Source organism: Stenella coeruleoalba (assembly GCF_951394435.1).
Source record: "Stenella coeruleoalba genome assembly, chromosome: 6".
NCBI lineage: Eukaryota > Metazoa > Chordata > Mammalia > Artiodactyla > Delphinidae > Stenella > Stenella coeruleoalba.
In genome coordinates this window covers 101,699,600-102,276,315 of record NC_137151.1, presented here as the reverse complement: position 1 = coordinate 102,276,315, position 576,716 = coordinate 101,699,600, and the positions used below count along the sequence as shown (strand labels likewise).

The window sequence follows — 576,716 nt, the reverse complement described above, 5'->3', positions numbered from 1 at the left end:
ATTGTGATTATTGATAAGATTAAAATCTACAACCTTGTCATATCTTTTCATTATTTCATCTATTCTTTGTTTCTTTAACCTCTTTATCTGCTGCCTTTCTTAAATGGATTGAGCATTTCCATTTTACCTCTTCTATAGACTTAATATATATACCTCTTTTCAAAAAATTTAAGAGGATACACCAGGATTTCAATGTACATCTTTAATTAATCAGAATCTACCTATAAATTATATTGTACTACTTTTTGCATAGCATAAGAATCATACAGCAGTATATTTCCAATGCCTTCCTGGCATCATTGTGCTGTTTTTGCAATGTATCTAACTTTACATATGCTATAATCACATAATTAATTCCAACTATTTTTTATTTATTTTTGAGCAATCAAAAATAGGAAAAAATGACTTTTTTTACCCCATTTATTCTATTTACAGCACTCTTTTATTTCTTTGTATATATATATATAAGATTCTGGTAACATATTTCACTTTCTAAATAATCCCTTTAACACTTCTTATAGAGTAGATCTGCTGGCTTTAAAATACCACAACTTTTGTTTGTCTGAAATTATTTCTACTTTATTTTGGAAAGAAAATTTTACTGGGTATAAAATACTGAATTGACTTTTTTTTTTCCTTTCTTTAGCACTTTAAAGACCTCACTCCATTGTCTTCCAACTTACATGTTTTCTAAAGAGAAATAGTTGTTATAATTCTCATCTGTGTTCCTCTGCATGTAATGTTCTTTTTTCTCTGGCTGCTTTTAAGATTTTCCCTGTGTTCTTTGTTTCCAGGTGTGGTTTCTTTTATCTTCTATTTATTTTATTTTACTTTACCTTTTAATTTAATTTAATTTTATTTTATTTTATTTTAGTTCAGTGGTTATCCTGAGTGGCATTCTTTTATCAATGCTTTGGGGTTTATTCATAATCTTGGAAAATTCTTAACCAATAATTATTCAACTATTTCCTCTGTCTCATTCTCTTATAACATTCTAGAATTCTATTTACATGAATTACTGATCATTTGATACTGTTCCAGAGCTCTTGGAGGCTCTGGTTTTGTTTTGTTGTGGTTTGTTTTGTCTTTCCTACTCTTTTTTCTCTCTGTTTCAGTTTGTGTAATTCCTATAGATTTGTCTTCCTATTCACTGATTTGTTCCTCAGCTGTGTGGAATCTGTTGATGAGCTCTTCAAAGGCACTGTTCACCATTGTTGATATATTTCTCATTTCTAGAACTTTCCTTTGATTTTTTTTTCTCATAGTTTTTTATCTCTCTTCTGATTTTGCTTATTACCACCAGGGACTTTACCATATTATTCATAGTGAATCATAATTACCTTATATGACTTTTGAGATAGTTCCAATATCTTTCATATCTGGGCTTAGTGCCAATGGATGCTTTGTGTCTTGAATTGTGTTGTTTTCTTATTGCCATGTTGTGTGTCATATTTTTTATTGATAGCTAGACATCTGTGAGGGGCAATAAAGACCAAGACTATTTTTTTTTTCTGAAGAATGGGTTTACCTTTATTTCAGATAGGCCTTCAATGCAGGAATTTCAGTTAATTGAATTAGAAGGTAGGCTGCCTATGTTTACATTCAGCACTTTACAGATTTCAAATAATCTTAGCAATACTTTATTTTAAGGCTGGTGACTTATTTGTTTTGTTTTGTTTTCATTTGTTTTTTACGTATCTGCTCCACAGTCAGCTTTAATCTATCCTTTGCACTGTACTTCAGGGAGGGTCTGTTTCATCCAAGTCACTTGTTACTTGATGTTATCCTGGCAGAAGGGAATGGGAGAGAATTCTATGTTGTTCTGATAAAACCTCAGGAAGCTATCATGTCCTATGTATCTTGAGAGTTTAGTTTCCTCAGTGTTCCTTTCCTCCACTGACCTAGCAGATATTCCTATCTGTCTTCCAGTGATAGGGTGTTTTTCTATTCTCTTTTCCTAGTTGCAACAGATTTTCTCCAGTGCTCTTAGGACAACAGCATTTGTTTACCCCTCTCTGAACAGATTAAGAATTTTATTCCTTAGGGAAATAAAATTGAAAGTGTTTCAGTGTGGTTCTGTGCCTTTTTCACAACTGATCCCTTTTCTCAACTTTTCACTATAAGGGAAGCTTTCTTAGAACACTTTTCTTTTGTATGTGTGGTTGTGATCATCTGATGGATTTCATGCAAGAAAAGTCTGTAACAGGGTGTAAACAATTCCTTTTTTTGCAGCTATATTTGCAGTGCATGTTTGACTGTTCTCCATCAATTTGTCAGTCATCCTAGCTGATCTCTGCATACCAGTGTCTGACTGTGCCTTGCCCAGGTAAGCAAGAATTTATGCTTCACCTCTCCCTGCGAGTGGTTGTCTCTCTTTATATTTTGAACCAGTTGATTATGTTGTAACTTCAAATTTCATGGGTTCAAGAAAAGTCATGAACATGATATTTGTCAGGTTATTTTTTTTCTTGTATGGTTTGGAACCGTGCCCTTTCTAACCCTCAACCTCCCTAAATGGAAACCAGAAGTCCAATATCTATCATTTTTAGTTGTAACATCAAACTCTATAAAGAAAAGATTACAAAACAGTACACACCAATAGCTTTTGTTATTATAAGATTATTGTTTACAAAATATTTGTTTAGTGCCTGTTCTGAGCAAGGTTTGTCCTCAGCAAATCACTAGGCTATATAAGTAACTTCCTGTAAATCTGAGATGATGAGTATGAAAGTATTTTAAGAGTTATAACAAGAAGAGGAAAATAAGAACTTCAACAGTATTTCTATTATTAAAATATGGACTTATGTGACAAAATGATTCATTTGATTCAAATCCATGTTTGATAAACAAAATTGTTGGAATTAAGTATGCATTAAGTTTTACATATTCATTTATTATGAGGTGTGAAGAAGCAAGGACTTTGAGTTTTATTAATCTATTGTCTAAATGATACTTTGAGGAAAAGGACCATAAAAACTCTGGATAACTTGAGAGTTGTTAAAATAATAGTTCACCTTTACATTTGTAAATAGATTTGATCCTGGATAATAAAAGAAAAAGTTGCCTGAAGTCATTTGCTAAATGAAAATTATTTTCCCATTCCAATCATCAAAGGTCATTGATCTGCCATTATCACTGGACAAAATTAAACATTCAGTGGGTCAGGACATGAAGTCAAATGTCACAGAAGAGTGTTGTTTAGTTCATGGAAGAAGAAAAAAATGGAGAGAAAAACACAAGTCATCAGTCATATTTAATCCAAGGAAATTATCTGAGTAAACTGGAAGTGTCTACCAAAAACACCAAACATACTTGTGTATTTTATCTTAAGTTTGGTGGAAAGCAAAAAGCTTTCCAAAAGCTCCTAGGGCACTTCAAAAGAAGGCAACTTTATCAAAAACAAACTAAATCCTGAGAAAAAGCAGACATGAGTAATTTTCTCATGCTATTTTTTCCTAAATAAATGTCTAACCTTATTGCTTAAAGGTGACCAAATATTCTTTACTTTATAAGCAAAACTAGGTCAGGGCTCAGCCTGTAAAACTCTCATTTGGTCAAACCAAGAACAGAATGTGGCTTTATGTCTGAGAAGTGTATTTAATTTTGACAGCCCAACCTCTTAGGGCTTCACTAATCAAAAGCTCAGCACATAAACACACTGCCTGCAGCCTTGCATTGATTGTCAGTGCACTTAATAGCCAGGAAAACTGCAGCTTTATTAAGTGTGCAGTACTAACAATAAAAACATTACTATTTATAGCACAGAGTATGGTGGGATATCTATACAAATAAAATATAATAATAATAAACAAAAGGCCAGCCTGTAGTCCTACAGAAGAACATCAGTGAATTTGTTTTAATGCCAAGCCACAACAGGATACTCAAGTGTCCCTAGGCATAAGATACTGCAACCTCTACTAAAAGACAGGAGACTTTTGTGATCTCTGCAGTGTGAAAATGAATGTCAACCAGTTTCTTCAGAATTGTTTCTTATAATTTTAAATCTCCATTGCCTCTATGCCCAATGAGAGAAATGCTTTCTGGGGAGGAGAGAGAAGAGAGACATCATAGAGTCCAGTTACAGTCAGTATTGAAGAATATCCTAGAAATTAATCAGTGATGGCATTTTAAAAGCAGATACAACTTGATGCATTTGGGGGGATATAAAGAGCATATTGGTAACACTGAGGAAACTTCATTCTGGTCATAAAGACTGAATACTCTGCATTACAACTTCAGGTTAGGGTTTTGAAATGAAGGGGAAAGAGCTTTTTTTCTATATATTTTCATTTATATAGACATTCATTACTGCAACCTTGCAGTGCAAGTGGCATACATTTTAGAGAGGCTAACACATTTGAGGAAGGAAAGGACAAGGAAGGAGAGTGTAGAGACTAGCATGTACTGAACATTGTATGAAACATTTGAGGACCAGTGGTTACCTCCAACACAACATTGGTTTGTTCCATCACACAAAAAATGGTAATCACTGTGTCCAAAAAGTCCATGCAATAAAGTGTATATGCACTAGGAAGCCTTTAAAAATAATATGTTCAGAGCTTTAAGTAAGAAGAAAAATACAATTAGTTTTATTATAAACACCCATATTTTTATCATCATTCTTCAGATAGGTAGTATGAGGCTCATAGAAGTAATATGAGCAAAGTCATTGATCTTGGCAGTAGTGATGCTAAGAATCAAACACCGTTCTGATATATTGGATCCAGTATCCCACAGTACCTTGTGTAACACACAGAGACAGATAAATCGCTTAAGACCACTTAATTAACTGAGTTAACTGACTTGAAATATAAGTCCTTTATTACATACGTAACAGGTACTTAGCTAAGTGCATCATGTACATTATACATTTAATTGCAGACCTCTGGTTCATGCACAGAAACAATTTAACATGAGAAACCTGAGACTCAGTAAAGTTAAAATGACCTGTGCAGGTCCCTTTGCTGATTGGTGACAGAAGCAGAGTAGATCTATCCTTATCCTTTTCTTCCTTAAGCTATATAGCATACAAGCCATTATTGAACAAGTAACTGTTGTATCTGATTCCCCTACAAACTGTAACAGTAGAGATATTTTAGACAGAGAAAAATAAAGGATTTCTAAAATGCAGAAATGAACTGAGGTTCAAAATTTTAAAAATTGCTTTACCTGGTCACATCACAATAACACAAAACTCCTTAAGTATGGAAAGCCATATCTTACTCATCTTTGTAGTCTTAGCACATGATAACATATGCAAGCACCACATACTGACAGTTCTTTCTGGTAACATAGATCATTCGTTCATATTTGGCCTTTCAAATTGAGAAATTTTCAGTCTCTCGCCTCAAAATAAATCTTCTGGATGATGGATTTCCTTTAAAATAATTTGGAATGTAATTTTGTGGTTATCATTCTGTTTGTTGGGAAAGTGGAGGAGGTGAGAAGCAGAAGTTACCCTTAGTGTCTATGATAAAATGTTCATAACTCATTTTGGCAATCCTAAACTACTCTGTGTTCTACAAAATAAACAAACAAAACAAAATAAAATAAAATATTACTTTGACAAAAGAGAAGAAAGGCTGAGACAAAGTAACACACACACACACACACACACAAACCCTGATATTTGAGATATAGTTTATTAAGTCATCTCAACTCTGGGCACCTGATCTATTTTCCATTTTGGACAACAGCAAACTCCTGTGACAGAAGTGAGAACACAGTCGGTACTGATAGAGCCAAACTCTGAATATATTCATATTTTTTTCTTGGAAGACCATGTCTAAATTGATGTAGAGACCATATGAGATACGTCTCAAAATGTTGAGCCACTAGCAAGTTTTAACACAACTGCCTCCTCTGGTTGAACATCAGGAAAATGTTAATCAATGAGAAACTCAATTTCTAAGCATTTTCCACTCAGTCAGACAATGATTGCCAATTGCGGGTTCACTTCTGGGCACTGGGCTGGGTGGAAAAGTACAAGGCATGGCTCATGCCCTAAGAAATTTAGACCTTCCAGCTAAAACACTTCTAATTTGGGCTAAATTTGAATGCTAGATTAGTCTATTACTTTAAATCAAATATATATATTTATTATACATATTATACATACACATATATTTACATGTATATATGTTATATGTAATAGGTAAATTATATATATTTAAAGATGTATATATAACCTGTGTATATATGTTCATATGTACATATTTATTCTTGGCTTTGGAGTCAAGTTCAGGCATGAAACCATATCTTCACAGCTCTGTGATCTTGAGAACATGTTAATTACTCTTGACCTCCATTTTCTCATTTGTAAATTGTAACTAAGACTTTTCAGAAAGTGTTTGTGAGAACTCAGTGAAACAGCACTCTTAAAGTGCTAGTCACATAGAGAATACTCAATAAATTCTGGTACTTTTCTTGAGAATCATAATTCTGCAAGAGTTAAGCTTTCCAGAAGCAGTAAGACCTCCTCAAATTGTTGATTTCAATTGGTGAAATTTAAAACCCTTTTGGAAATGACTCTGCTGACGTTAAAAAAGTTACTTCAATTAATTTCACAACTTAAAAGAAATTTCTGCTGATAAAGAAAATATTGTAGTACATTTTGGAGTTCCAAAAAACTGTTGAAAGACCAACATATTTTATGGCTCATTTTATTTGTTTTATTTTGTTTTTTCCTTAAGACAGAACAAAAAATTCACAGTAAATGAATCCTAGGAAGCAATATGCCTCCAGTAGACGTTTTAACAAAAAGCTACTCAATTTCTATGTACAAGACCGTATCCAACAACTTGTAGGAAGTGATTTTTCTCCAACTACTGAGTCCAGCTCTTCCAACAACCATACTCTTGTTGCTGGAAGGGTCTTATACTGAGAAACAAGAAGCAAGCAGTGTAGTAACCTTACACAAGGTGGCCTTTATTGCTGCAACATTACACCACTAACCTCCTTCCTCTTTTCAATCATTATGGCAAGCAACTATGGAAACAAAACAGAATAAAATGCTGTAATTATGAAACGATAACATCGGGCAGAAACTCATCATCACATCTCTTTAAAAAACAGATAAACGTTCGTTTTGTGGGTGCTATTTTCTTATTTCTGAAAAAGAAAATAACACTTTTTAAATTCAAAACCTCATCTGTAGCCTCCTGTAATGGATTCTCCATACTAATTTATAAGACCTGTGAAGTTCAAAATATACACAACAGACAGATGACTCATATTATGATCTCACTAAAGAAAGACAGAACTTATCTGTAATTACACTAGCCTACAAAAGGTGAATTTTTCATTCCCTTGGTTTGAGCGTTGCAATGGCTTTCTTTTATCTTATATCGCCTTTTTGGTTGTGTGTGCTGAAACGATCTTCTCATTTTTGGACTGTCCCTGGTGGACATTTTTGGCAGACCGGAGGAACTGCTGTCTGGAATCTTTGTTGAGCACCACACTCTCTTTAATGCTGGAAGATATCCGAGTCACACATCTGTTACTCATTTACACCCTTGAACCAGAAGCTGGGCCAGAAGAATGGGATTATGAAAACCAGATCGCTAAGCCTTTTTTCCTTCTCTTTTCTCCTCACTTCTTGCATCTTCCCAACAAGCAGATTTTTAACTACCAAATGACAGAAGACTTGTAAGCTGTAATCACTGTTGAAATTATGTTTGTCAAACATTTTCTCTTAATCTTTAAGTAGCATTTGTCTTTCTTTTTAACTTTGTTTTTTAAAATAAAATTTTAATTTTTCTTTTTTTTTTTTTTTTTTTGCGGTACGCGGGCCTCTCACTGCTGTGGCCTCTCCCGTTGCGGAGCACAGGCTCCGGACGCGCAGGCTCAGCGGCCATGGCTCACGGGCCCAGCCGCTCCGCGGCATGTGGGATCTTCCCAGACCGGGCACGAACCCGTGTCCCCTGCATCGGCAGGTGGACTCTCAACCACTGTGCCACCAGGGAAGCCCTAAAATTTTAATTTTATAACAGTTTTAGATATACAGAAAAGTTATGAAGTTAGTATGAAGAGTTCCCATATGTCCATACCCAGTTTCCACTTTCATTAACATCTTCTGTTAGTATGGCATATCTCTTACAATTAAGGAACCGATATTGATAGATTATTTTAATTCAAGTCCATACTTATTCAAATTTCCTTAGTTTTCTGTTCCAGGATCCCAACCAGGGTACCACATTATATTAAGTAATCATACCTCCTTAGGCTTTCTTGATTTTCTCAATTTGTTTTGTTTTTTGTTCTTTGATAGTCCTAACAGTTTTGAGTACTGGTCAGGTTTTATACAGAATGTCCCTCAAAATTGGAACTCGTCTGACGTATTTCTCATGATTAGGCTGAGGTTTTTCATTTTTGTGAGAAAAACCTCAACGGTAAAGTACTGTTTTCCTCACATTTTATCAAGAGCACATACTATAATATGACTTTCAACCATTAGTCAACTTTGAGCCTCTGGCTGATGTAGTCTTTGTGCAGTTTCTCCATTGTCAGGTAACCCATTTACTCCTTTCCACACAGTTCCCCTCAGAAAGAAGTTGCTGTACAAAACCTGTATTTAAAAAGTTCCTCCATGAGAGAGGAATACCTCATAAATATTTTGGAATTCTTCTGCACAAGATATTTTTCAGTTCCCCTCCATTTATTTAATTACTCAATCATTTATATCAGCATGGGCTCATGGATATTTATTTTACAGTTTGGGGTATAACCTAATACAATTTCATTCACTTTGTTATTCATTTTGTTCCACCTTTTGTCGTTGGGAGCTTTCTCCTTTGACATGTCCCACTGTTGTTTGTCTTATTTACTTTTTAGCACTTTCTTACTTTCTGCCACTACAAGATACTTCAGGCTCATGTTGTATATTTTCTATCCCCAGCCCTACTATCAGTTCCTTTTTCCAAGGAGCCCTGGTCCGTTTTTTTTGTTTGTTTGTTTTTTGCGATACGCGGACCTCTCACTGTTGTGGCCTCTCCCATTGCGGAGCACAGGCTCCGGACACGCAGGCTCAGCGGCCATGGCTCACGGGCCCAGCCGCTCCGCGGCATGTGGGATCTTGCCGGACCTGGGCACGACCCTGCATCAGCAGGCGGACTCTCAACCACTGCGCCACCAGGGAAGCCCCCGGTCCCTTTTACTGGAGAATGATATTAGAAAATAAGATATGGATGGTACTAAGGAGCCATTGTTTCTAGATCCTCCCACACAGAGCAAGGATGTATTTGTACGTACTAACCAGTGTATATACACATATCTATAAATATTTCTATCTGTAACTATCTATCTATTGTAAACTAACTATGAATGCATACTAATCTGTTGCCACATGGATCATTCTAGCCTCTTCCCCTAGTTTATCTGTAACTAACAGTGAAAAACCTGACTCCCACCATCTGCCAGCATATGTGAGTAGTGGTATCAGAATTGCTAACCAATTCCAGTGTGGGAATAATAGTGTATGCAAAATTTTTGGACTGGTTTCTTTCACTTAGCAACATGCATTTAAGGTTCATCCATGTTTTGTGTGGCTTGAGACTTCACTTCTTATCATTGAATAATAATCCATTGTATGGAATCTGAATATGTGGGAGTTTGTGGTATAATTACCTCTTTGACAAAGGTCCAGTGTTCTTGTGAAGGCTGTTGACTGGGCATAAGATGAAGACATGGTTTAACACACCACAGTGAAAATGGCTGTCTTCCCAGACACGTGGTTTATTTCCACTCATGTTGACTTTTGAAATAAAGTTTTCCTGAAAACCAGGAAATATTTTTAACTTCCTCTTGTATATCTATAATTTGGTCCCCTCTCCTCCCTTTGTCTTTTCTCTTCTTTCTCTTCACTCTCCACTTTCCTCCAAACAGACTTCAGAAATGTAAACGTAAGAGGAATTATGCTGCAAGCTTGTTCTTCATAAAAGAACATCTTTTAATTAAATTAGAAAAAAAATACCGCCACAGGCAACACTTAAACTGACAAGGTATGCATTCTGTTAATCTTTGCAGAGAGGCACTGTACACTGCAGTTAATTTAATTAGGTAGAGAAAAGGCCTGTTTAGTCCTAGGGGTTTACCAGTGTCCTTTTAAACTGAGGACACAGCATTTATATAAAGTCATTTTGATATCAGGCAATACATTTCTAAACAGTAATTTTAAAATACTACTTGCTATTATTAAATGATACCCTGTTGTAACTTCTCACTTCATGAGACAACTTTCATATCACAGAGAAATTTCACCCGCCAACCGGCTTTTTGCTTCCCTCCAATAATTTATTGACTTTGAAAGTGTTAAATAATTAGGATTAGGTTCCCTGGAAAACAACTGCACTCGGGAAATACACGTCAAAGCTATATTACAATGGATAATGTATTTGGATTATGTTTCTCTTCTGGGCCACGGTAGTGAATGATAACAAATAACTTTTATATTAAAAACTATATAACAGTTGAGAAGTAGGTTATGTTCTGATGACACTCCTGGTACTACAGACACAGAAAAGAAATCTTTAGGATGTTTTAATCATCTTTTTATCTCAAGTCATACTTTCCAACACTTCAAAATCTTCACTGAATATTTCTACCTCTTTCGACCACCCTAAGAAGCTAGATGGGTTATCACTTTGTCACGCTCAATTATAATAGAAAATCATCCAGGGATCATATTAACTAAATACAAGCAACTACAGTTCAAAAAGCAAGTTATATACTAAGAAATGTTCCATTTCATGAAGATTTTTTTACCCAGAATGACAGAGAACACTGTTGCAGTCTCCCCAAGGTAGCATTATGAATCAAAGCAAAGATATACATTTTTTTTTTTTAGTTCCTTGGATTTCATTTGTTAATTTATCTACTCATGTGAGTAGTTGAGAGTAGGCACTAGCCTAAGTGATAGCGGTCTGAACTAGTCAAACCTAGCCTGTGACAGCATAAAGCTTAGACTCCAACAGTCTGGGGGGTTGTTTCTGTCTGTGGTTTCAGGTTTAGGTGAAGGTTGGAGCAGTTTTTGAGCAATAAGGGAACTACTGAATAAGAGATTGATTGGAGGTATGTTAATCTCTCTTTTTTGTTATCTATCTGTACAACACAACATCCTTTGCAATCACAAGGATGATATATGTTGATGTAATTAGTCCACAACAAGCGGGACAAATTCACTTTTGGTAATACCTCGTCAGCATCTAATTTGCAGTTCTGATCTGGAAACCTAGCAGACCTCTGATTTAAAATTACTGTTTGGGGACAAATTAAAAAGTTCGTTTTCAGGCAGAATGATTCCTGGCATTTATTTGCACAGAGACTTATATAACTGGTCCAAATTCATGCCCCATTTATGTAAGAAGAATTCATTGTTAAATGCTTAACATAAAAGTCAGGACCAAAGGAACAAATGATGAGTATCCTAACAATTTGGGAAACACAGTATCAGGGTTAGGAACACAGGCTTTGTTACCAGGTGGACCTGGATTTGAATCTCAGTTCTGTCACCTATTATCTGAATTATCTCAGGTTTATTCCTGAGACTCTGGAGGCTCAGATTCTCTGTGTTTAAAATAATAATAACAACCATGCAGGGTCGTTACTTAAGGATTAAATTTTTAAATGTACCCAAAATATTTATTACTAAGCTTGCATATATGTACTAAATAAATGTTGGGTGTTATTGTGTTTGTTGGCAGTAAACAGGCCTTTAAAACTGTTCTGCATTCCTTGATGATTTAGAATAAATGCTTTTGCCAACAGTTAACAGAAAATCAGACTCAAATGATTTTAAAAATAGGCAAACTGTATCATTTCAACTAAAATGAACCTAGAAGTAGAATAATTCCAAAAGTTATCATAGACTTATCTTCAATAACCCAGGTTCTCTCCATATATGTTTTTTTGCTCTGCCCACACATAGTGTTGACTTTTGTCCTCAGATTTTAATCCTCATGATCATAAAGTGACTGCCACAACCCTGCTCTCACAATTTCACAGGACACTGTGCAATGGCCAGTAGTGAGAAGGAGAATGCAGGCTAACAAATTAGTTTGTCACAGTTCCATAGATGTTGACAAAAGAGTGAGACTCCTTGGTGAGTCAGAGATGGAGAGTTTATTACTCATAATAAAAGCAATGGCCATAGCATCATCAATTTTTTGAACTATTTCCCAAAGTCACCTTTCCCACAGGGCAATGTAACAAGGGCCTGGTGATGCCTGCATATACTGTGGATTGTTTAATAGGAGAGGAACCCTGATAGGAGGAAATTCTAATCTTTTATATGGGCTTTAATCAAACCTGCTTGACTTTTGTGCTGGAAGGCGATATTATCTTTTTTATTCTGGACAGTAAGCAAACCTGTCCTTTACTCCAAACTATTTCTATTTTTGAAGGCTGTTTACTATTCAAATTTATTAAAATATACTTTGGAATAAAAGAGCAGTGAGTAGAGAAACACAAGAACTCCCATGCAGAGTGTACCCCATTCTCATGCCCCTTGTTAAAGTAACAAAATCTGGACTTCCCTGGCGGTCCAGTGGTTAAGACTCCACGCTTCCACTACAGGAGGCCCATCCCTGGTCTGGAAACTAAGATCCCACATGCTTCAATGTGCGGTCCCAAAAAAGAAAAACATAACAAAATCTTTCTCAGAAGTTTTCTGGGAGTCTTTATTTCACTCAGTATATTTGAGCCTCATTTGCATTCTTAGTTCCAACTCTAGGAAAGGATACAGGAGTGCCATAATTGACTCATTAATCAAGATTTAATTCCAGGACTAAGGAGGCTTCCAGCCTCCCCTACAGCATGCAGCTCCCCCACGTTACAAAAAAATGGAGATTTCTTGAAAAGCGAAAATCGAGGATTATTATTAAGCAGGTGACCAACCAATGGGAACTGCCAAACCTGGTGTGTGTGTGTGTGTGTGTGTGTGTGTGTGTGTGTGTGTGTGTGTGTGTGTGTGTGTGTGTGTGTATCCACATCAGCCAGGATAAATTGTCCTTTAAACAAATTAAGAAAACTCTCTTAAATATAAGTGTAGCTTGCCTTATGGCAATTGCAACATGTGGACAAATAGGCTCTCTTTATTTTGGGGTGTTGAGAAACACACGTGTGTATGTGAGAAAGAGAGACAGACAGATAATTTTAACAGTGTTATCTATGAATAATGATATAGTTTTGCTGTTGTAATGTTACCTGCATTCTCCAAAATTTCCACATTGAATATATATTGCACGATCTGATTCACAATAGGTGCTCATTAAAAAGTTATTAAAATAATTAATTTTTAGCTTTATAATAAAAGTTATCTATATTATGATACTCTCCCAAGAAAAATCTTAGAGTCTTAATTACAGTGACACTTTATTTTGCTTTGTTTCTTTGTTCAACATTAATCATTTTTCTAAAAGCTTACATTGATGTTAAAAGTCTAAGAAAACAATACCTGATATAGCTACCCTATGTCATATGGTACTTTCATCTTATACTTTGGTGCTTTATTCATCCTCTCAAGTTTTTTTTGTGTGTGTTTTGTTTTTAATCAAGATCAAATGGATAGCACCTCGGATAAGCCAGTGTCTCAGTGTGGGTGTCAGTAAGAAAACTGTCTAAGGAGCTCTAGGGTTCCATCTACAAGCCAGAAATCTATGTTACCTGTGTAATTTTTAGATACTTTTTAAGTGAAATATTTCTCTTATTACAGAAAGTGTTTAACACATTATCTTGGCTATTTTATATGCAAAAAATAAAGAATGATTCACGTGAAAGAATCAGCTGGAAATCTACCCTTATGGCCTGGACAACTATGCTGTTGAGAAGCTGGGCAAGAATTATATAGTATATGCCAAGTTAATAGTCTCAGATATTTTTATTTCTCTGTGAACTCACAAGATTCATGGTCAAGAAGTCATTCTGATTTGGGAAATGTTACTTCTAGTTGTGGAGACCCCTCAAAATGGTTTAAACCATAGTTTAACATCAACATCCTGCTACAAGTATCGTAGGCTTGTGCAGATTCTTTACTGCTATTTCTCCTCACAATGCACGTGATCATTAGTTCCACAAACATACAAGGAGTGCTTATTATGTACTGTGTATACAAAGATGAGTAAGACATAGTTTCTGACCTCAAGGGCATTCACACAGAAAACTGCAATTACATGGGATCCTTCCTACAATAAAAGTATATGTAGGATGTGAAAAATAAAAGAGGGATTTAACTGCCTGATGGTCATGGAAAGTTCCCCAAAGTTGCCTCCACCCTATGAGTCTAAGTCAGCACGATGGCAGGTTAATGAAGAACCTCTAGTAAGGAACATCATGAGCAAAAGCATGAAGGCTGGAGAATATGTGGTGGAGAATAATTAGTAAATACTTAAGAGACCGCTACACTGGTACCCTGTAGGAATTAAGAAAGAGAGGAAATAAGTGTGTTCTTTAAGAGTCAAACTATAAAATTAAAACTTAAAGAGTTATATAAAGGTAAAGTAGTCAAGGAAAAACAGGATGATTCTCAAGAAAAACTGCCTGTGTTTTCCTTGAAATTACTAGCATCCATAAAGAAAGAAGGAAGGTTTTAGTTTTCCCTGGAAACATGGGGCAAAGAAGCAGAGAAGAAACAGTGGACAGATACAATCCTTCTTAGTACACAAAATCAGAATTCTATGCTTAAAAGGCTAAGGAGGGCTTCCGTGGTGGCGCAGTGGTTGAGAGTCCACCTGCCGATGCAGGGGACACGGGTTCGAGCCCCGGTCCGGGAGGATCCCACATGTCGCGGAGCGGCTGGGCCCGTGAGCCATGGCCGCTGAGCCTGCGCGTCCGGAGCCTGTGCTCAGCAACGGGAGAGGCCACAACAGTGAGAGGCCCGCGTACCGCAAAAAAAAAAAAAAGGCTAAGGAACAGAATTTTTACCATAGGAAACTCATCAGAGTAATAACTATCTCTCCCTGTGAGTTCTCTTAATAGAAAGCCCAAGAATCTTTTACTCTGTAGTCACACTTAACCCCTTCCCAACAAGCATGTGAACATTTTAAATATGAAGCTGATGTGTTTAAGGAATAGAGAGAGCTTCACTGCCTTAGTTTGGGTCCCCCCCAAATCGGACCCTGAAGCAAGAATTTGGGAAGCACAAATGAGCAATGGGGAAGATGGGATGGAAAAGGGAGAGAAACCAAAAAAAAACAAACCAAAAAATAAAATGGATGTGTTCATGAACAATTTGCTATTTAGGTGACCACTATTAAGTGCTATAGGGACCAGGTATAACAGGTCTGAGGATTCTCACTGAATGGTGGGAGACAGGGTCATTTATCCAGGACCCTCATCTCCCATCACTGAGGGTTGCCTCCTGTGTGGTTATAACTCTTCCCATGCCATACATCCACACACTTCTGGGTTCCCTAAGTGCAGAGAACCACGCTCCTGATGAGTTTGAGAAAGCCCTGGAGCAAAGAAGCGAGAGTCAAGTACTTAGAGCAGGAAGCTATTGGCTTGACGGCCCCTGAGTCTGACAACTAGTTCAGGTCTGGAAACTCATGCAGCAGGGACTACAAGCTCCTGCTTGTGCTATACTGAGATCTTACCCTAGCTATCAAGGCAATGAGGCCAGGCAGGTAACTCCTCTAGCTACACGACATAAGAGTCTTTTTAAATGATGGCATCAAGGCCTTCTGGTTTTCACAACATGCTCTGAAAAGATAGTTTGCTAATCTAAGCTTTATATTCTCCTCCTTCAAGGATTCCAGAGCACTTAATACATGTCAGCCACTATCCTTTTCATCATACTTGATTTCGTATGTTCCCAGTGCTGGCACTCTTGCATAAGCCAGTGCTTGCCCTTCCATCTCCACATGCTCCCACTTTACTCCAGCAGCACACGTCATCACCATCCCACTCACCACTGGCCAAGTGATCCCTGTTTCCGTCTCACTGGAAGGTGATCCCATTTCAGAATCCAGTGCTGAGAGTCTGCTTTCAAGGGTCACATTCAGTACTAACTGCCTTCACTTCAGTTCCCCCAGAAAGCAGACCCTGAGTGAAGCACTTGGGTTCAAGGAGTTTCACAAGGTGATTCCAAGAAACAAGTGAGAGGAGTGGGAAATTGAAAAGAGAGAGAAGCCAAAACAAAGCATGTTATTAAGCCAACTGTTTGAGCAACTGGAACTCAATTCCACTGGAGAAGCTTGGAGAAACCATTAGAAAACAATCTAAGGATTTTCCCATAAGAGAATAGTGAGACTGAAATATTTATCTCGAGCTCTGACCCCCAGTTGTTTAAGGGTTGCCCAGGGAGCCTAACTCTTAGCATTTCCAAGTTGCACCTGGTGAGGCACCTTGAACTCTGGCCTTGAGGAGAAAATCCTCGGGCAGAGAAGAAGAGAGGCCCAGGAGATTGGAAGAGAAAGATTTCAGAGTGCTAAGAGGTGGACTCAGGTGGGCTGAAAGGATATAGGGGAGCATCAGTAGCAGTTCCTATGTTCACTTTGGCTATAACTTATAGGCTAGGGAGGTGATAAAATTCCTTAAATGCTACACCAAGAATTTGTCTTTTCATCCTGAAAGTTACAGAGAGACATTACAGGTTTTCATTATAGATAAGTCTGTCTAGTAGCCATGTGAAAAGTAATCTGAAAAGGCTAACACTGAAAGCACTGAGACTGGATAGGCAGCTGTTATTAGCATGTGTTAGAGATAACAAAGACTTCATACAGAGTAATGAGAATAGGTCTGCCTTCACCTCAAATAAACATAAAGGATCCAGGAACAAGATTATTATCTTTATAGTTAATGGTCAGGCTGAAAAGCCAGTACATATTTCCAGGATTACTGGAAGTATACAGTTGGAAGAAATTGAGAGAGAAAATACATCAAGTTTCTTATTGTTCACGGTATCCTACAATTTTCAGCAGTAGGGAGAATATGATTAAATTACCCCAGCTGTGGTTTTTAAATTGTAATATTCATACACATCACCTGGAGGTCATATTAATATGCCACTTTTCACTCAGTAGATCTGGGGAGGTGTCCACGTTCCTAAGAAGACACTAGATGATGCTAGTCTATTGTTCTTTTTCACATTTTGAGTATCTAGATCACAGACTGTTTTATGATGGCCTCATCTGCTCTTATTCATACCTATGTGAGGACTTCTGTCCTTATCTACGCTCTATGTACTTATACCACAAAGTTATATATTAGTTATGGTATTCACAGCTGAAGCAAGGTGACTTCCTGCCAGTGTGATTGACATCAGGGGCCTTGTATTTATCAAAATTCCAGAAGCCGGAATTGCTCTGAGGCATTGGAACATTCACAGAACAAGATGTCACAAGCTGAATTGACAATAACAGAACTATTTAAAACATCTCCCGCAAGATCACAAAATAAAGTTTTTCTCTGGCCATCTCATTGCTTAAATAAATTTACAGAGTATTTTCCTGTCAAAATACATACATACAAACATACCATATATACAAACTCACTGAATGTTAGGTCTAAAACTGGAGAGATCATATCATCCAATTTCATCAGTGTAGTACACAAAACACAGAAAATGCTTTTTAAAAAAAGACCCCCATCTTCCAGGTTAATTTTCTTTTACAAGGAAGGAAATTATGTGAGCTCTCCTGAGCAGTTATTTTTCAATAGTATATTCTTTACTTTGTTCTTTAGGTTAAATGCCTGTTGGTTTCACTAATGACTGTCAGAATCAAAAAGATTAATCAGATCGAATTGGTTGTACCAAAACACTATTGGGATTCCTAGTTTTCGATTTTTATTTCATTTGATGTATTTAAATCCTTTCCATCATTAAATTCTCCAAGATATATTTAAATAGGAACATCTATACCAACTCTAGAAACTAGAGTTTCAAGGAAGTACAGCAAAATACATTTCAGGTGAAGCAAATTTGGGAAATGGTTGAATGATTCACCACAAGAAAAGGAAAACCAACTGGCAGAACTAATATGAAGGACCTCAGAGAACCCAGTCCCTTGGCTTGGAGTAGCTGTGGCAGAATATACTCAAGTTCATCCCGGGGGTCAGTTGATGAAAGGGCAAACCTTAATCCAAAAGAGCTTTACTTTAAGAAGCATACAAAAAAATAGTCAATTCACAGTGAATGAGAGAAATATGGGGAACTTAACTCATAGCTCATATTTGGTGTCCACAGATTCCCATGTCCACCTTATTTCTGACTCTTAGGAAATAGGGACTCTAGTTTCAAGATGGCAGGCTGAGTACAAACATCACATCTTCCTACCACCAAATATGCACATATACACACACACGCCACACGCACACACACACACGCCACACGCACACACACGATATGCTTAAAAATCAAAGAAACAAAAAGAACTGTTATTGGGTTATAAACTGCAAGTAATCCTTCCAAAAGAACAGACATAGCAGAGGAAAGCAGCGCCTAAGAAACTCACATGAAAGTTTTGCCACAGAAGGTAGGAATAAGAGCCTCAGGATTACTCATGTCAGAGGAGGCAGGAGCTAAGAATAGGAAGAGATGCAGAGTCAACCAACAGAGTAGTTACTGTAGATGGAGTTATCCTGTAGTTCTCGCCATTTCCAGATAATAATGAAGTGGGAATTACAGTACAACTCTACATAGCAAAACCTATGAGATGCAGTTATAGCAAGGGAAATGTACTATGTTAAATGCATTCACTAAAAACAAGGAAAGCTGAAAGTAAATAAATGATGTTTTTAACTGAAAGGCCTAGGAAAAAAACAGCCAAGAGAGAAATTAGCATTAACTATGAAAACAGATTTAAAAATGCAAGAGTAGCCAAGAATATTTTGAAAAAGAACAAAGAGAATGTAATTACCCTACTAGATATTTAAATATACTATAAATCTTAAGTATTTAAAACATTGTATTGTTAGCACAACAGAAGACAAATAGATTATGGAAACAGAATAGCCATAGAACACATACAGGCATAAAAGAAAAGATTAACACATTAGACTATACAAGTAGAACTCCAACATGTTTAAAAGTACCATAAAGATGACTAATAAGTGACTAAGAGAAGAAACTTCAATAAATGCAACAAGGGATTAATATTTCTTATGTATATTAGAAATTCTTACAAACAATCCAATAGAAAAAGCAAGGAAAGGTTATAGACAGGCAATTCCAAAAGAAGAAAATAAGAATGCCTTTTAAACATATGAAAAGTGCTTGATCAAAGAAGAAATCGGCAAATGAAAAATAAAATAATGAGGTATAATTCTTCCTTATAAGCTTAGCCAAAGTTTGAAGGTTTGACAATTTCAAGTTTTGACAACCAGAGAGGGAGAACTTTTAAACCACTGTGGAGGTAATATTGCTGTGTCTATTAAGTTTAAGTATAGTTTCTTTAAGACTATGCAATTGCAATCGTTGATGAGCAACCTAGAGAAACAGTGCTGCAAGTACAAAGAGTCATGTTAAAAATACGTTCATAATAGCACTGTTTTGAAAGCAAAAGTTCAGAGAAAACCTAAAGTCAAATACTAGAGAAAGAGTTAACTTAACTGTGACATTTTAAAAAAATAAGAACTATACTATAGACATTAACAGGGAAATGTCTATAAGACTCCATACTGTTGAGTCAGTTGAAGAGAAAAATTAGTACAATGAGTTTCTCTCTCTCTATATATATATATAAATATATACTTACATATGTTACCTATATGTAACATATGTATATATGTATGTAATAATATACATATACATAATATAATACATACTTACAGATGTTACCTGTTACATATATATGGGTGCATATATATGTATATACATATATTTATGTATAGTGTACACATAATTTATATAAATATTTTAAGCTTAATTGATATATATAATGTTTTATTTATGATTATAATTATATATTAAATAAGTTTAATCTAATATATTATATTATTATTCATATATAATATTTTTATATAATTATACATAAATATATATAAATTTTAAGAAGAAACTTAACTGATAATATTACATAGGATCTCTTAAATGATAACAATTCTTCTGGCTATAATTTAGAGTATCTGAGAAGATAGTGTCAGAAGTCAGGAAAGAAATGTTAGTTTATTTATCTTTCTTTATATTTTTTAGAAAATGTTTTTAAATGTATAATTACCTTGATAATTCTTAGTATCACAATGCTAAAGGGATTGCCGGTCTTAGAAGGTATAGCATATTTCTTTAGTACTTGCACTATTTATTTTGTGTGTGCTTAATTACATAAGTTATAAATAGAGACCATTTGATTAGAAAAATCTTAGAGAACTTTATTGGCTAATGGAGTCACCTCCTCTCCTATGGTATGTTATCTGCCCCACACTCCCAACATACACTCCGTTGCCCTGGACCACTGTTGACTCCAAGCAAATATTTTGTAAATGCAAAGTCCTTTCACACTACATTCACTAATTCTTTAATGTAATTCCATGACTTTCTCACAAACAACTATATGGCAAAAGTAGAAGGTTAAAAGAACTTCATCAGCACCAGGAAGAGGCAATTTGCTACTAAGACTTTTCACTTTGGCTCAAGAGATCCGATCTTCTCCATTACTATATAAAACAGGCTATGACCAAACTCATTGGGGACCTATGGCAAATTTCAAAAATCTTAAATATAGTACAATTTGGAAGAAATACATACCTATCACCATTCCATCCTTAAACTTTCTTTGCAGAGATGCTATAATTAAACACAAGGTTTGAAGGTATGCTTGACTAACACAGTTGTGCTAATTTGCTGGTAAGTCAAAAACATCATGACTTGTCATTTTCCCTAGCAATGAAACAGGAGAATAAGGATTACCTTAGACTTCTTATGAACTAACATTAGAGTTCTGTAAAATTATTAATATTGTTACTCAAAGATACATTGGTGACTATATACAGTGAGTTGAGGAAGGTCTAAGTATTAAGCCAAAGGCTGAAACTAAGTGAATAAATTTGATTGTATAAAAATCAAATATTTCTCTAAGAAAAAATAAAAAAAACATTTCTAAAAATAAAAATCACAAAATATATCCAAATCTTGATTTCTGTACCATTCTATGATAAAAAGAACTGGTGCTCTTTGGAAAAATAGCTGATTCTAGTGCTGGAGCCAGGAGTAGTACAAGGTGAGCCTAGAGCATCTTGTTGTGCCAGGTGACAGGGAAGTTCTCAAAAAGGGGCGGGGCAGGGGGGAGTGGGGGTATGTTGAAAGATCAAAGGAGTCAACTCTAATAGTTACCAATGGCTAAATCTGGAGTAATTTGAACACTTTGATAAATAACCGTATCATTGGATTATAACTGAAAGGATACAATAAATATTCATGAGTCTACTGGCAAAAATAAATGATTGAATAAATAAATAGAAAGTAAAGGGATAAGTCTTCCTTTCAGAAGAACTACAACTAATAACTGTAGAAGAAATGAAGGAATTAGAAAATCACCCTTAGACTGAGACCACACAGTAATAATTTCTGCAAGCAAGATACACCAATGAATACTAAAAATTAGTAGGCAAAACTTTAGGATAATTTGCATTGTTTCAAAATGTCTTTCCCAAAATACATTAATTAGTGTGGTCATTTTAACATATCACCACAAATTCCTTTCTATCTTTCCTTCTGGATGGTGAAGATTAATTCCTTTCCCCTTGAGTGTGAGCTACACTTAGTGATTCCCTTCTAACAAACAGAATACTGAAAAGGAAAAATTATAACTTTGCAATGGAAAATCCTATCAAACATGAAATAATCAAGGTCAACACCACCAGTGATAAGTTGTGTTGACATCATGTGCTCCCCAGCATGTTGTAAAGAGAATGGGTCTTGAAAGTTAGAAATCTGGGTCTTAAGCTACCTCTAAAATGAAGTAATGAGAAGAGTTAAGAGATAACTGCTGTAGTCTATATGAAAAATGATTGACCCTGAACAAGAAATTTAGTGTCTCTATGTGAATCTGTAAAATGTAAATAATGCTCTTTTATTGTTACCAGAACTTTTATATGAATATAGCATTAGGTATTAGAGAGATCAAATAGATAAGTGTTTAATATGCACTTCCTAGTTATCAATAAAAACAAAACAAAGCCAAACACTTAAACTAAGATAACCTATCTGAAGGTCATATGTGTGTAAGTGTGTGTGTGTGTGTGTGTGTGTGTGCACTCATGCATTGAGACTGGTGGAGTAAGAGGTCAGAGGGAGATGCAGAAATTAAATAAGACTAGTACTCCAGGACATCCCCAACTCCATATATACATATGTGCAACATAAGAAATGATGAAATAGAATACTATAGTGTCACATGGCCCCTCTGGTTATGTAGCTGCAATATCTTATACAGGTAAAATTCCTTCATTGGGCTTCCCTGGTGGCACAGTGGTTGAGAGTCCGCCTGCCGATGCAGGGGACGCGGGTTCGTGCCCCGGTCCGGGAAGATCCCACATGCTGCGGAGCGGCTAGGCCTGTGAGCCATGGCCGCTGAGCCTGCGCATCCGGAGCCTGTGCTCCGCAACGGGAGAGGCCACAACAGTGAGAGGCCACAACAGTGAGAGGCCTGCGTACCACAAAAAAAAAAAAACAATCAAAATAATCACTTATCATCCTACCAAAGAAAACCTTTGAATTCTTCTGATTCTCTACTAAACAGTCTTTGCTGTCTTCTTCCATTAAAGGCACATTTACAACAAAATAACGTAAAAACAAAATACTTTAGGGATTCATCATTTTAGGTAGGACAATTTACCTAGGTGTTTATAATATAGCCAGTAATATTTCAGTCAGGAAAGAAACCATTAATAGTATAGGACCTTTTTATTCTACCTAAAGGGTATTTCTGCCTCTGAATATGTTTTGGAAAAGCACTAGAAACAAATTATCACAATGCTACATATTGAGAATCAGGCAACAGGTGTGTATGAGCTCCATCTTTGATGAAAATAACTAGAAAATAATTTCCTCATTTTATTGATAATTTACCAGTAGAGTTTTTAAATTTCAGCAGTTTTTGTTTCCAAGGAAATGAAGAAGAATTGCAGAGAATGATTTCAGGAAACAGAGACAGTAAGCTTTCCCATACTGCTTTTTTATTTATTTTATTTTATTTTATTATTATTATTTTTTTTTTGCGGTACACGGGCCTCTCACTGTTGTGGCCTCTCCCGTTGCGGAGCACAGGCTCCGGACGCGCAGGCTCAGCGGCCATGGCTCACGGGGCCCAGCCGCTCCGCGGCATGTGGGATCTTCCCGGACCGGGGCACGAACCCATGTGCCCTGCATCAGCAGGCAGACTCTCAACCACTGCGCCACCAGGGAAGCCCTCGCATACTGTTTTGATTACACAGTCATAGAAGTATAATTTATGGAGATATTGATTTGTCAGGCATTTCTGCTGTAATCCCTTCTGCTTTCTTTCTCCAGTAAGACAGCTGGGCCTTTCTTGGAGAAGTTTGTGTGCAGTAGCTCATTGAAGAGATTATGCTTGGTTTGTGCCATCAGGGGTAGGTGGGAAGAGCAGAAAGTAGAAAGAAGAAGGAAAGGAAGAGATAATGTGAGAGAACTGAGGAAGATTCCCAAGTCTGAGAAAGAACAGAATTAGATAGAGAGAAAGTATTTTCTTAGCCCATCAGGGACAGCACTAAGGAAGTATCAGGACCAAAGAAGGAGATGGCTATGTGCAGAATCCAGGTAAGCTAGGCTCTAGTCTCAGGGCTCTGGATTTCTGCAAAGATACCCAGGCCAGGATAGAAACAGAGTTGCTGGATTGTGTAGAACCACAAGGGCTTAGAGATATTATCAGTAGGATGCACTGTATGTGAACGAGCTCACATACAATGAGCTCGCTTGTTAGTAGTCATACTACCCTCATGAATTCTTATGCAATCTGAAGGCATGAAACTACCTGAGCCTCCACCCCTGACTAATAAAGGGCTGTGGCATCACTGAAGTACTTCAGTTTGGCAAATAAGACTCATCTTGTCTTCCCATGTTTTTATGATCACAAATGAAGCTTCCAAGTTTTTCCTGTTTCTTATTCCTCATTGATTGGTGTACAAACACCTCAGAGAGTCCCACTCTTTCTGTACATAGACTATTGAATTTATTTTCCTTCCAATTAATGAAAGCTGACAATTATAGGCCAGTTTATGTGTTTGCAATGGTGCTTTCCAATCCACTAACATTTTAATGTTAGTGTTGTGTTTACAAAGGATTCCTTCCTTGTACTGGCACTTCCTGGTTTAAGAAACCAAATCATTTTTGGTAACGTTAACAGTGGTGCTACTTTCAAGAAGAAAGCTCTCAGTAGACGATCTAGTAGATGCACAAAAGACAAAGAGAAGGGAATCAGAGCATACCACTATGGAAAATCGTCACAAAGAAAATCATCAAAAGAGGAAGAAAGAAACAAGGAAACTACAAAAGAGCCAGAAAACAATAAGATGGCACTAGTAAGTCCTCACCTAATTAATTTAAATGCAAATGGATTAAATTATGTAATCAAAAGACATAGAGTGGCTGAATGGATAAAAAAACAAGACCCAACTATTTTCTGCCTACTAGCGATTCACTTCAGCTTTAAGGACACACACAGGCTCAAAGTGAACAGATGGAAGAAGATATTTCACACACATGGAAACCAAAAGAGAGTAGGGGTGCTATACTTATATCACACAAAATAAACTTTGAAACTGAAACAAGAAACAAAGTCATTATATAATGATAAAGGGGCCAATTCATCAAGATGACATAAAAATTGTAAATGCATATGCACCCAGCATCACAGCACCTAAATACATTAAGCAAATACCAACAGATGTAAAGGGAGAAATAGACAACAGTAATAAAAACATACGATTGGGAAATATCAGAGTATAGGTCATATCTAAATCCATTAAGATAAATGCAATCACTAAAGAGTGCCTATAAATAGGCAAAGAAAGGATCTGAGGTCTGAGCTCCAAGAGCTCCAACATATAGAGGCAAGAGACATGAGGAGAAATGAGCAAATGAAACTACCAGAGTAGACAGAGTTAGGAGAAAAATCTAGGGGAGTGTGGTGTTCTATAGGTCACGTACAAGAGAGTGTTTCAAGGAGAAGAATGTACTCATCCATGTGAAATGCTGCAGCTAAGTCAAGTGGGACGAAGACTGAAAGTTGACAACTGAATAAACCTGGAGGTCACACAGATGACTGTGAATAGTGCGGTTTCAGTGGTGTGGTGTTGGCGAAAGCATGATTAGAATGTGCTGAGGAGAGAAGAGGACAGGAGAGACTGGAGTCTTTGCTTAAAGTATTGAGAAGTAAAGTCCAAAATTTAGGATTTTTTCCATTTACTAAAAAACCTGCACACAGGAAAGGGTCAAGGGAACATTCATCATTCAGAAGCTTGTATTCATACATAAATGTGTATATATGTATATATATAGTTTATATATGTAAATATAATGTTCTATATGAAATATATTTAAATGTTTTATATATTATATATCTATGTAATAAATTCTGTTTTATATAATATATTGTATGTTTTATATATTTATATAAATTTATATATTATATTTATATAAATTAATTAATTTGGGAAAATTATTTCCTTAAAATAGAAAATTCATTTAGAGTTGTGCTGTAAAGAGTAGGCAGGGAAATGGGATGGTAACTTGAAGATTACTGAGGGCATGGAGAGTTTCTTGGTAATCTGGAAGAAACTGGATCATATTAACCTGACCATAATTTCTTCTATATTAAAAAATATTGTAAGTAGAGAGTGAAAATCGTTGCTTCAAGGGAGAATTGCAAGCTATTTACAAAATCCCTCCTTAAAATATATGCTTTGAGTAAATGCCTAAAGACTCCTGGATAAGAACAGATCTATTGCTATGTGCTTCAGTACTTCCTGCATTTCCCTTACTGTAGTCATGATCACACTTAGTGGTTAATGTTTGTATAAATGACCTTCACACTAGATTTTAAATTCTGTAAAAGCAGACACAAAATTGATCTTGCTTACCAAACTAGTCTTAGCAACGGTGCATAGTAGGTGCCTAAAAAATACTTTTGAATGAATAAATAAGTGAATGACAATTGCAGAAATATAGTAAGTCTGCATTTTACAAGACTGGAGATAAATATTTTGATAGCTAAAATATTTAATATCTCAAAGTTCCAGAATTTATGTAGAATTAAAAATTATTGCACAAAATAATAGAAAAAAATCATACAATGAATTCAGAGTGTTGATCAATAGTACAAAGTAATAAAATTTAAATTTTACTTAAATTTAATTCACCTTAGAAAAGTGAAATTTATAGATGGAAGATTTATTATATTTTTATAAAAGAAATAAGTGTGCTTTTGCAAATTATTTCTTCATATAATCAAAGAGGTAATTAATCATTTGCCCACTGGCCCATATTCAGTATAGAGAATTTTCCCCTCTAATATATAAATATATAATGAAAAGACAGCATAGAGAAAGAATAAGGACACAGGTTCCAGAGTCACAACACCTGGGGCTAAATTCCGGCATTACCATTTACTAGCTACGTAAATGGCAAGTTGCTCTCTTCTGTAATCCTCTTTCTTCAACTGTAAAGTGGAGTAACAGTAGTTCCTGCCTCATAATGGGAGCAGCAAGTGCCTTAACAACTGTAGCTCACAGAGGAAGACTAGCACATAAGAAAGCCACAGTAAACACTAGCTGTTATTATTTCAAATGATTTCTTCCCTACCTACTTTATCTGCTTTACTTAGGCTGCAAAATAGATGAAACGAATACTAGGCACTATCGCCCCCGTTAGGGAAGACTCCTAGCTGTTTCCCAAAATCTGCCCTGCCCTTCCTCCACAGTAATGGAATTATTTGCTCACATGGCTACCATATACTCTCAATTTCCAGTTTCCAGTTTCCATTCAATTACATTCTCTTCATTCCGTATGAGTGGAAGTGATAGAAGGCATTTCCAGGAAGATACCTTAAAAGAGCAGGGTTCCTGTTCCATTGTCACTTCTTTCCACTACCTGGAATGGCAACAACCAGAGCAACCGTGCAAGTTCTGAATGAACTTATACACTTATACGCTGCTGTAACGGCTTACCACAATTTAGAGGCTTTCAACAGCACAGATTTCTCATCTTACAATTCTTCAGATCAGAAGACTAAAATCAGCCTCATTTAACTAAACCAAGGCCTCCACAGGGCTGGTTCCTTCTAGATGCCCTTGGGGAGTATCCATTTCCTTGTCTTTCCCAGGTTCCAGAGGCAACCAGCTTTCCCTGGTTCATGGTCCCTTGCTCTGTTTTTGAAGTCAGTAGCATATCATCTTCAAACGTCTCTTTCAATCTTTGACCTCTGCCTCCATTTTTCACTTCTTTCAGATTCTGCTTCTGTCGTCACATTGCCTTTTCTGACTTGGACCTTCCCATCTCCCTTTTATAAAGACCCTGGAAATTATACTAGGTTCACCTGGATAAATCAGAATAATCCCCTTTCAGTCACATCTGTGAAGTTCTTTTTGCCATTAAGGCAACATATTCACAGGTTTCAGGGATTAGAATGTGGACATCTTTGGGGATGGACATTATTTGGCCCACCATGGCAACTACCTGCCTAAGTCCCTAAATGTCCTGATGGAGCAGAGCCACTCACCAATCTAAAAACACTCATCAGGTACCATTTCTAAAAGACAAATTTCTTTGTTAGTCACTTTGTCCTGATTGACCACCATCAGTCTAACCTACCCTAATACATCCATTTTGCAGTTCTGTATACATGTCATAGAATATTTAGAACTCTGTTAATGTGATTAACCACAGCAATTCATTATTCTGTAATGCAGCATGTACTCTGTGGTAGTTTGTAACTTATTCTCACTGTTCATTTTCTAATTTTTTTTTTTTGTATAATGAGGACTTTTTTTTTTAAAGAAAGTAACCTTAGAAATTAAATGTAAAGTGAGGCTGTGATCCTGTGTGTGTCAAAATTGATGATATTGACCCTTGTATTCCAGATGGATCATTATAAAAAAAATCTTGCCAGTTATTCTCTCATTTCATACTGTGTACTCCATCTGTCAGCCGACTTGCTCTGGTTAGGGGCTGCTTAACTGGCTTATTCTCTACTGCTCCACAGAGACAAAACTCAATGGACATACATATTATGTGTAAGTACATGTACTTAAATGTATATTGGAAGAATTCAAGGACAGAATATAAACAAGGACAATAAGACATTAAAATCTAGCTTACCAAGTCTGTGGAACATTAGAAAAAATAACTAGACTAACCAACCAGTCCTAAGCTTTGGAGACAGGCACTGAATGCTTGTTTATTCATTTTACATTTAGGTTAGAATTCAGACCCAAAGGATTTATGAACTTTAGCTTGGAATCTACTGAGTTTATAATAAAAGCTCTTAACAAACATATGGTCAAAAGAAATGGCATCTGGAGTTACTAAGCCTGTTCCTCAAAGGCAGTCAGATCTGTGCTTAAAACTATCGAATTTGGTGTGTCAGCTCAGTGTTCCATTCAAAACTGTGAGGTATGTGATGAAATCATTTTCAAGAACTTAAATTTCAAAAAATGCATATGCTTTCATTTTTACTGACAAGGAAAATTATTAAGATGATAAAACAAAGGAAGTAAACTTTCATAATAGACAGTGACCTTTTGAACTGCTGCGTGTTGCCCATTAGCTGGCACACAGGAAGTTCTACATTAATATATGCTGAACTAGTGATCTTAACTAGAAGCTATTTACTCATATCCATGATGTTGACTACGACCATGAATTAATCACAGGGTAGCAGATTAAAGGGTGACGTATTTATTCATGCTCTTAACTACTTATGGGTTGGGCAAAATGTTCGTTCTGGTTTTTCCATAACATCTTATTTTAGCAATGTCTACAGGGTTCTGGACCCATTCTATGTTCTGCTGTTTCATGTCAGATATGTGGTTGAAATACAGATGGCAAGAATTAGAACAGCTAGAATCTGAACGCAATTCAAAAGCAGAATTGAACACAATTCAAAAGTTGTGTATTCTTATGTTACCATTCCAGAGTACGTTTTCTTTTAAGGACTACCCAAAGACAGTACCCATAGGACTGTAGTTTTCTCCCTCCCCCTAAAACATTCCTCCTCCAGTGTCAGTCTTCAGCTTACACATGCTTGGTGAGTCATTTAAAGTAAAAAAATCTATTTTATTGAAGAAAGGAAATCTTTAGGTATAAAATATGTTCAGAAAAGAAATCTTTTCATATAAAATATAACCAGACCAAGAGAGTGACAGGTACAGTGGGGATACAGGGAGTAGCTAGGCTTTGTCCTCTGCTGGAATCCAGCAGTGGCATTTACAACAGGCACAGGTTAATGATGGGAGTAGAAGACAATAAGGAAGATAAAATTTTGACTGGGAGCTAATATGTTGGCTCAGGTCCAAGGATCCCCATTTGAGCTCTGCAGGGCTACAGGCAGAGATCTCTCTTCACCCTGGATACTTTGCTTTGCTGCCCAGGTAAAAATGTGTTGATTAACTACATGGCTTTGGTGCACAGAGGATATATCAGGAGGTAATACTCTCACCAAAAATGTCAGTGACTTCTTAGAGAATACTAGCAGCATCAGTAGTAACCAGTGGACCACAGGTGACTTTGTTAGCTGTGGTCAGGAATTGCAACTAGCATGGAGGAACGTGGTGGGTCCTATGATAATGGAAATACTCTTCATGAACCCAAAAGAGATATGCCTAAGGACACCCAGAAATAACAGAGTTTAAGAAGGACTTTCCATCAAAAGTAGGCATTGAGGTAAGAACTGGTGACACACTGGTTAATGATAAATTAAGTTTAGAGATCAGGGATTCAACATGAGGACAGTCTAGAAAATCTGAGGGAAAATGGTCTTTGCTAAGAACTTTTCAGATTGTGGCTTGAGAAAGAAAATAGACAATGGAAAACCAGAAAACTTTGACATTAGCTAATGGTAATACTCTGTTATAAAAAGATTGGAGAAATTAAGGCACTAAAATACTCAAAACTCAGCAACATATCTGATTCAAATATTATCAGAAAACTTCAAATTGAAAAAAATATAGAAAATAAGAGGCAAAACAATTAAAATTTTCTTAATCCTCATTTAAGTTTCAATCAAGGTAATGGATTTATACTTAGGAAATCCCACCTGTGATTCTAGCATACAATGCAGAAAATAAAGGATTTGAGCCATGAAATGTTTCAGTTTCTTTGAATTATAGCAGGGACTGCCTTCTCTGCTAGAAATCCTATATATTGAGGACATTCTCTGTGCCATTCTATTCAAATAACTGGACTGTGACGAATCATTCTTCCCTGGATAGTCTAGGATCCAGGCATACCCGGCAGCAATGGTTTGTATGGTAATAAAAGAAATGAGCCTCCATATACTGTTACACTATACAGTCAGACTTCTGCCATGACATTCATTTAATCTAATAAAGTGTGGAATCCAGGAGTCTTAATATTCACCATATTTCCTTAAGACTTCAAACAGATTTTAAAACATGTTATCACTGATTCAGTCCCTCCTGGTCACATACTGTGTTATTGAGTGTAACTGTTAGCACCCTTTCCATCAAATAGATATGATATTCCTCAGACCACTTTTTTGAAATAAAAAAGTTATTAAGATAAGACAAAGCTTGTTTTTAGAGTACTTTTAGGTCCACAGCAAAATTAAAAGGAAGGTACAGAGAGTTCCCATATATCCCATGTCCCCACACATGCACAGCTTCCTCCACTACCAACATTTCACTCTGGAATGGTACATTTGTTCCAATCAATGAACGTCCACTGACACATCATTATCACCCAAAGTCTGCAATTTACATTACGATTCACTCTTGGTGTTGTACATTCTATGAGTTTTGAGAAATGAGTTTTGAGAAATGCATCATGACATGTATTCACCATCGTAGTATCATACAGAGCAACTTCCCTGCCCTAAAAATCCTGTGTACTTTGCACATTCATCCCTCCCTCCCTACTAACCTCTGGCAACCACCAATCTTTTTACTATCTCCATATTTTTGCCTTTTTCAGAATCATATAGTATGTAACATCTCCAGATTGGCCTCTTTCACTTAGCGATATCCATTTAAGGTCCCTCCATGTTTTTTCATGGCTTGATAGCTTATTTCTTTGTAATGTTTCAGTGTCTGGAAGTATCAGTTTATTTATCCATTCATCTACTGAAGAACATCTTGGTTGCTTCCAAGTTTGGGCAATTATGAAAAAAATCTGCTATAAACATCCATATGCAGGTTTTTGTGTGACCATAAGTTTTCAATTCCTCAAATCTAGCACAATTGCTAGATCATATGATAAGACTATGTTTAGTTTTGTAAGGAACTGCCAAACTGTCTTCCAGAATGGATGTATGTATCACTTTGCATTCCCACCAGCAATGAATGAGGGTTCCTGTTGCTCCACACCCTCCTCAGTATTTGGTATTGTCAGTATTTTAAATGTTAGCAATTCTAATAGACATGTATTGGCATCGTGTTGTTTTAGTTTGCAATTCCCTATTGACATATAACGTTGAGCACCATTTTTATATGCTTATTTGTCATCTGTATATCTTCTTTGTTGAGGCATCCATTCAGATCTCTTTTCCACCTTTTTATACTGGGTTGTTCATTTCCTTATTGTTGAGTTTTAAGGGTTCTTTGTATATTTTGGATAACAGTTCATTATCCAATAATGTGTTTTACAAATATTTTCTCCCAATCTGTACTTGTTTTCTTATTCTCTCGACTCATCCCACTTTTTGATAATCAAGTTTGTGTTGGAAATAGAGAAAACAAAAAAATAAAAACAAAACACATCTCCTAATGTATCACTTTTCTCATCTTACAGAGATAACGACTTTCCATATTTTCTCAAATATCCCATGCCTGACATCAAATCCCCCAGCTTCTGTAAGGCCACTTATAAAACTGCAAATGTTTTGCATTTTAGGTGATCTTTCATTATTCCACTCAGGAAATTTCAGTTTCTTCAAAACCGTCTTGTCACCAAGAAAGATATGATGCAAATATTATGTGTTTGCTGTTGAACTTAAGTGAGGCCATGCAGATGGGCAGAAAGAACACAGACTGTGCGGTTAGAAGACTTGGGGCTCATTCTCAACTTTGCACTCACTAGTAGCAGCATTCTTGGGCGAATCACTCAGTATCTCCATACCCCTATTTCCTTATTCGAGTAGGAATTCAAATAACTGCTATGCCACTTCAAATTGCACTGCACAAATATGTGCCTATCCTAGAAGCTGTAAAGTGCCATCAAATTTTAAGCACGATTATTACAAAGACATAATAATGTACCCTTGAAACATTCTCTGGTCGGCTGTTTTTGCATTATAACCCCTCCCCCCCCGAATATGTAGGATTTCTTCTGTCATGTTCGTTGGCCTGTGACTGGCAAGCAATTACAGTGAGTAATTCCATTTTAGGAGAAGATAATAAAACGTGATATCATAACTACCCACAGAGCCTCAAAAGTATTTATATTTCCTCTAATAACCTGGTGTGATGCTGTTAATCTTGACAACGGCTGCCTGGCAGGTGCTGGGGAGCTGAATCTTCATATTCTCTCACTGTTTGCTAACTCTTCCACAGGGAAGAATCTAAGCTATTAAAATGCAATAGCCCTGCTCTATTTTTAATTACATTTAGTTTATTAGAGGAACAATCAGATGCATAACAAATACTGGGAACAGACTTTCCTCCATTACCTCAATAAAGGCCTAGAACACTCCATCATTTACAAAATGGGTCAGGGGAGCCATTCCTTCACTTCTCTTCAGCAAGAGAAGTTAAAACACAATTTAAAGAAGAGAAATGTACCACTTCCAAAGGGACCCAATTCTTTCCTGATGATTTCCCCTTTGATCCAGTTAACCTTCTTGTTCTAAAGCTCATCAACATAACCTTTATGTAAATAAGTAGATACTTGCCAGGTAAGTATCAGGATGGAAACTACAAAATTTTTTCTTCCATATCAAGTACAGTCTCTCCATAAAACAAACCATAAATGCATAGTATATAATATTTCCTTTAGAAGAACTCTGCAGGTTGTAAGTTACCAATAAGTATAATTCTCAGTTCTGAAGAAAATAGGCTGTGTTCCTTGGTCGACCAAATCAATCCAGTTCCTTTCAATACACAGCATTATAAAGGCTGTAATTTCATGCATTATTACGTGCAAATAGAATTTAAGAACGCTTTTCATTTTATGTATAAAGAAAGGTATATACCATAGAAGAAGAAGAATATATTTTCCACATTTATCATAAAGTTGTTTTCCAATCCCATTTGTGAACTGAGTCTATATTTTGGGCAAATGGCCATTATCATTAATCACCTAGAAAAGCCAGAACATGGCAGGGCATGAAATGTAGATTGCCTTTTTTTTCTCTCTTCTATTTTGAGGGTGGAATTGTGCTATAATTTTCAAACACTGTATAGGACTATTACAACACAGAGCACAGATGCAAATGGGGCAAATGATTAAAGAAAGTATGAGAGAACAGACCAAGTAGGAGTGCTTGATTTGAAAGTGTCAACCATCGGGGCTATGTGTTTATTTTCGTTTTGTTAATATTAAATGCTACTCTGATAAATATTTTGGTTTCTCCTTAATCCCCATGAATTCCTATTTAAAAAATAGTCAGTGTGGGCTTCCCCGGTGGCGCAGTGGTAGAGGGTCCGCCTGCCGATGCAGGGGACATGGGTTCGTGCCACGGTCCGGGAAGATCCCACATGCCGCGGAGCGGCTGGGCCCGTGAGCCATGGCCTCTGGGCCTGCGCGTCTGGAGCCTGTGCTCTGCAGCAGGAGAGGCCACAGCAGTGAGAGGCCCGCGTACCAAAAAAAAAAAAAAAAAAAAAGTCAGTGACCTCCCTGATAAGTTGAGTTGCACTTGAAAACGGGAAAAAAGAAAAAGATTACTCATGATGGGTTTAATTCTACTTACCAACTTTAGAAAAAGCTAAAAAAATTTACTGCATATACTCAGATTTTTGGTTTACTTAAATATGATTTCTTCTAGAATTTGTAGAAATGTTGTTTTTATTTACTTTATCATCCTCAGTCTTTAAGAATAAAATGACAACAAATGATACGAAATTGAGGTAAGTAGAGAGAAATGTAAAAGAATACATTTTACATATATTTTAATCAGTCAAAATCAATTCATAAACATTTCTTAAGAATCATTTAATACATTCAATGAATATGTATGCAGCACCTACCATGTACAAGATAATATGTTACCCACCAGAGATAAAGTAGGGAAGAAAATAGAGTCTCACTACCTGTGGAGCTTATAGACTCAGGGAAAAGAAACACAACAGAAATTAAGTACATTTTGATGAGTATTACAAAGGATAAATAAAAGGCACTATTGAAATTATAAAAGTTTGAGTGGGATGGGTAGGGAGAGAGTTAAGGAAAGACTCACCAAGAAAATTATGATTAAAATAAGACTTGAAAAATAGGTAGAGATTGCCCATGTGAAGGGAGATGGTGGGAAGTGAGTTCTAGATTAGCCTGTGCAGAAGGTCTGAGGGAATAAAGCACATGGCACCTTGAGGAGCTGAAAGATGGCAATGTGTCTAGGGCTTCAGGGTGGGTGGCATTAGGTGAGGCTGGAGAAGTAGGCAGTGACAGTTCACACAAGGCTTTATGTTAAGTATTTGGGACTTTAATAAGGAAAATGGAAAGACATTAAGGGACTTTAAGCAGGGGGGTAACTAAATTAAATTTTATAAAGATTACTCTGTCTTCATTATAGGATACAGAGGGAGGCCAGAGCTGTTACATAGATTCCTACTAATAAAGAACAGCAAAATTCCCCCACTGTACAAGTATCAGGTGACAACTTCATGAAAATAAACAAGCCTCAACATCATAGTACTCTAAGCCTTATGCTACCTATATAAAGTAACAGTGGCTTTGACAAGGATGTTGAGTGAAAACAGAGATAAGTGCACAGGATGGAAATACCTTAATGAAACTGAAAAATAAGACTTAGTGGCTGTTAGAAGAAGGATGAAAGAGTGAGAAAACCCAAGAAAAGTCCAGATTTCACACTGAGGACCCAAGAGACATTAGATCTTCCATTAGAGTTAGTTTGGGGGAATCAGTGTGTTTAGCTCTGTGATTAACACAAAAGAAAATAAGACATTTCCTGATCCTCAAAAAATTAGTTAATGCCTAAATCCAAATTCCAAAAACAAAATAGAGACTATTTAAGTGGTACATGGTACAATACCGATTTTATGGGTAACATAAACCCTGAATGAACTGAAGCAGTCAGAAAAGAAACACTATGGAAATTATGTCACTTGACCTGTGCTTTGATGAAGTGGCTGTAAAACTGAGTGAAGGGTCAGTGGGTAGTTATAAAGGGTCCTGAGGAAGATACGGAGTTATAAGAATCAGCAGTCTTGGAGAATTCTGATGGCCTTGAAAGCCAAAATAGAGGCTTGGACTTGGAATAGTGTAGATATCATGGAATGACTGTAGCAGGAAATTTGAGGTTCCTGCTGATGGTAGTAAGTGATAGGCGAGAAATGACTGGCAGATCAGATTGAAGACAGAGAATGCAGATAGTATGGCTGTGGCAGAGTTTCAGGCACAAATCAACACAGCTCTGGACCACAGACATGTTAGTGGAAATGGACAGGAAATGTATATTGTAAATTATTTCAAATAAACAGGTAAGAATAAAGAATTGAGATAATAAGCATCTGTGTATCCACTACTCACTTTATCAAATCTTACTAGTAGTTTTTATTTGCTTCTAATTTTTTTCAAAGAATTTTCAAAGAACATACATAACTGACATTCCCTGTTGCATTTCTCAAGAGATAACTACTATTGTAAATTGAGTTTTATCAATTCCATGAATCTATATGTTTACTTCATAGTTAGATGTTATAATTTATGATTCTATTGGTTTTTATTCTTTATATAAATGGCAGGAAACAGTATATACTATTCAGCAACTTATTCTTTTCATGCAACAACGTTTAACCATGTCAACAAATGATGTTTGTTCCTTTTAAAGGCTGTATAATTTTGTGCTACAACTATAACATAATTTAATATTTATATTCTTGATAGGCAGTTAGGATGTTTTTAGTTTGGGCTGTTAAAAACAAAGCCTCAACATTGTTGCATCTCCTTATGCATAAGTTCTTATGCATTTTCTCCCACTTATAAAACTGTCGCTCGGTATCAGCAGGGAATTGGTTCCAGGACCCCTGTGATACCAAAATCCACAGATGCTCAAGTCCCTTATATGAAATAGTATGTGCATATAACCTACACATATCCTCCTGTATACTTTAAATCGCCTCCAGATTACCTAGAAGACCTGGTATAATGTAAATGCTATGTAAATAGCTGCCAAAGCAAGGCAAATTCAAGTTTTGCTTTTTGGAAATTTCTGGAAAAAAATTTGGAAGATTTTCAATCTGCGGTTGGTTAAGTCCTCTGATGCAGAACCTGTGGGTATGGAGGGCTGACTGTACACCATGAAGCAAAATTTGATGGCTGTGTGGTAAAAGCATCTTCACATTTATTAGCTATTGTTAATTTATTCTCCAAAATGGTATTTTCTATTTTCACCAACTGCATTACATACGTGTTAGTGGATTTGCATATCTGTGTCAAAGCTTTGGCAATTTAATAGACACAAAATGGTTTCCAATTTCTTTTTAAGCTTCATTTTCATGGTTACAATGGTATAGGCCTGTTTTCCTTATTGGGCTTCCTCCTTTGGAAATTGTTTATGTATTTCATGTATTTTGTTTTGTGTTCTTATTGATTTATAGGAATCTTTTATAACTAGTATTTTGTTAGTTATTGTATTGCAAAAACTACTTATTCCAAAGTTTTTTCTTTTAGTCTTTATGGTATCTTTTATGGAGTATGTAAAAAAAAAAAAAAAACGTGATCAAATGTATGTGTATTTTCTTCATTGTTTGCTGTTTTCTTTATCTTATTTAAGAAATTCTGTCTTACTTAGAGGTCTTAAATTAATTTTATCTATACATATTTAGGACCTTAATCTATCTGAAAATCATGTTTGTTTGTATGGTGAGGAAGACACCTGATTTTATTTTATTTTTCTATTTCCCTGTCACTATGTATAAAGCAATTTATTATTTCCTCCTTTTTTGTAATGCCAACTGTGTTATACATAAAATCATTCTTATATGTATGGGTCTCTTTGCAGATCCTTATTTTGTGCCAGTGGTATATTTTTGCTAATTCCACCACTCTATAATTCTATAGTAAGTCTATGTATCTGGTAGACCAAGCTCTTCTCATTACTCATCAAAATTTCTGTGCCTGTTCTGCTTATTTCTGCTTACGTGTGAATTTCATGGATGATATTTCTAATTCTACCTAAAACATCTGCTGGCAATTGCAGTTATATTAAATTTATATATTAATTTGAAAAAACAATTATTTTAGTGTTACTGATATTCTCCAACCCATGCATAGGTACTGGTTTCTACATTTATGTACAATCAGGCTTCTGGTTCCACATCAGTGGATTCGACCAAACACAAATCAAAAATATTTGGGAAAAGATATTCCAAAAAATTCCAAAAAGCAAAACTCGAATTTGCTGTGCACTGGCAACTATTTACATAGTATTTACATTGTATTAGGTATTCTAAGTAATCTAGAGATTACTTAAAGTATACGGAAGTATGTGTGTAGGTTATATGCAAATGCTATGCTATTTTATATAAAGGACTTGAGCATCCATGGATTTTGGTATCCATTACTTTGTAATTTTATCCCCAGAGGTTTGAACACTTCTAGTCACAATTATTCCTGGGAAACATTGCTTTTATTGTTATTATAAACTGAAGTTTTATCCCTTATATTTTCTAATTAGCTTTGTCTCTGGCATATAGGATTTTGGTATATTCAATTTGTATATTAAAACCTAAATCCCAAAAACCTTATGAGAGCATCAGCTCTCTAGTAAATTCAGAGCATGAAGATTATTTTGAATATTATATTATCTGCAAATAAAGTTATAATCTGCAATCATATTATCTGCAAATAATATTTATTATGAAAATAATCATATTATCTGCAAATAGTTATAGCTCTTCTTTTCCAGCTCTTTTTCTCCTCATATATGTATTTTATATTTTGAATATGATAATAATTTCTGTATTTAATAGCTCACTTTCATGTTGATTTTCTTGTGGGTACTGATATACCAGACTTACTTCTACTGTCTCACTTTGTGTTTTCTTCTTTTCCTTCACTTTCCTTCTTTTGGATGGGTCAATTTTTTAGTATCATTCTTTTCTCCCTCTGTGGTAGGTGGACTCTAAGATGACCCCCAATGATCCTATCTTTTATATTCATGCCTTTATGTAATCACTTCTCCTTGATTCTCTGCTAATGAATAGAGTACAGAAGAAGTAATGTTTGCCACTTCCAAGAATAGGTTATATTAAGTCTATGGCCTCTGTCTTGGAAGTGCTCTCTCATTTTTTTTTTGAATGCTCACTTTGGGGAAGCCAGCTGTCATGTCATGAAGCAGCTCTGTGGAGAGGCCTGGTGAGTACACTTGAAAGCAGATCTGAGGCCCGCTAACAGCCATGTGAGTGAGCTTAGCAGCAGGTAAGAATCATCAAAGATGTGTACAGACAGACAAAGAAGTGGAGACTACTGCCATAAAAATAGTTGAAATAATAATGATCTTTGGATGTGGACAGGGTAAGAAGGAAAATGATGACAGAATATTTCAGATAGACATGGAACTGGGATCTAAAAGACTCTAAAGAGAATGGGAAGTACAAAGTGAGCAAGAATAATACAGACAATCCACACATGAAAGAAGGTTTAAAGATGGGAAAGCAGATAAGACATAGAAATATAACATAAAGAAGTTTAAGAACTTTCAACCAGGAGACAGTATCTTGCTGCAGAGACAAAGAGAAAAGTTATGTGATATGAAATGCAATACTGGGCACTATGGATCAAAATTGACATAGTCAAAATGATTTAGCTCTTCTGCAAAGGCAGAAGACCTAAAAGGATGTCTGCTCAAGTTTTGAGTTTTATGATAACTGAAAAAGCAACAAAATGCTTTGCTTATTCTTTTTCTTACTTTTTAAGACCAAATCACTTCCACAGATTTTGAAGTAATTTAAGGAAGTTTACTTGTTCTTAATAATTATATTCTTAATTTGTTTTTTTTAGAAAAGAGTCCATACAGAATTAGGAAATATAAAAGGGGTGTGTGTGTGTGTATATATATATATATACATAAAGATTTTGAAGAAAAGATTTGCTCTTTTTGAAAGGAATTATAATAAACCAAATAATTATTTCTTGAAATATAACACTGTGCAATCTAATGAGATGTTTCATTGCTGCTAAAGTCAGCTTATCAAAGAATGGTGGTGACAGTGAAAAACAGTAAATTTTTAAATTAGAATCTTGCATAAACCATTTTAAACCAATCACTTATTTTAATTAAAACATTCAGTTCCCATTTAAATCATAAATTTTCATAAACAAATGCAATGTTTTGCTTTAGTGGTATTCTTTTTTACTTTAGCCCATCCACTGTTTCTCTGTGAGGTTTGAGTTAAGTTAATAGGTTTTTCTGGTTTGTTTTTATTTATTTTTTAAAATAATAGCACAATTTCTCATAGCATAACTCCTTTTTGACTCTGAAAAAAAATCATTATTCTTCAAAATAGAAAAATAACATTTTAGTCCATAAATTTCATTATTATCTTTCATTTTGATTAACCATAACTTGGGTGTGTAGGTATGTGTGTGTTTGAACATTTGGCATTATTTCCTTTGCCCAAGATCATGCTGTACACTCTAAACAAAACAGACTAACACCTGTCACATTAACAGTGATGGTCTTTAGCTTAGTAGCAGAATAAACAATATGATATCATGAAAAATCAGCTGACAACTCCCTTGTAGCAAAAGTAATTGTGTTGACTCTGAACAACCTGGAATGAAATATTCCTGACAAAAAGCTGACATTCTGCATGTCCTTGGGTAAGTCAAATGACCTTCTGTATTTACAGGATATTAGCAATTTCTTAATACAGCATAAAATTCTAACAGTAATAATAGTTTTGCCATTTTTACAATTTCCACTGTATTGTGTAGCTTGGTAGATGATGTGATATGCAGTGCTTTCGTATCTCAAAATATTTCTTTCTCTGTAACTTATTAACTATATAATCTTTATGACAGGGCCCAGCATCATGTGTACAAATAAGGAGTAATAGATAAACTATTCCTTTAGCTGGATAACATTTAGTAAAAATGGTTTTGAATACAATAGGTCCATAAACACAAGAATTTGTGTTTATTTACTGATGTGTCCCAAAAACCTATTGATAAAATAATGACTGGCAAGAGGTAGATGCTTAACAGGTATTTGTTGGATGAATTGCTGAATGGAAGACAGTTGACTAGTTTCTCATGCTAAGTTGTTATTTCTCTGAGATCTACAATCATCACTCAAAGCCTGTACTATTAACTGTGCTTAAACGGTATCTCAAAAATGCATTAAAACTCTATAAAACTCCAGCTATTAACACTAACATGACAGTGTAGTCTATGTGTGTCTAGCACTATGAAAATTTGCCACGTTTATGTTGTGAGGGTGAAACTGCATTGTCATTTGTAATACAGGGAAAACAGTGTCCTCTAATACCCCAAAAGACTATGTCCAGCACCACAGTTAACATAATGGTAAGAATTCTTCACCTCCATCAGGACTCCTTGGGTAGGCAGGGGATATTTTAAATTGTGTATTTATAATCACTTAGCTAAAGGCAAGCACAGAAAATGTGTTAATTTACTGTGAAATTTGACCTAGATGATTTGTGCTTAAATACATAAAATGAAGATACTGACTTACATGGAGTTCTGTAACCTATAAAAATCCTCACTTAACCATTTCAGAGATAAAGCAGTTTTAGGGGTGTTAATTTACATATCTAAACTAAAATGTAAAAATTTGCTTTACTATATTAAAAGGTAAAAATTTTTAAATACAGCAGGAACTCATGTATACTTAGCATTTACCATGTGTATGGCACTCTGTTCTTAATGATATCTATCATCTATCTATCTTTAGAGGGAAAGAGAGAGATAGAGGCCCTAGTTAACTGTGTTTTCCAAAAGTTAAAACACTTTTCTTTGGGTCACTAGCTAATCTACTGAAAGAGTAAGCATTCAGAAAGGAAATGAAAATCTCCCCTGCTCACTTACAAACAATTGTCTGGTGACAGACATAGAATGACTATAGAATTACATGCATTTCTGAATGTTTATTTACTCAATCAAAAGTCCAAACATTTTAGGAAGGGCAAACATAGCAGTACCTTGCAAAAAGAACTCAAAGTAATCAAAATCTTAATGAAACTTTAGAGAAGTCATCAATTTAACTACAGACTAAAATGAAATTCAGTGAAAACAAAGACAGAGAAGATTGAGGAAAGAAAAAGAATGGAAATGGGAAGAAGGGCAAAACTCAGTGAGCTTAATCAAATACGAGTCCCAGATGTGAGTAATCAACACACCCTAATCAGCATGGAAAGACATTACATAAGAAATGTGTTACAACTGCTGGCGCGGTGGGGCTGGATTCTCTCCTCATAGAGCCTAGACCTCGTTTCAGCTGATGCTAATACTCCTTTCAGAGGCAAAAGAAGGTGGTTCCTGGAGGCTTAGTCCTTTCAATAACTATCCATACGTAGTGGGCACAGACCTCTGGCAGAATCTGCTTATACTTTCTGAGACATGTATTTAGTCACAGACAACTACAGGCCACCCTTCTAAGAATTTGATATTTAAAACTTTTCATTATGCTTGAAAATGAGAATTTTCATTGTGATTACACTGAATAAATGTATATGAATAATTAAATGTTAATAAATACCAGTTATTTAAAGTAAATAACTATTTCCTAAAAAGAGACTTCAAGCAAGAAAATTTAAGATATTACTGAGCTGTCCTTAGTGCAACTATGGAAAAGACACAGTAGCCTTGACAAACATTGCTTAGTAACAATGATCATAAGTTATTAGCCTCGGGACTTCCTTGGTGGTCCAGTGGTTAAGACTCTGTGCTCCCAATGCAGGGGACCGGGGTTCAATCCCTGGTCAGGAAATTAGATCCTGCGTGCTTCAACTAAGACCCAGTGCAGCCAGATAAATAAATATTTAAAAAAATAAGTTATTAGCCCCATCAGTTCTGCAGAAAAGGACATATTATTATGTAGCAGGGCCAGCAGGATAGAGCGCCATTTTCCTGAGGTTCTACCATAAGATCCTCCGACACAACGATTTCACTCATAAGAATATATCTTAAGGAAATATCAATGAAGTAAGCAAATGTATATGCGAAAAACATTCCAATGTTGTTTGTAGTAGAAGAAAAATGGAAACTAAATAGATTTCCTCTAAATAAACAAATGTGATAAATAAGTGATTATACATCCACATTATGAATGCAGCCACAAAAAGAGCTTTTCAAAAATTGTTAATGACACGGGAAAACACACATAAGATTAAGTGAAAAGTTCATTATTCAAAATTCAATATAGGGTATAACATTAATGTTGTCAAAAGTATATATGTATACATAATAAAATGTAATATATATATAATAAAAACCTTAATGTTTTTTGAAAATGTGATGTTATTTTTTTCTAGGAAATCCACTTGAGTGAGTTCTTTAGGTTCATAAATGTAAAACAAGTCCCCAGTCATTACCCTGGAGAAACTGTGAAGATAATATTCACCTGACTGAACGGTAATATTTATGCTGAGGACATACTGTAAATTATGTACATTTTTTTAGCAGTTTTGTCTCTAAATGCTTTTTCTTTTTGCCTCCTTGGTAAAAGTGTTCTTTGCTGTTTAAAGATTTAGAATACTCAACGCCTCTGTGTGTGTGTGTGTGTGCGTGTGTGTGTGTGTATGTGTTGTATACGTATGTGGGCATATCTTTGTTTAAACAGTTGCTCACAAAAAATCTGGAATTGAAATTATGAAAACCAGAGGAAGGACATATATAAAGAGATGCAGGAATAACTATGCCATGTAGAAGATAAAACTAACTAAAAAAAAAAAAAAATCACACTAGGTACAAGGCTCTATGAATAGTCAGCTTTTATCTAAGACTAGATATCTCAATATATACTGGTATTAGAATGTTTTGACTGTCCAGTCTGAGCACTGAGATCCAATTATGTGTACAAGAGGAGTTACTCTTAAAGAGGGTTTTTACTTACACTATAGATCATCTTATGATATGGCAAATCCTGGTGTAAGAAATTAAAATTGTGACTTATGGTTACCAGGGTGTAAGGGTGAGAGATGGGATAGTTAGGGAGTGTGGAATTGACATGTACACACTGCTGTATTTAAAATGGATAACCAACAAGGGCCTACTGTATAACATAGAGAACTCTGCTCAATATTATGTAACAACCTAAATAGGAAAAGAATTTGAAAAAGAATAGATATATGTATATGTATAACTGAATCACTTTGCTGTACACCTGAAACTATCACAACATTGTTAATCAACTATACTTCAATATAAAATAAAGAGTTAATAAAATAAAAAAGAAATAAGAATTTGAAGATAAATCTGAGGCAGTGAGAAAGGAATTTCCTCTGCTTTCTGAGAGATTTTCTGGGCTTTGGAAGACATGCACAAGGACAATTTTACTAAAAGAAGGAGACCTGCACTCTGGCATGGAGTAGCGAACAGAAGCTATGCAGAGAGTCATCTGACCAGGGTTTCCTTGGTCTTAAGTCTGTAGACCCCAAGAGAAGCCAAATCTAACTTGGTAGCAGAAGAGCCAGATGAAGAGATGGCATTTTAGGCAGTTGTTCAGGTTTCCAATCTCACAGGGCACCTAAAATATCACATAAAATGTAATGAGAGAGAAAGTAAACTAATCAGAACTCTTTTCAGGTAAAAAGGAATATCTCGACAAGTCACTAGTATTGAGTTTAAAACCCACAAGAAACTTGTGTAACAATGGAATGCTAAGCTCCCTTTTAAAGATGATGCTCTGGGTAACTTCAGAGATTTATCGTACAGAGGAGGGTGTGCAATTCTAGGGCCAAAACTGAAACACCTGGAACAACATGTACAATCACCTTCCCCAGCAGTGCTCAGCCTCTTCTCTACATAATGAAAGATACTTAGAAATGATCACCTGACACCAAATCACTAGCCTTCTCAGAGCGTCCAAGCCCACACTGTCCCAGACAGCTACATGCAGAGTCTGGTTCTGGGAAACCATGATGGGTCCCGAGGACGGATGGGCCCAGCACAGTGTTCATCCCCGAAGTTCAAAATGTGCACTCAAGAGGGTGTGAAGAAGAGACTGGAGTGGAAGAAGTACAGGAGTCATCCACAGCATCCACAGGGGGTGGGCTTCAGGACCCTCCACAGATACCAAAATCTTCAGGTGCTCAAGCCCTTTATGTAAAATGGCATAGTATTTGCATATAACCTATGCATATCTTCCTGTATACTTTAAACCATCTTTGATTACTTAAAATACCTAATACAATGTGAATGCTATGTAAATAGTTGTCAGCAAGCAGCAAATTCAAGTTTTGCTTTTGGGAACTTTCTGGAAATTTTTTTCCAAATATTTTAGATTCCTGGTTGGTTGACTCCATGAATGTGAAACCTGTAGATAGAGAAGGCTGACTATATAGTGATTGCATTCCTGAGCACAGGACAGACTTGAGGAAAAAGTTGTGAGGTCTTTGAAGAAAGAAAAATTAGGGCTTAAACCACTGTAATTCATGGCATTGAAAGTTACTGACTTTCTTTCCAGATGAACTACCTGAGGGAAGAGATTTTCGGGGTTTATTGTTAAGTCCCTAGTGACTGAGACAGTGCTTTGCACATACTAGGTGCTGACTGTTATTTGACTATAGAAAGTGACTTCATTTTTCACTTGTGTTAGGAAAAGCTTAGTCATTTGGGCTTAATATATAAGTGAACATATACATTCTTACATACATATGTGCATATATACTACACATATCTCTACAGTAGTATAAGGAAATTTGCTAAAATATCAACAGTGTTTATCTCTGGTTCAAGTTATTACAAGTTATGATTTTGTTTCCTTTCTTATATTTTTCTATATTTGTAAATTTCCTACCTAGTTAGAATTAAGCAAAGAATGCTACTAAAAGAAAGACAATTCAAAATCCATAGAAATGGGCTTCCCTGGTGGCGCAGTGGTTGAGAGTCTACCTGCCAATGCAGGGGACACGGGTTCGAGCCCTGCTCTGGGAAGATCCCACATGCCGCGGAGCAACTGGGTCCGTGAGCCGCGATTACTGAGCCTGCGCTCTGCAACAAGAGAGGCCGCGATAGAGGCCCGCGCACCGCGATGAAGAATGGCCCCCACCTGCCGCAACTAGAGAGAGCCCTCGCACAGAAACGAAGACCCAACACAGCCATAAATAAATAAATAAATAAAATTTAAAAAAAAAAAGGAGAAAATCCATAGAAATACATCCTAATAATACAAACAAAAATACTTAATAGATAGCAGATTATAATCACAAATGTCTTATTTTTAAAATCACCTGATATCTCAAACTCTGTTCCATATTTCATCAACACAGGTCTTTTACATGTATGACTATCAAGTTCCATATCAGAAAGGAGCATTGCTAAAAGTGGAGATGCAATAGCTGGTGGGGGAAAAGAGCATACATTATCTCCCTTACCCTGCAGAGTGGAAGTTTAAAACAAATAATGGCCAAAGTACCCTAGCTGAGATTTAAGCCCTTGTAAATGATGTATTTTCCCCACACAACATTCGGATGGGCCATGAGATTCTATTCCTTTGTTTTTCCTACGTTCCAAAATAATCAACCACACCACTAATCGACATATTCCTTTTTTGCCTTGCTATATTTTCATCCAGGAATAATTTTAAATTTTGGCTTGAAAATAATTTTATATTCCTATATACAATCTGTGTATTTTTGCTCTGATACTTTATCTATTGACATAAAATTGTCCTAACTTTCTTTCTTCATAAATTCTTTTCTCATGTACTGATCAAAAAGACCTTCCACAGGGAAGAACAAAGAGATCTATGCAGATCAGCCATTTTAATGAAAAGCACTTTTATTCCCTAGTCTGATTCTGATTTGATATCTTTCACAAATGAGTTAAAGGGCAATAAAATGTCAAAAGAAAGGAGGACAAATACCTTCCAGGATTAATGGCTGTTTCACCTCCCTCCAGACGTACATCTATCTTTTTTAGGAAGGCAGGAGGCATACGCTCACTGATGAATTCAGAGAAACAGAGCAAACATCAGGGTTGCTTTCGTGGGTCCTCATTTCAAATTAGTAATTAAAGTACTGGAAAAGGCATTCATCCCAGCAATTTCTACCGCTCTAGAGTCTGAATTCTTTAACTGGAAACACTTGACAGAGATTCCTAAGACTACTACTCTAAGTGACTTCTGAAGGTTACCCCAAAACTTCCCCTAATACTGAAACAAGTTTAACTAACAACATCTTTCTAATTAAGCAAAGGTGAAAGGGGACAGGTAAATCTCCCAATCCTAAATTCTTCCCATAGAGGTCAATTTTTGCGCGTCTATTCACACAACAAATATACACTGATTGCCTACGCTAAGTCAGGCACTGGATCTTCAGTGGTTGACAAGGGAGATGAGGTTTACATTCTAGTGCTGAGTACCTTCCAGCAGGATAAACAAAAAGTAAAAGTAAACAAACAAGTGACAGGTAAAGGCAGACTGGACTTGGGGCCCTGGAGGACATGAGCTAGATGCCATGGCTAGGGTGGAGAAGAGCAGTGCAGATGTGGTTGATCAGCTAAGCTGCTCTAAGGTGATGACCTTCATGATCAAGGGCAGGATGGTGAGGGGTGGAATGTCCAGGAAGAAAGCATTAGGAGTGGGATCATCTGGGGAACGAATAACTTATTCTTTTGAATATTGTACTTTAAAATGTGCTTAAATATCATACATTTAATTCACCTGTGTGTATGGGTTTAATCAGAACATTTTCAGAGCAACTCTCTGTGAGAGAGCTTGCAGGATAACAGGAGCAAAAAGGAGTAATTTAGGATATTTTACAGGTTTGTATACACTTCTAACCTCACAAAAGGTCCAAAATCAATGTGATATGTGTCTTTCTCCAGTCTTCAAAAAGATCACCAGGTCTTTAAAATCAGAGTCAAGCAGATGTTTCCCAAATCAGGTCTGTATCACAGGGACATCCCAGTGTCCCTATAGCAGTAGTTTGTAACATGCATAAGAATGTCCTGATATACCTATAAAAGATTGAGGTCCTCATTCCTACTCCAACAGATATGAGTTCTTGACTTTCAGTGTGGGGTCCTGGAAATTGCCTTCTTGGGTGATTCTGATGCTTCTAGTCTATGAATCATACCTTGAGAAAAACTACTCTCAAAATTTCTTCTCAGCAGTATGGTCCAGACTTTGCCTAAGACTTGACATCATATGTGGTCTAGACTAAAATTGAGATTGGTGGCACAACACACTTGGTCCTGCCTGTCCCAAAGCCACTGCTCATTCACAAATACCTTTGTATGTATTGGAAAAACTTTCTGCCATGTAGGTAGGGGTTCAAAGAAAGGCTCCTTTCCTCCACAGAGATAACTCTGAACCAGGGTGCACGGTTTAGCTAGAGGAAAATGGACTCGATTTCAGCAGCACTGACCCTCTAAACTGTGTTGGGCTTTTTAACAGAGGCTGCCCAGCAGCAGGCTGCAGTCCTGCCATTATCCTAGAGCACATAAATCAAAATCAAAATGTGCATCAGAACCAGGAGTGCCAAATTATTTTACAATTAAGATGGAATTCATCACTCGCACAGATTCTTGTTTTGTTGTCTTTCTCTTATTGTTCAGTACCCACAGCTAGTTTTACTGGTTTTGTGTTGCCAGTTGTGTGTTAGTGTTTCCTTTGGCAGTATAATTTGTAAAATTGGAGAGATACATGTTAGAGATAGTCTATATATTCTAGTTGTTTTACTAACCTGAATCCAGGAAATTATCAGCTCTTTGTTAATATCTTTTGCAGGTTCTTTATCCACTAGCCAACTTCAAATTCTTTAGGGGTGTGCCCAAATCCTCTTTCTCTCATCTCTACATTTTCCCCTGGATAACCTATCCATTCCTATGACTACAAGCACTATCATCTAATGATCTAGAGCTTTACAACTCAGAATCTCGTATGAGCTCTAGACCCCTTAAATGTTTGCATTTGAATGTATCAAGAACAGTGTGTCCAAAATGAATTACTGACCCATCTCTTTCAAAGCTGTACCTGTTCCAATCTATAGGCCCAATCAATCAAAGTCAAAATATGGACAATATTCTTGATTCTTTACCTTCTGTTGCTCTGTGCATCTTTTAAGGTCTAAATGGTAAAGGAGAAATAATTTATGCACTTAACAGCAAAGGAAATCTGATGCAAGGAACTGGTTTCGTAGGTGATAAAAAAGCTAAACAGAAATTGGATGCAACCCAAAGATTAGCAAAAGAGCCAAGAGAGGATATGATGTTACTGGGGACTGGAGGCGAGGAGCATCTGGCAGAAGATGTAACAAAAGCATGCCAACCTGGAGTGAGCTGAAGCCATGGGCAAAATGCTACACCTGCAGAAATGAGCCTCCTCCAAACTCCAACTAGCGTCTTATGTCAGTGGAAGCCACATACAGTAGGGAAACACAGTCTAAACGCAAGAGGGAGGAGATATGGGGATATATGTATAGCTGATTCACTTTGTTATAAAGCAGAAACTAACACACCATTGTAAAGCAATTATACTCCAATAAAGATGTTAAAAAAAAATTTAAAAATAAAAATGCAAAATTGAAAAGGGGAAGGATGAACAATGGATTTGAGGGCACAACTACCAATACAAACAGATATTGCTAAAATCTATCTATCACGTTCCTCCGAGCCATCTATTTTACTCCTGCAGGCTTCTAACATGTCCCTGTCCAATTTGTGCTCTATTCAGGATCCAGAATAATTCTAACTCAAATATAAATTGGCCCTATTTCAAATGTAATTTTTCACCTTCACTCCTTTCTCACCTGCTTAAAGCACATCAACGACTTCCTACTGTATTTCTAGTTACACTTAACCATGGCCTGTAAGACTCCCTATTCTAGGTCCTGCTGATCTTTCCAAACTCATCTCTGGCCACTATCCATCTCACCCAATCCATTCCAGAGATACTAGCCTCCTTTTAGCTTCTGGAACACACCAAGGTTTTTTCATCCTTAAAGCCTTAGAAGTCTTGCTTAGTTATTGAATGGCTGACTCTTCTCATCTTCCAAAGCTGATACAATGCCACTGACTTAGGTGGCCTGCCCAGAAAACTGCATCTAGGTAACATCTGCCCCACCAACCTGTTGCCTTTACAGCTCTTTTCTCAGTTTATACCTTTGTGTTTTTTAATTTGTTCCCATCTTCCACCATTAAACTATAGGTACAATGAGATAACACATACTATGTCAATTTCCATTATATACTCAGAATATAGCAGAGTATTTGGTACCTTATCAACATTCAAAATGATTATTGAGTAAAGGAATGAATGTATGAATCTAGAGAGGACTTGAAGATGAATTGGAAACTAAGTATGTTAAGAGAAAGTGCAAACATAAAACAAAAATCTGCATGTACAGTATTTTTTCTAAATAATTATTATTATAGAACATGGCAATTATAGTACTAAGGATATTGATTAGGTATATCATAAATATGATGGAAGAAAAAGTTTCCTGGTTGTGTTACAGAAATCCAACAATTACATGTACTTTTAGTGGTATAATGAGTCACTGATTTTTTTTTTACTTCCAATAGGGCAGTGTTTCTGAAGATTCTGATTTAATAAGTCCAAGGTGGATCTAAGATTCTGCATTTTTAACAAGCTCTGAGGTGATTCCCAAGCTACTGGTCCAGGGACCACATTTTTTTGTAGCAAGAGAGCCGTCAAGTTGATGAATTAGATTTACATGATGTTTTTCAGTGTCTACACCTTTTAGCTTCTCTGCCTTCTGAGCTGAAAAGTAGACAGAAACTACAAAATCAATAAGACACAATGTTCAATTAGTCTAATCAGTCTCTTGGCCACATTTTGTTCATCTGAAATTATGGCCTCAACCTCTATTTACTTTACAACAGCATTTCCTAACAGATTTTGTAGTTCAGATTTTCATCACTAAAGCATTAACTAACTCATGTTTGAGAACTAACAATTAATGTACAAATCAATAATGGTAACCTTCATTTGTATAGTGCTTTCCAGCTTACACAGAATTTTCAGGTACATTATTGTGTTTAATCCTCACAGCAATCCAAGATGTAGCCAAGACAAGAATCATTAACCTTATACTATAGAAAAGGAAGTTGATGTAGAGAGACATTAACCATGATAATAATCAGTAATATGTTTATAACTTTAAGTTTATAAATGAGTTTAATATGCATTAGCTAATTTGATTTGCATAATGATCCTCAAAATCAGATAAATATCTGCTCTTGGTTATTGGTTATATACAGCTACAGCGTCCCAAAACGCTTTTTTTTTTTTTAACATCAGTTTTATTGTATCTGTCTCCTTGGCTATATTTAAAGAAAATAGTCTATGGGAATCTGAAAATTTGGATTTGAGTCCTTGCTCTATTATTCATTCCCTGTGAGACCTGGTGCAAGTGACTTCACTACTTTGAGGCCCTGTGATCTTATCTGTAAATTGGAGGAAATAATAACTTCCATTAGAGGGAACAACATTCCTCTCTCTTCAGGTTTCCAGAAAGGTGGTATCCATTCTACTCCCTAGAAAGAAACAGTTTTGAAGAAATGCCTTGAAATTATCTCTTCCTATGCCCCTTATGTTATACACACCTCCCTGAAGGATGCAGAAATTGATTTATCTGATTGGAGAGATAGGAAGAATCTGACACCATTGATCACATCCTTCTATTGGGAAGGGTTGTTACTCAAGTGACAATTCCCATTTCTTGTCCATAATATGTGGTGTGCAGAACTAAAGCATTCTCTTCCTGTATTTATGCATTAATGCTGCTGATCAGGTCTGAAGATTTTCTTCTAGAAGCAAGTTTGGAAGCCCAAACCAGTCAAAATTTAGAATCTGAAGGTTATCTGAGTTCTAAGTTACAGGAGAGACTGAGATTATTTCATGCAGCTGGCTAGGTGTCTTTTCTGAGAACTTTATCTACTTGAAGGTGGGGAAGTGGTCTAAAGTCAGGGGGAAAAGCACAATGCCTGGAGGCCCATTTGTAGTTGCATTATCCAACCTGCTTTCCAACCGACAATCTGATATTTTAATCCCCCCTCAGACAACTATGTGTATTCGTCAATCGGTTTAGTGCTTAGAAAGGAGATAGGGTGAGCTCTTTTACCAAGGACCCGCCAATATGGGCCACGTTCGGCCGTCAAGAAGGTGGCCCATATTGAGAATTACTATACACGCTTGGGTACCGACTTCCACGCCAACAAGCACATGTGCGAGGAGATCACCATTATTCCCAGAAAGAAGCTCCACAACAAGATCACAGTCTATGTCACACATCTGATGAAGTGGATTCAGAGAGACCCAGTGAGAGCTATCTCCATCAAGCTGCAAGAGGAGGAGAGAGAATTATGTGCCTGAGATCTCAGCCCTGCAGCAGATCATTGAAGTAGATTCTGACACTAAGGAAACACTGAAGCTCTTGGGCTCTGGCAGTCTGTCCAATCAGCAGGTCACTCAGCCTACAGTTGGGATGAATTTCAAAACACCACTTGGAGCAGTTGAATCTTTCTGCAGTACTGTAATATTTTCAATAAACCTCGGACAACAAAAACAGAAAGAGCTATTATTGTTAATATTCCCATCATTGGCTCACGATAATAGGAATGATAAATCTGCATACCAATACAAACAAATGAGGAGGAACAAAATAAGGGCAAGTGAGACTATATGAGAGGTATTTCATCATTTATGAAGATGTGAGTACTGATTCTTAATTTTAGTTTAACAAATCAACAGAACAAATTCTTGAAGATTATCTTTAGCTCTATTTAAAAGTTTAGGACTGGGAAGCTCAAACAAGTGATTTTTCCAAGGCCATATACTTGATAAGTGTCAGGACTAAGACATAAAGCAATGGTTTTTTTCTTTTATTTATAAGTGTGCTTCTTCCATTTGTGATTCATTGCCTCAATTTCAATAATTTCATTGTTTCCACTGACATGAAAAATAACCAAAGTATAATACACAAAACAAAAAAGTATATACCCCCCAATTATACGCTTTGAGATTTTACTATTCATTAATATCATTTGTGGACACCATGAATTTTTTATTTATTATATATACATTTAATTTTTAAAAATGTCTCTTACCTTATAAATTACAACCAAACTTTACTACTTTCTACAACAATTATTGTCTATATTTGCATTTATAAATTTCATCTTGAGTCACAGATTAAATAAAAGAAAAAATAGCCATAAGGATTATAACTCAGGCCCAGAAAATTCATAGACTTATAAGACATCCTGATGTGAGGGCCATCTGCTTTCAAGGAAAAAAAGCAAAACAAAACAATGGGGATAGATGAATGGATGACCTGCTGCCATTAGCACTGATAAATGTCTCTGAAGAAGTGACCAAACATCCTTCAGGTCCAGATTGGTTGAGGGTCACATTAAGGAAAGAAATGTTCTGCTGAATCAGACATATGATTGATATCACACAACTGAAAAAAATCCTGTTCTTAAATTAAAAAATCTAAACAGATAAAAGAGAAAAAAGACCAAATATCTTTGCTCACTGAAGTCTAGATCAAGAACAAAAGAATTTTGAAAACAGGTCAAGAAGATTCATGAAAAAAATAATTTGGAAAAACACTACCCAGGAACATTTAAGGTCCATATATCAAGTTTACATGTTACCTTTTACTTCATCTGTGAGCATTTATACAAAAAGGTATAACAACTTGGTTAATAATAGCACAAAATATAGATTTTCAACACCCTACCAAGTTGAGAACAGTCTCAAGTACTCAGAAATTAACAGACATGTTAAATTCCTGATGTATCTCTCTGAGATGAGTCCTGGATATGAAAAAATAGGAGGGACAAATAATCCCATGTAGTATTATGATTATTTTCTAAAGCACTCTACTGAACTGCCCCATGATTAGATTAATAAGCATCTCATTTAGTTCCTATTTTAATCAATTTCATGCAATTTTACAAATGTATGTTAAGTCTTTATAGGATAAATAAAAATGAGCAAGACACTACACTGATTCTCAAGGGCACTCACATTTTAAGATGGGAGTTGAACCCTATAGCAATTTACTACAATCTTAATAATGATGGCATAATAGAGGTGTATATAAAGTATAATAGAATCGACCAGGAAGATGTATTATGGAGAAGGGGGCATGGCATGGAAAGAAAGCACAGAAAGATAAAAATAACATAAACATGGTTAAGTGGACACAATTCTCAAATGCTAGACTTTCTCTTGATTACCCATTGAATCACACAGTCTCATTCTCAAGAAATTTCAAATCACAAAATTGAGTGCTATGACCTAACTCTGGCTGGGAGTTGGGATGTTTCCTGGAGATCCTACCACACAATGTGTCACACACTCAGAGGGTACTCAGCGGTTGGCTGTTGCTAATAATGATGTCTCTGATAGGTCATTTATACTTCAAATGCTTATAACTATAGATCACTGATTATCAAAAATGATTAAGTGAATGTTCACAATAATTTACAGAAAAGGTAGCACATAAATAAGAACAGAAAGAAGAGAAACCTGTTAATCACACGGGATGACCTAGGAAATAAAGCAGAAAAGCATCAGTGTCATGAAAGGCATGAAGCAAGGTAACATGCTAGCCTCTGTGCAAGCACTTTCATTAAAATGTGCTAGGTCTGGAAAATAGTGAGGAAATTGTTATTTTTAGCGTGCAGAGAGCATATTCTCAGATCTTAGAAAATGGTGTGAATGCAGTGGGCTTCACTGGAAAAATCCATTATATCACACAGAAAGCAAATGACAAGAGAGATGGAGTAAAAGCTTTCCATATTCAAAAACAAAAATAAGAAAGAAAGAGAGGAAGAAAAAGGAAGAAAGAAATCCTCATTTCCCATGACTTCACCATATTTATTCAATGGAATATAATGCAGACATGAGGAATACTAGAAATTTCCCATATCTTTTTTTTTCCAGGTTAAAAATCAAAATATATCACTTAAGAACTAAATGTAGGAAATGTTATTTTAAAATTCTACACTAAATTAAGAAAAATATACTCCAATAAGAGGTTGAACATGAAAAGAAAAAGTTTTAAAATAAAAAAAGAATATGAATTCAAGGAGATAGTGACTTTGAATTTTCATGTTTCATGATATGCAAAATATATCACATTGTTTGAGGTAGGGTGAGCAGGTATTATTACCTTATTTTACAAAAGGGAAATGATAGAAATAAATTTAAATGTATTGAGCATCTTTTCTTTCTGGTAATATCCCTATGAGAACAAGTTGAGAAGCTGTTCAAAATTAAATTTAAAAGAAAAAAAAAATGTTTGAAGGTATCAGAAAGCTACCAAGGCAGCCAGGACTTTAGGGTCCAGGTTCCCTAAGAAAAAGGAACAGCACTGCGATGAGTCCAGTATTTGGTGGTGTGTTTTACCTCATGGCATTTGCTGATTGGTAAGTAGCATAAGATCAAGAGGCTAAAAAGTGGAGCAGAGATTAGTAGCTGAAAGCCTGGGAACCTGAGCCAAGCTTCCAACATGAAAGGGTTATGGGGGCAAACACTGGAGTTTAGAATTTTCCAAACACCCCAGATTAGAGACCAAGACACTGGGCAAGAGAAAATACAATAAGGCAAGCCCAACATTCTGCAACATTCTCCAACATTCCCCTTGAGGCATTTGATAATTGATAACAACACATAATGAGAAGCTAAGAACTGAGCAGTGATCTAGGAATCTGGGAGGACAGGAGTGGCTTTCTATGATCTCACAGAGCAAGGACACTCAGAAGGAAGTCCAGATCCCACAAAGGAAGAGCATGCCTGAAACATACTCTAGACTTTGAGTTTGAATCATGAAAGAAAGAGAGCATCGATCTGTACCTTGCATTATTTGTACAGTATATAGTGTCTGACATTCAGTAAAATTGCCAGGCATGCCAGAAGACAGGAAGAAAAGACCAAAATCAAGAGAAAAAAGACACTAGAATTGGTGATTCGGATACAGTATTGGAATTATCAGAATTGGACTTTAAAATAACTGTGATTAATAGTTTCAATAAAACAGGTAAAGAGAATTTCACCAGAGAACAGGAATCTATAAAAGACACCAAACAGAAATATGACCACTAAAATATATATATATATATATATATATATATATATATATATATATAAAACAGAAGTTAAGAATTCAGTACATGAATCTAACAGCAGAATATACACAGCAGAAATGATCACTGTACCAACTGCTGAACATATACTCTTTTCAAGGGTCTTTGGTGCATTAAAAAAGACCATATGTTGGGTCTTAAAGCAGATTAAAACAGAATATGCTCTATGACAGTTGTGAAACTAAGCTAAAAATAAACAGCAAAAAAATACAAAGGGAAAATCTCCAATTCTCCAGAAAGTAAGCAATAGACTTCTAAACAACCAAGATCAAACAAGGCATCACAATGGTAATAATAAAGTGTTTTTAATGGAATAATTAACATATAAATATATCATAATTAACATATACAACATATCAACATCTGTGGGATTGAGCTAAAGCAATGTTTAATGGGAAATTCATTGCCCTAAATAAATATATTAGAAATAAAACCTGGAGAATCAATAATTTTATTAACCATCCCAAAACATTTAAAAGAAGAGCAAAATAAGCTTAAAGAAAGTTTAAGAAAGAAAATCAAAAATTTCATAAATTGATAAATGAAAAAAAATGCTAACAAAATTGACCCCAAAATAAGTAAATAGATGATAGATAGATAGATAAAGGAATAGAAAAGTTAAGTAGTCTTATGACTGCTAAGGAAATAAAATACATAATTAGAAATCTTCCCCAAAAGAAAATCTTAGGCCAAGATAGCACAAAGCTCACACAAACTCTTCCAGAGATAGAAAAAGAGGGGATATTTCACAATTCATTTAATGAAATCAGTATAACATTTATTCTTAAAGCCAGACAAGAATATTACAAGATAGGAAAACTATAACCCAAACTTTTTCATGAACACAGATAAAACATTCCTGAACAAAATTTCAGCAAAAATCCACAGATATTTAAAAATGAGAATATATAACAATATATTTCACAAATTTAAGGTTGATTTATCAGTATAAAATCAATCATTTAATATCAAGGCATTAACTGAACAACAGAGAAAAATCGTATGACCATCCTTCTAAATTCAGAAAAAGCATTTGTTAAAATTGAATACCTGTTCAAGAAAAAAAGAAAACTTACTATATTAAGAGTAAAATAGAGCTTCCTTAATCTGACAAAGGGTATCTATTAAATGTCTAGAGCCAATATCATACTTGATAAAATATTGAAAATCTTCCCTCTACTATCAGTAATACAGCATTTCTTTGTCTTCTATTCAATATTTGACTTGAAAGTCTAGCCAGTACAATAAGTCCATGGAAAAAAGGAAAATATGGGATCAGCAAAAACAATACAAAGCAATAAATCTTATCATGTGCAGATTTGCAAAGTAACATGATTTTACACACAATGAGCCCAAAAGAATATTCAGAAACTATTGGAATAAATGAGTGTGTTCACTGAATTATTGCATATGAATGCAACATGAAAATATTAACATATCAATTATAGTTATATATTCTAGAAAAAACTGAAGTTTAATAAATGATACAATGTACAGTAGCATCAAGAAACATCACTCAATAATAACTAACAAATGATATAAATTATATATACAACTGCAAATCATTTTTGAGAAAATTAAAGACCTAATAAAAAGAGAGTAAATAAATGGTAGAGTATATAATGCACATGAGTTGGAAAACTTAACATTGTAAAGATATCAATTTTCCCTAAATGGATCAATTACTCAAGAAACAACAGCAAGTTTTTTGGTGAAAATTGACATGCTGAACCTAAAATTTTGATAGAATAACAGATCGTAAAAATCAAAATTGGATGACTTATACAACCAGCCATCAAGATTTATCATATATGTATAGCAGACAGTTAGGCCAGTGGAATAGAATAGTGAATTCAGAAGCAAACTCACATCTATTTAGGCATTGATTGTATTACAAAAGTAGCCTTGCAGTGCAGTGTGGGTAGGATGCTCTTGTCAACAAATAGTGGTGGGTCAATTGGATATACGTATGGGAATGAATGATCATTATTTGTATGTCATATCATACATAAATTAATCCCTGATGAACTTTTGATCAAAATAAAAACGGATACTATAGAGTTTCTTGAAAATAACAAAAAGGAATATCTTAGTGACCTCAGGCTATCCAAAGTTATCTTAAACAGGACACATACACACATACAAGCAAAAGCACTAAACGATAAAGGAAAAATTGATCAATTGGAATGCATTAAAATTAAGAACATATGTTTATCAAGAAATACCAGCAGAGAATTTGAAAATAAGCCACTGAGTAGGAGAAAATATTTGAACACATGCAAAAGGCAAAGGAACCAATTAAAAAAAAAAAAATGAACAAGAGGCTTAACAAGCACTTTGCAAAGTTACCAGTAAACATATGAAATGTCCTCAGCCACAATAATCATCAGGAAAATGTAAAGTGAAATTACAATGAAATAATACCACATACCCACTAGAAGAACTGACACTATCAAGTGTTTGTAAAAATGTAAAGACACTGGAGTTCTCAAACACTGCTTATGGGAGTATAAATTGATATAATAACTTTTTTCAGTATCTACTAAAGCTAAACATAAACCCTGTCAACCAGCAATTTGAATTTTGACATATATATATATATATATAGTCACTAAAATATAAATACAAGAATGTTCATAACAAAATAGCCCCAAACTGGAAACAGTCTAAAAGCCCGTCAACAGTAGAATGAATAAATAATTTGTACTACTTTTACACAATGCAATACAGTACATGATGGAAATGAATAAATTACATGGATGAACCCCATCGACACTGTGTTGAGTAAAAGAAATCAAGCACAGAAGAGTACATAATCTATAATTCCATTTATATGAAGTTCAAAATCAAGGCAAAACTAATCTCTGTTGTTAAATGTAAAAATAGTGATTACTTTTGAGAAGCAGTGTCTGGGAGTGTGCAAGAGTGGTTGTTCTGGCTGTAATCTTTACCTTTGGATCTGGTTGGTGGTTACATGAATGTGCTCAATAAAAATACATTAAGCTATACAAATACGATATGCACAGTTTGCTAGATGCTTATTATTCATCAAAAATAAGTGTATTTAAAAAATAAATATTAAGCATTTTTATGTGCCAGGTACTATGCACATGTGTCGGAGTGACATTTTTTCAGAATGTTTTTATTCTACCACTAGAACCTGGGAAATACCACACCCCTCTCCCTTGGTCATGGTACAGATTGAAACCTAACTAATGAAAGGAGGCATTTGCAAATGCAGTTTCAGGTGAGGGAAGATATTGAGGATATTTTAGCATAATCAACACTGGAGACATGGAGAGAAACCACTCTAGCATGGAAAAGGTGTGATTGGCTCACAAATATTCCACCTGCTGTGTCTGTGGGCTGTCAGCACCCAGTCCATCTATAATAAAATTAGACAGAATTGGGTGATTGATAACTAATTTGGAGGATGAAAAGAAGAATTCGGCTTTATGGGAAACATATGGGGGACAGGTTAAAAAGCAAAGAAAATGTATCAATTCAAAAAGAGAGGGATTTGTTTACAAGTGACTACAGACTCAGACTCCAAGACCTGAGAGAGAAGGACCGAGGTCAGTTGAGGGTCTTGGTGACATGGTAGAAGACGGCACTTTCTGTGGATGTACATGGGTGGATAGACACAATTTGAACCCTAGGTGGAGGTTATCTTGACCTCTGTGTGGGTACTTGTTTGGCAGGCAAGGGTGTTGGACTTACTAACCTTTCCATCGTGAGGGCATTGTACCAGGGCTGTACCACTGAGGTTGGGGGTACAAAGGTTATTACTATCGTGTACCTTAGGAGGCTGTGCCTGAGTCAAGGAAAGCCACAGAAATGAGCCATAGAACAAGCTGCTTACAGACAAAAGTAAGACACTGAATGAAGAGTGTCTAGAATATCCTTACGGAAGGAGACGGGCATGCTGGAGACAGCCATGTTTTTGGCACTAGAGCTGCTGGGTAAGAATGCCTTATAAGAGATGTTTCCACCATGCTGCTGGGGACATGCCTTTGGATGGAAATGTACAAAGACAGTTTCTGCAGATTTCCCAGAATAGATGCTCAGAGCAGAGGACCTAGAAGGGTGGTATATGTAGCTACATCACTTGTGACAGAATTTTATTTTATTTTTTTAATTTTTGGGGGGCACACCGCACAGCTTGTGGGATCTTAGTTCCCCAACCAGGGATCAAATTGCTGTCCACGACAGTGAAAGCCCGAATCTTAACCACTGGACTGCTAGGGAATTCCCTGTGACAGAATTTTAAACAAAATTATGCTGCTTTCTTAAAGGGAAGGAAGATCCATAATCAAGATAGAAGAGCTGTTAGGAAGACCCAAGGAAACCGTGATCTGCATCATACTCCTGGTCTTAGAGCTTATAACAGAAGGTAGGGAAAAAAATGCAGCCCATGTGGGATGCTATTAGGTACTATAGCTGAGGACTTCTAGAAGGTCCACCGTGAGTGTTGAGGATAGAAAGTCCACTGTGAGTGTAGGGGAGGAGGATACTGAATTGCATATTATACAGGTAAAGAAATGTAGCAAAATACCAACTATCTTAGAAACTGGAAGTGGGTTATGGAACACCTTCAGGGCCCCATCCTAAGTGGCATGAGGGTGAAAGACCCAGGATGCAATCCGCCTTAATTTAGGACTCATTGTATGTTTTAAAAGCAGTTTGGGGAGCATAAAGTGCCAAAGAGGCAAATACTAAATTTGTATACCCCAAGCAAAGAAGGTATACAAATTATTCTAGTTCTCATATGAGATTAGAGAAACTTTTATATAGTGCTGTGGAGAAGAGCCAGGGATTTCACCAGGAAACCAGCATGGATCAAATAAATGTTAGCAGGAACCCATGGGAGTGGCAGATCTAGAAATTTATTTTTAGCTAATTTGGATATTAATGATACCTCAGGATCTAAGCAACAGGAGGGAAAATTAAAGGAAAGCTGTCAGTCAGAAATAACAAGTGTTTTCTTCTTCTTTTTTTTTTAACCATCTATTTTAAATTTATTTATTTATTTTTGGCTGTGTTGGGTCTTCATTTCTGTGCGAGGGCTTTCTCTAGTTGCGGTGAGCGGGGGCCACTCTTCATCACGGTGCGCAGGTCTCTCACTATCGAGGCCTCTCTTGTTGCGGAGCACAGGCTCCAGATGCACAGGCTCAGTAGTTGTGGCTCACGGGCCCAGTTGCTCCGCGGCATGTGGGATCTTCCCAGACCAGGGCTTGAACCCGTGTCCCCTGCACTGGCAGGCAGACTCCCAACCACTGCACCACCAGGGAAGCCCTGTTTTCTTCTTGAAAAGAGCATGGAGTGTACATATAAAAGAGAAGCAGTACCAAGGAGATGTGTCAGGATACTTTATTGTAATAGGAAACAACGTTCTGTTCCTCTGGACTCCCCAGCTGCCTGCCCCATCTATGTTTTCATCTTCAATAGAGTTCCATGTTGTAGGGGAAAAGCAGACTTCCCTGTGACAACTGTTTTTCTACCCTGGGGAAAGCCTAACTCACTGAGATTGTGTTTATTGTTCCAGAGAAGGGGGAGGAAGGCAGAGGGAGAAGAGTAGAGTTTCTACAATCCCAAAAGGAGAAAATATCTACACATTTCTACCCTACTCCTTCTCAGTGCCCTTGGGAGGTGGCTGGATCTCTCCGGGAAATGGCTGCATAGGATACCTAGGAATGTTGGATTCCTGAGCCCTGGTGCACAGAAACAGCAGAGCGATGTGATTTCAGGGGGAATCTTGGGCTATAAATCAATGGCAATATATCAGACTATCGTAGTGTTTATATATTCATAATATTGCATGAATAGTGTCAACTGTGAAAAATGCTGAGCTCACTCAATCACAGGAGAAAAGAAAGGAAGGTTTCACTACCCTTAGGAAATACTTCAGGATGGTATGCCAACTATTTAATATCACAGAGGCACATGCATCTCCATATCAGGCACTGACCTTGACCCTGCATGGATACCAGCTGTAAGTAATCAGTGCAGCCAGAACGGTGTTCCAGCTGAATCTTAACCCTGGGCATGTATCTTACAAATAACCGACTTTTTTTTTTATTCTATGGGGAGATAGAAATGTGTTCCAATAAACATGTTATTCTTTGAAGTAAACTTTAACTCTCATCCATATATATTTTGTGGTTCATTACATAGGTAAGTCCTAGATGCATAATCACCTCTGGTGAAAATACATCTCTGACTTATTTCATTCTGGGAAAAGGCTTCTTCTAAAATAACATTCCATTAAAAAATAGTGTCAGAAATGTTCTGGTTAAGGCACACTAAGTTTCAGAGTCCCCAGCATAGCTTTCATTAATAGATCCTAAGTCAACTTTGTAGCCCTGGGGCCAATATAGTAAGGCTACATGCGACTCATACTGTGGTCCATGGACAAGTTGTGTCATCATGAGAATATTAGCCCTACCCCTCATTTGCTTCCCCCCCCCCCCACACACACACATTGAAGTTTGAGAAGCACTGGCCTAAACGATGCCATGAGCTTGTCTTAGTTAAAGAAGTATATGCTTTAGCCACTATGCTCCCCAACTATACCAGATTTCAATTCATCTTGGGCAGTTTAATTTGGTGCCTTATAAGTGCACTGGAATATCCTCTTTTCACAGAAATAGCTCAAGACAAGGTCTGATTCCCTGGGGTGAAGCACCACCATGACACTTAAGACTCACCAGCACACAGCCTCAGAGGCTGAAAACTTGCATAGGCTTCAAGGACATGGACTGCCAGGGACAAAAGATGGCATATTTGGGGTTTGTATTAATAATACGAAAGTAGTTTTATGTCCCTCAAATTATCATCAATGCTTCCACAGACAGTAACATTTAAGGATCAAGCTAGGTGACTAATACAAAGAATTATTTATCATTGCAAGCATGACCTCCCAGTCTGTGACATACATAGGGCCTTTGTTTCTATGAATTCTACCTTCTAATTCCCACCCCACCCCTGTTTTCAAACTCTCTAGCACTCTTAGAAAAGGAAGAAAAACACATATCCATAAGTGTTGCTGTTAGTGAGAAATTCTGATAAGAGTATTGGCAATTCTAATTTTGGCAAAAGCTAAACAAATTGGCTGATCTAATTCCTGCTGACTAGTTTAATATATTGTTTTGGGCATTTCTGGTATTAGATTAAGAGAAAGTAGGGAATCATTATCCTAATGAAGAAGAAAAAAGTTTAAAAAAGATGAAATCAAATTGAAGAAGTGACTAAATGTATTAATCATTTCAGGCATACAGGGAGAAAATAAGGAAGAAATAGAGTTATTCTTCAATAGACAAGAGGAAATTAATGCAAAATTATTTTAGCTTGATTTCCACATAAATATTCACATATCCAATGTCTAGGAGAATCTCCTGTGGCACATTCCCATTCTATTTTCTGCCATCAAATCCAAATATTATCATAAAATTATTTTGAGATTATAAAAGAAATACTTTGATTTTGCCAGTGACAAAGGTAGATGCCAAACACATATTGAATTTGGGACATCCAGAAGTATAAAAGATCTGAGACTCTCCAAACCTTCAGATAGTAGAATGTATTAGATCTCTCTCCTCTTCTTTTCCACCCTCCTTCTGAGCTCACTAGTTCTTACATACACCATTACAACTAACTTCTAACTGGTTTGTCAGTCTATTATCACCACACCTTTCACAGAACCATCCTACATACATTTGACAAAATAATTTTTATTTCAGTTCTGTCTCATTTTTCTGCTCAAAATAATTAATACATAAAATATTATTTTATGGTTTAAGAAGACTAACATTTCTTTCAATTCCCCTTTCAGCCCCTTGGTTTCTAAGCCAACATTATGACTAACATTAATAGCCATTAATGTCTATTGATTGCTTACTCTGTTTCAGGCACTGGACAACGTACCTAATATGCTCTATACCTATACCATGCAATACTCCCTACAACCCAATGAGGTTTTCAGGAAAAGTATCACAGACATTGTGGAAGGCATATGTCGAAAATGGCAAAGCTGCTTTCAACCTAGGACCCTGTATGACTGCATGGAGCAGAGCAGGCCCACTACTTTGTTATGTGAACAACAACAACAACAAAACTTCTATTTTATTTTAGTTATTACATTTGTGCATCTATTTATTACAGCAGTTTAGCATACCCTACCTAATACAGGTAGGTACCATTGATTATTCCCTTTTATTATAGATGAGGAGATGGAGACTTAGGGAAGCTAGGGAATTTACTCAACGTTTCACAGCTAGTAAGTGGTAGAACTCAGATTGAATCAAGATTGTCTAAGTCTAGAGTAATTGTCCTTAACCACCATATCGTAGGGCCCCAAAGTTATAAGGTTCCCTAAAGAGTTCAAGCTCTTGAGTGACATTCATGATGTTACATTATTTAATCCCAATCTCACCCTCTAGCATTATCATTTTCTGGCTCTTTGCCTTTAGTGTTTTCCACCTAAAATGTCCTGTCTGTCATTGAAATACTACCAGTTGCTTATGGATGTGCTCATATGCTACTGTTCAATGATTTTTTTTCTCTGAAAGGTTCTTTTTTAATATCAGATTTTGTTAAAGGGGCAAAGTGCCAAGCCCCAGAGGAAGAAAGACGGCAAAGCCATGACAATCTTCTAACCACCTACAGTTATTCTTTGCTCCCTTTCAGATACTCCCCTTCCTGGCTATCCTTGTAGCTAAGAGTTGCCAGGTAACATGGTTCTGATTAATAAAAAATAAGGGAAACTCTGATAGGAAAGCTGACCTGTTTCTTCTAGGGAAGATTTTCCTCCTGACTAAAAAGAGACAGAGATCAAGGAAGAAATATGTTCCTTCCTTTCTGATTTGGGAGCAGATGTGTGAGAATGTGATATGTATAGAAGTAGAAGCCTTACTGAAATCAAAGGTGGTCAGGCTAAGGACAAAAATCCATTATTCTGGGTTAGTAGAACAGAAATATGAAAAGGGCCTGATCCTTCACAGCAATCTTGAGCTCCCATGCCAACTCAGAGACTGCCTACCTACTCACTCTAATTATATGGAATAAGTGAATGTCTTTATCAACTTCTCCTAGCCATGGAAAACTGAAATTATTCCTGATACAGAATCACAGCTGAAACAGTGCCTGACAATGGTCACAAGACTGTTCACAAATATTTCAGTCCTCCTTCCAAGTTCACAGTAGAATTATACTTCCTTACCTACTTTGCAGTTAGGCCCATGGCCTTGTAACTTGTGTTGGTTAACAAAACATGAGCAGAAATGGTGTGAGTCACCTCTGGATAGAAGCTTTAAGCAGCAGCATATACAACTCACTGTAAATAATTCTTTCTCCCTGCACAGTGATCATGCACATGCGTGTAAATTGAGTCTCAATTAGCTTGCATTACCGAATAACTACGATGAGCAGGGTTTCCATACTGACCCGTACTAGAAATGTAGACGAGCAAGAAACAAACCCTTGGTTTACTAAGCCACCAAGATTTTGTAGTTGCTTTATGTGTAGCATAACTTAGCCTGCCTTGGCTCATCCTGACATAATAGAATCAATGGTCACAGGAAGATGACACTGACTTCCTTTCTCCAGGATCTGCTCTACTGATCTCATTAAAACATGTTAAATATTAGAATCATTGAAACATAGGAATGAGAAGAACAGTTTAAAAAATCATTCAATAGAATATTCTTGTACAAATTAAGATATATTATTAGTAGCAATTCAATTCTTAAGGAGCTGATATGTATTGCCTACCAGCCAAAAGACAATGAAATATAAAGATTCAAAAATATAATGAATATTGTTCCAAACACAAAAAATGATGGTGACTTCATTAAAATAATCTCTAAATGAGAACACTTTAAATGAAAATTCAGGATAAGACTCCCAGAAATGTTATAAAATATTAAGTAACCCTTAACAAAGACTATTTGTCTTTCTTATCATTGTGGAAGAACGCCAATAGTAAAAGTTAAGAAAAATTCTTGATTATGTTATAGGATCACTAACCCCAAAGAATTCAAGTATAGATTTTACCAATGTAAAAAGAGATTTAGGGACTTCCCTGGCGGTCCAGTGGTTAAGACTTCACCTTCCAGTGCAGGGGGTGCAGGTTCGATCCCTGGTCAGGGAGCTATGATCCCACATGCCTTGTGGCCAGAAAACCAAAACATAATACAAAAGCAATACTGTAACAAATTCAGTAAAGACTTTAAAAATGGTCCACATCAAAAAAATATTTTTAAAAAAAGAAATTTAATTTCAAAATCAAAAGGCTAATTTTATATTAAATTATATTAACTTGTGTATGTATCACAGAAGCCTTTGAAATTGTCATAAGCCAGTATCTTTAGAATTAAATGACACTGATTTTTCAGAGAAAATCAACATAAGAAGTTAGAATCCAGTTGTGATGCTTAATTTTATGTGTCTACTTGGCTAGGCTAGGGTCCCCAGACCTTTAGTCAAACACCAGTCTAAACGTTGCTGTGAAGAAAATGTTTAAATGTGATTAACATTTACATCAGTACACTTCAAGGAAAGATTATCCTCCATAATGTGAGTGGGCCTCATCCAATCAATTGAAGGTCTTAAGAGAAAAAGAGTGGAGTCCTCCAAAGTAAGAAAGTTTCTGCTCCATATTGTTTTTAGGCTGGAGACTACAACCTCAGCTCTTCCCTGAGTCACCAACCTGTGTGCTTGGCCTACAGAGTTTGGGCTTACCAGCCCCACAATCACAGTAGCCAAGTCCTTAAAATCAACCTCTATCTATCTGTCTAGCTACTGATCAACTGATCACTCTCTGTCATTGATTCTATTTCTCTGGATATCCCTGACTAATAGAGCAGTTATTTTAAGCTTACTATCATATGTCTTCAAAAGTCCTCATAGTTAAAAAATATGCCAGCCAAACTTTGTAGGTATATAAAATAGAAGCTTGGCAACAGATGGCCCACAAAGTATGAATTAGCCCTATCTTTGAAATCTCAGTGTTATAAGGCTGCCAGGTTGTAAGGTTTATATATACATAAAGACATTCACAACCAGAACTCTGCAGCATGTAAAACTTGCATAAAACCTTTCAGCAGTCTCCTAGATCATGCTACCCTATTTGATGACTAAGTAAAGCATCACTCGTAATTCTGTTATAGGTAATTTATAAGCACTAAACCAAAGGTTGAAAGAAATGAATAAAAGAGACATCATGATATATTAAAGCATGCACTTTCTCTTCACAGCAGAGAAAGCATCAGACTGAAGAGATTGCTGTTACACCATAGGTTAGTTCCTGGAATGACACTGCTGGAAAATGTTATTCTTAACATTACTATCATTCAGAAACCATATTGTTATGTGTCTGGGCATATAAACAGCATTCTCCCAGGACTCAGTGACAGTGATAGGAGAGGTAGATTTTAATGGAAGTGCATGTTCAAAGTCAACCATTTCCTTTGAGACTTTGTAGACTTTAGTTCTGGCAACACAAATGTCACTTTTATGAGTTTAGTGTTGTCTAGTGGAAAGAGCAAAGTCTTTCCAATCAGTAGCCCTGAGTGTGAATATCTATTCTAAATATTTAGACTAGTCAATCTCAGACCAGAGACTACTGCATTTCTCTGTTCCTCAATTTCTTTATCTATGAAATCAGGGGGGAAAAGTATTTTCCTTGAAAGTTTAAGAGAATTAATTATTTAATATGCAAGAAAGCAGAACCCATGAAAGGTGCAGATATTGAATAGAGTATTGAATAAAATCCCAGGATGCTGTCATTTATAGAGAAGTACCAAATATTGTATTTCTTGAAGCAGTGTTTAAACTTCCTTTAGAAATAATAAAAATGAAATTTTAATAGAAAAATATAGTCCAATTATATCATAAGAAAAAGAGTTTTATATTCCATGGTACAAAGAAAAGAAGAATCAGATGAGATTCAGTAACTGAGTAACTGGAATTTGGAAAATCACTTGAGTTGTCAAGAAAATTATCTTTCAAGCTGAAATTGATAACACTGAACAAGGTGGCAATGTTATAAGAAAGGTATCTGGGGAAATAGCAGAGCAAAGGTAGATAACCTAAAAATAGACACAGAAGCTAATGCCCTACTGGAACAGTTCAGAGAATGTTCTGACCCCCAAAATAAATTTTATGAGAGTAAGAAATATTTTGGTCTTTATTGGCCACGTCACTAAGTTCACACAGGCACACCCCACAGAGGATATTAAGACTTGTGTTTAAAAGGAGGCTTAATTTGGGTACCATCTTTGAATAAAAATTACTTAGAAAATTTAGCCAGGTAACTGAAATATAATTAAGAAAATTGCCACATTATTCTATTCTAGGGGTATTTTTTGGAGGGCTTTGATAAAAACATCAACACACTGGATAATATAGATAACAGTTTATTAAAAAGAAGGAGAAAATATATGCAAGCTTTAATTCATGGCTGTAAGTATAGCAAGAACACAACCATTGAATCATCTGGGTTATCTTATGATTCATCAGCAACCTATGCTGACAAGGATCTCTGGGAATTCGATCCATTTCAAAGAGAACAGCGAAGGAATTAAGGCTCAAGATAAAATATGCCGTGCTAAGCAGGAAACTGTTTTAATTAACAAGCCAAGCAAAGAAGGTAGTTACTAAAATAGTAGACATTGGTGAGAGAGCTCTAACATATAAGACTCCAAAGAGAACAGAAGTATCTGTTTTTAGTCTTTTCTTAGAAACAGGCAAGAAAATGAAGATGTTTGCTCTGAGACGTTTACAGAGGGAGGTTTAGACCATGAGGGTTAACTATCCCTCACACCCAAGAGCTCCATCCTAGGTAGTAGCCCTAGATGAGAACTACCATCTGCACTATATCAGTTAATTTGTAACCACCTGTTATCCCTCCTCACAGGAGTCTATCCTGAGAGTAATAAAAATGTCACAGCAAATAAGTGGTAGACCTCATATTCTACTCTTAGTTTTTAGTTTTTTTTTTCTTAATTCCAAATCCTGAATTCTCAGCACTATGTAATCACTATATCATCTTGGTATAGAGAAATTATACAATCAGTATGATTATAAAGATGATTATTATATATAAAGGGAACTTAACATTACTTCTTATTTTTGTTGATGAAAACCTATCCCAAATTAAAGCAGCATTGTGACATTTCTGTTATGCCATTAAATCACTGCCTGGCAAACAATAGCCTGAGACATTTCAGTTTAATTAGATCATGCCAATCACATGCATATTATCATCCCTCTTATAAGCTGTGGATGTCTTCATCAAACCATTTTTCATAGCACAGTATAATTTGCATAAACTTGAGAGAACTAACCAGAACATTGACTACATTCATACATAAAAACTACAAACATATATGCATATATTCATGTACTAGAAATACATATGCATATACAGATATTCAGAGAAAACAAACCATGAAAATTTAGCAAGCTCAATCTTAGCTCACGAGGACATATAACAACACTATCAGTGTTTGTCTATTGTAATGGAACTGCTTCTTCCTAACCATTTTCACAGAGGCAGGTAGAGGCCCACTTCTTCCCACTTCTCCTGACGCTGATGCTTTGTCTGAACACCGTGTTCTACATTGAAATGATTTAAGAACATAGACAGCAACACTGTGAACTCAAGTTAAAAATATATTGAGCCACACCCTTGCCCTGCTATAGTCAAAATATTGTAGAGCATGTTATAGAGAAGCAAAGCCTTCTGCAAAAATCAATTTTCAGTTGTCAAAGTCTGTATTTTGTGAAAATTCATAAGCAAAATCTAAGACCTGGTAATAAGTCTGTGACGCAAAAAGCTGACCTCCCAGTGAAATAAGATCACATCACAGTAGAATAAAGGATCCCAATTACAGCAAATCCACTCCTTTAGTCACACTGATGAAGGGTTATGATGAGTTCCTTAGAAAACGGGAATAGGAGACTACTTGGGTATCCTTTATAATTTATTATATAGATAAATATGCTTAGTAAATGCAGTACTGTTCTTATTACACACAGTGGGTCCAGTTGTTCTCAACAAATCTTATTGTCTTCCTGATAAAGTCCATAGGTAAAAAACAGTGTCACATAAGATTAAACAGATTGTTAAATCAGGAAGAAAATACTCCTTTGATACAGAATGGGCCAAACTTGGTACATAACATTTCTTGCAGAAGGCAAGCTGGTTGTGTGTCACATGACAAAAGTCACCTGTGAGGTCTGAACATGCCAAACGTTTTTAACCTGGAGTTCAGAAACCTTTATTTTGCCTTTAGGAAATCTGTAAACCTCTTACCATATCCGCAAAATTACTGTATCTGCAAAATGTGTTTGTGTGTGCATTTTTCTGGAAAATGATTCTTCAGCTTCTCATTTTCTCATAGGGACCTATAACCCCCCAAAAAGATTAAGCACTGCTAAACTAGAGTATTATATGTAAGAAAAGCACATACGTATCACTTTAAAAAGCAACATTGAAAGGCAAAGATCCTCTCTCTCACTTACCATCTTGTGTAAAGAAAAAAACATGGTAAAATAGGCATTCATTGAGGGTAGAAAGCAAAAGAGGATAAATATTCCAAGAATAAACAGACATAGAGAAAAGAATCTTTCACTCAACAATGTCCAGAGGCCAGATTATATTATTCTCAGATTTTCTGGATTGTATTTAAAGGAAAATCAGTCACCTAAAACACAAAGGCAAACAAACAAGCAGAAGTAATGGTGGGTAGTATTTGCTGCAACACGTTTTTATTTTTAATTTTTATTATGAATATCTTTTTCTTTAAAAGCATGTGGCTGAATACATTCTCATCTCAATTTTTCAAGATAAATAGAGAAAGGATGTCTGATTAAAACATTTATAAAACATATAGTACAAAGTTGAAAGAATAAAGATGGGCTCACTTCAAAATTTTTTTAAATAAAAGCAAAAAGAGAAAGGAAGAAAAAAGAACTGAGAAACCTTAGGCATGTTAATTGTAGTGTTAAACCAAATATAATTGTACCCAACTTGGCCCTTATCCCAGAGTTCATAAACCCACACCAAGGACTGCCAGGAGCCCTCTAGAGTGTGATATAGTCAAATTGTGTCTTCCTTTAATGACTCATTTAATGACCAGCCCTGTCCTACCTGCTCTCAATTTTTTCTGTTTATACCATTCACCTTTCTTTTTAAGCATCTGTTTGCCTGTGTCTGAAGTGTTTACTAGAGCAACTTGAAACTAAAGCAAAATACATTTTAGAATGTCTCGGGTTTGCAAATAAAAAAACCTTGATGGTGATGTTAAGCTCTGCCACTGTTTGTCCATTTCAGTCCAGTTATAACTAAGACCCCATTTTATTTGATATAACTAAGGATCAACAAAGAGAGAAAAACTATAAATATGAAAAAAAGCTATTTAAAAAATTTAACTGGAAAAATAAGTCATATTAATAGTGAAATTTTTTTCTTTTCAATAAATAAGCAGTGCATAAGGGAAAAATCTGAACTTCCATGGTTTATGTCCCAGCCCTGAATACTGGTTTCAGCTTCCTCATGTAAAGAGCTTGGAAATTGTCACTGTCATCTTTACAAAACAGAAAAAGGAAAAAAAAAGTGAACAAAGTGAAAATCAGTGACTTTCCTTGGACACATCAGAGAACTGAAGTCTCAGGGAAAACTTGAAATCTGGAAAAACATATGAAACCTGCTTACCTGGAGGAAAAGCTTCTGGAGCCTTATACTGTACAACACTTAAATGGCTATGTTGACAAGTCCATGAAGGCTGAGTGAGACTATCTTTAGGCCGACAATGTTAGGAGAGATCCCACACTTTCATATTTTTTTCTTTTTTAACATCTTTATTGGAGTATAATTGCTTTACAATGGTATGTTAGTTTCTGCTGTATAACAAAGTGAATCAGCTATACATAGACATATATCCCCATATATCATCCCTTTTATATCTCCCACCCTCCCTATCTCACCCCTCTAGGTAGACACAAATCACCAAGTGGATCTCCCTGAGCTATGCGGCTGCTTCCCACTAGTTATCTGTTACATTTTGTAGTGTATATATGTCCATGCCACTCTCTCACTTCGTCCCAAATTACCCTTCCCCCTCCCCGTGTCCTCAAATCAATTCTCTACGTCTGTATCTTTATTCCAGTCCAGCCCCTAGGTACTACAGAACCTTTTTTTTTTTTTTAAGATTCCATATATATGTGTTAGCATACAGTATTTTTTTTTTCTCTTTCTGACTTACTTCACTCTGTATGACAGTCTCTAGGTCCATCCACCTCACTACAAATAACTTAGTTTCATTTCTTTTTATGCCTGAGTAATATTCCATTGTATATATATGTCACATCTTCTTTATCTATTCATCTGTTATGGACACTTAGGTTGCTTCCATGTCCTGGCTATTGTAAGTAGAGCTGCAATGAACATTGTGGTACATGACCCTTTTTGAATTATGGTTTTCTCTGGGTATATGCCCAGTACTGGGATTGCTGGGTTGTATGGTAGTTCTATTTTTAGTTTTTTGAGAAACCCCCATACTGTTCTCCATAGTGGCTGTATCAGTTTACATTCCCACCAACAGTGCAAGAGGGTTCCCTTTTCTTCACACCCTCTCCAGTATTTATTGTTTGTAGATTTTTTGATGATGACCATTCTGACAGGTGTGAGAAGATATCTCATTGTAGTTTTGATTTGCATTTCTCTAATGATCAGTGACGTTGAGCATCCTTTCATGTGTTTGTGGGCAATCTGTATATCTTCTTTGGAGAAATGTCTATTTAGGTCGTCTGCCCATTTTTGGATTGGGTTGTTTTTTTTAATATTGAGTTGCTTGCAAATTTTGGAGATTAATCCTTTGTCAGTTGCTTCATTTGCAAATATTTTCTCTCATTCTGAGGGTTGTCTTTTTATCTTATGCTTTCCGTTGCTGTGCAAAAGCTTTTATGTCTTTTTAAGTCCCATTTGTTTATTTTTGTTTTATTTCCATTTCCCTAGGAGGTGGGTCAAAAAGGATCTTGCTGTGAGTTATGTCATAGAGTGTTCTGCCTATCTTTTCCTCTAAGAGTTTTATAATGTCTGACATTACATTTAGATCTTTATCCATTTTGAATTTATTGTTCTGTATGGTATTAGGGAGTGTTCCAATTTCATTCTTTTACACGTAGCTGTCCAGATTTCCCAGGACCACATATTAAAGAGGCTGTCTTTTCTCCATTGTATATTCTTGCCTCCTTTATCAAAATTAAGGTGACCATATGTGTATGGTTTTATCTCTGTGTTTTCTATCCTGTTCCATTGATCTATATTTCTGTTTTTGTGCCAGTTCCATATCATCTTGATTACTGTATTTTTGTAGTATAGTCTGAAGTCAAGTAGCCTGATTCCTCCAGCTCCGTTTTTCTTTCTCAAGATTGCTTTGGCTAGTTGGGGTCTTTTGTGTTTCCATACAAATGGTGAAATTTTTTGTTCCAGTTCTGTGAAAAATGCCATTGGTAGTTTGATAGGGATTACACTGAATCTGTAGATTGCTTTGGGTAGTATAGTCATTTTCACAATGTTAATTGTTCCAATCCAAGAACATGGTATACCTCTCCATCTATTTGTATCATCTGTAATTTCTTTCATCAGTGTCTTATAATTTTCTTCATACAGGCTTTTGTCTCCCTAGGTAGGTTTATTCCTAGGTATTTTATTATTTTTCTTGCAATGGTAAATAGGAGTGTTTCCTTAATTTCTCTTTCAGAATTTTCATCACTGGTGTATAGGAATGCAAGTCATGTCAGTGCATTAATTTTGTATCCTGCTACATTACCAAATTCATTGATTAGCTCTAGTAGTTTTCTGGTAACATCTTTAGGATTATCTATGTATACCATCATGTCATCTGCAAACAGTGACAGTTTTACTTCTTCTTTCCAATTTGGATTCCTTTTATTTCCTTTTCTTCTCTGCTGTGGCTAAAACTTCCAAAACTATGTTGAATACTAGTGGTGAGAGAGGGCAACCTTGTCTTGTTCCTGATTTTAGTGGAAATGCTTTCAGTTTTTCATCACTGAGAATGATGTTGGCTGTGCGTTTGTCATATATGGCCTTTATTATTTTCAGGTAACTTCCCTCTATGCCTACTTTCTGGAGTGTATTTACCATAAATGGGTGTTGAATTTTGTCAAAAGTTTTTCTGCATCTATTGAGATGATATGTTTTTTCTCCTTCAGTTTATTAATATGGTGTATCACATTGATTGATTTGCATATATTGAAGAATCCTTGCATTCCTGGAATAAACCCCATTTGATCATGGTGTATGATCCTTTTAACGTGCTGTGGGATTCTGTTTGCTAGTATTTTGTTGAGGATTTTTGCATCTATGTTCATCAGTGATACTGGCCTGTAGTTTTCTTTCTTTGTGAAATCTTTGTCTGGTTTTGGTATCAGGGTAATTGTGGCCTCGTAGAATGAGTTTGGGAGTTTTCCTCCCTCTGTTATATTTTGGAAGAGTTTGAGAAGGATACCTGTTAACTTTCCTCTAAATGTTTGATAGAATTCGCCTGTGAATCCATCTGGTCCTGGGCTTTTGTTTGTTGGAAGGTTTTTAAGCAGTTTCAATTTCAGTGCTTGTGATTGGTCTGTTTATATTTTCTATTTCTTCCTGCTTCAGTCTCAGAAGGTTGTGCTTTTCTAAGAATTTGTCCATTTCTTCCAGATTGTCCACTTTATTGGCATATAGTTGCTTGTAGTAAACTCTCATGATCCTTTGTATTCTTCAATGTCAGTTGTTACTTCTCCTTTTTCATTTCTTATTGAGTCACCTCCCTTTTTTTCTTGATGTGTCTGGCTAATGGTTTATCAATTTTGTTTATCTTCTCAAAGAACTAGCTTTTTGCTTTATTGATCTTTGCTATCATTTCCTTCATTTCTTTTTCATTTATTTCTGAAATGATCTTTATGATTTCTTTCCTTCTGCTAATTTTGGGGTTTTTTTGTTTTTCTTTCTCTAATTGCTTTAGGTTAAGTTGTTCATTTGCAATGGTTCTTATCTCTTGAGGTAGGATTGTACTGCTATAAACTTCCCTCTTAGAATGACTTTTGCTGCATCCCATAGGTTTTGGATCCTCATGTCTCCATTGTCATTTGTCTCTAGGTATTTTTTGATTTCCTCTTTGATTTCTTCAGTGATCTCTTGGTTATTAAGTAGTGTATTCTTTAGCCTCCATGTGTTTGTATTTTTTACAGACTTTTTCCTGTAATTGATATCTAGTCTCATAGCGTTGTGGTTGGAAAAGATACTTGATATGACTTCAATTTTCTTAAATTCACTGAGGCTTGATTTGTCACCCAAGATATGATCTGTCCTGGAGAATGTTCCATGAGCACCTGAGAAGAAAGTGTATTCTGTTGTTTTTGGATGGAATGTCCTATAAATATCAATTAAGTCCATCTTGTGTAATGTATCATTTAAAGCTTGTGTTTCCTTATTTGTTTTCACTTTGGTTGATCTGTCCATTGGTGAAAGTGTGGTGTTAAAGTCCCCTACTATGACTGTGTTACTGTCAATTTCCCCTTTTATGGCTGTTAGCATTTGCCTTATGTATTGAGGTGCTCTTATTTTGGGTGCATAAATATTTATAATTTTTATATCTTCTTCTGGATTGATCCCTTGATCATTATGCAGTGTCCTTCTTTGTCTCTTGTAATAGTCTTTATTTTAACATTTGTTTTGTCTGATATGAGAATTGCTACTCCAGCTTTCTTTTGATTTCCATTTGCATAGAATATCCTCTTCCATCCCCTCACTTTCAGTCTGTATGTGTCCCTAGGTCTGAAGTGGGTCTCTTGTAGACAGCATATATATGGGTCTTGTTTTGTATTCATTCAGCCAGCCTATGTCTTTTGGTTGTAGCATTTAATCCATTTACATTTAAGGTAATTATCAATATGTATCTTCCTATTACCATTTTCTTAATTGTTTTGGGTTTGTTATTGTAGGTCTTTTCTTGTTTCTTAAGGTAGGACTGCATTTCTATAAACTTCCCTCGTAGAAGTGCTTTTGCTGCATCCCATAGGTTTTGTGTCGTCGTGTCTCCATTGTCATTTGTTTCTAGGTATTTTTTGATTTCCTCTTTGATTTCTTCAGTGATCACTTCATTATTAAGTATTGTTTAGCCTCCATGTGTTTCTATTTTTTACAGATCTTTTCCTGTAATTGATATCTAGTCTCATAGTGTTGTGGTCAGAAAAGATACTTGATACAATTTCAATTTTCTTAAATTTACCAAGGCTTGATTTGTGACCCAAGATATGATTTATCCTGGAGAATGTTCCATGAGCACTTGAGAAAAATGTGTATTCTGTTGTTTTTGGATGGAATGTCCTATAAATATCAATTAAGCCCATCTTGTTTAAAGTGTCATTTAAAGCTTGTGTTTCCTTATTTATTTTCATTTTGGATGATCTGTCCATTGGTGAAAGTGGGGTGTTCAAGTCCCCTACTCTGATTGTGTTACTATCAATTTCCCCTTTTATGGCTGTTAGCATTTGCCTTATGTATTGAGGTCCTCCTATGTTGGGTGCATAAATATTTACAATTGTTATATCTTCTTCTTGGATCGATCCCTTGATCATTATGTAGTGTACTTCTTTGTCTCTTGTAATAGTCTTTATTTTAAAGTCTATTTTGTCTGATATAAGAATTGCTACTCCAGCTTTCTTTTGATTTCCATTTGCATGGATTGTCTTTTTCCATCCCTTCACTTTCAGTCTGTATGTGTCCCTAGGTCTGAAATGGGTCTCTTGTAGACTGCATATATATGGGTCTTGTTTTTGTATCCATTCTATGTCTTTTGGTTGGAGCATTTAATCCATTTACATTTAAAGTAATTATCGATATATATGTTCCCATTCCCATTTTCTTAATTGTTTTGGGTTTGTTATTGTAGGTCTTTTCCTTCTCTTGTGTTTCCTGTCTAGTGAAGTTCCCTTAGAATTTGTTGTAAAGCTGATTCAGTGGTGCTGAATTCTCTTAGCTTTTGCTTGTCTGTAAAGGTATTAATTTCTCCATTGAATCTGAATGAGATCCTTGCTTGATAGAGTAATCTTGGATGTAGGTTTTTCCCTTTCATCACTTTAATTACGTCCTGCCACTCCCTTCTGGCTTGCAGAGTTTCTGCTGAAAGATCAGCTGTTAACCTTATAGGGATTCCCTTGTATGTTATTTGTTGCTTTTCTCTTGCTGCTTTTAATATTTTTTCATTGTATTTAATTTTTGATAGTTTGATTAATATGTTTCTTGACGTGTTTCTCCTTGGATTTATCCTGTATGGGACTCTCTGTGCTTCCTGGACTTGATTGACTATTTCTTTTCCCATATTAGGGAAGTTTTCAACTATAGTCTCTTCAAATATTTTCTCAGTCCCTTTCTTTTTCTCTTCTTCTTCTGGGACCCCTATAGTTCGAATGTTGGTGTATTTAAAGTTGTCCCAGAAGTCTCTGAGACTGTCCTCAATTCTTTTCATTCTTTTTTTCTTTATTCTGCTCTGCGGTAGTTATTTCCACTATGTTATCTTCCAGGTCACTTATCCATTCTTCTGCCTCAGTTATCCTGCTATTGATTTCCTTCTAGAGAATTTTTAATTTCATTTATTGTGTTGTTCATCATTGTTTGTTTGCTCTTTAGTTCCTCTAGGTCCTTGTTAAACATTTCTTCTATTTTCTCCATTCTATTTCCAAGTTTTTGGATCATCTTTACTATCATTACTCTGAATTCCTTTTTAAGATAGACTGCCAATTTTCTCTTCATTTGTTTCGTCAGGTGGGTTTTTACCTTGCTACTTCATCTGCTGAGCATTTCTCTCTGTCTTCTCACTTTGCTTAACTTACTGCATTTGGAGTCTCCTTTTCGCAGGCTGCATGTTCATAGTTCCTGTTGATTTTGGTATCTGTCCCCAGTTGGCAAGGTTGGTTCATTGGGTTGTGTGGGCTCCCTGGTGAAGGGGACTCGTGCCTGTGTTCTGGTGTATGAGGCTCTAACTTGTCTTTCTGTTGGGCAGGACCACGTCTGGTGGTGTGTTTTGGGGTGTCTGTGAACTTATTATAATTTTAGGCAGCCTCTCTGCTAATGGGTGTGGTTGTGTTCCTGTGTTGCTAGTCATTTGGCATCAGGTGTCCAGCACTGTAGCTTTCTTCTCATTGAGTGGAGCTGTGTCTTAGCATTAACATGGAGGTTTCTGGGACAGCTTTTGCCATTTGATATTACCTGGGGCCGGGAGGTCTCTGGTGGACCAGTATCCTGAACTCAGCTCTCCCACCTCAGAGGCTCAGGCCTGACACCCAGCCAGAGCACCAAGACCCTGTCAGCCACATGTCTCAGAAGGAAAGGGAGAAAAAGAAATAAAAATAAATAAATAAATTAAATAACTAAAATTAAAATTTTTAATTAAACATAAAAAAATAAAGTTCTAATAAAAAAAGAAAGAAAGAAGAGAGCAACCAAACCAAAAAACAAATCCACCAGTGATAACAAGCACTAAAAACTATACTAAAAAACAAACAAACAAAAAGAAATGGACAGAGAGAACCCTAGGAGAAATGATAAAAGCAAAGCTATACAGAGAAAATCACACAAAGAAACATACACACTCACTAAAAGAGAAAAAGGAATATATATTTATATATAAAGGAAGAGAGCAACCAAATAAATAAACAAATCTACCACGTCTTACTATCAGTGATAATAAGCTCTAGATACTAAACTAAGATAAACTTAAAACCAGAAACAAATTAGAAGTAGAAAGCAAATCCCAAGTCCACAGTTGCTCCCAAATTCCACCGCCTCAATCTTAGGATGATTCTTTGTGCATTCAGGTATTCCACAAATGCAGGGTACATCAAGTTGATCATGGAAATTTAATCTGCTGCTCCTGAGGCTGCTGAGAGAGATTTCCCTTTCTCTTCTCTGTTTGCACAGCTTCTGGGGTTCAGCTTTGGATTTGGCCCCACCTCTGCTTGTAGGTCACCCTCTGGCATCTCTTCTTCACTCAGACAGGAGGGGGTTAAAAGAGTTGCTGATTAGGGGTCTCTGGCTCACTCAGTCCAGGGGCAGGGAAGGTTATGGAATGATGGGTGAGCCTGCAGTGGCAGAGGCCACCATGACCTTGCAAGAGTCTGAGACACACTCTGTGTTCTCCAGGGGAAGTTTTCCCTGGATCACGGGACCCTGGCAGTGGCAGGCAGCACAGGCTCCCAGGAGGGGAGGTGTGGAAAATGACCTGTGCTTGCATACAGGCTTCTTGGTGGCTGCAGCAGCAGCCTTAGCATTTCATGCCCATCTGTGGTGTCTACGCTGATATCCACGGCTCGTGCCTTTCTCTGGAGCTCATTTAGGCATGCTCTGAATCTCCTCTCCTTGTGCACCCCAAAGCAATCGTCTCTTGCCTCTTAGGCGGTTCCAGACTTTTCCCCAACCCCCTCCCAGGTAGCTGTGACGCACTAGCTCCCTTCAGGCTGTGTTTACACAGCCAACACCTGTCCTCTCCCTGGGATCTGACCTCTGAAGCCTGAGTCTCAGCTCCCAGTCCCCACCTGATCTGGCGGCTGAGCACACAAGCCTCTCAGCCTGGTGAGTGCTGGTTGGCAGTGATCCTCTGTACGGGAATCTCTCTGCTTTGCCCTCTGCACCCCTGTTGCTGCGCTCTCCTCTGTGGCTCTGAAGATTCCCCCCGCCACCTTCTGTCTCTGCCAGTGAAGGGGCTTCCTAATGTGTGGAAACTTTTCCTCCTTCACAGCTCCCTCCCAGAGATGCATGTCCCATCCCTTTTCTTTTGTCTGTTTTTCATTTTTTCTTTTGCCCTGCCCAGGTATGTGGGGAGTTTCTTGCCTTTTGGGAAGTCTGAGGTCTTCTGCCAGCATTCAGTAGGTGTTCTGTAGGAGTTGTTCCACATGTAGATATATTTTTGATGTATCTGTGGGGAGGAAGGTGATCTCCACATCTTACTCCTCTGCCGTCTTGAAGGTCCCCCCAGATCCTACACTTTCATGGGTTTTTCCTCCAAGGACCTCACAAATTTCTCATGATGAAGATTTAAGAAAGATTTCCTTGTGGCTCATTGTGAAATAAGTCCAGAGGATTCTCCATAACATAGGTCTATGCTTCAGGAAAAAATAAAAATAAAAAAAGACTTTACCACAGCCTTATTCTAACTATGAGAAGAGAATTTCTCCCATTCAAGGCCCTCTGGCCTCTCTGTCTCATTTAAGGGGGGTAGGGGAAATCTTTATCACTAAAAACAATTAAAGATCACAGCCCAGAAACACAGACACACTACAGTCATAAGATTAGAGAATATTTTCCCTCCCTGACCCCTACCACCACAGGGTTTGAGTATAACAACAGTAGATTACAACTATTTGAGCAGTGAAACAGAGACTCTCTTTGAGGAGGTGTATTGAAGGAAACCCAAAGTCAAAGAGGAAACAAAAACAAGGATGCTAGAAGCTGATACCTATAGCTACAGAAAACATTTTTTAAAACTCAACTCCTAGCAGATTAACATGAATCTGTTAAATCACTTAAGCCCTTTCTACCTCAGTTCTTATTACCCAATATGTCTTGTTTTCAACAAATAATTACAAGATATTCAAAAAGGCAGGAAAAAACCCCAGTCTGAAGAAACAAAGCAAACATGGAATTAGATTAAGATACAATACAGATGTTGGAAATATCAGACAGGGAAGTTAAAATAACTATGATTAGGGCTAAGGGCTCTAGTGAAAAAAGTAAACAACATGCAAAAAGAGATGGGTAATGTAAGCAGAGAGATGGAAATTCAAAGGAACACTCAAAAGGAAATGCTAGAGATCAAAAACACTAACAGAAATAAATAGTACCTTTGATGGGCTCATTAGTGGACTAGACACAGTTGAGAAAAGACTTGGTGAGCTTGAAGATATATCACAAGAGACTTCTAAAACTGAAATGAAAAGAAGTATGGAAAATCCAAGAATTGCTATGGAAAATGTTCAAAATATATGAGCATAAATGTAATTGGACTATCAGAAAGAAAACAAAGAGAAAATAAAACAGAACAATTATTTAAAGTAATAATAGCTGAGAACTTTCTAAATTTAATGGCACCACACCACAAATTAAGGAAGTCCCAAAAACACCAAGCAAGCAGGATAAATAACAAAAAAACAAAACAAATGAAAACTAAACCTAGACAATTTAAATTCAAACTGCAGAAAACCAATGACAAAGAGAAAATCCTGAAAGAAGCCAAAGGGGGGTGGGGGGAAATACCTTAGCTATATAGGAATAAGAATTACTGTGGACTTCTCATCAGAAACCATGCAAGAAAGAGAGTAGCGTGAACTATTTGAAGTGTTAAGAACACAAAACAAAACTCTACTAACTAAGAATTCTATATCTAGTAAAATTGTCCCTAAAAGGAGAGGAAGAAATAAAGCCTTTCTCAGACAAAAATGAGGGAATTTATTGCCAGCAAAAGTACCCTTCAAGAAATGTTAAACAAAGTTCTTCAAGGGGAAGAAAAATAATAGTCAGAAACTCAGAACTACATGAAGAAAGAATGTCAGAGGAGGAATAAATAAAAGTAAAATAAAGTTGTAGTTTTCTTATTCTTAATTGATCTAAAAGAAGACTTTTAGATTGTTACCTTGTTTAAGGTAAAAATAATGTAATGTATTAGGTGATCATAGCATATGAATAAATAGAATGAATGGCAGCAATGGCATAAGGAAGGGGAGAGGAATACACTATTAAAAGATACCTGTATTACACATCCAGTGGTATGGTGTTATTTAAAGGTGGACTTACTTCCACCTATGAGGGATTCTGGACAACTGCCATGAATTAACACACATGCTGAAGCTGAAACCAAGAGCATCTTCCTATGCCTATTTTCTCCATTTCATCTCCATTCAAAAAATTGTCCACCCATGTCTCCTAAATAACAATAAACTTCCTACTTTGGCCTATGGTAGGAAACAAAATTGTAGACTTCAATTATATGAGACAGGTTCTTGAAACATATTTTTTGCATTAGATAGGGGAATTAGTGCTTGGATTATAAAATGTTATGATTCCCAAGAAATTATATGCATTTTTTCTAAGTGTTATAATTGTGAGTTGTGTTACAGTTGTGCTCTGATATTTTCCTACTGACACATATTTCTTTGGAAAATTGGAGATGTGAGATATTTGAGACTGGATTAATATAACTTTAGGGGTTCTTGTGTATCTCTACCTTTTCCAGAGAAATGACTAGGTTACATTTGCTGGTGGAAAAAAGAGAGCAATCAATCACCTGTGTAGGATTTCTCTGAGAATAAACACAAGAAAATAAGGAAGAAATGATATCTGGATTCTAATTTCTTCAAAAGAGAGAGATTTCATTTTGAAAGATAACATTAGTTGAACAATAAGAGAGAAGACATTTTATGGTTTGGATTTGAATTTCCCTTTTGGGAATTAATCACGTAAAGAGGATTTGCAATCTTTATTCTGCAGTTATGTTTTTTTTTTTTTTTTTTTTTTTTTTGTGGTACGCGGGCCTCTCACTGTTGTGGCCTCTCCCGTTGCAGAGCACAGGCTCCGGACGCGCAGGCTCAGCGGCCATGGCTCACGGGCCCAGCTGCTCCGCGGCATGTGGGATCTTCCCGGACCGGGGCACGAACCCGTGTCCCCTGCATCGGCAGGCGGACTCTCAACCACTGTGCCACCAGGGAAGCCCTGCAGTTATGTTTTTAACACGATACCACATAATGCTTTTTATATAATCCTTTCTGATGATCTTGCTTAGACAACATAATTAACCATAGTTTGACATGAGAAATAAAATAGCGAGTGAATCTTTAACATAACATGTGATACACTTTTAGTTAATGTTAGTTATTACCCGCTGCTAACTCAAGCATTAGGGGACAACATCTGAACTGTTTATTTCTTTAGTATCATTTTTTTTTTTTTTTTTTTTTTTTTTTTTGGCGGTACACGGGCCTCTCACTGTTGTGGCCTCTCCCGTCGCGGAGCACAGGCTCCGGACGCACAGGCTCAGCGGCCATGGCTCACGGGCCCAGCCGCTCCGCGGCACGTGGGATCCTCCCAGACCAGGGCACGAACCCGTGTCCCCTGCATCGGCAGGCAGACTCTCAACCACTGCGCCACCAGGGAAGCCCTCTTTAGTATCATTTAGTAGATTGTAGCTATGGTCTGAATAGCTACATTGAAACCTCAAGTATACTCAGTGACACAGAAAGAAAGAAATATGGATAAATATAACTGATACAACAATATATTCCTTTTAAAGCGATGAGGTAGAGCCTTGAGGGTTGACACATTTTCACCACAACCTAAACTGGTATAAAGGCATTAAATAAAGAGTGTTGGGCTTCTCTGAGCTGGCTGATTCTTCACTTCATTAAAAACTACCATGAGGGTCAAGAAATGAGCTGGGAGTTGTATCTTATTACCTGCACATGTATTACTTGATCTTACATCTGGCATAGGCTACTAGATAAAATGATGGTAAGAATAAAGTAAAATTAACTTCAGCCTGGTTTCAGTTACCATTTTTTACCAGTCCTCAAACCATCCTTTAGGTGAACCTAGTTCATAGATATACAGAAGTATTTGTAAATATAATATCAAGCTTCATAGATGCTGGAATAACACTTTTCTGGAACTCTGTTAATATCAGCTCCCAATGGAGACAGCACATCTTTGAATCTTCAGAGTCTTAGCTATTGGTCCAATAAACCAACAGAAAGCACTAAAACATAAATTGATGTAGGTAGAAGCAAAATCTCTTCTCCCATCACCCCTCCCATGAGGAGTAGACTCTAGTCTGGTTTTACTGTCTTTATTCTTGTTGCAATACACAGAATTTCATATTGTAATGAATTAAGTAAAAAGAAGAAAATTATAGATAGGTAGGTAGGTAGGTAGTAGATAGGTAGAGAGAGATTATGTACTATACTATATAATGGTATATCTATATAAATACACAACACACACACACACACACACACACAGAGTTTATATAACTAGGAAACACAGGGATTGAGTTGAGCAGGGGGGACTCCTGAACCCAAAACAGTGTCATTAGATTTTAGATTTTATTTCTCAATATGTTTTCCTTCTATTGTTATTACAAATAGGAAAGAATAAGATCAAATCACAGAAAAAATAAAAACTCATGCCTACATATGGCTGTGGTAGAGAGAGAAAATCACAGACAAGTCTAGATTTGTATAATTCCAGTTTTGTCATCTCATAAGAAAGCCCTTCTTTCTCCCTCTCCCTCCAAATGGCAATGTGGCAGAGAGGCAAACTAAGCCAGGAATTTTCTGCCAGATTAGCATGGACACTTCATCCTCTGTTCTGTTTCCTGTCAATAAGAGAGCCAGACTCAGCATGAAAGCTGATTTAACCATTTTCCACCCCTCCCCAGTTATGTGCTCTGAGCCTTTTGGGTTGGAAGTCACTGGTGATTTGGAGAACAAAACATACTTTTGCTTGAGTCAAATGTCCCTGTTCAGTTTACCAGAAAGTTCTGTATTTAGTCATGGACACTAATAATAAAATGGTACACCTTCTTTGCCCTAAAGATTAGGCAAAGGACTAATGAATTTACAGTTTATCTTGGGAATAATAGGCTTTTATATTTTGTGTTACATTGTGAATTTTTTTGTTTGTTAGTTAATAACACAGCAAAGAATAACCTACACATTCCATGTGCCTTTGACTATGTTAATATAGCGAAATAAGGTATAGGAATGAACCAATCTACTGTAACATTTCGGCAATTGAAAACATGTTCAAATTTTTCTTTCCCCAGCAGCCAGCAATTTTAGCATGAGCTATACAGAAAATTGATCGTTCTTTATTAGAATATTTTTTAATCTTATTTGGTGTAAATTAGAAAAAGTTAATTACTAATCAGGTAGAAAATATTAAATTTAGATAGCAGCTGTAATCCCAGAGAATTGAAGTGATATGAAAGAGGACTTATGAGAGTAGATTAAATAGTATATTTTATCTGGAAAAGAGACTATTCTCCAAGTAGATTAATAATAATTATTGCATACATGATATATTACGATATGCAAGATGTTGACCAGCTGTGGACTGGGGTAATGGGGATTTCCACTAAGTACTAGGAGGAAATATATTTTAAAGTTCAGCAGAATTTTTAAAAAATAGCAGAATTGTTTTAGGAAACATTTTTTAAGGTGAAGAGTGACTGTTAACATCTAAAATATAATTGTAATGACTAGGAAACTTCCTTTCACAAGAGATGTGTTATAAATCAGAATAGGGACTTAGTCTAATGTTCTTAACACTTGATGGACAGTGTAGTCCTTACCAAGGAGTAACCTCTCACATTAAAGTTTCTCCTATCAGACCAAATACATTGTAGTTTACAATGAAAAAGTAATTGATTTAATATTCAATTTTTTGAGCTGTGCTCTTCTCCTTGAGTGTTTCATTGTTGTTAGCACATTGTCACGTTTCATTTTTTGAGGTTTACCTGTTTTTTTGTAAATAGGTGGGGAAAAGATAAAGTCACACCAAGCCCTCCATTATTAGCTACCTTGCCCAGCTTACCTTTATAATCTCCTACTAGCTACATCCCATTCCCTTTAGTTATAATGACCTTTGCCATGCCAAGAGTATGCTAGCACTGGCTGTTCCTACTATCTGGAACTCTCTTTCCTATATATTTTCGTGGCTAGCCCTCTTTCTTTCAGGAGTTTGCTGAAGTGTCCCCTTCTCATGAGATGATCCCTGACAATCGTATTTTATTTCAAAGTCTGCCCCCTCCATCACAATTCTCTGGGTACCCTGTATTCCTTGCCCTTTGTTCTTACAATATTTATCATCTTCCAACATATTTTATAATATTTTTATCTATCATCTTTATTATCTATTGTCTGCTTTTTCCCCACTAGAATGCAATGCAACTTCCACACATTTAGGAAACTTTACCTGTTTTGTTCATTGAAATGTAGATATACCAAGTGCCTAAAATAGTACGTGGTACTCATTATATATTCATTGAATGAATGAATACATGAATGAGTGAAAAAGATAAGCCCATCTGAGCACTTGTCCAAATTAAGTCACTGAATATCTGATTGTATATAACTCTAAAACGTCTTGACTACTGTTAAGCCACGGGGATTCTGTGGCTCGAGTGCTATGAATTGCAGGCATAAGAAATAGATGGATATACATATAGAAACACACAAAATAGGCATCCAAGGATCAAAAGATAATGGGAGACACTGCTAATATATGTTTTATACAGACTTGTGACCCCAATTACCTTAGAATGTTATGTTAGCCTTGATATACTATGCTATATTTAACTGGTTCCTAATACTATTAATCTCAACTCAGATATTATTATTGTTAATTGGCAAGTCAAGGCAGAAAATTATTTTAAAACTTGGAACTATTGATTCAAAGGGGAAGAAAAAGATTTGTGTGTCACGTAGGCTTGATACTAAATTGGATGAACTTATCCACTGTTTGCCCTTTGTACCCATCCTTAAGACACACTATTTTTTAAGCCACACTATTTACTGATTTTATTTATAAACCAAGAACTAAACTAGGTGCTTTGTGTTTACTATCACTTTTCCTCTGATAATTATTGTAAAACAGATATCATTGTCCTATTTTACAGGAAAAAAAAGATTCAAATAGGTTAGTTAAATTCTCCAAACTCACATAGCTAAAGCAAAAAGAAGCCTAGATTCAAGTCGAGGTTGTCTGAGTTAAGACCCATCTCCTTTCTACTACAGCAGGTTGTTTCTGTCACTGTCTGAGAACAGAAGACTTGCAACAGAGCATCAGTTCAACAGTAATTTGGCTCCATGGCAGCCGCAATGGGCATGTGGGGAAGGAACCTAAAAACGCTCAGACCCTTTTGCCCTTGTCACTTCATGAGTCTTGGCAAGATGCCAGATCATCAAATCAGTGCCTCCTGTTTCCTCTGCACCTTGATCTTTCAGGCAGATTAGTCAGTACTACAAAGAAAAAATCCATAACCAACCTTGAGATGTATTCTGAGCAGATTTGGTGGATCAAGCCTCTGGGCAATAGCTGGGCATAGCTCTGGGGTTTTAGCCTTACCAGGAAAGCATTTTGTTTGTTTTGTTGAAAATTAACAGTAAAGATCTCACTGGATAGAAATTGACATTTCACCTTATAAAAGCTGCCAAAACATCACATATTATCTCCACACATGAGTGTTCATGTGAGCTTTGTGCCTGTCCTTTCACTCTCTTATTCTCTCCTCTTCTTGTCTTTCTTGTACCTAAAACCTCTAACTGAGAATCACTGGGGAAATTCAAGACCCAGGTAACCAAGGCCCCCTAACTAAACATAATCATTCATGAGCTGCTCTTTTCTTACCTTGGAAAAACTGAGACAAAATAAAGTATAAAAGCCAACAACCACTTGAATTTAAAGTAGAATACAGCAAATTAATCATACAATTTATTGAAAAACAACTATCACGTCTACTGGTGAATGAAGACATAAGACATGTGGTATCTACCTTCAAGGAGTTTACAGTCTGTGTATTGTGGGTCCTGCATCTAGTTGGGTGATTATGGAGAGATCACTTCACCCATCCTCATCTATAAATATAATAATAATAGCAGTAATTATAAAATGGTAATAGAATTTAAAATGTACCTCTCAATGTTGTAGGGTTGTATCGATGAGCTCACACATCTGAAAATGTGCAACAGAGACATTTATGGTCTAAACTCTAACCTGCTCCCCACTTTCCCAGCTGCCCTGCAGTTAGGTAGGACCATGTGATTATTTCCTCTTTTATTCCTGGTAATGGATCTATCATTTATTTGAGGGAAAACAGTATTCTGAGCTATAGATGAAAAGGAATAACATTGGGTCATTTGTAGAGACGTGGATGGACCTAGAGTCTGTCATACAGAGTGAAGTCAGAGAAAAACAAATATGGTATATTAATGCATATATGTGGAATCTAGAAAAATGGAACAGATGAACCTATTTTCAGGGCAGGAATAGAGACACAGACATAGAGAACGGACGTGTGCACATGGAGGGTGGGGAAGGCAGGTCGGATGAATTGAGAGATTGGGATTGAGATATATACACTACCATGTGTAAAATAGATAGCTAGTGGGAACCTGCTGTATAGCACATGGAGCTCAGCTTGGTGCTCTGTGATGACCTGGATGGGTGGGGGGGCTGGTGTGGGAGGGAAGTCCAAGAGGGAGAGGATATATGTATAGCTGATTCATTTCATTGTACAGCAGTAACTAATATGTGACTATTTCTTGCCAATGGTTTATCAGAAGTGTCATGATTCATATCCAGACCAAACCATGTAAGAAGTGGAGTTTGACACCCCTAGTGTTTTCCTTTTGGTGAAAGTGGAGGCTTTGCCTTAAGTTGGCAGAGCAATGAGATAGGAGCACCTAAATCACTGAGTCACCGCATGGAAGACTTATAACAAAGTTTTCACGTGTGAGAGATAAACTCTCATTTATTAAGCCATTAAGAATTTCAGTTTGTTTGTCATGAACAAAAGTATGGCCTTTCTAGAAGAACAGAAATGGTCTAATATCAGGAAACACTGTGGACAATGCCTTAAAAAAAGCCATGAATATTCCATTCCAATGGGCAGTTTGAAATTGAGTGCTGGGTTGTAGAGAAAAACTCAAGTGGGATTTTAGCAGAGGGGCACAGAGGAGGTATGACTGATGTTGGATGGGATTTCATGATGTGAAGTAGACAAGAGAGAGCTATATATGAAGGTAAAGAAAATGACAAGAGTAACGGCAAGATGGGCTGGAATAAGCATGGTAAGTTGTTGGTAGTGAGATCTGCATGCCTGGAGCAGATAATGTGAGTTGTAGAATATTACCAAATCATGAGATAATGAACATGCTTGAAGACTGGGCAGAATTTAGACTTCACTCAAAAGCCAATGGAGATTTTTAGGAATGAAGATGGCAGAGTAGAAGGACGTGCTCCCACTCCCTCTTGCAAGAACACCAGAATCACAACTAGCTGCTGGACAATCATCGACAGGAAGACAATGGAACTCACCAAAAGATGCCCCATATCCAAAGACAAAGGAGAAGCCACAATGAGACTGTAGGAAGGGTGCAATCACAGTAAAATCAAATCCCATAACTGCTGGGTGGGTGACTCACAGACTGGAGAACACTTATACCACAGAAGTCCAACCACTGGAGTGAAGGTTCTGAGCCCCAAGTCAGGTTCCCAACCTGGGGGTCCAGCAACAGGAGGAGGAATTCCTAGAGAATCAAACTTTGAAGGCTAGTGGGATTTGATTGCAGGACTTTGACAGGAATGGGGGAAACAGAGACTCCACTCTTGGAGGGCACACACAAAGTAGTGTGCATACTGGGACCCAGGGGAAGGAGCAGTGACCCCAGGCGAGACAGAACCAGACCAACCTACTAGTGTTAGAGGGTCTGCTGCAGAGGCAGGTGGTGGCTGTGGCTCAACGTGGCAACAAGGACACTGGCAGCAGAAGTTCTGGGAAGTACTCCTTGGCATGAGCCCTCCCAGCATCCACCATTAGCCCCATCAAAGAGCCCAGGTAGGCTCCAGTGTTGGGGTGCCTCAGGCCAAACAACCAACAGAGAGGGAACCCAGCCCCATCCATCAGCAGTCAAACGGACTAAAGTTTTACTGAGCTCTGCCGACCAGAGCAACAGTCAGTTCTACCCACCACCAGTCCTTCCCATCAGAAAACGTGTACAAACCTCTTAGATAGCCTCATGCACCAGAGGGCAGACAGCAGAAGCAAGAAGAAGTACAATCCTGCAGCCTGTGGAACAAAATCCACATTCACAGAGAGATAGACAAGATGAAAAGGCAGAGGGTTATGTGCCACATGAATGAACAAGATAAAACCCAAGAAAAACAATTAAATGACACAGAGATAGACAACCTTCCAGAAAAAGAATTCAGAATAATGATAGTAAAGATGATCCAGGACCTCGGAAAAAGAATGGAGGCAAAGATCGAGAAGATGCAAGAAATGTTTAACAAAGACCTAGAAAAATTAAAGAACAAACAAACAGAGATGAACAATACAATAATTGAAATGAAAACTACACTAGAAGGAATCAATAGCAGAATAACTGAGGCAGAAGAATGGATAAGTGACCTGGAAGACAGAATAGTGGAATTCACTGCACTTTGTAGTATAGTACTGTATACTACAAAGCTACAGTAATCAAGACAATATGGTACTGGCACAAAAACAGAACCATAGATCAATGGAACAAGATGGAAAGCCCAAAGATAAACCCACGCACCTACGGTCAACTAATCTATGACAAAGGAGGCAAAGATATACAATGGAGAAAAGACAGTCTCCTCAATAAGTGGTGCTGGGAAAACTGGACAGCTACGTATAAAAGAATGAAATTAGAACACTCCCTTTCACCATACACAAAAATAAACTCAAAATGGATTAGAGACCTAAATGTAAGACCGGACGCTATAAAACTCTTAGAGGAAAACATAGGAACAACACTCTTTGACATAAATCACAGTAAGATCTTTTTTGATCCACCTCCTAGAATAATAGAAATAAAAAAAATAAATAAACAAATGGGACCTAATGAAACTTAAAAGCTTTTGCACAGCAAAGGAAACCATAAACAAGACGAGAAGACAACCCACTGAATGGGAGAAAATATTTGCAAATGAATCAACGGACAAAGGATTAATGTCCAAAATATATAAACAGCTCATGCAGCTCAATATTAAAGAAACAAACAACCCAATCAAAAAATGGGCAGAAGACCTAAATAGACATTTCTCCAAAGAAGACATACAGATGGCCAAGAAGCATATGAAAAGCTGCTCAACATCACTAATTATTAGAGAAATGCAATCAAAACTACAGTGAGGTATCACCTCACTCCAGTTAGAATGGGCATCATCAGAAAATCTACGAACAACAAATGCTGGAGAGGGTGGGGAGAAAAGGGTACCCTCTTGCACTGTTGGTGGGAATGTAAATTGATACGGCCACCATGGAGAACAGTATGGAGGTTCCTTAAAAAAGTAAAAATAGAATTACCATATGATCCAGCAATCCCACTACTGGGCCTATACCCAGAGAAAACCATAATTCAAAAAGACACATGCATCCCAATGTTTATTACAGCACTATTTACAATAGCCATGTCATGGAAGCAACCTGAATGCCCATCGACAGAAAAACGGGTGAAGAAGATGTGGCAAATATATACAATGGAATATTACTCAGCCATAAAAAGGAACGAAATTGGGTCATTTGTAGAGACGTGGATGGATCTAGAGACTGTCATACAGAGTGAAGTAAGTCAAAAAGTGAAAAACAAATATCGTGTACTAATGCATATATGTGGAACCTAGAAAAATGGTACAGATGAACTGGTTTGCAGGGCAGAAATTGAGACGCAGGGCAGAAATTGAGACACAGATGTAGAGAACAAATGTATGGATGCCAAGGGGGAAAGTGATGGGCAGGTGCGGGTGGTGGTATGATGAATTGGGTGATTGGGATTGACACGTATACACTGTTGTGTATAAAATTGATGACTAATAAGGACCTGCCTTATAAATAAATAAATAAATAAAATTCAAAAATGAACAACAACAACCACCAAAAAAGCCAATGGAAAAGCCAGAAAAGATTGGGTCACTGAAAAAAGCATTGTGATTAAGGAGACTGTTTGGCTTTAGCATTTATAAAACATCATGACTGTGGTTCTCAACTGTGGCTGCACATTAGAATCACATCAAGAACTTTTAAATGTTGCAGATGCCTCTCTCCTATCCTGATTCAATTGGTAAATCTGGGCATCAGCAAGATTTCCAAGCTGAGTAGGTAATTCTAATTACTCTAAACTGCAGTAAGCATTGAGCTAACTGGAAATCAGGGGGTCTTACCCTCTAGAAGTTTAGTTAGGAGGACACCATTTCAGGTGTGATGACACCAAGAAAATTCTACTTATTTCACCCAGGGGTTGAGGTGGATGTGGTACAAGGGAAGTGATACTCTGGATCTTGCTTTACTGTTTTTAATTTTTTTCCCAACATTGGAGGAAGAACAAACTCCATTGGGGGCTTCTGTTCTTTTCTCCATTTTTGTTTTCAGAAACCATACACTGACAATTCAGAGTTCCACAGAATAAGGTGAGAGGTAGGACCACAGAAATTTCTCTCTGTGTTCCATCTCACTCACCAACCCCACACTTTAAGCCCTGGATTTTACCATCATCTTAAAGACTGAAAAGTTAAATAATTTGTCTCAGATACTTGTAAAACAGTTATCCAAACCTCGAAGTAGTTTGGCCAAGTTCCTGCTTCCTAAACTTTAATTATTCAACCCTGTAATGTACTAAAAATTAGCTGACTAGCTTCAATTACAGGTTATACATACACAATATAATGTACCAATATGGCAGTGTTTCCAGCCAATTACTACATCCCTTCTGATTCCCAACTCCCTCTCTTACACTCCCAGCAGTCACCCAAAGACATTCCAGAATATGCACACAATATTTGAGGCTGAGTGAACTAAAAAAAAAAAAAAGAATTCCAGTCAGCTTTTCCAAAGCATAGACTTTAGCACAATGGAATATTTCCTCACCAGAGACTTTTCTGTTGGTGACGATCAATTTTTTAAAGGTTAACCGAACTCCCTATAGCTTTTAAACAAAATTATCCCAATCATCAGAAGTTGTGTAGGCCAGAAACTCTGGCATGTTCAGCTTCATAATTTTGAAGAAAATTCCTAGTTTTTAAAAAGAACTGAGTATCTCTTACGTGATGACACTTATTTATTTAGCCCCCACACTAATGTGGTTGTGTGTTTATTGAAGAGAGCTTTTCGTTCTATTCTTTCTGGTTTGTTGGTTTTAAAACACTCTCTGCCCCCATAGGAAGCCATTTCGATCTAGAGAAGCCACTCTCCAAGGAGCAGGAAACTGCTGCAATATTTATGAATTCTAAAACCTCTGCTCTTGATCTTTTTAACAAAGGTCTCAGAGGAAGGTGTTGAGGCTAGTAAAGAGGGAAGGGAGAAGGAAAAGCAGCTTATAAGAGAGTCTAACACTGTGCTCTCAGCAGACGGTAAAAAGTAAACAGAGAGGTGATCAATGACAGACTCTGTTTCTAAATTAAGTCTTAAAATGCATATTAATGACTGCTTCTCGAAAAAGAATATTATATTGAGAATGACACTTAAACAAATGGAAGCTATCTTAATTTTAGATTCATCTTCCACCTAGCTGACTTTCCTGAGAAATACTTGCCTAGTTAGTGGGTGTATGGTCCACTAACTTGCCTAGTTAGTGGGTGTATAGTCCACTTTTAAAGTAATCTGGAAAGAGGATTTGGAAAAACACAAAACAAAACAACTTCCCAAACATAAACAGGTCAAACATGGCTCTCAACTCATCCCTGAAGGGTCTCTTAGAAAGATTCACAGCTGCTCAGTTTTATAGGGCCACCTGCCATACTGATGAAAAGGATGGGATCGCTTTGAATGGCAAGGGAAGAAAGCCAGCCTCCTGGAAATGAGTATGAAAAACTGAAAAGATTAGAATTCAGAAGCTCAATTCTATGAAAAAACTGTGCAACGTAAAGCAGATTCATGAGTTCAAGAAGAAACAAAATTAGAATAGGCCTAATTCAAAGGGAATATTCTTCTCAGGGCAGTAGCACAGTAAAACCCCATCTTTCCTTTAATAAGTAAGTGGCAAGATGAATGTGATGTAGCGTAAATTAAAAGGCAAGAGAGTTTTAAGAGATGAGGCTGGTGAACTGGTCAGAGGCTAGGTCATGCCATGGGTTGTCAACCTTGCATATTATATAGGCTGATAGCTTTCAGACTTTGTAAAGTAGTCAGTTTCCTTCCTTTCTTTCACCTCTTTCATTCTTTTACCTCAAATAAGATGCTATGTGGAACTACAATATACAGAATATATAAAAGTAGAATTACTCTGCTTGCGAAAAGGAAGGTGTAACAGCACAGTGAAGAGGAAGAACTGGACAGTCTCTGTCTGGTCAAATTCCCCCACAAAGCCCCACCATCACCACATGGACCCTGTATACCTTCCAATGAACCTTGAGGCTTTTAGAGAAAACACTTTGAAATTCTCTGATACAGACAATAAAAGACACTTAAAACTTTTAAGCAGAAGATGGCACGTCCAGATTATGATTTAGATGATGAGCATCATTCTGAACTGGGTAAAGAAGATGGATTTCAGCTTGTGACCTTGAGGGAAAGGAAAGAGTTGGAGACTGTTGCAATCGAGTGTAAAAAGAAGGTTAGTAGAATAACTACAATCCTGCAGCCTGTGGAACGAAAACCACGTTCACAGAAAGACAGACAAAATGAAAAGGCAGAGGACTATGTACCACATGAAGGAACAAGATAAAACCCCAGAAAAACAACTAAATGACACGGAGATAGGCAACCTTCCAGAAAAAGAATTCAGAATAATGAAAGTGAAGATGATCCAGGACCACAGAAAAAGAATGGAGACAAAGATCGAGAAGATGCAAGAAATGTTTAACAAAGACCTAGAAGAATTAAAGAACAAACAAACAGAGATTAACAATACAAAAATTAAAATGTAAAATACACTAGAAGGAATCAATAGCAGAATAACTGAGGCAGAAGAACAGATAAATAACCTGGAAGACAGAAAGGTGGAATTAACGGCTGCAGAACAGAATAAAGAGAAAAGAAATGAATAAAGCCTAAGAGATCTCTGGGAAAACATTAAACACACCAACATTCACATTATAGGGGTCTCAGAAGGAGAAGAGAGAGAGAAAGGACCCGAGAAAATATTTGAAGAGATTATAAGTCGAAAACTTCCCTAACACAGGAAAGGAAATAGCCACCCAAGTCCAGGGAGTGCAGAGAGTCCCATACAGGATAAACCAAAGGAGAAACGTGCCAAGACACATAGTAATCAAACTGACAAAAATGAAAGACAAAGAAAATTTATTAAAAGCAATAAGGGAAAAATGATAAATAACATACAAGGGAACTCCCATAAGGTTAACAGCTGATTTCTCAGCAGAAACTCTACAAGCCAGAAGACAGTGGCATGATATATTTAAAGTGATGAAAGGGAAGAACCTATAACCAAGATTACTCTACCCAGCAAGGATCTCATTCAGATTTGAAGGAGAAATTAAAACCTTTACAGACAAGCAAAAGCACCATCAAACCAGCTCTACAACAAATGCTAAAGAAACTTCTCTAAGCGGGAAACACAAGAGAGGAAAATGACCTATAAAAAAAGCTCAGGGCTTCCTTGGTGGTGCAGTGGTTGAGAGTCTGCCTGCCGATGCAGGGGACAAGGGTTCGTGCCTCGGTCCAGGAAGATCCCACATGCTGCGGAGCAGCTGGATCTGTGAGCCATGGCCGCTGAGCCTACGTGTCCGGAGCCTGTGCTCTGCAAGGGGAGAGGCCACAACAGTGAGAGGCCCATGTACTGCAAAAAAAAAAAAAAAAAAGCTCAAACCAACTAAGAAAGTGGTAATAGGGATATACGTATGTACAAATAATTACCTTATATGTCAATGGAATAAATGCTCCAACCAAAAGACACAGGCTCACTGAATGGATACAGAAACAAGACCCATATATATGCTGTCTACAAGAGACCCACTTTAGACCTAGGGACACATACAGGCTGAAAGTGAGGAGATGGAAAATGATATTCCATGCAAATGGAAATCAAAAGAAATCTGGAGTAGCAATAGTCATATCAGATAAAATAGACTTTAAAATAAAAAATGTTATAAGAGACAAGGAAGGACACTACATAATGATCAAGGGATCAATCCAAGAAGAAGATATAACATTATAAATATATATGCACCCGACATAGGAGCATCTCAGTACATAAGGCAAATGCTAACAGCTATAAAAGAGGAAATCGACAGTAACACAGTAATAGTGGGGGACTTTAACACCTCACTTCAACCAAAGGACAGATCATCCAGACAGAAAATTGATAAGGAAACACATGCTTTAAATGACACAAGAGGCCAGACAGATTTGACATTTATAGGACATTCCATTAGAAAACAGCACATAACAGTTTCTTCTCACGTGCACAGGGAACATTCTCCAGGATAAATCATATCTTGGGCCACAAATCAAGCCTCAATAAATTTAAGAAAATTGAAATCATATCAACCATCTATTCTGACCACAACACTATGAGATTAGAAATCAATTACATGGAAAAAAACATAAAAAACACAAACACGTGGAGGCTAAACAATACATTACTAAATGAACAAGAGATCACTGAAGAAATCAAAGAGGAAATCAAAAATACCTAGAGACAAATGACAATGAAAACATGAGGATCAAAAACCTATGGGATGCAGCAAAAGCAGTTCTAAGAGGGAAGTTTATAGCAATACAAGCCTACCTCAAGAAACAAGAAAAATCTCAAATAAACAATCTAACCTTACACCTAAAGGAACTAGAGAAAGAAGAACAAACAAAATCCACAGTTAGTAGAAGGAAAGAAATCATAATGATCAGAGCAGAAATAAATGAAATAGAAACAAAGAAAACAACAGCAAAGATCAATAAAACTAAAAGCTGGTTCTTTGAGAAGATAAACAAAATTGATAAACCCTTAGCAAGAATCATCAAGAAAAAGAGGGGGAGGACTCAAATCATTAAAATTAGAAATGAAAATGGAGACGCTACAACAGATACTGCAGGAATACAAAGCATCCTAAGAGACTATTACAAGCAACTCTATGCCAATAAAATAGACAACCTGGAAGAAATGGAAAAATTCTTAGAAAGGTATAACCTTCCAAGACTGAACCAGGAAGAAATAGACAATATGAACAGACCAATCACAAGTAATGAAATTGTAACTGTGATTAAAAATCTTCCAACAAACAAAAGTTAAGTACCAGATGGCTTCAAAGGGAATTCTATCAAACATTTAGAGAATAGCTAACACCTATCTTTCTCAAATTCTTCCAAAAAATTGCACAGGAAGGAAAACTCTCAAACTCATTCTATGAGGCCACCATCACCCTAATACCAAAACCAGGCAAAGATACTACAAAAAAAAGAATATTACAGAGCAATAACACTGATGAATATAGATGCAAAATCCTCAACAAAATACTAGCAAACAGAATCCGACAACACATTAAAAGGATCATACACCATGATCAAGTGGGGTTTATCCCAGGGATGCAAGGATTCTTCAATTTATGCAAATCAATCAGTGTGATACACCACATTAACAAATTGAAGAATAAAAACCATACGATTCATTCAAAAAGAGTCATGTACCAAAATGTTCATTGCAGCTGTATTTACAATAGTCAGGAAATGGAAGCAACCTAAGTGTCCATTGACAGATGAATGGATAAAGAAGATGTAGCTCATATATACAGTGGAATATTACTCAGCCATAAAAAGGAACGAAACTGAGTTATTTGTAATGAGGTGGATGGACCTAGAGACAAGTCAGAAAGAGAAAAACAAATACCATATGCTAACACATATATATGGAATCTAAAAAAAAGAAGAAAAAAAAAGTGGTCAGAACAACCTAGGGGCAAGACAGGAATAAAGATGCAGACCTACTAGAGAATGGGCTGGGACAAAGTGAGAGAGTGGCATGGACATATATACACTACCAAACATAAAATAGCTAGTGGGAAGCAGCCACATAGCACAAGGAGATCAGCTCAGTGGTTTGTGACCACCTAGAGGGGTGGGATAGGGAGGGAGGGAGGGAGATGCAGGAGGGAAGAGATATGGGGACATATGTATATGTATAACTGATTCACTTTGCTATGAAGCAGAAACTAACACACCATTGTAAAGCAATTATACTCCAGTAAAGATGTTAAAAAAACAACAACATATGATTATCTCAATAGATGCAGAAAAAGATTCTGACAAAATTCAACACACGTTTATGATAAAAACTCTCCAGAAAGTGGGCATAGAGGGAACCTGCCTCAACGTAATAAAGGCCATATACGACAAATGCACAGCAAATGTCATTCTCAATGGTGAAAAACTGAAAGCATTTCCTCTAAGATCAGGAATAAGACAAGGATGTCCACTCTCACCACTATTATTCATCATAGTTTTGGAAGTCCTAGCCATGGGAATCAGAGAAGAAAAAGAAATAAAAGGAATACAAATTGGAAAAGAAGAAGTGAAACTGTCACTGTTTGCAGAAGACATGATACTATACATAGATAATCCTAAAGATGCTACCGGAAAACTGGTAGAGCTAATCAATGTATTTGGTAAAGTTGCAGAATCCAAAATTAATGCACAGAAATCTCTTGCATTCCTATACATTAACAATGAAAGAGCAGACAGAGAAATTAAGGACACAATCCCATTCACCACTGCAACAAAAAGAATAAAATACCTAGGAATAAACCTACCTAAGGAGGTAAAAGACCTGTACTCAGAAAACCGTAAGACACTGATGAAAGAAAACAAAGATGACACAAACTGATGGAGGGATATACCATGTTCTTGGATTGGAAGAATCAATACTGTGAAAAGAACTATGCTACCCAAAGCAATGTACAGATTCAGTGCAGTCCCTGTCATATTACGACAGGCATTTTTTACAAAACTAGAACAAAAAGTCTTAAAATTTGTATGGAGACACAAAAGACCCTGAATAGCCAAAGCAATCTTGAGGAAGAAAAACAGAGCTGGAACAATCAGACTCTCTGACTTCAGACTATACTACAAATGTACCAGTATTCAAGACAATATGGTACTGGCACAAAAACAGAAACATAGATCAATGGAACAGGACAGAAAGCCCAGAGATAAACCCACACACCTATGGTCAACCAAACTATGACAAGGGAGGCAAGGATATACAATGGAGAAAAGACAGCCTGTTCAATAAGTGGTGCTGGGAAAACAGGACAGCTACATGTAAAAGAATGAAATTAGAACACTCCCTAATACCATACACAAAAATAAACTCAAAATGGATTAAAGACCCAAATGTAAGACGGAATACTATAAAACTCTAGGAGAAAAACATAGGCAGAAAACTCTATGACATAAATCACAGCAAGATCTTTTTTGACCCACCTCCTAGAGTAATGGAAATAAAAACAAAAATAAACAAGTGGGACCTAATGAAACTTAAAAGCTGTTGCACAGCAAAGGAAACCATAAACAAGATGAAAAGACAACCCTCAGAATGGGAGAAAATATGTGCAAACGAATCAACAAAGGATTAATCTCCAAAATATAGAAACAGCTCATGAGGCTCAATATTAAAAAAACAAACAACCCAATCAAAAAATGGGCAGAAGACCTAAATAGACATTTCTCCAAAGAAGACATACAGATGGCCAAGAGCACATGAAAACTGTTCAACATCGTTAATTATTAGAGAAATGCAAATCAAAACTACAATGAGGTATCACCTCACACCAGTCAGAATGGCCATGATCAGAAAATCTACAAACAACAAATGCTGGAGAGGGTGAGGAGAATAGGGAATCCTCTTGCACTGTTGGTGGGAATGTAAATTGATACAGCCACTATGGAGAACAGTATGGAGGTTCCTTAAAAAACTAAAAATAGAATTACCATATGACCCAGCAATCCCACTACTGGGCATATACCCAGAGAAAACCATAATTCAAAAAGACACATGCACCCCAGTGTTCATTGCAGCACTATTTACAATAGCCAGGTCATGGAAGCAACCTAAATGCCCAGCGACAGAAAAATGGATGAAGAAGATGTGGAATATTCCTCAGCCATAAAAAGCAATGAAATTGGGTCATTTGTAGAGACGTGGATGGACCTAGAGACTGTCATACAGAGTGAAGTAAGTCAGAAAGAGAAAAACAAATATCGTATATTAACACATATATGTGGAATCTAGAAAAATGGTACAGATGAACCGGTTTGCAGAGCAGAAATAGACACACAGATGTAGAGAACAAATGTATGGACAACAAGCGGGGAAAGTGGGGGTGGGGGTAGAGGAGCGGTGGGATGAATTGGGAGATTGGGATTGACATGTATACACTAATATGTATAAAATAGATAACTAATAAGAACCTGCTGCATAAAAATAAAATAAAATAAAATTCAAATAAATAAAAGTAAGTTCTAACTAGATTGTTAAGAATAATAAAGCAAGTAGCAAAACAGTATAAAAAAAAGGATAGTGACATAAACTAGGATGTAGGTCATCAGAAAGAAGTGGATTATTTGGGAGGCAATATGAAAAGACTTGGTTATTGACTGGACATAGGAAATTCAGGGATAAGGAGGATTCAATAATATATTCTAGGTTGGTTCCAAGCATCATGACTGGGTGAAGGTACAGAGAATGTTAGTGGAACAAATGTTTATTTGTGGAGGGGAATAAATTAACTTTTAGTTATTTTAGGTTGGGGTGATTGAAATGTTTAGTAAGCAATAATATATATGAATTTGAATCTTGAAAGATAATTCTAGCTTGGGCATGTATATTTACTGTCATTAAAATATAGTTAACAAAAATCATAGAAAAGCAATAGACAGGAAAGAAGAATCTATTTAGACTTGAACTCTTTAGGCCAACCATATTTAAGGAATAGATAATGCAAAGAGGGTGTATGATGGAGTCAGAGAAGATACAGTATGAGAAATAAGAACAAGGAGAATGCCTAACCAAAAAACCACCAAAATTCTTTGAAAAGAAAGAAGAGGTCAACACTGTAAAATGCAATAGACAACAAAGAGAAAAAAGGAAAATGCTTCTGTTATGTCTAGCATTAAGAGAGTTATTTGGGGACAATAACAAAAAAGTCAGAAGTCAGGTTACAGATGGTTGACAAGTGAATGAAAGGTTAAAAAGAATGGCTGCCTACTGCAAGGAGGGAGGGAGGAAGAAAGAACAATTGAGCAATAGAAGAAATTTATATGTGGAGCAGACTAGCTTGCAAGACAATGTCTGGCAAACATTACATTAGTAGGTATGCAATCAATATTTCTTCAAGGAATAAATGACTGATCATCAGAATGAATGAATGAAATGAATGGGGAGAATAGTGTAACAGGTAGGATGAAATGAGGGAAGTGTAACAGGTTTACAATAATTATATTACTTTCATGTTCATTGAGCTGCTTCAAATCCTTTTGGGAATTTGATGAGATATTCATTACTTAATCAGGAATCTTCACAGTATTCAAATTTGCCATGAGTCTTGCCACATTTCCTTATCCTGGGACTTGTAAGTAAAATCATGGGAAAGGAAGGAAATTGAGCTAACATTTATTCATTGAGAGTACTTTGCTGGCATTATTGCATTTGATCTTTGAACAATCCTGTGAGGCAAGTATTATTATTTCATCATCTTACAAAAGAGGAAACTGAAGTTCAGAGGGGTTAAGTGATTTGCCTGAGGTCTTACATCATTATTTATAGGGCACTATTCTAAGCTATCAAAATCACCACTATAAATACTGTATGAAAGAATAAAATAGGTCTGTGAGCACAATTTAAAAACTATTCCAACTGGAGACATTGAGTGGCAATAGAATATGTTTAGAAAAACAGCATAGGAAGCAGGAAATTCTTCAAATACTAAAGTATACAGAAGATGAGAGTGTTGGCTTTAGAATCAGATTGTCTGTGTTCTATGACCTTGGGCAAGTTATACGTCCCTCCTTATGCCCCAATGTCCTCACATGATAAATGGGGATTAGAATTTTCCTCCCTGGTGCATTAAAATTTATGCAAAATATTTGACACAGTGCCTGCCACATGGTAAATGCTTAATTCATGACATTTATTTCTATCATTGGTATCACTATTTTTTACTAGAGTGACACAAAAGAGGAAAATCATAACAGTGATATTATCTTTTAAAGGTATTTGGAGACCCTATAATTAAAAAGTACAAAAGTGATATTACAAAACCTTGTCTCAGAGTACTTTCCATCTAAAACAACTCTAGTGGTCTCATGGGTGAAACATATATGTTAGCTGCCAAAGGATATGAGAGTTGGGTCAGATTTCTCCAAGATCTATACCTGAAACTCATGAAAGAACAAAAAATAATTGTTCTGTTTACATTATAGAGATTGTGAAATGAAAATATCCTTGAGCTCTGTAGCTTAATGATAGGGTGACTTGCTTTGGAATGGTGGGTATGCATTATAGACCACAGGTAGCCATGTTGACAGGGCAATGCTAATATGTCCACCCTGCTGTGGAATAAACCAACTTGAAAACTCCAAGAAAGAGAAGACAATTCTATTTCTCTGGCTGTTCTGAAAAATAACTATCCTTAAAATAGTGACATCCCAACACTCTAAAGTAAACCACTGAATCCTCTATCCTGACCTTGATGCCTAGCCTCCTTTGTGCAACCACCCATCTCTGGATGAACTGAGTATTGGAAAGGGAGTTTCAGCAGTGAAGATGATACTTTTTCTTCATGATGGTCATAGCACTGGCTAAATGAATTGAAGGGAGGGTATAATTTAAAAACAAATCCACATGAAAACAAAAATGAGTTTCTGGAAGAAATCAGGATGACAAAGTAAGGTTATTTATCGAGAATGGAAACTTGACCTTTGAGCAGCGAAGTTTGCAGAGACCACATCCTGTAATGGAAACAAATTCCTTATAGGGTGCCTATGGGAGTCCAACAGCGCATAAAAGTAAAATATAGCTGAGGGCTAGAAATGATGAAAAGATGGCCTGTGGTCCCTGGGCATAGCTTCAGCCTAAAGAAACATTTTATTAGCTTGGGATAAAAAGAACAGCAAACTCTTTTCTCTCCCTCATTTCTGTTTTCACTACCTTTGAGTATAAATATCATCTATGGACAGTGAATAGAAATACTACAGAGAAGCATAACTGATTGGAAGAATATGAATGAAGGGCTCAAAGTATATTTCAAGTATTCATCTTTATATATCCAATTCCTAATAGAGTGGTGCATAGTGGGCACTAAAATATTTGTTGAATAAATATGTAATAAATTATTCCTTTGATGCAACCACTGGACTATATAAGAATTTTCCTATAATACACCCAGATTTATGTTTTATTTAATGCCAAACAAGATCAAGGATTGTTTACATGATTCTTAGCATGCATCTCTGAAAGATTATTTAATAAGAAGAATAAACATTGTAATCAAATCTTGGTAAGCCAAAAAATAGAGGGGTAGGAAAGAACTATTTATTAGAAATAGTTTAACATGGAAAAGGCTAATGGACATTCTAAAATCACATTGCTCCTAAGTGCTATTAGCTATATAAAATTAGGCTGTCAGATGCTGCTTTATGAATAGTCAGTAAGGAAGAAAAAGAATCGCAAGGGACAAATCACTGTCATTCACAGAAGACTACCTGGCAGTCTCAGAATTAAGTTCACTCTTCAGGGCACGCTATCCTCAGCTGTTATAAATATGCCGGAATGCCTCTGTCAGCAGGCTCCATAAAGAGGCCACCTCCACCAATATGGTGCTTGTAAGATGCAGTCTGTTGCTCAGAGGGAAAGGGAACAAAGACATTTTGTTTCCAATTATTGTCACTTTGCCTTTTAGCTCAGCCAAGCAATTTCATGACCAGTAAGACAGAAAGGATTCTGAGCAGTAGAGTAACTAAACAAAATCCCTCTAATTAAATGACACTTGGCAAGGGCAGAGGACTCCCAGAGTCTAGTTTAGAGCAGGTTGTCTCTACATGGGATGAGCAGCTATATTTGAGGGTTAGAAAACACTTTTACTTTTGCAGATTACTCCACTGCCTCTCTGTGAGCCACTTATAGACCATACCTATCTATGAATGTTCTCAGGGGTCCACTGATTTGCATTACATGACATAAAATAAATAGAGGTTTTGGAATGACTACAGTCTTTTATAAATGGTATACAATAGTAGTTCCCTAATCTATTTTTCTGCCTGATGCCCTAAGCAGATATCTTATTTACCAGCATATCTGGCATCATTTGAGATTCTAAAGTTTACATATTTAGCCTACAAGTTGTCAGAGGTCAGAAAGTGGTTTACAGACTGTATTCAGGAAAATCCCAGGATTTTCTTTGTCAAGTCATGGCAGTGGCAGACCTGTGTGACTGTAGTAGAGTTGATCTGTTAGTTATCCTTTAAGTCCTAGTTCTGAAATCACAGAACCTCTGGAACTCTGAGATCTAAGAAGCCCCAGGGGCCAGGGCGGGAAGTGAATGCCAATACTTGGCCAAATGCTCTCCATGGCCCACTGAACAAATAGAACGGTGTTCTATAAATCAGAACACAGAAGATCAATGATTATAGTCTTAACAGTCATTTGAGGTCTATATGGCTGTTGTTCTAGAATCTTTTAATGGGAATCACTGAGCTACTTCCTATCCTAGGAACCACGAACCTCTGGGGGCCTCTGTGGAATAACCAAGGGTCTTCAAATCCAAATGCAGAGGAAGCATTGTTAGTAGAATGGAAAAATATTTTTTTTGCACCCAAATGTACTTTCCAAATATATACTGACACTGATAAATACAACAAATTTATTTAAAACATTTCCTGAAAGCATATCTATTGATTGCTACATTTTTTTATTATTATTAAATGATTCTAAAAGTTGAACTGACAGCAAGACATTGTGGGACTGTAAAAAAATGTTGATAATCAAGTGCATTCCTCTCTTTCAAAAGACTCTGGAAGCACCTCCACAGAGAAAATAATAAAGTTGATAAGCATAAAAATGGATAGGGAAAAAAAGGAGAAATGTTTCAGCTACCAAATTTTCAACCCAAAGAAGAGATCTGGAGTGACTGAAGTCACTTATTCCAGGTGCATTAAAACTTATCTATCTACCTCCATACAGGAAAAGCCTTCTGCTGTAAGATACATATTAACTTGGCTCTCTAATTAGTACTTAGATATTTTTCTCCCTATTCTTCCTTTGAATGACAGCAGTATCTAACACTAAATTTGCCAACCTTCTATTGCAGCATAAATTTTATGAGACTTTCAGTAAGCCATTATTCTATCATTTTCTATCTGTAGAGATCTTAGTCATAAATGGGTGGCTTATCCTGACATGCTGGGATTTAAAAAAAAAAAAAAACTTTTATCTTCTGATACGTGAAACAGTCTACACGTTTTAATATAGAATATATCCTCCAAGTCAAACTCAATTCCCCAAGTAGTACAGAAGGTGCAATCTAAACATTTCAGGTAGGAGTGAACCGTTTACATAGAGAAATAGTTCTTGCTAATAGCGTCTAAAATGATTTCTATTTTATTCACCAAGACATGAGATAAAAGGCTTCCCTCTACTGAAGACCTTCACATCATGACAGGTCATATAGAACCCCAAAGTTTAATTATTAACAATAAGTTTTCCAAAGACAGACATTTAGTCCTTGTTTTTTCATATCATGTTGGATCAATACCATCTAGCATAATAACTAGTACACTGTAGATATTTGTTAGTTTTTGAATGAATAAATGAATTAATGAGTAGATGAGTGAATTACATCAGCAATTTAGTGACTCAATGAACTTACTTTAGCCTAAAATAATGAGCTCAGTAGTGGAGACAAGGTGTAGTTTGGGATGGGGGGATGGGGCTTTAGAATCCATAACTCCATAACATTTCCCCAAAGGCACTTCAAATAAATATGAAATCTAAGTTAAAATATTCTTTATATTTCTATGTAAACTTCAATTCAAGAACAGTCAATTGGCACATCCTTCCAAGAAGACTATCCTCGACTCATGCCTGCTTTACAAAGAAATTCTAGAACTGCAATTCAATCAATGATTAAGCCAAATACATATTTTTTTCATTCCATTTTCCTCCCAAATATTTTGTTAAAATTTCCAAAATTCTATACAAGTCTGCCCTGGCATTACCTTTCTCTATTACTCTGAATCATTAGAATATAGGCCCCACAAGGACAGGGATCTTGGCCTATTTTGTTCAATAATGTATGTGAAGCACCCAGAACAGTGCCCTGCAGAAAACAGACACTAAATAAATATCTTGCATTTTTTAACGTTCCACCCACCATAGCCTTTGATGCTTCATATCACTGTGTAACACTCTGCATACATTCATCCCTTGTTATCTGACTCGATACCTTATTTTCCAAATTATTTTTTCCTTAGTCAAAACCAATTTAAAAAAAAAGAACACTATAATCAATATAGTGGAGACATTTAGTCATTAATTGGACTCCTACTTAGACACTGTTTCTTTGGGTGCTTAATAGTGCCTACTGGAAGACCCTTCCACTGAGTGAAAGGACAGGAAGATGCCAAAGCAAGGGGGTGAAATAATTATACTTACCCAGATCAGCAGTTATACTTTGGAAAGCACTGTTATATACACCACCTTATTTAATCTTCACACCTGTTTTGTAGAGTCAGACCTTATTTTCTCAATATTTAGAAGAAGCAGCTGAAGCTGAGAGAGGCAGACTTGCCTGAGGTATACACAGCTAGTAAGTTTGACCCTTTTCCTACCCATTTCCCTTGGAAATTTGCTTTCTATCCAACACATTAGGTCCAAATGCATTCTACAGAGTTAGATACTTAGGAAGTTACAGACAAACCAACAAATAATAAATAGAGGCAAGGATATGTATCATATTCACCATTTGGATTGTTGTGCAATAGCTTAATAAAACTGATGTGTAAAATGAAAAACTGAAGAACAAGCCTTAATCTCCTTGAAACCAGACCTCCAGTGGAACAAATCCATGTGCAATAAAAATTGGAAAACTGTGCAGAAGGCAGAGAAGTACGTAAAGACACAGGTGGACAACCTTTCAAAGTGAAAGAGATCATTGTAATTCTGCAGGGATGCACACCCACCAGACCATGTGGCAGCTGCCTTCTAGACCTCTGTCACACTCTGCTCTGCGTGCCCCTGAAGTCAGTGGGGGAAGGAGGGCTTCCTTCCTTTCTCACTAATCATCCTTGACATCCAGTTGGCACACCCATCAAAGACAGTCTATTTGTGGCTTTCTAGGTCAGCCTGGCACTGTGGGAGGAGAGTGTCCATATTTATAGGTAGCCTAGGGTTGTAATTAGTGTTACTCTGCGTCATTTGGGGGAGCTCTGGGGTACCTGTGCTGTTGCTGGGATTCAATTTGCAGGTGTGTGCCTGTGTCCTTTGAGGGAGGCATATTCAACTTAAAAACGCTTAAGCTGCAGGGCCCCTCACTTGCATGGGCCCCTTCCAAGACCCTGGGAAAAGGTAGTACCTGCACAGAGTCATGTTTTTGTAAAATGTATAAAAACTGCTATATTTTTCTATTCTATCTACTCCTTTGTTATCTTTTCCCTTGTGTCTGGTGGTACTGACATAGCTACTGGTACCTCCTGGAGGTGGCTAAATGTGGATTACATTTGAGATACATTAATTTGGGTTTATAGGATATATTTGCACAGTTTACAGTCACTTCCCTGTATAGTTAAGTTACTAATAACAAGACTGCCCAGCTAGTAAGTGTAAGAGATGTCACTCAAATTGACCTTTGTCTGACTCCAATGCTAATGATCTTAACAGTGAACAATATGGCCCTTCATATGCTTAGTGATCCATCAACAAGCATTTGATTCCTTAACCTAAAGGCAAAAGAAGAGAGTCTCAGCTACTTGCCAACATTTATACCAGATCGTGTTTCTTCACCTGGCCCTGACACACCTGTCTAGCTTTATTGCTGACTGCTCCATCCTTGTACGTACCACAGATATGCTACAATTCCCTGTATCCTATCCATATACATCTTCTCGTACACGTTGTTTCCTTGGCCTGAAATGGCCTGACCCAACAATATGTCTACAGATTCTTATTAAATTCTTGTTGATTTAGTATGAAATACTGACATTCACAAATATAAAATTCATAATATGCTAATACTATGAAGACACCAATGACAATTGCCTAATAAGAGTTGTCAAATCAAACAGTATTTAAGAATGCTCATGGTAAATAAAAATTTGTAATGCCCCAAAATCTTACAGTTCAAATGAGAAAGTTTTTTCATAAATGTAGCACTTCCAAAAATTTACATGACAACACCAATAAAGAGTTGTAAAGATGAACAATACTTTACATGTTTTCAATAATCAAGTATAATTTTTATCAACCCTGGTTAAGAAAGGACTTAATTATGTTTCTCTTTTCTCTGTAGAAAATGATATTGCAGAATTGTTGTCACAAATCATGCAACCAAAATGTAGGTTAAAAGGTATTACAGAGGTGTGTTAAGCATTTAAATAATAAAAAATAGTGTGTTATTTTTCTGGATTTTGGGCTTTGTAATATTTGGTGCCTCTTCAACATGTATACATCATTGTGATTTCTTTTTTTCACTCTACATATTTCTTTTGTTTTGGTAATTTTACATTCTTTTTCCTGAAGAATACCCCCAAATTGTATAAGCTTCAGGCACTGCAACACCTAACTTTGTTGGAGGAGGACTTTAAAAGAAAACACAGATTAATGATGTGTCTACAGATCTGAGTTTAGATGCTCTCAGGAAAGCACAATGGGTCTCCCTGGCAATACAGAGAGGAGACAAGTCACCTGGAGCAAACAAAATATCAATAAACTCCTGCCCTGCTTCAGGACTCAGCAAAGGAAGTCCTGGGGAATCAGGAATGTGACACTCTGTATTGTTTCATGGATTTGTTTCTTCAGGCAATCATAAACCATACAGGGAGGATTCTTAGGAAAGTTGCTCTCAACAGACTTGCATTTTGGTGGTGCTGATGCTGGACAGCTCAGTGGGAAGATGGCTCTGCACGTCCTCTAGTTGGGGGAAGGGCATAGAGGACAGCCTAAGGGAGTTACCGAGAAGGACTGCTGAGACCAGGATATCTGACCAGGTGGCAAAGGGGCCAAAAGCGTTCTATTGAAGCAATTGGTCCATAGGATTCTCAGTACAGGATAAGACCTAATGTAAACAACAGCAATTCTCAGTGGGAGCCATGCCACAAAAAGAGGGCGTTTTGGAAATGTATAGATATATTTTTGGTTGTCACAATGATTGTGGAGCACTGCCAGATTTAGTGGGCAGGGACCCTGAATGGTCTTCAATGCGCAGACAGTCAAGTCTAATAAAGGACTGTTCTACACTCTGCACACATTTCAAGTGTTCTGCTGGATAGTGATGTAGAATGGCTGACCACCCTATTGATAATCATTTGGGTCTTTTATATAAACACAAAATACTTTTGCATGATTGTAATATAAACTGAATTTTATACCATGTAAATAATGGGAATTAGTTTATAACTTCCCCCAGGTTTGTTCATCTTTTCCAAATATCATGACCCTCCTGGCAAAGCAGCGTATTTTATTCCCATTATTAATATACTGTACCTGAGTCATTCTTTATTTGTAGCTGTTGCATTTACAGAAATTGTACACATACATAGAAATGCACTTACGTTTCACTGACTTCAAATTATCGAATGGAAGGAAAAAGTTTTTTAAAAGTATTACAACCTATTCACTATAAGTAGATACAAGAACCTATTTTATTATTTATTCTATTGTGGTGGTTCTTCAATGTGTTTATAGCATCAGCAAATAATTCAGAGATGTTCACAACATTATTTTGCCCACTAAAATTTGGTTTTTCAAATATGAACAGTAAGCCGGTAGGTTGAATCAAGTAATAAAGGCAAAAACAGAATTTACAAGTGAAGGAGGGAGGATGCAGTCTGGAAACAGTGAATAATGTGTACATATTTTTAGCTAAGCCTATTGACTGGAAACTAACATGGAAGCATTCTGACTTTGAATAGGACAAGTAGGATATAAAAGAAGACAATTTCAGTCATTTATGGATTCTCTAGAAAGCCTTGACTGTTTCAGATATAGGCATTCGTGACAGGTTGTGTTATGTTCCCGTAGTTAGACCTGCACCATATCCTTCATTAGAGTTTTTAAATATTGACATACATAATATTTTATTATAAATTACTTTTCTTTACTTCTCTTTTATATTGCTATAAAGATACTATATTGAGCTTTTAGGAGTTAGGTAAATAGATGGGTTACATTATCCATGACTATTATATCAGGTGAATAGATGAATGTTATGAAAATATTGGCTATAAAAAAGGAGTGTTGAGTCTGACAGAGCTTAGGACCAGAAATATTGTGTGAAGCAGTGGAAGAAGCTCATGCTTAGAGGTTGGGATTCTCCCCTTGGTCGTAGGAGTCTGCCAACAGGCAGAAAGGGGTCCCTAGCAGAGTGTCTCCCATATTAGAGGAATTCAATTCATGTTTAACACCTGGATGGATGGATTTAAAATAAAATTAGGTTCCACAACCCTCACGTGCCTCTGGAAAGAGAGTAAAGGTTTTTTGTTTTGTTTTGTTTTTTTGTTTTAAGGAAATGATCCACTGAATAGAAAGGTTATTTAAGTCAGCTGTTTCAGAGGAACTGTAGGTAGAGAAACAAGTAATAGAAACTCAAAATTTCCCCTCACAAACTCTTTCTATTTGGCCTGTGGAAGCTCAACTGAGCATCTGTTAAAAATCAATAATTTTTAATGTTACTAGGCATAAAAACAGAAGCAGATTCATAGGCTATGATTAATAAAGGTAAAAATTTGCTCCTAATAACCAAAAACAGCTAGGCCATGTTAGATATGTTTGCAGCCAAAAAAGTTTATGGTTTTACAAAGTAAATGGCCAAATCAATCTGGATATTGCATTATTTCAGAGAAGGTGTTTCACTTATCAGAGTGCATACATACCAGCATTTCACTCCATTATAAAGTCACATCATGATATTTCTCAAAATGATGGAGGCTGTCATACATATATATATGTGTGCATACATGCATGTGTATAAATGTATACATACACATGCTTATCCATAGACTCTTGTTCCCCCTCCCAAAGCAATAAATTAATATCCATAGTGAGTTTGTCCTAGAACCACAATGCTGTTATCCTTGAAATGCTTCTCAAAAGGCTATTCATTTTGTTGTACTGATTAGGATTTCATCTTGCCAAGACCTATAGTAATCAAGCATTTATAGCTTATAGAAAAATTCCACTCAAATTGAGAATTTTGCTTATTAAAATATATCTTAATAAACGTGACATAACAAGTCACGAATCAGAAAGAGATTTTTGCAAAGTACATAACCACACATTTAAATCCCAAATTTAACTAAATTCAAAATATCAATAAGAAAATGACAGAAAGAAAAAAAAAAAAACCCAGGGAAAAGAAAAATAGCAAATTCCTGAACAGGAATGTCACAGATGAGCAAATATGAAGACTCATTACTTTTAAAAAGTAATGTGAAGTGATGAAAAAGCCAGCAGCATAAAAGGCTCTTGTTTCATTCCTGCAGGTAACTTCCTACAAACCTGAGTAGTATGACAGAAATTGCTTGACCAGAGTTGGGCTTTAAAGCTGACCATGGAGGACAGAGAATCAGAACAGCTGTGATCCCAGCTGTTTCCATCCACTCCTGGAGCATAGCCTTTGTATCCAGCAGCACCTAGAACACATACTATAATAGTCTCCACTAAATACCGGTGAATGAATGAACAGACCCACGTGCGTATCCCCCATGAACACATGATTTGTCAGTAGCCACACCAATGTTGCAGAGAAATCTCTTGGTGGGAAGCTTGAAATCTGTGGTAAAATCTATCTCTTTCAAAAACCTAACCAGGCTATTATATACACTACCAAATGTAAAATAGATAGCTAGTGGGAAGCAGCTGCATAGCACAGGGAGATCAGCTCCGTGCTTTGTGACCACCTAGAGGGGTGGGATAGGGAGGGTGGGAGGGAGACACAAGAGGGGGGGGGGAATATGGGGATATATACATACATATAGCTGATTCACTTTTTTATACAGCAGAAAGTAACACAACATTGTAAAGCAATTATACTCCAATAAAGGTATTAAAAAAAAAAAAAACTAACCAGGAGAGTAAATCAACCTGACACTTAGGAATTCCCAATCCTCAAGTAACATCATATTTTAGATCACCAGCCCCCCCGCATGACTCCTGTCATCTCACAGCTCCTTCACTCCAAGTAGCTCCTGTAGCTCATTCCCACACAAGAAGCACCTGTTAGAAATACACATACAGATTTCTTATTCTCCCTTTCTAATTTGCACAAGATCGAGCTTCTTAAGTAGAGTTTGAGCTCCTTCCCTAAGTTGTAAAATAAGTGTTCATACAAAGCAGCACATATTTTGTACATAACTGGATAGCAAAATAAGTGTTGGTAGAGATTCTGATGTCTTTTCTATATATAGTCATCAATTTGAATGGCACATTAATGGTCAAAATGCCTACTAGTACAACTCAAGAAATTCTCATTTTCCAAGTCACCTGTCCATATCAACACCTGTTAATACCCTCTCTTAATCATTGAAACTGAGCAGGACCCTATTGGACCTTCCCAGGGACAGACCCCCTCTTATGTCTCCCACCTCTTATTTACAGCAAAGATTTAGCCTCCTAGGTCTTCCCCAAGTTACAAAGAGCAATTTAATCAGAGAAGTGAGAAAATGCAAAAACAAAGGAAAACAGTCAAGCAAGACAAAATAATAATAGTTTATCCATAAAACAAAGCCAAGGACCTTTATTTCCTCCTCAAGGGCTATAGATAATATCCTGAGCCATATCCTTGAGTTGTTTGGCAATTACTAAAACCCCCACCAAGTGGAAGAAGTTAACTGCATGCTAACCACCAGCATGCAGACCCCAGACCAGTTGAGCCAGAAAAGTGGTAATTGAGATTCCCTTAAACGTCACCCTGTTACCTCACCATCAAGCAATCAGAGAATTGTGCAGTATGAGCTGATCAGGCAGCCTGCAACTACACCTCTAACCTTGCCTTCAAAACCCCTTCCCTGAAAGCCATCTGGGAGTCTTTTGAACATGAGCTTCCTGTTCACCTTGCTTGGCCTTGCAATAAACACTGTACTTTCCTTCACCACAACCCTGTGTCAGTAAATCGGCTTTACTGTATGTCAGGTGAGCGGACTCAAGTTTGGTTTGGTTTGGTAATAATATTATATGTTCATCTTAAATTTCCTATTGGCATTATAAATGAACCTATATCCTAGGTAACATCTCATCCTAGTTTTTTTCTTTAATCTCAGTTGTACCTCTATTGGAACAAAACTCAAAACCAATTTTCTTTTTCAGAGCTTCTCTTGCCAGTTCTTAGCTTCCTTTTTACTGGTGGTTGACTTCTGTCCATAAATACCAGCAGTTTCAATGATAGGTATGGATAGATGGAAAAGACTTACCAGAAATCATTATATTTCTAGAGATCTCAAAAGTTTCTCAGCATTATTATACTCAGCTATACCTTAGTATGCCATAATAATTACTTCATTCACTCATTCACTTACTCACTGTTGAATTAGTGGTTACCTTGTGTTTTAGGTGTTGAGAGTGATTTGAAGTTCTATACCGTATCAGCTAGTCTCAGAATGAACACAGTCCCATCATGAGGCCAACTATTTTCCATCATTTGGCAGCCTGCTGCCAAGGTGGCAAAAATAACGTTTTATCTCTGACAAAGTTCTTTTGCTGCACAAGCATTTCACATGAAACTCGTCAATAATTAAGAGCCACTAAAAATTCTCTTCAGCTCTTTGGAAGTTAATGAAAACACCTATGATTTAAAAATTGGGCAATTTAAAAAACCTTTTCTGAGTCTCTTCATTAAGACATTGTTAAGGAGAATCCATGACTTAAAATCCTAAACCACCTTTCTGGAATGCAAACTGTAGTGATTAAAGCTTAGAAATGCAACCAACATGAGACAACACCCTTGGCACTGAAGTAAGCAGGGCATGTAAGCAGGGCATGAACAAAATATTCAACTCAGTAAAAAGCAATACCTGATCTCGATGTTGTTTTCTGCTCACATGTTTCCAAGATTTTTTTTCTTTAGTCTAAACATGGTAACCCTGCTTAACAATAACCAGGCAGGATGTTGCTTGCTACTTACAAAATAATTAAAATAAAATATATGAATTAAATTGGATTATTTGACTTAAAGTACTTACACCACTGATCTTTCCTTTCCATCAGCAGCTGGAGAAATGCAGGGAAAACACCACGCTTCAGTTCAGCTATACTTTATAGCCTTACTGACACCAGATGCTAGGATTATTCTGGAAATGTAATTAGTTTCAATTAACTAACATCTGGCCAAACATAAACATCCTATTTGGGATTCAGGTAAAGGAAAACACATTCCTACAGAGCAAGCTGGTTTACTGAACAGTCTGAAAAAGCTTAAGAAATTCTATTTATGTCATTGAGAAAGAACTACTTTATTAGAACTGGCTTTTAAAATGTATTCCTAGAGATTTTCTCCATCTCTATGTTTCTGGATTAACCTCCAACATAACTGCATGAACCAAAATCTGTTTACATAATACCAGGTCAAATCCTATCCCATCAAATACCAAGTCAGCTGAAATCTCTGCGTGTCTCAACCCCAGCCAAGAGCTCATCTATTTCAAGAAAACATTTAAATCTATTTTCAACATGACAAAAGAAACATCCCCTTGGAATTGGCTGTGATAGGATTTGTGTGGCTGTTCCACGGGGATAATATGTTTGAGGGAAGAATTTGGCTTTGTGATAGTTATAAGTGATTCTTTACTTGGGAGCTGTACATAACAATATAGATGATAAATCTGTAAGCTGATGAGCTGAATATAGAGATCAAACTAAATACCACCAGGCTTAGTGGGAATAAAATCACACTTTATTAAAGAGAACTTTTTCTATATATGGGTTTATTGGTCCACCCGCACAATACACTTCTATTCAAATTTGAGACTTTAGAGAATGTAGACCGGCCAATGAGCTGAACACTGTCAACACATAGAGCAGATTTCAATCTGTAACTAGAAAATGGTCAAGAACTCAAGTCCTGTAATATCTAAGTGGGAAAACATTTGGTTTCTTGCTCATTTCCATATTTGTAATATTCAGATAAAATTACCTTTAATCATCATCCATACTAAAGACTCAAATCAAAAAACATGTTCAAATTCAAGGGATTGAAAAAAATTTGATGCTAATGTAGTCTAAAGCCTTCTATCAAATAAAGGTTTGTAAAGCACTTTGGCACTCTACGCTTCTGTAACCATAGAAAGAGACAAATTGCAGAGGTCACATTTGACTTCTGGACAAACTTTTCCTATTTTACCTGTTCTATGTGTAGAAGGAGATTGTCCTTGGTGACAAATTTCATTCTATTAGCACCACTGCCATATTCCTCACAGCCCAGCTCAGATACACAGATCATACACATGGAATAAAGAGCACACAAAACTAAGGCACATATGCAATAGTGACAAGATGTATTTAAGCAACTAAAAAACAACTTCAAATTTATTTCTTACTTTTGCATTCATGCATATTAAATTTTCCCATTTAGAAAGGAAAACTCACACACATGCACACACACACACACTACAAGCACATTTCCTTAATACTATTTACCTCTTTCTAATTTGTGGCCAAAATTCTAGATGGAGTAATTTACATTAACTCTTCCATTTTTTCCTCACTCTCTCCCCCCTGAACCATGCTCTACTTTCATCCTTTTGCTGAAAAACAGGAATTTCTCAATGCTTCTCTTCCATTATCTCTATGTTGAGTTGAACACAATGAACTTTCCCCCTACTTGGAAATACTCTACCATGTTGGCTTTCAACATACTTGCTTCTATCCTCAGCTCCCCACCTATTCCTTTCCTATCTACTGGCTCCCCTTCCTCTGTATTCTCTTTAAATGTTGGTGTTGCCTTGGGTGTCCTCATGCTATGCAGTCTCCATAGCCAATCCCATTTATTACTTCAACCACCACCTCTATGGTGACAACTAATGAATCTATATCTTTACCCCGTATCTTCTTTTCAAGCTCCAGGCCTATATTTCAAACTGCCAACTACTTAATCAGCCTCACATGATTGTCTCTAGATATCTCAAACTCACTGTGTCCAAAATGAACCTTCTCAACCCTACTCTTACTAGTTCCTCCTGCTGAATTCCCAGTGTAATGTCATCATCTACACAATCTCCCAAACCAGAAGCATGAGTATCATCCAACTTCCTCTGTCTTCTGGTACTACTGCTTTAGACATCTTCTCTCATTTGGATAAGTAAGAAGCCTCATATCAGCTCCTTGTTTTGAGACATGATGTCCCCACCTTCAACCCCAGGCCTTGACAATCCATCTTTCACAGTCTAGATGCAAATCTGATGTCACTCTCTTGATAACAAGCTATAAAGGTCTTCAGGATAAAAGTCAAATCCTTTCACTTAGGAAATGCCTTTTTTGATCAGATCTGTATCAACTTTTTCAAAAATTGTATGCCACCAACTCTGATGTGCTAGATGATCATTTGTCAGCTTGGTTACACTGGGAACTGTTTTCTAGAATCCCCTTTCCTATAGAATTCCAGGTTAGAATTAACCAAAAGTAAGATCATGAGAGATTTGGGAAGCAGAAGTGAAGCAACCACCAATACACTATGAAGGTCATTGATGTTTAGAGGCTATGGGAGAGAGATGCAGACATGCCGGAGAGTCTCAGCTTGGTATCTATCCTTCCACTTCCAGGTTTCATTCCTGATTGCTGACCATGCTGAGTGACAGAGGCTTTGGGCTGAAAAGAATGCACTTTACTGCAAGTTCACAGAGGTAGTAGCCACGAAGATTAACAAATGTCCATAACTCTTATACCAGCCTTCCTTTGTATCTCTACTCCGGAAGCAGTTTCTACATCACAGATTTCCTCTCCAGCTCCATACTAGGGCTGGTGAGTGATATATTTTTTGTCCTTTAACTCTCTTTTGGACCTTACTTCTCCAACTCCTATAATTGTGTAACATCTAATTCTTATGATAGATTCCTTATTCCATAACACCACCTGACTAAACCCTGACTGACACATCTGATGCACAATCTTTATGTACCACCTTGATATACTTGAGGTGCTCCATACATGCCCTGCTTTTAAGTGCTTGTGCCCATGCTGTTCCCTTGGCCTGCTATTCATTTGCCTCTACTAGTCTTCTCCCCACATCTTCCTGACTAATTTCTGTCAGTCTCAGCCTTCACTACATTATCACCTCCTGTTGGAAAGATTTCCCTGCTATCCATGCACTGACATTATTATATCAATTACTATAACACATAACAGTTACTAATTTATATAAGTTTTCTAATTACTAAACTATTTATCTCCTGTCACCATCCCTAGATTGTGAGATCCCTGAAGGCAGGCATAATGTTTATCCTGTACCTTCAAAACCTGGCACAAAACTTATAAATGTGATCTGAAGTAGTACCCAGATAAGAAAAAACTCCAGCCAACCAAATCACCTGGCATCCAGATATATGGAACGATACTCTTCTTTATTTTCAAAGACTCTGACCTCAAAAGAACCCACAACAACTGAGTTAAGACCTTTGATAGCAAATAGAGATACTGTTTAGAGTTCAAAACTCAAGTTCAGTGCCCAAAGGGCTGCTATTACTATTTCCATTTCATTCGAGAACCTGCTTAAAACTCTCCAGGTACACCTTATCCTCTGCAGCAGTGGTTTTCAAATAAGGTTCCTGAAATCCTGAGATCTCCTTGGAATTGCTTCAATGGTCCACGTAAAGAAGAACGAGTTGGTATACCATAGATGGGAGAATATGAGCTGTTATTTTACTCTCTATTCTTACTACATGAGACTCCCTTTTAGACATATGTTTGGAAGAAAAAACAAAAACAAAAAAAGATGTCCCTTATTTAAGAAAAGTTGAAAAACACTAGCTTATGGAATAATGTCAAAGTTCCTTAGCAGAGCTGGTCAAGATCCCCGTGAACTATGCCCTGCCTAACTCTACAGATCCTTCTCCTGCCATCCCCTCTGTTTGTATTCTAATAGTTCACGACATAGAGCACTCTGGTTTATTCTGATTCTGCCTTGGTTCACACTATTCCCTCTGCCTGGAATGCCCCTCCTACTTCTTGCCTAAATACACTCGTGTCAAAAGTAAGCTGAGAGATAACCACCTCCAAGGAAGTTTTTTCCTGAAACCACAAGAAAGTTTTCATCCTCTCCGCTTTTGTGGTACCCCAAATACATCTCTACTGTAATGCAGCATTGCACGGACATTATCTTTTCCACTGGCTGTTCCATATTCAACTGTGAATGTTGCAAGATGTGTCTTAATCATCCTTGTGCCTCCAGGGCTTAGCATAGGCACCTACACAATGTTCCATAAATCAGCATTGAATAAAACCCTCCCACATATAAAGATCTTAATTCATCAAACAATTTTAGACTAAAGAAAGAAGAGAAGAAAATGAAATAGAAGGAAACTGTTTATTTAGATCCCAGAATGTGCTAGCTGGCTTCCATATACAGCTTATTTGAGTCTCACAAGAACTCTGACACCGATACCATTGTTCTCATTTTACAGTTAGGAAATTGTGGCTCACAGAAGTTAAGTAAATCCTATGGGATCGAGTATCTAGGAAGAGAGTGAAAAAGATTTGATTTCAGGGTTGCCTGCCTTCAAAATCTAAGTCTTTATGCCAATCTACATGTGTGATGGTTAATTTTCTGGGTCAACTTGACTGGGCTAAAAGGGATGCCCTGATAGCTGATAAAACATTCTTTCTGGGTGTGCCTGTAAGGGTGTCTCCAGAAAAGATTAGTATCTGAATCAGCAGATTGAGTAAGATCTCCCTCACAGATATAGTTGGGCAACATTCAATCCATTAAAGACCTGAATAAAATATAGAGGTTGGCAAATTTGCTCTCTTGTTTGATCTGGGATGTTCAGCTTCTCCTGCCTTGGACACTGGCACTCCTGGTACTTAGGCCTTTAGACTTGGACTGAAACTTCCACCATTAGTTCTACTGGTTCGCAGGCTTTGGAGTTTGAACCAGAACTACACCATCAGGTTTCCGGGGTCTCAAATTTGTGGATGGTGGCAGATTAATACATATTCAAATATGACATCAAAGAAAACTGGCCAAGAGAGTGCACCTCTTCTACAAATGTCTGCATAATATTTCAGCCTGCTTATTTTTTCCAAATTTTCCTGGCAACCAAGATTTTAAAATAAAATATTCCTTTCAAAGAACAGCAGTCTATTTCTAAGTATACGCCACCTACTCAGTCAATTTAATAAACACTTATTTAGCACCAACTAAATGCAAGTCACTGCATACAGCCTTAGGGGAGACATAAAATAAGGAAGGCATGATCCTTACCCTTCAGGAGCGCATAATCTAAAAATACACATTAATGACTCTGAATGGAGGCAGATGGTGATAAGTGCTTGTGGTAGAGGCACTTACAACGTGCTAAGGAAGCATAAAGCAGGGAGAGATTAATTCCAACTGTGGAGTAATAAAACACCTTGGTAAATTTATCTTTTACTGCACACCAAGAAAGTCTTTTATGACCCAAGCCAAAGAATGCATTTTTTTGTAAAATACCAGGGCTTATTCAAGAAACTAATAGACATGGGTTTTGTTAGCAAGAATAGAATTTAACAATAGAAGCAGCCCTACCTATAGGTGTTTTCCATACCAGCTGGAGGAAACCCATGGGTTGATTTATTTAAAGGGCTCTCAGTCTTTTTGGAAGAGACTGTATGTGGTTCTGCCTACAAACCTATGTCCATTCACAGCATTTCTTTTCAGTTCACTTGTGCGCTTAACGTGAAACTGGTCAGTCTTGACACAGGAAACGTAGATTGCAAAGGATATAGCTCAGGCCTAACCAATAAAGGATGAAAACAAATCAGATTTTTTTTCTTTAATTTTAACAGAAAGCAACTACAGCAGCTTAGCTAGTTGAAACCTTGATTTGAAGCTCTTAAATGACTGTGAATGAGGCCAACAGTGCTAAACGACTTCCTCCACGCGCCAAGTGGATTTACTAGGTGCTGGCACCACTGTACCAGACTGAAGTGGTTAGACTGGAATTAAAAGTAAAAACACAGACAATTCCTACAGTTCCATCACTAAAAGATCAACTTACAGAATTTGTTCTGTTTAGAGATTGGCAGTACACTGTAGACACAAAGGAAACAGATCATTCACACTAAACATGTTTTAAAATAAGGAAATCCTGATTTAATGTAAAAATAAATGATATGTGTATTTTTATATGTTTATTTTTTTAATTAACAGTTTTCCTAAAGAAGATACAGCCATAGAAAAAATATAAACTAATAAAAGGCCAATATATTGTTATTTCTAAAAGCTGTCTCCCAGATAGGATGACCATATACTATAGCAGAGAAGAAGTGGGATTTGACAAAAGCCAATGGGCCAATAAAAGGTTCTGTTTCTGTGAAATCTTGAATCTGCTTTAGAAAGAAGAGGAAATTGATGGGGGAGTATCCATGACCTTGTTGCCTTCCTAATCCACTGCTACCAATATATTATTCTATTGATATTATGATAGATACAGTTTTCCTTTCCTTTGATTGGAACAAGCAGTTTATAGTACCCGCTTCTACTTTTTTTTTTACCAGTGTTTTGCTCTGTAATTTATTAAATCTGGCCTTTGTCCCAACTATTGCCATTGTACAAAAATATTCTCAATAGTTATCAATTACATCCTTCACATATGATCTTTATCCTTATGAAGGTGAACTCTCTCTTTTACCTCATACAAGTTGTTAGGTGAGAACACTTCTCACCGTGTTTAGAGTGAATGATCGGTGAGAACATGGTCTCTGTTCTCAAGGAGCTTACATTTGAGAAGAGAAAACAAATATTTAAGCTCCATAATTATAAAATGTGAGAAGTGGTATGGGGAAAGGTGCTATTATAAGAGAAGGAATTGATTTCCATTGGGAGGTGAGGGAATGTCTTGCTGGGGAAATGACATTTGACCTGAACTTGAAGAATGGTTGAGGTCAGATGAGAGTAGGAAGAAATTATAGTTCCTACAATGAGACCAGAGATGTTTATTATACTCCATAAATGACATACATGTAACATAGATTTAAGTTTTAAAGGTTGCAAAGTAGGAAGAAATTAAATATCATTGGAAGATGAGCTTTTTCTAGAATTATATATAGGATAGAACCTATTACAAGTATAAGGTTTTATAGGTACATATACACACACATACACATACATCTTTCTTACAAGAATCAAATGAGCTTAACAAATGGCTAGAACTGAATCAGCCCTTGGGATCTACCTTTAAAAAATCTGAATCCTTCCCACCTAAGACATTTTAAAATGGACTTGCATCAAGAGATATAATATATATGGCTTTCATATCACTCACATTACAGCAACTCCTTTGAAAATGGATTCAAAGTAGGTTGACTCCCAAATTCATTGATTCCAAATCCTATGACCCTCATAGCAAAAATGATGAAGATGAATATGAAAATTACAATTCATAAGGCAGAACATGTGCATTATATTGATAGTCCTAAAATCATATCTCAGATATGATTTCTCTTTCCTCATAAAATTCAACTCTAAGTTTAAAGAAATGTTTATAGTACTCTGGAAGCAGCCGCTAGACAACATTCATATTATATCTCAGAACAGCACATTCCAACTTAATCTTGACATCGTCTGGCAGGTGTACAGCATGGAGTCACAGGGGAATGCTCAGAGTTGTTACACGTAGCATTTTATGTCTTAAAGTAGAAGCTTAATTACTCATATTATTGTCACTGCTTCCCTCCAAGACTTTTTTTTTTTTAATTTATGAAGGCTTTTGACAAATAACAAGATTATTATGTTAAACTAGTTCAAAAACTATAATGATATTTTTTGCAGTTAAAATAAAAATTCAGAGAATGTGTAGTAAACAGACTATTAGATAAATATCAAGTTTCTTTTTTAGCTCAGGATATATTTTATAAAGTTAGCTTTCTAATGAATATGTGCAATTGTTCACAGACATGAAGTAAACACATTCTTCATATTTGTTAAATTGGTATTTCTAAATTTTAAACCAAGTAGTGATTTGGATTAATATTGTTAAGGGATAAACTGAGACATATTATAATTTTAAGAATTTGAGGAAAAATTGATACAACTTGGGCAGCATCCAATCTAGCAGATAAAAAGGAGCTCCGAGTTGCTGCGCAACATGAAAGACTTTCACAGGCAGAAGAAAGTGGAAAAAAAGGAGGTAATACTGGACAAAAAAGTGGACTGGTTATTATAAAGTTACTTCCTTTAGGGGATTACAGGGGTCTATCAAGCAGATGACCTAACTAGTGTTAATCAGGCAATTCCTGATTGACTGGTTTAAGATTCCATTTCTGGAAAAGCTGAAACTGTAATTAAGTCTTGGTTTAGTGATGTGGGGCTTAGCATAAGGAAGTCCATTTGGGGCCTGTTGTCTTGTTTTTAACGGCATTTGGGCAATTTCCATGGTATGTGCTTAGGGACTCTTGTAGCCATTGAAAAGTGCAGCCCAAGGTTTCCATCTAGATTTCACATGCCTTAGTACCCCAGACTAGAGCTGAGTCCTAAAGGGGCTAGTGCTCAGACAGTATGGCTCATTTCCCATAATACAGTTAAGGTTTCAAATACACAGTTAAGAATGAAAAATGAATTAACAAATTGGACTTTCCAGAGCTTCCATCACCAGTCAGAAGCAGAAAAGGATAACAAAGAGAAAAAGCTAATGTGGCTTTTTCCCATTTTAGGCAATGCTGACGCATGCAGTTTAGGAAAAATCTCTTGCCTCCATTTACCCAACATGGAGACTGAAACTGTAGTTCTAAGTAGTGAGGGAAACACACAGTCATACAAGGAATCTGACAATGAAGGACTTCTATGAAAACATCCCTTGCCTCACTCTATTTTCCTCTAATGCAGGATCGCATAGAGATTGCTGACAACGTTACATACTAAATTCATTTTGTGCTTTGGTGGGCATGATTTGTTCTCCTGACAGAGAGAGAAATTCCCTAGGGACACAAATGAGACTGTCACATTCATTCCACTCGTGTGCTACAACAGATTGAAATGCCAGAGGTTGTGGGGTGAGGGTTGCATGAAGTAGACGCTGGACCACTCAGCCTTCTTTCTCCGCTAAATCATGGGAGCATGGCTGACGCAGGCATCTTTCCCAGCTCTTACTAGAGAGGAATCCTCAACAAACACCACCAAATACAAAGCAGAAAAGAAAGAAAACCCAGTACAATCCTTTTAAGTTTAACTTTAAAATGTTTTAGGGGGCTGCAGGTTATCTTTTTTTTTATCTTTTTCCTTCTTTTTTGTGGTACATGGGCCGCTGACTGCTGTGGCCTCTCCAGTTGCGGAGCACAGGCTCCGGACACGCAGGCTCAGTGGCCATGGCTCACGGGCCCAGCCGCTCTGTGGCATGTGGGATCCTCCCGGACCAAGACACGAACCTGCGTCCCCTGCATCGGCAGGCGGATTCTCAACCACTGCGCCACCAGGGAAGCCCGACTGCAGGCTATCTTAAACAGAACCATCCCACTCTGTAAATGAATATACGGTTTGATTCCTCCCCATCCACCCAACACCCCTTCATAAAATACCCTGCCATCCCTTCACCCCCCAAGCATCGCCACAACCTCTCCCCCAAAGAGCAATTAATCCCATTAACCTTCAGCAGGGCAAGTCAGGCAGGACAGTCACTGACAGGCTGTGACATTGTCATCAGATAATCACTCTCAAGGTGGCTCAGAGCTTCTGTCAAGAGCAGCCAGCAGAATTCAGCCTGGAGCTCTGAAAGATGCTGTAGCACTCTCTGGAATCCTACCTACTCTCAGGGAATCTTGACTCCTGACTTTCCTTAATGATCAGTTGTTACTGGAACAAAGTCTTCTGAGACTTCCCGGAAGGGAAGGCAGCTGCCTGCCTAGTCATTTTCCCACAGTATTTAACTGCCCCCGGAATGGGAGTTCTTAATGTGGACGACTCACAGGAACATGGAGGGAATAGGAATGTTACTGTCATTTATGTATCATTAAAGAAAACCCCATGGCAGACTGCAAGATGCTATCCAGTCACCTGAAATGTGAGCCATGAATGTCCTGTGGCAAATCCCAGCCTTGTTAGTCTTTCTGGTTTGGAGACTCCCGTTGTACATACAGTACATTCTGCTCAGCACTCATTTTCCGCCACACTCTGTGAGGGCAAGGGCAGTTTTCATGAGTCATGTCAGTCTATTAATCTTTAAATATCGGTTATTTTCCAGTCTTGCAGGTAAATGAATCTTGTAAGGACTGGTGGTAGGTGACCCCCAGTGTGCAGCACAGAGAGCAGCATTTGAAGGCTCCTGGCCTGACCCAGAAAGGGCAACAGCCTAGAGCTCACCTCAGTAGACCCTTCAACAGGCAGCCGACAGAAAGAAAAGCTGTTTTGCTGTTTCTCCTCATCTCAGAGAAGCACAGGAAGTAGATCAATGGGGTGTAATTAACAAATATTCACTGAAGGCTGGCTGGACGTTAAGTTTTCCATCCAAGAGGGGGAAAAGGGAAGTTTTGAAGCAATCTCTCTTACAAAATTAAAAAGGAGGGAAAAGAAACAGAAGCAAAAACATACTTGTTTGCATATTTAGTGAAGTCCATGGCTTTTATATCAGCAGCAAATTAATTTTACACTCATGGCTTATAAACATTTAGAGAAGAAACGTAAACATTCAGTTCATAGAGTAAAGAGCTGAAATGGACTCTAGAGATTACCCGGATTAATCTTCTCCATTTACTGACAAGGGAAACAAGAGTTTTGGGAAGTAAGTGGCTGAGAGAGTACACTGAGCAACCACTTCTTCAGTAAACAAAGAGATTGTCTCCAAATTAACCAGAAAGTTAGTAGCAGACAAAGAATTAAAACGTCACTGGACTCCCAAACCTGTGTGTTTTCTTTCCCTATTTTTATATATGTTATTCAGACCATTTATGCAGGTGAAATATCAGGGAATCACTATAATAGCAAACCTATTTATTCACAGATGATAAAAGAACAATTAAAGAAAGGGCAGCAATAAACAGATATCATAAAATCTAAGTAATTCAAAATAAAGGGAAGATAGGCAGGGAGAATTGCCCCATTTGGGTGAAAAATTTTATGTATTTTATTTACTTTTAAGTAATGCAGAAGTACAACTAATAAAACATCGCCTTACGGGGCTACTTTCAGATCAACTTTTATGAAAACAAGCATACTTTGCTTTATATGTGGATGTGCTTTCTAGAAAGGTATGTGATGGGGATGATATTCTGAAAATCCTCCAGATACATTTTATCTTTTTTTTTAAATACAGATTTTCCCTTCTCCTTAAACCTTGTACCATTAGTGATGGGCTAAGAGACTTTTTGCCTAAAAGGGGGAAGAAGTAAGATGTAGTATAGAAAGTGATCCACTTCAAAGGAATAAAAAAAGCTTCCTTTGGAGCGAGTGGCTGTATGTGTTTTGGGAGAAGGGATGGTTGAGCCTGGAGAGGAAAAGAATGGACAAATTAAGGGGTGAGATATAGGAGTTTTCACTGTCTTCCTTAAGCTCAAAGCGTGAAGAGAGGGGCTGGTAGAGGACGAAAAGCTAGATGGGTAAATATAGCGTAGATAGTTGTGGGGATATCCAAGATCACAGAAACTGGGTCCCCACTGCTCTGCACACAGACTAGGGGAATCTGTCTTAGGGAAGCCTTGGTTTGGGCACAGTCCTGAATCCAACGTGGTGCGATATTCTCTCCATAAAGTAGCTATAGCTGAACAGGTACCTGAGCGCAGTCTCCTGAGCCATGCCCACTGCAGATGAGTGTGCAGAGAAACAGTGAAGGATCCATGTGTGCATGTTTGGGGGACAAGCATGCACTGGGCTCATATGTACTGAGAGGCCCAATAGACTAGAGTTGGCCTGAAATAAAAACAAGGCATCAGGCATGGGTAGAGGCCTCTAAAACCCATGGCTCTTCATATGCAAATCTCTCATATTCACAGATTTTTCTCTAAATCTCCCGTTAGTTACTTGCTCTGCCCTGAGCACACTACCTCTAAGGGGTGGTGGTTTTTCCTTCCATACTCTTCACATTACTGTCTTTGGACGTGAAGTAGGTGCTCTGCTTGCTCGTCCAATTTTCTTAAAAACCCACTCCATCTCCTGTATCACCTACTTCCACCCCCTTATCACAGTAATCCACAGACTGGTGAAGGTGGGAGAGATGAACATCACTCCTTTTTATTTCACGAAACTTCAGACCCTGGTTCACTGACTCTCCCACAAATACTACTTGCGTCATAACTGGTGTTTCAATTTCCACATAGTTACATAGAGAAGCTTCCAATATACCAGCTTTTTAATTCTTTGACTTGTTCCTTGATCTTCTCTTCACTGTTATCATCCTTCAGTTGCTCCTGCAAATACAACTAGAAGTCATCTTTGACTCTTTTTTTCACTCCCACTATCCTGTCAACTTGTTGGACATCTACTACCTCAAAGTAGCCCACGTGCCTCAGAGGATGCCTTTTGGGGTGGGAAGGCAGGGGAAAGTCTTGATTTACTGAGCCCAATGGCATACCCCTGACCACAGTGATTGGTTCAAAGATGGGGACATGATCCACATGCCTCAACAGAGATGAGGAGATGTGTGTGGGGAAAGCATTTTTCTTGATCACCTGAGAGAACTACCTGAAGAAGTTCTTACTCTTTTTCTGGACAACGTGGTATAAAGATTTGCCATCTGGAACAGCTGTAACTAGTTCTGCTACAATACAGTACACTTCTGGATCAAACCATACCTGAAATTAGATGGGCAAATAAATTCCATTCTCTATTGTACTGATGCACTAAGCTGAGGAATGGACTGGGCAAAGGAGAGGCCAGTATCACTAAAATAAATAAGTAAACATAGCTTTGATTGGCTGAGACACACCAGTAAATTTTTGGAAGAGGCTCATTATTCCTTGGATCAGGGTTGGTAAATTTAGTAAGAAAGAGAGAAATGACAATTTTTTTCAGTGGTACTCCTTTTGAAAACTTATGATCACCTGAACACTTTAACTGTGTTAACCCCTGGGGGGTTGTTTATTATAGCAGCTGATACTATCCTAACTAGCATACCCTTGTAAATGCTGGTAAGCAGTGTGAATTCTATTCTTCATGCAACATGGGAAAGCCATAGTAAGGTTAAAAAAAAAAGCGATATAAGCATTTTTCTAACTTTTCTTAGATATTCTCTAAAAATTTCAAGTCTCAAAAAACAGATTCTTAATGAAAACTGGGCCTTAATACAGAAAAATGCTTCGTAAAAGGCTGGATTCACATAAAATGATCACAGCTCTCACTATGTACTCGGGTTTCCCTCCACTGATTTCTTTTAGTTTTTCCCTGATAATCACTTAAGGCAATAATTGATTCAGAAACACAACTAAGGCAACTTTTAGGTAAAGTATATTTTTATAACTTTATCCAAATAATTGTACTTCTCTGGCTTTTTATTTAAAGTAGGTCTTCGTACGGTCGATTGCTCCTACCTTGGGCCAGCTTTATGGATCACAACCTGTGGAGTCACTCAGGCCACAGGCTTAGCTGGGCCCAGTCTTGGTTTAATGCCATTTTGTTGCTATCTTCAAGTTCATAATAATTTTTGGACAAAAGGATCCATATTTTCCTTTGCCCTGGGACTCACTGCCACTGTACACACACATGCACGCACACACTGACAAAGACTCTTGACCAAACTTTAGTCAGGCTCCTCTAAGCCCTCTTTTTGACTAGATCTTCACTCCCCCACCCCTCCTGTCTTCAGCCAACGCAACAGCCCAGTCTTAGCAAAGAATCCTGAGAAGTCAGTTTACAGAGAATCCTCCATCCCTGATAGTCAGGTTCTTCCTCTCCCACCTTTGATGTCTGAGTCCTTGGCCTGTCTTTAGCAAGACTCCTGTTAGGATAGTTTAGCAAGAATCCCCCTACCCCTAATGTCTCCACATAGTAATTTTTTTTTTTTTTTTTTTTTTTTTTTTTTGGGTTACCGGGGCCTCTCACTGTTGTGGCCTCTCCTGTTGCAGAGCACAGGCTCTGGACACACAGGATCAGCGGCCATGGCTCACGGGCCCAGTCGCTCCGCGGCATGTGGGATCTTCCCGGACCGGGGCACGAACCCATGTCCTCTGCATCGGCAGGCAGACTCTCAACCACTGCGCCACCAGGGAAGCCCTCCACATAGTAATTTTTTATCCACTGAACACCACATTGCTCATTGGCTATCAGTCCCCAGCTACCTTTGCTATATTTGGACTTAAGCCCAATCTCTCCTATTGCAATGCCCTTATTACAGTAGTTTGAATAAAGTCTTCCTTACCATTAACAATGTGAGAATATTTTTCCTTTAACAAAACACACACACACACACACACACACACACACACACACACACACTTCACTGCACGCCTCCTTGAATAATAACAAAAATAGCTAAGGCTCTGGGCTTCCCTGGTGGCGCAGTGATTAAGAGTCTGCCTGCCGATGCAGGAGACATGGGTTCGTATCCCGGTCCGCGAAGATCCCACATGCCGTGGAGCGGCTGGGCCCGTGAGCCATGGCCGCTGAGCCTACGCGTCGGGAGCCTGTGCTCCACAACAGGAGAAGCCACAACGGTGAGAGGCCCGCGTACCGCAAAAAAAAAAAGCTAAGGTTCAATAACTTTATTCATATTACACACTAGATACTGTACTTAACACTTTATAAACAATGTTTCATTTAGTTTTTATAACAACCCTGTGGGGGAAAGATATTTACTTTTTCTATTTACAGTAGAGACAGGGAGAGATTACATACTTTCTTACCCAAATTTTGTCCAACTTTAAATTTAGAGACTGAACTAGGATTTGAATTAAGGGAGTCTCTTTTAACTGCTATATTATACTATAGAAACTTTTTAAGTGGACTTCAGATTCCTTGTTAATAAAAGGGGAGAGGGAGGAATACACACTACTCACCTAGTCTGCTTTCTAGTTCAAATAAGCATTATTGTTTTGCATCAGGACCATATTATGTAGTCCCTATGAGTATTAAAGCCACAGATAACAGTGATCTTTCTTGAGTGAAACACATGGTATGTGGCTTCAGTATGAGAAACAAATTTATTTCAAATTATACTCTCCTAATATTCTACAAGGCAGCTATGGAAACTGAAATATATGCACAATATTCCCCTTAATCTCCTTAAATATCAAATTTTGACTCATCCAGTTGTTTAACATTCAGAACATAATGTTATAGGAGTTGGGATGAATTATTAATCAGAATCTGAAAAAAATTCATAATTACATATTTATAAAAGTAATCCCTATCTTTGGTTCTACACTTACTGAAAAGAAAAGGCAGCTGAATATCTGCTGGAAGGATCCAGCTGCCAGCTCTTTTCACTGCAGCAAGAAACAATTGCAGATGTAATGTCTTTTAAATATGCTTAAGATGCATATTTAAAAAAATACTTTGGTATTTCTGAAAAATAAACTGGGAAGTATTAATACACTATGGTGTTGTTAATATCAATTCATTAGTAAGAAGCAAAGGCCATTTATCCATTTTAAAAAAAAAAACAGGTTAATTTCTGACAGTGTCTCAGGTCCCTTAATATAGTGTGCCTTTTTCTTCTCATTTTGCGTACTTGAGTCAAGACAAACCACTCTACCAATTACAGATGAATGATCCCTGCCTTCTGTTCTGTCATTTACTACTTTAGGATGTTCTTTTCAAATCACCACTTCACCCTCTCCTTACTTGCAGGGGATAAACCATACTTACTCCAGCAATAACTCATTTCTCTTTCCAGCTCAATGATATAAAGGTCCCATTGAGTTTCATTTTCCTACACTATAGGGTAGCAGTGAAAACTGTCACTGCATTTATCTTCAAACTATTTGTGTTTCCTTTCCTTATAACCAGATTTGTCCTCTTTGGGGGTTATTTCTTTTTCATTTTGATTGCATTTTTCCCATTCACAATAAATCACATCAGAATTTTCAATTTTCCTGATATATCCATGTCTCTCATAACCTTGTGCCCTTAACCTTCCCTTATTTAAATTACATGGCAAATGAATCCCATCCTTCCAAAATAATTTCAGAAGCACTTTCATAAGATGTCTTCCCTGTTTCTACCCTTTCCCAACAAACCCAGTGGGGATCAGATGCACCCCAGAAGCTTCCCTTTGTTATAGCTATGATCATACCATATTGTATAACATTCATATGTTTTCCTGACTGGGTCTTTGATCTCAGTTTGGTAGAAGAGGAAAAATTATTTTGCTTCTACCCTTCTGAGTTCTTGGCTGAGATCTTGTAATAAAACACAGATTAACCAAGAGAAAGACAAAAGTTTACTACTATGTATACTTTACGTACACATAGGAGAGACACCCAGAAAAAAAAAAAGTAATCCAACGAAGTGGCTTTAGAACTCAGGCTTAAATACCATCTCACTAGGGAATGAGAAAGAGCCTTAAGAGGAAAATGAAGGCCTTTTAGGGGAAAGTAAATTAATTTTAGGAAAGGTGAGTAGCTCCTTCGAAGGGCAGATGGGAGATGTGATAGTTTGTGACAAAGTTTGTCTGAATGTGGTGTTGATATCTAGTCTCCCCTCCTGTGACAACAGTCTTTCCTGGTTGATGAAGCTCTTGAGGAGGGGCTTGATGACAATTGAGTTCCTTTTGGAGGAGCTGTTTTTAGGCAGGTAAGAGAGGTTCAGAGAAAGCCTCCCTCTGTTTTTGCTGATTTTCAGGTACCTACAGCTCAAAATGATGCGTAAACCAAAGCAGCATATCTTGGGGTGGCATATTCTGCTGTCCTTCAGTTCCTGTCACAATCTAATACAGAATAACAAATGCTTATTTTAAGAGTGTTGAAGAAAATAGAAATTTTAGGAAATTGCTGGGGGTCATATTTGGGTTATTATATGAGGGATCTATCATTCGCACAATGGGCTAAATCACTGCACAGTGTTAGTACACACTGTGTTTGATAAAGGAACTCCTAATGATTATTTGAAGAATCTTATAATCAAATCTTACAATGATTTGAAGAATCAACAATCTCCCCATTCGTGGTTCTGGTTGAAAATTCTATTGTTGTCAGTCAGATGGGGCTGAAACCATTGTGACTCCTGGACAAAGTTTACATTTAACATTTGACAAAACATCCCTAATAACTTATTTTCTGAGTCCTCTCTTCATTTTAGAAAGAAGATATACTGGAAAAATTGCCAAAAAAATTCATTTTCAAATGGGTTGGATTTGTTACATAGTATGATTATTATAGTTTGATTCAAATAGGTCTTGCCCTGGAATAAGTTAAGGTAACTTATGAACTGTTTACTTATAACATCAACCATCAAATAAAAACACTACCTGGTGTTCCTTCAGGAAAGAGAATCATTCCTGAATGCTGGCACTTGTATTTCATCCCTGCAAAATGATCCATGTGATTACTACATGAACCGTATCTCTCGGACTAAGCATGATAAAACTTTTCTCTTCAGAATATCCCTCATATAATGGAATGTGGGTTATTCTCATATTCTAAACTTCATCTGAGCCACCTAGAAATACTGAGTATTTATAGATTCACTAACAAAAACTTTTAAAGAAAAACTTGGGGTAATAAATAATTTTACATAACTTTCAGTGCTCTGAATGTATATGTCCAATAATATAAGGGTCAGATAGATAAATTCTGAGTAAATTAATAATATTTGATAAGAATAGTAAATACCAAGTCTTCCGTTATTTGCTTATATGAAACACATTTTTACAATAACAAAATGACATCTAAGATTTTGTGCATTTTGTCATTCTGCATCTCTAATAAGCAGATTTGTCCACATTCTTCCAGAATTCTTTGCTCATAGTGATTTTTTTTTTTAACTCACTGAGTTTTATAAAAAGCTAAATTTCTGTTGGGCTATTATCACATTATGCAAAAATGACCAAACATATTTACACAGTTTTAGAGAATATGGTGTGGCTGAAAATATTGGATATAAAGCATTCTCAAAGTTCTGTGAGACCTGGAAAGGAGTCTCTTCAAAGATAAAAATAGCGCCCTCAAGAAAAGGTGAAACTCAGGTAACATAAGAGACTCGTGTGAACTTCCAATCAGAAGAATTATGCCATATATATTAAAATTCCAAGAAAGAAAGAAGTGACTCCAAATATAAGCCTCAAAACTAAAGTTTCAAGGACAGATGTTTTAAAGTTTCAAGGACAGGTGCCAATTTTCTATCTAGCTGCTTCTCATATGGGCAACTGTAGGTTCCAAAATGAATATCAATAGGAATTGATTTATTTAACAATAGGTAACGATAATCTGCAGTGCCAAGAGGACAGCTAGTATGGTGTAAGTTTGGAGGAATGTCTAAACTTAAAAGCTAAATATTCAAATGGAGAATTTTACTTTGGAAAATAGATTCAAACAGGCTGAATATTCCACATTAGGGGTGGTGTGAAATTTTATTAGTGAAAGAATTATTTCTCTTTCACATTCATTTAAAATTTAGAACATCATGTATTTATTGTTAAGTATTCTGAGTGGTGAAATGTGTTGACAAATCAGTACCTTTATTTAAATGACCTAATGATCTGTCATTTGTATTTTACAAAACGGAAAGAGAATTTAATGTCTTGCCAGTTTAACCACTGATCTAGATTCTTTCATATGCCAGTAATTTTGATAATATTTGCTTATAGAAAACAAATATAAAGCTTGTCCTTGCAGGATCTATAAACTCATTTATATGAATAATCACCAACAGATTATGACTGTGATATAGCTTCACAAATCCCTGGAGTGTAAAACTGAACAGGGATATTAAATAAATCACAATAGCCCAAATCAAACTAAGCAAATCTCTCTTCTCACTGGATTTTACATTCAATTCCACAAGGTCATTTGATTTACCTGAGGTTGCTGGGATTACCCAAGTAATGACTACTAAATTCCCTGCCCCCCCCCTTTTTTTTTTTTTTTAGCAAAATTAGTTGCTGAAGTTGCCACTCTTGAGACATCCATTTGACTTTGAGTTAAAAGTCCCTGAACAAAATTGCAGAATGATCTGATATACGACACACCCACTGGTGGAGGAAAGACAGCCCACTGACAGTACCTGCTGGAGGAATGGCTTATACTTCATATTTATAACAGCACACAGCCAACCTCCAATATTCTTGCCAGACCCCATGTTTTAAGTTTTTGGATGCAGAAACAGAATTGTTATAGCCCAAAGAATCCCTATGAATATGATCCAATTCTAGGTGCCTGCTATTTTGGACTCTAAGAAAGAGGTGAATGTGTTTTATTTTTTATATACAACATGCTATGGTTCAGAGTTAGAGCTCTGATGCCTTTGGGGCATCTTGCATCACTCACGGCATGCTGTTGTTATGGAAAAGGATTAGCCAAGAGGAATTTGTATAGCAAAGAGGTCTGTTTCTGAAAGCTTGATCATCTCCTGCCTCTTACACTGTTCCAACACCAAACAATTCCTAACGACAAAGCAGAGCCTCTCTTCTCTTCATTGAAGAACTAGCACCCAGAAATCAGAACATATTGTAGCCCTTCCTTATTCAAGTCTTTTGAGAATTTTGTTAAACATGAAATGAATCTTTTAGTTAGTTTTACTTTCTAGCTCATTCACTTACAGTTTGTGCTTTTAATGATTACTAATCAGATCAAAAAAAAAAGAGTAAGCCTATTTTCTTTGCCAAGGTCATTCTCAAACTCTACATTTTATCTTAAGATTCTTAATCACTTCTTCAAATATATTGGTTTCTCTAGGAAGTTTATTCACACTGTTGTGAACAGTGTGGTCATATTGAATTATCTTCTTATTTATAGACAGACAGTAGTTTATAGCAACTATTGTTACCAAATTTCATGAAGCTCCTACTTTAGCCAGAGGAGTTTCAGCCACCACTAAACAAAGCAGTGGTGAATTGGCCAGTGCTAAAAGTGAGGGCACAGATATAGCCCTCAAGAAATAAAATAATCATTTAAAAAATAAAAATTTAACGAACCCAAATTTGTAATTTAATCAGAAAATCCCATTACAACCTTTTCATTCATTTATTCATCCACTGATTATTCACTCCACAAATCCGTACTGAGCACCTACTTTGGATCATCTTATAGGTTCTGGGGACAGATTTAAAAAAAAAAACCAAAAAGAGTTAAACAGTCAAACCTATGCCTTCTTGAAATTTATATCTTGGCTGAAAAAGATGGAATATACTGACCAAATATGTAGTACGTCAGATTGTAATCAGTGCCAGGGCAAAAAAATGAACCAGAAAAGTGGGCTATGGAAAGTAGAATCAAGGAGGGGCAGGGGCTAGAAAGGATATGGAAGGTAACAAGGGAAGGACCCACTGAAAGGGAGTATGTGAACAAATGTTGAAAAGAAATGAAGGAGCAAGCCATGTGAATGTCCAGGGAACATTCCAGGCAGAGACAACAGACATGTCTGGAGCCAAATGAGCCAGAGCAAAAGGATTAGGAGATGGAGATGAAGAAAGAACCATAAGATCGATGTTTGTTGGGGATGGAGGAGCCTGATCGTGCACAGCACTAGGGCCTGACCAGCCCTGGGAGGTGCTCTGGGTTTACTCTCAGTGAGGCCGATGACATTAAAGGGTTTTGAACAAAGGCATGACATGATCTGGCTTAGGTATCACTATGACTATTGCAATGAGAAAAGACAATGACAGAGCAAAGAAGCCTTCTTACTATCCTAGACTGTCAAGCAGAACTTTTCATGCATCCTTCTCTAATGAAAATTCTCAGCATCTGTTTCCTCATGTGGCAAAAAGAAAAGTGTACCCATCATGTCTTCTAATGAGAAACTCCTCAACAACTAACAAGACAACTTCTTGTATGTTAAGAGTCATTCTATCAACACAACCAAGAATACCCTCTGGGCTTAAATGCTTTGAGAGAGCTTCTTAATTGCACCTAATTAAAAAGCATGTAAACAATCTTAATTTGAGATGTCTATGTGAAGAAGTATTTTAATTATTTAATATTAAATTTAAAAACTCTCGTCTATAAGTGGAATTTTTCTCATTGATGTAGCTGCATTCCCTGGACTAGACATATGGTAAGGTAGCCTCATAGCCAAGTAAATATAAGCAATTTAAATCTGACACATGCTTCGAATTCTATAATATTGATATTAAATAAGTTGTAAACCTTAAAATTCAGAATTATAGGAGGAGAAATTTTAAAACATCTTTGTGTTTCAGAAGGATTTCTTTTCTTTTTTCTTTCTTTTTTTTTTTTGCCGTACGCAGACCTCTCAGAATTGCCCAGACCACAAGTGTCAGAAGTATGCCCAGCTGTCATAGGAATCGAGACATTTTCTTTCTCTCCCTCACTCTCTCTTCTACTCTGCAATATATCTGATCCACTCTTCTGTCTGCCAACTATCTCTAACAGGCTCCTAATTTTTGCTCCTCCAAACATTGGGTTATGATTGGCTTTGTAAAGCCATGATGCTCCTGCTGAATTCCCCATTTACCAAGATTCTAGGTATCCAAGTTTAATGAAATCTGATTCAGTCTGTTTCTCTTAAGAACATATTCATTCTTTAGAGAAAGGGAATCTGATATTCTCAGCTTGGATCTGAATCCATCTCAGGACCAATAAGGCATAAATCATCTGACAGAAGCCTGGCCACATGGCCCCTCCTTCAGTAAGGGCAAGTAAGCACATCCAAAAATGGTGACATAGTACAGACTGGTAGCCAAACCCACCTATCTCAGTGGTTTATGACTAATTGCCCAAACCAATCAGTGACAAGTTTTATCTTGAACTTATAAAGCACCGAGGACATCATTGGACTCACTAAACACTAGTGCTTTCACCAAACACTCCATCAGTCTCACACACACTCAACAAACACAACTACTTACAAGGTCTCTCTTTGTACTGAACCACCAAAAGGATAAGGATAAACATAAGCCTCCTTTCTGTCTTCAGGGACCTTAAAATCTAGCGCAATATAAAATAGTAGGTGATAAATACCAAGTGGGTAATTCATACAATAGTACTATATCTAGAATATTTGACACCTGAGGCAGATCATTTTTCAACACACCCTTCCCTCTATACAACAAAATTAATTTCAGTAATAAGTTTCAAATTAGCTGTTGTATAGTAATAAACAACTTTAATAAACACCATATTTTACATAGATGTCAATTTGAATAACTCCTGGTATATTTGTAATGGGTCATTAGTGTACAAGTTCGCACTGGGCACAGTTCTTGTTTTCAACTCACATGGTACCACATATATCTCCACCTAAGCAGTACATTTTAAATAGACCATGAAAGCACAGTGATTGTAATGTTAAAAAAAAAAAAAGAAGAACTTGATTTACTTCAAATCTCTCATTCTGTTATTCTGGAGTTTTTGTGGGATTTCAACCATGATCTAGAAACGAATCTAACAGAATGCCTGATTTAAGAGGTGCTCAATAAATATTTATTGGAAAAAAATGTCCAGGAAGAATCCAAAATACTGTCTAAAACATATATTAAACTTTTTTTCCTATCATAATAATTATAAAATAATATTACTGATAATAGTCTAATAAATAGAAACTAATAAAATCATAGTCTTTAAAGTTGTCAACAAACCTGATTCGATAAACAGTTGGAGGCAGAAGGAGAGAGACAGGAAAATTGCATGATAACCAAAGAAGAATTTTAAGTTTAATGTTCCATGTGGATGTGCGGTGTGAAAGATAAGGCTTGGTTTACCTTACCATTTGCTAAACATGATAAAGGAAAATAGAAAAACAAATCACAATTTTTTAAAAAAAGATCACTTTCTTGTAGTATAGTTTTTCTCCCAACCTGCTGTTCTCACTTTTGATCCATACATTATATTTTGAAGAATATAAAAGTTTCTTGCTTGAAAGTTTAAGAACATAAATCTTCTTTCCTTACTCCAATTACAAATTTTTTGGGAAAAACCCACCATGGACTCTTGACTCTGCCTTTATCTCTGTAAAACTAAGATGTAGGCAGTACCTTTTCTTGACCAGAATTCCATCAAAATATTATATCATTAAATTCTGTTATAACAATGAAAAATAATTGGGCCACATTAAGTTACTGGTGAGCTCTTTATCTCTACCAAGTGAAGATTAAATAGATATGTAATCAATATTTGCCTGACTACAAAAGCAATTATACATTGGCAAACACATAACTGCCAGTATATAAGATACAGCAGTATACCGCAAGTTACCATAATATGGAGACGACGTATATTTAAATTCAAGATAAAAAGAAATAAGTGTGATTGCTTTCCACCCATTCTGAAATTTCATTTCTTTAGTGTTTACTAAATATATATACTACTAAATATTTATGTAACAAAATGAAGAATCTTTCTCATACAGTAATTTTCAGAAAAGTGAATAGAGTTACATGCATGCTTTTTGCCTTCTCATTTCTTCATTGCTTTCTAGTATTTTCCATATATGAACACATATGGCCACTCCTAGTGTCTTGCTAAAACACCCAAATGATTTCTTAAAATTGTACCTGTCCTGGATGGAACATATTTTATGTTATCACTATTACTCATAAATTTGTTGGAAAATGTTCTATACTTGAAAATTTGTTGTATATATGTTCTATAAAATAAAGAAAAGAGAGTTTTAAATTTGGCAGTTTGGGCAGTATTTGATATGTGGGTTTATAAATGCTTTAATATAAGCCAAAATGCCTACAATGAACAGGCAGTGAGGTAGGCAAGTATGAAGAAACACAGAAGGCAGAGACTGTTAAATTGGAAATGTGGTCCATGTGAAGGGGAATGAAGTCTCTGAATTCTAGATGAGACTTGCCATGTGAGAACTTAACCCCAGCACTGCCAACACCTTGAATTTTCAAGAAAGCCAGAAATCCAAATTTCATATTATGTCAGTAAGGAACTTTTTAACATTCAAAACTGCCATGTGGGATGGCAAAATAGGTAAGTGATGGGAACCTGGAAATGCCCCATGGTCAGACCTCTGGCCACTAGCTTGTAATTTCTGATTCAAATGAGACTTAAAATGTTTAAAATAAATTTCATATCATACAGTGTCCCTTAACTAATGGGAACAGAGTCCTCTATATCTCAGATGCTCAGATATAAAATTGTGAGCCATGTTTCACAAAACTAATTCAAAATATAAATCTGATTCCTGTTATAAAATTATGCAAACTAATTGAGCAATATTACCTTACACATGCAATAGGATTGGGGTGGGCTTATTTTCAATTAGGTAAACACACAGTGCTCTGACAGGCAGAACATATTCTAAGAAGGAAAATATCAGGAAAAATCCCGTAAAAGCACTTTTGTTATGATCACAAACTGTTTCAAATCAACATCATCAATCTGTTTTAAATAAGCTATAAACAACTAATTAAATCCAGAATCATAACAGATTTAACAGTTAAAATTCTTGCTGCCAAACCAGCTATTTTTTATCTCGAAATAAATCTTGAGTTGACATACACATACATTATAGCTTCTAGGCTTCTATTACATACCTGCCTCCCTTTTAAAAAGGCAAAGATAACATCAATTAATTATTTCACAAGTACTACAATTATAGGATGCAACCCAGTCGGAAGTCCTGTCAGCTTCCTAGCTCAAAAACACTGAGAAGCTTGGCTAGTGAAGTCAGCTTTACTGTCCAGTGCTGGTATCCTGCCTGTAGCAGTCTCTGATAGTTATTGTTTCACTCTGGACATGAAAAGTCTGCTCTCATAGGGAGGCTGGCATGACTGTTGACTGTTTTTAAATCAAAGTGTCAATATGCAATATGCAAAGGAATTAGCATTTCCCAAGGCTTCTGAAAATGCCTCCCTGCTTGCAAAACTCCAGATGACACCCCAACACCTAACCTTCTTACATAGCCCTTTGCCTATATCTTTTTTGCCCACACTTCAAATACAGCATTATTATAGCCCTTATTTTTAAATAACTTGTGTATGTGTTTTTCTCCACTGATTTGTACCAGGTACCTGGAAAGTGATGATTTGGTCTTCTTTATCATTCATTGTTTATCCATAGAAGAACTACCCATCATAGAGCCTTACATTGAGCAGATACTCAACAGGTGTGTACAAATTAATTAAAATATGAAAACCTGGAGGTTTAGAGATATGAATACAACCATCATTTCCATGGTACTTTTTGTTTTTTGATTAGTATCCAAAACTGACCACAGCTGCCACCCAATAATTGTATAAGATATGTATCATCTTACTGTTGTATTATACAGAAGAGCTCTTGAGTTTCCCATTTGCCACAGAAGACATATGTTAAGAATATGAGGATGAGACATACACATACATTCACCCTTTAAATAGAGTGTAGAAAGTGATAAGACCAATTACCACATTATAGGAAAATTACTGTTTATCTCTTCACTGAAATACAAACCCTTTAGAATATGGATCATGCCATAGTCTCTTCATACTTTTAGCACTAACACAACACAGAATTTGACACTTAAGATATACTTACTAAATACTGACTATGTGTTAATATAATAACAAGCAATGATAGTCTGAATAAAAATGATGCCACCACCTTCATAATCATTCCCAATAAAATATATAGTAAAAGGACTTCTGGGTAGCCAAGATAATGGTGGCTCCCTAAATCCTTAACTCTTCATGCATCCTCCAAAAATTATACAGATCAATAACAAATAAAACTACACAAATTCCATGTTATCAGCAAAACTAGAAGACAGAACACAGCAAACTTCAGAATACCTAAAAGTGGAAAAATAAATACCAATTTCCATCAGAACTGTTTCTTGGGTTCCTGCCACAACATTTTTAGGGAGTTGGTGACACTTGGAAAGAGAGTCCAAAAGAGAGAAGAGGGGATTGATATAAAATATGCTCCCACAAAAGAAAAAAATCAAAACAAAACCAGAGTCCTACGACATCAGAGCAATGACTTAAAACAGTAAAAATGGCAAAGTAGGTAGCTCCAAAGGCCCATCCATCCACAAATTTTTTTTTTTTTAATTAAGCATAACTGTGAGAATCAACTTTGTAAGAATTCTGGGGGAAAAAATCAAGATTTTCAGGAACCAAGTGAACACTTACTCAAGAAAAATACAACTTAAAAATGATTGGAAAACTTTGAAGCATCTTTACTTGCTCTTGCCCGACTTACCTTCACTGCTCGTTGTGGTCTTGAGACTCAGCCCATGTTCTCAGTGGAGGACCTTGTTTCTGGATTCTGGAAAAAACAGAGCAGATCTTATTCTCAGAGAATTGTGTTTGTCTGTTCTAACCTACTGAGGAGCTAGCCCAAGGCATTTATTTTTGTTTTGCTTAACTCAGAATGCACTCAGGGAAGAAAGCAGCTGTGCAGAAGTCATTCCTAGAAACACTGTAAGGCAAATGAATAACTGAGGCAAAAGACAGACGAGTGGAAGGCCTGGGAGGAAAGCTGGGGAGACAGTTCTAGGGGGAGTGTTCCTTTCAGAAATGAGAGCATTCAAAAGCACACATGTGTGTACGAGAAATTTAGAAAGCCATGTACAGGTGCAGGGGAAGATACATGCTCAGAAAAGACTTTAAAAGACCCTAAGCTTCCACCGCTAGCTATCCTCGACCCTCAGGGTGAACAGGAAGTTAAGGCTAAGTCTCCTTCGCCAAGCACTGAAGTCAATTTGCAAAAACTGGAAAAGTTTTATTTTCCTTTCTTTTTTTTCTTTTCTTTTTTTTTCTCCTGGCCTTCAAGGAAATCCCTCTCAAAACATTAGCTGAACACATACTAAAATAACAGAAAAACAGACTTTAGAGCTCACATATGACAAAGAATACAGACTTTACAAAAATAGTTCAGAAAATCTCTAAACAAGTAAACATGTACAGTCCACAGCAAACAACATAAACAAACCCCGTGAAAAGGGAGAAGAATCTGATTTCCAGAGTTATCACATGATTATATCCAAAATATCCAGTTTTTAACAAAAAATTAGGAAACATGCAAAGAAACAAGAAAGTACGTCCCATTCATAGAAGAAACTAAAAGAAACAGTCTTTAAGGAAGCAGATTGTGAAGGAAGAAATAAAACTGTCTTTGTTCGCAGATGATATGATGATAGTCTATGGAGAAAATCCGAAAGAATTGACAAAAACACTCCTGAAGTTAATAAGCAATTATTGCAAGGTTGTAGGATACAAGGTTAGTATGCAAAAGTCAATCACTTTCCAGCAATGAATAAGTGGAATTTGAAATTAAAAATACAATATCATTTCTATTAATACCAAAAAAAAAATGAAATGCTTAGGCATAAATAGAACAAAATATGTACAAGATGTATATGAAGAAAATTACCAAACCCTAATGAATGAAGTCAAAGAGCCAAATACATGGAGAGAGATTCCATTGTTGGTTTGCAACCTCAGGAGTTCCCCAGGTGAAATCTGAAACTGCCCTCCATATACAGGGCAAGAAGAGAGCAATGAAAGAGGCAGACCACTCCAGATTGGTAGGTGGCAGGTTAAATAAGCAAGGGAATTTACAGACAGGGCTTGCCTTGGGCAGCTGCAGCTTGAGTAGATCTTCACACATACCTGCCAGAATCTTGTTTATATAAAGGCCTTAATGGGGCTCAACCACATATACAGTCCAGGTGGTAACACATTATTCTTTCATGGTCATATTCTTGAGATGGCTCTGTCTATGGGAATGATGGGCAAAACATCCATTCCAAGGACAGGGGAGGGGATAAGGAGCCTCCAATTGCCTAGGTCCAGCTCACGCATTAACCAGGGGTCACTGCTTTTCAATGATCTCCTTCAACATCCATGTTCATGGGAAGAAAGATTCAATATTTTCAAGATGTTAGTTTTCCCCAACTTGATCTGTAGATTCAACATAATCCCAATAAAAAAGTTGTTTTGTGGATATTAACAAGCTGAGTTTTAAAGTTTATAGGCAATGGCAAAGTCCCAGAATAGCCAACATAATATTGAAGAAAAAGAACAACGTCAGAGGACTTTAAGACTTTTTATAAAGCTACAGTAACTGACTGTGGTATTGGTGAAAGAATAAATAGATCAATGGAACATAATAGTACAGAAATGGACCCACACAAAAAGAGTAAACAGATCTTTGACAAAGGACCAAGGCAATACAATGGAAAAAAGATAGTCTTTTCAACAAATGGCATTGTAACAAACATCCACACGTGGAAAAAAAAAAAGAATTTAGACACAGATCTTAACATGCTTCACAAAAATTAACTCAAATTGGATCAGAGGTCTAAATATAAAATGCAAAACCTTAAAACCCCTAGAAGAAAACATAGGAGAAAACCTAGATGACTTTAGGTATGGCAATGACTTATTAGATATAACACCAAAGGCACAATTCATGAAGGAAACAATTGATAAGTTAGACTTCATTAAAATTAAAAACTTCTGCTTTGTGAAAGGTAATGTCAAGAGAATGAGAAGTACAGGTTGGGAGAAAATATTTCTAAAACACATCATCTGATAAAGAACTGTTATCAAACTATACAAACAACTCCAAAAACTCAAGAATGAGAAAATGAATAACCCTATTAAAATATGATCAGAAGACCTGAACAGACACTTTACCAAAGAAGATATACAGATGACGAATAAGATACACAGATGAAAAAATGCTCTACATCATATGTCGTCAGAGAATTGCAAATTAAAACAATGAAATATCATTATATACCTATTAGAATGGTCAAAATTCAAAACACTGACAACACCAAATGTTAGCAAGCATGTGGAGCAATAGGACCTCTCATGCATCACTAGTGAGAATGCAAAATGATACAGCCATTTTGGAAGACAGTTTAGCAGTTTCTTACAAAACTAAACATACACTTACCACGTGATACAGCAATCATTTGTGTTTACCAGTATGAATCGAAAACTTAGGTCCACACAAAATCTGCATATAGAGGTTTATAGCAACTTTATTTGTAATTATCAAAAGTTGAAAGCAAACAAGATGCCCTTCAGTAGGTGAATGGATAAATAAACTGTGGTATATGCAGACAATGGAATACTATTCAGCACTAAGAAGAAATGAGTAATCAAGCCATAAAAAGACATGGAGGAAACTTCAATGCATATTAAGAAGTGAAAGAAGGCAACCTGAAAATGTTTCATACTGTGTGATTTCAACTACATGACATTCTAAAAAAGGCAAAACTATGGAGACAATTAAAGGATCAGGAGTTGCCAGAGGTCAGTGGGGAGGGAGGGATGAATAGTAGGTGCACAGAGGATTTTTAGGGCAGTGAAACTACTCTGTATGATACCGTAATGATGGATATATATCATTATACATTTGTCAAAATCCATAGAATGTACAACCCCAAGAGTGAACTCTAATGTAAACTATGGACTTTGAGTGCTAATGATGCATCAACATAGGTTCATTGATTGCAACAAAGGCACCACCCTCATGCGCTATGCTGATGGGAGGGGAGGCTATGCATATGTGGGGTCAAAGGTAAATGCGACGGCTCTGTACTCACCACTCAATTTTGCTGTGAACTTAAAACTGTCCTACAAATAAAGTCTATTATTTTTTTGAAATGTGGGGATGAGAACAGAGGATAATAAAAATGTTTTATACTTGGAAGAGTAGAAATAATGCAACTAAATGTCAGTAGAGCAAGCACATATAAAATGGAAAATATACTACACCAATGACTGGTATACAGGCAATAAATAGATGCCAAAACATATTTTTAAAAACTGACCAAAAAAGACATTAAAAGGTTAAATTATTGTAAAAAGCAGAGAAATAGGGCATAAAGATATATAATTATAAAGGTAACCACTAGGAAAAAATATATAACCTTCTTAAATGCAAAAATATCATTCTTTTCAAAGACAGGTTAAAATCTTCATATCAAAGTACAACTCAAAACAAAAAGTCAATATAATTAAAAAGAAGAATTTATAATCTAGAGTCACAATTCACAATAAAGTTGAAACAGTTGTGACTATACACCAGATAACATAGTAACAACTGTTAAAAAGTAGAATCTATAGAAGACACAAGGGGACATACACTAATAATAGAAGATTTGAACATACTGCTTTCAATACAAGAATGAAGTGCACAGAAAAATAAACATGGATTTAGAAAACTTAAAACATAATCAATAATGTAGACTGTGTGTGTATACATATTTAAACTTTATACCTTAAGGTTCTACAGCAGAGAAAAATTATTTTCAAGAATACAGGAAATAGTCACAAAATTTTATTGCATATTTTGTCATAAAGAAAACACCAGTGATTTCTATAAACTAGAAATACTACAAAACTGGAAATTAATAACAAAATTTTAAGAGCCTTTCTATACAGAAATTTAGAAGAACATATTGAACAACTCACGTGAAAGAAAAATATAAGCCAAAGTGATAAAATTTATCATTACTTTTGAGAACTTCTTTGCATCATAACCTCTGGATATGAGAATAACCAGATGAAAATTTACAAACGAAAACTCATATCAATTAAAGTAGAAAAATGAACTAGATGAAATGAATTCCCCAATTAAAACAATAAAGGAAACCACAGGGAAGAAAATAATAAAAAAGCAAAAACTAATGAGTAAAAGTAGTACTGATCCCTAGAACTTTCAAGTGTCTATGCATATAAAATGTAATTTAAAAATAAATAAGAGCAAAGTACTGATATATATGCAACAATATGGATGAGTGTCAAAAACGTCAGGCTGCTTGAAAGAAGCCAGACACAAAATAAAAGCGAACTCTAATCTATAGCTATAGATAGCAGATCAGTGTTTGTACAGAAGATATGAATAGTATGCTAACCTTTGGGCTGAAAAATGTCTGGGGGTGGGGGATACACATATTTCTTTATATATGTTAAAAATGATGCAATACACATATATAAAAAACTCAGTGGGAACCACACATATAGTAAATAGTCAAAAGAAAGATATTTTTTAAAGTATATTTTACTCTTAGAAAGTTTTTCTCCTAAACAAGTAACCAAGCATAATATGAAATCAATATATGATATTAAAAAAAAGAGGGCTTCCCTGGTGGCACAGTGGTTGAGAGTCCGCCTGCTGATGCAGGGGACACGGGTTCGTGCCCTGGTCCGGGAAGATCCAACATGCCGCAGAGCGACTAGGCCTGTGAGCCATGGCCACTGAGCCTGCGCATCCGGAGCCTGTGCTCCACAATGGGAGAGGCCACAACAGTGAGAGGCCCGCGTACCGCAAAAAAAAAAAAAAAAAACTGAAAAACTGATTATAAAACATTTCCCCAAATAATTTACAATGGTGGTAGCACAGACCCATAGTCCCTGAACTAAAACTCTAAGGCCAAATCTCAGAATTCAGAATTACTCAGACCTTAGAAAGATAATACACAGCAAAACCTGCATGAATGATACCTCCAGTGAGGTCTGAGGCAGCATCCCATAATCAAACACATTAATATTCTGTGGCAAAATGTATGAATATTCAAATTGAGCATAGTTTTTAAAAGATTACAAGTCACCTCAGCTCAGTTGAGGTCAGATTTTGCAGCCAAATGACTTAAAAGAAAGCTTTTAGTTTTCTGAGATTTGGGATTTCAGAACTGTAGATAAGGAAGCCAGGATCTTTATTTGCATAGCAACTAACAGAACTGGGCATACAGAGAATTTTTTATGGACGTGTTAACTGGGTGATTGCCCTATAGGAGAAAAAGTTCATCAGAACATTCTTGTCTCTTTCAAAGAGTCCCATGTGCATATCACCCACATTAAATTCAGCAATTCAGCTAGGACACATGTACTTTTCAAGACAAGAAAGATCTGGTAAGACTAAGAAACGGGGCTACTTTTTCAGCAGATTGCCTCATTAGAAGATCTGTAATAGTTTCAAAGTCTGGATTGGATTCTTGTTAGGATATTCAGTAGTTTTGCTTCAGCTCTTTTCAGATTCTCAAAATACAAAGAAACAGAAATAAAAAGGATTTCATTAAAAAGAAGAGAAAAGGTGGAGAAAAAGAAGAAAAAGGCTGTCATCTACCCAGTTTCATTGAAACTTTTGCAATTCAGAGTTCACTCCTGTAATAATGAACATTTTATAAAAGCTTTGTTTTATCTTCTATACTTCTTTTTAATACTACTAATATAATCCAAAGACTGTATAAACTTTATCATTTCCGAAAAACACAAGTCCAAATAATTTTCTAGATGTTATCAATCTGAAGAGTCTTCAGAAAATGATTTTTTTAACAAAAGGACAATAAACTATACTTTTGTTTGTTGCTTTGTTTCTCTGTAAACCTCTGAATTTACACTAATTATTTAATTTTCCATGTATTTAATAGGAGAAATGAGTAGAATGCTTGGATTGTCTGAGTGAAAGGTTTTATAATTATGCTGAAAATTATTATCAATAATTACAACAGTAATTCAGAATAAATTAATTTTGCATGTACTGAAATCAATAAGGAAAACCACATACTGAGCCTGCAAAACATTATTTATAATCAATTATAATTTCTTTCTCAGCAAATTTATTTTTTTTTTTTTTTTTTTTTTTTTTTTTTTTTTTGCGGTACGCGGGCCTCTCACTGTTGTGGCCTCTCCCGTTGCGGAGCACAGGCTCCGGACGCGCAGGCTCAGCGGCCATGGCTCACGGGCCCAGCCGCTCCACGGCATGTGGGATCTTCCCGGATCGGGGCACGAACCCGTGTCCCCTGCATCGGCAGGCGGACTCTCAACCACTGCGCCACCAGGGAAGCCCAGCAAATTTATTTTTCATATTTGGCATACATATGTCAAAAGCTATGGATATTTGAAGCCCAGAAGCCCAGAAATAAAGTGAAATAAACCAACTGGCACTTTTAAAGTGCGAAGCATTTCTACTTATAATTTGAAATCTCATCACTATCTCAAATTCCACATTCTATTTGGCCAAAGTCACTTTTAGAAAGATAATAAAGTGAGATAAATATTAAAAAGACTGATATTTTCTGAATATTAAAGAATTTTCCAGTTTCAAATGCCACATAGTACTCCTGTTGATTCATCTTTATGGGAATTTTACTATCACCTTCCAGGGTACAGAAATTAGCACTTAACATCAGGGCCAAGGAAGACTAGTAAATTTTAAATTTGACTATTCTTTGTCTCACTGATGTCTTAAAGATCCAAGAGAGGGATTTAACTACTTAAAAAATAAATGAAATTTAAAAAAAAAAAAAAGCAGCAGTTGTTTTCAAAGTCTCTTGCTTTACCCACTACATCTGATAAGAAAGATTACTAGGAACTGAGTTCCATTCCTTTAAATAGGTCCTTCCAGAGTAAAGTTTCAAACTCAGTGAGAGAACCACTACTCTCAAGGACCAGGTTGGGAAGCTTTTCTTTATCGTGGGCAAAACAGAGAAACAAAGCTTATCTTTTCCCAAACCAAAATAAATCACTCAATGTCCAGTTTGACACTAATACAAAAGAAGTCAAGGGCCTCTTTGGGTTTGCTGAAGGAAAGGAAGTTACATCTAGTTCTTGCGAGTGCCAGTTGCAAATGATTAATGAATCAACAGAAACTAACAGGAAGGCAAGTAAGTCAACACAGGGTCAAGTGGTCCAGATGTCAAAAGGCAGGGCAAATAGGCAATTTCTTGTGATGTTTATGGAGGATTTTCCCAGCAAAGGTCACAAAGTACTCTGACTGCAAAGATGAGGTATGGAAACTCTTCCACAGACCTACAGGAAGGAAATGTCTGCAAACCCACTGGATACACATAAAAGCATTTCTCCTCACATGCTTGCTGATCTTGTTAGAGGAGGTGAAGCCGTATCTTGAGAATGTCTTCTCTCTACTCTAGTGTATAGGAGCAGATGAACAGATCTTATCTAGTCTTCTCTCTACTCTAGTGCACAAAGTGAATGTTCAGGGAAAGACGAGGGGAGGAGTAGGAGGAATCCCAGAAGCAGAAACAGAAAGAACAGAATATAAACCATCATAAAGAGGAGAAGATAAGAAAATCTGCATCTCTGTTTAGCAAAGATTCAAAGTTTTGCAGAAGTGTTGTTAATCAAAAAGTCATAGAGGTGGTGTTTCTCAAGCGCTTCTGCAGGTGCCCGCGGAGCTGAGGTGTCGGGGCTACCATTTTGCACCAGGAACTCTGGTCTGAAGGGCCGGGTGTGAGGCCTCTGCACGCGGCACCCTCTGAGCAAGGGAAAGTAGACAAAGCACAAAGGAGAAAGAAAAAGAAAAGCCCACGAGGGAATCGGGAAGATGGCGGAAGAGTAAGACACGGAGATCACCTTCCTCCCCACAGATACACCAGAAATACATCTACACTTGGAAAAACTCCTACAGAACACCTACTGAACGCTGGCAGAAGACCTCAGACCTCCCAAAAGGCAAGAAGCTCCCCACGTACCTGGGTAGGGCAAAAAAAAAAAAAAAAAAAAGAATAAACAGAGACAAAAGAATAGGGACGGGACCTGCACCAGTGGGAGGGAGCTGTGAAGGAGGAAACGTTTCCACACACTAGGAAGCGCCTTCGCGGGCGGAGACTGCGGGTGGCAGAGGAGGAAAGCTTCGGCGCCGCAGAGGAGAGCACAGCAACAAGGGGGCAGAGGGCAAAGAGGAGAGATTCCCACACAGAGGATCAGGGCCCACTGGCACTCACCAGCCCGAGAGGCTTGTCTGCTCACCATACGGGGCGGGCGGGGCTGGGAGCTGAGGCTCGGGCTTCCGTCGGAGTGCAGGGAGAGGACTGGGGTTGGCGGCGTGAACACAGCCTGCAGGGGGTTAGTGCACCACGGCTGGCCGAGAGGGAGGCCGGGGAAAATTCTGGAGCTGCCAAAGAGGCAAGAAACATTTTCTTCCCTCTTTGATTCCTGGTGCATGAGGACAGCGGATTAAGAGCGCTGCTTAAAGAAGCTCCAGAGACGGGCGCGCGCCATGGCTAACAGCGCGGACTCCAGAGACGGGCATGAGACGCTAAGGCCGCTGCTGCCACCAGCAAGAAGCCTGTGTGGGAGCACAGGTTACTATCCACACCCACCTTCCGGAGCCTGCGCAGCCTGCCACAGCCAGGGTCCCGGGATCCTGGGACAACTTCCCCGGGAGGACGCACGCGGCGCGCCTCAGGCTGGTGCAACCTCATGCCGGCCTCTGCCGCCGCAGGCCCGCCCCCGCGCACTCCGTGACCCTCCCTCCCCCCAGGCCTGGGTGAGCCAGAGCCTCCGAATCAGCGTATCCTTTAACCCCGCCCTGTCTGAGCGAAGAACAGACGCCCTCCTGCGACCTAGACGCAGAGACGGGGCCAAATCCAAATCTGAGCCCCGGGAGCTGTGAGAACAAAGAAGAGAAAGGGAAATCTCTCCCAGCAGCCTCAGAAGCAGCGGATTAAAGCTCCACAATCAACAAGAGAGCTGGAGTAGCAATTCTCATATCAGACAAAATAGACTTTAAAATAAACACTATTACAAGAGACAAAGAAGGACACTACATAATGGTCAAGGGATCGATCCAAGAAGAAGATATAACAATTGTAAATATTTATGCACCAAACATAGGAGCACCTCAATACATAAGGCAAATACTAACAGCCATAAAAGGGGAAATCGACAGTAACACATGCATAGTAGGGGACTTCAACACCCACTTTCACCAATGGACAGATCATCCAAAATGAAAATAAATAAGGAAAGCTTTAAATGATACATTAAACAAGATGGACTTAATTGATATTTATAGGACATTCCATCCAAAAACAACAGAATACACATTTTTCTCCAGTGCTCATGGAACATTCTCCAGGATAGATCATATCTTGGGTCACAAATCAAGCATTGGTAAATTTAAGAAAATTGAAATTGTATCACGTATATTTTCCAACCACAATGCTATGAGACTAGATATCAATTACAGGAAAAGATCTGTAAAAAATACAAACACATGGAGGCTAAACAATACACTACTTAATAACGAAGTGATCACTGAAGAAATCAAAGAGGAAATCAAAAAATACCTAGAAACAAATGACAGTGGAGACACGACAACCCAAAACCTATGGGATGCAGCAAAAGCACTTCTACAAGGGATATTTATAGCAATACAATCCTACCTTAAGAACAGGAAATATCTCGGATAAACAACCTAACCTTGCACCTAAAGCAGTTAGAGAAAGAAGAACAAAAAAACCCCAAAGTTAGCAGAAGGAAAAAAATCATAAAGATCAGATCAGAAATAAATGAAAAAGAAATGAAGGAAACGATAGCAAAGGTCAATAAAACTAAAAGCTGGTCCTTTGAAAAGATAAACAAAATTGATAAACCATTAGCCAGACTCATCAAGTAAAAAAGGGAGAAGACTGAAATCAATAGAATTAGAAATGAAAAAGGAGAAGTAAAAACTGAAACTGCAGAATACAAAGGATCGTGAGAGATTACTACAATCAACCATATGCCAGTAAAATGGACAATCTGGAAGAATTGGACAAATTCTTAGAAAAGCACAACCTGCCAAGACTGAATCAGGAAGAAATAGAAAATATGAACAGACCAATCACAAGCACTGAAATTGAAACTGTCATTAAAAATCTTCCAACAAACAAAAGCCCAGGACCAGACGGCTTCACAGAATTCTATCAAACATTTAGAGAAGCGCTAACACCTATCCTTCTCAAACTCTTCCAAAATATAGCAGAGGGAGGCACACTCCCAAACTCATTCTACGAGGGCACCATCACCATGATACCAAAACCAGACAAGGATGTCACAAAGAAAGAAAACTACAGGCCAATATCACTGATGAACCTAGATGCAAAAATCCTCAACAAGATACTAGCAAACAGAGTCCAACAGCACATTAATAGGATCATACACCATGATCAACTGGGGTTTATTCCAGGAATGCAAGGATTCTTCAATATACGCAAATCTATCAACGTGATACACCATATTAACAAATTGAAGGAGAAAAACCATATGATCATCACAAGAGATGCAGAGAAAGCTTTTGACAAAATTCAACACCCATTTATGATAAAAACCCTCCAGAAAGTATGCATAGAGGGAACTTTCCTAAACATAATAAAGGCCATATATGACAAACCCACAGCCAACATCATTCTCAGTGCTGAAAAACTCAAACCATTTCCACTAAGATCAGGAACAAGACAAGGTTGCTCACTCTCACCACTCTTATTCAACATAGTTTTGGAAGTTTTAGCCACGGGAATCAGAGAAGAAAAAGAAATAAAAGGAATACAAATTGGGAAAGAAGAAGTAAAGCTGTCACTGTTTGCAGATGACATGATACTATACATAGAGAATCCTAAAAATGCTACCAGAAAACTACTAGAGCTAATCAATGAATTTGGTTAAGTAGCAGGATATAAAATTAATGCACAGAAATCTCTGGCATTCCTATACACTAATGATGAAAAATCTGAAAGTGAAATCAAGAAAATACTCCCATTTACCATTGCAACAAAAAGAATAAAACATCTAGGAATAAACCTACCTAAGGAGACAAAAGACCTTTATACAGAAAATTATAAGACACTGATGAAAGAAATCAAAGATGATACAAGTAGATGGAGAGATATACAATGTTCTTGGTTTGGAAGAATCAACATTGTGAAAATGACTATACTACACAAAGCAATCTACAGATTCAGTGCAATCCCTATCAAACTACCACTGGCATTTTTCACAGAACTAGAACAAAAAAAATTTCTCAATTTGTATGGAAACACAAAAGACCCCGAATAGCCAAAGTAATCTTGAGAATGAAAAATGGAGCTGGAGGATCAGGCTCCCTGACTTCAGACTATACTACAGAGCTACAGTAATCAAGACAGTATGGTACTGGCACAAAAACAGAAAGATAGATCAATGGAACAGGATAGAAAACCCATGCACATATGGTCATCTTATCTTTGATAAAGGAGGCAGGAATGTACAGTGGAGAAAGGACAGCCTCTTCAATAAGTGGTGCTGGGAAAACTGGACAGGTACATGTAAAATTATGAGATTAGATCACTCCCTAACACCATACACAAAAATAACCTGAAAATGGATTAAAGACCTAAATATAAGGCCAGAAACTATCAAACTCTTCGAGGAAAATATAGACAGAACACTCTATGACATAAATCACAGCAAGATTCTTTTTGACCCACCTCCTACAGAAATGGAAATAAAAACAAAAATAAACAAATGGAACCTAATGAAACTTCAAAGCTTTTGCACAGCAAAGGAAACCATGAACAAGACCAAAAGACAACCCCCAGAATGGGAGAAAATATTTGCAAATGAAGCAACTGACAAAGGATTAATCTCCAAAATTTATAAGCAGCTCATGCAGCTCAATAACAATAAAACAAACAACCCAATCCAAACATGGGCAGAAGACCTAAATAGACATTTCTCCAAAGAAGATATACAGACTGCCAACAAACACATGAAAGAATGCTCAACATCATTAATCATTAGAGAAATGCAAATCAAAACTACAATGAGACATCATCTCACACCAGTCAGAATGGCCATCATCAAAAAATCTAGAAACAATAAATGTTAGAGAGGGTGTGGAGAAAAGGGAAACCTCTTGCACTACTGGTGGGAATGTGAATTGGTACAGCCACTATGGAGAACAGTATGGAGGTTCCTTAAAAAACTACAAATAGAGCTACCATATGACCCAGGAATCCCACTACTAGGAATATACCCTGAGAAAACCAAAATTCAGAAAGAGTCATGTCCCAAAATGTTCTTTGCAGCTCTATTTACAATAGCCCGGAGATGGAAACAACCTAGGTGTCCATCATTGGATGAATGGATAAAGAAGATGTGGCACATATATACAATGGAATATTACTCAGCCTTAAAAGGAAACGAAATTGAGCTATTTGTAATGAGGTGGATGGACCTAGGGTCTGTCATACAGAGTGAAGTAATTCAGAAAGAGAAAGACAAATACCGTATGCTAACACGTATATATGGAATTTAAGGGAAAAAAAGTGTCATGAAGAACCTAGGGGTAACATAGGAATAAAGACACAGACCTACTAGAGAATGGATTTGAGGATATGGGGAGGGGGAAGAGGAAGCTGTGACAAAGCGAGAGAGTGGCATGGGCATATATACACTACCAAACGTAAAATAGATAGCTAGTGGGAAGCGGCCGCATAGCACGGGGAGATCAGCTCAGTGCTTTGTGACCACCTAGAGGGGTGGGATAGGGAGAGTGGGTGTGAGGGAGATGCAAGGGGGAAGAGACATGGGAACATATGTATATGTATAACTGATTCACTTTGTTATAAAGCAGAGACTAGCACACCATTATAAAGCAATTATGCTTCAATAAAGGTGTAAAAAGAAAAAAAAAAAAAAAACCTCATAGAAACGTACTCTCTATTGAACGTAAAGAGGAATTCCTTAGGCCCCAGCAGGCAAGAATCTCTGTTTTATACACATAGGTGAAACCCTTTTGAGAAAAAGAAAGATGACTATATTCACACTCCTCATTATTATCCACTGTTATTGGTAGTGATAACCATGACTAACAGTAAAGACTTTTGTTCTGCAACAGAGTAAAGAGTGTGTTAACACTTACCCAGCACACAACCTCTGTGTTCCTTTGTCTCAGGAGAGTGAAAAATACCTCCAAAAGCAACTTGGATTGGCCTTTAATCCAAACATACTTCATCTGGTTTCCACAAACACTATTCAGGAAGTCCAAAAATTGAATTCCCTACCCCCGTCCCCCTCCAACACATAGTACACCAGTGAATCTGTGTGCATTGCTATGAGGATCTGACAGCTTCCAGCAAGTTCTCAAATGGTTCTTAAAGGGTTGATAACTACCAATTTAATACCCTACCCATAAGGTCAGTAGGAGGTAGAACAGTACTAAAAGGAAGAGAAAGCAGTGACCATCATTTAGTTAGCTAACCCAAGAAGAGGGCTCATTTCATGGAACGTGTGTGTGTGTGTGTGTGTGTGTGTGTGTGTGTATGTATTGGAGAAAAGAAAAATTGAGTTAGAGTCCAACATCCAGGTAGTTATTGTTAGTATGAATAATCCAAAATTCTTATCAATTTTACATCAGAGTAAAGAATTTATCAAGTGACAGGAAAAATGCCAAAGAGACTGGGGAAACGTGTTAGGTAGGACATCTGCTGACTAATCAAATGTCTATAAATTGAAATTTGAAGGAAAAAGAAAGATATTTTACAAGTCTATAAGCAGATACCAGACATGGCATCAGAAGAGAAATTAAAAGGCAGAACTGTGGTGACACAGAGTTGAGCAAATTCCCCTCAAATTTCACCAGTTTATATTAAAAAAAATAGCATAATAAATAATTTAGTAAGGAAGGAGTACATATTTTGCATTTTCTGCTCCTTTTTCATTTCAGTGGTGTACCGTAAACTAAGTTACTCAAAAATGAAAGGTTTCCTTGTGAAATATTCATGTAAGATTCTCCTGTATAAGTGGATAATAACCCTTGCATTGAAAAACTTCCTGCATTTTAAAACTGCTTATAAAAATAGTATAGTATTTATATGAGAGAGAAAGTAAAATTAATATAATTTTATTGTGCTTTTATCTTTTAAAAATAAAAAAATGATTTTCAAAATGGAAAAAGTAGGAACATTATTAAGTGATAGCTGAAATTAGACATAATATGGATAAGCTTCCTTTTAGGAAAATAGACAGAAAAAACTTGTAGATGAGCTTAATCATTTTTTAAATCGTCAAATTATGGAAACTTTTAAAAGAGGTATTATAACACCAAACTGTCAAATATCTTGATTTTCAGAAAGAAGATATTATTAAATTCTGTACATTCCAATGGTTTACATTGGCACTGTTCCCTGGTCAGAGTTTAGTGCTAGTTATTAAACAAATGGATGATGAGTACATAGAAAAAGTGAAGTTACTAATGGCCATGATGTGTTCACTGGGAAAAGTCATGCCAAGTGAACAGTTTTCCTTATAACAGCTTCTAGTGCCAACTTGGAGGCTGAGTTCTAAATCTTCAAGAAGACTCTTGAAGGTGTTCTCCCCTGTGCTGTTCCATATTTCTTATCAGTGAATTTTAGTGAAGGTGTAAAAATTTAAGAAGAAAAATGTCTGACTACTTTGGAAGTAATAAGAGCAGTTACAGTAGTTGAAAGATTCAAAAGCACAAGGAGTTAAAACTGGGAGAACTTGGAAGGACCATAAACAAGATGAAACTGTTGCAAGCTCAGAATGATCCCCATAAGATGGGTGGCTGTCAGTTGCTTCTGGACATTGAGAAGGACAGTTTTCCTCTGAGCAGCATCTTGGCAGGGATACCTTAGTCGACATGAGATGGCAAAGTTGTGGCTGGCTGGCGTGGCTGAGTATTTAAAGGCTCATGAAGCAAGGATAAGATGCCTGGGAAAGACCCCAAGACAAATAACTCTGAAATGAAGACAAAGTTTTCATTTGTTGACTTGCTCTTTTGACTTCTCTTGTCTTTTATGCCAAGGACCTCATCGCTTATCATGGAATGGGTGCTATTAGGATGATCAGAAGGAAAGAAACCATGAAAAGGTAATTATAAATGATCATACATAATATATAGAGAGATATAGTCTAAATAAACTTGTCAAAGTTTATTCCTTTGAGTTATGTTTTAAAATGTTATCCCATATTTTCTTGATGTCATCATGCATCCTGTTTCATTTTTTGTTTTCTTTTTTGGCGGCACCATGTAGCTTGTGGGGTCTTAGTTCCCCAACCAGGGATCAAACCCAGGCCCTCAGCAGTGAAAGCACGGAGCCCTAACCACTGGACCACCAGGGAATTCTCTACCATGCGTCCTGAATTCCATGGATCCTTCTAAGATTTCCAAGGAGAGCATGTCTACTGTCTAAGGTATGAAGAAAGGGTAATATGAATAAACTTTCAAGTCAACAGCTTCAGTCAGGTGTAAAACTAAACAAAAAAACAAACAACAAAACAACAGAGAAGGTTAGGTCAGAAGGGAGGAAGGTGGGAAGCCAAGTCAAAATGTCTGGATGAACTTGACTAAACCATCTTTTATTTCAAGTAAGGTGAGAGCGTGGTCAATGTCCAGCAACATTTAATCTTTACTCTCTTTAATGAGACTAAGTTTCCATGAGGATAAAGATCACAATTTTATACAGTCTCTTCCAAACTTCCTGCAGTGCTAAGCTTCTACAGTCCTCACACAAAAATTACTTTTTTTTGTTCATTGAAGTATAGTTGATTTACAATGTTGTATTAGTTTCAGGTGTACAGCAAGTGATTCAGTTATATATATGTATTTTATCTCAGAAAATCCAAGATCGAATATTTCTTATGTCATAATGACCACCCAATAACATATTTTACCTCTTGTTTTCTACTTTTCAGCAATTTGTGTAGTAGAGATGCATCCAATAGAAAGTCAGTGCTTGTAATTGTAACGTCTACATGAATGAGAAAAATTAGAAACAAAAGCACTAATTAAATTTAATTAGGTTAGGTGGAGTAGACTGATCATCTCACTTCATGCACTGAATTATTTGAGCCTGAGGAAATGGTAACTCATTAAACATTTCTCATCACACTTCTGTCATGCTAGCAGATACTATTCTCTCCATATCATGATTAAAACAAAAAGAAAAAAATATGAGATAGAACTGATAGTGAAACTCCAAAAAAAAATTTATAGGGTTAACAAAAGAGACCAAATGGCACTTACAGATAATCATAATGAACTTGGAGTGACATACTCTTCCCCTCTTTAGCATATAGATAATTTTATAGTTAGCAGTAAGAAAAGGTTATAGTAGAAGAGACTAAGATACGGGTTTTTTCCCCCTCAGGCTAGATTTATAAATTCAGCACAGAGGTTCTTCAGAAGAACCTAGGGGCAAGATGGGAATAAAGATGCAGACCTACTAGAGAATGGACTTGAGGATACAGGGAGGGGGAAGGGTAAGCTGGAACAAAGTGAGAGCGTGGCATGGACATATATACACTATCAAACATAGAATAGATAGCTAGTGAGAAGCAGCCACATAGCACAGCTCGGTGCTTTGTGACCACCTAGAGGTGTGGGATAGGAAGGGTGGGAGGGAGAGAGATGCAAGAGGGAAGAGATATGGGGACATATGTATATGTATAACTGATTCACTTTTTTATAAAGCAGAAACTGACACACCACTGTAAAGCAATTATACTTTAATAAACATGTTAAAAAAATTAAAAAATAAAATAAAATAAAATTGATGGTTATCAAAAAAATGGAATTGAGTTATTTGTAGTGAGGTGGATGAACCTAGAGTCTATCATACAGAGTGAAGTAAGTCAGCAAGAAAAAAATTAATACCATATTCTAACACATACATATGGAATCTAAAAAAAAAAATGTTCTGAAGAATCTAGGGTTAGGACAAGAATAAAGACTCAGACGCAGAGAATGGACTTGAGGACATGGGGAGGGGGAAGGGGAAGCTTGGACGAAGTGAGAGAGTGGCATAATATATACTACCAAATGTAAAATAGATAGCTAGTGGGAAGCAGCCACATAGCACAGGGAGATCAGCTCAGTGCTTTCTGACCACCTAGAGGGGTGGGAGGGAGACACAAGAGGGAGGAGATATGGGGATGTATGTATATGTATAGCTGATTCACTCTGTTATAAAGCAGAAACTAACACACCACTGTAAAGCAATTATACTCCAATAAAGCTGTTAAAAAAAAAATCATTACCAGTTCAAGAAATGACACAATCTTACACCACCATTTTAACTTCAAATTTCTTAACATTCATGGACACAAGTCTCATTTTCAAACTTTTCCTGTGTAGACCAATGTGGATTAGGCGGTAAGTGCATAGATTTTATAATAGAAAGGTTGTGAGGTTCACTATGAAACTATAAAATGAAAGGCTGTTAATATGACATAAATCATTGAGGGAAATATTCTAGCTTCCTTCAGGCCTTTACTGGAATGTTTATTTTTAGTAGGTAGCTGTTATCTTCCCAGGAGGTGGTAGAACTAGCAATCCTCATATGATATAGTAGCAGGAACTGTTAATTGTCTTCCAGGAGAAAGTTTTTCTTTACCTCCATAATAATACAGCAAAATAATAGCCAGCTGGAACAAAGACTATAATTCTCAGTCTTCTTTGTAAAGCTCATGTGTCTAAGTTTTAGCAGATGAGATAAAGCTTCATGAGGCACCTTCTCGAACACTCTTGAAAGACTTTGGCAAATGCTCTTTGTCTTTTTTTTTTTTTTTCCTGTGACCCTTCTTTCCTGCTGGATGTAATATGAATTTGAAAGTCGAAGCTAGAACAGCAACCTTAGAGTATGAGGTGATCCTGGGAATGGAGCCTTTTCACATTGTAACAACACGAGAGAATAAACTTGAGTCCCTAAAAATTCCGTGAAGCAGAAATGTCCCTGTACTTCCATCTTGTCTACACCAGTGTTGTAGTTAGGATTTCTTGTGAGTAACAGAGATCCTGACTCTACAACAAACGACCCACCCTTGTATGTGACCACATGACCTGGACTGGCCCATTATAGGACTCCCTATCTCCACAGTGGTGGCTGGCCTAGCAACGAGCACAAACTCTAAGTTGGATCAATCAGCAGCCTTCACAGAAACTTTATCTATATAAGCCTCCTGCCTTTGGGCTGTTAGTCTGAATGATGCAAGTGTAGCAATGGTTGCAGCCTCTTAATTTCTCCTACCACATGGAGACACATCCTACAGTGATAAAGAAGGTGGAAAGAACACAGAGGGAAACAAAGATAGAAAAGAGGAGAAGAGACAGAAAAATATCTGACATTATGTGAGTTTCTGATACCAACTCTACCCATAGATTTCCCAGTTCTTTACAGTACTCATTTGGTGGTGGGGCAGAGGTGGGTAGAATTAAGGTATTATACTTTGAGTTGAGTTTCTGTCACTTAATCCTATAAGAAATCTAACAAGCCACTTTATAAAATGGCCATTCCAAAGACTAGTTGTTTCATGTGTCGTACCTACTTCCAATCCTCTTGATTTTTGTAGATGTTCTTACTACTTAAGTTATAATGGAAAAAAAAGAGAGAGAGAGAGAGAGAGAGAGAGAGAGAGAATCCATCATATGAAACTTCCTTTAACTTTTTAGACCACCCTAATAATATCATGTGATCAAACCCATTCTATCTACTGTTATCCTTCTACACTTTGGTACAATCATGGGAAAAGTTGCCCAGCTTTCTTTTCCAAACTACTGTTCAGCCTCTTCTTTCATTAATTTCTTCACTAAACATGCACTGAGCATCTGACCATGTTTATGCATCAGTTATTGGGTTTGGCTCTGGAGATATAAAGATGATTAAAACTCAGCTCTTGCTCTTAAGAAACTCACAGCCTAGTAGAGGACACAGACATAGAAATGCACAATCGATCATTATTGTGCTCAATGAATAGATAAAGACATGCATAGAGCTTTGGGGGAACAAAGAAAGCATTCTCTAACCAAGCATGCAAGGGAAGAAGAGGAATGAGGTACTCTAGATGTAAGAGTTAGTAGGTGTTAGGCAAATAGGGAGAAAGAATATTCCAGGCAGAGGAATCCATTGTAGAGGACACAGAGACAAGAAGTAGCACCGTGTATGCAGTAAGCCAAAGTCCTAAGTTGGTGACAAAACTGAACCAGAGAGCCAAGAAATGAAGCCATTTATAGTCACTGTAACAAGTATAATGGAGGGCCCAGTCTGTAGAGTGGAATTATTGGAGAATTTTAAGCAAAAAAGTGACATAATAAAATTTATGTTTTATAAGCTCACTCTGGATGCTCTGTGAAGATCATAGAGGGGGAAGGGCTGAAGCAGAGAAATCAGTTAGGAGCATATTTCTGGAGTCCAAGGGATGAACAATGTGGCTTGGATAAGGGTGAATGTGGTTAAGAAATATTTCGAAGATGGAGCTAACAGGATTCATCAATGGGTTAGAAATGTAAAGGAGAGGAAACTAGAATGATACCAACATTTTTGGCCTGAGCAACTGAGGAAGTGGAAATGCAATATATTAGGATGGAAAAGACTGGAAGAGAAACAGTTTCTAGAAGAAAATGGGGACATTATTTATGACCATGGCATGATAGAGATGAAAAATAGACATTCAAATAGAAGTATGGACAAAGAGGAGTAGTTAGGATTGAAGACATACATTTAGAGTGCATTAGTATGTATACATTATCTCAAGATATGAGGCTGTGTAAGATCATTCAGGGAATGAGTAAAAACAGAATGGAGATCTGAAGACTATAAGGTGTTTCAACATTTAGAGGCTTGACAGGAGGATCCAGCAAAGGACACAGAAGGAAGAGTTCCCAATAAGATCCAAAGAGTATCAGAAAGGAATATGTGAGAATGTTTCTAGGAGGAAGAAGTAATCAAATGCTGCTGAGCACTTTATTTTCAAATTTAGGGTTGGAAAACGTTTCTAGCAATACCATTCTGTCATCATTCTGTGCCCCTCCAGCACCCCCCGGCCTTAACCCTTACTCCGTCTCCAGTGTAGTCCTGCAACCTGACAACTAGTTCTTGCCTAGCATCTAGGAAAGTAGTCCTTTTAAGTTTTAGCATCTCTTCCCAAAGATAGGGTAACTAAATTATATTTAATATGTATCGGGGGCAATAGTTCAATAGTGCACAAGACAGCAGAAACAAAGAAAAACAGACTCAGAAAGCAATTACCTTGGACATAAAATTAGAAGTTGTTTAAATCAGGTGAAAAATGTTGCAGTCCTTTATGTTTTTCTGATTTTCTTGCCTCTACAACTCACTGAGGCAGCATTACATACAGCTCAGGGATTACCCCAATTTAGGAGCTCCAATTGTTTCCATTTGGAAAGTGATTCTGATTGACAGTATTAATATTATAATACTGCATCAGAACAGCTATCAAGTATTCATTTTTAAGTATTTGTAACACCAATTTTCATTACATAGAATGATAACAGACATCACCTAGGACAGTACTGGCAATTTCACAAACAAATCCTAAAATTGATCCAAAGTTTTGTTGATTTAACCTGTGAAGCAAAGACCAGGGCATCATGTCAGTTAAAGAAGTAGCTCTTAATGTATGGTCCCTGGACCGGAAGCAGCAGCATCACCTGGAAATTGTTAGAAATGCAAATTCTCAGGTTCCAACGCAAACTTACTGAATCAGACACTCTGGGAGTAGAGGTCAGCAACTGGTGCTTTAATAAGCTCCCCAGGTGATACAATGCACAGAAAAGTTTGATAATCACTGAGTTAAAGGATGGGAAAGGGAGAGGCAAGGAATACAGAAGAGAAGGACCAGGAAGAAAAGAGTAGGAGGGAGAGAGAGAAAGGAGAAAAGGAAGTGAAAGGGAGAGAAAGAAGAGGCGAGGGCACAATGAAAGAACAAGGGATAAGGAAAGTGAGGAGAAGTCTGAGAAGAAAGAAGATGGAAAGGAATAGGAGCATGAAAGGAAGGGAGAATCACAGGTGTCTTTTGATGGATAACTATGAGCACTTACATGGATATATGGTCATCAATTAGGTGTCTATTAATTAGAAATGAATAATAATCACCTCACAGTATTGTAAGAATTAATCTGAGAAAATTAAAGTAAAACATTTTTTCAAGTGCCCTGGCACCTAATACTGGTAATATCTGTATAAAATTACTGGCCACAAAACAGCTCAATATTAGCTCAACACAGCCCCTTCAATACCTTTATTTTCCTCCATTATTAACAATTATTTTCATTTACTTTCTCCAAGGCCAACATCTCTTAGGAGGCCTATTCTCTGTCTAACTAGCCTCTTGGCTTACCTCTGCTTTGATTCTAGATTCTTCACTACTTCCTTGAAACTCCCTTTACTGCCTATATTCTAATCCATCCAGCTGACTTCCAACTAATAAAAAAAAGTTGAAAAAGATGCCATTTGGGGAGTGGTGAGACTTAGACCGCCATGTACAGTCCACCAGTGTAAAACAATCTTGGCCAAGAACTATAGATGAGATTAATGTTTGTTCACCTGGAGACAGGAACACTTCCCATTTAAAAGAGAACCAAAGAGAAGTAGTCAAATTGCTTTTTAGTATCCTTTGACTTCTTCATGGAGACCTAAGATTTCCTGGAGTTTTATTACCAACAGAAAGCACCTGATAGGCCAACTACTTCCAAAGATTCAGCTCTTCTTCCTTGTTTAATAAAAATCATAAAATCCACCTGGCTAGGAAATTCAAAGATAAAAAACAACTAATTAAACTTAATTGGGTCAGTCTGGGCAGGCTGATTAGTCTGATTGGCCTCAGGAGAATCTGATCATGGATTCACCAAGTGCAACTTGGCAAAGGAAAGCCTGAAATTAGGACAGGTGCTGTATTCCTAACTGGAGATGTAATTTTTAGCGAAAAATACACAAAAGAGGTTAAAGAGGAAACAGTGTATTGGGTATAGCACAATCAACCACAAACAAGTCATTTCAGGCCCATCCTAATTTCTCAGAGTGGAGCAGAGGGAATTATTATAATAATAAACAGGATTATTTTATACTCCCTGGATTTCTTTCACCTGAATTAACCAAATACATTTTATCAGGTTGTATTTTTTGGGTGGGGTTTTTTGTTTGTTTTGGGGGGTTTTTTGTGTGTGCAAGTTCTTTCTTGCTGGCAACCAAGAAGAGGAACTAAAGAGAGCCATGTGGAATGGCCATCAATGATGGTCAAGTTTGTCTGAGGGACCCAAACCACAATATATCACTGATAGGAGTACTGATTCCTAGAATTTAAGGACAATCTTATCCCACCAGCATACATGCTTGCAATAATCATTTACTCTGGGACCCCTTCTTCTGAATGTAGTACTAGTTAATCTGGTTAACTAAGATTGGTTTTAACTGCATCAAGATAAAAATGTTATAGCATATAAAAATGATTTTTGCTCTTATAAAACCACTTGAGAATTTCAATCTTATATCTTATCTTATAGAAAAACTCAAAGGATTAAATGAGTTTTAAGGTTATATAGATCTATGCTTCTCAAAGTGACCTATGGAACACCTGCATTTAACTCATTAGAATTATGGCTTAAAAATACAAATTTACAGGGAGACTGGTTCAAGATGGTGGAGTAGAAGGATATGCTCTCACTCCCTCTTTCGAGAACACTGGAATCACAACTAACTGCTGAACAATCATCTAGAGGAAAACACTAGAACTCACCAAAAAAGATACCCCATATGCAAAGACAAAGGAGAAGCTGCAAGGAGACGGTAAGAGGTGCACTATCACAATAAAATCAAATCCCATAACCACTGCGTGGGTGACTCACAAATTGGAGAACATTTATACCACAGAAGTCCACCCACTGGAGTGAAGGTTCTGAGTCACATGTCAGGCTTCCCAACCTCGGGGTCTGGCAATGGGAGGAGGAATTCCTAGAGATTCAGACTTTGAAGGCTAGCGAGATTTAATTGCAGAACGTTGGCAGGACTGGGGGAAAGAGAGACTCCACACTTGGAGGGTACACACAAAGTACTGTGCACATTGGGGCCCAGGGGAAGGAACAGTGACCCCATAGAGACTGAACCAGACCTACCTGCTAGTGTTGGAGGGTCCCCTGCAGAGGCGGGGGACAGCTGTGACTCACCAAGGGACAAGGATACTGACAGCAGAAGTTCTGGGAAGTACACCTTGGCATAAGCCCTCCCAGAATCTGCCATTAGCTCCACAAAACAGCCTGGGTAGGCTCCAGTATTGGGTCGTCTCAGGCCAAAAAACTGACAGGGAGGGAACCCAGCCCCACCCATCAGCAGACAAGAGGATTAAAGTTTTACTGAGCTCTGCTCACCAGAGCAACAGCCAGCTCTACCCACCACCAGTTCCTCCCATCAGAAAACTTCCACAAGCCTCTTAGATAGCCTCATCCATCAGAGGGCAGACAGCAGAAGCAAGAAGAACTACAATCCTTCAGCCTGTGGAACCAAAACCATATTTAAAGAAAGATGGACGAGATGAAAAGGCAGAGGGCTATGCACCAGATGAAGGAACAAGATAAAACCCCAGAAAAACAACTAAATGAAATGGAGATAGGCAACCTTCCAGAAAAAGAATTCAGAATAATGATAATGAAGGTGATGCAGAACCTTGGAAAAAGAATGGAGGCAAAGATCGAGAAGATGCAAGACATGTTTAACAAAGACCTAGAAGAATTAAAGATCAAACAAACAGAGATGAACAATAACTGAAATGAAAACTACACTAGAAGAAATCAATAGCAGATTAACTGAGGCAGAAGAATGGAAAAATGACCTGGAAGACAAAATAGTGGAATTCACTGCTATGGAAAAGAATAAAGAAAAAAGAGTGAAAAGAAATGAAGACAGCCTAAGAGACCTCTGGGAAAGCTATAAACACAGCAACATTCGCATTATAGGGGTCCGATAGGGAGGAGAGAGAGAGAAAGTACCGGAGAAAATATTTGAAGAGATTATAGTCAAAAAATTCCCTAACATGGGAAAAGAAATAGCCACCCAAGTCCAGGAAGCTCAGAGAGTCCCATACAGGAAAAACCCAAGGAGAACATGCCGAGACACATAGTAATCAAATTGGCAAAAATTAAAGGCAAAGAAAAATTACTGAAAGCAGCAAGGGTAAAATGACAAATAACATACAAGGGAACTCCCATAAGGTTAACAGCTGATTTCTCAGCAGAAACTCTACAAGCCAGAAGGGAGTGGCATGATATATTTAAAGTGATAAAAGGGAAGAACCTACAACCAAGATTCCTCTAGCCAGCAAGGTTCTCCTTCAGATTTGATCAAGAAATCAAAAGCTATACAGACAAGCAAAAGCGAAGAGAATTCAGCACCACCAAACCGCTCTACAACAAATGCTAAAGGAACTTCCCTAAGTGGGAAATACAAGAGAAGAAAAGGACCTACAAATACATACCAAAACCAATTAAGAAAATGGTAAGAGGAACATACATATTGATAATTACCTTAAACATGAATGGATTAAATGCTCCAACCGAAAGACACAGGCTTGCTGAATGGATACAAAAACAAGACCCATACATATGCTGTCTCCAAGAGACCTGCTTCAGACCTAGGGACACATACAGACTGAAAGTGAGGGGATGGAAAAAGATATTCCATGCAAATGGAAATCAAAAGAAAGCTGGAGTAGCTATACTCATATCAGATAAAATACACTTAAAATAAAGAATATTAGAAGAGACAAGGAAGGACACTACATAATGATCAAGGGATCAATCCAAGAAGAAGATATAACAATTATAAATATATATGCACCCAACCATAGGAGCATCTCAATAAATAAGGCAACTGCTAACAGCTCTAAAGAGGAAATTGACAGTAACACAATAACAGTGGGAGACTTTAACACCTCACTTACACCAATGGACAGATCATCCAATAGAAAATTAATAAGGAAACAAGCTTTAAATGACACAACAGACCAGATAGATTTTATTGAGATTTATAAGATATTCCATCCAAAAACAGCATATTACACTTTCTTCTCAAGTGCACATGGAACATTCTCCAGGATAGATCACATCTCGGGTCACAAATCAATCCTCAGTAAATTTAAGAAAATTGATATCATATTAAGCATCTTTTCTGGCCACAACACTATGAGATTAGAAATCAATTACAGGAAAAAAACGTAAAAAGCAAGAACACATGGACACTAAACAATATGTTACTAAATAACAAAGAGATCACTGAAGAAATCAAAGAGGAAATCAGAAAATACCTAGAGACAAATGATAATGAAAACACAATGATCTAAAACCTGTGGATGCAGCAAAAGCATTCGAAGAGGGAAGTTTATAGCAATACAAGCCAACCTCAGAACCAAGTAAAATCTCAAATAAACAATCTATCCTTATACATAAATGAACTAGAGAAAGAAGAACAAACAAAATCCACAGTTAGTAGAAGGAAAGAAATCATAAAAATCAGAGCACAAATAAATGAAATAGAAACAAAGAAAACAATAGCAAAGATCAACAAAACTAAAAGCTGGTTCTTTGAGAAGATAAACAAAGTTGATAAACCGTTAGCAAGAATCATCAAGAAAAAGAGGGGGAGGACTAAAATCAATAAAATTAGAAATGAAAAAGAAGTTACAACAGACACTGCAGAAATACGAATCATCCTAAGAGACTACTACAAGCAGCTCTATGCCAATAAAATGGACAACCTGGAAGAAATGGACAAATTCTTAGAAAAGTATAACCTTCCAAGACTGAACAAGAAGAAATAGAAATTATGAACACAACAATCACAAGTAATGAAATTGAAACTGTGATTAAAAATCTTCCAACTAACAAAAGCCCAGGACCACATGGCTTCACAGGTGAATTCTATCAAACATTTAGAGAAGAGCTAACAGCCATCCTTCTCAAACTCTTCCAAGACATTGCAGAGGAAGAAAAACTCAAAATACTCATTCTATGAGGCCACCATCACCCTGATACCAAAACCAGACAAAGATACTACAAAAAAAGAAAATTACAGAGCAATATAACCCATTAATATAGATGCAAAAATCCTCTACAAAATACTAGCAAACAGAATCCAACAACTCATTAAAAGGATCATACATCATGATCAACTGGGACTTATCCCAGAGATGCAAGGATTCTTCAATATATGCAAATCAATCAATGTGATACACCACATTCACAAATTGAAGAAGAAAAACCATATGATCATTTCAGTAGATGCAGAAAAAGCTTTTGACAAAATTCAACACCAATTTATGATTAAAACACACCAGAAAGTAGGCATAGAGGGAACCTACTTCAACATAATAAAGGCCATATATGATGAACCCACAGCAAACATCATTCTCAATGGTGAAAAACTGAAAGCATTTCCTCTAAGATCAGAAACCAGACAAGGATTTCCACTCTCACCACTATTATTCAACATAGTTTTGGAAGTCCTAGTCACAGCAATCAGAGAAGAAAAAGAAATAAAAGGAATACAAATTGGAAAAGAAGAAGTAAAACTGTCACTGTTTGCAGATGACATGATACTATACATAGAGACTCCTAAGATGCCACCAGAAAACTACTAGAGCTAATCAATGAATTTGGTAAAGTTGCAGGATACAAAATTAATGACAGAAATCTCTTGCATTCCTATACACTAATGATGAAAATTCTGAAAGAGAAATTAAGGAAACACTCCCATTTACCATTGCAACAAAAAGAATAAAATACCTAGGAATAAACCTACCTAGTGAGACAAAAGACCTGTATGCAAAAAACTATAAGACACTGATGAAAGTAATTAAAGATGATACCAACAGTTGTAGAGATATACCATGTTCTTTGATTAGAAGAATAAATATTGTGAAAATGACTCTACTACCCAAAGCAATCTACAGATTCAATGCAATCCCTATCAAGTTACCAATGGCATTTTTTACAGAACTAGAACAAAAAGTCTTAAAATTTGTATGGAGACACAAAAGACCCCAAATAGCCAAAGCAGTCTTGAGGGAAAAAAACGGAGCTGGAGGTATCAGACTCCCTGACTTCAGACTATACTACAAAGCTATAGTAATCAAGACAATATGGTACTCGCACAAAAAGAGAACTATAGATCAATGGAATAGGATAGAAAGCCCAGAGGTAAACCCATGCACCTATGGTCAACTAATCTATGACAAAGGAGGCAAGGATATACAATGGAGGAAAGACAGTCTCTTCAACAAGTGGTGCTGGGAAAACTGGACAGCTACATGTAAAAGAATGAAATTAGAACACTCCCTAATACCATACACAAAAATAAACTCAAAATGGATTAAAGACCCAAATGTAAGACCGAACACTATAAAACTCTAAGAGAAAAACATAGGCAGAAAACTCTATGACATAAATCACAGCAAGATCTTTTTTGACCCACCTCCTAGAGTAATGGAAATAAAAACAAAAATAAACAAATGGGACCTAATGAAACTTAAAAGCTGTTGCACAGCAAAGGAAACCATAAACAAGATGAAAAGACAACCCTCAGAATGGGAGAAAATATGTGCAAACGAATCAAAAGACAAAGGAGTAATCTCCAAAATATAGAAACAGCTCATGAGGCTCAATATTAAAAAAACAAACAACCCAATCCAAAAATGGGCAGAAGACCTAAATAGACATTTCTCCAAAGAAGACATACAGATGGTCAAGAAGCACATGAAAAGCTGCTCAACGTCACTAATTATTAGAGAAATGAAAATCAAAACTACAATGAGGTATCACCTCACCAGTTAGAATGGGCATCATCAGAAAATCTACAAACAACAAATGCTGGAGAGGGTTTGGAGAACAAGGAACCCTCTTGCACTGTTAGTGGGAATGTAAATTGATACAGCCACTATGGAGAACAGTATGGAGGTTCCTTAAAGAACTAAAAATAGAGCTAGCATATGACCCAGCAATCCCACTACTGGGCATATACCCAGAGAAAACCATAATTCAAAAAGACACATACACCCCAGTGTTCACTGCAGCACTATTTACAATAGCCAGGACATGGGAGAAACCTAAATGCCCATTGACAGATGAATGCACAAAGAAGATGTGGTATTTATATACAATGGAATGTTACTCAGCCATAAAAAGGAACGAAATTGGGTCATTTGTAGAGACGTGGATGGACCTAGAGCATGTCATACAGAGTGAAGTAAGTCAGAAAGAGAAAAACAAATATCGTATATTAATGCATATATGTGGAACCTAGATAATGGTACAGATGAACTGGTTTGCAGAGCAGAAATTGAGACACAGATGTAGTGAACAAGTGTTCGGACACCAAGGGGGGAAAGTGGTGGGGGGTGGTGGTGGTGGTATGATGAATTGGGAGATTGGGATTGACATGTATACACTGATGTGTATAAAATGGATGACTAATAAGAAAATAAATAAATATACATTAAAAAAACAAACAAACACATTTCTAAGCCCTAACCCAGGTTACTAAATCAGAATCTTTGGTATTAGATCCAGGGAAATGTATTCTTTTATTAATGCTTCCAGGTGGCTATGAGTCCCTCTAAAACCTGAGAAATATACTTCCTGAGTATGAGACAAGAAATGTCATGCTAAGTAGCAAAGTAGTAAAGGATTGAATGCCAGCTCCACTGTACCATATAATGGTATAATTTACCTTAAGCAAGTCGTTTTTACCTCTTTGTACCTTGTTCCTAATGTAAGGATATTAAGAGCCTTTATCCAAAAATATTGTGACAAAGATTAAAACATGGAAAGTGTTTAGTATGGTTCCTGGCTATGTAAATCTTGGCTCTTGCGGTTGTTAAAAGGAACATTACCTACATAAAAATAGTAGGCCAATTAAAAAGAGTGTCTCGGTGAATCCACGTGGTGATCCTGTTTTACTATTGAGTTTCTGCAGTTCCTGCAACATGCTAGACACTCTTCATTAAAAGCTAATTTTTACAGTTTTTGAACTTTCTTTTTTATATTTTACTGTATTCCTAACACTGTGAATCTCCTGAAAGAGAATAAATCAACAGAGAAGGAAACTTTCAATGGCACAAGGATAACACAAGACACCCATGTTGATGAGGTGCCTACCATAGGGCAGGACTGTCCACATGTGACTGTAGGAGGAAGTAGCTGTAGGTCTTACGACCCGCAATTACCCAACACAAAGGCTGATGACCCAGAGAAAAAAAAGCACCTCAGACACTAGCCACAAGTATCAAAAATGCATTAAATTAGTTATGTGTATTGTGAAATGTTTCTTCTTACTCTGGGATACGTACATTTTTCACCAAGAAATAAAAACAAAAAAAGAAAACGAGGTGCATGTCATGGAAAGGACACAACCAAGTTATCTGTGCTTCATCAACCATAGTTTTTATGCTGTTCCTACAGATTGATATGCATGAGTTCATTTAATTTAATTGTCAGAAAACTATGCAAGCAAGATATTCTTTTTCACAGGGAAGGAACATAAGGTTAGCGAGATTAAGTAGCCTGTCTATGGTGGCAGTCTGCATTCAACTCGTGGCTGGCTGTTTCTGGCCCCAAATCCTTCTTTTCATCACTTGACCAGAGCAGTAGATACAAAGCAGCCTGCTGGGTGCCCAACACTACTAGCAGCTGAAGACACAGCAGCGACATGCCCTCAGGGAGCTCTCAGTCTAGCAGGGAAGCTAGAGAATGAATACATTCTGAGCAGCATTACAAGCGTTATGGACCACAGGAGGTATAAGGAGTTCTAAGAGCATACATCAGGGAGACTAATTTTACTGCAAGGATGGGGAAAAGCCCCCTCAAGGAAGGGACATTTAACCTGAAAGATGAACAATAAGTAGGGTCAATAAAGGAGAGGGAAAGAAAGTACTGATAGCAGAAGGAACAGCATGTATGCAAAAACCCAAGCCAGAATGAGTCAGATACTTTGAAGGAAAATAATATCCAGGAAGGCTGCAGCACTGGAAGCAAGGGCTGAAAAGAGACTAAAGAAAAACTAATGGGAAGTCTTGCAGGTCACATAAGGTTCTGAAAATTCATCCTAAAATCAAATAATAATAATAATTTAAAATAAAAATTCAGGGGCTTCCCTGGTGGCACAGTGGTTGAGAGTCCGCCTGCCGATGCAGGGGACACGGGTTTGTGCCCCGGTCCGGGAAGATCCCACATGCCGCGGAGCAGCTGGGCCCGTGAGCCACGGCTGCTGAGCCTGCGCGTCCGGAACCTGTGCTCCGCAACGGGAGAGGCACAACAGTGAGAGGCCCACGTACCGCAAAAAAAAAAAAAAAAAAAAAAAAAAAAAAAAAAAAAATTCAGTGAACAGATTAAGCAGATGAAAGGTAATGAGCAGATTTTCTGACTTATAAGGTTCTCCCACATCAGTGACTGGCATAGACATATTAGAAGACTCTATACTTAGGAGTTGTCAGCCTCTGCCCAACGTGTTTTTGAGCATCAGATCGATGGCTCTCTTTACACTGATGCATCAATTCAGCTGATGCACCACAAATATTCAATACAGTAAGTATTATAAATACGCTGAAATTTCTACTAAGCTATAGCTCCAAGCACCACCTCTTATCTTGATCTCAAGATGTACATCATCTGTTCCTCTCTTGGCTTATTGCCTGCAGCTGTGTAATAATGACACCCCCAAGCACCCATTAGAGTCAATTTTATTGGTAACTTCTGCTTACTTAGGAAGACTATTACTCAGCTTCTGGAAATCAAAGCCAACAACAGCCTCTGGGCTGACATATACCTGCAGTCCACCAAGTACTAGAACCACGTGGAAAGGCAGACAGAACAATGAAAAAAAACCAAAAAACCAAAAATCTGTATAGAGAAATAGCCCTTTTGTGTCACTGGCTGCCTTAGTAGTTTTTCGTTGGATTCACTGCTGACTATAGGATGAAATTCATCGTGTAAACTTGACTAATGTCTTAGCCTTGAATTCTCCTCACACCTTCTAGACGTTTTTTAACATTTCATTAACTGATTTACCTGATTTAAAAACAGGTGTGAGTCAACAACTGAGCTGATTTTATTTCTTTTTTGATTTGCTACTGAACTATAAAGATTACAAAGTCTGCCCTTTTGTTCCCTTGCTGTTCCTGTTCTTATCTCATGTATACATTTGTCTCCTAAAATCTTCCCCTTGGCTAATCTAGTCCTGCTTCTTCACAACGTTCCTCTCCCAAAGTTCCCACTTTTAAGATTGTTTATTTATTAATAAATTTATTTATTTACTTATTTATTTTTTGCTGCATTGGACCTTCGTTGCTGTGTGTGGGCTTTCTCTAGTTGCGGCGAGCGGGGGCCACTGTTGCAGAGCATGGGCTGTAGGTGCACACGCTTTAGTAGTTTTAGCACATGGGCCCTAGAGCGCAGGCTTTGTAGCTGTGGCGCACGGGCTCAGTTGCTCTGTGGCATGTGGGATCTTCCTGGCAGGGCTTGAACCCATGTCCCCTGCATTGCCAGGCAGATTCTTAACCACTGCATCGCGAGGGAAGTCCTAAGATTAAGTTTAGAACTAACAGTTTCCAAGGATGTATGTACCCTGCTGCTTGGAGGCTGAAGCCACGGAATGTAAAGTAGAAATGGAAAATAAATAATGTATATTGTAATCTGATGTTGTGATTCCCTTCAGAGCCTCCAGAGCAATACATGAAGTTTGGGGCACTGCCCTGAGGAAAGAAATTCTGCACCAAGGAGGTCTGGAAGGAAGATGTTCAGCCAGCTCTTCTCTGTGAACTGATTGTTCAACTGGTAACCCGCCACTGACTATCCTGAAATTAAATAAAACCTTGTATGCTGGCATGTATTAAATATTCTTTTGAAATGTTGCTAGTATAGAAATTTGGAGGTCACCTTCTGAGGTGATCCCAATGAGTCATGCCCTCGTATAATTGCCTGCTCTTGAGTGCAGATGGAACCTTCTAGTGCTTCTAAATGATATATTATGGCAAAAGTGATAAGATGTCAAGCCTTTGATGAAGTTGCTTTATATAGCAAAGGTGATGCAATGTCACTCCTATGAATATGTTATATAAGACTCTGGCTTAGAAGTTTGGAGAGAGAACTTCTCCTGCTGGCCTTGAAGTAAGGCTGCCATGTTGTGAGACGGCCCGTGAGGAAGCTCACATAGTAAGGAACTGGGGGGCCTCTACTAGCTGAGAGCAGCCGCCCCCCGAGATAACAGTGAGCAATACAACGGAGACCTCAGTTCCACAGCTGCAAGGAGATGCATTGTCAACAACCCGAGGGAGCTGAGAAGCAGAACTTCCCTCAGCCAAAGCCCTGATGAGCCTACAGCTTGGTTAGAACCGAGACAGACTGAGACCCTGAGCAGAAACTCCAGCTAAGCTGAGCCTGTACTCCTGCCCTACAGACACTGTGAGAGAAAAAATAGCTGGTTTATTTTTTTTCTTTTCCTTCAGTACTGCAATAATATTCCATGATCTCCTTGCAACCAGTTTTCTGTTGTAAAAAGTGTGACTTAAAACTGATTTGGGGCCTTTTGTAGGTGATTCCCCTTGTTCTTTTGCAGTTTTTAGAATTTTCTTTTTATCTTAACCAAATTGAGATTTATACGGATTGCACATTCTTCTCAAGAGAGCATGGATAGAGACGTTTCGGGAACGGCACATGAGGAGCTCTGTTGACCCTATCTCTGGTGAAACAGCCATAACTGGTGAAAATTAGTGAAAGAAAAAAACTTTAGGTCTCTGGATATTGCCCTAAAGACATACAGCAAATGGAGAAACCCTTAAGAAAATCTATGCAGTCTTGGTAAGGAAAGAGAGAGTCTGCGGCATTTTGAGCCTTTACCTTCCCTTCCCGCAGCTCACCACGACCGTAGCTCCACTACGGCAGGTTCAGCCGAGAACACAGGAATCTCTTCCGCCAGGGTCATGCTACCTCCCGTGGCAGGGCAGGGTGCCAGTATGTCTCATGCTCCAGTTCCGTGTTGCAGAAGCCATACTCCAGGCAAGAGTCACTGAGTGGTCTTGCGCGCCCTTCTTCCACCCAGCTCTCACTCAATGGCGGAAGCCGTCTTCCAGGTGCATCAGATCAAGAATACTGGTTCCCGATTGGCTTGCTTCTACTCGCTTGTAGATAGGGCACAGTTTCTACACCTGAAGACGCTAGCCAAGACCAGAAGCTAATGCCCCACACAGCGGCCCACTTGTAAAGAAGGAATATCATCTCTTGAGAAGTGGGTTACTGTCCTTGCCACCAGCTCTGGAGCAGTGGTGCTGAGGTTTTTTTGGTAAGCAATTAAAAGGAGGCCCAGAGCGCCATGAAAGCAACAAGCTAAACCATAGACCAGGTAGAGTTTAACAAAGAGCACCAGGGAAAGAGACAACTAGGAGGATCCCTTCTGGGGTCAGAACAAACCTGAAAGGCAAGCTTCAAAAACTACCCCTGCAGAGAATGGACTTTAATTGGACTGGTCTGTGGAGCGGTTTACACCCCAGGACATTGCTGAAAACAGTAGAACAATCAACCAGCAATTAGAGGAGGCTGGCAGCTAGATGTGATACCATCAGAGGCAGACAGTTTAACAAAGATCAGAAAAACAGAGAGAGATCAGCTAAAGCCATTGTCATCCCAGGGTAACTCTGTGTGGCCGGAGGCTGCATCCTCTGAGGCAGCATGCTGTGAGGAAACAGATTTCACTGAAATATGCAGCCAAGCAACTAAAAATACAAATAAACAAACATCAACACCCACAGCAAGTCCTGGAGGGACATATCAGTATCCAGAGTTGGAACCCACATAGAAGGCTGATGGAAATGCAATTTGGTGTAGTCACTTTGGAAAACAGTCTGATGGTTCCTCAAAAGATTAAACATGCAGCTACCATATGATCTAGCAACTCCACTCCTAGTTATATACTCCTCCCCCACAAAAGAAAGCATATGTCAACTGAAATAAAAGCATACAATGTGAGAGCCATGAGTTTCAGTTTTATTTGGTGACTTCCTGAGGACTGTAGCCCAGGAGACAGCCTCTCTGATCGTTCTGAGAAACTGCTCTAAAGAGGGGAGTGGTGGGGAGAGGCCAGTGTATATGTGATTTTGGCCAAGGGGGTATGTGAAATCAAGCACACATCTCAGTTGAAGTGCCAAGGAACAGATATCAGTTAATGGCTTTAGTGCTTTTCTAAGTATGGGAAGATGCAAGAATCCAAGTTCATTACATTTTCTCCTGAAAATATCTAACTATCTGAGGTTCTGTTGTGACAGTTTTCCCAGAGCAGAGTGCCTTATTTCTGATCTCCCACTAAATTCCTTTCAGGGTGTGTTGTAGGTCAACGCCTGCAGTGGCTAGTGACTTAATTCTTGTAGAACTGGGTAGTGAGCGACATTCCTTAGTTGCCACATGTACAGTTAGGCCATTCAGGATGGCTGTTCTCTGGCTCTCTGTACATCCTCTGCTTGACCAGGCCCTGTTTCACTCACAGGACGATCCAATCCTCTTATATAGAGCTTAATTAGTAACTGCCCATGTGCTTGCCCCCTGCCCCAGCTGCTGGTTTCCTTGGTAACTGATGAGCCACCCTGACATCAATTCCCCCTGTAAATGGTAGCCTCCTTCTCCCCCAAGTAGTGGAGATTGCTGTCATGTTCTGCTGCCCTCTGCCATCCACGGCAGGGTGTCATTCCAGGACCTTTGGTTCATACATATAAAATCCCCTGTCCAATAAACTGTTGATGTCTCTGTCCATGCCTCTGGGATCTTTTTTCAATCTCAGGACTGGGCAACTACCAGGCTTGCAGGCCTGTGGAGTATAGCCCAACAGAACATACCTCCACTCAAAAACACATACACAAATGTTCATAGCATTAGTCATAATAACCAAAAAAGTAGACACAACCCAAATGTCCATCACTGGTAAATTTATAAAGAAAATGTGATCCATATATTCATATAATGGAATATTATTTGGCAATAAGAAAGGAATGAAATGCTGATACATGCTATAACATGAATGAACCTTGAAAACATTATGCTAATGAAAAAAGCTACTCACGAAAGACCACAATTTGTCCATAGACAGAGAAGGTGAGTGGCTGCCTACAGCTGAGGCTGTTGGAAAGAAATGGAAAGGGACTGCTAAATGTTATGGGGTTTCTTTTTGGGGTCATTAAAATTTTCTCATATTGATTGTGGTAATGGTTGCACAACTCTGTGAACTTACTAAATATAATTTACTAAATATAATTGAATTGTACACTTTAAATGGGTGAATTGTATGGTAGGTAAATTATATTTCAGCTGTTTTTTAAGAACTGGCAATGCAACCAGTCACCTTCCTTAATGAACTTAATATTAATATTTACCCTATTAGAATTTTACCTAAAACTTTGTGCTTCTGCCAGAGAATTTTTAGAGTATTCCTTTAGTTGTGTGGTGGAGAGAGAGAAAATTTTTTAATTAACCTCTTTGCAGATTTTTTTCAGTAATAAAGTATGTGTTGCTAGGTGAATACATGGCCAGGAATTGATAGGTTCAGCATTGCTCAGTGATGTGAGGTTTGCCTCTAAAGATTCTGAGGCTTAGTAAATAAAATCCATATTGTCCCTTCTGTTCCCAAATCAATGGTTGGCCTAATTCATTATTAGTAATTCTATTCAGTCATACAACATGCTTCTATGCTGTGCTTTTAGTTTAGGAGAGTCAACTTTTAAAATTAGGCTATTTACCACTCAGAGACATTGGACCCACAATTTTTTCTCACCATACCATATCTGTGCTTTTTAAAAAGGCAGTTTGGCCATTTATATTTAAGAAAAGAGATTGGAATATATCTTTTGGTACTGAATCATAACTCTTTATTAAAGCAAGTAAATATAAGGGATATTAGGCAATGAAACATAATTCCTTTAGAGAAAGATTTCTTTCCCAAGTAAAGACCTAGGATGTATTTCTTAGTAATTACTTTAAAGGGAAAAAATTTAAAAAGACCTCAGACATTTCTTTTTTTTAACACACATTACACAACTTGTGCTTAAAAACCTCTCCAGAAGTTTACGCTCAACCATCTTCAGCGTTTGAATGTGCAGGGGTCTCTTAACTTCTGTCACAGCCACAGACACAGTGTCCACATTAGTTAGGGAAAAAAGTTGGTTTACTTTTGTAAACTGCTTGCATGCAGAACGTCTATATTCTTTCCTGAACATAGAAGAAAAGAGAAACTTCTACACTTTCCTTGTACCTTTCACGTGATTATGGCCATTCAGAAAGCCCACTTTCACAGGGAGCAGTACGGTCCTTTCTTGGCTTACTCTTTTGAACTCCTCCCTCCCAGCAGTCATTCGTCATCTGACTCCCAAACTGGTGCCAGATGTCACTTAATTGATATTTATCTGTTTACATTTTGAAAATAACCTAAGTTAGGCCCCATCGAAAAACAAAGTTATAGAAACTCTTCTAAAGCACTGAGGTTCCTGAAATGATCATAATATTGTGAAAACAACTTAAACAAGACTTTTAAATAGAAATAATGCTTGTCAAATATGGCAAAATGCTGAACCTCACTGGGCATCAGTAAGAAGCCTGTGTTTAGCCAACCACATCCAATTCCGCAATCAGGCCCTGTCCTAGCTCATGGCAGCAGCAATAAATTGAGGGCAAGGATGGATCATTAAATTCTGGTAATTAGTGGGATATTATTCCTTCTATCAAATTTGAAGTATAATTGATTAATCCCTTAACTTTGAGATATGTCACATCAATTTATTTTGCTTGTCTCGATAGCAATCTTTCTATGTTCTTAACACAGTTATTCCAAAATTATAGATCAAGCAATCAATACAAATTTATAAGTGACAAAGAGATGTGAGTTATTATGCTGGACTTTATGAGAAATATGACGTCAGATAAAATTTCTTTTGTCACTCAAGTTACTTAAATATTAGATGGAAAATTAGGAACTGATGGGGAGGGGGAAATTTCTGCCTCTACCTGTCTTGAGTTCTTGTGGCTAGACTAATAATAAAACTGATACAAAATAGATTAACAGGAGAAAAAGAAACAAATTTTAATTCACAGGGAGGTCTCAAAGGAATGAGACCTAAGAAGTGTCCAAAGCAGGCAGCTTTTGTACTTTTTAGATAAAAAAACAATAAACAGAAGAGAAATTGACAGGACAAAGAAATTTAGGATTTGGATGCTCAATTAATGAAGAATCTAGACAGAATTTGGGCTTGGGTGGTAAATTAAAGTAATAAGATTTGTTTATACAGTCTTCTGGGCCTGAATTCCCTATCTCTGGCATTAAAGGTGTCCTTCTACCTCCTTTCACATGAGAGATTTATTTCCTGCTTTCAGGGAGATAGAAAGAAGGGTCAGAGTGTCCCTCTTGCATTGGCCGTTTCTTAAGTAACTTTAATTCAAAATAATCAATATGCCACTGTGGCATATTTGTGGGTGGCCTGCCTTGAGCCCCAACAGAACTAAATAAATAAAAGAAATTTTTAAGTAAAAGAGGTATAGTGAGACAGAGAGAGAATAAGACATAATAAGTATGCCAAATGAGTGGTTTGAATCTCTTTAAAGCAATGACCACCATATTGGTCTTCAGATTATCATACACCAGGTTTATTACTCATAGTGTTCACACTAGTTGCCCAAAGCTTCTTGTACTTGGTGGTAGAAATAAGAATATTTTCACTTCCTTCAAAAATGAAAACTGTGAAACAGCCCAATTTCTAGCAACAAAGGTATTTTTGTTTTGACTTGACATTACAAATTATTGGCCTTCAAATTACTCATGGAAATATTGCTTAAAGCATTTTGATAATCAATTATTACTTTCCACATTAGGCTCTCATTTTTATTAGTGAATATTCTAGCTATGGTATAGACACATTTTTTAAAAAATTTAGTCTGCTAAACCAACTAATCTACAAATTGCAGAGTTGCCTACACTTCACACCCTGGGGAAGCAAAACTGACAATTTGGAAGAGTTTTAAAACATACATATTAGGGAAACCATTGACTGTGTGTTCATGGCTCAGTTATTTTCATTTCCATTGCTCATTTTTAAAAAAGGGAACTTTTCACACTGGATTATTTAATTAATGATGAATGTGTGACCCTGTGTACATTTCAGTTCACTGTGATCCCCGACTACACAAATAATTCATATCAAGGAAACTGCTTGTATACAGGAAAGAGAAGCACTGACCTGGAGCTCCATTATCAGTTTCATCTTTAGTAGGTGTCATATCATAACTCCTTCTTCCATTTCCTTTTAAATTTGATTAACAAAGAGCAAATATGTTACTGCGGTGCAAGAATGATGCATTCATTAATCACAATACCGGTTACAATTATGAGTACATTTGTTTTTTATACTAAAATAATAGCTGCCATAATAAATAATCTGACAATAATATTCTATTAAGAACGTTCAACAGTGCATTATAAATCTAAACTACAAAGAGAAATTAGAGTGATTGGAGAGTTACTGTGTTCCAGAATAGAAGGTATCATATGCCAACTATTGTCATGAGATGGTCAGTAGAAAATACATAAGGCGCAAATTCCATGGTGAAGATACCTGTAAGTAAACACAGAGGAGAAATATTTCCTTTTATCCTTACAGCATCTTGACTTCAGTTATAAAAGCTGTTTATTCAAAGAGTACATGAAGGCTTAGGGTTATTAAAGCAATTCGTTTAATGATATGTGCACAAAGATAAAGGTAACTACAAATGTCTGGCTTCTAACTCATGCTGATAGTTTGGAATTTTCTCTTTCTCACGAATTCATGTTTCTTGTAGATAACAAGCTGCCCTGGGGAAAAGGGACCTGGAGAGAAAAGGGTAGTAGCTATTATTGGGAGTTTACAAAGTGCTGCACTCCATTAACATTTCTCATTCCCTGGGAGCCTGTTTCTGACAGCTCCCAAAGCTCAGCACTAACGCAAAGCCTTAAGCAGGTGGATGGTGGGCTGTTACACAGGCGCCTCTGCATTCTGGAAATAACACAAGTTTAAAAATCACACAGATATGGGTTCAAAACATAACTCTGCCACCTACTAACTCTGTTGCCTTGGGCAGATGATAACCTCCTGAGTTTCAAGTTTCTCATATGTAAAATAAATAGAGATTCTCCTCCATCAAGATAAAATGATATTTTGGAGATTAATCCTTTGTCTGTTGTTTCATTTGCAAATATTTTCTCCCATTCTGAGGGTTGTCTTTTTGTCTTGTTTATGATAGCATCAACATATATACACTACCGAATGTAAGATAGTTAGCTAGTGGGAAGAAGCAGCATAGCACAGGGAGATCAGCTCGGTGCTTTGTGACCACCTAGAGGGGTGGGATGGGGAGGGTGGGAGGGAGACGCAAGAGGGAGGGGATATGGGGATATATGTATGCATATGGCTGATTCACATTGGTATTGTATTATACCAGTATTGTGTAGCAATTATAGCACTGTATTGTGAAGCAATTATACTCCAATAAAGATCTATTTTAAAAAAGATAAAATGATTTAATGCATACAAATACCTGGTAAATCTAAGTGTTCAATTAATTAAGCTAGTATCTATTTGAAATACTTAAGGTCTATCATGTGGCAGGTACTACGCTGGGAGATAGTGGTGAGTAAGACAGACAGAGTGACTTAGCCTGACCAACTCTCCTCATTTGTCCAGGATTTTCCCGGTTTTAGCAAAGAAAGTCCTGCATCCCAGAAACCCCTCAGCCACAGACAAACAAGGACAAACTGGTCATCCTACCAGAGCATTCAACCTAAAAGACTATATCTAGATGCCATCAAGGATACGACCACAGCATGAAACTGTAGTTTCAAAGAGTTGTCAAAAGGGAAAGCAAAGTTGTCATCGCTCATCCTGAATTGAAGTGAGCCTGAGAATTACACGATTCTCAAGGGGCTGGCAGGAGAATAAAGAACTGGATTATGAACAGGGTGTGCTAGAGAAATTAGGAGAGTAAAGAGCTGACAGAGCTAAACAAGAGTCCTTGAAACTCCAACCTGTCCTTGAGGAAACTTTCTATAGTTTGTGACCTACTTATAGACATCCAATTCAGAAAGAAGGTATAAAGGAAGCCAGGCATGCGGGTAGGTAACCACATCACTTGAGGAGGCAAAACATTGAATATTTTGCAAGAAAGTCTCAGTGGACAAAGCCTGACTGGAGCACAGACTTGAAGCATCATAGACTCTTGGATAATATCTCCGTGGTGCCTCCATCTAGTAGTGATAGAAACTAAAGCCCCAGACGTCACCCTCAGCCTCGTGTTCCTGAGCCACTGCTCCAGATGTAAGCTCCTCTGTGTTTTTTCTTCCTTTCCTGGACTTTTATCCCAATACTGCTCCAAGCTTTCTGCCTCCAGTACTCCCTACCTTGCCTGCCCTCCCAACCAAACCTTCCTACAGCCTCCGGAACCCACAATTTCTATTGGGAACTCCCATCAGATTCTATCTACTAAGTCTGGAAAGAATTTTTTTCAGTGCTTCTAGCAGCATTAATATTCCTCAAAAGACATTTTGGAAAGTGTTACTCTAGCCTCACCTCCTACCTGCAGTAGCCTTTACCCACTGTATGTGGAGCTTCTGGAAGCCATCACACTCTTCACACCCTCTTATCTTTGCATGTGTTCTTTTCTCTTCCAGAAATGTTCTGCTTTCACTCTTTCTCCTAGCTAATTTATACTGCACCTTCAAGACTAAGTTCAAATACACTGCTTAGGCCCCTCCATCTGGTTTATAGCCCCTTCCCCATACCTCCAGGGCACCCAGTTCATTCCACTTAGCAGTCAGTTTCCCAAGGAAAGAGCTCCTCTTATTTACCTTTGTTACTTCAGGGATTACTACAGTATCTGACTTTTTTTTTTTAACTGTTGAACATTTATTGAAATCGGGTCATTTTCCACATCTCTCAAAGCACAGATAACCAACCTGAGACCTAACTAACGTAACATCGATAATGGTTCCGTCTAAATACTCATAGAGGAATGTGGAAGAACATCTCAGCAGCAGGACGGCTGTAGACGGGGAGAGCTCACACCCCCCGGGGCCCTTCGCCACCCTCCACCCCCGTGCCCGCACACCCAGCCCCGCAGCCGACCATCAGGCCCCGGCACCTGAAAACCCACTGCACCCGGAGCCTCCGGTCAGTGCAGGGTGAGGGTCATGTCTGTCCACAGGTTGGGGCTGGAAAGCACTTTCTGCCATTGGAGTTTTGATTGTGAGCACGAGCCTGTGCCGCCCGCTGGCTCTTCCTTGGAACCAAGCCTGGAGCCTCCCAGCAAGCGGTCGTTCACACCGAAGGTGGCCTGGTCCCAAACGGTTAATTCTAGGGTGGATTGCCTCAGCTGAGAAGGGGTGACCCCTTTGAAAACGACGGAGTGCTTCCACTGGGGACAGGCTTGCTTCTTCAGGATGGGGGACTTCAGTCTCAACCTCTGCTGGTCTGGCAGAGTGAGACAGCCCTTAACAAATGAGTTTAAGGTACCATCTGAGGGCACAGGTAAATTCTTGGCTCCCAGCACTACCAAACAGAGCTGACCGTTATGTGATGGCTGATCTCCCGTCCCTTCTTGAGCCTCCTGGAGCTTTCTGGGCCCTGCAGGGAGGACCAGTTTGGCCCGGACTACAAGTTCTCCGTTATTCGTGGGAACACTGTCTTCGTCTTTCTCTGCGTTGGCCTGGAGCAGATACCAATGGGCAGACTGGGTCGTGCGGTCCTCAAAGTCCCACGTGGCCAGAGGGATGATCACTTCTCCAAGAAACACCCTCCGGGCGAGCGTGCCCAGGTGCCACACAGACACCCGCAGCTGCCGGGTCGCCAGCTGGGTAGGCTCCACCTGGTACTTCAAGGTCTCCTGAAAGGTCGGCTCCACCGTGTTCTTTTAGACTCCAGTCTTGCGTTTTCCCTGGGAGGATCTGTCAGGCAGCAGATAGGTCTTTACATAAGGATTGCACTTTTTCTTCTTTTCCTCCCCATAGGCAAGGTTCTTACAGGCCTTGATGCGTATGCTAGGTTTTTGCTAATTGTTGAATAAATAAGATGTTGAAGACAATGGAGAATAAATCATTGAACCAAAATTTAATGAGGGAATTTGGACGAGCAGTATACCAACTGCCTCTCTGCAAATTTAGTTAGAAGAAACAAAGTTGTCTTTCTGGAGCTCTCTTAGAACAGGAAAATGAACTGCATGACTTCTGGGGTCTTCCTCTTGCCTTTGGAGTCTGTAAAGTTCTGGGAGAATAATACATATCTCTATGAGTTTGATCTAGCCCTTTCAAATGGATTTATTATTCTTTATTTAAATTATGTATGACTTACACTTCCAGCTGAATATCAATAGGAGAAACCAGTCTGATCTTAGATTTCTTAACATCTCCAAGTTAGAATCTCATTCAAATTCAACGAGATTAAAAGACCTTAGATAAAAATTATTAGGGATTTCTCCCCACTCTTTTAGCTGTCACGTGTATGATCTTTTTCACATCTATTTTGACTTTCTAAATCCTCTTGTAGAGATTTTAAATTATCCTTTCTTGACTTGTTTAGTGAAAACATTGGAATGTTCAGAGGAAATCTGTTGCATTTATAACCATCTTTTTTTCCCTTTTAGATTTTTTTCTCTTGCTCTTTTATAACTTCTTTTTTTCACTAATCTACTCTGCCAGGGATTTTGACAGCTGAAATATGTGATTAGTGCCATTTTATATCTCAATATATGTATTTAAATCACTCACAGTGGTTCTAGTTGAAGTTTTGTTCTGTCAAAATATTTTAGTCTTAAATGAAAGCTACCCACACGTGCTTTTTACAAAAGCAATTCTTGCACAAAAAGATTTATAGCATCTCTCTTTTTGAGTAATTCTGAATAGGTGACCTAAAGCATCTAAAAATGACAGGTTTCATTTCATTTTCTGTATTTTGGGCTTAGATATACACAGTAAAATTTTTCATGCACACCAGTACTTAAGATTCAATAAAGGAGTTAACTTTCTTCCCCCTGGAAATCATTGTCTGCTATCTTTTCTTCCACCACTTCCTGCTCACTCTTCAACACACTCAAGTGTGGCTTACAATTCATCACCTCATGAGAACATTATTTTAAATTCTTTTTAACACTTGTGACATTCCTCAGCATTGTATGAGAAGTAAGGGAAAATTAAGCAGTTCAAATTCTGGTACAGATTAAAAAAATAGAATTTGGGAAAATTTGAACTGTCTCTAATTTTAAAAAATATATCCATATAATAATGTCTTCAACTCTATAAATGTAGTTTGTTACTCTTTTAAAGGAGAAATGTTACCAGAATACTAGCAAAGCCAGAAAGTTCTAAGTCAAATGTGTTACAGAAACAGTATATTTTAAAATGTATTGCTCTAGAAATAATTTAGTTTTAGATTTATACATGTAAATTTAATATTTGAAGAGTTAACACATTTTCAAAGTTTTGATGTGAATGTTAAGAAATAATAGTCTCTTAAAAGTAAACTCTCAGAACATCATGAATTCCTTGAAGAACAGTCTATGCTTCATGTTTCTTTATCTATCGTGACTATCATGCAGCTAGACACAATGTTAGTATGTAAAAAGCACTCCAAATTGAACTTGAAGTAGAGAATTGAGGCAAATGACTGAAAAATCAATGAAAGGCGGATTTTGATTTCTTACTTTGGAATCCACCTGTTGGCCTTACCAATCACTGTTCCAAGGGGAGCTTTTATTTAAGAGAATAGAAATACCTTACATGGCGAATCTACCACATGATTTTCCTCAGTTAAGCAACAAAGGGAGTTTGTTCTACAGAGGTCAAACTAGCTTCTCTTTGGTCTAGTATTAAAGTACGTTGGAGAGAGACAACACAGAAACTCTTTCGGCCAGGCTTGAGATGCCAGGGTCATTACCTTTAATCTTTCTTTTTTAGATGGTTCCAAATTGCTGGAGAAAAATAACACAGTGGGGCACATTTATGGTTTCCCAACCCAGCAAGGCCCTTAGGACTGCCTGACTAGCTTTCCTACTCTCCACAATAATCATTTCAAGTCTTCTGCTTTCTCCTTAAATTTTGATCCTTCCCTATCCTCTGGAATTTCAATGGATGACACTCTCTCTGATTTTGCTAATAAATTAGAAACATGATAAGGAAGTTTTCACAGCTCTCATCACCAAATACACAGACCTACTCACATAGACACCTGGATTCACCTCTTTTTCTACTTTGAAAATGGAGGAAATATCCCTCCTCCTAAAAAGGGCCTTACCTGCCACCTTCTTATAACTCCACGGCTAGAGGTTATCTTCCCTGGCCTCTCTGCTATCTCTCTCTTAGACCCTACCCTTTACTATTTAAACATGCTTTAATCATTCCCTTAAAAATTAAGAAAGATAAAGTATCCCTGGATCCTACATTCTCCTAACCTATTCTTCTGTCTCTTTTCTCCCCTAACTCTTGTAAAGAGCTCTCTGCCTTTAGTATCTCTACTCTCTATTGACTCTTCACCCATTTCAGTATGGCTTCTATTATACCACCAATGAAAACACATTTTAATAATGCAAATAATCTTTGTGACTCAAAGAAAGTTTTAATTCTTCATTTTACAGGACTTCCTAAGAGCATTTCACATAATTGGCCTCTCTCTCCTTTTTAAAATACTTTCTTCCTTGAGTTCTGTGATGACAGATCCTCCAGGGTTTCCTTCTACTTTGCTGTGACTGGCCATCTCAGTTCCCTTTGATAGTTCATTCTCCTCTACCCAGCCTGCTGAGATACTGACTGATGTACATTATTTAGAGCAATAGGAACAAAACAAATGGACTGGGAACTGGACTTTCCCAAGATTAGATTTGGTACTACAGAATGAGATGACACAGGCATGCCATCTTTACAGAAAATATTCTGCAGGTGAGTCTAAGGAGAGTCTTAATTCCAGTCATTTTGGGCAACTGAAAAGACAATAGATTATATGGGAACAGGAGGGCAAATAAAGCCTAAACAACTCATATACAAATTAATCTCTGCCACTTATACTATTGCCCACACACATTCCCACATAGGCTTAGTGCAAATAGCTGACTCAAATGTGATTAAAAAGTGAATTATAATAATTTTAAAAGGATACAGCACAGACAAAATCATTTAAAAATACTTTTTAAGAAGGAAGGAACAGAAAAAGCAAAAGGCAGACCAAAAACAATAACTAGAAAAAATATTGCCACCAAGCAGATAAAAATGTAGGCCAAGCATATTGCCATAAATTCAATATAGCCAAGTAGAGTAATCAAAGAGCTCAAAGAAGAATTACAAAAACTCAGAAAAAAACATAGTGAAACAACAGAGTGAGATGAAACATAATCTTTCAGAGCTCAGGAAAGAAGTAAAAAGAATCACAAAAAATCAAATCCATCAGAGAAGTAATGAAAAGAAAACAAGCTGGCTAAAACACAGTAGGAGTTATAGAGAAGAGGTTTGGGGAGAAGAATTTTAGAACTGGAAATGATGGAAATGATAACTGGGAAAAGAAGGAGATAGAAGTGTGTAAGACTGATTCCTTCAAATTTCATATACAGAATATAAAATATATTACTGAAACAGAAAATTATATAAGTAGTATAAGTTTATTTAAAGGAGGTAAACAATAGATAACCTAAGAAAAATGATGTAATCCATGGAAATCATTTCATAGACAGAAGAGGCTAAAAAGACAGAAATATAGACTAACTTCTTACTGTTCATTCTGGGAAGTAAAATGATATAGGTCATTAGATCATGAACTCAGAAATGAGATAAATGTAGATAAAATAAAATATTTTGGGTTTGAACTCAGCTGCTCCCATGGACACAACAAATATACAGCTACATATGGAATGATTTTCCTCTGAAAAGGACCTGAAAAGTAGATGAACAGTGTGTCTACAACAAAGGATAAGAGGCACATGGAGACAGGTAGGAGAAACAGAGATACAGCCTCACCCTGGATGATACCCCAGGAGCAGTGACCTACAATCAAGAGATACACCAAAAATATAAAGCTTTCCCTCAAGGAGTGAAGGAATCGAGCCCCACATCAGGCACCCTGACCCTTGAATCCAGAAGACAAGCACCCAAAATATCCAGTTTTGAAAATCAATGTGGATTAAGTCCAGGAGAACCATAGCATTGTAGGGAATGGAGACTCCTCTCTTAAAGGGCTCATGAACTGTTCCATTTGCACTGATATCCAGCACAAAAGCAACAGTTTGAAAATGCCTAGAACATAAGGAAAGGAAGTCTACTTACAGATTTAAAGCTGCTGCTGGAGAAGCAGGAAACTGCTGGGACTTTCGCCAGGGATGGAAGCACTGGTGGGTGCCATTTTTGTAATCTCATCCTAACTAGCTCATGACAGAACTGGCAAGTGCCATTTTTGGTGCCCTCTCTCTAACCTGCTAGCACCAGTGCACGTGCTCGGCCCACCCCATGCCACAACCCAGCTGGGTGAGTGCCCCAAACCCATATTCACCCCATGTAGCAGCCACACCACAACTAGGCCAGGCAAGCACTGTGTGCCTCACTCACCCTACACAGAAGCTGCAGCCCTGCCATAGCTGGCAGGTATGCACAGCCCATACAAGGGACATCTCTTTAGTGCCTGACTCTGGTGGCCAAGAGAGACTTCACTTCCAGGCCCCACAGATAATATCCTACATAAGGACACTCCTTCAAGACTGAGAGAGGTAGCCTGTTTCACCTAATACATATAAATAGAGAGTTAGGAAAAATGAGGTGACAGACAAATCCCAAACTAAACTAAAGAACAAGACAACCCCCCAGAAAAAGGTCTTAATGAAATGGAGATAAGCAACCTACTTGATAAAGAGTTCAAAGTAATGGTCATAAGGTTGCTCACTGAACTTAGGTGAAGAATGGATGAACACAGTGAGCTTCAACATAGAGATAGAAACTATAATAAAATATAGAACAGAAGTTATAACTGAAGTGAAAAATACACTTTAGGAATTCAACAGCAGACTGAATGAAGTAAAAGAACAAATCAGCAAGCTAGAAGACAGAGCTGTAAGGTCCGTAGGCCCGGGTGAAAGGAGGCCCAGGGGGTAAGAGAAAACATCGACCAGTATGAGGTAGGAGAGGCATTGGGACATAACGACCTCACCTGTTCTGGGAATCAACAAGAAACTCTAACTTCCTGCCCAGAAAACAATGGGGCTGACGGGAAGGGAAAATGGGCTTATGCCCCACAACAGACCAACCAACACCTGGCCCTGCTGTATCCTCACCAAATAAGGAATTACCCTGTATAGCAAACCACCCCCTCCCCTTGCAAGCCGCCTTCTGCTTTTACCCCAATAAAAATCCCCCTCATCCAGTACTGGACGCGACTTCTCTGGCCCCTTTCTCTCGGACCAGTGAACCTCGCCCGGGAGCGCTCCCTAATAAAGCTCACTTGAAGCTTTCCTCTGTTTCGCGGTGCCGTTTGTTAAGATCCGACCTTACAAGAGCAATGAAAATTACCCAGACAGAGCCACAAAATGTAAAAAGAATTTGAAAAAGTGAAGGTACTGTACGGGAACTCTGGGACAATATCAAGCAGAATAACATTCATATTATTAGCTTCCCAGAAGGACAAGAGAGAGAGAAAGGGACAGAAAAATTATTTGAGGAAATAATGGCTGAAAACTTCCCTAATCTGGAGACGGAAACAGACATCCAGGCTCAGAAAGCCCAGAGAGTTCCAAAAGATGAACCTAAAGAGAAATACAACAAGACACATTATAATTAAAATGGTAAAAGTTAGGGGTAAAGAGAGAATTATACAAGCAGCAAAAAAAAAAAAAAAAAAAAAAAAACCAACTATTATGTACAAGGGAAACCCCATAAGACAATCACCAGATTTTTCAGCAGAAACTTTACAGATCAGAAAGTGTAACATGATATATATTTCCAAAGTGCTGAAAGGAAAAAATTTCCAATGAAGAATTCTCTACCCAGCAATGTTGTCATTCAGAATTGAAAGAGATTATGAGGTTTCCAGATAAGCAAAAGCTAAAAGAGTTCATCACCAATAAACCATCCTTACAAGAAAAGTTTAAAGGATTTCTCTAAGCTAAAAAGAGAAGACAATAATTAATAATAAGAAAACATAAGAAAGAAAAAGCCTCACTGGAAAGGCAAATATATAGTAAAGGTAGTAGATCAATCACTTATAAAGCAAGTATAAAGGTTAAAAGACAAAGCTAGTAAAGTAATCATTTTAAATATAAATGATCTAAATATACCAATGAAATGACAGAGATTTTCAGAATGGCTATAAAAACAAAACTGAAATATATGTTGTCTGCAAGAAACCCACTTTAAATATAAAGACTTAGGTTAAAAATAAAGATAGCTCATGATAATACTAACTGTTTAAGAAGCGGAAGCAGTATATTAATTTCAAACAAAGCAGATTTAAGAACAAGGAAAACTATCAGAGATGAAGCAGAGGAAACACAACTGATTTAAAATTCTATATCCACAGAAAAACCTGCATGTGAATGTTTATAGCACCAAATGTTTATAATCACTAAAGACTCGAAGCAACCAAGATGTCTTTCTATAGGCCAATGAATAAACAAGCTGTGGTATGCCCATAAAATGGATATTCAGCAATAAATGAAATGAAGTATCTGTATTAGGTTGATTGGATCACATAAAAAAATACCACAGACTAGGTGGCTTAAACAACAGAACTTTATTTTCTCCCAGTTCTGGAGGCTAGAAGTCCAAGATCAAGGTGTCAGCAGATCTGGTTTCTCCTAAGGCCTCTCTCCCTGGCTTGCAGATGGCCACTTTCTTGCTATGTCCTCACATCCCTGGTACCACTCTGTTTCTCCAAATTTCCTCTTCTTACAAGAATATCAGTCAGATTGGATTAGAACCTATGCCAAATGCCTTATTTTAAGTTAACCACCTCTTTAAAGGCCCTATCTCCAAGTAGAGTCACATTCTGAGGCACTAGTGGTTAAGACTTCAACATATAGATTTTCAGGAGACACAACTTAACCCATAACAGTGTGAAACCATGAAAAGACCTGAACCCATATTTATGTAAATAAGTGATTACATTCATAAATTCTGGAGAAGAGACAACTCATTGCAGAAGAATATCAAATAGTTTATATAAATATTCTGCTCTCAAAGCAATGGGGTATGACTCCCCACTCCTTAAATATGGGCTGCACATAGTGACTTTCTTCCAAAAAGTACAGCATAGAATGGGGGAAATGAAGAGTAATTTTACAATGGAGAAGACTGACAAGAATTACCTCAGTCGGGGAACCAATATTAACATCAACAGTCATACCTAATACTGATAGTACATACCCATCATACAATGTAATGAAAATGACACTTCACCTCTGTAGTATCTTTTCCCCAAAACACATAACTTCACTCTAATCATGAGGAAAATTTCAGATAAATCCCAACTGAAGAACTTTCAGTATTTGACAAGTGCTCCTCAAAACTGTCAAGTTCATCAAAAACAAGGGAAGTCTGGGAAAATCTCACAGCCAAGAAAAACCTAAGGAGACAAAGTAAATGTAACCTGGTATCCTGGATGGGACTGTAAAAAATAAACAGAAGCCTCAACTAAACAGAGCTGAGAGACCAGAAGGGGGAGCGCTCAAGCTCTGTGAAAGCAGAGTCCAAAAACAGGAAGAAATACTCCTCTTCTTTCCCAGCAACACTCAGCTAATGAAAAGCCATGGATTCTTTACTTACTATAACCCTGTAAATTTCCTTTTCTTCTTCATAAAAGAGGTCTTCCTTTGTTGTGCTTGGACTTGCGTGTGGCTTGCCGTGGTTGCAGACCCTGTATTACAATCCTCTGCTGATTCTAAATAAACCCTGCTTTGCAGGAGGAATAGCTGGCAGTTTATTTGTTTTAGGTCAGCAGGATCCTGGAACAGGAAAAGAATATTAGGTAAAAACTAAGGAACTGCATAAAGTATGGACTTTAGTTGATAATAATATGTCACTATTGGTTCATTAATGAAATATACCATACTAATATAAGATGATAATAATAGGGGAAACTGAGTATAAATTATATGTCAAATTCCTGTACAACCTTTGCTATTTTTGGGTAACTCTAAAAGTGTTCTGAAAGAAAAGGTTGACTTACCAAAAAAACCAAAAAATAAAAAAACCCAAAACAACAACGACAACAAAAACAGGAGTGGACACATAAAAACCAAACCTAACTGTTGGCTACATAAAATAAATGCATGTGCATTTAAATAAATGTGACTTTGAAGACTGAAAACAAAATTATGAACAAAGACTTACCTGGCACATGCAAATTTAAAATCAGTAAATAAATAAAAATAAGAAAATCAAAATTTGGCCATAATCATAATAGCTAACCAAGCTGAATACAAAGACAAAAGTAATAAAATAAGGTAGGGCATTTTTAATGATAATATGCCATATCAATACAATATGCCATATACAAAATATGATATACAATATGCAATAAAGATCATCCCACCCTGAATATTTTTGTACTAAATAGAGCATTAAAATTCAAAGCATAAAATCTATAAGGACAATAAGTGAAATACACAAAAATAAATTTGCCTATCTCTAGCCATGATATATCAAGTGAAAAATATTAAAAAAAATCAGTCACTATACATACCTTGTTTGTATATACTCTTGGAAATTCAATTATATTCACCACATGTAAAGACACAAAAAACTGTTCATTAAAATTTAAAAGTACAAATATAGCAAATAATGTGATTTTTTTTCAAGATGCAATAAGTCTAGGAATTAATAACAAAACTCAAAAACAGTTAAAATCCAAATACTTGGAAATGTAGGGCTTTTTTATTACAGAATTATTTGATTTAAAAATCAGGACTCAAATTGCAGATTTGTTAGGAAATAACTAAAGTTAAAACAATTGCAATAAGAACCTATGGGATTCAGATAAAATGGTGGCTTAGAGTAGTATTCTTAGCATTGGAGACATATTAATTATAGAGAAAGAATAAAAATAAATTAATAGATCAATCAGCGAATGATGTTACAAACAAAATGTAACAAAATAACCTAAGAAAATTGGAGGAAGTAATTAGTCAAGGGAATAACAGAAATCAATGACAGGAAAAAAGGAACATTTAAAACTATGAATAAATCTGGGTAGGTTAATTGTGAATGGGAGGAAGAAAAAATGATACAACACATTAACTATTAGTTAATCTAATGAAGAAACAAAGGATGGGGGAAAGCACAAATACACAAAAGAATAGTAATGGGGATCCAACCACATATAAATTTTAAAACATGGAGGTGTATTGCTTAACTCTAAACAAATTTACTCTAAGCCTAAATTAAATGAATAACTTTCCTAGAAAAATATAAAGTTCCAAGAATAACCCAAAAAGAGATAGAAAACCTAAATAGAACAATTATTTTAGATTAAATGATGTTCAAAAGTCAACCCCTCCTCCACAAAAAGGTGCCAGTGCTGGACAACTTCACATTGGATTGATATCATGCCTTTAATTTTTAAGTTCTTAGTATATCAGAGACATTAAACCAGACTAAGATAAAACAGAAACGAACACCACAGTCTAATTTTGTTTATTAATATGGATATAAAAAGTCTAAATACAATAAGAGGTAACTGATATTTTTCTTAACATGATTATGCTTAATGGAAAAAGCCTAGAAGCATCTCCTTAAGATCAGAAACACAAATACATCAGCTATCACGATTATTATTTATAATTCTTTTGGAGAAATAACTAGAAGAAAGAGGAGTGAAAAAAAAGTGAAAAGTGAACAGAAAGAGGAAAAGTAATTATTTGCAGATGAAAACTTAGAAAACTCAAGCAACTGAAAATAACTATAAATAATGAAAAACTTCAGTTAAGATGGCTGGATACAAAATCAATATGTGAAAATAATAGCCTCAATATATACAAATAAAAGTCCATTAGAGGGTGTAATGGAAGAGAACATGTTCTTTATGGAGGTGATCATGAAAAAAAAATAACATAACTAGGAACAAGCTTAAGAGAAGTAAAAGATCCTTATGTAGAAAACCTTAAAGTGTTACTTCAAGGTTTAGAAAAGACCCAAAGAAGCCTAGGATAAATGGAAAAGCAATCCTTATTCTTCGATGTCAAAGCTTAATGAATTAATTTATAAATTTAAGATGACCTCATTAAATAAAAAAAGACAAGCAGTACACTGGAGAAAGGACAGTTTTTTCAAAGAGCAAGGCTGGGAAAGCAATAAACCCTACCTCCTACTTCATACTCTATGCAAAAATAAATTTTAGATGTATTGTAAATGTAAATGTGAAAGGGAGAAATATAAAGTTTCTAAATTTAAGGCAAACACATCATGACATTTCGTTAGAAAAAAAAATTCTGAAATGGTGTACAAAATGTCTGATCAAAAATAAATAAAGATGTTTAAAAAAGTAAAATATTGTTAAATTTAATAGTTTGAACTTAAGATTTATCAAAATATTTCATTAAATTCTGAAAAAAGCAAACCGCAGAATGGGAGAAATTTGTAATACAACACAAACACATACATTCAACTATAGTCACCAAAAGTCTCAAATCTAGAATATATAAAGTGCTCCTGTAAATCAGTAAGACAAAAGAAGATGACCCAATAGAGAATAGATAAAAGATTTGAACAAGCAGTTACAATAAATGGTGTCCTAATGACCAAACATGAAGAGTTGTTCAGCTTCATTCGTCATCACTGAAACACAAATTTAAACCATATTACAACATCACCACACATCTACCAGGAGAGTTAAAATACAAAATAAATAAATAAATTTAAAAACATACAAGTGTTGATGAGGGTGTGGAGAGAATAAAACATTTACTGTTGGCGGGAGTGTAACAGTTTCAACAGCTTTGAAAAATTGCTTGACAGTATCTACAGGAGCTGACAATGTATGCACACTCTCTGACTCAGCAGTTCTCCTTTCAGATAAAAGCCCAACATAACTCATATCCACCAAAAGATATGGACAAGGATGTTCACAGCAGTATAATTCAGAATAGCCAATAAAACAACTATTTCAATAACAATCCAAACACCCATTAATAGTAGAATGGATAAAAAAGAAATAGTATATTCACACCACAGACTATGATTTAACAAAGAATGAACAACCTACAGCTACACAAAACAATGTGGATGAGTATTATTACCATATTTTTAGCCAAAGAAGCCAGACACAAAAGAATATATGTATACAATTCTGTTTCTGTAAAGTCAAAAGCAGGCATAATGAATCTATGGTGTTAGTAACAGGGTAATGGTTACCCTTGTGAGGAGGTAGACCGGAAGTGACGTCTGGGGAGCTGGTTATATTTTGTCTCTTGGTTTGGGTGACGATTACATGCGTATGTTCACTTTGTGAAAATTTGTTAATCTGTATATGTATGATATGCGCACTTCTCTGTGTATATGTTATACTTCAAAAACAAAGTTACTAAAGCAAACTTTTAGAACAAGATATGGTAAACTTTATATAGAAAAACTAACATCAAGAATTAGCTGGGGTCTTCCCTGGTGGCGCAGTGGTTCAGAGTCCGCCCCCCGATGCAGGGGACACGGGTTCGTGCCCCGGTCCGGGAGGATCCCACATGCCGCGGAGCGGCTGGGCCCCTGAGCCATGGCTGCTGAGCCTGCGCGTCTGGAACCTGTGCCCCGCAACGGGAGAGCCCACAACAGTGAGAGGCCCGCGTACCACAAAAAAAAAAAAAAAAAAGAATTAGCTGGGAGATTATAATAGTTGAAGTATAACAAGAAGAGACAAGTCTTTTATTAAATCATATTTCAAAGTTACAGTAATTAAAAGCATAAAAGGGTCAAGTAGTCATTGTCTGCTTTCTTCTGCAGATCTGTTATTGCTTTTGTCTACCCTGCTCTGGAGAAGAGAAATGACTATCCTGGGGGACGGTTGTGGCCGGATGACATACTTTTTCATCACATGTACCATGTGCACAAACTACTTATCCTAAAAGTAAATTGATCATGGTATTTTGTTTAAATCAACATTTTCCCATTGCTCCTGGGATATAATCTAAAATTCTATTGTTGCCCAGCCTGACCTTCCTCTCAACTGGCTTGATGAGGCTGTCAACAGCTTGAGAATAATTATCAAACTCTTATTTCCAAGGCAACCCTCTCTATCGAAAAGACTCAAGGACCCAGGTTATAGAAAGCAAACTGTCTACACTGGCTGACTTGACTGGTGAGAAAGATCAGTCTCCTCGCTACCCCAAGAGAAGACCAAAAGTTTGGGAGAGGGAGTATCTGTATATACTGATCATGTGTTTTATTGTCATCAACTAAGAGTGGACTCAGTGGATAACTGATCCTGTCATCTAATTACTGACAGAAAGTATGGCTTAATAACACCTACTTGAAAGCTTTAAAATCAATTGGCACACTAGCAAAGTTTAACTGGCTTATAGTTAAGAAGTTTATATCATAGGTCAATTCATTTAGTTACCTAGGGGTATATATTTCTAACCAGTTTATCTTTGAGATATATCAGAAATTGTCTTTGATTAATATTAAGCATTCTATTGTTGCCTTATTGATATTTTTATGGCTACTGTGAACAACTGGCAACACCTGCTTTGGCTTTTCTTTTTTCTCAGAATAAAATGGTTATGACCATGTTATATAGTTATCTGTCATAGAATTTGAGGAACTTGAATGCCCCTTTATTCATTTGTTGAAATAGACTTGACAGTAAAAAATGCTTTGAGATCATATGGCTTGTCAAATATTCTACCCAAATTCAGATAACAAGTAGAAGTGAGTTGCAGTCCTGACCTTAAGGGAATTTCTTCTAATTTCCAGGGTTTGCCAGAGAAGATATGGTCAAATCATCCAATGTTCAATATTTTTTAATTGTTTGACAGGAAATAAAACTCAAAGAGGATGTCAATTACCCATTTTTATAGACATTCCAAATCCTATAACCTGTTTCCCACTGCTCTTAGAATAAAACCCATATGTCTTACCACAGGTTACTATGCCTTCTAATCCCATCTCTACCCATTCACTATAGTCCAGCCACACCAGTTTCCTTGTTATCTCTCCAACTCACCAGAACTGTTTCTTTCTCTGAAACCTAAAAATTGTTGTTCTCTAATAACTTTCTTCCTAATCTTGTCATGACTGTTTCCTTTCCATCATTTAAATGTGCTTCAATTATTGTTCTTCAGAGAGGCTTCCTCATCCTCCTAGTTATTCTCCATCACATAATCCTGTTGTATAATTTTCATGACCCTTACCACTATTTGAAACAAGTTTAGTGATTTGTTTGTTTTATCAGCTATTTTCAAACAGTACATCATCTCTGAAACCTTATCCATCTCAGAGTGCAGAGTCCAGCACATGGCAAATGCTCAGTATTTTGAGTATTTCCTAACTGAATAAATAAAGCTAGATTATCAGACTAATGACCTACATTGAGAGTAATGACCTACAATCAGCCATAAAATCTAATGTTTATATCATATACAAGTTTGAGGATTTAATCCACTATACCCTACAGTATTCCTCTAAAGGATTTATAGGAGTTATTTATCTTACATATTTATATACAGGAGCAACTAGCAACTTGTGTGCTCTGATCTGGGATCATATATCTCTTGTACCCTATCTTGTTTCTATCCCTTGCTGCCAAGAAACAAAGGACTAAATCTGAGACCCATCTCCAAAAGCCAGACTGAAATTTATGGTGCATATTTGGAGTCCTGAGCTCAGCCCTAGAATCACTGCATGGTGTCGTTTTTTTCCATCTCTATTTTATTTTATTTTGTTTTATTTTTTAATTTATTTTATCATGTTGTCCTGCATGCATTTTTGTAAGTTGTCTCAAATTCTATTTGGAATGAGACAAGTTAAAAAAAAAGAGAACTATATAAAATATGTGTGTCCATTCAGTGTCTGTAGGCAACCTCACTCAGGATGTCCTCCTCTGCAAATTTCTCAAGTGCTTACCCTTCTCAGAATTAAGGTGGCTCTGGTCTATTGGTTACAGTCAGGTCCATTGGTTACAATTCAGCATTTGATCAAATACTCTCTTATAGTATGTTTTAGTTGCTTCATAATATAGATTCTATAAGATTTTAAATCCTTACCTGTTTATGTATGTTCTCCATAGCACTTATAACAGTACTTGCCACATAATAGGTATTCAATAGACCTTTATTAAATTAGTAAATGAGCAAATGAGTAAATCAGTCCCATGGCTCAATGAAGGGATAAAATTGTTTTTAAAGCCTCTAAGAAAAAAAGCAAAATCAGTTCAATCTTTCTAATATTCTGTAATCCTACCAATCAAAACAATGGGAAATTAGGGGATATTTTTTTGTCTATAGGTTTCCTAGAAGAACAAAGAAAGCATTGCTGATGTTCAACTATATAAATAATAAGAGAGTCTATGCCATGCTTCCAGGATACAGTATTTTACTAGACACAGATGTGTCAACCCTGCAGTGCTTTTGTATTGATTCTAAAGTGCTTTTTGGATGAACTTTGGAAGCCATTTGCTGAGTGTGGGATTTTGTATGCTTGGGGTTGTCAATAAATATGTTTTGCTGTAATTAATAACTGTATGTTCTTGCACCTGTGGGGAAGATGAAGCATCTTTCTAATTTCACATTCAGCAATAAACATGAACAACTGTCTGCAGGATTCCTCTTTTGATTCCAGCTGCCAACAGCTTGGAATGCTTCGAGTCCAGCTAACTCTACATCCCCCCTCATTAGCTGGTGCCCCCATTTATTTTTCTGCCTAAATGGGTAGAAAAGTCATTTTGTTTAGCTCATTTGGATGTGTTGAGAAAGATACCAGCAAATCAACACCTGTCACATTTCAGTAATTCCTAAGAGGAACTGGGGCTTTGTAGCAGATTTGCCTTGGCAGGAAACGAAATGCTGAGGATTGCAATAAATGACTGGGTTCTATGAAACTGCCATCTCCTCCCTTAAAGTGGAGAATAAACATCAGCCTATTATGGACATAATTAATCCAAATCACTTATAAGGTAATAAAACTTAATTATATATTCTTAAAAGCTAAGGACCCACCAATTGGTGTTAAGCTTTTTCTTGATTGTAGCTAGTGAGTTAAATTTTTGAGGCTATTTTTCCAACAGTTAATTTTTTTAAAAATCTTTATTGGAGTATAATTGCTTTACAATGGTGTGTTATTCCTGCTTTATAACAAAGTGAATCAGTTATACATATACATGTGTTCCCATATCTCTTCCCTCTTGCGTCTCCCTCCCTCCCACCCTCCCTATCCCACCCCTCTAGGTGGTCACAAAGCACCAAGCTGATCTCCCCGTGCTACGTGGCCACTTCCCACTAGCTATCTATTTTTCGTTTGGTAGTGTATATATGTCCATGCCACTCTCTCACTTTGTCACAGCTTCCCCTTCCCCCTCCCCATATCCTCAAGTCCATTCTCTAGTTGGTCTCTGTCTTTATTCCTGTCTTACCCCTAGGTTCTTCATGACATTTTTTCCCTTAAATTCCATATATATGTGTTAGCATACGGTATTTGTCTTTTTCTTTCTGAATTACTTCACTCTGTATAACAGACTCTAGGTCCATCCACCTCATTACAAATAGCTCAATTTCATTTCTTTTTAAGACTGAGTAATATTCCATTGTATATATGTGCCACATCTTCTTTATCCATTCATCCAATGATGGACACTTAGGTTGTTTCCATCTCTGGGCTATTGTAAATAGAGCTGCAATGAACATTTTGGTATATGACTCTTTTTGAATTATGGTTTTCTCAGGGTATATTCCCAGTAGTGGGATTGCTGGGTCATATGGTAGTTCCATTTGTAGTTTTTTAAGGAACTGCCATACTGTTCTCCATAGTGGCTGTACCAGTTCACATTCCCACCAGCAGTGCAAGAGTGTTCCCTTTTCTCCACACCCTCTCCAGCATTTATTGTTTCTAGATTTTTTGATGATGGCCATTCTGACTGGTGTGAGATGATATCTCATTGTAGTTTTGACTTGCATTTCTCTAATGATTAATGATGTTGAGCATTCTTTCATGTGTTTGTTGGCAATCTGTATATCTTCTTTGGAGAAATGTCTATTTAGGTCTTCTGCCCATTTTTGGATTGGGTTGTTTGGTTTTTTGTTATTGACCTGCCTGAGCTGCTTGTAAATTTTGGAGATTAATCCTTTGTCAGTTGCTTCATTTGCAAATATTTTCTCCCATTCTGAGTATTGTCTTTTGGTCTTGTTTAAGGTTTCCTTTGCTCTGCAAAAGCTTTGAAGTTTCATTAGGTTCCATTTGTTTATTTTTGTTTTTATTTCCATTTCTCTAGGAGGTGGGTCAAAAAGGATCTTGCTGTGATTTATGTCATAGAGTGTTCTGCCTATGTTTTCCTCTAAGAGTTTGATAGTTTCTGGCCTTACATTTATGTCTTTAATCCATTTTGAGCTTATTTTTTGTGTATGGTGTTAGGGAGTGATCTAATCTCATACTTTTACATGTACCTGTCCAGTTTTCCCAGCACCACTTATGAAGAGGCTGTCCATTCTCCACTGTATATTCCTGCCTCCTTAAGCAAAGATAAGGTGACCATATGTCCATGGATTTATCTCTGGGCTTTCTATCCTGTTCCATTGATCTTTATTTCTGTTTTTGTGCCAGTACCATACTATCTTGATTACTGTAGCTTTGTAGTATAGTCTGAAGTCAGGGAGTTTGATTCCTCCAGCTCCATTTTTCGTTCTCAAGATTGCTTTTTCTCTTCGGGGTCTTTTGTGTTTCCATACAAATTGCAAAATTTTTTGTTCTAGTTCTGTGAAAAATGCCAGTGGTAGTTTGATAGGGATTGCACTGAATCTGTAGATTGCTTTGGGTAGTACAGTCATTTTCACAATGTTGATCCTTCGAATCCAAGAACATGGTATATCTCTCCATCTATTTGTATCATCTTTAATTTCTTTCATCAGTGTCTTATAATTTTCTGTATAAAGGTCTTTTGTCTCCTTAGGTAGGTTTATTCCTAGATATTTTATTCTTTTTGTTGCAATGGTAAATGGGAGTGTTTTCTTGATTTCACTTTCAGATTTTTTGTCATTAGTGTATAGGAATGCCAGAGATTTCTGTGCATTAATTTTTTATCCTGCTACTTTACCAAATTCATTGATTAGCTCTAGTAGTTTTCTGGTAGCATCTTTAGGATTCTCTATGTATAGTATCATGTCATCTGCAAACAGTGACAGCTTTACTTCTTCTTTCCCAATTTGGATTCCTTTTATTTCCTTTTCTTCTCTGATTGCTGTGGCAAAAACTTCCAAAACTATGTTGAATAAGAGTGGTGAGAGAGGGAAACCTTGTCTTGTTCCCGATCTTAGTGGAAATGCTTTCAGTTTTTCACTATTGAGGATGATGTTGGCTGTGGGTTTGTCATATATGGCCTTTATTATGTTGAGGTAAGTTCCCTCTGTGCCTACTTTCTGCAGGGTTTTTATCACAAATGAGTGTTGAATTTTGTCGAAAGCTTTTTCTGCATCTATTGAGATGATCATATGGTTTTTCTCCTTCAGTTTGCTAATATGGTGTATCACGTTGATTGATTTGCGTATATTGAAGAATGTTTCCATTCCTGGAATAAATCCCAATTGATCATGGTGTATGATCCTATTAATGTGCTGTTGGACTCTGTTCGCTAGTATTTTGTTGAGGATTTTTGCATCTAGGTTCATCAGTGATATTGGCTGTAGTTTTCTTTCTTTGTGACATCCTTGTCTGGTTTTGGTATCATGGTGATGGTGCTCTCGTAGAATGAATTTGGGAGTGCTCCTCCCTCTGATATATTTTGGAAGAGTTTGAGAAGGATAGATATTAGCTCTTCTCTAAATGTTTGATAGAATTCGCCTGTGAAGCCATCTGGTCCTGGGCTTTTGTTTGTTGGAAGATTTTTAATTAGTTTCAATTTCAGTGCTTGTGATTGGTCTGTTTGTATTTTCTATTTCTTCCTGATTCAGTCTTGGCAGGTTGCACATTTCTAAGAATTTGTCCATTTCTTCCAGGTTGTCCATTTTATTGGCATAGAGTTGCTTGTAGTAATCTCTCATGATCTTTTGTATTTCTGCAGTGTCAGTTTTACTTCTCCTTTTGTATTTCTAATTCTATGGATTTGAGTCTTCTCCCTTTTTTTCGTGATGAGTCTGGCTAATGGTTTATCAATTTTGTTTATCTTCTCAAAGAATCAGCTTTTAGTTTTATTGATCTTTGCTATCGTTTCCTTCATTTCTTTTTCATTTATTTCTGATCTGATATTTATGATTTCTTTGCTTCTGCTAACTTTGGGGTTTTTGTGTTCTTCTTTCTCTAATTGCTTTAGGTGCAAGGTTAGGTTGTTTATTCAAGATGTTTCTTGTTTCTTAAGGTAGGACTGTATTTCTATAAACTTCCCTTGTAGAAGTGCTTTTGCTGCATCCCGTAGGTTTTGTGCCGTCGTGTCTCCATTGTCATTTGTTTCTAGGTATTTTTTGATTTCCTCTTGATTTCTTCAGTGATCACTTCATTATTAAGTATTGTTTAGCCTCCATGTGTTTCTATTTTTTACAGATCTTTTCCTGTAATTGATATCTAGTCTCATAGTGTTGTGGTCAGAAAAGATACTTGATACAATTTCAATCTTCTTAAATTTACCAAGGCTTGATTTGTGACCCAAGATATGATCTATCCTGGAGAATGTTCTATGAGCACTTGAGAAAAATGTGTATTCTGTTGTTTTTGGATGGAATGTCTATAAATATCAATTAAGTCCATCTTGTTTAATGTATCATTTAAAGCTTGTGTTTCCTTATTTCTTTTTATTTTGGATGATCTGTCCATTGGTGAAAGTGGGGTGTTGAAGTCCCCTACTATGAATGTGTTACTGTCGATTTCCCCTTTTATGGCTGTTAGTATTTGCCTTATGTATTGAGGTGCTCCTATGTTGGGTGCATAAATATTTACAATTGTTATATCTTCTTCTTGGGTTGATCCCTTGATCATTATGTAGTGTCCTTCTTTGTCTCTTGTAGTAGTCTTTGTTTTAAAGTCTATTTTGTCTGATATGAGAATTACTACTTCAGTTTTCTTTTGATTTCCATTTGCATGGAATATCTTTTTCCATCCCCTCCCTTTCAGTCTGTATGTGTCGCTAGGTCTGAAGTGGGTCTCTTGTAGACAGCGTATATATGGGTCTTGTTTTTGTATCCATTCAGCCAGTCTGTGTCTTTTGGTGGGAGCATTTAGTCCATTTACATTTAAGGTAATCATTCATATGTATGTTCCTATTCCCATTTTCTTAATTGTTTTGGGTTCATTATTGTAGGTCTTTTCCTTCTCTTGTGTTTCTTGCCTAGAGAAGTTCGTTTAGCATTTGTTTTAAAGCTGGTTTGGTGGTGCTGAACACTCTCAGCTTTCGCTTGTCTTTAAAGTTTTTAATTTCTCCATCAAATCTGAATGAGATCCTTGCTGGGTAGAGTAATCTTGGTTGTAGGTTTTTCTCCTTCATCACTTTAAATATGTCCTGCCACTCACTTCTGGCTTGCAGAGTTTCTGCTGAAAGATCAGCTATTAACCTTATGGGGATTCCCTTGTGTGTTATTTTTTGTTTTTCCCTTGCTGCTTTTAATATGTTTTCTTTGTATTTAATTTTTGACAGTTTGACTAATATGTGTCTTGGCGTATTTCTCTTGGATTTATCCTGTATGGGACTCTCTGTGGTTCCTGGACTTGATTAACTATTTCCTTTTCCATATTAGGGAAGTTTTCAACTCTAATCTCTTCAAATATTTTCTCAGTCCCTTTCTTTTTCTATTCTTCTTCTGGAACCCCTATAATTCGAATGTTGGTGCATTTAATGTTGTCCCAGAGGTCTCTGAGACTGTCCTCAGTTCTTTTCATTCTTTTTTCTTTATTCTGCTCTGCATTAGTTATTTCCACTATTTTATCTTCCAGGTCACTTATCCGTTCTTCTGCCTCAGTCATTCTGCTATTGATCCCATCTAGAGTATTTTTAATTTCATTTATTGTGTTGTTCATCGTTGCTTGTTTCATCTTTAGTTCTTCTAGGTCCTTGTTAAATGTTTCTTGCATTTTCTCTATTCTATTTTCAAGATTTTGGATCATCTTTACTATCATTATTCTGAATTCTTTTTCAGGTAGACTGCCTATTTCCTCTTCATTTATTAAGTCTGGTGGGGTTTTATCTTGCTCCTTCATCTGCTGTGTGTTTTTCTGTCTTTTCATTTTGCTTATCTTACTGTGTTTGGGGTCTCCTTTTTGCAGGCTGCAGGTTCGTAGTTTCCGTTGTTTTTGGTGTCTGTCCCCAGTGGCTAAAGTTGGTTCAGTGGGTTGTGTAGGTTTCCTGGTGGAGGGGACTAGTGACTATGTTCTGGTGGATGAGGCTGGATCTTGTCTTTCTGGTGGGCAGGTCCATGTCTAGTGGTGTGTTTTGGGGCGCCTGTGGACTTATTATGATTTTAAGCAGCCTCTTTGCTAATGAGTGAGGTTGTGTTCCTGTCTTGCTAGTTGTTTGGCATAGGGTGTCCGGCACTGTAGACAGTGCTGGTCTTTGAGTGAAGCTGGGTGCTGGTGTTGAGATGGAGATCTCTGGGAGATTTTCGCCATTTGATATTATGTGGAGTTGGGAGGTCTCTTATGGACCAGTTTCCTGAAGTTGGCTCTCCCACCTCAGAGGCATAGCACTGACTCCTGGCTGCAGCACCAAGAGCCTTTCATCCATACGGCTCAGAATAAAAGGGAGAAAAAGAGAAAGAAAGAAAGAGAGAGAGAGAGAAAGAAAGAAAGAAAGGAGGGAGAGAGGGAAGGAGGAAGGAAGGAGGGAAGGAAGGAAAGAAAGAAAGAAGGAAGATAAAGTAAAATAAAGTAAGATAAAATAAAATAAAGTTATTAAAATAAAAAATAATTATTAAGAAAAAAACATTTTTTTAAAGAAAACCAAATGGACGGATAGAACACTAGGACAAATGGTGGAAGCAAAGATATACAGACAAAATCTCACACAGAATCATACACATACACACTCAGAAAAAGAGGAAAAGGGGAAAAAACCATAAATCTTGCTCTCAAAGTCCACCCCCTTAATTTGGGATGATTAGTTGTCTATTCATGTATTCCACAGATGCAGGGTACATCAGGTTGATTGTGGAGCTTTAATCCGCTGCTTCTGAGGCTGCTGGGAGAGATTTCCCTTTCTCTTCTTTGTTCTCACAGCTCCCTGGGCTCAGTTTTGGATTTGGCCCCGCCTCTGTGTGTAGGTCGCCGGAGGGCATCTGTGCTTCGCTCAGACAGGACGGGGTTAAAGGAACAGCTGCTTCAGGGACCCTGGCTCACTCAGGCCGGGGGGAGGGAGGGGTGCAGATGCGGGGCGAGCCTGCGGCGGCAGAGGCCGGAGTGACATTGCAGCAGCCTGAGGCACGCCGTGCGTTCTCCCCGGGGAGTTGTCCCTGGATCCCGGAGCCCTGGCAGTGGCGGGCTGCACAGGCTTCCGGAAAGGGGGTGTGGATAATGACCTGTGCTCGCACACAGGCTTCTTGGTGGCGGCAGCAGCAGCCTTAGCGTCTCATGCCCGTCTCTGGGGTCCGCGCTGTTAGCCGCGGCTCGCGCCCGTCTCTGGAGCTCCTTTAAGCAGCGCTGTTAATCCCCTTTCCTCGCGCACCAGGAAACAAAGAGGGAAGAAAAAGTCTCTTGCCTCTTCGGCAGCTCCAGACTTTTCCCCAGACTCCCTCCCGGCTAGCCGTGGTGCACTAACCCCCTGCAGGCTGTGTTCACGCCGCCAACCCCAGTCCTCTCCCTGCGCTCTGACCGAAGCCCCAGCCTCAGCTCCCAGCCCCTCCCGCCCTGGCGGGTGAGCAGACAAGCCTCGGGCTGGTGAGTGCTGGTCGGCACCGATCCTCTCTGCGGGAATCTCACCACTTTGCCCTCCGCACCCCTGTTGCTGTGCTCTCCTCCGTGGCTCCGAATCTTCCCACCCCCCTCCACCACATGCAGTCTCCGCCCGCGAAGGGGCTTCCTAGTGTGTGGAAACCGTTCTTCCTTCACAGCTCCCTCCCATTGGTGCAGGGCCCGTCCCTATACTTTTGTCTCTGTTTATTCTTTTTTCTTTTGCCCTACCCAGGTACGTGGGGGAGTTTCTTGCCTTTTGGGAGGTCTGAGGTCTTCTGCCAGCGTTCAGTAGGTGTTCTGTAGGAGTTGTTCCACGTGCAGATGTATTTCTGGTGTATCTGTGGGGAGGAAGGTGATCTCTGCGTCTTACTCTTCCGCCATCTTCCCCTCATCTCTCTCCTGTATATTTTTAAGAGGCATGTAAATCACACAGGATCGTGTGGTGATTATCAATAAGCTACACTCTATGAAATATTTGTCCTATATTACCACATACACTCCATTTCACCCTGCATCCTAATGCTGCTAAAATATAGTAGAAAGCAACAGCATAGTACAGGGAGATCAGCTCGGTGCCCTGCGATGACCCAGAAGCAACAGTTAATTTTTTAAATATCGTTTCATTTTTAGTTAAGTAGCTTTGATATAACATTGCTTTTAGTGGTAGATCAAATACACCCATTAACTTCAGCTTAATTCCTGTATTTTGGGAAACATTAGTTAGGAACTAACTTCCTGGATGTGTCTTTATATAATTGTCATTTTCTGCACCTTAGAGACTTTCTCTCTTCATTATCTATTAAGAGAAGTATTTCCCTCTCATCTCTGAACAGCCGTATATATCTGTCTTTTCATTGATTTTTAGGTACCTCTGTGCTTGAGAGCACGAACATGACAAAACATTTCAAAATTCATTCTGATTTGGTCAGACCCTGTTGTGAGTTGACTGTTGTAAATGAGTGAGATCATCCCTTGAAAGTGTACTAACAAGCACATTATGGATTTAATGACCCTTCTATCCACAAAAGGTTAAGCTGACCCCAGAAATCAGCTGTTCATTCTTAAAAAGTAATTATAAGAACTAACATTTATTAAACTTTTGCTTAATAAATGTACTTTTATTAAGTGTACCAGGTAATTTTCTATAGCAGTCTACATGGATTATCTTATTTACCTGAACTACAATTCTATAAACTAGGTACTATTACTGCCCCCTCTTTAGTCATGTGGAAACTGAAGCACAAGGAGTTTAGACAGCGTGCCCAAAGTTATACAGCCAGTTAGCGGTGAAGACATACTTTAGCCCAAGAAATCCAGATTTTAATCGTGATACTCCAGTACTCTTGCTTGGCTAAAGGGTACAAAAGTATGCACACATACATGTACACTCATTTCTCTAAAACCTATCACACGCTTACTGTTGTTAGCACTGTGATAGCGCAATACCATAAAATCTCATATGTGTGTATACTGTATGTAGGTGCCTTTTTGGTAGATCATGTCCAAAGGATGATCATGTCCATCATCTTGCCAGGATGACAAGTCTGCTCCTAGTTGTAGTTACACAGCTGCTTCAGAAATTCGTGCCTTTCTCTTGTCTAAACCTCATCCAAATAGATCTTTCTGGCAATGATTCTCTGTTTTCCTTTTGAGTCAGTCAGAATTACTATTATTACAGATCTTGACCTCGGTTGACTTTAAAGTACCACCTAGCCTTCAGCAGCAAAATATTACTTTGTGCCGTGGGAGAGCCAGGTATGTCTTCAAATAAGATAATGCTGTTCATACAGTGCTGATGAGGTTTGCACTGTGAGTGGCGTTTAGAGGCATGATGGTGACGATGCCCGGAGGTCTTCAGACTCTTGAATCAATTGAAATTGTTTGCCAGTTATCTAATTGGAGTGAGGGATGTGTGATTCATTAAATACAGCTATAAATTCTTTGCTACTTCTCCCATTGATAGGAGGAGTTTCATGTCTCTGTCTCCTTGAATCTGACCTGGCTTTATTGGTGTATTTGACCAATTTCAGTGTGGAGAACGTGATATTCTGAGACTTCCAAGGATAGGTCATAAGACTTGCAGCTTCCACTTAGGTCTTTCAAATGCTTACTCTGGGGGGAAGCCAGCTGCCATGTAAGAAGTTCAACTTCCCTGAGCTCACCATGTTGGAGATGCCAAATGTAGGCACTCTGGTCGACAGTCTCAGCTGGAGCCACGCTTCCATTCATTCTTTCCCAGGCACTATATGTGAGTGAAGCCATCTTGGAACTTCAAAACAAACCCAACTACCAGCTGAGTATACAAAATGACCCCACCAACGTCACAAAAGCAGGTGAATCATACGGCCAAGTCTGGCCCAAATATCTAACGTACGTAACTGTAAGATATAATAAAAAAGTCGTTTAAAGCCACTGAGTTTTGGGGTAGTTTGTTATACAGCAATGGATAAATAACCACAGCAGAAAATGATGGACGGCTCTGCCACGAAAAATCAAACCTGACATTCTGTCATCACATAACCTCAAAGTCCCCAGGCTCTAAAGAAGTCATTTCACATTTATAAGCAGATTTCACTTCCGTGTTGGGATCCAGATCAATAAACATGGATCTCTGACGCTCCCCTGTTACCGGCCCCTCAGAGTGCATCTCCTTTGTATTCATAAATGAGTCCATGCACACTGGCTGCTCACCTGACAGAATTCTTTATCCCCTGGGTCCACTGAAAGCTCCCACAGCTTCTGATCATAATTCACATTTTCATTAACATCTTCACCTGGACCCCAAAATCAGTTCATGTGACCAAATAAGTATTCGGACAACACCCAACTCTTCCTTCATCTGCTTGTCCACTCCTCCTGACCTCCTCTCTCAACTTCTTTGATCTTCCCCTTGCTCTCGTTGACTCTCCCCTGCAGCTCCATCTCCTTCCCAGACCTACTGCTTCTTTCTACCTCCTCCTTTCACCTCTGTGTGAACTTGGGCAGTCACTTTACCTCTCTTCACATCTGTAAATTAAGGATGCAGTGAACATTAAAATTGTCATATAATTTCAATGTTAGCATATCACAGGATACAGAGTAAGTGCTCAAAATATGTTCACCTTCATTAAGATCATTACTATTATCCTTCAGCCTAAAGCAATAGTGGCCCTGGCAGTCAACTCATGCCAATAAACACCTGTCTGACTACCAACTACTACAACACGTCGTCACCCCTTCCCATAAAAATCTAAATTCCATTTGGGCTCATTCAGGACCACTTCAATCATAATCAAAACCTTCAAATCAAAGTAACTACACTTCCCAGAAAATCAGAGCTTGCCATGGTATGAATAAGTATAATGTCCAACCCCAGCATACAGAGAAACTATCTGGCAAACTGTCACGGAGGTCCTTCCAGAAACCCAAATTTGTGCAACCAAATTACTCTTTATAATTTCATGGTTTTGTTCAATATGATTACATTATTTCTGATGGACATATCAAAGTTATTTCAGATTGGGTTAATCTGATTAGCAGAATATTAAAACTTGTTATTTTAGTCCAAGTAGTATAACACTGAACTACATTTTCTTATCAACCAAGAAAAATAACAATTTGCAATTTTGTCTTCCTAGAAGACATTCTTGTTCAGAAATTTCAAAACATTTTAATATTGCATGAATTTCATTTTTATATTGCAAAGAAGTTAATAATAACTATTAGAATTTCCTCTTCTGGGGCTCTTTTTCCCCCAGTATATGATAGATATTGAATAAGGTATGTACTTACTTATAAGCGATATCTTTCCAATCTTTAAAACTAAATATAGAGCTGCCCGCTAGACATCTCCATTTAGATGTTCCATCACAATAACAACAACAACAATGATAATAATGGCTAACACTTACCATAGCACTTACTCTGTACCCAGCAGTATTTGAAGTACCTAATTTCATTTTCTCAATCTTACAATCATGACAAGCCTATGAATAGGGATTATTATTCCCATTTTATGGAGGAAACTGAAGTATGAAAAATGTAAATAAGCTGCTCAGGATCACACAGCTACTGAGTATCAAGAGCCTGGATTCAAACCCAAGAAGATTGGCTCCAGAGTCTGGCTTTTAACCACTGACTACACACCATTTCCATTCTGCCTCTCATGGACACCTGAAACTCTCGTGATTAAGACAGAACTTATCGTTTTTAACCAAAACCCAGTACTAACTCCTGTGTTTATTAATGCCAAAAATATCACATGATCTCTCACCTATTTGCTCAGGCAAACATGGAGCTCTGAATCTAAGTAACCCCTCTCACTCATCCAAACAAATCGTGACAGTTCTTTCTCCCAAATACATCATTCTTCAAATTGATTTCTCTTTCCTATTCCAGTCCAAGTGATGCTTGTCTCTCCCTCTCTCTCTCTCTCTCTCTCTCTGTCCTGGACCAGATCACTGCATTAGCCTCTTAACTAGTCTCTGCCTCCAATCCTGGCTCATACAATTCATTCTCCGTTCGGCAGTCAAAGTGAGTTTTCCAAAATGCTAAAGTAATTATGTCACCTTCTAACTTAACTTCAACAGTTTCCTGCTATCCTTAGCAAAGTGTCCACATTCCTCAACATGGCTTATAGGGTGCTTGGGGTTTAGCCTGTGCTATTTCCCAGCCTCACCATCAACCGTGCATGAGTGATGCTCCAGTCACACTCAGCCTTCTTCAATTCTTCAAACACAGTATGTTTTCTTTGCCGCGGGGTCTTCACACACATTATTTTCACTGTGCATACACACTGTAGAACACACCACACTTCTTCACCTGGCAAATTCTTACTTATCCCTCGAGTTCCAGTTTATGGAAGCCTGCCCTGATCTGCCCCAGGCATGTGTGCATATAGCCCCTAAATTTCCCTTACAAAAGCATTAATCAAGTTCTATCATAATAGTTTTTTTTTAAACTCTCTGCATCCACCTCTAAACTGTAAACTTCATAAGTCCAAATCTATTTTATTTATAGATGCTCAACAAATGTTTGTGAATTTAATGAATAAATATAAGACACAAACGGCTAAAGAAAAGTGATACAGAGATACTATATACAAGAAACTACATATTCTTAAATTGTCTATTTTCTACCAAAAAGTAGATTTGCATGGCTACTCTGTGTGAACTACTCTATAATAAGCAATTATAAAGATGAAAAAGGAATGGTAAGTGAGTGGCCATGAGCAAACTACAATGGAGAAAGAACAAATGAAGGTATAGATTAAACATCACTCTTGGAGGTGATAAATATGTGCTTATTTAAAATCATGGTCACTGAGATATACACAAGTATTGATAAGATTACTGAAACAATAACTAAGGTTGAAGAGAATTCTGTTGATCTAGTCTTGAGGAGAAAGTTGATTGAAGATTTTGGAAAATTAGCGTTTACAGCGTTTCCTTTACAAACTCTGCAGCCCCCTAAATTTATGAGGAGTGAAATTAAGACTGGAGGTCCGGTGTAAACTGGATCAAGATTCCTTAGCCAGAGGAGGAGAATAGGAACTTATAACTAAAAGGGAGGACAGGAACACAATCATTCTGATCAAACACTTTGCACCACAATCATTTTTAAGAATCAAAATTTTGTGGATTCAATAGTTTTGAACACCTATTATAATTTAGGTTCCAGGAATGTAACAGGGAAATATGTCCTTACTTTCTGTAGATCTGTGTAAGTACCAGAGACTCATGATTTCACCTCTAGGTTTCAGGTTGAAGAAAATAAGTGCTGAGATGACCTGAAATTATTTACAGTGGAATAACCTCAATGGATCAAAGAAAACCATCATTGATTAAAAGCAACCCCTTCATATGGACATTAGTACAAATATGGTAATCAAAGAACCATGTGTTTCATGTCCTTCTGAAAATATGTTTGAAATCACCCTTCCAGAGAGATTAGCATGGCAAAACCCAATTAGGGTAAGCCAGGGACCATTCCCTGATGAATCAGTCTACAAAGTACCATGTGTTTACATTTATAAGTCCCTGGGGCCCCAAAGATCCACAGATTTCAACAGAGTCAGACCCTAGAGTGAGTGAATTACTTCTGAAGAAAACAGGACTTCACACAGTACACCAAGGCAGGTAATGATAGATTTAGCACAAGGTAACCTTTTGCTCTGGAGGCCCCCCAACATTGGGAAAGTCAATTCAGTGTTGCTTTATCTTATTCTGATATAATAAATAAAGAATGAACCTAATTTATTTCAAATGCTTGTGCCTCATGGTTTTAAAACAATCTTTAAAAATTCCTATTCACTCACGTCTTAACTGCAACAATACCATTTTCCCCCTGCAGCTCCCTATATATTTTAATTATGAAGGGGAAGGAAAACCTATAAAACCTGGCAGATAATATGAAATTATGTCCTTAGTTTAATTAGAAAACATTCTTTAGAAAGGATCCATATGTAACTCCTTTTGAATGGAGAGATTAAAATAAATATTAGTCTAAATTATTCCATATAAATTTCATTTGCAGCATTCTATGTGGAATTTTGTAAAGAGTTACGGGAAACACTTAGCAGAATATTTCTGTTATGCTAATGACCTCAAAGCCATGCCATATTTCATCCTTCAGGACGTTGCATAGGCAGGTAGAAGAGAGACTATGAAGGAGATTACTGAATGTGCTTAAATTTCAGAAAGGAAAGTATAGTTATCTAGACACTGGATACTAGAGTGTATTTTTATTAATAAAATAGGTACATTTTCAAGTTCTTTCTCTTTTTTAATAACATGTTTTGAGCTTTTGGATTCTCTCTCTTTTCTGCATGCTCACATCTCACCTGTCTTCATTGCAGCTGCCAACAGCACTAAGCTTTGTGTGGGAAATTATCACTTGGGAACACAGCAGTTTTGACTTTTTTGTGAGACTGCTTGTTTCTTCCTTTGATGAACAAAAGCACTTCTACGGAGTTTGTGTGTTTCTTCTAGGAAACACCTTAAAGAAATAATTAGCTAGGCTGGTAGTTTCAGGAGAGAGAAAGTGAACCTTTACCGCTAACAGAAAAGCCTATTTTTTTGTTTTGGTCAATAATCAATAGTTTTCTTTGTGAACACAAGTCCTTTATACAATGAAAGTTGTAAAGACCTTTAAAAATGATCTTAAAGCAACAAGGATCACTCACAAATGGTGCTAATTTTGACTTGCTGAGGGATTTTTTTGTTTTGTTTTTTATTCATTACTGCATTGATCTCAACAGCTGTAGGTACTTAAACTCTCTTTCTGGACCCCTTGCACCCTACGCTGTGCACAAGAGAAGAAGTAGGGACAATTATTACCAATTTTTCAGAGCCCAGGGAGCTGCTTAGGAGGAGGATGGACGTTCTTCTTCCTGCCACATTCCCCTCACACTCACCAATTGCAACAGCGTCTCATAAAATAGCACAGTAATATTCATTAGGAAAAATAGAATTTTTATACATAAGAACAAAGGAAAAAGAAGTGGTAAGAGAAAGACAGGAAGGAAGGAAATTTAAGCTAGTCTTTTTCAAGCTAAGGGTGTCTCCAGTGGTATATAATGAAAGGTCTTTGTGGATTTCATTGGGTGTATGTGAGCATTTATGGCACCTGTGCCTGCAAGGGAGCCGCACCAGCATCCAAATGGTAATACTGGTGTGTAATTACAGAGCACTTAACTGCATTCAGCCTTGGTTTGTTTCTCTGATAATTTCCACTTTCCCTGTTCAAGAAGCTGTGGACACTGTAGAAGCTGAGGTTCAAGTACCTGCAGCTGTTGAGACACATGAATGTAGTAGCTGTTTTTAAAAAAGTTTCCAGTAGGAATGCTGTTTAAGAGGAAAGTTTGACAAAAGTACAGTTAAAATACTCTACTTACCTTTCCAAAGCCGTAAAATCCTACATCTCTAATTGGATCATTCTTTAGTCCTCTTTCTTCTTCATTTCACAAGCTGGCTGCGCTCCTTCACACCCCACTCAGTAGACCTGGTCCTCCTTGCCCACTGTTGAATTCTCAGCATGGAAAATGCTACTTTGATTTTTATTCAGCTCTACAGACAGACATAGCCCGTATGTTGTCTGCACTGGTGGTATATAACAGATTCAGAGGTTTTAAAATGTGTTAACCTGTTTGTATAAAAGAGTACAAATGTTCCAAAAGGACAAAGCCTTGTCAAATCGGAACACAAATCTGCTTTCATTTTCTTGCATTTCCCTCCTCCAACCAAACCACTGAATGCGTTATTTATTTGTGTTTAGTTCTTCTTAAAGTTTGGAACATTAGGAAACCCAAAGGTAACAAAAACAAAGATTAATATAATTTCATTTTCAGCACCTTGGAGAGAGTGTGTATCATCTTCCGTTTCCCCAAAACCCTTTATTTCAGGAACAAAAATATAGGGATTATTTAGAAACAGTACTGCTTGATTAATTATTACTACTCTTCTCATTTTATTGTATTTTACAAGTAGCTTCTTCAAATTAATATAAAAATTGAGAGCCTTTATAAAATTTCCACGACACAAAACTTAACTATTACTTTGACCTTTTGGTACTTTCAGCAAGCAATTCTTTTGTTTTTTTTTTGTATGAGTTACTTTTCTAAATTGGTCACTAACTGCTTACTTTTGGTCAAAGTGTAATTTTTCTCTTCCTCTGAGCGTGTATATACATATGTGTATTTAGATAGATAGATACATGATAGATAAATACATGATAGATAGATGATTGATAGAGAAAGCAATACTAAGTCAAATGGGGTAAAATATTACCAATAGGTAAATCTGGGTAAAGGGTGTACTATTTTTATTTTTGCAAATTTTTAAGTGCAAAATTCTTTCCAAATAAAAAGTTTTAAAATTTCTATGTGGTTTAAACACGCATAACTAAGAATTCATTCTCAACCTCTCCCCATAGCTCTTTCTCTCCACACATGCCTTGAGCTCCAGGTATACCAGGCTGCTTGTAATTTCCTCAAATGAGTGTGCTTATCCTCTAGTCTACCTGGAGAACTACAACACACTGTACAAGACAACACCTGAGACCATCTCCCCAGAAAAGCCTTTTCCTGATCTCTGCCAGCAAGTATTTTCTTCACTGTGAGAAGTGATTTTCTTTTAACATGTCTGTCTTCATCAAAATACAAGATATAAAAAAATGAAACTGCATTTTGTGTGACCCTGGGCATGTTAATTAACTTCTGGTGCTTCAGCTTATTTATAATATGGAGACGACAGCACCTACTCATAGGGATATTTTGAGGATTAAATGGGTTAACTCATGTAAAGGACTTAGAACTACCTGAGGAATAGCAGATACTCCATAATGTTAGTTACTTATTATGGTTGTGCTGGTGGTGTGATGGTGCAAATACAGCATCAGAAAAGTACTAGAATAATAGGTGTAGGAGGGATCATAGTATATTCTACACTAAAACTTGAAGAAACTCATTAAGTATTTTTAGGTGAATGAATCAATGATCAGGGAGTATATTAATATAATATTATGGGGAAGAAGTAAGGAAGGTCTTGGGCTTCCCTGGTGGCGCAGTGGTTGAGAGTTCACCTGCCGATGCAGGGGACACGGGTTCGTGCCCCAGTCCGGGAAGATCCCACATGCTGCGGAGCGGCTGGGCCCGTGAGCCATGGCCGCTGAGCCTGCACGTCCGGAGCCTGTGCTCCGCAACGGGAGAGGCCACAAGAGTGAGAGGCCCGCGTACCACCAAAAAAAAAAAAAAAAAAAAAAAAAAAAAGGAAGGAACGTCTCAACCACAATGATAACAAGAGGGAAAGAAGGGGAAAATAAATTTTAAAAGCCTTCATGTAGATCTATATCAAGGTAAAGGATAAAAGCTATTATGTCCTCATTATCTTAGAAATTTCACAAAGCCACGTTTTAGGTGGTATTTCTGGGATATGGTATCACCACGGCCATTGGCACTATGTTTCAGACGATATGGATCAGCCTCTGACTGGGTTCAAGTGCTTTTCTCTGTGTTATGCAAGACGTTTTTTAAAAGTTTAGTTTATTATGTATGTGTGGCAATCATTAGTCAGTGTGTGATTATAGCTGTATGTTTGAAAGGGTCCAGATCAAGGGTAGTATATAACTACACAAAAAGATAATAAATTTTTAATGAGATAAGCAAGCTATGGGAGGAGAAAAAAAAAGAGAAATGTAACAGTTTAAGCTTCATTAATTTTAATATTAATTTGTTCATATCCTATAGGGCTTTGAATAGAAAAAGAAAAAAAAGATATAATCTTGGCCCAAAACCCTGTTTCATCAGAGAAATGAACAGATTTTGTGTATCAATGTAAAAATAAATGAACACATAATAGCAAGAATACAACAGTCTTGTCTGTTGATAGTATTTTATTTAAAAGTTCACAATTAGAGCGCTTGTAATAACACAAAAAGTTTAAAAGTGACAAAGGCTGCCTGTAGGAAGGACTTTTCTTATATGTAGAAGGAACAAGGATCTTGTGCTTAAAATGTGTAAAACGCTCATCGCAGAGTGGGACTCAGTAGATCAACAGAATCTATAATCTGAAGGGAATGAACATAACTTCCAAGTTATTCCAAAGTTGGCAGGAAGGAGGGGGGTTGCAGAGATGGCATAAATCTGAGGATTTCACTCGGCTCAGGTTACAAATCCAAAGGACAACAAGAATAAACCACCTCAGCGGTATCCACCATCTGCTGACGTACTACAAAACACAAAACTGCAAACCAGTGTCCTTTAAAGAAATCCATACTTTAAAGACCTCTGTCACACGTCTCAAATTCAGCACTGTGGGAGGGGATAAGGATATTCCTGGTTAAGCCAGACAGAATGATGATTAAAAAGAAGCAATACACAAACATCATGATGGAGGAGTTCATAAATTAAATCCATGTTTCATTTGAACCATTTTTATAGTATTCTGCCTTTGTTAAAGTGCCCTGAGTATGGCAGATGGTATTTAAAAACAATGACAATAGTGTCCGTAAAGTATATATAGAAAGAGTTCAGAAGATAGAGCAGCAACTTTTTCGACCTTGATCATCGTTAATCAGCACCATAAAATGTTAGCTGCAAAGAAGCATGCAGGTAAGCTTAGCACACCAAAAATAAGGCATTTAGTAAATGAAGGAATTCTCGTGAAGGACTCTCTAAGTAAGGTTTTTAAAAAGTGACTGACAACAATTTAATTGTGAAAGAAGAGCATATTAAGGCATAACTAAGCAAACTGAAATAAACCTTGATATCAATATTCATCTCTGGGAAAGAAAGTTGTGAATCAGTTTCTTTAGATAAAAAACTGGCTTAGGTTGATTTAAGAATGGAGATGGGGCATCCATTTCTCTATGCCGCTTTCCCAGCACGGTACTGCCTGTAGTGGAAGAGACTCTTGGCGTCCACATTGCGAGATTTCTTCACAGCTTCCGCAAAAAGTTTGGTCACCTGAAAATATAAGGGTAGGAATCTTAGCAACACATATGAAATGAAAGCGAATGTTTAATGCAGCAGGAGTGAAAAGTCACAGTTTCTGTTCCCAATTTTCAAAGGGGCAGGAGATGGAAGACACAAACATTTTTATTTAACGGGGACTTTCTCCTGTATCTCAGACCTCAACGTGAATAAGCTTATTTCCCCCCACCCCCCATGGGGATTAAAACTGACTGAGGGGGGAAAAATACAATGGGCAGAAAGTTAACGAGTCTTGACAAACATTTCTTCTCCCTGTGATAAACCTGGTGGGTCATGTCCAAGTAGAAGGGAACATACCTCCTGCGATCATTGCCTGTGAATAGGACAAGTGCTTGCACTGTATCTAGATCTTCAGTGATCATTAACCTGTTGCTTTTATGCGGTGGCTTTCATTTAGACACGATGGAATAAAATTGTGTATCTTTATTCCATGCCACACCACACATGTTATTTAAAGGATAATTGTATGGGTAATGAGAGAACCATGGCTATCCATGGCTTCTGACTATCACAACTCCTTGATCACCAACTGTCTCAGATAGGCCATGACCTACCAAAATAGACCATTATTTTAGACTCTATTTAGAAATTCTTCTCCATTCTGAAAGTTACAAGAAAGGGAGAAGAGAGATGTGCACTCTTAAGGGAGGCGCAGAAATAAAAACCCTCAGGCAGGCTATCTGTGAGAAAAAGAACATACCTGGAAATTAGTGAGGAGAGCAATTCCACTGTCAACAGCTGTCCTCCGAATCACATAATTATCATGGACAAATTTAGTGTTGTTATTGGGGAGGTTAATCACCAAGTCAATGCTGCCGTCTCTAATCAACCTGGAGGAATAAACAAAATAAACACAAGTTTGCAGGAGACTATGTATATTTTATAATTAGTTTTTTTAAATACTAATGTAAATTACTTCTCTTAACCATTCAAGTCCATTCCATACTGAGTTGATTGACACCTGCCCTCCTTTATTCCTAAGCAGATGTACAAATTACACACATTTGGGGGTTATAAATTTTTGTTGTGTTCTTGAAAGAATTCTGGTGAATGCCTAATTAATCGAATGGAAATATTTGTTTCTCTTTAAAATGCTATCTATCCATAGCAAGAACTAGTAATTTGATAGACAATTATTTATTTTACAGGAGGTGGTTCCTCCAGCACTGAAGGCCATTTGGCCCCCATACTCCCCCCCTCAGATCAACTTTACTTCATTGCCTGTTTCCCAGTGCCTTAGCTGATGGTGTGGAAATACAGGTCGCCTGATTTTAAATTAAAACATTTCACATTCTGTTGCTGGGCTACTACACACACTAGGAGACATTTAATCAAAATGTCAAAAGCATGAAGTATTGTTTTACAAAGCCCTAAGGAGGGCATATAGCATCATTAGAAGTCTACTAAAGTCAGAAAAATGTGCCCTTCTTTTATTAATTTGATAATAATTTAGGTTACTTTCTTAAGAGCCCTATCAAATAGTATATCACATAGAATTTGGTATGACTTAGCCATTCAGTAGGCTGTAACATCCTGTAGCACCTGAGAATTATCTCCCATGTACCCGTGCCACATAGCTCCATAAGTGTTGATGTAATGGTGTTCCTGAAGGCTCACGTAGTGTGCTGAAATAAATGTCTTACAAAACCTAGTGATGTACAGAATCCTAAAGATGCTACCAGAAAACTACTAGAGCTAATCAATGAATTTGGTAAGGTAGCAGGATTCAAAATTAATGTACAGAAATCTCTCACATTCCTATACACTAATGATGAAAAATCTGAAAGAAAAATTAAGGAAACACTCCCATTTATCACTGCAACAAAAAGAATAAAATACCTAGGAATAAACCTACCTAAGGAGGCAAAAGACCTGTATGCAGAAAACCATGACACTGATGAAAGAAATTAAAGATAATATAAACAGATGGAGAGATATACCATGTTCTTGGATTGGAAGAATCAACATTGTGAAAATGACTATACTATTGAAAGCATTCTACAGATTCGATGCAATCCCTATCAAACTACCACATTTTTCACAGAACTAGAACAAAAAATTTCACAATTTGTACAGAAAAACAAAAGACCCCAAATAGCCAAAGCAATCTTGAGAAAGAAACACGGTGCTGGAGGAATCAGGCTCCCTGGCTTCAGACTATACTACAAAGCTACAGTAATCAAGATAGTATGGTACTGGCATAAAAACAGAAATATAGATCAATGGGACAGGATAGAAAGCCCAGATATAAACCCATACACCTATGGTCAGCATATTTTTGATAAAGGAGGCACGAATGTACAGTGGAGAAAAGACAGCCTCTTCAATAAGGGGTGCTGGGAAAACTGGACAGCCACATGTAAAAGAATGAAATTAGAACACTCCCTAACACCATACACAAAAATAAACTCAAAATGGATTAAAGACCTAAATGTAAGGCCAGACACTATAAACTCTTAGAGGAAAACATAGGCCGAACACTCTATGACATAAATCACAGCAAGATCCTTTTTGACCCACCTCCTAGAGAAATGGAAATAAAAACAAAAATAAACAAATGGGACCTAATGAAACTTAAAAGCTGTTGCACAGCAAAGGAAACCATAAACAAGATGAAAAGACAACCCTCAGAATGGGAGAAAATATTTGCAAATGAAACAACTGACAAAGGATTAATCTCCAAAATTTACAAGCAGCTCATGCAGCTCAATATCAAAAACAAACAACCCAATCCAAACATGGGCAGAAGACCTAAATAGACATTTCTCCAAAGAAGATATACAGATTGCCAACAAGCACATGAAAGAATGCTCAACATCACTAATCATTAGAGAAATGCAAATCAAAACTACAATGAGGTATCACCTCACACCGGTCAGAATGGCCATCAACAAAAAATCTACAAAAAATAAATGCTGGACAAGGTGTGGAGAAAAGGGAACCCTCTTGCAGTATTGGTGGGAATGTAAATTGATACAGCCACTACGGAGAACAGTATGGAGCTTCCTTAAAAAACTAAAAATATGACCACCATATGACCCAGCAATCTCACTACTGGGCATATACCTGAGAAAACCATAATTCAAAAAGAGTCATGCACCACAATGTCCATTGCAGCTCTATTTACAATAGCCAGGATGTGGAAGCAACCTAGGTGTCCATCGACAGGTGAATGGATAAAGAAGATGTGGTATATGTATATATATATATATATATATATATATATATATATATATATATATATATATGTACAATGGAATATATATTACTGAGCCACGAAAAGAAAAGAAATTGAGTTATTTGTAGTGAGGTGGATAGACCTAGAGTCTGTCATACAGAGTGAAGTAAGTCAGAAAGAGGAAAATAAATACCGTATGCTAACACATATATATGGAATCTAAAAAAAAGGGTTCTGATGAACCTAGGGGCAGGAATAAAGATGCAGATATAGAGAATGGACTTGAGGACACGGGGAGGGGGAAGGCTAAGCTGGGATGAAGTGAGAGAGTGGCATGGACTTATATATACAACCAAATGTAAAATAGATATCTAGTGGGAAGCAGCCATATAGCACAGGGAGATCAGCTGGGTGTTTTGTGACCACCTAGAGGGGTGGGATAGGGAGGGTGGGAGGGAGACGCAAGAGGGAGGAGATATGGGGATATATGTATATGTATAGCTGATTCACTTTGTTATAAAGCAGAAACTAACACACCACTGTAAAGCAATTATACGCCAATAAAGATGTTAAAAAAAAAACCCCAAAAAACCTAATGATGACATAGCCTAAGGCATAACAACCAACCTGATCAAAGAATGGCAAATTAGGTAATACAATAGATGACATTACCATAGCACGCCCCCTAGTGTCCTGCATGCTGCAAGTCCTCAGTAAACTGACTGATTCATTGATGTACAACCTCAGTGAAATGCAGCTGAGCATTCTTGATATACACAATATAAGTTTGCCATAAAATACAGAGTGCTGCATTACATTCTTCATGCCCATGATTCTCACCACTGAGATCTTGGTGTCAGTCAAGGAATGGATACTTACTAGGAGACATTTTGAGAGATGCTACATATCACCATGTACATATATGGAATTATGTGTTTTGTAGTAATAGCAAAGTTCATGAGAAGGAAGCTTTACTATCGTTCACCAATTTCGTCATTTTAAATTGGATGACTAAGAAGACTTGCTATAGGGTAAGGTGATATATTTACATCACAATAGTTCCCAAAGTTAATCCTTCATCTGTTTTGCTATCTCAGAATATTCTGCCCAGTTCTTACTTTCTGATGGAAGAGAGGCTGGGATTCTGTCCTTCTTGAGACGGCCACGCCACTGGGGTGGCAGGGACATTGTTGGCATTGAGCCAGTCTGATGTGGCTTCCGTAGCAAAGAGCTGCATTTAAGATGGAAAAGTCGGTTACTGTATCACAGGGAAAGTTTTCACAGAACAAAGACACCCACTGGGACACACGTGTCATTTAAAGCATAGAGCAGAAAAAACTGGTGAATATGAGATGCAAAATGATGTCAGAAATAGAGACTGAGACTCAGCATCTAGAGTCACGGGCACTCTAAATATTTTTAAAATATTTGCAGTAAGAAAAAATTTAATAACCTCAATTGTAACTGCTTTTGTAGAGGAGAAAAATAAAGAGTTGTTGATGGCTGAAAATTCATTGTTATTAGGCCAACAAACCCTCATGACCACAGGTCCAATGAGCCTTGGGACTCATTCTGTTTTATAGAACCAGGCTTTGTGTGGAGATATTCATGGCAAAGAATTTTTGCCTGTAACTGTTAACACCTGGAAACTATGACTTTGTATGGAAACAGAAAAAGGAAAAATGGAAAATATATGGAAATACATTGAAACTTTATCCCAATTCTGTGTATGCAAAACTCTCTAAGTTTTTAGCCAGCAAATTTTATTGAGTTTGTGGTAATTGTGTTAAAACTTAAAGCTAGTCTTTCTAATTAGTTTATTCCATTGAAGTTTTGAAACTGTCAAGTTAGACATCTTTCAAGTGGAGAGGTTATATTTTGCGCTATTTTATTCGCTAATATTCTTCAGTATTCTTTTTTGCAGATAGAATGCTGACAGAAAACAACTTAAAAAAATAATATCACATACCTTGAAGCCTTCATTGTGTAACTGTTCAGCCACACCAAGGAATTGTGGACGGAATGATTGCTGAAATTAAAGGAATTTAACTGAATTCACTTTCCAGATATACATGTTATTCATTTAGTCATGCAATATGGCATTCTCTCATGTCATAAAAGGCAATGTCATGTGTTGCCAAGTGCTTTCTATTCAAAGATGACAAGTTTTATCCTTTCATTCTCCTTTAATGAGTATAACCTCTTACTTATTTTCCGATATAGATGAAATTCCATCCACATTGTCTTGCTTTCTACTGTCTTACTTCTTACCCCTCAAATTCCTTCACCCCCTATTTAATCCACTTAGTCTCTGCCTGTAGAATCAGATTCACCCCAGTTCTGGAGGAACCCTTCTCCTGGTCAGGGAGAATTTAAAGTCACCTGGATTAGGCACTCAGCACCAAGTCAGCCTTGTTGGATGTTTTGCTGTTCAACCCGTTCTAATTGCTGAATTCTAACTTTGGACTGCACTTCAATAACTAGGCCCTGTCCTAAGTTCACGCACCGTTCCCTACAATAAGTCAATCATTTGGAATCAGTTTGGCAAAGAGTAAAAGAATGGGCTCTGGAGTCACTTAGCTGCATTTCAAATACTGTCTGACCTGCAGATACCAGTCAGAACCTCATTATGGATCTGTTTCAGTGTCGTCCCCCAGGTGGGAAAGATAAATATCCGACATGACAGTATTGGCAGTTTCCAGCCAGGGAACTACTCTGCCTTCTGGTCCGGGGTGTTGGCTTTCATAGTCACATTAAAAACTTCTATCAAACATGTATTGAACACTTGTGACACATAAAATAGGCTCTCTACAAAAAGAAATTACAGCTGTCAGCTTGCATCTGAGTAGCCCCAGATTTAACAGCTGATTGAAAATACCTGGGTAAGAAACCATTTGTTACTAAAGGTGAAAAGTACAAGCTGATTTATTTCCTGGAGAACATTTATAAGGAAGAAAGTCTTTTAAAAATGATAAAAATAAATATTTCCTCTAATTATCATTTTCACATTAATCCAACTTCTGGCTACAGAACCAAAAGCCAAGTTAAGGCTGTGTCGTGCCTGTGGACTCTACTGGGACGTCTGGATTGACAATGCTATGGTTGTTCCTAATGATTCTGTATTGAAGATAAAAGGTTATTCATGTCACTTGGAGTTGTCTTTTTCAAATAAAATGCTTGCTTTGTGTTCCTGGGCAATGCTGAAGCGCAGATGTTAGGACGGTACTCTTCACAAGCATCACTGAATAGCCCAATCAGAGGGGAAAAAACAGTGAGGGCTCTTGATCTACTCTAGAGTAAATCATTTATTGTTAAAGGGTGTTCCAGAAAACTTCAAAACAAGGCAGATTGCCTACTCATAGCAACTAAAAATAAACCCTGATGGAAATATTGCAGGAAAATCAAAGACGATTTTGTTACCACATAAACCTACATTACATCTTTCTTATATTAGGCTCTATGCTTATGGAAAGGGTCTTGGTAGAGATACAGTACATATACTAGTTGACAAGGATCCTTTTTTTTTTTTTTTTTTGCAGTACACGGGCCTCTCACTGTTGTGGCCTCTCCCGTTGCGGAGCACAGGCTCCAGACATGCAGGCTCAGCGGCCGTGGCTCACGGGCCTAGCCGCTCCGAGGCATGTGGGATCTTCCCAGACCAGGGCACGAACCCGTGTCCCCTGCACCAGCAGGCGGACTCTCAACCACTGCACCACCAGGGAAGCCTGACAAGGATCCTTTGACAAAATCTAAATCTTGATTTTTTTTTTTTCCCTAAGTCCTAGTTACGCAAGATTGATGTCATGAATATTTCAAACTTCCCAAGTAATTTGACCATAGGATTAACTTTGAGAAGGCAGAAACAGAGGGTCTCTGTGTGTGAAGGAGTAGGGTAGGAAAGAGAAAATAAAGAAAAATTAGGAACACTGAAATATAACCAATGAGCATGTACACATGAACACACACACACACACACACACACACACGATCTATTTACTAAATGTTGAGTCGTGGTTGATACTTGCTAGTGATACATTAAAATTTGAAATATGTGTTAAACTACCAACAATAAGAAAAAATGTTTCCCGGCTCAGCGTCCCTTTTGCCTTTCCTCCATATTTCTCTTTTCCCCCAATTTTCTCTTGCAACCTGCTGTGAAAAGTTAGAGGTAAAGTTTCTTCCATTAAATCTTTCTACTCATAGCAGGTAGCTGGGTCAGGGTGGGGCAATGACGAGAAAAGAAGACCTTTACTTCAAATAAATGGTATAGATGTTGACCAGTCTCCCCATATATACATGAAGGAATAATAAAGCAAATTAACTGCAACAGTGCTGGCTACCAGGGCTCTTCCGTGATTGAAGTCTACATAACATCATGCTAAATGAATGTGTATCTCAGGAAATCAAAATGCAATGGTGGACTTTCTTTCTTAGTACATAACTCAACGAAATGTATTCTCTTGTATTTACCGGCCTTAACCCCGTTTATATATTAGCAGTACTATTTTAGGTCCTTTTCAGTTCTGACTTTATGTATTTGGATGAATTTATATGAATTCTTCTGTCCAAGTGGAATCATGTTAAACAAAATGTGTTTTTTTAAGCATAATGTATCCTGAAATATGGAATTATAATTACTTTATCCACAGTTAATATGAAGCTTAGGTAGATTTGTTCCCATTCTGCCTAAGAAGATGTCCAGTGAGTTTTAGCTATTAACTCTAGGGTTAGTATATTCTGTCATATTGTTCAGTTAAATTTGTGATTATCCTTTTTAAAGAAATCACTATAAATGAAAATCCTCCATATAATAGTGAAGAGATTATACACTGACTGTTGGTGACGGCAGCTTTTCTTTGCCTCCCATATAAAGTAGGTTAGAAAATGATTTCTGCATATCTCTAGAGGCTTAGAGTCTTAATGATCAATTTTACCACAGCTGCAAATATTTTATTAAATATAACTTTATTATTAAATATTTCTTTAAATATACTTTTTAAATTCTGTAATTAAAATACATATATATTTAAATTCCTTACACTATGCATGCATGCACAGGGAGAAAGTTCTTTGCAAAAATTCATGTAGCTGCTGGAACACTGATTTCTTTAAAAAAGAATACACCGAAAGGTAAAACTCTAATGGACAAACCTCATTGCTTTAAGAAAACTTTTTGTTCCCTACAAACCCCCTTTTTTCCCTACAAAGCAAAAATTCTGTTCACTGATGCCAAAATCACACTAGTACTTCATGGGGATCAAATTAATTTTTGCTTTACATTTCCCTGCAGCACTGGAACCAAACAAGGCACTATTTTATACATCACTGCCTTCTTAAAGTGGTATTTTAAAATGTTAGCATTATTCTGATTAGTTGTGAGGACGGGGACTAAGGGCATGGTCTCCTCTGGATGCCCCCAGGTCTCACATTAAACTTTAAGCCATAACTAGAAGTTGGAGAAATACTCTTATACTTGTGACTTAATAATACTTAATACCCATTATAATGTGATGAGTCTCTCATATGGTGTGATGTGTCTCTGAACTGCCATTAAGCTTTGCAATTGCAATTCATCTTGTTAGCTTCTGTTCTAACTGTTCACCATCGCCCTTCTGGCACCTTTATGAAGCAAAATCCCAATTTAGTCTTTGCAGAAACTTCTCCAAAGCCGCTACCCATCCAGTCTCCAGAGACTAATTTGCTGATATTAAGGCACTCTAATGCGACAGCATCTCTAATAATTACCCACTGATTTGAAAATACCTGGTATTATTCTAATTATATTTTTATTGATTTGTATGTAACCATGCAGGATTTGAAATTATTAAAAGTATGGCAGGGGTGATATATAAAACCATCTATTGTTATTATAGGCTCCAAGAATTACTAACCTCAAATGAAAGTGAATGATCAGTTGGGAAACATCTAGTATTTTTCAGGAAATTTATAAACAAACAGTTTGTACACTCTTGTAATAATATTCCAAGGAGTAATAAGAGTTTCCTGGCTCCCATTTTGCCCTAAGATTTACATTTGACTTGCAATAATAAACCAATAATGTCCTTCTCACCGTATGAAGATATTCACGTATAATTACTTCACCCTGCTTTGACTTAGAAGGTTTACTAAGTAACAATATTTCAAGAACTTCCACAGTACACTGTGGGATGTACTGACTTTCTTAAGCCCATTAAGTCACTGCCCTTTAAGAACTTTCAATTCGTCTTGGAGTGTCAGGCTAAGAAAATTTCTCAAATAATGCCCATGTCTTCTTCAACTTTGAATCTTTGACATCTTTAGTAGAAATTGAAATGTGAATGAATGAATGTAAGGAAGGAAGGAACAGAGGTCAGGAGGGGATAATACTGACTTCAGTTTGGGATGTGCAGTTTGGGATGTTTGAGACATCCAGATAGAGGCATCCAGCAAATTGTTGGAAACAGGGGATGGCTGAGGATAAAGATTTAAAGTTGATAGTTTTAGATGGAGAGTGGATACCAAAGACATGAATGAGCTGGCAAAGGGGAAAGTCAAGAGAAAGAACTAGACATAGACATAGACACAGACTCAGAAAAAGAGTTGAGACCCAACCTCATGGAAAGCCTAGGTTCAGAGGCTAAGGAGGTAGAACTAAGAATAAAAATATAGAAAAGATGTAACCAAAGAGTAGAATAGAATCCTTTTGAAGTTGCCCTAAATCCTGTTCAGGATAAGTATCACTTCACTAGAGATTTTTTTCTTTTCTTTCTTTCTTTTTTTTTTTTTAGTTGTTTATTCACTTATTTGTGTTGGCTGCTGCAATGAGAAAAGGCAAAAATCAGGGAACAGACAGAGTACAAATGTCCATTCTTTCTAGAAGTTGCTGGGTTTTTTTTAGTGGAACTTTAAACAAATCTCCCCTCTTCTATACCACCATTAAGGTCATTTCCCCCACCAACTCCCAGCATGTGCCCGCAGGCATGCATACAACCACACACCACTTACCTGAATTCCAATCAGGATGCCTTTCTGGGGTAACTTAAATCCTGTGGAAAGCATTGCCTTTAGGAAAGCGGTATGAATACCTTCACCAAAGCAAGCCACCTGTTTAGAATAAATGAAAAAAATAAAGTAAAAGAAAGCAAATGATAGTCACCCAACCTTACCAAAAAACAAACACAAATGAAAAGTCAGAGACTCCTATGCTAGATTTTATTGAGTTACCAAAGGACCATGTAATCTGAATCCAGGGATTAAAAATCTGGCTAGGGCAGACGTATCTTGTGTTTTTAATTAAGCATAATGAATAAATAAGCAATTCTTTCTCTATCCAACAACACTCCATGGAGCAACGCAACTGGATTCTACTGTGAGATATCTGGATACAAATTACAGCTTCTGGCCCATCATATGGTGAGTTACCAAATGTTAATACGACTTAACGTTTAAATAACGGTATAAGTCTTGTATGCTATGCAACAGGGCATGAATTCATGGGTCAGTAGCACAAATGCATAACTGCTGATCAATCAGTTAGGAGTCATTTCATATGTATGAGAAAGCCTTCAGAGAAATTCAATAAATCTATGAAAATCTCAAAGGAACTTGTTCTTTTATTATTATCATTGTTTTCATAAAATGAACCAAAATACCTTGCTACTAGTCCTGAATATTATAGCCTAAAGTAAAAAAAATTCCAAATTAACATATAATGTTGGGATATACAGAGGCTTCCCCTAGGGTAACTGTGCTACAATATAACTAGAAGTCAAACGCCCACACTAACTACAGAACAAGTATATCTGAGCATGATAGGAGTAGGTTCTGCCTTGCACATCATCATTTGGCACGGGTGGAGAACCACCATTAGAGGAAATAACACTGATGGCTAAATTCATTCTTTAAGCAAATGACGACCTTACTGTCAAAGGAAAGTTCTCATGACTATGATTTTCAGTTGATCACCAGTACATGCTGCTTTTTACTCCACAGTGAACATTTTCTTTGGTCAAGAACTGGCTAACCAAATTAGTAATGTCACCCTAAGCTAACAGAACCCAAACCATACTGAAAGAACCTGGGCAATTCCATCATAAGTGCATATACAACCCGCAAGAGGTTTCAGCAGTTTTCTAAATAACATAAAAAGTAGTTAAATATGTAAGTAAAGATTAGGACTAACATTCCCACCTCACCACTAGGAAAGCTAAAGGTTTATTTAATCCCACAACAAGCCATTTTAACACTGAAAATGTCTCTGAAGCATTAGAGATTTCACTAAGCTAGAATTATTATTATGATTTCAGTTATAAAACAGAACTTGTAATATTGTACTTAGTGACACTTGGAAATATGACTCTAATGGAAGAAGAATTATCTCTCTGTACTTCTGAAACAGATACAAGTAAGGGGGAGCTGAATTTCTAATTCTCTCATATTTTCGTATTTCAACAACTCCAATAACGTATGTCTGGAGGCAGAATGGACATAGATACAGTACTGAAAATAGATTTGCCACACTAGAGAAAACAGCATGAAGGAAAACAGATCTCTCCCTGATGTGAATCCTGGGCTGGCTGAAAACAGCCCTGCTACTGAGTGACCAAGGGATCACGATGAATATCAGAGTAGCTCCTTAAACAGCAGAGAAATGTAATGTAAGTCCCTTGTTTTCAAGTTAGGTTTTCTCATCTATTAAATTAACAGAAGCAGCAAAGGAGCTAAGAGAAGGCAATCATCGGTCCAAATACGAACAAGATAGCCATTTATTCCTCACTGCCTCCCTTCCTGTTTCACTTGGCTTCTCATCACAGATCTTGCTTGCAACCAGGCAACCATATAAAATATCACGTATATGTTGCAATTAGGTATTTTCCCCTTTCAGGTTTTCCTCAACACCAAGAGGAAACAATGACGCCTCCCAGTCTGATGTTGCCACCCCCATGGGCACTGATGAGAATCTGAAGGCTGTACCTAGTAAGTCTGTCAAGGGCTAGGTGATTCATAAAATGTCCTGGCACTAACATGTAGGGAACTCTCTGGTATCTGACAGCTTTCTACAAGAAACACATTTCACATTCTTAAAGAAACCTTCAGGGCTTCCCTGGTGGCGCAGTGGTTGAGAGTCCACCTGCCGATGCAGGGGACACGGGTTTGTGCCCCGGTCTGGGAAGACCCCACATGCCGCGGAGCGGCTAGGCCTGTGAGCCATGGCCGCTGGGCCTGCGCAGCTCGTACCACAAAAAAAGAAACCTTCAGCTGACAGAGTCCTCAACACAAGTGAAGAGGGACATCCAGTGGCCAGTCTCACTATAGTTTTTAGATAATCCCCAAGAAGTTAGAGTTGCTTTTAAAGTGGTTCTGGGATTTTGCAAATATCTGCAGATCCCAAAATATTTTGGCCCCATTATCTTTCTGCTGCTGTACATTCATTCCACATATTGCTAGTAAAATCTCGATGATCTAATTTCATAGTAGCAAGGAAAGTTAGAGGAAGCAAGAGGTGCTGTTACAGAGAGATCTAAGAACCTTAAAATAAAAATACCTGGCAGATATTTACCTAGACATCTAGAGGAATATTTGAAAGATGTTCTCAATGTGTAATGTGGAAGTGAATGACACATGTTGAAATATAAGTGAGAATTTAGACGCTGGGCTACAAAAGTCAAAGATTTTTCCTCAGCTCAAAATGCCTAAGTCCTTTCAGACTTACTCTGATAGCAAAAGAAGTATCCCACTAACTACTTACTAACTGGCTTTACTATATTCAGATCATAAAAGCATAGATTTCAAAGTAGATTTAATGAAGGTGGTCATGGATCATTAACTAGTTACCTCTCCAGTAGAAGCCATTTCACAACGCAGAATGGGGTCAGCGTCTCTCAACCGGGGCCAAGAAAACATTGGAGCCTGTCAAAAATAACGGGTAGGAAAAATATGTTGAGAGAAGGGTATAAAAGGTATAAACAAGGATAAAAATATTTAGTGAATCATCTCTCATAGGGTTCATTTAGGCTACAGTAGACATGTAAAAAATTTCTTTGGTCCAAGCGTCTGACTTGAAAAGTGGCTTTAAACCTCTGTTCCAGGAATTTCTTGAGCTTTGGGCCAAAAATTGGATTAAATAATCACAAATTATTTCTGTAAATAGGGCCCCAGTGACCTGTCTAGGCCAGTGTTTCTAACCTGGCTTACACATATTCTTACTGGAGTGATTTCAAACGAAGTATACTGGGCACTGGTCTCCCCAGACACAAAGTTCAAACACACTTTTTCCTTGGTAGGCTTCTGAAAACATTCCTCTTCTTGTTCTGATTATTTGGACTTGCAACAAGCCACATTGCCAGAAAGGTCTGTCTGCAAGCTGACTTCTGAGACATTAAACTGCTGTTGATACCTCTTTAAAAGCTTTGAAAAACATTCTGCTTGGGAACACTTTTGCCCAGAACTTTCATATGAACTAGAACATAGATAGCAGTGCTTCCTTTTCATTTATTTTACCAATGCAATTCACTAAGAATCGAATTCTTGTTTCTTGCATATAACCATTTATCTAGCCTAGACTATACATCTTTGATTCTGGTACCCCTCTAAGTCATCATGGGAATTCTAGCTTGGGGTCATTTCACTGGGTCATCCTAAGTCAAGTTATCATATATTTCTGCCCTCTAGCCGCTCTCTATCTCATCTGTTGATATCCATCCACCTCACTAGGACTATATTAAGATTGACTTTGAATAAGTAATTTGACAAAAAAGTCAAGATTCATGCACAAGGATAACTAGGAAAGAAGTAAACTGAAAGATACAGTGCATTTCGAAAAATTCATATCTACCCCTCAGTATTGTTATTAGTTGGAAATTATTTCATACACATATGTGTGTGTATGTGTGTGTATATTCCTGTGGTTAAGAATAAAGAAATATGAATTTGAAATTCATATATACAATTTCCAGTGGAAAAATACTTTTCGGGGCCTTCTTCTTATTGGTCTCAAACAGTAAAATCCTGTGTACATATATTCCCACTGAAAGCTTTTAACAATTTATGTTGTGTCACAGCTTCCAGGAATAAAATGTTACCCTCCCCCAACATAAGAGGTGACATTCCATCCCAGTGTGCTATGAAATCCAAGGCATCCTAAATTATTAACTTAAATAAGATTAATAAATATTTTTTGATTTATAGCTTCAACTTAAAACTTCCACTGTAAAAGTCAGAAGTCAGAGTCTCAGCTGTAACACAATTATGGTTGAGGTCACTAGTACACATAAGAGTGGAAACCTGCGAAGGCATCCAAAGTACGTAAATGTCACATAAATATATTATACAATATAAATTAATTTTTTGTATGCTTTATCTAAAGAGTTCAAATATATTTACATAATATCTCACTAATCCTCATAATGTCCAGTGAGGTAGTTAAAGGTCATTATTATAAATACTCTGTTCATGGGTATACTGAGGCAGCTAGAGGAACACAATGGATTTATGATAAAGTTCTTATTCACAATATACACATATACAGGCGTATCTTGTTTTATGATGCTTTGCTTCATTGCACTTCACAGATACTACAATTTTTACAAATTGAACGTTTGTAGCAACCCTACATTGAGCAAGTCTATTGACACCATTTTTTCCAACAGCATTTACTCACTTCATGTCTCTGCATCACATTTTGGTAGTTCTCACAGTATTTCAAATTTTTTCATTATTATTATATTTGTTATGGTGATCTGTGATCGGTGACCATTGATGTTACTATTGCAAAAAGATTATGACTCACCAAAGGCTCAGATGATGATTAGTATTTTTCAGCAATAAAGTGGTTTTTAATTAAGGTATGTACATTGTTTCTTGAGACATAATGCTATTGCACACTTAACCAACTACAGTACAGTGTGAATATAACTTTTATATGCACAGGGAAGCCAAAAAAATTGTGTGGTGGTCTGGAACCGAACCCACAATATCTCCAAGGCATGCCTGTATTTGAAGTTAGTGAACAAACCTTAAATTTTCCTGGTCACTCTTCCTAAAGGTGCCATCAGTTTCATTGCCCTCACAGTACCACTGTGAGAAAATTCTGCCACTAGAGAAAATAGGAACTAAGCCAAGGCAGTAAACATTTAACCACCACCACAAGGTAACACTTTTACAAGATTCATGCATTCCTGAAGTCTTGGCACAACTGAAGCCTTATCCCAAGAAGATACGTTCAGAATTTCTGTCTACCAACTAAACTGGCAGCATTATGCATCAGCTTCATAAATGTAGTTTATAAGTCACTCAGCTAGTTGGTTTTGAAGTTATGTAATTCTAAATATCATTTTAATTTTTGAAATGCACAATAGTACACATAAAGTTGCCTGTATAGCAACTGCACTGCTATACACTGCAATATGCTATACATGCATTGCAGTGCTATACATTGCATCGCAACTGCATTCAAAGCAAACATCATAATCCCCTAGTCTAGCACTTCAGTTACAAGGTTCAGAACGTATCAAGATTATTTCTGATGAAAAATTATTCCTTTCATTTCTTTGGAACTTAAAAAATGACTAAGATTTTTGAAAATATTACCTTAATTGCAACATAGTCAGCAGGAATTATAGGATGCTCCAATGTTGGAAGGAGTTTCTCATCAATGTTCTCTCCAATCATCACCTTGGTGGCCACATCAATGAAGTCTACCCCAAGGGTCTTGGAAACAAAGGGGAAGGACCGAGAAGCTCTCAGGTTACACTCAATCACCTGGAGAGATAACAAAATTCAAAAGAAGAGGAAGGATGGTGAGAGACAATGACAATATTAATATGCTCCTGGCCACTTTGGTTCCAGCTGTTACTGGGGCCCAGTCTTGCTTTGCCAGCCTCTTCCTTTTCTCCCCACTGCTTGACTTTTGCTAACTGGTTTCCTTTCAGTCAGTGTCCTTGAACTCTGACTTTTTCCCATCCCCGTTCCACAATTCCATCCCCACACACTCTTGACAGATTTGTTTTAATGCAGAGTTCAGATAATGTCACAGCCCTACTAGAAAGCCTTCAGTGGATTTCTACTGGCCATGAGATTAATGTCTAGCCCTTGAAAGACTTCTATCCTCTTGCCTCTATGTTATCTTGTACCACTTTTCTGGCCCCAGTCTTTCTTTCTAAGTTTACCTTCCATGATTTCCCTGGAAAAATAATAAACTGAGCTAGTCATCATCAGCTGGTCATTGATAAATTGAACTAGTCACTATCTCCTAAAATGCGCCAAATTTACCCACACATATTGTATGTGTACTGTCCTTTCTATCTTCCTTTACTTGTCAAAATTCCAGCTATTCTTTAAGACCCAGCTCAAATTACAAAATCTTCCTTGAAATCTTTTATGATCCACCCCAAATCAGGCATATGACAGCCAAATACATGCTCATACACATATGTGCAGGCACACAGACATACAGACAGACACACACACAAACACACACACACACACACACACACACACACACTAATAGATAGGCTCTCTCTGTTCTGTGCCTCCGATACCACTTTACTTGTAAATTCCTTCTAGCAGCTATTATATTCTGACTTATGTTATAGTCATCTAAAAATTCATCTTCTCCCCAGTTCTCACTAAATCGTGGATCTTTGAGAGCAGAGACTGGGCTCTATACGTCTCTGTAGCCACCTTATGACTTTGCATAGTAGGTGAAGAATCAATATTGGTTACTGATTAGTTAGTTACATTAAATAAACTAACTTAACTAAGACTAACCTAGTTGACTTAACATTTTTTATTTTTTTGGTAAATGGTATCCAAAACAGCTTTCTTCTCTGAGAAAGGAGTAAAGTAAACTTCAGTACATGTAATTTATGACTATTCTATAGTAACCTGGACAGATTACTTTATGATAGTTACTGCATCCATCTATATTGTACTGAAGATGGCAGTCAGTGATCTTCTTTCCAGTGGATCAGAGTGCTTTTCAAAGCTGTGACTGACATATCAGTGCCGCCAAGAGCCAGTGCTTTCAAACAAGGCAGGCATTATGTGCTGTGCAACTCCCATACTCAGACACAATCAGCTGCAGGGGTCTCAGCTGCTCTGTGGCGGTGTTCACAGAGAAGAGTACCAGAGGGACACAAACCAACATGACATAACACAGCAGTGGTGTCCTCTCAAACACCTTGGCATTTCTTACCAAGACCTCATTTCCTTTGACAAGAAACTGGACGTTGAATGGGCCAGAGATGGCAAAAGCCTTTGCTATCTTCCAGGTAGCATCCTTCACCTAGATAAAAAGGACAATGATACAGTGCTAAAGAACATTCCTTAGTTTAAAAACAAACCAACAAAAAAGATACAGCACCTTAAATTTAGATTTCTTTCAGTTCTCTTTACAAAGAACTACATCTCCACTGATAATAATAATAGTAATAGTAATCATAGAAGCCATTATTAGGCTTCTATTAACAAAGTAATATTTGTACCAAATGTACTAAATATCACAACAGGATAGCAGGGAAAAGAACAAATAATCTTACAGGATTATCTTTCTGCCAAATGCATCTATCTACCTACAGTTATATACTCTGGTTTTATTTTGAGGGCTAAATGGAATCCTTTCAGTCTAGTTGCTTTAGCACCAAAACTGCAGTCCAAACTCTGTATCAATCTAATGACCTACCTGCTGAGAAGTGTAGGTCCTAAAATTACATGGTACTGCAAAGAGACCAGAGAGGTTTCTTTTACGTGCTTTTCTTTTGCCCTAGACTGCAAGGGTAGATATTATGGTCAGAAGGAAACATGTTCCCTTGCAGAGAGGCTCTGCATGTCACATATAGGAACTCCTGTATCCAACCAGAGATAGAAGGTACTCATGCAAAGAGAGAGCACTGACTGCTGGAACCAAGAGTTCCTCATTCATTACTCTTACAAGAGTGGTTCAGCAACTTAGTCAGTTATAAAAGGAAGCAGAGTCCACGACACAATGAGCTCTGAGAGATTTGGAAAAATCTGAGTTCTTGAGGTCATTTATCCTGATATAAAAAATTGAAGTACATTTGAAAACCCAGGATAGTGTTCCTTTATGTTGCTGCTGTTACAAAGCACCCTGCTACCTTCACATTCTAGAACAAAGTAAGACCTTCAGAATTCAGTCCAATGTACAACTAGCCAGACAGGCCTGCCTAGATTCTGATGGCAGGATTATTGGAAAGTCTCACTAAAAAAGCTAAGCCTAACCTCATATACCAGAAGACTAAAGGAACATCCCCAAGTTACTTAAGATGACAGAGAGGGACCTTCAAGATGGTGGAAGAGTAAGACGTGGAGATCACCTTCCTCCCCACAGATACATCAGAAATACATCTACATGCAGAACAACTCCTACATAACACCTACTGAATGCTGGCAGAAGACCTCAGACCTCCCAAAAGGCAAGAAACTCCCCACGTACCTGGGTAGGGCAAAAGAATAAAGAAAAAATAGAGACAAAAGAATAGGGATGGGACCTGCACCTCTGGGAGGGAGCTGTGAAGGAGGAAAAGTTTCCACACACTAGGAAGGCCCTTCGTGGGCAGAGACAGGGGATGGTGGGGGGGGAGCTTCAGAGCCAGAGAGGAGAGCGCAGCAACAGGGGTGCAGAGGGCAAAGCAGAGAGATTCCCACACAGAGGATCGGTGCTGACCAGCACTCACCAGCCTGAGAATATTGTCTGCTCACCCGCCGGGGCAGGTGGGGCCTGGGAACTGAGGCTCAGGCTTTGGAGGTCAGATCCCAGGGAGAGGACTGGGGTTGGCGGCGTGAACACAGCCTGAAGGGGCTAGTGCGCAACAGCTAGCCGAGAGGGAGTCCGGGAAAAACTCTGGAATTGCCTAAGAGGCAACAGACCATTGTTTCGGGCTGTGAGAGGAGAGGAGATTCAGAGCACCGCCTAAACAAGCTCCAGAGATGGGCATAAGCCCCAGCTATCAGCGCGGGACAGCAGAGACGGGCATGAAACACTAAGGCTGCTGCTGCAGCCACCAAGAGCCTGTGTGCAAGCAAAGGTCACTATCCACACTTCCCCTCCCGGAAGGCTGTGCAGCCCGCCACTGCCAGGGTTCCGTGATGCAGAGACAACTTCCCTGGGAGAACACACAACACGCCTTAGGCTGTTGCAATGTCATGCTGGCCTCTGCTGCCGCAGGCTCACCCCTCATTCCGTACCCCTACCTACCCCCGGCCTGAGTGAGCCAGAGCTCACTAATCAGCGGCTCCTTTAACCCCATCCTCTCTGAGAGAAGAACAGATGCCCTCAGGCGACCTACACACAGAGGTGGGGCCAAATCCAAAGTTGAACCCCAGGAGCTGTGCGAACAAAGAAGAGAAAGGGAAATTTCTCCCAGCAGCCTCAGGAGCAGCAGATTAAATCTCCACAATCAGCTTCATGTACCCTGCATCTGTGGAATACCTGAATAGACAACAAATCATCCCAAAATTGAGGCGGTGGACTCTGGGAACAACTGTAGAGTTGGGGTTTACTGTATGTGACTGACTAGTTTTTGATTTATACGGTTATCTTAGTTTAGATTTTAGTGCATGTTGACACTGGTAGATTTGTTTATTGGTTTGGTTGCTCTCTTTATTATTTTTTTAAATTTAATAATTTTTTTAAAATTTTATTTTAATAACTTTTTACTTACTTTATTAAAAAAATTTTTTTTCTTTCTTTCTTTTTCTCCTCCCTTTTCTTCTGAGCTGTGTACCTGACAGGGTCATGGTGCTCTGGCTGGGTGTCAGGCCCGAGTCTCTGAGCTGGGAGAGCTCCCAGCCCCACGTAATATCAAATGGCAAGAGCTCTCCCACAGATCTCCGTCTCAACACTAAGACCCAGCTCCACTCAATGACCAGCAAGCTCCAGTGCTGAACATCCCATGCCAAACAACTAACAAGACAGGAACACAACCCCACCCATTAGTAGAGAGGCTGCCTAAAATCATAATAAGGTCACAGACACCACAAAACACACCACCGGAAGGGGTCCTGCCCACCAGAAAGACAAGATACAGTCTCATCCACCAGAACACAGGCACCAGTCGCCTCTACCAGGAAGCCCACGCAACCCACTGAATCAAACTTACCCACTGGGGGCAGATACCAAAAACAACGAGAACTACGAACATGCAGCCTGTGAAAAGGAGACCCGAAACACAGTAAATTAAGCAAAATGAGAGGACAAAGAAATACACAGCAGATGAAGAAGCAAGGTAAAAACACACCAGACCAAACAAATGAAGAGGAACTGGCAATCTACCTGAAAAAGAATTCAGAATAATGAGAGTAAAGATGATCCAATATCATGGAAAGAGAATGAAGAAAATACAAGAAATGCTTAAAAAGGAACTAGAAGAACTAAAGAGCAAACAAATAATGATGAACAGCAAAATAAATGAAATTAAAAATTCTCTAAAAGGAATCAATAGCAGAATAACTGAGGCAGAAGAACAGATAAGTGACCTGGAAGATAAAATAGTGGAAATAACTACTGCAGAGCAGAATAAAGAAAAAAGAATGAAAAGAATTGAGGACAGTCTCAGAGACCACTGGGACAACATTAAATGCACCAATATTTGAAATATAGGGGTCCCAGAAGAACAAGAGAAAAAAAAGGGAATGAGAAAATATTTGAAGAGATTATAGTTGATAACTTCGTTAGTATGGGAAAGGAAATAGTCAAAGAAGTCCAGGAAGCACAGAGAGTCCAATACAGGATAAATCCAAGGAGAAACACGCCAAGACACATATTAATCAAACTATCAAAAATTAAATACAAAGAAAAAATATTAAAAGTGGCAAGGGAAAAGCAACAAATAATATACAAGGGAATCCCCATAAGGTTAACAGCTGACCTTTCAGCAGAAATTCTGCAAGCCAGAAGGGAGTGGCAGGACATATTTAAAGTGATGGGGGAAAAACATACAACCAAGATTACTCTACCCATCAAGGATCTCATACAGATTCGACAGAGAAATTAAAACCTTTACAGACAAGAAAAGCTAACAGAATACAGCACCACCAAACCAGCTTTACAACAAATGCTAAAGGAACTTCTCTAGGCAAGAAACAAAAGAGAAGGAAAAGACCTACAATAATAAACTCAAAAACAACTAAGAAAATGGTAATAGGAACATACATATCAATAATTAACTTAAATGTAAATAGATTAAATGTTCCAACCAAAAGACATAGACTGGATGAATGGATACAACAACAAGAACCATAAAAATGCTGTCCACAAGAGAGCCACTTCAGACCTGGGAAACATACAGGCTGATAGTGAGGGGATGGAAAAAGATATTCCATGCAAATGGAAATCAAAAGACAGCTGGAGTAGCAATTCTCATATCAGACAAAACATATTTTAAAATGAAGACTATTACAAGAGACAAAGAAGGACACTACATAATGATCAAGGGATCAACCCAAGAAGAAGATATAACAATTGTAAATATTTATGCACCCAACATAGGAGCACCTCAATACATAAGGCAAATACTAACAGCCATAAAAGGGGAAATCGACAATAACACAATCACAGTAGGGGAATTTAACACCCCACTTCCACCAATGGACAGATCAACCAAAATAAAAACAAATAAGGAAATACAAGCTTTAAATGATACATTAAACAAGATGGACTTAATTGATATTTATAGGACATTCCATCCAAAAACTACAGAATACACTTTCTTCTCAAGTGCTCATGGAACATTCTCCAAGATAGATCATATCATGGGTCACAAATGAAGCCTTGGTAAATTTAAGAAAATTGAAATCGTATCAAGTATCTTTTCTGACCACAATGCTATGATACTAGATATAAATTACAGGAAAAATATCTGTAAAAAATACAAACACATGGAGCCTAAACAATATGCTACTAAATAAACAAGAGATCACTGAAGAAATCAAAGAGGAAATCAAAATATACGTAGAAACAAATGACAATGAAAACACGGTGGCCCAAAACCTATGGGATGCAGCAAAAGCAGTTCTAAGAGTGAAGTTTACAGTAATACAGTCCTACCTCAAGAAACAAGAAACATCTCAAATAAACAAACTAACCTTACACCTAAAGCAATTAGAGGAAGATGAACAAAAAAAACCCTCAAAGTTAGCAGAAGGAAAGAAATCATAAAGATCAGATCAGAAATAAATGAAAAAGAAAAATGAAGGAAATGATAGCAAAGATCAATAAAACTAAAAGTTGGTTCTTTGAGAAGATAAACAAAATTGATAAACCATTAGCCAGACTCATCAAGAAAAAAAGGGAGAAGACTCAAATCAATAGAATTAGAATTGAAAAAGGAGAAGTAACAACTGATATTGCAGAAATACAAAGGCTCATGAGAGATTACTACAATCAACTCTATGCCAATAAAGTGGACAACCTGGAAGAAATGGACAAATTCTTAGAAAGGTATAACCTTCCAAGACTGAACCAGGAAGAAATAGAAAGTATGAACAGACCAATCACAAGCACTGAAATTTAAACTGTGATTAGAAATCTTCCAACAAACAAAAGCCCAGGACCAGATGGATTCACAGGTGAATTCTATCAAGCATTTAGAGTAGAGTTAACACCCATCCTTCTCAAACTCTTCCAAATTATAGCAGAGGGAGAAACACTCCCAAACTCATTTTACGAGGCCACCATCCCTCTGTTACCAAAACCACACAAAGATGTTAAAAAAAAAAAAGAAAATGACAGGCCAATAAACGCAAAAATCCTCAACAAAATACTAGCAAACAGAATCCAGCAGCACATTACAAGGATCATACACCATGATCAAGTGGGGTTTAGCCCAGGAATGCAAGGATTCTTCAATATATGCAAATCAATCAATGTGATACATCGTATTAAAAAACTGAAGGAGAAAAACCATATGATAATCTCAATAGATGCAGAAAGAGCTTTTGACAAAATTCAACACCCATTTATGAAAAACACTCCTCAGAAAGTTGGCATAGAGTGAACCTCCCTCAACAAAATAAAGGCCATGTACGACAAACCCACAGCCAACATCATTCTCAATGGTGAAAAACTGAAACCATTTCCTCTAAGATCAGGAATAAGACAAAGTTGCCCACTCTCACCACGTTTATTCAACATAGTTTTAGAAGTTTTAACCATAGCAATCAGAGAGGAAAAAGAAATAAAAGGAATCCAAATCGGAAAAGAAGAAGTAAAACTGTCACTGTTTGCAAATGACATTATACTATACATAGAGAATCCTAAAGCTGCTACCAGAAAACTACTAGAGCTAATCAACGAATTTGGTAAAGTAGCAGGATCCAAAATTAGTGCACAGAAATCTCTTGCATTCGTATACACGAATGATGAAAAATGTGAAGGAGAAATTAAGGAAACACTCCCATTTACCATTGCAACAAAAAGAATAAAATACCTAGGAATAAACCTACCTAAGGAGACAAAAGACCTGTATGCAGAAAATTATGACACTGATAAAAGAAATTAAAGATGATACAAACAGATGGAGAGATATACCATGTTCTTGCATTGGAAGAATCAACATTTTGAAAATGACAATACTACCCAAAGCAATCTACAGATTCAATGCAATCCCTATCAAACTACCAATGGCATTTTTCACAGAACTAGGACAAAAAATTTCACAATTTGTATGGAAGCACAAAAGACCCCGAATAGCCAAAGCAATCTTGAGAAAGAAACACAGTGCTGGAGGAATCAGGCTCCCTGGCTTCAGACTATACTACAAAGCTACAGTAATCAAGATAGTATGGTACTGTCACAAAAACAGAAATATAGATCAATGGGACAGGATAGAAAGCCCAGATATAAACCCACACACCTATGGTCAGCGTATCTTTGATAAAGGAGCAGAGAATATACAACGGAGAAAAGACAGCCTCTTCAATAAGTGGTGCTGGAAAAACTGGGCAGCTACATGTAAAAGAATGAAATTAGAACACTCCCTAACACTATACACAAAAATAAACTCAAAATGAATTAAAGACCTAAATGTAAGGCCAGACACTATAAACTCTTAGGGGAAAACATAGGCAGAACAGTCTATGACATAAATCACAGCAATATCCTTTTTGACCCACCTCCTAGAGAAATGGAAATAAAAACAAAAATAAACAAGTGGGACCTAATGAAACTTAAAAGCTCTTGTACAGCCAAGGAAACTATGAAAAAGACAAAAAGACAACCCTCAGAATGGGATAAAATATTTGCAAACAAAACAACTGACAAAGGATTAATCTCCAAAATTTACAAGCAGCTCATGTAGCTCAATATTAAAAAAACAAACAACCCAATCCAAACATGGGCAGAAGACCTAAATAGACATTTCTCCAAAGAAGATATACAGATTGCCAACAAGCACATGAAAGAATGCTCAACATCACTAATCATTAGAGAAATGCAAATCAAAACTACAATGAGGTATCACCTCACACCAGTCAGAATGCCCATCATCAAAAATCTACAAATAATAAATGCTCGACAGGGTGTGGAGAAAAGGGAACCCTCTTGCACTGTTGGTGGGAATGTAAATCGACACAGCCACTATGGAGAACAGTATGGAGGTTCCTTAAAAAACTAAAAATGGAACTACCATATGACCCAGAAATCCCACTACTGGGCATATACCCTGAGAAAACCATAATTCAAAAAGGGTCATGTACCACAATGTTCATCGCAGCTCTATTTACAATAGCCAGGACATGGAAGCAACCTAAGTGTCCATCGACAGATGAATGTATACGGAATATGTGGCACATATATACAACGGAATATTACTCAGCTATAAAAAGAAATGAAATTGAGTTATTTGTAGTGAGGTGGATGTGCCTACAGTCTTTCATACAGAGTGAAGTAAATCAGAAAGAGAAAAACAAATACCGTATGCGAACACATATATATGGAATCTAAAAAAAAAAAAAAATTTTTTTGAAGAACCTAGGGGCCGGACAGGAATAAAGACGCAGATGTAGAAAATGGACTTGAGGACACGGGGAGGGGGAAGGGTAAGCTGAGACGAAGTGAGATAAACACCACCAAATGTAAAATAGACGGCTAGTGGGAAGTAGCTGCATAGCACAGGGAGATCAGTTCCGTGCTTTGTGACCACCTAGAGGGGTGGGGTAGGGAGAGTGGGAGGGAGATGCCAGAGGGAGGTGATATGGGGATATATGTATACGTACAGTTGATTCACTTTGTTATACAGCAGCGACTAACACAACAATGTAAAGCAATTATACTCCAATAAAGATGTTAAAAAAATGTACACAAATAAACATGTGTTGACTGATTAAAAAAAAAAAAAGATGACAGCCTCAAAGAAAACACCTAGCATGCATATTGAGTACTGAGGCAGAGTCATTATTACTGGAAAGGTCTTTAAAGCAGTGGTTCCAAAAGAGGGTTTGAAAGAGATATATCATAAGGTACTATTTGAGGTGAGGGTAAGGGCAGACAGTGAAAGCATCGGTTCTGGAAAGTTCTCACGTGCCTGCTGCATACCTCCTTCTGAGAAACATTGCTTTAGATGCTGCTCACCTGTAAGTGGCCCAAACATTAGAATCATCTGCAGCGGTAGTTATCCAAATGTGGTCCCCAGACCAGCAGCAATAGCATCACATGGGGACTTGATAATAATACAAATTCTGGGGGCCTGCTCAGAACTACAGATTTAGAAACTGGGGAGGAGTCTTGTAACCTGTATTTTAACAAGTCTCCCAGGTGGTTATGATGCATACAGTTAGAGAACCACTGCGCTAGCATACAACCAAATGGGCTCTGAAGGGCAGTGAAGGAAATTGTCATCTTTAAAATACCCAGCAGACTCAGAGGAGGAAGTTCCCCTCAAAATTAAATTTTACCTGGGGCATGTCCTACTGCTACCTAGTTAACAAAATGTTTTTAATGGGATTCCCTGGTGGCACAGTGGTTAAGAATCCGCCTGCCAATGCAGGGGACACGGGTTTGAGCCCTGGTCCAGTAAGATCCCACACGCCACGGAGCAACTAAGCCCGTGCGCCACAACTACCAAGCCTGCGCTCTAGAGCCCATGCGCCACAACTACTGAAGCCCACGTGCCTAGAGCCTGTGCTCCGCAGCAAGAGAAGCCACCACAATGAGAAGCCTGAGCACTGAAACAAAGAGTAGCCCCCACTTGCTGCAACTAAAGAAAGCTTGCATACAGCAACGAAGACCCAACACAACCAAAAATAATAAATAAAATAAATAAATTTATAAACAAAAAGAGAAAATGCATAATAAAAAAAGACCCTTCACAATCCAGCCCCAATTAAAAAAAATGTTTGAAATCTTTCTCCCCTTCCACTTTTATTTATAAATGATGACCTTTTCAATGGCTCCTTGGCTGATGGTTTGTGTGGGCAGCATCAGAGTAGCATCTCCTGAGTGGACGCCTGCATCCTCCACGTGTTCAGAGATGGCATGGGAGATGACCTGGCCAAAAGAAGATTTGCAAAAGAAGTGTCAGCTCTTCTTCAAAGAATCTACTGCCTGACCCATCCCCCTAATTCTAACAGATGCCTCCAGCATTGAGCAGTTTCTTTGCTAAGTCTCTGATGAGTGGAGTAGAAAGAGCTGCATAGGTAGCGTCACCAAGCCTCCCTGTGCAGTGACAGATCACCTCTAAGGGCAGCTGAGAGTGTCTGAAAGCTTACCTCCCTCTTCCATTGATTAGAATAGTTATTAATACCAGGAAAAGAAGGCAACTAAGCCAACTCATAATGACTTTTAAAAATGGATAGGAAAATAAAGCATTTGGGGGGCACTGGAGATAGCTTTATCTTTTCCTTCCAGGTTAAGTTTTAAACACTGGAAAAGAAAAGATGGGAGAGGTCAATATCTAGCTTAGGTAAATGTCATAACTTAGATGGATCAGAAAGAAAATGGAAGATCTAAAGATCAAGAGATCTTTATCAGCCCCACACTCTAACCAACTGAGCTAACTGGCCACCTACAAGAGATCTTTAAACTGAAATTTGAGACAGGAAGGAAGCAAGAGGAAAATATTCTTGTCCTCTTTGAGAGGTAAGAAAACCAAGGCAATATAAGAATAAATAATCCAGGTACATGTGACTGCTATGTGACCAAGTCAGGATTTTGAACACTTATCTGTCCGATTGCAAAGTTTATGGTCTCAACCACAATAACCTGAATGTTAACAGTATGTGTGTCTTTGGAAAATGATAAAGCTGAGAGTGGGGGAGAATAATTGGGTGGCTGTAAAAGACTTAAATAAATTACAGTGAAGATTTGTTTATCAGATTTATAGATGATTTAAAGCAGAGTGACATTTGAGTCCCAGTACTCCTGCTGTCACTTATGAGTTCTGTGACCTGGGTGAGATACTTTATCTCCTTAGCCTTGGTTTCTGGGAAGATAGGAATAACAATGGTATCTGCCTCACAGAATGTTTGTAAGGATGAAACAGAACACATAAACAGTGCCTGGCATGATATTTAGTGCAGAGTAAGCGCTCAAATTTTTTACACTGTCTAGAAATGGGGAGGCAACACCTCACTGAACTCTGAAAAAAAGTTATATGTCTGAAGTACTAGGTCCACTTCTGAGTGTGACTGTTTAAAAGTTATGTGAATAACCTGGAACACTTCCAAAAGAAGGAGTCCAGGATGATAAGCAATGGTCAAGGTCTAAGAGAATCTTAGGGCAGGAGCATATCCTAGCAAAATGGAACCAAATCAGGCCAACTGACCAGCATTACTTTACCAGCACAATATGTGAAAAAACATAAATATCTGTAGGCCAGTCTTACATTCTCCACTTCCACATTGGTATGATCACATTCCTCTTATTTTATACCTCAGTCTCAAATACATAAATGTTCAAGTGGGAAAGAATATACATATGCTCCATAACTCTGGAGGCCATAACTCAGGTCAGGGATGAAAATTCTAGGGCAGCAGATCTTAGTTCAAGAGAAGGAATATATTGGATGTCCAAGAAGTAAAAGCAAAAACAAAACAAAACCATATATATATGTCATCTTACAACTTTTTATGCTCTGTATAACCAAGAGTTAAACAGAAAGCAAATGACCACTTTCCAGGGTTGCTGTGGAGAAAATTCTCATCCTTGGGGAGTAAGGGGTTGAAATAAATGATATCTAAGGGTGCTGAAACTCTAGATTATAGGATAAGAGGTCATCCTTACTATATATATAGTATTTTTTTGAAACAACCTTTATTTGAACTGTTAATCTGGAAGAGAGAAAAAAAAAAGACCAAAACAAAGAAACAAAAAAAGCTTTAACATGCTTTATTAGTACAACTTGAAAACTAAAGGAAAGAATTCTTATACTTTCATTTCTTCCTGAAGTTTGAGGCATTCATTGTATTAGTGATACAAGATGTGATATGGTAAGCCAATTTTATGTTATTATCTTTACCCACCCTACTCTGTTTAGTTTTGCTTTTATTAACCCAATAAAAAGGAGAAGGATGGAAAAATCAAGAGAGAAGAAAAACTAGGGATTCAATTAGGAACTTCAGAAAGAAAGGTACTGGATGTTTTTCTAATATCCATTGAAACAAAAAAGGAAACACCAAGACAAAAGAAAATGAGAGAGAAAATCTATTCAAAAAGAACGAGTACAGGATGATAATTTTTAATATCATCAAAGAGAAATTCTAACAGTATGAAAAGCAGAAGATATGAGACCCATGACACATCAACTGAATTGTCAGTGAAATGGAACAATTTTTTTGACTGAGCAGACTTGTCCATTATTTTTAGAGACCTGTTTTGTAGAAATCACGAACTCTAATCTGAGTTAACATTTCTAAATTGCCAAGAAAAAAATTCTGATGGGAAGGCAGGAAGAGGGGGTGGGAGATAAAGCACTTACTCTTCCATCTCTGCCAACAGCATCCATTTCCACTTCCCGGGCCCCCTCAATAAATTTTGTCAGCACCACTGGGTGTTCCTGTCACCGAGGAAAACAGAAGGGCAGAAACTTTAGTTGAAATTACATGTATGGGGTCAAGTAAATCGTGTACCTTAAGTCAGTACCACGGCAATACTTGAAAAAAAAAAACAATGCTCAACATACTACACAAACTCATTAGCCAGTTTGTTTGGTAAGAACACGGTCATTCTCTGCTAACAGTGAGGAAGAGGAAATCTTTCTCCAATTTTCAGTTCTCAGTGAATTGAACATGAGTTTTGAAATTTCAAACATCGACTTCTAGGTGAGTTAGAGAAAAGAGGAGGCTAAGGAGAGGGCAGAATGAGGTTGCTTTTCTGTCTCCAGAGTTATAAATAGCTCTCTATTTTATTTATAATTATATATCAGTATTGGTTCAGGTTTTTCCTCTCTTCCTACACTTATCTTTTCTAAGCACTACAATGCCCTCCGTTAGTTCTCTGTATGAGAATTGTGAATGAACTTAGAAGGAGAGCAGCATTTTGTTTCAGTTTTATTAGGCCAAAGATGGAATTATTTACATGGAATTGACATACTTTAAATCACTTCTAAAGTGTGACATTTGTGACTGCAAAATCAAACATTTTTCTGTATAAATCTTAAAATGTTCTCCCTCTCTCAGCTGTTTCAGACCCCTTATTATTCTTGATGTTCTTCCCACACTCAGCTCCTTCACGACAGTGCTGCAATGCCTTCCGCAGCTTGATCACTAGGTGCTTTTCCAGACTAAAAGAAGTGGTTGAATGAAGGCCTCCAGGGTTTAGGCATCTCTTCTCCCCTGCCCCAGGCACCAGCAACCGGCACCACTTGCTGTTTTCTTACCAGACCCTGTCTTTACCTGTCTCCATGCCTCTCTTCCACAAATGCACTCCACCTTCTCTCCTCAGCTTCATCTTTCAAATTTCAACCCATGCTTCAAGGCCTAGCTTCAATGCCACCTCCTCCCTGAAGGCTTCTCTGAACATGTCTTTTTGCTCTGAACACTAACTCCTTTTGGCCACTACCTTGGAGTTTATCATCTTATGCATATGTGTTAAATATATCTAAAATACAAGCAAAAATAAACAAATGGGACCTAATTAAATTCAAAAGCTTTTGCACAGCAAAGGAAACCATAAACAAAACGAAAAGAAAACCTACAGATTGGGAGAAAATATTTGCAAATGATGTGACTGACAAGGGATTAGTCTCCAAAATTTACAAACTGCTCATGAGGCTTAATATCATCAAAAGAAGCAACCCAGTCAAAAAATGGGCAGAAGACCTAAATAGACACTTCTCCAAAGAAGACATACAGATGGCCAAGAGGCACGTGGAAAGATGTTCAACATCACTAATTATTAGAGAAATGAAAATCAAAACTACAATGAGATATCACCTCACACCAGTCAAAATGGCTATCAGCAAAAAATCCACAAACAATAAATACTGCAGAGGGTGTGGAGAGAAAGGAACCTTCCTACACTGTTGGTGGGAATGTAAATTGGTACAGCCACTATGGAGAACAGTATGAAGGTTCCTTAAAAAACTAAAAATAGAGCTACCATATGACCCTGCAATCCCACTCCTGGGCATACATCTGGAGAAAAAGATGGCCCAAAAGGATACACGCACCCCAATGTTCACTGAAGCACTGTTTACAATAGCCAAGACATGGAAGCTACCTAAATGTCTATTGACAGATGAATGGATAAAGAAGATGTGGTATATTTATACAATGGAATATTACTCAGCCATTAAAAAGAATGAAATAATGCCATTTGCAGCAACATGGATGGACCTTGAGACTGTCATACTGACTGAAGTAAGTCAGACAGAGAAAGAGGAATATTGTACTATATGCCTTACATGTGGAATCTAAAAAGAAATTATACAAATGAGCCTATTTACAAAACAGAAACAGACTCACAGGCTTACAGAGCGAACTTATGGTTACCAGGGGGGAAGGATGGGGGGAAGGAATAGTCAGGGAGTTTGGGATCAACATGTACACACTGCTGTATTTAAAATGGATAACCAAAAAGGACCTACTGTATAGCACAGGGAACTCTGCTCAATGTTATGTGGCAGCCTGGATGGGTGGGGAGTTTGGGGGAGAATGGATACATCCATATGTATGGCTGAGTCCCATTGCTGTGCACCTGAAACTATCACAACATTGTTAATCGACTATACTCCAATATAAAATAAAAAGTTAAAAAAATGTAATATATCTTATGTCCTTTAACAGAACATTTTAAATAGAAGTGAATTTTGTAAAAAAATTCAAAATAACCAATGTCTCAAGCCATAAATAAGCTTCTCTCTTCTTAAATTTATTATTAAATGAAGAAATTTCCCCCACTTCCTTTTCTTCAAAGTCCTATCGGACATGGAAAATTTTTTTCATCTCTGTTTCTCTTTTTTAAAATATTGGATGTTGACTGTTGGCAGGCCTGGTAGAGCTGTGTTGAGACTTACGTGGGAATTTTTCCATATATTATAATAACAATATAACTGCAAACAAAGATAAAGTTTAACAGCTGTCTTAGTCTCTCTAGTCCAGCCTAAGACAGGGGTTCTTGTTCAAGTGATATACTGAGGGAGTGAGAAAAGCAGGATGGGGCAGCAGGAAAAAACTAGGAAGTTCGTGGTCTCAGTGGGGACTGGATTTGGCCTTACCACAGAGGGAGCTCTGAGTTGCAGCACAGAGTAAGTCCCATCTTAAGGCAAAGGGCAGTCACTGTCCAGCATTTTGAGCGTGGTAGTAAGGTGAGGTATCTTGCCTCCTGGCTGACAGAGGCTCCCATTTGACTGAGAATAGTTATCCTGAGAAGTACAGCTAGGAGGTGTCATCAGCTACCACAGCAGTTGGGGGATGGGTGCCCCCACTGGTAAAGGGATCTAAGGGGGGCAACAACAGCATCCTCCATCCTGGCCAATTGAACACATTTATGAAATAGCCCTTAATATGTTGAGGAAGAAAATTTCTTAATACATTTCAGTCTTTCAGCAACATTATATACATTGTTGGCCCTCTTAAAGCACTTCTTTCCTTAGGTGTCCATGATCACCTTTTCATATTTCTTTCTCAGGCTCCTTTGTGGTTCTTTCTTCCCTGCTCAGCCATTAAATGCCAGTACTCCTTTCATCTCTGTCTTAACTGTTCCTTTTCCTCTATACTATCCCAGGTGATTGCTTCCAATCTCAAAACTTCAATTACAATGATACGCTATTGACTTCCAAATCTATATCTACATCTCTGTCTTTAGCCACGATCTTGATCTTCAATTCCAATTCTATGTAACCCTCTGCTTTCAGAACATCTCTACTTGGACTTCTCACAGGCATCTCACATTCAAAAGGTCAAATATTACATATATGATTTCCCCCTCTAAAATTCCTCCCTGAAGTGTTCCTTGTTTCAATAAATGGTACCACTGTCCATCCAGCTGTCTAAGGCAGAAACTCAAGAATCATCTCTTATCCTCTCTCACCCTCCACCTCCATCCATTCACAACCTCAATACACATTCTCAATATTTCTAGAACACATGCACTTCTCTCCATCTTTACTACCATTACTCTGATCCAAGGCACTGTCATCTCTACCCTGAGCTATACAACAGCCCCTTAACCTCCTCCCATGAATTCAGACTTGTCCCAGATTTTACTCTCTATACCATAGAAGAGTGATCTTTCTTTTTTTAACTTTCAATTGCTCTTTTTTTTTTAGTTTAAGTATAGTTGATTTACACTATTGTGTTAGTTTCAGGTATGCAGCATAGTGATTCAGTATTCAGAAAATATGACTAAAATCCACCTCAGTATATAACTGACAAGGTTCTCTTTATCTGCTCCTTGTCTTTCTGCTTTCTACCATCGTTATAATCAACACTCCTCACCATGTTTGGCAGCCTAGCCATATAAGTGAATGCTTTATCAGTTTCTAGAAACTTCATGCTCTTTCTCAGCTTCAGGCCTTTACATATGCTGTTCTTTCTTCCTACTCACACACAATGTAAACCTTTTAACTCTGAATCAACCATTTGGAATCAATTTAAAAGTCCCTTCTTCAAGGACTGGACCCTGATACTTTTACACTCTCCTTCAACATCATGTATTTTCTCTATTGCAATGCTCATCATATTTAATTATAATTATTTGATGTCTGATGTCCCTAGTAAAGAGAGTCCTCTGTGAGACTATCTTTTCATGAATGTAACCCCTGATACTGAGAACAATGTCGTTATATAGCAGGTGCTAAATATGAATGGATACATAAATAGATCAATGATTAATGGGGGCTAGTTTTACTCTAGATTCACTGAATTGAGAATCTCAGATTCTGCTGTAGTTTGATGGGGAGACTTGAACCAGAAGTACTCCATTAAGACACCTCTATTATAAAACTTTGGCCCTGTAAGGATTCTATCCACCTGCTAGCAGAAAAAAAATATTTTAAAAATATTCTACCAAGTAGAGGCCCTATAAGATACACTGTCCCAGACAGAGAACACCTGCCTCATCACTCACATGAGACCAGCTGGGTCAGGCTGCTGGTTTCTCAAAAGATGAGTGTGGCAGGACCCCTTGCAGGGAGTGAGATAGAGAAGAGGACAGTATCTCACTGCAGAGCACATTAATGAAAACTGGCCCTTTGGAGAGAGTCCCTCCTCAGTTATCTGACTTTCACACAAAAGTGAATTCAAAATCCACTTGGTTTCTTTTTTATACTCTGTCTCTTCTCACTCTTTATCCTTATGCACTCTTTTCACTGACCAAATTTCCTTGGGGAGCAACTGCCATGCAGAAACGAAGCCCAGCTTCATGTGTGCAGGAACAGTCCATGCTCTTTATTCCTCTTGCAAATGCCTCTGATTTCACTCTTTGGCTCCCTCCAAACTCCACTTGCCTAACATCAAACTCTTCTCTATGAGTTGTGTTTTCTCTCTCTCTCTCCTTTTTTTTTTTCTTTTAGCCCTATCTAGCTTTTGAAAGCTTTTAAAAAGAAAACATTACTTTTATCCTCTACAGTACAAGGTCTGCAGATCAATAACCCCACTGGGTAAATCTTAAATGGATTACACTCAGGTAACGCCGAAGGAGAAAGTAAAGGCTGGGGCGGTGGAGAAAGCTGGTTGAGTGAACACAGAATTATAAACATTTTTATTAACTTACAAATGGAATGTACCAAAATGAAAAAAATCAATAGGTGAGTGAGGGGATTTACTATTGAAGTTACAGGATTGACTAAGGCAAAGAAAGGCTCTCCAGGTGTGAGAATTAAAAATCAGGGAAGCCTTCACTTGTGTGTGATGACAATGCTTGGGCTGCCCTTGAGGCTGGGAATCCCATGGATAACTTGACCAGCATCTAACTCATTAACAGACAAGTTTGTGCTTATGCAGCCTTGCTCTTGGAGACTAAAATCGTATAAATCTCTGTTCTGATCAAATATTCACTGGTCTTCCTCTTCTTCCACTAACCCTAAGGATCCAAATATAATTAAATGCATATGTGTTTTCTCATTTCTATATTTCGGACTATAATGGGTAGAAGAAAAAAGGAAAAACATCATAACATCCTGTGCAAAGAAAAACAACATAAAAACAAGGTAGCAATGAACAGAAAAGGTAAAAGTCACCAGAAGGAAATAGGACACTACCTGAGAGACTCTAGTGGCCTCCTCTAGGAATTTTTTCATCTCATCCTCGGAGAATACCACATTCATGGCAGACCCACTGGGTAAGGAGGGGGAAAAAAAAGAGGTCAGTTTCTTTTACCACTTCAGAAGTAAAGCATGCTAGAATTGCTTCTCAGAACAGTTCCAGGCAACCTCTAGTTCCAGACTAGGCTAAATAAGAAGGTGTCTCTTTCTACATTGAGACTTTATGTAATCAACAGGACAATCAACCAAAGTAAAAAGTCCCCAAAGTTGGGGACGAGGAAGGGGGGTGGGACATGTGATAATGCCCAAAGAGAACCATGGTAGCTCTTAGCAGTGGCACATCCCCAAGGTCCAGCCTTTCTGATTTACTGTTTTAACTCTCTTCTGGTTCCAGGTAACACTTATACTGTAACAGGATTCATCCCAGGATCTAGCTTTCTAAACTTGTGTCTTCAGAGTTCATTACCCATAGCTGATCTTAACCCACAACTATGCTGTCAAAGCAGGTCATTCTACTATCTCAGCTGGGTTACTAAAGTATCAACTTTTTAGTAACATTTGCAAATGTACAGTATCTGACTGAAATGTATTCAGCTGTGTCCTTTCAAATTCTTGAGAAAGAATACTATCTGAAATCAATTTACTCTGAATTTTGGCATTTTCAGAGTGGGATGGGAGGGGAGGAAAGAAGGAAGACTAAGCAGAAGGGAAGAAATGAGGAAGAAAAATATCACTTTCCACTTCCTTTTAAAAGTAACTTTTTCTTTACCTTTTCTACTATATTGCAAATTTTATGCTTGAAGAGCTTTCAATTTCTTCATCTATTTAAGACATGAAGGCTAAGGTCCTAAAGACGCTAATAATTCACAGTATAGGGAACTAAAAGAAAGATACGGATCGCAATGATGTGAGGGAGCACAGTAGTCAGAGTGACCCCCCCCTTAAGTGCCTGTGTTGTTTAAATTAACGTACATTAACACCTCAGAGAAGCAGTAGTATTGGACTGTGGTTTACACAGAATGTCACTTAAAGAAAAAGGAAAGTTTCCCACCTCACTTGAAATTTTTCATTATTTTAAAGGATCCCATCTCACATTCCATTTACACTTTCAAATTGTGCACAACAAATTACGTTTCTCTTATTATCCCCTGTTCAGTGAAGTAGCTCTTTATATGTGGTAACATCTGAAGAGAGTGACAATTGACGACTTCTCCTTTGATGACAGAACTTAGTTTCAAAGTTTATTATAAAAGACACTGTCCATGAACTCCAACATTGTAATTCATTTATTTAAAAAATCTAATCTCAAAAAAAAAAAAAATTCAAACCATAGGCACCATCGGAAGGTGCTGACAACAGTCAAAGATAAGCTGTCATTTCTGGGTATCAGAGAACAGATGCTGGTGAGAGACATACCAAGTTTGTTTTGTTTTGTTTTTTTAAATTGTCCTCTTCTCTAATGTAAAGCTATCCTCCTCCATTTGGCAAGGAGATGCCCTAAGCCATGCTCCTAAGATGTAGGATTGGAGACACTGTGTTGTCACTCCCTGAAGGAAAAGCATTAGGCTGAAGAACTGTGCACAGGTCTTCACTCTGGCTGTGTTGGTATGGGGATTGTCGATGGATTTACAAATTACTACACATCAAAGCCTAGTGCTGTTAGCATACAGAATGCAGTTCTGTGTCTCCTGACTTTTAAATAATAGTTTTAGAAAACAATATATTACCTCAAAACATAGGAAGGTCTCAACAAGCAGGGGTAGCCCACTGACTTCGCAAATTCCAATGCCTCATTCTAATTAATAGAAACAACAACAACAAAATGCATGAATAGTTTAAAATATTCAATAAAAATGCAGAATGGTATCGTTAGAACAAGTGGTAACCCAACTCCTTTTATTCTTTCTCCCAAAAGACACCACTAAAATGTAAACTGGACACCAAAATACATAAAACTTCTAGTTTCTAATTCTAAATATCAAGTCTAGTTCAAAAATAGTTCGAACTTCTTTTCATTGTTGGAATCAGTGAGAATACTCCTATCAGTTTATAACCAGCATTTAACTGCAATCATGGAAATTCAGCAACTTTAAAGTAAATTCACTGAGCATAGTGCATTCTCTCTGCCCTGCAGTTAGCATCTGCGGTAGTTAACATTTAGGTTATGACTCTTCAAAATGGAACATCAAAAACAGACTCGTGTTTCTCTCCTTACCAAAGTGTTAACAGCTTTCCATGGTGCCTGAGACACCTTCAGCTCATCCAAGACAGCTGAGAAGATGGAGCGATCCTCAGCCCTGTCGATCTGCAGAGGGCTCGTGCCCATGATCTTGACACCGTTCTTGTACAGGGGGACTGCCAGGTTGTTTGGAATCTGGCCCCCGACTGATATGATACAGCCACCACATGCCTGAAAAATATGTCCTCGACATCAGCCACTGGATAATGAACAACTGTGTTAATACTGCCTCTGTTGCCCTCCTGAGAATGCTGAAGGAACACGACTGTGATATTTTCATTATTCCCATCAATGAATATATTGTTATGCCACAAAGAGGTAAACAGATTTAGTCCTGACTTTCCAGGCACTTACCTGCTAAAGTCTTTGTAAGACTCCCATACAACTAACTACACATGATAACCATGTAAGACTCCCATAAAACTCCACGTGATTACCGTGCACGACTTCCATACAGCTGCATGTAAATGTGTGACATTTGCATGTGTGGCAATTAAAAGAAAATTAAGTCAATGAACATTTCCATCCTGTACTTTACATTATAATCAACTAATTCTTGAACTACTGTTGTAATTTCTTAAACGGATACAGATCTCTCCTTTTAACATTCCCCTCTGCTGTTCCTCTCCACCCCAGCACTTCACATTCAGATTAATCATTCAAAAGACTGCTTCACCAAGTTACTCCTATACTCGGAGTTCTCCAAAGGTTTCCTTTGCCTAAAGGATATAGTGTTAACTCATTACCACTGGGGCCATCAAGACTTTCCAATCTTATCTATGATCACTGCTGTCAGCCCCAGGAAAACTACCTACCCACTGTCCCCACCTTCATGCATTCCCACCAGCAAGCTTTCTCACCTCCACGTAATCTTTCCCTGCCTGTTTCCTTTCTCCCTTCTCCTTTCCCTTATCAATTTTCTAACCATCCCTAAAGTCCAGTCTAAATCCTACCTCTCATTGTGACATCTTGCCTCCTTTACTGCTGCTTGGTACCTGTCTACAGTACCCAGAACTCATTTTAATTCCTATTTCCTTACTATTTGCCTTACAAGCAGTCCCTGAATCGTTAAACTTAATCTCCTATGAGCAGTCAAAACTTCAAGATTTTTTTCTTAAAAGCCCACCAAATCTCAAATGTTCTTGAGACTAGTGCTATAGAGGTGAGGGTGAGCCAAAGAGGGATGGTGGGGAATTGGGTTTGGACTTAAGTCCCTCCTCTTCTTGGTTCCCTCCGTGAAACTCTCCCTGAGGTTCAATCTTCTTGTCTGTAAAATTAGGATAATACCTGCCTACTTCATAAGGTTCCTATGTATGTAGATCAAATAAGATAATAAACATTAAAGGTGTTACTACATTATAAGACATTATTATTTATATTAGAAAATATTACAATATCTGATAGGCCATTGATCTGGGCGTAATTTGTGTTTGCTTTAATGACCTACTAATGAATGTTGCTGAAGGAATACCTATGTGCCAAATGTATTTTGTCATTATTTGAAGTTATTCTGAAATATTTTTTAAAGGGATGAAGCTCATTTCTCTCTGATAAGAGAAATTACATACTGCCTAAGCAAACACCCTGCAATTGAGTGCTTAAATTCATTGTAAACATTATGGAAAATAACAGTCCACATTTCTGCATATTTATAAGTACACTTAAACTGCTTTTATCATCATTTTTTATGTTCAATATCCATTTTTTGCAAAACCTTTAATAAATATTATTCTCTTAACTATAGTATTTTTATTTGCTTATTATTTTTAGTTTATTAGCAGCATTAATATTTTAGAAGCCTAGAAACGAATTCCTCAATTAAATATATAGAAAAGTCTCTTATGTGAAAGACTTCAAAATAAATTCTAAAATTAAGGGAGAAGTAGCCAGTTAGCAAATATCAGAGTCAATTGGACTAAATAGGTACTTACAGTTGAATAAAAAGGCTCTAAGTAATAAATATATCAATATTTTCAAAAATAACTCTATGGAATTGATTTTTATCAATAAAGCAACACATTTAAAAACAATAATAATATGCACTGCTACTATTTACTAAGTACATTACTGTATACCCTAGACGATGTTTTGACTTTCATGGTCATGGTATCACTTTGAGGCAGTTATTACTATCCCCATTTTGCAGTTAAATAAACTGAGGCTTGGTGAAGGTGAAATGACTTGCCCATTTTTCTCATCTAGCAAATACAGACTTACTTGAACTCAATTCTACGTATTGTAAAGCAGTTATGCTTACCTAATATACCAAATCTTTGAATCTGAAGCTAACCCTGTTTTTCTGGTTGGTTTCAAAGGTAGTGAATGTTAGAAGTTAGTAGAAGAGCAATTTCTAAAACACTCTTTTTGGAAAGTGGTAGATAGAAAAACATTCACTGCAAAACCCTATTCTCGTCTTTGACCTCCAGAAATAAAGACCATCATTTGGAAGACAAATCATATCCATAGGAATGTTTTAGAGTAATGGTGTGATGGTTTGTGCAGGTTTTGCCTGTACAGCAAAGAGAATTCAGTAGAAGAGAACATTTATGGGATGAAGTTAATAGATGAGAGTTTTGTGGAAGAATTTTATCTTAAATTGGCCCCAACTCCAAGCACAGAACTTGTAGGGACTTAGGGAAGAGAATCTGGTATCCCACACAGATAAATTATTATCATACATATTGATACAATCACACAAATAGTTTCAAGTAACTTTCTGAAATAAAATATTCTAAAATTCAGATTTGTTTCCCGGATTTCCAAATACTTTAGGCCTAAAGTAATTCCATTAGTGTCCCAAAGTTCTACCGATGTTACCTAGATTTGTTTGTAGTATTTTTACCCAGCTTAGTTTCTTAGTTTTTTAAACCTGGTATCACAAAGCTAAGGTATCACTGCACAAAAACATTTCTGAAATAATCTTTAACCTGAAATTTATTTTTAGCAGTGAGGAATGAAAAGAAAATTCTTCAAATTTATTTGAGAACATCTCAATTTCCCTTAGACACTAATCTCTTTGGTCAGTCCTTATTTTTATAAACAAATTAAACGCTGTATTATTGACAGAATACAATGTAAGAAAACTTGTCTTACTAACAGAAATAGCATTTACTTCATCAAAAAATAGCCTTGATTTTTGTAATTTCATGTATTATCTCTAATGTACAAGCCTCCACTATTTATATTCTGTCAGTGAGGTTGATCATGCACTATTTTTTAGTAATTTGCATTTTAGTAAAACATTTTTAACATTTCAGACAGAATCTTAAGCTTATACTTAATTACAATTAAACCAAATGCTAGGAGTGAACCGCAATCCTGGTTTAGAGTGATGCATTACCTGATGGGTTTTGCCTGTCACTAATTAATGTCTGTCACTCTTTCATTCACTTAACTCAAGTTGTAGTAGAGGTACCATTGTCTACATATACATATGGTATTAGGTGTTAAAAATAGGAGAATTATATCATTAAGCAGAGTACATATCTATGGGGTATGATCCAGTAAATTATACATCATAAAAGCAAGAAAAATTGTATAATCAGGACTCAAATCAGACAGGGACATCATAAGGTGTTAAATATGTTGCCTGGTATTTTTGTTTGTTTGTTTTGAATACTTGAATTGTATTTAATTTATTTTTTTATACAGCAGGTTCTTATTAGTCATCCATTTTATACGCATCAGTGTATACAAGTCAATCCCAATCACCCAATTCATCACACCCCCACCCCCAACCCCCGCAGCTTTCCCCCCTTGGTGTCCACACGTTTGTTCTCTACATCTGTGTCTCAACTTCTGCCCTGCAAACTGGTTCATCTGAACCATTTTTCTAGGTTTCACATATATGCGTTAATATATGATATTTGTTTTTCTCTTTCTGACTTACTTCACTCTGTATGACAGTCTCTAGATCCATCCACGTCTCTACAAATGACCCAATTTCATTCCTTTTTATGGCTGAGTAATATTCCATTGTGTATATGTACCACACTCACACACCAAAACATAAAAGATAAAAATGCAAATCTCTTCTCAGGGAGCAGAACTTATGAGCACAGTCATAAGGAATTAATGACTTCAGTTTAAAGGGTTGCTCTTTATAAAGTTAAAAAAAAAATGTCTGCAGCCAAAGGGATATATCGCTATAACATTTTCTCTTAAAAAAAAAAAAAGAACAAGTGGGAAGGAGATTTTGGCATTTCTAGTATCTCCTCTCACTCAACTTCTGATCAAGACCTCCCTCCAAAGCAGCCTGCTTTACTCACAGGCCACGTCACTTTTCTGACTTCCCCTTAATGGTTTCTTTAGAGGTGCTTCTTTGATTCCATGGAAACAGGCTTGCTCCTGAACTAGACCAAGAGACCTGGACCAAGGGACCTATCATATTTTCTATCATCCCACGTAGCTATGTATGCTTGGGAAAGCCTATTGCCCTTCTAAGTGACTCAAATGTGTGCTTTTAAATAAGTTTAGACGTGCTTCCAATTTTACGCAAATTTACAGCTGAATGCCTCAGTGCCTTCAGAATCTCTAGGGGCATCCGAGGTCGAAAGGGCAGCCTTCCGAAGGTTGAGGCACACCCGGTATGAGGGACAATGCTTGTAAAGCCTGCTGTGAGGAGACACACAACAAGGGAACACATACACAAATATATGTACATATGTGTATGATATGTGCATATGATATATAACATTTCTTGTGGGGTAGTTTAAAGGATACATCAATGGCATATTGTTCTTATGTTCTTCAACATAACATTTACAATTACCTTATTATATATAGTAGCACTATAAAAACCAATTAGCTTCAAATAGGGCCAATTTATTTATTTCTATCATACTGAATTCAGTTATAGTAAAAGGACCTCATTATCATCCATATGTAACTGCATCCAAAGGCAGTTGTAGAAGTTTTTCATCTTTCCTTAAACCATTTCATGGGGAAATAATTAATTATGTGTAAAATGCCTGCTGCTATTGCTTGTAATGCTTGTTAACATTTTTAAAACAATTATGTAACTTTTCACATATTGCATCATGGATTCCAGTTTTATTTTAATGTCTTAAATGTAGGGACCTGGTTTTATAGCTCTCTATCCTGCTGAACCTGATTTTTAAAAGGTATTCAAGAAATATTTGCAGAATGTACTTGTTTTGATCCCCACTTATGTGTCTAAAATGAATTAAAAAATCATTAGAAAAATCAGGTGAGAGAGAGAACTAAAAATTGTGTATATTCTACCTAATGGTTCAGTTTCATTATATTACAATATTAGTAGGCCAGGCCTAAATATTGATAGAAAAACATGATGATACATCAATTTTAAATTTGTCTATATTTTTCTTCATAATAATAAAATCATTACATTGTTCTAGCACAATACTTTATACTTGACAATGTGATCTCAACTACAAATCTCATGTTGCCTTCACAATACCTGCATGTAGAACATTTAAACACTCATATGATTCATAAACAAAAAAAAAGATGAAGCCCAGAGAATTTATATAACTGGCCAAAAAAAATGAATTTTCAAGTCAACAATTTAAGTCTTGCAGCTCCAAGTTAGAATATTTTTTTCCTTAAGTGACCATATTTTGTACATAGGGATAATTCTCTGTAGTAGGAAATGAATTACAATAACATCAAAAGGCACAACTATTGGACATCACTCTAAAATTTTCAAGTAGGTTTTTTGTATTTTGCAGTACGCAGGCCTCTCACTGTTTTGGCCTCTCCCGTTGTGGAGCACAGGCTCCGGACGCGCAGGCTCAGCGGCCACGGCTCACGGGCCCAGCCGCTCCGTGGCATGTGGGATCTTCCCGGACCGGGGCATGAACCTGCGTCCCCTGCATCGGCAGGCGGACTCTCAACCACTGTGCCACCAGGGAAGCCCCAAATACGTATTTTTTAAATTGTAAGCTAACTTGTTCTACAGACTTACAGTGACCTGGGATCATATAAATCCACAGTGAAGATACACTCAATAATATTGGAGTGGAGATAGAAGAGCTACTTAAGAGCAAGCTATAAAGGCACCAAAATCATTCAGAATGAACTCACTGATTTTAAATTGAAGACTACTGGCTTCATCTGATAGCATAAAGAATTAACCAGTCCTCTGTGAACGACTGACTGTCTCCTCTGAGAACTGGTCATCATTAAACTGCAACAGCACGTGAACTAGAGAGACTCGGCTGCATATCATATGTCTACATGACCAATTACATCATTTTGCAGAATATTTATTGGGGCTGTCTTGTGCTAATTAATATGTATCGGGCACATGTTACCAAGAAGAATTTTCAGGAGAGCTAGAATGCTTAGAAAGAAGAAGTGAATTTTATATGAAAAATAATTACTCTGTGCCAGGGCCTCAAGAATCTAAGGCTAGGTGATTCTCTTTAGAGTTTCACTACGAAATTAGACAATGGAAGACACCGGCAGCTCTTTCTCCTAAGGGGAATTGTAATGTAAATCTACATACATGAATACACATATATAAAGTATGCACTGCATATATTTTTCTCTCTTTTTTTTTTTTTTTACCTCCTGATGGTAGATGTCTAGGATTCTCTCCAAAGACAACTCTTCAAAGTACAGTTTGTCACACTCATCAAAGTCCGTGCTCACGGTCTCGGGGTTACAGTTCACCACCACTGTCTTCTTGCCAAGTTGACGCAGAGTGCGGATACTGGAGACAGCACACCAATCAAATTCCACGCTGCTGCCTGCAGAGACCATGAGATTAGGGAAAGGGGGGAAGAGAAGCCTGAAGTTACCACACAAAGAGAAGCAGAAATATATTGCCAATCAGTCCAGGCTAAGGGAGCTAATGCCCTTTCAATTCAATTTTTAAAACTCCAAAATATAAAGGTGAGATCTATTATGCACACTATATTATTAGTAGTAAAAACAGGGACTAATTAAACTACTACACGTTGGCTTGTTTTGTATGCTAAATTCTGCAAGAGGTAATCTCCATATTCAAAGCATTCAGAATCTGAAAGTTAATGGGAGATAACTGTAATAATAATTTTAAAAACCTCATTTACTGAAAAGAAACTCAAAGTGAACATATTGACCTCAGTACACAAAAGTAGTTACGTTCGAGATCAAAATACTTGAGTTCTTATTTCAGTCCTTCCACTTACCCTGTTGTCTGAGGGCCAAACCCAATGATCCCTGAGGTGCCTTGCAGCTCTGACATATCTTGATTGATTGGAAAGCCCTGGTCTTTCCAAGCATATCCTTTTAAGCTTGGCAAGGCCACCCCATGCAGAGTGAGCGGCCTTCTAGGAAGTAATTTGAAGTATAATAATGGCCTAAATGCCTCAAAATAGCACCTCTACTGGGATGCCATAGAACTGAAAGTTCTGGGATTTGTACTAATCCTTTGCATTAGGACTTTGTCTCCTAAAAATCCTTATGGGAATAATAAGTTGTCCAAATATAGTAGCATGTTAAATCTCACTATCAATTAAGTATGCACTTGATTATCAGCTCAGCTCATCTTTCCTAGGCCCTAAAGTAATGTAGAATTGTTGCATAAAGGTTTCGAGAAGAGAAGGGTAGATCCTGGTGAAGGCGTCCAGACCATGTAGCCATAAGATAACTGAAGTGGCAAAGGTATAAATACTTTTGACCTACTTTAAGATCTGGCCAAAACTTGGCAAACTACCATATCCTAGAGCACTTAGTTAATTGTAAAAACTATAATAAACTATGCTTAAAGTAACAAAACAAGACCACATACACTTAAATCATATATTTCATCATTTCCATATTAGAACACCTTGCAGAGACAAAATGTTAGATATACTTATTAAGAAACATCATTGTCTATTTAAATATGTACTTTGTAACTGTAATAGATCTTGATTCATTATTAAATATTCAGTTTTAAGTGACTGGGAGAAATATAACAATTTCTCGTGAGAATGTTTTAATTAAATTATGTAATACTCTTCCTGTGCCCCAAAGAGAAGAGCTCTTTGCATCTAATGTCAACACAAGTCATATGTTAGGTCAGACAATGGGTCTACAAATATAATTACTGGCTGATGTATAAAGTTCTTGAGCAACTATAGATCTTTGTGAAAAACTATGCGGGAAGAGAAAAAGTCAAAGTGTAATTCATTCCCCAACCCCAGTAAGAGGCTCAATTTAGTTCATGAGGATGAAAATGATAAAGGGATGACATGATAAAATGAAAGAAGATGGAATCTGTGGTTGAGACTCACATTTGAGTCCTACTTCTACCACTTAATAGATGTATAAGTTGGGCTACATGTCTCTGAACCTCTGTTTCCTAATTTGTAAAATTTTTATTATGACAGCATTTGGTTTACATAGTTCTTAGAATGGAATTAACATGGATGAAACTGAAAAAGCCTTTGTAAATATAAGTTATCACTTTACCAATGTGATATGGACCACAGCCCAGTACCATCATTCCATGTTCATCAAAATTGATATCATGCTCCTGAGGGGAAAAAAAAGTTAAGATGTGGAAATTATTACATTATTCTTCCCTCTATTTAAACTGTGTCCTGTCTTTGAGTGTGTCTTTCCCGTTCTTCCTCTTGCTGATAAGCATCCTCTATTAGTCTTTGGGAACTCATAAGTATAAAGTGTTATACAAGCCCTACTTATTCACTAAAAATTATTCAATATTTTTAATTAGATAGTCATGAGAAAACAGCATAATTGTATGATCATGTAACCACTGTCTTTATCTCTTCACTTGTTTGATTTCATCATCTTAGGGCAGTTCTTAAAAGATTGGGTACAGAAACATATCATCACATTCAACTCACATGATGTCACTGTTTATTACTAGATAACCAAAGACACACAAAACGTATATTCCCCCATGTGGACCATTTACTAAATCTAGAGCTTTCTGCATTATAGAAGTTTGGCAGTTCCTACCTGACCATTGTAGGTAACATAGAGGTAGTTTGTTACTGATGGGTATTCTGCAGCCAGTGTATCAATCTGCAAGATAAAATAAATAAATACTTACATACATAGGGATTTTTACTCCCCTTATTATAATTATTTTTCAAGGATGCTGTGGATTTTTTTTCTGTTCTGCATTCATATTCCTTTAACGTCCATTACTATCAAATATAAAGACAAGAAAAAGGTATGTACAATCCAATTGCTTTCTAATGCTAAAAGTGAGAGGGGAGAAAAAAATAATGACACAATTTAGCTATCACTTGGGCAATGAATGACAATACGCATTCCAGAGCAACCGATCATTACATAGTACATCTCAGGAACACAACAAGGTGGTCATATAGTCAACTGGTTATCAGGAAAACTTACCCAACCAGCTGTCTAAAGCAACTGCAAATAAAACCTAAAATCAAAGCAAAATGACCTATATATAAGGATGTCTTTGGTTTGCAAATTAATGCGTAGGATTTAAGTTACCTATGGCACTGAGCAATGGGATGACATAAATACCACAAAGCATGAGGAAGAAGGGAAGGGGACAAGATCTCATTGAACATATTTGGAAAGAGTGAATCAATTCAGCTCTCAAGGGCCAGGAGCTCAGCTTAGTGAGCAAGAATTTGGCGCTGACAGGGCAAACTAATGTAAGGCAAGTGAGAAGGAAGAAAGATAATAATTGCTGAGTAGAAAATATTCGGCCTCAAGCCTGAGACCTAAGGTTATGTGTGTGCCCCCTGAGCACATGGGGAAAAGCCAATGATTTTAAAGGACAAAAATCAGCTGGTGGTACTTTAAGCCAAAGCATCTCTTCTACTAAAGACCCAAAAAAAATCACAACAGTACACCTATGAAAATTCTTGTGTGATTGTCATGAATACTAGATGAGCTCATTATGCCCAACCCTAACACAATGAATACTAAATGAACCATAATGATGGGACACTTAAAATAAAGTATTACCCTGTAAAAAGTCAGTGCCAAAAGAGATGACTATTCTTTTCAAGAGGGTCAGTCACTACACTAGGGCATTTCAAGTCCTTCTATTATGCTAAGGATTTCTCTTACTACAGATATATTTGCACGTGGGTCAAAAAGTAGAGGAGAGGTCATTTTGATTTTTTTTTTTTTCATTTAGGCCAAGAAAATCATGTACTCACTCTTCCCTTTATATCCCAGTGTCCCTTCCTCCTTTCCCCTTTAAAGCATAAATCAATCCTGTGCTGAATAAAATAAGTGCCGTCATGAGCATCAATTGAAAAAGTAAAATCACTTTCGAATTCCACCCCTTTTTATTGAAAATGGCTCTATGAATTGGTGCCTACATTTCACCCAAGAAATCCTGGGAAGAAAGAAAAACTCCTTTTCTCCTTTACCTGTTTAACCCAAGGATGAATGTTTTTCTTTAACCTCAGCTCCCTTGTCTGCGCCTCAGTCAGCCCGAGGCATTTTGAAATCTGCTTGTCTGAGAACCCAATCTCCTTTGCCTTTTTCAGGGTTTCTTCTGTAACGGACTCACTAGAATTTAATGAAAAAGAGGATTCAAGTTTAGACCAAACACAATAAGAAGAAGTGAACTATTCACTTTCAAAATCACCAAAGGCTCCTTATTTTCCAACTTCAACATACTTAGGTCTCCTGCCTTTTAAAAATACATGAATAACCAACTAAATGGTCTAGCCTCTAGGAAGTCTACTATTTGCAATACTGACTTTCTCAAACATGTGGTTTCCCACTTTCACACCCTATGCACCCTCTTCTCTTCTTAATTCCTGAAAAGTGACTTCTGTACCAAGTGTCCTAATGAATTTGCTCTTTCAAAAATAATCAGAACCTCTTAAATCCAGGAGTCTTTCTTAATTTTCATTTTCTCAGTTTTTCAGTATATGTCCCTTTTGATGTTCCATTCTTTAAAAAGATATTTTTCTCTGGCAATAAGTTGCTTCTCACCCTACTTTATTACAACAATAATTTACTGGTTTTTTTCTCCAAGGCTCTATCCTCTGTTACCTGCTTACATCCGGCTACTTTCTCTCCCTTCCTAAATTTAGTCACTGTCATTGGCTCATAATGACTAGTTATCCTACATAACTAGTTGATGATTCCCAGATCCTTAGCCCCTTCTCCAGTGTCTGACCTGTGTTCCAGGTCTTTATGGGCTTTGAGAATTTCTTCATCTGCACATCCCAACATGGCATCAGACTGGGTACCCTCTCCATAAACTGTCTCTATTTACTCATGTTGCATATCTGTCTGTGTTGAGAAGATAGTTCTGTGATTTTATGATTATTTCCCACTGAAGCCAGATTTGTCTCCTCACTTTCCCCATGCTCATTTCCACAGTGTAGACACCACTCACGTTATTTCTCTCACCTGTAATGCCTTTGACATTCCTGTCACCCACCCATCTTCTCTCCAGCTCCCAGCTTCATAGGTCAGCTAAAGCCAGGGCTCATCCTCAAAGCCTTCTTAGTCTGCCCTAACTCACACACATCTTTCTGGGTTCTTAACTGACTCTTTTACAGGAGATAGGGGCATAGTTGGAATCATACTGTTTAGCATGTATCATTTCCTGATATTTTTAATGTTTGTTAGCTTTTATTCAGCAGCCAGACATTTTTCCTGCTAGATTCAAGTTCCATGAGGGCAAAGAATACGTTTGGCTCATTTACTAGATTATTCCCAAAGCTTAGCTCATGTCTGGCTCACAGACAGCATTCAATAAATATTTATTACATGAATGAAGGAAACTGTAACCCTAGAGTTTTATTACTTTATAGAAAAGACAAAGAAGTTATTGAAATCAGTTTATAACTAGAATTCAAAATGTACACAAAATAATTTGCAAAGCGTCGAGTTACAGAAGAATTAAATACTACTATAAAAGCATCTCTAACCAAATAGCTGTGGCCAACCTGTTTCAAGCAATAGTCAATATGATAAAATTCAGTTGTAACAGTTTGATAGTCAATACAATGAAATTAAAATATAACAGTGTGTTGCCAGAGATCTAATAATAAATAAAACATTTTCATTGAAATTCTGCTAATAGAATGCAGTTGAATTAAACCTACTGCATTTTGTTCATTCTATCCTTCAATCTTCTTAATTTAATTAACTCATATTCTGAGTTTACAGAAGAAGCAAGATGGTACATTTAATAGCTACTTCTCTGGCTTTTTTATATCAGTGTTAGTTTGGATTTCTGAAGCTACAGGTCTTCCTAATCAATTCACTTTCTCTATGGTGCCTACTTTGTCTTGTCTCTCAAATCCATTATTTCTCCTAGTGAATTTAATTTCTTTTTTCCTATTCCCATTTTGATTTCTCAGTCTTCTCAAGTATTTGATAAGCATTCTCTCAGAACGACACATTTTCCTGTCAAATTCCTGAACACAGTCTATTAAGTATTATTGGTCACTTACTATGTGCCAAGCACTGTGCTACCTATCAAATATGGTAGCCACTAACCAAACATGACTATTTAAATTTAGATGCTAATTAGTTTAAAAGTTCTTAGATTATTCAGAGCCACACCTTCACTGGTCACATTTCAAGTGCTCAATAGCCATACAGACTAGTGCCTACTATATTGGACAGTGCAGATTACAGAATATTTTATCATCACAGAAATTTCTACTAGACAGTGCTGCTCAAGATGACACAAAACAGTATCTGAGGCAATGCAGTGATAGAGAGTGATCCAAACATTTTGTGAAGAGATAAGCTGTGTAGTGCAATGTGAGGTCAGAGAAAGTAGACAACAATATGAGTGGCTGCACTTGCGAAATACTATGGCAATAGAGGGATGAGAACAGAAGCATCAAGTACGCTCAGGTTTATACAGATGAAAGGAGTTGACAAGGCAAGGGCAACTGCATTCACAGTAATGTGAGGAAGCAATCGTGGCAGGCATAGGAACATACTGAGGATTTGTAGTTGGAAAGAGTTAGTAGGACATTGTGGATGGTGAAGGCGGGGCAACACTCACTGTCATTTCCTTCATTAGTGCTTTAACATTTAGTGAACAAGTGCTCTGTGTATCAGAGCACTGTCCTACGTATTTTGATGGAGAGATAAAATATCAAATCTCTACATTTAAGGAGATCAGAGTATATAAGAAGGCAAACAAATAGCCGTTTCTCTGATAGCACAGTGAGAGGTGCTGTGAGGAAGTGCTCCCAGCTTCTACTGGGGAAGTCTGGAAAGGCTTTACCCAGCAGGTGACTGCTGAGCTTCTAAGCTTCTTGAAACACCCAAATTTATGGTGTTTGCCTTTAGTTTAGCAAAAAAAAAAATGTTTGAGACAAAAGCAGAGGAAGGATTTGTTGTTGTTGCTATTTGTTTTATAAAGGCATGTTTCTCCTCTCCTTGCCAACACTATATTCCTAAACCAGTTGCTCATCTGCTTATGTGCAAGTGTGCATTCAGCCTCAAAGTGCAAGTGTTTGACAAATAAACAATTTTCCTAAATTAAAACTTTGGATGATGTATTTTTTTAATCATGAGTTTCCTGGATGGTTTCAAATCATGTTTACCTGTACGAGGAAAGGCTACACATTTTCCCTGTGATCTGCAATCTTATTACAAACACAGGTACGAAGCTTGAGTTAGGTGGAGAAACACTGTGCATACGACACTGAGCCAATTCTTACCTGTAGATGTTTTTAGCTACCTGCCAGAGCATCTTCCCATCATTGTGGGATGGCAGGAAAAGGAAAAACAAGCAAAAATAAATAGATTTTCAGTAAGACATTTCTTTATTCTTGCAAAAAACTATCTGAGGCAAAACCTATATTATGTTTCTATATCAACAACCACACTAACTAAAATGACTAAATGCTAACGCTGAACAGCAATGGTCTGGACACACATAAGAAACATGCCTTGAAAAGAACAATCACACCTATAATTATGACTATGGACTAGCACAAATGCAAGTTCTTCAAGTCCAAAGGAAACCAGAAGTAACATATTTATCTTTAACTCTTCTGGTGAGATTTTTTTTTTTTTGCTTTGAATGATTTATTTTTTATTTCTTATTATATGGAGGATCAGTCAATTCTTCAAAGGCTGCTATATTGCTTTAAATAAAAATTATAAATAATGGTATTAAACAAACAAAAAAAGAAACCATTTAGATTCCTCAAATTTCTGTTAGGGATGCAGTAAATTTGCATTTGTTTTGTCCACATTCAGCAATGCAGTCTTTTCTATTGCTGAAATATGCATAATTCCTCTTATTCTTTTCCACCAAAAGAGTCCAGTAGAGCATATAAAGACATCTCCAGCAAATATACACAGTCTTCCTCCTCCACCCACCAAATAAAATTGGACTCTTACCAACAAACAAATTAAAAAAAATAGAAAAAGGAAGGCTGATGGATAGAATTGGCCTTGTGCATACAAAAGTAAAGTGAATTAATTTTGTGCTCAGCTCTACGGCAAAGAAATAGCTAAGACTAACTCAATCATTATTGCTCCCCATAGCATCCCCACCTCAGAGAGTTTTCATTATTTAAAGGGGATGCTGAGAAAAGCAACAGTAACACAAAATAATGAATGAGAGTTTCAGAATGGGGGTGAAAACTACTTCTCCATAGGCACCCGCTCAGGTGAGAGTTCTAAAACAGATGCTTCAAGCTAGTCCTACAAAGTGCATGTTTTAAGCTCACAAGCTGATTCTCAGAATATTTTCTTGGTGAGCCAAAAACTGATTTAACTTTCACTCGATATTCAAATAACTAGATCAATAGCATGATATGATATTTAAACATCTTAAAATTAGGGTGTATTAAATTGGAATGGCATATGAATATATTCATGTTCATCTATTTCAACTTGAATGCAAATATTGGGTAGATATGTTCCTATGAAGTTCCAAGTAATATATCTTCTACAGTACTTCATTCATGGCTTCTCTGGTTATTAATTTCTACTCTTTAGACATGTTTATGAAATAGTGCAAAGCACTTTGCAATCCTCCTCCCTGAGAAAAGAGATGTTGATTCTGATCCACCATGGCAGTTACAAAGACACAGACAAGTTAGAGTTCTTTCCACGTCGATCATGGTCCTAATTCTGTGTGTTACCCCTAACTCCGAGACAGGACGTAGGTGGCCGCTCTCCATTATTTCCCTCATTCACTCTCTCCACTGTTTCTGCGTAACACAAGGTTGGCTGGCATGTCATTACACACAGAAGAAAATTCACTTCATTCCCTACTTGTTCTGATACAAAATTTTATTCTGAGTTCCATTATAATAAAATAAGAGAAGAGACAGTTTGAAGACATGATTCATTAGCTTTGCGCCAGTGATTTAGATAAGGTTAAACCTCTTCAGAGTCAAATACAAGATGAATCATCTTAAATGAACATAAAGCTCATTTAACAATGTGATTTAGATATATGCTTCTCATCTTTATCTGCCCATATTGAGGTGCCCCCATTTTGTCTGCTAAAAGGAATTCCCACCAGAGTGAGGTTTTTTTTTTTATATCAAGCTAGGTAAAAGCTTGTTTTAGGGACAGGGCTATAATATTTCTATTTTTTTCAAGGGAAAATGAAAACCTTAATTTGGAACAAACTCAAAACAGAATAATTACTAAAAGAAAGATAAACACTGAATTTGTAATTCAAAACCATTTTAGAATCCTCAATAGGAAATGCTCCATTTATATTATATTGTAAATCGAGGAAGCATTATACCAAGAGAGAAATGTGCTCAGCTGAATGGAACATATTGCACTAAAGAACACAGTGTTAAAATACGTATAATAAATAAATTACCCTTCTGTTATTCGATATGTATTTGAGTATACTAGTATGTTTATCTTTACTCCTTTGAACATGAACACATTAAATCCATATTTCAGAACCGTGTCCTCTAAAATATACTACGTATACAAATTTTCCTTCCCCTACCAGCTTTCCTTGCTTTCAGAGTTCAAGGGCAAACTCTTCAAAGGTTACACGTTCATCATTGCATAACAGATTCTAAACAATTAAACAAAGAAACCCAAATAGCTGTGAGCCTGGCCTTTTCATAATCTTCAGTTTCTCCCTACTTAGCAGCACCAAATGACAGTCTGAAATTTTAGAGGCAGAAAAACGTCTTAAAAATAGAAGATCAGACGTTTACACGCTCTGACATCACCTTTTAACGGTTAGACAGGATGGCTCAGCTTCTACAGCGAGAAGTCTCTCATGTGTTCTCCCCGTTTTATAAACAATACAAGCCTCTCTCTTTCTCCTCGACTTCCGATGTAGATTTTGTTGTTGTTGTTTAAAATTCTACCCTACCCTGTCATCTCTGAAGTTTCCGCCACTCACACTTAGTCTTCAATAATAAATGATAAAAGGAAATGGAATAAATTCCCCTTAATGAGGAAATTTTCACCTGGCACACAGGAGCTGGGGAAATCTCTTAACTGACTGGAGGAACGCCTGCAGCTTCGCAATTACCAGGGGAGCCCGCGTACTTCACTCGGTCCTCTCTTCCACTTGACTGGCTTTCATCTGATCCACCAACTCACAAGTAATACTAAACAAATTTCCCTCCAGATTGCACAAATTCTAATGTGAAAATGAGCACTCCACTTGGCCTACAATTATGGGATGGGCTTACAATTTTATTATTATCTTCTTTTAAAACATCCCCCAAAAGGCAGAAGCTAAGAAAAACACTAGGCCTGATGTTCAGTAATGACACCAGTTTTAATAAGGAGAGAGAACTGAGAAAGATGTATGTGCTCTGTTCCAAGACCCCTCACCAGCCTCTCCCCTGAGTTTTACAAGGCTTCACTGATTATTTTTGGCATTTCACGGGTTCAGGACCATGCCACAATCACAATAACGCAATCAAGTGGAGAAGTTGTCTTCTCATTTTTTCTGTCAAGGAGACGGGTTGTTACCTCTTTCCTTGAGAGAAATGAAAAAGACATTTTTCAAAAGCAGAAGCAGCGTTTAGAAAAGCAAAGGATAAAACCCAGGAAATTGGGTAAGTACCACTAGTTTCTCTTAATTTTTGAGAGCACCATGCCTTATTTCTGTACAGCAATGAGGTCTTTGGAAGAGTTAAAGAAAACCTTGATCTTTCTCTCTCATGTCTGGGACAAACAGTGATCCGATGTTCATGTGAAACCATGACAGTATGAAAAGCATTTATTAGGATTTGGGTTCACTTAGCACTATCACAATAATGCTATAAAATTGCAAGTGCTGATTTTCAAGGGATGACACACTTAAAATTATACTTCGCCTTAAAGGCTATTACAAACAACAAAATCAAAACCTAGAAGAAAACCTTATGAGAAATTGATACAGTAGATATTTTTAAGTAGGCAATTTTTAAATTCCTGAATCCTATGTTCATTTTTAACCAATCTTTAGTGATCCCAATAACCCAGAAATATTGTTATATAACTTTTAATCTGGTAAGCTCATTTATATACCTCATTAATATATGGTGATTATAACATCATAATTATATTCTATGAATACCAAGTCATGAAAATGAGGGAAATAACCTAATACAGGTTAGGTTAATCCTAATTTTTGATCCTTAATAAATCACATTTTGTATCTCAGTGATCTCTAGTTGAGAATGCTGTGATTCTCTTTCTCTGCCCTTGACTGCTAACAATGAAAAACAAATGGAAACCACCTAATCACAGTAATAAGACTTGTCCATTAGTATATAAAAAAGTGTTCTGCTACATTCAAAAGAGCAGGCTTCTACTAAGAAAATAGCTTTCACCTGATCAGACTGAGCTAAAAGGCAAAGTCTATACTATGGAATACTGCTTCTGTTATTTCTGCTTAGAAAATGTATTTATAATTTAAAATACACTCAGTGTATTCTTTTTCAAAACTTAAGAGGATGTACTCAGTAAGCAAAATCCTGGATTTTCCCATGAATATAGGTTTGTTATACCTCCAGAATTTAAATCCAGTGGATAAAAAGAAATACTGTACAAGGAAGGCCCCAGTAGAAAACTGACACTGAATGAGCATTCTTTGACGTCACAATAAGTTTATTTGGAAGTCCTATATTTGAAAACTTCTCTATCATCTTTGTTTAAAGCAAGTCACGTTTCCACAGAGTAGTTTTCCAAATACCACATATGTTGTCCAAGCAACAAATATATAACAAATGTGTAACTTTCTTTGACTTTTTGAAACTATTACTTAGAATCTTATTAAAATTATTTACTTAAGTGAAGCCTATCTACTGATAACTACTGCATAGATTTTTTTTCTTGCTAAATGTAACTTGTGTAGAAATAATTTTTCATCAAATATTTTTAGTTCTTAAATGAGAAAATGTAAGCCTTTTCTAGAAAGGGGAAAAATAAGAAGCCATTTCTAGAAAAATTGTAGAATTAAATGTAGAAAAATGTAGATGTAGAAAAATTCTAGAATTAGATTCCTGGTGACATGTCACACTAGATCTATGATAATTTGAGGATTACTATGTACATGGAAGTCAAAAATCTTTATCACTGAGGGTTTTTCAGAAGAAGACATATAATACCCAGATAGCAAAAATTCTCATCTGTTTCATACTAAAAACTATACACTCAAGAACCGAGTGAGTAGCTCCCTCTTCAAGTTACCTAGAGCTAAGTATGGTCAATTAAACCAGACCATCTGCTAAAGATAGGCGGTAGGTAGGGTATGAGGCAGTATGGGCAATATCAACATAACCATGTGATGGCCGTTATGTTATCATTACTATATTTACATAGGCGAATAGTGCCTAACTGCCTACTTCAACCCGAGATGGGCCAATATCACTGACCGAATCTTAAGTCAGGGAGGCAAGGCCACTGCCTCACTCCTCGAGATACGCATCACCCACTTTATAGCTCCCAGGGCACTAGCGGAGGTTATGCGCCCATAAAGGCATCTCAGGTATGAATGAGAAGGTGAAAAATCCTGAGGGCCAGTGAGTGATTACCTAGCATCTGTAATTATAGCTCAGGCAGACTATTTTGTCTACATTTAATTTCCATTGTACACTTCAGGAGCTTTTAACTCACACCCGCATTAACATGGAAGTAAGGCATTTCCATTTTATTTAAAGAAAAAAATATATGTACATGTATGTATGTGTGCATATATACACACACGTATATATACTGTCTCATAAATACAGAAAAATTTAAAAAGAAAATCCTTACACTAGCTCTCCATTCTCTTGAAAATTCTGTTTACAATGTACTCTTAAAGGTGACTCACCAAGGCTTTCTGCTTTCCAGGCCCCCGCGTTTTCCTCACAAGGGTTTAGAGAAGGGCACATCTCTTACGAGGCTTCTGCTCTAAGTGGGGTCAACAATTCAGGCAGGGAAACACGCAGCTCACAACTTGACAGCTAAGGAGGAGCTGATCTCCAGCTGTCTGATTTAAAAGTCATATCTCTACAAAGAAGCTTTTGAAAAGGGTTAGCGACTAGAACTGAAGGCAGAAGCCCTGGGCTAGATTTCTTGCTTTCCTCTGACTGGTGTGACATAAAATATGACACACACCTCTGTGTGACTCAGTTTCACCACCTACAAAGATAGAATAGTGAGTATTTTCCACCTGTATTGTAACAGAAATTCACCTTAAGGTCACCAGAGAAATACAAATCTCTGTATCATAAGTGTTATGATTATATATTTTTCACCTTAATCTTCTTTGCTGGTTAATTAAATCAGAGCCTGCACTACCATTGTACATATTTATGAATATTTCTCATAAAAAGTTTTCTAGAAATTTGCAATTTTGAAAACTTAGATAACTTTTAAAATCAAAACTAGGTAGGGACTTCCCTGGTGGTCCAGCGGTTAAGACTGAACTTCCACTGCAGGGGGTGTGTGTTTGATCCCTGGTCGGGGTACCATGGCACAGACAAAAAACAAACAAACTGTGTAAATTTTGGCTTGTTCTCAATAGGAAATAGAGTTTACAATGTCCATGTAAGTATTATAGTGCTCCCAGTATATATAATTTCTATTTGACTGTAAAAAACAATTAGATATATCCCCTTTTATTAGAAAATAGTCATTCAGAGACTTCCTAGCTAATTAGTAAATATATAGTCACTTAAATAATGAAAACCTAGAGATGCTGATTTCCAATGTCTTCCAACACAGAGTTTATATTCTGTTTATTTTATTTTATTTTTTGGCCACACTGTGCAGCATGTGAGACCATATTTCCCCGACCAGGGATCGAACCCATGCCCCCTGCATTGGAAACACAGAGTCTTAACAACTAGAAAGTCCCCAGACTTTATATTTTGGACTACACATTTTCCAATTAATAATTTTGTGGGTCCCTTGAGCAACCAGGAATTGTAATATATTTTCCTCCACTCCAATCTCCCTTCTTTGGCATGACTGAAAAATTCTGATTTTCACTTTCTACCAAAAATATTTTTTATTTATTTAATGGGAATATCATCATACAAATATTATTGAGATTTTACTCTATGCAAGGTCAATTTCCAAGAAAATATATAGTATATAAAGAACTGAAAATCATTCTTATCTGTTTCAGAACTGACACTATTTTTTAGAACGGTGAAGTCCATTCTTCATTCACACAAATCAGCAAAAGCTTTTAAGAAAATCTTATAATAAAAGTATATTAAGACATGGTATTTGAAATTTGCCCTAATGGAATTTACAGATTAATTGGAGCATCCTCCTAGTATGTAGTAATTACAGAACAATGAGCGAAATTGTGTGGCTCCAACTATAACGTACATTGAGCAAATAGGTAGAGAGTATTCACTTTAATTTCTGTTCACAGCCTTAATTTCCTTATAGGAAGGTTCTCATTTTTATGAAATACAGCATAAATATAACAAAATAATAGCAAACACGATTTGTCACTTCCTGAGTACAATTCATCCATTTACCTACTTCTTTCTCATTGCACATTTGCTCCTTTTAGTCTAGCTCCTATTCTTTCCTCCCCATCAACAAATTTGGTGGACTTGCTCAATTCTCTCCCTCTCTGCTCTCATCAAACCATGACATATTGTTGACAGTGTATTCCTATTTATTTATTTATAATTCTCTCTTCCCTTGGTTCCCATGGCATAGAGACATATTGAAGGAAAGATGCTATCCTTGGATTCCAAAAGTCCTGAACTCAGATCGTGGCTTCCGTGTGCACTTCCCCTGAAATCTTGAAAAATTTATTTAAATGTTCTGAGTCACTGTTTTGTTTATAAAATATGGGGTAGGGTTGCATACCTTCTAAGAACTCTTAAACTGTGACTTATATGAGATAACTTAGTACACAAAGATCTTAGAGCTTCTTGGTCCATTAAAAGCATCCTGTCTTATGTATACCTAAGCATATACAAATCTTCAAAAATAGATTACAAACCCATTGAAGGCAACTAACAATATGATTTGGTCTAATAACAGCTCCTAATAAAGAGAAATGTCATCAAGTAAATAACCTATCATGCTGAGATCACAGATGTTGACATACGGATAATCTATTAAATCCTGGCTATTAATAGATACATACATACTACAAATTATGAGTATATGTTATTTTAAACCAACTTAAGATTTTTGGAACTATCGAACATATAAGAATCAATAAGCAGAAAATATATAATATTTATTTTATGAATGATGTGAACATCACTCTGAAAACATTTTAGGTGAAACATGCATCTTGCCCATGCCAGACTCAAGTTCTCTCTCACTCTTTCAAAATGCAAAATTATTTGTCAAAACTATGAAAGCAATGTTTAAATAATTAATTCAATGAGGGTTCTCAGAACATTAAATATTTGATGTAAAATTTTATTCACAATATACCTGATATAATAAATTATTAGTTAGAAAAATTAATAGAGGCTTGTCAAATCTGTGACATCACCTAAAATATCACATGGAACATAAAAACAAATTAAAAATAAAATGTATTTTTGGCATTAGTTCACGGGCACGGAAATTCCCACAGTAATGTTCCTCTTTTCCAGAAGAAAAACTAACCTTTTTATGTAAGGTCCAATATTTAGTATTCGTGAAGAGGTTTATTAGATAAATGGTTTAGGGTATGAAGACAAACCATAGGATACTAATATGTAGTAACTAATAAAATTGTTTTCCTTTAGAGTCAATTACTTTATATATAATATATATTCAGCTTAGAAGCATGGCTAACTAGTAAAATAAGAGAATATATATTTTTTAAACTAGGGTGAAACTGAGACTTAGAAATATAGTGTGAGTTGATAGTGAAGTCAGAGGACATAACCTATTTTCTGCAAATCAGATCAATGGGTTCCACTAAAGTGTCCAACCATCTCTATTCTCATTCTACATTCAAAATAATAAACACCCAAACACTTAGTGTGTATATATATATACACACACACATACATTCATTAGTGTGTGTGTATGTATGTGTGTGTGTGTGTATGTATATATATATATATATATATGTTCATATATATATGAAGGTCCACAGACTGGGGTGGAGAAAACAACAAATGGTATCACAAGCATATATCATAGTAAAGGATCATAAAAATTATAACATGTGATTATACATTATATATAGTGAAATGTATATTTTTCTCTAAATTGCTTCTATATTAAATACCCTTTAAGGCTAAATGATTACTTTTAATTTTTTCTACCAAAAAGTATAAATTATCATTAGAAAGTAAAGTACTGATCCTTCTCTGTCTTAAGCTTAAGTTTTGGTGTTTTTTTAAATTTTTATTGGCGTATAGCTGCTTTACAATGTTGTGTTAGTTTCTGCTGTACAGCAAAGTGAATCAGCTATACATATACATATATCCACCCTTTTTTGGTTTCCTTCCAGTTAGGTCACCACAGATTATTGAGTAGAGTTCCCTGTGCTAAACAATAGGTTCTCATTAGTTATCTGTTGTATACATAGTAGTTATGCCTAAGTTTTAATGACTTTTAGGTGACACTTTTCCCTAGAAAACTTCAATCAAATACAAGCACAAAACGTTCTTGTCTGGTTTTGCCACGCCTCCTGAACAAGTTAAATAAAAAGTCAATAGAAACTAACGTGTGTAGGAGAGGACATTCAAAGGGAGTGTTCCAGCTAAGGTGACACCTGCATTATTACATCTGCCAGAAGTTTGTGGCTGCAGGGAAATGGCCAACTTTACTGAGCTCAATTTAGCACTTGAATGCCCAAGTGGAACTCACCAGGCTTGCCCCAGATTGTTTTCCTAAGCTATAGGCACACCTATGACTTTTCAGCCCTCACCAATGGATGTAGTTTATCACGTTGAACATAGTGATGTTCAGATGAAAATTAGGCCCTTCAAAAGCACACCTTCCTCTTTTTTTACTACATTGTAGCAATAAGTGGCAGTGAAGGGGGAAGAGAATATTAATATTAATATTATCAGAATTAAAAGTTAAAAAAAACAACATATGAGCCTACAGAATAGTGGACAAAAGCAATTTCTGAATAACTTGCATATTAATCCATAGTAAATTAAATTTATATCAATCATTAATAGAGAAATAAATCCAAAACTTAGCCACATATATGGTGCCCCCAAACTTAGCCACATATATGGTGTAAACTGTATCACAGTGGTCATATCCCCTACTTTTGAACATCTAAAATGGATGAAAACAGAGTCCTTTTAAACAGTCAAGCATTATGTTGCTAACATAAATAGCAGCATTGTGCAAAAAAAACACCAGAGAGCAAAATGGACCATACTGGGAAAACTGCCCAAATTGAATGAAATGCAAAAGAACAAGCAGTCATCATAACGGGTGGAAACTTTCCATTTGGTGATTTAACGTGGTACAGCACAAGCAGTGGATGGCTGCCTTCTTTAAGCTAATCACTGAAAGAAGGATTCAAAACTTAATTCAACTTAGTTCCAGTCAGTAAAAGAGCAAAATTATACGACTTAGGCAGGTATAATAAAGTTCTTCAGCTACACATGTCAGTCAGAAATAGCAAAAGAAACTAAAAATTAAAATAAAGAAAAAAAATGTAAAAAAGAGTTATAGGCAGAAGATAGGCAGGTGCTCAAAGCTGGTAATTAGCATATTCACATTTTTTCTTGCATATTCAGGTTGGTTTTTTTTTTTTAAGTATCATGACTGTCTTTCAATCTAAAATTGTTAATCCAACTTGATATTATAAATAAAAAGGTTTGGGGTGTCGTGTCTTTAAATAGTTCTTGCCCACAAAGAAGATTTACTACAGTTGACTAACTTCCTTACTTATAGTGAAAGGGGTTCAACTGTGATATTTTTGTACCTGTGCTTATCTATTTATTACTAATATTGTTGAAACCTTTATCAAATGTGCTAGTTCTATGATGATGGGACTATCATCGCTTTATTAAATACTGTCACTACGCTGGAAGTGTCTACTACATGTAGTCTGATTTCCTCCAGATGTTATATAATTCACCTTTCCACCTTTCCACATCCCTAAATATATATATATATATATATATATATGTGTGTGTGTGTGTGTGTGTGTGTGTGCATGTGTATAGGGTTTAAATATAAAACATCCTAGGCTCCAGAGTCCTGCTCAGGTTTGATCTCAATTCTGTCATTTATTAGCATGTGATATCAAGGACGTTGTTAAATATCTCAGAACCTCAGTTTACTACCTATAAAATTGGGATAATTACTGACTTTCTTAGGTTGTGGTAAGGATTAAATGAAATAATGCAATTAGAACAGTGCCTGATATGTAGTCAATAAATTCGTTGATCATTATCTTACACCTGGAAGGCGTTTGATGGAATCAAAATTCAAGTTTCTGTATTAACACATAGAGCTCGATTATCCATTCTTTTTTTACTTTAGAGAACCAGCTATATCAAGAGAACCTAGCTGATAAAGACATTTGACATATTTATCTGTTTAACTTATACTACCTGTGCTTCTGTCCTCCAATCCAGTTTTATTTGCGTGACTAGAATTGAATCTGTCTATGGACTAATGGAGGAAAGGATTAGAGGTAAGACTTCTGTAATTTTTAATAGACCAAAATAAATGCATTTTTCTTCTAGTGAAAATGCTATATGGGAGGAGCATTATGTGTAAAAGAGTCAATGTTGGTAAGATGAGTGAGTATGGGGAAAAGAGATACACTAAAGTCTGGATAGCTTGGTAGTGAAGGCCAATGAAGAGAGCTTTTGAAAATGTTGCAATTACACTGAAAATTCTGACAAGTTCAATTTTCCTAAACTACTTGCAAAGTGATCTGGTAATGTGAGGTTAATAGATCAAACATACGAATCCCAATGCATATGCATAATAGGCATTGGAATCCTCCATGATACAACTCACATCACATTGAGTAAAGAGAAACTTTTCAAAACCTAAAGAAATCCAAAGTGAAATATGTTATCACTCTAGATCGATTCATTCCACTACACTAGCTTATAAATTTGGGGAACTGCCTAGGACAGTCAACTTTCCTAGCATGCCCTCGGGAAGCAATAAACAGTTTAAGAAGAAAAAGAGAAAGTCAGTGAACCGAAGTATAGAAGAGAAATTCTTTGCTGAAGCTGTCTGAATAATGATTAACACCTAAGTTGGTAAGAATGGCTATTGCTCTGGAAGTTTCCAGAGGGTTGCCATTGCTATGATCATGTATTGAAGATAACAAACTGAGTTCTGATGGAAGCAAGCACTCAGAGCTGGGATGCTGAGGGATACTGAGTTGATTATTCTAACACCTGTCTAACTTGGCCCAACACCCTGAAGAAGACGGGATTTCATACTTCATCCTCAACAAGAAACATATTTATCTCCACCCTTCAAGGAAGTGAGAAAACTGTAATTTCTACTTTCTCATAGACATGTAAAACTCATCCGTTATTTCCATAATGCTAACCTTGTTACAATCATTGTTTTCTTTTCTCTACTCCAGTCTGTGGACATTCACATATACACCTAATACGTGGGTATATTCTATTTGGAAGTCAAATTCTGGACTTCATTTCAGGTGACTATATATAAATACAAGTAATAGACTGCCATCAATCTAAGTGCTATTCTCATCTTCTGCTAGTGAATGTATTTATTGCATTTTAGAAGAATTTTAGCATGATTAACAACTGTAAAGTGGGAATTTTTGTTCGTGCTATTGATCTTTTGATAAGAATGCCATTTGTATCACTAGCTATCATTGCTTTCTTATTTTAAAAAAATAGGTCTGGTATTAAAATAAGTGACAATGCATCATAAAGAAAATTAAGAAATGATACATTGCAAAATATATATGCAAATGCAAATCGTAACTCTGAAAATGAGTCTTAAAATGCATATATCAGTATAACAAGTGGCACTTCCATTTTCAGGGGGAAGAAGAGAAAACTTTCTTGGACACTCATCATGTGCCAAGGGTCCTTTGCATTTATATCATTTAAACTCCACAACAAAACTATAAAGGAGACATTAGCAGGAAGCACGTGAGGTTGGAGAAGTGAGGGGGGTGACGTGCCCATGATGCTGCAGTTGGTAATACTGTGCACCCACATATCTGACTGGCTCCATAGCCTGTGCTCCTTCCAGCACACAGGAAGGAACCAGGTGAAACTTAACCCACGTCTAGCATTCTACACTTTACCCTCTCTTTAAGTTTCTCCTTTCTCCTAATTAAGATCCCCACTGCCCATTTTCCCAGGGACTTATAAGAAAATTGCAAAGGGACCTGGGCACATTGGCACCAGAGACATGCTCAGGCAAGAGAATTTGGGGGTTGGCCCAAATCAGACCAAATAAATAGCTACTTCCTGGGTCTACATCTAAAGTCAGCCTTTCGAACGTGGGAGCAGTTGAAATTTTGAAACAAATCACAGATAAAAAAGAACCAGCTGACCTTAACCTTCCTCCAATATATAACTCAACCATATAATGCCAACTGTTATTAGATAGCTATTACTGTTGGAGCAGTATCTGCCTCGATGACCAAGCCTCTCTGGATATTTAGAAACTGATAAAAAGCAGAAGATGTCATAATCCAGGCTAATCATGAAGATAATCAAAATAGGGCAAAAACAAACAAACAAACAAATGTAAGTCCTGCACTCACCCACCATCAGTTGCAATATCCTTTCAACTTCAGATCCCAATGTGCCACAGAATGACTGAGACAGGGGGCTTCAGTAGCCATCTGTTCTTATTCTATTTATCCAACACCTCTAAATAACAGTCATTATTGAATTGCTATGTGTGCATCTAAGATACTCAAAAAAAAAAGGACGTAAAGTGTCCATCAGATAATAATAAGTTCAGAGTTTAGGTTTACTAACACCATAAATCCTCTGTTGAGGTCTTGAAGCAAGAGACAATTGTTAAGTATTATGTTTTAGAATCTTTTAAATTATTAAGTTGTATATAAAAAGTTTTTATTGTAGATGATTATGAACAATAGAAAAATCTCTATTTACAATTATACTTATGCCAGAAAATGGAGACTTTATTTTAAAATGTCAAATTAACAGCAAAAAATGCAATAAAATGTTGAAGTCAGAACGATGTTGTAAGTGATCTACGACTGTGAGTCGTTCTAATAATCCTCCAAACAGCTTTTTCACTATCAATATACACTTATTTCTGCTTAGTTAGAATTTCAACCTGCCTTCTGTTTGTAACAAAAACTATTCAATTAAAACATTGAATTTGTCCAAAAATCAGAATGGATATCAAGTGGAAATTTAAATCACAATAACATCTGCTGTTTTTCACCCCAGGACTCCTCCACTGCTACGGTTGGCATACTGTAAGTTTCTAGCACCCTCATGTGGTTTAATTGGAATGGTTTCACAGGCATTTGAAATCAGTTGTCTGAAACTGAAAACAGTGGAACAGACTATAATTCAACATAGAAGTTCTGCTGGCAACATAAACCAAGAAAGGAAACCTCAAGTCAGCAAAATTCTAAGACGAATGTATAGGCTCGATTCTTAACTTCTACCTACTGTTCATTTTATATGATCACTACAAAGGATGACTTACAAGCAACTACAGCTAGTTTCATTTCTGGCAGATTGGAGTCCCCCATTTTCAAAACCAAGCATTTGTTGTGGGTGATTGTTGAATAGATGAAAAAGAACCTCCTTCTGCTCAAAAAGAGAAGCAAGTGCCCGGTTTGTGTACATTTTGATTAAGTAAACCCAGTAACCCAATTATATGTTGCAGTTTCTAAATAGTCGAGAAATCCAGTCACTGAGAGCTTCCACTGTTTGCAACATTTTAAGCAATTAATTTTTCTACATTTACTAAAATCATTTGAGAATAATTTCTGCAAAACAAAATTTTTCCCTCTCTAAACATGTGCCTAGGCTTGTAGGTGAGATTTCTTTCCAGTAGTAGTGTATTTCAAAGCCCTCTTAAAGAGGAGAAGCTAAAGAGAAATACACTGTCTTTCTTAAACTGGTAATACATGTTCCTGTTATCACAGATCCAAGTTTAAAACCTATCTGTGACTTCATATGCCTGAGCTACCTCAAAAAACGATCTTCTCAGAAAATAGAAAAAAGTAGATTTTAAAACACTGACATTATAGGAATGTTCTGAACATGAAATCAAATTTTTAAAATAATTGGCCATAAAGCAGATAAAAATGCAAATTAGTGAGAGGTAAAGGGTCTATTAACAAAAATTTGAATGTGGCTTATTTGTATGCTGAACTGGATGTCCCAGTGTTAAAAATATCAGTAGAATGCAAGAGGAATATGTTTGCTCATCAATACACAGCAATACGTAGGTTGATATTAAAAGAGAAGAATAGACTTCAGAACTTGGAAAATGTATAGAAAACAGAAATAGTATTCATTTCATTATTGATTAATAAAATTTAAATCTAGGTAATGTCTGGTAATTAAATAGCACATCAATCCATAAATGTACACCAATTTTTGTAAATTCAGAAGACCTAATAAAAACATCACTATGTTTCTGTCAAGGGTAGGGCAGGGGTAGAAGACAATTAAAATTATTAATAGATGCCTTTAAAAAGGTAAACGTCTAAAAACTGCCATTTCTTCTGGTTATGGCTATTGCTTTGCAGCATTGGCACTATTTACTTCATTGAAGCAGAATTTTGGCCAAATGTGTAAGGGTAAGAGGAAGACAAAACTGCACAGAAGATACCTGGAGTGAATCAGAGCACAAGTGCCTTACCTGTTGAGCCCTTTTAGTGTCTTTTCCATGCTTAAAATGTCACGCATCTTATACAAAAACCACTTGTCAATGGATGTGAGCTTCATAATCTCATCCAGGGACACATTGTCTTCCAAGGCCTGCCAAAAGGAGAAGAGATGCTTTCTTTGGCAAACATCTTATAAAGGTCTTATTTGGTTGAAAACATAGCAGCCATTCCTCTCCATGTTAAGAGAGCCTGAGGCTATAGACTGAGAATGAAACTGATATCACATCATTGACGTTCCTCCCAATAAACTTACAGATACTGCCAACTATATCCACAAATGGCATGAACAGGAGGTACTCTGAGTTAATCAGAGTAGTGTGTGCTCAGAAAAATTCCTGTAACAGGCTCTGCTTCCCTGCTTTTTATATGACTGTGTTACCAATTATATTCTAAATCTGGTATATCTTTTTGGCATTAAAGAGAATCTCTTGAAACTATAGTTATGCCAAATTGGTAAGAACATGTAGAATCAATATAATGATCGTTTAACTTGTATTTTGGATAATTACCCTTTAGCATATTTAGCATATTTTTATCACTTCATTCCATATTCACACCAACCAGTCATTGAGAATTTATGGATCACATTTGGCTTGGTGTTATTTCTCTCAAATATTACCTCACAGAAGACTTCAAACAAAAAATTATTTTGAATCAGTTACTGTGACTTTCGTGCTAAGACAGGCATTTTACAAAATCCTAATATATTCCAAAACAATGTAGTAATAACTTCTGTTCTGATAGGCAGCTCAGCTTTTTCCTCAAGCTTAGTTTAGCAATTTCTCAAAAGTAAAATTACAGCTATGGGTCATTAAGCTGAGTACAAAAGGCAGCTGAAAGAAGAGATAAACTCTCAAAACCAAAACCTTCATAGTCAAAAGATGCCTACTCTTATTCTTTTCTATGTTTAGATAATATTTATACTCAATGAAAAATGATAATCAAATATTTCAAAACAACATATTTTATTATGGCACACTATATTTTTAAATACCATTAGGAAATATATGTAACTAATAACTGCTGTTATATTTCAACCAAGGAGCTTAATTTTCCTAAAACTTTTACTTATTTCTGGTATCAGAGAGACCATGATCATACATGTTGAGAAACAATATAGCTCATAATTCTATTGACTAGAATAAAATGACATCTAATGTGAATACTGAAAGACATATTCGTTTCGTAAGTCTATTTATGTTTTTTTGTTTAATTCTCCCTATAACTATAGCCAGGTTCCCAAGGACTTAATATTATGCCTTATTTGCCAAGGGATTAAAGGGACAATTGGCTCTTTGACCATCAACACTGTGAGGGGAATAGAACCTTAAGGTCGTTAGTGACACTTCTGATAGACCAAAGGACATTTTCACACAATCGCACACAGTAATTACCCTGCGACTGATGAAGGACCTAGAATCTGCAGTCATTTTACTGTGAGGAAGGACAACTAGAATCACATCCACAGTTCTGAACAGAAAGCAAGATCCTGCCGGTCTTTCAAGAGCTGCAGCTTTGCTATGTCACACAGCCGTAATGAAGTTCGTAATGACCCCAAACAAGTTGGAGGTTACTCTAACGTTCCCCAAATCAAAAATAATGCCCTGTATTCTCCCCAAATCAAAAGAGGTGATGATCCAGTCATCCTGAAATAAGACTGCTGCAAAAATCAGACCTCAGAGCAAGTTGCCCTTTCTAAGAATTATGAAAGCGAGCAAAGATTTACTCACTCCCTTCATTCTTTTCCCCCTTCAGCCCACCACACTCCTCACACTCTTTGTCAAAATCACCAAGTTCCTGGTTGCTGTGGAAATGAACAGTAATGATGACCTCTAACAAACAGAAATCAGTTCCTTCTCCCAGCACGCTGGCAGGCAATAATTTATACCTCAGACCCTGCACTTCTTGCTCATACTCTGTGCAAGAAAGAATCTCCACACATTTTCCCTGAATTCTCATCCTTATAAGTCTGTTAGAAAAGAATGAGCGATACGCTTGAGTTTTACAGCCTCACTGGGAACCTGGAAATACTTCCCTTGTTCATCCACCTCAAAATGGCAGAAGTATGATGACTAGACTCAAGGAAAAAATCTATTTACTGTCCTTTGTCTGGAAAAAAAAATTATATGTATACATACAGACACACACATACACATATATACACATGTATGAATGTTGTAGGTTGTTTTTTAAACGAAAGACTGAAATAAGAACAATAAAGAAGGTGAAACGGTTTTCTAGAATGACCTCTCATTACTAATATCACTCCCACCACCATGGAAAAATGTTAATTCTCTATTCCCTTGAAAGTCAACTTTGAGAAATGTCCATCAAAAAATACTAGTATCTCTCAGACTACTTCAGAATTTCAATGGAAATGAAATATTCTGCATTTGGAAACCATAAAGGTGAGGAGAATACATTAAATGCAATGAAGGAAACATTCCCTCCCCTCCTTCTATATATGAGCATAAAAGTTGCAGAGTTCGAAATCACTAACAGCATTTTTCTGTCATTACAAAGACCAGCATTTTTCTGTTGCTACAAAGACAAGTTACAAAGACAGATTCCCTTTTTAAAGACAAAATTCATATTTTCATCAACTCATTCCACATGTACATACACACACATAAAATGGTCAGAGGACTTTGTAGCTCCAGTGTGGTTTGGTACTGTTGGAGGATTAATACCTAACCTTCCTTAAATGTCAAAAAGCAATTCAAGGATTTCTGACCAGACAGATCCCAGCTGCCCAAATCACCTTTTATAAAATCAGATGAACTAAAACTTCAAAACTCTAAGCATAGTAAACATGAAAGGAGATTAATATGGCATTTAATTTGCATTAAAGGGAACTAGTGGGTGGAAGTGAGAAATGTGGGGCTTTTTTGTTCTATAAGTAAGACCAATAAAATAATTACATAGAAAAGCCTATAATCATGGAAGTTCTTTAGAGTTTGTTGTTTAAACACAGAAGAAGAATCAAATAAAGATTATTCTAGAGTCTTAGGTAGGACATACTAAGTGATACCATTTTACGCATCTTTCTTTCTAAAATATAATTTTACACATTTTCAATGAGCAAGTAATGAGGGTGATGGGAAATCATAAGTCAATATTATCAAACATTTAAGAGTATTGATAATATATGTACTAAAAGGGAAGAACATTTTATCTATGTGATCATCCTTTAAAACTGCAGTGTTCCCTTTAAGTCCAGGCTTAAGGTGAAAATAAAAAAGGGTAATTTTTCATTAGCTATAGAATAATCTGATGAAGTCCATAGAAACCTCCAGTTTGATACTATTAAAGAGAATTAAAGATTTTCCAAAAATTCCTGAATTCAAGACCACTTTGTGATTCAGTTTTACATTCAAGTCCAAGCTGATTGTATTCTGGGAAAGAAAAAAAAAGGGTAGCTCTCCGCCCCTTGTCACATATTACCTTGGCGATGGCATAGATGCGGGTGCTGGATGGTTCAGCCAGCTCTCTTCTGAGATCAATGTTGGATGGCCACTCTTTGTTCATTGGGAGACGGGAAGTAAAACCAGCTATAGAAGGGTGGCACATCCGTAAAGCCTTCTGGAAACTCTCCTCAAAGGTGCGACCAATAGCCATGACCTGTAATACACATTTAAGACTCATATTTTTAAAAAGAGCTTGCATATTTTTAATTTGTAACAAAGCTAGAAGTTGACTATTTTTCAGAAAAGACTTAGGAGCAAGACATATATCAAAAGAATGCTACTCAAATTTAAGTTATTTTTCTTTCTTGCCTTTTTACTGTGGTTTTGATGTAATGAGTCTTTAACATCATTAGGTCACTCTTTTACCACTTAGGGAATTTAGCTTGATTTGCTGAGACTGATGAGGAAATCACCTGTACTTGCTCTGGACCATAGCATTAAAAGAAAGAATCTGTGGCCAGAGAACATAGACCCTTCCTCAATAAGATCTTGCTTTCATGCAGATGTCCTTTAGAATAAAAAAGCAAATGAAGAGAAACCAGACATATATTAACACAAAAACAGAACTATTTCTAAATGGGTACCAGTCAGTATCCCAGACAGGTTGGCTTTCTTTATAGCTAAGCATTAATATTAATAGGACCTTGAGAATCATAACAAATACTGACAGATTCAGATTTTGAATATAGGAGACTAAATTCCCCATGACAAATTCAACATGTCGTCCCACAATCTTTGCAGCTGATTGTATGCTAATCAATTAGGAAAACCATGTGGTGATTTAGTTTGGACAAGTTACAAGTGAGAACTAAAATTAACCTTGAAGCCTACCCAGTTATTTTCAGTGAATAAATACTGTCTTTGATTCTTTCCATGGAATAATAGATTGCCATGCATTTTTGGTCTACAATTTAAAATAATAACAGTCATAACACTGCCTTCAGTAAACTTCTGTGATGCCTCAAACAGACCTGAATTCTCATTAATGTCAGTTTAGTAAATCTTCATGTCAATTGCGTGACAAGCTACATATACAAAGATCACTAAAGCCAAACAGATAACCTTTTCACACTGCTCCAAATTTAATTAGAAATAAGGGAAGAGTCTCAAGAGCAGGGATAAACAAAATATTAGTCCAATTCAGATACGTAATTTATGAGGCATAGTGGTATTTGAAGAGTTAGACAATATATTCATAGATTTTCTAGCCTAAGCATAGGAGAGGGTACCAGATATAAGATAGTTTACGGCACTATCAAATTAAGAAAATATTTTTGGAATATTTAAGAAAATTTTAAAGTATTATATATTTAAGAGTTGGCCCTAAAGTAACTAATTCTGTAAGTAATTCACCATGAATTTTCATTAAAGTACACTGTACATAATAGTATATGGAGTACATTCAATGAAAGAGAAGTAAACATAATAATAAAGGAATACATAACAGTGTTTGCTCAAAATTTGTCCTTTTTAATACTTTATATTATTAAACTTCATATTCATTAAGTGAAGATTTCACCATTTTTCAGTGGAATATCTATTGTGGCTTTCCCTGACCCTATTCTACTACATTCTCACAGCACCTGCATATAAATACTGCATTCCAACTTTTACCACAGTTTAATTCATATTATATTTAGTTCTGTGAATATATTCTGAACTCACCAGCTGGAGATAATGTCACAATTATCTCCATCTTATTCACTGTTTTTATCATCCCAGGGTCTTGCATGTAGTAAGAACTCAGGAAATGTCTGCTAACTTGAGTTGAACTAAATGTAAAGTGTTAAATATTCACTGAAGACAAAAACCTTTCAGATAATAAACCCTAAATTAACACATTACAAAATTATCTCATATTCTTTGGCCTACAAATTTCCCCATGCACATTGTGAAAGGGGAATCTTTCCATGAAATGTAAACTAAATAACAGTTGTTTATTTGGCAGAAACACCACCAACAAAACTTTTCCTGGCATTTGAGTTATAATTCTATTGTGCACCTTGAAGCATGATAAAAAAAAATTAAGATTTAAAACAGCTATGCCTTATGTGGAAACACTAGGGAGGAAATGAAATTCATATGTATCCTCCAATCAGTAACCCAGTATCCAAGGAAACTGAAGACTTTCAACGACATTAGGGTTGGACAAAATAACTGAGAACAAGGATGAAAGAGAGGAATTAACCAAGGACTCACCTCTCCTACACTTTTCATAGAGCTACCGATTCGGCTAGAAGTGCCGTGAAAACGATCAAGATCCCAGCGAGGAATCTTGGTAACCATGTAATCCAGGCTCGGTTCAAAGCAGGCTGATGTTTTCCCTGATACAACGTTCTTGATTTCTGGAAGTGGAATTCCTAGGGCAATCTTTGCAGCAATGAATGCCAATGGGTAGCTATAAAGGAGGAGACATTTTTCTTTTCTTTCAGCAATAAGTATTAAAAACAGCTCAAAATATAAATTGGTTTTTCTTAGAAATTCTGGTATTATTTCACATCAAGGTATAAAACACACCTGATTCTCAGTTCTGTATGAAAATTTAATAGCTCCTTATAAAATAAAGTGAGTCATGATAAAGTACAGAAGCACAGATCACAAAAGAGTTCACTGTCTATGCCTGACATGCAGTGCTACAACTCCCAACCTTCACCTCTTCAAGCCAAAATCAATAGCTTCCTTGAGAAATAAAGTACTCACTTGTGTATAATTTCCACTAAGATAAGAATCTGCAAAATATTCTTTTATAAAAATATATACATGTCTGCACCTAGGAAGACGGTGCAGTTAGCTGGTACTATGGGGTATGTAAAGGTCATAAAATGCAGTCCTTGAAAGTTTGGGTCCTTGCTCTGTTTCCAAATTATCTTTGAACTTTGGGCTCCTTACACAACTTACACTCTGGAAACTTGACCATACTCTTCTGGAATGTCAGTTTGGGTAATTGTATTTGAAAAATTAATTCACAGAACTATAGAATTACATATGAGTCCTTTAGTACAACTTCCCTACCTAAGAGGTGAAGAAACTGACAGAGACAGTAGTGATTTATCCGAAGTCCCACAATTAGTAGAAGGACCAGAAGGAGAACTCAGGTCTCTTGACTCTTGTTTAGCTCATCACTCCTTCCACACTCCATGTAGCACTGTCTAGCTACATAAAAATAGCTTGAGAGGTAAATATTTTTTAAATATCATGTAATTTAAATACCAGATGTTAAAGATATTAATAGTAACAAAAGATATTAATTAGTGTTCCTTCCAGTCATGCTTGCTAGCAATTGTTAAGTAGATACAAATTTATTTATTTAGTTGCAAGATTTACCTATAGAAAAAAGCTACTGTTGTTTGCTCTTGTGAAGTTTTGCTAAAATAAAATAATGTGATTGCATGCTTGAGTCAAGTGAACTCTATTATTTGTCCAAAATTTGTTATATACCTAAAAAAGTCAGTGAAGGACTAAAATTAAGGATTAATTTGTACTTTTTAACAACATCTGCAAAGTGCAATTAAGAAGCAGATTTTTCACAGCCTGCTTTGACCACCCAGATCTTGATTAGTTTATGATTAGCCAGCAAACAAAGCCAGCTAGCAATACCATTTGCCTCAATCTGGCGGCAAGCTCATTAATAACCATGTCCATAGGACATGACTGGGAGTCAGCATACAGAAATGGGGACTATAGTTTGCAAATGCAGCACATTCTTCCACTAGCTTTCAATTTTCCAGTTCAATCTGCAAACCCATGGTCAATCGTTCTGGCCTTACCCAGTAGCTTTTGAGGCCAGGGCAGAGCTTCGGGACAGTCTGGCATTCACTTCAATGATGCAGTATTCCATTGAGGTAGGATGAAGGGCAAACTGAATGTTGCATTCACCCACAATGCCCAAGTGGCGAACGACATTGATTGAAACACGTCTCAACAACTGAAACTCCGCATTGGAGAGCGTCTGGGCAGGGGCCACAACAACTGAATCACCTGTACATCCAAGCAACACTTGTTATTTGGTAGCATATCTAAATAACCAACTTTAGTAACTTAACAATCTATTTGCATGACACAAGAAACAGAACAGGCTGAGGGTTTGCTGGGAAAAGAATTATCTTAGGGAAACACATACAAGGCACATTCCCTCTGATTGTTTCACCTGTATTACTCTGACATATTTACAGAAATCACTCTAAGTTTTCCCAAGATCATGAAGCTATCAAGGCTTAGTCATCTACTTACTGGATTGACATTAACTTCTTCAATTTCCCTTCTATGTCTCATGAATTAGCTTTCAAGTTCATCCTTCCATAAAATATCAGCTCGTCTTCAGCCATCAATTTTCTAAATCTCATCCCTTCCCATTTTCTCACTTCTCTCCAATTATAGCCCCCTGTATCTTCAATCTCTTAGTCCTTAGTCACCATCCCTTCTGCCTACAAACAAGCTCAGATCACTACAGGCTCAAGGAGCCCCTCTCTGAACTGCCAGATGGTTATAAGAACCATCTCTCTCATTCCTTACATGACTAAACCTTTTGAAAATTTACCAGTTCTTTTTTTTGTTTGGTTTTTTTTGCGGTACGTGGGCCTCTCACCGCTGTGGCCTCTCCCGCTGCGGAGCACAGGCTCCGGACGCGCAGGCTCAGCGGCCATGGCTCACAGGTCCAGCCGCTCTGCGGCATGTGAGATCCTCCCGGACCGGGTCGCAAACCCGCGTCCCCTGCATCGGCAGGCGGACTCTCAACCACTGCGCCACCAGGGAAGCCTTACCAGGTCTTCTTATCACTCATAGTCATATAATTCTTTTCCATACGGCTCACATAACCAACTTTGCATTGAAACTGTCCTCTTGAACATCCAAAAGCAACATTAAATCTTCATTCTTGACCTTTCATAGTATTTGCTACAGTCAAAACCAAAGCTCTTTTATAAAATATTTTTGTGCATTGGCTTATAAGGTAACTATCATTCCCTTCTTTTTCTTCAACACCAATCTGTCCTTTTTCTTCTGCCCTATAAATCTGAATGTTTCCCAGGGTATGGTCCTTGACCCTATTCTCTTTCCTTCTACACCTATGCCCTTGAATACTCAGTCTATGCTTCCAGCTTCTGCTATTTTCTTTATTCAAAGACTTCCAATGACCTTGCATCAACTTCTTTATTTCTATCCTCTTTACTGAGTTCCAGCTCTACATTCTCCTCTTCTTGAGATTTCCGCCCACTTTTAAACTTTAGCATTTCTAAATCCTAAGTCATCAGCTTTGCCCTCTAGTCTAACCAGTTTCCCTTCCTGAGAAACCTATTTATTTCACCTATTTCTATTTACTGTGGCTATTTTCTCATTCACTTGGTGACTAACACCCAGTCTGCTTCAAGCCTTCTTAACCTCATGCCTTACTTCTCAACACCAAGTCTTACAGATTTTACCTTCACAGCATTGCTTATATTCTACTCCTTCTTCAAATGAAATCAGGATAATAATATCTGCCCTACTTCAGAGGGTTTTTGTGAAGATCAAATTAAATATGAGAGTATTTTCAACGCTGTAAAATACTATATATGTGTACAATTTTATCACTAATGTGTATGCTAAGAATAGTAATTTAAAGAAAGGGACTTAATAAAGACTGCTATGAGCCACCAGAGATATGAGCTGAAGCCATTACCATAATGCTTGAAGATTTCTTGCCTACCTGTATGAACGCCCATGGCATCAACATTTTCCATGCTACAGACAGTGACACAGTTGTCATCAGCATCTCGGACCACTTCAAATTCTATTTCTTTCCAACCTGTCACTGACCTCTCCACCAGAATCTGGTTGGTCATAGCAAAGGCCTGGAAATTGGTGACAAAAGACATCGAAGAGTAAGGAAAGGCACTAGCATTAACGTGGCTGTTTGGCAAAGCGCCCTGGCCTAAATCCTGGTCTGCACTGCCTAGTCTCCATCCTCCTCTATGCTGCAGAAGGCACAATGTGTCGGAAAATCAGCGAGGTACTAGGAATAGCATTCTGCAGTGAATATGCTTGATTTATATTATTGAGTCTTGCCATTCAAAGTGCTGATATGACATTAAATCAAACTAATTTAGGAAAAAGAGAAAATAATTGAGCAATCAGGCAAAGGGAAATGAAATTATTTTTGCAGCTAGGCTTCTGTGAAAGCAGAGATGTGATAAGTGCAAATAAATATGGAAAAATAAGTCTAAAGATTCTGTCTTTCTCTAAAATAGCTGAGGGTGCTTTGTAAAGAACACACACAATAAAAGTCAGTTGATGTTGATGAGGAGAAGAAAGGAGATGATGATGGTTGTAAACAGTTAGCCAAGATGGCACATGAAACTTGGGAATTAAAAGAACCATACACGACTATTATTATGGGTAATCACTGCCTAAGTGCTTAAATACTGAATCGTATATCATGCCTGCCTGATTAAACAGATATGAATTAGTATAATTATCATTCCTTATTTACTCTGTACCCCCTGGTGGGTAGAATGCTGAACCCAAAATCTGAAAAAGATGGTCTCCGACCTTAGGACATTTAGTAGCTGAAAATCCAAGACAGAAATGTCCCTTTGTCTCATAATAAATTTGATTTTTTATGGCAATGAAAGTAAGAGAAAGCAACTGGGGAAAGTAATTTGAATTTTTTCAAATTATTAGCAGGTAGCATAATGAAATAATAACTCAATGTAAGTTATTCCGTGATGGGTCTCAACACTGTTTTTTTAACCTCAGCAAACACTACAGGCTCCAGCATGTGCACTTCAAAATGTAACACATTTGTCTCCACAGCTACCCATGGTGAGGTTTTCAAAGTGGTTAGGAAACTCTGTAGCCAGTGTGAACAATTTAATAATGATTTATTTGTCATTAGGATAGCCTGCTAATAGAAAAAAAAAATCTGGGAAACAAAGGAGATGAATCTGAGGAAGGCTTTTGCATTCTAATGAAGTAGACTGGACACAAGGACTATTGAGATCATCTTCACCTGCTGCCTCAGCTTCTTCTTTCTCTTTCAAGTTTCAGATTTTATACAAAGATTAATTTAGGGACCTAGATCAGGTTAATGCAGTTTCTAATAATGCTAAATATAATCCCAAGAGAGTAAGCGGTAGCTTGGGATATAACGATACAAGTCATTATTCTCAAATGAAAAGCTAGGGTTTCAACAAAGAAAACCATTCAATGGCTTACTAACTATTTTAGAGGAATATAAATAATTTAAAAATATCCCATTCCAAAGTTGTCTTCATTGTAAATATTTTTATACGACTGAGTGTTTAGAATGCTTTTTATACTGTAAAAAAAAATACATTTTTAATTGAGAATAAGTATACATTGGTCACGACTGACAGTAATAATGAGGTTGTTAATATTAAAAACATTGTTGGGGGGAGACATACAAGATGGCGTAAGAGTAAGACGTGGAGATCACCTTCCTCCCTACAAATACATCAGAAATACATATACATGTGGAACAGCTCCTACAGAACACCTACTGAATTATGGCAGAAGACCTCAGACTTCCCAAAAGGCAAGAAACTCCCCAAGTATCTGGGTAGGGCAAAAGAAAAAACAGAGACAAAAGAATAGGGACGGGACCTGCACCAGTGGGAGGGAGCTGTGAAGGAGGAAAGGTTTCCACACACTAGGAAACCCCTTCACTGGAAGAGACAGGGGCTGGCGAGGGGGAAGCTTGGGAGCGACGGAGGAGAATGCAGGAACAGGGGTGCAGAGGGCAAAGCGGAGAGATTCCCGCACAGAGGATCGGTGCTGACCAGCACTCACCAGCCCGAGAGGCTTGTCTGCTCACCCGCCGGGGCGGGCAGGGCTGGGAGTTGAGGCTGGAGCTTCGGAGGTCAGACCCCAGGGAGAGGGCTGTGTTCACGCAGCCTGAAGGGGGCTAGTGCGCCACAGCTAGCCGGGAGGGAGTCCGAGAAAAAGTCTGGACCTGCCTAAGAGGCAAGAGACCGTTGTTTTGGGGTGCGTGAGGAGAGGGGATTCAGAGCACCACCTAAACGAGCTCCAGAGACAGGCGCGAGCCGCGGCTATCAGCACAGACACCAGAGACGGGCATGAGACACTAAGGCTGCTTCTGCAGCCACCAAGAAGCCTGTGTGGCACAGGTCACTCTCCACACCTCCCCACCCGGAAGCCTGTGCAGCCCGCCACTGCCAGGGTCCCAGGATGCAGGGACAACTTCCCCGGGAGAACACACGGTGTGCCTCAGGCTGCTGCAACGTCACACCAGCCTCTGCCTGCACAGGCTCACCCTGCATTCCGTACCCCTCCCTCCCCCTGGCCTGAGTGAGCCAGAGCCCCCGAATCAGCTGCTCCTTTAACCCTGTACTGTCTGAGCGAAGTACAGACGCCCTCTGGCGACCTACATGCAGAGGCGGGACCAAATCCAAAGCTGAGCCCCTGGAGCTGTGGGAACAAAGAGGAAGGGAAATCTCTCCCAGCAGCCTCAAAAGCAACGGATTAAATATCCACAATCAACTTGATGTACCCTGAATCTGTGGAATACATGAATAGACAACGAATCATCGCGAAACTGAGGCAGTGGACTTCGGGAGCAACGATATATATATATATATATTTTTTTCTTTGTCTCTTTTTGTGAGTGTGTATGTGTACGCTTCTTTGTGTGATTTTGTTCCTATAGCTTTGCTTTTACCATTTGCCCTAGGGTTCTGTCTGTCTGCTTTTGATTTTTTTAGTATAAATTTAGTACTTGTTATTTTTGGTGGATTTGTTTTTTGGTTTGGTTGCTCTCCTCTTTCTTTCTTTTTTTTCTTTTTTATTACTTTTAAATATTATTATTTTAAAAAATTATTTTTTATTTTAATAACTTTATTTTGTTGGTTTTTTTCTTTCTTTCTTTCACTTTCTCTCCCTTTTCTTCTGAGCTGTGTGGAGGACTGGGTCTTGGTGCTCCAGCTGGGTGTCAGGACTGTGCTCTGAGGTGGGAGAGCTGAGTTCAGGACATTGGTCCACAAGAGATGTCCCAGCTCCACATAATATCAAACAGTGGCAGTTCGCCAAAATATCTCCAACTCAACGCTCAGAACCAGCTCCACTCAACGACCAGCAAGCTACAGTGCTGCACACCCTATGCCAAACAACTAGCAAGACAGGAACGCAACCTAACCCATTAAAGAGAGGCTGCCTAAAATCATAATAAGGTCAAAGACACCACAAAACACACGAAAGGATGCAGACCTGCCCACGAGAAACACAAGATCCCACTTTATTCACCAGATCACAGGCACTAGTCCCATACACCAGGAAGCGTACACAACCCACTGAACCAACCTTAGCATCTGGGGGCAAGCACCAAAAACAACAGGAACTATGAACCGGCAGCCTGCGAAAAGGAGACCCCGAAAACAGTAAGTTATAAAAAATGAGAAGACAGAGAAACACACAGCATATGAAGGAGCAAGATAAAAACCCACCAGACCTAACAAATGAAGAGGAAAGAGGCAGTCTACCTGAAAAAGAATTCGGAGTAATGATAGTAAAGATGATCCAAAATCTTGGAAATAGAATGGAGAAAATGTAAGAAACGTTTAACAAGGACCTAGAAGAACTAAAGAGCAAACAAACAATGATGAACAACACAATAAATGAAATTAAAAATTCTCCAGAAGGAATCAATAGCAGAATAACTGAGGCAGAAGAACTGATAAGTGACCTGGAAGATAAAATAGTGGAAATAACTACTGCAGAGCAGAATAAAGAAAAAAGAATGAAAAGAATTGAGGACAGTCTCAGAGACCACTGGGACAACATTAAATGCACAAACATTCGAATTATAGGGGTCCCAGAAGAAGAATAGAAAAAGGAACGGACTGAGAAAATATTTGAAGAGATCATAGCTAAAAACTTCCCTAATATGGAAGAGGAAATAGTTAATCAAGTCCAGGAACTGCAGAGAGTCCCATACAGGATAAATCCAAGGAGAAACACGCCAAGACACATATTAATCAAACTATCAAAAATTAAATACAAAGAAAAAATATTAAAAACAGCAGGAAAAAGCAACGAATAACATACAAGGGAATCCCCATAAGGTTAACAGCTGATCTTTCAGCAGAAACTCTGCAAGCCAGAAGGGAGTGGCAGGACATATTTAAAGTGATGAAAGGGAAAAACCAACAATCAAGATTACTCTACCTAGCAAGGAACTCATTGAGATTCGACGGAGAAATAAAAACCTATACAGACAAGCAAAAGCTAAGTGAATTCAGCACCAGCAAACCAGCTTTACAACAAATGTTAAAGGAACTTCTCTAGGCAGGAAACACAAGAGAAGAAAAAGACCTACAATAACGAACCCCAAAAAATTAAGAAAATGGTAATAGGAACATACATATCGATAACTACCTTAAAAGTAAATGGATTAAATGCTCCAATCAAAAGACATAGCCTGGCTGAATGGATGCAAAAACAAGATCCGTATATATGCTGTCTACAAGAGGCCTACTTCAGACCTAGGGACACAAAGAGACTGAAAGTGAGGGGATGGAAGAAGATACTCCAAGCAAGTGGAAATCAAAAGAAAGCTGGGGTAGCAATTTTCATATCAGGCAAAATAGACATTAAAATAAAGACTATTACAAGAGACAACGAGGACACTACATAATGCTCAAGGGATCAATCCAAGAAGATATAATTATTTTAAATATTTATGCACCAAATGGAGGAGCACCTCAATACATAAGGAAAATGCTAACAGCCAAAAAAGGGGAAATTGACAGTAACACAATCATAGTAGGGGACTTTAACACCCCACTTTCACCAATGGACAGGTCATCCAAAATTAAAATAAATAAGGCAACACAAGCTTTAAATGATACATTAAACAAGAAAGACTTAATTGATATTTATAGGACATTCCATCCAAAAATAACAGAATACACGTTCTTCTCAAGTGCTCATGGAACATTCTCCAGGATAGATCATATCTTGGGTCACAAATCAAGCATTGGTAAATTTACGAAACTGAAATTGTATCAAGTATCTTTTCCGACCACAATGCTATGAGACTACATATCAATTACAGGAAAAAATCTGTAAAAAATAGAAATACATGGTGGCTAAAAAGTGCACTACTTAGTAACCAAGAGATCACTGAAGAAATCAGAGAAAATCAAAAAATACCTAGGGCTTCCCTGGTGGCGCAGTGGTTGAGAGTCCACCTGCCGAAGCAGGGGACACGGGTGCGTGCCCCGGTCCAGGAAGATCCCACATGACGCGGAGTGGCTGGGCCCGTGAGCCATGGCTGTTGAGCCTGCGTGTCTGGAGCCTGTGCTCCGGAACGGGAGAGGCCACAACAGTGAGAGGCCCACATACCGCAAAATAAAAAAAAACCAACCTAGAAACAAATGACAATAAAAACACAATGACCCAAAACCTATGGGATGCAGCAAAAGCACTTCTAAGAGGGAAGTATATAGCAATACAATCTTACCTCAAGAAACAAGAAACACCTCAAATAAACAAACTAACCTTACACCTAAAGCGATTAGAGAAAGAAGAACAACAAAACCCCAAAGTTAGCAGAACGAAAGAAATCATAAAGATCAGATCAGAAATAAATGAAAAATAAATGAAGCAAACAACAGCAAAGATCAATAAAACTAACAGCTGGATCTTTGAGAAGATAAACAAAATTGATAAACCATTAGCCAGACTCATCAAGAAAAAAAGGGAGACGACTCAAATCAATAGAATTAGAAATGAAAAAGGAGAAGTAACAACTGACCCTGCAGAAATACAAAGGATCATGAGAGATTACTACAAGCAACTATATGCCAATAAAATGGACAACCTGGAAGAAATGGACAAATTCTTAGAACTTCACAACTTTCTGAGACTGAACCAGGAAGAAATAGAAAATATAAACAGACCAATCACAAGCACTGAAATTGAGACTGTGATTAAAAATCTTCCAAGAAACAAAAGCTCAGGACCAGATGGCTTCACAGGCAAATTCTATCAAATATTTAGAGAAGAGCAACAACTATCCTTGCCAAACTCTTCCATAATATAGCAGAGGGAGGAACTCTCCCCAAATCATTCCATGAGGCCACCATCACCCTGATACCAAAACCAGACAAGGATGTCTCAAAGAAAGAAAACTACAGGCCAACATCACTGATGAACATAGATGCAAAAATCCTAAACAAAATACTAGCAAACAGAATCCAACAACACATTAAAAGGATCATACACCATGATCAAATTGGGTTTATCCAGGAATGCAAGGATTCTTCAATATATGCAAATCAATCAATGTGATACATTGTATTAAGAAACTGAAGTATAAAAACCATACGATCATCTCAATAGATGCAGAAAAAGCTTTCGACAAAATTCAAGATCCATATGATAAAAACACTCCAGAAAGCAGGCATAGAGGGAATTTATCTCAACATAATAAAGGCCATATATGACAAACCCAGAGCCAACATCGTTCTCAATGCTGAAAAACTGAAACCATTTCCACTACGGTCAGGAACAAGACAAGGTTGCCCACACTCACCACTATTATTCAACATAGTTTTGGAAGTTTTAGCCACAGCAATCAGAGAAGAAAAAGAAATGAAAGGAATCCAAATCGGAAAAGAACAAGTAAAGCTGTCACTGTTTGCAGATGACATGACACTATACACAGAGAATCCTAAAGACTCTACCAGAAAACTACTAGAGCTAATCAATGAATTTGGTAAAGTAGAAGGAGACAAAATTAATGCACAGAAACCTCTTGCATTCCTATACACTAATGATGAATAATCTGAAAGAGAAATTAAGGAAACACTCCCATTTACCATTGCAACAAGAAGAATAAAATACCTAGGAATAAATCTACCTAAGGAGACAAAAGACCTGTATGCAGAAAACTATAAGACACTGATGAAAGAAATTAAAGATGATACAAACAGATGGAGAGACATACCCTGTTCTTGGATTGGAAGAATCAACATTGTGAAAATGACTCTACTACACAAAGCAATCTACAGATTCAATGCAATTCCTATCAAATTATCAATGGCATTTTTCACAGAATTAGAACAAAAAATTTCACAATTTGTATTGAAACACAAAAGATTCTGAATAGCCAATGCAATTTTGAGAAAAAAAATGGACCTGGAGGAATCAGGCTGCCTGACTTCACACTACACTACAAAGCTACAGTAATTAAGACAGTATGGTACTGGCACAAAAACAGAAAGAGATGAATGGAACAGGATAGAAAGCCCAGATATAAACCCATGCACATATGGTCCCCTTATTTTTGATAAAGGAGGCAAGAATATAGAATGGAGAAAAGACAGCCTTTTCAATAAGTGGTGCTGGGAAAACTGGAGAGCTACATGTAAAAGAATGAAATTAGAACACTCCCTAACACCATACACAAAAATAAACTCAAAATGAATTAAAGACCTAAATGTAAAGCCAGATACTATAAACTCTTAGAGGAAAACATAGGCAGAACACTCTATGACAGAAATCACAGCAAGATCCTTTTTGACCCACCTCCTACAGAAATGGAAATAAAAACAAAAATGGGACCTAATGAAACTTAAAAGCTTTTGCACAGCAATGGAAACCATAAACAAGACAAAAAGACAACCCTCAGAATGGGAGAAAATATTTGCAAATGAAGCAACTGACAGGATTAATCTCCAAAATTTACAAGCAGCTCATGCAGCTCAATAACAAAAAAAAAAACAACCCAATCCGAAAATGGGCAGAAGACCTAAATAGACATTTCTCCAAAGAATATATAGATTGCCAACAAACACATGAAAGAATGCTCAACATCATTAATCATTAGAGAAATGCAAATCAAAACTACAATGAGATATCATCTCACACCATAAGAATGGCCATCATCAAAAAGTCTAGAAAGAATAAATGCTGGAGAGGGTGTGGAGAAAAGGGAACACTCTTGCACTGCTGGTGGGAATGTGAATTGGTTCAGCCACTATGGAGAACAGTATGGAGGTTCCTTAAAAAACTACAAATAGAACTACCATATGACCCAGCAATCCCACTACTGGGCATATACCCTGAGAAAACCATAATTCAAAAAGAGTCAGGTACCACAATGTTCATTGCAGCTCTATTTACAATAGCCAGGAGATGGAAGCAACCTAAGTGTCCATCATTGGATGAATGGATGAAGAAGATGTGGCACATATATACAATGGAATATTACTCAGCCATAAAAAGAAACGACATTGAGTTATTTGTAGTGAGGTGGATGGACATAGAATCTGTCATACAGAGTGAAGTAAGTCAGAAAGAGAAAAACAAATACCATATGGTAACACATATATATGGAATCTAAAAAAAAAATAGTTTCTGAAAAACCTAGGGGCAGGATAGTAATAAAGATGCAGACATAGAGAATGGCTTTGAGGACACAGGGAGGGGTAAGGGTAAGCTGGGACGAAGTAAGAGAGTGGCATTGACATATATACACTACCAAATGTAAAATAGATAGCTATTGGGAAGCAGCCACATAGCACAGGGAGATCAGCTTGGTGCTTTGTGACCACCTAGAGGGGTGGGATAGGGAGGGTGGGAGGGAGATGCAAGAGGGAGGAGATATGGGGATACATGTATATGTATAGCTGATTCAGTTTGTTATAAAGCAGAAACTAACACACCATTGTAAAGCAATTATACTCCAATAAAGATGTTAAAAAATTAAAAAAATTTTTTAAATAAAAAGATTGGGAACATCTAATATGCTAGAGGAAAAAAATGTATACCTCCACAAACATGTCTTTCCTTTAAATACATGATTCAGAAGTCCAGATGGAAATAGGGAACATTTATATTAGATATGTTTCCCTTTTGGAGTTTTTTTTTGGCAACTTTAGAAAAACTCAATCCAATTTGTAGACATGTACGTTTGTCATTGCAGTTATTAAAATACATTTAATTTTATCTGTTTGTTCTCAAAATCTTGCGTCAATAATTCAAGGGCTCATTCTTTTTCACTCTAAAACGTAAATAATGATAAGGGTATAAACTCTGCTTGATATTTACTCAGCACCCCTAAAAATAGCCATCACAATAATTCTGTCAGCTTCACATCCATAACTGCTACATGGAAAGTTACATAAGTCTCTTTGCCCACACACATATTCATTCATTCAACTAGCACTTACTGAGCCCCAGTATTGCAAGGCACTGCTGTATTCTATGGGAATAGAGTGTGGGCAAAAGTCGCTGATTTCATGAAGCATGACTTCTGTGTTAATTTCTAATTTATTTTTTGGAGCATATCTTAATTTTCAAGATCTTCCCTTTAATACTTAAAAGGAATATTCAGAAATAAAGTGATTTTTATGTAAATGGTAAGCACTCAGCTTTCACTTTTGCTTATATATGTGTGTGGCAGTTGGCAGAGTAATCACTCATTCATAGTACTAAGAGGTTTATATTGTATATATGTTAAACACCTGAATTTGAGGTAAAGGTAAACTACTCAATGTGTTTTATTTCCCTTACCAGATGTCATCCATGTCCTACTGTTTCAAAAGATAATGGCAAAATGTGACATTATATTGTTTTTTTTTTTAAACCACTAAAATATATTTTAGCATGATGGGTGTTTTGGAGCAGATTTTGTAGCAGAGGGAGATGGAACTGGATTGACTGTCTATCAATGAAATCAATAGACAGTACAGTAAAGACGGACTTTGGGTTAATGCTATGTTCCAGTGTAAGTAATTGCACTGTATTTCCCTTTCAAAAGTGTCACCTCTTGGACAACAATTTAGAGATGTGGCAGTGATTTATAAACAGAGAAAAGGTTATTTCTTATCTACATAACTTTCTCTAATTGAAAGACTATATCAGGGAGTTTTCTTGGCTGGTCAGAATTTGGTCTGCAAAAATACATACCTTTGTGCTGAGGTCCAGTAAGGTCTCCTTATTAGGACAGATGCCTGAGCCTAACCCACCCAGGGCATAGGCAGAACGGATCATCACCGGGTAGCCAATGGTGTCTGCCGCCTTCAGTGCATCCTCAATCTGTCAACAAGAACAAGGACTCAAAGTTTTAAAAGCTGACAGTAGAAAAGACCAACCAAGAGAGTCTGGTAATTCAGGTAAATCAGTTTATTTGGAAAAAATGACTATGAAAATGTTCTATTATTCCCTCATCTCCTTCTGAAAAACAAGTGTTATTTTATAAATTTTAAATTAAATTTTAGAATTTTTTAATATACAGTGAAGGCATTTTTTTAACATCTTTGGGGTAAATTTTATTTTGCAGTATAAAAAATAAAACAATGGCCAGACGTGAGATAGTTGCCATTAATTTGAGAATGGGAGCTATATTGAATTTTTAAGTTCAGTTTAAAAGTCTTCATCTCTTAACAAAGCAAGGTTTTCTACTACAGAATGTAACTTGATATTACTGCAATAAGCCATTTGGAATATTATATAGAAAGAGATTTTTCATTTTTCAAGTTCAGTCAGAGAGTAGTCTCGGAAGCTTGGGATTTTTTTTTTTTTTAACTTACAGAATACAGCATATGTTGGCTATATTTTTCTGTCATGGAATATTATTACACTACCAATGGGAATGTAATTATACCTTTCCCATATGCCTGTTTCTCATCCTAAGGAAGCAAGGACATAATTAAATCTGGCAATGAAAGAATAAATATATGGCAGGAGCTTTCCACGTGTTCAGCAGAGCTATCCTGGGATTGTTCCTGATTGACAGCTTTGCAACATGCTATATACTTGATAGCACGCTTTTCTGAAAACATACATAGCCCATTTTTAGTTGTCCCAGCAGTACTTGCCTTATCCCAGAGGATTTGCCTATTTCTACACTGAGGAAGTTGCATCAGAAACTGTCTCCAGTACCCCCATTTCACTGACTGAAATCAGGAATAAAGTCAGGGACAAAAAGAGATGTACAGGAAGCTGATCTTTTCCTGGCACCTGGTAATAGCCCATCAATAGGCACAGGATACGATGGAAAATGATTAAGAGAAATGCAAAACAATCTGTCCTCTTTAACCATCTAAGCCACAGGTTTCTCAGTCATAAATATTACTGATTAGATCCAATGGCTTTTTTTTTCTAGATAATTTTATTGTAAAATGTTTATTCCATTCTAACAAAAAAAAAATTTGTTCGTTTATTTTTTGGCCATGCTGCACGCATGCAGGATCGTATTTCCCCACCCAGGGATCAAATCTCTGCCCCCTGCAGCGGAAACACAGAGACAACCACTGGACCACCAGGGAAGTCCCTAAAAGAAATTTTAAATTCAACCATTTCCCATTTGCAGGACATTCGCACTTACAAAATGTGTGACTGATCCCAGGAAGAAGGTAAAAATTACTTTGGCATTGCAAGTTGGTATGGTTCTTTGTTTTGATTCAGGAGATTTGATACTCAGGTCACATCAACCATTGATAAACCACATCACCTTTGAGATTATGCTTCCCTTTTCATAAAAATAAACTATTAATACCTGTCCCTAATGTTTTAGCATTGAATGCCACAAATAATACACAGTGTCTCTGAAGTAATAACACATTTCTGGAAGATAACATATACAAATATAATATTATATTTCTCTCTACAACACAAGACACATAATGGTCCTGTTTCTCCAGAACAAAGATTTCTTACCGATTCCACTGCAAAGCTTGGAGCAATCTTTTCATTAATCTCATTTAGTTTGTCTGAGAACAGCTGTCTATCTTCTGTGGCCATAATGGATTCAACTGAGGTTCCCAGGACTTTCACGCCATATTCCTTGAGCACACCTCTCTTAAATAGTTCCACTCCTACAGAAAAACAAAATAAATCAATTTTTAACATATCAAACTCTTACGTTTTCTATAATAGACATCTGAATACAACTTTTTTTTAAAAAAAATCTTAACTCCAAAAAGCCACCAGAGTCCACAACAGAATTGCACTTAGAGTAAAAAAATTTTTGCAAGAAAAATTCTGAAGACATTTTAGCAAAACATCTTGCTGGTGCTACTATTATGTATATTATCACCTTCTCCAAATGATTTTTATTATTCTCGTTAATCAAAATCATAGAATTACAGTGAGCCTTAAGATTTTAGTATATTTCATTTCCTTCTAAGGAAGGTCTATTCCTATAATGAGCTTCTCTTGTGTAAATAATCTCAGTGATGTGGGTATCTATCTAGGTTAAAAATTAACAAAATCGTTTGTGTTCCCACTAACTTAACTTCTAACTTTGGCTGTTTTTTATAGTTGACATACAAATTATATCACCAACTGCTTACCCAAACTAGCCAGTGAGATTCTCATTCATGATCTAATTCTGAAGGTTTGAAATATTTTAAATAGGACAGAGCATTGGACTCAGCAGATGCATGAAGGGATGGTAGAGAGACTGATCTATGTAAACATGAAAATATATGTGAAAGTCAAATGCCACAGGGCTGATACCTAAGAGCACAGAGCACTTAATCAATGTTAATTCCCCTTTTTCACTCATAATAGTTCTCAGAGTTTCACTGGTAACAGAGAAAAGCAGTATCCTGGGACGGAGGAGGGGGACTCAAAAAACCTACTCAGTCACCATGCAGCATTAAAGCAAAAGGTTTCTTTTTGTCCCCCAGCTGTTCTGTGAAATAAACTGGTAATGTTCATCATGTGACATTTTCAGGTGGCTGTTTACTAAGCTTCCTCACACAGTGGAAAACTTTTATGAACACACAGAGCACAACTGCTAAATAAATTCAAACAAAAAAAATATTGTATATAAGTGTGTGAACCAAAACTCTGCAATTAAACTTAAAAGAACTCACCACAGTTCAGAGCTGTCTGTCCACCCATGCCTAGAATTAATCCATCTGGCCGTTCTGCCTTGATAACCTCTGTGACAAACTGAGGGGTGATGGGGAGGAAGTAGACAGTATCTGCTTGCTTTAAGCCCACTTCATTGGTTTGCACCGATGCAATGTTTGGGTTCATCAGGACAGTTTTGACATTTTCTTCCTGAAATAAAGAAAAAGATCTAGAATCTTAATATATGGTCTAAAGAGAAAAATCATAGTCAAATGAAGGGTATTAACAGGTAACAAAAAGTTATTCTGTGGGCTCTAGAGATCAGTAATGGGACCAGTGTGAATGGAAGTTAAAGGATGACAAACATTTGGTAAAAGGAAGGAAGAAAACTGCTTGAAAATAAAACTATCCAAAAAGAGCTGGCTACCTCATGAGGATCACCCTGAATTCCTTGTCACTGTAGGTATCAAGGAAAGCTGGAGATGTTTTCTATAGAATTTGACTGGAGGTCCACAAATACTACTCAATTTTACAGCTCAGTCGACCTTAAAAGAATAAAATATTCCAAATTTTTTTGAATGAGTAAAACATAAAATGGAAAAAAGGCAGCATCAAAGCTGCTTCCTTTTCTAACGTTTATTGAAGAACAGCATTGAGCATACGTTTTAAATGCAAGATAATGTGTTTCCCTTCTAGCTGGGAGCACTGAGAGCCTTCTGCTGGTTTCCATTTTCTTTAGATTTTCATGCCTGCTGTAGTGCTTTGACAAAGACCATTATACAACTGTTTATACATATTATATAAAAAGAAAATGACCGTATGGCAAAAAATAAAAAATAAAAATTTGTGTGTGTGTGAAGATATTCATAGCCCTATCTCATTCCTGACATCTGGAGAGACCCCTAAAATAATTCTTCATGTAGGCTACTAAGGATAATAGCTTTATAGACCAGGATGAGGGTGACATTTAGTAAAATAATTATTATGAAATCTGGCCAGATGGTTCTTATTTTTTTACCTATTAGCATGTCAATTTTGAAGTCTTCTAAAAACTCAACAAAATATTCATATGAAAGTATAGAAATCATCATTGAAAGCCCTACATATCCTTGGGGGTGTGGTGAATCCAAATGAAAAATTAAATATATTTCATACTACTTTAAATTCAAATAGTGCCTTAAAACTTGTAGTGTACTTTTTTGTTAATTTATTTGATTTTTATAGCAAGACTATAAAAGAAATTTTCACCTTACAGATGAAGAAACTGAGATTCAATAAGGTTAAGTGACCTTCCAAAGATCATACAGCTGATAAATGACAAAATTAGGGCTCTAATCCAAGTCTTATGACTCAAGTTCTACACCCTTTCCTCAATATGAGCCCTCTCTAAGATTGTAAGGAACATTTTAAAGAGTACTGTTAACAAAATATTGAATAGATACATATAGATAAGCAAATGCATTTAAAATATGGGTTAGAATTTAAATAATTGAGTCCAAACGGAGAGCACATCATAAACAGAAGTTATAGACTGTCTCACTACTAGAGAAAAGTACCAATGGATAGGTATATTTGTTAAATATTTTCCTGCATGTGCTGTACAATGAATATAGCTATTTTTATAAATCAAATTACATAGGAAAAGGTCCCATAAATTCATGTGATGAGTGTCTATTCAAACCATTTTAATAAATGTTACATAATTTTTTCCTAATATAATTCCAGCTATAAGTTATGCATAATCTAAGTTTTAAAAAATACTCAGTTCATAAATTCATCTTTATTAACCTCTTAATCACAATACTATATCTAATAATTCCTATTCTTCAGTTCAAATCAATAACTTCACCTTTTGGATGTAATGCATATGAAAAATACAACCTATGGAAATATTAATTCTTTATAAAACTACCAAATAGGATAAAAAATTGCATGCCACTTAAATGTGTTCTAAACCCTTAACACACTTAGACTGTGTTCTAACCGATCTGAACCATTGGATACCCACTAATTATCTATCTAAAGAAAAACTGAATCTTAATACAATGAAATAAAGCACACTTTGAAAATGTACACAAAAAACATGTGTGCATGGGGTGAACATCCATGCGTGTATGGAGAAGAGTATTAAAAATAAAAACGAATGGGAAGAAGAGTAAGGTAATTGGGGGGTTGTGTCTGTTTTCAACAGACATCTGTCAGGTGAAAATCTCTGTATATAGAATACTCAATAAAGCAAAGAAAAAAAGGAAAATTTTGGCCAACTGTTTCTCTTGTCGGTTGTCCTAGTCTCCTGCTTCCTTCCCTATGTTGCTCTCTCCTAGCCAGGTCTCTTGGTAAGAGTGGCTTGACTCCACAAAGCCTGTGGCAAGGTCACAGAGAACTCACATTGACTTTGGATGGCTTGATTAGCACCAAAATGGGGACTATCGTGGAAAATAAGGACACCAAAGAGAAGCCAAGTTAGCTCTTCAATAGAAATATCTTACACTTACAGTGTCAGTTTTCTAAAGGTTTATTTTACTATGATAAAGGTTGGGGAGATTTCGAGAGACTCTGAAGAAACAGGGAGGATATTCTTCCCAACTTAGGTATCAAACCCTCTATTCCACTTGAAAATCCAGCCATACCTTGCTGGTAAGTCATCCAGTCCAAGTCACAGATGGGGGAATTAGGTGACCTGCAATAACTTCTAAAGCTTGAACAAAAGGCATTGTTTCCTTTGTTCCTCCAGCTGGATCTTCCCCCTTTCAACCAAAGAGATGCCTGAAGCATCCTGTAGAACACTTGAAGTACTTTAGAGCACCAGGGATACCCAAATTCCCTCTTTCACACAAAAGACAAATATGTTTTAAAAGCTCACTGCCTCATTGAGTAACATCTATAAGTGTAGATTTATGTTTTCAATATAAATAGGTGATAACATAGACAATTCTAGAGATCAATCCAACCTTCTTAATTTGCAGGTGTGCACATTTAAGTTAAAAATCTTGTCTGTGATCAAACTTCCTTTCATATAAGATGTGGAAGGAAATTAATTATAGTGACTTTGAAAAGAGGTAGTGTCATAAATCTAAATTATAAAATACTAATTAGACTCATAAAGGGAGTGTATATTAATTCCAGCAAAGATCAGAGTCTCTCACCTTCATGGCTTTTACAGCTTGCGATCCCGAGTAATCAAATTCACCTGCCTGACCAATGGACAGACCTCCGGATCCTAGGATAAGGACTTTGGAAACCTGTAAGCAATAAGAAGATAGCATTGCTTTTATTATTAAGATGGGGAAATTAGTCATTGTTAAGTATGGGAAAGATAAACTATATTGTCTGTGTTTATGTGGTGATTTAAAGTACAATGTTTTGAAATATACATAATATATGAGTAAAAAGGCCAACAATTTAAACATCTCTAATTTCAAAAAGGAATTTCCAAAGGCCATGGTTTTTTTCACTTAAGTAAAAACTTTTTGGAAGAGGTCTACATTTTAATTAAACATATATAAATATCTAAAAATAACTACATAAATATATATGGAAATGTATATGTGTATACATAATAAATATAATTTCTATATATAATTTTTAGATAAAAACCTCCTTAAAATTTAATTGACTAAATGTGTTACTGTTCCATGGGTTTCTACTGGACAAAGAATAGGCATAAATACAAACAAGCCCTTCCTAACAAACGAAGAGAAAACACAGGAGGCAAGGGGACACAGGGACACCTTCATATTAACATTTTGCCTTTACTTTGCAGTTCAGTCCGGAAATATTTACAGAAAATACAGTAATGAAAAGATCATGTTTTGGCAGCATACTGAAATTCATACAAATTGTATATATGAGTTCAAGCAAATAATAATTCTGCTTATTTTTTAACCACAACTGCCAAGCCCTTCAGAGGAGAAAAATGTTGTAGGTCACTGCAAGAGACAAGGACTTGGGAAACTTGTTTTGTATTTATGGAGTGCCTGCTATGTGCAATGCAATGTAGAATCCCAAATTACACGTTTCCCTCACTATTTAAAAAAAGAAAAGCATCTGAAAAACATGAGTTGATATTTTGAGAAATACACTGTATGGTGGGGTGGCTTCTTTAGCTACCAAGAATCCACATTGAGTGGCTGGATTACCTCCCATCTCTCCATCTCAGGAAAAAAGACTGTCACAGAAATCTAAAACAAACCATCTAACTCAATTTATCATTTCATGTAAACATATAAATCAATTCTTTTTGTTCATAAAAAGAGGATTATATATATATGTATGTATATACTTAAAAATATACATACACCCTTCTAAATTTTATGTAATAATGGTGTGGGTGTGGGTGTGCCTTAACTATGAAGGAAATTTTCCATATTAAATACATATTCAAACAAATACGGAGTCGAGTCTTACACTATATTAATCCTTATCTATCTGCTCTTTAGAGGTATTGGGTTGTCCAAAAGTTCGTTTGGGTTTTTCGATGAAACAAAAATTTCTATCATCTATAATGATTCTGTAGCCTGAACTGTATCTCAAGCATACACAGGGTGGTGGTTTATTGAGTAATGGAAAATATATCAAATTTGAAACTAAATTAAACCTTATTCTCTGTTAAATTATTTTCATTACAAATGTTCTAGAAGAAGTGAACTTTAAAAGATACGATTTTTAAATCAAAACATGAAGATCCCAATGAACATCCAATGAATCATCTAGAACAGACCAAATAATTAGATGCTAAAATGATGGGTGATTGCAATATTACCAATCATTTTTCATAGACATCAAAAAGGTTTACATCATTCACTTAAAAAAGAAGTCATCACACAATAGAGAAAATCCAAAATACATAAACGAAAAGGAAGCCCACATATACTGACCTCAACTCGAGATGCTACTAGGGCCGGCTTCGGTAGAACTGATGTAATTGTGGTACCTTTCTCCTTCTTTATCAGTGAGAAAAAGGAATCAAACAGGTACTAGAAAAAAAATATAGCCAACTAGTTAGAAGCTTCAAAACTCACAGAATTCTCAGATAAAATACAGTATACCCAGTTCAAGTTGAACTTTAGATAAGTAACAAATAACTTTTTAGGATGAGTATTGCTATGCAGTATTTGTTTTTTGTTTTTGTTTTTGTTTTTGTTTTTGTTTTGCCAAAGCTGGCAAAACTAAATATTTACTACTATAAGAATTAGATCAAATAAACACTTCTAACTGCTCATGTCAAATCCTATTAAAAGAAAGTTTTCAATATAGGTATACATATAACTGATTCACTTTGTTGTACAGCAGAAACTAACACAACATTGTAAAGCAATTATAATCTAGTAAAGATGTAAAAAAAAAGTTTTCAGCAGAGAATGAACATTTCAAATAATGCCTTCTGAGAATGTCATTTTCAGCCCCTTAATTATGAATCATTTTCTTCTTCTAAATAAAATTCTAACTATGCAAAAAAAATGAAGCTATATTACTTATGCACCCTAAAGTTAGAAATAACTGGATATTTAAATTTTCTATCAGGTCAAAAATATCTCTAAAGATTGTATTATGTATTAAAATATCTCTAAGGTTATTCTTAAACTTTATCAATGATTTACTTCCACTGTTGCACTAGAGGTGACAAATTTCAACAAAGATATTTATTTTGCAACTATTTGGCAGGACAGGAGAAAAAAAGAACTAAGTGATTCTGGATATCACATATCTTAATTTCAGTGTTCCTAATCTGAAGTCCTACTATAGGCAAATAATTTAAATTTTAAGTTAAAAAATTATTAACATGCATTAGGCAATAGATATATGAAACTAAATTTTATTTTTGAGTGTCATCATGGGTAGGTAATGTTGTAGTGACTTTGGCTATTAAGAACCATTCTTTCCTAATAATATTAAAACAAGAACAAAATACAAATATCTGAAAAGGCAACTCAGGGATGAGGAAGTAGAGTCTACAATGGGAAAATTTTTATTCTCCTCTTTGTTTTACCCAGGTGTCTATTCTGAGAGCATCTGCTGATAAGGAAGAATTGTCAGCATTACTACTGGAGGCCCTAGGGTATAGGAGAGGAAGAGTCACTTCAGACTTCCCAGACTTTTCTGAGTATCACCACAAGCTCTTGTTTGGAAAGATGTTCTTAAACATTGCACCAGAAGCTTACAAAATAAGTAAAAATATTTAAATTAAAAACAAAACTCCTCTAAGCATTCCTTATGGTTCTCTTAAGCCATCTGACTCGTATGCATGCGCATGTATACCCTCCCCGACACCCCTGACCTCCTTCCTGCTCCTGCTGCTGTTTATTTTCCCTTCGTGGCTACGCAAACAGTTGCCATAGGGATTTTTGTGAAGTCACAGATGGGGGATTAAAATTTCATTTCAGTTATGAGAATGAGATAGCAAGAGGGAATTCATTTGCATAGTACCACAATTGTAAATTTCAGAACTAAATATATTAGAATGATACTCGTTTAAATAAAAATCACATTGCATCAGTTTCTTAAGCGCTTTCCCACTTTAACTGTTTAAAACGATAGAAATTTCCTCCATGATATTCATGGGGAAATTTTCTTACAATATAGGCATTATCAAAGCACTCTTTTTTTTTTTTTTTTTTTGCAGTACGCAGGCCTCTCACTGCTGTGGCCTCTCCCATTGCAGAGCACAGGCTCCGGACGCGCATGCTCAGCGGCCATGGCTCACGGGCCCAGCCGCTCCGCGGCATGTGGGATCTTCCCGGACCGGGGCACGAACGTGCGTCCCCTGCATCGGCAGGCGGACTCTCAACCACTGCACCACCAGGGAAGCCCCAAAGCACCCTTTTTAAGAATGTTCTGTACTAAGACCACCCAGGTGATTATTTTGGTTTCTCAATTTTTCACATAAATATATTTCTGATTTAAACAATTTTAATACATAATGGGCCTCATCTTTCTGACATACCTCAGTGTCTGTTGGCCCTGGGCTGACTTCTGGGTGGAACTGCACACCAAAGAAGGGTTTGCTCTCATGCATAATCCCCTAAAGGAAAAAGAAACGGGAAGAAATTCCTTCAGTAGCAAAGAATGTCAACCAGGACTAGGTATGATTCAGTGGACAATAAAGTCCAAACTTTAAAAACTAAGTTAAAAGTTTGAGAACATTCTAAAAACAAACAGTACTAATACAAATAGGCCAATAAAGATTCAACTGGTGTCGTTCCCTTACTAAAAACAACTGATTTGGTCTATAGCCTTTGAGGCCCCTCTAGGCTCTGGTTCAGAATAAACTCAAATCCTCTTCTTTTCTCCAACTCCTAAATTACTTCTCCAAGGGTCTTCTCAAAGGCTACTTCAGTGCAAGTGAGTCCCAGAGACCCACGTAGACTAGGCTCAAACAGACCTCCACCAATCACCCATTAGCAATGAATGTGTAAGACAGCCATTGACTAACCACTCAAATTGTGGCTCTTAATGAGTCAACCGATAAGAGAATAAGACAGAGAGAAATGACTTTTTAAAAAGCAGAGGGCTGTGGGAAATAATCTGTGACAAGAATTCTTCCACATACACACCCCAGAAAAGCCCACATAAACAAGGGAAAGGTAATTGTAAAACAGAGTATTAAAAGTCCTGCACTTCTCATCACACACTCAATGGGTTTACTGAGAGCACTTACCTCATTTGTTTGATCATTGACATTCACAAAAAGTGGTTTCCAACCAGCAGGAAGAGTGCTGTCCAGGGCATAGCCATGATTCTGAGCAGTAATGAAAGCCTGTCTGTTCGTGATATTCAAAACAGGCTGATTCTGCCCTCTGGAGGGAAAAGGGGAAAAAGAATATGGAAAAGGAAAAGTGAAGAAAAGAATATAAATGCATTAGTTGTAAAATAGTGAGCAAGAAAAGCCTATTAAAATTCAAATGTTTCAATTGCTTAGTGAAAATTACTGCATGAGAAAAGTCACAGATTGTTAAGCCCAATAATTTTAGGAAAAAATTCAATTCAGGAAGCTTTGCTGTGTGTTAAATATCAGTTCTATTAAACTTCTGTAATCAGTTTTAGAAAAGGGGAATTGCACTCATAACAAAAAGCTAAGATTTGCTCACTAGCTTAACAGAGACACATATAAGCCACTTATTTTAAGGGAGCTACAGTAATTTTAAAGCCAAAGAAGAGTTCTTGGGGGATAATAAAGAGATAACTACTCAGTCCTGAATCAACCTGAATTATACTTTATGTGGAGGGTGGACTGTGAAGGAAAGTTCCATGTTGAATAAATTAACATCATTTGGGGTAAGGAAGTAAAACCAAGAGGAACTGAAGATTTCTTGGTTCTTAAGTCACACTAGAGTTTTACAATGTTATCAGTGCTCTGAAATCAAGCTTAAAATCAGAACAATTTCCCTTGGAATGTTATTTGATTGAGTATTATAACTTCAATGTATGCCAAGGAAAGGAAAATAACTTTAAACTACAGCAAAGTTATCGTTAGAGAAGGCTGCCTTTCCAAAATGCAATAAAAGTGGTATCAGGTAGTCAGACAACTGTGAACCGTATAATAGTGTGCTTATCGATTTATTCTGAAGAAAATGGCACGTAAGTTCTCTAAGTCTTTTCGGTTTAGTTACTACCAGTATTTCAGAGCCAGTTTGACATGTAAACAGAAGCATAACTGCCTTACCTGTTGGCCATGGACATTTTGTAGGCTTGGGCACCGGCCGCCAATCCTGTTATTAAATTTCCTGTACTGATTCCAAACAATGGTTCCTTGCGATCGCTCTCCAAGATCTAAGTCAGGGAAAAATTTTATTACTCCAGAAGAACGATTCCAAAACATGCAATCTCTGAAGGAATAAAATGAAGCATTCTTTTTTTTCTTAGTTTACAAGGTAAAGAGAATAGTAATTGAATAAAAAGTTAGACGATAAATAAGGACGGGATTGACAATTTGCAGCATTGAAGTTCAATAGAATGTACTTAACATCCAGACTAAACTACATCTAATTTAATATTTCTCTGGAACCTTGAAGGTCTTATAGGTCCCAAGTTGTCATTTTCCAGTTGTACAGACAACACATTTGGAGATTGGACTCCAGCTCTCTGCACTCAAGGACACAATCCCAGTCACTTTGTCTAAAGTTCTTTGTTCTTCTTCCTGTTGAACTCTCTCCTCGTTGGTTCCCCCTGTATACTATCTGTGCTGACATTGCCTCAGAGGTCACAAATAGGAGTACTAAAAAATTACTTGTATAAATAAAATATATTACAGCTTTTTCGGCCATGCAGAGCAGACTCTCTCCACTTCACACACAGACACAGACTATCCCAGGTTCACTGCACCTTTTTGACATTCTGAATTAGTGGTTGTGCAAGAGCTGGGTTCCCAGGTCCTCCGGCAATTAAAAGCCCATCATACTCCATCTTGGTGAAATCATGATTCCAGGGCACTACATGCACTTCCGCTCCTCGCTGGAAAAGAAACACAAGAATGGTCAATTTAATAACATTTTTCTTCGCCAAAGTGGTAAACCTTCTCTTGGCTAATTAACCCCGAAAGGGAAGGGAAACAGAGTCCACGATTCAAATAAATAATGCTGAGCAAAAAACTCTCTGTTGACTCATATTTTGTGTGATGTAAATGGACCCTAGGATAGAAAGTGGAGGAAAAAAACACTATTTACATTTTGATTCTGAAAAAATACATAATGCATTTCCCCACACTTCAGGAGGTTCTAGACCTAAAGGCTTCATGACTGGGCACACAGGAATACAGTTTATCTTCCCTAGCTCTGGGAGAGGGAGTTGCAAAAGAGAAGATAAATTCCTTTCTCCAAAATTTAATTTGGTCCACCTCTCACCTTTTTCAATTCTGTATTTTTTTTTTTTTTTTTTTTTTTTTGCGGTACACAGGCCTCTCACTGTTGTGGCCTCTCCTGTTGTGGAGCACAGGCTCTGGACGCGCAGGCTCAGCGGCCATGGCTCACGGGCCTAGCTGCTCCGTGGCATGTGGGATCTTCCCGGACTGGGGCACGAACCCGTGTCCCCTGCATCGGCAGGCGGACTCTCAACCACTGTACCACCAAGGAAGCCCTCAATTCTGTATTTTTTGTCTGACCAAATTTTAGTGACTTCTTTCCTAGGGATTTTTCATATTATCTATAATACCTATATTCTGATAGAAAAATTAGAACTTTTCTATACAAAAGTGGATGGGAAGATGTCTTTGATTATTTTGCTAGAAGCATTTCCTGATATAAGAATTTGAGAGAAGTTTCTTTGGAGGGGTTTCCAGGAAATACCAATAGAAAGCAACATGGGGAAAGACCCTAATAAAGTGTGCATTTTGGGGCAGTTACCACAATGAAGAAAAGGAGCTTCAGCCCACTGGGGAATTCTGAGAGCCAGTGTAGCATATTTCACCTAACAACAGCTTAGCAATGTGGCAAAGGAGCTGGGGAATTTCTACTCTGTCATTGATTGGGGCTGCTCCAGGGATCATTAATTCTATGTCATTTCCTGCCTGCCAGCAGCCTCCAACCAACCAAAGAGAGCTCTGAGGCAATAAGATGCAGACACTTGCAATTAGAAGATGAACAAAATGCCTTAAGATGATAAAATGAGAGGGAGATATGGCTAGGCCAACCACAGCATCTACTATTTAAGGGTCCACGCACATTTTTGTTAATAAAATTGACCAGCATTCAAAATCATGATCTGGATGTTGGTGATATTCTATAACAAAAAAAGTGAATTGAAGAATTCTCCTTTACCCATGCTAATTTGGTGTTATGCAAATATATCTAGGGGTGGGGTGCATGTGTATAAGAGAAATAGAAAGACAAAGAGACAGAGGGAGACAGAGAGAGAAAGAGAAGGAGAAATCTCAACAAAACAATGTTTAAGAAAACATTGTGGGCTTCCCTGGTGGCGCAGTGGTTGAGAGTCCGCCTGCCGATGCAGGGGACACGGGTTTGTGCCCTGGTCCGGGAAGATCCCACATGCCACGGAGCGGCTGGGCCCGTGAGCCATGGCCGCTAAGCCTGCTCGTCTGGAGCCTGTGCTCCGCAATGGCAGAGGCCACAACAGTGACAGGCCCGCATAACGCAAAAAAAAAAAAAAAAAGAAAAAAGAAAACATTGTAATAATGGTTACGTTCTCCTCAAGTATTTTTTAAGGTCTAATTTTAGTTGGTTCTCTAAGAGTTGATATAAAGCAATGTGCAAGTTTGTACTATATCAGGGCATAATCCCTACAAACATGTGGTACATAATAAATGTAACCCAAAGGGGGAGTTCTCCTACTGACTACCTTTTTGGTTATCTCTAAACCCCAAGAAATTGAGTGTGTCTTGTCTCAGAATGTCCGTCAGTAAGTGAAAAGAACAGTCTTCATTTCCTTCTGTGTTTTTGTGGCCTTTGAGGTTTTTGGGTTTTTTTTAACAGAAATCTACATCTCTAATTTTAACAGAAATAAATGTGTTATCTAATAGATCAAAGGCAACAAGAAGAGAGTATATCCCCTGACATTCTGACAGAATACACAAGCTTTCTCTGAAACAGATAGAGGAAATCAGATTAACACTAATGATCAATATTAGAAACCCCCAACCTTGAGATGGAACAAATTACTTACCTTTACTAGTAAGCGGATTACATTGTTTTTTATCCCACAGTCTACAGCTACCACTTTCGTGGGATTTCCTTTGCCATACACCTTGACATCCTGCCATTTTAAAAACCAGAGAGTAAGAGAGAAGGTCCAGCTATGAGCAACACACCAATATCATAAACACATCTCAGGATGCTCTGCACTTGGTAACAGATTGACTGCTAACTACTAGGGAGTGGCTGGCAGTTAACAATCAATTTGTAAGAAAGGCACAGCAAATGCCACAAACTCTATCTTCTTCATGAGAACAAAGTACCTTGCTGTTTTGTATAAAAAGTTGATTACAGTAATAACAGTTATCCCTAAGAAATTGGTTGCTTCCATAATTAACAAATATCTTTCCCATGTTTGGCCTCATTAACAACCAGTAGCAATGGCATTTCCAAGTATTATTGCCTGATTCAGCACTAAACAGATGTAGTGATAGATATATCATGCTTTAAATACCATTTGATCCTCAACTTGCAATAAAGTTTGGATGAGATAGCGCTGTTGTGCGTTAGGCTTATGCAGTGGGGCTAATGGATAAAATCAGTCTGAGTCGGAGGACTTGCTAAGCTAGTGTAGACCCCTGGTCCCTTTAGGTTACTGTGCAATCATTTGCATTTAAATGGTAGACTTCATAAAAGGATCCCAGAGCATATCATAATCATTACCTATGTTTTAAGCACTGCTTGGAGTCAGATCCATTTTCACAGGCATTTACCCAAGAAGTAGTTCCCCAAAGTCATAAGAGAAGAAATAATAGAGAGAGAGAGAAAGCCTAGAGGGCTGGGTGCCCACACTGGTCCCAGCTTCAAGAGTCAGCTAGCACATTCTGAATTTAGAATGATTTCAAAGTTTATGAAAGGTTTTAGATGAAATTTGCAACCTGGTGTCTACACAAACACACCATATACTCTCTGTACAGAATGACAGAAGTAAGCAAGACCTCACAGAAACTGGGATATATGAATTTGCTAGGAATCTCCAAGAGAGGAATATATTATGCAGTATTTTTCAACCTTATTTGACCACAGAATTTTTTTAAGGTGACTTTCTCCAGGCCAATACTTCTCACATTTGGAAAATCTAGACTAGATCCCCAAGGTAGTTCTAAACTCTAAAATTCTATAAAAATAGCCCTCTATCATGCTGTGTCTCAAACAAAATCACTTCATAGGAAAATATGCTAAAACCTCTTTCTCCTATTTGTCTGAGCCACCCTGCTGTCTCTTTTCCTGCAGTTACTGCTCAGGCTAGGCTTTCACAAGTTTTGTCCTAATTAGTTGCAATAACTTTCTAGTTATCTGCTCTTTTATCCAGTTTACTTTGCTCCAAAATGATGCCAAATGGGTTCCCAGTAGTCTCCAAGTTAGCTGATTTATTTAGCCAACGATACTAAACCATCTAGCTCTAGCGCCGTCCATCTCCACTCATCTTTGGCCAAATGCGAGAACCTATATGTGTGAACCCTTAGGTCGGCCACACCAAACTACACATAACTCTTCAAAGACACCGTATCGTCTCATACTTCTGTGCCTTTCAACACATGCCATTTCCTCTGCCTGAAACGAAGTTCTCCTTGTTCTCCATCTACCGAATTGCTCCTTATGCCTCAGAACAAGCGTAATTCCTCGCAGAACCTCCCCTGATCCACCTATTTCATTGGATGTTTCGCCACACATGCCTTTATGGTACCTCATGCACATTCCAAGGACAGCATTTATCATAGTATTCTCTCCATGGCGCCTACTTGCTTGCCTACCCCACCAATCTCTATGGTCCCCAAGGACAGAGGCTGTAGCCCAAGAGACTCACAACTACATTAACAGATATTCAATCAAAAGCAACACATCTTTCTAAGATGTATTCTATACCTTCCTGTAAATATACAATAAACATATCTTACTTTGGGGTGATACAGTCGTCATCCTGAATACTACTCTTTGAACTGAGCTATAATACACTAAATCTTCAGTGTGCTCAGGAATACTTTTCCCTGCACAAAATGACCCCAGATTCTGATTACTGTACTGGGTCTGATTTCTATAAAGTGTTCCTGGCTCTCTGGCAGACCATTCGCTCTGACTCCTGATATTCAATTGAACGCCCTTTTATTTGACATTGTTAAAGTCTTGAGCTAAGGAACCACAAGAGGAGAGAAGAAAAATTAAAACAACAGTAAACAGCCTCTAAATCAGGCCATGAAGATCACTCTGTAAGTAAAAGTTATAACTTTAAATGCACTGATTTTGTAATATATCAATTTTAACTGCTATGAGACCCTTTTCTCCTTCCCCCTCTGATGCTTCTGGAAGATGACCTCTACCTAAAAGAAGATTTTGATATTACAAAAGAGGAAGGTCTAAAGGGAATAAAATAAAACTACAAAACATGAAGGAAAATTTCTCACCTTGGTTGAAACCTCAGCAATCAAATTCTGCTTATTTGGATCCACAAAGTCCACAGACTGACCTTCAAATTCAATCTTCCCAAGCATGGTACCCTATCAAATTAAAAAATTAGACAGTTAACAGGGAGCAATGATGCAGGTGCTGACAGTTAAATTCACAGGGACTTACACAGCTGCTCCACTATTTAGATGTCTTTAGAACATACTCATAACCATCAGCAAGAGATCTTCATCTTCTCAACTAGGAAAGGTGAAGCAGTGTGCATGGTACATTTTGGGAAACACTATGAGAAGGTACCAGCTAGCAAGGTTAATCTGTGAAAACTTTACCTTAGTTCTTTTAGGGCTGAGACAGTCACCTGGGGTAAGCAAAGTCAAAGGGCAACAGAATTCAGGTCTCCAGTAGATGCAAATCAGAGTATTTAGAGTACTTATGACCTAAAGCTATTTCGTGGGTGACATCGACAAAATAATCGATTGAGAAGAAAAAAGAAATCTAAAAATAGCTGAAAATTGAAAAAGAATGCAAACTTATTAGAGAGCAAAATTCACAAACAAAAAACTGTGAAATGCTGTATAAGTCACAAACTTTGAGAAGTTGCAATGAAAGGGTTCGCTGCTTTAGACATGCTAATAAGGGCTTGAACTTTAGAGTACCCTTAACCCTCTGTAAAGTTTTCACAAATTAACCTTGCTAGCTTGAACGTGGCAAATGTTGTATTATTCTTAGCTGTCTTGAGATTTACTTATTTGTTAGTAAGTCTACGTTGACCTATTTAGAAAATGGTATATTTTGTAATCAAGACTTTATTGAGGGAGAGAACAAATCAAAATAATTCATTGATTTGCTTTTCTCCAACGAAATTGTTGCACTGAAGGAAATAAAGGAAAGCCTTTATTTCCCTTTGAAATGCATTCCTTAGGAGAAGGAGTAACTTGGGAGTGAGTGAGTACCAGCAACATGGTTAGAGGGTCAAATGGTTATTTCAATGTGATTATTAAAACCAGAGTACTACCTCACACTCTGGGAAAAATAGTAAAAATCACCTTGCACTTCCATACTGGATTATTAAGTTTCATAGTGATCTCCACTTACTTTTATAATCCAAATCACAGAAGTCCTTGACTATAGTTACGGATCCCTAATTTTGAAATTCCGTTTTCAGTTCTCATTCCCTTTTTCTCAAAGCATGCTGAATGACAAACACCCTTACTTTTCAACCTAAGACTAATAGAACTGAAAGCCACAACATAGTTTTGTTGTTGTTGTTGTTGTTTTTAACATCTTTATTGGAGTATAATGGCTTTACAATGGTGTGTTAGTTTCCGCTTCATAACAAAGTGAATCAGCTATACATATACATATATCCCCATATCCCCACCCTCTTGCGTCTCCCTCCCACCCTCCCTACCCTACCCCTCTAGGTGGTCACAAAACACCCAGCTGATATCCCTGAGCTATGCAGCTGCTTCCCACTAGCTATTTTACATTTGGTAGTGTATATATGTCCATGCCACTATCTCACTTCGTCCCAGCTTACCCTTCCCCCTCACGGTGCCCTCAGGTCCATTCTCTACGTCTGCATCTTTATTCCTGTCCTGCCCCTAGGTTTTTTAGAACCATTTTTTCTTTTAGATTCCATATATATGTGTTAGCATACGGTATTTGTTTTTCTCTTTCTGACTTACTTCACTATGTATGACAGACTCCAGGTCCAACCACCTCATTACAAATAACTCAATTTCATTTCTTTTTATGGCTAAGTAATATTCCATTGTATATACGTGCCACATCTTTTTTTTTAATTAAAAAAAATTTAATTTTATTTAATTTTTTATACAGCAGGTTCTTATTAGTTATCCATTTTATACATATTAGTGTACATATGTCAATCCCAATTTCCCAATTTATCACACCACCACCACCCTGCCGCCACATTCCTCCCTTGGTGTCCATACGTTTGTTCTCTACAACTGTGTCCCAATTTCTGCCCTGCAAACTGGTTCATCTGTACCATTTTTCTACGTTCTACACATATGCGTTAACATACAATATTTGTTTTTCCCTTTCTGACTTACTTCCCCCTGTATGACAGTCTCTAGATCCACCCACGTCTCTACAAATGACCCAATTTCGTTCCTTTTTATGGCTGAGTAATATTCAATTCTATATATGTACCACATCTTCTTTATCCATTTGTCTGTCAGTGGGCATTTAGGTTTCTTCCATGTCCTGGCTATTGTAAATAGTGCTGCAATGAACATGGGGGTGCATGTGTCTTTCTGAATTATAGTTTTCTCTGGGTATACGCCCAGTAGTAGGATTGCTGGGTCATATGGTAATTCTATTTTTAGTTTATCAAGGAACCTCCATACTGTTCTCCATAGTGGCCGTATCAATTTACATTCCCACCAACAGTGCAAGAGGGTTCGTTTTCTCCACATCCTGTCCAGTATTTGTTGTTTGTAGCTTTTCTGATGATGCCCATTCTAACTGGTGTGAGGTGATACCTCATTGTGGTTTTGATTTGCATTTCTGTAATAATTACTGATGTTGAGAAGGTTTTCATGTGCTTCTTGGCCATCTGTATGTCTTCTTTGGAGAAATGTCTATTTAGGTCTTCTGCCCATTTTTGGATTGGGTTGTTTGTTTTTTTAATATTGAGCTGCATGAGCTGTTTATATATTTTGGAGATTAATCCTTTGTCATTGATTCCTTTGCAAATATCTTCTACCATTCTGAGGGTTGTCTTTTCGTCTTGTTTGTAGTTTCCTTTGCTGTGCAAAAGCTTTATGTTTCATTTGTTTATCTTTGTCTTTCTTTCCATGACTCTAGGAGGTGGATCCAAAAAGATCCACCTCAAAACACTCAAAGAGTGTTCTGCCTATGTTTCCCTCTAAGAGTTTTATAGTGTCTGGTCTTACATTTAGGTCTCTAATCCATTTTGAGTTTATTTTTGTGTATGGTGTTAGGGAGTGTTCTAATTTCATTCTTTTACATATAGCTGTCCAGTTTGCCTAGCACCATTTATTGAAGCGACTGTCTTTTCTCCATTGTATATCCTTGCCTCCTTTGTCATAGCTTAGTTGACAAGAACGACCTTGATCATTACATAGTGTCCTTCCTTGTCTCTTGTAACATTCTTTATTTTAAAGTCTATTTTATCTGATATGAGTATTGCTACTCCAGCTTTCTTTTGACTTCCACTTGCATGGAATATTCTTTTCCATCCCCTCACTTTCAGTCTGTATGTGTCCCTAGATCTGAAGTGGGTCTCTTGTAGACAGCATATATATGGGTCTTGTTTTTGTACCCATTCAGTGAACCTGTGTCTTCTGGTTGGATCATTTAATTCATTCACGTTTAAGGTAATTATCGATATTTATGTTCCTATTACCATTTTCTTAGTTGTTATGGGTTTGTTTTTGTAGGTCCCTTACTTGTCTTATGTTTCCCATTTAGAGAAGTTCCTTTAGCATTTCTTGTAGAGCTGGTTTAGTGGTGCTGAATTTCTTAGCTTTTGCTTGTCTGTAAATCTTTTGATTTCTCCGTCGAATCTGAATGAGATCCTTGCCGGGTAGAGCAATCTTGGTGGTAGGTTCTTTCCCTTCATCACTTTAAATATATCATGCCACTCCTTTCTGACTTACAGAGTTTCTGCTGAGAAATCAGCTGTTAACCTTATGGGAGTTCCCTTGTATATTCTTTGTCGTTTCTCCCTCGTTTCAATAATTTTTGTTTGTCTTTAATTTTTGTCAATTTGATTACTATGTATCTCGGTGAATTTCTCCTTGGGTTTATCCTGCCTGGGACTCTCTGGCTTCCTGGACTTGGGTGGCTATTTCCTTTCCCATGTTAGGGAAGTTTCTGACTATAATCTCTTCAAATATTTTCTCGGGTCCTTTCTCTCTCTCTTCTCCTTCTGGGACCCCTGTAATGCGAATGTTTTTGCATTTAATGTTGTCCCAGAGGTCTCTTAAGCTATCGTCATTTCTTTTCATTCTTTTTTCTGTTCCATGTCAGTGAATTCCACCAGTCTGTTTTCAAGGTCCGTTATCCGTTCTTCTGCTTCAGTTCTTCTGCTACTGATTCCTTCTAGTGTATTTTTCATTTCAGTTACTGTATTGTTCATCTCTGTTTGTTTGTTCTTTAATTCTTCTAGGTCTTCGTTAAACATTTCTTGCATCTTCTTGATCTTTGCTTCCATTCTTTTTCCAAGGTCCTGGATCATCTTCACTATCATTGTTCTGAATTCATTTTCTAGAAGTTTTCCTATCTACACTTCATTTAGTTGCTTCTCTGAGGTTTTATCTTGTTCCTTTACCTAGTACATAGCCCTCTGCTTTTTAATCTTGCTTGTCTTTCTAGGAATATAGTTTTGGTTCCATAGGCTGCAGGATTGTAGTTCTTCTTCCTTCTGTTGTCTGCCCTCTGGTGGATGAGGTTATCTAAGAGATTTCTGTGCCACATCTTCTTTATCTATTCATCTGTCGATGGATACTTAGGTTGTTTCCATGTCCTGGTTATTGTAAACAGAGCTGCAATGAACATTGTGGTACCTGACTCTTTTTGAATTATGGTTTTCTCAGGGTATATGGCCAGTAGTGGGATTGTTGGGTCGTATGGGAGTTCTATTTGTAGGTTTATAAGGAACCTCCATACTGTTCTCCAGAGTGGCTGTATCGATTTACATTCCCACCAAAAGTGCAAGACGGTTCCCTTTTTCTCCACACCCTCTCCAGTATATACTGTTTGTAGATTTTTTGACGATGGGCATTCTGACTGGTGTGAGGTGATATCTCATTGTAGTTTCGATTTGGATTTCTCTAATGTTTACTGACGTTGAGCATTCTTTCATGTATTTGTTGGCGATCTGTATATATTCTTTAGAGGAATGTCTATTTAGTTCTTCTGCCAATTTGTGGATTGGGTTGTTTGTTTTTTTAATATTGAGCTGCATGAGCTGCCTGTAAATTTGGAGATTAATCCTTTGTCAGTTGCTTCATTTGTAAATATTTTCTCCCATTCTGAGTATTGTCTTTTTTATGGTTTCCTTGGCTGTACAAGAGCTTTTAAGTTTCATTAGGTCCCATTTGTTTATTTTTGTTTTTATTTCCATTTCTCTAGAAGGTGGGTCAAAAAGGATCTTGCTGTGGGTTATGTCATAGAGTGTTCTGCCTATGTTTTCCTCTAAGAGTTTATAGTGTTTGGCCTTACATTTAGGTCTTTAATCCATTTTGAGTTTATTTTTGTGTATGGTGTTAGGGAGTGTTCTAATTTCATTCTTTTACATGTAGCTCTCCAGTTTTCCCAGCACCACTTATTGAAAAGGCTGTCTTTTCTCCATTCTATATTCTTGCCTCCTTTATCAAAAATAAGGGGACCATATGTGCATGGGTTTATCTCTGGGCTTTCTATCCTGTTCCATTCATCTCTTTCTGTTTTTGTGCCAGTACCATACTGTCTTAATTACTGTAGCTTTGTAGTGTAGTGTGAAGTCAGGCAGCCTGATTCCTCCAGGTCCGTTTTTCTTTCTCAGAATTGCTTTGGCTATTCGGGGTCCTTTGTGTTTGCATACAAATTGTGAAATTTTTTGCTCTAATTCTGAGAAAAATGCCATTGATAATTTGATAGGAATTGCACTGAATCTGTAGATTGCTTTGTGTAGTAGAGTCATTTTCACAATGTTGATTCTTCCAATCCAAGAACAGGGTATATCTCTCCATCTGTTTGTATCATCTTTAATTTCTTTCATCAGTGTCTTATAGTTTTCTGCATACAGGTCTTTTGTCTCCTTAGGTAGATTTATTCCTAGGTATTTTATTCTTCTTGTTGCAATGGTAAATGGGAGTGTTTCCTTAATTTCCTTTTCAGATTATTCATCATTAGTGTATAGGAATGCAAGAGGTTTCTGTGCATTAATTTTGTCTCCTTCTACTTTACCAAATTCATTGATTAGCTCTAGTAGTTTTCTGGTAGCATCTTTAGTATTCTCTATATATTTTATCATGTCATCTGCAAACAGTGACAGCTTTACTTCTTCTTTTCCAATTTGGATTCCTTTCATTTCTTTTTCTTCTCTGATTGCTGTGGCTAAAATTTCCAAAGCTATTTTGAATAATAGTGGTGACAGTGGCAACCTTGTCTTATTCCTTATTTAGTGGAAATGGTTTCAGTTTTTCACCATTGAGAACTATGTTGGCTTTGGGTGTGTCATATATGGCCTTTATTAGGTTGAGGTAAGTTCCCCCTATGCCTATCGTCTGGAGGTTTTTTGCATTTAATGGGTGTTGAATTTTGTCAAAAACTTTTTCTGCATCTATTGAGATGATCATATGGTTTTTTTCCTTCAATTTGTTAATATGGTGTATCACATTGATTGATTTGCGTATATTGAAGAATCCTCGCATTCCTGGGCTGAACCCCACCTCCTCATGGTGTATGATCCCTTTAATGTGCTGTTAGATTCTGTTTCCTAATATTTTGTTGAGGATTTTTGCATCTATGTTCATCAGTGATATTGGCCTGTAGTTTTCTTTCTTTGTGACATCTTTGTCTGGTTTTGGTATCAGGGTGATGGTGGCCTCGTAGAATGATTTGGGGACTGCTCCTCACTATGCTATATTTTGGAAGAGTTTGAGAAGGATAGGTGTTAGCTCTTCTCTAAATATTTGATAGAATTTGCCTGTGAAGACATCTGGTCCTGGGCTTTTGTTTGTTGGAAGATTTTAAATCACAGTCTCAATTTCAATGCTTGTGATTGGCCTATTTATATTTCCTATTTCTTCCTGGTTTAGTCTTGCAAGGTTGTGCATTTCTAAGAATTCGTCCATTCCTTCCATGTTGTCCATTTTATTGGCATATAGTTGCTTGTAGTAATCTTTCATGATCCTTTGTATTTCTGCAGTGTCAGTTGTTACTTCTCCTTTTTCATTTCTAATTCTATTGATTTGAGTCATCTCCCTTTTTTTCTGGATGAGTCTGGCTAATGGTTTATCAATTTTGTTTGTCTTCTCAAAGAACCAGATTTAGTTTTATTGATCTTTGCTGTTGTTTGCTTCATTTATTTTTCATTTATTTCTGATCTCATCTTTTTTATTTCTTTCATTCTGCTAACTTTGGTGGTGTTTTTGTTCTTTTTCTAATTGCTTTAGATGTAAGGTTTGGTTGTTTATTTAAGATATTTCTTGCTTCTTGAGGTAGGAATTTATTGCTATAAACTTCCCTCTTAGAACTGCTTTTGCTGCATCTCATAGGTTTTGGGTCATCATGTTTTCATCCTCATTTGTTTTTAGGTATTGTTTGATTTCCTCTTTGATTTCTTCAGTGATCTCTTGGTTATTAAGTAGTGTATTGTTTAGCCTCCATGTGTTTGTATTTTTTACAGATTTTTTCCTGTAATTGATATCTAATCTCATAGAGGTGTGGTTAGAAAAGATACTTGGTATGATTTCAATTTCCTTAAACTTACTAAGGCTTGATTTGTGACCCAAGATATGATCTATCCTGGAGAGTGTTCCATGAGCACTTGAGAAGAAAGTGTATTCTGTTGTTTTTGGATGGAATGTCCTATAAATATCAATTAAGTCCATCTTGTTTAATGTATCATTTATAGTTTGTGTTTCCTTCTTTTTTAAAATTTTGATCTTCTGTCCATTGTTGAAAGTGTGGTCTTTTTGGGTTTTTTTTTTTCGGTACACTGGCCTTTCACTGTTGTGGCCTCTCCCGTTGCGGAGCACAGGCTCCGGACGTGCAGGCTCAGTGGCCATGGCTCATGGGCCCAACCGCTCTGCGGCATGTGGGATCTTCCCGGACCGGGGCACGAACCCGTGTCCCCTGCATCGGCAGGCGGGCTCTCGACCACTGCGCCACCAGGGAAGCCCTGAAAGTGCCGTCTTAAAGTCCCCTACTACTATTGTGTTACTGTCGATTTCCCCTTTCTTGGCTGTTAGTATTTGCCTTATGTATTGACGTGCTCCTATGTTGGGTGCATAAATACTTACAATTGTTATATCTTCTTTTTGGGTTGATCCCTTGATCATTATGTAGTGTCCTTCTTTGTCTCTTGTAATAGTATTTATTTTAAACTCTATTTTGTCTGATATGAGAATTGCTACTCCAGCTCTCTTTTGATTTCCACTTCCATGGACTATCTTTTTCCATCCCTTCACTTTCAGTTCTTTATGTCCCTGGTGTGAAGTGGGTCTGTTATAGACAGCATATATGCAGGTGTTGTTTTGTATCCATTCAGCCAGTCTATGTGTTTTGGTTGGAGCATTTAATCCATTTACATTTAAGGTAATTATCGATATGTATGTTCCTACTACCATTTTCTTAATTGTTTTGGGTTTGTTATTGTAGGTCTTTTCCTTCTCTTGTGTTTCCTGTCTAAAGAATTTCCTTTAGTATTTGTTGTAAAGTTGGTTTGGTGGTGCTGAATTCTCTTAGCTTTTGCTTGTCTGTAAAGGTTTTAATTTCTGCATCGAATCTGAATGAGATCCTTGCTGGGTAGAGTAATCTTGGTTGTAGGTTTTTCCCTTTCATCACTTTAAATATGTCCTGCCACTCCCTTCTGGCTTGCAGAGTTTCTGCTGAAAGATCAGCTGTTAACCTTATGGGGATTCCCTTGTGTGTTATTTGTTGTTTTTCGCTTGCTGATCTTAATATTTTTTCTTTGTATTTAATTTTCGATAGTTTGATTAATATGTATCTTGGCTTGTTTCTCCTTGGAATTATCCTGTATCGGACTCTCTGCATTTCCTGGACTTGATTAACTATTTCCTTTCCCACATTAGGGAAGTTTTGAACTATAATCTCTTCAAATATTTTCTCAGTCCCTTTCTTTTTCTCTTCTTCTTCTGGGACCCCTATAATTCGAATGTTGGTGCATTTAATATTGTCCCAGAGGTCTCTGAGAGTGTCCTCAATTCTTTTCCTTCTTTTTTCTTTATTCTGCTCTGCAGTAGTTATTTCCACTCTTTTATCTTCCAGGTCACTTATCCATTCTTCTGCCTCAGTTATTCTGCTATTGATTCCTTCTAGAGAAGTTTTAATTTCATTTATTGTGTTGTTCATCATGTTTGTTGGCTCTTTAGTTCTCATATGTCCTTGTTAAACATTTCTTGTATTTTCTCCATTCTATTTCCAAGATTTTGGATCATCTTTACTATCATTACTCTGAATTCCTTTTCAGGTAGACTGCCTATTTTCTCTTCATTTGTTTGGTCTGGTGGGTTTTTACCTTGCTCCTTCATCTGCTGTGTGTTTCTCTGTCTTCTCATTTTGCTTAACTTACTGTTTTCGGTGTCTCCTTTTCGCAGACTTCAGGTTTGTAGTTTCTGTTGTTTTTGGTGTCTGCCCCCAGTGGCTAAGGTTTGTTCAGTGGGTTGTGTAGGCTTCCTGGTGGAGGGGACTAGTGCCTGTGTTCTGGTGGATGAGGCTGTATCCTGTCTTTCTGGTGGGCAGGACCGCATCCAGTAATGTGTTTTGGGGTGTCTGTGACCTTATTATGATTTTAGGCAGCCTCTCTGCTAATGGGTGTGGTTGTGTTCCTGTCTTGTTATTCGTTTGGCATAGGGTGTGCAGCACTGTAGCTTGCTGGTCATTGAGTGGAGATGGGTCTTAGTGTTGAGGTGGAGATATCTGGGAGAGCTTTCGCCATTTGATATTAGGTGGAGCTGGGAGTTCTCTGGTGAACCAATGTCCTGAACTCGGCACTCCCACCTCAGAGGCACAGCCCTGACACCCGGCCAGAGCACTAAGACCCTGTCAACCACACGGCCACTCACAAAAAGAGAAAAAGGGGAAAAAAAAAAAAAATATATATATATATATAGTTACTCTCAAAGTCCACTCCCTCAATTTTGGGATGATTCATTGTCTATTCAGGTATTCCAGAGATGCAGGGTACATTTAGTTGATTGTGGAGATTTAATCCACTGCTCCTGAGGCTGCTTGGAGGAATTTTCCTTTCTCTGTTCGCAGAGCTCCTGGGGTTCAGCTTTAGATTGGCCCCGTCTTTGCGTGTAGGTCGCCTGAGGGCGTCTTTTCTTCGCTCAGACAGGACAGGGTTAAAGGAGCAGCTGATTAGGAGGCTCTGGCTCACTCAGGCCGGGGGGCGGGGGGGTGGGGGTGGGGAGGGAGGGGTATGGTATGTCAGGCGAGCCTGCAGCGGCAGAGGACAACATGTCCTTGCAACAGCCTGAGGTGTGCTGTGTGTTCTCCTGGGGAAGTTGTCCCTGGATCACGGCACCCTGGCACTGGCAGGCTGCACAGGCTCCTGGGAGGTGAGGTGTGGAGAGTGACCTGTGCTTGCACACAGGCCTCTTGGTGGCTGCAGCAGCAGCCTTAGCATTTCATGCCCGTTTCTGGTGTCTGCTCTGATAACTGTGGCTTGTGTCTGTCTCTGGAACTGATTTAGGTGGTGCTCTGAATCTGCTCTCCTTGCACACCCCGAAACAATGGTCTCTTGCCTCTTAGGCAGGTCCAGACTTTTTCCCGGCCTCTCTCCTGCTTAGCTGTGGTGTACTAGCCCCCTTCAAGCTGTGTTCACGCGGCCAACCCCAGTCCTCTCCCTGGGATTTGACCTCCGAAGTCCGAGCCTCAGCTCCCAGCCTCCGCCTGCCCCAGTGGATGAGCGGACAAGCTTCTCGGGCTGGTGAGTGTTTGTCGGCACCGATCCTCTGTGTGGGAATCTCTCCGCTTTGCCCTCCGCAGCCCTGTTGCTGCGCTCTCCTCCATGGCCCCGAAGCTTCCCCGCTCTGCCACCTGCAGCCTCCGTCAGTGAAGGGGCTTCCTAGTGCATGGAAACCTTTCCTCCTTCACAGCTCCCTCCCAGAGGGGCAGGTCCCGTCCCTATTCTCTTGTCTCTGTTCTTTTCTTTTTTCTTTTGCCCTACCCAGGTACGTGGGGACTTTCTTGCCTTTTGGGAGGTCTGAGGTCTTCTGCCAGCATTCAGTAGGTGTTCTGTAGGAGTTGTTCCACATGTAGATGTATTTCTGATGTATTTGTGGGGAGGACGGTGATCTCCACGTCTTACTCCTCCGCCATCTTGAAGGTCTCCCCCTCAACATATGTTTTTAATATGAGCCCATATCACTCATAATCAAATATAATAGGCAATACCACTATTTTGTTTGTGCTAATCTATTCAGCCAAACTTTGAAAACCTAATTGCCTCTGATAAAAGAAGGGCTCACCTTAAACTAACCTATCACATGAAGAACATGATATGGTCTTGTAAAGTGTTTTCCCAAATACTAGGACTGATTATATTCTATTCAACCTGCCAAATCTACAGCTTGAATTGAATTTCCCAATTTTATTCCCTTCCCATTCTGGTATCCTCATCATTGTTTACTGCTCCCACAACATCACTGGGCTACAAAAATCTACCTGGGACATATAATCTCACTAACATCTATTCTCAGGAATATCATGGAGGAGGGAATAAAATCAGAGATAGAGTAGAAGGACTGCATAAATTCTCAGTGTCTTTCTTCTGGTCATGGGTATGTGGCCATGTTCTTATTTTCAAAGCTGTTCTTTCTGTTTATAGAGATCCTGTGTCTACACATATGCCAACAATCTACAATAGATTTTCTTGAAGAATCCTTTTCACTTTGAAATTGTATCTTTTTTTCTTTTTTAAGAAAAAATATATAATTTAATGAGAAAACTTTGGTGGCATTAAGGGAATTTAGTTAACATTCATGAGATAAAGTTTCTTTCTGTTCTGGGATATGAAGGTTTCTATAACAAGTGTCCACCTCTTATAACAAGAAGGAAGTAGATGGGGCTGAGATATTCTCAGAAGAAGGGTCAAATATCTCATCTAGCAGATATGAAAGCAAAAGATAAACTTACCTTCATCTTGGTCATTGGAACAATTTCAAGAAAGACTATATAACTGAGGTAATACATGCAGGGTTCATTTAATATACCCATGAACTATAACTCACTAAGTTCAAAAACTCCTCCAAGAGGACTAAACAAATAATGGCCCCAGTGCTGTACACTTCCTGGTTTTCCTTTTTCAGCAGGTAGGTATTCAATTTAGGCAAAATTCTTACGCACCTAGTTACCTTCTCCACTTGTTTACTAGCCCTATCACATGAGCTGAATTACAACGGCTTTAACTTGTCACTTGGAATAGTGAACATAGAGTGGGCACTCAATAAACTACTGCTGAGTGAAGTATTCTTAAAACCATTCAGTAACAAACATCCCAATCAAGTATTCAGTCTTGAAAATTACATCAAAAACAGTAAAACAGGATGGCAGAGACCCAAATGATAGAAATTGACCAGATCTGTTCTTTTACACACCAATGGGCTCCTTGGGCAAAGGGAAAAAAACATATATATATGTAAACATAGATTTGGCTAAATATGATTATCATACCTTATCTCGAATTATTTTAGTCAGCATTCTTGTATCCACTCCATAAATTGCAGGGACCTGTAAGGAAAATAATTGTAGTGACAGTAAAATTGGAGGAAATTTGGTCCAGCAGAGTGTTTTCAAGTTACAAACTTAACATCATCTATCTTCTTGAGCAGTAAATAATTTCCCTACTCCTTTTCTCTGATCCAGGGTGTCTGTGTCACAAGAACAAGGTAAATTGCTGTTCAGTTGGGCACAGGACTCTTAATATCCAGACCCTTCCTCAGAGTGAAAAGTGAGAAATTCTGAACATCAGTCTTCTGCTACAGCTCTTTTGCTTTTAATCCAGGATGTTAAATAAGTAATATAATTTTATAGATACATATATATTTTTAAAAAATGGAATCTGTGAACTTCATAAGCAAAGATATGTAATTAATAGGCAAATCCATGTTGTGAACCACAAGTTCCTGGCACATGGTAGGCAATCCTGAAGGTTTTCCTGAAGGTGCTTGTTAGGTAGTCATACTGTATTAAAATTTTGCCCAATCTATTAGTAAATCAGGCACCACCATTTGTTTTAGTTTCTTTGACTAGGTTGGATAGAGACAGATGTAGTACAGTAGGTTCCCCCTTCTCCCCAGTTTTGCTTCTAGTGGTTTCAGTTACCTGTGATCAACCATAATCTGAAAATATTAAATGGAAAATTTCAGAAATAAACAATTCATAAGTTTTAAATGGTACACCACTCTGAATAGTGTGATGAAATCTCCCACCATCCTGCTCTGTCCCACCCAGAAGCTGAACCACCCCTTTGTCCAGCGGTGCCCACCCATTAGTCATTTAATAGCCACCTGGATTGTCAGGTCAACTGTTGCGGTATGGCAGTTCTATGTTCAAGTAACACTTATCTTACTTAATAATGGCTCCACACTGCAAGAGTAGTGACGCTGGCAATTCAGATATTCCCTTACTGTGCCTAATTTATAAACTAGACTTTATCATAGGTATGTACACATAGGAAAAGACTTAGTAGATATAGGGTTTGGTACTATCCATGGTTTCAGGCATCCACTGGGGGTCTTAGAATGTATTCCCCGTGGATAAAAGGGGAAAGAGCAGCAAGTTAAGAATGAGGAAACAGGTTTTAGTTTCTTTTCTTCCATCATTTATCTGAGTGATATTTGAGCAAGATGTTTCCCCATTACCTGTACATAGAAGGAGGTAAACTGGTTATTATTTTAGACACTCTTCTACTCTATGTGTCTATGATCATGGAAGAAGATTCAAAGCACATTTTAAAAACAAACTAACAAAACATGGATTAAGTTTATACTTCAACTATTAGTTCTGACACAAAGCAGCTATAATATCAGGTGTCTAAATAACACAAAGGAAACATTAAGGGGAAGAGGGAGGTGTCTCCTGAATGATGATTACAAGGAGGTAAATTCAGATAATGATTGAGAAGAAACTAGCAAAGACCTAGGAGACAATACATATGCCTTCTTCTCTCTTGTAAAAATTTAGCAAGAATGAGGAAACAAAGATCAAGATTTTTTGCTTTGTTAGAAAGAGGAAACGTTTAGCCTCAGTTGGCAGATGCTCCTCAGAGAGACAGAGTTTCTCAGAATAATATTCGGTCAATTACAGGCCCAGTTGCAACTTAACAAAAAGCAGCTACAGTAACCCTGGAAATAAAGCTTAGTATATTAGGTCTGTTAACTTTAAGTAGGTCTGACTTTCAAACCAGGAGAATCCCCTTATCGGATTAGAAAATAATAAAGTAAGGAAGATATAAGGTTAGTAACTTATTTATTACTTCAAATGAAGTGATATCTAATTATACGTCATAGTCATAACGTTTAAGCCCAAAGAGACTTGACGGCAATCAGTTTATATTAATTAAGAATTAAAACTAAGAATGTATGGTATGATTACATGACCTGAGCAAGGTCACACAGCTCGTTAATGGTAGAGCTGGTACTAGAATCCACGACACAAGTTACATCTCTAGATCCTCGTTAAAAGGGGGAGGTTATGTTGCTCCGGAGAGTAGAAAATTCTAAAATTTTCTCTAACCCCTTTCCAGAATGAGAAAGTCTGTCTACCAAGCATGTATGAGTGCCACCTAGTGGATAAACTGAAAATATAAGGTCCTCAGTGTTTATATAAAGAATGAGTTCTGGACAGTTCTGGACAGTAGTAACAGTTCAGCCTGAAGGAATCGCGCTCTGAAACAAAAGGGTCCCAAACTGCCTGATCTGCTTTATCTGTTTGGCCCTTTTCAATTACATACACCTTCCCAAGTTTCCACGGGCCCCACCAATCGTCCTTAGGTGATGCTGGATGACCTATCGTATTTCTCACCTTTTCTTCCTGTAGCCATTGCCCTAGACTCTTGGCAGCCAGCCAGTGGTGGTAGTCATCACTATAATTCAGCACCAGCAAACCTGCAACCTAGAAAGACAGGCAGTCATTTTAAAAATGTGATCACAAAATACTACCCAACTCTTGTGACTTGTCTTCTTTTTAATTAATAAATTTATTTTTTTCCATTCTTTTTCAAATTCTTTTCCCATTTAGGTTATTACAGAATATTGAGCAGCGTTCCCTGTGCTATACAGTAGGTCCTTGTTGGTTATCTATATATTTTAAATATAGCAGTGTGTACATGTGAATCCCAAATTCCCAGTCTATCCCCTCTGTTATGACTTAAGAGTCAGTTTGCATTCTTCAAGCTTTATTATATTCGCTGATACAACACTTAAAATTTTGAAACTTGAAAAAAAAATGTGATTAAAAAGTTTTCTCGTAAAATATAATAATTGTTATCTTAATTACCATGCGGGGAACAGTCTTACTTGGTTTTCCAAATCCTGAGAGTAAACTAGGTCCCCCTTCTCAGTACCCTGTACTTTTCCACAATGGCATTTATCGATAATCTAATTAATAATTATTTGCTTAATGTACGTAGAGAATAAGACAATTTTTAAATTTACATTTAAAAGAAACTAAATATTGGGGGGAAATGGTGAGATATAAAACTAAATTAAATGATCAGTCCAAGTCATTCAAAAATAGAGTGGTGAATTTAGAGTGTAAATTTTTGAATCGTTTATATGGTTCACATCCCTAAGATATTATTCAAATTTGCCTTGAATAGGAAATTTTAATTGTGTTTACTTTTCGGCTGGCATACACGTTATCTTTTACTCATCTCCCAAAGAGGATAAGATTTAAAAGTTAAATAATTGATACAGAGTTGATTCTTAAAATCCATTTAAAAGGTGATTCAACTCGAATTCTTGCAGCATAGTTGCTATCTGAACTTATAACAACATTTTTCCAAATGAAGCCAGTTTTATCCACAGCATTAAAAATAAATCCAGAGTGCCCTGAGAAATGAAACTCAGAATAATGTCATGTTAAAGATTATTTTCATATACCTAGGAGTAAGATTGAGAATATAAATTTAATGATTTGTACTATAGGATTGAGGCCGAAATTTTGTCCAGCTTAGATTCTTAATAAATCAACTATGCTTTTTAAATAGTCATCACTGGTACTACCTTAATTCCATCGGACTCCAAATATTTGCTAAGTCCCAGTTCATCCAGTGCAGTAGTGTCAGGGGCTCCACCATTCCCAACAATAGGATTGGCCATGGTGAGAATCTGCCCCTTGTAAGCAGGGTCAGTAAGAGCTTCCGGGTACCTAGGTAAAGATGCCAAGAAATTATCAACAAAAAAATGTATTCTACATACATGATCTTAATTATTGAACCCTTGAAAATTAGAGAACATGAGAATAAAATCCTACAAGCTCGTCTCTAGATTTTGCCAAACCTAAGGATTTTATGATAGAATATGGAAATTTATCCCATGATATTACTGATATGAAAAGACTCTTAAGTAATATGGCATATTCTCATTTAATTTTCATTCCCTCAATTTCTTAAATTTTTTAATTCCTTGAAAAATTCTTCACAGGGTCTTAAGTTTTTAAATATTGCTCTATTTAAAGTATGCAGATATCCTCAAGAATCCCCTAGCCTACCAGACATGAGTGAGTCCAAAATGATATTTACTACTGAGGGCTGACAGTTTCACCAAAATATTAACTGTCAAAAATTGAAAAGTTTTTAAAAAATATCTTTGAGGATACTGAAGAGCATGCTGATTACGTCAGTGATGGTTGCCTGGGTATATATGTTTATTAAAATTCACTGAGCATTTAAAACTCTGATTTATTTTCTATGAAAGAAATACTTAATAAAGTTGATTTTTTTAATATTTTAGTTATATAGAGAGGTGTATGTTTGATAGTTATTATCAAGTTATCATTGATAGTATGTTTGATAGTTATTATTTTATTACAGAAAAAAATCAATCCCCAAAAAATTGACCCAAAGCATTTCTGTCTTCTAAATTAAAAGATTCCAAGTAACTATTTTAAAGTACTGATGTGGAATTAAGAAGAAATGCAGAAGAGCTTTATTTTAAAGTGTGGGGAGGAAAAAATAAGAATACATGTGTTCTTGGGCCTCCCTGGTGGCGCAGTGGTTGAGAGTCCGCCTGCCGATGCAGGGGACACGGGTTCGTGCCCCGGTCTGGGAAGATCCCACATGCCGCGCAGCGGCTGGGCCCGTGAGCCATGGCCACTAAGCCTGCGCGTCTGGAGCCTCTGCTCCGCAATGGGAGAGGCCACAACAGTGAGAGGCCCGCGTACCGCAAAAAAAAAAAAAAAAAAAAAAAAAAGAATACATGTATTCTGTTTTTATTCTACATATAAATAAAATTATATATAAAATTTCTATTCTTAATAATAAGAAACATGATTCCCATAAATACCAGGATCTATCTACAGCTATCCCATGCATTGCAATGAGATTTTTTTCCCACCCTCTTAACATTTTCACTTCCCACAGAGACAGTTAAACCTAATCTTTCTTGTGGATTACTACTGAAAGTGAATTTAGGTGCTGAGGGGGACAGACTGACAACCTCGAAAGCAATAAAATGCAGCTCCAGCAGTAGTCAACACGAATTCTTCAACCCTCATCCAGACTAACTTCTCCCAGAACTCCCTTTGCCAACAGAATACTTAGTCTCTCAGCTCGGCAACCTCTAAAGTGACTAAGATGCTGTGATATTTACCCACACCTCCATCAGCTAATTTCTCAGATTCCCTCTCACTTGTCAGGAACTAATAATTTTTTAACCAAGGCTTACACATAATATAAATGCATTTCTTGAAGATGAAAAACAAAATAACTCCCTTAATTATCAACCCCTTGCTGAGTGAGCCACGCATGAATAAAAGCAGCATTTCTTGATGGAAAATAGGATGTGTGGACTAATCTTATTAATGAATGCATTTTTCTACATCAAAAGAAGTCTTTAATTAATTTAATTTTACTTCTTTTCTTCTTTCTTCCCATGAAAGAACTGGCCATTCCCTTTAAACATATGCCTACAATGCTCTCTCCAGAAAATGAATAAATATAGCTTGTCCTAGAGAACTGCAGTGTTGGAAGAAAATTAATCCATCAGGTCCTGTTTGACTTTTGTGATGTGACAAGATTTATTACCCATAATCTATCACAGAGAAGAAAACTCGAGTGCCCTCCATCATTCTGATCTATATTAAACAGCTGTTTGTTGGCAGGTATATTAACACAGTTAGTAATTAGTGCTGTCAAAAGGCTTAAATAATTGCCTGGTGAAGCAAAACTTTGCAAACAGTTTTCATACACTGTAATTTAATGTTCTCACCAGTGGAACTATTTTAAAAACCATCTAATATTCTTTATTTCAAACAGAGAGCTAAGAGTTTAGAGGACAATGCACATTAATAATATAATGGAAGTTTGGTCAATCAATATCTTCAATACCAGTTAACCCAATGCCTCCTTGTCTTTAAAAGGCTAACTGAATTTCCCTAAAGAATTCATCAAATATTTTACAGTTTAGTCTATTGAATCTCTAATGGAAACCTTTCGAAACCATCTAATTTTTTAAGATGTAATTTTTTAAATTCCTAGCCATAAATTACTATCTAATCCCATCGCGTCACACTTTACATGTGGAAACTAAGATTCAGAAAGGTTAAGTGATTTTCTCAATATCACATAATCAGTTACCATTAGAACTGAGACCAGAACTTCAGCCACCTGGTTCCCAGATGAACATTTGTTGGCTAGATAAGAACAGCTACATGATTTCTGTAGCAACTCTTACCTTTGTTGCTCTACACCTATTAGCAGAAATTAAATACTGAATTCAGTCTCAGTTGATAAATTTTGAAAATATCCGATCTATGAACCTGCTCTCCTGTGTATTACTTTAAGATAATAAATGTATCTGTTATTTTACCTTTCTTATTAGAGTGCAAATTATATATTGTATTTTATATAATTTTGCACTATAATACCTAAGGAACTTCTTAGCTCTTTATAATAGTTCATATTAGATGTGCAAAGTTGATTCTTAATTTCACTAATGGAATGGCACTAGAGAGTGCTACCCATCCTTCTCCCTGTTCGATTTTCACCTTAAATCAGATTGATACTGACCCCCCACCTTACAGAAGCCACTTGGTAATCTCACATAACTTGTGTCTTTGTATCCTAAGTTTCTAGAATTAATTTTGTTCTTTTTTAGCAGGGGAACACCAGTGTCTGTATTCTCTTCCATTTACAGCCACAGGGAGGAGTTTGTGTCTATGGCCCTTTTCAGGGTTGGCTTGAGCAAGCTATGTACAAGCACAGGGCAACGTCAGGACAATGTGTAGTGTGATGATGATGATGTGGTGATTTCAATTTCCCACCATGAATAAGATCATCCAGTTATTCCTCTATATAGAGGAAGAATAAAGCCTTGGAATAGAAGCATTACTCACCCTGCTAGGCCAGTATTAAAAACCACTTCACCAGCAACAGAGGATGGATGGCCAAAGGAGTAACCTTTCATCTTAGTTCCATCTTCCAGGACAATGTGCGCTGTCTGTGCCTAAAGAAACAGATTCATGAATCATAGCAGAATACAAAATATAAAGTACAACTAGTTGAAAAACTCCAAAAGTACACTACATAAATATATTAAATAAATGAACAGTATATTTGATGAAACCATACTATCTAGATTCTGAGTCACTCTCCTGTTTTCTTCAAACGTATGGCTCTTGTCACAGGCAGGTGTTTTATTTTGTTTTGCTTGAAAGAGGAACTGAAGCATGTTGATACACTGTCTATCCTAAGTCTACTTGTAGAGTTATTGACAATCCAGAAATACTTCAGTTTAGCTGTAATGCTATGTGTCTGTCTTTTCCCTCTTAATATTCCCTAGCTTTGTCAAGTATAGCTTAAGGGAAATTCATGAGTTTGCAAAAACTTTGTGAATTTTACCATACAGCTCCTCATTACTCTGAGGCTTAGAGCTAGAAGGAATCTTCAAAGTTATACATCAAATTGCGTTCCATAGAGCTCTTGTGTTTGATGGAGTTGTCTCAGGGGCTGCCCCCTCCCTGAGCTTTAGGATCATAAAGAAACTGAAACTTTACCATTCTGTTAATACTGATACAAAAGCAAGCACTGTGGAACTTCTGAAAATATATTGCATTTTGCTTTTTAGTAGAGTTAGTTATATACATGTCTGGTTCTCCCTTTAGACTACAAGGCATTCTGAATTTGACTACTTCACCATACTAATCTCTGAACCAGTTTCTATAAAATTCTTGGTTAAAAAGAGGGACAATTACAGAAACTTATCTCAGAAGCAGGCATCATCTACTCTTCAAAAATACTCTAAATTCTATTGTTGAAACAATTTGGGTCTAATTCTCAATTTCCATACAATTCAGGGGGGAGAGAAGTACCACACTTTGGGGTGCAAAATCTAGACTCTGTAAAAAACTCTATGGGACGAAATAACGGGAACATTTTGATTTTATTAAAAATAAACTATAGGGCTTCCCTGGTGGTGCAGTGGTTGAGAGTCTGCCTGCCGATGCAGGGGACACGGGTTCGTGCCCTGGTCTGGGAAGATCCCACATGCCACAGAACGGCTAGGCCCATGAGCCATGGCCGCTGAGCCTGCGTGTCCGGACGGGAGAGGCCACAACAGTGAGAGGCCCACGTACCGCAAAAAAAAAAAAAAAACTATAAAGGAAAACATCTCTGCAATAATTTAGAAAATTTGAAAATAAATTGATATTTTATTGTATTCAGTGTAATTTTTAAGATTGATGATGGCATTATGGTTATATTTTTAAGAATTTTCATTTTTTAAAGATATACACTGAAATACTTAAGCATAGACTAATATGATATCTGACATTGGCTTCAAAATAATCAGAGGTTAGGGGGAATGAATAGGGATATGAATGAAACAAATCTGGCCATGAGTTGAAATTGCTGAAGTAAGGAGGATCATTGTGCTGTTCTCTCTGCAAGGGCTAAGTGCAGCCATTAAAGATAGAAACATACTAATTCACTACTTTCCTTACTTTTTTAGCTCTGGATCCCATAGCGTCTAATCCTTTTCTATCCTATCACCCACCTCCAGTCTTACCACACACACACACGCACACACAGACACCAATCTCAGTATACAGCAGGAAGGCAATACATGATTTCTAGACCTCTGTCTCTATGTTCCTCTAGCTTTACAAGCACTCAGCTTTCCAAGAGTTAAAATGGTAAAACCTCATTATTTTTCTATAGTAACCTTCTCTTTAGAAATACGATGCCTCTTTTACTGGTAAAGTACACAAGTCCCTTGACACTGGAATGACTGCTTTTCAATGTAGTGTTTATCTTTAAATCAATAGACCATGTGCCTATGTATTGTTTATGTGTGGTGCATACACATTAATTTATATTTACACCCAAAGCTATTTTAGTATTCCCTATTAAAATTGATATGTTTATGGTACTCCTCTCAACAGTAAGTTTAGTTTTTAATTGGAGGTACAATGCATGGATTTCAATTTATATTTTGAAGAAAGTTGGACAAAGTACTGTCCAGCACATTTTATATGTGTTTGTGTATGTGAGTTTGTATGTGAGTGTCCATGGGCAGAGTTAGCCAAAAGAATGTTGTCCTTCACCCAGCTTATCAAATAATCTTTGAGGTAAAGTTCTGTTTTATCTACAGCCTTGGAACCAGTGTTCAAGATCTCAAGCTTGACACTTTCTCTTTAAATAGTCATGGTTTACCTTCTCAGACAGTAAATTAAAAAAAAGTTTTTGGAATTACTCAGCACAGAGGAAAGCACAATAAGTAATTAATGTAATACACATGATGACAAGAGTTCCCTGACAGAGACTGGCTTAACACACAAGTTCTGAATTCTGCCTCTGCATCCAGGAAGTCACCTTTGCACGTCACTTCTTCTAATAACACAATTTTCTTATTTTATATTTTATTCTAATTTGTCAATCATTCTTTACTTATAATTCAAGACAGAGGTTGTTGATTTTAGGAAGTAAGTGTGATTATGTTCAGTGTATTTCCAAAGAACATTATAAACTAATCAAATGTCTATGGTGATGGTTCTCAGTAGGGCTAAGTTTATTGGGAAAATTTCCTAGGTATCTCTGACATGTTTCACTAGGTGAAAACCTTTGGTCCAAGTAATGGAAATTCACTGTCAAAAAATATTTTCTACTGAAAGTATTATTTTCTGTTCTTGAGGAAGTCATGTGTAGCCTACACGCTTTCACCAAATGGAGGTGAGGTAGGAAACATTTTCTTAAATAATATTTAACTTTGATAGAACCTAAAATAACTGTACTTATTTGGCAAAACTTGACGTGTGAACTGCATATTTCAATTGTCTTCTATATACCAATTTATCTACCCTACTCTGAGCCATACCTGCGTAAAATATCACCTCTGTTTATTTTGTTCCTTTTGCTTTTCTCTATCCTATTCTCATCTAAGAATTTCAAATTCTCTGATCTATCTGACAACATCTAATTATTTTAAAGAAAGGTAAAAATTAGCATAAGCAATCTGACTCTTGTTAGCCTATTCGTACAATTCTATTTGGTATTTTTCTTCCTCTCTCCATGGGACTAGTTTTCTACTTTGCTTTCTGTCCTTTAAAGATATATTTGAGGAGACATTTACTGTTGCCCGAAATAGTCCCTGAGATTGTGTTCAATACGTCTTTTTTGCTCCTTTAATTATATTTTTTGTTCTTTTCGGCAGCTTTTATAGACTTCCCAATCCTTTTCTCCACTGCACATTATATTGTTACAAGGCTTCTATTTACTGCCTATAGTACCCTTTATATTTCACTTAACTACATTGGCCTCCAACGAGTCTAAAATGATGGGTGCCAATTGACTTATCTATGAATTGATGGAGAAACTCTGAACAAAGAGCTATTATTTGGAATCCCCTCTTCTAGCTAATAAGTTCCCAAATGCTATTTCATTCCAACAAGTCTAAAAGAAATCACCTTGCTACCAGCGTAAGATATTTTAGTAGCCTCAGTCCTAGTAGAAAGAGGACCATAGTCTAGGAATTATACTATAACCTTAAGGGTTCATTTAAGTGCCTACTGCCAGAGCACTTTGGTAGTTTGAATGCTGAAAGTGCACAGGAAACCTTAATGAGAAGTCTGTACACTCACAGAATGTCAGGAAAAGTAACCAAAGGCTATATAAGTGTAAGTTCTACAAAATAAACGACCTATATCATGACATGGTCCCTAACTGTTTAACAAAAAATGTATATGCCAATGAGACAGTTTAGACCTTCAGGTCACAACATCATTTAGCTCCCATCATGTGCCAAGTTTCACCCTAGGCTTTGGAGCTACATGGATAAATATCCCCAGTCCCCCCCACCCCTTCCACCCTCAATGTAGTAAAAGGGCCAGCTATGTGCTTGGATGGTAAAATAGAGGAACCTCAAGAAGATTATCTTTGAAACACCTAGAAACACAAAGATAAATAAAATATCCTTTCCTTTCAGAGATTTCTCTTTACAAAAATAATTCACCCTTTCCTTCCCATTCATGATTTCAGTAATAAAGTTAAAATTTTAAGAGAGAAACGCATCAAATTTTGAATCTAAAGTTTAAAGATTCCTTCAAGTCTTTACTCAAATGTCATCCATCTTCTTGGCAAAACCTATTTAAAATTGCAATATTCCTAAATGTCCATCAACAGGAATGGATTAAGATGTGGTACATATATACAATGGAATATTACTCAGTCATAAAAAAGAACGAAATAATGCCATTTACAGCAACATGGATGGACCTAGAGATTGTCATACTGAATGAAGTAAGTCAGACAAAGACAAATATCATATATCACTTATAAGTGGAATCTAAAAAAGAAAAAAAAGATACAAATGAACCTATCTACAAAACAGAAATAGAATCACAGATGTAGAAAACAAACTTATGATTACCAGGGGGAGAAAGGGGGGAGGGATAAATTGGCAGATTATACTAGATATATTATACTAAATATAAAATAGATAACTAATGAGAAACTACTGTATAGTGCAGGGAACTCTACTGAATACTCTGTAATGAACTATACAGGAATAGAATCTGAAAAATAGTGGAAATAAATAAAATTACAATATACCCCTCAGCACCCTATCTACTTAGTCTACTCTTTCTTCATAGCACTTATTGCCTTCTAACATATCATCCAGTGTCTTATTTAAAACATCTGTCTTGTCCCACTAGAAAGTGAGCTTTATGTGGGCAGAGTATTTGGGTTTGCTTTGTTCACTGATGTGCCTGTCTCCAGGGCCAACATCAGTGCCTGGTACAGAGTAGGTAGTCATTTAATTTTTGTTGGATTAATAAAGCATCACTAAGTGACAATCTAAAGAAAAATACTGGGACTTCCCTAGTGGTGCAGTGGTTAAGAAGCCGCCTGCCAATGCAGGGGACACAGGTTAGATCCCTGATCTGGGAAGGTCTCACATGCCGTGAAGCAACTGAGCCCGTGCATCACAATCACTGAGCCTGTACTCTAGAGCCTGTGTGCCACAACTACTGAAGCCCATGTGCCACAACTACTGAAGCCCACGTGCCACAACTACTGAAGCCCACGTGCTGCAATAACTGAGTCCACCCGCCACAACTACCGAAGCCCACGTGACTAGAGCTTGTGTTCCACAATGAAGAGTAGTCCCTGCTCACCACAACTGGACAAAGCCCACGTGCAGCAAGGAAGACTCAAAGCAGCCAAAAATAAATAAAATTAAAAAGTAAAGAAATAAAATACTATTTTAAAAATACTGAAAGACATAATTATCCATTCGGTTTTTAGTTTATTCTAGATATATATTTTAAAATAGCAAATATCTGTTTTGAGTTGCCTTTTCACTATTTAACAGTGCCTTTCTACAATACCTTAAGTGTAGTCAATGTGGAGATATTATGGTGGGAAAGAGATGTGTGCGACATTGAGGGAGAAAGGTTAGTGGATGGTTAGCCCAGGATATGCATACTGAGTATGCTGCATGTGAGTGTTCAAATACATCTTATGCAGAGTTAAAACAAGTATCATGGTAATTCAAAACAAAAGGATCATTCATATCAATTTCCTAGGGATTTCACATGAAAGAGGATGACAGTGCTTGAATTAACATAACAAACTGTTTCAGTCCCTTTTTCACTTTGAAAATATAGAAAAAACGAGAAAGCTCTCCTTACCCAGTGTATTCTAAAATATAGGAGTATGGAAAGAAAATGCTGTATTCTTCTACTTAGTTTTAGAATAGCTTATACAAATGAATTTCGCAGAAAAAACATTTTACATTTCTCATATTATTCTCACATATTTTTGCCATAGCAAATTCAAGTGACAGGTCTAAGTCAAATTCAAAGAGATCAAAAGTTATTTTGAACAGTGAAAGCTATTAACTTTTTAATCGTCAAAATTAGTTGAATAAGCATGGACTATTATTCACCCAGTTCAACTTGAAATTTGAGTCTAACTAGCTGCTGCCTCTCTCTAGGTCAATCACTACAGGGCAATACAAGCAAGCAATAAATTCTAAGGTGAGTTTAATCTGACTCCCTCTTAGTGGAATTGAGAAAGATTTTGTTCAGTTTGCTCTCACGAGACACAGAGAACTTTTCTCTTTCCGAAATATGAATATGTATACAAGCCTTATTGGCAGATGACTACTTTGGGTTTTTTTTCTTTGTTTTATTTTTTTCCCTGATCTGGAATAAGCAGTCTCAATTCTTTTAATATGTCCTTACAGCTCTTCATTTCACTTTTTCCCCTCTGGGTCTCTTACTAATATTCCAATAACTTTTCTCAGTAAAACCTTCATGTAAATTAAATTCCATGTGTGACAGGATCCACTTAGTGGCTTAATTTTAACTGGGTACTCATTTTCATTATAGTCTAATTCTTCATCACTATTTAAGTGCATATGAAGTTATAAGAATATTCTTCAACTCTCAAGATCATAGCCAATTAGAAAAATTTAACTTTTAGTTCATTACCTAATTTTAGATCTAAGTGCCTCAGAGTCAAAGGACTAGTTAGATGTTGATGTTGCTTTTATTCATATTGACTCAACCAAATAGACACAAAATGCTGAAATATAACAAAGAAGTTTCGAGTTCCATCGTACTAGTCTTCAGCTTAGAAGTTAAGAGATATTTAAACTGCTTTCATTAATCAAATGTAAATAAATCCTTCACTCAATGTAACTTATCAACCCAAATATACATAGTCCAATAAAGATAATAAGGGAAACCTTACCACAAGGGGCAGTGGAAACATTAAGCTTCTATCTGGAAATCTTATTTCAATAAGATCAAGCACATTGGGTTTGGCAAATGCTTAGATCATAGATTTTGAAAGATAGAATAACTATCCATTATATATATGTATATATATCTCACTATTCCCTAAATAACTATTGCCCAAATTTGCTTATATATTCATAATCTAAATTGCAAACCAGTTTAGAAAGACATTTCCACATAAGAGTAGAGTATAATTTTCTATCCAACCGGGGAGGAATTATTTTAAGTATAAAGAGGGCAGACTTCTGGAGAAAAGCACTGAGAAGAGCAGATGCTTTAGGGGAAAAGAATATTCATACACTATGGCAATCACTTCCTCTACCCTGGCCCCATTATTCCAATCTATATGTAGCCCTATCCATTAGGAACTGTTTGAAATCGTGCTCTGTGTAAGGGAAGGAAAGGGGGTATGAATGAGGTTGGGCTGGAGACAGCACTTTTGATAATCTCTTCCACCTTTCACCATCTGGGTTTCTCTTTCCCTCCCATACCCTGCCTGTTGAAATACAGATTTCACTCGTTTTGGGTTTGCTTCTTTGTTTGCTTAGTTTGGGTTTTTGGTTTTATACTCTTGATCAATTGTTGTATATTAAAGGTCAGTTCTGCAGATGTCTTTGGAGACTTTGTCAGAAAAACAAACCTTGAAGATCACTAGGCATAATGACTCAGATATACCCAGGTCCTGACACCTCATTCCTGCCCTCTCTTCTTTCCACATATCCCAATTCTACCTCTTGCTAGGAACTCAAGCTGATCATCTTTGTACACTAACTAAACAGGTATTGAAGGATTCGTCACTTCTAAATTTAAGGTTAAGTAAAATTGGCTCTTAGAATTTACTGCCGTATACCCAACTATTTGACTAATTTCTCCAATAAGATCATAGTCAACACCAGACAACATCAAGGAGAGAGACCCTGCCTTCTGTGTCCAACACAGTATCACTAGCACATAACACAGCATCTGGCACTTAGTGGGTGATTGGGGAAACCACTTTGCATCTCTCTGAATTCATACTTTGGCCCATGAAGTTAACTTTCAGGGATTTTGGAAAGATCATTTAACCCCGGGTCCACAAGGGAGAGTAACAGGTATGATGGGTGACTTTGGGAAATAGAACTGAGCAAGACTGGCTCAACTCTTCTCAACAGTCTTTTCAAAGAAGTCTGTTTTCAGGTGCACATCAAGGTGGGAGATTTGCAGTTGTGAGCAAATACATTTGACTCAGGGAATGGGGATTTCTAAGAAGTCCATTTGGTTGCAGATCTAGACCCTGTTTTCCAAATAGCTTTAACAGTAATCAAGCTGATATTCAGATCTCTATCTCTTTGAATTCTATGTCTTGTTGATTCTAAATTTAGAGGCTGAGAAGGAGGTGTGATTAATTATCACCCCTAGAATCCTACCTGTAGTAGATACCTAGCAAATACTGATTGGTTGAATGAATGGATGAATGGATGAATGAATGAATGAATGAATGGCTATCAGGTGGCAAAGATGCAGCATAATTCTACTTTTCTTTCTCTGAGACATAACTGGCTTGCAAATTGCACTCCTGCTTTACTCCAGTCGTATTTTAACTATTCCTCTTAGGCTTTGCTCACAAACATGAGAAGAAATGGGCAATTTATAGCTGTATTTAATTCTACGTGGTTTATTTCCTGGGAAACTAGTTAAGGGAATAAAGAACACCCACTTTAATAGTATTTTCTCTTTCATAGTCCACCAAGTAGGGATGTAAGTCGGTACAGCAATTCCTTTTTATAAAGCCATTATATAATAATTAAGCTTTATTCACACCTTAGTAAAGTTAATTTAGTTAGATAATCTACTAACTATTTAGCAGAGTACAGCTAAATGATTAAATAATGAACTCAGTGAAAGAGGGAAAATTACAACAGAAAACAGTAAAAGTATATACTCTCTTACCTTACATGCATCTTCCCCATTATTACTTTTCATACTTAAAATATTAAACATTTATTTTTTTCATTTCATACTTGATATAATATTTATTTGTAACCACATTTAAAATTAAACTTAATTGTTTTATGTTTGGTTGAACTCTTTTCTAAAACATAGATTTCTAATTCAATATTTTTCTAGTAGTGGTTAGTCTTACAAATCTTTCGAACCCACAGATATTAATTCTAATAGTAAGATATTAGAGTTACAGTCTCTCTCCCTTTGACATCTTTTCCTAACATTTCTTGGGAGTGAAACTTTCAAATCATATCTGGGCCTACAGGCTAGGTAATAAAGTTACTTAAATAGTTACTACTCTAATTAAAAATAATTCCACTGTTGATGGAAATACAAAATGGTACAGCCACTGTGGAAAACAGTATGTAAATTCCTCAAAAAAATTAACTATCTGATCCAGGAAGCCTACTTCTGGATATTTATCCAAAGAATTGAAATCAGGATCTCAAAGAGATATCAGCACTCCAATGTTCATCACAGCACTCTTCACAATAGCCAAGATAGTGAAACAAACTAAATGTCTATCAATGGATGAATGGATAAAGAAAATGTGGCACATACACACAATGGAATATTACTCAGTCTTAAAAAAGGAAGGAAATCCTGCTATATATGACAACATGAATGGCCCTTGAGGGTATTATGCTAAGTGAAATAAGTCAATCATAGAAGGACAAATACTGCACGATTTCACTAATCTGACATATCTAAAATGGTCAAACTCATAGAATCAGAGAGAAGAATTATAGTTGTCAGGGGCTAGGGGAAGGAGGTAATAGGAAGTTGCTAACCAATGGACATAAAATCTCAATTGTTCTCAACATGAATAAGTGCTAGTGATTTGCTATACAGCATTGTACTTTTTGTTAGACTGTATATATCGTACACTTAAAAGTTTGTTAAGAGGGTGGATCTCATCTTAAGTGCTCTTACCACAATAAAGTAAAATTTTATTATTTTATGTTAACAGAAATTTAACCTTCCATCACTGGGGAAAAGAAAGAAAATTGAATTCAGCATACATAACCCAATTATTCTCTTTCCTCTCTTTACTTTTTATCTAAAGTGCTTGCCAATTTTACTGTATGTCAGTAGCAAATTTGTTTTCCTTTACTGATGCAGTCTCATAATATTCCAACTCTATGCCAAATTCCCAAATAGTTTACAACTGATAATTAGTCCATTTTTATCCCCCACTAAAAAAACCCTGAGGCTGCTATATTTCTATTGTTATTGTTACTGAGGTTTACATATAGTACTGATGCATACTTGACACTCAATAAATATTTGTATAATTAATTTTGAGGAGAGTAACTAAGGACAACATGTATACTTCAATTTTTCTCTAGTTTGAGTTCATGTGTTAAAGCACATCCCATTTTGTTTTGTTTTATTTTTTAATTCTGGAATAATCCTTATATTTGAAAAAAGTAAAGCATTAACATTTCTTAAGCATGCCTTATAGAAGTAGATTGACCTATCACTGTCCTATTTCTACCCTTCGGCATTTGGCATTGCTTTGGCATTGCTTTAATGAGACCCTATTAAGACATTAACAAGATTGCATACATAGTGACCAATGCTTATTAAAGTCTATATGCAGTTGCACAGATAAATTGTGTATATATATTTGAATGAGAAATTTCTACTGTTCTGAGAAAGGTATCTTACTTCAAATAAAACCATGAAGTTATGTTGGAAAAATATGTTTTGGGAGCACTTTGCCCTCACTGAAAACCCCACCCTGATCCCTTCCTTAAGACATCATTAATAATAGTTAACATAAATGTACTAGGCACTGTCTCTCTAGCTATTGATGGATTTTTCTCTAATCCTCACAACCCTCCCCCGCCCCCCACTGAGGTAGATTAAATTAAGCTTTCCATTTTACAGTTGAGCTAACTGAGGCTTACAGTAGTCAAGATCATTTCACTGGTAAATGCAGGAGTAGTGGTTTCTAAACCCAATCAGTGTGGCTTGGAATCCACAACCCTCCATCACTCTACGGTAGTCCTTCCCATGGAGCCATTACGTAGAAAATTTCAGCCTAAACTGACTTACATATTACCCCTCTTTTTCTTTTTCTAAGCTTACTTCTATTTCTGTTTTCTAATCTTTCAAAAATGGGGATAAAAAGCAATTCAGTCATAGACTGTACTTAAATTTATTTATAAGAATTTTAATTCAAAACTGCCACAGATAAGCTGCAACATGCCCAGGTCAACCAAGAATGACTTACCTGTAAATCTGTAAATCATCAGAGTGAAAACGTCAAGTCATTAATTACAACCTATAATCTGAAGAGAACTAGCAGGTTTTAAGAACTCTTCACTCTGATTCCAGGCCCTTGAATTTTCAAGCTCTTAAGACTATTAGGACCAAAGATGCTGTAAACATGGAGATGCTCTTCTCAGTCCCCTTCCAGGAAGGACCTGCCATCCTGCTGCAAGGAGTGAGGTCAGTGGATGGTCACCAGCTGTCAGTTCCTTCAGGATCTACCTCAGTTGCAGAGAGCTGCCTTGCCCTTCCTGGAGTAGCCCACACCAGGTAACCTACCATATTAGACTTTTGTATATGTGGAGTTTACAGGACTATATAAGAAAGAAAGAAATTGAAAAACAGCCTGTTTTGTTACAAACACATGACAATATTTTGGTTGAAGTGGAAGAAATATGTCAACAAAACAGCACTGCCCTAAAATATCGTATTTATAGAATTACTAACGTCCATATAAAGCAGGAATCCTCGCTGATTCTTTGATTTAAACAACCTGTTCTCAAAATGGAATCGAAAAAGGAATAAAGGAAAGGAAAAGAAAAGAAAAATCTGATTTATTTTGTATTGAGATAAAGTACAGTGCATATGAGCTCTTGAGTAAGAAATAAAATCCAGCAGGAGAAGTTGTTTAGATCATTCTGAAGCCAGGTTAAACAACAAATACGGCTTCAGATATACATATAAGCACACTAACAAAATGCCAAATTAAAAAGATCCATATGATGTTTGAGGCCTAATTAAAATTCTACCCAGAGTTGCTACATGTATATTCACTTTGTGTGCAGAAACAGACATCCATGTGTCCTTGTATCAACTACAGCACTTACACATCTATGAAATGGGAAGAACAACATTGTTTCTTCCCCTGAGTGTGAGAATTCACCAGCAAAATGTTCTGGAGGTAAAGCTTAAGCTAATTTAGCAATAAGTTCCATAAAAGATTTGAATAAAACATTATAGCTACAATAATCCCCTTAAGCTAGTAATGGAAATGAAAATTATTTACTCTGGGAGTCTGATTGTATTGCTGTTAAATCATCTGTCTATGTAAATTATTTGCATATCAGAAAAGATAGAAGCCCCATGTGTTTATCTCCATTTTCACCCAGGCCTAAAGCTATATAAAGTATTTGATTTCTGGTGCACCTGAGGTTTCTCAGCTATTAGTTGACATCAGTACTCATCCTCTTAAGAAATAAAATAAATCTGAACCAACCTTTGGAAGGTAGGAACCTTACAGCCAGAATTTTAGTTTATTATTGCACAGATAATATGGTAAAAAGTTAAAATCTTGAAGTGTTCTTTATTGGTCAATGAAATCTTATTTTTTATTCTTAGAGTTAATACTTTCAAAATATGGATACTTAAGATTCAGTATTACAGCACAATTTGCTATGTCTAGAATATTTAATGAGACTTCTCTGCAGTTACAATGCCTAACACTTCAGGATTTCAAAGTACTGTAACAGCAGTAATCAATTAAGCCTTACAACATCTTAAGTTAATAGCCTTACAACATCCTAAGTTAATATTAAGTCATCTGCCTTTGGTTAAACATAAACCAATGTTGGGGGAAAAAATTACACGGTTAATTTACTTGAGTACTTCTATGTTCTGAACATTTATAAACAAATGAGTCAGATTCATAAGTAATTTTTATTCTAGTTATGTTTCTTATTATAAATAAAACATTCAGAAAAATTCCACCACAAAATACATGTATAAAGTATAGGTTTACTAACAAGCACTTAATGGGCATCTGCCATGTGGTAAATCGTTCTGAATCTGGGAGGAATCTTCAATACTGTTAGCTAATGTTTACTTTCTGGTTATAAATTATTATGCATCTTATGTTTAGTTCTACATCATAGAAGAAATTTATTCAGTAAAATTCTTAGTGATAACAGCAACTCTATTGATTCATTTATAAGAACCTCACATTAGCCAATAACCTCCCTGTGAAATTTAAAAGATCAATATGTGGCATTTATTAAGTTAAAAAGAAAAAGAAAAAGAAGAGAGGAGCCTTGAAAATATTTTCATGAGTTGAACTCATTTGGACCAGATGAAGGAAATCAAGTGTAAGATAGGGATTGCTAGGGCTGAGCAGTCCAACACCAGGCCTGACCTTGGCCCATGTAGCTTTCTTCAACCTTCAGTCATTGAAAAGACCCTAGGAAATACTGGTCACATCAAGGACATTCAGTGTTGCATAGCAAATTCCAGAAGCCTTGAAGTGAGCTCTGGTATGACCATTGCCCAAGAGATCTTGGAAACTCTCTACTACACCCTCCAACCTTTGGTACTAGTCAGAAATATGAAGGAAGTCTAATGAAGACCTGAAAGCAGAGGAATGTTCTTTATTTCCACAGCAGTAGGATCTAAATTTGCATTTAAACTATCAGTAAGTCTGGCCACACATGGTCAAATAGAAACTCAAGGTGCCGTCAACAGGAGAGGGTTGCCTGACGCCAAGACTAGTGCCAGTTCTTCTGGCATTTCCCCAGCCAGAATTCTTGGCTTCCGACCCAGGGCTGGGACCAGGGTGAGGCGAGTGAGGTGCTCAAGGCACAATATCAGACGAGGCACATCGTGGGCCTGGTAGTGAGAGCCTCCTTCAATGTTGTACAATAGACATCCCACTCGCCTACCTCAGTCTAGGTCCTGTCCGACTATAGCTTTTTCAAGGGTTTTATGGCAAGAAGCTCAAAATGTCAAGACACTGTTGATGACAAACAAATGAGTCTATACCTCAGAAAGGGAGGTTATGAATGGTAGAGTACATAAAACAAGAATGTTCAAAAGAGAGGGCCCCTCCCAGTTAATGAAATATTGTCCAGCAAAAATATGTAAAGTTGCTAAATCATCTGAACTAATTCTACAACATTTCATTTGGGATTGGAACACAATTTATTATTTCAAAAATTTGGATTATTATGGATAAAATCCATCCTTAAAATGTATCTAGGGACTTCCCTGGTGGCGCAGTAGTTAAGAATCTGCCTGTCAGTGCAGGGGACATGGGTTCAAGCCCTAGTCCGGGAAGATCCCACATGCCGCGGAGCAGCTAAGCCCGTGCGCCACAACTACTGAACCTGCGTTCTAGAGCCTGCAAGCCACAACTACAGAGCCTGCGTGCCTAGAGCCTGTGCGATGCCACAAAGAGAAGCCTCTGCAATGAGAAGCCCGCACACCGCAACAAAGAGAAGCCCCTGCTCCCCGCAACTAGAGAAAGCCCACGCACAGCAACAAAGACCCAACGCAGCCAATAAATGAATAAATAAATGTATCTATATGTGGTAAAAGTCTAATACAATAATTAGTCTTGAAGATGCATAATAAATTTACCCCTACCCCCACCTTTAATATGTATAAAGAGGCTCCTATATAATAATGAATTTTATTTCCTATGAATGTCTTTAAAGCTACTACAATATAATTAAATGATTCTAATTGTAGGAGTTTTTGTAGTTGCCAATTTCTAATCAAATGACAACAGCTCCTCAAAGGTTGAGCTAAATAGCTATTTCTATGTTACAATCAGAATATAATATCTTACAAAATGAAAACGTTTCAAAAGGAATAGTGATTCTGGGGGTTCATTCATATCTGAAGTACCAGAGCGAAGGACACTTGGACTGTTAGGTTCCTGGCTTAATCGTAACACAGGTCACCATTTTTATAAATGAGTGGATTAATGTTAGAAGCAGTACTTATTGAATCCTTTTCTATTCATAAGGAACTTATCCTTTTCAACTTAATACCTTTCATTCCCAAATTCATTTGCAAGTAAAAATAAAACTATTTAGTCTTAGTGACTTTCTAAGACTTGTGAACTCAGAATTTTTTAATTTGTAAGTTTCCTGCAGTCAGAGACTATCCACTTATTATCCATTTATTTCAACTTATTATTCTCCCTGTATACTCCCAGGGTACAAGTTTCATGTTTATTTGTTAAATAAATAAATAAATAGGATAGTAAGATGTACATCCTAACTTTTGGAATTGAATTCAACATAGTGGAAAAAAAATATCTGCTTCATAGTCCTTGAGTCTAATTCATTATAAGCAATATCTTCCTAGAGATAGGCTTGCTATTAAGGCAAAGGTGAAAAAATCATCAAAGATATTTAAGAATTTTTATCAGATATCTTGTCATTGTAATAATTTATAGCCTACAAAAACATGAAGAAACTCTGATCTAACTTTCTATTAAGTCCTTCTACTAAAATGTATAGAATTGAATGTTTTTTAAGTATCAAGTTTTTACTTTTTGGAAATCAAGCCCTTGTCAGCTGCATCATTTGCATATATTTTCTCCCAGTCCATAGGTTGTCTTTTCATTTTGTTTATGGTTTCCTTCACTGTGCGAAAGCTTATAAAATTGATTAGGTCCCATTTGTTTATTTTTGTTTTTATTTCTATTGTCTTGGGAGACTGACCTAAGAAAACTTTAGTACGATTATGTCAGAGAATGTTTTGCCTATGTTCTCTTCTAGAAGTTTTATGGTGTCTTGTCTTGTATTTAAGTCTTTAAGCCATTTTGAGTTTATATTTATGTATGCTGTGAGGGTGTGTTCTAGCTTCATTGATTTACATGTGGCTGTCCAACTTTCCCAATACCACTTGCTGAAGAGACTGTCTTTTCTCCATTGTATATTCTTGCCTCCTTTCTCGAAGATTAATTGTCCATAGGTGTGTAGGTTTACTTCTGGGCTCTCTCTTCTGTTCCATTGATCCATATGTCTGTTTTTGTGCCAATATCACATTGTTTTGATTACTGTAGCTTTGTAGTATTGTCTGAACTCTGAGAGGTTTATGCCTCCTGCTTTGTTCTTTTTCCTCAGGATTGCTTTGGCAATTCTGGGTTTTTTATGATGCCATATAAATTTTAGTATTATCTGTTCTAGTTCTGTGAAAAATATCATGGGTATTTTGATACATATTGCATTAAATCTGTAAATTGCTTTAGGTAGTATGGCCATTTTAAAATATTAATTCTTCCAATTCAAGAGCATGGGGATATCTTTCCATTTCTTTGAGGGATGACTCAATTTCCATTATTAATATTTTGTAGTTCTCAGTATATAGGTCTTTCACCTCCTTGGTGAGGTTTGTTCCTAAGTATTTTATTTTTTTGATGTGATTTTAAAAGGAATTGTTTGTTTACATTTCCTTTCTGATATTTCATTGTTATTGCAAAGAAATGCAACCAATTTCTGTATCTTAATCTTGTATCCTGCTACCTTGCTGAATAATTTTTACTTTTAAAGTATTTTATAGATTTTTAAGCACTGATCATGTGTGATGGTCACACAATTCTTGGAGTAAATCAAGAACTGTTTCCATACTATGGATGACAAAATTTGGGTTCAGAGAGAATATGTGACTTGACTAAGTTCAGAGCATTGAAAAATGCATAAGAAAGGTTAGAATCCAGGTCCTTTTATTCCTATCCAGTGTGTTTTCCACTGCAAGGTACAACTGGCTGAATGTAATAATGAGCACTGAAAATTTTAGATACTAATAGAAAAAGATTACTGTCTCTAGAGATTTCATATTTTATGGTGGTTGATCATTTATACCCTTGATATCAAATTCCTTTAAAATGTAGAGTACCTTGAAATTCTTTCTTCTTCCTTATACGTGAAATATAACTGTGCCTATTAACAAGGTACACTCTATAAATATTAGCTACAAACAAACGCATGAGGAAGGACCACATAAAAGTACAAGTGCGTCACTGCTGTCGTCAAACCCACTCTCCTTGTCCCTCACCAAGGGGAAAGTGACCTCCAAAGACTTTGAAAAGGCAACCCATTTACACTGCAGTGCTTATATATCTGATCCCAGGGTATCGTCCACAATCCATTTACTATCTATAACTGGCTATAATGTTATTAACCTTTAGTGACTAGTCTCATTGCCCTTCACTGACCATATATAACTATACCCTAATGATTTTAACTATCTTTTAAATAGGATACTCATATAAAAAGAGTAAGTTTAAATATATCTTGCTAAGAGAATTGAGTTTTAAAAGTGAAGGCATGAAGAAAAGTTGGTAGAGGACTGTTTCAAAATAAGTGAATAGTAACACAAGTTCCCTTAGATTGCTGTATAGAATTTTAATTCACTACTGTGAAGTTCAAGAACTTCTATTTTTCATGCCTGGCATTCCTCCAAAACTTTGGCCAGAAATGATTGAGTATGAGTAATGGCTTTTACACTGTGAAATGATGGCTTATTCCTCCTAGAAACTTGTCATTCTTAGCTGTGAACTTTGGCAGACCCTTAAAACAGATCTGCCACCATGAACTAGAACTACTTTCACAGTGGACCATCCACGTAATTAAACCATTTTGTTGTAGTTGTGGTTGTATAGAGTGCTTATTATGATAGTGGAGAATTGGCTTCTAGTATCAGTCACATCTATGCCATTTTAAGTAGTTACTCAATTTCTTTGTTTCTGATGTCTGATGGAGATACACCTAACTCTATCTACCTATTTTTGTGAGAAGAAAAAGATATTCCAAGGGACACAACTTCAAAGTCTTAAAAGACATGTCTAACTTTAAGTAATATAATTCATCACTAGTTATTCTCTCTGAAGTGATATAGGAGTACCCTTGAGATATTACTAACACTAAACTGAAACCAAATGCTCACTCTCATAGCTTACATGTAGTCACTCTATCGTTGATGATGGTTTAGAACATATCTCCTTTCTGGCTCTCTTGGTACAATTAAACTGAACCCAAGAAAATGGCTGTTCCTGGGTTTCTTAATTTAGAATGGTAGTATCTTATACTTTCTCTTGAGATCTTGAGATCTCTTTTTCTTTCTCTCTCTCTCCCCACCATTCCTACTCCTTCAGACCTCCTTTCTCTTTCTGTCTCCCTCTTCTTTCTGCTTTTTATTCACCCCTATTTCTTTCCCACTCCAGTCAGTGGAGGTCACAAGAATCTACGGGTGTTGTTTAGCCCTGCAGATATCATTTGGGCTAAAATCATACTGAATCCTTCCTTGAGCAATCTAAGCAATAGAAGCTGGGAAGTATTTGGAGGATTTTTAGCCAACTCACTGAGCACACAAAGTATAAGCAGTACACTCAAAACTATTACAACCTATTTTTACATCAACAGCTAGAGGTTGTTTGGGGTTTTTTTTTCCTACTGCACTTTTTACAGCTCTTACTACTATAGAAGCAATATATTTAAAGCTACTGTGATTACTTAAATTTTATATTCACTAAAGATGATTTTCAGTAGCAAAGTTCCCTTGTAGTAATTTCAGATTTCTCTGGGAAATAAATGTCTTCATAAAGGTATAGGAAGGAACAGAAGTTCCTACAGGAATTTCATAACTCACTGGTGGGGGCGGGGGAAGAGCACTTAATGTTCTCTTCCTGAACCTGCTCCTCAGTTACAGACACATTCAGAGAGACAGGCTCATCAGCTGATAACTGCCTTAGTGTCTTAATCTGCAAAATAAATATAATAAATTTGTCCTTCTAAAAGAAGAGCTAAGAGGGAAAAGGAAAAAGCAAAGGAACTGTCTACATGATGATCTGTAAATATCAAAATTATGTAGATATTTTCCTCTCAACATTTCTTCCCAGAAAACTTTACGGTGAGCCAACACAGAATAGGGGTTAAACACACTACCTACAGCCATGTGGCTCACGTACATATAAACAACTCCATGCTTGAACCCAAAGTGTGAGCAATAGTGTCTGGGCACAAGCAGAGCCCTGATAGCCTTTTGAAAAACTTGTTTTCTAAACAGAACACTTACATTTTTACATATTCACAGGAATTGTGATCCTTCTTTATGTTGGGTGAAAATTAGTAAGTTAGTAGTTCAGAACTATGTTTTTCCTTTGTAAGTGACACCTTTGCTTCATGATAAACTACACCCCATACAATCTTACTGGAAACAATGAATACGGGAATAATACCTTGACAGAAAGGAGCCTGATGCCAGGTCTTGAAAATTTCCATGGATGGTGTGCAGTCACATTGTTTAAGCCAAAACCTGTCTTCAGGGTCTTCACCACTTTGCAAGCTGTCAAAATCCTCATCATTTTGAAGATGCTGATTTGTGACTAAAAATAAATGAAATTGCATATACTTTATGAGAATTTTGCTATAAGATTTTTAAATTAATGTGAAGAAAGCTGGGGGTGTGCAATCTAGTGTTTAAGGCTGACTGCACAGTGATCTTTGAAATTCCATTCATTCTGTCATTAAATGTCTTCGGCCATAGCTCCTCCTTCTCTTAAGCCCTCCTCCTGAGGTAATGTCCAGAGATGGACATGTAATACAAATTGCAACACATCAAACACTACCTGCTCCTGCTGAAATAATGTTAGTGTTGTGGAAAAACAGTCATCTGTCAAAGGAATTGCTTATGCAGCTGAATAGAATGATCTAGAAGCAGTGGACACCCTCAGGAATATCACTTGCCCTAAAGAGTAGCAACTTTCTAATAATGCTAAGGATCAAAGGTTTTTGCTTGTGTGAGATGTAATGCCTAATTTGCCTTAAAAGACATTTTGAATTCCCAAAGAATCTGAAGACTTGCGACTTTCTGCTTGGAAAAGACAATGGAAATCACATAGAGTAAAAAGGACATCAGAATAAGCTTTTCTCCACAAATAGAGAACAAACCTTTCTACACTGTGCTTTTTTTTTTTTTTTTTTTAGTTAATAGTGTATTACATTCTTACCATTGCATTGTTCTTTGTTCCAAATTTTAAAGCAATCAGTAATATCAACTAAAACACAACTGGAGCAAAGTAGCCTATTTCTATCCCTCTTAATTTTTCAATTTGTAAAAAGTATATGAAATAATGGTAAACACTGATTTTAATGAGAACACATTCCTAAGTCAAGATTTTTTTAGTTGTTTAATTGCTACATATAAAATTCTCAAAACGTGAATATTTGTGTTTCAACCTGAGTTGAAATTGATTCACTTAGCCCTCAATCCCATGTTTAATCAGGCAGTCAAAGGGTCTCATTGGCTGGAGGAAGCTCTCACTTAAGTCATGTGTTTATGTAGGTTAGGAAACTCTGCAGTATTATCCTTTGATATCCTTGCAAAGGAGGCCAAGAAATAAAGGCTTTTTCCTAGCACTTTTCACAATGGAAAAGATGACATAGAATGGCACAGAGATTGTAAACTTCATGATGTAGGATGAGTGCTAGAATTAAGTTGGGGGGGAGGGGTTGAGGATTTTTTTGTTTTTAAGGAACAAAGTTTAAACTCCATCTTCTTCTGCCTTACTTAATGTATTCATGTATAAACATTCTCTGAAGCCAAACTGCTTCACAGCTCCTGGTGCTAGAAAACTGAAAAAACAGTCTCAATCTAGTGTATATAATTAATAAAATAAGTAATGTATGGTAGTGTGTCCAAATACAATGGAGAAAGAGAAAGAAAGAAAGGGAGAGAGAGAAAGGGAGAGAGAAAGGAAGGAAGGAAGGAAGGAAAAGATCAACTCCCTTGTGCATGTTCAGTAAAATTTAAATACGTGATTATGTTGAACCATATTATCTTGAAGGATTCAAAGAGTATACCAAGTAGATGGAGGGGAAAAAAGCAGAAGGGACAGCATGAGCAATAGCACAGATACATTAAACCATATGGCATATTAAAAAAAAAAAAAAAACCTAAAACAGTCTGCTAAAGCCTAGGTGCACAGTACAGGTTGGGGAAATGAAGAGGAACCATAACAAGGAAGATTATGTGTGCTTTAAAATGGTTGGTCTTAATCCATAAATAGTGTTCCTGGTAGTCATGAAAGTGTTTTGAACAAAGGTGAAATTACTGTGAAAGAAAGATTATGGAAAGTGAACTGAAGGAGGATGAAACTAACAGAAGAAAAACTCCCAACTCAAAGAACTAAGAGCTTAGAAACAGAGCTTACTGGTTTAGACCAGTAAGTACGTTAGGTCGTGGACTCATCCTTGTCTATATACATAAAAATATATATATAGTGAGGATTTGTCTTTCTCTAATAAGAAAAATAACATGTACTTATCACAAAAAAATTTTAAGATGCACAATAAATTTAAATCAGTCATAGTCCCATTACCCAGAGGTACCCATGCAGTGAACACTGTGGTATGTTTCCTCCCTTTATTCTCTACGCCTTGGGGTACTAAGGAGTCCAGAACTTAAAGAAGGAAAGACATTAATAAGTGACTTCATAACCACTTTTAACAGTTGACCAAAAAGCATGGTGAACTGAGCATGGTTTCCCAATAAGATGTCAACAACTTTAGGGTACAATTCCATAACTCTAGAACCTAAAGAAAAATATAAGCCTGAGAGTTGTAATGGGCTTTCACTTTTTTCAGTAAAAGGTCCTGGATGTAGGCTATGGTCCATGTTTCTAGTCACCATAATAGGAAAGGGCAGAAGATTTGGAGAGTTTGGTTAAATATTCTGAAAATTCATCCATCATGATTCTACAATCATCTCAGGAATTGGAAAGACCAATAAATTAAATGGTGGGTAGTTTCAGATTTGAGTGTTCAGGGTGGACTGAAATCTACAACCAAACTGAAAAAGAAAATTATGTTAGTTAGGGAGTTTACATTTGGATAGATCAAAGGGGTGAGGTGATAAGAGTTGATTAGTAGTGAATATGAAAGACATAAAGACAGTAGAAATATTACAGTTTTGTGAAAGACATTTTTTCAGCACACTTTAAAAGAAAGTATTTTTCAGTTTGGAATGATTTTTTTCTCTGATCCCATTTACATGGTCCTCCTCTCACATAAGCTATCCGCATACAACTAAGCAGGGTAAAAGCATGAACACATGTACACACAGAAGGTTGGGGGAATCTGTATTTGAAATGTATTTTGTATGAGTCAGGTCATTAAGGGTTCTCTAATCTTATAAGTCACTCTCTCAAAACAGCAAAATACTGTTTATGAATTTAGCCCTTCTTTTCTACTGATACACTTATTATAGTTATCACAGTTTACAGCATTAGGCTATTTTCCTCTGTACACCCCCATATGGAAAATTAAGAATTATTGAAACTAAACATTTCTCAGTTTTGATGGAGTAAGTAACATTCTAGTACTCTTTAATCTAGTGCTAATAAAGCATTTTATTTCTTCCATAAATTGGAAAATGTATTCTATATATATGAATAAATATGTATTTATGTGTATGCAGAGAGATTAAAATATGTATGTACATATAGGGAGACAGCAAGAAAAGCATCCTTAACTAATACAATTATTTATCATTTCTTAAGAGAAATGGAAGCATTCAGCCTCCCAAATCCCTGAGAAGACTTAATTTGATGAATTTGTCATTAGGATATCTGGTATTGAAAATGGTGCTATATCCAGCGCTAAGTGGTAGTTATTTTCCTCTTACTTAAAGAAATTTAGAAAACACTGAAAAATAGATAATAGCCTACTCCCAAAACATAACCTCTGTTAATATTTTAGCATATCTTCCTCTAGCATTTATTTCTATATACAAGTCATAATTTTGGAAACAGTGATCAACTTGCATTACGCTTTTGTGAGGTAATATTATATTTTGGTATGTTCAATGTTATTACATGTTCTTTTCAAACCTTAATTGAAATGGCTACAAAATATGTCATTTTCATTGTTTCTATTGTTGCTACAAAGCATATCAATATTGTAATTTTTTATAAACATTGCCAAATTTCTCTTCAAAAAGAATGTGCCCAATACCAATCACAATGTGCATGTCCCTTTCAATACACCCTTGCCAACTCTAGGTGTTATCTTTCATTTGCTTATTTGAGCACAGGAAGTGGTATTTTGTTTTCATTTGAATTTTAAATAACTCGTGAAGTCAAACACTTCCATACACCTTTACTTAGTACTATTTCTCCTTTTTTTCTTACATCTTTTTGTTCCCATTAATCCATTCCCATTAATGATCAAGAAAGCCTCTTAAAAGGAAACGTAAAGCAACACTGATTGATATAGCCTGTATTTGTACTAATTTCAAGTGTCCTCTTCATTTGGACGATCCATTGATATAAGTAAGGGAGACCTGCTACCATTTGGGAAAAATCAAACCAGCTCATCCTGGATAATAAAGGCTTTAGGTTTTGGAATAAAGAGAAAATAATGACATTAGTAATTCCTTCTTAAAAAGTACAGAAACTGCCAACAGCTTTCTTGAAGTGTGTCTTACTAAGGAATGAATAGAGACAACTCTAAGAAAGTGATGCATTTTTCAAAAAGTCTCTAATATAGCAAGCATGCAAGAGGTGCTTCTGAAAAATGACTGAATGAATGAATTGGTTCCTGTGTGCCAAGTTCCTGCCTGATCAATGACGTTTATTTAAGCAGAAGCAAATAAAGTTAGGTCAGATGAACATAAGAGGAAGTAAAGATGCTTTGGAATAGGAAAAGAGAGCTGTCAATTAAGAATTATACAAAAGACGATAAATTTAAGGCAAGAAGCAAGGTATGTCTGGAGAGCAAATAAACTCAGAGTAGAAGAAAATAAAGAACCACCCCCCTCAAAAAAAAAAGTTCTATTTTGTGTTTGAGCAGGGATGCATGAAGACAGAATAGAAAAGGTAGACATGATTATTATGGTTCAATTCTGATTTTTATTAGCCTAATATAACAAGGAACACTGTCACAAGTGAGGATATGGACAAAAAAGGGCTACTCTTTGAAGAAAAGTGGTGTGGATTTGTACCTACATAAAAAAGCATATACTTTCTCTCATCATAGAAACTAGGATAAGCTGGTAGAAAGATTCCTCAAATAAAGTTTGGCCAGGGAGAAGATTTGTCAATAATGACAATAGATGTTAGGTTGTTAGATGATGAGGTTTTTAAATAACCAGATGTCTTTGAAAATCCAATCAAGTAAGACACATTCATTAAGGTCCAATTGGCATTTTGAGGAACAGAAGGTGAAGAACCAAGTTCATGAATGTGCTTATCAATCTAACATTTGATAGCATAAAGCTTGAAGTGATTCAAAGGAAGGTGAAAAAATGAAGCTGGAAAAGAGACCTGGAAAAAATGATTTCACACATTAAAATCCAAGGCACAAGTGATTATATTCTAGGATAATAAAAAAAGCAATCATTTATAAGACCCCATTTGTAAAAAAAAAAAACTTAAAGAGAACAGGTTAGTTGGTACAAGCAGCATGTGTTTGTAAAGAGTAAATCTTATCATACCAATTTCCTGCCTTTAAAAAAGAGACATTATTACCAGACTATGTAGAAACGTTACACGTAACCTACTTTAATTCAAGAGCATTGAGTATATATTCTAGACCATTATTAGGTGCATACACATTTGCTGGAGAATGTATATAAATGTAGGAGGGTGTAGTGAATTACCCAGTGAGTAAAACAAGCTTTCTATGATTTGTGGGATTAGAAGAACAGAGTGGACAATGCCTTAGAAAGCTGATTCAGAATTCACAGTGACCTTGGCAAACTGAAGACATAGTCAAACACAAACAGATTAAAGTACAAGCAAAGGGAGGTCAAGTGTAAGTTAGTCCAAAAAGAGGAAGAAAAACAAGCTACAAATACAAGTTGTAGAGGACTGATTATATAGAAGTAGGTCAAAAAGCACATGTAGCAGTCATACAGTATAGCAACTGCCCAAAGTTAGTCATAATAAGCTGTAATCATTAAAGTTGTAAATCATTGAATCATAAATTATACAAAGAAGGAAGAATTGAGTGAAATTTAAGAAAGAAAACTCAAAGTCACTAGAAAGTTAAATATTAAATAACTTGAAACACAAAAAATAAAATTTTGACATTGAGATAACTATAAATTTAAAATCATGTCATGTAGGATTCCTAATCAAAAGCTTTCAATCTTCCTAAAAGTCTAAAAAATGTTTAAAGAGGAATTTCTTGGGTATAAATTTTAAAAACCTACAATAGAAGCTAAAACATTGGAATTTATAACCACAATATATTAGCATATACCTATATCTATATATAGAGATATATACACCACTTACTATTATGCCAGTAAGTGCAAATAAGTATTTAAATAAATCAATTTTAATGAGTCCAATGATGATAAATATGATCCTGCTTGACAGTTGAGGTACTTGTCATTTTTTGATCACCTACTAAGTGCCATCCCTTGAGCTAGGCACTTGGAATGCCTTTTTTGCTAATCTTAAAAGCAATCTCTGTACTAAATGTAGCTAATAATATCCCTATGTCATAGATGAAGATGGTGAGTGTGTCCCAGAGAGTTTAGCTTGCCCATGATCACACAGCTAATAAGTTGCAAAGCCAAGATCAGAACTCAGGTCTCAGCCAACGTCCATTCTTTTTCCAGCATGTCAAGTATACCTGGGAAAAACAGAGGCAACAACATGAAATGACTTAGAAAGAGTAGGCTGGTTAAGATGAATTTTGCAGAAAGAATACATGATTGGAGAAGTTGCAATGCTCAGAAATACTATGACATTACCTGGAAATGGATAAAATGTAACTTTAGTAAAAATCAAAGAATGAGAAAGAAGAAAGTATCCATAACTTCTCTGATTTATTGTTATGTTTAAAATTAAAATAATATAAAAAATGAAGAAGGTAATATAGAAATAAAACTATAAACTTTTCCCAATAATCTATCTAGTGGGACTAATTGTCCTGGGAGTCATACTTCTAGTTGGCTAACTGATTCAGCCCAACTTACCTAAAATAGCAAAGGAAATTTTATATTTTTCTGTTACATCCTATTGCTTTAAGTTACTTATTTCAGAATCTGAATAATTTAATGCCATTGAATTTTCATAATTGCTCATAAAGTTAGAATTGCTAAAAGAATAACCTATTCAGGAACTATTTATTGAGTGCTTTCTATGTATCAGGTGCTGTACAACAGGAAAAAGGATTGTTTTCAACTAAAAGATACTTTGTAGGAAATTAATCTCTTTTTAAATGTATTTCCTAAACTATCATCAAACAGAGAACATAATAATTATCTAATAGATAGTTTTATATAGTTGAAAGTGATTTTTAAAATCATCTTTTCTAATTGCTCTGTTTTATAGATATAAGAAATAGATATCTAAATAAGCCAACGTTATCTCATTATTTTTGAGTTAATATCAAATCTAAAGCCTTTAGTAGAAATCGCTGTAGAAAAGTAAGTTCCTAACAATTACTACCTTTCCAATAGAAATAATTTTGTAAATGATGGAACAGTTAGTGAAAGAAATTAACAACTACATAAATCAAACTCTACACTTAATTTTGGCCTAAGCATTTCCTTAAATTTTGGCCTAAACATGCCTACAACATAAATTTCATAAAATAGAATGACTAAATCATTAGGCAATTGTCACTCTAAAGAGTAAAATATTTCTAAGGAAAATTTTAAAATTTAATTCATCACCAGCCTTTTTTGCACAATGATTATCATTGCAACAAAATCGTCTTTTGCTGAACAGAACAGCTCTGATGGGCTTGTTAATTCTTAACTTTTGCCAAGAGTAAACACAAAAGATTTTGCAAGGCTCTAAAGAGCAACCCTAGCCATGAGGAGGGGTTACCCATGGTACTCCAGGTCATGTGCTGGGAGCGTATTGGATCCTCTTTAAATTAAATATATTTGAGGATCACAAAGAAGCAAGTTGTGCAACGTGTCTTGAAATTTCTGACCTCGTGAAGTAAGGGGCGGCCGGTTACATGGGAATGACGTAGAAGACTTTTTTTTCTAAACTAAAAACAGGTCACCCACGCACATTCCTACTCTATTCCCTTTGTAGTGTATTTGTTACATTAAATCTGATTTCTTTCACGACCTCTCGCTTTCAAGGGAACTTGGTCCAGGAAAATATATTCCGCCCTCCTAACAATCAGATCACCACTCTCACAAACAGTAAAGTTCCATCTTTCTAAACTAGTATTGCAAATTTCCATGAATGGACCATACAGCTATTTCTTCTTCCAGATTTGGAGATTCCTAAGTTGAGTGATTGAAAGGTGGGGGGCCTTTTTTTATTTTATCAAGGTTAAAAATTTTGGGGGGAAAGTAATGCTGTAGAGGGAAAAAAGAAAAACAAGAAGGAGACACAGAAGGGGAGAAAGGAGGAAAAAAACCATCCTCATCCTTCAATGCTACAAACTGCTAACAGTCAAAAATGCCTATTTGGATTTTAACTGCTGACATTCCCTGGGGTGTTGAAGAATTAAGTGTTTTATTCTGGTATTGTTTATTTGATGTCATTTATTTTTAACCTCTACTTGACTTAATCAAGATCATCCTCAGCTGAAAGGAAGAGGGGATATATAATGTTTTTGCTATTGGACTCAAGGGATTGATTATTTCAAGAGAACACTCTTGAAAGCTTTGCAGACCAAAAAAGCAAGGGATTGAGCATTAAAAAGTTGCAGACTGTGTCAAGGTTTCAAAAATTTGTTTTTAAAAGCTAATTGACTGGGATTAGAAGTTGAAGTTAATCAGTAATAATAAAAATCCGACAAAAGAAATGATTAGACATTTTGTAAAAAACAGTAAGACAAATGAAAGAAATAAAGTTGTATAAAGGAAGAAGTATTATCACCATGTTACTTACTATGGATGGGACACCAATATGTAACTTGGAAAAAAAGGGCTGTCAAGTTAGAAAATATTTGTACTAAAATTGGTGACTGCATTCCTCAAATTATTAAAGACCCTGACTTAAAAAGTCACTTGTCCGTACATGTCTGTTTTTCTACCATTAATTAACTGAATCAATTAGTATTTGATTAATTAATCAATACTTCTTTATTATAACAAGACAAAGCGAGTTTTTAGGGACATAGATTAGTTATAAATTATTGCTACTCCCAACACAAACCAAGGATTCTCTCAAAAACATATCTCGAAAAAAAAAAAAGAAAAAGAAAAAAAATATATCTCGTTCTTCTCCAAATTTGCAAATAGTAAAATTATACATCCTCTAGATAAATTTATTGTGTGATAAAACTTTAAATAAAAGACAGGTCTTTTATTAGGACATAATTTTTTTCTTATTTTTCTATTCATATAAGTTTTGAAGAATTAATAGCTAATGAAAATTACTGAAACCTTCAACTAAAATTCTTTTAGGGGTGTCATTTAATTTCCCCGTTCACATGCAAATCAGAGCACCTGTGATCTAATGACCACTCTGTTAACATTATATGAAAAGAATTGCTATTCACTAGACTACATAACTCTCATCTTTTTAATGTACAGGGTAAGAAAATCTGGAAATTTCTTTATTGTGAAGATATCCCGATACATATCTTGCTAATACTTAAAAGCAATTGAAATATCACAGTGAACTGAGAAAACAGAACTCAAATCCAAGAATAAACTTTTTTAATGACTCATAATTAAACTCCTGAATGGGGTGCATATTTTGCAAATTGTCTTTGCCTTTAACTCTCTGTTTAGAGACCAGAATCAATTTCAATGAAAATCAGTCTTTTAAAGAGAAAATACTTCTTTTAAAATAATGTTTACCTTTAAATAAAAATTGTTTATCATGTTAACTGACAAAAAATGACCAAATACGTCTATGAAGCACCATCATTTTTTTAGCTGTTATTTTCAGTTCTTGCAGTTTATAAGCAGAGTCTTTGGCTCAGTTCCTGGGCAGACACAAGGATGTAGGGCAGGGACGGTAACGGGCCCAGATGGCTCTTGAACATTGAAGGTAGGACATACAGCTATTTCACAATGGTACTATAAGGAATAAAAGCAAAATCCTATGCAAAAGAGGGGTGGGATAGGGAGGGTGGGAGGGAGATGCAAGAGGGAGGAGATATGGCGATATAGGTATATGTATAGCTGATTCACTTTGTTATAAAGCAGAAACTAACACACCATTGTAAAGCAATTATACTCCAATAAAGGTGTTAAAAAAAAAAAATTAACACTGAAGGCTAAGACTGACTCCTGGCAGAGACTAGAGCCATTCAGTAATAGGAGGGTCCAGTTTTGCTGATGTTCACTTACCACCTTCAGCTATGGCCACCAGCTAGAATCCGAGACATCTTAGTATTCCCCATCTCTGATTACCTTTTTCTCTTCTTTTCCTCATCCTGCCACACAAATTTCACCAGAGAAAATGCTTAGGACATGATAGAACGAGTACAAGGAACAAGAAGAAAAGAGGAGTCAAAAGAAGAATGTTTGATTATAAGACTATACATTTAAAATATGTAAATAGATGTCACAGTGACTTGACATACTGCCAAAGGTGTCAAAGACCACACAACTTCTGTCAACTGAAGTTTTCTCTTTATAAAGTTGAGTTGATAAAGAAAACTATGAGGAATAATTAACAAAACAGACTGTGAATCATTTAGCCAACATAAGATGATGCAGTATTTTACCTGATGAAGAAATGTGAGGCTGTACATTTGTTAGATTAATTTTCTCAACTTGTTTATATCCTGTCAATCCTTCAAAGCCATGTGAAATCCTACTTCACGAACTTTATCTATATCTTGTTTGTACCATAGTTAAGTTGCTATTTACATACTCTTATTTCATATGTTTTCCTGATTAAAATCATTAAACAGCTCCACACTGCTTCTTGACTACAGTATAAAGCTAAAAATACAATATATACTCTTTTCTGCTATTTTAGGCTCTTTTATACATCATTCATGTTGTATGATCCAAAGTAGTTTCTCCATTGTCTCCGTTTTATATGAACAAATTGGAAATAGTAGCAACTGTGACCTCTCATAGGTCATAACTCTTTCCTTCAATATTTACTGAAGGCCATTTAGATGCCAAGGACAATGCTAAATCTTAGAATAGAAATAAGACTCGAACACAGACTTGTCCCCCAAAAAGCTCACTCTTGAAAAGCCTTTCAGGTTTATTCTTAAAAAGAGATATGACATCTATTTTCTACTCTCAAGACTGAGCAATAAAGAATAACAAAAAGAACTGAAGACCTAAGAAACTCAAGACCTGTGAGACCCAAGCATAACATTCCAAATCAATATTCCTCTCCAGCAGCACTCCCAGGATGAAATGGGATCACCTGTTAATGCACTTTTTGAAGTAAAAACCCCTCATATCATCTTTCACTTTCCAAAGGAGTTGACCCACACCTTAGAAGCCACTTCAGATCCAACAACTTCTCAAGAGAACAAAAAGAATAACGCTTCTTCACCAGCCAATTTTGGCTAAAGGGTGTAGTGATCAACACTGAACTAATTAACGAGAGAAAACTGAATACCCACTCCACATGTAACTACAAAGAACAAGGAATAAACCATGGACTCTCACATTAATGTCTTTAAGAAACCAAATGCTTTCTGAAAAACACATGGAAGAGAAATTTATGATAAAACACATTTTAAATAAGTTTAGGTTAATATTGAATTACAAACACTTAAGGCCTAATATTTAAAAACAGCAAATTTTAAAATAAATAAAATCCCAAACACCCATGAAATTATAAATGTATAGCTACTGTAACACTCAATAGGAATACCAAAATATATTTAATTACTAAATAGTAGAGAAAAAAGTAAAGGCTCGTACCCAATTTATATTAAAGTTACAAGGGTTTAAAACTCAGGAATAATAAAATTTCTCAAGAGCGCCTCATCAGAATCCAATGAATTACTCAGCTCACCACTGTTCCTTCTTTTCCAAATCTTGAATATGAGCAGCTAAGAAAAGATGAGCCACATCAAAATCAAAACAAACAAACTTTTGGCTGCTAAAGCTTATACACAGGATGGCTGGAAACAGGATTGCCATGTCCAGGACCAAGTCAGCAAAGTCCTTTTTTAAGGAGCTTAATCTCTTTCTTCAGGCTTGAAAACCTTGTGCTATGTCTGGGAAAATACCTACTCCACTACCTTGATGCTGGACTCTGTGCTTCTTCCAGACCTAAGATAAGAGACTTCTCCTTATCTCCTCTGAAGAAAATACATGGCTCCAAAGTCCAGGAGACAGGTTATATTCTAATGCCAATAGAATTAGAGGCCTTGCCAGATCACCTGACCTAGAATTAGTAGGGAGGGCGAAAAAAATAAAAAGTACTAGACACTTTAATTCAATTAAAAAAATTCTTCAAATCAACATATTTCTTCCGTAAATACGTTCCTAACTATCTCGATAAATTTCAAGGTGAAATATGACAACCATTCTTTTACATACTTAATATATTATACTTCAAAATATCACACCATACTTTGACTTAACCAGCAGAAATTCACTCCAATTTTATTTGCAATTATGTCATTTTTTTTCTACTTCAAGGATTATCTATACACTCAAACTAATGTGAGGAAAATTCTCGTTAAAGCCAGTTGAAAATAATTTATGGCTTTAAACATATTTTAAGTAATATTTTCATGTATGAATGGTACCTAAAGAGTTAAGTAAAAGGTTACACAAAATGTTTCCCTAGAAGGACTCAAAGCATTCTTGTTCCTATTAATCTTCCTTCCATATGTTAAAGTCTTAGCAATCAGGAGAATTAGGATTTTTAATATTAAGTGTATAAACCTTCCTTCAAATGAGGATGAAAAACATAACTGAGTGTTTATACAAGTCAACTCAAAGCCCCAGAATGAAGCTTTAACATGAATTAATTCTACCACAGTGACTGAGTTATTTAACCTTTGTCCTTATCATTTTCTCATAAGGAAATTGAGAAAGATTAATGACCATGAAAAAAAGAGTTCTTGGCCTAAAGGTGTATCTCATCAAATATGCTATGTGCAGAGAAGGAATATTTATAGTACTACATTTCAGAAGGAATTTTCCAGTTTTACAAACCTACTGATGTGGATATATTCCCAATATGTTTTCTTTAACCACTAACAAGTGTGCAAAATGCTAAACTAGTTAAGAAGTAGAGGCAAATTCTATCCCTGGCTCTGTTGTAAACTTGTTCTATTCTTAGCCAAGTCAATTAACCTTTCAATCTCCCAGTTTCTCTAAAAACTGGGCAAGTCAATGCCACATAAGTGACAGAGACACGTGAGTTAATGAGAGAATATCTACCAAGGCTATGATCTCAGAAGAGAGCACAGAAGAACATCAATTTGATTAAACATCAAATGACCTTATATTAATAGCCTTAATAGAATTGTTAAGGGATAACCAGAGAACAAGTGAGTGTTTCTTGATCCTCTGATTTTGTATGTCTAATTTATTCATCATTTATCCATTCATTCATTTATTCATTCAACAAGTTGAGTATATTTTACCACATACCCAATACTCCGTTAGGCAATGATGAAGTGAACTGACATGGCCCCAAACCTCATGATACCTCATAGGAGATGGTTGCAAATATGAATGAATCAGGGCTTTCAGTGTATTAAGACGGTTTAGTAATTAATCACATAGCATATAATTACAAATTATATTACAATGTATAATTACAACTCTACAGGAGAAAAGCAGGGTATTTAACTAGAAAATAATAGTGGAGAACAAAATTTAGATTGGATGGTTAGAAACAGTCTGAGGAAATGATATTTAAGCTGAAATGGAATGATTCATATTAATTAAATGGGTAATGTTGAGGAAAAGTATTCTAGCCAGAGGGAACACCATTCATGAAGACTCTGAGTTGGGAATTGATGATACCTTCCAGGGACTGACTGGTGGGATAAAAGGATGCTGAACAAGGGAGGAGTATGACATGAAGAGAACTGAGAGATAGTCAGACTCCAGCTCCTGTAGGGGTTGGTAGGACATGTTAAGGTGTAGATTTATCATTCATAGTACAATAGGAAGCCACCGAGGGATTTTAACATGGTGTCAGTCTGCTCAGGCTGCTAAACTAAATACTATGGACGGGTGGCTTGAACAACACACATTGATTTCTCACAGTTCTGGAGGCTAGAAGTTCTGATATCAGGGTGCCAGCACGCTCAGGTTCTGCTGAGAACCCTCTTCCTATTTTTCTCACAATGAAGAAAGAAGGAGGAAGCAAGCTCTCTTGTGTCTCTTCTTACAAGGGCACTAATCCCATCTGGAGAGATCCACCCTCATGACATAATTACTTCCCAAGGGCCGCATCTCCAAATACCATGGCATTGGGAATTAGAGCTTCAACACATGAATTTGGGTGGGTTTGCAGGGGGGTGAGGGGGACATAAAAATTCAGCCTGTAGCACAAAGAAAGTTAAATTATCTTGTTTATGTTATAAAAAGATCAATTCAATTGCTTTAGAGAGGATGCATTGCATATGAGGTAAGTCCACACAAAAAGCTAACTGTGGCAGACCTGTTTGTGTGCCCTGCTCAGAGACCCTCTACCAGGCCAGCATATCCATCTCCCAGCCACTGTGGGCTGCCTGCTAATCAGTCACATCTGACACCTTTTCCAGAGAATTGCCCTGGTTGACAATGTTGCCTTGCTCCATCATAGGGTCATGAAAGACCAAACTCCTTTCCCTCAAGAGCAGACAACTCTGTCATGTGATTTGTGCTCCACAGCCCTCCCCTGTGGATCCGGTCAAGGCTAGAATTTATCTGAGACCACATATTTAATTTAATTTTAGTGGTGAAGGGAGAAGCCAGATTGAAGTGCATAGAGTGAATGGGACATAAAGAAATGGAGACAACATGGGAAGAAAAGCAGTTAAGTAAAATAATAGAAACTGGATGAGAATGTGAAGCAAGGGAGAGTTTATTTGCTGTGTGTGTGTGTGTGTGTGTGTGTGTGTGTGTGTGTGTGTGTGTGTGTAAATGGAAAGTGACCAGGGCATACCTGCACTTGATGAGACTGCTCTATCTGAAAGGGAGGGGTAAATTTGCATCAGAGTATAACTAAAAGGTGATGACTTTGGGAGAGTCAAGATGAAATCTAGAGAACATGGAAAAGGACTCATAGGAAGGGGCACATTTCCACCATTGTAACAGGAGGGCAGTAGGAGTAGATGTGTGAAATATCCCTTCTCTAGCTGAAGATGGGTAGACTTGGTGGTATAAAGATGAGAGCATGGTCACTTGATAGTTCCTACTTTACAATGAAATAAGATGCATGGTTTTTAACTGAGGATGGAAAGGTTTAAAATAATTCCTGTGAAGAGTCAGATCATGTTCTCATTAAAGAACCACTGCAGGAGATCCAGTAGTATTAGATGCCCATTTGAGGTTGGTGATCATGAATTTATAGCGACACCAGAATGTCCATGTATGTGGTTTTCTCCAGCCATGTTCAAATATATGAGTACAGGCATGGAGATGGAGGATTGTTCACCAAAGGTCTGAGTTTTGCCAGTTCAGTTAGAGAGAAACAAGGGTGGGGAAGTTGAGAATATCTGCAAAGGAACGATTATAATGGTAGACCCTAATCTAAGCTATGTTTAAAAAAAAAAAGAGATGCTCAAAAAAATGTTAACAGTGGGAATACTTGAGTGCATGAGGTCAAAGAATAAGGAAGGGGTATGTGGAAAGAGGGATGCTTGAATTTTGGAGGTGGTTCAATTTCTGGTAAAGAGAGGTCTAAATGTGGCCACAGGAGTTGGTGGCTGAAGTCAAAGTTAAGGCATAGGAATGGGATGGTTTGCTAAAATTGAGTTTCATTATACCCTTCAGTTCATGCAACTCCAGTCCTCTGTGGTCAACCAACATCTGCCAAATAACATGAATTCTCTTTACAAAAATAATTAACCATCATTACATTACAAAGCAATCTGGATGAGTAAATTATGCTAAGTGAAGCACAAGTATTTTCCCATTTTTCCCTTTGGGGAAATTTATAACTTTTTAGCTCAAAAATATTGGTTCAAAGAAAGTTCTAAAAACTTTTTTGTTGTTGTTTTTCAGGGGTTAATAGTACTAATGCGGCCTTGAACTTCTCTAAGTCAGCACAACTGATCAATCAGCATTTCACTGATTGCTTAATTCCTCCTTCTCTACATAAGAGGGGAAAAAGCCCTTGCAAAATGTGTTTGTTCTGTTTGTTATTCTGGACAAAGCCGATAACGAGTTGCAGCTGCTGTACAGAGTGTACTGCTTGCCGAGGCCATTGCTTTAACTTATAGATAGAAATGGAGCAGCCAGAGATGTGCCTCGGGCTGAAGTGGCTGCTGTAAATAGGACATCACTTTCCAACTACAGTATATATGTTTCATTATCCAACAGTTTGTTCTGCCGAGGAGAGTTTGGCCAGGCAAGAAACCAAAGGAGAGATTTTTAAATATCATGACCCAGCTGAAAGAGTTCTGTTTTCTGACCTGAGGAATTCTGTCAGTCTCAGTAAAGATGCTTGTAATAGCAGGTGATATAGACTCTGAAGGTGTGTGTCCCTCTGCACCAGTGCACCCCTGATGATTAGAGTCTTGGGGCTATGCCTCAGGCCTCACAATTCCTAGTGCTAAACCTACTTGCAGATCAGCCCTTCATCCAACTGAGTTGTGTTCTTCTGTATCACTAATGACTGCAAGTCAAAAACATGTGAGGTCAACTATTTGCCTTTGACCGGTAAATAGGTGTTTAAACTGAGCTAACTAAGGAAATAGCATCATTTGTCCGTCCTTGCATATCATTTTTCATTTTATCATAGATTATTAACTAGGACATGAGAAAACAATTGTAATCAGTATCATAAAGTTTAACCCAAAATAGAGACTGATTTCTGGAATGGAGGGATTAAATAGTAGATGTCTTATGCTTTGCTTAAAAAGGTTCCCAAATTAGCCGCTTACTATCTGTGTGACCTTGAACACGTTGCTTTAACTCTTTGAACCTCAGTGTTTTCATATATAAAGTGGGAATAAGAATCCCTCCTGTGGAGGATTGTTGAGAGAATGTAAGCGGAATAAGTTACGTAAAATGTCTGGTACTGGTGAGTAAAGGATCCTCTCAAGTCATTCATAATGTGAGTGTACATCGGTCTCGCCACTTTGTAGCATAATTTGTCATTATATAGTAAAATATATAATGTAAAATGTGCATACTCTATGGTAATTACTTTTCTCAGTATGTAATCTAGAGAAATACTAAAACATGAGCAAAATGACAGACAGCACAGAGAGCAGACCAGCTCAGTCCCTCTGTAGGTATCAACAAGGATCCAGAGACACTACATCAATCCGGGCCCCCTTCCTTTCTCCACCATCAAATCATGTAAGCCAAACAACCAGATGCCACCTTGAAGAGGAACAGGGTGAGCAGATGGGATGTGGAAAAACTGAGCATCTACATAGGTCAACCAAGCATGGACAGAGTTACCTAAAAGGAGTGTTTGAACTGCAGCATTGGACTCAATACAACATTGAGCAGATTAAACTTAAAGTTTAATTTTTAGCAAGTGAAATAGATCAGATCAGTCATAAAAACAAAAAAAAAAAGTTACATTTTTTTTATAAAGTTGAGCCTTCTGTGGGTAATTCCAAACTTTTCTTCAAAATACCTAATGGAGATATGACAGAGTGTGCCAATTTTGTGGAATATTTTGCAGCAGGTGAAAAGATTAAAGTAGATCTTTACGCACAAAGAGGAAAAACTGACACAGTGTTTACTTTGTGTATTGGCTCTGTTCTAAGTGCTTCATGTGTGTTAACCCACTTCATCCTTCAACAAGCCTGACATGCTGATTCCGTTGTTACTCTCACTTTATGTATGAGGAAACTGAGGCACAAATATTAAGTTGTCGTCTCAAGATTCCCCTACTAATTAGTGCTAAGGCCTAGATAGAAAGATTTCTGAGCCATACTGGGGAGTGAGAAAGGCAATTTACAGAATAATACCTACCGTATAACATTAATAAAACACACAGAGGCAAAAACGAACACCATGTGATTTTTGTCTGTAAACAACTGGAAAAAGGTCTGAAAGGATATAATCAAACTGGTAATAATATTCTTCTCTGCAGCAGGAAGAGTTTTTGCATAGAGAGGAGTGTTGTCAAAGAAGATTTTAGCCTTATCCATAATGTTTTAATTTTCACGTTGAGGCTACAGCAATGCACTCCTCATGTTGCTAAGTTGACAAAATATATGACACTAAAAATGGTGGTATGATGATATGTAATGTTTTTATTTTCTACTTTATCTGCAATATTCATATATTATAATAAATTATAAGAGAATGCAAGCATATGTATTGGGTAATGTTGGAAGTTAATAAATTGCACAACATTCATCCTACCATCCTCACCAGATGTCATTAGACTGATTTTTAATCATGCAGTAGTAATTAAACAGGGATCAATGGCATTCTCCCAAGAACACTAACACAGCCAAAAACAGTTCCTCGAGACAAGATCATTTCTATTAAAAAATAAAAGAATGTGAAGTTAATTATTGAAATTAAAATGCATATCTTTACTTAAATGCATAAGGATACCTTGTTTTAATATAATGAATTAGTTTACCCACTATAAAATTCTGTTTTCCTGATTCTTTTCAAAGATCAAATGAACCTTCACTATTGGGCTGTATTATAAAGTCTTTAATATATAAAAGTTGAACATTTCAAGTGTGGCATCATTATATACATATATACATAAATATGGAAAGAATTAAGGATACAGGCTTTATTATTATTATTATTATTAACATCTTTATTGGAGTATAATTGCTTTACAATGGTGTGTTAATTTCTGCTTTATAACAAAGTAAATCAGTTATACATATACATATATTCCCATATCTCTTCCTTCTTGCATCTCCCTCCCTATCGGTCACAAACCACCGAGCTGATCTCCCTGTGCTATGTGGCTGCTTCCCACTAGCTATCTATTTTATGTTTGGTAGTGTATATATGTCCATGCCACTCTCTCACTTTGTCACAGCTTACCCTTCCCCCTCCCCATATCCTTAAGCCCATTCTCTAGTAGGTCTGTGTCTTTATTCCCATCTTACCCCTAGGTTCTTCATGACCTTTTTTTTTCTTTTTTCCTTAGATTCCATATATATGCGTTAGCATACGGTATTTGTTTTTCTCTTTCTGACTTACTTCACTCTGTATGACAGACTCTAGGTCCATCCACCTCACTACAAATAACTCAATTTCATTTCTTTTTATGGCTGAGTAATATTCCATTGTATATATGTGCCACATCTTCTTTATCCATTCATCTGTTGTTGGACACTTAGGTTGCTTGCATGTCCTGGCTATTGTTATTATAGGAAATCCAGGCTCCTATAAAATTTACAATGGCCTTTAGAACTTGAATAGCATATTGAGACAAGATAAGAAATCTGAAAATAGCACCTTATTAATTTGGAAGATAATTTCATTATATAATTATACAACCTCTTATGTTATTTCAGATCCTGCCATAAACAAAATGGATCATGCAAGAGGATCTTAAAAAAGGATTGTGAATTATGCTGCCTTCCCCCAGGCCAGGAGGATCAAAGCACCATATTCTACGGGAAGAGAACCAATTGCTATAGTATTGTTCTTTCAGCCTGCAAAGATTAGTAGTACTGGAGAGTAGTGTGGAAGAGGAAACGGCATGTGTTTTGTAGGATAACAGACTGCTCTAGCCTCAGTGCAAGACCAGACTAAGCACAAGCACATCATCTGTCAACAGTACCCGATGAATCACTTCACCACTGATCCTAAAAGAATCACTGCTGTCTTACAGTTTTCATATAAAATGAAACACCATTCAGGGAAATGTGGTAGCTTACTACAAATGGATGGTACAAGACATCCACCTTGGAATCAGGGTATCATATTTGATTAACACTACATTTGAACAGAGTTGAATATTGCTGCTGTAAAACGTAGAGAACACTCGGGTATGTCACTACTCAATACTTCAGGGGGCTCTTTTGGCAGGTGCTAAGTATGTTATTTGTGTGTGGCAGGCTCACCACTGGAGAAGGATGGCAGTTCCATGTTGGAGCAAACTTGCTGTCCTGTACATAAAGTCTTTACTGAAACCCCATGCCTGTTACTCCAACCAAACTGAATTAGGCAGTTGTCATTCCTGCTGGAACACACAGCAATTACAAAAGAAAAAACAATATTCACATGGAGAGAGTTTTACCAGTTATAATTGCTTTTGTCTCCTTCTCTTATCACTAGCCCTTCTCTCCACTCATTGGTTTGAAAATTAACTCCTTAGCAATGTGTTGTAACTGAACTTGGGGGTGATTTGAGGAAATAGAAATCCAAAATCGATAATTCATTTTTAGCTAATGTAGGATACACCTCTGGGGCTTATCAGCATTTCAAAGTACAAGAGTTTTAAAAATTCCTATTAAAATGCATCTGGTATTATTAAGAAAGGGTTTCTGGTGTGTTTATGAGTATGACGTAAATTTATCACAGATATCAACTGCTGACATGTCTACTACTTGAAACAATGAAATCACCTGTCAATATTACATGAGCTTTTTTCTACTCATGTTTATTTATCTTGTACTATTTAATTTTAGTTTTAGAAGTAATCTAAAAACTATTCAAAGTTTCCATCCAATAATTTATTCTTATGTTCTTTCTCTTTTACTTTCATTTCCTTCTTAATGGATATAAGGTCTATCAGGCAAATTAAATTCTCTACAAAGGTATCATATGGAAAAACATACAATTGGTATTTGTAATTCCAGTATTCTTTGAAGACCTACTGGCACATTTTAGATTGCCAGACAACTGGGCTTATACCTAAAGAACCACTTAAGCACTATTTAATCATGATTTTTGTTTGTTTGTTTGTTTGCGGTACATGGGCCTCTCACTGCTGTGGCCTCTCCCACTGCAGAGCACAGGCTCCGGACGCGCAGGCCCAGTGGCCATGGCCCACGGGCCCAGCCGCTCCATGGCACGTGGGATCTTCCCGGACCGGGCCATGAACCCGCGTCCCCTGCATCGGCAGGTGGACTCTCAGCCACTGTGCCACCAGGTAAGCCCCATAATCATGATTTTTTTTTAGCTATCCAGAAAAAACTTTGAGATTATTAGAAACTAGAGAGCTGATTTTCTTTCAAATATAAAAATTGTATGTAATTTTCTAATTGTATACATATAAAATCCTTTTGTAGGAAATTAATTTCCATGTAATGTATTCAAATGGACTTAGCTTAATGTCTGTTTGATAAGCTTGAAATAGACTCAAATTGGAAATGGCAGTATAATGTCAACTTTAGAAATTTTAGATAGGAAGTTACAGACCTGAGTTTGAATCCCAGCTTCATCACTTACTAGCTAAGTTAATCTGGACATAATCTCTCTAAATCTGTTTTCTCATCTGAAAAATCGAAATAGCACCTCCCTCATAGTCAGCACCCATTTTACATGGTCTATAGATGGGGAGCACTCTGATTTGGGGGAGCAGGGGTTAAGTTGCAGTTGCACAGAACTTTACCCAGTAATGAAGAAGTTTCAATGCCATCAAAGAATAGAGAAAGAAAATAAAAGAGGAGAGACTGAACTTTTTTTTTAAGTGCATGCAGTTAAAAAAAAAAGTGTTATAGCTAGGATAATATTTTTGAAATAGTAACTGATGCATTTTCTTCCCCAGGTGTCCCTCATGTTTGCTACTCTACCCACTGAATTCCTTCCTTCCAGGAGAGAACCAAAATATCATTCCTCAGCTTTGGTATTCAAAACTGGCTTTTTAAAAGTCAGTAGCTGAGACAACAGTCTGAAAAGCAAGGCTTTCAGCTATTATTGTGAGAAAACCGATTTGTGGGTCCCAATAAGCCAGAGCTCAAGTGACTCAGCATAGTATTTATAGTACAAAACTTAGAGCAGGGGTGAAACATGAGGTTTTTCCAACACTAAAAGGTAGATAAAGCCTTCAATGGGAGGTGGGTGGGCGAGAGGAGATGAGCCCTATGCGAGGCTTACAGAGATCGGGCATATTGTAGCACGCTGACACGGGTGGATGAATAACTTACAGTCTACATACCCAGCCACCCCACTATGATTAAAACTCCAGAATAAAAGAGCAATTAAAACACCCATAGCAGGGATGCAAATGTTTTGTTTCTCAAAGCATAGCCAGGGAACCCTGCAAGTTCTTAGGAAAGTTCAGCATGACACCAAAGCAACATGGTGCAAGGGCCAACACAATGGCTGGGGAAGGCTCTAGACAGCTGAGCCACAGGCAGCCTCCTAGAGTGCCACAAAGTCACTTTCTGCAATACAAAGCCGCTATGAGTACTTGAGCATCCTCTAAGGAAAAACAAGGAAGTGCTCAGAGGACCTGTGGTCTAAGAGAACCTAAGAGAGCCAGGCCAAGTACATCAGCACCAGATGCTGCACACCTCAGTGGAAGCCAACAAGGACCAAGACACTTCTCTCCCAATGGCAGGATGAGTTATAAACCACACAGCAGATCATCTCCAGAGACAATCAAAGAATGGGGCCAGAAAGATAATCTCAGAATTTGATGGAATAAACTGGAAATAACTGAACTAAGCTTAAGAGGCAAGAGTAACAGTCTTCAACCAGTGGAGCGAGTAAGGGATTAATTAGTCAATAATAGAAAAATAAACAATCATTTCTATACACCCGAGTTATGACTGTACGTTTTAACCCTACTATATAATACCTTAGGAATTATGTATTTCCACGTAAAGTAGATCCACTGAGAACTCTTGGAGATTCACTGCCTATTTCTCCTAAGACACTTTCAAGTTAACAAAAGCATGTAATCAATGCCAATGAATTTGTCCCCATGGAAAAATCCTAGAAACATACAAATCCGATGCACAGCAATGTGTATTCGTAGATTTTGGTAATGGTTACAAGAGTGGACTGTCATTTTTCTTTCCATAACGAATTTGCATTAAACAAAAGAAAGATGACATGATTATGCATGGTCCCTCCTCCTTCAAAGGTTCCCTTCATACCTTTCCCAGCACAAATGAAGGAGCAGTATCACAAATGAAGGGAAAAGTATATCTGTCAGTCACGGAAGGGCTGGCTGTGTGCCTAAGCAAGTGTGCCACTGTGGGCAGTCCCTCCTCAAGCAGCCTTTTGGCATTTGAAACATTGCTTATTTCCCCACAGGATATCCTAATGCTCCTTTTAAGAAGCTGTGTGACAGCAGCAACTGACTGCTAACTCATCAGAATATGTGGCTCAAACATCCAACATGTCTCGGTCACTCACATTACACTTGGCCTAATCAAGGAGCAGCTAAAAAAGGGCAGCTAAGGACACTGGCTTGATTCAATGGCTCATTGTCTGATTAAACCAGACAGAGAGTTCTAGCAGTTGGTTTCCCTGTCCCTCAATGGCTTTCCTTTGAAGAGAGAGAAGAACAAAAGATCATTTTTGATAACTCTGAAATGAACTTGTTCCTATGGTGCTTATTAATGATCATTTGATTAATACCCCTTCGCCACTGGCAGCTGGTGCATGACCCCTCAGGTGCCTTCCAGAAATAGATATCAAGAAGCCCCTAAATAGGAAATAGCCCAAAATGATTCCTTCCCAGAAAACAGATGAATTTTTATTGTTTTAGAAGGCCAGATACATAGCCTGTTTCCACTGCTTCCAGCACTTTGAATCTAGACATGCACAGCCTCCCTTGGTGGCAATATGTTTTAGGAATCTGGTTCCTTGTGCAGTTTGTTACTGAGAACACAGACCTGGGAGTCCGACTGCCTGGTTCAGTTCCTGACTCCACCACCTACTAAATGCGTGAACTCCGGAAAACTGCCTACTTGCCTTTTCTGTGCCTGTTTCTCATCTGTATAATCAGAATAAAGACATTACTTATCCACTACTATATATAAGACAGAAAACCAATAAGGACCTACTCTACACCACAGGGAGCTCTACTCAATATTCTGTGATAACCTATATGAGAAAAGAAACTAAAAAAGAATGAATATATGTATATGTATAACTGATTCACTCTGCTGTACACCTGAAACTAACACAACATTGTAAATCAACTATACTCCAATAAAAAAAGACATTACTCATCCAATAGGATCATACTGAGAATTAAATGAGTGATTTATAGATGGAGTGCTTACAACAATATCCAGCATATAGTTAGTGCCATAGAAGTGTTAGCTTATTTATCATTGTCACTACTGTTATTTTTGCAATCTCAAGACACCCTAATCATGAAAAGTTTTCAGTTTTCCAAACCTCTGACTTAAATTTAAGCCTTCAGAAAATGAGAAACGCTTTTCATTCTTAGGGTCTCCTCTGAGTCCATAAGATTTATCCATTTGAGGCAGTGTGGGGATGATGATGACAGGCCTGCTGATGTGAGCTTCTTGTTCTTCGTGGTCCTGCCACTCGGCAAGAAAATCTTTCACCTGAAGTTACTTCCCTTCTTGGTGCTGCTCTTCCCTACCTTTCTCAACTTCATTGGTCACTAAGTCTCAGAGGGTTGCCACTTGAGTCTGATAATAACTGAGATTAGTTCTTGCAGGATCATCTTCTTGAAGACCTGTTTAACCTAGAAGACTTGGCCAATCTCCCTCAGAGAGTGTGATCTTTAAGGCTCAACGTTTTGTCATTAAAAAAAACAAAAATCTTCCCATTTCAGCTGTGAGCCAGATCTGTGATCAGATTCATAGAACTGTTAACCAGGTATAAGGCAACATGTATAGGAAAAATTTTTAGTACTAAATTTGTTTGTAAACATATATTTTTATTTAGAAATAGCTATCTCCTGAACCAAAGTTTTAAATACATAACTTCAAACTAAATATAAACTATTTAATTGAACAGAACAATTCAGAATTATGAGCATCAGAATATATACTACTACAAGAAAATCTAAATATCTGGCTATCTTCCTTAATCTAACAAACTCCAAATTAAAAAGCAAGACATGAGAAAGCAAGAACTACAGTCCTGCAGCCTGTGGAATGAAAACCACATTCACAGAAAGAGAGACAAAACGAAAAGACAGAGGACTAGGTACCAGATGAAGGAACAAGATAAAACTCCAGAAAAACAACTAAATGAAGTGGAGATAGGCAACCTTCCAGATAAAGAGTCCAGAATAATGATAGTGAAGATGATCCAGACCCTTGGAAAAAGAATGGAGGCAAAGAAGAAGAAGATGCAAGAAATGTTTAACAAAGACCTAGAAAAATTAAAGAATAAACACCTAGAAGAATTAAAGAACAAACAGAGATGAACAATACAATAACTGAAATGAAAAATACACTAGACGGAATCAATAGCAGAATAAATGAGGTAGAAGAATGGATAAGGGACCCGTAAGACAGAATGGTGAAATTCACTGCCACAGAACAGAATAGAGAAAAAAGAATGAAAGAAAAGAAGTCAGCCTAAGAGACTTTTAGAAAACATTAAAGAAACCAACATTCGCATTATAGGGGTCCCAGAAGGAGAAGAGAGAGAGAAAGGACTCGAGAAAATATTTGAAGAGATTATAGTAGAAAACTTACCTAACATGGGAAAGAAAATAGCTACCCAAGTCCAGGAAGTGCAGAGAATCCCAAGCAAGATAAACCCAAGGAGAAACACACTCAGACACATAGTAATCAAACTGACAAAAATTAAAGACAAAGAAAAATTATTAAAAGCAACAAGGGAAAAACGACAAATAACATACAAGGGAATTCTCATAAGGTTAACAGCTGATTTCTCAGCAGAAATTCTACAAGCCAGAAGGGAGTGGCACGATATATTTAAAGTGATGAAAAGGAAGAAGCTACAACCAAGATTACTCTACCCAGCAAGGATCTCATTCAGATTCAATGGAGAAATCAACCGCTTTACAGACAAGCAAAAACTAAGAGAATTCAGCACCACCAAACCAGCTTTACTACAAATGCTAAAGGAAATTCTCTGCAACAAATGCTAAAGGAACTTCTCTAAGTGGGAAACAAAAGAGAAGAAAAGGACCTACAAAAACAAAACCAAAAGAATTAAGAAAATGGTAAATGGAACATACATATCAATAATTACCTTAAATGTGAATGGATTAAATGCTCCAAACAAAAGACACAGGCTCACTGAATGGATACAAAAACAAGACCCATATATATGCTATCTACAAGAGACCCACTTCAGACCTTGGGATGCAAACAGACTAAAAGTGAGGGGGTGGAAAAAGATATTCCATGCAAATGGAAATTAAAAGAAAGCTGGAGTAGCAATACCCATTTCAGATAAAATACCCATTTCAGATAAAATAAAATAAAGAATGTTATAAGAGACAAGGAAGGACACTACATAATGATCAAGGGATCAATCCAAGAAGAAGATATAACAATTACAAATATATATGCACCCAACATTGGAGCAGCTCAATACATAAGGCAAATGCTAACAGCTAAAAAAGAGTAAATGGACAGTAACAGAGTAATAGTGGGGGACTTTAACACCTCACTTACACCAGTGGACAGATCATCCAGACAGAAAATTAATAAGGAAGCACAAGCTTTAAATGGCACAATAGACCAGATAGATTTGATATTTATAGGACATTCCATCTGAAAACAGCAGATTACACTTTCTACTCAAGTGCACATGGAACATTCTCCAGGATAGCTCTCATCTTGTATCACATATCAAGCCTCAATGAATTTAAGAAAATTGAAATCATATCAAGCATCTTTTCCAACCACAATGCTGAGATTAGAAATCAATTACAGGGAAAAAAACATAAAAAACCCAAACACATGGAGGCTAAACAATACATTACTAAATAACCAAGAGACCACTGAAGAAATCAAAGAGGAAATCAAAAAATACGTAGAGACAAATGACAATGAAAACACGACGATCCAAAACCTATGGGATGCAGCAAAAGCAGTTCTAAGAGGGAAGTTTACAGCAATATAATCCTACCTCAAGAAACAAGAAAAATCACAAATAAAGAATCTAACCCTACACCTAAAGGAACTAGAGAAAAAAGAAAAAACAAAATCCAAAGTTAGGGCTTCCTTGGTGGCACAGTGGTTGAGAGTCCGCCTGCCGATGCAGGTGACACGTGTTCGTGCCCCGGTCCGGGAAGGTGCCATATGCCACGGAGCGGCTGGGCCCGTGGGCCATGGCCGCTGAGCCTGTGCATCCGGAGCCTGTGCTCTGCAACGGGAGAGGCCACAACAGTGAGAGGCCCGTGTACCTCAAAAACAAACAAACAAACAAAAAAACACCCAAAGTCAGTAGAAGGAAAGATATCCTAAAGATCAGAGCATAAATAGATGAAATAGAAACAAAGAAAACCATGACAAAAATCAATGAAACTAAAAGCTGGTTTGTTGAAAAGATAAACAAAATTGATAAACCATTAGCCAGACTCACCAAGAAAAAGAGGGAGAGGACTCAAATCAATAATATTAGAAATGAAAAAGGAGAAGTTACAATGGACACCACCGAAATACACAGCATCCTAAGAGACTACTACAAGCAACTCTATGCCAATAAAATGGAAAACCTGGAAGAAATGGACAAATTCTTAGAAAAGCACAACCTTCCAAGACTGAACCAGGAAGAAATAGAAAATAGAAACAGACCAATCACAAGCACTGAAATTGAAACTGTGATTAAAAATCTTCCAACAAACAAAAGCCCAGGACTGGATGGCTTCACAGGCGAATTCTATCAAACATTTAGAGAAGAGCTAACACCTATCCTCAAACTCTTCCAAAATATAGCAGAGGGAGGAACATTGCCAAACTCATTCTACGAGGCCACCTTTATCCTGATACCAAAAACAGACAAAGATGTCACAAAGAAAGAAAACTACAGTCCAATATCACTGATGAACATAGACGCAAAAATCCTCAACAAAATACTAGCAAACAGAATCCAACAACACATTAAAAGGATCATACACCATGATCAAGTGGGGTTTATCCCAGGGATGCAAGGATTCTCCAATATACGCCAATCAATTAATGTGATACACCATATTAACAAACTGAAGAATAAAAACCGTATGATCATCTCAATAGATGCAGAAAAAGCTTTCAACAAAATTCAACACCCATTTATGTTAAAAACTTTCCAGAAAGTGGGCATAGAGGGAAACTACCTCAACATAATAAAGGATGTATACAACAAACTCACAGCAAACATCATTCTCAATGGTGAAAAACTGAAAGCATTTCTTCTAGGATCAGGAATGAGACATAGATATCCACTCTCGCCACCATCATTCAACATAGTTTTGGAAGTCCTAGCCATGGCAATCAGAGAAGAAAAAGAAATAAAAGGAATACAAATTGGAAAAGAAGTAAAACTGTCACTGTTTGCAGATGACATGATACTATACATAGAAAATCCTAAAGATGCCACCAGAAAACTACTAGAGCTAAGCAATGAATCTGGTAAAATACAAAATTAATGCACAGAAATCTCTTGCACTCCTATACACTGACAGTGAAAGATCAGAAAGAGAAATTAAGTAAACAGTCCCATTCACCATTGCAATAAAAATAATAAAATACCCAGGAATAAACCCACATAAGGAGGTAAAAGACCTGTACTCAGAAAACTATAAGACACTGATGAAAGAAATTAAAGATGACACAAACAGATGCAGAGATATACCATGTTCTTGGACTGGAAGAAACAATGTTGTGAAAATGAATATACTATCTAAAGCAATCTACAGATTCAATGCAATCCCTATCAAACTACCAATGGCATTTTTTACAGAACTAGAACAAAAGATCTTAAAATTTGTACGGAGACACAAAAGACCCAGAATAGTCAAAGCAATCTTGAGGACAAAAAAATAGAGCTGGAGGAATCAGACTCCCTGACTTCATACTATACTACAAAGCTACAGTTATCAAGACAATATGATACTGGCACAAAAACAGAAATATAGATCAGAAAGCCCAGAGATAAACCCATGCACCTATGGTCAACTAATCTATGACAAAGGAGGCAAGGTTATACAATGGCAAGGTTATATAGTCTCTTCAATAAAGTGGCACTCGGAAAACTGGACAGCTACACGTAAAAGAATGAAATTAGAACACTCCCTAACACCATACAAAAAAATAAAACTCAAAATGAATTAAAGACCTAAATTAAGACCAGACACTATAAAACTCTTAGAGGAAAACCTAGGAAGAACACTCGTTGACATAAATCACGGTAAGATCTTTTCTGACCCACCTCCTAGAGAAATGGAAATAAAAACAAAAATAAACAAATGGGATCTAATGAAACTTTAAATCTTTTGCACAGCAAAGGAAACTATAAAGAAGACGAAAAGACAACCCTCAGAATGGGAGAAAATATTTGCAAATGAATCAACGGACAAAGGATTAATCTCCAAAATACGTAAACAGCTCATGCAGCTCAATATTAAAAAAACAACCCAATGAAAAAATGGGCAGAAGACCTAAATAGGCATTTCTCAAAAGAAGACATACAGATGGCCAAGAGGCACATGAAAAGCTGCTCAACATCACTAATTATTAGAGAAATGCAAATCAAAACTACAATGAGGTATCACCTCAGTCGGGTCAGAATGGTCATCATCAGAAAATCTACATACAACAAATGCTAGAGAGAATGTGGAGAAAAGGGAACCCTCTTGGACTGTTGGTGGGAATGGAATTGATACAGCCACTATTGATACAGCCAGTATGGAGGTTCCTTAAAAAACTAAAAATAGAATTACCATATGATCCAGCAATCCCAGCAGAGGAAACCATAATTCAAAAAGACACATGCACCCCAATATTCATTGCAGCACTATTTACAATAGTCAGGTCATGGAAGTACCCTAAATGCCCATCGACAGACTAATGGATAAAGAAGATGTATATATATACAATGGAATATTACTCAGCCATAAAAAGGAACGAAATTGGGTCATTTGTAGAGATGTGGATGGACCTAGAGACTTCCATACAGAGTGAAGTAAGTCAGAAAGAGAAAAACAAATATTGTATTTTATCGCATATATGTGGAATGTAGAAAAATGGTACAGATGAACCAGTTTGCAAGGCAGAAACAGAGACACAGATGTAGAGAACAAATGTTTGGACACCAAGAGGGGAAAGCAGTGGGGGTGGGGTGGGGTGGTGGTGTGATGAATTGGGCGATTGGGATTGACATGTATACACTGATGTGTATAAAACTGATGACTAATAAGGACCTGTTGTATAAAAAAAATCAAATAAAATTCAATAAAGAAATAAAAATCAAGGCATAACTATTAGCTATTTCTTGTGCACAAGTCTCCCTTTCTAGTCACCACCCCAGTTTTAACAGGAGGATGGAAAGAAGAAAAAGCTACATCTACTTCAGTTTTATGTAAGACTATTTCAAAACAAGAGAGTTATTCACAATTTAGGACTGCTAAGTAGAAAGCTATTCATTTAGCACTTTATCAGGTTCTCTCTCCATTCTTCAGAATAATTTTAATCTTCTACTTTCCAAGTACCATAGTCCCCTTCCCAAAGACTCTAAGGTCAAAGACGAATGAACATTTTCTCTTTAAATTTGGCAATGACACACACCTTGTTGTCTTATTTTAAAGTTTAGAGTTGTCATATAATCTTCCAAAATTAATTACACATTCTCTAAAATGCCTCATAGTTCTTTGTGATATAGTTGAGACTAACAAAATGCTTAAAGTTTCATCCAAGGGGCCCTAAACTAAAACCATGATATAAAAATATAATGGTACTCAGAGACCTAACTAAATAAGATTATCAGAGGACTGTGTTCAGAGTTAACAAAACCCTGCACCTTAGGAAGACAGCATCACATGGGCCAATCAGGAGAGTTTGCTCTTTTAACTGCCTTAGGGACCAGGAACTGCTGACCTAATGCACAAGTGTACATTTTTCCAGCAATTAAATAGGGAAAATTATATTCAGAGTCTCCACCTCACGAGAACAATGCAGTCTAGAAAACCATGTACCACGCAGAAGAACAGAAAAATAGGGTTATAATCATCCATTTGTGCTTAAATCTTAACATTCAGGACATTCTACAACATGACTAAAATCTCACCTCATATCAAGACCAAATTATAATCCTGTTCCCATGTCCTTTTTGGTAGTGCACCGTAAACAATTTAAACCAACCATCTGTTCATAGAGCATTCTACTATAAACTCCTCCCCATAAACGACTTTTTTTTGCTGCTCAAAGTTACCAAAAATTCTCCAGTCATTTTATCTTTTCTCATTCATTAGGCCAAGTTAAACAGAGCTGGAGGCATAACTTCCTCAAACTTGTACAAATACTTGAATGCAAAGCTTCGAGTTGGATTGCCTCATTAAAATGTTCCCAATTGATTACTCTTATTGTTCACTTTTTTCAGTAGGTAGGGATGATAAGTACCAAAGAAATAGGAATCCTAAAATAACTGGTAAATCACTGGACAACTGAGAGACTATTACACAATGCTAAATAAAAACCACAGGTGCTAACGGCTGGCAGAAGAGTTCTATTCAAAATTCAAACTGAACATAGAATTATCTGTTCTGCAGAGTTCATACTTTTTTTCCCTGTCTTTGCCCATTCTGGCTAAAATTAATTCCCTGGGGCTTTCAGCCCCAAGGCCATGATCTTTCAACTGGCATACAAGTTGTTCCTCCTGTCATCATTTTTCCTATATCAGAAACCAGAAATTTTAAGTCAGGTCTTAGAGAGTTTTCAAGCCTTGTAGTTTTATTTAACTGGTGACATGGCAAGAGTTTTCAGTACAATATTACCACTTATTTTTCAAAATGCATACGTAAGAGTTAAGTAACAATCAAGATTAAAAAGCCATTATCTCTCTCATGAACGTTTTCCTGATATTAAATAAGGCTGCTGTTCTCCAAGCTTATTGTGCATAAAAAGGGCAAGGAATAATAGTTTAAAATACAAATTATTGGGCCACTCACAGGATCTACTGAATCTGAATGGCTACAGTTGGAACTGGGAGCTGCTTTTTTAACCAGCACCCCAGTTGACACTGAAGTAGGTGGTTGTCAGCTACACATACATCACCAGAACTAGAGTATGAAGGGAGGTTGAAGTCAAAACAAATAGTATTTGTGATGCTGAATGGAGATTCTGAAACTTGGCTTTCTACAGACTTTACCATCACCAGTCACAACTACTTCCTTAGGTTAAGCTATTCACTCTCCTTAGGCTCGGTTTCCTCATCTGAGGAATTAAAAACACTAATACCTACCTCATAGCACTATTGTAAGGATGGCTTTACAGTACTGAAAACACTCAATAAAAGATAGCTACTATCAATCAAATTGAACACCCTTCACAGCAGGCCAGAAAAAAAAAAAATCTTTGCTTTAGGAACTGTGATGTACATCCTTATGTCTTTCACGTTCATGTGTACATCAAAGACAGCTGTCTCAGAAATGGGAGACAACAGTGGTCAAAAACGCTGATTCTATAGTTAAACCATCTGAATTTGAATGTTAATGCTACTGCTTATTTGAGCAAATTAATGAACAATTACGGGCCTTGGTTTCTTCCTCTGTAAAACCAGCATAATGAGTACCTATCTCATGTAAAATGATTAGCAGAGTTCTAGTCAATGCTCAATCATTTTGCTATTATTGCAACATATGAAAGGGAATGTGATGGAGAAGAGTGAATAATTTTATAGGTAAGGGTAGAAGAAAAGATGATGCAAATTACCTTATTAAGAATCAATGGCATTTAGGAAAGCAAATTGTTGTCATTTTCCACAAACATGATTCCAGAAGAGTCAAACTCATTTAAAGAGCCTAGTAACTCCACTCATCAAAATCTGTATTTCATTTAATAGTATAACAACTGATTTTGTATAGGAATTTGATAATTTTGTACAACTTTTAGATAAGTGACCTCATCCTTTATGCAAGTCCCTAAATTGCCTTTAATATCAACTATCATGGAAATAATTATAAAGTGGTAACCCTTACCAAGATATTATAGTAATACACTTTTAATAAAATGTTTAAAGTCTACAAGTTTAAAAAATAGGAGCTTAAAATCCCTAACTCATTACAGGAAACTTGAACTCCCTAAGAAGAGAATTTAGCTGGTGACAAGATCGGAAAATGTTTTTGAGTGAAAGTGCCTAGCATTATATTGCGTGTATATCTCAAGTTAAAATAGAATAGAATTGAACTGACATGGAGCAATGAGTGGGCAATAAAATGTAGATAGAACAAATGTAGTTAAGATGAAACCAAATAAAATCCGTATTTTATCCCTCCCCATTCATCTCCACAATACTGTTGCTTATTATCATGGTGTCTAACTCAGTTTCTACTTTCACTGTGAAGGAAAACATCCTGTCTCCTGCTGCTGGTGGAAGTATTGATTAAGTAGTGAAGAGTAAGCAAAAATATTCTGGAATACTATCTTTCCAGATCTTTTTTTCAGAATCAAAGGAAAACTCAGACTTCAATGCTTCTCATTGTTTTCTCTCAAGATGCTAATGTTTAGGGCTTAAGCATCTGTAATGCAATAAACCCAGCAACCAAGAGAAGGCAAATGAAAAAAATCCTTCCCTAGTCATATATATCTGACAGGAGGAAATAAATGGTGTAAATGGACTCTCTGTTTATCGAAAAAGGTAGCCTTTAAAATAGGTTTATGCTGGCTGAGCCTTAAAAAATGAAGGTGAAATTTTGAACCAGTTCCAGGAGAAAGTGGAAATTCCTTAGCACTCCGCTCTTTCCCCTCTAAACTTTAATTACATTTATTGTCAGAATGACTTCTCTTGCACCTACTAAGTGCTAAGCCTTAGCAAAGTGAAAGATTGCTAAGGCATGTTTCCTATGTTCAAGGAACCTAGAAGAATCAGAGATGCACAGACTTCACTCCAGGAAGTGGAGTGTTCTGATCTCATGGCTACACCAACACCTGACTTTATGTTTCCAGTATTTTTTTTTCTACAGTAGGTACTTGTTAGTTACCTATTTTAAATATAGCAGTATGTACATGTCAATCCCAAATTCCCAATCTAGCCCTCCTCCCCACCCCTCCCCCCTTGTAACAATAAGTTCATTCTCTGCCTGTGAATCTGTTTCTGTTTTGTAAATAAGTTCATTTGTATCATTTTTTTAGATTCCACATATAAGCAATATCATACGATATTTCTCTTTCTCTGTCTGAATATTTCATTTAGTATGATAATCACCAGGTCCATCCATGTTGCTGCAAATGGCATTATTTCATGCTTTTTAATGGCTGAGCAATATTCCATTGTATATATGTACCACATCTTCTTTATCCATTCCATTCCTTATCTTCACCATAACTCCCTTTAAAAATCTTAATTTGGACATGTCACCATCATGATAAATTCAAATATGTATGAAGCCAAACATATAATAATTCCCTCTGTCCTCCTCCCATAAAAATCCCTCTACATTTTAACTTCTCTCTTGGCACCACTATTTTCCCAATCACCCCAGACTGTAAATGTTAACATTTTTTAAAATTCATTCTTTTCTTTCCTATCCCATATTCAATTAGCCACTGTGTCCTGTCAAATTTTCCTGAGGAATTTACCTCATAACAATATTTTTCTGTCAATCCTACTATTAACTGAGCCTTAATTCAAGTTCCCTTGACCTTTGTCTATTATAGTCATGGCTTGACAGGGACTTGCCTCACACCCATGAACTTGAAATTAAATGAATAAAAATGTAGTAGACGCAGCTGGAATGGCTTCACAAGTTTCACCACTGAGGTCAACATCATTCCTGCCTTTCCTGAGGCACCATTATTTGGTTCATCCTCCCCTTTGAGCTACCTTGGTATATTTCCAATAAATTACCTTTTTTGAATTGAATGATTTCTGTTGCTTGCAACCAGAAGTGTAACCAATAAAAAGGGAAATAAGATTGAGAGTTAAATGTATTAAATCAACAAACAATAAGAAGAGATAGAATGTCTTCCAGATCCATAATATTTTGCTATAACTTAATTGATACTTTTTTTTTTTTTTTTTTGCGTTATGCGGGCCTCTCACTGTTGTGGCCTCTCCCATTGCGGACGCGCAGGCTCAGCGGCCATGGCTCATGGGCCCAGCCGCTCCGCGACATGTGGGATCTTCCCGGACCGGGGCACGAACCCGTGTCCCCTGCATCGGCAGGCGGACTCTCAACCACTGCACCACCAGGGAAGCCCTAATTGATACTTTTGACACAAAAAAAGCATGAATGTTAAGTGGAAGCCAGTGTTGAAACATTTAAGGGGACTAAAGTAGCACTGTGTACATCAGAGAGACTGTAGTCAGGTAAAACAACCCACATAAAATAGGCCTCAAAATCATCACCTCTCTTTTCTCCACTAACCAATCAGCTGAATATGATTTAAAGTCCCCACATACCTCAGCACTGGCAACAGGGTGACCTAACCTGTGTTGAGAATGTAAGCACTTTAAAGGGACAGCTCCTATTTTAAATGAACGCTGCCTCTATGCATTTGGTTACTGCGAGTCTCTAAGAGTCAAATTATTTCTGAGTGGACCAATAAAGACTAGCATATATCTCTAAAACAGTAAGGAACATAACTTTAACTGCCATGAACTCACAAGGAAAATATGAGTGTCTGAGTCTTTGATGCAACCTTCTTGTCACGGAAGCTCATCCCTCACTTCCGCTCTGCTGTATCAAATTTCAACATCTGCATAATTGCCACCCCTGAAAAAATTGCCCTGCTCATTCATTCATTTCTGAGTCTTTTTTTAATCTTTCAAGCACTGTATTAGGTAATAAATATATAGCGGGCATAAAAGATAGACAGTAAGTAGTTTATTAATAAGTAATAATTTACTAATATTATGCAACAAATAACAAATAGAAATTCTATGTGGACATATAAGAGGGTGACTTATCTTAGTCAGGGTTATCAGGGAACACTTCCCCATGGGAAATACCATTAGAGTTGTGTCCTGAAAGATGGTCTCAGATTCATCCCTTCAAACTGTTTTTCCCCACCACTGCCAGAGTAATCTCTAATAGAGGTTTCCACGCTTCTCTTATGTTCAAAATCTCTGCCCACTAGGAAAATAATTAAACTGGGGAGACATATCTTTGCGAGTTACTAAGCTAGGTGATCTCTAAGGTCTATTACGGATCTAAAGATTCTATAAGTATTTTTCAATATGTGCATAATGTTCCATATTATGGGAGTCCTGCAGTTAACGGGATGTCTCTGATGTATTTTTATGTAATAAAAGTAAGTAACAAAGAAATGTATATTGTTATTCCATTTTTAGGAAAATAACAACAGTTTAGTATAGGTGTTTTTGTTTGTATACAGTTTTATGAACATAGAGAAATATATGGGAGGGAAATACATCAAGTTGTTACCAATGATTTCCTAAGGAGAAGGAAGAAAGTAGGAAAAAATAAAGAAGAAAAATGGCTATCGAGTAACTGAAAAATATCATGGCTTAATTTTAAGTAAAACTTCAAATGTAAATATCCCATCTATATTATTTGTACAAAAGAGTAAAAGTTGAAAATAGTAGAATTTTGGTCTTTACCAAATAGAAATATCAGGGATAAATGACAGTATTGATTGATTAGCTGACAAGATTGTAGCAATTTGTATCATTGGTTTCTGTTTTCATTTTTAATACTAAGCTTGCAATTAAGTAATGTTTAAGCTTGTGACTTTAGCTCACAAAAGCTTCTACCCAGCTTCAAAGGTTCTCTTTAAGCCAGCTTCATCCTCTCTCTTCAATCAATTTTTCACTACTTTCCAAATGCATCCACCAAGCACTTTTTATCAGTAACCTTCAGCTTTTATGGCTTTTGTGATAAATTTCAAGGTGGGTGGGGGGTGGGTCAGAAAGAAAGATTTCTTGAATTCTGCTACATGGCAGACACCATTCTAAGTACTTTACATTCATGAATCCATGTAATCCTTACAACAATGTTAAAAAAGAGGTACTGCTACCTTCTCCCTTTTACAGATAAGGACTCTAGGTTAAGTGACTTTATTGATTTGACAGCATCAAAGGGGCAGAACTTGAATTTTCACGTAGGATATCTTAATTACAAAACTCGTCTTTTACACACTATGCTTTGTCCTCTGCCTACCTTTCCAGGCTCATTTTCCACGAGTCCCCCAGTGAATTCTTCACTCCCGTCATATCAGTCATATTGGACTACCTGCATTTTCTAGCACAGGCTACTTTTCCTTTCACCCCATCTCCCCTTCCCAAGCTCCTCCTCTTCTTCCTCCTCCATCTCTCTCTCTCTCTCTCTCTCTCTCTCTCTCCCTCTCTCTCTTTTACTTTGTTTGGAATGTACTACTCCTATTCTACCTGTATATTACTCAAACTTCTATTTGCTCCCTAAGACTCAGCCCAATTGTTCTCTCTTTCTGCACACCATCCTTGGACATCTCCAGTCAGATTCAAGACCTTCCTTTGTGTTCCCATCATGTCTGTTTTTATACCTCTATTGTGGCACTTATCACTGCCATAATTATTTGCTTATTTAGCCACCACGCCACTGCTAACCAACTTCCCTTCCCCTGACTGTGAGTCATTGTCAAGCAGAAACTGTAATAAATTATTCTTTGTAATTCCAGAGCCTCATACAGGGCCTGGGACAGAGCAGAAACTTAATAAATGCATGCTAAATGAATACATAATTGAATTGTTCCCTAGAGTTCAGTACACAAACTCAAGGTCATTAAAAGAAGACAGGTGAGTGAACAAGACAGAATGAACATGATAGCTTGCCCTCTGCTCTCAGAAGATTGCATAGACTCTCAGATAAGTTAACTGTCTGAGGGAGGTTTTGCACCAGAATAATTAGCTGGAGAGTACAAAGTTTCAGAAAAATTATATATATTTCATATACTAAGTTTTACATGGTGCACCTATAGAAACTGAACCCTAACTCAAGGTGTCCAGCCACATCAAAGATTTTCTTACCCCTGGTATGGCACAGATGCTGGGATAGTGGATATTTCAACAGTGACCCATGCAGACAAGTGACTGAAGAAAACAGGAACCTCCTGAGTTCTTATCCCTAAAGGGAAGGAGGACCCACTAATAAAAATTAATTTCCTGCCAACACAGTGGATGAGACAGAGTTGAACTTAAGTTAATAAAGAGAGGTAAAGAAATGTAATACTTCTTACTTAACCAATTTAGTATAGTTAGGTTTACAGGGTTCCAAGCAACACAAAACTCAATAACTTAAACAAGAAATATTGAAGGAGAATTGCACGGAAGGAATAGTCAAAAAATAAGGCCTTTGCAACCAACAGGAATTAGTCAAGATCTGAAGTTCTAGATAACAGGAAACAATGGCCTTTGTCGGAGTGCCATCTGTGAGCTGAATTCACTCCAGTAATTTTCAGTCCTTTTGTTACTCAAAATGATGGAGCATCTGATTGGTCCAACATTGCCATGTGTCCACAAACTGGCTAAGGGAGATTGGAGTAACTTGAGAGTCAGTTCCACTAAGATTTTAAATCAAAGGAAGATGACAAGTTTTCCATAGAAATATTGGGGTGCAGTTACCATGAAATAAGAAAATAGATAAATGGACATGGGGACAGCAAAAGTGACATATCTATTACTGGTTCATATCCCTACTTTTCACTGTTTAGAATGTAAGCTCCATGGAGACATAACCTGTTATTTGCATTGTTCTCAAAGGTATCTTCATCACTAGAATATTCCCTACCATATGGTAAGCACTCAATAAGTATGTGTTAAATTAATACCTTGTCTCTAAATAAATTGCCCTTTGGTTCTATTAGCTAGTTACCTAGTGTGTCCAAGAAGCAAAAATATATACAGTGGTAAATTTGGAGTAAAAGCAAAGTTTAAAAAAGAATCAAAGCCTGAGGCAGATTTTAATTGAGAAACATGGATAAACAGAGAACAATATTAATGAAAGATAAATAGCATAGTACATGTTGTGGGACAAGGCATAGGAAAGATGAGGTAGGAAAGTAATATTCATTGAATGCCTACTTTCTGACAGCTATCGTGGCAGGCAGTTTTACATATGTGTCTCACTAAATATGATGACCAAAACGTTAGGGAATATACAAATAATAACCACTGCAGAATGCAAATTTAGTTACTTCATAATTGTGTGTATGGCTAGCTTTTGACCTCCACTAAGTACATATTCGTTTTGCACAATGGGGCCCTTGTCTCCAATAAACAGCAAAGGATCAACATCACAGGTTAGAACAACAACAATTTTCCAGCCCATCTCTGCCCCACTCTCAACCACACCCACTGCAGGAAATAACACCAAGCATATGATACCCATGTTTACATAAGCATCTCTCCTTAAATGTGTGCAGACATTAGTCAGCTCACCTTTTTAGGAACTTCATTCTACTCTAGGACCTAAAGTGGAAAAAATCCAGGTCACTCTGTCTTAAAATAAAGACTGCTGTTTTGAGGTAGAAAAGAAAATGTTTCCAGACGATTATCTATAGACAGTTATAAGCCTAAAGAACTCTGCAATATCTAGTCCATGCTGGAGATGACAAAACAGAGGCTCAGATAAGAAAAGTGAGTTGTTCAATATCTCAAAGCTAGTTAGCCTTGGGTTGAGGCCTTGAACGTGGGTCTCCCATCTCATAATGCAGTTCTTATCTTACTTCACTGAAGTTTGCTCAGACATTGAGATTCCATGGTGGCTTTAAGTTGTTTACAATAAAAAGTGGTAGATTAACTACCTTAATTGTTTATTAAATAGTATTTTTACACTTGCTTAAATTATTCACCTCTGTCTCTCAGAACTGTTTTTCTCAATCCAAATTTTACCCAATAAAACAGAGCACTAGCTTCTCCTAAGAACCATGGGGACAAAAATCATGGGTTTATCATAAGAGGTTTTAACTTTGAGGTGCTATTTTTCCATTTGAGGCCTCACCAACATGATATGCTCTTTCTTCCTAATTATCTATGAATATGATGAGATCCATGGATCCAAGAAGCAACATAAAATGTCCACTATGATCTCTAGAGTGTTTTAGATCAAAACAACTTCAACCATTTAGATAAAAATATCCCTTGGTAAGGCAATCAATAGATTCAATGCAATCCCTACTAAATTATTAACGGCATTTTTCACAGAACTAGAACAGAAAATTTAAAAATTTGTATGGAAACACAAAAGACCCTGAGTAGCCAAAGTCATCTTGAGAAAGAAAAACAGAGCTGGAGGAATCAGAGTCTCTGACTTCAGACTATACTACAAAGCAACAGTAATCAAGACAGTATGCTACTGCAGAAAACAGAAATATATATCAGTGGAACAGGATATAAAGCTCAGAAATAAACCCATGCACCTAAGGTCAATTAATTTATGACAAAGGAGGCAAGAATATAAAATGGGGAAAAGAGAGTCTTTTCAGTAAGTGGTGCTGGGAAAACTGGACAGCCACATGTAAAGGAATGAAATTAGAACATTCTCTAATACCACACACAAAAGTAAACTCAAAATGGATTAAAGACCTAAATGTAAGACAGGATACTATAAAACTCCTAGAGAAAAACATAGGCAGAACACTCTTTGACATAAATCTCAGCAATATCTCTTTGGATCGGTCTCCTAGAGTAATGGAAATAAAAACAAAAGTAAACCAATGGGAGCTAATGAAACTTAAAAGCTTTTGCACAACAAAGAAACCATAAACAAAACAAAAAGACAACATACAGAATGGGAGAAAATATTTGCCAATCATGTGACTGACAAGGGATTAATCTTCAAAATATACAAACGGCTCATACAATTCAATATCCAAAAAAAACACAAACAACAACCCAATCAAAAAATGGGCAGAAGAACTAAATAGACATTTCTCCAAAGAAGACGTACAGATGGCCAAGAGGCACATGAAAAGACGCTCAACATCGCTAATTATTAGAGAAATGTAAATCTAAAATACAATGAGGTATCACCTCACACCAGTCAGAATGGCCAATATAAAAAGTCTACAAATAATAAATGCTGGAGAGGGTATGCAGAAAATGAAACCCTCCTACACTGTCAGTGGGAATGTAAATTTGGACAGCCACTATGGAGAACAGTATGGAGGTTCCTTTAAAAACTAAAATTAGAGCTACCATATAATCCTGCAATCCCACTCCTGGGTTATATCCGGAGAAAATCATGGTTTGAAAAGATACATGCACCCTGATGTTCATCACAGTACTGTTTACAATAGCCAAGACATGGAAGAAACCCAAACGTCTACTGACACATGAATGGATAAAGAAAATGTGGTATATTTATATAATGGAATATTACCCAGTCATAAAAAAGAATGAAATAATGCCATTTGCAGCAACATGGATGCACCTAGATATTATCATACTAAGTGAAGTAAGCCACACAGAGAAAGACAATATTATATGATATTGCTTATATGTGGAATCTAAAAGAAAAAAAATGATACAAATGAATGTATATACAAAACAGAAACAGACCCACAGATATAAAAAATAAACTGATGGTTACCAAAGGGGCAAGAAGCGGGGAGGGATAAATTAGGAGTTTGGGCTTAACATATACACACTACTATATATAAAATAGATAACCAACAAGGACCCACTGTATAGCAGAGCAAACTATACACAATATTCTGTAATAACCTATAAAGGAAAAGAATCTGAAAAAAATAGATATATATGTTTGTATAACTGAATCACTACTATACATCTGAAACTAACACAACATTGTCAATCAGCTATAGTTCAATTTTTAAAAAAAATTTAACTACCCCTTGGTACATGAGCCTATAGCTCTCTCTGGTTGACAGCAGCAAAGGCAAGCAAGAAAAATTATAACTGTCCAAATTAAAGTTTTATGATTCCACACTAGCTTGCGCCCTGGAAGCAAAATCTCTGGATTAGGAATATAATTCTTTTGGTCTCCTTTCTAAATTATCATGTCAGTCAGTTTTCTTAGATATAAACAATAAAATCTACTCTGACTAGTTTAAATAGAAAACTAATTTCTTAAAATTCTTAAAATTTCAGCTACACCAAAACATGATGATAAAACTTTAAAATGATTAATTGGACTTCATCAGAATTAAAAACATTTGCACTACAAAGTTACCATTAATTACAGTAGCTTTGTAGTAAAATAGATAGCCAGTGGGAAGCAGCCACATAGCACAGGGAGATCAGCTCAATGCTTTGTGACCACCTAGAGCGGTGGGATAAGGGACAGTGGGAGGGAGATGCAAGAGGGAGGAGATATGGGGATATATGTATATATATAGCTGATTCACTTTGTTATAAAGCAGAAAGTAACATAAAGCAGAAAGTAACACACCACTGTAAAGCAATTATACTCCAATAAAGATGTTAAACATAAATAAATAAAAATTAAAATTGGTCAGAGCCAAAAATTAAAAAAAATAAAACCACACTTATAAAGAATAAAACATGAAAAAAAAGTTACCATTAAGAAAGTGAAAAGATAAGATACAGACTGGAGGAAAATATTTGTAAATCATATTATTGGTAAAGGCCTTGTACCCAGAAAATATTAAGAACAGCTACACCTCAATAATAAGACAAATAGTCTGGTTTAAAATGGATAAAAATATTTGTATAGATGTTTCACCAAAGAGGATATACAATGACTAATATGCACATGAAAAAATGCTCAACATCAGTGGTCACTAGGAAAATGCAAATTAAAACCACAATGAGATACCACTTGATGCCCACTAGATAAGATATAAACAAAAAGAGAGGCAATAAGAGTGTTGATGAAAATGCAGAGAAGACAGAGACCTTCAAGATGGCAGAGGAGTAAGAGGTGGAGATCACCTTCCTCCCTACAAATACATCAGAAATACATCTACATGTGGAACAGCTCCTACAGAACACCTACTGAACGCTGGCAGAAGACCTCAGACCTCCCAAAAGGCAAGAAACCCCCCACGTACCTGGGTAGGGCAAAAGAAAAAAAAAAAACGAGACAAAAGAATAGGGAAGGGACCTGCACCTCGGGGAGGGAGCTGTGAAGGAGGAAAAGTTTCCACACACTAGGAAACCCCTTCATGGGCAGAGACGGGGGTGGTGGGGGGTGGGAAGATTTGGAGCCACAAAGGAGAGCACAGCAACAGGGGTGCAGAAGGCACAGCATAGAGATTCCTGCACAGAGGATCAGGGCCAACCGGCACTCACCAGCCCGAGAGGCTTGTCTACTAACGCGACAGGGCGGGTGGGGGCTGGGAGCTGAGGCTTTGGCTTCGGAGGTCAAATCCCAGGGAAAGGACTGGGGTTGGCTGTGTGAACACAGCCTGAAGGGGGCTAGTGTGCCACAGCTAGCTGGAAGGGAGCCCAGGAAAAAGTCTGGAACGGCCTAAGAGGCAAGAGACCATTGTTTCGGGGTGCACGAGGATAGGGGATTCAGAGTGCCACCTAAATGACCTCCAGAGACGGGCGTGAGCCCCAGCTAAAAGTAGGGACACCACAGATGGGTGTGAGATGCTAAGGCTGCTTCTGCAGCCAACAAGGAGCCTGTTGGCAAGCACAGGTTCCCAGAAGACTGTGCAGCGCACCACTGCCTGGGTCCTGTGATCCAGGGACAACTTCCCCGGGAGAACACATGGCATGCATCAGGCTGTTGCAACATCACGCTGGCTTCTGCTGCTGCAGGCTCGCCCTGCATTCTGTACCCCTTCCTCCCTCGGGCCTGAGTGAGCCAGAGCCCCCCAATCAGCTGCTACTTTAACCCTGTCCTGTCTGAGCGATGAATAGATGCCCTCAGGTGACCTACATGCACAGGCAGGGCCAAATCCAAGGCTGAACCCCAGGAGCTGTGCGGACAGAAGAGAAAGGAAAATCTCTCCCAGCAGCCTCAGGAGCAGTGGATTAAATATCCACAATCAACTTGATGTACCCTGCATCTTAGGAATACCTGAACAGACAACGAATCATTCCAAAATTGAGGCGGTGGACATTGGGAGCAACTGTAGAGTTGGGGTTTCCTTTCTGCATCTAATTTGTTATTGGTTTTATGTTTATTTAAGTTTAGTATTTAGAAATTATTATCATTGGCAGATCTGTTTACTGATTTGGTTGCTCTTCTCCTTCTTTTTTCTTTATATATAGATATACACTTTTTTCCTTTTTCTCTTTTTGTGAGTGTGTATTGGTATGCTTCATTGTGTGATGTTGTCTTTATAGCTTTGCTTTTACCATTTGACCTAGGGCCCTGTCTGTCCATTTTTATTTATTTTCTTAGTATAGTTTTTAGCGCTGGTTATCATTGGTGGATTTCTTTATTTTGTTTGGTTACTGTCTTCTTTATGATACTACTTTTTAATTTTTAATAATTCTTTTATTTTAATAACTTATTTTATTTTTTCCTTTGTTTCTTTCTTTTTTTCTCCTTTTCCTTCTGACTCATGTGGCTCACTGGGTCTTGGTGCTCTGGCCACGTGTCAGGCCTGTGCCTCTGAGGTGGGAGAGCCGAGTTCAGGACAGTGGTCCATCAGAGACCTCGTGGCTCCACGTAATATCAGATGGCAAAGCTCTCCCAGAAATCTCCGTCTCAATGCTAAGACAAAGCTCCACTCAATGACCACAAGCTACAGTGCTGGACACCGTACGCCAAACAACTAGGAAGGCAGGAACACAACCCAACCCATTAGCAGAGAGGCTGCCTAAAATCATATTGAGGTCACAGACACCATAAAACACACCACTGGACGCGGTCCTGCCCACCAGGAAGACAAGATCCAGCCTCATCCACCAGAACACAGGCACAAGTCCCCTCTAAGAAGAAGCCTACACAACCCACTGAACCAAGCTTAGCCACTGGGGGCAGACACTGCAGGGAACTGTGAACATGCAGGCTGTGAAAAGGAGACACAAAGCACAGTAACATAAGCAAAATGAGAAGACAGAGAAACACACAGCAGATGAAGGAGCAAGGTAAAAACCCACCAGACGAAACAAATGAAGAGGAAATAGGCAGTCTAAAAAATAATTCAGAGTGGGCTTCCCTGGTGGCGCAGTGGCTGAGAGTCCGCCTGCTGATGCAGGGCACACGGGTTCGTGCCCTGGTCCGGGAGGATCCCACATGCCGCGGAGTGGCTGCGTCTGTAAGCAATGGCTGCTGAGCCTGCACGTCTGGAGCCTGTGCTCCGCAACGGGAGAGGCCACAAGAATGAGAGGCCCGCGTACCACAAAAAAAGAAAAAAAATATAATTCAGAGTAATGATAGTAAAGAAGATCAAAAATCTTGGAAACAGTATGCACAAAATACAAGAAACATTTAACAAGGACCTAGAAGAAATAAAGAGCAAACAAACAATGATGAACTACACAATAAATTAAACTTCTCTAGAAGGAATCAATAGCAGAATAACTGAGGCAGAAGAACAGATAAGTGACCCGGAAGATAAAAGAGTGGAAATAATTACTGCAGAGCACAATAAAGTAAAAGAATGCAAAGAATTGAGGAAAGTCTGAGACTTCTGGGACAACATTAAATGCACCAACATTCAATTTGTAGGGGTCCCAGAAGAAGAAGAGAAAAAGAAAGGTACTGAGAAAATATTTGAAGAGATTATGGTTGAAAACTTCCCTAATATGGGAAAGGAAATAGTTAATCAAGTCCAGGAAGCACAGAGAGTCCCATACAGGAAAAATCCAAGGAGAAACATGCCAAGACACATATTACTCAAAACATCAAAAATTAAATACAAAGAAAAAATATTAAAAGAAAGGGAAAAACAACACATAATATACAAGGGAATTCCAATAAGCTTAACAGCTGATCTTTCAGCAGAAACTATGCAAGCCAGAAGGGAGTGGAAGGACATATTTAAAGTGATGAAAGGGAAAAACCTACAACCAAGATTACTCTACCAGCAAGGACCACATTCAGATTCAACAGAGAAATTAAAACCTTTACAAACAAGTAAAAGCTAAGACAATTCAGCACCACTAAACCAGCTTTACAACAAATATTAAAGGAACTTCTCTAGGAAGGAAACACAAGAGAAATAAAAGATCTACAATAAAAAACCCAAAACAATTAAGAAAATAGTAATAAGAACATACATATTGATAACTACCTTATATGTAAATGGATTCAATGCTCCAACCAAAAGATATACACTGGCTGAATGGGTACAAAAACAAGACCCATATATATGCTGCCTATAAGAGACCAAATTCAGACCTCAGAACACATACACACTGAAAGTGAGGTGATGGAAAAACATATTCCATGCAAATGGAAATCAAACAAAAGCTGGAGTAGCAATACTCATATCAGACAAAAGAGACTTTAAAATAAAAACTATTACAAGAGACAAAGAAGGACATTACATAATGATCAAGGGATCAATCCAAGAAGAAGATATAACAATTGTAAATATTTATGCACCCAACATAGGAGCACTTCTATACATAAGGCAAATCCTAACAGCCATAAAAGGGGAAATCGAGAGTAACACAATCATAGCAGGGGACTTTAACATCCCACTTTCACCAATGGACAGATCAACAAAAATGAAAATAAATAAGGAAACAAAAGTTTTAAATGATACATTAAACAAGAAGAACTTGATATTTATAGGACATTCCATTCAAAAACAACAGAATACACTTTCTTCTCAAGAGCTCATGGACCATTCTCCAGGATAGATCATATCTTGGGTCAAAAAACATGTCTTGGTAAATTTAAGAAAATAGCTCATATCATATCAACTATCTCTTCCGATGATAACGCCATGAGACTAGATATCAATTACAGAATATTATCTGTAAAAAATACAAATTCAGGTAGGCTAAACAATACACTACCAAATAATGAAGGGATCACAGAAGAAATCAAAGAGTAAATCAAAAAATACCTGGAAACACATGACAATGAAAAAACAATGACCCAAAACCTATGGGATGCAGCAAAAGCAGTTCTAAGAGGGAAGATTATAGCAATACCATCCTACCTCAAGAAACATCTCAAATAAACAACCTAACCTTACACCTAAAGCAATTAGAGAAATAAGAACAAAAAACCCTCTAAGTTAGCAGAAGAAAAGAAATCATAATGATCAGATTAGAAATAAATAAAAAGGAAAAGAAGGAAACAATAGCAAAGATCAATAAAACTAGAAGCTGGTTCTCTGAAAGGATAAACAAAATTGACAATCTATTAGCCAGACTCATTAAGAAAAAATAGAGAAAGCTCAAATCAATAGAAATAGAAATGAAAAAGAAGTAACAACTGACACTGCAGAAATACAAAAGATCATGAGAGATTACTACAAGCAACTATATGCCAATAAAATGGACAACCTGGAAGAAATGGAAAAATTCTTAGAAAAGCACAATCTTGACAGACTCAACTGGGAAGAAATAGGAAATATAAATAGGCCAATCACAAGGACTGAAATTGAGACTGTGATTAAAAATCTTCCAACAAACAAAAGTCCAGGACTGGACGGCTTCACAGATGAAATCTATCAAACATTTAGAGAATAGCTAACACCTATCCTTCTCAAACTCTTCCAAAATATAGCAGAGGGAGGAACACTCCCAAACTCATTCTAGGAGGCCACCATCATCCTGACACCAAAACCAGACAAAGATATCACGAAGAAAGAAAACTACAGGCCAATATCACTGATGAACATAGATGCAAAAATCCTCAACAAAATACTAGCAAACAGAATCCAATAACACAATAAAAGGATCATACACTATGATCAAGTGGGGTTTATCCCAGGAATACAAGGATTCTTCAATATATGCAAATCAATCAATGTGATAAAACTTATTAACAATCTGAAGGAGAAAAAACTATATGATCATCTCAATAGATGCAGAAAAAGCTTTCAACAAAATTCACCACGTATTTATGATGAAAACCCTCCAGTAAGTAGGCATAGAGGGAGCTTACCTCAACATAATAAAGGCCATATATGACAAACCCACAGCCAACTTCACCAACTAAGTGGTGAGAAACTGAAAACATTTCCTCTAAGATCAGCAACATGACAATGTTTTCCACTCTCACCAATATTATTCAACATAGCTTTGGAAGTTTTAGCCACAGCAATCAGAGAACAAAATGAAATAAAAGGAATACATAACAGAAAAGAAGAGATAAAGTTGTCACTGTTTGCAGATGACATAATAGTATACATAGAGAATCCTAAAGGTGCTACCAGAAAACTACTGGAGCTAATCAATGAATGTGGTAAAGTAACAAGAGACAAAATTAATGCACAGAAATCTTTTGCATTCCTATACACTAATGATGAAAATCTGAAAGTGAAATTAAGGAAACACTCCCATTTACCATTGCAACAAGAAAAGTAAAACATCTAGGAGTAAACCTATCTAAGGAGACAAGAGCTGTATGCAGAAAAGTAAAAGACACTGATGAAAGAAATTAAAGATGACACAAACAAATGGAGAGATATACCATGTCCTTGGATTGGAAAACTCAACACTGTGAAAATGACTATACTATGCAAAGCAATCTACAGATTCAATGCAATCCCTATCAAACTACCAATGGCATTTTTCATAGAACTAGAACAAAAAATTCCACAATTTGTATGGAAAATCAAAAGACTCCGAATAGCCAAAGCAATCATCAGAAAGAAAAACAGAGCTGGAGAAATCGGGCTCCCTGACTTCAGCCTATACTACAAAGCTACAGTAATCAAGACAGTATGGTACTGGCATAAAAACAGAAATATAGATCAATGGAACAGATAGAAAGCCCAGAGATAAACCCATGCACATATGGTCACCTTATTTTTGATAATGCAGGCAAGAATATACAATGGAGAAAAGAGAGCCTCTTCAATAAGTGGTGTTGGAAAACTGGACAGATACATGTAAAAGAATGAAAGTAGAACACTCTCTAACACCATACACAAAAATAAACTCAAAATGGATTAAAGACCTAAATGTAAGGCCAGACACTATAAAATCCTTACAGGAAAATATAGGCAGAACACTCTTTGACATAAATCACAGCAAGATCCTTTTTGACCCACCTCCTAGAGAAATGGAAATAAAAGCAAAAATAAACAAATGGGACATAATGAAACTTAAATCTTTTGCACAGCAAAGGAAACCTTAAACAAGACAGAAAGACAACCTTCAGAACGGAAGAAAATATCTGCAAATGAAACAACTGACAAAGGATTAATCTCCAAAATTTACAAGCAGCTCATGCAGTTCAATGTCAAAAAAACACACAACCCAATCCAAAAAAGGGCTGAAGACATAAATAGACATTTCTCCAAAGAAGATATACAGATTGCCAACAAACACATGAAACAATGCTCAACATCACTAATCATTAGAGAAATGCAAATCAAAACTACAATGAAGTATCACCTCACACCAGTCAGAATGGCCATCATCAAAAAATCTACAAACAATAAATGCTGGAGAGGGTGTGGAGAAAGGTAACTGTCTTACACTATTGGTGGGAATGTATATTGATACAGCCACTATGGAGAACAGTATGGAGGTTCCTTAAAAAACTAAAAATAGAACTACCATACGACCCAACAATCCCACTACTGGGCATAAACCCCATGAAAGCCATAATTCAAAAAGAATCATGTACTGCAATGTTCCTTGCAGCTCTATTTACAAGAGCCAGGACATGGAAGCAACCTAAGTGTCCATCGACAGATGAATGGATAAAGAAGATGTGGCACATTTATACAATGGAATATTACTCAGCCATTAATAGAAACGAAATTGAGTTATTTGTAGTTAGGTGGATGGACGTTGAGTCTGTCATACAGAGTGAAGTAAGTCAGAAAGAGAAAAACAAATACCATATGCTAACACATAAATATAGAATCTAAAAAAAAGAAGAAAAAAATTGGTTCTGAAGAACCTAGGGTCAAGGGAGGAATAAAGATGCAGATGTAGAGAATGGACTTGAGGACACTGGGAGTGGGAAGGGTAAGCTGGGATGAAGTGAGAGAGTGGCATGGACATATATACACTATCAAAAAAAAAAAAATAGCTAGCGAGAAGCAGCTGCATAGCACAGGGAGATCAGCTCGGTGGTTTGTGAACACCTAGAGGGCTGGGATAGGGAGGTTGGGAGGGAGATGCAAGAGAGAGGAGATATGGGGATATAGGTATATGTATAGCTGATTCACTTTGTTATAATGCAGAAACTAACACACCATTGTAAAGCAATTATACTCCAATAAAGATGTAAAAAAAATGTAAATGCAGAGAAACTGGAAACTTCACATATTGCCTGTGGGAATGTGAAATAGTACAGTGGCTTTGAAATCATTTTACTGATTTCCTAGACACTTAAACACAAATTTAGTATAAGACTCAACAATAACCCTCCTAAATATATACTCAGGAAAAATGAAATGAAAACATTTACCCACACAAAAACATATTGATAGTCACAGAAACATTATTCACAATAGCCTAAAAGTGGAGACAATCCAAGTGCCCATTAATTGGATAAATAAGATGTGCTATATGCATCCAAGAAGATACTATTCAGTCATTAAAAAAGAACAAACTGGGCTTCCCTGGTGGTGCAGTGGTTGAAAATCTGCCTGCAAGTGCAGGGGACACGGGTTCGAGCCCTGGTCTGGGAAGATCCCACATGCCGTGGAGCAAATGGGCCCATGAGCCACAACTACTGAGCCTGCGCGTCTGGAGCCTGTCCTCCGCAACAAGAGAGGCCCGTGCGCTGCGATGAAGGGTGGCCCCCGCTCGCCGCAACTAGAGGAAGCCCTTGCACAGAAACAAAGACCCAAAACAGCCATAAATAAATAAATTAATTAAAAAAAAGAAAAGAACAAACTACTGATAAATGCTATTACATGGCTATGCCTCAAACCACTCATTTTAACTAAAGGAAACCAATGCAAATGTTGTCTAATTCCATTATGTAAACATCCAGGAAAGGTAATACTTTGAGACAGAATAAAGATTAGCAGTTTTCTGAACTGGTGGTGGAAACAAAGATGATTGATTGCAAATGGATATGATATCTTTTTGAAGTGATGGAAAAGTTCTAAAACTAGATATTGATGATGATTGTACACCATTTAAAATGGGTGAACTTTATGGAAATTAAATTATAACTTATAGAACTGCTGAACAATCATTGAGAGGAAGACACTGGAACTCACCAAAAAAGATATGCTACATCCAAAGACAAAGGAGAAGCTACAGTGAGATGGTATGAGGGGCACAATCACAATAAAATCAAATCCCATAACCACTGGGTGGGTGACTCACAAATTGGAGAACAATTATACCACAGATGTCCACCCACTGGAGTGAAGGTTCTGAGCCTCACATCAGGCTTCCCAACCTGGTGATTTGGCAATGGGAGGAGGAATTCCCAGAGAATCAGACTTTGAAGGCTAGCGGTAAAGGATTGCAGGACTTTGACAGGACTGGAAGAAACAGAGCCTCCACTCTTGGAGGGCACACACAAAGTAGTGTTCATATCAGGACCCAGGGGAAAGGAGCAGTGACCCCATGGAAGACTGAATCATACCTACTTGCTAGTGTTAGAGGGTCTCCTGCAAAGGCAGGGGGTGGCTGTGGCTCACCGCGGGGACATGGACACTGACAGCAGAAGTTCTGGGAAGTACTCCTTGGCATGAGCCATTCAGGAGTCCACCATTAGCCCCACAAAGAGTCTATAGATTCCAATTCTGGGTCACCACAGGCCAAACAACCAACGGGGGGAACCCAGCCTCACCCACCAGCAGAAAACCAGATTAAAATTTTACTGAGCTCTGCGCACCAGAGAAACACTCAGCTCCACCCACCACCAATCCCTCCCATCAGGAAGCTTGCACAAGCATTTAGATAGCCTCATCAACCAGAAGGCGGCCAGAACAAGCAAGAAGAACTACAGTTCTGCAGCCTGTGGAATAAAAACCACATTCACAGAAAGACAGACAAAATGAAAACACAGAGGGCTATGTACCAGATGAAGGAACAAGACAAAACCCCAGAAAAACAACTAAATGAAGTGGAGACAGGCAAACTTCCAGGAAAAGAGTGCAGAATAATGATCGTGAAGATGATCCAGGACCTTGAAAAAGAATGGAGGCAAAGAACGAGTAGATGCAAGAAATGTTTAACAAACACCTAGAAGAATTAAAGAACAAACAAACAGAGATGAACAATACAATAACTGAAAGGAAAAATACACTAGAAGGAATCAATAGCAGAATAACTGAGGCAGAAGAATGGATAAGGGACCTGGAAGACAGAATGGTGGAATTCACTGCCACCGAACAGAATAAAGAAAAAAGAATGAAAAGAAATGAAGACAGCCTAAGAGATTTCTGGGACAACATTTAAGGCACCAACATTTGCATTATAGTGATCCCAGAAGGAGAAGAGAGAGAGAAAGGACTTGAGAAAATATTTGAAGAGATTATAGTAGAAAACTTCCCTAACATGGGAAAGGAAATAGGTACCCAACGCGAGGAACAGCAGAGAGTCCCAGGCAGGATAAACCCAAGAAGAAACACACCAAGACATATAGTAATCAAATTGACAAAAATTAAAAACAAAGAAAAATTATTAAAAGCAACAAGGGAAAAATGACAAATAATGTAAAAGGGAATTCCTGTAAGTTTAACAGCTGATTTCTCAGCAGAAACTCTACAAGCCAGAAGGGAGTGGCATGATATAATTAAAGTGATGAAAAGGAAAAACCTACAGCCAAGATTACTCTACATGGAAAGGATCTCATTCACATTTGACAGATAAATCAAAAGTTTTACAGACAAGCAAAAGCTAAGAGAATTCAGCACCACCAAACCAGCTTTACAACAAATGCTAAAGGAACTTCTCTAGGCAGGAAACAAAAGAGAAGAAAAGGACCTACAAAAACAAATGCAAAAGAATTAAGAAAATTGTAATAGGAACATACATATCAATAATTACTTTAAATGTGAATGCATTAATGCTCCAACCAAAAGACACAGGCACATTGAATGGATACAAAAACAAGACCCATATATATACTATCTACAAGAGACCCACTTCAGACCTAGGAACACAAACAGACTGAAAGTGAGAGGATGGAAGAAGATATTCCATGAAAATGGAAATCAAAACAAAGCTGGAGTAGCAATACTCATATCAGATAAAATAGACTTTAAAATAAAGAATGTTATAAGAGACAAGGAAGGACACTACATAATGATGAAGGAATCAATTCAAGAAGAAGATATAAAAATTACACATATATATGCACCCAACATAGGAGCACCTCAATACATAAGGCAAATGCTAACAGCTAAAAAAGAGGAAATCGACATTAACACACTAATAGTGGGGGACTTTAATACCTCACTTACAACAATGGACAGATCATCCAGACAGAAAACTAATAAGGAAACACAAGCTTTAAATGACACAATAGACCAAATAGATTTACTTGATATTTATAGGACATTCCATCTGAAAACAGCAGATTACACTTTCTTCTCAAGTGCACATGGAACATTCTCCAGGATAGATCACATCTTGGGTCACAAACAAAGCCTCAGGGAATTTAAGAAAACTGAAATCATATGAAGCATCTTTTACGACCACAACATTATGAGATTAGAAATCAATTACAGGGAAAAAATCATAAAAAACACAAACACATGAAGGCTAAACAATACATTATTAAATAAACAAGAGATCACTGAAGAAATCAAAGGTTAAATCAAAACATACCTAGAGACAAATGACAATGAAAACACGATGAACCAAAACCTACGGGATGAAGCAAAAGCAGCTCTAAGAGGGAAGTTTACAGCAATATAATCCTACCTCAATAAACAAGAAAAATCTCAAATAAACAATCTAAGCTTACATCTAAAGGAACTAGAGAAAAAAGAACAAGCAAAACCCAAAGTTAGTAGAAAGAAAGAAATCCTAAAGATCAGAGCATATATCAATGAAACAGAAACAAAGAAAACCATAGCAAAGGTCAATAAAACTAAAAGCTGGTTCTTTGAGAAGATAAACAAAATTGATAAACCTTTAGTGAGACTCATTAAGGAAAAGAGGGAGAGGACTCAAATCAATAAAATTAGAAATGAAAAAGGAGAAGTTACAATGAACACTGCAGAAATAAAAGGCATCATAGGAGTCTACTACAGAGAGCAACAGCCAGCTCTACCCTCCACCAATCCCAACCATCAGGAAATTACCACAAGCCTCTTAGGTAGCCTCATCCACCAGAGGGCAGACAGCAGAAGTAAGAAGAAATACAATCCTGCAGCCTGTTGAACAAAAACCACATTCAGAGAAAGATAGACAAGATGTAAAGGCAGAGGGATATGTATCAGATGAAGGAACAAGATAAAAGCCCAGAAAAACAACTAAATGAAATGGAGATAGGCAACCTTCCAGAAAAAGAATTCAGAATAATGATAGTGAAGATGATCCAGGACCTCGGAAAAAGAATGGAGGCAAAGAACGAGCAGATGCAAGAAATATTTAACAAAGACCTAGAAAAATTAAAAAACAAACATCTAGAAAAATTAAAGAACAAACAAACGATGAACAATACAATAACTGAGAGGTAAAATACACTAGAAGGAATCAATAGCAGAATAACTGAGGCAGAAGAACGGATAAGGGACCTGGAAGACAGATGGTGTAATTGACTGCTGCAGAACAGAATAAAGAAAAAAGGATGAAAAGAAATGAAGACAGCCTAAGAGACCTCTGGGACAACATTAAGTGCAACAACATTCGAATTATAGGGGTCTGAGAAGGAGAAGAGAGAGAGAAAAGTCCCAAGAAAATATTTGAAGAGATTATAGTCGAAAACTTCCCTAACATGGGAAAGGAAATAGCCACCCAAGTTAAGTAAGCACAGAGAGTCCCATACAGGAAAACCCAAGGAGAAACATGCCGAGACACATAGTAGTCAAATTGGCAAAAATTAAACACAAGGAAAAATTATTGAAAGCAGCAAGGGAAAAATGACAAATAACAAACAAGGGGACTCCCATAAGGTTAACAGCTGATTTCTCAGCAGAAACTCTAAAAGCCAGAAGGCAGTGGAATGATATACTTAAAGTGATGAAAGGGAAGAACCTACAACCAAGATTATTCTCACCAGTAAGGATCTCATTCAGATTCGATGGAGAAATCAAAAGCGTTACAGAGAAGCAAAAGCTAAGAGAATTCAGCACAACCAAATGACCTCTAAAAAAAATGCTAAAGGAACTTCTCTAAGTGGGAAACACAAGAGAAGAAAAGGACCTACAAAAACAAACCGCCCAAAATTAAGAAAATGGTAATAGGAACATACAAATCGATAATTACCTTAAATGTGAATGCGTTAATGCTCCAACCAAAAGACACAGGCACATTGAATGGATACAAAAACAAGACCCATATATATACTATCTATAAGAGACCCACATCAGACCTAAGGACACATACAGACTGAAAGTGAGGGCATGGAAAAAGATATTCCATGAAAATGGAAATGAAAAGAAACCTGGAGAAGCAATACTCATAACAGATAAAATAGATTTTAAAATAAAGAATGTTACAAGAGACAAGGAAGGTCACTATGTAATGATCAAGGGATCAATCCAAGAAGAAGATATAACAATTATAAATATATATGCACCGAACATAGGAGCACCTCAATACATAAGGCAACTGCTAACAGCTATAAAAGAGGAAATCGAAAGTAACACAATAATAGTGGGGAACTTTAACACCTCACTTACACCAATGGACAGATCATCCAAACATAAAATTAATAAGGAAACACAAGCTTTAAATGATACAATAGACCGGATAGATTTACTTGATATTTATAGGACATTCCATCCACAAACAGCAGATTACACTTTTTCTCAAGTGCGCACGGAACATTCTCCAGCATAGGTCACATCTTGGGTCACAAATCAAGCCTCAGTAAATTTCAGAAACTTGAAATCTTACCAAGCATCTTTTCTGACCACAAAGCTATCACATTGGAAATCAATTACAGGGAAAAAAAACATGAAAAACACAAACACATGGAGGCTGCATAATACTTTACTAAACAACCGAGAGATCACTGAAGAAATCAAAGAGGAAATCAGAAAATACCTAGAGACAAATGACAATGAAAAAACCACCATCCAAAACCTATGGGATGCAGCAAAAGCAGTTCTAAGAGGGAAGTTTATAGCTATACAAGCCTACCTCAAGAAACAAGAAAAATCTCAAATAAACCATCTAACCTTACATCTAAAGGAACCAGAAAACAAAGAACAAAAAAACTCCAGTGTGAGTAGAAGGAAAGAAATCATAAAGATCAGAGAAGAAAGAAATGAAAAAGAAACAAAGAAAACAATAGCAAAGATCAATAAAACTACAAGCTTGTTCTTTGAGAAGATAAACAAAATTGATCATCCATTAGCCAGACTCATCAAGAAAAAGAGGAAGAGGACTCAAATCAATAAAATTAGAAATGAAAAAGAAGTTACAACAGACACCTCAGAAATACAAAGCATCCTAAGAGACTATTACAAGCAACTTTATGCCAATAAAATGGAAAACCTGGAAGAATGGACTAAATCTTAGAAAGGTATCACCTTCCAAGACTGAAACAGGAAGAAATAGAAAATATGAACAGACCAATCACAAGTAATGAAATTGAAACTGTGATTAAAAATCTTCCAACAAACCAAATTCCAGGACCAGATGGCTTCACAGGTGAATTCTATCAAACATTTAGAGAAGAGCTAACACCCATACTTCTCAAACTCTTCCAAAAAATTGCAGAGGAAGGAACACTCACGAACTCATTCAACGAGGCCACCATCACCCTGATACCAAAACCAGACAAATACACTACAAGAAAAGAAAATTACAGACCAATATCACTGATGAACATAGATGCAAAAAATCCTCAACAAATGCTAGCAAACAGAATCCAACAACATATTAAAATGATCATATATTATGATCAAGTACTATTTATCCCAGGGATGCAAGGATTTTTCAATATACACCAATCAATTATTGTGATACACCATATTAACAAATTGCAGAATAAAACCATATGATCATCTCAATAGATGCAGAAAAAGCTTTTGACAAAATTCAACACCCATTTATGATAAAAACCCTCCAGAAAGTGGGCATAGAGGGAATAGTTTCCTCAACATAGTAATGGCTGTATACAACAAACCCACAGCAAACAGCATTCTCAATGGTGAAAAACTGAAATCATTTCCTCTAACATCAGGAAAAAGACAAGGATGTCCACTCTCATCACTATCATTCAACCTAGTATTGGAAGTCCTAGCCAGAGCCATCAGAGGTGAAAAAGAAATAAAAGGAATACAAATTGGAAAAGAAGCACAACTGTCACTGTTTGCAGATGACATGATACTATACATAGAAAATCCTAAAGATGCCACCAGAAAACTACTAGAGCTAATCAATGAATCTGGTAAAACTGCAAAATACAAAATTAATGCACAGAAATCTCTTGCATTCCTATACACTGACAATGAAAGACGAGCAAGAGAAATTAAGGAAAGAATCCCATTCATCATTGCAACAAAAAGAATAAAGTACCTAGGAATAAACCTACCTAAGGAGGTAAAAGACCTGTCCTCAGAAAACTGTAAGACACAGAATGAAAGAAATCAAAGATGACACAAACAGATGGAGAGATATACCATGATCTTGGATTGGAAGAATCAATATTGTGAAAATGACTATACTACCCAATGCAATCTACAGATTCAATGCAATCCCTATCAAATTACAAACAGCATTTTTTATAGACCTAAAACAAAAAAATTTTTAATTTGTATGGAGACACAAAAGACCCCACATAGTCAAAGCAATCTTGAGGGAAAAAAACAGATCTGGAGGAATCAGACTCCCTGACATCAGATTATACTACAAAGCTACCGTCATCAAGACAATATAGTACTGGCACCAAAACAGAAATATAGATCAATGGAACAGGATAGCAAGCCCAGAGATAAACCCACGCACCTATGGTCAACTAATCTATGACAAAGGAGGCAAGGATATAAAATGCATAAAAGACAGTCACTGGAGAAAATAAGTGGTGCTGGGAAAAGTGTACAGCTACATATAAAAGAATGAGATTAGAACACTCCCTAACAGCATACACAAAAATAAACTCAAAATGGTTTAAAGACCTAAATGTAAGGCCAGACACTGTAAAACTCTTAGAGGAAAACAGAGGCAGAACACTCTATGACATAAATCACAGCAAGATCTTTTTTGACCCACCTCCTAGAGCAGTGGAAATAAAAACAAAAATAAACAACTGGGACCTAATGAAACTTAAAAGCTTTTGCACAGCAAAGGAAACCATAAACCAGATGAAAAAACAACCCTCAGAATGGGAGAAAATATTTTCAAATGAAGCAGTTGACAAAGGATTCATCTCCAAAATATATAAACAGCTAATGCAGCTCAATATCAAAAAAACAAACAACCCAATCCAAAAATGGGCAGAAGACCTAAACAGACATTTCTCCAAAGAAGATATACAGCTTGCCAACAAACACATGAAAAGATGCTCAACATCACTAATTATTAGAGAAATGCAAATCAGAACTACAATTAGGTATCACCTCACACTGGTCAGAATGGCCATCATCAGAAAATCTACAAACAATAAATGCTGGAGAGGGTGTGGAGGAAAGGGAATCCTCCTGCACTGTTGGTGGGAATGTAAATTGATACTGCCACTATTGATACAGCCAGTAGGGAGGTTCCTTAAAAAACTGAAAATAGAATTACCATATGACCCAGCAATTTCACTACTGTGCATATACCCAGAGTAAACCATAATGCAAAAATATACATGCAGCCCAAAGTTCATTGCAGCTCTATTTACAATAGCCAGGTCATGGAAGCAACCTAAATGCCCATCAACAGATGAATGGATAAATATGATGTGGTACATATATACAATGGAATATTACTCAGCCACAAAAAGCAATGAATTTGAGTCATTTGTAGAGACGTGGAGGGACCTAGAGACCGTCCTACAGAGTGAAATAAGTCAGAAAGAGAAAAACAAATATCATATATTAACACATTTATGTGGAATCTAGAAAAATGGTACAGATGAACCAGTTTGCAAGGCAGAATTAGAGACACAAATGTAGAGAATAAACATATGAACACCAAGGGGGGAAAGTTGGGGGGTGGGTGGATGAACTGGGAGTTTGGGATTGACATATTTACACTAATATGTATAAAATGGATAACTAATAAAAACCTGCTGTATTAAATAAAATAAAATTAAATTAAATTAAAAAAATTATAACCAGAATTCCCTTTGAAGGCTTTCTTTTTTGGTTAAGATGGAGTAAGAGGAACTAGATACACCCTTCCACATGAAACAATCAAAAACAAACAGTATGTATGAAACAACTCTCTTTCACCATTAAGGAAAAAAGCAGTCAAGATCAGGGGGTCTCAGACAGACTGGATAAAAATGAGCCCTGTGATTGCCTTAGCTTACTGTCTTGAAGACTTTTCAGGTTTTGGTTCAGGGAGTCCAGTGGACTCCCTGTCTCTAAGGACATGAAGCTGAGGCTGGGGAGATAAATACAGCTATAGTTCTCAGTATGGAGTGTCAGAGAGGAGTGAGACATACAAAGAGAGAACTTTGGAGCTCTACAAAGGGTCTCTCTCTAGTACTCAGCATGGGCATGCAAAGAAATTACCTAAGGCCAGGAGAAGAACGACCTGAAAAGATCAGAGAGAATAGCTAGACTAAAAATATTCAGAATTCACAGTGCATTGGGTAGTGTCATAAGGGTCTTGCTTTAATGGGGTGGGGAGGGGAGGGGATAATTAGCCCTAGACTAAACACAGGTCTGGTTCCACCTAAGAAATCATAAGAGCAAGAGCCAAAAGTATCAAACTGTTACCAAGTACCTTAGCTGTGTTCTAGAACAAAGCTCAGGAATATTTATAGGAATTATAAGATCTCCAGAACCCAATAAGGTAAAATTACAATGTCGGCTATCCAATCAAAAATTACCAGGCATACTAAGAGGCATGAAAATATGACCCATAATGTAGAGAAAATAAAATGAATCAACTAAAATTGATCCAGGACTCACAAAGATATTAGAATTAGCAGTAAATAAATTAAAACAATTATCATAACTATATTTCATATGTTCAAATAGTTGAGTAGAGACATGAGAGATATTTTTAAAAAACAGAAATTGACTTACGGAGATGAAAATCACAATGTCAGGGGTTTCCCTGGTGGCGCAGTGGTTGAGAGTCTGCCTGCCGATGCAGGGGACACGGGTTTGTGCCCTGGTCTGGGAAGATCCCACATGCCGCGGAGCGGCTGGGCCCGTGAGCCATGGCCGCTGAGCCTGCGCGTCCGGAGCCTATGCTCTGCAATGGGAGAGGCCACAACAGTGAGAGGCCCGCGTACCGCAAAAAAAAAAAAAAAACAGAATGATATTAAAAATCCACTAGATGATAACACCAAACTAGATATTGCAGAAGAAGAGATCAACGAACTTGAAGATAGCAACAGAAACTTTCTAAAATGAAACATGGAAGGAAAAACCATTTTTTTAACAGATAAACAAAGCATTAATGAGATGTTGGACAACTTCTAGTGGTCTAACATATAAGTAGTTGGAGTCCTCAAAGGAGAGAACCATAGGGACAGAAAAACATTTGAAAAATAATGGTTGAAATTTTCTGAATTTGATAAAATTATAAACCCATAGATCAAATAAGCCCAACAATACTCAAACACAACAATGAATAGAAATGAACTATTGATACACACAACAACATGGATGAATCTCAAAATAATTATGTTTGGTGAAAGAAGCTAGACAGTCATATTAAATTCATGTAAAACTCTAGAAATGCAAATGAATCTATAGTGACTGAAGCAGATCAGGATTTGACTGGGAAGATAGGTGGGAAGGAGGAATTACAAAAGGGTGTGAGGAAATTGGGGGTGATGGATATATTCATTATCTTGATTGCAGTTACAGTTACACATATGTAAACATATGTCAAATTAAATACTTTTTAAATATAGTTTATTAGATATCAATTATATCTCAATAAATGTGTTTAATAAATATATATATGTTTTATATGTATATATCAGTATTTTAAACTCATAAGTTTAGCCAAAATCCATACCAAAGCGTATATCACCATCTTAGCATGAACTAGGATAAAAGAATAAATTCTAAAACTGATAAAATATAAATAACTAAATAAATAATAATTTGTAGTCCTCAGAACTGTTTTGAAGGATATAAAAATAAAAATAAACATGTGGCTATGCTTCCAGGAACATAACAGAGACTTGGGCTAGTGAGGAAACCACAGCTGTAACTGCTGCCTCTGAACACTGCACACTGAAACTTGTCTCTGACAATATCACTATAACCACTAGAACCAATGCTACTTTTTCATAAGGAATTTTTCCAAAACTCACTGCCCCTTCCTAAAGCCAAATACTGCTGCCAATACTTGAATCAGAAAAGTGTAAACTCCACTGATGCCTCGTAGTGCCCACTTTTGAACTGAAGTCTTATTCAGGTTCACCTGATGGTGAGGCCTGGGTCACATGTTTGGTACTCAGCTACATGTAAGGCTGGGAATTAGAGTTCAAAATCCAACTAGAATAGGAAATGCTTTTGATGCATTAGTTTTTCCATAGACAGAAAAGCTGTTTAGAAAATAATGGACAGCTATAAATAACGATGGATGTCCACTACAATTATTATTCAGATTAGACCCCAGCCAAACTACTAACATTTTGTTAAACATCACTTTCTAAAAAGAAAATTTTGTAAATTTCAATACTTCAAACTTTAGATATAACACTCTTCTTAATTTAATGCTTATAAGTGATGCTAGAGAGATGGATAAAAGTTTTACTTTCAGAATTGCATCAAAAATATGAAATAGAATAACTTAGATGCATAAGTTCTTTACATCTTTCAGGGATTTTCATGTAACTTATTTGTAATTTCAGAAAGCAGTGGTCACACCTTGGGCAAAATGAAATCAGGTCTCCAGACACTGAATTAAAGTATTAAATAGCAACTCTGCCTGGTTAGGCAGAATTAATTTACGATGCAGGAAAAAAATGGTGTACATATACAAATCACAAGTAACAACTTGGCACAACTTAATAAGTAAATTTACTTTTCTATGGAAACTGATCAGGAAACTCAGTGAAGAATGTATTCTGATTTTTCAAGACCATTTCAGGGAGAAAATCTTCTTGACTGTGGTAGATTCTCTCATAATAGCATGAGAAGGAAAGGAACTAAAGATGTTTTCAAGGTTTAGTTTAGAATGAACAGAGGTAAGAAAAACACAATAGGAGTGAATCTGGAGAAGAAACTAATAAGTTAAATTTGGGTCATCCACATGGAAAGGTTCAGAAATCAGAAGTTTTGGTCTGGAATTTAGGAATCATGGACTCATTACTTCAATTCTCAACATTTATTTTGTTTGGAATTTATTATAATGAGAATTAGGTTCAGAAAAAAAGAAATAGTGGAAGTTTAACAAATTAGAAACATGGTTCTCTTTCCTATCCAATAAGTCCAGAAGTTGGTCTGGTAGAAGGCTCCACAGAATCAGGCACCCAGTTCCTTTTCTTAAGTGACTTCCTTTCCCAAAGTTATCTTGTGGCCCAAGAAGGTTGCTGGAGCTTCAGCCATCATATCCATAGTCCAATCAACAGAAAAGTGAAAGAAGACAAAAGAGCATGCCCCCTTCCTTTAGAGACACTTCCTATAAATTGCACATACCACTTCTACTTTCATGCCATTGGCCAGAATTTAGTCAATGGCTACACCTATCTACAAGAATGGCTGGGATATATGGTCTTTATTCTAACCACCCATGTACTCAGCTAAAAATCATGGCTTCTTTAAGGAAAGGAAGTGAACAGATATTGGGTAGTAATTAGCACTTAGCATGAAAAACTAGGACAGGGGGCTTCCCTGGTGGCGCAGTATTTGAGAGTCCGCCTGCCGATGCAGGGGACACGGGTTCGTGCCCCGGTCCGGGAAGATCCCACATGCCGCGGAGCGGCTGGGCCCGTGAGCCATGGCCGCTGAGCCTGCGCGTCCAGAGCCTGTGCTCCACAATGGGAGAGGCCACAACAGTGAGAGGCCCGCGTACCGCAAAAAAAAAAAAAAAAAAACGTAGGACAAATGGCTCTAGCACTATTATTTCTTCCACTAAAAAAAGTGGCAGTAACAGCATCATCATAAGAATCACTGTGAATCCAATCTAATTATAAAACAAAATCATTCACAATCTTGGGTATCTTAACAATCTTTAGTGACCAATTACTTGCAAGACACAACAGATTTCAACATATCAACTTGTCAGGGCGTCACGAGTACACAGAACCTCATTGATGGTGGTTAAACTGTCACAGCACCACCATATGAAGTTACTAATCACTTTGTATAGTGGCAGATGAACAAATCCCATGGATAGCATGTATAATGTTCTGAGTCTGATATATAATTATGATACAAAATTGCAAAAGATGGCTTGCAGTTATCAAAAATGAAAAACTCTCATTTTGGATAATCACTTGGTGGACAAGTTCAAAATGAAGCATAACCAGAATGAGTTTCAACAAATAAAATTATTTAAGACATCCCTCTGAACTGTGTGCTGTTTTGTATCACATAGTCCTCTAGAAAAAATTCAAAATCTACATGCTCTTATCAGTCAGATTAAAAAAAAAAAAGGAAAGAAAATTGGAAAGAAACATCAATGAGAAAGAAAAAAGGCTAAACTGTGCAAGTGTAATAACTGCTATCATTTTTCTTTGCCATTACTTTGACAATAAAAGTTTTGTATGGAAGCTCCTGATTTATGGTCCTCTCAGGCAGTCACTGCTGAACAAAACCACATTGATTTCCCAGGATCCGAGGTGGGGCAGTTCAAGGCCACGAAAAATTGCAACTCATACTTCTGTTGGCTGAATATCTATGAATTGGATTTGACCCAGACCAAATTTATGAAAGGGGCTGCTCTTGGCCTACCCATCTTATCACTGACAAATGGAAACCTTTACCTTGCCGTAAGTCACACACATGAGTGCACCCTGGACTTCTGACCCATCCTCGCTCTAGTCTTAAGGTTTGTAGACCTTAAGACTCTCTTTGAAGATTATACAACAATAAACTGCATTAATATTTGATACAGACAAACCTTTAACTGCTGGGAACAGTATTATTACAGTAAGAGGACTAATTTAAAGGAATTAGGTAGAAAAGTTCAATGTGTTTCTTCCTGGGTTTTCCTTAGGTTAATGTCATTGATAAAGCAGGACTAAAAATTCCTTTGTAAAATAGTTCCTTTTTCACAAAAGATTATAGGGCAAATATGTACAGAAATAAAGTAAGGACACAGAAAAGAGTAGACCAAAACTTAGTATATATTAATCTATGCATAAAGGTAAAGAAGAGAGAGATCAATAAAAGAATAGTAGAAAGAAAGGAACTTAATATTTTAATAAGTAACTGAAAAAAAGAAGAAAAGCCTGACACCAAGGAAATGATAAAGAAAGGAATGAAAAATATTGGAGAAAAAAAGAAAAATTGAAGTCTTAACTGTACAGGTGAGGTCTATCATTTAAAGGCTTTCTGGAGGAGGAGGCATAAGCTGACTTTTGAGGGAAAAGTAGGCGCTGATAGAGGGACAGCATGTGTGAAGACAGATGTGCCACAGCAACTTATCTGACAAACTGCATGCAAGGGTGAAGCGGGGGTATAAAGGTAGAGAGGAGGCCAGTGTTCAAATCTTCAAGGGCTCCATTTACTAAGGCAGAGTTTACTTTATGCTGAAAGCTCTATGGAACTGCTGGAGTTTAAGCAGAGAAGTAACATGATCAGATATGCATTTTTTTAAAAAGTCATTAAACCAAAGAGAAGGATACACAGGAATGTAGTCAAAGAGGAGAAACAAAGATCAATAATACAAATGAGAAGCAATGAGATCTTGAACTTAAAGGCACTTAAAGAGGAAAAGAAGATAGATTCAAGAGGCATTAAGAGATGGAAACTACAGGACTTGTAGATTGATTGGATGAAGGGGTTAGAGTAGCATTAAGAAGCTACCAACCACATTCTGGGTTTGAGCAACAAGGTAGCTGGTTTTGTCGTGCTCTGAAATATGGTTTCCAGGAAAATTAAGAGGCCTAGGGGAAAGATGGTGAGTTTAGTTTTGATTAGGGTGGTCAGGGGACAATTCATTGTGAATCGGAAACAGTATAATTCATGATGCAGAGACTCACACAGAACAAAACTGAGAGAAATTTTTTAACTAGAGAATTATACTGACATAAGTTTGTTGAGAAGCCTCAAAACTGCAACGTATAAATGAAAAAAATATGCCCCTAACAGTAAAAGTGTCAGTCACTTTTGAGTTTCGTCTAGTCCTTTCTCACTAAGGAATTGGTATTGACCCTCAATCAGTGTGGCTCAGGTAACAGCCGCTCTAAAAGCCTTTCCATGTTGTTCTAGACATACAGCATATTGCCCTTGTCCCATGTGGCTAAACTAGCAGTGTGACGGAAGCTTATTTCTAAGCCTCGATCTTTGCTTATGGAGTCATGAAGGTCCTTGAATACTGAGTCTCTAGCAGCTCCCTTGGATGTCTGCACAGTGATGCTGGCTCTTGGATTCTTCTATTGAGACCATTATTATTCTACAGCAGGGACTGTGCTCTTTTCCTCTTTTTAGTAGCTAGTTTCTTCATGATATGTTGATTGAAGGGATTTCAAAACCCCAAAGATCACGATTTTCTTCCTTCTAGATTCTCCATTTATAATACTATTATATGCCCCCAAAAGTCACTCATTCAGAGAAGTACTACTGTCTGCTCTCTTCATGCCCCAAATCACATGAATTACACTAAGAATGCACTCTCCTAGGCTGTGGTTGTGTCTCTCCTCTTGAATTCTTCCGACCTAAAGCAGTTAGTGTATGGCTAGCAGGGAAAGCTTCCAAATGCCATCTGTTAGAGTTTTATATATATTGTCCCTATCTCTGCCCCCTCTCAGGTAATGCAGAAGTAAGTCACCAAAATCCAAACAAGGATCACGTTCCCAGTTGCTTGTTTCTCAAACTTATTTAAGATTGTGTAGACCCACTGAATCATGCCAATCACAATTAAGAAAGAAGTTTCCCTCCTTTTGATTGCCTAACCAATAAGAAGTGGGAATACCAGAACGCACTTAGTTCCTCCAGAATGGGGAAAGACTGGGTTTGGAGCATCTATTCAATCTTACACCAAAGAAAATATAGTTATGTTAACAGGAAATACACCCTTTCCTAATGACTATTCAATTGGAGAACGTATCCTTTATTTCAGTAGGACTCTAATACCCAACCCTTAGAGTCTACATGTAGGGTTAAGTGACCATAACCTCTGGTGTCAGGTTGCCTGAGCTCAGAGTTTGGCTCATCTATGTATCAGCTGTGTGGCACTGAGCAATTTCCTTACCCCTGCTTTTACTCAGTTTCCTCATCTGTAAATTGGGGATAATAATAGACCCTAGATCATGACATTGATGTGAGGATTAAATGATAGGATATATGTCAAGTGTTTAAAACAGTACCTGGCATAGAGTAGGCACTCAATAAATTTAAAGAAAGGATTTTTAAAGTATTTTTTGTTTTTTGCATTGTTTGGTGTTTTTTTTTTGTTTTTTTTTAGTTGGTTAGTTGATTGTTTTGTTTTGTTTTTTTAATGAAGATTGGTATCTGATGCTGCCAGAAGGAAATAAGAGAATAGTAAACAACAAGAGCTCTTCACAGATGGACACACACTATGCTTTGCTCCACTGTTCCAGGCAATGACCCATCAGAATATGTCACTCAGGGAAGAAGAAAGCTCAGTGGTATACTGGCACCAACAGCACAGCATCTCCCTGAACAACAAGCAGCTGGGCTGGAACAAAGCCAGGGAAGGAATGCAATCTCTTTGGGGAAAAAAAAAAAAAATCACAGCACATCTTCCTATTTTGACAGCCCAGGGAAAACAGGCAGCTATACAGAATAAAGCAGCAAGTGTGCTTTGAGATCTTGGGATGAAAAGCATTGGAGAAGCACACCCTATTATTGTACAAAACCCCTACTTACATGAACACCCAGAGCTTTGGCCCTCACCCGAATTGTGCTGTAGAAAGAAGAGGATTTTGCCTGTTTTTCTCTGATAGGCACATAAAATTCTTCCTTTCTTCCTAGATTTGGCTGGTGCTGCCACAGCTGTTACAGAAGAAGTCCCCTGAATAAGAATTTCCCCATTGTAACCTGGATACGTTCACCCTTCTAAGGATGCTGGGTCTGAATCATTTTTAGATTCCTGAAATTTTTATCAACCACAAAGGTAGCAAAATAAAATGTATTCTCTCATTAGTTATTATAACCAAATTATACATAGGGGTTAGAGGTAGAAACCAAGAAAAAAGAGAAAGAAAGGAAAAGAGAGGCCATTGACAGAAAAAGGGAGAGAAGAATACAGAGAACAAGGAAGGAGCATACACCTGCTGGAAATAATAAGAGAAATGTGAGCTAATATCTATGCAGGGGTTCACTTTCTCCCTTCAGACGATAGAAGGTTTATTTAATGAGTCACTATCAGCTTGTCAAGAAAAACAGCTGCACTTCTGGGCCTCTGGCTCAGGGAAAGGAACTAAATTGTCAAGTCCCCACAAAGCTTCCTAAGCTAGGTGTCTCAAGTATCTTACACAGGGAGGGGAAAAATCCCAAATAACTAGAATCACCTCCATCCCAGGAGTTGCCACTACCATCTAGTGGCAGCATGTAACATAACCTCCAAGAAGTTATCACGGGAAATCACTAGTGATTCTGACTTTATTTTCCATAGAATTAGAAAGACCTAAATTATCCACCCAGTCACAAGATGTCAATGCTGGGAGGGACATTAGCAAGACCAATGGTCTAGGCTGTGGCTGCACAAAAGAATCATATGGAGAGCTTTTTTTTTTTTTTTTTTTTTTGCGGTACGCGGGCCTCTCACTGTTGTGGCCTCTCCTGTTGCGGAGCACAGGCTCCGGACGTGCAGGCTCAGCGGCCATGGCTCACGGGCCCAGCCGCTCCGTGGCATGTGGGATCTTCCCGGACCGGGGCACGAACCCAGTGTCCCCTGCATCGGCAGGCGGACTCTCAACCACTGCGCCACCAGGGAAGCCCTAGAGAGCTTTTTAAAAGTATATATTAGTGTTTGGCTGATGAAAGAAATTAAAGATGATACAAATAGATGGAGAGATATACCACGTTCTTGGATTGGAAGAATCAACATGGTGAAAATGACTCTACTACCCAAAGCAATCTACAGATTCAGTGCAATCCCTATCAAATTATCAATGGCATTTTTCACAGAATTAGAACAAAAAATTTCACAATTTGTATTGAAACACAAAAGACCCTGAATAGCCAAAGCAATCCTGAGAAAGAAAAACTGACCTAGAGGAATCAGGCTCCCTGACTTCACACTACAAAGCTACAGTAATCAAGACAGTATGGTACTGGCACAAAAACAGAAAGAGATGAATGGAACAGGATAGAAAGCCCAAAGATAAACCCATGCACATATGGTCACCTTATTTTTGAAAAAGGAGGCAAGAATATAGAATGGAGAAAAGACAGCCTCTTCAATAAGTGGTGCTGGGAAAACTGGGCAGCTACATGTAAAAGAATGAAACTAGAACACTCCCTAACACCATACACAAAAATAAACTCAAAATGGATTAAAGACATAAATATAAGGCCAGACACTATAAACTCTTAGAGGAAAACACAGGCAGAACACTCTATGACATAAATCACAGCAAGATCCTTTTTGACCCACCTCCTAGAGAAATGGAAATAAAAACAAAAATAAACAAATGGGACTTACTGAAACTTAAAAGCTCTTGTACAGCCAAGGAAATCATAAAAAAGACAAAAAGACAACGCTCAGAATGGGAGAAGATATTTGCAAATAAAGCCACTGACAAAGGATTAATCTCCAAAATTTACAGGCAGCTAATGCAGCTCAGTATCAAAAAAACAAACAACCCAATCCAAAAATGGGCAGAAGACCTAAACAGACATTTCTCCAAAGAAGGTATACAGGTTGCCAACAAACACATGAAAGAATGCTCAACAGCATTAATCATTAGAGAAATGCAAAACAAAACTACAATGAGATATCATCTCACACCAGTCAGAGTGGCCATCATCAAAAAATCTACAAACAATAGATGCTGGAGAGGGTGTGGAGAAAAGGGAACCCTCTTGCACTGTTGGTGGGAATGTAAATTGATACAGCCACTATGGAGAACAGTATGGAGGTTCCCTAAAAAACTAAAAATAGAACTACCATACGACCCAGCAATCCCACTACTGGGCATATACCCTGAGAAAACCATAATTCAAAAAGAGTCATGTACCAAAATGTTCATTGCAGCTCTATTTACAATAGCCAGGTCATGGAAGCAACCTACATTTCCATCAATAGATGAATGGTTAAAGAAGATGTGGCACATAGATACAATGGAATATCACTCAGCCATAAAAAGAAACGTAATTGAGTTATCTGTAGTGAGGTGGATGGACCTAGAGTCTGTCATACAGAGTGAAGTAAGTCAGAAACAGAAAAACAAATACCATATGCTGACACATATATATGGAATCTAAGAAAAAAAAATGGTCGTGAAGAACCTAGGGGCAGGACAGGAATAAAGATGCAGACATAGAGAATGGACTTGAGGATACGGGGAGGGGGAAAGGTAAGCTGGGACAAAGTGAGAGAATGGCATGGACATATATACACTACCAAATGTAAAATAGCTAGTGGGAAGCAGCTGCATAGCACAGGGAGATCAGCTCCGTGCTTTGTGTCCACCTAGAGGGGTGGGATAGGGAGGGTGGGAGGGAGACACAAGAGGGAGGAGATATGGGGAGATATATATATATATATATATGTATATATATGTATATGTATATATGTATAGCTGACTTACTTTGTTATAAAGCAGAAACTAACACACCTTTGTAAAGCAATTATACTCCAATAAAGATGTTCAAAAAAAGATAACCAAGTAAACAAAATAAACAAATTACATAAATTAAATGGGGTGGCCAGGAAAGGTGTTGCTGAGAAGACAAGGCATGGAGTCAAGCATCTACCAGCACAATAGGTTTATTTTTTACTCACATGATGATTGTGATCCATATAGTAATTCAGGGTACATGGTAATTCAGGGTCTTTTCCATCTTGTGGTCCATCTGTCCCCCAGGTCCTCAGTGTTCTTCTCCGCATTTAGCTGGAGAATGTGGAAAGAGAAAGAGTGTGGGGAGGGCACACACGCCTCCACCTGAGGAGGCTGGTGCCTCCACATCTAGGTTCACACCCATGATGAGAACCAGTCATACAGCTCTCCCTGGATGCCAATTTGCCAAGTGCTGTGCCAACCAAGAAAGGAAGAATAGGCACCTACATGAGCATTAGCAGCTCCTGCCCGCAACCAGTTAGGAAGCTACTGCAGTTTCCCAGGGGGAAGGTCGTGCTGACCGGGACCAGGGCCATGACAGGTGAGCTGTTGAAAACTGAAAGGATTCTGGATACATCCTGAGTTAGAGTTAAGTTTTATGGAGGAGGTGTAGATGGAGTGCATGAGAATGAGAAGAGTGAAACTTAAAGCCGAGATAGATGAGCTTCTGATGTTTGGACATTCCTGCCCAGGGGCTCCTTGAGAAGACTCAGTTTGCATGAGTTAACTCCTGTGTGGCTCTTAATTCCCACGTGGCCAGAGGAGGAGGAATATTTTATTCACAAACACCCAGGGAACAGAGGCAGGAACCACAAAATTCTTCTGAGAGATGGATGGAGGACTTGTTTCCCCAAACTGCCCTGGAGACACAGACATACACAGGTTTTTTAATTCTTCAAATAGTAAAATGTGGAGTGGGAAAGTTGAGTATTCTCTCATGTACATCACAGCATCTAAGGGGGCAGCAGATGCCATAGACACTTCTAGTGCATTGGCAGTGCCCTGCTGGGTTGAAATTTTTGGTGAGGAACCTATATAAGACATACTCAAAGAAATACTCGGTATCAGAGACAGGGCATTTTGATGACAAGGAACTGAAGTTTTGAAAAATAAATGTTTGGTGTTCCCCATCAAATAGCCTGAAAGAAGAAAGAAAGAAAAGAAAGAAAAAGGAAAGAAAAGAAAGAAAGAAAGAAAGAAAGAAAAAGAAAGGAAGGAAGGAAGGAAGGGAGAGAGAGGGAGGGAGGAAGGCAGGGAGGGAGGAAGGAAGGAAGGAAGGAAGGAAGGAAGGGAGAGGGAGGGAGGGAGGGAGGGAGAAAGGAAGGAGAGAGGGAGGGAGGAAGGAGGGAGGGCGGGAGGAAGAAAGAAAGAGGAAAATTAACTTATGGTACCCTATTCCCCCATATACACATGTACACACACACAAACTACACACACACACACTCACACATACCTCAGGTAGTAAGTTCACTGCTCAGTGACAGAGAGAGGTGTGGCAAATGGAAGAAAATTCAAAGTTGTCCACTAAATACCTTTCTTCATATATTTTGCTTCCATAAGTCTAAGACCATTTTGGGGAAAGCGCTAAGAGGAAATACTCCTGAAGAGATCAAATATGCAAGCCAAATATGCAGTCGTGATGGCAAAAGGAGTTTCCTTGGATTAAATGAGATTTCTTCAACTAGAAGGCGGGAAGAAAATCCTGTGTTGCTAGAGAGGCTGTAATTCCCACCAAAAAAAAATGCTTGATGGTGAAGGAAATACAGATCCTATCTTTCTTTAAAATTCTGATATTGTTCATCGTGAATTTTTTGCATTAATTTAGAATTTGTGAATTTTGCATTAAAATATGACTTGTGTGGTAACTGAATTTTGTGGCACCCCCTTAGCCCTAGTCCTGGTGACTTGGTGAAGCACAACACAGAAAGACACAAGTGCTCCAAGCGTCCTACACCACTAGACCCCAAGTGCCATCCTAATGGGAGGGTGGACACACAATGGTAACCTCAGAGGGCAGATGACCTACAAATAAAGAGGCACCTCTGATCCCCCAAACTTTGCATTATGTAACAACTTTGAACTATTGGGGGGGGTTAAGTAAACCATAAGAAAGATTGAGGTTAATAGCGAACTTGAGGTTAGGAATAAAAAATAGTTTGAGTTCAGTTTCTTGCCCATTTGCATTCGTAGACTGATATTCACATCCATTATACCAATAATTCTCAACTATGGCTGCACATGAGAATCGCCTGGTGTGTTTTAATACATACCAAAGAGCAGAGCCCCACCACCAGGGGTTCTGACTTAATTGGTATGTTTTAAAAGCTCCTCACATTATTCTAACATGCGGCCAGGACTGAAAACCTCTGCCTTATGCTATTAAGCATCAATGGTGCCTGCAGTGTACACTCTTGACAGTTGAGCCTAGCAGAGGTCCAGCAGAACGGTGGCTTGCCCCCACTGTCTTCCCCATCTTCCCTCTTACGTGGCTTCAAAACAAGTCTCAGTGCACACTGCTGTGAACCATAAAGCAAAACCAAGCTCACTACAAAAAGTAGGAGAGCTTGAGAACATAATTAAAACAACAAATTTAAAAGAATGCCTTCATCTAAGGCTCATAAAGCGTCAATTCCTTAAAAAACGTGCTTGCACTTATGTGATCATTTCTTTCAAGATGCCAAAGTCATTTTATAGTTAGACAAGTTAGGCAATAAAGAAAACATATTTAGAATAAAATAGCACAAGACTCATTTTAGTTCTTTTTTATGAAGTTAATGTATTGTCAGAGCGTAAATATTTTCTCTGTGCTACATGACAGCAACATACACCACACCACCTTTACCTCTTAAAGCCTAGAGGTGAAGCATACCTCTCTACTGCGTTGATATGGCCCTGGTTTACGTGAGGTTTAACCCTGGTTTTCAAGGTGCTTATAATCTAACAGACTATTGGTGGTTCAAAATTCAGGATCATGACACCATGATGCCCTGAAAATAGCTTGTAAACCAGGTTACAACCTCAGACAGCTTTATTAACCCATCTGTTCACTCACAGGAATGGAATCATTCCTCTACAAACTACAAATGGCTATCACCTCAAATGACAGCACTGCAAATGAGATGTTCAACTAGAAGTATTTGCCTGCCCCTAGGGAAATGTTACTGCCAGGATAAGTAAAACCAAGAGCAAACTGCAAAAGAACTACTTCCTTCTGTTTGCCAAAGTGCACCTGCCTTATGAGTAGGCAAGAGAAATAGTCAAGCAGGAAGCGGCTGAAAGGTATCAGTAACGGCCAAAAGTGTCCCTTTACCCACCTCCCCAGGTGCGGAAGAATCCAAGAATCCATCACCGGCACTGGATTCCTTTGGAATAAATAGCGCCTTCTCCCTGTAGACCACATGTAAACATACGTACTTAATATGCCCGTGTAAAAGCTAAAGCATTGCCACTAACAATTACGTCTAACTGAATGGTTCATGTCCCTCAGAAGCACGGAGCACCTGACTTCGAGGAAGATTATGTAGAAAGAACAGTGAATGGGCAGGAAAAAAAAAACCTTATTACTTTATAATTCGATCTAGGATTCATCTAGCCTGTGCTCTTACTGCAATCCTCTGCTAACTCCACTCAGTTCTCCTCCAGTGAAGCCACCAGTATGCCCCCTATTTGAAAACTTATTGGGAATCCCTATTTGAACACCATCCCAGGGAAGCAGGTGAAAAAAGATGACTTAGAAACCCAGAGGTTCTTCATTTTGACCCCCCAGAGCAGGGCCCAGGGATGGAATTCAAAGGATCCGTGAACTTGAATTTCTTAAATTAAATGACATCACTTATTTTCACTAACATCTAACTGAAATTTACTGTTTCATTCAAATACAAATGCAGGTACCAAACCCCCGTAGCATCAGCAGTACATGTCACTTTGTTGTAGATAGAATATACTGATATTTCTATTTCTTGTTACAGTCTTTACAGACATACTGAAATCCTGTATATGTCACCACCTTGGATTTATGACGATTACTAGGCCAGCCATTAAATTCTGTTACTTAATGCATAAGAAGCACACATATGACTCTATGACAATTTAAAAATTATTTTGATAACTAGTTCAGTGTGATGTGTTTTCCTTGAAGCCTTTGTACTTTATATTGTGCATTTCAAAATTATTCTGAGGAGGAGTGACAAGCTTCACCAGACTGCCAAAGCAGTAACAACACAAAAAAATTTAAGAACCCCTGAAATAAACCTCTCCTTTCATTGTAATTAGACTTTTGTGTACTCTTACCATGTATCCCAAGTGTGTAAGCCTAAAATTCCTATCAGCAAGGCAGACAAGAAACAAAATATTCTCTACTAGATTCTTTGCTACCCTCTGGGCTAGCCCTCTTGGCTTCATGGTGGGGTAAGGAAGGCAGATAACCTCTATGCTCCATTCCAAATATCACATTAAAGTTATCTTTTGCAGATGACCAAACTTCGACGATAGGAAGTGCTCTTCCTTGCATTTCTTATAAAAGAAAAGAAATTGTCCACTACCCATTCATGGTAGTTATCCTATTTCTGAATTCTATAGTGACTTGCTAGAGGACTACATCAATTAATTTAACCTTCTGGAACTTCTACTTCTCTATGTGTAAAAAGCAAAAAGCTGTAGGTCATTAAACTATATAACTATGTCTAAAGCATTCTCTAGCCATCAAATGCTGCTATTGCTTATAACATATTTTGAGAATTCCAGATGATGAATGTTATACAATCATAACACGCTATAGCACAGAAAAAGAATTCTGGAAGGATAGTGAAGCCTAACTCTCGTCAATTGGCATGTTGGGTTGGCTTCAACCTAAATTTGTAGCAGTCAACTTTGTTGGCTTCAGTCCTACCACAAGGTTCTTCATTACCAGCAACTCGCGATACCACAGCGTTGGTTGCTGCCAATGGCTCCGTTGCACTGTCACCAGCTCTGCTACTACCACCGCTAAATCTCCACTGAAGCCCCTGCTGAGTTAAGAAGGAAGAACTGAGTGGAACGACATGACTATTCCTCAGGTTAATAGGCTTGAGGGAAGGCCTGGTCCTCCAAGAGGAAAAGGCCCCCCCCTGCAGAAGATTCCTCTTAGGAGGGAGCCATCCACAACTCCCCAGGGCTGTTAGATCTGCTAGAGGTGATCCCACATCTCTTTTTATGAGGGAATTGGTGGATACCTGGTGCCTTAATGGTGGTGGCGAGATGGTAACTGCCTACTGTCACAGGACACTCAGAACACCAAGGGGAACTAAATAAACCCACAGATATCAAATGCACACTTGTACAACCGATGCAATTCAAATACATCCAACATTTAAATCATTCCTGCAGGAACTCAACACAGGCAGTAATTACATCATCCGGAGAAACAAAACACTCTCTTATAACCAATTAAACTCATTCAAGTCAACTATTCAAACAACTGCTGCCAATACACAGTTTAAACCTTCACATCAAAAGAATTTGTTTATAAACCAACTAATCGTCTCTAGAAATAGCTCTCTGGAAGCACTGTAAGATGTACCAGTCCAGAGCATCACAGCCCTCAAGAGGGGTTTCCAACTTTGCCCCACAATATTCTGCATCTTATAGATGAGCAATCCAGCAACCAAGGAGTTTTAAGGGACTCCTCTGAGACCACAGACTCTTGAGGTAGAAACATAACTGGAATCTCAAGTTGGGCTCTGTGGATTATATTGCTATTTCAGACACACAGGAAAAAATATAAACTGAGCTTTTTAAGAATTACATTAACAGACGAAGAAGTTCACTGTGTACACATGTATTGTGTGGCCTGCATTTTAGATGACAGTTTGATGGTACAAGAATTGGACTAACCCACTTTTAATTTTCTAAGAAATCCAACTTTTGTTGATTATAGCCATGGCTCACCACTGAAAGAAGAGAGCCTTTCTTCTCACTTTTGATATACCCTGTCACCATTAATTAGGCCAATAAATGCCCTAATCCCCACTACCTTCCACAAGTACTCTGAAATCCTATCTCTGCAGACACAGTGCGCCTAACTCCACAAGCAGAAGAGGAGTTCAAGCTGCAGTGGCAAATTCAGATGTTAACATGCATCATTTAAAATTTTTCAATTCTGCAATAAAAATGCTATTGTACAATCACTTAGGACATAATTCTCCATTTACTTATTAAAGTCGTATGCATATAGTAGGTGCAAGATTATTTTTTACAACCAATGCTAAGACTGATCTACCAAAGTCACATAAACCCATATAGAGAAACCCATCATGGCTGCGCAGGAAAGGAAAGAAGGGTTTATGCACAATTATAATCTATACTGGGGACAGTTTGTGGGTCAGAGGTAAGTCTATATATATCTCTGAGAATATTACTGCTAGCAACAAGGCTCCAGTTCTAAGAGATTTCCTAAATGCTATTCAGAGGAGCAGAACAATGCTGATAACACTGTTATGTGCTGTAACACTGTTATGTGCTGATAACACAACCCAGAGAATGCTGATAACAGCTGAACCACTAACTGAAGCAAGGCTATATATAAAGTTGAACTTTCTTTCTCTCTTTCTCTTTCTTCTTCCTTTCTTGCTATCTTCCTTCCTCCCTTCCCTCTTTCCATCCTTCCTCTTTCACTCATAGGATAGTATAAGGAAAAGAAAGTACGACCAAGGTTCTGTGACTGGTTTATGGCTCTGTCTCGCCATTTTATGATGTGTGACTTAAGCTAGATTTCCATATCTTTGATTGTTCCTTATCTAATATTTATTTACTTGCTCCTATGACCTCCACAATGGAAATATCAAAGTGCTAGCAGATAAGTATGCCAGGGAAGGGAAGTTTCTCTCCTGCTCACACGTGAAGTGGAGCAGCCTTCTTTCTGGGTCGCTCCACTGGTGTGGAGTCCATGTGCAGGGAGGAAAGTGTTCCTTCCTGAGATATGCCGGGAGTGAACCAGTGCCAACACACACCCACCTATACTGCACCCAACAAGAGACGTACTCTGTCTTCTGAAAGTTCTGTAGCCAGAAATTCAAAGCAAAGTCAACAGCAGTTGAATACCTCACCCCTCAAGTCAAACCAACCCTGGGTGCAAAGAGGGAAAGGAGGACCCCTTTCCCTTTAAATCCTGGAATAAATATTCTTCAGTCCTAAAAGGTAAATCAAACTAAAGATTTTCTTCTAGGGCTGCTTGCACGGATCCAGGCCTCCTCCAAACTTCCCCATCATTCTATAAATTTGCAGTCTAGACCACACAATTTGTCAAATGTTAAAATAATGTTTCTTACCAAGCTCTCTAATGAACAAATAGCAATATTTCTTAATAATCTGCTGCATCTTTAATTTCCTAGATTTGTATGAAAGTAAGGATGAGAGGGATATATGTGAAAAGTGTGAACCTGCAGTCCACTAAGATTTCTTCTAGATTTGCTAGGAAAATCTCAGTAAACGTACTTGGGCAAATTTTTTCACCTTTTCTTTTTCTATAGAACATAAAAAAAAAAATTAAACGTTCCATGATTTTTCTGGCTATTAATTGCAATTATAAATAAAAAGTAAAAGGGATGAGGGAGTGGGAAAGGGGATGTAGGCACAGTTGTAAACACAAGTTTTAACTCCCAATTCCCAAAGGAAACTTTACTTTCCCAAGAAGAGATCTTTCAGTTATTGTCCAAAAGGTGGGTAGAATTTGTACAGTCACTAATAGATCCGTTGGTTTATTTCTGCTCACAATGCACCCTTAATCTCTGAGGGCAATAGTACCTATACACACAAAACAATCACTACCACAGCAGGGCAGCAGGAGTGGACAGAAGGAACAGGCAGCACGCTAATAATGAGACTTAGAAAAAGCACAGTTTGTCAAGCCCTGGAAAAGAAATGTGGTCATGAGCAATTCAGCCTGCAATCAGAGGCAGGGTTTTTCTGAATGAGGATGATGGGCCCAGATATATGTTGTCATCCTTCCTCACTTTTCAAATAGAAAGGATGTTTCTGCTTCCACTATGGCACTGGAGACATTATAATAACTCTTTGTATTGAAAACTAGTTCGTCTCCCATCTAAACCAGAGGAGGTGTGTCTTTTCGTCCAACACGAAAGGAAAGGTTCTACCTGTGATCTAACAAACAGTATGATTTAGCCCCAATTTTTTCTTTTCTTTTTCTTTCTTCTCTTGCAACGTTGGGGAATAGCCAACTTGTGCAGCCAAAAAAGAATAATGCAAGCAAGCCAAAGTAAAAGGTTGTCGAGCAAATCAGATATCTAATAAAGAAAGAAAAAGGCCATTTCAATGTAGATTCACTTAGTTTCAAGTCCAGAGGTTTCCCACAGGTCCCCTGTATGGACCCATGAGTTATACTGAGTGAGTTTCAGTTGCTCCTTTTTTTTTTTAAAGAACTAGGACATATCCCTATGGTCCCTGACACAGGCACGAAAACTGATTTAATGGCCTAATTCCATTCTCAAAATTTGAAACTCCAGTATTGCATTGGTGCCTTCTGGGCATTTTCCTGACATTTCACTGGTGCTAAACTGTTCTCTATTTGGCTTTTTACAAATTGATATGTATGGCTGGGAACACAGACATGTGTAAAGGTAAATTTACTCACCAAACACTTGAATGAGGAAATACAAACTGTGGGGAAAAGAAAACAAAAAAAGAGAAATCAGACTTTGCTTTTCAAAAGGGGGTGGGAAGGTGGGGTGGTGCATCTCAATGTCCTAAACAACACCTAAGATAAACATAAAGACAGCAAGTCATTCAAAGAATGCCAGTGCCAAGAGGTGGCTTGGAGGAACATTAATATAATTTCCATCAACTTCCTCATCGTTCACTCCTTCATACACACAACAGACGCTTTTTCTTTCTTAGGTAAAGTTTTTTGCAAATGCAGGTTCAGACAACCCCATTCTGTGTTCCACCCCATGAGACAGCTACCTGAGCCACTCCCACGTACAAATTATGGAGCTGCCACAAAATTCCAATGACTCAGATTGAATCTGTTGTATATTAGGGTCCATGCATGATTTGTACAGCTAGTTTTAAGACACAAGAATGCATATCCCTCTGCTGAATATCTAAATGGCTAAGGTCAGAAAGGTGACAACAGGCTAGCAGGAAGGAGGTCTGGAGGTGGAGGCACTACACCTAGAGCCACATGAAAGACAAGCGGAGTGGCATGTGGTTCAGTAGATCCTTCTGAGAAAGTAACATACAGCTTCTTTAAGGAAAAAAGAGGGTAGAAGAAGGATATGTATATTTTTGAGTTAGACTTGGTTTCCAGAAATTTTAACTAGGGACAAACAAAGATGTGCTTCAGTGTACATTTTTGTGTGTGTATAGGGTAGGATTCAGTTAGAGAGTTAAGGATTTAAAGCAAGCAAAAACAGTCACAGGCCCTGCTTTAGGCGTGGTTCCTGGAAACTGACTCAGAGAGAAACTTGCATGTAAGAGGTTACTGTAGAGTATCCTTTGGAATAAGAGCTGTGAAGAAGAGAGAAGGCAGATTGCAGACGGAGAAGCTGACCCATAATGTAGTCAGAATAGAAGCCCTCGCCCATCCCATGGGGAGCTCTGGATCTAAGATGTCCCTTCAGAGTCATCCCAGATTGAAGCAAGGGTTCTGGGCACTTATACTCCCCCAAATAACCAGTCATTAGATGCTCTTCAAAGACAGTGTTAAGAAAATGAGAAGACAAGACACAGCCTGAGATAAAACATTTGCAAATCACACATCTGATAAAGGACTTGTGTACAGAATATATAAAGAACTCTCAAAACTACTAAGAAAATAAACACCCTAATAAAAAGAGGGGCAAAGGAACTGAACAGACACATCATCAAAATAGACATATGGTTTGCAAGTAAGCATATGAAATGATGTTTAACAGTGTTAGTAACTGGAAGAATGAAAACTAAAAGTATAATGACATACTACTGCAAATCCACTAGGACAGCTAAAATTAAAGGACTGAACACACCGTGTGTCAACGAATATATGGAGGAACTGGAACTCTCATACACTGATGGTGGGAATGAGAAATGGTACAGCCACTTCGGTGAACAGTTCACTCATTTCTTAACGTCACACATACACTCTACGTACTACCCAGCCATTCCATTCTTAGGTTTTTACCCAAGAGAAGCAAAAGCGTATACCCTTACAAAGGCTTGTACATGCTTCTAGCACTTTTATTCGTAAATAGACAATAATTGGAGATAACCCAAATGTTCATGAAGAGGTGAATGAAGAAGCAAATTGTGGTATATCCACAGAATAGAATAAAACTGAACAATAAAAAGGTTATTGATATATTCATCTCAAAATAATTATGCCAGGTAAAAAGGAGGCAGAGTACATACCATATAATTTCATATATATATATATAATCTAGAAAATGAAATCATTCTAGTACAGAATGATCACCCCTGCTCACTTTTATTTAGCTCACTGCTACACTTCCTTCTAGACTCGTCTCAGGTGTCACCTGCGAGGAAACCTTCCAGGCTCCCCCAGGTTGGGTTAGGTGCTCCTGCTATGATTTCCCAGTTTCCTGCACATCTTATAGAATAACTTTTATGTAGGTTGTACTCATCTATTTACTTGTTCCTCTTCTTACTAGACTGAGATTCTTTAGATCAAAGACCACACCTTTTAGCTTTGTATTCCCCAAACCTAGAACACGATAGACGTTCCACAAACGTCTACTTGAAATACCTATTTGAAAAGTAAAAGGATGAATAATGAACAAAAAAACCAACAAATGAATCAGAGAGTATAATTTGGAGGCATGTTAGAGGCCCAGCCCTTATACATCCAGGCAGGGCCAAACTTGTGTATAAACCAAATATATGGAAACAGATAATAGGTGATTTTTGCAGGCAAGTGTAAAATTTTACCTCCCACCACATACATCTGCATCAGGTTATTTGAACTCTAAATATTCAGAGTGAGAGGAACACAGATTTGGAGCAGGAAGAATAAATAGGAATTTACAAGGAATGGTGGGAGTTATGAGAGGGTCTGAGTAACTGACAGGCAGCACTGGGGCCCTAATGTCAGCAGGGGGCAGGGACGGAAGCACTGAGGGCTGGAGCTGGGTTGAAGGAGAAGGATAATGTGTGAGCATGCTGGCTCTCCAGTTGGAAGGTCTAGGGCCACCTTGGAAAATTGTCTTAACTTTGGAAGTCTTGGTTTCCTTACCTGCAAAAGCAGGATGTTAATAGTAGTGACTACTCGCAAGACTGTTCCGAGTATCAAAGCAAATATCTCAAGTAAACTTCCCGGCACACTCTAAAGGCCCTGTATACAGTAGATGTTATTAGGAAGGGGCTGTGGACCAATCTGTCCTTCTTGGCCTTTTTGTAGCCCCGTCAACAACACCGAATGCTCTGGCAGGTTGATGAGTGACAGCAACCTCCTGGTCCCCTCAGCACTATCTGCCTGGTTCCCAGCTTGATGGTTTGGGGCTTTATTAAAGAAAAACAGTAAAATAAATAAATAAAAGGAAACTAAAGTAAAAAAAAATGGGCAGAGGTGCAAAACAGACATTTTTTCAAAGAAGTCATCAAGATGGACAACCGATGCATGAAAAGATTCTCAACATCACTAATTACAAATGACTATAAATAATCACTAATTATAAATGAGATTCCATTTTCCAGTATATTTTCTTGCTAGTTTGTATATTTTGTATATTTCCTTGCTAGTTTGTAGATATAAAGGAAAACTCCCATTTTTTTCTTCATATTTTTCTTTTCCTCACCAGTCAGCTCATAAAATCTCATTAAAATTTTGTCACTTTTATGTAGGAATCTTTTTCACTTACTTTTCTTGAGAATTTTTGCTGGAAAAACAAAACAGAAACAACTATTCAACCAGCCAATTAGCAAATAAAAACAAACGTTAAAAAACAGAAAAAATAAAAATAAATTTGGGTGCCCTCCATGCACAGGTACAAACTGATCCTCTAACCATCAGCTTCTTACAATCCAATAAAATCCATGGGATTGACACTTAGACTGGAAAAGGCTCTGCTGACTCTGCAGACCCCAGAAAGCAGTTTGGAAGTTGCCAATTGTCAGTTGGTCTCTTTAGACCTCTTGCGAATGACACCTTTGGAAAGTCAAGAGGTGGACTGAAAATCTTAAGGGAACTCTCCACTTGTTACACGTTGACTGGTGTCGTTCACAAAACTCATATGTAGAAGTCTTAACTCTCAGTACCTCAGAATATGAGATTGCTGTATTTGGAAACATTTGTTGTTATGGATATAATTAATTACCATCAGGTCATACTGGAATAGGGTGGGCCCCTAATCCAATATGACTGGTGTCATTTAACAAAGGGAAAATTTGGACACAGAGGCATGCCAGGGAGATGCCATGTGAAGACTGGAATTATGCTTCCACAAGCCAAGGAACTACCAGAAGTCAGGAGAAACCTGGAACAGACCCTTCCCTAGAGCCTTCAGAGGGAGCACGGTCCTGCAAGCAACTTAAGCTCAGGCTGCCAGCCTATATAACTGTGAGACAATACATTTCTGTTGTTTAAGTCATTCAGTTTGTGGAACTTTATTATGGGATCCCTAGATCACGCATATTCCATTTTTCTTATTTTAAAATATCAGTTTCTTATTTCCCCTATCCTCTACCTTTCCATTACTTATGGCAGCAAAATTGCCTGAATCTTACAGGCACATATATAAGATTTATTTCTTTATTATATTTTCAAAGAGAATCTTTAACTCTATGGGATCTTCCTAACATTATTCCTTCACTGGCCATTTCATTTGTTTCCCTTTTATATCCCAGGCTCCTATGGATTTGAGGATCATGAAATACCACCATGAGGGCAGGTAGGATGTGCTGTCACAACAGAGCGAATTATCATCTCTTCATCACTAAACTATCAATGAGAACAGGGCAGAGGGGATTTCTGCAGTCTAGACTGGAACTCACAATGGATAGAAATGACCTTGCCACTCATGGAGGCAACGGCCCAAGATGGAAGTATCCCAGGCAAGGCTCAGCCTTCCCAGTGATCTGAGGGACGCACTAGGGGTTTTGTCTTTCTTACCCAAAGATCCAAAGCACACAGTCCCTCCCAGGGGATAGTTAGAGGGTTTACTCACTTATTTTCCACATCGTGGATCGTGTCAGGCAAAGGCAGATTTCTGGTTTCGGGTAGCAAAAGGAGAACAGGACCGGCAACGATGGGAAAATCTCCATAGATGATCCAGGGCAAGGTGGGTAGATATACCACTAGGGTCATCGAGAGTGGAGCCAGTGTTGCCCCACACCTACTAGCCATCATATCTAATCTTGACGCTTTTGCCCTGAGGGGAAAACAATAATACATAACAATTCAGTAAAAATCCACACAGGTAACTTATGACCTAATGTTTTGATGTGATTATGGAAGACATAAAACACAATTATTAAATAGATGGGTTTGATAAAAAATTTAAAACAATGAAAAAAAAAAAGAGCTCTAGGATAGCCCCATGATGAAAAGGTGTAAAATGCAATTATCCTGCCTGAAGAAACTCAAGCTCAAGTTTCAAAAAGACTTGTCCTGACCAGTTGTTCTCCACCTTGCTCAAAAGATGTTTAAACTTCTGTTTGAGAGACATGTAGGTTAGATCTAAGACAGAACTCCTGGAAATATAAGGATGTTAAAAACCCTAATTGGCTGTCAAAAGAAGTTATGAATGCTCCTTTTCTGGAAGGATCTAGGGTGAAACAGCTGCCTGTAAGTGCAGGCTGTATTAGCTTAGAGCGAACAGACATTTCTTTTTCCTTTCTCTTCTTTTTTTCTGGGGGGTGGGGGTTGTTTTCTGGTTTTTAACAGTAGTCCCAGGAAATATTTAAGGGCTATGACACATCAGATATAAATTGGAGAGTATGGTAATTCACAAAAGTTCAGTCTACTTGTTACCATTTAGTACCATAGTTTTTATAGTCTCTCCCTCTCTCTCTCTCTCTCCAGCATTTTTCAAATTTTAGTCTGCAAGAGAATCCTACAGAGAACTTTTTTTAAAAACGCAGAATCAACCCCAAACTCCTGAATCAAGATCTCTGGCAGTGAAGTTAGAAAATCTGTATTTTTAATAAGTTCCAACGTGACACAATACATTGATTGCTCTAGAACTTGCAATTACCTGGGGGGAAAGTTCTGTATAACTCCTTAGACTCCAAGTCCTGTCTCTCAGGGTTAAGGAAATCAGCCTGAGAATTTGCTCCTGGCTCTCTCAGCCGCCTCCAAGAGCAGCTCTGGATCCAGGCTTTGAGGTTCAACCCAGAGGATGACGATGGCAAAGGAGCCAGCTCCTCCCTGGGTCTGCAGGCCCTCTCCTCTGTACCAAAGGCACTGGCTGACCAGTAATGTGGTCAGTTCCAGATAATCTCATGTGGCAGTAGCAGAGTGAACCAGCTGAATTCTTGAAGTTTCCTTCTAAGTCTGTAAGTTGCATGGCAAAGTTCATATTGCCCTGAAGTAGCAGTTCCTCCCACATTTTGTGTTTGTTTTTTTTCTTTTTTTTTTAAACATCTTTATTAGAGTATAATTGCTTTACAATGGTGTGTTAGTTTCTGCTGTACAATGAAGTGAATTAGCTATAGGTATACAAATATCCCCTCCCTCTTGGACCTCCCTCCTCCCCGCCCCCATCTAGGTCATCACAGAGCACCGAGCTCAGCTCCCTGTGCTATCCAGCAGGTTCCCACTAGCTATCCATTTTACACATGGTAGTGTATTTATGTCAAACCTAATCTCCCAATTCATCCCGCCCTCCCCTTCCCCTGCCTGTGTCCACACGGTCCGTTCTCTATGTCTGTGTTTCTATTCCTGCCCTGCAAATAGGTGCATCTGTACCATTTTTCTAGATTCTACATATATGCGTTAATATACGATATCTTTCTCTTTCTGACTTATTTCCCTCTGTACGGCAGACTCTAGGTTATAAACGAATCTACTCACGTAGTTACTCCCCGATCCATTTGAACTCTCTCCTCTTATGGCAAATAGAAAGGAAAAACGAGGTACAAATAACGTGGCTACCAGGCAAGTCAGGAAATTTTAAAGCTTCTCTTTTAAATGATTGAAAAATACCTGCTGTGAGGCAATTCTGAAGCTTAAAAGAAGGACTATATGGGCCAGAATGTCTCTCTGTTGGTTACTTCCCCCTACCAGGAAATAGGACTGCCAGATAGGCCAAAAGAACACCTTGAAATGGGAAAACATTTTGCAAGGCTTTGATAATAAATCATCTCATTCCATGGGTGGGTTCTATATGGTTGAGTGGCGAAGGAAGCAAATGCAATCCGCCTGATTAATGATTCATTGTCGTGAGAAGGTTGCTCTGCTTAGGGACACTTTCCATTGCAACCTTCATTATGCATCTAAAGCATATAGAGAAATGGGGAGCTGCATAATTTTAACAACTAGTACAGGTACATATGTTCAGCAATAAAGGGCGAAGCCTCTGTTTTATTTTGCTGGTAAAGACATAGACTAACACTGTTGATCAAGATCCCTTCTCAAATGTTAAGTGTAGAGAGGAAAAGACAGTTTAAATGTTTGTACACTTTTTACCAACTTTCTGTACCCACAGTCCTTAATATCCCAAGAAAACCCCAGTGCACCTGTCTCACATAATAGAGGCTCTCACCCAGCAGGTACATTTAGAGAAAGGAATCTGTCAGCATACTAATAACAGTCCTGACAAGGGAGGGAGGAAATGTTATCAGTACCTTAGGAAATACTCTCTCTGGGAAATTAAAACCGTACCATAGTGCATGCGGTGTACATCTGTTTAGGTTCTTGTTTCCTCCACTGGCAATAGCTACTGTCAATCCATGGATTCTGTACTGTAAATGAAATAGAAAATTGCTTCAATATTACACTGCCCCAGATGGATGTTAAAACAATAGCGTGGCCATATTAAACTCAAACTTAGATAATGCTTGCTTTATACTTCGAGCTGAAACGGAAATAGGGTACTCTCCACAAAGATGTAATACTTAAGAGAAAAGTGAAAAAAAGTCATAGCCATATGCCTGATTTTGCGCATGCATTTCATTTTCTTTTGTTTTGAGAGAGGAGAATTTTCTAGAAAAAAGAAAGAATATGGAGTCTTACAATCTATCTTCTACCATAAGTCAATGACCCAGAAGGTTCAAGGGAATATGCAGGAGGAAACAGAGATGATGTGGTTGCTAGGAGGTCAGAGGAAAAGGGAACACCACAGAAATTTAAGCATGTTGCCCCTTTGATGGGAGACACAGTATCAGTTACTAGAGCTTCCACTCTGCGTTAGAGACCAGTAACTGTCCACCACAGTGAGTCTTCCCTTTCTTTCATTATAGCTGGGTACTTCATTCCACAGCCTCCCAGGCAGCTGGAGGTGGCCACGTGCTGGATTCTTACCAATGGAATAATGTGGGAAGCGATGGATTCCACTTCCTGCTCTGAGGTTGAAGGCATCAGATGTGTACTTCTCTGTATTTTCCTGACCTTCCCACAAGCTGGAAGAAACATGCCTAGGACCAGCATGGATCTTGCAGACGAGGATAGTGCACTCTGGAGGGAAAAACAACAAGATGGAAGTAACCTGCGATCATAAATGGCTGCATGGAGCAAAGCTATGTTTGAGTAAGAGAAAAATAAATTTCTATTTATGTCAGTGATTGTGTTTTTGAGCCTCTTTATAACTGTAACTTAGCCTTCATCCTAATACACATTATAGCATTTTGAAATTAAGGTCTTAGAAGAGAACTAAGGAGCTCACAGATGGTACATGTTTTCTCAGTTTAATATAAACCTTCCCAGATTTCTAGAGGTATTCTTTTTTAAAGGCAATAATACAATGACTGTTTCCTAAGAGTTCACACAAAACAGATTCACAAATTAAGAGAAAGAACATTAGAATGCTTTTCAAAAAAATTCTAAATTTATCAAAAGTGGAATGGTCCTTGAAAAATAATCAACAATCAAACCTGTGTTAGCCACAAATGTGTGCAGACACCACAGCCATACGTGAAAACATAAGCACTATTATGGGCTGCACTGTGTCCCTGAAAATTCATTTGTTGAAACCCAACTCCCAGTACCTCAGCACACGGCTAAATTTGAAGATGTAGGTTTTTCAAGGAGCTAATTACAGTGAAATGAGGTCAGTAAGGTAGGCCCGAATCCAATATGACTGGTGTCCTCATAAGAAGAGATTAGGTAGCAGACACATACAAAGAGAAGACCGTGTTAGGATACAGAAGAAGACAACCACGTGCAAGCAAAGGAGAGAGGCTTCAGAAGAGATCAAGACTGCCGGCACCTTATCTTGGATTTCCAACCTCAGAATTGTGAGACAATAATTTCTGTTGTTTAAGCCACCCAATCTGGTGGTACTTTGTTATGGCTGCCCTAGAAGGCTAATACAAGTATGTCAGTGTCAATCACTTTTCTTCTGAGTCAGAACCAAGGAGAAATTCTTTGGGTTGCTTCTAAAACAAAACAAAACAAAATGAATGACAGAAATGAATTTTATATGATTTCCAGTCTTTCAAATCTTTGGGTTTTTCTGATTAACAAACAGAGGACTTGTCATGCTTTGACTGTATCTGAACTTTCAAAACAACTCTATACCCTTCCAAAATAAGTGTGGATCCACGCCTTACACTATATTCATAAGCAAACTCCAGACAAAGACCTAAACATAAAAAGTAAAAAGCTAATAAAACAAAATGTAAGTCATCTTTCCAGCCTAGGAATGGATAAAGACTTTTTGAACATGAAGCTAAATCCATAAATTACAATGTTAAAATTGGATGGGTTTTCCTTCATCAAAATGAAGAATTGTGGTTCAACGAGGGTTACCTTAGAAAAAGTTAACAGATGAGAAGATATGTACAACATCTAAGGCCAAAGGAGATTGATAGCTAGAATATCCTCTCCCTCCAAAAAAACAAAAACAAAACAAAAAACTGCTACATATCAACAAGAAAATAATACAATCCCAAAAGAAAAATGGGTAAAAGATAATAGTAGGTAAATCTTAGGGAAAGGTCAGATGTCTAATGAGTATATGAAGAAAAACTCAACACTATTAGCTACAAAAATACTTAAAGTTTAACAATCAATGAGATTCCATGTTGTCCATTAGAATTGCAAAAAATAGAACACTAGATAATATCAAGTATTGGAGAGGACATGGGAATGACAGAAACTATTAGGTACTATTGGAGAGAATATAAACTTGTCTAGTAGTTCTGGAAAGCAATCTAACAGTACTGGGGAAATTAAGTATGAGGATGTTCTGTGATCCAGCAATCTACTTCTGGTATATATCTCAGATACAGTCACATCCAGATCCTCTTAGAACATGTACTTGGATATTCCTGACTGTATTATCTGTGATGTGGAAGTTAGAAACAATGCCCATCCTTGGGGGAAAGGATAAGTAAAATGAGGTGGAGACATACTACGAAAATATTAAGTATGCAGTTATCTAAAACAACCAAGTGTACATAGAGCAACACAAATAGATATAAAACACAAGTTATTTATAGCACTACTCCACTTATTAAAAATGCATACCCGGGCTTCCCTGGTGGCACAGTGGTTGAGAGTCTGCCTGCCGATGCAGGGGACATGGGTTCGTGCCCCGGTCCGGGAGGATCCCGCATGCCGCCGAGCGGCTGGGCCCGTGAGCCGTGGCCGCTGGGCCTGCGCGTCCGGAGCCTGTGCTCTGCGGCCGGAGAGGCCACAGCAGTGAGAGGCCCGCGTACCGCAAAAAAAAAAAGCATACCTACACAACCCATGACATATTTTCCAAAGAGTATGTAAATCAGACATACTGTGGTGTTTGCCTCCTGGAGGAGAGGAATGGGTGGGAAATGGGAATTAAGGGAAAAATTGAGATAGAATATGGTCTTCCATGTATCTCAGTGGTTCACAACCAGAGTCAATTTTGTCCCTCTGTCCTCCCAGGGATATTTGGTATTTGGCAATGTATGGAAACATTTTTAGTTGTCACCACTTAGGGGGGCAAGGTGCTACTGGCATCTAGTGGGCAGGAGCCAGGGATGCTGCTAAACACACACAGGACAGCTTCCACGACAAAAAAGCATCCCTTCCAGTATCACTGATTTTAATTGCTCAAAGATTGTGAATAGGATAAACTGATAGTAAGCCTTTAATAATTAAAGAAAAATAATTAAAAATGCCTCTCACTCCTTATTCTTTTCTCTCTTATGAGTTTCTCCTCCACATACCCATCTATTAAAATAGGAAGGGTGTCCAACTTAAGATGCACTGAGGGCTTCTACTAAACCTTCATGAATTTGGTGAAGGAGCTAAAAAGTATCCTAAGAGGGCAGCAGTTCAAAAGAACAAATTGAGCCAGAGCAGGGTCAGAAGTAGACTTTGGGATGGCAGCCACAGAGGGACAAGCTTGGGCCAAGGTGGGGGTGGGGTAGGGATGGAGCTTCAACAAGAGGTTTGGGGCTAGGGTCCTTCCTTGAAACAAGAGAGAAGGAAAGAAAAGAGAACGTGACTCTCTCTGACCATTTAACAGAACTTCAAAATTCTCTGAGCAACAGAATGGGCCTAATGTGTACCAGGTGGGATTTAAATTTAAATGAAAGCAAAATTTTTCAAATACTAGCGACTGTTAAACATTGAAATTGATTGCTCTGGTTATCCTGCTCTATTGGACATTCTTGTTTTTAAAGGGCTTGGGTATACAGTATTACCGTCTAATTTAGACTAAGGAGGAGCTTAAAGTTCTTAACAGCTGTGATTTGTGTTTTCATGTTATTTTCCTTAAAGTTTTGGCAATTGCTATTTGATACCTTGCCCTTGGCCACTCACATCCACCGAGAGCCTTTGAGGTTAAATTATCATGAATTACCTTCAAAGATTTTTGTCACTGTTGTTGCTGATGGTAGTGGTGGTGTTTTGTTTCGTTTGTTTGTTTTTTAAGAAATGAAAGAAAAAGTTTGACAAGTCTCTGGAGAAACATAATCCTCCCCAATTTTATTCAGTTCTAGCGGTAGGACTATGAATATATTCAGATCTCAAAGCAGTCATTTTTTCTCCTCCAGATTAAAAAAAAAAATTGAATTGAATTCTTATGAATCATCTGGACTAATATTAGTTTACTTAACTGTTTTAAAAAAAATTTTAAAGAGAAGAAAGGTAGGAAATATTGGGTACAGCTGCACATTATTCTAAGATACGTCCCCACTCCAGCCCTCCAAGAATTACATCACCCTGTATCATCCTTTGGAAACCATACTTCTGTCTCTTTAACAAGTGAAAATGAGAAGGGGGCGGGCCTCAGGAGTGGCGAAGGCTCTGATTGGTCCAGCTGGCAGGAAGTGGGCCGTGAAAGCGTCCCTTCTGTTTTTGTCCGGAGGCTGCGGGGTGAGTGGCTCGAGACCGTGCAGGGCTTAGGGACCCTGGGCTGGTAGTTACTTTGAATCGCGAAAGTGCAAACGTGGGGTGCGAAACGGGTCGCATTCTTTGCTGTGGGTTCGGGGCCCTGGCAGCCTTCTTGCGGAGGTGCCACGCCCTAGCGGCTGGGCCGCGGTGGGCCCGGGGTCCGCTCGGACCGCCAGGACCAAGCAGTGGTCCGGGAACTGGAAGGAAGGTGTTCCCGGGGCGCTGGCCGCCGCCTTTGCAACTCGGCCGAGGCCCGTATCTCAACGTAGATTTTCTTTTTCCCCTGTTCTGCAGGCTCGTTTCTGGCATCATGGCGCAAAGGGCCTTCCCGAATCCTTATGCCGATTATAACAAATCCCTGGCTGAAGGCTACTTTGATTCTGCTGGGAGGGTGAGTTTGGGAAATATCTGCCTGCACCCCTACCTCCAGCCCCGAGTGTTTGGAAAGTTCAGTTTTGCCTGAAAGAAAGGGATGAGCATCCTTTTTTAAAAAATATAATAGAGTTTCACTATAAACATACAAAATATATTTTAAATATATAAAGTATATGTGAAAATATACAATTTGCGCTCTAAAATGTTGAACTTCTGTAAGGAGGCACTGTTAATATTATCAACAATAATTAATAATTGAAACAGTCTCAAACATTGATATCTAAATTATAAAAATTCGCGGCTCTGCAATTTTCTGTGTAATCTTGAATTTTTTGATCACTTTTGGTTTGTTTTTTAAAGAGAGGTGAGAAATCCTGATGGCATTTCACGGGTGCCGTGTTACTGTTTTATGATTGAACAGGCGTATGGACAGGGTAAGGACGAGAGTAAACCAGAATGGGGTGAAGACATCTTTAAACTGAAAGTGCTAAGAGAGATTTGGGACATAGTCCCTGAAATCTTTGTATCATTTCCACTCTTCCCAGGACATCCCCACAACTGGAAAATAAATAAATACATAAAACTGGTCAGTTTAACTGGTGAGCACCTCACAAGTCAGTGTAAGAAACAGAACCTGGATGTGAGATACCAGAAGCCTGTGTTTTCTCATGCCTCTGCATATAGTTGTTAAGAGGGAATACAGTTCTTTTTAAGAATACCTAGTTGAGAAATCCTAAGAGTGAGTTAGGTTGGAAGAGTGATATCTTTAAATGTGCACACATTTTTTAAAAATTTTACCAGTTTATTTCTTCTAAGCTTATCAGCCATATGAAAAGCATTTTGCATGTGATGTAAGGGCCTTAGAGATTTCATATCTGCCAAGTGAACTTTCAGTGATTCTGTTGGTTCTTTCCTTAAAACACTTGTCATTTATAAATTAACTTGGGTGAGTAATGCAGGTAGGAGGAATGAAAGAGATGGAGAAGAGCTGTAAGATAGAAGGCTGCCGAAGTGTATATGGAGCTAGAATCAATCTGATTCTTTTAAGACCAGAATTGAACTCCCTAAACAAAGCCTGTAATCATTACCTTGAAGTCAGATGGCTTCCTTTTGGCTATTTGGACTTGCATTCTGCCCAGCTCTGCAGATCCTGAAGCTGAAGCATTTGTCTTGTCTTGTTGGAGGAAGACCTGCTGCTTCATGCTTACTTGGCAAAGAGAACACTTGAGGATGGATCCTAATGAAAGCAGCCTTCAATAAAATGTATCTCACTATTTAGGCTGTTTATAAAGTAAATGCTTTTTATAAATTTAACTCTGTTTCTAAGGGAGAAAAAAAATGTTCATAAATTTGAATTCTGGCCCCAAAATAATAGTGTAATTTATTGCCCAACACATGGGTTTTGGACCCATCCCAGAAAGAAATTAACCTACCAGTTTTAAAATCGTTTAATGTTGAACATCAAGGATTGGACCCTGAAGATCTGTCCTCCTTAATTTGTTAATGCAAAGATTTCAATAAGGAACTGCTCTATTTCCTGGCATCTATCAGAAAAAAGCGTTTTTATACACTCTTCAAATTATTCCTAGGTTTGAATAATTTTGTGGTCTGCTACAAGCAATCAGTATTCTTAGGCAGCTCACTTTTCTTAAATGCAATTATGTGCCAAATAGAAAGTGACTTCCCTTCTTGAGGCTGAGGCATTCTCATCATTCTTGGTTGCTTACAGTAAGGCCAGGCAAGATGATAAATTATCCATGATCTATGAACAGAATATGACATGTTCTTATGTAGATGCACTCTTCTATCTAGTTGAGATTTATAGACCTTTTATATCAATACTGAAGTATATTTTACCTTACAAAATGTATTTTTAAGGCTTGTTGAAATCTTAACCCCTTGGCAGGCATTGTTAAATAAAGGGAGTGTGTCCATCACACACTGGTTTCTTCTTCAGATAGTGAAATAATGGATCATAGTGGTGCTTAGAATAAATAACCCAGAGATGGTTAATCGTCTGATTTGCCTTATCAGAGATACTCTTCAGAGTATCAGTAAACCTTAATATCTTTTATTATTATTAATAATTCTGATACCACTTTTTCCACTTTTTTCAGTTTTTAAATGCCCTTTTTAAAAAAATGAGGTTGTGATGCTAACAGGGAGTAAGTTAGGTTTGTTTTTACAGTCCTTGTGTGATGAAATGTCTTGTATCCTTGGAATGTTCCCCAACATTGTTTCACAGTTTTACTGCTTTGTGAAATCCAAGTCTGAGAATCACAGCAGATTCCTAAAAATATTGAAGGATACATTAAAAGGTTCTTTTAAGACACTTCATGATTCAGTGTCTACAGAACTTTCAAAATACTTTTCAGTTACTTTTAGAACAAATAACATAATTATTCGGTATGCCTCACTGTTTGTGCCACATATGTGGGCCTTTATATGGATGTCACTAACCCCACACCCCAGCCTCAGTGTGCTTTCAACCTATATCCAAATTATTACACTTTATAGACCACTGGACTGCTTAAAATAGTAAAACTATCAACATTTACATCCCTGAATGCAAACGACATGAGAGACACAATCTCATTTGATCCTCAATGCACCTTTTGAAATTGGTGGGACAGGTATTATTATCCTGACTTTACAGAGGCAACTGAAGCATAAAGGAGTTATGGGTTGAGCATGGTCACTCAGCTAATAGTGGATAAGGATGTAGCTGGGCTCATTCATTGAGCAGTATTTATGAGGCCCCAAGCCTTCTGGGCACTGTGCTGGGCATGGGTTTTTGATACTTAGTCGGATGTTCTTTCTACTCTGCTGAAGGCTCCTGATATCTGTGAGGTTTTTTTGCTTTTCTTATGCTACTTCTACAATTTTTTAAAAATGTTTATACATTTTTAATAAATGGATTTTTTATAAATGTGTATCTTCATTTTTCAAATAACAGAAGCAATTAGAATGTTTCTTTAGGGGATTAACATTGCTGCTGCTTGAATACTAAAACTCCAGTGGCTTGAAAACAGCAAACATTTTCTGATTTGTGCTTAATTTAATAAAATGACTTTTATTATAATAAAAAATATTGGTTTAAATAATAGATGATTCTTAGTAGGTGGAAATTACTATGATCCAGTTTATCATTGGCAGCCTTTTTTAGTATTTAACTAAAAATTTTATGTAAAACATTTAAGTTACATCAAAAATATTTCCCAACTTGAGTAAGAAAACACAGTAGTACTTTTAAGTTTTGTTAATTTGTTCTTGTTTAAGAATAAAGTAATTGTCCAGTTCTCTTAGGCAAAAAAAATGTAGCTTAAGTGGAAATGAAGTACCCTCCTATTTTTAATAGCCTATAGTCCAGGACACCCAGTGCCCCATATTTTTTGATATTTGTTTTCCCTTTAATACCTACAGCTGACTACTGAGTTCTCACAACGCCTGAACAATAAGATTCGAGAGCTTCTTCAGCAAATGGAGAGAGGCCTAAAGTCAGCAGACCCTCGGGATAGCACTGTTTACACTGGCTGGGCAGGTATGAAGTGCTGACTGTGAACTGGCATAAGCGTGGTAGAGGAGAGCTGTCTGGCTGAATGCTGCACCCTTAAATGCTTCCTGCATCTGCACAGGAGTAATTGCTTCTGGGGAGAATGCTGTGCTCTCAGCCTAACCTGGGCATCTTCTGGATCTTTAACAGTGCTCAGAATTTAGGGCAGGGTAAGCATATTCCTGTAGTTCACGCCTGACACAAATTTGGATGGCTGCCATACTTGGGAGAAAAATTGATGTTCAGCATTACATAGTTAATTCAGAGATGGAATTTCAGTGGGAAGAGTTGGGAAGATTCCCAAAATGCAGTGCATGAAACAGAGGAATTTGCCCATGGAAAATAAAACATGTCCAGAATTGTCTTTTTTTTTTTTTTTTAACGTTACCACATAGCAGGGATCCATACAGGAACTCAGGGTAGAGGATAGATTCCGTGAACTAATCCTCCAGTATAGTTGTTGCTGGCTGGTGTACATTCACTGTTTTACTGGTCATTGAGAGGTTGAGAAAGTTTGGGAGGAAACAGTACATAAATGCCAAAAAAGTGAGAGCGAGAGAAACCAAAGAAGGAAAGTTGAATAACTGCAGCTAGCTTACTAATACAGAGAGATAGACAGCTTTCTAATCTTGAAGAAAGCACAATTTAGAGACTTAGTGTTTCCCAGTTACTCTGAAAAGCAGACAAGGAGGAATAGGTTTTCAGCTTAAGGAGTTTGGATTTGATTTTGAGGCAGTGATGCTTATCATAAACATGCAGGTTCCTGGGCTTCACAGCAAGATTCTGCTTCGGTAGTCTTGAACAGGCCAGGAATCTGCAGTTTGCAAGCCTCGGTGGTCTTGATGTAGATGGTCATCTTTAGAGCATACTTTGAGAGCTTTTCTGAGAGGAATTTACTAATAGCAGTCTCTTAGCAATCCTCTCAGTTATGGCAAGTGATTTCTTACGAGGATGGGGAAGGCAGATAAATCAGTAAAATGATAATCTCTCAGGGACGTTTACGGTCAGTATTTTATAAAATAAAAGCAATAGTGTTGGACCCTCCCTTTTATAGTTTAGTTTTATGATTTTTGTAGATTTTAGAAGCTTAACACAAGAAATGTTAAGGTGAGAATAAAATGAAAGTATTTTGCTTCAAGAGACATTATAGCAACAGCTGTCATTTATTGAGTAGCTGCTGTTTCCAATTGCTCAGTAATTGTAGATGAATCTCATTAATGAGCATTACTGTTCTTTATTTTAAATTATGAGGATTTGAACAAAACAGGACAACTGAGACAGATGGTTAGATTTAATTCCATAACTGATTGTTAAAAGAATGACTTGAGCTTCCCTGGTGGCGCAGTGGTTGAGAGTCCGCCTGCCGATGCAGGGGACACGGGTTCGTGCCCCGGTCCGGGAGGATCCCACATGCCGCGGAGTGACTGGGCCCGTGAGCCATGGCCCCTGAGCCTGCGCGTCCAGAGCCTGTGCTCCGCAACGGGAGAGGCCACAACAGTGAGAGGCCCGCGTACCGCAAAAAAAAAAAAAAAAAAGAATGACTTAAATCTCTAACTCACCTGCTTCAGGTGAGCTTATATTATTTATTATATATTATAAGGTACCTTGCTTTAGGAGAAAAAGAAGTGGTGATCGATTTCAAGTTTGAATTGATAGTTTGGCAGTGTAAGGAAAAGCTCCTCTATTGGCAGGGCTAGTTGAGAAACAAAGTTAAAATTTACTTGGAAATAGAAAGAAAAAACGTTACTCCAAAGTAAAATGCAAGTTTGTTTAAATTTTTTTGGCACTATGGAGTTTTTGGCATCATTTTCTTTGAATTGCCCATGTCCTTCTACTTTTTATGCTTCAGTATCTATGATACTCATTGCTGTCTCCTGAAAGCAGCTCACAGGGGCACTTGGCACACTAAGCAGTTTAGGATGTCTTCAGTTGCTGGTTAGTTCATGACGTAGCATAAAATTTTCTAGATAAATTTGCTAATGGCTTTCAAGGCAAGGTTCCTAATGTCTCCCCATCAAGCACTGTTAAAAAGCCATTGTTCCCATGTAAAATGGAGTCTCCTCCAGTGTTTTGATAAGTAAAATGCTTTCCTGTGCAGTGTTCCATCTGAATGGCATAAAACTCTTGAGTTGCATGAGAAACTAAAGCTGATTCAACCGCAGAAAATCATAATACCTTTTCCTCCCATTATATCTTATCAAGAATCATCTATTCATAACTGCTATTACCAAAAATACATTCACAAACATCTTAACAAATAAAAATACTTGGTGTTATGTCTCAAAGCAGTGTTTACATAATTATGTGTGACTTTGTATGTTACTTTTTGTGCCTCATTATCTTTTTTTTTTTTAAATTAATTATTTATTTATTTTTGGCTGCGTTGGGTCTTCATTGCTGCGCCTGGGCTTTCTCTGGTTGCGGCGAGCAGGGGCTACTCTTTGTTGTAATGTGTAAGCTTCTCATTGCAGTGGCTTCTCTTGTTGCGGAGCACGGGCTTCAGGCCCACAGGCTTCAGCAGTTGTGGCACACAGTCTCAGTAGTTGTGGCACACAGGCTTAGTTTCTCCATGGCATGTGGGATCTTCCCGGACTAGGGCTCGAACCCGTGTCCCCTGCATTGGCAGGCGGATCCTTAACCTCTGCGCCACCAGGGAAGTCCCTTCATTATCTTTCAAAAAGTAATAGTTTTGAGGAAAAGGGGATTATATATTTTTAACTTTGTTCACCAATTTAGGGTCATATTTCTATAAATATTAACTTATTATTTGCTCTTGTTATTAACTTGTCCAAAATATTACTACTTTGGGAAATACTAATTGTAGAAATCCTTTAAAACTTTATTTTCTTCTTCAGCATTCATGTTTATTAAGCATTTGTTGTCAGTATGCAATGAAAGCTTTTGCATACAACACATAGTTTATTTGAGAAACTACATGATTGTTAAAACTAGAACCTTAAATTACCATCTTATTTTGTTAAGTTTCATTCCCCAATGGAAGTACGGTCTGGTATTTGTGCTGATTCAGATAGGCTTGGTTTTGGAATAGGATTGGGTTCAGCTGCATATACCCAAAATAATCAAAATTGCAGTGACTTAAATAAGATAGAAGTTTTTTTTTTTTTTTTCTCTAATGTAAAAGAAAGCCAGAGGGAGGGGGTCCAGGGCTGCTATGATGGCCTCAGGATGTCAAAAGGAACCCAGGCTCCTTTCTTTCTGCTACATCATCCCTCAGCCACTAGCTTCTAACCCTCGGCCAAATAGCGACTATATACAGCCATTACATCGGCCTTTCAAGGCTGCAGGGAGTAAAAAGAGGCAAAGATGAATGCATTTCTTCCCTTTAAGAAGACTTCCTGGAAGTCCCACTCAGCATTTCAATTCTACTTTCTTTGCATTGGCTGGAGCATAGTCACATATTCATACCCTTTAGCAAGAAAGGATGGTGAATGTAGTCTTTTACCTGAGGTTCTGTTACTAAAGGAAAGAGGAACATGGATTTGGGGGTAAGACCTAGCAATCTCTGCTATAAGTCCTGTATAACAAGAAAAATGACCCTTTTTTGTTCCTCTGTTTGCACAGAGTATTTAGTCAGCAACACACAGTTTTTTCGTCTGCCAAAGGATCTCTAGCTTCTGCCCACTTCGGGGAAATTTTTATAAGGATAAATTTACCAATGTCTATAAATATTTGAAATTTGCTAAGCAATATTATGCCTGCTCTATATTTCTAGGGAAATTGATATTTGATTTTGACTGAAAATTTCTTATTCATTTTTAAGTTCATTTGCTTATTGCAGTAAGTAATAGTCTTTTCATAAAGCCTGCCATAGAAAGGAAGTGTTATAGAAACGCCAAATCATAAATAATTCCTGAAGAGCCAAGTGTAATTTCAATTTAGAAAGGGGCTACAACAGGTTCTAAATTTGATACTGGGAAATATTATTGTTTTCTCAGCTTGATTAAACAGCTCTCTGCCTCCCCTTTCTGCTTCCTCTCAAGTCTTGTTTGCTTCTTTCAGGGTATAAAGTCCTTAATTTGTTTTTTGTTTTTAGTTTTTTCTGAGATATACATTTTAAGTAATAACTAGAATTATGACTTATAAAATTATACCAGAACATATAAGACTTTTAGAAATTTCATATAATATCTGAAACATTTATATTAACATATTTCCATACAAATATCCCAAAGAAAGTTTAGTATTAGTTGTTTTTTTTGTTTGCTTTTTTATACTGCAGGTTCTTATTAGTCATCAATTTTATACACATCAGTGTACACATGTCAATCCCAATCGCCCAATTCAGCACACCCATCCCCACCCCAGGTGGTTTCCCCCCCTTGGTGTCCATACGTTTGTTCTCTACATCTGTGTCTCAACTTCTGCCCTGCAAAGGGGCTCATCTGTACCACTTTTCTAGGTTCCACATACATGCGTTAATATACGATATTTGTCTTTCCCCTTCTGACTTACTTCACTCTGTATGACAATCTCTAGGTCCATCCACGACTCAAAAAACGACTCAGTTTTGTTCCTTTTTATGGCTGAGTAATATTCCATTGTATATATGTACAACAACTTCTTTATCCATTTGTCTGTCGATGGGCATTTAGGTTGCTTCCATGGCTATTATAAATAGTGCTGCAATGAACATTGGGGTGCATGTGTCTTTTTGAATTTTGGTTTTCTCTGGGTATATGCCCAGTAGTGGGATTGCTGGATCATATGGTAATTCTATTTTTAGTTTTTTAAGAAACCTCCATACTGTTCTCCATAGTGGCTGTATCAATTTACATTCCCACCAACAGGGCAAGAAGGTTCCCTTTTTTCCACACCCACTCCAGCATTTGTTGTTTTTAGATTTTCTGATGATGCCCATTCTAATTGGAGTGAGGTGATACCTCACTGTAGTTTTGATTTGCATTTCTCTAATAATTAGTGATGTTGAGCAGCTTTTCATGTGCTTCTTGGCCATCTGTATGTCTTCTTTGGAGAAATGTCTATTTAGATCTTCTGCCCATTTTTGGATTGGGTTATTTGTTACTTTAATATTGAGCTGCATGAGCTGTTTATATATTTTGGAGATTAATCCTTTGTCTGTTGATTCATTTGCAAATACTTGCTCCCATTCTGAGTGTTGTCTTTTCATCTTGTTTATGGTTTCCTTTGCTGTGCAAAAGCTTTGAAGTTTCATTAGGTCCCATTTGTTTATTTTTGGTTTTATTTCCATTACCCTAGGAGGTGGATCAAAAAAGATCTTGCAGTGATTTATGTCAAAGAGTGTTCTTCCTATGTTTTCCTCTAAGAGTTTTACAGTGTCTGGCCTTACATTTAGGTCTTGAATCCATTTTGAGTTTATTTTTGTGTATGGTGTTAGGGAGTGTTCTAATTTCATTCTTTTACATGTAGCTGTCCAGTTTTCCCAGCACCACTTATGAAAGAGACTGTCTTTTCTCCATTGTATATCTTTGCCTCCTTTGTCATAGATTAGTTGACCATAGGTGCATGGGTTTATCTCTGGGCTTTCTATCTTGTTCCATTGATCTATGTTTCTGTTTTTGTGCCAGTACCATATTGTCTTGATTACTATAGCTTTGTAGTATCGTCTGAAGTCAGGGAGTCTGATTCCTATAGCTCCGTTTTTTTCCCTCAAGGGCACTTTGGCTATTCAGGGTCTTTTGTGTCTCCATACAAATTTTAAGATGGTTTGTTCTAGTTCTGTAAAAAATGCCATTGGTAATTTGATAGGGATTGCATTGAATCTGTAGATTGCTTTGGGTAGTATAGTCATTTTCACAATATTGATCTTTCCAATCCAAGAACATGGTATATCTCTCCATCTGTTTGTATCATCTTTAATTTCTTTCATCAGTGTCTTATAGTTTTCTGCATACAGGTCTTTTGTCTCCCCAGGTAGGTTTTTCCTAGGTATTTTATTCTTTTTGTTGCAGTGGTAAATGGGAGTGTTTCCTTAATTTCTCTTTCAGAATTTTCATCATTAGTGTATAGGAATGCAAGAGATTTCTGTGCGTTACTTTTGTATCCTGCAACTTTACCAAATTCATTGATTAGCTCTAGTAGTTTTCTGGTGGCACTTTTAGGATTCTGTATGTACAGTATCATGTCATCTGCAAACAGTGACAGTTTTACTTCTTCTTTTCCAATTTGCATTCCTTTTATTTCTTTTTCTTCTCTGATTGCTGTGGCTAGGACTTCCAAAACTATGTTGAATAATAGTGGTGAGAGTGGACATCCTTGTCTCGTTCCTGATCTTACAGGAAATGCTTTCAGTTTTTCACCATTGAGAATGATGTTTGCTGTGGGTTTGTTGTATATGGCCTTTATTGTGTTGAGGTAGGTTCCCTGTATGCCCACTTTCTGGAGAGTTTTTATCATAAATGGGTGTTGAATTTTGTCAGAAGCTTTTTCTGCATCTTTTGAGATGATTATATGGTTTTTATTCTTCAGTTTCTTAATATGGTGTTTCACATTGATTGATTTGTGTATTTTGAAGAATCCTTGCATCCCTGGAACAAATCCCACTTGATCATGGTGTATGATCCTTTTCTTGGGGGGGGGTTGGGTGGGTACGCGGGTCTCTCACTGTTGTGGCCCTTCCTGTTGTGGAGCACAGGCCACGGACGCGTTGGCTCAGTGGCCATGGCTCACGTGCCTAGCGGCTCCGCGGCATGTGGGATCTTCCTGGACCGGGCACGAACCCGTATCCCCTGCATCGGCAGGCAAACTCTCAACCACTGCGCCACCAGGGAAGCCCTGTATGATCCTTTTAATGTGTTGTTGGATTCTGTTTGCTAGTATTTTGTTGAGGATTTTTGCATCTATATTCATCAGTGATATTGGTCTGTCATTTTCTTTTTGTGTAGTATCTTTGTCTGGTTTTGGTATCAGGGTGATGTTGGCCTCATAGAATGAGTTTGGGAGTGTTCCTTCCTGTGCAATTTTTTGGAAGAGTTTGAGAAGGATGGGTGTTAGCTCTTCTCTAAATGTTTGATAGAATTCACCTCTGAAGCCATCTGGTCCTGGGCTTTTGTTTGTTGTAAGATTTTTAATCACAGTTTCAATTTCATTACTTGTGATTGGTCTGTTCATATTTTCTGTTTCTTCCTGGTTCAGTCTTGGAAGGTTATACCTTTCTAAAAATTTGTCCATTTCTTACAAGTTGTCCATTTTATTGGCATAGAGAGTTGCTTATAGTAGTCTCATGATCCTTTGTATTTCTGCAGGGTCAGTTGTTACTTCTCCTTTTTCATTTCTAATTTTATTGATTTGAGTCCTCTCCCTCTTTTTCTTGATGAGTCTGGCTGATGGTTTATCAACTTTGTTTATCTTCTCAACCAGCTTTTAGTTTTATTGATCTTTGCTATTGTTTTCTTTGTTTCCATTTCATTTATTTCTGCTCTGATCTTTATGATTTCTTTCCTTCTGCTAACTTTGTGTTTTGTTTGTTCTTCTTTCTCTAGTTCCTTTAGCTGTAAGGTTAGATTGTTTACTTGAAATTTTTCTTGTTTCTTGACGTAGGCTCTTATAGCTATAAACTACCCTCTTAGAACTGCTTTTGCTGCATCCCATAGGTATTGGATCATTGTGTTTTCATTGTCATTCGTCTCTAGGTATTTTTTGACTTCCTCTTTGATTTCTTCAGTGATCTCTTGGTTGTTTAGTAACGTATTGTTTAGCCTCATGTGTTTGTATTTTTTACATGTTTTTCCTTGTAATTCATTTCTAGTCTCAAAGCATTGTGGTCAGAAAAGATGCTTAATATGATTTCAATTTTCTTAAATTTACTGAGGCTTGATTTGTGACCCAAGATGTGATCTATCCTGGAGAACGTTCCCTTGCGCACTTGAGGAGGAGTGTAATCTGCTGTTTGTGGATGGAATATCCTATAAATATCGATTAAATCTATCTGGTCTATTGTGTCATTTAAAGCTTCTGTTTCCTTATTTACTGTCATTTTGGATGATCTGTCCATTGGTGTAAGTGAGGTGTTAAAGTTCCCCACTATTATTGTGTTACTGTTGATTTTCTCTTTTAGAGCTGTTAGCAGTTGCCTTATGTGTTGAGGTGCTCCTGTGTTCTGTGCATATATATTTATAATTGTTATATCATCTTCTTGGATTGATCCCTTGATCATTATGTAGTGTCCTTCCTTGTCTCTTGTAACATTCTTTATTTTAAAGTCTATTTTTTTCTGATATGAGTATAGCTACTCCAGCTTTCTCTTGATTTCCATTTGCATGGAATATGTTTTTCCATCCCCTCAATTTCAGTCTGTATGTGTCGCTAGGTCTGAAGTGGGTCTCTTGGAGACAGCATATATATGGGTCTTGTTTTTGTATCCATTCAGGAAGCCTGTTTCTTTTGGTTGGAGCATTTAATCCGTTCCCGTTTAAGGTAATGATATGTATGTTCCTGTGGCCATTTTCTTAATTGTTTTGGGTTTGTTTTTGTAGATCCTTTTCTTCTCTTGTGTTTCCCACTTAGAGAAGTTCCTGTAGCATTTGTTGTAGAGCTGGTTTGGTGGTGCTGAATTCTCTTAGCTTTTGCTTGTCTGTAAAACTTTTGATTTCTCCATATAATCTGAATGAGATCCTTGCCAGGTAGAGTAATCTTGGTTGTAAGGTCTTCCCTTTCATCACTTTAAGTATATCATGTCACTTCCTTCTGGCTTGTAGAGTTTCTGCTGAGAAAGCAGCTGTTAACCTCATGGGAGTTCCCTTGTATGTTATTTTTCATTTTTCCCTTGCTGCTTTCAATAATCTTTCTTTGTCTTTAATTTTTGCCAATTTGATTACTATGTGTCTCGACATTTTTCTCCTTGGGTTTATCCTGTATGGTACTCGCTGTGCTTCCTGGACTTGGGTGGCTATTTCCTTTCCCATGTTGGGGAAGTTTTCGACTATAATCTCTTCACATATTTTCTCTGGTCCTTTCTCTCTCTCTTCTCCTTTTGGGACCCCTATAATGTGAATGTTGTGTTTAATGTTGTCCCAGAGGTCTCTTAGGCTCTCTTCATTTCTTTTCATTCTTTTTTCTTTATTCTCTTCTGCAGCAGTGAATTCCACTATTTTGTCTTCCAGGTCAGTTTTCCGTTCTTCTGCCTCAGTTATTCTGCTATTGATTCCTTCTTGTGTATTTTTTTTTTTTTTCAGTACGCGGGCCTCTCACTGTTGTGGCCTCTCCCGTTGCGGAGCACAGGCTCCGGACGCGCAGGCTCAACAGCCATGGCTCATGGGCCCAGCTGCTCCGCGGCATGTGGGATCTTCCCGGGCCAGGGCACAAACCCGTGTCCCCTGCATCGGCAGGCGGACTCTCAACCACTGAGCCACCAGGGAAGCCCCCTTCTAGTGTATTTTTCATTTCAGTTATTGTATTGTTCATCTCTGTTTGTTTGTTCTTTAATTCTTCTCCGTCGTTGTTACACATTTCTTGCATCTTCTCAATCTTTGCCTCCACTCTTTTTCTGAGGTCCTAGATCATCTTCACTATCATTATTCTGAATTCTTTTTCTGGAAGGTTGCCTATCTCCACTTCATTTAGTTGTTTTTCTGGGGTTTTATCTTGTTCCTTCATCTGGTACATAGCCCTCTGCCTTGTCATCTTGTCTGTGTTTCTGTGAATGTGTTTTTTGTTCCACAGGCTGCAGGATTGTAGTTCGAAGTCCTTAATGTGTTTGAAACATTTATCAATCCATAGTGCACCCCATAATAATGCATCTGTGTTTCCGGTTTATGACTCTAAAGGAAACTACACAGCTAGGCTGCCCAACTTCATCATACCTCATTCATGCTATGCCTAGACTTGTCTCAGTTACTCACTTGATCTTGAAAGAGTTTTATTGAAGAGAGGAAGCACCCAGATGTTTTTAATGTTACGTATGTACTTCAAACTGAATAACTGGACTCATGTCATTTTTTCCCATTTTCTGTTTGTTTGTTTGTTTGTTTGTTTTCCATAAAAAATTGAGATAATTAGTGACAGGGTCCTTATTGGAATGTGTGCTAGAGCACCTTTGTGTGTTGTATGTGCTTTAGAAAACAATATAATGCTTTATAGGTAAGGGTGATACATACAAGTTTAAGTTGAAATTTAAAAGAAGCAAATCATTGCTTTAGAAAATAAACATTCATTTCACAAACTATTTTACAGCTGAAATAATGTTGGCTTTTATTTTTAAATGAACCAGAGGATATAATAGAGTGATGAGAGTGGTTCACATAAGCTTTTAATAGGATTCAGACATCATCTTCTCCAAAGCCTGCATATTTATTTATACATGTGGGTTGTCATAGTGCAGTTTTATAAGCTGTATTCTTGGCTTTTACCTTTATTTTTATTCACAGCAGAGAGGTAAAATGCCTTGAGACCCTTAGGAAGGAAAGGAGGGAAGAATTTTTAAAACCCCACAGCTGTCTCATATTGGCAAATGAAGCAGTTATTACCGTAAATCCTCTCTGTTACTTATTCAGGAATGAAGTGTCATGAATAATCAATTTTTCAGTTAGTAACTGAGAGTTAACAAATTATTACTATACATTAATGTTCAAAAAACAAGAATTCAATACTTTAATAATAAAATACATTGATTGAATGAATTTTGGTTCCTAAAGGAATGGGGATCATCATTATGCAGTGTTGTCATCATTTGACTGTGGAAAGACAGGAGTAAAGATTAAAACATGATTCTTGTTAATAAAATGTTAATAGGATTGACATTTGAATGACGGGAGCCAGGGGGTGTGTGCATGTATGCCAGTAATTAATGTTAATGCCAGGCACTGATGTAAGTACTTTGCATTAAGTAACACATCTAAATCTCAAAACAACTCTGTGGTGTGGATACTGTTCACATCCTGATTTCACAGATGAGATGTCTGAAGCAAAGCGAAGCTGAGTACCTTGCTCAAGGTTACACAGCTAGTAAGTGCCAAAGATAAGATTCAAGGCAGCAAGCCTGGCTTTAGAACCCTGCTCTTTAACCCATGAGAGTGTGAGTGTGTGTGTGTATGTGTGTTACTTTCCACTCCTACATTCTGGTTTACTCCATGCATTTTGTAAGTGAAGAAGATCTACACAGAAGCTGTAAGATGGAATAATTGGAGTGATACCTACATGATGATGCTCATGATATACAAACTTTTTAGAAATGGCTAATGACTAGTCAATTTTAAGTGTTTTAGGAAAAAAAATTAGAATAAGCCCTGCTCAAACATGACAGGGATTTGGAAAGCTAGAGGGAAACATAGCTTGTTAGACAGGCAACAGTAATTACTATTAAAATGTCTACAGGAAAAAGTTGTTTGGAACTGGACACAGAGGAAACCCTAGAAAGATTTATGGGCATTGGCAGCTAGAAAAGTGTAATCTCCAGCATTGTTCCATAGAATGTGTTTTTCCCCTTCCTAATCCTGATTTAATATATTCAGTGTGGTTTCAGGATAGAAAATTAACTCGGCCAAAACAGAAGCTTTTCCTCATAATTGCTTGTATTTGAAAAGGCATGTTGAGGATCCTCTTGAGTAAAATATTACCCCTAGTCTGAAAGCAATCAGTAGCTCTTGCAACTGTTTATAAGCGATATTTGAAATAAACAGCCTCAGTTCTTTTCACCGAAGTCCTCCTTTATAAAACTTAATACACTGAAGTGCAGCGCATCATGATATTGATGTATGACATACACCAGCAGTAAGCATTGAGTTGTTCTTTTTTAGCCTTAATCCTATCCTGGTAGATTTTCAAGAATTCTTTGCTGCGTGATCCCAGTTTGGGGGCTAAGGGAAGCCATTTGGTTCTTTATGCCTGTGCATATAGCAGACAGTGTAGAAAAATAGCAGGCATGGAAGCCCCTTAAGATCAAATCTAAAGGCCAGCTATTAAGTGATGGTAGGTGGTGTCCAGGGATCTCTGGGGACTCACCAGAGAGCATGACGCCCCCTGCCACCTGGGTTTTGTTTGAAGTATATCTGTTCTAGGGTGGAGAAGATTTTAAAGTGCTTTATAAAATGGAAAACATGAAACACTGTTGAGGAATTGCTGTTATAAAGGATTAAACGAGCAGATGAAGTATTCTCGTGTTTGAAGTAAGCATTTAGTAGGAAAGATCGCTTCCCTCACAGATAACAAAGTAGGAAAGTTAAGTAAACCCAAGGGATGGCTGATCTCACTAGTATCTTTAAGAGAGAATGAGGGAAAGTGCTAGCCCTCATTTAACTGCACTTTTTCCTACTCTTAACTATGATAATTCCCAAGAGAAATGATGATCAGCTCACACTTAAAAAATATACACAGGACTCTAGGGGCTTTAGTTCCAGAAGACATGACCCAGTCTTCTATAACCAACTCACAAAGTTAATGAGGCTAAGATTGGCATACATTTCCTCTTTTCAAGTATTAGATAACATTTGAAATAAGAGGATATGCAGCATAATCCCTAGAGTAATATTAACTCACACTCTAAATGCAAGTTATTAAAGTGTTTCAAGATGCTGTTCCTCTGATCTGCCAAAGGTATAGCCTCTGAGCTACAGCTTTAGCATGTGGGTCTTAGTTTCTGCAGATACCAGACTTGTTTGAAAGGAATTGCACTGGCCAGGTGTCTTTTCTTTGCAATTTGATATTCTTATCAGTAGCTCTTCATCAGAGCCAGCATTTCATTGTCTAATCTGAGCCCTGACCAAGTGTCCTTCACCTTTATGAGAAGCACTAAACTGTTAGGACCAACAGAAGGCATCAGTGGCGTGGACCTACACCGGGTCTATTAGAGCTCTTCACAGTGACTGCTAGACAGATGAGTGCACCAAGAATGTCACCTGCTTTCTTTGTGCCTGCACTTTATATGGTGCTGATTTCACTGTGCTGTCAGTAATCTTAAATGGCTGAGACACAAGCTTGAAACAGCTGGAGGGTTTCGATATCACCAGTGTGCTTGGGTGAAGCACAGAGCAGGATGAGAATGTTTGTAGACAGATCAGAAGAAGTAGGAAGAGGTACAGAAAGAAGACATCTAAGCATTTGATTTTTACGGACAGCACCAGGAGGCTGAGGCCTGTCTTGTCATTTTCATTCCATTAACTTCAGCAGTTAATACAATGCCAGGTCCATAGTTGGTGCTTAATAAATATTTGTTGAATGAACAAATGAATGAATGAATGGAGAGTAGCCTCCTGTTACTACTCTAGCTACCATCTAAGCAAACTAAAAACAATAACAAACATAACTAGGTGGAATGGGGAAAGGGTGGGAATCCAACTCATTTCATGTCTTTTAGGATGTAAAAGAGTCAGTCACATCTCTTTCCCTTCAACCTCTGATGCAATCGAGCATGAACTCAGAAATGAGACAGGGCTCGTAATATTCACTTTACACCTCGTAAAGCTGAGTAAAGAGCATACTGTTTAGACCTGGACATAAAGTGGGCTTCCTTCTTCTTGCACCCGATTTGAATTTACCTCCCTAGACTCAAAGAACATCTGGACAGCCAAAGAATGGATTATGACATGAGAAACATGATTGAGAAGAGAGAGAGCGTGATGTGGGAAGACTCCCAGAAAGCTCAACATGGTACATATATAGGGAACACTTTGCTAATTCTCCCCAGTCTGAGGAGCCAGTGAGGGAGGAGAGAGGCAGGAAATGGGAAGAGGAAGAATATGGTTCCCTCTGTACTTTCTGTCCCTTTAAATCAGGCATCAGTGATGAGACAACGTGACTCATTCAACACTCATGGAGATTCACAGTCTAATGGGGTTTGGACATTTATTGAGTAGTTACTATGTGCTAGGGACTATTGTACTGATCAGAATGATTTACAGTAACTGTGGAGTAGCTACTGCTATTTTCATTTTATAGATAAAGATGCTCAGGCACAGATAGGTTTAGTAAGTGGGGTAAGATCTCACAGCTGGGAAGTGGCAGAGCTAGGCTTCAATCCCAGGCAGTGATTCGTGAACCCGTGCTTCTTAATGACTACTATGCCGAAGGAGTTATCACCTATTATGGTAGTCTGAATAAAAGACTAGGAGCTCTTCCTAATTTGACAGTTACAAAGCAGTACACTGTAGGGCACTGAGGGAAGAAAGGAGGAAAGTATATATCTCCTTTTTTTAAATTTTCATCTCTTTTCCTATTTAGCTCTGGAAATAGATAACAGAGAAAAGAAGACACATCTTCAGAGTGCTCATTGCCTTTCTTAATTTACATTTCCGCTTCTTTGGGCCAATATTATTAAATTAAGGGTGTGGAGTCACAACTAGTTTCCTCCCCACGTTACCTGTATTAAAAGTACTAGAGTATTTGGAAAGCCAGCACTGTGCCTGGCTTTAATCTGAAGACTGACTGGATGCACTAGTCGGTGTAGTGTTTACATCCAGGCTTTGTGGAGAGTAACTACAGTGACTAGGAATGGGAATCCTGCCCTGAAGACCCTGTCATTTAGTTAAAGAAATGGAAACACACACTCAACACACACACTCAAAACACAAACAAAATTTAGACAGTTACAGAACAGCACATTAGAAAGTACCAACCTGCTTAAAAAGCAGGTGATCATGCTGTATGGGGTTAATCAGAGAAAACTTTCATTTTTTATATTTCCATTCATCTGAAAGGAAAAAAAATTAATTAATGAGCCTTTAAAGTTTCAACTAGGGAACAGTTTATTTGAAACTTAGGTTGGAACAACCCATGCCCCCGCCTTTAGGAAGTTCTTGTCTCCGTATCACTCAAAACTATTAAGACCCATTCTTGGGCATTAGCTGAACATCTCTAGTGGCTCCAGCAGTACCCGTAATCTGAACATGATTTTTCCCACCGGAGTACATGAAGAGAGTCTTCAAAAGCACCTAACCTACAAGGAAATAACTTGCAGATCTGAAGTACCAAAGGTTTTTACATCGGTGTAGGCTGGTGGTAAAATAAGTGAATAATGTTAAGGAATCATCTCTAAAATGCAGAATTACAGAGAAGTGCTTTGAGAGCTTCTTACATCTGTGGAGATTTGTATCATCTCCATAGACGTTTGAGATGCATCGAGGTCTTGATTGGTCAAGATGAATAGGACTAATGATCCCTCAGAAATCCAAAGGCTTCGTATTAATTACTTCTCAACAGCTGGCTATATTTATAGTACTACTGGGGATAAGCAGCTGAGTAAGGAAACTGCAGATTTAGAAGTGTCCCTAAACAATTTACCCTCCCTTCCCAGAGTTGTAGCTACAGAAGGAAACAGAATAGAAAAAATGTGGTTCAGAGCTTCCATACTGAAAGCCAGGACATATTCCTGTTACAGCAAAGTTTTATTTGTTTTTGTCTTTCAAGTAAATTAGTTTTCAACATTTCAAAACCAAGAGATTCGTGGGATGAGCTGTGAGGCAGTGCCAGACATCCTGAACTTCTTATAAAGAATGACATCTGTCCCTGGTGTTCAAAACAGTGCTGTCCTTAGACCATTCTGCTGTGATGGATAGTTTCTTTGCTGTCCATACACAGCCACTAGCCACATGTGGCTATCAAGCATTTGAAATGTGGCTAGTATGACTGAGAAACTGAATTTTAAATCTGTTTACCTTTAACTAACTTAAGTTTCTATAGATACTTATGGTTAGAATCTGTCACATTGGACACTGCAGTTCTGAGCAACCAAACAGGCTCCAGGAGTTATAAGGTCAAAGTAATAGATATCTGGGTTTCTACCGGCCTCTGAGATCACAGGAGATAAGTAGGTTCTTTTCTCATTTTTTGGAGGACATTTGTCCAGCCTCTCTTCCCCGAACTCAGACTCATATATCCAGCTGCCTACTTGACATCTTCACTTGGATGTCTAATGAACATCTCAAACCTGACCTGTCCAAGGTTTGGCTCCCTCTTTCTGCCACCTCCCTGCCAGGCCCCGTGTTAGACACTTCTAGTGCTCGTCCATATCGGGTTGTCCCTCTCCTTCTGGGGTCCCGGGAGGACAAGACCTCTCAACTTCATTGTAGTTAGATGAGGCCACCTCTTCTGGTCCAGGGGCTCCGGGTGGAACCCCTGGACCAGAAGAGGTCACTTCCAAGCCAAAGCATGCAATTGCTGGTATGGTGCCCTGCAGTACTCTTCATGTTATATATGTCCCTAATAAAGTCCTATATATTCAGTCCCATCCTAGAGGACCTGGACTAACACATGTAGCCAAATTTATCTTTGAAAGATGCTGTTTTTGAATACTCCTCCTCTACATAAACTGACAGTCGATTAACATCAGATCTAAATTTCTATGTCTAGTTTTTAATAATTTGAACCCCTAAGGAGTCCAGCCTAACCAGGTCATCCTCTAGTCTTCTTGTCCACGAGGATTTGCTCAGATAATTCCACGTGCTGGGAGTACTCTCTGCATTTGCTCCATTTCGGGCTTCCCACAAAAGAAGCTCCCCTTTCAGTCCACACCCCACCCATAACTACTTCCTGATGGTGTTTTTTTTCCCCTGGGATAGAGCGGATACTCTGCCCACTTGTCTGTTCCTTCTCCACCAAGTCAGCTTCCAAGGCTGTGAATAACTATGGAATTAACATACCATTTCTAAAACAATTACTGACTTCACATGCTTAATTCTAAATGGTACTTTACTGATATTACATAAATTTGTCTGGTTTTGCATGTAAAATAGAGATGATATCCCTCTAACAACTTTCCTATACCCTCTGGGAAATAAAGTAAGACATCATCCAGAGTAGGAATAATCTCTTGTTCCTGAAGGAAAGTACTCATTACTTAACAGAATTAGGATATTATCCAAATATTTATTGTAAAGTCACCTTTAATGACTTGAGAATTAATGGGAAAATAATGGATTCGATTTTGCTTTACTGATTTCTCAGCATATCTCTCTTCAGGTGGATTATTTTCTTTTTTAAATATATCAGAATGTTTAAGTCATTTATATGAGCAAATCTAACAAGATAGTAAAATTAAGACCAAAAGCATGAGTTTTCATGGCTTTGTGACAGTCATTATCATGGAGTGGACCAGCTAAAAAATAGAAGAATATTTAACTTAAATTTTATATCAATGAAAATGTCAAACTTCATCCAGATTCATAAAAGGTAGGGTGGTCTTCCATTTTTTTAACAAAATAATTCTGAAGTCTAAAACAATTTGGAGCATATTTTTACAATTAAATTCAATCAATTTTAAATCTCATTTCAATCTTTTCTGGTCTCAAGAAGAGGTGAAAGGGGTAGAAGAAGGAAACAAATCTTGATTAGTCTGCCTTTTGCTTAGCAAACAGTATAGAAGGACATTTTATCTGCTGCTCAAATTTAAGCCCAAGAATATTCTTGATTAAGTAACATATTCTGTGATTAAAGAAAAAAACATTATAAAGTTTAAACTCCGTTCATCATCCTGTATTGGGCCTCGTGACCAGTTTTGATGGTTGTTATCCTAGAAGCCAGTAAGAAACATTCTTTCTCATTATATTAAATGTCCTTTAGGGACTGGAATCGTATTTGGAGATGAGTTTATGAATGGATACAACTGGCCCTGCCCTAGAGGTGTTTGCCATCTCAGAGGACGGCACCATTGCCCATCTAGCTGTTGAAGTTAGGCATCTGGGAGTCATCTTGATATTTCCCTCTCAGTCGTTCCCCACCAGGTTCTGTTGACTTTTACCTTCCAAGACAAGTATCTTTCCAGTTCAGTCTCACATCATCTCTGCTGCAGCTACTCTTGTCTCTCGCTTGTGCTCCTGAACTATCCTCCTGAAATTGCTCCTCCTGCATCCACTGTGCCATATACTCTTTTCCAAACCCTACAGTTCAATTACGGTGAACTTTTAAAAACACAAATTTAATTATGCTCTTGAATGGTGCTTTTCAAATAAAACCCATAATCCTGAGCTGGTTTACAAGACCCTATGTGGTCTACCTTCAGCCTACCTCCCCAGCTTTGAAGAGAGCTGTATTCTTTAGGAGTAGGCTTACTAGCATAAGGGGAATGCACCTAAAATAACAGTGGCTTTAACACAACAGAATTTCTGTCTTGCGTAAGGCAATCGGTGTGTGGCAGCTTCACAGTCCTTCGGGTTCTAAGCTTCTTTGATCTTGATGCTTTACCATCCTCATCACAGAGCTGCCACGTCATGGTCTAAAATGGCTGCCCCAGCTACACCATCACATCTGCATTCCAGCCAGGAAGGAAGAAATGGCAGGTCCCCTCCCTTCAAGAACATTTTCTGAATTTACCCCCATTATTCCCACTGTGTCTTATTGGTCAGAACTTACCCATGTACATGGCCATACCCATCTGCAAAGGAGACTGTTCTGGGCCGCCATGTGCCTAGCTAAAAGCCAGGGCAGTATTGTTTAGAGAAGAGGGAGATAGATTTGGGGGGACCACTTAGCAGTGTCTATTATAAGAGCTAAATCCTTATCTTCCAGAGTGGGATGTGAATCAAAAATAACTGATAAAGAAAAATCAAGAGAAAGTACATAGCATATTATTAGAAATATGGAGGCAGATATTAGAGCAAATAGATAAAATGATTGAAAGCGGTTGCTTCTGGGAGACAGGAATAGACTGGGGCAGGAGACTGCAAATGCATATTAAGCCTTATAGTACTGTTTGACTTCTTCCATGAAGAACAAATTTATTTTGAGAAAAATTACATTTTGAAAAGAGTTTTTAAAAGCATGGACTGAGGCCACGGTTGTGAGTACACATAAGGACTGGATGAGTTTACCCTGCAGAGCCCTTGAAGTTGTGTTTTTAATTTCCCACCTTGCCAATTATCGCTCAGCCTTCAGTATTTATGCAAAGGTGTTGTTATATGCGTGAATATTGTCAAAGGTTAGAAGATCATAAGAATCAAGTTCAAGATATTTGGTCACAGGCAATTCCCCCATTTTTTCTATTACTAAATTAGGCCACCTGGGCTATAAAATATTGATGAGGCATTAAATGTCTTTGACTTAGGCATTTTGTCTTATTTTCCTGACCTAGGCTGATTTGTAATAGGTTGTCCAGGAGGATTTTTCTGATTGGCAGCAGCACTCCTCACTTGAAACCCTTTTCATCCTTTAGTGTCTTGTAGCAGGGAAGAAGGTAGGCACTGTAAACTACAACCTACAGAAGATTGCTTCATCAAAATATGCAGACACAGAGGCCCAGAATGAAAAGACAGAGAGAAACAGAACCTGAGGTGATGGAAAGCTAATTCTCTGCTGATCAAAAAGAAAAAAAAAATTTTCATCTAAATGAAATATTGTGAGACTTGAGAAATGATTACCTGCTTTTCATGAGAAATGCATCAAACCTTAAAATTGCACACCTTAATGGGTTTTGTTTGTTAAATGTTTAGGCCAAGAGGAATTGCTGATAATAAGAGACAAAGGTCTGAAAAGGAAAACCTTCATTGGGCTTGTATTTAATCACTTTTTATTTTCTCAGATCTCAGTCATGTCATTATCTGGCCTCGGTGCCTATATAACTTAATTAGGGGAGTACAGGCAGTGATGGGAACAGGAGGGCAAAATGAAAGGGTAACAATTTAAACGGACTGCCTGCAGATGCCTGGTATGGATGGAGATGAAGCCTATTAAGGACCTAATTCTAGAAGAAGCTCTTGACATTGATCATTTGTGAAAAGCAGAATTGTTTTCTTACCCACGTACAGGTTTTGTACACTTATGTCTACAAAGCTTAAGTATTGGTACATCTGATCAGCAGCTTGTAGAATTACTAACACCAAGTCACTCTGAAAGAATAGACAAGGTTATTAACTTTGGCAGAAAATGAAAATTTGGCCTTAATATACATGTGAAATTGAATTGTCTATAGCACAAAGCTTTGGAAATTACCCATGCAAGATAAGAAAACTATCTAAATTTAAAATTGTCCTCAGTACAGTGAAAAGTAATTTTGCAAACTGCATTTTTACTGCATTGAAATCCGTAGAGAGATTGGCTCTGTGAATTTAGATTTAGACAGAGGTTCAGTGTCTTCTAAAACTGGTAAATGAGATGGAAAATGTACTTTAAGGGGAGAAATGAGTTTCTGGAAATGCTGCCGGAAGGCAGGCTCCCTACCCCACATCCTTGAGTCTGCCCTGAGACTAGTCAGCTTCAGAGGAAAGGCTCTATCTACTGTGGCAGGCATTTGGAATGAGGACATGCAGACAAGGCCTCAGTTACATATAGCAGGCTTCAAGAGTAGGATAAGCAAATCAAGTAAAGCCCAAAGCAAAAGGCATTGGCAGCTTTTCTAGTTAGCATAATTCCTCAAGTGGCTGGGTCCTTGACAGTGAAAAAAAAAAACTGGGAAACTGAATATATTTTCTTAGATCTCAAATAACTTAATAGTTTTCTTATAATCCCCTGCCTGGAACAATACTGGGATAGAGGATTTGGTTACTCTACCTGTCTTCTCATGCAAAAAATGATCTTCTGTATAAAGAAAAATCTAGTTTTTCATTCCCTAGTCTTTGGATTTCTTTAGCTCATAAGAACAAACATTTCTTGTTTATTATTAATTACATAAATTATTATTTGTAAAATAAATAGGTGATTATTTACCAAAGGTTGATTACCTATCATTTTAACCATCAAAAAGAATACATCAGCACAATAGCCAAGAGTGCAACAAGGATTAATATTAAACTTGGGTTTAGAGTTCTCAGAGTTCCTATTTTAATTTAGAGTTGTAATGATGAGGAAACTGAGAACAAGGAAGTGTCTGCCTACTGTTCTTAGAGCTGCTTAGTAATAAAGCTGAGTCTAGACTAAGGTCATCTGAACTTCCAGATAATTTACGTATTTGTTATAGCTTATCAAAAATCAACACTGCTGAGTAGACAGTACACCAAAATAATACAGTCAACTGCTCTTTCCTCATCTGTACATGATTTTCTTTTTGCTTTTCAGGTATTGCTGTGCTCTACTTACACCTCTATGATGTGTTTGGGGACCCTACCTACCTACAGAAGGCACATGACTATGTAAAGCAAAGTCTGAACTGTTTGACCAAGCATTCCATCACCTTCCTTTGTGGGGATGGGGGTCCCCTGGCAGTGGCTGCTGTGGTGCATCACAAGATGAACAATGAGAAGCGGGCAGAAGACTGCATCACCCGGTAATCATGTTTCTTTCTGAGAATTGTTATCTAAACATTATGCCTTAATTCTGTGTGTGTTAGCAAAAGAACACTTTATTGAATTTAATTTTCTCTGAGCAGTAAATCTTACTGCTGTCATTTGATCAATCACATTATTCCTGAGTTGTAGTTAAGGAACAACCATTATAATCCTTGTTTTATTGCAAAGTATAATGACACTGGGCTTCCCTGGTGGCGCAGTGGTTAAGAATTCGCCTGCCAAGGCCGGGGACACGGGTTTGAGTCCTGGTCCGGGAAGATCCCACATGCTGAGGAGTAACTAAGCCCATGTGCCACAACTACCGAGCCTGCGCTCTAGAGCCCACAAGCCACAACTACTGAAGCCCGCACGCCCTAGAGCCCGTGCTCCACAACAGAAGAAGCCACCGCAATGAGAAGCCCGCACACTGCAACCAAGAGTAGTCCCCACTCGCCACAACTAGAGAAAACCCACGTGCAGCAAGGAATACCCAACGCAGCCAAAAAATAAATTAATTAATTAAAAAAATTAAAAAAAAGAAGATATAATGACACTGAAATGTTCCAGATCAAACATCAGTTCCTTAGCATAAATGAGATCAAAAGCCTAATCATGTGATTACTAATCCAAGGTGCTATCCAGGATCAATAATTTGAAGAAACATGGTGCACGTGCTGCAGTGGGCTGAGAGAGGCCTCCGAAGGGAACAGAGTCAAAACTGCTTTGCTTACAGGCAAATGACATGCAAATCCAGATTTTCATTTTTAATGTAAATCAGGGCAGCCCACTAGAATTTTGTGAATCATGAAGAATTATGAAACTTTTGTACAAATAAACTACAGTTTTTGCTTTAGTAGAATTTATTGAACACTCTTTCAGAATTCTACTAAGAAATCTGGCTGCCATGCAACTCTTCATGCCGTGCTGTTAGGCTCCCCATAAGTATGCTAACATGCAGATAGTTGCAATTACAGCAGAGATTTCTTTGTTTTGTTGTTTAATAGACTTGACTTTTTAGAGCAGTTTTCAATTCACAGCAAAATTGAGAGGAAGGTACAGAGATTTCCCATACACCCCCTGACCCACACGTGCATAGCCTCCCCTGTTATCAACATCCTCCACCAGAGTACACTTGCTGCAATCGATAAACCTGCATTGACACATCATAATCACCCAAAGTCTGTAGTTCAGTCTTGGCATTGTACATTTCATGGGTTTGGATAAATGTGTAATGACATGTATCCAACATTATAGTATCATACAGAGTAGTTTCACTGCCCTAAAAATCTTCTGCGCTCTGCCTATTAATCCCTTCTCTCTTCTTCCTAACCCCTAGCAACTATTGGTCTTTTTACTGTCTCCACAGTTTTGCCTTTTGCAGAATGTCACAGTGTTGGAATCGTATAGTATGTAGCCTTTTCAGATTGGCTTCTTTCACTTAGTAATATGCATTTAGATTTCTCCATGTCTTTTCATGGCTTGATAGCTCATTTTTTTTTTTAGAGCTGAACAATATTCCATTGTCTGGATGTACCACAGTTTATGTATTCATTCACCTACTGAAGGACACCTTAGTTTCTTCCAAGTTTCGGCAATTATAAACAAAGCTGTTAAAAACATCCATTTGCAGGTTTTTGTGTGGACATAATCCAGCTGTTTCTGGTAAATACCAAGGAGCATGATTGCTGGATTGTATGGTAAGACTATGTTTAGTTTTAGGAGAAACTTACAAACTGTCTTCAAAAGTGGCTGTGCTATTTTGCATTCCCAGCAGCAGTGAATGAGAGTTCCTGTTGCTCCACATCTTTGGCAGCATTTGGTGTTGTCAGTGTTCCAGATTTTGGCCATTTTAATAGATGTGTACTCGTATCTCATTGTTAGCTTAATTTGCATTTCTCTGATGACATACGTCTCGGGGCATCTTTTCATATACTTTTTTGCCATTTGTATATCTTCTTTGGTGAAGTGTCTGTTAAAGTTTAGCCCATTTTTTAAGTGGGTCTGGCAACATTTTAATTAGTGATCATCTCTGAGTTGACCATGGTTTTTGATTCCCACTATTCATTCTTATAAATTACTGTTAGAATAGCATTATCATTTCTGATTTTATTTGTTGAGGATCCCTCTGCTTTAGAGGTTCACAAGCTAGTCTCATTCAATGAATCACTCTTAACTTTCATAAAAATAAATTGTAGTGGCCTTTATAGTCTATTATTATAATGCCAGCCTCTCTCAAAATATGTACAGCCAAATAGTAATAGTTTGGTATGTGAAGGATGTTAATAGGCATTAAATGAAAACAAGAGTTGTGTATTCAGACACAGTGGGGAAACACTAATTAAACAAAGTTACATATGTGCCTTTACTGACTGCTCAGAGTGTTCAGTAGCTTTTATACTTGGGGGAAACCCAGGGGACTCTAGGGAACAGAATTTGCCACGCTTGTCATGTAGGCAGCCCTTTTTCCTCAGGACATCTTCAGGCCTGTGGTTCTAACACTCTTTGGGGAATAATACCATATATTAATACTGGTTTATTATAAAACACTCTTAAGAGAGTAAACTAAAATTTCTTTTTTTTTTGATACCTTGGTATTGAAGGTGTTTTTCTTATTTATATCTTTTTTATTACATTTCAACAGTATTTTATTTATAGACTTGCTAAGGTTAAAAATATAAAATGTGGATCTATGATAGGAAATAGCCTGTTTGTGGATGCAGATTTAATTTTTTAGATTTCTAGAGTTCATGGCAGACCAGAAAGAAAAAAAGAATTATTTGTAAATTACTTTCACATCTCCTCCCTTTTAAGGGAAAAATTTCTAAGTCTTTTCAGTTCAACTTCAGGAAATCCAACATTACTTGATGTCATCCATTATTTAATAAACCTACTTACTTGTTTTACTTTCCACCTCACCTTTTTCCTCACATCACACAGCCCTTTTATATCACAGACACTCATATTCTCCGTGTGGTGTCTGTGTTGTGCTCTACTGCCAGCATAGTATTTCATCTTACCATTCCTGTATTTGCTTAATATAGTGGTCTTTCAGAATCATAATCTTGAGTTTTAGAAACCAAAAGGACCTTTGGGATTAATGAAAGTCTACTCCTTAGACAAACTGAAATCCAAAGAAATCAGTTTCCGTAAGGTAGGGGTTCTTCGCTTTGGAATTTTGAGAATCTTAGGGCTTCCAGAGGTATATAGAAAACCCCCAAACTGCATTCAACATGGAGAGAACATTTATTACACTTTTCTTGGAGGCGTCTGTGACTCCCCAAAAGGAGTGTGTGTGCATGTGTGTGCGATCATGTTCAAATTGTCCTGCAGTTGTCTGAAGCAAGTGTTGGGGAAGATAATAAATAGCACTAGTTCTTCCTACTGCTTGATTTATACTGTCTGTTTTCTCCCTTCCTTCTATATAGAGATAGCTGGTGTCACTACACAAATAAAGAGCATTGCCTGTTTTGTGCCCAGTTAAGTGACTATAGCATATAGCGTGCTTTGGGGCCAGCACTTAGAGTGATGAACACTTTGGCTTTCTGGTCAGAAAATGTTATACCCTGTTTCTTTTGTAGTGTGATGAGTAAGAAAAGGACTTCTTTTTAAAAAGTTACAAACTTTTGATGACAAAAGGCAAAAACTCTCCCAGTAACACCCTGGGGAAATATTGCTAGGAGTAGAACAGAATTATCCTGTTTTTATATGTCTTTTTTCTTCCTTCAGTGACTTGCCTCTTCTAAAGATCAGTTGCTATTAATATCAACATAGCAAAACAAATAAAGGAAGCTGCAATGATACGGGTTTGAGAGTTTCTGAAAACATATTAAATAACCATTTGATTGATAAATGCTGTCATTTCTTCATTTTATCTTAAGAATATAGCATGTAAAACATGGATTTAAAGTCCTGCTTTTAGTAATTGTCAGATCCAACTAATAAGTTTTATTTTTTATTTTTTTAGGGAACGTACCAACAGTTTTTTTCCTTTGTCTTTCTCTTTCTGACTTTGTTTTTAACGTTTATTGAAATATGGTTGATTTACAATATTGTGTTTCAGGTGTACAATAAAGTGATTCAGTTATATATATATAATATATATATTCTTTTTTAGAATCTTTTCTATTATAGGTTATTATAAGATATTGAGTACAGTTCCCTGTGCTACCTAGTAGGTCCTTGTTGATTATCTATTTTATATGTAGTAGGGTGTATATTTTGATCCCAAACTCCTAATTAATCCCTCCCCCCACCCTTTCCCTTTTGGTAACCATAAGTTTGTTTTCTCTGTCTGTGAGACTGTTTCTGTTTTGTAAATAAGTTCATTTCATCATTTTTTTAATTCCATATATAAGTGATATCATATATTTGTCCTTCTCTGTCTGACTTACTTCATTTATAATAATAATCTCTAGGTCCAGCCATGTTGCTGCAAATGGCATTATTTCATTCTTCTTTATGGCTGAGTAGTATTCCATTGTATATATATACCACATCTTCTTTATTCATTCATCTGTCACTGGACTCTTAGGTTGCTTGGTTGCTTCCATGTCTTGGCTATTGTAAATAGTGCACTATGAACACTGGGTTAGATACATGCAACTAATGAGTTTTAATGAATTTAAATACAGAAAAAATGGAATACTTCCTTCTTAAGTATTATTATAATGAGATGCACTGAACAATACTTTATTTTCGAGTATTTGAAAGGTACCTGCTATCAACTTCCCGGATGCAAATGTGTTTGGTTGCAAAATAATTGGTATGCTAGTTATATATCGCCACCTAGTGGTAATGCAGGTCATAGCATTGGCAAATAAAGGAATGGTGTTTTCTAATTCAGTGGTTCAAACACATTTTATTTAGGTGAGAACATCATTGGAGTTAATGCAATATGCAATAATTGTTTTTATTAACTCCCATAGAACAGAGTTTGTTTAAAAAATTGATAGTCATTTCCCTCTTTGAATAGTTCTTTCAATACCCTTTACAAAAATCCAGAGTGCTTTTCTATCTCTAAATTCTATACAGTTTGATACATTTATATTAAAACTCGATAATAAATTCTTATGAAAACTCTGAGATGTTCATTCTGTTTACTACAACAGTTAAGTCTGTATCTAGTAACAGATTTTATTAAGTTCTTAACATTACTGAGCTGCCAGTTCTGGTGTGAGAAAAAAATAGAATTTTTCTTAATAAATGTTATTAAGTCATTTAAAAATATTAGGGGTATTGTTTGTGTGTGTGTGTGTGTGTGTGTGTGTGTAGTATTGAAGTAGAAAAAAATGGTCCATAACCACCCAGATAACTCTGTTGGCACTGGGGGGAAAAAAAGTCAATCAAGGTATTACAAGCAAATTGAAAGCAACCTCTGACCACTGTGTCCCTATTCCTAACATAACCACTGTTCCACTGTGAGTTAAATGCCTGTGTTTGTAATAGAGAAAAATGCATGAGCCAACATTTGCATATTTAACCAATTTGATTGAGATGCCTCCATTTGTTGAGATATAATATGGACAAATTTAACTTTGTCAGTAACTGCAACCAGCCAAGCTTTTTCAAACCCCTCTTTCCTGTTGGGGAGTAAGTTCCCTTAAGGATGCTTTCATAACTTTTTCTCAGTCATTGTTTCATAACTGTAAGCCCTTTTTACTCACTAAAATCATCTCATTCTGCTTATTTAAACATGTCTTCTTCATTTTTAAGCCTAAGTGTTCCCCTCCCACCACAGGCTTGTGGAAGTGGGGAGGGAGGGGTTGGGAGAGGAGGATTGTTTTCTCTTTCACAAGTACCTTCCTTTCAGAGTTAGGACTCTCTACCTACTGATGTATAGCCTGGTGGTAGCAATTGTTAGGTTTTTGTTTTCTTGTTTGTAGATATTGGTTGCCTCCAGAGATTAGAGGTAGGGGCTATATACCCTCTCAGCTATCACCTTACCACTGAGTAAATGAAGGCACAAGCAGTTAACCAAACTCTACCAAATGTACAAACATTAGGAAGAAGACACACACACACACACACACACACACACACACACACACACACACAATTGGTCCTCTGCCCTGTTCTTGTGGCTCAGAGAAAGCCACATCATCCTTTGACCCTTCTTAGATCTTACTCATCAAACAGTGCTAGAGCCCGTACCATCTCCCAGATGTCCCACCCATCTTCACCACTCATTCCACCAGTGAGATCCATTTTCTAACATTCCTTACTACACTTATTATCAAATCCTCTGGTGTAAATTTTGATAAAGTTATTTGAAGTGCCAAGTCTCTCTGAATGTTGACTCCTTGCTAGAATACTTCAAATATAACCAATCACTCCAGGGATATGATTTTTGATACTTCAAATGCTTATTAACCATTCTTAGTATATAAAGTTAAATAATATACATACACAGGCATCGTTTATATGTAACTACTTTAAAAATACATTTTTAAATCAGAAGAGACCATTCATTTTATAGATGAGAAATTTAAAGTATAGCAATTAAATAGCATGTTTAGTGTCATAAACTACCCGGTGACAAGGTCATTTTTTTGGTAAGGCTAATGTCCTTTCATTACTACTCTTTTCCAGAAATGCCCTGACTCTACCCCCCATACTTTTATAGTATACCAATATCATTTTGTCCAGTTTCACAAAAAATTAAATTGTTTTAATAATTTAAATGGTCTCACATTGAATTTATAGAATAATTGAAGGATAATTGGGATATGCTTTCAAAATTTCATGAAAAATGTATGTGATGAAAAATGTAGAATAGCAAGGACATTTTCCCTATTTCCTGCCTCCCCCGACCAAAAAAAAAAAAAAGGTTCATTCTCAGAGTTCAGACTGCAAGTACAGTTGCGTCCCTGAGCTCTTATCCCTCTGTGAGCTCCACCTACTTTCTGGTTCCCTGGTACTTCCCTTGTTGGTTCTCTGGATAGAAATCTGAGGCTTTGGTTATCCTACTCAGGCACACAGTTCCCACGAATGTGCCTGCATCTTGGGAGTCAAGTGATGGGGAGGCTAGAAGGAGAAGTGAGGCAATGGGCCTTCCCTCACCCCCTCACCCCTGGGACCACAGCCCCTCCAGTCAATGAGGACAGGTCCCTCCCTCAGAGTTTTGGCTCCTGTTGCCTTGGCTTCTGCTGCCACCATGAGATTGCTTGTGGCCTAGGGAGTGAAAGAACAGAAAAATGCAAATAAAGAAAAATGAGGTGTTTTACCCACTCTCTCTGATATTAAGAGTTCCCCTTCCTGGAGATAAAACTAAAGGGCTGGGGCTTCCCTGGCGGCGCAGTGGTTGAGAGTCCGCCTGCCGATGCAGGGGACACGGGTTCGTGCCCCGGTCCGGGAAGATCCCACATGCCACGGAGCGGCTGGGCCCGTGAGCCATGGCCACTGAGCCTGCGCGCCCGGAGCCTGTGCTCCGCAACGGGAGAGGCCACAGCAGTGAGAGGCCCGCGTACCGCAAAAAAAAAACCTAAAGGGCTCTTGCCGGGACTGTCTCCGTCAGCACTTTGATGCCCACTTCCAGGTTTCAGGCGGCACTGAGTTCAGGCCAGGGGGGAAAATGTGGTAAACTCACCACTGATTTGGCAGTACTTCAGATTCTGGTCATCCCCATTCTGCCAGCTACTGGTTAGTTTTCAGGGTTCTCAGTAGCAGCTTCACACATTCTCTCTAGGTTTTGGAGCTACACATACTGACTGCGAGAGACAGGTTGGCATATGCTTAGTTACTCCACCTGACCTGGAACCAGAGCCGAAAACAACTTTTTTTTTTGAGAAGTTTAACTGAGTCTATCAATAGGGAGCTAATAAATTATAATACATTCATTCAGTGGAATACTGTACAACTGTGATAAAGAATGAGATCACTCTGTATGTAATGCAGAGGAATGGTTGTCGAGATGTATTGTTAAATAACAAAGCCACAAAACACTTGGGGAAATATGTTTATAAATAAGTATATGTATTCGTATATGTGCATACAATAGTTCTAGGAATATATAAGATACTGGTAATCCTGGTTATTTCCAAAGAGAAGGAGTAATAGCTGGGAGACCGACTGATCCCTTTGTGCTGTCGGTATGTGCTACCGTTTGTGGTAACTCAGGCTGCTATACAAACACTTCAGCTAGGCCAGATGACATATTTAAGAAATAAGCAAGGGGATAACTAGGGTACAGCAGGCATTTCATTTTATGGAAATAGGCCCTTTGAGTGTTGCCTTAGTCCTTTCCTCAGACTGAATGTTATAATAGCCAGTGGGTCTTGGCTTCTCTGACCGCAACTGCTGGTCTCAGAGCATGCCTCCTTGAGGGGCTAGGGAGGCTGCAGGTGGTCCCAGCCACACTCATGTATTCCTTCATTCTTTGGACTTCTTATTTGTCAGTTCCATTGTGGGCTGAAGAAAAGAAATGTAGTTGATGGTTCATCTTTGAACCCTGATTATTACCCTTTGTGGTCTGGCCCAGCCCTCTTAGTATTTAAAGTATAACAATATATAGGTTATAATATGTAAGTATATTTAAATATTTTATATATTTTATTATTATATGTTTAAAATAATATAATAATTCCATATATGTGTATATATATAACTATATATATATTTGTGTGTGTTGTTTTAAACATATCATTTTTTAAGTATATATCTCTGCCTGGTCCCTTTTACATTATCTTAAGCATGTATTTTTATTCCCAGGCTAATTCACCTAAATAAGATTGATCCCCATGCTCCAAATGAAATGCTCTATGGACGAATGGGCTACATCTGTGCTCTTCTCTTTGTGAATAAGAACTTTGGAGTGGAAAAGATTCCTCAAAGCCATATTCAGCAGGTACTGCGTTTTTGTGCTTTTTGGAGTCTTTTTAGGATCCCACCTACTACCTGCCTAAACTATTGGTTTTGTTTCCCTGGTTGGCACATCCCAGGTAGCTGGAAGGTAAGGTGTATCTTAACCTCTGAAGGTCAGGCATGATCAGAGAACCAGCAGCTTCACTTGGAGTGCTGCTGGAAACTGTATAGAGAGTGACTTGGACTAAGAAGTCCAGCTGCTCCATTTGAGAGTTTAGAGGCCATTCAGAGGAAAATACGGGCCAGATTTCACCTCCAAGGTGCAGGTGTTCCTCTCGTATCTGAAGGAGCTTTGCTTTCCTTTGACAGGTGAATTCTTGTGAGCTGTAGTAGAAAGAGTTCAAAATCTTCCAGACTCTCCCTCTTTTAGGCAGAATAATCCCATGTGCTTCTCTGAGTACAGAAGCAAACTGTGCCCGTCCATGGCCATCAGGTGGTGTCGAATTTGCCATGTTCTCCAGTGCCTCTTAGCAAAAAGTTCCTTGGCGCCATTCTCGTTCTTTCCTTATTTTGGTCAATTTCTCCCTGCAGATTTGTGAAACAGTCTTAACCTCTGGAGAAGACCTAGCTAGAAAGAGAAACTTCACAGGAAGGACTCCACTGTTGTATGAATGGTACCAAGAATATTACGTGGGGGCCGCTCATGGCCTGGCAGGAATTTATTACTACCTGATGCAGGTAAGAGGGGATGATGATGGAGCTAGAATGTGATTCCTGACTGTACTATCTAGGGTGAGAAGACAGGTGCTTCAGCTCTATTTTTTCATTCTGCCAACCACTGCATCACTCTCCTGGTAATCACCTGGCCTAGGTAAACAGGGACAGTGCTTGTGAAAGTGCATTTAAAGTGTGTAAACATAAAAGCCAGTGTGCTTTGAGATGATTGATTTGTAGGTGAGCACACTTGCCCACCTCACGCCGCTTGTGCAGACTAAAGTGTTTTGACCTATTCTTTTAGATGAAGTGCCTTCTGCTCTGCTCTCTCTCAGCAGATGCCTTGAATTAGTATTATTCCACACGATAAGGCACAACCCATTGAGACAAATTTCAGGAGTAAGAACAAAATCAGTAGAAAACAAAGGAGAATATGCTGCCTAAAGCTCAGTTAGAGAGCAAAACTAAGGAGCCTTTTCGGTGGATTTTGTGTAACTTACCTGAAAAATAGCTGAATATGCCATGCTCAACGGTTCTTCGGATCTAAAACTATTGGGGGACATCAGCCAAAGCCAAGTAGACTAAGGGCAAATAGAGTTAACTGCATCAAGCATAACCCGGAAAGGGAGGTCAGAAGAGGGCTTCTCATGAGAGCATCATTTCCAGGGGCTTGTTTAACTCTCCTTAAGGAGAAATCGGCACTTTGTGTAAGAATAAGAATTCATGGGAAAAGAATATTGAATTTTTAATGATGGTAAAGGTGCCCCCCTCAACTTCCCAAAGTACAATGTGGCATAAAGAAAAGTGTTTCATTGATATGTTCCACAAGAGTGGTTGGATATAAATACCAGTAGCTGGTTGAGTAGCTGGCTATAATAATGCAAAATCAACATCAGACCTACCCTCTCCCTATAACTAAACAAGGACAACAAAGCTGAAAAACAGGGTTATTATTGCTTTTCAATGCAGAGTCACTGAATGTTAGTGGCAGTAGGAGACCAGCTCTTGTATTTATTCTGCACTTCTCAATTCAGAGTTTTATAATTAGGGGTTTTGACAATTCAGACTTAAATTCCTTTACTTTTCTGGCACACTCCCTTGTTGGCTCTCTATTTCCAGAAGTAAATACAGATTCTTGAAAGTTTTCGGGAAAGAAGAAAAACCTTGAAGTTTCAAGGTGAATTAGAATCACACATGTTAATGACTGGATGGCCTCATGACCTTTCTTTGAAGCAGATCATCAGGTGTCTTACCCTCTGCCTCCATGTGTTGGTTGTAGTAAGAAACCTGGAAACCCAAGTATTGAATTTTCCATTTGCACATAATTATCTATTTGAAATGATTTAATTTTTAATCCTAAAAGTACATTCTGGTAGGTGCCTATGTATCAACATAAAACATTATTTTTAGGCCATTTTGGATAACTTCTGCAAGTTTGAGGAGAATCCAGTCATTCAACTCTAGAGTTTTAAACTGAGCTTGAACAATATTCTTTGGGTAAAGTGAAATCTAAATGTGCCCTAAAGAACTTTGTTGCGTGTTCGGTATCTGTGAGCGCCTTATGGTCGGTATCTCCTCGTTCCCTGCCGCCTCTGCCTGTGCTTCACAGCACTGCCTCCCTCTCATCCCAGGTGCTCGCCCCCTGCCTGGCAAAGACAAGACTGAGTTTGTTGTTGTGAGGTGCATTGAATTAAGACCAGGACCAAAAGGAGAAACTAAAAATTGTATCAAAATGAAGGCTCATATGCCATATGGCAACGAGTCCTATAAATCCATACATTGTTGTATCAAAATAATCCTTCATAAGTATCAGTCCCAGATCTTTTGCAGAAAGGCTTAATCTAGAGTCACACCAATGCGGGATCTAGATCCCAGGTCTCCCAACTTGTTAGCATCCTCTCCTATTGGAAATATCACCTATCACTTCTCTAGATGCAAGTTGTGCCTGGTTTGTCTAATGCATCTCTTTGTGGTCTTTAAAGTGTATTTAAGGTATCAGAACCTTAGGAAACTTCTCATACACTCACATTCTTAAGCATTGGCTTTGGAAAATTATTCATATGTATATAGATAACAATAAATATCGAAAAATAATACGTACATAAGGCTCCAAGTATTAACTGATAGCCTAATTTTAGTTTGGACCAATAGGTAAAAAAATTGGATGGAATCCAGAACCTCTTAATGACTTCCAGTTCATTTTGGTCATGTTTTCCTTCTTATTTAAAACTCATCCCTGAGCCTTAGGAAGGTCTGTTTGTTTCCGCAGAACTGATAATTCCCTTTCTTGTTTTTAGCCCAGCCTTCAAGTGAGCCATGGGAAGTTACATAGTTTGGTCAAGCCCAGTGTAGACTATGTCTGCCAGCTGAAATTCCCTTCCGGCAATTACCCTCCTTGTGTGGACGATACTCGGGATCTGCTAGTCCATTGGTGCCACGGTTCTCCCGGGGTAATCTACATGCTCATTCAGGCCTATAAGGTACCGTGAATTTTCTCGTTTTTAGAAATAAATTGGAAAACATAATATAAAATTCTATAATTTAAATTAGTTTTCCATATAATTCTTGAACAATATATAGACAAACCATTTGTTGGACCTAAAATCACTTTGCTGTATGCATTAGAATTCATTTTCACAGTATCCATCTGTACCACAGCACGCATTATTTCATAGAACAGGGGACTGCTTCACGGACAGGTAGAGGAGCCAAGATTAGCATCAGTGGCAGAGCCAAGATAAATATCCCAGGAGCTCAATTAAAAATAGAAAGAATCTCCTTGGGCATTGCTGGTGGGATGTAAAATGGTAAAGCTACTGTAGAAAGCAGTTTGGCGGTTCCTCAAAAAATGAAACACAATTAACATATGATCCAGCAGTTCCACTCCTAGGTATATATACCCAAAAGAAGTAGAAACAAGGTTTCAAACAGATACTTGTACAGCAGTGTTCCACAGCAGCATTATTCACAGTAGCCAGAAAGTAGAAACAATCCAAGTGTCCATCAACAGATGAATGATGGACAAAATATGGTGGATACATACAATGGAATATTATTTAGCCATAAAAAAGAATTAACTTCTGATCCATACTACAACATGCATGAACCTTGTAAACATTATGCCAAGCGAAGTAAGCCATATCCAAAAGGACAAATACTGTAGGATTCCACTTATATGATGTGATGGTTAACACGAGGTATCTAGAACAGACAAATTCATAGAGAGTAGAATAAAAGTTACTAGGGGCTGGGAGGGTGAGAATTATTGCTTAATGGGTACGAAGTTTCTGTTTGGAATGTTGAAAAAATTTTGGCAATAGATAATGGTGATGGTTATACAACATTGGGAATGTAATTAATACCACTGAATGGTCCACTTTAAATGGTTAAGATGGTAACTTTTATATCTGTATTTTACCATTATTTTAAAAATTCAAGTATCACTTCTAAAAAGCATGCTATGACAGAGCCATAATCGAAGAAGAAAAGGTTTTTCTTTGAGGGGGAAAAAATGGAAGTAAACCAAGATATCTATGTTCATTGGTGCCCGTTCTACAAATTACAAATCTATAGACTCTAAATAGGGACTGGCATCTCATGGCCTAAGTAAGCGTTTAGTATATCAGATTTTGCCTTCAGGAAGTTAAATATAATGCACAAACTTTTAAACTGTCTTATTCTACTTCTCTACTGCAATGAGATATTAAAAATGTCAGGAATTCCCAAGCGGTCCAGTGGTTGGGACTCCATCCTTCCACTCTAGGGGGCACAGGTTCCATCCCTGGTCAGGGAACTAAGATGCCACAAGCCATGCAGTGTGACCAAAAGTAATAATAATAATAATAATAATAATATTTTTAAACCTTTGATCAAGATATAGGAGGCCACAATAGATTGTTAAGACGTATCTATTTTTCTGAAAAGTATAGTGTTTTATAATCAAATCAGTTTTTGTAATCAATTTGATAAACAGTTTCTTCTCCAGTGTATAAAGAAACTTTCTAGTAGTGAAGGGTATCATTGTTACAGAAAAGACAGTGTTTATTCTTTGGAAATTGACTAACGATAACAGCAAGTTGCAAGTAAATAAGGCTACTTCACCAATAACACCCGCACACGCAAACATACATACATATAAAACTTACACCATGCAGACAAGGTCATGCCCAGTTACGTATTTAAAAACAAAAAAAAAACCTAGTGAATTCTTGTAATTTGTCCCCACTGATAAAACACATCTCTCTGTCTCTGTATTCCTACCCTTCCTTGCCGAGGCACCTCCCTGTCTCCTCCCTTACCCCGTCTCCCTTTCTCTCCTATCAGGAAGGAAGGTCAGTGGAGGTTTCTTTTCTATCCCTTGTAATAAAACTATGTTCCTTGACTCTGCAGGTGTTCAAAGAGGAACGGTATCTCAATGATGCCTATCAGTGTGCTGATGTGATCTGGCAGTATGGCTTGCTGAAGAAGGGGTACGGGCTGTGCCACGGCGCTGCAGGGAATGCCTACGCCTTCCTGTCACTGTACAACCTCACGCAGGACGCGAAGTACCTGTACAGGGCCTGTAAGGTAGGAGTCAGAACCGCTGAACAGAACGCACCTTTGCACAGGAGGCTGTAGAAGTGTCTCTAGTTAATCTGATTTAATTCATTTATGTTTTTACACCATAAGTCTATAGAACAAACACAGTTTAAGAAAAACCTTCAAAAGCTATTCAGTTGGTCATTTGTAGAGATGTGGATGGACCTAGAGAGTGTCATACAGAGTGAAGTAAGTCAGAAAGAGAAAAGCAAATATCATATAATAACGCATATATGTGGAATCTAGAAAAATGGTACAGACGATCGTATTTGCAAGGCAGAAATAGAGACACAGACGTAGAGAACAAATGGGTACCAAGGGGGGAAGGGGGGGTGGGAGGAATTGGGAGACTGGAATTGACACATATACATTATTGATACTATGTATAAAATAGACAACTGATGGGAACATGCTGTATAGCACAGGGAACTCTACCTAATGCACTGTGGTAACCTAAATGGGAGGGAAGTCCAAAAGGGAGGGGATATCTGTATGTGTGTGGCTGATTCATTTTGTTGTGCAGTGGAGGCTAACACGACATTGTAAAGCAACCATACTCCAATAAAAATTTTTTAAAAAGGAAAAGAAAAGAAAATGAGAGAAGAGGGCATTGGTGGGGCAGTTCTATAAACAGGACTGCCTTAGTTAGTTATTTAGAACTTTGGACTACCCATGTGTCATTAAATGTTTTGCTGTGGAAGAAAAAAATTTTTAATCAAAAAATAAAAATTTAAAAAGCTATTCAGTTGAATTAGCTTTTTTTTTTTTTTTTAAAGGACATAAATCTACTCAGCAGCATTTGTGGTGGGGTTGGAAGAGTGCTGGGAGATGTAAGGCGGTTTTGTTCCTCTCTTTCTTCTCTGATAACCTTGGAGATGGCTCAGACAGCTCATTAAATTCCTCCCATGCTTCATTCGTACTCTCTTTTAGACCGTCCATTTCTCTGCATCAGCCCCTTTCTCTGCCTTGAAGATAGTTTTTGACTTTTCAGAGTAAATGTTAGAGACAATCTCTGTCAACTTTTAGGGGTCTCTAGAAGAAATCACTTCAGTAATTTAACTTGGTCTCATTTTCAGTTCGCTGAATGGTGCTTAGATTATGGAGAACACGGATGCAGAACACCAGACACCCCCTTCTCCCTCTTTGAAGGTATTTTTCACACGTTACTTACTTGCCTTATAATATCAGCATCTGCTTCTCTGCTTAGTAATTAATGTATCTTAATTTGAGTTTTGTCAACAAATTAATTTCATAGTTATTTCTTAAACTGCTTCTTTATTTCCTAATACAATAACTCAGTATTAAAAATCAGTTTTTTTATGGACCACCATGGACCCAATAGTAGTAGTTATTATGGTGACTACTGTTTATGGAGCCAGGCACATGCTGGGCATTTTGCAGATGTTTTATCATAAATCATCGCAGCAAAAATATACATTATTCCTCATGTCACAGATGAGGTTCCTGAGGCTCAGACAGGTAAATGGGGCCACGGTGAAGGAGCTCACATATGGTAACTGGCAGGGCCATGCCTTGAACTTGTCTGGCTCCGCTTTCCCTCCTGTCTTCCACCTGGGTAAAGAGGCTGAGCCTCTCACTCGTGATCTTGTCTAACAAGCTGCAACATATATAAACAGGTGCCCACTTCATTTAAATCATTTAAGTTAATATCATACTGTCGTTTATGCTGCAAAATGAAGCCAGTCTATAATACATTCATCATTTGGTGTAGTAACTTGTGCCTCTTTCTTTTCCTTCAGGAATGGCTGGAACAATTTATTTCTTGGCTGACCTCCTAGTGCCCAAGAAAGCCAGGTTTCCTGCATTTGAACTGTAAGAGGAAAGTCCCCCCAGTGCAACTCACTGCATGAGCCTTTCTGTATATCATACCTGGGCTAAAGCAACAATAGAGTCAAACTGTGTACTTGATTTAGTTGATTTTTTTTTTTCAGAATATGTCTTTAATTCAGTTCCTTTTTTATTATTTACTTTTATTTTAAAATATCCAGGGAAATCTAAATTAACTTCAGTTTATCCTAAAGGGAGGACAGGTGATATATGTACAGTATTTTGAGGGCATATATGCATATATTTCAGAACTTGGAGGCAGTCGTATTCTTACTAAAGCTTATGAATATAACCGTCTGTTACAGTTCTAAAAATGTTTAAAACAACTAAATGTAGATAAATACATGCTTATCGCTGGATATTGACCTCCACCTCTTCCCTTTAGTATTTTTTTTTATGACAGTTTTATGACTTTGCTTTTCTCTAAGTGGTTGATAATGAAAGGGGACAAAAATATAACTATATGCTTCCAGGGCAAAAATTGCAAGAGTTGCCAACTGGGCTAGGGACCTAAACACCCTTTTTCAAATTCACAATGCTTATTTAAACTAGAGATAAACATACTTTCAAATTTGCCTCTTTTTGTTAGTAGAGCATCCAGGCTCTATAATCCAACATCTTTATCGAAAACTTCTGAAATGTGATGGTCATTGTATGAAAATTCTGATTTGAAAGTTATTTCAAGATAAGCTAACAAAAAGTTTGTTTTCTCCAAATAAGCTAGTATGTTTTGGAACTACTTATGTATATTTGTTTCTTCTTTGGGATTAGTGTAAGATCGGGAAATGAGATTTCTGTGTGTAAATATATTATGACCTAGGATTTGAGTCCACCCTTTCTGACTGACCTTCTAAATTCTGATTTGTGTTTTACTTACTTTGCAATGACTATGCTTTATAAAGCGTTGGCTGCTTGGTACAAGCCATAAGATGTTTTCCTTCCTATCTATCTAGATGTTGATCTTTTCACTAAATAGTAGAGCATTCTACTTGTTTAAAAAGGGGGGGAGGGCTGCTATATTGCAAAATCGCTAAGCTTTCCATAGAAATGCTGGTTCCTGAGAAGGTATTATCCAGTGATTATTCTTAGAACAAATGGCTTTTGTCCCTTTGCATAGCCTAGGCTTTAACACTCATCCATTTCTGAGCCCTCAGGATCGGGTACTGATAAGGTAGGTGAGGAATCCCTGGTGCTTCAAATTCTGTACAAGTGTTTTGACTCATCAGCTCCCATTCCTCCTCCTTCCATTGCTGACTTTCCCAGGCTTGTTTTGTCTTTTCTATGTATTTTGACTGATTTTGAAACATTTTGCCGCTTTTAAGAAAACAGGCTCTAAGAATTTTTAATGTGCCTATTTCACAGCTTTCTCGGTCACAAAAACATGCTCTTTTTATTGCAACTTTGAACCAAATCCCCACGGAGTATATGTTGGTTCCTGTGGATAGCAATCCCCTATTCTTTTCCATTTAGCACCAAAATAGCTAATATTATTGGCAATTGCCTGACCCTTTAAAGGCTACTGACAGTAGGATCTAAAACACAGCCCACTGCTCAGTTCCCAGGATTAGCTTATTCCTCTGTGACTCATGCTAGTCAGGGACAACCTTGTGCCTCTCAGATTTTGAAGTGTTGCTGGCAAGCTGTGTGCAAGCTGTGCCTTTCTCGTGAACATTTCACATGAACAGTGTCAGCATCCACAGGAAAGCTAACCTGCCTTTGGATGGGTGTCCAGCTTGAAAGAATAGACCCCGTTTGGTTTAAATGTCTTACTGTACTGTACCTGCACTTTTAGCTACTATAGTTACTAACCAAGGGAAAAAGAACAAAACACTTTCTCTTAACCAGAGGAGACTGATCACAGTGCTTCAGCAAACATCTTAATTTAACCCCAGGAAGACATCAAGGCAGGGAGAAGAACATTTTGAATAAGATTCTTATTCCTATTGGGATCGCTGTTTAGCTCCTGCCATCCCCTAACAAATTTATCAATGCAAACACAAGTCAGTTTTCATTGTTTACTTTAGCTTTGTAAGTTATTAAACTGGCAGGATTTTATATTTGTGCCATTGTTTGTTTTATTTATGTTTAAGAGCTCAGAACGTTTGATAGGATTTTAAACTCAGGCAAAGGCTATAAAACTCAGACTAATACCCTAACACCATGGTAGAAACTGAAATTTTTACACTAGTTTCTTAGTTTTGAAAGGAAGAGGCATCATTTCAGCTCTATTTCTGTTACATCATTTTTCCCTCAGATATTTTTCTTTTTGTTAGAAAACAGAACAAGATGAAAAACTGTGCAAAATTGCTTCCCAGAAAACTCAGAAATATCTTTTATCTCCATGTAAAGACTAGGTAGTGAAACCTTAAAACCTTGTCAAGCAGTATTCATTTATCCTGTCGTGTGTTTCTATGAACGTCACGATCAGTTATTTACGTCAATCCTATTGGTCCCATCAAGAAGTCAGTCTTTAATCCTTAGAGTCGTTTGACCCTCTTTCATCTTTGATGTCACTTCCAATTATTTGGCATCAAAAGCCTTCACGGTAGGTAGAGTTTTAGGTAAAAGCGGCCGTTTTCTGTCTTATTACAACTTCCCCGCATAACTTGAGAGGTATACTTTGCTCATAAGTCCTCAGGTTAATTGGTGTCTAATCTTATAATGCTCTGCCTTCTCTTGACTGAGTTTGAAATACAAAACGTGAAGAGTAAACATTAATTCATCTACTCCTTTGGCTACTTGAACTCATCTATAATCCTTTGTTATCCATACTCAATTCTGACTTCACCGCTGCTCCCCCTAAATAGGTCAGAGCACCCCACTTCTGTATTGTTAAGCTGTAGAAGAACTGTTTCTCTCCTACAGGTACAAAACAAAGTAGGATATTCAGGGATCCTACGCCAATGTTATATTGCCATTTATTGGAAAGGGCTGGAATTGTATGTATTTCTGTGTTCCGTAAAGGATTTGACTTAACTGCTTCTCAATAAAATTTTATTAGGACCATATATTGTCACGTGCTTCTTGTTTGCTTTGGTTTAAACTTAAGAAATATATTTCTTCAATGGCTTTTTCTTTATGCGCTCATTCCCTAGGGTTTGTCCCTGACTTTTTCTTCTTTGTTGGGTCAAACAAGATTTGAAGTACTTCATGAAGGTAAAAATTTATTAGAGGAAAATATTTAAAAATCTGATCATTATAGAATTAGGAAGAATCTACTAGGCTTCAAGCAAAGCAGTATATCAACCAGCTCATACATATGAGAATCCACTCTGAGGTTAGTAACTAAAGGTCTCATTCTAGAAATCGATTTCCCTGCTGACCAGTTCTGAAAGGAACTTTGACTAGAGGGGGAGATTAAATGGGGCATAATTATAAAGTGTATGTGCAGATGTTGGAAAGGAGTTCTGCTGAACCCCCTGGCATGACTGTACTACTTCTTTTCATGACACAGCTATTCAGTGTCACTTAGCACACCAAAATTTGCCAAATTATAAAATACTTGTTTCCATCCCCATATTACATTTTGTCCCCTGGTACATATGATTAAAATGCCTTTCATTCCCCTTGTCAATGGTTTGAATGACTCACAACACTAAGGATAAATGCACAGTTAATTTTATTTTGCTCCTTTGAGTAAAGGTATAGATGATGGCATCACATCTTTAGATGTGGGCAAGGGGGTGTGGAGAGGACAGTGCTTTGTAGAGGCCACCCAGAAACCCCAGAGTGATGCTTGGAGCATTCTCCCTAACTCTCCACAAGATGACATTTCAATTGGTAAGGACAGCTAGCTCTGTTCTCAGGTTTACCATTCCCCGGCTCATCTTCTACCAGAAGAAAAATAATGACAAGCACTTTAAGTTGCACCACAGTTGTAACCTCATGAGCAAACAAAACTTGAAGAAGTAGTTCATCTCCTGCGACTTACCTATAGTAGTTTATTTTTTCCTAAACTTTGCATTAGAAAAGGCCTTTGCCTCCCTGCTTCTCATACTCTCTGAATAGAATAATAATTGTTGTGTCATTTCTTCTTTCCCAAGACAGTTCCCACTGTGGATTCAGTGTCATTATAAAGCCTCATGTATTCTCTACTCTTATAAGCATCACTTAAAGTGAGAAAAATCTACAAGTCAGTCCCCTGATAATTTGCTTTCGCATTGTGTTTCCCATTCAAATTCGCCCTCTTACTTCTGAAGCTGAGGGTCAATTAACGAGGCAAGAGAACACTGGGCTTTTTTACAGTGGAGAGCATGTTGGCTTCATTGGTCCCATTATGTAAGCTTTCCAAACACTATTTTCTAGAAGCCGTGTGCTAGCGCATCCTCTGGGACTGACTTGACAGTTCTGTGAGCAATGAAAGCAAGCAGCAAACACAGTCAGCCAAGAGGTGAAATAACGAGGACAGATGAATGGATGGTAGCAGGACTGCTGCTGATAGCCAACCAGTTTAATTTCACATTTCTACATTATGTTAACTCTTCATCCACATGCAAATTACAACCATGGTGACGTTACATCTGCAGCTAACGTTCTGTAAGGCACTTAGTCATTGTGCAGGGAAAGGCAGGACTCTTGATAAATCAGTTTATAAAGTAGTGTCACAGTTACCTAATTTCTCTTCTCTAATGGAGCTGGGATATTGAGAAAGGTATTTGTAACCGGAAAAACCCTGATATGGCTCACGGTGAAAGTTGATGGTTAATATTGATTGTTCTCTGAGGATATGGCATTCAGGAATTAACATCACCCCCTTGCTGGTATTATAATCCGAAGTGCTGGCACTGTTTATATGCTGCAGACATGTCATTTTATTTAATAATGCCATGAGCAATGCTTTAGAACCATTTTATCCCCCAAATTCAATGAATGTGTATGTTGCATGCGAGACGCCTGGCAGGGGATTCTGTGTGCATAAGATATACATCCCCACTCTGACAGCTCAGAGTCTGGTGAAGAAGACAGGTAAAGAGACAAGCAATTACAAGGAAATGTTTTCTAATATTCCTGTTAACTCCCCAGTTAACTCTCCAGCTAGTCTTGCCCTTGTTCCACAAATTTCAAGTACATCCAAGTCTCTCCTGTGACCCATGTTTTCTGGCTGTATTTGTAGATACTGGAGTTCAGTACTCCTTCAGAGAGAAGGCACTTAAAAGCCACTCAGGCAGTGCAGAAGCACTCAAGAGTTCTTTCATGTGGACCACCTTGGTGACGAGCAAGGCGGAGGGAAATCTGAGAACGAAAAGTCACTTGCCCCCAAAATTGCTTGCGCTTAGTTGAACGACTTCTCAAAAACTCCCAGCATTAGGTTAGTTAATGATTTAGGTTAAATCCATTTCCTTTAGGAATCCTGTAAAAATGCAAATATTTTTGAAGAGATAGTTCATCCATCTGTGATATATCGCATCTTCGTAAATGGTTCATGACGTAGCAATTAACTTGAAGAACTTTAATCCAAACAATGTTAATTGTACTGCTAGAATATGATAGGTACCTCATTTAGCTAGGATTAGGAAGATAAGGTGATGCATGCTTTCAGCCAAAGACTCAAACAAAAGACTGTTGAAATCAGGCGATAGATATAAACAAGTGATTGCAATGCGATTCGGAACCTCATCAGGACTGGCTTTTAGTGAGTAATCAAAGGGGGAAGATAGTGTGTGAGAGTCACGTAAACTTGTATAAAGAAACATTGCGGTCAGGGCTTCACCACCATCTATGCATACAGATCATTGGGAATCTTGTTAAAATGATTCTAAAATGCCAGTGTGATGGGACCTTGGAGTCTGCATTTTTAACAGGCTCCCAGACGATGCCCATGCTGCTGGCCACAGAGCCTTTGAGTACCACAGGACTAGACAATGCACCATGGAATCCCGACTCAGTACAGAAGAAGGAAGGAAATTCAGGAGTTGGCTGACGAGTTGAGAGAATTGACGTTTGTGATCAAAGAGCACATGCACTAATAGCAAGAGCATGAAAGAGCTGGAATGATTGGAGTCTGATTTCTGATGTGACACGATTCCAAATAATGTCAAGGCAAGGAGTACAGTCTTGAGGTGATCAGTTTTCTGTGATAGTGACTGTAGCAAGTGAAAGAAATGGACTTGGAACAAATATGTGTTTATAATTTTAATGGAAAAATTGCCAAGGATTTGGAATCTTTCAATCCAAAGAGTCATAACCTTCTGGTAATATGAGAATCATGTGGAAGATAATCTAGACTAAATAATTAATTTGAGTCATCTGGAATCAATGCTTGTATGAGGAAAATTAGACCCTTCTGCCCTTGTTTAGAATTTAGAAGGAGCCATGATTAGCCAGCCAACTGTTAAAGGTGTTTGAATAGAAAAGCAGATCAATCACACTCCTTTCTCCATTTTTTTTTCTTAGCGTGTTCTGAGTAGTAAATGTACACCAGAGGCGTCATCTACCCTTACTTGCCATCATCTGTCATTTGCCATGTTTCCTAAATGAGAATTTCATGAAGTGATGTGGGTCTGTAGTGCCACAGAGGTCATCTATACAGGGATACTTCCGTGCATAAGAACAGGGCTCAACCAGGAAGCTTAGAAACATCATTAGAAACAGGAAAAACCCATTAGTTCTCAACTCCTAAACTGAAAGGCTTATACAGGTGAGTCTGGTCAGATACTCTTGTTCACATAATCGTATTCCCTGCATGTTCTATACCAGGAATTGATCCAAGATTAGATGACTCACATAACCAATGCATTTTCTACCACTTATTTCAGTGAATGGACAGCATGTTTTATCTTTCACCAGTTCTCACCTGCCCAGTTAAAAATTAGTTTCATTCACACATTATTGAAATATGTTAAAAGAACCTCTGTAGTTCTGGCTTTGATGGTCTTTTCTTCCGTTTCCTTGAAAAAGCCAAATTTATCATCTTTCTACCTGTCATTTCTTCAAGTTGACCTTCTGCTGAGTTTCCTAATTCAGTTAATGATGTTACTAACTACCAGGGTGCTCAAGTCAAAAAGTGTGAATTAACATTCTCAGACTGTTGGTTTCCAAAGTGCAGTCTCTGGCCCAGCAATGTTAATTAGCATAACCTGGAACTTGTTAGAAATGCAAATTCTAGGACCCAACAAAGACCAACTTAAGTCAGATATGCTGATATAGAAAGCAATCTGCTTTAACAACCCCAGGTGATTCTGATCACAGTCAAGTTTGAGAAAAATTAAATTTAAAAATAATGAGGTTAACATTATACTGTAGACATTTAATTTAAAATTTAGTGGTTTCAGTTTTCTGTTTTCTTGTATTTTAGAACACACACACCTATCTGTAGGCCCATGAAAAATACCTAGGCCCAAGGTACTGTGTTATTACCTAATGGGCAAAATGATACTGCTCTGGTTGATCCCCTCCACAAAGATGTTCTTGGAACAAACAAACCCCATGATTGTCTTGCTGCTGAAAGAGGAAGCACTCTGGATAGAACACTTTCTGAAATAACCTGTTTAGATACATGTCTTCCCCCACCAGACCCTCCACTCCTTGCAAAGGGCCCTGTCCAAGTACTCAACCCACTGTGCATATAAAGAGGGTGACACATAGAGGGCACTCAGAAAGTACGTGTTTACCAAACTGAATATGGCTCGACCAGCGAAAGAAATGGACTTAGAAGCCTTTTCTTAGATTTATTACATTCTGATTAATGATCTTATGTTTAACTTAGTTCCGTTTTCTGTTTTGTTTAGTACAGCTTTGCTAGACTGATTTAATAGTAACAGTCTAGTTAGTAAAACCTGAGTATTAATGAGTTGATAATATAATGAGAAACAAGATTTTGTCCAGCAGATGTCAGTAGAGCTCAGTTTAATAATTTCAACTGTTAATGAACTTAAAAAATTAATGGAGATGATGGGTGGGAGAAAATACTTGCAGCCAGAATTTTTTTCTTGACATTTGAGGAAATGGTGTCTACGTCAAAAAATCTACACAGTATTTCAGGCATCTTGGAAATGCTGCAAGTATTAACTTTAAAACAAACATGGCCTTAATGGTAAATTTCTTGCACTTCAAAGTTCAAAGCAGTTTAAATTGGATATTAAGTTATTGTTAACCAGAGCCAAAATCGTGAGACATGAAGAGAGTGCAAGCCTGTATATTTAAGATTATATAAATGTGGGTTATGATGCTGGTTGAGACTCTGAAGATCAGACTTTATTTCACTTCACTAGTTACCTGGATCACTCTTCTTTCTTGAGAGTAATATTAAGCCATACTCTTATACTTTAAGAAATACAAAGGTCCTTCCGTGATTTTACTTAAAAGGAGAGAGGGCACGGGAAAAGGGAGCCAGAAGTATTGTATTTTTTTAATTGAAGGAAAATTCACTTAAAATTCATCAAACCCAAAAGAGACTGATGAAGCCATGACACTAAAAAATTATTATAATTATCATTTGTATTACTAGGCTTTTCTTAGCTCTGAATGTCTAACTTGCTTATACCTAAGAAAGTTAGACCTTTCTAGTGAGCCTTAGAAGGCCTATCTCTATCTAGCATTGTGGCTGGGAATCAGGCCTTCTATCTTCTGGCCTCTGACTCTCTTTCCAGGCTCCTATCCCCTTCCAGCCTCCAGTGTTCTTCTCTCCACACTCTAACCACACCTTCCTTTCAGTGCCTTGAGGGCAGATACATGAAATCCTACGGAAGGACTTCTGTGGTGGTCATTACTTAGATGTCTGTCAGGGCTACCACAGGGACAGGGCAGAGGTATTAGGTACAAGGTGGAGTAAGAGTCCTTCAGGCATCCTGCCTCACTTTAACTAGGACAGGTCCATTCTAATCCACTGGATGTTATGGTAGCTATTCCTATTTTATTGGCTTATTCTCAGCCAAAAGTAAATGAAATGGATTTCTTGATGCTCAGTCCCCTCCAATACGCATACACACACACACACACACACACACACACACACACACACAGAGTCAAACTCAGAGCTCTGTCACGATTTTCTTCATAACCCCCTTTACTCTCTCCCACCCACAGTCCCACCAAGCCTCAAATTGCCCTAAGAGTCCCTGATGTACCATGCACAACAGATAGGTAATTTTATAAAAATCAACTTCCTCTGCAGAAGCCCAGTTACTATACTTTTAAATTACCATATCTTAATGGGGAGAAAGGAAGTTTATATTCTCAGCAATATTAGAGGATAAAGAAAGGCAGGAAGCAACTGACTCTTGTTAATAACTTTGCTGGAAAGCGACAAGGCAACATCTGGAATACTTATTACCTATTTGACATGCCGTTCATCTCCATGGATAAGATTCAACATGACAAGCTCTGTCAAAAGGAAATAAGCTCTATCTAGTTAAATTAGAATGATGAGGGTCATTTAGACAGAGGAAGTTTAATTTGTATGGGTCCAGAAAATTTATACAAACTGGAATAAATACCTAAGCATTTAATCTTCCCTGAAGCTCAATTTAAATTGAAAGAGACGATTACACAGGTCTATAATGAGATGAGACATATTAGAAATTAATCTGTTACTGCACTGTGAGCATGTGGCCCAAGAAATCAAAGAATGTTTCACTTGCAGTTTGTACACACTAATAGAAGAAAACGTTCCGCTACAACTCATTAACCGTTCTATTCTTTTATGAAGTCCTTGAATGGAAACGTGAGCATCCAGAGTGTACTTGAATATTTTTTTGCTGCTTTTTAAAAATTCTCCTACCAAATTGATGCTGCAAAGTAAATGTCAACAGAATTCAATCCTAACCTTACCTTCTACAACGGGGGCATTAACCTTTCTGGTGTCATGGACACCTTGCACAGTCTCTTGAAAGCTATGGATTCCTTCTCAGAATAACATTTTAAATATATAAAATAAAATACACAAGGTTTTTGTTTTAAGTATGTAAATAATATTTTGATATGTAGGATTACAAAGGAAATCAACTACATTGACATACAGATAACAAAGTCATTTTAAATAGGGTGTAGTACATGTGCTTCTTTATTAGGACATCTAATAGCAAAATCTGGTGATTCATCTAAAAACTAATGTAATATTAAAGCACTGATGAATAGAAATAACTGCTATCATGTAATATAAAAATATGGGTGATTTCCATCAATGATAAAGCCTCAGGTAGTGCAAGCACAACTGTGTTTGTTGCCTACATTAACAACGGAGGGAAATGCTTAATTTCAGCTAGAACTTAGTGAAAATTAATATGTGATTGTTTTCCATCCATGTTTTTAGACCACCAAATATATTTAACGACCACCAAGGGTTGGTTAAGAACTCTGTTTCTATAGTTAAGTAGATGGGTTATGATGCAGTTAAGAGGACTAAGCAAAAACAGGACGCAAAGCGGGATTGGCAATTTCTTAGCTAATTAACAGCCTGGTCAGATATGAAGGCTAAATTACCCATCCTGATCACAGAAGAATTGCCAAATCTCTGTTTCACTCCGTGCCATGTAGCCCAGCCTAGACTGATTCTCATTACCTGTTTTAAAGAACTGATGAGAGCCTAAGTCATTTAGCTAATTCTATATCTTAGGGTACTCTCTTATTTACAATACCCTTTTCTCCTGTAATGTAGCAGTAATAAATCTTGAAGTGTTCTTATAAACTCTTTATCACCTTCTTTATTGTAAACAGCATAATACCATCCTTGAAAAGGTTGTGTTTCATTCAACAACATTTATTCAGTGCCTAGTCTATGCTAATGCTGTGAGAGCTGAGTGCTAGAGAGTAAGAGCTGACTTTGGCACTGTCCTGCCTTTAGAGAACTCATAAACTACTGGGAGAATCAAATGAGTAAACAGGGCTTCCCTGGTGGCGCAGTGTGAGAGTCCGCCTGCCGATGCAGGGGACACGGGTTCGTGCCCCGGTCCAGGAAGATCCCACATGCCATGGAGTGGCTGGGCCCATGAGCCATGGCCGCTGAGCCTGCCCGTCTGGAGCCTGTGCTCCGCAACGGGAGAGGCCATAGCAGTGAGAGGCCCGCGTACCACAAAAAAAATGAGTAAACAACCAAATCCAACACTAAGTTGTAATTCTCACAGTAAATATTATCAAGTACCATCAGACTGCAGAAGAGAGACAGTCCTTCTGAGGCTGGAGGAATAAGGACAACTGCAGAAAGGGAAGCCAGGATAGTTGTGGCAAAATGTGGAGAATTATGGAAGACAAGGAAGCATGGGCAGACCAGGCAGGGGGATTCAGATCTTCAGGGGCCATGCAAAGATGTGAAAAGGAATGGCATGTTTAAGGAAAGGGTAAGGTGGGAGGTAAGTCCAAGGATGTAACTGTGAAAGGGTCTTGGGTTTCCTGTTACGCAGCTTGGATATTACCTTGTCGGCCAGTGGTTATCTGAACTGGCATCACCAGCATCACCTGGGAATCTGCTGGAAGTGCACATTGTCGGACCCCATCACAGGCCGACTAACTCTGAAATCTAGGGGGTGGAACCTATCAATCTGTAGTTTAACAAGCCCTCCAGCTGATTCTGATGTACACTAGTTTGAAAACCACTGCCATCAGTATTAGGGGGCCATATCACCAGTGAAAGTTTCAGAAAAACCATCCTCTTTTATCTTCAGTATAGTGAAAGAAAAGGCTGGATTTGCCAATGGAAAGACGCTTTATGCTCCACATGGAAGATGAGTGGTAGGAAGGAAAGGCTGGAGGCAGTAGGATCATTAGGAGGCTCCCAGGGAAGCCCCAGGGAAGGACTAGGACCCAAGAAGCAGCAGTGAGGTTGAGCAGAAGGGATGGACTTGTGAGAATGATGGGTGGCAGCCAGCTGGACATGGGAGATGAGGGAAGGAAAATGTAAAGGGTGACCTATTATTTTTAGTAACTGCCTTAAGAGTCTTGTGAGGAAGTCCCTGTGGAGGCTAGCACACCTGGCTTTAGATAGTGTGGTCAGAAGTCACATTCCAGGTTCTTTCACAATCACAGCTTAGAAAAGGAATACATAGGCCCACTCTTAGTGACTGATAATGCATATATGTGCGCTGCTTTAGGAAACAGCCTATCCAAGACCCAGGACTTTAAGAACAAAAAGAAGAACATACTAATCAAAAACACCTGATATTGGGCTTCTTGTGGAAGTGATTGATTCCAGGGTCGGGGGAGGGGAAATACAAGAGGAGCCTGGAACGTCTTTTGGTGCCACGAAGCAAAGAAATGCTTGAAAAAAGGTTGAGGAATGTTGACATGACACAGGAGCCGCAGCTCCTAAGGGCCACATGCTGAAACAATATTCGGAGATATTTTGGGTTTGGTTCCAGGCCACTGCAATAAGGTGAATATCACAAAAAAGCAAATCGCACGACTTTTTTGGTTTTCCGGTACATATAAAAATTATGTTTACACCATACTCGAGTCTATTAAGTGCAGTAGCATTGGGTCTAAAAAAACAATGTACGTACCTTAATTAAAAAACACTGTATTGCTGGAAAATGCTAACCGCCATCTGAGCCTTCAGCAAGTCACAGTAGTAACATCCAAGTTCACTGACCACAGATCACCATAACAATGATAATAGTAAAACTTAAAAGTGTGAAATACTGTGAGGATTACCAATAGAAGTGAGCAGATGCTGTTGGAAAAATGGCACCAATAGACTTGCTTGATGCTGGGTTGCCACAAACCTTCAATTTGTAAAAAATTCGCTCTCTGCAAATCACAATAAAGCGAAAGCACAATAAAATGAGGTATGCCTGTATTGGAGGATGACCCAGGAGCACATCACTTTTGTAGTATTCTTGCCAAAAATATATATATATAAAACCTCAATCTTATTATGAGAAAACATCAGACAACACACATTGAGAACATTCTACAAAATACCTGAGCAGTACTCTTCAAAAGTGTCAAGGTCATGAAAGTAAAGGAGAGACTGAAGGACTGTCACAAATAGGAAGAGACTAAAGGGACAGGACAAGTAAATGTGTGGGATCCTGAACTGCATCCTAAAACAGAAATAGACTAGCGGTGAAAATCTGGTGAAAAACAGGTAAATTTTAAGGAAAGTCTGTACTTTAGTTAATAGTATTGTAAGAGCGTTAATTTCCGGGGTCAATAATTGTATATTGTAAGGTTCAATATTAAGGTGAGGCGGATGAAGACTATATGGGGGGCTCTGCATACTATTTTTACAATTTTCCTATGAGTCTAAATTTATTTCAAAATCAAATTTTTAAACAAAATAAATGACTGCCATGATTTGCATCCTCTCGCTGGCCTGTGGAACTGATCCAGTTACATCAATAACACTAGATAGCTCTTTTCTTGGAAAGTCTGATGGCTACAACCCACTGCAATTATCTTGAGGCTGGGAACTCTACCCTTTGTTTCTTGATTCCCTAAAGAACTAGAGGCAGATCTACTTTGAAGCTTCATGAAGATTAAACTTCAGAGTTGCTCACTGGCACAGGCCCCATTGAGCACTAAGAGTTGCTGGGAGCTGTTGAATGTCCGACCTAGGTCAGGGGGAAAGCCAGGTTTCATTCAGAAGCATTTCTATGTAAGCAATTCTGGTAAATTGCCTATAGAGAGCTCAGAAGAAAGGGGCTTAAATCTCTAAGCTTCAGTAACTTGTTATGATTTCTTTTCTCACTCTAAATAAATATTCACTTTTGCACCTAAGTTTGTATTTATAATTGCCTTTTTGTAAAGTGGGTCCCCCAAATCATAGAAGATCCAGTTCCAACAAACCTGGATAAGCTTCTGTACCTAGCACAGGTGCTCAATAAACATTTCAATTAAATTATTAGAAAAATAACCCCCACTTCTGTAAAATGGAGTTGATGATATTGATTAGTCACCTAACAGCAGACTTGGAAAGGACTAATTTGGGAAAGATTTTTATACAGTAACAATTTACTATACAAAACCTTTAATCTTTAAAGATACTTTTACATATACACTCATAGCATGTTAGCACTTTCAAAATCCTTAGAGATTTTTGAACATTTCCTTTTGCAAATGTGTGAACAGTCAGTCCCAAAGAGGTTAAGCAACTCAAGGACACACAGCTAGTGGCAGATTGATTGGGGGTGGAGGTGTACAAAGTACTGATTTTAGTACTTTGAAGGTCAGAGGAGGGTTGTCAGGATTTCTATACATTCCCTAGAACAAAGTCTTCTACGTTTTCCTCTTACTGGTAACTACTATCCCAGAATAGTAAAAGACAGCTTTGCCCCTTTTTGTACCCCTTACACAACATAGTGCAATTTTAAAGGACAATTAAATATTAAGCTAGCCTAGTATATACCAAACTAGCCTAGTAACCAAACTCTTTGCAAAACTCTAAAGTCTAAGCCACCATGCAGCTGTATTAAGAGAATAAAGCAGAGTAATATAGGGTAGGAGTTGGAGTTGAGTTTAGAGTTAGAGGAATGTTCCTTAGGGGCTGCGGAATTCCTCCAGGCAGGTATGTGCTCCAGGGAACACTTGATGCCCACAGACTTTTGCAGTGACTGCAGTCTGTCGCCATTTCACAATGACTCCAGGCTGAAACCAAATCCACTGTTAGTTCATCCCCCATCAATCTGGAGCCAAGCCTAGAAATAGTTCCACTGCTGCTTTAATGTCATTTGGGATGGGAGCAAATGTTCTACACGGTGGCGCCTGTTGGCTCTAATCAGATAAATTAAGGAGTTGAGCGTGTTTCCACCATTTGGTTTAGTTTTATTTTAGTCCCTAAGTCCCCTTGCTCCCATTTTAAGGCCTGGCACTTTCTCACTGGCGAAGCCCATACTGCCTTATCACTGAGAGAAGCTTCCTTAAGTAGAAGCACCACATGCCATACTCATCCTGAGGGACATCCAGGGTCCAGCAAACCAATTGTGCAGCTGTTCTGCAACATGACAGAGGCCATCTCTTTGTTTTGACATGCTTAAGATCATCACCCTTCAAAAATAAACTATGAAGTCTTCCTGAGAGAGAACACTGGGTGCATTTTTAGAGTTAAAGGGTGTTTCTCCAGATTGGGATGTAAAGTTTGGGCAAATTGGCTCTGGCTCTGTTTATAGAGACAGTATAAGGTTAGAGTTTAAGAATAATACCTAATTTCATCTTTGAAGACAGTTACTACACAAATCACAGTTTTTCCTCCATTGCAGTATTATTCAGATGAATCACATTACTTTGACGATAACTACTGGTTTGGACCTACAAAAAACTACAATTTTATATAGTTCACATAAATATGTATTTGTATCTTCAGATAATTGGTTCAGCTCTCTCCTTTTACTTCCCTGTGTAGATACCTCTTGGAATTCCTAATAGCAGGAAAAATCCCCAAATCACAAAAAACTGCAAATGACATTGTTCTGGGGTTACTAGGAAACTTCTTCTATAGTTAATAGTTGATTCAGTGCTGACATGAAACAGCTTCTCTTTGTAAGTTCATATATTGCCCTCAAATATATATAAAGAAAACAGGGACTTCCCTGGTTGGCACAGTGGTTAAGAATCCACCCGCCAATGCAGGGGACATGGTTCAAGCTCTGGTCCAAGAAGATCCCACATGCCGTGGAGCAAGTGGGCCCCTGCGCTACAACTACTGAGCCTGCGCTCTAGAGCCTGGGAGCCACAACTACTGAGCCCATGTGCCACAACTACTGAGCCCATGTGTTACAACTACTGAAGCCCACGTGCCTAGAACCCATGCTCCGCAACAAGAGAAGCCACCGCAATGAGAAGCCCACGCACCACAACGAAGAGTGGCCCCTGCTCGCCACAACTAGAGAAAGACCACGTGCAGCAATGAAGACCCAACGCAGCCTAAATAAATAAATAAATAAATAAATAAATAAAATACAGGCAGGTGAATATGGAATAAAAGAAAACAATACTAATTGCCATTACTTTTGTTTTCTCCCTCTTCCTATCTGCCTAGTTAGCTATAAACTGTGAACCCATGCTATTGACTATAGAAAGACTTATGCCAATCAAGTCATTTCACCAATGATAAGTCTATCTTTTATTTTAGAGATGAACTATTGGCATTGGAATAACATTTACATTTCTAGCAGAAGATTGGTATAATGGCAGAAAAGATTTCAATCCTGGTTCCAATACTTACAAGTTGTGTGATTTGGGACAAACTGCTTAACATTTCTGGGACTTCAGATTCCCCAAATGCAAAATGGGGACAATGACACGGACTTCCACTTTATAGGGCCGTTGTAAGGGTTCGACAAGATAATGTACGATGCCTGGCCCCCAGGCTCCTGGTGAGCGCTCCGTGAATTTTCTTTCTTTCTTTTTCTCTTCCTTCCTTCCTTCCTTCCTGCCTTCCTTCCTTCCTTCCTTCCTTCCTTTTAGAGCACGATGTTAAAGGCACAGACAGCTAGCTCTTTATCCTTTCTGGAAGGAGTGAGGAGAAAGAAAAGCTGAGCAGTGCTTATTCTATGTTTATCCCACTATCTTTCTGTTTGTGTCTTTCACATTCTGCTTCTTTTCTACCTTCCTTGGAGTCATGGCAAGAAATTACCAATCCCTGCTGCTATAGCAGTTTCATGAGCCTTTGAATTCAAAGGATTTGAGACCAGATAGAAAACTTGACAACAAATCTTGAAAATCAGCTTTACCTGAAAATCATTCAAAATGGCTTTCCAAGGAGGCATAAGGAGGCCTTCTGAGATGTCGAGAGTATTCTATAACTCGATCTAGGTGGTAGTAAAAATTCATTGTGCACTTTAAGTAAATCACTCCTCAATAAAAAAAGAAAATTAGGAAAACAAAAGCCAATTTAAGATTCACAATCGGTTGGTCCTTTCGGTAGATGTCAGTCTAACAGTGAAAGAGAGAGGTGAGAGCCAAATCTCCTGGTAACCTGGCTACTAGGTTGGAATATTATCTAAGAAGCAAATCTCAGACAGAATTCTGTCATTCATACATGCACCAATTGATGAGCAGTCACAAAGGCATCCGTACGGGCATACAGCCTGCTCTGGGAAGCTTTGTGGAGTCCAGCTCACTGGACTTCAGGCACACGAATGAGCACCTTGCACAAAACGGTGTCCCAAGGCAGATACAGTGATGCTCTAGAGGAAGGATCATCAACTTTGTGATCAGGGCCAACAACTGAATTCCTGGTTAAGCTGTAGGAACCAGCAAAAACTCAGTCCTTGGAATAGAGCACCTTCCAAAGGGTGTGGAATTGTTGATTTTTCCATATTTATAAATCCCTTTCTAGAGATGCCTGTTCTATATTTCCAGCCAAACCACATATCTTTAACACCACTCAATTCACCATTGAAAACGCATCTCTAGGGCTTCCCTGGTGGCGCAGTGGTTGAGAGTCCGCCTGCCGATGCAGGGGACACGGGTTTGTGCCCCGGTCCGGGAGGATCCCACATGCCGCGGAGCGGCTGGGCCCGTGAGCCATGGCTGCTGAGCCTGTGCGTCCGGAACCTGTGCTCCGCAACGGGAGAGGCCACAGCAGTGAGAGGCCCGCATACCGCAAAAAAAAAAAGAAAACGCATCTCTAACTCCCCTCATGCAAGTTAATGAACTCTCTAACGTGGATTCAGAGAGCAACATTTGAAGGACTTACTGTCTTTGGAGTCCACACTCTTTGGAGTTTTGAATGCTAAAGAATCACCGATGTAAGGAGCATTCCTGCTCCTAGGGAACATATTAAAATAAACTATATACGTACATATCATATTCTCTGTTTTAAAGTATTTAAAATTAAATTACAGACAATTTGCTTGATATGCGTTCTGCATCACATATTCAAGTACACAGCCTGGACTCTTGAAACAGCAATAAAAGTGACCCTCCAAGGATCAACACTGACATCCCATTCTCCCCTCCTCCACCCTTCTCCCCAGGAGCAGAAGCTTAGATATAAGCCTTGGGCAAAATGGAGTCATAAGACACATATACATGAACCCGTAAATCATGAAGATTTAGTGGAAAGGCACTAGAGCAAACACTTTGTAGTAGACCTGTGTTCCTCCTGGAATTCTCCTTTATAGAGTGTTCTTTCTATCTCTCCTCTCTCTCCCTTGCAGCTGGCTGGTACGGTAAATGGGGCCTGGAAGTGTCCCCCATCCCACTTTGGATGTCAAACAAGGCCTGGTAGAACCAGATGAAGGAAAACTTAAGGTTCAGGCCAGTTCTGTTTGGGGAGTTAAGGATATTGCTCTGGTTTTTCTGTATGTTTCCTTACCTCCTTCTCTAGCAATTAAAGGTAAGCTACAAAGCCTCATAAAGACCTAGGCAAAAGGAAAATAGAAGCAGGTCCTTTTCACCTGCATCAAATCTTAAAAGAGTAAAAGGAGCCATCAAAACTCACATAGATCTGACAAAGTAAAAGACCAGGGGGATTCAGAGGGATCCAGAAACAAATCCCTAGAGACTAATAAGTTGTATGTATGCTCGGAGCATTTCTCAGTACTCTAGCAAGAGTGGCCATGCAGTATCATCAAGACCCAAGTTTGCATCTGCAGCCTACAGCTGTGCCACACACACCCTAGACACTCATTCCTGTCAATTATTTATAGTTTCTGCCGTTTAAAATCTGTCTGAGCGAGAGTTACAAGAAAGAAGAGAGAAAAACAAAAATAAACTGGTATATCTGCTGATAAAACTCATACTCAAACTTGCCAGGGCAAGTACAAAATGTTACAAATTCTGCAATTACATTACCATTACATTTGTTAAAACAATGAAAAAATAGGTGACAGCTCTCAAAAGATATTCCAGTGAGATCTGGCACTTAATGGCCTCCACACTGAAGAGTGCTTAAGATAAAACACTATATTTTTGAGCCATCTAGATTTCTAGTTGGAAAGTCTTCCTGGTTCCAGATGTCTTATTGCTATGAACATTTCCCAGCATCATTTTCTTGGACTTTTTCCCTCATTCATTTTATTCTGAGCTGCTTAGGAGAAAAGAATATTGTTCACATAATCTCTGGGAATGGAGAATAAAAAGACTCAGAGAAGAGAGTTCAGAAATATTCTGCTGGTGTTCATTTTAATGCCATAGCTGAAGCTTTGTCCCTTTCCCTTTGAATCCTTCACACAATCAACAAGATGTGTTTCAGGACTAATTACACAAATACCAGCTTAAGCCCCATTATATTCTACAATAGCCTTCAATTAAATGCAACCATACTGAATTTCAAAGAGAACTTTGCACTGCCTCAAAAGCTCCAGTTGAAAAGAAAACATGCGCGTCCAGAGAATTCCATGCAAAATGTTAAGTATTAATGATTTCAAAGAGACCCTCAGACTTTTAGAAACATTTGTCATTAAATTTAGTTACTAAGAGCACTAAATTTTAAAAACATTTAAACCATTCTGGGTACATATTAATTCCTATTATGAGTTACTTATTTGATTTGCAACATTACTAAATAAACTGATATTTATATTTTAATTAAAGAAAAACCCTGCAACTGTTGACTATAAAACCATTATGAAATTAATTAAGAAAACACTAAAATCAGAAACCCATCAACATGGAAAGCAGCAAAGGTGAATTGAGGATTTCTCATGAGCTGGCGTTTTCTCAGTGTAGGAAACCCTAGGATGTGGTTTAGCCCTCTTCCCCTCCTCTACTTGGAACTCATGTATTATTTATTCAAAAAGTATTCATTAAACATTTCTGCCAGGTCTATCCAAGTTCTGACACCCATAATCCAGTTTGACAACAGCTTTACCCAAACCTGGAAACATCTGAGGCATTTCTTTACTATATGAATGACATGTATGACCTCTTGAGGGAAGTCCCACCAAAAACATGACATTCTGAGTAAATTCCATGGGAAATATAGCAACTGTGGGGAAGCAACACTGGTCACTATTTATCACAGTCATGGAGGAAGCCAACCAGAAGAAAAAATTGAATTTTCTCCTGTCCCTGACGTTTTCATTAAAATTCCCTCAATCAGAAGATGAAATGGAATGAGAAGACACAGAGCGAGCAGTAACTGTGGGAAGAATCCTGATCTTGCCTGAATCTCCAGGTTGTTACTGGAGTCTACCTTGAATGGGGATCCATGAACTTTCTATAACCCACATGTTAAGGCTGTATGGTTATGTAAAATTGCTAGAAATCTTGTTTTGAAATTTTCATTCAAGGACATGAGCCGTTCAAATCCTAATAAAGATTTGAGGGGGCATGAAGAAACTTAGGTGTGATGGATGTGTTTATTAAATTGATTGAGGTGATGGTGTCACAGATACAGATATAGGTAGATATATGCATATAAACAAATTGTACACTTTAAACACATTCAGTCTCTTGTATACCAGTTAAGCCTGTTAAAGCTGTTTTAAAAAGTAAACTAAAATAGATCAATAACGAAAAATAATTTGAGTAAGAGGAAGACAAAATTTTAAATGAGTTTTAGAATTAGGCAAATAATTATTGTTAATATCAAAATGTTTTTTGAAGAAGATTCATAATCAAAAAAATAATGCTCTGGGTCTACAATTCCAGATTACATCAACAAATTCTAGGAAATGAGGAGAAGGTAAATGTGTACTTAAATGTTCATCTTTCTTAGGGGGAAGCTAGTAGAAACTGCTTAATTGTTAAAATTCATAGTGAAGTATATGTGTAAGTATCTTTAATGTAAAGTTATCCAACAGTGGGTGTAAAACTCCTAAGTAGTAAAAAAAAAAAAAAAAAAAAAAAGGCAAAAAATTAAATAAAGAAAATGTGATCAACTTTTAAAGACAGAAAGGTTTATGTACACTAGATTCATTTTTAAATAAAATTATAGTGAGAAGATGAAATATACAAAGTTGCTACTAGTGACACTAATTTCCCTTCTTTAATGGGATTTTATTGGAAACACTTAATGCCACCAGAAAGCGCTACAAGGTTGGCTTCCAGAATATTTTACAATCATGTCACTTAGCATAGGCCTGCTCTGTGAATATTAATAGCCTGATTCCAAGCTGTTCATCAGCAGTGAACTTCAAGCATGCTAAGAACTCTTTGAAAAGCTTGAATGTAGAGAAAGAGATCTTATAGCCGAGAGTCTAATTTCTTCTTCACAATATAAAAATGAGAGAACTGGAGGGAATAAGGAGGTGCTTGGTTTCTTCTATTGATCATACAATTAGCACTAAATGTATTTTAATTTAAGCATAACCATCAACATACTTGAATGTGATATTTCTCCAAAATGGACTCAGTGGGAAAATCATCCTTCTGTGTTGCATGGTTATTGTGCAACTATAGTGACTGTCCCTTGAGATTTTAGCACAGGCATAGAGAAATAGACCAAAAGGGCACAGTAGAAACTCCAGAAACAGATTATCAGGTATATGGACACGCTGTTTATAGGAAGTGTTACAAACCAGTAGGGGAAAAGAAGAACTGTTCAATACATAGCCTTGAGACATTTTATTATTCCTATGTTAAAAAAAAGTCACTACTTTACGTCATACTCAAAAACACAGAAATATGGAAGACAATATGGGAAAATACCTTAAAGAACTTGGATTAGGAAAAAAATTCTTTAGAATGATTTCTTAAACAAAAAGCACAAGCCCTAAAAGAAAAGATTAATAAAATTGACAACTTTAAAATTTAAAACCTGTATATAACAACATATAAATAAAAAGATATATTACAGAGAGAGCATATTTACAAACCATATAAAAATTATCTGTATTCAGAATAAAGAGCTCATTCAAATGAATAAGAAAAAGACAAAAAACCTAGTCATAAAATGGGCAAAGGTTATATACAGGCAGTTCACAACAGGTAACTCTAAATGGCCAACAAGCATATCAGTAGCAATATTCAACCTCATTAATAATTAAAATGCTAATTAAAGTAAGGATATTAATTTATTCCATTCAGATTAACATATATTTTTAAAGCCTAATCTTTTTTTCAAGTTTTAGTGAGAACATGTAGCATCAGGAACTCTCAAATATGACAGGAATGTACAATTAAGTTCTGTCTTTGGAGATCAATCCAATAATATGTAGCAAAGTTAATACCTGTATCCTATGGACTAGCAAGTCCATTCTATATACCTTAAAGAAACTCTTGCAGGTATACAAAGACATACATACAAGAATGCTCAAACGGCATCAACAGGAGAATGGATAAATAAATTATGTTGTATTTGTACAGTGAAATATTATACAGTCATGAAAAACGACTGATTAGAGCAACATGTATCAGTATGGATAAATCTCAAAAAACAGTTTTGAATGTATGAAGTGAGATACAGAAGTATATGCATAATTTAAGTCCCTATATTTTTATATGGATTAAATACTTTATAATTTTATACGTAAGGAAACAGAATAAAGACTTTCATTATGAGTACCGGTAAACAGACAATTGGTATCCCTTTTCAGTGTGCCCCATGGCAGCTATATTAGGCATAGGGTTAACTCAAAGTCCACAATGGGTCTTATGTTAACCAAAATTTCTTGAGAGGGTATTTATATTTACACATGGTTATCCATTAAAAAAAAAAAAAAAAGGTTGGAGTCTGACAACATTAAAGGCAAGCACGTAATGCAGAAGCCTCAGTAACATCCCTTTAAATTTGCACAGTGAACCTCAGTATCTCCTGGCACATCTAAACTGTTAGAGGCTGCATCTAGAAGTGTTAAAGAAAAAGAAAGGAAAAGAAGAGAATCAGCCGGACTAACTGGAGAAGGCTATAACTATATGTGAGTAGGGCTGCGAGATTCAGCAAATAAAACTACTGGGCGCTTAGTTAAGATAGAATTTCAGATAAACAACAAATAATTTTCTAGTATAAGTATATTCTAACATAAAGGCACTCTCATAACTCAGAAATTCACTCTGAGCATGGGAACCAGATCCCACATGACACAACTAAGAGCCCGGGTGCTACAACTAAGACCCAGTGCAGCCAAACAAATAAATAAATATATTTTTAAGAAAACAGACAGACTCGTCTGTCACCTGCAGTAGACGGGAACACAGTTTATTCATTTTGCATCACCCCTACACATAACATATGGTACATGTTCAGTAAATGCTTGTGCTGCCTTTCCAAATGGAGCTAGGCTATTATTTCTATAATGCAAATAAACAATTATGATGACAAAATCCCTTCTCAGGCATGTGCCTGAGGATAAGGTTTTGAATCCAGTTGAGACATGAAAACTTAACACGTATTTTTTGTATTAAGTGACCCCAAATTGGCAATACAGCATAGCCCAGATGAAAAGATAACTAGGATATATTGTGAAACAAAACAAAAAAAGTTGCACAACAATATGTAAAATATAATCTTGTTTTTATAAAAAATACCATGTTATTATTATTAATGTTAGGCTATACATAGAAAAATGCGAAAAATATATGCTAAACTATTATTGCTTAGAGTGGAATTATGGAAAATTTATCTTTTCTAAATTATGGACTTCTGCAGTATTTAAATGTTTTACAATGAGCAGGTGTTAGTTTTACAAACAGAAAAGCAATAAAATTATTAACCTATATTAACTAACCCAAAGAGTCTTGAGTCATGGAGTCTTTTGCCCACTATTGTTTTCATGTTAAAATTTTTACTTTTGCCTAGCATAAAAAATAAGACTTTCCCAAAGGTAAATGACTGGCAGTAAATCTATTGTTAAAGTAAATAAACCCAAACCCTTCCCATGCCTTTCTTCTCTTTTGTATTGGAGTCCCCAAGAAAACAGCAACCTGGAATCAGGACATTAGGACTCATATAAAAGGCAAAAATAGTCAACCAAAATTATTTCCTGTTTTTTTTTTTTCTCTGTCCTTATTAGTCTGACAAACTTAGGTACTTCTTTTTGGTCTAATCCTCTTCGATGTTAGTTGAAAAAAAATTTTTCTCCCATACTAACATAATGAGTCAAGTGGAAACCAGTCAAGTGCAGCACTGATTTAGCAGAGGGTTAAGGGAAGCACTTGAGTATTTTCCTGACTCCTTTGGGAAGGTTAAGGAGAACTTAATTGAACCTGAAGTGGTGTAAATATCCTGAGATGAAGCCCCTTTAACAGAATTGATGGGAGGGAGCTAGCCGCTGTCTCAAAGCGAAAGTCCATCTTCTATGAACCAGTTTACAGCAGTTTGGTGCAGAGGGCAGAGGCACAAGCCTGGGGGAGTGGGAAGCCTAACAGGCTTCTTGAGCTGGTAAGGAAATTAAAAAGCCCCAGAACTATCATTCATCAAATGTTCTTTTCAATACTTAAGGTACTGCTGAGAAAGTAAAAAAAGCAGCATATCTCATGGGGAAATGTCCTTGAATGTTCAGTGATTAATTTTATTTGGGGAGCCTCTTGGTCTTGGCTGTGAAGAGCTTCCCTTTTCTAGCGTCCTGGGAGGGAACTGAATGGTAGGTGAACTCAAACCAGAACTGAGATGAGCAGCAATCTCCATCCTGTTTAGGATTAGGGAGAATCAACATTACAAGGATACAGTTCCTTTCAACAAATGCCAAGGGAATAAACAGAATAGAGATAGGGGACTTTCAACTTTGTTTTAGAAATGTTATAGAATCACTAGGTAATTTTAGTTCTCACCAGCGAGATGCCTTCACTGAGTGTTCCTTGTATTTAAAGTTCCCTTCTTTTATTCATGTATTCACCCGTTAATTCAATGAATATGTATTCAATGCTCACTATGTCTAAAGCATTGCTACGTATTCATACCATTTCACAGGTGCTTAACACCCAGGGACTCTAATAATAAGTTTCTGCTTCTACTCACATAAGAGGGAAAAATGGACATTACTTCTCCTTACGTGCATCCTGGCTGCCAGCTCTCATTTCTGTGTGCATTGGGCCTGGCTCTTAACAGCATTCATTTAATAAGTTACCTTTAACCTGCATAAACTGATTAAGTGGTGGTTAGTAATATATGTGAATTGAGAGTCAATAAGTTTTGAATTGCACTTTCAGGCCCTCTCATGGAGAAAAAAAAAATTAATTTAACGCAGTAGTTCATAAACTTTACATTAGAACCACTTGGAAGGTTCTTTAAAATCCTGTTGCCCAGGCTGCATCCATACTACATAAATCATAATCTCTGGGAAAGAGACCAAACATCAGTGTTTTTTTTTTACAACTCCCCAAGTAATTCCAATGTGCAGTCAAGGTTGAGAACCAATCGTTTAATAAAACTTGGGACAACTATGTCTTTGCATTCTGGGATTTATTTTTCCTTATTCCCTAGGTTTTTCATTTGTGGGGTTTTGGGTTTTGTTTTGATTGTTTGTTTGCCATATTGCTGACAGCTAGGATGCTGGAAATTTCAGTTCGTGATACTGAAGTGCTGTTTTTTTTAAGATCATAGAGATTTAAATATGATTATTAGAACTTAGAATAGTACAGCCATTCCAGGATAGCCAATGCCACGTGTCAAAACCCATATTTCTCCAACTAAGGGTAGAATGCTCAGAGACTGTATGAGGGAATTTCCAAAGCACTTGCAGAAATTTAATCTGCAAGTCTCTGAGCACTTGCCAGGTGACAGAAGTGCAACTCTACCATATACAGAAAAAAAAGCTAGCAACCCTCGGAGTGTCCCTTCCTTCATTGTTTCCTCCCTTTCTTTTCCTGAGCCCTCTTGCAACCCTAGAAAGGCAAACAGAAAGAGCAAAAGCACAAATAATTGTTAAATGTTTATATTTTAAAGATTATTTGGAATATGTGGGGGAAGCAGTTTAAAAAATTTTAAGAGGCTAATTCTCCCTTTTATGAACCTAGATTTATTTCTTAAGGTCTTAATTTTTAATATTCAAATTTTTATACTTAAACCAAGTATTACAGCCAAACTATACATTAGGCCAAAAATGACTTAATGCAACCAACGCACTTTTATAGATGAAAGTGAGAAAGAGGTACATTTGATTTTACAAAAAGTGATCAATTGGACAAAAGGAGAAATCAACATTGGCAGCAGCAGAGGTATATATAAAAATATGGAAACTCCAATTTAAAAAATCACATAAAATATTGTTTGCACACATGTTGACCATTGTTATAACTCTATCTCAATTTTCACCATTAAGCAACCAAGCTTATGGTTCTCAGAAGATTTCAGCACTTCTTGAATATTTTAAATTATGAATTATTTTGCAAAAGACAAATAATAAAACAAAAATTCATTCACCTACCATCTAGCTCAAGAAATAAAACATTATAACTACAATTAAATCCCTCTATCTACCCACCCCAGATCCTGTTTACCCTCCCCTCCTTCTTAGAAGGAAAATTTCTATATTGAATTTGAGGTTTGTAATTTTCATTAATACTGTTGTATTTTTATTGTCTGTTTAGACCATAAATAATATAATATTGGTTTACACGTTTTAGGCTGTATAAATGGAATCATATACTATGTATGCTTGTACAACCTGCTTTTTGTCTTTCAATGTAATGTTTCTGAGATTCACTTAAGTTGATATGTGTACTATTTTACTGATTTTTGCTTCTGTAGTATATTTTGTTGTATAAATTATATCAATATTTCATGTTTGTAATGGTTTCTGTTGTCATCCATTTGTGCTTTTACCTTTTACACTTTCAAAATTTTCACTCTAACAATGTTGCCGTGCACATTTTCACGCTTATGTGGTTGAGTGTTACTAATGTGTATACTCAGGACTGGAATTACTGGCCCATAGAAAATATATAATTTCAACTCCACTAGATACTGTTAAATTGATCTACAAGTAGTTATGCCATAAATGTATACTCCCACAAGCCCTGGATGAGAGTTCCTAATTTCAGTTTTCTGGCAGTGCTCTAAAATTATCTTTAGCAAAGCCTGGCCACCAAATCACTTAAATGAGAATCATAATAAATGGTATTCTTATGATATAATACTGTCACTTGATGCTCCATTGCTAAAGAAGGATCTTATAGTCTCTGAGTCTTTTAAGGAAAAATAACTTGGGTAGGTATTATTGGAATGTAGATATTATTTTAATCGCCAAAACATTTTATAAATAAGTAGGATGCAAATTTAATGACAGTAGTCGGGTCCATAGGGGTAACATTTATAGATTAGTTTTGTTGATTGATTATAACTAAGGCAAGTAGGTAAAGGATTAAAAATATGCATTCTATGTATCAGTCATTAAATCTAATGGTCAGAATAAACTCCACAAAATGCAAATACTGTTTTTAAAAACCAGAGAAGAAGAACGGGATAAAACTGCTCATGAGTGAAAGTGAAATCGTCTGGTTTGTGTTGAATGGGTTTCAAGTCAGATGGGCATCTACCCAGACTCTGAAAATTAAAAGTTTAATAGCAGGTTTAATTCTTTTTGATTAAAATTTATGGTATTTCTGAAGGCTGGAAACTGTGTATGTAAGTCACAGCACAAAACCAGACCTCAGGTTCATGAGGGAAAAAAACAGATCCCTTTGTTTTTTCAGTCTCTCATTCAAAAAAATTCTATTAGTGGAGAACCTTCTATGTATTTTTTCTTTGTGCAGGCACAGTGAGATCTCTGTGCATACAGAAATTGAAATTAGTAAGCACAAACAATGTTATTTTCTTGCATACAGATGTCTATGATGTTATCTCTGTGTCCTGAGGTATCTCCTTATTAGAGGGTCGATGTTGCTATTAGCTGACTGAGGGAGAGAAACAGGATGAAAAACCCCAGAAACCCAAGAACACAACCACATGGGGATTTGAGGAAGCCAGTATCCAAAATGGCCTCCAGTGATTCTTGCCTTCTGGTCCTCACACTTTACGTAGTCCCCTCCCATATCAAATAGTAATAGACTGACGTGAGTAACAAATAATATATTGAGAATGAAAGTGTGTGACACCTGAGGCTAAGCCATGAAAGACACTGCAACTTCAGCTTGCAGTCTTGGATCACTTGCTCTGCTGGAAGCCAGCAGTCATTTTGTGAAAACACTCATTCAGCCATACAGAAAAACCTACATACCAGGGAACTGAGCCCTCCTGTCAACATCCAGCCCCTACCAGCTAGCCACCTGCACGGACCTCCAGCCCCTTTGCAGATGACTGCAGCCCTGAATGACATCTTAATTACAACCTCATGAGAGTCTCTGAGCCAGAATCACTCATTTCACCTGGCCCTGAGTTCCTGATCCATGGAAACTATGCTAGATAAATGTTTATTGTTGCTTTAGGCTGTTACATTTTGGGGTAGTTTGTGATGCAGCAACAGATGACTAATACAGGGTTGGAAAGAGAAAATAAGACCAACTCTCTTTCTTCCTTTCTCCAAAACTGTAATAAATGTTTCTCTTTACTTTTTCTATTTAAAGGGCTTTAATAGTCTCTATGAGAGAAAAACATCTAAGACACTTGCCTCAGGAAAACCCTGTACAGTAAAAAGAAAACTGTATCACCCAAAATGAGTTTATTCATTTATTTATTCAACAAATACTGAGGGAGGAACCAAGATGGTGGAGTAGAAGGACGTGCTCTCACTCCCTCTTGCGAGAACACCAGAATCACAACGAGCTGCTGGACAATCATCGACAGGAAGACACTGGAACTCACCAAAAAAGATACCCTACATCCAAAGGCAAAGGAGAAGCTACAATGAGATGGTAGGAGGGGCGCAATCACAGTAAAATCAAATCCCATAACTGGTGGGTGGGTGACTCACAAATTGGAGAACACTTATACCACAGAAGTCCACCCACTGGAGTGAAGGTTCTGATCCTCACGTCAGGCTTCCCAACCTGGGAGTCTGGCAACGGGAGGAGGAATTCCTAGAGAATCAGACTTTAAAGCCTAGTGGGAATTGATTGCAGGAATTTGACAGGACTGGGGGAAACAGAGACTCCACACTTGGAGGGCACACACAAAGTAGTGTGTGCATCGGGACCCACAGGAAGGAGCAGTGACCCCAGGGGAGACTGAACCAGACCTACCTGCTAGTGTTGGAGGGTCTCCTGCAGAGGCAGGGGGTGGTGGCTCTGTTTCACCATGGGGACAAGGACACTGGCAGCACAAGTTCTGGGAAGTACTCCTTGGAGTGAGCCCTCTCATTGTATGTCATTAGCCCGACCAAAGAGCCCAGGTAGGCTCCAGTGTTGGGTTGCCTCAGGCCAAACCACCAGCCCCACACATCAAGAGTCAAGTGGATTAAAGTTTTACTGAGCTCTGCCCACTAGAGCAGCAGTCAGCTCTACCCACCACCAGTACATCCCGTCAAACCTCTTAGATAGCCTCATTCACCAGAGGGCAGACAGCAGAAGCAAGAACTACAATCCTGCAGCCTATGGAACAAAAACCACATTCACAGAAAGATAGACAAGATGAAAAGGCAGAGGGCTATGTACCAAAAGAAGGAACAAGATAAAGTCCCAGAAAAACAACTAAATGAAGTGGAGATAGGCAACCTTCCAGAAAAAGAATTCAGAATAATGATAGTGAAGATGATCCAGGACCTCAGGAAAAGAATGGAGGCAGAGATCAAGAAGATGCAAGAAATTTTTAACAAAGACCTAGAAGAATTAAAGAACAAACAAACAGAGATGAACAATACAGTAACTGAAATGAAAACTACACTAGAAGGAATCAATAGCAGAATAACTGAGGCAGAAGAACAGATATGTGACCTGAAAGACAGAATGGTGGAATTCACTGCTGTGGAACAGACTAAAGAAAAAAGAATGAAAAGAAATGAAGACAGCCTAACAGACCTCTGGGACAACATTAAATGCAAAAACATTCGCATTATAGGGGTCCCAGAAGGAAAAGAGAGAGAGAGAGGACCCGAGAAAATATTTGAAGAGATTATAGTTGAAAACTTCCCTAACATGGGAAAGGAAATAGCCATTCAAGTCCCAGAAATGCAGCAAGTCCCATACATGATAAACCCAAGGAGAAACATGCAGAGACACATGGTAATCATATTGGAAAAAATTAAATACAAAGAAAAATTAATGAAAGCAGCAAGGGAAAAATGACAAATACCATACAAGGGAACTCCCATAAGCTTAACAACTGATTTCTCAGCAGAAACTCTACAAGCCAGAAGGGAGTGGCATTATATACTTAAAGTGATGAAAGGGAAGAACCTACAACCAAGATTACTCTATCCCGCAAGGATCTCATTCAGAATTCGATGGAGAAATCAAAAGCTTTACAGACAAGCAAAAGCTAAGAAAATTCAGCACCAACAAACCAGCTCTACAACAAATGCTAAAGGAACTTCGTTAAGTGGGAAACACAAGAGGAGAAAAGGACCTACAAAAACAAACCCAAAACAATTAAGAAAATGGTCATAGGAACATACATATTGATAATTACCTTAAATGTGAATGGATTAAATGCTCCAACCAAAAGACACAGGCTTGCTGAATAGATACAAAAACAAGACCCATATATATGCTGTCTACATGAGACACACTTCAGACCTACGGACACATACAGACTGAAAGTGAGGGGATGGAAAAAGATATTCCATGCAAATGGAAATTAAAAGAAAGCTGGAGTAGCTATACTCATATCAGATAAAATAGACTTTAAAATAAAGAATGTTACAAGAGACAAGGAAGGACACTACATAATGATCAAGGGATCAATCCAAGAAGGAGCTATAACAATTATAAATATATATGCACCCAACACAAGAACACCTTAATACATAAGGCAACTGCTAACAGCTATAAAATAGGAAATCGACAGTAACATAATAATAGTGGGGGACATTAACACCTCACTTACACCAATGGACATATCATCCAAAATGAAAATAAATAAGGAAACAAAAGCTTTAAATGACACAATTCAGCAGATAGATTTAATTGATATTTATACGACATTCCATCCAAAAACAGCAGATTACACTTTCTTCTCAAGTGCGCACAGAACGTTCTCCAGGATAGATCACATCTTGGGTCACAAATCAACTCTTAGTAAATTTAAGAAAATTGAAATCATATCAAGCATCCTTTCTGACCACAATGCTATGAGATTAGAAATGAATTACAGAGTAAAAAACACAAACACATGGAGGCTAAAAAATACATTACTAAATAACCAAGAGATCATTGAAGAAATCAAGGAGGAAATCAAAAAATTCCTAGAGACAAATGACAATGAAAACACGATGATCCAAAACCTATGGGATGCAGCAAAAGCAGTTCTAAGAGGGAAGTTTATAGCTATACAAGCCTACCTCAAGAAACAAGAGAAATTTCAAGTAAACAATCTAAACTTACACCTAAAGGAACTAGAGAAAGAAGAACAAACAAACCCAAAGTTAGCAGAAGGAAAGAAATCATAAAGATCAGAGCAGAAATAAATGAAATGGAAACAAAGAAAACAATAGCAAAGATCAATAAAACTAAAAGCTGGTTCTCTGAGAAGATAAACAAAATTGATAAACCATTAGCCAGACTCATCAAGAAAAAGAGGGAGAGGACTCAAATCAATAAAATTAGAAATGAAAAAGGAGAAGTTACAACAGACACTGCAGAAGTACAAAGCATCCTAAGAGACTACTAAGCAACTCTATGCCAATAAAATGGACAACCTGGAAGAAATGGACAAATTCTTAGAAATGCACAAGCTTCCAAGACTAAACCAGGAAGAAACAAAAAATATGAACAGACCAATCACAAGTAATGAAATTGAAACTGTGATTAAAAATCTTCCAACAAACAAAAGTCCAGGACGAGATGGCTTCATAGGTGAATTCTATCAAACATTTAGAGAAGAGCTAACACCCATCCTTCTCAAACTCTTCCCAAAAATTGCAGAGGAAGGAACACTCCAAACTCATTCTATGAGGCCAACATCACCCTGATACAAAAACCAGACAAAGATACTACAAAAAAAGAAAATTACAGACCAATATCACTGATGAAATTAGATGTAAAAATCCTCAACAAAATACTAGCAAACAGAATCCAACAACACATTAAAAGGATCATACACCAAGATCAAGTGGGATTTGTCCCAGGGATGCAAAGATTCTTCAGTATACACAAATCAATCAATGTGATACACCATATAAACAAACTAAAGAATAAAAACCATATGATCGGGCTTCCTTGCTGGCACAGTGGTTGAGAGTCGGCCTGCCAATGCGGGGGACATGGGTTCGTGCCCCGGTCTGGGAAGATCCCACATGCCGTGGAGAGGCTAGGCCCGTGAGCCATGGCCGCTGAGCCTACGCATCTGGAGCCTATGCTCTGCAATGGGAGAGGACACAACAATAAGGGGCCTGCGTACCGCAAAAAAAAAAAAGACCATATGATCATCTCAATAGATGCAAACCAACTTTTGACAAATTTCAACACCCATTTATGATAAAAACTCTCCAGAAAGTGGGCATCAAGGGAAACTACCTCAACATAATGAAGGCCATATATGACAAACCCACAGCAAACATCATTCTCAATGGTGAAAAATTGAATGCATTTCCTCTAAGATCAGGAACGAGACAAGAATGTCCAGTCTCACCACTATTATTCAACATACTTTTGCAAGTCCTAGCCATGGCAATCAGAGAAGAAAAAGAAATAAAAGTTATGCAAATCAGAAAAGAAGAAGTAAAACTGTCACTGTTTGCAGATGACATGATACTATACATAGAGAATCCTAAAGATGCCACCAGAAAACTACTAGGGCTAATCAATGAATTTGGTAAAGTTGCAGGATACAAAATTAATGCACAGAAATCTCTTGCATTCCTATACATTAATGATGGAAAATCTGAAAGAGAAATTATGGAAACACTTCCATTTACCACTGCAACAAAAATAATAAAATACCTAGGAATAAACCTACCTAGGGAGTCAGAAGACCTGTATGCAGAAAACTGTAAGACACTGAGGAAAGAAATTAAAGATGATACCAACAGATGGAGAGATATACCATGTTCTTGGATTGGAAGAATCAATATTGTGAAAATGACTCTACTACCCAAAGCAATCTACAGATTCAATGCAATCCCTATCAAATTACCAATGGCATTTTTTATGGAACTAGAACAAATCATCTTAAAATCTGCATGGAGACACAAAAGACCGCGAATAGCCAAAGCAGTCTTGAGGGAAAAAAACGGAGCTGTAGGAATCAGACTCCCTGACTTCAGACGATACTACAAAGCTACAGTAATCAAGACAATATGGTACTGGCACAAAAACAGAACCACAGATCAATGGAACAAGATGGAAAGCCCAGATATAAGCCCACGCACCTATGGTCCACTAATCTATGACAAAGGAGGCAAAGATATACAATGGAGAAAAGAGTCTCTTCAATAAGTGGTGCTGGGAAAACTGGACAGCTACATGTAAAAGAATGAAATTACAGTACTCTATAACACCATACGCAAAAATAAACTCAAAATGGATTCGAGAGCTAAATGTAAGACGGTACACTATAAAACTCTTAGAGGAAAACATAGGAAGAACACTCTTTGACATAAATTACAGCAAGACCTTTTTTGCTCCACCTCCTAGAGTAATGGAAATAAAAACAATAATAAACAAATGGGACCTAATGAAACTTCAAAGCTTTTGCATAGCAAAGGAAACCATAAACAAGATGAAAAGACAACCCTCTGAATGGGAAAAAATATTTGCAAATGAAGCAATTGACAAAGGATTAATCTCCAAAACATGTAAACATCTCCTGCAGCTCAATATTAAAGAAACAATCAACCCAATCCAAAAATGGGCAGAAGAACTACATAGAAATTTCTCCAAAGAAGACATACAGATGGCCAACAAACACATGAAAAGCTGCTCAACATCACTAATTATTAGAGAAATGCAAATCAAAACTACAATGAATTATCACCTCACACCAGTTAGAATGGGCATCATCAGAAAATCTACAAACAACAAATGCTGGAGAGGGTGTGGAGAAAAGGGAACCCTCTTGTACTGTTGGTGGGAATGTAAATTGATACAGCCACTATGGAGAACAGTATGGAGGTTTCTTAAAAATCTAAAAATAGAATTACCATATGACCCAGCAATCCCACTACTGGGCATATACCCAGAGAAAACCATAATTCAAAAAGACACATGCACCCCAATGTTCATTGTAGCACTATTCACAATAGCCAGGTTATGGAAGCAAGCTTAATGCCCATCGACAGACGAATGGATAAAGAAGATGTGGTACATATATACAGTGGAATATTACTCAGCCATAAAAGGGAACGAAATTAAGTCATTTGTTGAGACGTGGACGGATCTAGAGACTGTCATACAGAGTGAAGTAAGTCAGAAAGAGAAAAACAAATATCGTATATTAACGCATGTATGTGGAACCTAGAAAAGTGGTACAGATGAGCCCCTTTGCAGGGCAGAAGTTGAGACACAGATGTAGAAAACAAACATATGGACACCAAGGGGGGGAAAACGTGGTGGAGTGGGGATGGTGGTGTGGTGAATTGGGCGATTGGGATTGACATGTACACACTGATGTGTATAAAATTGATGACTAACAAGAACCTGCAGTATAAAAAAACAAACAAAACAACTAATACTAAACTTTGAGTTATTTGTATGGAAATATGTTAATATAAATGTTTCAGACATTACATGAAATTTCTAAAAATTTTATATGTTCTGGTATAATGTTATAAGTCATAATTCTAGTTATTACTTTAAAATGTATATCTCAGAAATAACTAAATTTCCTTGTCAATTGCATTATTAATGAAGTTTCATCAAATCTTTAACCGTGGTCATTTTTACGTCTTTTGTCATTTACAGACAGTTCTGGGTGTACTCTGATGCTTTTGCAAAAATGTTCCTATAAAAGGGTTTCATCTTCAAGGAATTCATGGAAAAGATTCTGACAAGTGGAGAGAGGGGAAAGATGGCAGAAGAGTAAGACGCAGAGATCACCTTCCTCACCACAGATACATCAGAAATACACCTACACGTGGAACAACTCCTACAGAACACCTACAGAACGCTGGCAGAAGACCTCAGACCTCCCAAAAGGCAAGAAATTCCCCACGTACCTGGGTAGGGCAAAAGAAAAAAGAATAAACACAGACAAAGAATAGGGACGGGACCTGCACCAGTGGGAGGGAGCTGTGAAGGAGGAAAGGTTTCCACACACTAGGAAGCCCTTCGTGGGCAGAGACTGCGGGTGGCAGAGGGGGAAGCTTCGGAGTCGTGGAGGAGAGCCCAGCAACAGGGGTGCGGGGGGCAAAGCAGAGAGATTCCCGCACAGAGGATTGGTGCCGACCAGCACTCACCAGCCCAAAAGGCTTGTCTGCTCACCCGCCGGGATGGGTGGGGTCTGGGAGCTGAGGCTTGGGCTTCGGTCGGAGCCCAAGGAGAGGACTGGCGGCGTGAACACAGCCTGAAGGGGTAAGTGCACCACGACGAGCCTGGAGGGAGTCCAGGAAAAGGTCTGGAACTGCCGAAGAGGCAAGAGACTTTTTCTTGCCTCTTTGTTTCCTGGTGCGCGAGGAGAGGGGATTCAGAGTGCTGCTTAAAGGAGCTCCAGAGACGGCCGCGAGCCGCGGCTAACAGCGCGGACTCCAGAGACGGGCATGAGACGCTAAGGCTGCTGCTGCCGCCACCAAGAAGCCTGTGTGCGAGCACAGGTCACTCTCCACACCTCCCTTCCCGGGAGCCTGTGCAGCCCGCCACTGCCAGGGACCACTTCCCCGGGAGAACACACGGCGAGCCTCAGGCTGGTGCAACGTCACGCTGGCTTCTGCCGCCGCAGGCCCACTCCGCATCCGTACCCCGGCCTCCCCTGGCCTGAGTGAGCCAGAGCCCCCGAATCGCGGCTACTTTAACCCCGTCCTGTCTGAGCGAAGAACAGACGCCCTCCTGCGACCTACACGCAGAGGTGGGGCCAAATCCAAAGCTGAACCCCGGGAGCTGTGTAAACAAAGAAGAGAAAGGGAAATCTCTCCCAGCAGCCTCAGGAGCAGCGGATTAAATCTCCACAATTTGACGTACCCTGCATCGGTGGAATACCTGAATAGACAACGAATCATCCCAAATTGAGGAGGTGGACTTTGAAAGCAAGATATATTATTTTTTCCCCTTTTCCTCCTTTCGTGACTGTGTACGTGTATGCTTCTGTGTGAGATTTTGTATGTATAGCTTTGCTTTTACTATTTGTCCTAGGGTTCTGTCCATTTTTTTGTTTTTTTTTACTTAAAAAAATTTTTTTTTCTTAATAATTATTTTTTTAATAACTTTATTTTATCTTACTTTATTTTTCTTTCTTTTCTTTCTTTCTTTCTTTCTTTCTTTCTTTCCTTTCCTTTCCTCCCTTCCTCCCTTTCTCTCTTTCTCTCCTTCTCTCTTTCTCTCTTTCTTTTTCTTTCTACTTGTTCTCCCTTTTATTTGGAGCCGTGTGGATGAAAGGCTCTTGGTGCGGCAGCCAGGAGTCAGTGCTGTGCCTCTGATGTGGAACAGCCAACTTCAGGACACTGGTCCACAACCGACCTCCCAGCTCCACGTAATATCAAACAGCGAAAATCTTCCAGAGATCTCCATCTCAACACCAACACCCAGCTTCACTCAACGACCAGCAAACTACAGTGCTGGACACCCTATGCCAAACAACTAGCAAGACAGGAAAACTACCCACCCATTAGCAGAGAGGCTGCCTAAAGTCATAATAAGGCCACAGACACCCCCAAACACACCACCAGATGTGGACCTGCCCACCAGAAAGACAAGATCCAGCCTCATCCACCAGAACACAGGTACTAGTCCCTTCCACCAGGAAGCCTACACAACCCACTGAACCAAATTTAGCCACTGGGGGAAGACACCAAAAACAACGGGAACTAAGAACCTGCAGCCTGCAAAAAGGAGACCCCAAACACAGTAAGATAAGCAACATGAGAAGACAGAAAAACACACCGCAGATGAAGGAGCAAGATAAAAACCCACCAGACCTAACAAATAAAGAGGAAATAGGCAGTCTACCTGAAAAAGAATTCAGAATAATGATAGTAAAGATGATCCAAAATCTTGGAAATAGAATAGACAAAATGCAAGAAACATTTAACAAGGACCTAAAAAGGAAACAAGCAACAATGAACAACACAATAAATGAAATTAAAAATACTCTAGAAGGGATCAATAGCAGAATAACTGAGGCAGAAGAATGGATAAGTGACCTGGAAGATAAAATAGTGGATATAACTACTGCAGAGCACAATAAAGAAAACAGAATGAAAAGAACTGAGGACAGTCTTAGAGACCTCTGGGACAACATTAAACACACCAACATTCGAATTATAGGGGTCCCAGAAGAAGAAGAGAAAAAGAAAGGGACTGCCAAATATTTGAAGAGATTATACTTGAAAACTTCCCTAATATGGGAAAGGAAATAGTTAATCAAGTCCAGGAAGCACAAAGAGTCCCATACAGGATAAATCCAAGGAGAAACACGCCAAGACACATATTAATCGAACTGTCAAAAATTAAATACAAAGAAAACATATTAAAAGCAGCAAGGGAAAAACAACAAATAATATACAAGGGAATCCCCATAAGGTTAACAGCTGATCTTTCAGCAGAAACGCTGCAAGCCAGAAGGGAGTGGCAGGACATATTTAAAGTGATGAAGGAGAAAAACCTACAACCAAGATTACTCTACCCATCAAGGATCTCATGCAAAATTGATGGAGAAACTAAAACCTTTACAGACAAGCAAAAGCCTCTCAAGTTCAACACCACCAAACCAGCTTTACAACAAATGTTACAGGAACTTCTCTAGGCAAGAAACACAAGAAAAGGAAAACACCTAAAATAACAAACCCAAAACAATTAAGAAAATGGGAATAGAAACATACATATCAATAGTTACCTTAAATGTAAATTTAAATGCTCCTACCAAAAGACACAGACTGGCTGAATGGATACAAAAACAAGACCCATATATATGCTGTCTACAAGAGACCCACTTCAGACCTAGGGACACATACAGACTGAAAATGAGGGTATGGGAAAAGATATTCCATGCAAATGGAAATCAAAAGAAAGCTGGAATAGCAATTCTCATATCAGACAAAATAGACTTTAAAATAAAGACTATTACAAGAGACAAAGAAGGACACTACATAATGATCAAGGGATCGATCCCAGAACAAGATATAACAATTGTAAATATTTATGCACCCAACATAGGAGCACCTCAATACATAAGGCAAACACAGACAGCCATAAAAGGGGAAATCGACAGTAACACATTCATAGTAGGGGACTTTAACAACCCACTGTCACCCATGGACAGATCATCCAAAATGAAGATAAATAAGGAAACACAAGTATAAATGATACATTAAACAAGATGGACTTAATTGATATTTATAGGACATTCCATCCAAAAACAACAGAATACACATTTTTCTCAAGTCCTCATGGAACATTCTCCAGGATAGGTCATATCCTGGGTCACAAATCAAGCCTTGGTAAACTTAAGGAAACTGAAATTGTATCAAGTATCTTTTCCAACCACAACACTATGAGACTAGATGTCAATTACAGGAAAAGACCTGTGAAAAATACAAACACATGGAGGCTAAACAATACACTACTTAATAACGAAGTGATCAGTGAAGAAATCAAAGAGGAAATCAAAAAATGCCTAGAAACAAATGACAATGGAGACACGACAACCCAAAACCTATGGGATGAAGCAAAAGCAGTTCTAAGAGGGAAGTTTATAACAATACAATCCTACTTTAAGAAACAGGAAACATCTCAAATAAACAACCTAACCTTGCACCTAAAGCAATTAGAGAAAGAAGAACAAAAAATCCCCAAAGTTAGCAGAAGGAAAGAAATCACAAAGATCAGATCAGAAATAAATGTAAAAGAAATGAAGGAAACGATAGCAAAGATCAATAAAACTAAAAGCCAGTTCTTTGAGAAGATAAACAAAATTGAGAAACCATAAGCCATAAGCCATCAAGAAAAAAGCCATCAAACAATAAGCCATACTCATCAAGAAGAAAAGGGAGGGCTTCCCTGGTGGCGCGGTGGTTGAGAGTCCACCTGCCAATGCTGGGGACACGGGTTCAAGCCCCGGTCCGGGAAGATCCCACATGCTACGCAGCGGCTGGGCCCGTGAGCCATGGCCGCTGAGCCTGCGTGTCCAGAGCCTGTGTGTCCAGAGCCTGTGCTTCGCAATGGGAGAGGCCACAACAATGAGAGGCCCACATACCACCCCCCAAAAAAAAGAAGAAAAAAAGGGAGAGGACTCAAATCAATACAATTAGACATGAAAAAGGAGAAGTAACAACTGACACTGCAGAAATACAAAAGATCATGCGAGATTACTACAAGCAACTCTATGCCAATAAAATGGACAACCTGGAAGAAATGGACAAATTCTTAGAAATGCACAATCTGCCAAGACTGAATCAGGAAGAAACAGAAAATATGAATAGACCAATCACAAGCAGTGAAATTGAAACTGTGATTAAAAATCTTCCAACAAACAAAAGCCCAGGACCAGATGGCTTCACAGGCGAATTCTATCAAACATTTAGAGAAGAGCTAACACCTATCCTTCTCAAACTCTTCCAAAATATAGGAGAGGGAGGAACACTTCCAAACTCATTCTACGAGGCCACCATCACCCTGATACCAAAACCAGACAAAGATGTCACAAAGAAAGAAAACTACAGGCCAATATCACTGATGAACACAGATGCAAAAATCCTCAACAAAATACTATCAAACACAATCCAAGAGCACATTAAAAGGATCATACACCATGATCAAGTGGGGTTTATTCCAGGAATGCAAGGATTCTTCAATATATGCAAATCAATCAACGTGATACATCATATTAACAAATTGAAGGAGAAAAATCATATGATCATATCAACAGATGCAGAGAAAGCTTTCGACAAAATTCAACATCCATTTATGATAAAAACCCTGCAGAAAGTAGGCATAGAGGGAACTTTCCTCAACATAATAAAGGCCATATATGACAAACCCACAGCCAACATCGTCCTCAATGGTGAAAAGCTGAAAGCATTTCCACTAAGATCAGGAACAAGACAAGGTTGCCCACTCTCACCACTGCTATTCAACATAGTTTTGGAAGTTTTAGCCACAGCAATCAGAGAAGAAAAGGAAATGAAAGGAATCCAAATCGGAAAAGAAGAAGTAAAGCTGTCACTCTTTGCAGATGACATGATACTATACATAGAGAATCCTAAAGATGCTACCAGAAAACTACTAGAGCTAATCAATGAATTCAGTAAAGTAGCAGGATACAAAATTAATGCACAGAAATCTCTGGCATTCCTATACACTAATGATGAAAAATCTGAAAGTGAAATCAAGAAAACACTCCCATTTACCATTGCAACAAAAAGAATAAAATATCTAGGAATAAACCTACCTAAGGAGACAAAAGACCTGTATGCAGAAAACTATAAGACACTGAGGAAAGAAATTAAAGATGATACAAATAGATGGAGTGATATACCATGTTCTTGGATTGGAAGAATCAACATTGTGAAAATGACTCTACTACCCAAAGCAATCTACAGATTCAATGCAATCCCTATCAAACTACCACTGGCATTTTTCACAGAACTAGAACAAAAAATTTCATAATTTGTATGGAAACACAAAAGACCCCGATTAGCCAAAGCAATCTTGCAAAAGAAAAACAGAGCTGGAGGAATCGGGCTCCCTGACTTCAGACTATACTACAAAGCTACAGTAATCAAAACAGTATAGTACTGGCAGAAAAACAGAAATATAGATCAATGGAACAGGACAGGAAGCCGAGAGATAATTCCACGCACATATGGTCACCTTATCTTTGATAAAGCAGGCAGGAATGTACAGTGGAGAAAGGACAGCCTCTTCAATAACTGGTGCTGGGAAAACTGGACAGCTACATGTAAAAGGATGAGATTAGAACACTCGCTAACACCATACATAAAAATAAGCTCAAAATGGATTAAAGACCTAAATGTAAGGCCAGAAACTATCAAACTCTTAGAGGAAAACATAGGCAGAACACTCTATGACATAAATCACAGCAAGATCCTTTTTGACCCACCTCCTAAAGAAATGGAAATAAAAACAAAAATAAACAAATGGGACATAATGAAACTTAAAAGCTTTTGCACAGCAAAGGAAACCATAAAGAAGACCAAAAGACAACCCTCAGAATGGGAGAAAATATTTGCAAATGAACTAAATGACAAAGGATTAATCTCCAAAATTTCCCAGCAGCTCATGCAGCTCAATAACTAAAAAAACAAACAACCCAATCCAAAAATGGGTAGATGACCTAAACGACATTTCTCCAAAGAAGATATACAGATTGCCAACGAACACATGAAAGAATGCTCAACATCATTAATCATTAGAGAAATGCACATCAAAACTACAATGAGATATCATCTCACACCATTCAGAATGGCCATCATCAAAAAATCTAGAAACAATAAATGCTGGAGAGGGTGTGGAGAAAAGGGAACACTCTTGCACTGCTGGTGGGAATGTGAATTGGTTCAGCCACTATGGAGAACAGTATGGAGGTTCCTTAAAAAACTACAAATAGAACTACCATATGACCCAGCAATCCCACTACTGGGCATATACCCTGAGAAAGCCATAATTCAAAACGAGTCACATACCAAAATGTTCATTGCAGCTCTATTTACAATAGCCAGGACATGGAAGCAACCTAAATGTCCATTATCAGATGAATGGATAACGAAGATGTGACACATATGTACAATGGAATATTACTCAGCCATAAAAAGAAACGAAACTGAGTTATTTGTAGTAGGTGGATGTACCTACAGTCTTTCATACAGAGTGAAGTAAGTCAGAAAGAGAAAGACAAGTACCGTATGCTAACACATACATATGGAATCTAAGAAAAAAAAATGTCATGAAGAACCTAGGGGTAAGACAGGAATAAAGACACAGACCTACTAGAGAATAGACTTGAGGATATGGGGAGGGGGAAGGGTAAGCTGTGACAAAGCGAGAGAGAGGCATGGACATATACACACTACCAAACGTAAAACAGATAGCTAGTGGGAAGCAGCCACATAGCACGGGGAGATCAGCTCGGTGCTTTGTGACCACCTAGATGAGTGGGAGGGAGGGAGATGGAAGAGGGAAGAGATATGGGAACATATGTGTATGTATAACTGGTTCACTTTGTTATAAAACAGAAATTAACACACCACTGTAAAGCAATTATACTCCAATAAAGATGTTAAAAAAAAAAAAAGACTCTGACAAGTACAGGTTTCTGGTAACTGACTATACTGCTGAACTGGATGAATAAGCATTTTCAGAACTCTAATGGAAAACTGATGAATTCATAAAAGTGCTAACAAAAGATCAAGATAAAAAAAATAATTACATGGGACTGAGTGAACTGATGAGGATGATTATAATTTTTGTGACTTTCTGTTTGAATAAAAAAAAAAGTTCCAGAAGGACTCAGAGGCAAAAAATATACAAATCAATTTTCACTGCAAAGTAAAGGAGCTGTTACAGTGGTGGATTACTGGACCGAATGTCAATATTATGACATAGTATGAGTGTGTTTCGTGTTTGGTAATTGCAATCATTGTTGCTTTTGTTGTGGTCATCCATTTACAATGCCTGGTGTCAGTTCATTTATCTCTTGTAAAAATATAATACAATGTGTGTGTGTAAAAAAAGAAAAACAAATACTGTGCATAATACTATATATGTCAGACACTATGCTAAGTTAGAGAAGTACAACACTAAACAAGAGAGCCATGAATGCTGCCTCATGGAATTTACATTATAATAGGTAAAATGCACAGTAAGCAAGTAAATAAATAACTCAAATTCTGATAAGTGCCAGGAGTCCCTCAAATGGAGTGTTGCAATGTGGAATGGGGGAAATAAAATACTTTACATAGTGCGATAGGTAAGGCCTCTCTGAGGAGATGACATCTAACACTTAAAGGACAGGAAAAAATAGTCACTGAAAGAAAACTGGGAAGGTCAATCCAGGAAGTGAGAATAGCATACCCAAAGGTCATGAGGTACAGAGACATAATGAATGAACTGAAAAGCCAGAATGACCAGAGTCCAATGTGTGAGGAGGACAGTAACATGAGATAAGGTAGGAGCTCGTTCATTTTTCTTCCACTATGAAAATAATCCCACTCACACACAAGGCCTGCTTTAGATGGTCCCTCTCCTTCACACCTAAAGAAATATAGACTGAGGTAAGACATGGGACCAAACCACGCATCAAACTTGAGCACTCAGATTTCCCACTCCTCCAAGCCCCAACCAAAGGTCTTTGTCCCTCTGCCAGGATATCTTGGATTTCTAGACTTGCAATATCAATGCACGTCCCTATAGAAGGTCTCCATACCCCTATGAAGGTGGAGTCCAGTCTTAATGCTGGAGAAATGTACAGGAATATGTATACAGCTCAAAAGACTAAATTTGAGGGGAAACCTAGGGCATGTTGGATTTAACAATTATTGGAGACATAAAAAGTTTACTTGAAAAGTTCCTGGCACTTCTCAGGGGATTGTGTGACAGCTTTGGAGTTTGAAGATCAATTTTCCTGAGTGTTCAGACTTAAAATTCTGTCTCTCTGTAAGACCTTTCAGACTGTTTGCTGAAGAAAGAGGCTGTGAAATGTAAAGGCTGGAAGTCACATTGTAGCACTGCTTGCTGGCCAGGTGCTGAGGGGCCCCATGCTATTTATCTAGCCACATAGTAATGCCCTTTCCAATCCCAAATTCATTCTCATCTCTAGAAGATTATTGAAATGGGACTTGTGAGATATACAGTCTATTTCAACAAACAGCAATCTAATTCTTCCTTTACACATTCCAGGGAAGGATTAAAAAAAAGATCACCTTGCCAGCTGGTACACAAGCTGCAGTGCACTGAAGCTCACAAGCATCCTAACTGCCAAAAGGACACTGAGGGGATTTTAATATATACAGTGTGGATGTGTCAGAAGAAGCATCTTATGAGGAGTTTAATCTGTTCATTTGAAAGAGTGCAGCAGGAACGGTCCCATGGGGCTCACCTCCAGGGCAGGCGATGCTTTCACTCTAAAGAATCTCACTTGATGAGAATCAATACGCGAGTGCTTGGTCTTGACTACAAATAGTTCATTACAAACTGAGAAAGAAGCCGGCAGCTCCATTTTGCCTTCTTCCCAGCTTTCATGGTCCTAACTTCCCCCATGTCAGAAAAGCCCACAATTATTTGACATACAAGAATGTATGAGGTACTTAAAAAGCCAGAAATCTCACGTTGAAATTTCTAATTACAGGGGAACAGGTGTCTGGCATTTTTTAGACCCTGGTGCCGGTTTACAGTGGGACCAGCATGCCCTTTGTGCTGTCCTCTCTTCTAGAACTCGTCCAAATGCACGGGCTGAGGCTGCCAGTCCCTAGAGAATGCTTAACGTGCCACAGTGTGGCCTCCTAGAGATACGGATACTCTCCTGGACACGAATTAGAAAACCTTGACCAGGATGACAAGTAGCAAATGCACTGTCAGCCACGGGCTATTCCTGTCCCTGAAGTTGCTGGCCATCCTCAAAATGGAGACAGCCACACACATGCCACCTGAAGCCCCTAAAACACACTTGAAAACAGGGTCCCTCAGTCCCTTTGATTCCATCTACTGTCACTTTACTTTGGAGGGCAGTATTACTTCTTTTCCTTACTGAGCCTTTTGTTAAGTTATAACATACATTTGGGACAGTGCAAAAATCTTCAGTGTACAGGTTGATGAATAACCACAAAGTGAACATAGTCATGTAACCACTGGCCTCTTTACTCATCATCACTTCCCCACTCTCTTCTCAGAGTTAACCACCACCCTATCTTCTAATGCCATCAGTTACTTTCACTTGGTTTTGAACTTTATACAAATGGAATCATATTATCCATACTGTTTTTTAATCTGGGTTCCTTAACTCAACACTATGTGAGACTGATCTGCGTTATTACACGTACCTGTAGTTTGTTCCTTCTTATTGCTGTGTAATGTATCATTATATGAATATACCACACCTTACTTATCCTTCCTACTGTTATTAGACATCTGAATTGTTTTCGGCTTTGTGCTATTTTGATAATGTTGCTAAGAATGTTTACGCACATATGTAGACATTGTTGTAAGGCATGTGCATAGGAGTAGAATTACTGGCTTTTAAGGTATGCACATAATTAGAACTTCTTCTTAATATTTTTGCCCTGGAAGATACTTTGCACTTTATCTTCCAGAAAAACATCAACTCTCCAATGCCTCCTCTTTGGCCAGTTTGTTCTTGGAGCTATGCTCAATACTATAGAATGATAGTGAGCTAACAGACAGTTATTGTCCTTGGGCACTTGTGCTCTCAGCTGTCCTTCTCAGGAGATAACCACAAAGCATTTCTGACCGGGAGTCTGACCAATCAGCGAGTGTTCTCCTGCTGCCACAGCCCCTTTGCTTGAGGTAGCATCCATACCATGTGCCCTTCCATGACCTTACCCTCTGGGATTTTCTGTCCCTTTCATACTCCCCTCTTACCGAAATCACATACTACAGTATCAGAATTACACAATGAAGCAAGCTCTGAGCAATTTTAATCACTATAAATGTCCTTCCTTAAGAAACATTACACCCCACCTCCAAGGGAAGCAGCATGCTAACCATGTAAAGAATCACGCTGACTCCGTTTCCACATGGCTCACCATCTTCCTCTGAAGACAGGATTCCTAAGCACTGACCCCAGCTTGCCCTGGATGTGGCATGACCTCTAAGAAGGTAACTCTAAGAGCAGAAGGAGAAAAAACCACCAGCTTCTACTTACACAAGGGTGGGATTTACTGACTGTTAAATAAATAACACTGGTTAAAAACTTAGTGTAAATATCAAAAAAAAAATTTATCTTTATTATCCACCCCTAATCCTTTAGCATACTTGCACTTAAATACCTATTTACTCTTAAGAAGAAACAGTTTACAACATCTCAGAACACTTTTAGAGTATCTCATAATCCCCAGTTGGTAAATTATTCATTTTTAACAGAAAATCTCTTCACTCACCCCACTTAGTCTCATATTAAGAACCACTGATGAACAGTCTCATAACAGTAACATTTTACATAATTAAAATTGCTTTTAAGCCACTGTTTTCCCTTCCTTCCACTAAATAATGCCAAAGTCTTTATCATCTCAGAATGGGTTCTAGTAGTCAATTATCTACTCATTGCCATTCTTCTAATCTAGCTATCCAAGTTCTTCCTAGCTCTCAAAATTAGAGCTCCAAATTGTCGAGTCATTTAATTATAATTAACCAACACCAAAACCCATACCACTCATTTATTTATTCATTCATTCAATAAATAAATGAAATATTTTGGGACTTCCCTGGTGGCACAGTGGTTGAGAATCCGCCTGCCAATGCAGGGGACACGGGTTCAAGCCCTGGTCCAGGAAATCCCACATGCCGCGGAGCAACTAAGCCCGTGCGTCACAACTACTGAGCCTGCGCTCTAGAGCCCACGTGCCACAACTACTGAAACCCGCACACCTAGAGCTCATGCTCTGCAGTAAGAGAAGCCACTGCAGTGAGAAGTCCGCGCACCGCAACAAAGAGTAGCCCCCGCTCACTGCAACTAGACAAAGCCTATGCGCAGCAATGAAGACCCAACGCAGGCATAAATAAACAAACAAACAAATAAATAAATGTTTTGAACTTACTATGAGTTGAGAGCTTGAGATTCAGAGTAGAACCAGACAGATGAGTCCCTCATCTCATGGAGCACACTTCCTAAAATATATTAGAAGACAAATTTAAATGTGAAACTTATAAAGGCTATGAGGAAAATAAAACCAAATGCTGGCCTAAATAATGGACTGGGATAGGGACTGCTTAAGATAACATGACTGGGGAAAGTCTTTCTGAAGAGGTAACACTTAGACTGAACTCTAAATGATCTCAGGAGGCAGACATGAAAAGGTGTGTGGAAAAGTATTCCAGGCAAAGGATACAGCCTACGTACAATAGGATACAGCCCTGAGATGGGAAGGTCAGTGTGACTACAGCTTGATCTGCAAAGATAAGAGAGCAGTGAGGGGAGGCAGATGGGAACCAGATCAAATCCACCTTGTTGAACATTGTTAGGAGTTCATCTTGCAAGTTCCATAGGGTAGTGATTCCATTAATGAAAGATCGTATATATGTTTTTCCCTGGATAGTAAATGCCAAGAGTATGATCCCATCTGATCCTATCACTATTGTGTACTCTCTTCCACTTTGTGGTTTCCAGTATTCCCAAGGTCTCTCTGCCATTGGCATCTCTAGCCCCCTGGTAGTTCTCTTCCATCTTTGAGCTCCTCTTCTGAAACATAATGTTCAGATCAATCATTTTTTACAAGGCAAGATTTAATTCTAACATAACTGAACAGCTGAGGTGCAATCCACATAGTTTTTCACATGTAATTATTCTTCTCTCGGCCAACAGGAAGCAATAGTTAAGAGCTTAGGCTTTAGATTATCAAAACCATGTTCTATTTCTGTTTTTGACACTTTTACTGTGTGTACCTAGTGCATTACTTTATCTGTCTGAGTTTTTTTGGTCTGAAAAATGGATAGTAGGCTATATCCCTACCTCAGAATTGTAAGTTTTGATGGAGATAATACACAGTAATCCTCAGCAGATGGCCACTAATAATAATGCTGTTCAACAAGCAAAAACCATAGAACTTTGCAGTAAAAAGAGATGATGGCTCTTACCTTATCAATTTCTCTCATTTTGTATTTAAGCCTTTCTGAAAATAAAATAACTGTCAGTGGTAACTTCCTTCCTTCTTTCCTTCCTTCCTTCCTTAGAAGTAAACCAGATTTCCCTAGCCAATATTCTCATGGAGAAATAATTCAACTATTCACTGCTGGCTTTAGCTTTGAGGTTGGGCTATAGGAACCACACAGTCATTACTTAAATAAATCACAGATACAGTCTTATTCCTGATGGGGCAAATTGTGATTGGAGTAGTGTATGATTTAATAAATGCTACTCATTAAAGCTTGAGAGACTCAGAAACATGAACTCTACTTTTTATTCAATTTGTTAAGTGGGAAAAGACAATAAGAAGATGTGATTTCCATACAGATCTTACCCACCAAATGTGGACTGTAATTTATAGACAAAACTCAGACAAGGAAATAAATTGTAGGCGATAGAAGAGCTGTAGTAAGCAAATATTGGGGCTTCGTGGATATGTCAACTAAGGGCTAACATCTAGAGAAGTAGCTGTTGGGGCATGGAATTGTGTGAAGCCCACTTATTCCAAGTGCCTGTCACTGGCAAGTTTTCACATAGTTATCACACAGACATGAATTTAGCTATATAAGCGTTAAGCGAAAAAATCCTGAACCTTTAGTGAAAGTTTAACAAGTGGGCTTTTACATGAACTCTGAGTATTGTACCCATATCTAATCCTTATTGCTGGCTTTTAAAATTATTTTATTATTTATTTATTACATAAGCAAACGGCAACCACAGAAGAAAAACAGAAAGTATAGATTAGCAAAAGGAAATTCATTCATAATTTTCCCACTCAGAAAGAACGATTATTAACATCATGCTCTTTACCCACACACATATACACATTAATTCTTCACACATATATTTTACCTAAAGAGATATATCAAAGGAAATTGAGACAAATTTCTAAACCTAATACTTTGTCACACCAAACAAAAAATAATTATCACAAATGAAAAACACGTTTCATATGGAGAACTTCAAATTTTCACAGTTATTGTTTACTACATAGTCATCCCTCAGTCTCCAAGGGAGACTGGTTCAGGAACCCCTCCTTCTCCAAAGGTACCAAAATCTGCAGATGCTCAATCCCCTCTATAAAATGATGTAGTTATTTGCCTGTAATCTATGCGCATGCTCTTGTATACTTTAAATCATCTCTAGATTACTTATAATACCTAATTCAATGTAAGTGCTATGTAAATTGTTGCTGGCATGCAGCAAATTCAACTTTTGCTTTTTGGAACTTTCTGGAATTTTTTTTCAAACATTTTTGATCCACGGTTGAATCCGAGCATTCAGAACCCATGGATATGGAGAGCCAACTGTACTCAATTGATTAACAACTCCTTTTCTTCAGGAATGTATAAAGGGGTTATGACAACAAATTCCATTCTAATTCAGTAAGACTTTACCAAAAACTTTTTAGTGTGGGGAAATACAAAATAAGTGTCTATGCTTTTGAGGAAATATATCTGCAGGGAACACACACACACAAACCTCAATTATTTGGGCAGAATAATTGGTAAGGGGCAAGAAAAACACATTGAGTTTCTGGAGCTGACGAGGTCAATGTCCATCTTTTTCAAAGTCTTAGCTATGAAGTTGGAATACTACTACCTTCTCCTCCTTTCCTCACAAGAGGAAAGATAGTGTGTAAAATCCATTACACACTTTGCATTCTCAAGATTTTTCTGAGTTTTCTATCACCTACTTTTTATTCCAGTTTGCTGGACAGATGGGATTTCTAAGTTAGTTTGCAGATACAGACTCAACCAAGAAGGCAAATATTTACATGTTAAATGTCTTTTTGATTTGTCATGAAGGGCAACTGATGCAGCCACTTTCAATCCCTTTTTAATTTTAACCTCCATTTAATTTTTTCTAATTTGCTTTAATATTTATTTGTTTTATTATGTATGGCAACCCTTGTTAAGATGTCCTATACACTGCTGCACCCATTGGCTAGAATCCTCATCCCCTCTCCTTCACCTATTACCTCCTGTCTTCCTGTTCTGAACCCAATTATCCTTTCCTCAGGGAGAACTTCGTTTATGCCCTCAAGATTCTCCAACTTCATGGTCTCATAGCCCCATTTACATACTCTCTCAAATTCTCATCTCAGTGTAATTTTAGATTTATTCGGGTGATGATTCACTAGTGCTTTTCTCCCTCACCAGACTATAAGCTCAAGTTTTTGGTCACAACTGTATTCGCAGTGCCCAGCGCAGTGCACAGAACATGGGAATATTTAACAAATGTTTGTTTGATAAAATTTCCTGAGACAACAGATATTTTTTTTAACCTAATTTGATTGCATCCCCAATCTTTATTCAGTGCTGTCTATAAGGTAGATGTAGCATATGCTAAATGCATGGCTTTCAATAAGTCGACACTAAGGAACTACTACACATTTGCATGACTATAATTTTTCAAGATTCATAAGTAATATCTTTTTACCCATTCTACATCTAAAGTGAGTAATCCCTTTTTAACAAGAACAGCTTGCTCTAAACCTGGTTCAGTCATAGCAGTACAAACAATAGGCTCTGTATCCTGTATTATCACCAAAACAGGAATAGAGTAAATCTTTACTCTCTGTCCATGGCTTATGGAAAGATCTGACTCTGAATTTAGCAATGATTTATCTTATACCTAAGAAATAGGAGTACCAAATTAGCTCACGGCCCTGATATAAAAGAAGAATCTAAAAATTCTATTAAAAGTTGTTGCCAGGGCTTCCCTGGTGGCGCAGTGGTTGAGAGTCCGCCTGTCGATGCAGGGGACACGGGTTCGTGCCCCAGTCCGGGAAGATCCCACATGCCGCGGAGCGGCTGGGCCCGTGAGCCATGGCCGCTGAGCCTGCGCGTCCGGAGCCTGTGCTCCGCAATGGGAGAGGCCACAACAGTGAAAGGCCCGTGTACAGCAAAAAAAAAAAAAAAAAGTTGTTGCCATTTATTCACTTGCTAGTTGACACATTTTTAATTTAAATTGACTTTATAAAAATCATCTTGCTTTTCCTTGTGGTTTCAAATAAAACTCATTTAATTAATACAATTACATGTTATTATCCAAAATTATCTATTCATCATAAACTTTGAGCATCTAATGTAAATCAGCCACAACACTGAGTGTTGACACAATTAAAGAAATCCAGCCTAGACAACAGTTTCTACATTTCATTCACTTCTCTTTCTCTAAAACATCAAGAGTCCAAGAACTTAGTTCACTACAACCTTTATTACAATACTTTTTATCATCTCATTCTCTAGTACTTCAAAATTCCCAAGTCTCTCCCTCTCTTTCACTCCTAGAGAATATTATAGTTTATAAGCACTCAAAACTCATCTCCTTTGATAAATAGTAAGAAGCTCTTAGCATGATCTAATTCTTCAGTAACTTGGTTACTGAAGAAAGGTGTATGTGTGTATGTGTGTGTGTGTGTGTGTGTGTGTGTGTGTGTCAGTGAGTCTGTGTGTCATTATAGGGGTGTGTGTGTGTGTGTGTGTGTGCTGGGTATGTGTCCCAGAGATCCACAGCTCGGGCACAAATAAGAAAGAGGAAGGGACAGTGCCATCAAAGAGAGAGCACCACAAGGGAGAATGTGAAAGTGAGTCCTGATAGCTTCTTTTTCCAAATCCCAAGCCCCTTTATACTATCACCTTTCTGTTGCAACATACACAGCCATGGGCATTTTGAGCAGCACAGTAACATCGTCTTTCAAATTCATGTCCTAAATCATGATATCATGCTTCAGTGTCCTGAGGCAGCATGGGAGGTAGTTTTCCTAATCTTTCCCTATGATCTCTCGATCGACACTCAGCTTGGATCTTTCTGAAGTTCCCAAACTCCTTTCTCGCCTGTCTGAACAGTAGCCAACTTAGACTTGTATTCATACATGCATATGGAATTATGTAGATTTTTGTGGGTATATTTATATACATGGTGTCATACTATATATATTCTGCAACTTGCTGTTTTCATGTCTTAGAGATTTTTCCATATCAGTATATTTTTACCTACCTCATTATTCCATGGAATTGCATAGAAAAAACACATGTACCATGTCATTTTAACCAGCATTCATTGATAGGAAAAAGATCACAACAAAAATGCCTATTAGAAAAAATGCTGTAGTAACACCCTTGTACAGGATCCTGTCTCATAGGCATGAGTGTTTCATTATGGCTAATGTTTCTCAAAACTGGCTTTACATAAGAATCATCTGTGGAGCTTTTAAAAATACTGCTGCTCGGGCTTCCCTGGTGGCACAGTGGTTGAGTGTCCGCCTGCCGATGCAGAGGACACGGGTTCGTGCCCCGGTCCGGGAAGATCCCACATGCCGCGGAGCGGCTGGGCCCGTGAGCCATGGCCGCTGAGCCTGCGCGTCTGGAGCCTGTGCTCCGCAACGGGAGGGGCCACAGCAGTGAGAGGCCCGCGTACCGCAAAAAAAAAAAAAAAAAAAAAAAAAAAAATACTGCTGCCCATGCTCCCCTCCCCAACCTGACCAGTTAGATCAGAATTTCTGAAAGTGGAACCCAAGCATGGGGATTTAGTAAAATCTCCCTAAGTAATTTTAATATCCAACCAGGGTAGAGAGTCATTACTAATTGTCAAGAATTCGAATTGCTGACTTGAAGGATATATACATTTTACATTTTGAACTCATTTTACAAATGGTTAAATTCCATATAATACAAGTTTTGTACTATCATTACTTCTTCTGCTCCAAGTCTCAGAAAATCTAAAAGTATAAACCAAGTACTAGGAAAGGGTCTCCTTTTCAGCTAAAATGGTAGCTCCCCAGAGATCTAAAGTGGGTGTCCACCCCATCTCAAATAAATATTTTCACAGCACTTGGTTTGCTTTCTCTATCAGTTGTGACAATTTGCCATCATTTCATTTTGTTGATTACTGTCTTTCACAGCCCCCAATCTTCAGCAGAACTCCAAGAGAACAGGAACCAAATCCATATTGTTCACCCAGTAAGCCTAATGCTATTATAACAGGGCCTAGCGTATTACAGGTGGTCAATATGTGTGATAAATAAATCCCTGTGGTTGCCTGGTCAGTGGATAATCATGTTAGGTTGTGATAAGGAAGTGAAGGGGAAATACTGTCTGCTCTCATTTTCCAGGCCCAAACTTTCCAAATAGAAAACAAATATTTTATCTTAGCCAAAAAGAACCTAAAAACCTACACAATCATTTAAGAAAAAGATTGATGTGTGTTGAATCTTGACCATGTAGTAAAAAAAAAAAAATACAAAGGGATTAGAAGGTAGAATGTGATGAACCACCTTCAGTAGTGAATTTGCCCTTTCTCTGCCATTCCCTGCACTTTGATAAGACTCTGAAAAATGTATACAGTAAATGGTACAGTTAAGCATGAGAAACACTTGGAGATCTGAGCACAGGGCAAATCAGCTGCCACTAAGAACATGATTCCTCAGCTGTTACCCTTCTTTCTCCTCACAAGTAAGACTTGTCACATGGGCCTACAAAAAGGAAGGGTCAAGAGAGAAATTCCACTTTGATTCTGATTATTATATTAAATTACTTAGGATCATAGTTGCAGATAGGCTCTAAATTCTTCTTTCTCTGCATATAATTTCTGTGTGTAACTAGTAACACCTAACAAAGTAACATTTAGTGATATATCGTGTCCAATAGGACTAACCATCTCAAAAAAGGCCTCAGTGCTATAAATTGTGTACACCTTTAGACCTTCCTTCTATAATATGCCTGGCCAAAACATAAAGATTGTTGACTAAGTAGGAATGAGATCTTACACCTCCTTTCTTTGAAGCTTCAGGGTGGATTAGTTTTACTTCTTTTAGTTCATGGGTTTTTTAAATAAATTATTTCTTTCAGGATAGTTGTAGATTTATAGAAAAGTTGAGGGGAGATCCCATGTACTCCACACCCAGTTTCCTCTATTCTTATCATCTTACTTTAATATGGTACATTTGTCATAATTAATGAACCAATATTGATACACTAATATTAGCTGAAGTCCATGCTTTATTCAAATTTCCTTTATTCAACTTTATTTAGAAACTTTATTCAAGTTTCTACCTAATGTCCCTTTTTTATTCTAGGATTCCAACTCGGATACCACATTTACTCGTCATGTTTCCTTAGGCTCCTCTAGGCTGTGAAAGTTTCTTAGACTTTCCTTGTTTTTGATAATCTTGACTATTTTTTAAAGTGCTCCTCAGGAATTTTGTAAAATGTCCCTCAATTTCAGTTTGGTGTTTTTCACATGATTAGACTATGTTGTGGGTTTTGAGGAGGAGCCTGTCAAACACCACCTCAGCCTCATGGTCAAGGTTAATATCAAGAGTAATGTCATGTTGATAGCATGTACCCTCGATAAGATATGAATGGCACTGTACCTTTGTGATTTCCACTTTTCAAGAAGAAAACTTTACACCAACATATTTTTCCTCTGTGAATTTATAAACCTACGGTACATTATTTCCTAACACAAAGGATTTAGACATACAGTGAGATCAAGCCATTCCCCCCCTTAATATGAAATAAAGTGTTCCAATTTCAAATCGTTTTGCTCAGAAGACATAAAGCTCTTTTACTTGTAAGCCTGTCACAGATATTAAGGGATGTCTGCACATGGAGCAAAGTATTAATATAGGCTGTGAGTTAAAGTTACAGCATAGCCATCACTCAGTAATTCATTTGATAATCCAAAGGAAAACAAACTGGTGGACAAATTTCTGCTATTTACAAAAACAGTTTCTATTATAAAACACTGCATTATTTTCTTAATTCTAATTATTTAAATTTGAGACAAGGAATATGCTTAGGTGAAATATGTTCTGATTCTCATGACTGTCTTACATGTCAGAAATGAGTATGAGCAGCTAATTTAGGTAATAATTGAGCCCTTGATGTGGGGTAGCATGGGGGAGGGAGCTAATAAAAAAGCTTCTCCTGAACCTATGTGGATAACATAATCCAGTAGATCAGGCCACTATGTGAGATCAGACTAACTGCGGGTCAGTGGTGACTTAATGAATGATTGCTCATATGAGTCTTAATCCCTCTTAGCTATAATATATGGAGAGGAATAGTGACCTTCCCCAAGTTGGGGAATGCTTTTATATCAGACCAAAAGTAAATGGCTAATAAATCTATATCTTTAAACACAATTATATTCAACAATTAGAATATATAATGTGTGTGTTTACACATATACACTTATATATGTATACTTTATAAGTAAACATACATATAATGTTTATATATTCTTATATATGTAATGTGTAAATTTGCTCTTTTAAAATCCCAAACTTGGGACTTCCCTGGTGGCGCAGTGGTTGGGAGTCCACCTGCCGATGCGGGGGATGCGGGTTCGTGCCCCGGTCTGGGAGGATCCCACATGCCGCGGAGCGGCTGGGCCTGTGAGCCATAGCCGGTGAGCCAGCGTGTCCGTGTCCGGAGCCTGTGCTCTGCAACAGGAGAGGCCGCAACAGTGAGAGGCCCGCGTACCGCAAAAAAAAAAATCCCAAACTTGCTACTGGATTTTTTTGGTTTTGTTTTTGTTTGTTGGCTTTTTACTGATTAATGACTACTCAGTAATTATATATCTCACAAGTTAACAGAAGTGAGGGTTGTGCATTGGCTAATCACAGGATTAGCACATTGGCTAATCACGTGTTTCTTCATATGAAAGTCTAGTCTTGCAAACTGAGAAAGCCAAGGACAGAAAAGGAAAAACTTTCAAGTTACTCACCAAAATTTCCACCTACTGATAAAGTCCTTTTCTCTCTTTATCTCTCTGGCCACTTAGGTAAATTTAAAATTTTATCTTATCTCCCTAGTATGGATAAAAAATTTAGGTGATAACTAATTAGGCTTAGTTCCATTTAGGAAGTAAAATGGATAAATATCTACTGTGATTGAAAGTTACTTAACTCTTAGAAAAAGTGTTTGGCAAGAGGGTAAATCTTCATGTTATTTCCATCCCATTTGATATTTTTCATTATAGAAAAAAGTTAAGTGACAGGAAGGGGTTTTTAATTATTTTTCTTAGCATACAATTCACCACCATTTAAGAGAGAGAGAGAGTCAGAGTTTGTACTCCGTAGAAGGGAAGCCACTTTAAGACTTAATGGGCTTTCCTTATACGTCTGCTTTTTATTTTTAAACACCATCACCTCTTTGCTGACAAACATTTTCTTGCAAATTATGGCAAGGGAGGAGGGGCATGAGAAAATAAGCTGCGTGAAAGCTGGTGATACTGCCTCTGCCAAAATTCCAAGTTGAAATCAAATCCTTCAGGAAAGTTTCTTAGGCATAGGGGGGAAAAAGATTTACAACTTCAGCAGAACTGTCATTCTACCAAGAGAAAGGATCAGTCAATCTACTTTACTTTCACCAAAGGATCTGAATCTGGCTGGCTTTGTCATACTTCTTTCTCCTTTATACATGGAGGTAGAGGGAGGGGGGAAGAACAGCGCACGAGGAGTTAAAAAAATTGATGAAGCCCTGACCCTTTAGTTTCCATTTATAGTCTGGGCCGGAATGCCATCCCCCTGGACTAGCAAACTGTCCAATCCAGCCTCAAGTGTCAAGATGCTGTTAGGCACTAAGTGAACTATATATGCATGCCCTTATACCATTTAATGCTCTGGGTCCACCTTCAAGACACCAGTCTGTGGATCAGGCAAACCACCACTCCTCTTCCAAGAATCAGTTTGACAGGTTCTTTAGGAGGTTCTCCTTCTCTTTTTTTTTAAACCCATCCTTTTAAACACAATGGCACCAAAGAAGGACGTGAAGAAACCTGCTGCCGCTGCTGCCCCAGCCCCTGCCCCTGCCCCGGCACCTGCACCTGCACCTGCACCTGCCCCACCCAAAGAAGCAAAGATTGACCTCTCTGCCATTAAGGTAATGAAAAGGGTGAACTGTTTGGTCACTGAAACATCTTTCAACAGTAGGGAACACTAGGAACTTTCAGAGGGGCATATTTTTCATTGAGAGGAATGGAATTACTAAGCAAACTGGTGGATTTGGGTAGAAGAGAATCTTGATTTAAAAAGTAAATAAACTGTAGCATATAATTTCACTAAAATTATTATGAGTATGGCATTATATTTGGAACCTGTATTTGCTCTTTTTGTTTCTGTTTCCTTTTTTCCCTAAATTGTCAAAGTGCAAAATGTATAATTTTATAAACATTTAAACCAGTGGTTTCTTTTTTTTTTTTTAATAAAATCTCTATGGAAACTGGATCTCTTCCTTTAAGCTACATCAAAAGGAAAGTTTTAGTCCCTACTTGTTTCCAAAAGTTTAAAAACAGCTGATGACCCAGTTGTCCGAGATGTATTTATTTGACATTTGCTTTATTTCATATGAAAAAGAGATTTTTGCAATTCAATTCCCCCTCCAGCTTTGCTTAATAAAGTTTGATACCACACTAAATGACATCCCAGTGCAGACAACTACGCACTCAAGTGTTTCAGTGACTATAACTGTCATCTTGTTTATTTATATATACATTATTTAATTCAGAATGTGAGTTGCTTCTAAATGAAACTAACCCCCCCCCCAAATATGGTAAAACTTGCTAGTTATACGGCTTTGAGCTTATGTCTTTGACCTCTTGCATACTGATCTTGAACTAAAGAGAATGTGATTGATTTTCATGTCAACACTTTGCTGTGATCAAAGTTCTCCACTGCCAAAAGATTATCCGCTTTTGGAAGAATGACGCCATGGATGTGCCTGTTTCCTCTTGGCAATGTGACCCATCAAATGTGCACCATCTCCTCATTCATTGGGCTCTGATTGGTCTGAATGACAGTTTGAAAATCTTCATGTAGGGAACCCTGCCTTATATGGAAAACTAGTGGGTGAAAGTGCCTAGGAGGTGATCATTTCACTTAAGCCAATAGTTCTGTGCTTAATAAATCTGAATTTTGCTAACTTAATACTTGCTGACATTTAATATGCTGTTTACTTGCAACAGCCAAGCTAACCTATAAATAAATAATTCATTGACTATTTGAGTATAACTGTAGATTCTTAAAAATATTCCTGACATAAATATTGAATCAGATCACCCTTAGATGTATATGATGATATTAAGTAAATATATTCCAAATTTTTATAGCATTCCAATTAAACATGAAATTTTATGTTTCAGAGTAGAAGTAGATCTTGACAGACATTTTCTCTTGAGTTAGTAGGTAACTGAAGTCATATTTGGAAAATAGTTGGTCGTAGAATCTAATATTGATCAGGAACTATTCCTAATTTATATCCACTTAGGAGACAAAAATGAATGTCATATCTTCCAGTAAATGTTTTTCTGTCTTGAGGACTGCATGCATACAGTTCATTATGAGGAAATCAAATTTTTCATCTCCAGCAATACTAGTTAATAATATCTTATAGATGCACACTGACTACATTATACAATAAGCATGATTATAGCCACTGCAATAATTCCAATTGCCTCTATTCTTTGACTCCCCATTTTATGAATCAGTGTCAAAGCTATTCCTCTTTATATTTACTGTGATTTATAAGACAATATCATCCCTTTGTATCTGGGACTACAAGCATTTGGAAAGAAAAAAATGTGTCTTCTTAAGGAGAAAAAGAAGTATCCCACTAATGAAAAGAGGCATTAATTTTCTTCCCCAAGGAACAGAGTAAGAATAAGTAAATAAATAAAAATTTAGTTTGGCAGGTAAGAAGTCTCCAAGAAAAGACAAAAAATCACTTTTTAAATCCAAAAAAATAAACTGATTGCTTCTGCATAGCAGAGAAGTGATGCTTTTCTGTATCTTGAAAACTGGTTTATCCTTTCATCTATATCTTGAATTAATGCTAGTGTGAACTAGTACAGCTAAGCAAAAGAAGGAAATACTCCTAGAGAGTCTCTGTAAAGATGGGATATGCTCCATCTTCACTATTTCATTGTAGAATTAAAGATGTGATGGATGTTGATAAGGGACACAAACCAAGAAAAGGAGAAGTTAAATGAATCTAGAAGAAACAGATTATCTTTCATTCAGAGAGCCCGTTCCTAATGGAAAGAGAACAAAGAAAAGAAGCATATTTTTGCAAAAGAATTTAAATGGCTTTAATGATATGCATTCAATAATATGAAATCAGTGCATATTTATAGATATTATAACATAGCCAAAGAATGTGATGCAACTTGAGAACTTTATAAAATCTAATTTCATCCCAATAGGTAAGAAGACTAATTAAAATGTGCATTAAAACATTTCATATTATGATGCTTTTAATCATGTGATATTTCTAGATATATTACCTCATATAAGTTATAAACGTTTTTCAAGCAGAGAAAATGAACTTTAAAGAAATTAATCGAGTTGTTATATGTGTTCATTAACTTTCTGAAAACTCGATAAAGAACAAAACTTAATTGAATTTTACACTTTCTTTCATAAATCATATAAGATTGGAAATCTAGCTGTTCTTTACACTTTGAGTAGGGCTGACATTTAAGTGGAACTATTTTAGTGTAATATTATAGTCATTACAATCATAGTATTTAATCCCTCAATACTATCCCAGTTAATATCTATGTTCCATATTATAATATACTATGTTACTAGCCACATATTTGACTCTGCATAAACTCTAAACAATATGAATGAGTTTTATCCATTTTTTAAATGTGTTTTTCAACCTGATTTCCTGCTTTATTGGTTATTTCTTTAGAACATTTCTTTGGTTGTTCTGACATAAAACCTTTTATATTTTCTGAGGGAATGCTTACCTGATGTCCTAGCCCCATGGATTTTCTATGAATATCCTTTTCAAAAACACAAATACTGCTGATATCTGAACATTAAAGCTACCGTCCTGGGTGGTTCTAAGCACTCTTTGCTTTCAGAGAGCTGATACTTCCAGCAACAATGCCCAGACTAAAGCCTGACAGAATCGCCAAGTGTGGGAAGTAAAACCCAGCATAAGTTTAGTTTCAAGTACAAACACAAGAATTAACACCTGTTGCCCAAAACTGCAACCAAATGAAATAACAAAAGTAAATAAGTATGAGATGACCATGTGCCTAGATTTTAAAAGATCTTCAATGTTTAAGCAAATTTTTTGCATGATGCATGCCTTAGCTGATATGTCAGGATTGCTCTGAGGTGATGGGACTTTGAATCATGTCTGTCATTGTGCTGCTTAAATTTTAATTCTCGTTGTATTCACCACTCAATCAGGTCATCCCTGACCAGATACTGCGGGCGACATTACAAAAAGTGGTAACGGTACAGAATGCATTGACAGAAACTCATCAAATAACAAATCTCACAGCAACAATTGACCATATGCTTGGGAAGATTTAAACTTTCAGTTAATAAGGTGGAAATATAGTATTCTCAATAAATACATCTACTTACTGATGAGTATTCAGTGGAGGCAAATATTATGTATTCATTGAAACACCTGACTTGTCCTTGTCCAGGTATAGGACCTTTTGTGTTAATCTATAAATTATTTTTTCTCATCTCTAACAAAGCTGATACAAACCCAGTCCTACTTAGAAGGATTGTTGTAAAAATCAAATGAGGTCATGGCTCATGAAAGGCTTTGAAAATTATAAAGTTTTTTGTAATATAATAATCAGTATTTATTATGAATTTACTCTGTGCCTTATTATCTTATTTAATCCACAAAACATTACACTAAGGTTGTTTTTAGCCTCATTTTGCAAGAAAAGAAGCTGAGCCTAAATGAGGTTCAATGTCAGGCCCATGATCAAATAACAAGTATGTGACAGAGCTAGGATATAACCTAGCAGGCCAAATCCAGAGTCAATTGTGTTAACCATATCCTAAACTACCTCCTGTTTATAAAAGGGAAGTTGCTGTTTCCAAGAATGTGAAAAGGAACCTTTTTTGCTCTTAAGGATATGAGGTTAAGAGTGGTCAATATAAGGGTGATTCTCACATTGCCCTTCACAGCCCTTCGGTAGCCAGAAGGTGAGAGGCACACATCAGAGCTAGGTCATCAAGACTTTTGACCTTGGCAGTTCATTACTGTTTTGTTTTCCTCAGCTTCCCCCTATCTTAGCACCTGTTGCTGACGGGTTGGGTGTTCTCATTTACAGATGGAAGGTGAGATATTAAGAAACTAGAAAGACCCCAGGCACTTTGCTCCAGCTTCCTGTAAAAAGTTGTAAATGGAACATGGATGTTAAAAATGCTATTATGAGAGTAGATTGGTAGTTGCTAGGGTCGGGTGGGGATGGAAGAAAAGAGTGAAGGTGAACGGAGGGTACAAACTTGCAAGTTATAAGATTAATAAGTTCTGGGATCTAAAATACAACATAGTGACTATAGTTAACAGTACCATATTGTATACTTGAAAGTTGCTAAGAGAATAAATTTTAAAAGTTTTCACCACAAAAAAAAATATATATATATAACTGTGTAGTATGATGGCTATGTTAACCAACTAACCTTACTGTGGTAATCATTTCACATATCAAAATTATCATGTGTTAAATCATCATGTTGTACACCTTAAACTTATACAGTATTATATGTAAATTATATCTCAATAAAGCTTGAAAAAAACTATACCAAAGTATTTTTTAATATTGTTAAATGTAGTGAAATTTATTGTATTTTAAAATAATTTTGCTTTTGTTTAATTAAACATACACATATTTCAAACATGACCTCCAAATTTTTCCATCAGGTTAATATTCTAAGAATGGGATGGGTTTCTATTTTGTTTACAAATAAGTAGCATGATTTAAACTGGAAATCTCAACAAATATTCTTTGGAGTCATATATAGAAATATAATGCCACGTGTATAATGATTAAATCTTAACTAATCTGAGGAAAAGAAATAGGAATAGAAGACATAGTCAATTTCTAATTAGAAGTGAAGACATATGTCTAAATAAGTGAAGACATAAGTTGTTTCTAAGTTTTCTTTATATAATTTTAAGAGTTTGTCTTCTTTTACTCTGGCCTTTTAATACAGACTAATTTTTAATACAACTAAAATCTCAACCAACTGCGATATTCATCCATTTGTGGCATGATTATAACCTCAGAAGCAAACCAAAATTTATGTGAGATTATCACTAGGTATCAGTAACAAGTTTCCACTTTGAAACATCTACTCTGTAAAAGAAGAGAGCAGGTGGAGTGGAGTGGGAAGATATTAAAGGGCATTCTGTAACTCTGTCTAAAATTATATTTTAAGTAATATGTAACTGGATAATGTCTTTGCAATGTAAAAGGCAGTTTGGAAAGGAATATGTATGTTCACCAATTAATAGTGAACAGCACTTTTAATTTTAAAGATAATGAAATTTGTGCAAGACAAGGAGACCACAAAGTGACAGTGCCAAATTTAGCCTCTCGACATTTCAGTGCTGAAATGAACCCCCTGGCAAGTTGTCTTTAGAAGCCTTTCCATAATTACCCGGCATTAAGCACCATCTGACTCATGGAAACTGTGGAAAGGATTATATTTAGTCTGCTGATACTACACTTTCTTCTGCTTCTCTTCATACTGGAATAGTTTTTTTATGAAAATAAGATTTTCCGTAGTTTGTTTCTGCATCAACTTCTACGGTTTGTTTCTCCCCGCAAATCAGAACCTGGAGGGCAAAAATTGCAATATACTAGTAGTAATGGCTTCAGTTATACTGGCTAAAATGTAAATTATATGGATGATAAATCTTTGTTATTCTGATCATAAATTAATAATAGTGAGTTGAAGCCAGAGCAGAAAATTTTTCCTAAAGATAAAACCACATCTTATTCAACTTTATCTTCTTCCTTCCACTGTGGCAAGTGAGGTTCTTTGTACCTAGTAAGTACCCAATGATATACCATCTCCTGATATAAGTGAGCTATAAAATACTCATCTGAACACAGTGTTATGAAATTTTATTTTGTTTAACTCCTCTTTATCTAAACTACTTCAAAATAATATCATTTACCAAATTTTTAGGCAAATTACCCTTTTCCATTAAAAAAAAAGTGAGTTGCTATAGATACTACTGACAAAAGGATGGAAAACTCACAACATTATAGAACCATAAGCAACCACAGAAATCATGCAGTTTAATATTTCATATTTGAGAAAGCTATAACCCAGATAAAAGAAGTTATTTAATCAAAAGACACATGATTTGTTACAGGAGAGCCAGAACAAAATTCAGAATACCTCAATCCCCATCTAAGTCTCTTTCCACCATATCAAAGACCTGAAATCTCCAAAATAGTAATATCAATATTCATATATCCCTGTTGTCACTAACAGAACTTCTACTCCAGATATGGAGGAAAAAGCAGATACTTATAATTTCTTAAAACACATACAGAAAGCATTTTTCAAAGCATTTTTCACAAATGCTTTTATTTTAAAAATAAAAAGAGGAAGGAAAGAACGTAAACACAACTTGGATTTTTAAATTAAATTGCATACAAACAAATGCACAAAGTAGAGCAGGTGCAACTCTCACGGGAAAGCTGATAAGAAATCCAAAGTAGTACAGACTTAGGTCACATTTTTATTAAAATTCACTTAAACCTCTTTGTTAATTCCTGTGGGTCTAAATTGTATTATTTTAATAATTCAGCCTTTGCTCTAATGTGACTGAATTCAGTTGACTAGTCTAGGCATCCTAACCACAGAATTACTCATTTCCTCTTCTATTCAGATCAGTTTATCCAATATAACCATCTATTCTCTCTTGTATTAGACAACCTGGGCTGCTACTGTATTCTCATTGATCTTAATTTCTCCTTTTTATACCATATTAGAGTCACCAGCCTAAATATATCCTTTGTTGAAATAAAAAACTGCAATAAAAATATCTATTTCCTTTAAATTAAGTGAATTGTTCTGAAGCACAAAACTCTCAGAGTTCCAAAATAGTACTTCTGCTAGCCTTTTACAATGATTCCTCATAACTCTAAGATTGGAGTGAAAATTATTGTTTTTGTTAGGGTTTGCATACATCCAGGTCTTTGTTCTCCCTGCCAGGCATTAAATCAAAGAACATGCAGCAATGTTTTCTTGATTGAAAACTGGCCCTGGTTAGATTAAGGTCTTTACTTAGCCTCACCAGTCATTAGCCCTATTGTAATATCTAGCAGTGATGATGAAGTTCTTTAAAGACTGTAGTCTATGTTCCTTCCTAGGGCATTAGCCCTCAGTATTCAACATCACATAACTTCCAGATCGTCTTTAATTATAGCTCTTCTTGTTATACTAAAGCTTAAGATACATCAATTCCAGAGCCTGTTTGATTAAATGCATTTTAATATTTTTCTATAAATCAATTCCTTCTATATACCAGAAATTTTATCTTGTCTTTAATCAATTAACCAAACCTCATGATTACTATTAGAAAAGTACTTCACAAAGTGAAAAATAATCTGAAAACATTGCAATAAAAATCTTTTTTAGTACCAGTACCTTGCTGACTACTACTTACCTAAATCCAATACTAAATAGTACATAAATCGTAAAAATGTGGAAGGCAGTTATTTTACCAACAGTCTAAGATAAGTATTTAGGCTAAAATGGAAACACCCTTTAAAAAAACAAATTGGGGGTTGGCAAATTAGAAGTCCTGATCATAACATTTATATAAAATCCAAGGAAAGATTCTGGAAATATAAAGGCATATACATCAATAATTTAAAATGAGCATGCCTACTATATGCATGGCAGTTCTAGGTGCTGGAGATACAGCACCAAAGAAGAATGTGTGCCCCTACTCTAGAATGTAAGCTCTTTGAAGGAACTGACAAGGTCCGTTCTCTCAAGGAAGATAATATCCTATGGACCTAGAGTCTGTCATACAGAGTGAAGTAAGTCAGAAAGAGAAAAACAAATACCGTATGTTAACACATATATATGGAATGTAAAAAAGAAAAAACTGGTTTCTGAAGAACCTAGGGGCAGGACTGGAATAAAGACGCAGAAGTGGAGAATGGACTTGAGGACACAGGGAGGGGGAAGGGTAAGCTGGGACGAATTGAGAGAGTGGCATGGACATATATACACTACCAAATGTAAAATAGATAGCTAGTGGGAAGCAGCCTCATGGCACAGGGAGATCAGTTTGGTGCTTTGTGACCACCTAGAGGGGTGCGGTAGGGAGGGTGGGAGGGAGACGCAAGAGGGAGGAGATATGGGGATATATGTATATGTATAGCTGATTCACTTTGTTATAAAGCAGAAACTAACACACCATTGTAAAGCAATTATACTCCAATAAAGATGTTAAATAAATAAATAAATTTTTAAAAAATAAATCTTAAGAAAAAAATAAAATAAAAAATTTTTTAAAAGATAATATCCTAGAGGAGAAGACTTGTTTGAAGGAGGAACTTACTATACATCTGTTCTAAAGATTTTAATTTAATTAAAATTCTGCTGAGCATATAATATAGGCAAGGTATTTTATAGAGTTATGGGGGATACAATCTAAGTATAAGGCAGGGGTAGCATTCCAGGAGGGAGAGGCTCACACTTGGGTTCACATCATGGACCAAGGGAAATGGTCTCCAGTAACAGCCTGTGCTTCCCAAAAGTTTACAGCCAGGAAGGTTAAAACATATTTCAGTGGCAGAAAGGATAGCTCCTAGTATCCCAGGAGCTAGGCAAATAGTAAAGGTTCTTTCAAGGGCTTTGAAGGATAGTTAATTTCTAAGAAGCAGAAATGACAGGAGAACATTCCAGATAGAAGAGACTTAAAATCTAATTTTCAAAACAAACCAAATGATGACATAGCAAACTGAGTCCAAAATCAGCTGACATTTTGTATTCATATCACACCTATCTTCAAAGGGTTGATTACTTCATCATTATAACACCCAGGAAGAGATACAAGAGAATGTTTTGGCCATTTGTAAAAGTGTACCAGAGAATAAATAGCATCTCCCACTTATTCTATGGGCACAATATCTAGGTCTTCTTACTTTTAAACTATAGCTTATTGTCTAGACTAGACTAAACTGTAGCCTTCTCTACCATTGTCAATAGCTTGCTTAAATGTTTACTTTGATCCTCAGTAAGCACAAAAAAATCTACACTCTCATTCTCTATGTGATAAAGATACAGGTAAAAGCTAGAGTGAAATAGTTTAACTGCCTCCATTATATTTTAATAAATAATAAACCTTTACATAATAGGCAAGTGGTTATGAATAGCTTATTTATAACGTAAATACAGCTATTAAAACGACTTTCCAGTTTACTTGACAGATTTGACACAAATTGATTGTATTTTATATGTATTCAAGGACACATTTTTCTATCTGAAAAAAATGAAAATGAGCATTATGTAGGTTATATGATGGGATGGGCATTATGTAAGACAACTTTGATGAGTTTGTTTTGTATTATCCATAGTTATCAATTCTACCAAAGATATATGCTAGTGCTCAATACTGATTATAGGGCAATTCAAATTTAATGACACAATACCTAAATACAAGAGTAAAACACAAAGAAACACGGTCTGCTCTAATGGCTTTAATTTTTGCATCAGAAATCATGAGACTCCAAATTACACAACTATCAAAGGTGACAAATTTCTACCTTTGTCCCTCCCTCTCATTTTCCCCTAATGAGTCAAAGGATTTAAATTTTTTCTATTAACTTCCATTTCCCAACAACCTCTCAAAATGTCAATCTATTCATGAAGATATGTCTACCTGGCTACTAATTTTTTTTTTTTTTTTTTTTTGCGGTATGCGGGCCTTTCACTGTTGTGGCCTCTCCCATTGCGGAGCACAGGCTCCGGACACGCAGGCTCAGCGGCCATGGCTCACGGGTCCAGCCGCTCCGCGGCATGTGGGACCTTCCCAGACCGGGGCACGAACCCGTGTCCCCTGCATCGGCAGGCGGACTCTCAACCACTGCGCCACCAGGGAAGCCCCAACTACTAATATTTTTTAAGTTATATTTTCAATTCTAATTTTGGGACTCAGACTCCATGAGATCTTTTTCACTACTTATAAACTTTGGACAAAAAATGATATGCGTTTAAATGCTGATTTCTTTCCAAATGGCATGGGGAAAAGCTGCAAAGTATACATCTGCCTAGCAGAGGGAGATTATGCTTTTTGTGACCATTCCGTTAAAAATAGTTGCTGAAACAGTACTTAAATTAGAATTTATCTCTAACATTCTTTATGCCTTTGAGCTGCTTTAAATATGTAGAAAACTGATAAACATGTCTGAACTTTAGTTCTGACTAGACTGGTCTCTTCTCAGTACCATTCTAGGAAGGGCGTTGTCCCCTATTTTCAGGTAAGCTGTCATAAAAACTTACTACCAGCCAATGCCATGGATACCTTTAAAATTCTAAAGTACAACTTTGCATTTCACAACACCTGCTTTGTATTCTTTTGGTTCTCAGTCTGGTGACTGAGTCATAAAATGTTTGACATGGCAGAAAGGGAATCAGCACATTCTGGTAAGAACATAAGCAACATTTTTAAATTTTAAAAGAACATGTACAGAATGAGAGAAAAAGAACACAAAATGGTCCATCAGCTATCCCTCCTAGAAGAACTTCATGAATTCAAAAAATATGACTAGTCAGCCACCATAAAGATAACAGGTAGGAAAGCAAATACCCGGCCCTAATGTAAGAAAACTGAGGGAGAGTGCTGAAAATGGAGATTAAAACCATTCCTGGCTTAGATAAACTCTATACTCCTGAAAATACAATGTACAAAGAGTGGTCTTTAATTGGAGATTTCACAAACTGACCAGATTTTCACTTGGATAGACCCAAGAAACACACAAAATGTATGTACCCCTTTCAAGTCCTCTGAACTTTACCATAAGGGACAGAGCTGCAGAGAGTGTTTCTTCTATAGCAGTTGCCATTTGAAACCCCAAACCAGTCCCATCCAGAAAGTTCCATTTATACCAAAACTGCTGACTTGAAGTTTGCAAAGTCCATAATTCACCAAGAGAAGGGATCAGCTGTAGCCTTTAGAGAAATTCTAAGCTCCTCTGCCACTGAACAAATAGGAAGTTTCTTAAAGGAAGATGCTCAAGAAAACATCTCAGGGATAAAGACCATAAAAGTACTGATAGGCATTGGTCTCACCATGGCTGTCCACTCTTAGGTTCTGATTTCCTAAAAATAGACCTCAGGGTACAGATCCCTCTTTCCCTTTGCCCTAAGAAAGCTAAAAAACTCTCCAAGGGGAGTGGCTACTTCTCTCTGAAACCTGATGCTAGCTGTGAGGTCACAGCTTCTCCAGAAATAAAAGGCAGCCTCGGCAAGGGAGGCCCCCACTCAGGGATTGGAGCAGCCCTCAACTCACTCTTCAGCTTCGCCGCTGTCTGCAGCCCAGAAGCTCCATCATGGTGGGTCCTGTGAGAAAACTACTTGTAATTTATAGACAGATATAGACAGTAGATAGGAATAAAATTGAGGAGAGAACATATTCAGTATGTGTGTAGAATCTACTTTTGGTTTTTATTAAAGTGGGTTGAGGACAGGAGAGATTAATTCAAGGTATTATGCCAACTGGAAAAATATGTCTTACTCCCAAAAACAGTACTTTATGCTTCACCAACTTTCTATATCACATAAGTTTTATTATATCTAAATTTAGGGAAAAACCTGCAACTATAGCAAAATACTATACCTTAAAAAAAAATCCAATGATGCTGATAACTAAAATTAAATAAACTACTTTCCATGCATTGGGTAAAAATATACTGGTTAAACAGAAGAAAGACTTCAAATGACCTTTTTAATGCAGTGTGTCTATATTAGACATATGTTAAATACACCATAGGTTATTATATTATTCCAGAAAGAATTTGATTTAGCATTTGTTAAATCATTGACTCATGGATTAAGATATAGAAAGATGTTCCCTATCTTTTGCAACAGCTTTTTATTTTTCCTAGATTCAAAAGTATCCTAAGGCAACCTTCTTATTCTATGACACCTACATAGCTTCCTAAAAATCTCAGAGCAGAGAGCACTCTCTTCTGTCAATGCATTTGAAAGAGGTACTAGTTGTTTCTTTCTTTCTTCCTCTCTCTCGCCATTGCAGTCCTTCAGTGCTGACCAGATTGCTGGTAAGTGAATTGAGCTTCTCTATTCCAGAGGTAGGCAGAGCGCTTCTTAGCCTCTGAAATATCACTCATCTCCAAGACATGTTACTGCATGGCTCAACCTCTTAGTATCCAAGCTATACCTGAACTCTGAAAAGTAGGCATACAGTTTCAGCTTACTTTGAAGATTACTCAGGGAATGAGCTGGGATACATTTAAAAATCAGGACATTTTTGTTTGGTTAAAATATTCTTTGTGGTTAATTTCTTTCTAACAGATCGAGTTCTCTCAGCAACAGCAGGATGGTAAGTCTAAACGATATAATATGTGCACACTCATAAAGATGGCATGTGAGAAAACCAACTCTCTTGAGATGAGATTAGCTCTTTCTAATTATCCCCACTGATGTTGTCACTCTAAATAGAAATGCTCTCAATCACTCTAAATATAAATTCTCTCAACATGAACCCTTCACGTATAATCAGTAATCAAAAGTTTAGGCAAACAAAAGCTAAATACCACAAAATAATTTCTTGTATTCACTGATTTCTAAATAGAACCAATTTGATACAGTAGGTAATACCATACATATACCCCCCCAAAATATGTGGAGTCTAGATGGCTAATTTGTTAATCAAATCCCTAAAGAGTGATTTGGCAGGTCTAAATTATTCAATTTAGAAAACAAAATTGATTCTAAAACTGCCCAATTACCAAATACACATAATTTCAGTGGGCACCATAGTGAGTTGAGAGAAATAGCAGGTGAAGTGGATATAGAAAAAATGTGCAGTCAGAGAAAATGAGGGGAAAATTATTTATCAAAAAACTGTGGGAGGAGCCTTAGCCATCTCCTGGTCCATCTTTAGAGATGCAGGACAGGCTCCCAGAGAGGTGCTGAGACTGACTCAAAGATCCAAAGAATTAGTGATAGGGTCAAAATCTAATATTACTTTAAATTAATTAGAAATTTATTTCATAGAAACAGTTTCTAACTAGAAGACTTCAAATTCTGGAGATTCAAAAGAATATGAATAGTTTCCCTAAGACTTCCACTTTTTCTTCTTCAGGTCTTTGGATCCAAGAGATCCTGTGCCCTAAGACTCTTGTTTCACTGGAAAGTGTAGGGCAGAATGTCTTATGAAGTGAAAGAGTCACATATTTAAATAAACTGAGACAAAAATACATCTATGGAAGGGATGGAAGAAAATTTCAGTTATACAATACTGTATAAATTGGATATTGGTCATAATGATAAGTATGCATATATGTTATGATTTATAATATATAAATGTGATAATACTCATAGGTACATAATTATAATTATACTCAGTTCTCTATCTAAAGGATTCAACATTTTTCAGCCTGTTTCAGTGTCTGGAATATCTCATGTTTGGAAATCAGTTAAGAAAAAAAAGGGTATTTGCTATTGTACAGACTCATATATATCTACATCATGGTTAATGCCTTCATGCAGACAAATTAGATGACCTGATGACTCAGAACCCATGATCATTTGAAATTATACTACAAAGGACTAATTTTTCTTATTGAAAACAGTTGGTAATTCTACTCTAATTTGTTTGATTTTTAATGTATTTTAACTAATGATGCTGCTACATTATCTGCTACTGTACCCCAGTCCTCTTAAATATCTAATTTATGTGTCATTATGACTGCCAAACTATGGTAGCACCAAGCAATAGAAGACTTAAAAACCCTTTCAGAGACAGAGGACTTGGTGCTGAACATTAACCACATTACTCCATCTGTAAAATAGGTTTTAGATATAGAGGTTCAGTAAACATCGGTGTGGTGGACTGGTTTTCTCCTGTGCCAGGAAAACAAATGTAAGCATTTTAAATTAAAAGGAAATATTACATTTTAAGAAATAAATAAAGACATACTTTGTTTGCTTCCTTCTTCAATGATTAGAGTTTTTCTCATGGCTGCTCTACTTGAATGTATCACAAGTCTGGGGTAAAGAAAAAAACACTAGAAAATTATAGCATTCTAAAGGTGTAAGTCCTGTGCTGTCCAGTAGAGTTGCCACTAGCCACATGTGGCTCTTTAAATTTAACCTGTAATTAAGTAAAAATAAATGCATTTAAAAGTCTACTTTCTCCTTTGCACTAGTCATATTTTAGTGCTCAAAAGCCACAGGTGGAAGGTAACTACTACCCTTTTGGGCAGCCCAGATACAGAACATTTCAATCATCACAAAAAGCCCTAGAACAGTGTTGTTCTAGACTAAGGGCTGGCAAATTTTTTCTTAGAGAGCTAAATAGTAAATATGTTAGGCTTTGTTGGCAGAACAGTCTCTGTAAAAACAACTCAGTTCTGTCACTGAGGTATGAAAACAGCCATAGACAATACATACATGAATGGGCATGTCTGTATTCCAATAAAACTTTATTTACAAAAACAGGCAGCCAGCCCGTAGGCAGTCATTTGCTAACCCATGTTTTAGACTCTTCAAGAGAATAACTAAGCCTTAAAAATCTGGTGTAGGAAGAGCAACATTTTTCTGGCCTTGGCCTTTGAATCAACAAAAGGGTTCATGTCAGAGAGATTCTATTACAGCTCATAAAACCCTATTTCTACATCAAGATCTGACCAGGGTAATAGTGAGCCCTCTGAGCAATCTGAATGAAAGCCTGGAGCCAGTAATAAGAATAGTTCAGTTTCACACGTCCCGTAGAAAGATAAAATATAATATTTGACTAATGACCCCACAGTGCCTGCCGCATGTCTTTTAAGTTGGGGAAATGATCTGTGATGTCAATTTGCATAGAACTTGAGGCGGAAATTTCAGCAAAGAATGATAACATGATCTATAGTTGATTGTTAACATAATGTCTGGTGCAATCTTAGATTAGGGGATGAAGGGATAGTTAAATAGGATGTTTTGCTGAGTAATCTATCTAGATAGCATCTCTCGATCTGAGACCACTAATGGACTAAAAAGAATGTTTTCACCTCTACCAGTTCATTCACAAATGGGTTTTTGAATGTTGTTGGTATTAACTCCAACAAGCTGCCATCAGTACTTTTAGGTTCTCCAGAAATTTTAATTTAGTTAAGTTTTAAAAGTTCAATTAAAATATCTTTACTTGCCCCTAAATCCATAGTAGCACCTCTTCTTGTCTTTTTGGTGTATACTTCTTAATTCCTTGTTAATGTAATCCTGAAAGGCAAAACCAGTTCTATCAAAGGAGAATGACAAAATTTAGGGAAAGTAAACAATAGAGTGATTGTGATAAAAACAGACAACACTTTTAAAATATGTGCTTACATACACACATGAATACAAGTAAAACTAGGGAAATCTGAGTAAAATAGGTGGAGTCTATCAATGTGAATATTCTGGTTGTGACAGTGTACTGTAATTCTGTAAAATGGTACTATTGGGGGAAACTAGACAGAGTACTTAAGAGATCTCTGTATTTTTTCTTAAAATTGCATGTGAATCTATACTTATCTCCATAAAATTTTAATTTAAAACGTGTACTTACATTCTAAAGCTAATACAGCAACATGTTATCATACGTTATTATATGAAAAAAGAGTAAAGTTTAAAGTGATCACCATAGCAATAGATTCAAACAAATAAGTCTTCAGAATCAGTTATACTCGGAGCCTATTAGAGTCATACATTGAAGTGGTTAAATGACACTACAGAACTTAGAAATTGGCCTCATCTACTTTTTTTCCTGAAAAATGAAGTTACTCCTGAAGAAAACTAGTTAAGAGAAGAGCCTAGGCAATTTGTACCTCAAGAGCAGGTTTTTCTGTATAAGTTAAGAAGTTTGGTTTAACCTCACATGACACAACCCCGATTGAAAAATTTGTTTTCTTGAAATTTTATTAACGTTGTTAATTATATAAGGGATTTTATGAGGAATTCTTAAGATTTCTCAAGGCCTCAGAATTTCTTAACCCAGTCCTGTGTCCCAGGCAGATGAAGGAGATATGAATAAATATGACTAGCAGTTTCAATTTCCATATCTGATGAATAAGAACATATGACTTGAAATTGGAAATCCTGCTTTAAAATAGACCCCAAAAGAAATGTCCAAAGGGAGTTGTCAGTTGAGCTTAGAAAAGGGAGAGCCAACAATAAAAACTTAAGTGACTGGCAAAAGCTGTAGAGGAGAGTTTGAACTGGATCCTTGATGAAGTTTGGATTAATTTATTGGTCTGAAGTAGGAAAAAAGCATCCTAATGTTTCTTGCTTCTTTCAGAATTCAAGGAGGCATTTCTCCTATATGACAGAACAGGTGATAGCAAGATCACCTTAAGCCAGGTTGGTGATGTCCTTCGGGCTCTGGGCACAAATCCCACCAATGCAGAGGTCAAGGCGGTTCTGGGAAACCCCAGCAATGAAGGTAAACACATGTTTTTCCAAGAAGTTGGGATGTGTGTGTGTGTGTGTGTGTGTGTGTGTGTGTGTGTGTTTATGTGAGAGAGAGATTTATAGAGAAGTTCCACAGAATAGGGTTTAATTTACTTTTTATGGTAAGTGTGCCTCTTGGCCATCTAGAGTCTTAGTTTTTATCCTCATAAAATAAGTTAACCTTCCTTTAGAATTTGTAAGCATGATATAATTTCATGTTAATGAAAGGAAATGATATCTAATGCTGATATCATCATCATCACCATGTTATCTAAACATACCCTACAGTACTTCCCCGGTGGTCCAGTGGTTAAGACTGCACGTTTCCAATGCAGGGGACATGGGTTCGGTCCCTGGTCGGGGAACTAAGATCCCATATGCCTGCCACGGGGTGCGGCCAAAAAAAAAAAAACCATCTTAAAGGAAACTCAGCTTTCTAATTTAAGAACACACAGATGACACCTTAATAAAACTATTTTCTGTTTCTAAGAACTGTAAAAAGACTTAAAAACCTAAAGCCAAAATCTGCATTCAGTCCCCCAAAGTAAATCCTAAGGCAAAAGTCAGTGATCTGATATGTAAGAGGCAAAATTGAAGAAGTCATTGCTGGATACAGTAATCCAGTCATTAGTCTGGAACAAGGAAATTTTTTCCAATCCCATGATTCATGGCAAGTATAATAGTCTATTGAAAAATACCACTCTGAACAAAAAAAAAAAGGAGACAAAATTGAAGTTTTTTCAAGTAGATATTTGGGCTATTTATCCTTGCCATAAGGAAAATAAGGAGGGGAAGGCAAATAATCTTTTTTTTTTTTCCAGAAAAGACCATTTTCCTTTATTACAAAAGAAAAAAAATTTGATTTCAAAAAAACCTACCTCTAAATCAGTCTGCAGGAATTTTCCTCAAACTTCATTTTCTTCAGAGGAAAATGTCCAAGTAAATCATGCAAAAAGTAGCTGGGAGCATGAGATAAAGGAAGAGCGTAATAAGCCAAATTCATCTTTAAATGCCATCTTCTAACTTATCAAACATTAATCTTTAATGGAATTATTAGGTAAATGTTCATTTATTCAGCATTCAAATTTAATCTTCTTAATATTACTCAATGTACTAGATTTCTACACTATAAGGAAAGACTGCTGAATGGGAATTTTGATTTTAGGGGTACATAACTTTATCCATTTGTATACATCAGGATAGTCTGTTTTATACTTTTGCTGTGAATACTGTTTATCTTGTCAGAAGATACTAAAAAAAATTCTTATCTCCAGGCCTCTAAAACTGCAGAGAAATCAGGAGATCGCAAAGTATTTAACACACACGCTCTCCTCACAGGCTTCTTTTCTGAATTACTTAAAATTTAAAGAAATTGAAGGCTCTACAAAAGCTCAGACAAAAGTGGAATATATATTAAAGTTCAGTTAGGTTTTGCTACATTTATATGTTAATGGATTTGTTATCAGTATATTTCTATATTGCTTCCCTAGTGTTTATAGAAAATATTAAATTGACAATACTAATAAAATCAGTAGCTAACACTGATTGAGCACTCAGTTTGTCCCAGATATTGTAAGAGACTTTGCATGTATTATCTCATTTAATGCTCACACTACCACTACAAGGTATCTCTTTTGAGAGATGAAAAAGTTGAGGCACAAAGAGGTTAAGGAACTTGCCCATGGGGCTTCCCTGGTGGCGCAGTGGTTAAGAATCCTCCTGCCAATGCAGGGGACATGGGTTCAAGTCCTGGTCCAGGAAGATCCCACATGCTGTGGAGCAACTAAGTCAGTGCGCCACAACTTAAGCCTGCGCTCTAGAGCCCGTGAGCCACAAATACTGAGCTCCCGTGATGCAACTACTGAAGCCCCCATGCCTAGAGCCCGTGCTCTGCAACAAGAGAAGCCACCAGGATGAGAAGCCCACATACCGCACGAAGAGTAGCCCCCGCTCACCGCAACTAGAGAAAGCCCATACACAGCAACCGAAGACCCAAGGCAGCCAAAAATAAATAAATTAAATAAATAAATTAATAAATAGCTCACTTTAAAAAAACAAACTTGCCCATGATCACACAGTTGTAAATGGTGGGCTGAGGATAAAAGCTTAAGCACTACGACTCCAGAGCTCATGCTATTATCTATTACAAACATTTTGTCATCAGTCATTTACCAACTGAAATTTAAGCTGTATGAAGATTTTTCAGATGATCTAGAATGAACTCTCAAGCTTAATTTGTGACTCAGAGATGGCATTTAATGATAGATAATAACTCTCCAAACTGCAATTTCTTCCAGAGATGAATGCCAAGAAAATTGAGTTTGAACAATTTCTGCCCATGATGCAATCTATTTCCAACAACAAGGACCAGGGCACCTATGAAGACTTTGTTGAGGGTCTGCGTGTCTTTGACAAGGAAGGCAATGGCACCGTTATGGGTGCTGAACTTCGTCATGTACTAGCTACACTAGGTAAGAAATATTCATTTCAGTGGACTTAATAGGACAGAATATATAGGAAAGAGCATGAATTAGGGCAATCATGTTATAACCAAAATAAGTAGGGGGAAAGACTACAAACAGAAAATGAAAAAGAATAGTCAAAAGTTAATGACCATATCAATTAACCTCAATGTCAATGAGTTTATTTGGGGGAAATGATAACTTAAATTATTGGTATTGAATAAGTAATGTGCAGCATTGTAGTTCTTACAGGATAGAGTTTGGATGATCAGGTATATAGTGTGCATTTAAGTCATTTATTCAAAAACAATTTATTGATAACCTTCTGGCTAGAGAACAGGAAGGGCTTAGTTTCTATCCTCCGAGAGGTTATAGTCTCCAGGAGTCCAAAACTGATCACTTACAGTGGAATGTTGAAAATATTCTCTGGTTTTCTTTTTGAAGAAAGAGTTTTGTTTCATCAGGTGAAAAGATGAAAGAGGAAGAAGTGGAAGCCCTGATGGCAGGTCAAGAAGACTCCAATGGCTGCATCAACTATGAAGGTACAATCTCACATGCTCTGGTGGTTACAGCAACTCTGAACTGATTGGGTTGACGATGGACAACTTTTGAGCTTAAAACAACTTATCTTCTCTATCTCTCTTATTCAATAAGAGAACATACAAATGTTACTTATTATCAATCAGTTATATAATAACTCTAAAAAGATATCTTGTAAGGACCTGACTATATACATAAGATTTACTCCAGTGGGTTTTAACATTCCTGTGCATTATTATACAGGTTAAAATGTGTTTTCACATTTATCTTTTCTTGTTAGATCTTCACAACACCTCTGTAAGATGGAGTTTGTGTCAGAATAAATTTTAATATTAAATACTAATATCCTTTAATATTACAGTTGGAGAGATCTCAAAATCCTTTACAGCAAGCAGTTATGAAAATGAGGAATCCGAAGGCCAAAGATACTTAGCTATTTAGTGAAGGTCACATCATTAATGGCAAAGCTGGTGCTACAATTTATATCTCCTTTTCTAGTGTTCTTGCTTAAATTAAATTTATCTCATAGTGGCCAATTCTCTACTTCCTGCCACCAATTTTTTTTAACACCTTTATTGGAGTATAATTGCTTTACAATGATGTGTTAGTTTCTGCTTTATAACAAAGTGAATCAGCTATACATATACATATATCCCCATATCTCCTCCCTCTTGTGTCTCCCTCTCACCCTCCCTATCCCACCCCTCTAGGTGGTCACTAAGCACCGAGCTGATCTCCCTGTGCTATGCGGCTGCTTCCCACTAGCTAGCTATTTTACATTTGGTAGTGTATATATGTCCACGCCATTCTCTCACTTTGTCCCAGCTTACCTTTCCCACTCCCCGTGTCCTCAAGTTCATTCTCTATGTCTGCGTCTTTATTCCTGTCCTGCCCCTAGGTTCTTCAGAACCTTTTTTTTTTTTAGATTCCATATATATGTGTTAGCATATGGTATTTGTTTTTCTCTAACTGATTTACTTCACTCTGTATGACAGACTCTAAGTCCATCCATCTCACTACAAATACCTCAATTTCGCTTCTTTTTATGGCTGAGTAATATTCCATGGTATATATATGCCACATCTTCTTTATGCGTTCATCTGTTGATGTACACTTAGGTTGCTTCCATGTCCTGGTTATTGTAAATAGAGCTGCAATGAACATTGTGGTACATGTCTTTCTGCCATCAATTTATAGCAGCTTCACCCAGAGGGTCTGAAAAGCAACACACCACACAAAATAAAGATGCAAGATAAAGTTGCATGATATAGGGCTTCCCTGGCTGTGCAGCGGTTGAGAGTCCGCCTGCCGATGCAGGGGACACAGGTTCGTGCCCCAGTCTGGGAGATCCCACATGCCGCGGAGCAGCTGGGCCTGTGAGCCATGGCCGCTGGGCCTGCGCGTTCAGAGCCTGTGCTCCACAATGGGAGAGGCCACAGCAGTGAGAGGCCCGTGTACCGCAAAAAAAAAAAAAAAAAAAAAAAGTTGCATGATATAACTTGTAAATTTAAAACTTTGCAACAAAATTGAAAAACTTATCCATTCCCCCAAAAAACTAATCTAACCACATCTCAGTAAAGCTATGTTGACAGCTTTGATATAAATATGGACTTATAAAGTCTAACAACTTGGAAAAAAGTAAGACAAGAAAAGCAGAGGGGTGGGAAGAGAAGTGGAAAGGAGAGAAGAAAAGAGAACAGGAGAAAAGAAAAAACTAAGCCAAGCATATCTTCACTGACAATCTTGGTTAAACTTTACTTTTTTCCTATAAACTATGTTTTACATTCAGGTACTGCCGTAAGTACATTAGATAAAAGAAGAATCATTCAATAAATATTGTTTAGACAAGGGTATAGTCATTTAGGAAATAAAGGCAGATCTCGATCTCCTACTAGGATAAATTTCACATGAGTCAAACATTTGAATGTAAAAGCTAAAAGTATAAAACCCATGGAAAATTATTTATAACTTTTGGAATGGGAAGGCATTTCCAACACTGACACAAAACCCAGAAGGTATTACAAATTTCAATAAATTCAACCACATTATTTTTTTTATCTAAGTGGCCAGCCACCAGAAACAAAGTCAAAAGACAAATAACAAACCAGAAAAAAAAATCTGCAGTCAACATCAGAAAGTTCATTTGCCTAATTTTAAAAAAAGTTACAAATTAATAAAAAGACCACAACCCAATAGAAAAATTAACAAGTACATGAACAGACAATTCATAGGAAAGGAAATAAAAATATATATGAATATAATATGCTGAACTTCACTAATAATAAAAGAAATGCAGATTAACACTACACTTAGATATACTGATTGCCAAAATTAAAAGTTTAACCACACTTTAGGTTGAGGACAGTGTATGGAAACAGGTGATCTCATGCATTCTTGTTGGGAATATAAATCATTAAAATCCCTATGTGGTGATGTGGTATTAATTATTAATTCCAGCAAATCTACTTCAAGGGATGTAGTCTTTACACATACTTGCACTCAAGTGAAATGAGTGATATATGATTATTCATATTCATTATTCATTACTGTGTTGCTCGCGATAGCCAAATATTTGAACAACTTAATGTCCATCAATGTACGATGTATCGAATAGATTTTGGTACATCTTCACAGTGAATTTCCCTACAGACCTAAAAAAAGAACAAGGACACCCTTGTTTATGATTATGGTAATATTTCTAAGATACATTATGAAGTGAGAAAAGCAAGTGCAAAAGAGTTTGTAGAACATGCCACCATTTGTGTAAAAAAGATTTTTACAAACATATATTTGTATTTTCTTATACATGCATAATAGCTCTACCAACTTTGCTATAAAGAGAGGAAACTAGATAGCTGGGAGACAGTGGTGAAGAACATTTTTTTTTTATAAACTCTTTCATACTTTCAAGGAAAAATTTTAACCATGTGAACATAACACGTACTCAGAAAGCTAAACTTACAAAATCGGGGAAAAGCCATAAATCCAGTATTAAGAACAGTAAGCTATACAGAGTTTAAATAAACTCTAGAGTTATAACTAGGAATAATTAGAATTGAGTTAACTTACTATACTGCTCTCTTATTAAATTTGACTGTGTTCTAACTCTAAACTGTATTATCCCTACAGCTTTTGTCAAGCACATCATGTCTGTCTAAATGGAGCTCTCAAGGTATCTATCTGTTTCCTCTTTAATATATAAGGGTTTCTCAATATTGTATTTTTTTAATGTAACAGCCTCACTTATATGCTGTGGATATAATTAGTATTGCTTCTTAATGAAGTTATTTATATTAACCAGAACACATTAATATAATTAATATTATATTAATACTAACAAGTTATTTATATTAACCCATCTCCTTGATATGGGTTATTTAGAAATACAGCATTTTTGTAAAAGTGTACAAGCAAAAACTTCTGAGGTTTTTGCTTTCACGTATAGATCCTATCTTTGTCTGTACTATAATTAAGCAGTGGAGATTCAACAAACCAGAGAATAGCTGATTAATTTAGTTGGAACATAACAATAATAAAAGCATTAGCCTATATTCTTTGAAAAATTGAAGTAGTTTTTAACAATTACTGCTCTAGAAAACCATACTATCACAGTCCAAAGTGCAGCACTTGAAACCAGGTTCTTGCAGCAAGGAAATGCCTTACCTTGGAAGTGATGGTTCATTTTGTGCTTTTTCTTCTTTTTCACTTTACACTATTTCCTTCCCCATTTCCTTTCTGAAAAGATGCAATCAACATCTAACTCTTTTTCCTTTACAGATCAAGCATTGTTTATGAAGACTGGCTGGAACCTTATTCTAAGAACACCCATGACTAACTGTCCAAATCTGTTTACCATCATTCAGAAAAACAAAACAATTTGGACCATTTTAGACTGAAGGACTCCCTGAATTTTTATACACCTTACGTTTCTCTCTGAATTATATTCATATCACACAAACCAAGTGTCTGCTGCTCTAGACAAGAAGGATAAAATACTGACAATCTCAAATCCAAGCACTGCTCTTTATTTTCTACCATGGGTCAAAGAACATCCTTAAAATAATAAATCAATAAATAATTTTGGTCAGTCTGGAATGTTCAAGTCGCACTGTTTTTATCTTCTTGCTTAGAGAAACTTATTTTTAAAACCCCAATTCTTTTGTTAATGTACAGAATATTGATGAATTATAAAATTTTAAGAGAATAATTATAGTCTACACAATAACTGAATAATAATGATAATCATATATCATTGAAAATGCAAAATAGAAAACTGAGGAAATTCAGATAGGATCAGAGATGGTTTAATATAAGCTATCTGGCAATTTAAGATGAAAGCAGGTTTCTTCAGTTTTGTGTAAATCACTGTATACATAGCTTGACCTATTTCACTTCTAGTGACAGTCTGGCCTATTAGAAAATTCTAATAAGCCCTTGATATGTCTCACCGAATGTCTTCAAGGATAAAATTTAAAGTGACCTTTCAGCTGTTACTTAAAAAAACGTCTCTGGGGATGAGACTCTTGCTCAAGAACTCAAGATCCTGTCTATTAAAATTCTCTCTCCTGCTATGATTTCCTCTACTTTGCATGTCCATGTCCCCAAAACCTTGGTTCTATCTTTTTTATTTTTTAACATCTTTATTATATAATTGCTTTACATTGTTGTGTTAGTTTCTGCTGTATAACAAAGTGAATTAGCTATACGTATACCTATATCCCCATATCCCCTCCCTCTTGCGTCTCCTTCCCACCTTCCCTATCCTACCCCTCTAGGTGGTCACAAAGCACCGATCTTAAATACATGCTCTAAATGATAAGATTAATTGATAGACAAGTTTATAGTGTAAACTCACTTCATCATATCATATTGCTATCATGTATCACTTTTCCTTTAGAATAGAAGCAGAATTTGCAAGTTAGTAGTTGGATATTTAGAAGAGATGAAATGATAAATAGTTCTCCCACTCTCTAAAAAGATATCCTTAAAATATATGGGATTTCAAAATCTCTGAAAATTACCTGCCTGCCTATGCATTTTTGGAACCTGAAACAATTTTGTCCTGATGTCGGGCACTTCAGGTCATCATGCTCCTATCTTTAGCAAGGGTCACTCAGATTTCAGTAGCCAACAGCTTTAACTTTGACCTAAGTTTCTGTAGCCAAGATGATGTTGGGACATCACAATCATTCTTTTAAGGAGAATTTACTATGGCCTCAAGATCTTTAAGGCTAAGTTTGCCTAAGACCAGAAATTGGATATTTCACACAGCACTATGCAATAGAGCCTTCAGTAAAAATGGAAATTTCTATCTACACTGTTCTGTATGGTAATCACTAACCACATTTGTTGACTGAAATGTGGCTAGTGTGACTGCAGAATTGAATTTTTAATTGTATCTCATTTTAATTAATATAAACAGCCACATGTGGCTCATGCAACCATGCTGAACAGAGTAGCTCTCAATACATATTTATATTTGGTTGTTACATCAGGAAATAAAATGTGTTTTTAAAAATTATAAATGTCAGCATGTAGAGAAATTGACTGGTACAAACAGTCCAATCATAAAAGGGTAATTTTTGCTTTGGAATATGTGGCTAAATTTCCCATCTTCTACACTCCTTTAACACTTTTCAATTAGAAAAACGTGATGTCTACAAGGCACTAAATTTTTTGTTCTCAAGCTTCATATTTAATATTTTTCTCTCAAGACCTCATAAAACTGCTTTAACTCCCCATGGGATAACAATCTAGTACACTGTCATGGGACCTACCCTTATTAAATTACCATGTGTAAGATGCCCATAACTCAAGTTGTAGCAGGTGCAAAATAGAGTAGCAGGCGGAAGAGTGACAGTAATTTTTAACATCTACACCAGCTGGCAAAAATGACAGGTGCTTAATTCCTCAGTCTTTAAAAATAACTGTTGAAAAGTCTACACAGCAAAGCAAATATTTTCAAGTTTGCTTTTTAACTATCTTCAAGTTAAAGACTGATATATATTAATATAATGTAATATTATACATTAATTTTTTGCCTTAAAGTATATTTAAACTTAGCACACAAGAACTTAATTTTTTCTCCTCTATGAATGAAATAAACAATGATTATTAAATTAGAGAAATAAAATTTTATTTTTCTCAATCAACATAATATCCAAAATAACTCTTGATGTATTTTTCTGTAACTGTATTTACATGTCTTTTTCCATGGTGGCAAATATACCTTGAAACTTAAAAAAGTGGATAAAGAATATCTTCCTTTAAATTCTAGGTCTAGAGAAAATCATGAATCCAAAGACTTATTCAACAAACCAAGTCAAAAAAAAAAAAATAGAGGAGATTGAACGGCAAGTATCTGAAATCTAGATTAAAGAGTTACATCCTCTTGAATTATCAAGATAACTGAAGCTAAGGAAGAGCAAAACAATGGAATAATTCAGGCAATTTCACAGTTTGATGAGTGAGCTCCAGGCTAAGAGAGTCAGTGCGAAGGAAGGGTGATGAGGTTCCAAACACCTGCTGAGAATTTTGCCAGAAACTTCATATCGAGATAATTTTTTTTTTAGTTATTCAGTAATATATGGTAGGAAAAAGTACTAGCTATACCCTACTTTGTCCTTCACCTGCCAGCACCTGTGACTGGCCAGAGTCTGCTTCTGTCATGGCCATGCAAAACTGCCATGCAAAACTGAAAGGCAGAACCATTCTTTGGCCAGGGCAGATGTGGCCCATGACCTGGACCTCACACTGTAGACCTCACACTCTGGTTCTCCTCCAGAGCCAAGGAATCTACCCAAAAATAGAGTATGCGCCTTCTGGAACCCATGTCCCCACTCCTACACACTCTGGATACCCAGAACCCCAGATTTCCTTGCCCAAATGACCCCAAGCTCTCTTCCAGAACGTGGGTGGGATTCTTCCTAGGTCTATCCTCCTAAAGGAAGACTACAAACCAAAGACCAACAGATGGCCAAAGCCAGCTATTTTTGTTTTGTTTTGTTTAAACTAAGGATAGAATTAACCACAAGGTCCCTGCAGTGCAGGATGGAACTGGAGGTGGGAACTGAAGGAGGGCAGGCCACAATATCACCAAGGAGTCCAAGAATTATAACCTGGCCTTCCAAACTATTATGAAGCTATATTTGTCAAGGGAGTTACAGAGTATATATTATGCAACAGTCTATTAGTTTGATAACTTTTAAGTATTTAAACTTATGATTAGTGGACCTCAATTTGAATTCTTTCCCCAGGCCTGCAAACATAGGGGTAGACCTGCTGAGCAAGGATAGAACTCAGACTTTTCAGGGACAGATCTTTAAGTGGCCCATAAATACTCCAACAAACACCAGAAATCCCTTGAACTTTTAAAAAATATTAACAGTTACAGCGGTCAAGATGGCAGAGTAGGAAGACCCTGAGCACACCTTCTCCCACAGACACACCAAAATTACAACTACTTACAAAGCAACTATCTATGAAAACAACCTGAAAGCTAACAGAAAAGATTTTCCACAACAAAAGACATAGTCACAATGAGATGAATAGGAGGGGCAGAGACGTGGTATAGTCAGGACCCCAGTCAGCAACCCACAAATGGGAGGAATATCACAATTGTAAAGTCCTCCCCAAGGGGCAAGAGCTCCAAGCCCCACATCAGAATCCCCAGCATAAAGGTCCTTCACCATGAAGACAAGCCCCCAAGACATCTGGCTTTGAAAACCAGTGAGGCTTATGTTCAGGAGAGCTAGAAAGCTACAGGAAACAAAGACTGCTCTTGAAGGGTGTGCACAAAATTTCACATGTTCTGAATCCTGGTGCAGGGGAAGTAGTCTGAAAGGAGCCTCAGTCAGACCCATTTGTTCATCTTGGAGACTCTCCCAAAGAGAGGAGACACCTGGGACGCCCCCTGAGGACGGAGATGCAGGCAGCAGTCAATTTGGGAAGCTCGTTCTACAGCAATAACACTGGTACTGGCAAGAGTCATTTTGGAATCCTCCCTCTAGCCTAATTAGCACCAGGAGCTTACCTACCCCGCCAGCAAGTGGGCACCAGCCCAGAGCACTCTGGGCCATGTAGACAGTTATGCAGGGGCCCAACCCCACCCACCAGTTAGCTAGCACCAGCTCCATATACCCCTCCCAGGTCACACAGGGACCTGGCCCAAACTTCTAGCAGGCTGGCACCAACATGCGCCTCCTACCCCTCTGCCCATCCATTCAGCCAATCACATGGAAAGCCTACCTCACCTTCTAATGGACCTGCAGCCACTATAAAGTCAAGTTCTTGTAGTCAACTGGGCTGGGAGCCAGGCCTGCCAACCAGTGTGCCTACAGTAGTTGGCCCCACCACGAGAAGGGCACATGCAGCCCACATAAGAGCACTCCTAGAGCATATAACTCTGGTGACAAGAGGGGAGCATGCTGCTGGGTCCCATAGGACCTCTCCTACATAAGGCCACTTCTCCGTGATCAGGAAATGTAACCCACTGACCTAACACTTAGAAATAGATACAAAGAATTGGGCAAAATAAGGAGACAGAGGAATATGTTCCAAATGAAGAAATAAGATATGACCTCAGAAGAAGAACTAAACAAAGGGGAAATAAGCAATCTATCCAATAAAGATTTCAAGGTAATAACCAAAAAGATGCTCACTGAACTCAGGATAAGAATAGAGGAACACAGTGAAAAGTTTAACAAAAAGTTAGAAAATATTGATATAAAGAAGAACCAGAGCTGAAAAATACAATAACTGAATACAATGGAAAGAATAAACAGTAAATTAGATGATACAAAGGAACTGATCAGTGATCTAGAAGACAGAGTAGTGGAAATCACCCAAGCTGAACAGAAAAGAGTAAAAAGAATTTTTTTAAATGAGGATAGTTTAAGAGACCTCTGGGACAACATCAAGTGTACTAACATTCACATCACAGGCGTCCCAGAAGGAGAAGAGAGAGAAAAAGTGGCAGAGAACTTATTTGAAGAAATAATAACTGAAAACATCTCTAACCTGGGGAAGAAAACAGACATCCAAGTCCAGGAAACACAAAGAGTCCCAAACAGGATGAAAACAAACAGGTCCACACCAAGATATATTATAATTAAAATGGTCAAAATTAAAGATGGAGGAGCTTAAAATCAGCAAGGGAAAAGCATTTACATATAAGGAAACTCCCATATGGTTATTAACTGATTTTTCAGCATAAACTTTGCAGGTCATAAGGAAATGGAACAATATATTCTAAATGGTGAAAGAAAAAAACTACAACTAAGAGTACTCTATCTGGCAAGATTATTATTCAGATTTGAAGGACAGACAGTTACACAGACAAGCAAAAGTTAAAAATGTTCAGCATTACTAAACCAGCTTTATAAGAAATGTTAAAGGGAGTTCTCTAAGCATAAAAGAAAAGACCACAATTTGAAATATAAAAATTATGAAAGGGAAAATCTCACTGGTAAAGGCAAACATACAGTAAAGATAATAGATCAACCACTTATAAAGTAAAAAGAACAGTTAAAAGAAAAAAGTAGTAAAATCATCTATATCCACAATAACTAGTTAAGCGATACACAAAACAAAAAAAATGTAAAACATGACATCAAAAACATTAAACATAAAGGGGAAGGTAAATTGTAGGGTTGTTGGAATGTGTTTGAACTTAAAAGGTATTCAACCTAAATATATATATATAATAAATGTATTGTTATATGTAAATCTCATGGTAATCAAAAAACAAAAACCTATACATAGATTTTGGCATCTACCCCTCATAGCTCAAAGGCTAGATCCATTCAATTATTCCCCAATCTACACAAAGCAAGAATTAGACAAAGACCCAAAATGGGACTTCACTAGAAGTTTAGGGAGCTATGGGTGGCTAGTTAATGAACATGGACAACACTTCTTTCCCCAAACTGTAGGTTGCCAAGCCATCAGGGAGACCCACCAAGGAATTCACTATGGAAGGAAAGCCCTATAAAATTAGTCAGTAGAGGTTATGGTAACTCCTGGCATGAAAAGTATAATCAGTCAGATAATGGAGACATGCCCCATCTGCACAAGGAACAAAACCACACCCCCCAGAGGCCCCCAAATAAGGTCCATGCAGACCAGAGGGACATATCCTGGAGAAGACTGGCGGACGGATTTCACTGTCATGCTGAGAGTACTGGACAATTTCACGTATCTCTTGCTGCTAGTGGACACATTTCTGGGTGAATAGAAGCATTCCCTGCTAGAACTGAAACGGCAGCTGAAGTGGTTAAGGCATTACTGAAAGAAATAATCCCCAGGTTTGGGTTCCCTGGATCCCTAGAAAGTGATAATGGTCCAGCATTTGTGTCTCAAGTGAGGAAGGGGATAACGAGTGCCCTGAGCATAAAACGGACCTTGCACTCAGCCTGGAGACCCCAATCCTCAGGGAAACTGGAGAGATCCAATCAGAACTTGAAATGGGCCTTAACCAAGCTATGTCAGGAAACTCAAGAAAGCTGGATTACATTGCTTCTGATTGCCCTGCTATGCATGCGCTTGGCCCCAAGGGTAAGCGCATTAAAGGTAAAGTTAAAGGTAAGTGCATTTGAATTCATGTATGATAGATCCGTTCCCCAAGCCTGAGAGGAGGAACACCTTAACCTCCTTGAAATGAAACAATTCAAATATGCCCCTTCACATAGCAGAAACCATGAAATCTCTCACGGAATTCGGTAACCAGGTGCCGCCTACACCCACTGACCTGGCCGCACACCCCTTCTGGCCAGGAGACCGAGGGAACCTAAAAACCTGGAAAACCAGCAGCCCGCAAGATCAGCTCACTCCTAGGAGGACGGACCCCACTTGGTGATTCTAACCACCCACGCTGCCCTAAAGTTGCAGGGGACCACTCCATGCGTATATCATACTTGAGTGAGGAGGGCATCCAGGCCCCAACCTTTGGAGAGACAACCCGGGGCAATGGACATCCCACCCACCCCCACCCCGGTTACTCCTGTGAATCTCTTTTAGACCTAAAACTCCTTTTCCGAAAAACAACAAAAGATAAGTAACCCTCTTTGCCTTGCCAAGCAGTAGAGATTTTGGGATAAATGAATTGCCCTAGATGATCTATTCGCTGACCAGGGAGGGATCTGTGCACTGGCCAAAAATACATCATGTTGCTTTTACATCAATGCAAGTGGCCTGATTGGAGAAAGTGCAGACAGGCTCCTGGAAAAAGCAACTTGGCTAACAGAAGCAGCCAGCCCAACCTGGCCGAAAAATGTGGAGCAGGGTAAAACAGGCCCTCTCCTGTGTCACTTAGTTTCTACCTTTCCTGGGATGCTTAATAACCATTGTTCTCTTGCTGATATGTGGGCCCATGTACCTTAATTTGCGTGGTGTCCTTTTCTCCAAAAGGTTAGAATCTATAAAACTACCAATGGTGCGTGCTCAGGGATACGGACCATCAGGGCTCAGGCCCGGGGACAATCAAACATGTCTAAAGCCAGCTGGGGAGAAGTGCTGCTCCTCTCCCTGGGGGTATGACGGTGCCCACACTCAGCAGGAAGCAGTTACACAAGTTGAAACTGCACCCTCAGTGCCCCTCAAGAATGAGGCGCGGGCCTTCCTGGTGGCGCAGTGGTTGAGAGTCCGCCTGCCGATGCAGGGGACGCGGGTTCGTGCCCCGGTTCGGGAGGATCCCACGTGCCGCGGAGCGGCTGGGCCCGTGAGCCATGGCCGCTGAGCCTGCGCTTCCGGAGCCTGTGCTCCGCGACGGGAGAGGCCGCAGCGGTGAGAGGCCCACGTACCGCAAAAAAAAAAAAAAGAATGAGGCGCAGGACAAAAGGCAGAGGAGGGATTTGTCACCAGCAAAGCCCATTAACAATTCCCAGGAAACATAGGACGGAATCTAGGTGATAAGATAAGGTCTAACCTCTTATTCTGTGTATGATCTGGTTTCACTTGCCTGTGCAGAGGCCTTGCACCTCACACGTTGGATTAGGGTTCCCAGCACGGAGCCGCTGCGCCTGACGCCTCCGCTTGGCTGGCCTGCACGGACACTGCAATTCAAGATGGCGGCCGCGGGCTGCGTGCGGAGGCGTGGTGCTCTGCGCTGCCATCTAGAAGGTGAGCTGCGCAGCTGTGCCCGCCCTGCAAGAACCCCGCCCCCTCCCGCCTCCCCACCCCCGGCCACGAGATCCGTATAAAGCAGCCCTGCCCATGGCCTGTTGGGGAGAGTAAGTGCTGTATAGCGTGACCTC

The 576,716-nt window shown here is 37.5% G+C and overlaps 4 protein-coding genes across 6 annotated transcripts; 2 read left to right on the top strand and 2 right to left on the bottom strand.

Annotated features, from left to right (window-relative positions):
* Positions 1-181,293: 181,293 nt before the first annotated feature.
* LOC307187833 (synaptotagmin-like protein 3) lies at positions 181,294-207,290 on the bottom strand (the record flags this gene model as incomplete). The annotated part of the gene is given in 4 exon segments (XM_079924365.1): positions 181,294-182,260; positions 182,264-182,398; positions 207,060-207,142; positions 207,230-207,290. Coding segments are annotated over 4 exon segments (1,017 nt in total). The 3' UTR covers positions 181,294-181,522.
* A 7,464-nt stretch (positions 207,291-214,754) lies between these two features.
* On the bottom strand, positions 214,755-562,942 carry CPS1 (carbamoyl-phosphate synthase 1). Its single transcript, XM_079924871.1, has 48 exons — positions 562,342-562,942; positions 560,181-560,254; positions 534,917-534,982; positions 443,250-443,402; positions 442,611-442,690; positions 439,954-440,157; positions 435,429-435,454; positions 430,117-430,189; positions 426,967-427,075; positions 416,949-417,120; positions 356,807-356,953; positions 337,681-337,790; positions 334,350-334,494; positions 333,148-333,237; positions 330,796-330,852; positions 318,393-318,485; positions 315,962-316,051; positions 313,670-313,798; positions 313,011-313,117; positions 312,006-312,144; positions 311,292-311,369; positions 309,226-309,324; positions 307,495-307,590; positions 304,369-304,558; positions 303,206-303,363; positions 301,454-301,582; positions 291,210-291,354; positions 289,294-289,504; positions 287,726-287,924; positions 285,504-285,680; positions 282,032-282,150; positions 263,230-263,371; positions 261,824-261,889; positions 261,311-261,374; positions 259,439-259,620; positions 252,863-253,057; positions 252,375-252,442; positions 250,645-250,720; positions 244,921-244,998; positions 242,385-242,492; positions 233,187-233,276; positions 231,581-231,751; positions 228,827-228,901; positions 225,998-226,096; positions 220,983-221,042; positions 220,132-220,244; positions 216,536-216,665; positions 214,755-215,808 (listed from the first exon to the last, which is right to left on the bottom strand). The coding sequence occupies exons 11-48, from the start codon at positions 356,930-356,932 to the stop codon at positions 215,710-215,712; spliced, it is 4,503 nt and encodes a 1,500-aa protein (XP_079780997.1). The 5' UTR covers positions 356,933-356,953; positions 416,949-417,120; positions 426,967-427,075; positions 430,117-430,189; positions 435,429-435,454; positions 439,954-440,157; positions 442,611-442,690; positions 443,250-443,402; positions 534,917-534,982; positions 560,181-560,254; positions 562,342-562,942; the 3' UTR covers positions 214,755-215,709.
* On the top strand, positions 447,183-491,660 carry LANCL1 (LanC like glutathione S-transferase 1). 2 transcript variants are annotated; one of them, XM_079924323.1, is made up of 10 exons: positions 447,183-447,245; positions 447,558-447,654; positions 451,062-451,179; positions 472,105-472,312; positions 481,020-481,155; positions 481,704-481,850; positions 484,124-484,306; positions 486,216-486,392; positions 487,481-487,553; positions 488,165-491,660. In XM_079924323.1, exons 2-10 carry the CDS (start codon positions 447,574-447,576, stop codon positions 488,239-488,241), a joined length of 1,200 nt encoding a protein of 399 aa, XP_079780449.1. In that variant the 5' UTR covers positions 447,183-447,245; positions 447,558-447,573; the 3' UTR covers positions 488,242-491,660. The 2 variants fall into 2 exon arrangements, with proteins under 2 accessions (XP_079780449.1, XP_079780450.1); XM_079924324.1 differs by lacking the exon at positions 447,183-447,245 and adding an exon at positions 447,286-447,323.
* Positions 544,633-568,607, top strand: MYL1 (myosin light chain 1; the record flags this gene model as incomplete). 2 transcript variants are annotated; one of them, XM_079924870.1, is made up of 7 exons in its annotated part: positions 544,633-544,895; positions 557,345-557,372; positions 561,312-561,455; positions 563,761-563,934; positions 564,390-564,467; positions 567,595-567,637; positions 568,243-568,607. In XM_079924870.1, exons 1-6 carry the CDS (start codon positions 544,764-544,766, stop codon positions 567,621-567,623), a joined length of 585 nt encoding a protein of 194 aa, XP_079780996.1. In that variant the 5' UTR covers positions 544,633-544,763. The 2 variants fall into 2 exon arrangements, with proteins under 2 accessions (XP_079780996.1, XP_079780995.1); XM_079924869.1 differs by lacking the exons at positions 567,595-567,637; positions 568,243-568,607 and having other exon boundaries at positions 564,390-564,511.
* Positions 568,608-576,716: the final 8,109 nt, after the last annotated feature.

What these genes read in the sequence shown, in the direction of transcription:
- LANCL1 (XM_079924323.1), top strand. Translation starts at nt 447,574, where the DNA reads ATGGCGCAAAGGGCCTTCCCGAATCCTTATGCCGATTATAACAAATCC. An exon ending in TGTTTACACTGGCTGGGCAG is followed by an intron (nt 451,180 to 472,104) that starts GTATGAAGTGCT and finishes TTTGCTTTTCAG; the next exon opens with GTATTGCTGTGCTCTACTTA. An exon ending in CCCCTTCTCCCTCTTTGAAG is followed by an intron (nt 487,554 to 488,164) that starts GTATTTTTCACA and finishes CTTTTCCTTCAG; the next exon opens with GAATGGCTGGAACAATTTAT.
- CPS1 (XM_079924871.1), bottom strand. Translation starts at nt 356,932, where the DNA reads ATGATGAGGATTTTGACAGCTTGCAAAGTGGTGAAGACCCTGAAGACA. An exon ending in TGGAGTCCGATGGAATTAAG is followed by an intron (nt 333,238 to 334,349) that starts GTAGTACCAGTG and finishes CTGTCTTTCTAG; the next exon opens with GTTGCAGGTTTGCTGGTGCT. An exon ending in ACAGACAGCTCTGAACTGTG is followed by an intron (nt 303,364 to 304,368) that starts GTGAGTTCTTTT and finishes GTTTTTCTGTAG; the next exon opens with GAGTGGAACTATTTAAGAGA.